Source organism: Chroicocephalus ridibundus, chromosome 6 (genome assembly GCF_963924245.1).
Source record: "Chroicocephalus ridibundus chromosome 6, bChrRid1.1, whole genome shotgun sequence".
In the NCBI taxonomy this organism is placed as follows: Eukaryota; Metazoa; Chordata; class Aves; order Charadriiformes; family Laridae; genus Chroicocephalus; species Chroicocephalus ridibundus.
The window spans coordinates 30,775,242-31,263,365 of NC_086289.1; the positions used below are offsets into that span (position 1 = coordinate 30,775,242).

Sequence of the window (488,124 nt, forward strand, 5' to 3'; positions counted from 1 at the left end):
CCAAATATCTTGGGGAATGCCCCTCTCCTTACATAGACACACCAACACACACAAGTTTATCTTCTAGCTGAGAACATTGTCACTGCTTGTATTCACTCGTGCCACTAGGCATTCACCAAGAAGCTTGCTAGGATGTTTGGCAGGAAGACAGTCACAATACCCGAAGTTAGATTTAAGCACAGGGGCTACCACCTAGAAAAAAAAAAAAAAAAAAAACAAACCACACATCCTTGCCATAGCAGGCATTTGTAATCTCTCAGGCAGCATTAAGAGTAGCTGGTTATGTATTATGTAGCTGGTTTGTGGTGAATAGTGGCTCAATAAGTACTCTGAAGCTGCGAGTAAATTTCATATGGGTTACAACTACAACATTTAGAGTTACATGCCTCCTGCAAACTACTAAATGCAAAAATATCTCTATTGTACAGAAGAGCAAGTAGAACAATCATTTTTCATACCAAGCAAAGAACTCAGACCTACGTCTGTTTTCATTGATGGCAACTGTCACCATCAGGAAGAAGCATCAGAGCAATGTTAATTCTTGCTGTGATTTCAAGATGCCAAGTAAGTGACCTTTAAATTACCATTAGTAATTGCTGAGCATGTAATATCAGGTCCCTTACTCATTACAGTAGCAAGTAATTTCTTCCCTTTTTATGTGCATGCAGGATTTTTTGTTTTGGTTTTGTTTTTTCACAGCCCAGGCATCATCAGTTCTTGTTTTTTCAGCTCCTGCTTGATTACTGTCTATCAGCAATGGTAATGACACCAGTGCCATGCTGTGTGCTGTGTTACACAGCGATGGTGTGCAGAGCTGTTGAACTTCCACCGACGATGCAGCTCGGGCAGTGTTAAACAGTCCAGTGGTGAGCTACCTGCTCTGCTGGCAGTAACGCCTGGCTCTGCCATTAGCATTAGTTTGAGTATCACAGTGCTCTTTTACAGTGGTTTTGCCTACCTTAAACCCTCTCAAGTCTTTATCAGCACAGTATCTAATTGCAATTTTACAGATAAGACCAGAAGTACAAGCGCAGTCACAAAAGCACGCAGCTACTTACCTTGCCTTGTAAGGGCTGTTTGGCTGCTCAGCTTGTGCGACACGCACACACGATGGGGACTGACTCAGTGACAAAATGGGGAGAGACACCAAATCTCAAGTCCTTGGCTTTACAGCGTGCCTACTCCACGCCATCCCTTAGCTCATAAAAAAACCAAACAGCATTTGTCTGCATTAATAGCATAGCACAGCTTTAGCTGTCTGGTCGGTGACGTAATCCAGTCTTTCTAGACAAGGGATTGTAAATGCGTTTGGTTTGCTGGTTTTTGGTTTGGGTTGTTTTTTTGGGGGTTTTTTGGGTTTTTGTTTTTTTTTTAATATCTGTAAGCAAAGGATTCCAAAGGAATACATGCAAGCTAAGTAGATTATAAGTATTTTCTTTATTTAACAGTACATGTAGTAGAAACTTGTTTACAAAAATTTCAGTGGTATTACATTTTTGTCTTCATTGTCCGAAGCTTTTGCCCCAGGAAGTCGCTTGATTCGCTACATTTTTTACAGCTTTTTCACCAGTTTCAGCAGCTTTGTAGACTTCATCAAGAGCTTTTAAAACAGAAAAATAAAGGTAACTGTAGCATCACTGCATGGGAAAGGGACAAGGCAGGGTTGTGGGTCTATCTGGAATTTCACTGATGTGACATTACTGAAACAAACAGAAACGTTACCGTACCTTTCTTACCAACATCCTTAGCCTGTTCCGTCGCCTGCTGCACGGTCTGGCCCACTGTGTTAACTGGAATTAGGGGAAAAAACAAGTGTAAATCAAGCAGTCTTTACCCTTCCCCTAAACTCAGTAATCATGTTTTAGAAGGCTTTGCTAAATGTTCCAGGGCTAGAAGATGAACAATTATTCTGTGAGGATGGGCGCCCTGGCCTAGTGGGAGAGAGATGCTGTTAGGAAGCTGGCTGTAGTTCCCCACCTTATCATGTGTCTTGGTACAGATGAAGGTTATGGAAGTTACAATCTGTGTCACCTACAGCGTCAGGAAACAAAACCTTCCTTTTACCAAGCCTGGCTAGGATCTGCAGAGAAAGCAGGCTTGGGCAGTTTGGCTGGTAAAGATTTTCCAACTGCATAAGGCTTGCTGCTTGCTGCCTGGAAGAAGCGTGCTGCGAGGGCAGCACATCAGAGTTTAGTGGGCAGCCTCATACTTCTCTTGTAGCTAGAGAAAATTGTATTCTGTAAGAGATCGGTCTAATTTTAAAGGCATGAAAATGTCCACTGGAGGAGACTTACTGAGATGTGAAGAACAAGAGAGGGTGTTGCCTTAAAGTGGAGGAACTGCAGCCTACAAAATAGTGATAAACATTTGTGTGATCAGCTATGATCAGGGAAGTCTTGCTCACAAGAGTCAAATAAAAGTTTGGGGCGAGGGGCGTTCAGTTGAAGCTGGATTTATTTTATTTCCCCAGCTCCAAATTCTACCTTTTAAGAAAAACGATGTCTTCTGCACAACAGAGACTGACAGAGCAAGCCGGATTCCTCACAGACATCGCATGAGGGAGAAGTGCTGAGGTGAGGAAGGGCATTTAAGTGAACTGGGAGTGTCCAAAACTTCAAAGGTCTCCAAGCTCGGATTCACTGGCTCCCGAACAGTAGTTGTTTTGTCAAGTGTCTTGTAAAAACCAGTGGCCTATTTCCCCTTGGGTTTGTAGGGCACTTTCTAATGCTTAAAAGATGTGCTAATTATCATCATGCATCATCTGTTGCTGCAGTTTCCTAACTGGTGAATGGTGTACGCCGCTCATAAGGTGCAGCTAAGAAAAATGCTTCCCATAGCAATCTTGGGTCACGGCTGAGTCTGTGGCTCCTCTCAGGAACCACGGGGTAGGTCATAATTTTAGATACTTCCAAAGCCCAGTTGTGTCACCCTGCACTTAGCGATGGCTCATGGGACTGTGCCTTTGGGGCACACACGGGCACAAGAGAAGCAGTCCAGAGATGAAGTAAAGAATAGTTGTACAGCCACCAGTTGGACAGTCTTGTTCTAGTTAGACTAGCATAAAATCCCCCTTCGTTTTCATTTAAATGGGGGTTTGGAAGGTACCTCTGCCTATAGTACTCTCAGGAGCAGGTGCAGTGCTGACACTGATGCGACACAAGTTCAGCATCAAGCGCTGTGTATTTACTGCCTGTCATCGACGTACGAGCCAATGGCACAGAAGTAAGTGGCCAAAGTCAGGCCAGTGCCTGGGAGCTCCTGGTGTTCTTCCAGGATCCAACTCCAGCGGAAAGAGCTGTGCTGTGGCAGAGGACTTGCTGGGAAGATGCGTGTGGGGTTCAGGCCCTTTGCCTTTTTTTCTTCAGACGCTGGTGGTGTCTGAAGAACTGGTTTTCAGCTTCAAATGCTTGGCATAGAAGGGGAAGGACTGCTGCTACTATTTAAAAGCTTTGCTCTTAGAGTTTGTTGACTCCTAAACACTTAGTTCAATCAGCTGAACATTAAGATTGCTACACAGCTCCTTCAAGATGACACATCCTAAACATGCATTGTCTAAAAGCTCCTTCAAGATGACACGTTTAAAACATCCACATCAGTCTTCTAGCATAGGAAGCCATAGATAATGTTTCCACAAAGTTAAAAAAACATAAGGAACATCAAAAAGCCTCCAGAAATATGCATTTCCAGGGCTTCTGTGCAGCAAAAGCACAATGAAGAAATCCTAATTCGAAAACAAAAATTGATGGTTACTCTCCACTTGCTCACGACCTGGTGTTTCTCTTCCATGCTTCAGCATAGAAATAGTTGATTTAAGAATCAGCTTTGTAAAAGAGGGCAGTGGGTCTGGAATTAGGCACCTTTCATCTTCCTAGCAAACTGAACCAAGGATAGAGGATAAATAAGCATCAGGCTTTCCACTTGCTTCATTGGGCACATAAACCTGCCAGTAATATTTCTACTGCACTTGAAGTCACAGGCAAAATATCCATTTACCTAAACGTCATGTAAAGAAATATGAAACACTCTTCACTGCTCGTGTCTTATATGCTAAGCCCAAACATTTCAGGAATTGCACCAGTGCAGATCTCTCTTTGTGTTAAAGCTTCACTAACAGTGGCTCATAGAAGGAGCACACTATTTAAATTCAGGGCCGATTTGGCAAGCCTCTCCATAGGAGTAACCTTGACTCGGGTGCCCTGAGCCCCCACGACTGCGCTTGTGCTTTGTGCAGGGCGAGCGGCTGCGACACAGCCCAGCTGACTTAACTGCATGTATCTGTGCAGCACCCAGCCGCTCAAAGACCTCACAGCTTCAGGAAACTAATCCACTGCACTGCTGCAAAACTCTTATTTATCATGGCTGTTCATGTTAGGAAACAAAGCCCTCAATAAGCAGCCTTGCCTCCCCTCTCGCCTTTCCACTATCCTCTCTTCGGTGCATCATCTAGACACCCACACAGTCAAAGCCAGCGTGGGAGTTGTGGGAAATCAGTAGTTAATATCGGTCCTTCATTTACGATTGCGTTAGAGGGGTTGGAGATGGCAGGACATACTGACTGCACCCTTGAGCACAGCATCTATAGAGCTGATGCCTCAGAGGCAGATTTGCTCCCAGCTGCAGGGGTGGGAGCAGGGCACACACTTTAACACCTAAGGCACAGGAGGAGGGAAAGCAGCGATTCGTATTTACCTGCCACCTGTGCGGCGCTTTCCACTTGTTGCGTGGCTTCCTCGGCAAGCTTCTTCCCAATCCCAAACATGGCTGCGCTGGGTTCTCTCTCCCGGCAGAGGATGGGTGAGCGAATCCCTAAATTGGGTTCTGTTACAATGTTTGGCAAAGTGCAGCTTTTTATAGACAAAGCAGGACTCCTCCCAGTAGTTACAGGGCAAACGCAAACTGGAGCTGGGAAAGCCATGAGCCCTTGTCGGGTGATTAATATACGAGGCATAAAAGGGTGAAGAAACATTAGTGTTTATTATGTTTTCCTCCCCAGAGAGAGGGCGTGGATTAATCGGCAGAAGTTTTCCACGGCCCAGGAATGAGAGCTTTGTTTTTCCATGTTGAGGAGTTGGTAAACAGCGTGTGTGTGCCGCAGCTGTCCCCACCAAAGGCTCCCCGGCCGGTGCCACGGGGGGAGATAGAGGCAGGCACAGCCCGCGTTCCACCGGGCAGAAAAACATTGCATCGCAAAACACGCCACTGGAGAATTGCTTAAATCAACTTCGGCATTTCAAAACCTTACATAGAAAAGCATCCAGTTTCAGATGATTCTTGCCCACGTTTTTTTTTTTCCTCCCCAGCGGGACTTAAAATTCATGGTTATAAAAAGAAATGGGAGGAGCTAACCCCGCTTTTTAAAGTATCTGGTGAAATCTTTGTTGTGTTAGACGAAGCTAATAATTTTGTGGTGTGTCATGCTTAATACTTTAACCCCTTGTTCCCAATGCCTGGCTCAGGAGAGTGGACGGGGGGCTTTGGGCCCTTCCCTGTCCCCACAGCGAACACCAGCAGGATCCAGAGCAGCCATGGGGCTGGTGGGGTGCAGCCCCCCTGCCCCCCCGTACCCGGGGCCAGGCAGTGCTGAGCCCCAACACCAGCATCGCTCCACCTGGGCAGGCAGGTGAAGAGCTGCTTCTGCCAAGAGCTTGTCCAGCTATTTCACCAAAACACCAAAGTTATAGGTAGGGTTGTTTTCTAATAGTTAAGCACTCTACAAAAAAAAGTCTTGCTGCCACCTTGTTCCCCAGGCCAGGAACACCTCTCCTGATCCCAGACACGTCGCTTCATGCGCAACAGTTCCTCTACAACGTCCCTTTCAGCATTACAGCAAAAGTTCTGTTTTCTTCCAACCATTGCAGTTTCTTAATGACACAGAGTCCCACTTTAAATAAGATGTGTAAGGGTTTCTGGGGGTGGGGAGGGGCTTCTCTGCATCATTTTGTCTTGTGACAGCAGGGAAAGGATCATTCACCATATCTGAAAGCAAATTCTACCAAAATATGCTCACGAAAAACAAAAGGAAAGTAATAATTTTGGTTTTAAATTAATGTCTTCCTTGACGTCAAGTCAAGGGGCATTGACAAAGTTCAGAACTGACCTACAACGCAGAAAAAAAAGCCTGAAATATTTCAGATAACTCAGAGCAACGTTAGACCCATGGAAATTCATCACACAGCCGCCAAGTGGTAAAATGCCCCCATTGTTCCCTGTAACATCCTCAATTACCCACGGTTGGCCTCGCTTGCAGGAAACAGCAGTTTCCTAGCCCTGCCCGGCTGTTGCTCCAGCTACTGACAGGGAGAGATGTGCGGAGACAGCGAGGCTCAGTCAGGCCTGTGTGTTTGGCGAGGCCACTGTTTATCTTGCAAAGTGACATTAGAAATGCCCCTCTGCATCCTATCCTAACTGCGAGGCAAAGGACGGTTCCTTCTCTCCCACGGTAGAGTACTGCAAACACAACCCCTTTTTTTCAAAAGCCACATCACCACTAGCTCCCGAGCAACTTCCATGAGAGGAGATCGGTACAGCACCAGCACTGCTGCTTTGGCTTCCCAATGAACCTGAGCATGGAAATAAAATTACAGCTACAACCCTAATTATATTACACCGACGCACTGCAGGTACATATTGAATTATAATGCTAGAGAGAGTACGTGCCATTACAACGCTCCCTACAAACAGGCGAGGGTGGTATTTGCCTCACAGGAGTAAAAATATACAGCACTAAAACATGCCACAGTTTTTGAATATAAAAAGGACCTATTTTCTGTTACTGCGCATAGACTAAAGCCATAGAAGACCAGTGAAGAAGTGCTGTTGTCTGCAGGCACCAGGATTTTCACCACATACACATTTAAACCGACATTTGGCTGCATTCAGCGCGGTAGCTCGTGCCATCCACCAGCACAGCCTCAGCAATGGCGTCTCCCGGCCTCACCCCATGCAGGCGGTGCAGGCACCCAGCACCAGGGCTCCCACACCACCACCCGCCGCTGCCCCTCCTCCCCCCGACACAGGGACATATCCCAGTGAGCTTCACTCGTTAGTGCACCAGAGCTAATGAGAGCAGGGCCTTGAGAGGTCCCCACACCTCGCTCCCCTCCCCGTGCCCAGGGCTGCCGCTCAGAGCCAGGGATGGCAGCATGGCATGCTCAAAACACAGACTGAAGCTGCCAAGGCACAAGCAGATACACGTCCTGAGCTCAGCCACCAGCCCACATGAGCAAACACAGCACAGGAGCAAAGACAAAACCCAGCCTCCTCCGCCACAAGCTGCGGGACACTCAAACCCCAGCATGGCTGAATAGCAGCACCCACCACCCAGGCTGTCCCAGCCTCTGCCACCCAGGGAGGGGGACAGGAATCACAGCACTGGGGGCAAACCCACAGCAACCACATCACCCACACGACATGCCACCAACATCCCTCCTCCTCGCAAAGCGCCCAGCCACCTCACACAGCCCCGCTCCTACCTGCCCACCACATCTGCAGCCAGGAGCCACCCAGGCCCCCCCTCCCACAGCCATTTTAAAGCCTCCCCAGCACAGCTGGGCAGCCCCGGCACAGGTGCCGGCAGGATTCGGGCTCCTCCAGCCCCCAGGTGCCAAACCTTGTGAGGTTTCAGGTGAAGGGGCAATCTATGCAATTGGTAGGAGAGGAATTTAAAACATGAAAGGAAGGAAGGTTCCTTTTGTACTGTGGGCAACAAACCCCAGTGACCCCGCTGCCACCACAGGCTCTGGGAGCAGACAGTGCTGGCAGCTCCAAAAACTAGCTGGACAACATGACAGACAGTAGATCCGTTCATGACCGGAGACTCCAGGTCGGGATGTGCCCTCCAACATCGCTAGCCCAGCAGCCGTGGCTGCTTGGGAGTGTGAGGGGAACAGTGTAGAAAGTGGACATAACCCGGTCAAGCATGTCCTGCAGAGGGTCCCCGCATCACCTGCCTCATTGCTCCGTGTGCTGCTGCCACCTGTAAGGAGGGACAGGGGCTGGGGATGGCGTTGGGCATTTTTTCGGATCATGGTGTAATGGCATATCGCAGTCAGAGCGTGCGGCCAGCACGGTAGCTTCGCCCCCAGCACGTACCAGTGGCACATGGAGAGCAGCATCCAACACAGCGCACGCTTATCCAACTTTATGTTTAGTCAGGAAGGCGAGTTTCTTTCTGCGGACGTGCTGCCCCATCTCATGGTGAGCAGTCTCTCCATGGTGTCCTCATGAAGCAGCGAGCTGTTCCTGCACATGTGCTCTGTGAGCCCTGGCACAGCCTCGGCTGCGGCTCCTGCCTGGTAGCCGCTGGCCTCCTGCAGCATCGACTGTGTCCTGCCTTTGTCCTGCCTGTGTCCCATCACTTGGCCCCAGGGCCAGGGAAGCCCACCACGGCAGCCCCCAGCCCGCCAAGGGACAAGAGGAGCCTATGGGGTCTGGGGACACGGGGTGTGCCATGGAGGGGAAATGAGAACCCGATTAACTGCAAAAAATGTGACTTGGGAAAAGAGGTAAAAAGAAGGAAGGTTAGTCCTAAAGGTGAAAGGAGGCTGTATTTCATAAAAGCTGCCTAAGCTAGGTATGGGAAATGAAACGGCAGCTAAAGCCGCAAGGTGTGAGAGCGGGACCTGGGGGAAACTGAGGCAGGGTGAGGTGACATGGGCAGGCCCTGGGGGGCTGCTCCTATCAAGGCCAACAGAAGAGCAGTGAGAAAGTGCTCAGCAGTTGTGTGCTCTGCTCCCCAGCTTCTAAAATTAACCAGGAGGGCTGGAAATGCTGAAAGGGTGCCCCCAGTTGCCTGGGCTATGTCTGGGAATTGCAAATAAATAAATAAATAAATAAAAATATATATGTGAACTGTTACTAAATGGGAAGAAGTAGCTACTTATAAACCAGGTTTGGATGAAATTCCTGGTAATTTCCTATCTGAAGGCAAAAGGGAAACTAAACAAGCATCACTTGTGTGTGGGGGGGTGCACGCGTACTGCTGCGGTACTGGCTGAGGGGCTGACATAAAGTAGGAGAAGCATCTATTAAGGCAGGGCTTATGAGCAAAGTGAAAATGGCTCATCTAAATCTTTCCGGAGGCTGTTGGCCCCAGTGGTATGGAGCCTGGCGGTGCTGGCAGGGAGGGGAGCTGGGTCCCAGGGCTGGGAACTGCATGGAAACCTGGGAAAGGGCACTGTGCTGAGAGAGAGGCAATGGGGATTTACCAAAAAAAAAAAAAATCATCTTTGCATTTTGCCACATGACAGGAAACTACAGCCACAAAGACAGGTTTCAGAAAGGCTGGATTCTCGATAACCCATAGACCATTAATCAAAGCATTCACCTGAGATGAGGATTCATGTTTTCTTGGGCAAAGGAAGGAGACGAAGGTGGATTTTGAGCAGTCTGGTAAAACCTGTGCCCCCTGAGCCCTGCCCTGCTGAGCTGTGAAGGGGAGATGTTCCCCCCGGGAAGGTCTCCGGGGTGCTGGAGTGGGGCACGGGGCAGGTGGTGCTTGCGCTGGGCAGCCTGGCCAGGCCAGAACATGAATCTCCTTCACTCAGCATTTCACGTCTCAGGCAGCTGTGGGCACACCCAGAAGCAAATTTTAACAAATTTGAGAACTCAGGTGTTGGGTAACTTCATGTGTCTCTAGGCCTGATGGCACAAGAACTGGTAGGAGCTTTAAAGACGTTCCATTTGCTTTTACACAACCTCTGGAGCCTTCAGGTGGGGTGGGAAGGCACAGTCTTGGTTGGGACACAGCTCCCTGTGTGATGCACGAAGGAAGGTCAGCCCCAAATACTCTAAGGCCAAAGAGCACTGTGAATAAGGCAGTGACCTTATTTGTAGAGCAAAGCTCTAAAGCTTAGACCCAGAACCACTTGCCAGCAAGTGACTCAGACTCACGGGTGCCTGTGGCACAGCATCCACCCTCGGGACAAAAGAGATGAGAAATCCTCTCATCAGGCTCCTGGGATTGGTGCTGAAGTAGCAAAAGCATCCCCGCGCTGGGGACCAGGAGTCAGGAGCTGCCTCCTGGTGCTCCTTGGCCAGATGGAGAAAGGTGCTTCTCCTCTCTTGACCCAGCGGATGGCCTCCAGCAGTCCCTTCAGCTGGGCAGTCCAGCCCCTACCAGTGCTGCTGCCAACACTGGGCCAGCGCAGCGACAACCCCTGTAGCTACAGTGAAGAGGTCACCTGTGAGTCCTCAGCACGAGAAGGACATTGACCTGTTGGAGAGGGTCCAGAGGAGGCCACAAAGATGATCAGAGGGCTGGAGCACCTCTCCTGTGAGGACAGGCTGAGAGAGTTGGGTCTGTTCAGCCTGGAGAAGAGAAGGCTCCGGGGAGACCTTATAGCAGTCTTTAATACCTGAAGGAGGCCTACAGGAAACCTGGAAAGGGACTTTTTACAAAGGCATGTAGGGTAATGGCTTCAAACTGGAAGAGGGTAGATTTAGATTAGATATCAGGAAGAAATTTTTCACTATGAGGGTGGTGAGACACTGGCCCAGGTTGCCCAGAGAAGTTGTGGAGGCCCCCATCCCTAGAAATGTTCAAGGCCAGGCTGGATGGGGCTTTGAGCAACCTCAAAGTGGGAGCAGGGCTGGAACTAGATGATCTTTAAGGTCCCTTCCAACCTAAACCATTCTATGATTCTATGATAAAAGCCGCACACCAGGAGTCAGGGCTGTGTTCCCCACGCACAAAGCAGCAGGAGTAGAACCAGTCATGTAAGGGCATAACAGGTATTACAGGCAAAAACCCCACAACTGTTCTTTTTTTTTTTTTCTGTAATATGAACGAAGAAATGGCTTGCAGAAAAAAAAAAGGTGTGATGGAGGCTGGTGTATGGACCACAGTCACCCACAAACGCAGCACTGGTGTCTGAAATGCCAAGCCTCAAGGGCTCATTCTCTGAAGATTTCACCATCAGGGAGGTAACCATGGAAAGTACTAAATAATTAAGTACTATTGAGGGTTGCCCAGTAACTGAGAGTGCAATGGTCTAATGCTTTTTCTGTGAGCTTGTTCTTGGGTAAATATTTAGGCTTTTAAACCTTTAAATGACAGTGGACATTGCATTGGGACACTCTGTGCAAAGCCCTGGACTATGTTTACCCGCAGATGGTCTATTACTTATAGGTTCCTCTAAAGGCTCTTCAGTCCGTGCAGTCCTTGTGCAGATTGCAGTGGTCTTTGGGTTCAGCGGTGAGTCAGTCTCTCCTAGGACTGCATTCCCCAGGATCAGCTTCCAAAAACCCCTGGTCAACCACAGCTCTCGGTCAACAGGTGAGAGACAGCAGTATCTGAAGCTGGCCTGGATTGCCCTATTTCCTTAAATCCAGATGCTTTTGGTTATTCTTTGGTTTTCTTCAGTGAGGCCCAGATTAGCTTTTTACTGAAATCAGGCTGGTAAGGCTTCAAACCAGTAGGGAAAAAAAAAAGAAAAGAAAAAAAAACAGAAAGAAAGAAAATAAAGAAAATATTGCCTAGCAATGAGAAAGACCCAGAGGCCAAGGCAAGAGCACTTGCTGTGAATAAGCGGGTATGAGTGCCTTGTGTTGACAGAGGCAGCACTAAGTGGGCACCCTGTCTGGCTGCAGCAGCCTCTGATTGCCCAGTGAGCAGCAATCTAAAATAAATATTTCCATCTTCTAGGCGAGATTACCCACTTGCCTCTCTCATGCCAGCTCCAGTCGTTGTTAGCGTTAGTGCTGCAAGCGTGCATTGGGATAAAATCTCTTATTTCTATCTTTGTGAGATTTAACAGGAGATGTGTTGTGGATAACAAGAAATCTAGATGGGAAACAGACACAGGAGGGAAAGGACAAGGGGATGGATGTCTTGCAGAGACCACGGGGCTCCTCTGCGGTGCGGGGCTGTTGGTTTCCATATGTCTGTCTGCCAACCTGCCAACCGATTCAGTACTCACCTTCCTGACAGGATGGTCACCGACCTCACTGGGCTTTGAATCAGAAAGGAAGAGAGATTTGCAAGACATCGTGCAATCCTTCACTGAAAGCCCAATTAAATAACAAGAGTACATAAAAAGGTGATGCACCTCTGGGTGGTGGAAATCTTACAATGCATTTTATTTATCTTAACCTGAAAATACAGCAAATGGGAACAAACAAAGAGCTGACATGAAATACAAGCCCAGCTTAGCTTTAGATTACTGGAAGAAAACTCGGTTTCATCACACAAGTGTTCTGGTGTCCTGGAGCATGAATGTTTTCACTGGTTTTGGAAATACACTCAGCGAATGTGGCAATAATCATAGCGCTGTTGTAAGAGCAGGGCAATAGCATTGCTGAAGCCTTGTGAACCGTGTTGGAGATTGTGAACAGATGTTACAAGATGTGCTAAAAGATGTATTTTTCCTATACGAAGGAGGGGCAGGGAGTGTCTTCTGCCTTAAAATTTTGTATCTGGAGACAGAGAAATGATCCAGATCTTAAACAGCTTTTTTTTTTTTTTTTTTTTTTTTTCCACACAAAGCAGTAGGGAATCGCAGACCAAAGAGAGAATTTTTTTATATGCAATACTGTTTACTTAAATTAGCATCATTTCTTAAACCCGCATTTTTTCCCAAGGCCAGACAATGCTTCTGCAGCTTGTCCGGTTGCTTTTTCTACCCCATCTTGTGCCGTCTTGGAAGCCTTGTCAATAGCTGCAAGAGAGGGAAAAAGATAAGCAAAAAGCTGGAAAAATGCCACATGGTTTAATGTTTACGATGGAAGGGGGAGGTGTGAAAATAACTATAAAAATATAGGGATATATCTTTAAAAAAGAAAGGTTCTCCACATCCAGTTGTAGTTGGGTTTGTCAGGATGTATTTAGGATGGGCTGTAAGGCGTTGCTAAATTGGAGTGGTCACTCAGAAGTTTCGGGTTCTGAGCTGGAGCAGCATGAGATGAACGATGGGACAAAGCTGGAATAGATCGATCTTGGTGTACGTGCGGCCTGGCTGATGGAGGAGGGATCTTTGGGGTAAGAAGTACTGTGAACACTGGGGTGTTTGGGAAAGACAAATTGTATGAAGTGCTGGGGAAGGCGAAGGATGCTTTTCCCTCCATTTCCTTCTCGTCAGTATTTGAGGCACCGCCGGTGAGAGCTGTGCTCAGCTGTGGGCCGTGGGCGCAGGCTCACTCCTGTGTGGGACCCGACATCAGCCGGGATGGGAAACGCCAGCAGGGTCTCACCAGGAGAGAGGACACCCTCACAGACGGGGCACAGCTTCTCTCTTTTCTCTGGGATCTTGGCTATATTTTGGCAATTTTGCTGCCTCCTCAGTCTAACGTCAACGAGTGCCCAAGCCCTTCCTTCTCATCACTTTCCTGATGGCACATTTCCAGCTGCGGGACCGCTAATGTTGGACCCCAGTTGCTGCCTCAGCAGGTGCTGAGGGCTGGTGGAGGGGCTGGACCTGGATGGACCCCTGATCTCCAGGCTGGGGAAGCAAGAGGCATCGCAGGATTGCTCAATCCTCAAGAAAGAAGAGCAAAGTTTTTTCTGTGCTGTTTCCGCAAGTTTTCTATAAAGGAAGCCGAAATCTGGATGCTGTGCACGAGACTGGGTGGCTAGGGGGGTGTCACCTGCCATGGTTCACCTGCCAGTAAGCGTAGGGAGCTACTAAGCAACAGATCCTAAAATATTTTCCCACGAGATTTGTGAAAGGCCAAAAATTTGTCACTGAAATCAAGAACTTTCAGGCTGAGAAGGCCCACGGGACAGAGGGGGAATGTGCACAGCTGGCTTGTGTTGAGCTGCCCCATCGCTTCTTGATTTGCACCTCATCGCTCCTACCTTTCTGGCTTGCATCTGTAATTTGGTTGACTGCATCCTGAGTAGCCTGTCCCAACGTGTTTGCTGTAATTAAGGACAAAAAAAAAAAAAAAAAAAATTCATTTCCAGCTGTTCACACTGATGCTTATAGGAATTCCCTGTGTTAATCGGGTTTTCTGCATGTCTGCAGAAGGTTATGCCCCTGGCAAGAGATAAGGCTGGTACGGAGCTCTGTGTGTCACCCTGAGCACCCTGGGGACCACGTGTGTTGTCGGAGGAGTTTGCTGTGCGATTAGCGTTCACCTAGTCCCTACGGTCAGCTGAGCGAATCGATGACAGATAAGAAGATAAAATAAGGAGGAGATAAAGAAGCAAAGATTAGCAGCGAGTTGGAATGATGACATTTAGCTGCAAGTTGCTTATTTTACACTACACTTGCTTTTATTGATTTTTCTAGCGTATTCTACTTGGAGAAGCTTGGCCATTTAGCACGCATTTTCTTTGCGGGCTGCCTGGGAGTAATGCCTTTTCCAAAACGGAAGCAAACACATTAAACGGAGCAGGATAGGAGAAGGGAGAATTTGCAAATAAGATATAACTAGAGTAAGAAGAGGAGCAGAAGCTAGAAACATAACAGATCAACTCCAGACTATATAGCATTAAAAAAGTGAGGTGCCATGTAATTGTAAGATGTCTGATGGTTTATGAAAGAGCGATAGCCATCCTATTGCTTTTGCTAGGAGAAGAAGTGGCCCCTCAATGGCATGAATACATTCAGGATGTAGCAAGGACTATTTTGTTTTTCAGAAAGGTGTTCTGTCATGTTTCTGGCTCTACTTTGCATTTGATCCCAGGCGTGTGGAAACTTACTGCAACTCCAAAGAAGTCGGTGAGGTTACTCACGTATTTCAGCCATACAACATACAAGTGTTTGCAGGATCAGAATCCAGGACTGGTACAAATTATACCCTGCTAGGAATGAGCTGCACGCAAACACTATAAGGAATATGCTATAAAATGCTAGCATAAGCTATTCACATACTGAAATTTAAAGAAAAAGCTGTTATATTTTGCATTGAAAAGCTGGTTACCAACGCAGAGCACTAATAATAATGCAGAACTTGGCCCTACAACATGGGCACAGCTATGACGGAAATGCGTGCACAGATTATTTTTTTTAAACCCTGCAAAGTCTGGTGATCACTGCTGGAGAAGAATACAACAACAAGAATAAAACTTGTACTACTTATTACAAACAGTCCGTTGCAATCAATATAGCTATTACCAGAAGACACTGGTAGTCAGGCCAAGTAGCAAACGCTTATCAAAGGTTAACTCCAACTTCTTAAAAGGAGAGCAGTTTAAAAACTTCCGCAGAGGATGTGAAAGGACTGCCCTGAGCAACGTAAATGCTAGATACACAGGGTTATTTCTACCAAGATAGGCTTCAGTGCTCTAAAAACACTAAGTTTGGGGAGCGATAAGGGTTGGATGATGCCCAGGAGCCGCTGAGGGAGCTGTGGGTGGGTGGAGGTGGTTGCTTGTGCTGAGCCAAGAGCCATGGCCAGCCTGGGGCCTTCTCCAGGTGACAGCTAAAACAGGAATTGAAAGAAAAGGAGAAGCTATGTCCTGCTAGCACTGATGGAGCTAGTAGCTTAACTTCAGGTTGTGGTTTCTGTAAGCAAAAGCAGCAGCTAAGCCCCCCACAACTATACAACAATATTTAATCTTTCTTACCAGCATCTTTTGCTGCACCTTCAGCCTGTTCCTTCAGTCCCTGGAAGTTTTTAGCTGACATCGTGGCTTCTGACACCTGTTAACACTCCTCTCCTGCAATGAAACTAAGCGCCGGGCGACGTAGAGCACACTGTGTGAGGGGGGTCCTGACCTGTCCTGGTTTTATACGTGTGCCAGGAGACCTGCTGATGCTTTTGGGGGTGATTGGTACAATGGGTGGAGTTTGAACGTGAGGAATGAGAGCTGAAAATACACACAGAAAAGCCACTTATTTACCATCCCCAGTGAGAGGGTGTGCCCGGGTGGAGATTTCTGCTTCATCACACGGTCTTTGTTTATAAGTTTTGGTGTTTTTTTTAAAAATCAAAACCACAAGAAAACCTGTTCCACCATCACAGACAGAGAAAAAAAACCACTGAACTGGGTTTTGTAAAGGGTGCTGGAAAACTACTGAGGTGGCGGTGCCTGGGCATGGCCCACTTTCGTCCCCGCCGGGCTGGCGTCTTCCTCCTTCCTTCATCCCCTAAGCTGAACCCTCCTGAGAACAGAAACCAGTCCAAAATTCTTTCATTTTTTAGCAGTTTTAGTCACAATCCCCTTTTCTTGTTGGGTGGGATACTCTTAGATGGGGAGAGTTGTCATTTATGTGTAATTTTAGAAGAAATTGCAAACCTGATCATCGTTTCCAGGTGCCTGCTCAAGTCGGATTGCAAAAGCCCAGCATCGCTGAAGGCCGTGCCCGGGTCAGGCAGGTAACCAGTGCCAGCGCTGGCAATTCTCAGGGAAAAGGAAAAAAAGAAGCCAAGTTAGCAAAACCACCTTTTCCTAGTGCGGCTCTGCACTATGGGTTTTGTTAGTACAGAAATAATGTTTAAAATCATTTCCTTACCTAGCATCATAATGTTACATAAAAGTTAATAAAAGTTTTGGGCTTTAACATCTGGCATTTCACAGGTTTCCACTAGCCTTTAGAATTTACGTTTTCTGCCGCCAATCCTCAGCACAAAGAAACTTTGTACAAATGAATTATGGGCAGAGTCGGGGGCCAAAGGGCTCACCGGCTTTGTGGGGCTCGGGTTCCTCATTGCCGCTTTCCAGGGTACAAAGCACCTTGGTTCAGATGTTCACACTCATACCCATATTTGTCTTCCTTTTTTGTTGAGAAAAAGGAAAAAAGGAAAAAGGAAAGCTTTTTTGTTGAGAAACGGGCACAAGAACAAGATGCCGCGAATAAAGTAGGGTGGGAAGTGACAGTGCTCGTAAGTTTAGTGCTTCATTAGTACCCAAGTGAGGACGGGCAGCAGAAAACAAGGTTAAATGCATTCCTCTGCGGCTCCTGTTCAGCCCGTCATTTCAGAGAGCTCTTTTCAACTTTTGCACCCCTGGCACTGCTTATTTATTATTTCAAACAGCAATTCGCTTCCCCCCCCCGACGGGTCAATTAGCATTTTAATTATATATTCACATCAGGTATCTTTTTCAATTCCTTGCTGATTTCTTTTTCGGAATGATTCTCTTATTTGGATTTGCAAAAAAACTCGGATAAAGGACACCCAATATTGTGAGGCTCTGGCATTTTTTGGACAAAACCACTATCACAGACCTACTTATCTTCCTTGCCCAAACCCGAGAACTCAGCAACAGCCAAGCCATAACAAACAGGTGGATTCCAGCCGCCCTCAGCCCCCATAGCCAGATGGCTGCAGCCTCCATTAACTTTGTGCCGAGTGTTTGTGAGAGCAAGGAGGAGGCTCTCGGGCACCCGCCAGGCAGCTCATCACGGCCCGAGAGAGGACGTGCCCAGGCTCCAGCGGCAAATACCTTCCAGCTGCCCTCCCCGCTCTTCTCGGCTGGTGGCTTTTCAGCTCAAGGGCCCCGCTGATGCCGGCTGGGACACTCAGCCTGAAAGGGAGGACAGGAGTTTTGGGAGAACATTTAAAACTGATGCACGCTTACACCAAGCATTAAACACACACCATGTTATAGCAGTATTTTAGAGACTCCTGGGCAGTTCAGGTAAATATTGCTCTGTAATTCTGCTCTGATGCCTACCTGGGTTACCCCAGCTCCAACTATTATTCTTCCAAGTGGAAAACTTTGGCACTTTGGACCCAATACGGGTGTCTGATCTGTGCCACTGCTTGCTTTTACCTCCTGCTCAAAACATTAAGCACCACGAATTTGTGAGTAAAACCTACACTACTGTCAGCATAGCAGCATGACTTCTCATCTGTTGTAACCTTATCCTTAGCATTAATACCATTATCCTGGTTCCAAGCAAAAAAAAAAAAAGGCAAAGTGACAGCAAACTGACGTGATCATTATGATGCAGCCCAGAGCAGAGGGAAAAGGGACCCTGATATAGTATGTATTTATCCCATGAGATGGGACAAATGGTCTGTGCATCAGGTGGCTCACAGAGTTACAAAACCACATCAGAAAATTAAGGGAATGTATTGCATCGTCTTTATTCACTTTGTGGGTTAACATTACTTTTTTAAAGCTAACATGAAGTATTTTGAACCGATGTCAGATACAGATTAGAGCACTCAGATATAAAAACGATGGTTGACCTGAGCAAAAACGGGGATTTGCATTTCATCTGCTCAGAAATTTACAGCAGTTTATCCCTGAGTTTTCATTTTGTTCTGTTACGAGTATTGAAATTACTAATGTAGATTGCATCTATTCCTGGATTTTGTAAGAAACTATTTCTTAAAAGAATTTAACCTTTTCTTGGCCTCTAAAGAGAATAACGTCACAGGAGAAACTGTTGAAAGCTTTTCCTGAGACAGACTGTTTAAGGAATAGTAAAAGTAAAATAGTAGCTTATTTCTAATTATAGATCAGTGAACTAAGTGAAATGACCATATGGCTTTAAATTCATTCCTGTCCTGGTCCAAGCTATAGGTCATCTGACTTACATTTCACTGCGTCTGCCTCCTGACATTAGGTATTCACGATGGGCTTCCACGGGCCTCTTACAAGTGTCATGGGAAGTGTTTGAGCTCATGATGAGCTGGATGCCCCACCTGGGCATCAGCCTTTCCTGTGACTTCAGCTGGAGTTCAACGCACGTGTGGCATCCCTGGGAAATGAGTTGCTATGTTTTCAAGAAAGCCAGTTTTCAAATCCGTGGTCTTCTGAAATGCTGTGTCTCCGCTGTCCTGAACATCCGGGTGAAGAAATGAGCTTTTTTAAGAACTGTTCCTCATGAATCCCAGTCTTTGCTCTGACTCTTTTGTGTGCTTTCCAATAGTCTGTCACCACTGTCAGAGAGGATCTACCCATCACTTGATGGACCTGGCCGGCAAGTATTGTGAGGTTGTTCATTTCACCATTGTCAGTTCCCACCTGTGTTGTCTTGTGACAAGAGAAGATAGGGGTGGGGCAGGAGATTATAAAGTATTTTGAAAGCTAAATGACCAAACACTACAGCCTGTGTGCTCCTTGTCTTCTGACGTCTTATTATTTGGGTAATACTTTGGAGTATTACCCAAAGATCCAGCCTCTAAGTACATCTACAGTTCCTACCTCTGTTCCTTCCCATGCATTACCTCTTTGCGAATGGGTTTCCTGGTCTTTGATTGCATCATTCGGTGTGTCCTAAGGTCAAATCAGACTGCCTACAGGTGGAAAATTAGTTTGGACTTTTGCTCCATTTGGGTCTTGGTATCTGCTGAGCCCGCAGACAGAAATCCTGGTTAACACCAGCTGGGGTAGGTACCACACTGTGCAGGCAGAGCCACAAGCCGAGGTGCCCCTGAAATTTCAGGCTATTCCAAAAGTTACTCCACCTGGTAACACCAGAGCACATCACTGACATTGCTTGGCCAGAACCAAGACCTGAATAAGCGTCACCACCCCCAGAAGCTCTGTCTGCTCACCTCCAGCAGGTAACTTGTCTCACTGACACCCTTCGCCCGTGCCTAGTTCCATGGGCCTTTTCTCCATATTCTGCGCTTTCTCAGTCTGTTGTGTGTGACAAGCAGTTATTTGTGTTTGGAGGGAAAAACCCCAAAACTACTTCCTTAAGTGCTAGGAGGGCTCCACGACCCACAGCTCTGGAGCTAGTTGGCAACTCCAAGCATGCAGCCCAATCAGCTCTGAGTTAAATCTAAGGCACTGCAGGGAAATTAGAAATTGTTCTGGTTTCCTTTCCTTTCCCTCCTCTTCTATGGCATCTTAGAGCACCCTTTCACATATCAGTAACGTGAACACCTGACACAGGTGAGAAGAAATTGATCAGAGCTAGAGCTCATGTTTTACACATGAAAATGGGCAAACGAGGTTAATTAAATGGGAAGTGTTGAAATTTATTTGGGTTTTGTTCAATTACAATGTCGCCAGTGTTGAGTTTCACAGATGGGTATGGTTTCCATCAGCAAGGTAAATGCAATGATGTGTCAGGGCTGAAAAGTGTCACACAGACCAATCCTGAAGTTAATGAAGTGAGCAGTGCTCAACATCCGCAGCTGCTAAAAGAGCCTGCTATCAGCGTGGAAGGGATGTGACGTTTACATTAAGAAACAGAATTGTTTTAAGAAATAGAATTGTTTGCTGATAAAAAGATATAATTATCGTAAGTCATAGGTTAGTCATTTAAAGGATCGAACTAAAGCTGTTCTAATTAAGCTAAATTAGCCCTTCAGTTCAAATACAGAAATATTTTTATGGGAGAAAAGTAGGTCTAACTGATTCTTTGTTTACATGGTGTTGCGTGAAACGGGGCCAAGTGGTTTTGGCAGAAGATAAACCCCCTTGCGTTCTAACACTCCTCACTGAGGTGGGAGGCCAGGTGTGGCTAGGTTTAAATTCTGAGTGATGCCCAATTCAGCACTATCAGTCCAATCGTGTTTAATATGTATCAAACTACTACGATTTGGATACACTAATAGTGGACTGCACCTTCAGTCTAGTCATGCTCCTGAACTAGCACGGCCTCTCTGTAGTTTTGGTTGCGTTCAGTGAGAAAGCGAAACGACCAGCTACTGAAACAGTGCAGTTTATTTAAACAACAGATATACAGCTTCTTTAGGATTGCCGGTGATAAATACACTGCCTGCAAAGCACGTGCAAATAAAGATATTGCTAAGTATACAAACGCGCGACAAAATTATAAACGATACAGCCTGGCTATAAATGTAGGGTAGAGATTCTCTAGAGAAATTTCTAAGTCCCCGAGAAAGCACTCGGTGTAATCGAAGTCTTACCCAAAGGCGTCCCTATGGGGGGGAGAAAGGCTCAGCCCGTCGACTGATCTCGGAAATCAGCGGTGGAATTCTTCGTGATGGTGTCTTCCCTGACATCCCCTCTCTCTTGGGCTATTTTTATATTATTTTTTTATCTTCAAAGTGGAGTTTGAATGACTTTAGTCATACGTACTTTTATTATGATTAATGTATTCAAGGAGGAGTGTTCTCACCTCGGGGGCGGATAGCCTCCGGGATGGAGGTGTGTTTTGGTACATTGTGGTGAGCAAAGTTCGCACAAAGGACAGCATTTCATCAACATTTGACGAAATGTTGGCTCGGGTAGCGTGTAGGCCGCTTATCAGTTCCATAGTACCATCTCGTCCCCATATCTGCTATTCGTCACAAGGGAAGGCCACGGAACAAGTGTGTTCCGTTCCATCCCTCGTGTAGTTTCGCAAACAACCTTGTACAGGGAATCACAGATGTGGCATTCTTCGTGTGCCAGCTGTGGCTGTATTCTACCTCAGAAGCCTCTTGATTTTATGACTTTCCTTAATGTGTGAACAATGCTGTATCTTTGTATTCTTGGCCAATTTAGTAATTATTCCACACATGGGTGGTAACTTTCTCCAGAAATCATCAGCCAGCTCTGCTTGAAAGCATGAGATCAAAATAAGGCCAGTATATACGCACGTCTTTACCCTCTGGTTTCTGAGTCTTCAGGCAACGTCTAAGTGAGGTGTCCAGTTTCTGCCACCTTCTGGAGCACTGAAGACTAAAACATGCGTAAATACTGGGATTTTTGTGGAGTCTCATGATATCCTGCAGCTTGAGTATTAGGAAAGGAAAAAAAAAAAGTCTGGTCTTTAACTTATAAGGGGTAAAAAGATGAGAAAGGCTCGGCCACCACCTTAAGATCTGGCACAGGGCTACAGAAAGAGATAACTGGTCGTATCCCAGGGGTGGCTGGGAAAGCTGAGGATGTGAGCTGGGATGTAACCCGAGGCTAAGGTCTCCAGGAGAGCTTTGTATATTTTTCTAGGCACGCTGAGAGGAAGAAGCGCCTTGGCTCTACCCTCCTGGCCCATGGCCACGTTGCCCACCCCACCTGGGGCTCAGGGGCAGAGGAAAGGCAGAGGAGCGGAGCTGCCGAGCTCACTTCCCTCCCTTGCTGGAATCCACCCAAAAAAGCGGCGCCAGAGCTCAACAGAGAAACTTTGCGCTGCTAACAGACCTGTGCAAAGTTGTGCGGGCCGGGGTTTATCCAACATTTAGAAAGCTGAGTTTTAATCATCTGAGTTGTTTTTCTAATACCCTATTAAAAGTATGGAGGAGCTTCTTGTCATTCAGTAGGGTTGCAATGCATTTATGAAACAGTTAAAATAAGCTGTTTCAATATAGAGAAAAAAGTCTCAAAGTGGTGAGAATATGTGATTGTATCTATTTTATGGAGAACAGTATTAAAAAAACCCAGCCCTTCAGCTTTTAATCAGGTGCTCTTTGAGTTCAGTTTTAGGACATGCATTATGCAGATGTGAAAATGGGACTTTCAGATGAAGTGGGATATTAAGAAGTGTATTATTACCTGATTTGCATTTAAATTAGTGGGATGCACAATGAGATATTCTGGAGAGAGCCACTGCTTTCCCTCCTGCATCCCAGACAAACATCTTCGAACAATCAGGCCCTGCATGCCCTTTAGCCCTTGGCCAAAACGTATTTAGGGGGGGAGCTCTCAAAGGCTATGAACTGTATCAGAACAAACCACTTAATAAAGCTTAACTGCAGTTTTACACGGTACGTAATTTTTGCTGTAACAAGGGGAAAAAAAAACAACCCACGTTTTTCAGTGCTTTGTTGGTCATTTGTATGGTCAAGTTGAGGCAATGTTTGGCAGCGGCTGTTCCTGGCTCGTTGGGTGGTGGAGGTCTGAGTGTGAGTGCCCGTGGTCACGCCATCGGGGATGGACTATGGCCCCGGCACACCTGGCACCGAGCGCTGAACTCATCACAGGAGGATTAAATTAACAGCTTCTATGAGAGAGCTTTTACACAGACAACGTCCGCTTAAATAAATCACAGGGTGAGATGCGTAAAGCAAACTCTTGATCGCCCAGACCATGACCTGTCAGCAAAAAATTATTTTGCTAGTGTTTGCCTTCATCGGCTTTTACCTGGGGCAGGGGATTCCCAGCATCTCCCCTGTGAAAGCGCCTTCTGCTGAGGGATGTTTTCTGGTGCATCTCCTCCATCCTCCCACTTTTCAGTTTCCTTCCACCACCTCTCGTTACGCTTGTCTGAATACTCGTTAAAAGTACAGGCTTCTTTTCCATGCAGTGAACCAGACATACAACGAAGTTTAATTGAGTAATTAATCTTTTGGCTCTTGTATGACAGACCCCTTCGACTTCAGGAGAGACGAGTGTTGACCTTCCTTACCTCTGCTCAGCCTGGCACCCCAGGTCTCCCTGGCTGGCTACTGGCCAGTCAGGAGAAGCGAGGGGAGGAATCATAGAATCATTTAGGTTGGAAGGGACCTTTAAGGTCATTGAGTCCAACCATTAACCAAACACTGCCAAACCCACCACTAAACCATGTCTCTACGGAACAGGGAGGAACCTGAGGCTGACCGAGCCGGTCCCTGACGCATGATGCTCACGTGGGAGGAAACCACGTGGCCCCATCGCTGGCTTCACGGCTCGTGATTGCCCCGTGCAAGGTGCATAAACGATCCTCTGGGCTCTGACGGCAGCAGGACTAGACCAGACCTGGGCAGGGGCAGTGGCAGGGAGGTGCCGAGCCCCCATCCCAACCGGGCACAACAGGGTGCTCAGTGAGCCGAGAAGCAGGCAAACGCAGAGCCCGATCTTTAGGGAACATTCAGACACTTTCGGTGCCCACGTCTTAGGCAATAGTCGGGCAGTGGTTTTAGGCTCACGGTTCTAGATATAGGTGTGTAAATACCAGTTAAATCCCTCCCTCCCCACAGGGAAGAAGATGTGGTAGCCCAGCAGATCGATGTGGAGTGCTGCAGCCTCCCTCCTAAGCAGGTACGTAGCTCCGCCGCAGCGCAGCGTGCCTGCACTCTTAGCTCAGCAATTGTAATTCTCTCCTGCTTTAGGTCCTTTTGAACCAGGGGTGAAGCCCACTTGAGAGATGGGCATGCGGGGAGCCTCTCACTCCTGCTTTGAGCCACAGCCTGGCCCAGCTGATGCCTGCCCCTGCCTCCCCCATCTGCCGCCGCTAGCGACAGCGCCCGCCTCCTCTTTCCCTCTGGCTGGCAGAACATCTTGTTTGTATCCCCGTAGAGCGAAACTCTGGAGCAGAGGGATTGTTCCCTGTCTCTCTCTAGTGAGCACTAGGAATCGGCTCCAGCCTCCTGCTGCTGGGCATGAGCATCACAGCCCTTTATGCCCTTTTACCTTGGCCTCGATTTTAGTCATTCTGTTTAATTGGCAAGTTCTGCAGATGTTTTGCAGGACATCAGAAAAGAGTATGCACATGTTGGATATAACTTCCTTTGAGGGGCCTTGTTATCTCTGCTAGGACTCTTTTGTTCCCATTCCTTGTCGAGATCAAACATCCACTGGGATGGAAATCCTGTGGTCTCGGCAAGGCAAAGCTTTACATGCAGTGTCAGTGTGTGCGAGAGGCTGACATCAAAGCTCGCTGGATCCTTCCATGCTACAGCAGGTCTCTCCTGTAATACCTTCCGTAGTCCTCATCATTATGCAACTTAATGAAGAGTAATGGTCTGATTTTGAAGTAGCTTAAATCAGTTTATACCGGCTTCTCATGGATCCATGGGTGCTCTGCCTGTAGGTGAATAGAAGACCCCATTTTTATATCCATACTTACTGAGGTGCTTTAAACTCTTTCTTCATTATTTACAGCAATGGGCTCATAGCAACCTTTTCTGTCCTCTATGTTTGCGAAGGCAGAAGGTCTCTCCTGCTCTCGCTCAGCACCTTCCCTGCAGACTGACCGGCTGCTGCAGCCGGTACCAGTAATTCTCCGTGTTCGCCTGGCACCAGTAATTCTCCCTTGGCACCTGTTATCAGACTCACGCGTTTCGCAGGAATCCTGCCCGCACTAATGCCATTCTGATCCAAGAGGCCAGTGCCCATCATGTTTCTTTAATTACCTGCTAGCCAGAAGACGTCAGGATAGAGTTTCCAAGCTCTGCTGTAAGCAGGATAAACAGCAAAGAATAAACGCTAACCGAGCTCAGCATGACTTTCATGTTCCTTTACAAAGCCTTCTATTTTCCTGTTTCCCCCATGCGCTGTCTCCCCCATGCTTCCTGTTTCCCCCATGCGTGGGGGAATACTTAAAAAGTGAAATCTCTGTTTTTCAGCCCTGAGAGACAGAAATCTGACCTACCTACGCTATTGACTTCAGAAATACAATTTTTCATTATTCCCCATCTTTTACATCACACTCTAAGGGCCTTAAAGTCATGAGATCCTTGTATTTTAATACCATGCTTTTACAGGAAGAGTTCATCGGTTTGCAAGGATCAATGTCTAAAATGTGCAAATAAAACTGACAAAACCAAAAAACTTGTTCAAACACCTTTTTATTTGTTAAAAAAAAAAAAAAGAAGAGTATTTCCACAATACCTAGAGATCCCAAGTGCCAGTGCAGATGGAGGCGAGACACGGATCAGTGTGTCCGACCAAAAGTGGTGAAGCGCGTGGGTCAGGAAGCCAGGAGGGATGTGGGGAGGGAGACACACACCCTGGTACACGGCTGCATTTTGCTTACAAACCAGAGGAGTCTGGCTTACGTATATTGTACGGGTGGTTTATGGGGAAGGTGAAAGGCTACAGAGCTGAGCGGAGTTAGTCTATGGAGAGCGGGGTGTTCCTGTTGTAGTGCCAGCTAATATTTCCATGTATGCTCTTGGAATGTTCTCTTTTGAGCTTGAAGCCCTTAAGTTGATTAATTGCCTTCATTTTCACCCTGTGAGAGAAGACAGACAGGAAAACGATTAATATTTCCAGTGGAAAACATATAGAAATAAAATTAGGAGGAAAACCCATGCTGGTAGTCACCACATAAAAACCCAATGTGGTGCAGAAAATAAATGAATTATCTGTTCCTTCTGGGTACCAGACGCGCTCCTGCTGTAACTCAGGCCCTCCCCTGCCCCCTGGGAAAGCCAGGGTGTGATTTCTCACGTGGTGGAGGAAGTTGAGCTCACACAGGGCCGGGCTGCCACCGGCTGGAATGTCCTGATTTCTGCTGCCACCTTGGCCTCCCGCCCCGGAGGGAGGCCAATTTTTGGGATGCGCGAGTGGCAGCCCTGGCACCGGGTGGGGGGGGGGGGGCAATGACTGGTGGAGGGCAGTAGGTGCAAGCTGTGGAGCTTCAAGCACGAGGAAAAGAAGTCTGAGCTTCGGAGAGGCTGAAAACTGGGGACTGAGCGTGCCTGCGGGGCTGGTAGCCAAAGGGCTGAGCACCCAACCTGTAAAGGCAATTCCGTGCTGGGCAGTAAGAGGTCGTCCTCCCAGAGACAGATGTTTGGTCCAGGGCTTCAAAAGGACATCACAAGCAGAATAGATCAAAAACTAAAAGAACTAATTTAAGTATAGGAAAATATATAGAAAAATCGAGCTTGTTATCTAGAAAGCTACAGGAAAATCTGACTTGTTAGCTAAAGCTCTTCTAAAGCATGGCTGCAACCAGGGAAAAGCTATTCCATGTGATGATAAAAACCACAGGATAACATTAACTATTGTATGTGTGTTTTCACGCCCAAATCAAGCAGCAGTTTGGTCTGCCCGATCTATCACTCATGGCAAATTCTTGGTCCCAAAAAAGGAAGTGGCAAAAGCAAGAACCCATGGGCTCAGGTTGTGTCAAATAACTCCTGAAAATGGGAATACCGATGGGGTTCCACGTGCAGTGGATCTACAACCACAGAAAGCAAAGTGGAGGTTGTCCTGGAGAAAACCAGTAACCCAGAGAAAGCCCAGGTGCGGTGTCACCAGCCGGGGGACCGCGGGGATGTCAGGGCTGTGGCATCACCTCACCTCGCTGCCTCTGTCGGTGCTGGCCGCTGGGTCCCCCTCTCCCGCTGCCCCTGGCTGCTCGGGCGGCTGCGGCGCTGCCAGGTCCTCCTGCCAAGTCACAAGCGAGACATTTGTCCTTGCCAGCACATGCAGAGTCACCCCCCCGCAATCCCAGACAGGCTATTCGAGCAGGCTGCGCAAAACGGGTCTGAGCATTGCACACGTGAACAAAATACCAGGTTTAATAGTTGGCAAATATTGCTCAAAATCCATTTTTTTTGTGCAGCTTGTTAGAGCAGATGTCTATGAAAAAGCAATTCAAATTCATACAGCCTCATTTAGGGTCTTTTTCATACAGAAAAACAGTTCTTTTTCTGAAGTTTTCTTTCCTGTCACTGAAACCAAACGCAGTTTTGACTCCTTCAGCGTGAAGAAATTTGGGAGCAACAAATAAGACAGTAAGTAAGACAGATTACGCCTAGCCTTTGCCCACATTACCTTGCTTACGCTAAGCACTCATCGCATAGACTAATACCAATTTCAGATATTGTGGCGGCAGGCATTAATGTCATGCCTCAGATAAAATGTCATTATCAAAGGATAAGCTTTCCTTTGTGTTTGAAGTCCAAGCATTTTCATAAGCACTTCGGGCCCTTTCAGCTACTTTCTCACATCTTTCAGCTACCTTCCTATTCAAAGAAGAAGGGAAAAGGTTTTATTACTAGGTAATTACTTTAAACGTGATTTCATCACACGGGAAGAGAAGACAAAAGTCCTGACCATACTGGGTGTGCCCAGGGGATGGACGGGTTGCAGAGATGAACCTTTGTGGGGTCAGTCAGCAAGAGCAGGGGGAAGCAGGAATAGCAGGACCCCTAGAGTCCAGCCCCAAATCAGCAGGGAACTCCGCTAAAATTACAAAGCAGTATCCCTGAATTTTTACTCCCTTTTCCCACATAAAGTCAGGGCCACCATAGAAGGAACCTGGGACAGGTATATTACATAAAGGGAAAGTCAACTTTGCACACAAGGAAGATATATCATTTGAATTTCAACATTTTGGAAACAAAAGGCCACCACTTTCCCTGGTGGTGCTGTTGACGCAGCGCAAATCAAATGTCCCTGTCAAACCTACTGGAAACAGAACTTGATACTCCATGTGTTTTGGGGGACTCCACTCTTCCTTTTCCTGCCCAGTCACAACTGTTCTCGTCAGCAGGAGAACACCCCTGCTGCTCTTGGGACTGAATTAGGGAAGAAGAGGTGATGTGAGATAAAAAGTCAAAAATAGACGTATTTCACAGAGTTGCATCCCATGAAAATTTAAGCTGGAAATTGGACTTCAGATCCATTTTTAGCAGGAATGGGAGCCGGGGAGATGGAAGCATTGAAACCTGATTTTCCTGCCATAGGCTTCCTGCTCTCCGTGCAAGCTACCGTGAGAGATTAATCCACCAAAGAACGAAAATGGCCAAAATATGAGTCGCAGCCCAATACTGATGTCTGTCGCAGCCCCAGGCATTCCCTTCACCTCCCTGCCGAGAGTCAATTAGTTTGTTTACAGCGAGAGCCATGCATGGGGGTGTCTCCATATGAAAAGCACAGTGTGAATAAATTTTTTTTCCCCTAAGAAAAGTGCCCTTAATTTGCATCACACTGTTGGCCGAAATGATTCTTGCTGGTATCAGCCTGGCCTGTGTTAAGTAAGTGCCGGGTGACCTCATGAAACCCGTTTGTGCACATCATGGAGAGCAGTCTGTGGTCTCCAGCTGCCGGCGGGACAGGGACACCAGGCTGCTGGGGACAGGGCACCGCTCCGGTGGAGCCACAGCCCTTCCCACATGAGTGAGCTCTCCTCTGGTCAGCAAGCTGAGCTCACTATTCTGAATTTATGGAGGCTCACCCAGCCTCAGGGTCCAGTCTGTGGCTTTAAAATGCCTTACATGAGTGTAGAGCTGCAAAAAAGGACTACACCTTATAACTCAAGAGTGCACATTAGGTCAAAGCAGGTAAAGAGCCTCAGATTGTATTTTGAAGGTTTACAAGCAGTTTTTTTGACTATTAGATGGAAAGAAAAGAAACCTGCAGTGCAAGCCAATGACAACAGCTGCAACAGCAGTCGCTTCGTAGGGTTTTTTGCAGGTGGGGTTACCAGCTGCCTGCGAAATCGTGATGGTGAATCAATGGCAACTGCTGAAGGCGTTGAGCTGCGTTGGGAAAACTGGGGAACATAGGAACACAAGGACAAGCGCAGTGCACCCCATCTTTCTACAGGGCATGACCACCTACTCTTCCTGTGGGCATGGAGCTCAGCTCTGGTAGATGTGGAAACAGTCATGGAAAAGTAAATCCCTTCCTCAGGACCATCCTGAGGACACTGCATCCAAGGGCACTGGGTGGGCTGAAGAATCCCCGTTCAGCTATTGTGCTGCTTATTATATCCCTTAAATCATGCTGCCTGCCAAGACTCTGCTCCAGAAGGATAAAAGTGACTCATCCATCTATTTTTAGAAAGGGAAGCAACCATGTTTCTGGAGAGCGTTTCTAAACTGGTGGAGGAACCAGCACAATCGCAGGATGAAGAGGTGTCAGGCCGTGTTAGGGATGTCGCCTCACAGCCTTTTTCTCACGCGCTTCCCACCCTGCCCAGAATAGTGAGCATGAGATGAGGAAGGGCTGCATTCTTCAGCTGGGTGTTAGCTGGCTGGGGAGATCAGGAAAATAATATAGAGAGGAGGATCATGTAATGTAAGGGTCTTCGCTTAGGATGGAGAGACAGAAATTCCTGGTGCCAAACCCCAGCTGTAACAGTGACTCACAGGGTGGTGCTGGGCAAGAAAGAAAGGGTGACAATCCAGCTTCTCTGGAGGACAGTGAGGACTTCGCCATTCCCTTCAGTGCTCGTCTCCTCATTAAAAGGGATAAAATGTTCTAAGGGAAAGGCATGTTGCAACTATGAAGTAATTAGTAACGCTCCTCCTGCTCTTAAAGGGCAAGCAGATTTCTTTTTCCCCTCAGAAATTATGTATTGCCTTAGAAAAAGCATTTAAAATGAAAAAAAACTGATTTAGTTTGTTATGGGCTGGTTTCTTCTTTTTTGGGGAGGAGGGGGGGGCAGGGTTGAATCTTTTTGGCTAGAGAATAGAGAAAAGCGAGTAGTTTAACATAATAATTAAGTGAAACACAAGACCTTAGAATTCATTACAGGAACACTATACAAGTTTTTAAATATTTTATATATATAAACATATATTTGTATATAGAATATGCACACTATAGAAGATTTATATATATATAAAATGCAATATTTCAGTAAGGTTATGAAACATAGTTACATGTTCAGATATCACTAATGAAAAACTCAACAAATTAGGGCCTGCTATTTATAAAAATATTCCTGCACAATGTTAAGAGGTCTTAAATAGAGCATACTACAGGCTTCTGGGATCAGATATTTTAATATGTTTTTTTTTAAAAACCTATTTTAAAAGTCCACAGATTTTTCAAAAGAAAAAATTAATTACAAGTTGATTCTTCAGATTTCTCTGTTTCATGGGTTCCATGAAATTCCCTTTTCAGCTCAGCGACTGTGTTGTTTGTTCTACTGGCTGAGTCCATACATTAAATGGAATTTATATTTTTATCCATATTATGCTATAGGCCAGTGAGGGTTTTTTGCCATCCCCAAAAATTCTGAGATAAACAAACTTATTGGGGTTATCTTCCTTATCTAACAGAGAAAGCATGCAGAGCCTAAATGTTTTGTGCTGGAACATTACTCATCAGAAACTCAACAAATTCAGTGGCAAGTAAGATTTCTGTTATTATTATTATTATTTTATTTCTATTTTATTTTAAGGCTGTAAAACCATAGAGGTTCACTGACAACCTAATCTGCTACAAATTTAACAGCCTGCAATGGGATATCAATTGCATAAGGCGGAGAAAGGTTCAGCCTCCCATAGCGCTCTTGACCTTGGGCGTTGGAGCAAAAGCAACGCTACTTGGCAGCGTCCCCAAACCGCTCCCCTGCAAACCCTCAGGCAACCTGGCAGGTCCTACGGACGGGCTGTCCTGGGTTGGGTTTCGGGCTGAACGTGATCAGAGTGATGCTGACAGCTCTGACTAAGAGTCAACCCGTGATTAAAGTGAGTGGACCCACTGACAGGACAGACAGATGGGCGCACAGGATTCCTGTCTTACCCTGCAAACCCAGGTGGACTGTTGGGGTAGCTTTGTTTTCATCCAGCTCACAGCCAGACTCTCCTAGGGTTTCCTGGGGCTGCTTATACAAATAATACATATTTAATAATGTTTGCGTTATTGTCCTACAGGATTACTGGGGCACAGCCTTTAGCCATGAAGCACACACACAGTCTTATAGACTTTAAGGCTTCCCCAGTGCCGCTAACTCAGCTATTCTGCATGTGAAAAATGTAGGCCTGGATGCACTGATGAGACTGGGAGGGAAGCAGAGAAGAAGCGCCTGTGGGCAGAGTACCCCACGCTGCTTCTGCAGTCTCCCCTGCTCCATGGGACGCTGAAGGATACCATCGGGATGCATCACGGCATCAGTGAAGAATAATGAAGCTTGAATATGAAGGACGAAGCTTGAATACAAAGGGGAAGAGTTTAGACTATTTATTCTACTTAATTGCAAGGTAGTTTGGCTGTTGATTTCCCTGCTCCTCCTGCTTAGCAGCTTTGCCCTCCGTGGCCTCTCAGATGCCCTTGGTTGTCCTCAAACCAGGACGCTCTCTCCTAGTGGCACTCGCCCTACCCAAACTAACTTCAACAGGGAGGTCACTCATCAGTTTCTGCTTCTAATTCCTTCAGTGCGACTGTCTCAGTGTCGGTGGCATCACAGGGTTTAACTGAGCAGAATTAAGGCCATGAACGTCAACCATTCTTACTCAAAATGTGCAGTGGTTATGAAAGCAGTAAGCCGCGGTGCGGGTACGGTACACGTGTGCTAGGTCAAGCGCAGAGAGAAACGATGTGATCCAACGAACGCGCCCAGCAGTTGTACGTAACTGACAACTGCTCAAATTAATTAATGGAGTGAAATAACAAAAAGATCAAACCCAATTCAAAATGACAGAGTCACGAACTGACAACTAAACCATACGCAAACTGCCAGGGCAAACAGATCTAAGGGGAAGATCTCGGTGGAGGGCGTAGGGAAGCATCAGCTACAAGGGAAATTCCTCCAGCCCCCGAGGGACATTTTGTGAGTGTGTCTATGTACACGCGCCTGTTCCCAGCCACGTGGTGTCTGCAATGCAGCAAACTTCGTGCTGTGTCATGCAGACAAAGAATAAATCCTCTTCAAGATAGGGCTATTAAATGGGTGGTTACCTCAGCGAAATCCCTTAGTGCCCACCCCAGGGGCTGGGAGGGGAGCAGAGAGACAGCCAAAACGCATCACTCATGGGTCTCATTCCTTTGCATATCAGAAAAAAATTGTGGAGGGTTTATAGTCTTTTAACTTACATATTTTTTTACTTAATACTTAACCACTCCTCCGAAACAGTCAATACTTTCTTGTACTCAGTACGCAGTGACCAGGCCAGTGCCAAAGCCCTATTAGTGATGCCAACGCCACTCGAGGTTGCTCTCGTCTGGCACTTGACACCCCTTGGCTCGCGGTTCCCTCAGCCCCACTTCCTTCTGCCTGGCTCCGAGTGCTCCCACCGAGGACAGCAAGGAGCAGCGGGCTGCCAACTGCCCCACGTGTGCCCACATTTCAGTGCCTGCCATGTTACACGAAGGGCTGGATTCTTCCCCATGGCCAATGTCGCCATCTGATACACCCGCAGAGCTCAACCACTCCACGGCTGCTGCCCCAAGCAAAACTTAATCCTTAGAGTTTCCCACTCCTTGCTAGTATGTGTCTGTCACTGATCCCAGCTGTCAAATGCACAGATTAAATGTCAACAAGCTCTCCATAATTGATATTAATACTGGGAATGCTGAGCTGGGGACATGCCTCCTAGGCCACTGGGCTCCCCAGATGCAAGTCATCCTGTAGCACTGCTCAGTGCTCACCATGCATTCCCGCAGATCCCCTGGTGCTTTGAACAACCCCTCTATAAAGTCAGCAGCGAACAATACTGGAGATAGTTGAAAATAGAAATAAGACATTAGCAACTGCTCTTTGTTATTAAAAAGGAGGAGGACAGGATGGAGCATGAGCAAGTCTCAGGGCTGGATACAACAGCTTTCTCGGACGTCAGGGGCTGGAACACTTGTGTGTAATTTCTGGCTTGCAGGATTTTCACAGTAGATATTTATTTTTGAAATGTCTAACTGCTATACCTTATCACAGTGCATCTCCAGCAGGTCTCTCAAATGCATTACAGTGCCCGGCACTGCTCTTGGCAGCCTCTGGCTCTATTTCCATTAGCAAATTGTGCAGCACAATAGGAGCAGGTCTGGAGAGAAAACAGCTGGTGCCCAGAACCCAGCACAACCCCTCCGCTCCTTTCAGGGCCCTCCCTCTGGAGCAGCTCTGGCCCCACGGCCGTTAACCATTAGCAGTTGGGACGCACTCAGAGCTCCCTCTTCTGTGTCATTGCTACCCAAAAGGTGTCTAGCGGGTGCAACTGAAGTATTGCGAGTGAGCACGACTAGAAGATTTGCACTCCTAATTTAAGCTGCAGTAAAATGCTAGAGTAGATAATCCCTCTCTTTCACAGAAACAAACATTTTTCCTGAATTTATTTCTCCTGTGACTTCTTTAGCCTTGCTCTTCTCCTTCCTTTTTCATTCTGCTGCCCACCTCTGCTCTTTGGCATGATACCACGATACTGTATCCAAAGCAGTTTCCTGGCTCCCTCATTCAGTCTGCCCTTCGGCATGGGACACATCCCACTATTTTTTCCTTCTTGATCAATCCCCACTTTACCTCTAAGCAGGTGGACATTGCCAGAAGATGCCAGAATGACAGTTCAGATGCTTAATGCTTTAACTCTGTGGAAAACTCTCGGCTTTTGCGTATCGCCGGCAGTCTGCATAAACTTGAACCATTAGTAGGGCGAAGGAATCACTGATTTTCTAAGGGACTACCTGCTCAAAGATGGAAACAGATAACATTGACCAGTTTGAGCTGTGAAATTACCACCTGTAGGCTGTAAGCTCATCAGTCTTTGAGGAGGGAGCTCTCATTTAGGACTAAAGGGGAAGAGGATTGCTGCTGCTCAGTCCTTGCCGTAAGGGGAGATGGTTCACTATCTACAGGATGGATTCCTACCATCAGCAAACTCCTGGCTCTCCTGGGTCAAACACCCCATGCCCTGTCAGTCAAAAGGTACAAGGGGGTAGTCTGGCCCCACGGAATTAGGAATCATGGGTTGCACTCCTGTAGCCTAACTGCTGTTCCCTATGGGAATAGGGATTACTCTTATCCCAAGGGTTTAGCAGAACTTCTGTATCTGCCCTTTTCACATGCTTTCAGGAGGACATTTTGCGTCACTCATAGCTGCTGTTCTCTTTTGTTAGGCTATTCTCTCAGGATTTATATGGTGTGTAGAAGTTTTGTTTCACATCACAATGTGTTTACGTGCAGGTCAGGAAATTCATCAGCCAACTGTCTGAACAATTAAAACAATTTTGGCGAGCCTGGCTTCGCTTTGATTCTGGGTTTGGGTTTGTCGTGACTCATCTAGCTCATGTCGCTATCAACACTATTGACCACAGCTCCCTCAAGAGGGGCAATGCATCCGGGCTCACCAGAGAGCTGCCAAGTATTACCCTCATGTTCTGTACAAATGGTTGCTGTTCGTTACCACCCGCTGAAAGCATCTTCTCTAATGATCAACTTACTTTGCCTTCATCTAGGGAGCTGTTCTGCTCCTTCACATGCCCCCTTATCCCCTCACTTGAAGCAACCCAGTCTGTCAAATTAGGCTGGAGGACAGAAGATGCCTTGTCTGAATCTGGCTTAATCCGCACACAGTTTGGGTCACGCGGCCTTTATCAACAAGCACTTGGTTGTTGACAAAATCAGCACGAAGCAGAGCAGGAGGGTCAGGCTCTCTGCTGGGACCGGGCTTTGCTGGAATTGCTGCTGCCCTCAGCTGCCTGCGGAGCTTCCGGGGCCAGGGCCAAGGCTGTGTGTTGCACAGGCTCTGGCCAGGTCTGAGGGCAAGCACTGAGCTCCTGCTCCTCCACACCTGGCACGTCCCAGGGCTCTGACCCTGGCCAGGTGCTTGCTGCACCTTTCTGCTCAAGTCCCTGGACATAATGGTTTTCTACATTTATAAGAGAACGGGGAGCCGGACTCTTGCCAGCAGTGCCCACTGATAGGATAAGAGGCAATGGGCATAAATCGATTAACGTGTCCATCTGAACACAAGAAAACACTAATTTTTTTTTCCTGTGAGGGTGGTCAAATGCTGGCACAGGTTTCCCGGAGAGGTTATGGAGTCTACATCAGTGGAGGTGTTCAAAACCCAACTGGACATGGTCAACCTGCTCTCATTGACCTTAAGGGGGTTGGACTAGATGATCTCAAGAGGTTCCTTCCAAATTAAACAATTCTATAATTACATATTAAGCATTATACAATAATACTAAGCATTATATAAAAGTAGATATTGCTGAAAGCCTCTCATTAAATAGGTAAAACCATCAACTCTAAATGTTTGCAGTATTTTACGTATAATCTGAAGACGACTCTTCTGTCCTGCACATCACCGAAGAAACAAACATACCTTTTTTACAACTCCTGTAGTGGCCACGATGGTCTCTGCTCCTTCTACGGTCTTGTTTGCCACTGTGTTCACACTGGCTACTACCGCTTCTCCCACCACATTGGCCTGCTCTTTGGTCTTCTCAGCAACTGGGATTTCAACAAAAGCAGAAAGTCAATGAGTCAGGCACCGCCAAAAGGCTGCCAAATTCACTGGAACCGATTGCAAATGATTACACCAAGGTAAGAGAAGAAGTTGGCCCTGGTACAGTCCTTATTTGGATTTTTTTCTATGAGATCACGGCTGATTTTAGATCATGTACGTGAGGGTTTTGTCTGACTCACAATGCTGCTCAGAGAGCAGCGCTGCAGCCTGTCAGTCTTTGTGGGCAATTGGAGAATGAAAAATTCACTGTAAGATGTTAAGAGACAGTTGTGCAAATAAGGTGTTTCACATTGTAGACTGCGTATGACCTCTCTCCAGGTACCTTCTGTTTGATTTAATACCCTTGGGTAGAAAAAAAAAAAAAGTAATTCAGTCATGAAATTCTCCAGGGAAAGGATCCATTAAACTCTCTTCAAGGCAGTCCAGACAGCTGCCCTGCCTTGGAGGTTGGGATACCTAGGAAGGGTCCCTTTACAGGCCCTGAGTCTGTGACCGCCAGACAGGAGTCTCCCAAAGGCCACAGTTTTGGCCCATTGGGACCCGATGCAAGTAAATCCTCTCTGCACACTGGGCAGCACTCTAGGCATTGTGAAATGTCTAAATTGCTGTGAATTATCTGAGTCTGCCAAGTAACATTTGTTAGATTGTTTTTGACCTGCTCTACCGATTAAATATTTCTCCCATCCACGCGGACTGCAAATGCCAGACCCTGACCCATCGCTCTTGGCAAGCATTCTCCATTCATCAAATGGAAGGTCATGCAGATCAGCGGTATCCCCTAGAGACCTCCCATTTGGCAGGAACGATGGCCTTATCAAAAGGCCCGGCAACACGTCACAGATTTCCACATCCCTCTCGGGGCTGTGCTCTTACCTGAGGTCACGCTTTGCACTACGCCTTCCTTGGTTTTGGTACCTGTGAAAGGAAACACACGGTCCATCAGTGCTACCTGGCAAAGAACCCCCTCGTTTCTGGACACGGACAGCTTTCTGTTCTTACTAGGTGCAGTAGGGACCCATGGGGCCAGCACCTCCTGCTAAGACATAAGCCATTTGTAGAGCCAGCAGAAGAAACCAGCTTCCTTTCCAATAAAGTCAATGAGTCCCTTTTTGTCAGGAACTGGAGAACTTCAACAACAATGTCTGGAGATGCCTAGACCTGAAAAATCATGCTGAAGTATGAGAAATTGCCCTAGAATATTTCCAGAAATGAAAAGAACAGTTGAGTGGAGCTAAATCAATGTTCAGCTAATTGTCAAAATGAATGTCAACTGGTAAAATCTCACCTACATCTGTGATCCTCTCCCGCCTTTGGTTGCAGTGGTCATTTAAAGCTTCATTCTATACCTCTAGTAAAGACTCTCGAGGCTGAATTTACAGAAAAACCACCCACCTACTACATACCTACTTACTAGATTTCCATTTTGGTGCCTACAGCCTAGGCTGTAAGTGCCTGCTCGCAGCGATACACAGATTACAGATGCTTTTATCTCAAATTATGAAAGTACGCCATATGTATGCTTACATTGTAATTTATCTCGCTGTTCTGAAGGCAGAAAAGCTAACAGGATGTGAGGACATTCAGTTCACAACACAAGTAGCCCTTAAGGAATAATTAACCTCTGCAGTTTTCCTCCAAGCTTGAAGTGACCGGCTTCACATCCCTTCAACTTGTATACTGCAGCACGTATGTTAAATCGTATGCTAGATGGGCAGCCCCCACAGAAACTAGATACTTTTTCACATTCCAAAAATAAAAGATCAAATTTGTCTCTGTTGGAAGTTAAACATGTGCCAAAAGGTTCCACTGGTCCCACTTGGCTGTATTTTGTAAATCATCTGCATCTATAAGTTTCCCATACTGATAGAACAAAGGGATTTTTACGGCAAACTGTCCAGATGATAGAAGTAGAGACGCAGGCAGATCTTTAACTCCAGAGGTACTAGAGCGTCCATGGGTGTGGTGGGAGAAATCAGCTACAAACATCAGCTACATCACGTTCTCATTAGCAGCCTGAAAAGCAAAACAGGTGCAGCGGCCTGATAACCACAGATCCAGCCCAGCTCTGTGCTGCCTGATACACATTATGTATTATTGAATGTAAGTCGCAATTGTTGATTTATTTTAGTGGTTGTAACGGTTGCCCGGGGCAGAACAAAGCTGTGCTACTACAATATGCCTTCAACATTTCACTCCACCCTCCCAAACTGTGTTAAAACTGAAGAGATGAAATCTTTGTACTTATACTTGGTTTTGCTGTAAACTGAAATTCCTAATGATGCATATGATACTTGTGCACTGCTGTAAACTGGATTTAATAGTGATGCCGATGATACATGCATGTGTACAGAAGCACAGCAGTAAGCAGAGCAGATGCCAGCCTGGAGCCATCAAGGTGAGCTCCTGAACGGGCCAAACGCCCACAGCCCAGCTCAGCCCCCGTCCTGCTTCAGTTTCCCTCCCGGTGCCATTCCAATAAACGACTGCCACTGTATTGATGTGACATACAAGATCTTCTCACATCAGATGCAGATGTTCAAGCTTAGCCCTCCTGTGCTGTTTTTTTGGTCAAAGAGCAGATTTTAGCTAAGCAAAGTATATAATTTGCTATACTAGCCTTGCATATGTTTCAGTTGTGCAGTAAACATGCATAGTGAGACAAGAGCTGTACCTCTGGGTATTTTTTTACCAGACTTTTGATTTAAGATGACTATCTGGGCTCAATTCTTTTGCAGGGAGAGGGGAATGGGTGAGTGTTGAATTTTCTGCTGGAAAATAATTTCAGAAAGGAGGGATGCAACTAGAAGAAAATTACCCGAATCCGTTTGAGGACAGAGGCGATGGCAGTGGGAAGCGCCACCGCTGGGGAGAGATGGCCTCATCTTCCTAACCAGGGCTCCTAACCACACCCCATGACTCAGGCTCAGCATCCATCATGCACCACACGGGATCTGACCTTCCGCCGCGTACCCTTGCCGGCAACCCGCATCTGTTGAATCAGAAAGCGATCACCTGATGCTCAATCTCATTTCGCTCATTAGTCCTTGCCTGCAGCTTGTGTACACAGAATTAAAAGTTCATGCATCCTGCCTTTTCTGAGAGCTGTGAGTCATCTGTAATAGCTGAAGTATCGCAAGGGTGCAACCAAGGCGGCAGAGCGCTGTGCAGTGGGAGAAGAGCTGTGGTAGAAAACAACATTATGCCGTGCTATAAATCCTGCGGGAGTTCCTGCTGGAGTCACTTCGTTAAAGCAGAGCTTGGTGCGTCGGGGCTTTCTGCGGCATGCGTGATTGAAAGCTGTTCTGGAAAACTAGAAGGGCATTTTTTGTTGAGGCTTCCTGAACTGTAGTATTAAACAGTATTAATGACCTTATACTCAATACTCCGCTGCAGCTTTGCATTAACTTCATTAATTAACTTCAGCATCACTTATCCCCCTATTTAAACCCAATAAAAAAGGCAGCCCGTTGAATCAAATTCTGGATACACATTAACCGTGCATGAACCCACAGCCCCTTCGGCATACCCAGAGACTCTTACAACTTGGAGAGCAGACTGTGATGTCACTGTGCGCAGAGGTGGCCCGTGCTAGAGGATTTCTCTCTCTTTTCGTGCACCCTCTTCTCTGCCCTACACATTCAGCAAGCGGGGCAGGAGCACCCCACGCTCGTGACTCCCCCGGCCATGGCAGCATCTGTAACCAGCCAGGCTGTGGCCCACATTGCAGCGCTAGCACGGGAGGGAGGTACCTCGGGTGTGGTTGTGGGACCTGAACCTGCGTGACTCAGGGAGGAAGGATGAGGTGGCCGCAGAGCCCCAGTGACACCGTCTGCTCCAGGCAGATGCCTCTGCATCAGCATGTTTTTTTCTCCTGGGGTGGCAAGTGACTCACCAGATGTGGTGGTTGTGCCCAGACATCTGGAATCCTCCTTGGAGAGTCAGTGATGAGTTAGCACAAACCTGAATAAAAGCCAGGGATCCACTTAACCCATCCTAGGCTTCAGGATCCCCCATCACCCTCCACCCCTCACTTTCCTGACTCTCTGAAAAGACCCTCAAGCTTTTGTACAAGCATTATTTTCTCCTAGCATCCAAAAATTCAGGTTGCGTCACATAAGGCTCCAGCCCAAGCTACTGGGATAGGGCTCTGTAAAGGAAGGAGCAAGGAAGGAACAGTTCAGGTCTCTGATTAACCCTTCATGTGTCACAGAGCGAGAAAAGGTGGCACAGACAACACACTAATCACTCCAGTTTTAATTGATATACCAGGCCTCCACCTTCTCCACTTAAAAATCAATTCTCTGAGGTAATCAGCATCTGGCCTTTACTCTTCCTGCCTGTGAAAAACTGAATATTCCCCAAAAGGCTGCGCATCCCCCAGCGCGCAAGCAGGAACCGACCCCCCCCCCCCCCAAGGCAAAGCACTATCCAGTGCATGACAGGGCAGGAATTGGAGCTATACCAAAAAACCCAATGAACCGAAACAAAAAATGAAAAGGAGAAAGCGCTTCATCTTCACCTTGATTCTTTATTTAACCCTCATTCAGAGATTTAGGTTTTAAGAAGGTTTTTAGAAAACTTTATTGAAAAGGTTGGAGTCTCATGAGCAGACTCTGTACCTCATGGCTGTGCAGAAATGAACACAGGTCACAGTATGGAGACGTACAACACGACTGAACAGAGATGTGAGGAATTATGTATAAAAGTTGGAATTAATCCTTTCTAACATCGCTCAAATCAGGAAGCAGCCGGAGCAGTAGGGATGCCACAACTTGGCACCTAGATGTGACGTTTCACAGGCTGGTGTTTCAGTTACTGCAGTTAGTTTAATTATTTACAGGGATGCTGTTTACCTTTTTTCTTGCGAATCAGCTTCAAATTGAAATGTGAACTGTTACATACGTTCACTCACAGCATGCCAATACTTGTGCGTTTAAAATTTCAGCATGAAGACATTACCAGATCTGGTGCACATAAAATTTGTATTTCCTTCGTAATTTACAAATATACATCAGTAGCTATACAACTGTTTTAAATATAGTAGCTCCATCCAGCTGCAGATGTTGCAGCATGGCAGCAGGAAGAGCCTGCATGTAAACTTTCCTACTAAAAAAACCAACCCCTCACTCCCACATCTAGCAAACATAAAAAGCTGTGTGAGCTGCAGTAATCAGCACCGAGGCAATCAGTCTTGGGAACCTAAGACTCCACAGATTTTAGAGTATCTGGAATATCTGACATGCGCTAGGTAGTGGAGATCCTGGATTTCGAGGGTGACCTTGAAGGGGGGGTTTCTGAAACAGCCACGTTAGCTGTGAGAGGTCTCTAGCAGAACAGCAGGTGGGCTGTTTTCTAGATCCTATCCTGTCGGCACAACGAATTTGGGTGTCTCTTGTAAAGCAAGATTAACCTGTGCATGGGGAACGAAACAGGTTGGTGAACAGGAGAAGGATTTCAGGTTAAAACAGTATGTTTGTGGGGAAACAGATGCATCCTGCAACCCCCACTTAATAACACTGCTGGCTCCTCTCAGGGACCTCCTCAGCGTGTCTCTCGCAGGGTAGAGGTGAGATGGAGATGAGCAGTGCTTGGAAGCTTGGAGAGTGACTGACTCACCCTGCAATCAGTGAATAGTCATAACAAAAACCTTCCACCTGGTCATATGCTCCTTAACATTGCTTTAGTTCTGCCTCCCCTGAAGCAGTGGCTGTTTCTATGTCAAATTTACAGTTGGGGAAACTGAGGCACGGGGAGGATAAGGCACCCCAGGCTTACACAGCCACTCTGTGACACAGCTGAGGAGGATATCCAGACCTCCCCGCCGTTCACTCCAAATCTTTAGCCACGATATAATTCCCCCAGACTTTCTTAGAGACAGTCTATGCCGCGGTTCATGCTCAAATGTAGGTTGAAAATAGTTCTCTCTTACCTACATACATCACCCCTTCTTTAGTCTTCTCTGCAGCCTCCGTCACTCCCTGCTTGGTCTTTTCTGCAGCAGCCACCACACCTTCTTTAGCAATGGAGAAACCTTTCTTAAAGACATCCATTCCTGTTGCTTGCTAGGGTATTACCTGGGGGCTCCGAGTGAGGGACAGCAGCAGAAAGCACCTGCAGACTGGGACTGCAATGTGCAGCCTCACCTCGGCCGGCTCTTGGTTTCCCTGCCAGTGCCTGCCTTTGCTCTTACTCCTCCGCTGGATGAAGGCAGTGTGGCAAACCTCACAGCCTTTGCCGGCTCTTATTGATGAAGCGCGCTGCAGTGTAGCCAATGCCTGTGAACAGCTGATACTGAAATATTAATGATATGGATCCGCTTGGGAAGATTTAAGAAGGGAGGGGGAGAGGAGGAGGAGGACATTGGTAGGTAAGGGACTGTCTGGAAAATTTCCAGACAGATAAAGCTTTTAAAATATGCTGCAATGCTTGCACTCAAGGATGCTCTCATGTGAAGAGGGAGACTTTTTATCTGAAGAGCTGAGTTCCTGAAAGGGCATCTCCCCGAGGCTGCAGCAGGAGGCAAACACAAGCCCTCCTGGGTTCCTGGGGCCGGAGAGCACGTAAAAGCTGATAACGTTTGTAGCAAACAAACAGGGTCAGGTTTCTTGGTCTGGCAGTTACCAGAACCCATCCTGCACAAAACCCTAAGAGGAACATTATTTCTAGTAAATACTGCAAGAAACCTAGAGGCTGGTGCTCCAGCAAAGGGAGCTGGAAGCCCCGCTTGCCATGTTTGTCAGGTCTGAAGTTGGCCCCTCGAGGCATTAAGTATAAATTACAGTTTTTGGTCAGCTACACATCCCATTACAATAGTTCATTTCTGAAAAATCAGGTGCCTGTTGGGGGAAATCCTGTTTCCTATTTGTTTCTCTGAGCTGCTGTGGATAGAGCTCCGCCGCCGCAGAGCGAGACGCTGTTTTACACTGACGCCACGGCTCACGTCAGAGGTCTGTGCTGCAGAAAATCATCCAGCTGAGAACCGACTGGGGAAATCTTACAGTTTGCAGAGAGGATCCATCCAGCCTCAAGGCCTCACTAGCAAAAAAATACCAAAATGTATCATCGTTAATCACAGTGGGATATCCTAATGCGCTTAAAGTTGAACTTGAGATAATTGTTTTCTGAAGTAGATTCTGAGTGGCCCAAATCAGCTGTCATCCCACTAGCACGAAATTCAACGCAGGCACCCATGAAACAATTGCTGGTGCAACAAGGTGATTATTTATTTTTATTATTGTTTAATGGTGCCATATCTGAAACTACAGAAGCTACGGAGCACTGGTCTGAGCACAAACCCTGGCCAGCTTTGGCTGCTTTTCCCTACCAGGCAAACAAAGAGAACACGAACTGCAGAGGTTTAACTGCGCTATGGGAGGGCAGCACACCGTAACATTGTGAAGCATGGTGGTCCGTAAGCCACTGCTGCCACAAGTTATCCACCTGGAAGGGTCAGATGGGGAATGACTACAGAGAAAAGACAAAAGTCCAAAGAAAAAATGACATGTCTGCACATACACGCAGACATGTACACAAACATAGTTCTTCCTATGGTAGTAAGCTTATTTCTTTAGTTTTTGGGAGCGTTTTTTTAGTCCATACTGAAACAATTGAAAGACTGTTGGACTGGGAAATAACATACATATTTCTTAATCTTCTTCTCACAAATGGGTCCCCTTACTTATAAGTTAAGAACAAATTTCCATTTGAATGTAGAGTAGCCAGACCTCTGACAGACTAATAAATGTATCCACTGTTAATTAAAAAAAGTGCAAGATTCAGAGGAAGGCCACCACGATATACCAATTATTATAAGAGCTCTCATTGTTCTAGACAGTTGCAGCAAGGGGTGTAAAAAGGTTTTTCTTATCATTCTTCAAAATTTCTTGTAAGTGGCTGATTGACCACTATCCAAGGTGCACAGCTGGGGTTCATTTCTGCTCCCAGTATATTCTTAAATTGAAGATAATAGGTGTTGTATTGTATCATATGACCAGTGGTTTAAGCTCGCTGCTCTCGGAGTCAGTTGCAAGACTCCCATTGATTTCATTAGGCAGAGGGCAGGAGTCTTGTTTTTACTGTATTTGGTAAAAAGGGCATTTGCCATCTTCAGGATTGCTACCGGCCCATTTCCTTTTGCACTAGACTTTCAAAGAGCATTAAAGCAGAGCACAGCACTTCCCAGGGCTGTGGGTTTTCAGGAGAACGCCTAGCCTGATAAGGCTGAGTGAGAAGCATATTTTGATTTTGTTTAGTTCTTGCTCTGCATTGTGATTTGTACAATTGAATCCTACATATTTTGCATTGCTACAAAAGGTAATAAATACTTGAAATATCAAGCCATCCTGGGATGTGAAACATGAATCATCACCAGATTGAATTAGCCAGTACTCGAGAGGGATACTCCTTTCCTGCTTCTTCCTCTCCTGATGACCTTCAGAAAGAGCTCACAAGAGGCATTTAAATGCCGTTGGATCACTCCCAAGGTAGCAGGCAGTTTGCACAGGCTTTGTTTTACCTTGAAACCCTTTTAGGAATGCTCTGGACTCAGGACAACACCGTAGGTGATCTATATAGAGCAAGCATCAATAACGGCTCCTGAACGTTTGCCACCCCATGGCAACTGTGGTACCCTATTTCTATTCTAGGCAGAGGATTCAGTTCTGATTTGTTGCCAATCCTGCCTCGGACAAACCTAACAACAGGAATTAATGTAAGCAACCTTGGCTTTCAGATTTTTGTGAGGATCTTAACTTTGTGCCCAAACCCCCAATATTTCCCTTATATTAGATAACATGATCAGCAGCTAAAGAGAAGCTCCTCCAGTGGGCCATTCAGGGAACCCAAGTTCCCATGTCTCCTGACAGCAATCTCTTTTTCTCTGTTACCTACCTTGGGACACTGGGGAGAAGTCAGTTAAACTAGACATTAAGTTCCCATTTTTTTTTCCTATCGCGTTGCATCCATATCACTTTGTAAACAAATTTGTATCTCACAAACATTTAGCTGATCTGCGTAACACCAAAAGAAAGCCTCGTCTTGATTTGTGCAATGACAAACCATCCAACTGTTGTTCATTTAAAGTCTGAATTCTGGCTGCTCAGGCTTCTTCATTGAGTCTCTTGCTGCATAACGGTAGTTTCTGGAGAGTCTAGAAAGTTGTGGTCCCCCACATGCCTATACCTCTCTTGGGTGTTGGTGGTTTATACCTGGAAGGATACCTGTGCAACGGTTGCCCTTAATTCTGGAATATGGGCAACACGAGTCTAACTCAAGTCTACCTATTCCCAAAGCATAGACGCAAGGGAAAAAAAAACAAACATGCAAAGCAGAAATCAAGATTCCCTGTTCTCTATGGCCTGACTTGTCTCTGTGTCCGCAACAGATTAAAACAGGATCATACTTAATTTGCATCTCATCCCTCTTTATTTTTTCTAATTTCAACAAAACCTTAACCTCATCCTTTACTGGTGAACTTACGCCGGAGACTATCAATCAGCCAACAAAGGCATCTCGCTGGATGAAAGGAGTGGGATTCGGTCATATTCTATTGAAGTATTTAAATGGTGCTTGATGTTTGAAAGACAGGTAAGGAAAGGAAAGACAGACTGCTTTTGTGGCTGATAAATATCCTCTGCTCAGGAAGTTTTTGTATCGAGAATAATATTAACATTAATGGGATCAAACCTTGCACTATATAAACAGAAATCCTCCCTCTCTCTCCATTTATGAAAACTTCAAAATGCCGAAAGGAGAACTGTCTCAGATTGTTCATTTCCATGCCCTAACAAAAACAAGCAGTTCTGTCTGACATCCTCTTGGCAAACAGTTTAGGACTTGCACCCCTGCATGTACGTTTGCATAGTTAATGAGTAATTTCCTCTGCCAGGGAACGAATAGCGTGAAGGCTGACGGACGAGCCATTTTTAAGGCACACGTAAAGTGAGCAGAGTGCTGCCGGTACAGCATCCAGCAGTCTTTCGTGACTGATCCCTGCCATTGAATACCATTGATAGCTTTTGAACAAACTAATAAAAATATAGTCAACAAGAATTCATCTTCCACCTTTGAAGGAGAGACCACTGAAAGGAACCCTTCTGAGCCCAGCAGCCCCTCTCCCAACACCCCTCTCCCTGTGCTCCCCTTCTTCTCCGGAGCTGCCGCACAGGCACGTGCACGCATCAGCAGCCGGCAGGGAATGAGACAGCGTTTTCTGAAAACCAATGCCTAATGAGAAGTTATCCCTTGCTGTGCAGCTAGCAACAAAACTGTCCTATTCATCTGCCCAGACATAAAAGCCTTTCAGCTATTCAGTCTGCTTCAGAGATTTGGACCTGGGATACATGAATCTAAAGCAATGCGTGCTTATTAAAATAATGCCCACATGCTTACTAAAACAATTCCAGCTTTTTTTTTGCTTCTAAAACATTTTTCCAAGGCTTTTTTTTTTTTCTTTTAAATACACAGATTCTGAATTTAAGTCTATAATTAAGAGCATTATGGAGAAGGCAGTGAATCTGGGAAGATACAAAACAAAAAAAAAATCTGAATCTATTAATTGAAAATTTAATTTCTAAGGGCTCTTTCTCCAGTGAAACACCGACTGGAATAGCCAGCGCATTTGCTTTCCAAGTCCGTACAAGCCATTTATCAAGCGTATTGTTTGGCACTGTTTACCCTGTGCTCACCCACCTCCTACCCATCTGCGGCTGCAGGGCTCTGGCTCCAAACAAACTGAAAGGGGCCAAGATGAAATTTTACATCTTACACAGATTATCCAAAGGACTTGATTATGGAATTGCAAATGGGACATTGAACCCTCCAGGTAGGCAACATTGGAGGGGGTTAAGAGCTGTGTTTAATGGAAATGGTTATAATTACAAGGCAAAACTAGTTTGAAGTCTGGACACTAGTTTGAAGAGATCGAATAAGTATTTCTCAAATACTTGGGGGAAAACTTTATTCATGAATAAGGGCACAGGAAAAAAAAAGCCACCAATGATTGGGGACCAAGAGTGGAGGAACAATATCTGTCCCCTGTCAAATTTGTTGCCAAAACAAAGAGCGAGTGGGGTGGGTTTTTTTGGCTAGCTGTTCTGAGAACTGCTAGAAACTTCTGAGAGGTATCTGGGCAGCTCCAAACATCTCCACGCTGCTATTATCACATCACTTACTAATAGGGTTTCAAGTATACTTTTGGAGTAACACCTATTTCCAAATAATTTTCCAAATTATGTTTTAAATTTATCTCACACATTTTTTCCATTCCAGCAATGGTACCCAGCTCCGTGAGGTACACCAAGCCTAAAGTAGGCAACTGAAAAGTGAATAGATCTCTATTGATGTTAGTTGGTCTTTCTCATCTAGAAGGTACCTCCTAGAAGAGATTGACCTCAGAGAGCAATGAGCAAATCATTACAGCAAATGACCTTGTATATCTGTTTTCCCTGGTTCCATGCTGAGCCACCAGCTCAAAAAAAAGAGGCAAAAGTTGTGGTGTATCTCATTCCTAAAAAGGTACGTTCCTCATACCTGTTCCTCTACAGATGTTAAAGCAAGAAAACTTACACATCAGCTGCCACTAAATCTAATGTTATGAAGCAACAGTATGACCTGAATACGTTACCAAATCACAACAGCTATCAGACAGAAACTTTAACTAGTGCTTAGTAAGGAGGATCCTTTGAATAATTCATGCCTTCCATGTGTTCACAGCAGCACCCTGTGCTATGCCCATCACAAGGAAAGAGACGTCAGTCACAGCCACGCTCAATATTTTAACATCTTTCATAACCGCTACCAAAAAGTCATGCTAAATTATTAACTTGCAAATGGCTGAGCAATCTGTGCCTCCTGATTGCTGCACTGGTTGGCAGCATCACTGCAAGGGCACAGAGAACGGGTTCTTGCACCTGAAGGAGCAGCAGATGTTCTGAGCCAGGAGGACGGCAGAGAAACATCGCCCCACCTCTTGGGAGGTATCACATCCACGAAGAATAAAGGTTTAATGGATGAGTTAAGACTAAGTGGAAAGGTATGTATTGAAAGACAAGTCTGAAGGGTTTGGAAGTAGAGTGGGACAACTTCAATACCTGTAGCACAAAAATCACTTTTCTGCAAGCCACAATCACACAGCAGTTCAGATTACAAACCTGTTTGTTTTGTCTCATGTTTGTTTCAGTTCCTTCCCAATAACAGGTCCTATTAAGTAAACAAACATAATGCTTAGGTCACATCCAGTTACTTGGAAGAAAAGCACATTTGTATGTGAAACACGGCACATAAAATATTCACACATTAACACATATTATAGCAGGATGCACACAATTCTGAAATAAAAGCAGCAGGAAGGAACAGAGGGAGGTTGCTTATTTCTTTCAGTCTTCAGTCCAGAACTTGTGATTTCATCTCCCTGGAGAAGTGATGACAACAGCAAGAGCAGGTTTTGCCCTTAAAATAATCAAAATCTCTCTCTGCTTTGCCCCACGTGCCACTGTCGCTGCCCTAGGGCTTAATTGCTCTCACACAGCGGAGTCTGTCACAGGTCAGTACGGGCAATTCTGCAGTTTTCTAGGGTCTTCCATTAAGCGTAAAAGAGGGGCAACCAGAAGGAAAGGGGGCCAGATCCAACCAGTGATAAGGGGATGCAAATCCACTGCCTTTAATAACACGGCTTTCCAAAATCCTAGAGAGATTTTCTCCTCTATTTTTCAGCTGGCATTGGAATGTGTCCAAAAAAGCTTTACATTTAATGCACTGCAGGGTGTGTTCAACTTTGGGCTGCGCATCTCATCATTCAAACTGAGACATGATCTAGCAGCCCTGCACCAGAATTCCCACCTGTTTTGTCAGTGGAGCATCATCCTCCCTCATTTTATTCTTAAAAATGCCAGGGCACATCACCCTGCAAGACAGCGAGAAAAGAAATACAGTTTATGACAGCAACAAAACTAAAAGCAGCACCACCAAGTAAAGCAAAACCAGTAAGAAAACTACATCCAACCTCCTCAGCCTTTTTTTTTTATTCATTATTAGCATAAGGTGACAGAGGTAGCTAATTCACAGCAGCTCTTGGCAAGTGTTTTTTGGTAATGCTAATTAAAAACGCACAAAAAAATTAGGCATGAGATACAAAGTTGACAACCCAAACAGATATTCTTAAAAATGGTTAATAATCCTGACCTCTCTGAAGGGCGAAATCATGAAAGTCTTCCACTTTGATGGGAACAGAATATGATTCACAGAGCTGGTTTGCAAAGGCCACACAAAAACCGATGTTTGTAAACTCCTTTTTGCTGTGCGTTTACTCTGAATCCCTTAATGCCCATAATTTGTCATTGTCACAGATGGAAATATTTGGCACAGTTATGATTTAGCAGCAATTCAAAATTCACTAACAATTTCAGGTAAATTAAGAGGTTGAATTTTAGCAGCACTTAATCATTAACTGATTTAAGCATTTACAAGATGATTTAACAAAATAATTGAGCGACTTGACTAGAGATTCGAAAATGGCAAAATTCACACTAACTTACCATAAGGTATCCCAAATCAATACATACCCACATGATCACAAGCACAGGCCACTTGAGGGGTTGCACACACCACCCCCCCCGAGGTTTTATCTGCTGGGACCAAAGGTCCTTTCGCAATGGGCAACTCCAATGAGGCCATGGGTGCCCCTTTTAACATGAGCCCAGACAAATACTTGGATCCAGTAAAATATGAGAATATCCGCACTCATAAGAGCTAATGCGTATATAGAGAGGTGGGTGAAAGAGAGGCTACATAGCCTATAGTTTAAATTTCCCTCTTTGAGTTTGGAGTAAATACTCACGCTGCATTGTCATTCCTAAACTGAGACTCGAGGGGGGATCGACTCACCTTGGCCTTTTGATCCTGGAGGTGTCTGTCCGAGCCGTGTCCCGACTCACGGGAGATGCTGGTCACAGCCTGCTGTGATCCAGAATAGAATCATAGAATGTGTTGGGTTGGAAGGGACCTTTAAAGGTCATCTAGTCCAACCCCCCTGCAGTAAGCAGGGACATCTCCAACTAGATCAGGTTGCTCAGAGCCTTATCAAGCCTGGCCTTGAATGCCTCCAGGGATGGGGCCTCCACCACCTCAATAGCTCCAAGGCTCTCGCTAGAATTGCTGCTTATAGGGTCCGAGAAAATTGGCTTTTGTCAGGTACTTTTCCACTCCGGCCCAACTCAGACAATGGAATACTCTGGCACTTTTTATCAGCTGCGCAAGCCCAGAACTTGCCAGGTCTTGGAGTTCTGGTATCACCCCCCTCTTTGGGCACTGTCCATACATTGTCAGGAACAATCGATTATTGTTATTGTTCCCAAGCTCCCATCGCACTCATGGGAGCCAGGTATGCTAAGGGGTTGCCATAGTATTCTGGTCTGTTACTCTCCAGCCTTTTCTCTTGTTTATGTTAGACCATTATGTATCTCAGGTAATATTCTTGTCCATTGTATTGTTATGTGGCCCGGGTCGGGGGGAAATTGCTCCAACCACCTGAGGGGGGAGATGTGTGTTGCCCACCACAGCTGTACATACCATGAATATTCTGCTGCTAAAGCCAAGGTATTTCAGCCTTTAAATTGTAGGAAAAAAAAAACCATGTGCAGACACTGGAGCAAGCAGGTCTGTGACATTTTCTGGCATGGTAATGAGAGTCTGTTACACCGCTCAATATTTTCTTTCCTTTCTTTTCTCTTCCTTTCCTTTAAGCTAACATCCTTTTCCTGTGCCTGAGGGAGAAGGCAGTTGATAAAAGCCAAGTTCCTGTTCACAGATAAGTTTAGAAGGCAGCCAAGCTCAGAAGTTCCTTGAATAAGCTATATTCCTACCACCTTTTTTTTTCCCCTCTGTCAGAGACATTTGAGCCCCAACAGGAACCAGGCTCACATTGTTCAATAGCCACGGACGTTTCCACAGTAGCTGGGAGGGTCGAAAGCTTTTTCCGCTCTTTGTTACAAATATTTTATTTTTTTTTTTTCTTCCTTCCTTCTTCCAACTTTCCAGTTAAAGAATATTGCCGGGGCATTCCTGAATTAATCCAGGCTGAGGTTCAGAGAAGAGAACAAGAGACAGGTGTAACTGTGTGGGAAAAAGCCCACAATGCTAGTGAAGCTTTTGCTCATCTGTAATGCAATAGGGTTGGCAAAGCTGGTCAAACACTCAGACTATCACGGGTACCACGATGGTTCCGTGCACAAGCCACGAATTCATGAGACCTCTGCATATCCCCAGAGAACTCCTGTGTCACGCGAGGAAGATGCTTACTGGGAGGCAGAAGGGCTCAGGGGGGATACTCAAGATTACCCTTCAAGTATGATCTCCCCACATCAGGACGAGAGAGAGGATTTGGAAACTGTGAGCCCACAGTTCCGAAATGGGTAAGTACCCCAATCTCTGTCTTACATGTAACGGTAGTGCAGTCCTGTCTGATTCTGATGCCTTTTTATCCTCTAGATAAAGGACCATTTTCAATAGAAGTTTCTCATTAAAATATATTAGATTCTAGGGACCAATCTATATCCAAACAGGAGGGCTTTAAATGTTTTAACTACAGAAACAGAAAGCTGAATTGCTTGTGGAGGATGAAGCCACAGGTGGGACTGTCTCTTTGTCCTAGTCCGAGGAGGCAGAATGGGGTTAGGTGCCTGCACACAACTGGCAGATGTGCAGCTTTCCAGTCCTGCTATAGCACCATAAAACAAAACGCTATTTCTGGCAAAACAGAACTATATGAAATTAATATACTGACTTTTTTCTCATCACAAACCAATGCTGATTATTTTTGCTGATCATGACAAGTTTTGCCCATCATTGGAATGTGCCTAGCTGCAGACTTGGGCCTCAGAAATAGAAAGGGAAAGAGAATGGCAGGATGTTAGAAAAATAAAAATAGCAAGGAGTAAATATAACAAGGTAAGGAATAATAAATAAGCATGAAAATGACTACAGATTCAACCCCTCCAAAATGTTTTCATGACAGTGAAACGCTTCTCATGGTAACCTATAGGAGAAGAGTAGCCATCCTGAGCGGAAAAGTCATGTACTTCACTAGAAACATTTCCAAACACTATGATTTTTGTAAGTTTTACAGGGCACGCAAGTAGGTCTCTAAATGTTTAAAATAGATGAAAACAAAGCAGGGCGGTGAGTGCATCTTTTATAGCCCTGATGAATGGGTACTGCACAGCCCTGTTTAGGAGAGCTGAAACAGCAGCACAGAGAGTGCTGTTCACAGCTCAGTGCTTTAGGATACCCTGCTATTTTTCCCTTTAAATGCTCCTGAGGAAAGGTAAAAAGGGAGATGGAAAGAGACTACAAAACCTTGCTCATATCATGCTTGCCTTTCATGCAAACTCAAGTATGTGATCTTGTTTCTGATCTCATCTACATGTAAAATTAAGGCCTGCCTCCTGCATGGCGAGTGTATTCAAACCCTGTTGCCCTTCATACTACATATTCCCACAAATCTGATCTCCCACCATTACCCTTAAGTCATTTTCTAAAGCCTGTAAGTGTTGACTTCCAGTTTCCTGATGGGTAGTGTTCAATAACGACATGCTCTGTTAATTCACCAACTCCTGGTTAATGCATTTCAGACACTGTCAGAGGAAGGAAAACAAAGCCTAAGTGGTACTCTGGACTTGATTGCTGGTTGAAATGCTGAGAGCAATTTGAAAATTCAGTGGTGTAAAAAGGTGCACATAGAGGTCAGCAAGATGCTGTAATATACTGTCCTAATACAGATTTCTTCCTTTGCGATGCAACTTGTTCAGCACCAGCTTGTGTAATTCAGTTCAGGACCAGCTATTACTCATCCTAATTTCCTCCCAAGAAGAGAAATGCTTCCTCCTTTTATGGAGATAGTTGCATAATGAGTCAAATCATAATGTTCTTCCCAATTATAAAACTATGTTGATGACTACAGGCAACAAAAACCTAGCCTGGCAGTAGTTTTAAGGTATTTGTTCTTTTATAGCGCACACAAGCCCAGGAAGCTGGTACATCCCATGAAAGAAATCTGAGACTTTGAGAAGAATTATGTCTAAAACTGAGGGGAGAGAGTGCAGATAAGAAGGGACAGCACAGCTCCCCTTGTAACCACCCTCCAGATTCCCAAAGTCATTGCAAATGGTTGAAGCAATGTACCTTCAGAGCCTGAAGTCCTCAAGTACTCATGGCCAGAGTACCCTGCTATGCACAGGCAAGAAGTTGTCATGAATCTGGTATCTCACATGTGTGACAGGTGCCCTGGAAAAAACCCTGCGGAACTGAGCTTATATCTCTTAAAGGGGAGAGCAAGAAGAAAAGCATCAGAAGTTCGTCAGGAACGGAGAGATACAGGAAGATAAAGACATGCCACAAAAATGCCTGGGGTGGTGGAAAGTAATTTCCTACCAAAGCCATGTCCAGCCTCTAGTTCACTTTTGAAATAAGCGAACACTTTCTTTTCAGAACTAGGAAATAAACACATGAAAAAAACTATGGTAATTGTCTCTGAGGTAAAGTTTTGTCTCATCATTTTCTAACAAAAATGATGGGTTTTTCTGACCTTTTGCTATTTTGCCTAGGTATTAGAAATAGTGGTTGTTGCAAAATAGTCTTACATTTAAAAAAAAAATTAGAGCATTATTTTTCTCATTGCAGTTATTTGAATAATTGAGACCACCGTGACTAACATGTCCAAGGTAATTAGTCAGACAGAATTCTCTGGTTTCTATTTCAGCATGTAAGGTGAAATGACTCCTTAGATCCCAGTCAAATGCTTGGATATGTTACTTTACTAATTAATTCCTCTTAGAGTAACACAATTATTCTAATAAGACTTTTAAAATAAGACAATCAGTAAGACATCACTGGCCTTTAGGTGACTTTTTTTAAAAAGAAATGTGTGGATAATAATCCTTGTTTCAACTATTCTTTATAGGAAGAACTAGGTAACAGTTTAGCATCTCAGCTGTTGCTTTTATCTGAGTGCACCAGAGAAGCTCTGCATGTTCAGTGTTTGCACGTGTTAACTACAAAAATCAAAATTATCAGAAAAGGCCAATTTTCCAAAGGAAATCACCTGTTTCTTCCCCCCCCCCCAGCAGCCGTGCCTCGTACGAGCTGATCAGTTTGAGGTTAAACATTTTATTCTATGGCTGAGGTGAATGGATCCATGTGTACTGAAACTTCCAGCAGAATTAAAAAGGGAAATGAAAGCACCAGTATATGATGAGATCTGTACTGTGAAATTGCTGGACTGTACTAGCGTTTGCTTTAGCAATGGAAGCTGAAGAGTAAAGAACAGTAAGAACAGATTCTGGATTTCATAAATCCTCAATGCATAATAACCAAAAAAGGTAATAAATACATTTGCATTCTTCATTTCCCATATAAACAAGATGCCTAACGCAGAACCTTATAGGAACGCTGTGTTGTTACTGGTGGCTTTCCTGCGTGCGGACACAGGCAGCCAAAATGAGGCTTGAAAATGTGCCTGGGTCATGACCAGATATGTGGAAGTTCTAAAAGTGACCCAATATCAAATAAGAGCCTTCAAGTTTGCATTAGCTCATCACCTACTCCGATACTTACCACTAGGTGTAACCAATTCAACTGCTGTCTAATAAGTCATATTGAAAGGGACAATAAACATGTCAATGAGATAATACATCACTATTGTTATTCTGATAATTGCTACGTGGATGACACACCTGATAGTTTGTGAAAATTGTCCTAAACTGACAAGCCATTTCGGAGATTTTTCTTTCTTTAGAGCCACTTCCATCAAATACTTGGTAATGACACGTGCCTGAGCAAGGCATGGTGCTGAGCCGACCTCAGGGGAGCTGAAGGAGAGGGCCACGTAAGTATACAGCTGTGCGCCCTTCCTCAGGCTGTAGAATTCAGACCTGGGCAGATAAAACTGGAATACATGTCCTCCTCCATACGGCTGTATGAGGGCCAGGAACATGGTGACCCAACCTTTGAAAAGAAAGGTTCCCTGGCCCTGGGAAGAACATGCCATCTTCTCTATACCCTTGCCACGGATTTATATCTGTTGCTCTGAGATCCATGGAAAGACCTCTACTGCAATTATACTTGGAAGGGCTTGTTTTCTCTCCCTACAAAGGGATTATTTCTTAAATTAAGCAACGCACTGAAGCACCACTAGTGGAGCACTGTAGCCCAAAGGTCCTATCTTTTCACAGCATTGAGCAGAACTGCAGCCAGCTGGCTTTAATCCAGGTGCCCACAACAAGAAGAACAGTCAGGCTGACACCTCAGATTTCATGCACTTAGTGTTCATATTTAAAAAAAAAAAAAAAAAAAAAAAGATAAACGAAGCATCTAAAAGGTACAATTCCACCACATGCTACCACAGCAAAGCCCAAAGCTGCCCGTACTCTCAGTTGACCTGACTTGTGTGGCAAGTAACACTGTAAACCAGATCACTTAAGTGTTCCAGGTTAAAAATAAACTTAGGAAAAAAGCAGAGGTTATTTTTAACTTTCTCCCTCAGTAACCACACTGACAGAGTTGGTCCCCAAATGGACGGCTGACCCAGTAAGGGAGACATGGACTGTGGTGATGAGATGGGAAGGAGCACAGCACCCAAAGCTGGTTTCCCCAGCTATGACAAAGTCTCAGAGACCTTCTCCTCTGTCTTTCCAAAAGTGTAATCATTGCCAAGCAGCTCCTGGTTTGGATTTGCCCTCTGGTTGGGCAGGTGGTTTAGTTCTCTGTCTTTCTCTTTAATCTGCAAACACATGCTCCATCTTGCACCTACTGGGATTTTTCTTACAGTTGCAATGTGTTTGCAAAAAATGAAAACAACAATCAAACAAACCAAAACCAAACTCCGCCACCTGAATTATAAATAGCAGAGGCAAGAATCTTCAGCATAAGTAAATCCTTAATTGCATTAACATATTTGGAGGTTTGGACACATGATTCTATGAAGTCACCCTTGGTTACAGGAAGGCTTCCTGATGTCAGCCAGGTGTGTTGTTATCTCAGTGAAACACACATCTCTTCCTTAATTCAGCACTGAGACAGCCACAAAGAAGTAGGCCTCTTTTTCTGATTATATGGGGCGTCAAAATACAGAACAACTATCCTCTGAACTATAGACAAGCAGAGAAAACCCAAATCAGTTTAACTAGGGATAAACTTATTCTAGGGAAAGTCAGAACAATGCTCAACCTTAATAGCTTATTTTCTTTGTCTACTTTTACAGGAAAATATCCATTGATTTAATTAAGAGCAGTTTCACACCAACTCATCTATCTCTTCCAAATTAGACAGGGACTTCTCTTAGGAAGCTTACGCGATACTGAAATTTCCCAACAAAGGGGCATAGAACATATACTTAAAATAAGACACGTTTGGATGAAATGCAGCCAAATGTGATCTTCAGCCCTGACATCCTGTGAACTAGTGGAATGGCCACTGAGTGCTCAACAATAGCTTCCACAGTGCCAAGTTCATTAACAGAAGCAATGGTTTCCCATCAAAGTCAGGCACTTGGCTCCTTTCAGGACTTCAGGAAATTCTCCAGTTAAGCTTTTGCCTCAGACAGTGACTGCTGACAAAAGCCATCCTTCGATATTTGGCTCTCTTGTTGAGCTGCACAGCTGCAGGTGGAATTGCTCCCCATTAGGGTATTTGATGCAAGTGAATCAGCTTCATGGCATGTGACACAGGTGTTATCGAACCCTCTGTGCCTACAGGATTGTTTTATTTCCTTTGTCACAGAGCTCGTTAGTGCAAGCTGCAGCCGTTCATTCTTTCAGCAGATAGCAAGGGATCTCTGGTTTCACCACAGCCACAGAACCACTGTCAGCGCTTCCTACTCCTGCGGGTCAATACCCCTTGAATGAATGATCGGTGGCCGACCCTGAACAAAATCACACCCATGACCAAAACACAATCATGGCAAGCCTTGGCACACCTTGTCTGCACCCTGGATTCATGCCCTCTGGGAAGCCTGTCTTCTCCCGCACCTTTGCCTCGCTGGCATCAGCACAGCTGTGACAGTAGGTGGCCACTGGCTGCCATTCCTGCTTCAAGACAAGGTGGGACAAAGGAGTGAGTGTGCTATACACAGGGTGAACTTAAGTCTGCAGGAATCAAAAGATGAAATCCAAGTGTAAGCTGCACTCTGGGCGGGCTGTAGAGCTTGTATTGTGGGGAGGATAATATAGATGAGGTAACGGCTGTGACACTTTGTGAAGAGGAAAAACCTCTTGCATTTATTTCTCTGAAGTAGCTTGTACAGCAGTTGGATTTGGCTCAAAACCAGCTCCCAGCCAAGCCTGCTTTCTCTAGGGCGTCTGCTCCCAGTGAGGCTCCAGGTTCAAGGCTGTATTTGCTCAGAAAGCCCTCACTGCACGAAGTCTTCAGGATATTCTGCAGGACAAGTCCCAGCTGATAACAGATTAACTGGCACTACTGTTGGAATAAAAGTGGCATTCCACCAGCACTACTCAGGGCTCTGGAAGGCTTCCAGCACTACGGAAATCCACATGTTTCAAACTGCCACTGCCACTCTTTTCAGCCCAGCTTGTTAAGGTAAACCAGAAATCCACCAGCCTGCTTAAACCCCAGGGAAAAACCGGGTGTTTCATGGGATGAGTCACAGGAAGGTGCCAGGCCCTGCCTGAGAGGGAGGTCTACCCATCCTAAGGGAAAGGCAGAGAAATAGGAGAATTTCTGCTGTTTAGTTGTAACACAGGGCTGCTCAGGAAGAGATGGAGAATTCACTGACAGACCACCAGCAATCACTCGCTGTCTGCTAATTAAAAGCCCAGTGGCACACTGTGTTCCCTCAGAGAGCCAGCACCTTTTTCAACAGCTGAATGCCTTCTGCATTCCATAACGAATAAAAAGATACATCTGACTTAAATTTGACTTGCATAGGCCTAGTTTAGATGAATTTAAATGTGATATTTTACCTCTGTTCCTCTGTTTTATTGAGACTGCTTTTTCTTGTCAGTGAGAATTTCGCACTGAGGGAAAAACAGAACATAGATTATTCCATAGCTAATGCCTCATTCTTTTTCTTTTTTTTCCTTTCCACTTCAGCTGGTATAAGCCAGGAGTCACTCTGCACACATTAGCAGAAAATCACTTGATTAAATAGAACATAGTCTTCTATTGTCATCTTGTAGCACATTTAAGCAGCAATCATTGCTTATCTGGTGCCTTTTGCATTGTATAGAAAAGGAAAGTGTCATGGACCTGAAAAGTTTTGTGCTCTGTCGGTGGTAGGCACAGGAATGGCTGGACAGGAGTTTTCCAAGTAATTATAGAAACTGGCCTTAGAAACATGAGGAAACTGATGTGAAAGACAATTTGGTTGTACAGCCAAAGGAATAACAAAACTTCTGGAAAAACAACGTCCTGAAGTCCTGTAGCTTTTGTTCAGGCAAAAATTCCACTGGCCTAGGAAGTGTCTAAAATTATGCATTGCAGTGCCAATCATGAGAATATGTAACTAAGAAAAATAAAGCATGTAAAGTACCTAGCTGAGCTGGGGGACAATATTCACACCATCATGCTGTGATTGTCAGTGTAGCAGTGTATGAAAAAAGCGATTCAATTGAGCAGTGATAATTACTGCAGAGCAGCCATCTCACTTTATCTCCTGGTTCTGTGGGTTTTATTTTATTGGCGCAGCCAAATCCTAGAATCAGAGATAGAACTACTTGCATTTTGCAATGTTTCAGTAAAAGCAAAAGTAGTATCCAACATAAGAAAAAAAACATCATTGCTCAGTTTATAGCTTAAAGACCTTAAAGGTTCAAATAAAAGGAGCTTGAGCTAACCTAAAGTTGCTGAATCTTATTTAAATACAGAACACCTTGTCATCAGATGTATTTAACGTCAGACAAAAGAACACACTTACTTCAAAATAAGGCAAAACTGGATGACTCTATTCATATGAAGACTCTATTCAATAAGGAGATTAGAAGAAAGCCTAGAAAAAAAACCCCTAGTCTAGTAAAGAAAATTATTCAGATCCTTTTTTCCTGCTTAAAGAAAAAGGATTAATTTACTTGGAATGTAAAACAGGAAACGCAACTGAACAAATGAAACATCTGTAGCCCTGGATTTGCTAGGGTTCCCTCAAGTGTTGCTCTAACTTGTAGTATTGTTATAAACTTTACCATTCCCCAGACTGCAGAGAAAGCTGCTCTGCTCTCCTCACATGAGCAACTTCTTTCTACTCCTCTCTCCTTGGCAGCAGAGCCTTGAATCAAAAGGAAAGTGCATTAAAGAGAATGGAAGCAGAGGGTGTTAAGCTGGTTATATATTCAGTGAATGAAGCAACAGAATTACAAAGAGGGAGAAAAAACACAGAAGCAGAACACAAAGCTGCTGTGTTCCAGCTGAATAAAGGAAGGGCTACTTGTGAAAGAGCAGCTCTTTGAAACTTCAGAGCCTGATTCAGAGCCCACTGGTGCCAGCAGAAGTAGTCCCGCTCACCTCACTGAACTTTAGTTCAAGTCTTTGTAAGTCTTTAAATTGTTCCACTTAACATTAAAGAATGACATATTTTCCCTCAAGGTTAATACAGCTAAGGAGTATTTTTAGTAAGAAATATCAAAGCTTCCTTGAAGGAAGCATTTGACTAGATGTGCAAAAAATACTGCAATAAAAGTTTCACCTTTGTGCATACATATCTATATTGCAGCTCATTACAGATGGGAAAAACAGGTCTTATTTACTTGTTTGACAAAAGAATAAATTTTGGTAAGCTTCACGCAACTCAAAACCACTGAAGGTTTTTAGTATTAAAACCAAAACATGGTATCATGTAGCACTTCAGCTTTTAAGATCAAGTGAAGGAGAACTAGTGACCAGATACTAAAGAAAAATGGACACAAAGAAATGTGACCACCATTAAAGGAAATTTTTGAGACTATCAAATTCCCTTTTTCTCCATGTTATTCATTCTGCATACTGCTAATAACTGTCCTAAGTAAGCCTCAAGTTGGGATCAAACACTGATTCAATTTCTGATACAATATAAGCCCTTTCTACAAGTGGGAAGCACTACAGGTACGTCCAACTCATTAACAGGTTTGGAAAGGTAATCCTCATGTTTTCTATTAAATTTGTGTGCACATTTACATGTGCAATATAGCAAAAGTAGTCACAGTCATACCATGCCACATTCTTGCTCACACACGTGTTGATGCACGTCAACACTTGGTTTAGATTTGTATGGCCTACACGACTCACAGGACGTGTCTGGGAGCAGCGTATGGTGGGAAAAACAAATCAGCCCAGCTGATGATTCATAGGGTGGGGATTGTTTTCATTAGGAAAGAACAAAACACTAAAGTGAAAGAATCCTATTTTAAAAGGAGGTTTCCCCACTGAATGCAGACTCCTGCCTGGAGCTGGCGGGCATCCTGCGGGCAGACCCAAGATACTGCACCTCGCAAGGATGCCAGCGCACTCCAGCAGAAGCATCGGGTCACTTCATTTCCCCAGAAAAAAAAGGGCAGAGAGGATCTGAGGGAGTAAAAGCCACTCCCAGCTATGGCTTGCCAGGCACATGTGAGAGGACAGCCTAACGGCAAACACAATGAGGGGCTCTGTTTCAGAACTTTTCATCTTACACCGACCGCTGAAAAGCAATGCAGGCTTATAAAGCCTGGGGGGCACATGCACGGCTCAGAGGCAGACATCAGCCAGAGCACGTGTGTGGGTCTGCCGGCTTTAACTGAACCGCCCAGTGACACAAGCAGAGCGTTTGACTCTGGAAGAGTAATGATTTAATGAAAACTTGACGATTTGTCTTCTGGTTCTGTCCCATAGGAAAAAAGACTCCCATTGATAATAGCCAACAAAAATTTCCTCAGTCACTTGTAAAGGCCTTAAAACTCCAGCTCACGAAAACAGCTGTTTTGGCTTGAAATCACAACAAAGGCTGCAGCGGCCTGCTTTCCTGTTCTGCTTTCCCAGCACTGCAGACTTTGCCACGTTCCTGACCCTGCTTCTAGGAGATGAGGAGTTCTGCTTGCATGGGTGTTTGCTGAAATCACAATCACGTTTTCCTTAAGAAACGGGGGAGCAAGAAAGGCTGTCCATGTCCCAGCAGGCCTGGTGAACCATCCCCAGCTAGCCCAGGCTGCCTGCCCTTTCCCTCCTGAGGTTTCCAGCTTCCTTCCCTTCTCCTGGCCGCCTGGCTGCTGTGGCCGCAGCTTCTGCTTTTGCGTGGGACTCAGTTCCCCATTGTTTCTGCAACTCTCTCAGAGGGGCAAACTTTTTCCATATATGCTGATTATCAGAGATTTGGTTCCTGTGTTCCCATTTAAAAATATACTGCCTGAAGTTCAGCTATTCTTTACAGCTCTCCCACACACAATGCTCTGCTCCATTATAACACAAGCTGCAATAAATTCAGAGTACAAGAACCCTCGATACCTCCAAATACCCCATCTGACACTATCAGTACTGTAAAAGGTCTGATATTACTTTTGTTCTGAGAAACTAGTGGTGATTTCTTAAGGGAAAGGAATTCAATAGTATGCACAAAGGCATATACTGCGATTTCTAATTTTTCTCCAGGCTTCATTTAAGCAGATACATTGTGTATATTAACACCAGCAAGCTCTAAGGCTCATAGTAATGGCTATGAGTAACCATACTAGAGGTGGAACAGCAGACCCCTAGAGATGCCAGACAGAGGAGGGAAAAATTCCAAATCATGTGAAAATAGCACCTACTCACTCATCAGATTTACTCCTGGGCATTCAAACTTTCCAAATACTGAATTGCCAGTGGCCGTATCAGGAAGAACAATGTTAAAAAAAAATACCATAACGACCAGTTCTTGTCATCACTAATACACCTGTCACACGGACATCCAGCTCATTTTTTGAGATCCAAGTGGTCTTCAACCAGAACAGCTAATTTCATGACAGTCAGCGAGCTGTTTCCTCTGTGGGTGCTTTACCCCAAGGGAGCGGTGAAGGCCTCAGACCCCTTTTGCAACTCATTTCATGCCAGTCTTCCCTTCTGAAAAACAAGACTGTGATTTAAACTGTGGAGTTTAGCGTTTTGGTTGAGAATAGTGAACAGCCCCAACCCAGTGAGCATCAAGGGATGTTTAGAGGTGCCACAGGTTCTGCTGCAAGGGGAAGAGCTGGATTTCATGGGTCACTGGGAAGATGGAGTCCTCTGCAGCCTGCCTGGTGCCCAGGCAGCATGGGCTGTGGACGGTCACCACTTCAGAGCCCAAACCACAGAGGCTGAGCTGCCACAGTCACCGTAGCACTCTGAGCCCCTTATCCCTCAAAAACTGCATCTTCATTCAAAAAGAAGAACTAAATCCAATCCCTGCTTCCATTTCCCAGACAGGAACCAGAAGGTTAACTGTGTTAACCTGGTAGCCTGTTTGGACCTGTCTATACAGAGACGCCCTGAAAAGTTATGGTGAATTAGCTATAGCCGTGAGGGTTTAATTTCTCTCTCCCCACTACTCAACGCCACCTTTTCCCTAAAGAAGAGGTTTAGCACATTTTGACACCAGTATGTTTTTAAGTGATATGTTGCAACTTCCTAAAGTGCCCTGTGTGCACAGTTTTAGAAATAACCATTGTAGGTGCTCTCCTACAACAGGCAGGACACGTAGCCAAACTCCTGTGAAACACAAGGCCCCAGACTGTCTTTAAGAGAGGTTGTCTGTAAAATGCAATTGCTGGTTCAGTGACCCTTCCTCTGAAGGTTTTGTAGCCAGAGTTACAGAGTGAGAGAGCAGGGACCCCTTATCTCCCTAGAGCTCCTCTGGCCAAACAAAGCCATCACATCTCTTTTCTACTCATCGCTATCCATACAGAATGGCAGGATCCCTTGGTGCTTAACCAGTGAAGTTCTGTAAACACACTATCTGAAATAATGTGTTGAATACATGCATAGTTTATGAACAAAAGTTGCAATTACTAATTAATCAGATGCTAATCATAACTATTTTTTTTTCCATTTCCCATTATAGTTACTGCTCCTCACTTACTGTCACTTCTCATCTTAGATTTTAACCATCAAACTTCAACCAACAGTACAGTTCCATGTCTTGACTTTAAACTCCTGAAAAGGAAGAGGCTTACCTACACTCTGGAATTAACAGTTGCCTATATAATTCTGACTTAGAAAATCTACCAGACCAGTAAAACTCATTTGTCCTTGCTAGAAGCATAAAACTAAAACCCAAGAAAACAACTCTCATTTTTCCAATATTGTTTTCCTGCAGGTGATGGGAGAAATTACTTCAAAGCTAGTCTAACTAATAAAATCCAATCAGTTACTATATTATCTTGAAGAAGTAATACTTAGGGAGACACTGATTATTAATGGAGTTTATGTCGGATTAAGTTTTCAGAAGCAGTCTGCTTCAACCTGATGAGTCAGTCATTAGGCATCTGAAATGGCAACATGCCGAGAAAGGCAATTTGACACTTAAAGTGACATTAACCTGCAGGTTATCATGGGTTGGAAATTTCTTCTGCTAAATGAAAGGACTGGAAATGGAACTAATGCATCAAAGTTCAGACAATCAACCCTTTTGTAACAAACTTAGATAAACATCCCAAATGAAAACAAATGAACTAGGAGTGGAGGGAGAAGCTAGCAAGCATTTTCCACTTTCCTCATCACCCAGCTGACAAAAACGGGAAAAAAAAAAAAAGAAGAAAAAAAACCCAGAAGGCCCTTCTGCATTTCACTCTTCCTTGGCAGTGTTACAAGCACAGGCTTAAAAAGACATTTCAAATTCCTTTCCCATGTCTTTCTTCCACTAGGAACTGGTGTTCCTTCCTGCAGTCTCGGCTGGTAACATACATAGAAGCCTGCATGAAGGAGAAGTACATTGTCAATTCCCAACAGCCCTGTCTAACTGGAGCACCAGACTGCCAGAAGATCATGTAAGTACCCTAAATAAAACCACCGAAGAGAACAGAATTTTCTCTCAAGTACCTAAATAATATTTTCAGAAGTATTTAATGACACATTTTAAAAACAATTAAAAGCATCAACTCAGTTTAATACCAAAGTGATGTAAGGTTCTGATTTATGTACCTCAGGTGATCAGGCATTTAAGTAACCTGGGAGAACAACTGCCTTTCCAAGCCATCAAGTACAGGACTGCAAGGTGATTAAGTGATTTTTCAAATCCTCCCACACGCTTATTCAGAGAAAATAAACAGAGACCATACTTTTTCCATGATTTTCAGGTCATAATACCCATGCAAAACTCAAAAAAAAATCTCTGCCTGTGGCCATCAGTGAGACTATTTACATGGCAGGAGTCAGAGATGTGCAATTGCCCAAGTGCTTACTCTCCTTTCAGAAGGACTGGCTGCCCAAAGGGTACTGCGGAAGCCCAATAGTGTACCTTAAGGCACCAGCACTGACTCATTTTTTAAGTTTGGATACCTTGAATCACAACACACCTTTGAAGTGAAATAATATTTAATACTCATATGTTTTCACATCTACGTAGTTACTTAATTGCAAAAATGCTTTTGCTATTTGTTAATACAATTTCTTTCTCTTTCTCTGAATAACAACCAAAAAAAAAAGTTTCACGATTATTTCTAGTGAAGTTTTTAACCAAAGTTGTATCTTCCTTGGTAACAGTGAAATTTAGGAATATTTGTTTAAAAAAAAGCATGAGGCAGAGCACTGGAGCCCTGCTCACTGAATAGTAGCTACCTTTATGTCAGCGTGTAAGAATTTGCACACATCTCCTGTTGCAGGAAATAGTCCTGAAAGGCAATTTTATGTAGGGGAAAAAAATTGCTGTGGACTGCCCAAGTGTTTTACTAAGCAGCAGTCATACAGTTTATGACAAATTTCTTTACTGTGTTCTGCATTAGTCATCTAGGACACACTTGGCACCAGACTGCTGTGAGAGTCAGTGAATTTACCCCAAGTGACACCAACTGACAATAACTTGGAGTCTAATGCCCAGACCCTTACTCCCCAGGTACAGGACAGCTCTGAAGCCAATCTATCAAGTGAAACAGAAGGTTTTGAAGTCTTTGCAGTGGAAATGCTGCCCTGGATTTATCGGCAAGGACTGTGAACAGCATGGTAAGGAAAGCTAGACAAAAAGCGTGAGAATTAATGACTAAATGCCAGTCATGGTGGCAAGAAATAAGTTTGCCTATTCATTTTCCCTCTTTTTTTTTTTTGAGAATTAATGCCTTATTTTCTTTGGATTGCTATGTCCCAAATCACCGGTACCTTGAAACAAGGAGTAGTTATAATTAGCTGCAATTAGTAGCTAATAGCATTAGCTACTTATTCTTCTGTTAGAAGCACCTTTGTAATCTTTACCCATGGAGAAAGGTGCCCAGGCTGTTACTGCCACGGAAGCTCTAGCAATAGCCTTTACAAACAATAAACGACTACAACCCTTTGTGCTGCTGAATAATGATGCATGCACCTGCTAAGTAGAAGAGAGGGGAGACAGTGTGGTTTAAAAACCAGAGCGCTTCACGGCATTGGCAGGATTTAGCAAGTAATACACTAAAAGGAAAAAGAGAATGTAAACGGATAAAAGGTAATTCCCTCTAGAAATTAAGGCAACCATAACAAAAAAGGCAAACACCTGTGTGAAAATTTTCACACAATCTATGTCTAACTCACCTACAGACTCCACACATAAAATGGGAGTGCCTTTTTTTTTTATCTCTGTAGGTTTAGCTTCACAGATAGCTTTTATTCATAGACTTATCTCTAGGTGGTGCCCCAGCCTGACCTTCATTTATAATGTTGTAAAGATATTACCAAATACAGTGCTTCTAGTTTAGTCTCTCCTTCATTACACTCATTGACTGAAACCAGTTGCTCCATCTTTATCTCCTCATTTGTACAGCATCACTCACTGTAGTTGGTGCCATCAGAAAGCTCAGGTAACTGTGGAACAAGGAAGAGGAATTTGCAGATCTTTTGATAGGAACTCCCAGAAAAAAAAAAAGCGCAGATATTTGCAATAGACTCATTTCTTAAGAGCAATAACGCAGCATCACCCCACCCCTACTGCATAGCATCACCGTTTATGCAATATGCTAGTGCAGTACCATAAGCAAGTAAAATCATCAGACAAGATGTTCTTTCCATAAGAAACCTGCAACACAGAAGCCTGTCTCCACATCAGTCACACTACACGTGAAATTGCCCTGCGATGCCTTGCTAAACTGTAGTAGCTTCTGTGTCTAAAACATTTTCACAGATGTGTTACATCTCAATTGCAGATCCCAATTTTATTCCAGTGCCAGGAAATCAAACTGAAGGACGGGAAGAGGAGGAGTTCTCAAACCACAGTACGTGTTTGAAGTCATTTTGCTTGCCGTTCTTTTACATCTCAGTCACAGATCAGAAAAAAGAGATCCATTTTTAGCTGCAATTTTAACAAGATAAGCTATGGACAATATCTCTAGTGAAAGTATTATTTGGGAAAGCTTTTACACAACTACATTTATTGGCATAAATGAGGGCTTTTGGTATAAGACTACATCAATGCTCTAGACAAAGCATCCAAAAAAGTTTCAAAAGTTGTAAGCTGGCTGGCCATCAGCGATACCTCGTGAGAATGCCAGCTGGTACAGAGCGCTAAACCTTTCAATGGCAGGGATGTTCAACGTCTTGCTCTGCTAAGGTCTTTCACAGGAAAGCACATGTCTTACCAGAAAAACGATCTATTCAAAATGCTGTTTTAGAGCATCTACCCAGTAGCTTTGAGATTGTTATCACGAGGTATCGTAGACTCCTATCTCATGCACTCTATCCTACCGATCTAAGCATCCAAGAAGGACCTTTCCTTACCCTCTGGGGAAGTGGTGTGGCTTGTGGTGCTATTAAGTATCTTGTAGCAATTGGCTTTAGGGTAGTGTTGCAGCCCTGAAAGGGAGTCCTCTTTACATTATGCTCTCAGCACTAAATGAATAAGCAGTTGCTTTACAGGACTTATTTAAGTTTATAAAACCATTAGATTGAAATGTCAAAGGTAACCCTGGAGGGTAAGAGGCTCCCAGGATGGTACAGTTGGGATATATCAGTTTCTGCAACTCTCAGTGTACACTTTGAAATCTATAGCTAAAATTAGCAGGTATTTATTTAGAATAACATCAGTTAAAGGCCCCCTCAGCAAGAGTCAGCTCTGACACTTACACCCTATGCTTCTGATTCCTTAGTGAAACACCTCAGTTGCTCTTTCATCCTCTCCTTTTATTACGGGTGGTTAAACCTTGCTATGCTTTCAGTCAATTGGCTTGTAAGGAATTATTATTCAAGAGCGTGGGGAGATTTTAAATGAAAAACATTTTACTGCCATCATGGCTAGCATGGCTGCAGTTCTTCTGTTAATATTTAAATATATTAGGTTTTCATCACTGTTGAAAAAAAATCTTTGCAAAGACACCGCGAGTTTAGGTGCTATAAATCAACAAACCTCCTTAAAAGTCAGTGCAAAAAGTACACAGGTGTCCTCAGAGGTCTTGTAGGAATACCTGTCACCTGGTCGCTGCACTCCGTTGCATGACTTTGTTTTTTTAATCTTGTGATTAGTGTCAACACCTGTGGATTCAAGAGAAATGTTGGAAGTCATTCAAAATCATGAGGCTTTACTGGATGATCTTCAAAGTGATATTCATCAAGCAGTCAGCAACTTAGGTGACTTACAGAGACTATTTGAAAACAACGGTACAAGCATGGTGTTAGAAGTGAACCAGAGCAATTCAGGTGAGAGGTCTGACACAGAACTATCAGCCTGCCAATAGGCCATGTAAAACCATGCAGATCAGAAAGAAAAATTGAGAACAAAAATACCATGATATCCCTTGGTCTGCTGGTTGTTTCTAAAGAGAGCAAAAATGGATGCAATTCCAATACAAATGAATGAAGCAAAGTCAAGTGTAATTTGAAATGGGAAATGAGATGAAGGGTAGATTCCTTCATACTTTTCTGGAATTTCAGAATATGCCTTAACAACAGAATAGAGGTTGCTTATACTTTGAATTTGTTAGCTTACTTTTCTGCTTCTGTGGCTTCTTCTTGTCTATGGGGATACAGAGTTTAGGGTTGGCTTTTGTCCTTTTTTCATACTCATGCTATATAGTCCAAAGTGTGGAATACCAAACTGGAGCACGTAAAACAAAAACCAGTAACATTCGACCCTTTTCTGGAACATTATTCCTGCCATATATAGGAGTGGGGAAAAAAAGAGCTACCAAATTTGACCTACTAATGGGAGCCATTGGCTTGCAGAAACATATTCTAATGATACAGACTATTGTTGCCAGTGAACTTCAAGGCACTCAAGTTTGAACATTAAAGTCAGAAATCAAACCTTAGTATAATTCACAGCTAGTGCAGATACTTCACAGATCTTTCAAGTTATTTACTCCTGCCTGTAATAGTCAGCTGTTAAGATGCTGTATAACTTTGTGAAGTAGAAGGTGCATTGTAGAAAGCATCAGAAAAAGAACAATGTTATGAGACAGTCAAATAAGCAAGAGCCCACCAGATAAGAACTGTTGTGAAAACAGGCAGTTACAGCCACTTACAAAACTGCTTGTCCAGGTGTTTCAAAATGCAATATTTTTATTAATTAAATAGAGCAGTCAATAGATATCTAAGTTATCGTCTGCAGACTCAAAGACACAATGTGCTTCACAGTAACTTTGATTTAAAATTAGGCTATTTTGCAATTGTCAAAATTTATCATGTGGTCAGATTTTGGGGAGTAAGATGGCAGTTACTATAGAAAAATACAGAGTTGAGTTACCCTGGCCAGATTAAGATGTGTTCCAAAAGCAGAATTTAAATTTAATTGAATTATTTTTTTAAAACTGTGCTAACAGATCTACAGGAAAGGCTTCTGCAGCAAGTTCTGTTTCCCCATGTGGAGAATTTTTTACGGAAACATTTTACCCCTATGTGGGCAAGCTTCAACAGAAGCTTACAAAACCTCTCGAACATGGTAAGAAATCTGTCCCATGACGTGGAAGCCAACAAGAAAAGCATAGAAAGATTCCAAGAGAGCACTGTGCCCAAGAAGGAATTCCAGGAGCTGGGAACTAAGTTTGAATCAAAAGTTCAAGAAAACGTAGTGAAAGTTGATCAGGTAAAGAGAGATATTGAGAACCAACTGCAACTGCAGCAGGCTAATATTCACTACAATCTCACCATGATCAAGGCAGATACTGACACAAAGCTCAAGAAGTTTCATAAGATACAGCAGTCCCATTTCTTAGCTTTCAACAACAGCATAGCAAACATGAAACAAGAGCAAAACAATCTCGAAAATAAATTTGAGACTTTGAAAAAAAATTTAACAGAACTCTCCTCACATTATGGTCCCAAAGATGAAAATACCCAGTTAACCATCAGACAAATAAATGACATGCTAGCAGGGCACGCAAAGCAGCTTAAAGAACTTTATATGGAGTCAGATGTGGCCTTTCAGAATATTGCCGTTTTAGAGAGGTGGTTCAAGGAGTTAAAAAAAAATATCTCAAAGTATAGGCCAGAAGATCTTACAATAACTTTAATGGAGAAATCACTTATTATGGAAGAAAACAAAGCAGCAATGGAAAGGCAGATCTCAGAGCTCAACTATACCCTCTCAAATCTTCGGGAAAACTATTCAGATCTGTTGAGGTACATGGAGGAATGTAATTGCCAGAGAATATCTTCTGACACTGATGTACTGGAGGAAGATTTAAAGAATATCACTTATTCCCTTGAAGGCACACAATCAAACTTAAGGGACACGAAACACTTAGAGCCAGTTTTCAGAGATCTCTTGAGGAATGAAATTGAAGAGCTCTCCTCAGCTTTTCCATCTATCTATCAGTCCCTTAATCTCCGTCAAGAAGAAAACAGACAGCTTCAATCGCAAGTTATGGCTTTTTCGGAAGACATAGGCTCCTTGAAGAAGAAAGATGAAGAAATTCATCGATACATTAAGTATCTCAACAGTTCTTTCAGCTCTCTTTTGCAAGATGCCATGCGGCATGAAGGAGCACTGGAGGCTTTACTGGGAGAAGAATTTATGGAAATCTTGTTTGAAGAAGATCCTAGTATCCTAATATCATCAGTATTTCAGCTGCAAGAATCTCTCAGGCACATCTCAGATAAACTCCAAGAACAAAATGTGACTTTAGAATCTCTTATGAAGAGATTTCATCTCTTGGAGACAGGTCAACAGAATAATCATCATGCTCGTATATCTCCTAAGCATCCCACAGAAGAAACGCAGACATCCTCTACTCTAGATGAAGTTAGCAGTCAACGCAGCATCGTAGAACATATGGAACCTAACTACGAGGCTGCCAAAGATGACTCCTTGGATAGCTCAGCTTATAACGATATCATGACTCTGAAGAATGATATCAAACACCTGAGCCTGGCAATCAAGAGGCACGAATCCAGCTGCAATCGTACAATAGCAAATGTAATTGAGCCACTCAACATTTCTGTGGAAATTCTCTCAGCAGACTTAGCAACCATCAAGTGGAAGCTGGAGGAACATCTGCTGATTTTTAAAAAGCTATTTGGAAGCAATGAAGAATTAGTTGCCTCAAATATAAGTCTGGATGTTACAAAGATTCAGTCAATGCTGACCAGAAAAGGGAGAAGGCAACAGAAAGGTCAAGACAAGCAGAGAGACAAGAAAAAGCCTGAGAAGCACAGAGAAAATACACAAATGATAAGTGGAAGAAATACAGTGCAGACAGAACTTCTGGAGAAAGGTAGGTTCTTTCCTTTTACTTGCTCATGTGCAGGTCTAGCTTCTTTCTGGGCCCTGCTGTAAGTTCCACACACAGAGCACGTTAGTTGTGAGACCTGTCAGCATCTTGTGGGATGCTGGAGGGAGAAATTCTGGCATCATTTACATCTTTTCCCCTCCATCAAAATAAACAGTTTGAGTGAGAACCAAGTTGAGACACTGCTGCACTTACGCTTGAGGCCAATAAAATTATCCCCATTCTAGCTGCTGGGAAATTGGCCTTGAACTAATTCACCTTCAGATGTTTAGAACACAAGTTTTGTTTGTGGACGCTCATGTTAATGTAGTAGCAGCTTTCTCTTTTGAAGCTGATGGGGAGCGTTAGGCTTCCTGGTCTTGCTTCTTTTTCCTCTGTTGTATGAGTCCGGAAGAGGCGTACTCAAAGCACCAAATCCTTCCAAGCGTGGACAGATATATTAAGTGACCTGCTATAATTTGCACAAGTGGAACAGGGAGGACTGACCAGAGACCACACGCTCTTTCTTATGGCTAAGCTTCAGAGGCAAGTTTTCACCTTACATCACTTTGGCTGGCCAGTTCCCTTTCCCTGTAAACATGTGGCCATAAGCACCTCGCAATTAAAACCACCACAGCTTTAGCACTGGCTTTTATGATGTAGCCCCTGTTATAGACATATAACATAGAGCAAAAATCAGCCCTTTTAGGTATCCATGCTGCAAAACTGTAGCTAAGACTAAATAAGCAGAGACTGTATTTCAAACTAATTTATTTTTAGGACAGAAAAAAAATGCCTCTTTTTTTTTTTTCTGGGTGGTCTCAGCCTTATACTTTTCCAAAAGTAGTGGTTCAGATACTTCCAGGGAACCATTTGATCTCATCACAGGCACATGCCCATTTCAAACATTTAGCTCTACAAAGGAGCATGTAGAAATCAGGAGTGGTAGGGCTTCACCCTATCACCCACCCTGACAATCCCAGAGGAAGAAGAGTGCTCACTGCTAAAATCCTGTTCCTCTTTCTCTTTCAGACTCATTGGTGGCATTCCACGTAGGATTCCCAGGAGGACCAGATAAAGAAAAAACTCTGAGGTTTAATGAAACTTACCTCAATTATGGAAACGGCTATTTCCCTGAACACGGCTACTTTAAAGCACCGCATAAAGGTGTCTACCTGTTTGTCATCTCTGTGGAGTTTAGTTCAGGACCAGCACTAGGACAACTCTCCTTCAGCCGGGGGTACAAAAGAACTCTCTCAAGTAGTCAGAGGAAAACACCAAATGGAAACACCATGACTACTTTTGCTATGGCCGAAATGGAGAAGGGGGAGAAAGTATGCTTTGAATTGCTGCAGGGCTCTGTAGTGAAACGGAGTCCACCTGGGACAACAATGGGTGGATTCCTAATATTTAAAACTTGAATAGTGACATTTTGTTTTATTGATATCTTTCCATAGATGCAATGGATCAATTCCCTGTTGCTTCATCTGTGATGTATTCAATCCTACTGCATGTGTTTAAACATAGCAATACCCTAGATTTGTCTTCATGCTTCTTTTCTGGAAGTGTTTGGCTTTTGATTAGTTGCTTATGAGCAGCAATGGGATTTCCTTTCAAGTGATAAGCTAATGGTTTGGACTCCAAATGTATCAGCACACACGTTCCCAAATCCTTCCACTGTGAGAATTGTACCTCATTAGAAAATATGTTTTATGGGACTTTCTTCACTTACAGCACAAATAATTTCTCCTTTCCCATGGCAAAAGAGTATTCTCCTATGGCAAAGACCCCCACCATTGGCAAGGAAAAAATTTTAGGAAGGACTGTATGTATCAACTCTCATATTTTGTAAATAGTAGCTTAAAAACAACAAGCCAGGACAAACAATTTTACCTTTTAGTTCTCTGTGGACCACAGGCAGTCACAGACTGTCTTGGAAACTTCGCAACTCACTCCAACTCAATGTTTCAGTCTGTGCACAACATGAACACTAGAAGAGATCGATCAAACCCAATAAGATGCGCCCTATGCTAGTATTTGTAAGCAAGTATCTTAGAAATGGCCTGTTCTTTTTGGTTATGGACCTGTGTTGTACTTCAACCACACTGCAAAAACTTAATAGTAATATAACATTGCTAAGATGAATTACACCTACATTTAGACATTAGGAAAATGTCAACAATATTCAAACATTTTTGGTGAAAATGCAGTTTATTTCTAAAGATAATCCTGAAGAATATCGTGAATTCAGCCCACAGTTCAGCACTTAGTAAATCGTTTAAACCCAAGCAAGCAAGCAAAAAGAGACAAGCTCATTGGTCTGCTGTCATTGTTGAATATAAGATAAATTTATAATTACAGTAAACCAAAGTGTAGGATTTCTGAACTGTGGAGTTTTTTTGAATTTCAAAAATCTCAAGATGACCATATCTGGTCATGTCCTAAACTTTTCTGTCAAATAAAATATCCCAAAGGCTTTCATTTTAAAGAAGTTCAATTTTTGTGGTATTTTCTTTGTCTATCCTATTGCCTTGCACAATAACATTAAAACAATGAAATTTGCCAAAATGAAATGCATTTAGAAATTCCCAGTATTTCTGATGAAAGAGGTAAATTCTTATTATGTACTTTATGCCTTTTTAAGATAGCATTTTCTGACAGAAATCTATCCTGCTAAGGGGTTTTCTCCCCACCTAAGTGTATGCTAAGCAACACTAAATACAAAATTATTAAAACACGCATCAGTACCGATATCACTGCACTCCAGATCAGTTTGACAAGCAGACAACATGTACCTTTTGAAAGAAAGCTACCAAGCAGTTTCAGCTGGTGACTTGCTGAGAAGATTGTTGTTCTCCATCCTGAAAAATCCAACAAAGCAAACGACTGAAAATGATCTCCCATCTACTCCTAGCCAATGGTGATTTTCACACGAGACTAACGGGACAAGTCTCCCCATTTATCTAGCAGGGAGCCACATCTGGCACTGCTCCACAGCAGGCAGCACAAAGTGCCCGCACGCTCCGTGTCATCTTCAGTCCCACAGATCACTCAAATATTTCAGGGAAGAAGAAAAATTTCAAGAGGTGAAGTGTCAAAAAGGAAGAAAAGCAACAAATTGTAAGATTGGATTCTTTCAGTACAAAGCTACTACGCTGGGGTGACCCAGATGATTTTACCAGTGATGCTCCGACTATGGGCTTTTGTGGTGGCAGTGTCCTGCAGGGCCAAGCCAAGTGTGCTGTCTAGGTCTGGGTAGCTCAAGGAACACCCCAGTTGTGCAGCTACCAGATAAGTTCCACAATTAAATACAGGCAGGGGATATGTATACATTTAAAAACACTTTTCTTGGTTTTAAAACTTTAACAAAAAGCATCAACTGGAATGAAAGCCACACAGCTACCTGGAAAAGTAGGCAGTAGACAGGATTGCAGTTCATCCAGACAGGACTTTTAAGGGTTTGGCATCCTTGTGCTTACCAGAGTTTACTTTTGTTGAAGAATAAGCCAGGCACGTTCAGAGATCATCCGCTCCAGAGTGAACACAATGTTAATATAAAGATGTTTTCATATTTGTATTCTTCAACTATGCGCTTAAGTTAGCCACCTGCATATACACAGAAGATACACTTGACTGGATCACTCTTATTTTTAGACTATGAAGCAAAAAATTAACAAAAGAGAATGGGTTAAAACATTCTATTGGCTGCATAAGCCAGGAAGCCTGGCTTGCTTCTCAAGCAACAAGAGAAAAGATGATTAAGCTACTGGTTTGTGGTGTGTTTCTTTTTTAAATGAATACCTCAGCTTTTTAATAAACTTCCATCTAAATCACCTCTCAAACACAAGCAAACTATTTGACTACTGGTACAAATTTCTTTACGGCCACATCACCGTGACCTGCATTTTTAGGTAACAAAGTAGAGGAAACCATTTTAATGAACAGACACCAGACTCCAGATTAGGACCTAAAGGAAATAAAAACTTGCCACAAAAATGGAAAAAGGACGATTAATTGATAATTTTAAAAAATTGGTTAGCTCAATAGATTAAGAATAGGGGATTTTCAAACATGAAGAACAAACTGAAGCTGACCATAAGCATTAGGAAAAGAGCAGTCTGTAAGTAGACAAGTTGCTTCAGTTTATCTCATAGCAGACCAACTAGACTAGCATGCCTGATGGCAGTTTCAGCCAAGCACCAACAGAAACATGTATGCTCATTCCAAAATATATATAGATATATATCTATATCTATATATAAAATCAAACTGAGCATCACATTTAAAAAAAGGCTTCCAACTTCTCTTTGAACTTCCCAAACATCCTGCAACTGCCAGAAAACACTGCCGATAGCTCAGGTCTCTGGATTTCCAGATCAAACCACTAAGCTTTATAAAAGATAAACAAAGCTGGCTGTGCATCTTAATGACTTTGTGTAATTATTTTCTTACTGAAACTTCTACTGCTTTATGAATGTCAGTATCTTATAATGCTTTACATTTCAGAATTAAAGTCTCCTAACGTTTTTTTCTTTTCCGCTACTAAGATGATCTCCTTCCATTACTCAAAATGCAAGTATCCATTGTACACCAACAATTTTACTCTCTATACATCCATCAGTGCCTGAATTCTGCAATCAGTTTTTCATCGGAACTCATTTCAGATATCCACATCAAGGCAGCTTCTGAAGTCCATGGTGGTCACCACTCATGAACCAGGTTCATGAGGTGGTCAGCCCACAGTAGTGGTCCTCTTGTGACTCAGAGTCACAGCTGCTATTGACTTACTACATTAACATCAGTGAGAAAGACTGAAGTGGTAATTTGCGGGGAGGCGAAGATAAAGCTGCGTAAGGGATTAATGAAATTAAATCTGATCCTTTATGAAATTAGTGATACTTCTTCAATTTATTTAAAAGCTTGCAATTCAATTCACCAACTACTCAGTATGTTTTTTGGCTTGCACACAAAATAAACGTGGATTTTTTTAGACATGTCACTGGATATGTCTCTTTCAGTTCTTAAAGATTGATGCAAGCTCATCGATAACATGTTTTTATATAGAGGTCAAAAATAATCATACACAAACATTTTGATGTTTATTATTAGCAGGCAGTAGAATTTATTTTCATTTATCAAAACCCCCAAGTTTTTTGAAAAGGATCTTCATGTCTTTAGGCTATAGCACCATCCTGTGGTCACTTTAAGAAGCAACACTGGTGGGGGAAAAAATTAAGCGCTCAACAAAAAGACTGGTGCAAAAAGTTTCAGTTACCCACAGTATTTTCATTATGTCCTGCTGTAATGCTAATGTAAAAATCCCAGTTTTCAATCTAACCATTATCAGTGTAATTAGTGAAGATATTCCACAAACTACACAATAGTTTAATTTCCTGGTATTGCGTATTGAGGGAAAAAAGGTTTAAAACTACATACAGTCTTCAACTATACCTTCCAGAACTCTAATGCAAAATTTAATACTGGAATTTACATAAAAAAGTGTTATAATTATCTTTATAATGTACTGAGAACAGTTTACATGATGTTCACATACCAACACTTTCTAGCTACTGTAAATAAGCCTATCTTTAAAGCCAAGATTATTTCTGAACAGCAGCAAAAAGAGAATAGAAATTGATCTTAACTTCTTCCTGCTTGCAAACTAAAAGTGAACTCTAACAAGAGTAGCAGCCGATACATTTCTGCAATGAGAAAACAAATTCTGAGATTTTATATAGTTGTGTACTCACAGATGAGATATCCCCTTGATTGGTCTTCATTTGCTTGAATCATAAAAACCAGAGTGAATTTAGCAGGCTATACATAAGCACCTGTATAATTTTATAACCAAGAGTACCTAAGTATATTAGCTCAAACCTCTTAACTTGGATATCACTACACAAAAAGAATGTTGCATACAGAAGGAACAAATACCAATTACAGAATCCTCCCACCCCTTTATTTTTTCTTTTTTTACTTGAAGAGCTTGAAGCAAATTTATATGGATAAAACCAACGTGTAGTGAACCAGGATATGCTCAAGTAAAAGTACTACTCAATTTTGACTTGCTTCTGGCTTTGCTATAAACCAGCGATGAAAATCAGAAGAAGGAAACATTGGTTTTACTGTTGTGCCCAAATTTTGTCCAAGGAATACAGAGCCTGAACTCATAGAGCACCAAATAATTCTGAACACCACTGAACAATAAAAGTGATCATTAACAACTTATTCAAAGACTGTGGGGAAAAAAAACATAAACGAGGTATTAAAAAGTAGGGAATTATTTAGTTACAGTATTATGATTTCCAAGTCATTACATTTTTAAGGCAGAATCTTATAGTAACAAAACACATAACTAATGTGTACTAAAATAAGGTTATTTACTTAAAAATGATACATTGGACATAATTTGTGTACAGAACAAGCAATTCATGGTAAACTCAATAAGGCACCTTCTAAAGCAGATGCTGTACAAAATACATTAGTGTGTTACATTTTTAAAGGAGTATTCTACACTTCTGGCATATAACACACACAAGAGTGTGACCATTTGTCTCGTTCCACTCTTCTTTCATATTTTATTTACATCTTCTCTAGGTTAACTACAATGTTATTTATTCTTCTTGTATACAATATAGTACATTTCATTTTGGGCACGGCATGTCAGAGCACAAATGTCACTACATGATGTGGGCTTCTGTAATTGCATTCAAAGGCAAAATATTACAAAGCAACAAGTACATGAGATTCGTTCAAAAATTAGAAGTAATGTGCACTCCACTTCTGCAATACCAACCAAGGCTAATACACCATGGCTCCATAAAGCACTGTATTGTGCAACATTGCCAGCCATTTTTAGACATCACCCCTATTTGCAATAAAGATCATGGGCACAGGAGAAAGACTTGACTCCACAGGCACTGACAGAAGAATGAGGAAGTGCTAAATCATTCTTAACAGTTGAAGACGATAAGCAGGTAACTTCCCTTTAAAACCATCTGCAGTAGCCAAAGAATGCTTTTTAACTCAGTATCTTTGCTTTTCGAACATTTTAGACCGTTAAAATACAGTCTATGAAGGCAGAGTAGATGAAATGTATCCAAATGATTTGTTTTATAAACACATTCAAACGGTCAATTAGATCAAGATCTAAAATTTGATTCTAGACTACTATGGAGGTAACTTAAAATATTGATTTTATATTTTATTCAATACCTCAAAATAGACTAAGAAAATAATTGGGAAAAAGTGACAGAGATAGGGGAAAAATGTCAGTTTCTTGAGTAAAACTCAGGAAAAATTACATATTGAGTAAAACTCGGCATAAACTCAAAATGTAAGCCTACATTTTTCTGTAGGACTACCATGTTTCTTGTGGAATTCACAAGTTAACCAGGAACACAGAAACTTTCCTTTCAGTTGCTGTAACAGTAAGAATTATATAAGCGACTCCAATTATTTTCCACTTAACTGAAATCACATGGAACGGGTTAAATAAACAAATAAATAAATAAAACCCCTCCATATGTGAATGTTTAAGAACTTCCAAGGCACAATCTTGAGACTCCCGAAGATATTTTCCACACTTCTGATTTTTATATTAAAAAAAAATAGAATGAAAACACATTTGCCAGTTTTGGGTGATAATTTTTTTGGATGACAAATGCTTAAAATTTTGACGCAAATGAGACTAATCACACTCCAACAGAAGAATCCTATTACCCCTCCCTGACCTTAAAGGCTTCCGAACTCCACAGTTCTGCATAAAGCAACAACTTAGCTTTAGAATTTGCACTAAGGATGCTTAATTACGTAAAAATTAATGGGCTAACTTTAAGCAAAGATTTTTTTCCAAATGATTGCTAAAATATCAGTATAGACACACTTAGGCTCCAAAGAGTGAATGACTTTGCATGGAATGTACATTTGTGCTCAAGTGCTTTATGTAACCAGGTCCTTTAGCGGTAACATTTTTGGGAATATCGGGGAATCACGGAATGCTAAAGATCTAGCAGCTCCTGTTCAGGACCATGACAACTGCACACGCATGATACGTCCGAGTATGAATCTAGTAACTGAAATGCTGAAAAATTAAGGGTTTTTTCCCTCAAAGACCATCTTCGTAGCAGTCAGCTCACATCTTCTGCATTAAAGTGAATGTGTAAATCAATTCAAGTCTTAAGATGTCTACCAAAGATCACCATCCTATTGCCTTGAAAATGCCTAAACAATGGAGGAGAAATTATGTGGATAATTAAAAACTATCGGAATTCACACTTCCAGCAATGGCTTCCTGAAGACTTGGGAAAAAATGAATTAAAAAATTCATAAAACAAGTTTACAGTTAATAATTTTGTGGCAACTTCTAGAAGAAATAAAAAAAATATTCTAAATAGGAATGGGTTAATTTAAATAGACCTCCATGCTCTGAAAGTTCAAGCTAGCAGGGTATTTACACAAACATTTTTCCTTCTTATCGATAAAAATCCTAGAGAAGGGGGTAAAAAAAGAAAAGCTTAACTCTTACTTTTTTTGGCTCATACCAAATATTTTCCAACTACCTGTGCAAAAATTATGTGCGAAGACATGAGTAACAATTTCAAACTCATCACACATTTCTTGGCAATGGACGGAGAAATTTTCTTTTAAAAAGTCCTTTATCATGAGAATTGTGGCAAAATATCATATATCTCTTGCTGTTTTCAAATAAGTTAAAATCATGGCTGACACGCCTATGAACTTTTCTGTGAGAATACGTATTAATACTTAAAGACATTACTGAACAAAAGTAATGACTTTATTTTTTTTAAAAAAAGACATGTCCCTCGAAATAGCTAGTTTTCTATAAAATATGTAGAACTGTTAAATAAAGTCTGTACATCACAATAGAAAATAAAAATACTGCAATCTTTTGCCTGACCATTTACATTATGTGAACTACAGAATAAGAACAAAAAAATAACATGTTAGAAAGTTGTAATTGTTCACAAATCACTTTAGTTCTGTATTACATTGTTTTCTATCAGTTGTATTTTCAAGGGAAATTTAAACACATATCAAAACAATCTCCATGTACATATTTTACGACAACAAAAATCTGGCATAAATCAATCTGAAGTTTTAACATTTTTTCATCATTTTTAATATTATTCCTAACTTTTTTCTTCAAATCTCAACTATGGCGTGTGTGTGTGTGCATGTATATAATTGTACACATGTACCTAGGACTAAGTGGTTTTTTGTTCACTAAAGCACAAAACACACCATATAAATAACTTCCCTTTTTAAAGTTATCTAGAACAAGATTTACAGTACAAAGTTATAGGCACTTAAATTATCAAATAAGTTCAATGGTTCCAATACTGTGTGTTCATTCTTCCAATGATTCACGCATTTGAAGCTTCAACTGGAGTTATAGTACTATTTTCTAACTTCAAAGTAGAAGTGCCAAAAGAGTTATAAATCAGTAATTCTGCCTTTACAGTAACCTCATGGAGGGGTTCTGGTTTTTAATCAACTTGTCTGGATCTGTGAAGAAAAGGAGGGAACTACAATTTCCTGTGCATGCCAAATAGTTGGCACAATAGGACTAAATTTTGCAATTATGTTGACTTACTTTATCTGCATGGATTATCTTTCAATGCCATTCCTCTCAAACGTGCCTAAGTAAAACTTAAAACACCCACTGATTTACCTTGTCTCAAATCTTGCGTTTTGCAGCTGTCCACTAAGTGGCCCACAGATGTAGCCTCCCACATGTACATCGGGACAAGCCAGCTCAAAATCTCCTGCACGTTGTGGATATTATCTTCAACAGTTCACATACTCAGTTCTCCTGGCCTTGACTTTGACTGTATTCTCTAACCTTCCAAGTGCCTGGCCTGCGTCTCCTGCCTTCCCTCTGTTGTGTCTGTAAACCAGACTTGTTCTCAAGCCTTTCAAAACTCATCTTCTGCCTGGTTTTGTCAGATGATGAACAAGCACGCTCCTACAGCTGACTGATTCCTTCCTGTATGGAAAAAAGTTCAGAGCATTGCAGACACCTGCCAGTGAGTCCCAATAAAGTAGAAAGGCAAAACACGTCATCGATGGTCTTTCTGTTGAGATGTTAAGTATTCTACAGCGAAAACACTGGTTGTATGTGGCACTGTGAAAAATATGCCAAATTTGCCAATTATGGAGCTGACTAGACTGTAAGTGAGATGACCAAGGCAGTCTATACGTCTAAAAAAGATTGTTTCAAGCTCTCTACAGACTCAGGCAGGCATTCCTTAATATGTTAATGGTTCACATTTTTACAGTTCTCCTTGTGACCAAACCAATAGAAATAAAATTAAAACTGAGATTCTGGAAGATAACTTAATGGCAAGGAGTAAATTCTGTAGCAAATCTCCGATTGTGAAGCCACAAAATGCAGAGCCCTGACCATAAAACTTTGTTCATTTAAATGGTTTCTTATCTATTCCAAATGACAGCAAAATAATCCTGGCACACACATAAAGGCATAAGGAACTGTTAAACTGAGTAGTATCACAAACAGATTCATAACGTACAGGCTGTTTCACAAAAACTTGCATGGATTGACTAGGTTTTATCAGGTAGAAGGCAAAAAAAAGCTTATATTCTCCATCTCTGTTGAATCCATATAGCTTGTTAGGCTTTCACAGAAAGCACTGTAATCTGAACATTCAATTCAGTACCCAGAGTTTTACTGGAGACTCACTAAGTATGACTGAAGTCTCAATGCAGCTCAAACAAAAACAAAACGTGTATTTTATCAAGGCTGTCCATATACGTAGCATGTAGCGTACAGATGCTCTCAGTATCACAGTCTATGAAGTACTGAAAGATTTGATTAGCAGCCTGTAGAAATGTGCTGAGAAAATACACTGAATCTCAGTTATTTCCTCTTTCCACATAGGTCTCACCCATTTTTGGGTGAAAAGATCTAGGAGTCCACCTTTGCTCTCCCATGTCTGTTTACTATGTCAAATCTTTACATCTTGTGACTCCACCATCTTGGCAAGCGTCTTCTTGATCCTCAAGGCAGTGAGCCGTGAGGCAGGATTATGAGCCCAGCATTCAGACATTAATTTCAATATTGCTCTTAAACACTGTAAAATAAGAAACAAAGGAACAGTATTGTAACAAGTGACAGACCTGAGAGGTGTATACTTTTGGTTTGCTGCCAAGCCCAAATTATAGAACTCTGAAGTCCAAATGTGCAACTTCTACATTTTCTCCAAAATTGCTGACAGAGAACTATTATAAATACATCAACTGAAAAAAACCCAAAACACCCCACCAGCAACCATGTCCCACTCCTTCTGTTTCCTCCCCTTCACTGCCTGGTATTACAGTAGCTGGCACTAACTGAAGCGTTTCTTTAGTTTCACAAAGAAGCGTTACCAGAACTTATCATTACAACTCAAGAACAGCAGTACAAAACCGGTAGCAATAAGTAGGAAAATGTCCATATGTATGTCAGAAAAACTGTGGAGAACTTTTCCCGCTGAAAACGAAGATATGACAAAAGTTCTTTCAGCAGTCAAAAAATAATATGGAAAAAATTGGGAAATCCGAAAAGAAATCAAGAATTTGGGGAAAAAAGGATATGGCATATCTAGCTTGCTATGTGAAATAGTTACATCTTAGTTACTGTATTCAAGCATGCTTAATTTTAATATTTTAGTTACAGCATAGTTGCCCTGGAATGTACAGTAAAAAAGAAAAAAAGAGGAAATCTACAAACACAAAGAAATTGTTTCGTATTCCATGAAACACCTTAAGTGACAAGCCAATATGCTATATACATTAAGACTAATAAAACCCATTAAAAACTCATTTAAGTTTTAGCTCCAATCAAAACTCTGAAAAATATTCTGCTGACTAAAAAGAAGATCCCAGAGCAGTATTCATACACTTCAATGCTGCATAAAGATATAATCCCCTTAGATTACTGAAAAGATACATTAAAAAAAGACAGTATTTTGAGTTGACTTCAAACATATCTTTCTCCTGTTGTTGCTGTGAGGTTTTCAAAATATCAGAATGGCTGAACGTAGTCCCTATTTAACAATGTTTTAGTATTTATTAAACTAAAATACCCTTCCATACTAGTGAACAAACTGAACTAATTTTTCCTTTGAGCATACTCACTTCATCACTATTCCATCTATTCGATACTACTGGGCGGAGGCGTTTGACACACACCACTTCTCTCATGTCCTCATAGGATGGATCATTTGGCACCATGTCATAATATGGCAACTGATACTCTTCAACAATACCTGGAGATAATTGTGAAAGATCACGAACCATTACAAAAAAATAATAAAAAAAAAAATAAATCTATATATCTACTCTGAGATTTCCTTAGCCAGGAGCAAAAGTTAACTCAGTTTTGCGTCAAGGCAAACCCAGCACAGTGTTGTATGTGATGAAAATCTGAAAATTTCACTATAACAATCAGACATTTCCCAGAAAAACTCCAATATTATGAATATTAAGTTTAATAGCTACAAGAATTCCTTGCAGCCGCTTTGACTTTGATACTCAATGTAGAGTTTGACATCTTCTAATCTACCACATGCTACAAAGAAACAGAGGGAAAGTGTAAGATGGAAGAAGAAGAGAATACAAGTAAAGATCTATAAGGTCACAAAAGAAGAGTGAAAGAAAAGGAAGGAGAAATCACAAAAACACGTGTAAGGAGAAAACCGAATTACATCAGAAAGGCAAGAAAGTATAACAGAAGAATAATACCTTATCAATTACATTTTAAAAGTTTTATTAATAATAGAGAGTGAAATATATCTGCATCCCACTATTTCTCCTAGACCAGTCACTCTGCTGTTTCAACGAGGAAAAAAAGCTTGAAATGCTTAAGTGTAACAATCAAAAAGTTCAGTGATTTTTCAAGCTGTGGTCTGGACAGACTGTTACTACTGCATTTAAAGAATGCAAGCCTGTTGATATAGCAGGCTTGTTATATTATTTCCTGGAGAAGTATTGTTAAAGTGAGACAAGGGCCTGGAAGATTTTATACAGAATATTTAAAAGTTTACCTCCTGTGACGCAGCGCCGAGCCATTTCCCAAATGATCAGCCCAAAACTGTAGATGTCAGCCATGATGTATGGCTGGAAATGGTTTTTATTCAGGCTTTCATCTAGGACCTCTGGAGCCATGTAACGTTTTGTTCCCACTCTAGTATTCAAGGGAACATCAACTTCGTTTGTGTCACTATATGAAAATATTAAGAAGTTAGTGAATTTCGGACTATTACAAGACACGCTATGAAATCCTGTATGATGCAACCATTACACTGCAAAGGTCCCTTTTACAAATCAAATTCTTTATTTTCTTTCCCTCTCAATACTACACTTAGGCTTATGCTTTCTTTCAGGCTCTATTGCAGCAAAAGACAATTCTCTGGCTCCACTGAACCTAAAAAAGTATTCTATAATACTATTGTAGCATTACTTTTTCAATTAAGTTTCAACTCCCTTTACACTGTTCAGATTTTCTATGAGTTAATCTATAATGAAACTACATTATAGTAATTATTATGAAAGGCCAGTTTTGAGTGACAAATGATTAGCCTCCTCTTCCTTTCCTTTACAAAGCTACTTTTATTTTCCACAAGAGTCATTTCATTGTTCTCTTAACTTATTTTCATCTTGATGCTTACCAGCATTCAAAGGAACAGCAGCATTTTACTCTCAAAACTGAAAAAAACTGAAAGCATGCAATCAAATTACTCCGTCTTCCTTACAAATTTGACATCTGGCGCATTAAAAAAACCCAAACAAAACACAAAAGTTTTCCCATTACAGAGGGTTTGTTCATCTACCTGTTAAACTTGACTGCAAGACCCAAGTCAGCAATGCAGCAGGTTCCATTTTTCTTTATCAAGATGTTTTTACTCTTCAGGTCCCTGTGTGCAATAGCAGGCTTGCCTTGTGTCCCATAAATTTCTGTGTGTAGATGGCACAGGCCACATGCAGCAGAATACGCCAGTTTGAGGAGAGCCCTGTTGTCTAGCGTGGTGCATTTCAGAAAATCATACAATGATCCATTTTCATGGTAATCTGTAATCAAGTAAAGCTGTGTCCAGGAGCCAGTGCCTTTAATATCTGCAGCTATGAAACCTATGAAATATAAAAACAAAGTTACAATTTATTTGTACACAATTTTTTTATACAACAGATTAGTAAGAGCTCCTAAAGCTATATTGTCTTGGAGTGTATCATAAGATACCTGTTACCTTTATGAAAACTAATAATGTAAAGCTCAGATTTCAACTACGCATGAAGTTACCATTCCAGTCTTCCAGCAAAAAGATTGCAGGCATGTTCGCAACCAAGAGCAGCAAGATTCTACCCTTTTAATAATATTTTATTAGCATACATTACGGGACACCCATCTGATCATTCCACAGAAGCCACCACATACCCCTCAAGCCACCCACTAAGAACTCCTCCTCCTTCATCTTCACACAAGCCCTCCAGTAGCCAAACAACGTGCTGCTTCCTTACCAAGGATGTTTTCGTGACGCATTAAAACAGTTTGGTAAATCTCTGTTTCTCGGAACCAACTGGCTTCTTCCGTGGTGAAAAACACTTTCACTGCAACTTTTTCACCCCTCCATTTACCCATCCACACTTCACCATATCGTCCTTTTCCAACTTGCCTCACCATCTGAATTTGTTTGGCAATAGTGCGCTGAACCTAGGGAAGGAAAAAAAAAAAAAAAAAGAAAGAAAAAAAAATGAGGGGAAGGTGGAAGAGGGAAACCCAACGATTAACCAAAAGCACCTGGACAAGCTAGCTCTCAAGCTTGGATTGCTTTGAATTTTGATCCCATTGTAAAATTTGTCTATATTATTTTTCCGTTATTCCCATTTCAAACTCATTATAGCTGCCTCCAAGGAAGAGTTGTATAACAAACCCCTAAAGATTAAATCAGCTCAACTTCTTATTTAATTCAGATGCATTCTCCTGCATTCTAGATGTTTCTATTTTATAAAGAATTACAGTCATCTGTCTCACTGGCTAATTTTTATGCAAGTATTATATAGGAAGGTGAATCAAAAATTATGATTCGGCAAATAAAAAACAAATCTATTTTATCAGACAGCAAATACTAAGAAAAGAAATACCTTGGAGTTTGCTGAATTTGATACTCAATTCATTGCATTTTTATCTTTATGTCCGTAAGCTCTGATTTTTCTTTAAATTTTGCTGATGCCAACAGATTTTCCAAAATATAATCTAATTTTGCACTTCATTTTATTTACATGTAAGAACGGCTTTTGTACATGTTTAGCTTGTACTGTGTCTTTCACAGTAATTTTATATAAAATAATGAACATACTGTATGGATAAACTGCTTTGTTCTACGCTATAGGTACAAACCAAACTTTGTATTTGATGGAGAGAAGTTCAGTGAAGAAAAAAACATTAGTTTCTGATTTACCAACAACGGTAGTCCTGATCCACTCCCAGAACTCTGTGACTGGTCAATAAGGTCTTTTAATGACTCCCCAGCTGGAATAAATGCTTCATCTTGTTCCAGGTCACGATTATAACAGTGTCTCTTTGCCATTGACTTACAGTAATGCCTGCAAAAAATAACAGGAGAAGTGAAGCTCAACTCCAAAACACTCTTCAATATATGTTGTAAATTGAGCTAGGCAATTTTTTTTTTTTTACTGTACCTTTTTTTTCAGAAATGTAACTTACATAGTTTTTTAGTATTAAGAAGTTGTTGTAACACATGTAGAGGCACATCAGTTTATTATGAGTCAGGCAGAAACCCAGCATTTTTAATACACAGCTCACCACCAGCGTTACTAGCATAACATCGCTGGTTTTGGTTTAAACTAACAAACTGAACCTTGGACCACGGCAGATGAGGCTGGCACATGCACATTTCTACCGAAATTGCTAGAACAACAATCATCTCTCCAGCACAGGACTGGAGCTGACAGCAGCAGGCATCACCTCTTAAACTGCACCTGCATGAATTGCCATAGCTCAGCTGTTTTGAAACACAGCAGAAAAAGGAAAAGTTATACGTCACTTTAGGTTTGCAAAAGCACTTCACAAAGGTAAATCTCAGAAATAGAGGGAATTTAACAATCAAAAGTGACTGAAGATCCAAAAACATAAAAAGCATTAAGATAATCCCATTTACTGGATGCTATAGCATCAAAGTTATATGTAACTTAGAAAACTGTAAACACTTTGTAGCCAGAGGAAAGGATCAAATTCACTTAAAGTCTATGCTGCAGAGATTTCATGTTACCTAGCAATGCAAACTGCTATCCACAGAAATGTGAAATTAAGTTACAACAGTTTCACTTCCGGTATATTTTTGTCAGAAATACATATGATTAACTGAGTACATTTACAAAATAACTGTTCACACTCTTTGGGGAAATTAAAAACGTTGCCAATTAAAAAAGCGCTTTCCTTACTTGTAACAAAAGCAGCTAAATAAGATGATCATGACAATTATGCAGACTGCCATAGAAATCAGCACTGCCATCCAACGAATGCTGCCATCGAAAAGTCCATCTATTTAAAAAGAAAAAAAAGTTAATTTTCCAAAGTCTATTAATTAAACAACTGAAACACGGGAGGTTTTGTCTAAACATCAGGAAATACTTCTTTACTGCGAGGGTGATCAAGCACCAAAACATGCTGCCTAAGGAGGCCATGGCATCTCCCTCCTTGAAGATATTTAAAAGCTCTCCAGAGATGGTCCTGTGTAACTGACTCTAGGTTGTCCTGCTTGAGCAGGGGGGCTGGACCAGATGATCTCCAGAGGTTCTGTCCAACCCTCAACCAGTCTGTGATTCTGCGACAGGATGTCTTGCAAAACGTCAGAAAGGAGCATGACAGCTGGTGCATGTAACATATCAGTTCATATGAAGTTACACAAAATTTATGGTATTTTAGTATCAAAGTAAGTATTTACATCAGGAAAGTAGAGATAATGTCATTTGTGCCATGACAAAAAAAAAAAAAAGGATTTAACTTGAGATTTTGGAGTTGTTTGGTTTGGTTGACCCTTGTTAGTTCTTAGAAATAGTAATGAAGGATTTACAGCAGTAAGATTCTGAGAAGGTATTAACCAACACTTAAACCAGTACAACTTGACTAGTAATGAATGAGTAAGCGCATGAAAATATAAACTCTTTTCACTGGAAGCAACAGAAAGAAGAGAATGAACTTAGAGTAGATAACAGTTAATAATGTCAGAATACTTTTTTAAGATACATTCATCATGGCAAAGGCACAGCAGAGCTCAAGAAAATAATTTTAATACGAGAGCAGGTTGTGGAAACAGAATAAGAACAGATCAAAAGATCACATGCAAATCAAGATATGAGCAAACTGAGTATGAAAATAAAAATACCATGAGAGACTGATGGAGGAAAAGATTAACTTGGAAGTGGCAGCAAAGGAACACTGGAAACAGAGTATGACGTGTAGTACAGAGCTTCATATCAAAATTACTTAGTAAGGAAAAACCAGATCTCTGCAATACTACAGTTACGTTTTCTCCTTATTTTTATCTGTTCATCAGGACGAACACAATCCAAGTAGCATTTATTAGTAGCAGTGTGAACATCTAGGAGCTGTTTACCTGTACTATCAAGTGGTGGTAATGTTGGTTGTAAATCCTGATTGCAGAAATCAGTCCGACAGCACTCAATCGTTCGTCGCAATTGTGCTTTAGGCGAGTCCTGTTGAAGGAGAATTGAGTAAACATTCAGATTTTGAAATGATCAGCTAGGATGGGGACAGATGATGCTACCGATACAAAACAGCACAGACAAAAGTTTAAGCTATTTTATTAAAAAAAAGCCAAAACAATTCAACCTTACTATTTAATGTAAGAGACAACTTCACAGTGGCAGACAAGCATCACCTAATGCATATGTTCTATGTTCACATTTTTTTATTTTTCATGGAACTTTTTTTTACGTGGTGCGCAGAAAGAGATGGTTCCTACTTAAGTTGCTATTTCATGCACTGCAACATTTTTAAGCTTGGTCAAAAGCAGCCAGTCATATGTTAAATAAATACTGCTCGTAAGACAAAAAAAACCCAAATCCCTTTAGAAGCTTTTCCCTTGCACTCATCATAGCAGCACTGTTTGCTTCAAAAACATCTTCAATACAACATATAAAAGATGGAAGGGCATGAAAATTAATCTGAAGGTAAGACACTAATATAAATACAAGAACAATTTCAGGAGGTCACCATGACAGCTCAAGTCTGATTTGCAGTAACCCTAAACATTCACAGTTATAACTGAAGTCAACAGTGCTTCCCCAAACCAGTGCTACTGACATGTACATTATATAGAAACTGAAGTCCCAGAGATTTTAAAATTGAGTATACAAACCAGTGACAGCATATTGGAAAGGGGAGGGGGGGAAGCAGCAACCTGGCTGGTGATTATCTCTGAAAGCTTTGTTTAATGTAAGCAATGTGACAAAAGAAAAAGCAAAATCCAGTTTCCAAGGCAATATTCATTTGCCCAGCTAGCGCTATATTCCTGTCTTCTAAACAAATCACTGCTTTCTTAAGTGTGTTTTCAGTTCCAACTTTGGTAATAGATAAAGAAGTTCTAAAGACAGCAGTCTACTTAATTATACCTCTTTAAATTAAAAGCAAGTTATACTCATGCAATTAACAATACGTTTCTCTTCTAGAAAGGAAAAAAGTTATATGTCGGACAGGAAAACATGCAGATGTGATAAACCATGTACATGTTCATGAAACTTTAATGAAGCTCTTGTGTAATCTGTGAAGACACCTCCGTATGATTATGCTCATCTGTCAAATGAACCGAAGAAAACAGGAAATTCCAAATTAAAACAATCAAGAAATTCTGCATTGAAACATAAACTACGCAGATCAATTAGATTGACTATAAAGTTGTCTCTTCAACTCAGGAATCAGCTGACAGAAGTGTAAGGTTGATGTCTTCCGCTCATTTTGTCAGTGGCTTACAGATACTTGCAGAGAACTCCAACAACCTAAGATTCTATACCAATCTTTGTTCAAACACCATTAAGTGTCCCTTCTGTCACTAATCGCCCATGATTGTTCAAGTCCCATTCTCCTCAGTGGTAAGTGGCAACATGCAAAATTCTATGATTGCAGTTGTAAACTACAGAGATTTAAACTGCTTATATGGTTTCCCTACATAATCTCCACAGAGATCTAAATTTGTAATGATATCTCATTTTTTTTACCTTGCACTGGAAGTCTGAACCTTCATACTTCATGCAGCCAGAAGCAAGCGTGGGTTCTCCATGTTCGTCTTCCTCAATGATAGCAAAGCAATGCCCATTAGTTCTGGAATAAACATATCAATTGTGCTTTACCAGGATGTTTGTTTAATATGCTGCATTAGTTGACCACAAACCCATTAAGAATTCCAGAATGACAATATCTAGTTAAATTCCTCTTTAACATAGTGGTTACCATACAGTTTGAGAACAAAAGACCCACACAGTATTTTCAAACAGAACACTGTAGGAATGTTTTCTCCCTAATATTCTGTCGTCTGCTTCCTCATCCCCCTTCAGGACTGCTCGTATCCAACCACACATACACTGTTATTCAGAAACAACTGAGGGGGTGGAAGATCCAAGATCTGACTAAAAAAAAGACTACAAGATCTGACTAAACTGACTACAATTTTATAGCTTAAAAAAATATTAAAAGTCACTTGTGTCTGTTCTTGAAACTGCAATGATAAACTCTCAAAGAGAAGTCCCAGTATGTGGAAGGTGGCTATTTCAAGGTCAAAAACTCAGCTACGCTTTTCCCACATAAACTCTCTCAAATATTCAGCCTTTAGGGCAAAACAATCAAACAAACCGGCAAACCCACTTTCTGAAGCTGACAACAACAAATAGATTACATTATTTTAAAAAAAAAAAAAAAAAAAAAAGGCACTTCAATTGCCCACTATCTCTTTATACAAATGCTTTGGTTTCTATCCTACATGAAATTGTCAACAGTATTTGTAAGGAATCCCAAATTAATTCACAATGGTAGGTCTGTGCTTTCACTACCTGAAAAAGTAAGATTTTATTAAGTAAATCAAAGTTCATTCATTCCCTCCATACAGATATTAAAAAAAAACAAATCCAGAATATTTTTCTTTGCCTTTTTTATTTAAATGAAGCTAATGAAATGCAGATTTGGGAAGCATAATGCCCTAAAATACCCTGCCCATCAACACTGCATAAGTGTTATTAACTTTCTACCAGCTTTATTATCAGAATGTCATCTACACAGCCGCTAGTTCAGAGGCAAAAAATTAGTAAGGCTAATACTGACTACAGACACTAGAGGGCGATAAAAAGCAAAAAATAACTACCAAAGGAACTGAAAGGCAAAATACTGGATCCCAACTGAACATTTTCTAGGTGCAAAGCTATGTTTGCAAAATACTACTTGTGTTTACATTTTAAAACTATACTAGTGTTTATTCCACCTTCTTAGGTTCCACAAAAACTGCTTTATCTGTCAAGTGACAGCTTTAGAGAGGCTTAATACTACGTGTTGAAGTGAAGACTAAAATTACAGTAGCAAATAATATGTTTCTTATTATGTATCTTTATATTAATTCTTAAGGAAGAAAATAGAACGGCCTTAAAAATGGAACTGCAAATGAAGCAAAAAGAAGAAAAACAGGGACATTTCACAACACGAAAAAGTCATCTTAAGCAAACACATTATCAGTGCGCAAGTCTGTTAGAATTCTTGAGCCTATCAAAGTTACAACAACCCTCCTGCCCTTACATGTTCAGAGGCTTGTCTTTTTTTTCCCTGCCTTTCTCTCATACTCTACAACTAATGAACACGTAACAAGAATTCTCAGTAAATGGCCATGTTGGTAACATTACCTTTTGACTACTAGGTGAAAAAACATTAGACTAAGCAAGCAGGTAGTCATATCAGAAGGTTTAGATTTGGGTCATTTAATACTCACCCAGTTATAAAATGCTACAGTTTACTTAAAACCTCATTCCTTCAAAGCAGTTGCTGGGCAAAACGACAGCAAACGGTTCTAAGGTATGGTGAAAACAGTATTGTTTACATACAGATGACCCTGGGGTTTAGTGCTCAGCTCTCCACAGAACCAGTGACTTTCTAATAAATTATGGTCAAATCACCTGACAGAACCTCAGCTAGCACTCTACAGATAGTTTGCTCTCTCAGGAACAAAAATGAGCCCCTTCAAAGAGCCTCTTCTATCCTGTACGCAATACTTACATGCATGTGTTATTAATAGCATCATCTGGACAATGTCCTGAGCAGTAGCACTTAAGAAAAGGTAAGGTGTCCTCTGGAGCAAGTGTTACTCCATTTGCTTGTTTCTTTTGGTCAGGATTTGCCTTCATTCCTGTGCCATGAAGCATGCTGGGTAGATTTTGACCTGGACATTTAAAAAAAAAAAAAATAAAATTGCATCTCTGATAACTGTGTTCAAGAGCTTCACAGGCAAAACACAACAATAGAATAATTGTATTAACAAATAATTGAATCATACAAGATGTAAGAACGCCCTCTCCCAAGATTATGGCAGAAATTTGAGCTAATAATTTTATTCTAGAAATACCTGCCTCAAATATTTTGTATCTCAAGAGCAGATCTTCCAACCATAATCAATGTAAACAGAAAGAGGATATTTTCCCTTTCTGAGGTGGGGCAGAAAATAGTGATGTAACTGGTAAGAATTTTCTGAAGAAAGGCTTTCTCATTCATGTGTTTAGGAAACCAAAATGCTGACCACTTGATAACCACAACAGTATAATTTTATGCATGACTGAACATACTTAATATGCAATTTTCTCATTTTCTGAACTGAAGTAATTTTTTATGGATTCACAGTCTCATAGAAGAGCAGTAATAACTCCAACATCTCTTGGGTTTTTTGATCTCTGTATGCATTAGCAGTTCAAAACAGAACTAAAGTAAATCTTGTTTGCAAATTAAATTTCAGTAAATGACATGAACATCCACACAAACGAGCTTTCAGGGAATAAAAATAGGGCTAAATTACATTCCAAGTAGCCCTCAATTTCTTAACAGGAGGAGAGCTGAGCATCATTTGTTCTAGTTCTATTAAAGTGCTTTTGTGAATGTAGGCATTCAGAAGAAAAATTCCATTTGTTTTCTTCTTAGCAAAGAGCATCCAGAAAAAAAAATTAGGAACATTATCTGCCTCATTTGAAATATGCTTTGTGACCACTGTATGAGGTGAGAACATCTTCATCCATCTCCTCCAGCTTTATCATGCATAGTTTTCCCAACAGAAAATACCTTTCCATCATCTAACAGTATTCTTGATTCTACGTCCTCAAAGTGTGAATCAAAGAAAGCTATAAGAATTGTGAACAGAGTGTCACCTGCACCGTCACAATTTAGAGCAGGTCTCTGCGGGAGGCTCAGTGTGCAAGACAACTGAACAGCCAGTTAGGACTGATAGCAACTTTTACAAATTCAGTTACAGTTAAAGAAATGGAGGTATCTCACTAGCACTCAAAAAGATTTTAGTCACTACAAAAACATTGATTTATCTAAGAATTGGAAAAAAAAAAAAATTGACCAGGAAACTCAAGTCTCTCTTAACAGATCTTTGCGGCTTCCTATCAAACCCACTGAACACTAGCTGTGAAGTAACGAGAACATTGCTTGAACGTGCTTGAAAGATGTGCAGAAAAAATTAATCAAGACCCTGTGCAGATACCACCCTCTGTATCACTCCATTGTAACATCCACTATATCATTCAGCCAAATGTGTGACTAAGTATTTGTGAAATTTGATCTTATCATTCTGAAAAAAGCTTTCCCTATCCAATTAATACAGTACACCCAGTGCATTGTCCCGATTCAGCCATTTCCCTGAAAGTAAGGACACTGTGCCTTTTTCAGACACAATTAAGAGTATATCCTAAGAAATACAGCACCATTTACCTAAACCCTCAAATCACTTAGCCATGTCGTATTTGAAATGTAGTTTTCAACAGCAGTACTTCAGTAACACCCGAGTTAACAGTGTACGTACTGGGAACATTTAACAAGAAGGTCCAGTGCTAGTAACACAGAGTTTACGTGTGCAATAGGTATTTCCAATTTAACCAAAAGGAGTTTTGCACATATGAAATAGCAGCACCTCCCATCTGTCCCCTCTCTCTTTCTACCATTTTCTTCCCAGCAAAAACTGAAAGCTCATTTTAATACTGTGCTACAGATGCTACGCAACAGTCTGTATTCACATTTAAGAGACCCTTACCTGCTCAGAGAACAGGTAATTCTACTTAATATTGAAATGCCACTGCATATGTACAAATACTGTCTTTCCTTCTAATATTGTTGAACTACTAAGGTATCTTTCCTAATTAATGTTATAAAATACCCTTTATCTTCAGGGATATTCCACATGTTAAAAGTTTGAATACTTTATGATGTATCTCTCAGTCACTCATCCATCTTCCTACCCTAAGCACCGAATGCAGCATTTTTTCAATTTGTTAGAAGAGAAATCAAGGAGCACTTAAAGCAAGGCTTCTCCTAACTCAGAAGAAAAGGAAGAAAATTTCTATGCAGGTCTGTGATCTTTTAAAACAGTATTATTCTTTGTAAACTAACACTGATGCATGACTATGGGTATACCAACCTTTTATACTGAGATGAAATACATTTTTTTCTCTTAATTTATTATGATGGATTGTATAACAAGATTTATGAAGAATACATACCAAATAAAACCCGAAACAGCTAACTGTATTTTCAAAGAACCAGCATCTTTGCCTTTTGTAGAGTTTATATAGGGAAAGATTTTTACTTAATGCAAAAACAGACTACAATTTCATTATCTTTGTAACGTGAAAGAGAAACAATACTCCATGGTAGCCCACTTTCATCTTACAGGTAACTGCACAAAGAATGGGGGGTCATAAAGAAAAGAAAAAAAAAAAACCAACAACAAAAAAATCACTTCCCTCTTGCATTTTTACTTTCTATGACCATAAAGAGAACTCTTATTAAACGAGAGTTTAATTAGGTATCCAGGGAAGGAAGAAAAAAGTAAAATACTGAGTCTGAGATCACTTCAGAAGAAAGTTTTTAATAGCCCCCCATCTAGACATTTTACTGCAGTACTACAATGCATCCTCACCGTTTCAAGAGAGATTAGTGTTTATCTTAAAGATGCTAGGTATGGGGAAGGGAGTTGAATGTGGAAAATGAATTGGCTTCCATTCACCTGAGCTATTAAGAGGGCAGATCAAGATCTGAATGGGGTCACAGGATGTTTCATTGCTGTTTTTCCTGGTTAATAGATACTGGGTAAACCAACAAGAATGGATGAAGGATATGCCTAAATGACATCTTGCTTCAGGAACCACCCGACCTTCTTGCACCAGTGCTCTCATTATCCCCCAGCCTCTGAGCTCCACCTCTCAAACATTCACAATGCTTTATCTTCCTTCTGGGAGCCGGACAGAGAAAGGGAGGATCACGTTTGAGGGATCTTGTGACACTACACTACTTGATGATGTAATTAACGGCTTCTTTTCCATGACACATGCAGTTGTCAGCTCTGCGGTGCAGCCAAGAAACACACATACACCAATCCTACATAACCTTCAAAGGTGTAAATGCTGTGCATTAATACAGCTTCAAAAGAAAAATGTTTGCACTGAAATATAGTACCCAGGGATTTCAGGCACAGCAAAGCTCCTTTCGCCATTATTTCCTACCCTCTATCTCTAAACTGCACCAGGCTGGTGGGGCAAAATAATATACACTAGCAGCAGATAAACTGACATGCTGGAGGTCTTGTTCAAGATCCTGGACCAGTTTCAGCCTGTTTGTCTAACCTTTACCATACAAACTGCTCTATAATGTGTATTTTACAACATTTCCAAAAAAACACCAACTTACAACATTTAATGAAATATCAAGAGTGAGTGTGAGCTGCAACATTCCCCTCACGTAACCACCGAATAAGACAATAAAGAGAAATAAGCTGATGGAACTTCAAGTTCCCCGTTTGTCATTTACTCTGCCCTATCGCAACATAGTCTCATACATACTGCATTAATTTCAGATTTCTAGAAGTGTGAACAATTGCTACAGATAAGAAGGCATTAAAATGGCTTTCTGTTTAAAAAATAAACCATTTTTTTTAAATAAAAAAGATCAAATCCTGCCAACGTATCACATCCAGACCATGATCACAAATATAAATTATTCAAAGAACTACTTCTTCCAATCATAGAAAATAAGTTAAGACTATAAAATGTATTTTAAAGCAGTACAGTACCCACTATGTTACAAAAGTAAGTCTACTTGACTGCATGGCTTCAAATACTAATATGAATAATTTTTAAATGGTACTGCGCGTGACAGTGAAGTGCTATTAACCACTAAAAACTGAGCTAACTTGGTTGCAACTCAATGCCAGGATACATATGTAATTTCATTAAGTCTTCTGATCTAAGAAAATGTTTGTACAACCCATACAAAAACCCAGCTCTATTAAGAAATGCAGAGACAAAGAACAGTTAAGTGAAAGAAGACAAATACAGAAGTCAAATTATGCCTATGGTTTCTTACTTAACTGTGTCCCCTCTACCTCCACAAATAACGCTGTAATGCTAGAACTAGTAGCCTACAGCATTCAAGTTGTTCAATACCTTTCTGAATTCATAATGGTATAATTAATATAGATGTTCCACATAAAAACGTTTTTATTCCAGCCTAAATTATCCTTAAAAGGGATTTATCCTAGCAGAATTACAGTACTCTCCGCATTTCTTTGTAGCTATTCTGATCCAAGCCTGTAAAACCCAATAAACCAAATATTTTTAATAAAGAGAATGTTTGTCAGGAGACCACCTTCATCTGCCTTCCTGCTGATGCTAAAGCTGTTTGCTGGGGCCAGCTTACACTGAGAGCTTGACCATGCTGGGCTCTTTTCGTAAAAGATAAAAATTGTACCAAAGATCTTTATGTTAGACAGGCCATCCTTATGAAAAACACATAACCTTGAAATTTTTATGTGGTAGTTTTAAAGTACTTTTGCTTGATAGCAGATACTGCAGAATCATCCACTCCTACAAGGACATTTCACCTTTCTACCTATCACAATCTTTCCTAATGATTTAATGTGTACTGCTAAGTGAATTAAATCTCGGTATAACTGATAACAGCTTGAGTAAAGTATTAGTACTTTTTCTTAAAACACAAAACAATTTTAAAGAAGTCAGAAAAAGCAGTTTCATGAGTGCAAAGAAAATATCTTAAGTGCTTCTGTGAGCTTCGTGTCTGGCATTTTAACCATAATTCTCCCCAGAGTGCATTTTTATATATCAAGCCTGTGATCTCTGAGGACTAGGCATGTTAGACGTAGCTCCATCTAGCAGAACTGGTTCCTAAAAATCACAGCATGTTCCCAGACTACTTGTTTAAAATCTCTCTCTACCACCCTCCAGCTCTCCCAGGAGCTACACCAGTGCTCAACACAGAAGGTCCCTGCCTTCCCAACCAGCCTCTGCTCCCACTTCCCTTTCCCAAAAAAGTCACTTCTGAAGACGACTACTCTCTGTTCATATGTATTCAATACAAAAGCCAGAGACAAGAAAATTTTGCGTGTATTTTACTTTAAAAAGTACACTGCATTCTAATTTAAATTAAATGGATTTTTAAAGAATAAAGTTACTTAAAACTAAATTTGACATTATAATAAAGAAATACATAACCTTTTAATAATCCATTAAAATAACTTTAATCAAATATTTAACAACACATTTGCTGCCAATATTTTAAAGACATTTAAAGACAGATGCAGCCATTGGGGAAATCACTGGTAAGCAGAACTACATCGTCCTCAAGCAATAGATCAGCTTCCAACAACTCTAAGTTCCTTTTGCAGATTTTAGAATATTTTCTTTATTTCAGATTTCTTTATATGTTTAAATTCAGTAATTATTTCACCTGAAATTCAGAAAGTATATAAAGGTAAAAAAAAAAAGTAATATCCTTTTCTGTAAGAAATCCTTGAATAAAAGCAAGTATGACAGTGAAATGTCTACAGATTTTTGTCAGTTCACTAACAGACAAAGACAACTTTAATGTCTGTTTTAATATCGAATATTAACACTAATTATTTTAAAATTTAACTTTTAATGAACCTTTCTTCATACATATTGAATACTATTAACACATTTTTAGTCATCTAATTTACAAGGATTAGAATACTGGTCTTCTGTGGTGTCTCTGAAGAACACATAAAGGTGGGATGAACCACGTATCTAACATTACATCATATGGGAAACTGACAGTAATGAAGCACAAAATTTAAGAAAACATGTTTAAGTATACATTTAGTTCTTTAACTACATCATTACGTACATTGATTAGTTACGCTCATCGATGCATTATAAAAACAAAGAAAGAACTCTACTCGGAAGTAAGACTGGTCATCTGAACTAAACCCCTGCACTAGTGGGAAGACAAAAGCATGTTTACCACAGTCCTTGATTGCGACTGAAGCTGATAAACCCTTGCCTTAGATGAGCAAAAGTAGGTGGATGAAGATGCAGAGCAATTCACCGGTCTAAAGATACTTCAAAGGCCTTCCACAGCCAAAAAGGAAATACAAAAATGGTTTTCTTGAAAAGGGTGCTATCAAATCTAGCCATCTGCTACCCAGGTTTATTTTCAAACATTTCCCAACATAAGTGAAAAAGTCCCATAACCTAGAAAGAAGACACAATCCAAAGGGTAACCACTGTGTCCCCCTGCTCTGTAATAGCAACCTAAGAAAAAGCAGCTGTTCACCAATAATTTCATGGAATGACCTCTGTGTTCTGCTGTTCTTTAAGAATATTTTCACATTAATCAACACATGCAGCCACTTGCGTTCAAGTTGCCTATTACGGAATCTAGTGCGTATATATACATGCATGTATACAGACACACTTGCTATTATCATTCTTTCAGGTCTTGGTAAGCCTGGAGATTCCTACTCTTTTGAAGAAGCCCCCAAAACAAGCAAGGGAGCAAACAATTACACTGGATGCCAGTCACTGAAAGCACACACGCTGGGTGCCCTCTACTTTCTCTGCTTTTCCCTCCTCTTTCTGTAAATCACACAAATTCTCTTCAACTCCTCTCATGTCTTCTCCACCTCTACTGGTTCCTTTATGATGCATTTTTGTCACATCCTGCATATATTTTCCTTGTTGAAACTATTCTTTTCACTTTCAATTTCCACTTTTCAGACTTTTCACTTTGATTTCCTCTTTCCTATAAAAATTTGAAATACTTGTTGACTATTAACTTTATTCTTTCCTCCTCCCCCCAAACACAACTCCTCCATGAATCTGGGGACAAGCAGAGAGACTTGACTGTTTTTCTACTCACCACCTCTAGAAACCAAGCATATTTCATATGTTTGAAGACAAGCCCTCAGGCAACTTGCATCAAAGAACCAACAACATTTCCGCAAGCTCAACTTTCCCATGGCTTTCAGAACTCAGTCAGTATTGATTTGAAAGTTAGAAACATGCCTAAAACAAGGCAATTTCTTCTTTAGAAGCTGAAAAAAAGATTTTACAGGGTCTTTAAACCTTATTTAGCGATATTATTTGTTAGAAGGTATTTACTGAACCATTATTAATAAATGTGATCATGGCAGGAGTTAATGCAATTTAAATTTTACCCACTATAAGACCTGTATATTTGTATTATTATTTTTGTATCTAGAGAGAAAAAAATTGGTCCTTCAGTTGCTATCACCTTTGAATAAAATGATGAATATTGACTAATGCAAAGGGTAACCATGATTTCCATAAAAACAAAGCATGTAATTCCCAATCTCTTCAAGGAAAGAACCTGGTATCTTCTACAAGAGGCAGCAAAACCGCTTGAATACTAGTAGAACAAGCTCCACTGCAAATTGCTATGCCTGAAAGTATTTTAGAGTGGAAGAGACCTCTAGAAGTCACCTGATATCACCACCTTGTCAAAGCAGGACCAACTTCTAAGTTAGACCAGGTTGGTCAAAGTCATTCTGGTCAAGTTTTGACTCTCCCTAAGAATGGATATTGCACAATCTCTCAAGGCACCCTGTTCTAATGCTTAACCACATTCATAGCAAAAATTTCTTTCCTGATTTCTCACCAAAATTTCCTTTATTACGATATGTGCCCATTACCAACCTAATCACCATAGAGTTACCTGTAAATATTTGTAAATCTGTACTATAAACTTCAACTATATCCAAACTAGGCTATTTCTGCCTAAATAGATTGAGCTATTTCTCAACAATTAAAAACTGTATGTCCACAACAGGAAGAGGGACTGCTCTTGAGAATTTCCCTCTTCCAACTTGACTAATGTAATGAAGATGGAAGAATACTGGATTTATGTTCATTTGTTGCTTTCAACCTTGAAATCTTTGCTGCAATGGCAAAGGTTCAAACCAAGACCCATGCTCTTCTGCACTCCTGAAATACATGTGTGAACGCCTACGCACACACACCGAGTGAAATCAGCCAAACATCAGTGCTTAAAGCACATTCCTAGAAGTTAGGCGACACTATTCTGAGCCCCCGCAGGCTAAAAAAGATGAAAGCACTCAAGTAACTTGGCAATTATACAGGAACACTTGTCCAGTTTTGGAAGAAAAGTGTTTACAAATCTGTAGGCTGTACTCAATGACACAGAAGTCTTCAGTGTGCTCGTGGTAGCCTCCTGGACTGAATACCACAGAAAAGTTGAAAGGAAGAATGGCAGTTTTAAATACCTTTAACAAACTGCAATTCTGCAGAGATCCAGAGAGAGGACCCCTGTTCCATAAAAGCTTAGCTCTGAATGTGTGTGTGGGATGGTACTTGAAAGGCTTTAAAGACGATCCTCCTTGCACTGAGGCACTATTCATTTCACTCAGGTCTTAGTGTAGTTGGCAGCTCATCCCTGGTCAATTCCAGGTAAATATTTTCAGTGTCATTTATATTTACCACTTAATAAAGGTTTGGGTTATGTTTAAGGGTATGTCCTTTTTCTCTAAGTGCTTCTCCTTACCCAGGTTAGAAGCTCCAGCAATTCCCAAATACACATTGGCACTTCGTTACAAGAGGATAAATACCAGCACAGGGGAAGAGGCAAAATCAAGTGGCTTGATAGGGGCAGGCCATTACACACTTGATGCAAGTCTGCTCTTAAAATCAGTGTCAAGCTATGTATCAACCATAGTCTCAATAAGAGACAGTCCCGTTAAATCCTTTAATCTAGTAGTGCAGGTACTCATCACAAACAGAACAAAGATTGTCATTTAGGTACTTACAAGGCGTTCTTCTCTCCCCATTTTAATGGGTTCATTGAATTGTTATTCTTGAAAGTAAATAGCTCAAAGAATATCTTAAAATAAAATCAAGCACTAAGCAGTAATTGATATAAGCATGAAAAAAGAATATGAAACTTTTTACATTCAAGTATTAAAATGGCAGTACCAAATTAGTCTTGTCTATTTCCCACAGACCGAAAGCTCTGTATACTCAAACATGTGATAGAAGCACAGCTGGGAGAACAAAAAATCTTACACAGAGACCAACCACGGAGGTACACACTTGATGGACATGAAGAGCACTACTGTTCACATCACAAATGTGAGAATATGATATCACTAACAGCTCAGATACCATTCTGCTATGCTGACACTTCTCCGAACTACAAGCAATTACAGAACCAGATCTGCCAGGGTCAGGTGCCAATAAGGAGTAAGGAATGGATTTTCCCACAAACTAGTTACAATCTTTATACTTAAGCTTCAATTTCTGACAGAGCTTGAGAAAGGCACATTGGTCAGTTCCCAGTACTTTTCTTTTTAATTCAACCCGATTTGACAGAGGAGTTGAAGTCCTAGTGATTAGTGATAACCGGATTTCCAGAAGTTTTTGATAACTGGTGGCTAGAAAGACAACAGATGTACAAAACAAGTATTTTTGCTAACTGGAAACGAGGCTATTGTGAACACCACAAACAAGTATCTTCACTAACTGAAAACCAGCCTATTGTGAACATCACATAGCCTCACCTCGGCCCATCGAGTAGGCATAACAAGTTTATTTAGATTCCTTATGCCCCACTATCTCTTGGCTGCTGGGAGCATTTGAAGGCATGGGGAACTGCATAGCGCAATTTCTTCAGTGGGTCAAGTTTAAAGGGATCAAAGATGCACACATAGGAAACTGAAATTTAGAAAGTCAAACCTTCAATTCTGCTGCTCATATAACTTGCTCGAAAGCGTACTATGCTTTTCTGGTATCATCTCTATTTAAGCATTTGCTAAAATATACCTAATCTATAATCTATACTACAACAACACATGATGCTTGTAATGTCCTTCTTTTTAGGGAAGTGTCAATATGGCATGTCAGGCAAATAAGCCACCTGCCTGCAAAAGAACCAAAATAAAAAAAAAATAAAAAAAAATAAAAAAAAACCAAACCCCAAATGAAACCCCAAACAAAAAAAAACCTACCCCAGCCACTGGAATACATACATCTCCATTACAGATGAAAACCAAAAACTTTTTCCAACTAGCATATATTTACCTTGAACATGGAGAATGATAAGCAGGTAGGCTCCAAGGAATCGCTCATAAACTCTCAGTCGAGTCATTGTTCACTGTTAATCCTTCCTGTGCAAGGCAACTGGCCTCTCTGCTTGACAAATGTTAAGCTTAGTCTGTTCGGTGAAGCCTAATACAAGATTTGGTGCTTGACTGCGAAGATGATTTTGTAACTTTTCCAACTTCGTTTCCTGAAAAATAAAGCAAAACAAAGTGTTAAGAAACTCTTTGCATTTCTGAAGCAAGAAAAAACCCCTCAAGATTTCTCATCGCACTGATCACAACCATGCGGCTGCAAAAAAATAATTAAAAAAGCATATGTTTATTAAGAATGTGAATTATTATCCATATTTACTATCCAACTGAACAGTAGGCTTCTTCTGAAATATGCATTTTTGGTAACAACCCACAGGAATGTTTTTACATTCCTATCAAAAATATTAGATATGTTAACTCACTAGTCACAGACATATATTTTAGACTCACAGAAAGCTATCATAGGTAATAAACAACGTATTAACATGTAAGGGCAAATCTGTTTGAAAACTATTTTCTTAATGGAACTTAAAATACTATTTTTCTTAAAATGAAACTCAGCAGTGACTTCCAATAATACTACGGGGGAAAAAAGCAACACCATGTTGAGCCACCAGTTGAAAAATGCTTGCAGAGAAGCCTTTATTGCAATAAAATTCCAGCCTCTCTGCTAGATGAAAGCTAAATTTGTATTAAAATTGTTGGTTACCTGATTTACTTACAGCGTTACTTTTGTCTTATAGACTAGTACGTCTTTATAAAAAAAACAAACCACCACCAAAAAACAACCACAATCCCATTTAACATTTGAATGAAGAAATTAATTTCTCATTTATCATCAACTATATTCCAGTCCTTCTTCCTGTTGACTACCACGTTATATAGTGTTTTCTGGAGAATAGAAATTTAGCTCAGTTCACAACACCAACGAACATTTATTATTAATCTCTGTTAACTCCAATTCAAAATCCCGGTGTCTTTCTGGATTTCCAAGTTTTGTGCAAATTAATCCCTCCTGAAAAATTATGCTACTATACACACACGCCATTTGCTCCAAAAATAAAATATAATCCTACTCATGCAGTGGATGAGCACATAGCTAAGACAGCCAAACTGAATAAGAAGTTACTTTTTCAGACTGCAGTAGTTGCGGTCACGTTCTGCTTAACGAACTTTCTACAGCGATTCACAAGGGAAGCATAATTGGGCCTCAAAGGACTAAAAAGCAGCTCGAACACCTAAATAGTTAATCGCAACAAAAGCGACGTTGCACAAAGGGGAACAGAGGAGTGATTTTGCCTTTCCTCGGCCTCTTGTTTCGGTGAGCTTGACCCCCCTGACCCCTGTCAGCCCGGCGCTGCTCATGAATGCCAGAACTGGCGTTCGCTCGGGGATGGGCTGCAATTACTGTTGGTGGCCGCTTCCACCATCAATAACTCAATCTGTCCGTCGGTGAGACCCAAGAACTTTTCATTTTAATTAGTGCTCCGGAGGCATTTAACATGGAGGCAAATTAGCGGCCGAGCCGGGAGGTGTCCGTCACTTCCAATTTCGGCGGGGCCGGGGCAGGCCGCCCCCGACCCCTGGCCTACTTTTCACACGTCTCTGACTTCTCCCTAATGAAGCCACAAAGCGGCTCCGCGCCGGGGGAGGCCGGGGGTGAGCTGCCATCCAGGCTGCGCCGCGCTCACCCATCCCCGCAGCCAGCCTCGCCACCACGCGCTTCACCCACCTCCTCACGCTCCGAACTCCAACACACACCTCCATCCTCAATAAAACACGTGGAAGACGAACACTGCCAACTGCTTGCACGTAGTGAAACAACAAAGGCTTTCTTTACAGTATTATTTTTGCAGTCCATCAAGGAAAAAAACCACCCCACTATTAGTCTGTTTAAATTATACTTGAAAATCATTTCTGTCTGTCTTCTCCATGCAAGTTTCAGTATGGACTACACAGTCTCACTCTTCCACATTTCAAGAGCAGGAAAGTTTTAAACTTTCAGAAAACTGGTGGATCTCGCTCCCCAGTTCAGTAAGGTAAGAGGGCATACACTGGCATGGGAACTTAACACACAACGTGTATTTACCACTCTACTACACAGTACATCAGAAAATGAAGAAGAAATGGGGAAAAAGGAGAACCTTTTAATGCAACCCACTGCCAATTTCATGGCGATTTTTGTTCAGTGAGACAATCTAAGGCAGTTTTCAAAAATGTTGTCCAAGCTTGTTCAAGAAAACAACGCTCTCCACTTAGAAACAGTATTTTGTACCTGAATCTTCCTTTCACTAAAACTTCACTTTTCACAGATATGCATGTATTAAAGTGTAAATATATATAAAAACATGTAATAAAATGACACGGAGAAGAAATTCTGTCATGATTCCCCATTTTACAATCATTCTGAGAACACTTATCAGCATTTAAAAGAATACCTCAAAAATGGAAAGCAAAACCCAGCAGGGCTGTAATTCCCTTCTCTTCCCCCGAAATGCATGTATGACACCATAATACTATTACTTAAGTTTTCTTTCTGTTGGTGCTTCTGCCTGTGTCAAGTTTACCAGAAGAGCCCCGCAGCTGGTGGCAAGGCTTCGGCAGACAAGCCTTGATGAGCCTTGCTGCACCCACAGCACTAACGGGAACATTTCACCCATGGGCAGGTGGGACTAAGTCACCGATGTAAAAACAGTGATTTACCATAAAATGCCCCAATACGAACTACGTGAACTGCAGCATGGACACGTGTCCTATTCTACCACCCACACTACAGAAACAAGAAAGCTACGTCAAAAACACCACATGGACGGACTGAAGCAGTTTTTTCAGTCACCACAGTACAATTCAGCAGAGCTTTCCTGTCACAGGTATCAGAAGAGACTTCAGGCATTTTTTACCCATCCTTTCAACTGCTCTTCCTTCTTCTCATGTAAGTTTCTAAGCTAAACAAACTAAGGCAATTAGTTCTCTAACAGCCTATGTTGCTCTTTCGCAGAAACAGACACTGTTTGAAAACACTTCGTTCTTAAAATCACCTGGCACTCCAATATAGCTATGTAGTTTAACAGCTTAAAAAAAAAAGTTTTAAAAATCTGACTAGTTGTTCTAGTGCTTCTAACAAATGCCACACCCCAAAATGACACAGTTATGAGTATAACTAAAACTAAAAACAAAACAAACCACAACAACAAAAAACACATTTGACAAAATTGAAGAGGCCACAGCGACACCTTTTCTGAGCCCCTTCTGGATTCCCACTGAAGATGAAGACTGGTATCCCTGCTAAGGCACACTACCTAAAATGAGCAACAGCTGGAATGTCTCCAAAACCTGCCTCATATCAACAGTGTAGAACGACACAACTAAATGACTACTTCAAATGTGTTAAAGCAGCAATTAACACCTGGAATGCTACCCTGCCAGAGCAATGCTGAAGAAATTCAAACCCATAAGCCAATCAGTTGATTTCAAAGCCCTCAATCTCTCTCTTTTTTCTACTGTAGCCATGAAGAAGCGTTCAACTATAATCCGTTAAAAAGTAATTTATTCATCAATTGTAATACCCAACTTGTCTACAGTGTAATTTATTATCCTTCCTAAAAATAGTTTATTGGAGAAAATACTTTTGTTATTAAAAATGGGGGAGGGGGAGTTTCTGAACTGGAACTCAGCTGTGAATTCATGGCACTATCACGGCAGCCTTAGCCCTACACTCTGTATGACTCCAAATATATGAAGCTAAAGTATGCAAGATTTGTCATATGGTCCAAAAAGATTCTGGAAGCAGGGAGTTCAGTAGTAACTGTTCTTTAGATGTGGCTCTGTAATATTTTTAACAGCATGATCCCCAAACCAAATGAGTTGCACTGTCCCAAATTTCAATAAAGAATGATAATACTGAACGTAACCACAAAGACAGTATTGTAAACGGGGAACACATGAAAAAAGAAACGTCAATCTCAGACTTCACAAGCATTAGAACATTAAATCCATTTCAACACACAAGATGTTTCAAAACATTTGCAGCAGTACATACAATACCAAGTATTTGCCAGAGCAAAACCGAAAAGTACTAAATGTCTCTCTTATGTGTAATGGGGGCAAGAAGTGACTTAGGTAACTGTAAGCATATTATTACCTCAATCACATGTACAGTTTTGAACACAACTTTGAGGTGGAACAGAATGCCAGAGACGAACTGGACTGCCAATCTAAGCCAGTATGCAACAACAACTTTTCTATCAGAGCTTAGAAAAACCTGATATGGTGCCACAAAGAAAATTATTAATTTGGATGAAGAAAAGAGTGGTTATAAGAACAGTAAAGAATTCACTACAGGGCAGATGACAACTAGTTTAATAAACAGAGATTAGTAGTGTAGTTCAAATGACATTCAAGGACCTTGATTCAAGAACACTTACCTCTCTTCATTAATGAACTAAACACAAAAAGTAAAACTTTGATAAATCTTGCTGACAAACATGAATTGTCAATTCAGCTGAGTGTTGTTTTTATGCAGGAAGCTTTAGACCACATGAAGAACTGAAGTAACAGAAATGGAATTAAATACAACAGCATGAAATTGCTTAAGTTATGCATATCAGGAACTCTGAAGAGTTTCTGCATCACATGGACTAGGAGTTCACACACAGGGGATAGCCACCTCCAAGGACTCAAGTACACTAACTGATTACACAACATCAGACACATCCATGGGATGCTGGTGGGAGAAAGAGACAGACACAACTCTAGGATTTCCTAGGGAAATTTCCCAGGGGAAATGGTAAAACATGAACAGCAGAGACAGTACGATTGATAAATTCAACATATGCCTAGGAGGATTGATAATACTATCTGGAGAACAGGAAAGTCCTGTGAATGGAGACAAAAAGAAAGGAAAAAGATTAATACAGTGAAAGCTGGCAGGGAAATGATTACTCTTTGAAAATGTAACATGGGAATAAATGCAAGGAAAGACAGAAAGCTATTCAACCTGAAGAAAATTACTGGTTCAACAACAACTAGGTATGGATTGGCCATTAAAATTCACTTAGATCAGAAATTAGAAGACAATTCCTAACCACTGGTTAGAAGGTTCTAGGGCAGATTTTCAAACTAAAAGGAGTCCAAAAACTTAATTAGTCCTTAGTTTACAAGGGCCACTATCCCACGTAGCTGCAGGTGACAGGATGGGAGCAGACTGATCCAGGAGAGCCCTTGCGTCTCCATCCTGTTATTCTTAATACAAAAAGAGCTATAGTTAACTTCATCTTATTCAAAGTGAAACAGTCAAATTTAACCAATCCATAACAAGAAGAAAGTTAAAATAAAAGTTTCAGATTCTGTACGGCGTAATTCTGTCAAATACTTTTTTTAAAGGTGTTTCTAATACTTTATTGCAAGGCATGCCTACACAAATTGTTTAAGTGTCATACTGGAACAGCTGAACTAGCTATGCTTAGGTGCTGTCAAATATATTAAGTTAAAAATGCAGGTAAATCCACCATCAAAATCTATAAAAAAAACCACAGAGTCGATGGAGAAGACTGCTGGCTATTGCACGGTAGTTGGCTGCATGGCCATCAACAAAAACTACTTCAAACAAGGCCCTATTTGTTTAGACACTAATCTGTGCAAGCTCACAAAAATAATTACATTAAACCATGGATTGTATTAGAATTATTTAAAACTGTTAGTGACTGCATAAATTTAAAAGCCAAAAGACTGTGTAAGTTATTTCAATGTTTTCTCCCTCTACAAACTGCTACAAAATGTTAAATTAAGCACGTGTGTGTGTATTACATACCTCTCAAAACACTGAAATGAAAAAATATCTGAGTTCTATTTGTAGGACATTTATAACCATGTATTTATAATGCAGGTACTGCAACAGTGGGCTTGTTCATTCAAAAACCACGAGGCCCTAACAACTGCTTTCTGCAGCAAGAGTTCACAGTCTTAGAAAAGGACTTATAATTTTTGAACAGCTGGAAGAAAAGTCACCAAAATCCACCTAGGATACTGTAACAGAAATCTAACAGGAAAAAAAAAAAAGGAAGATTTCACACTGCTTGCAAATATCAAATGTGTGTACAATACGGCAGAATTTAGAAGCCAAACTACTAAATTATGATAGATCTGTCTGTTTCATAAACAAAGTTGTTAACCATGAAGAAATTAAAGCCTAGCTGCTTTTTACCATGCCCAGCACAATTAGGTAATTGGGGACGCCACTCATTGGACTCCTGAATGCCCATCTCACTGTTACTCTGGAATTCCAATTAACTAACTGCTAAAAAGTTTCTGCCATTAAATTAACTGTAATGAAATTCAGTAACATTGTTTTCCCAGTGCCATCAGGTATTCAGACATATCCTAGTGTGTTACAAACGTGACACATTCTCTTATTTGAGTGTATTCAAATAGGATTTCGCTACACAATTTTTATTCATCTTGACCCATTTCCCCTCTTTCAACTCCATCACTTTGGTGATGAGCTGGGTGAGAGCTTCTGCCCTTAAGACAACTGGCAAACGGATACCCGTGCTCCTTCTACTACAAATGACATCAACTTCTGCTATTCTACCCAGAAGCTATCATTTTTAAATGTGTTTATTATCTATTTATCATTTTTGCTAGTTCCTTACTGTCATACCAGTCAATGTGAATGAGGAGAAAAGTCTCCACATGTAATACATTCCACCTCTAAATCTAACAAATCCAAACTGAGAATGTAACTGAAACCTTTTAAATTTCATTCACCAAGAAAATTATTTAAAGAATGCCTTTTATTCACTAAACATAAGCAGCAAGAGAAAAAGTCATTTAAATTCTTACAAATTTCACACGTTGCTATTGAAAATATTATGGCCATACTATACCGCCTACAAGACCTGTCGCATACTTTGGCTCTGAATTACAATTATTTTATACAAACAACATACCTAGGCTGAGGAAAGGAAAAAGCTGGGCCTCAATCCTGAATAAGTACTTACTCACTTTTTAAAAAGTGAGCAATGGACCTTAAAGTCAGGGCCAGTGCCTTTAAAAGTACAAATGCTTCCATAGGAAGGGCTTCTAATAAAGTGCAACATCCCTTTCAGCACTATGAAGACGACTAATGAATGTTTTCACAACCTTACAGTAATTTTTTCATAATTTAAGGACAATTGTTCATTAATCTATGCCAAAAAAGTCCCCAGACCAAAAAACTGACAGGGTAAGCTTTTATTATACTTAGATACCATGCTCTTGGCTTGTTTCTGTTACACCTATAACCTTTGCCCAATCTAGAAAAAGAAATCCCCAACTACTTTTTGTCTCCAAAACGAAGGCGATTATGCAAATTCTGGGACTCGTGAAGAGTTCTCCAGAAACTGGGATTTTGTTTGGTGGTTACACAGCATATTTTTCATTTCACGGTGCCTAAGCAGAACAGCCTTTTTTTGGATACTGAATTTAATCAATAACAAAGCATGCTATATACAAACCCATGCTTTTCCCCCGATGTCACCGACATTGCTTTCTCCTCCAAGAGAAGAGCAAGGAGTAGAAAACCAAAAGCCCCCCCACTGCCCTTAAGCCAGCCTGCAGCTCCAGCTTCCAGCACACTTTCCCATCCCAACATTTTGCCCACATGAGGGTAGTGTAAGCTAATTTCTGAGTAGGGGCACGTTGCTAAAATCTACATCTCTCCCGCAGAACGCCGTTTAGAAAAAGTGGTTACTATTTCAAAAAAAACACACGCATCACTTGAATCTCAATTTTGGTACAAAGAAGAAAATAGCAGCAACAAAACTGAGGCAGCTGAATGGGGTTTGGGGAGGGGTTGGTTTTTTTAACATGAAAAATAGACTGCAACAGCTTCTCTCCCCTCTTCCCCTCGCTTCCACCCTTAATTCTTGTTTTCTAGGTAGTAAGATTTTTCCAAGTCTTATGGCCAGCTGCCAGCTCCATAAAGGCAGCCGGAGCGGAGCTCTCCCCTCTGCCCGGGCCCCTCCCTGAGCAGCCCTAGGCGCCCAGCCTGACATGCTTTTCCAGGCGTGCTAGACTGCAGAGCAGACTTTCTGGCTCCACTTCCATTGTTTGCACGGCTGCTTTGCTCCTTATCCAGAGCGCGGATTAGCATAAGAATACTGTCTTCCCCCTCTGCAAGCCAGCTCCCCTCTAGAAGACCTCTACCCCTTAAGAATAAACATGGGGTTGGGTTTCTTTTTCTCAGATTTTCCTCTTTAAAGCCCCTTTTCCTATTCAAGACTTGTAAAAACCAATAAAATAAATAAAATGCTAAATAAGCAAGGCTGACAAGGCTCAGAAATAACCGATTGCATAGATTAGTAATTACCAAGGTCAAAAGAGTCAATTTGATAATGCTATTCATGGAGCCCTCACCCCTCACACTCACGTTGTGGTTATGATTTTAGTTATTAAAGGATACACTTTCCAAATAGAGCAGAGAATAAATAAGTTCTAGGAAAGAGTAACAGAAAGAAGACCTTAAACCCGCCCCCCCCCCCCCCTTTTTTTTTAAATTTACCCCTGGGAAGAGGGAATTTCAAATCAGTGAGAACAGAGAGAAAGCATTACTTATCAACATAACCCTCAGCCAAAAATACAAACAACCCCCCTCCAAACTGCTAGTAGCGATACCTTAAACACAGGAATCACTGCTGCCTACTTATACAACTGCAAACCCTTTCCTCTGGTATCTGACCAAGACACTACAGTGTCCCTTGTAAAGCAAGTGACATGTGAAAAAAAAGGCATTAAAAAAAGGCCAACAAGAAAAGCATTTCACAAGAAGCAAACTGCTTGCCCTCAAAAAGCTTAAAACTGTCAACATGGACATCATTTTTTGTTCTGCTACCCATAAGATAACTGCTGCCCAAATTAATTCATACATTGTTTTGTGAACAAGATAAAAGCACACTTGCAAATGTTACTTTATAAGCAAGATGCATAATTTTTAAATCATCAAATTCAGCACTCCTCATTGCAATGGGCAAGAGAAAAGCCGCCTTTAACAGTGTTTGCTCAATACATACAAGCAGCAGAGACAAGACTGGCAAGTTCAATGTCATCACGATTTGCTAATACAAAACACTGCTTGGCAAACCTTAATCCTCATTTTCCTCACCTGCTTGCCATGCCCATAGAAGCACCATATTCTGCTGATAGGATGAAGTCTCTGTCTACCTGTTCTCACACATCACTGTAAATAACACATGGATATTCTCAAAGGAGTGATCTCCACCAGTCTTCCAAAGAGGCCTTTTCGTAGCTGGGGAGGCCAAATAAATGAAGTAGCAGATGCTGCTCCTTTACACTCCCCTAAACACAGATGTGGCGAGGGGAAATTATTCTTTAAAGTGTACTTACTACAGAAATAAAATTTTAGATATGTACTTTGCAAACTACATTTAACTGTTAAGTTTGTTCTTCATGTTAGTTACATTGCCCTTCTAACTTTAAATTGCTGAAACGCGCCCTTTCAACCTCTCCTACAAGTCTTTTGAATTATATGAATAGTCAGCTAATAGCTCTTCTGTCCTCAGTGAGCCTCAACACTCACCCTAAAAACTCATGTTGGGATATTTTTACGAGGTTACAAGCTCCAGACACAAAACACACGGAGGTTACCACCTCCACAGCAAGGGCAAGAGAAGTGAGCGAGTATTGTCGGTGGCAAGTCTAGCATAGCCCAAACCAGAATCAGTGGCAGTTTAAATTAATATGCCGGGCTCTGAACAGCTGTGGCTGATGAGCTGCCGCTTGCTTGATACTGCCACAGAGGTGCTGACCTCCAGCAAAAGAGCAAGGTGGACAGCTGGGGGTAGTCACCTCACAAGCCGCCTCACTAGGAACTCCCAGAGCTTGCAAGGAGAACCCTAATGCATACAAGTAGGTTAACAAACCTTCAATAGGCCCAAGCAGAAAAGAGGGAAAAAAAAGAAAGAAAAACAAAAACCAAGAAAGGAAAAAAGAATAAAACCCCCAAATCCATCTAAGAGTGCGTACCTTGTAATTACAATATTCATTATCTTACATAGAGCCTGCAAAGTATTTGGTTATTTCCAGTTTTGTAGAGCAACAAATGCTTCTGTATAAAGCATGACATGCTCACGCACAGAGTTATTTCACAAATACTGGAGATATTAAATTAGATGGCTATATTAAGAAAGTGCTTCCACAGTACAAATAATCTAAAATGAATTCTACGCTGCATTCGGTTTCTACTTTCATCTGCAATATTTAATTTTTAATTGTGAAGTCTGTAAGAAAATATTATTGCTCTGGGAAAAATTTCCAGGACTCTAGATGTATGTGTCTGAGCCTATCTTACTGTGTTAGTATTCTGCAAGTGTTGCTGAGATGAAAATACATTTTAATGCAAACCAAAGTTAAACTCCAAGTGCATTGTAGATCCGCTTGGTTAACTAACTACAGAAACAACATGGCTCACACCTGCACACAAAATACTACTCCTAAGTTTAAACAATGTACTTTCATCAAATATAGCTTCAAAGACATTTCTAAATCCAAACACGGTAATCTTTCAATAAGTAGACAAAGACAGAGTTCAAAGGTAATGTTTATACTTCAACAGTTATAGTCCCCTATTTCCCTGCACTGAAGTGCTAAAGCAATACTGGTAATTATTTATTTATTTATTTTCCCCCACACAACATTATTTCACACACAAAAAGCACAACTAGAAAGCTCAATAAGACTAAAACATTTAAATTTAGAATTTTGAGGTTTTATTAGTAGTATCTCTCCCATTAGTATTCAAGCAACTACACTACTTCTTTTCTTAGTGCAAAAAGGTTATTTTAATACACTGAGAAAGAGAAGTTTTTCAACAACTTTTGCACATTAGAGCTAAGAAGAGCAAAACATCAACACATAAGGTAGCAGTTTGGTTGGTTTTGTTTGTTTTGGTTTTAGATTAAATGAAACTTCACATTCAGCTAATAAAATCCTTACTTTTTTCATTCAAATCTTTGCTTTTCTCTCCATTCTGTAAGAAAGCAACTGGACTAGGACCTAAGGAAACTAAGAAGGTACAGAGATTATACTATATATTCCTTCTATCAATTTCACTTGCTTTCCAACTTCTTGTCTTTGACCCTTGTGGTATATAACTTAAACTGCCCATACTCAGTACTACAGGAATGATTTGGACACTTTTTTTTTTTTAATTGCATATATTTCCCCCATTCCCCCATCATCCTTAAACTTGAAAGTATCTCCTCTGACGTCTCAAGAGCTCCTTAAGCTAAAAATCTTAAAAGTAAATCCATCTGCCTCCCAAGTCACTTCTTCATTAACTTTGGCAATTCAATTATTCCCCAATCATTCAAGATCACATTCTTATAACCATCTCATTCTGCCTTTTCTTGTGTTACTTCTGTGAAGTTATTATACCTAAAAGTCACTTATTCCTTCCACATCTCCACTATCAAAACCTTCTTTCTTTCATGATTCTTCAGCCTACACTAATCACCTCCAATAGGACAGAATTAAGGCTGATTCAAATTAAATCTGTGAAGGAAAAATTGAGGGTTACAGGAAAACCACAGATTCCACAATGGGAAGAATTTTTTGTTGCAAGTTGAAGAGAATAAGGAATTACTTTAGTGAGAAAGAAAGGGGACAAAAAAGTCGTTGTTATTGAACCTTCTATATCAAATGCCATACAGTATCTTGTAATGAGCAATTCTCTATCACTTCCCAAGTATTTTTTCCATTCCCTTTTTTCTTTGAGATTTTTCACACATATGACTTAAGAATTGTACTGAAACAAAAGCAGCAGATGAAATACTGTAGTATAAACACAGCTCTGCCAGAGAGGCAGATCGGCCCACCGTTCCTATGCCCTGACTTTAAGAACAGTCAGAAGGAAGTGTTTAGGGCAAGAGTATAAAACCCAGAGAACAATTAGGATGTTCTTTGTCCGGATATCCCACTACAATCATTGCCTCTGCTGCAAAATTTATTTGTATCACCAATACCCACAGAGGGATCTACTCACTATGAATGTGCCCCATATACACCCTTTAAGTCCATTTTAAATGTTGGTCTCTACAACAGTTTGCAATAACTGAATGTCACCGTGTAGATCTGCCCTATATTTAAAAAAAAAAAAACAAACAGAACACCTCACAGACCTGGAAACCGATACATGAACACTGCTAACGCTTTCAAAAACTTCGGTGATAAGCTATCAATTGGCTGTTACAAGGTACACGAACATACTTTACCAAAATTCCAGTTTTACAAGAAAAATATAGAACTTCTTTCATAATCCTTAGAAGCATTTTGCTTCTCCCAGGACAGCATAAAACATACAAGAAGGTATTTTTTATTATCTATCTGAAGCACAGTTTTGATATTGTGGCACAGAAGTAGTACAGCAGACTGTAGACAATATACTTCTCCCAGATCACAAATCTATAAATGCTTTACATGTTCTGTTGTAACTGCTCCCTTTTTAGTAACAGCAGCTTAAATCTCTAATTTAAGCATTTCTATGTAAGTACGTATGATTATTAAGAAAAAAACCCCCAACTTTTATTTTCAATTGTGAATTTTTTCCTCTTTCTTCAGTTACAACATGAGTTACATAATTCGCTTTTTTCTTTTTTGGGGGTGAACAGTCAAACTAAATACCTACTTGCCACTGAGATGAACGTTTTAGTTTTCCAAGGAATTCATTTCAGCTTATCAATTTACCAACTGTAAAATCCTCAGATGCATTAGCGCATTTCAAAGTAATGTTTACAAGAGCAAGGAATTAGGAGACTTAATTGCTTTCAAGTACGCAGTACATTTCATATTGGATTTTGAATTCTATTAAATGTGATCGACAAAACCCAGCAAGTGCAGCCATTCTCACTGGTTCAAGTCTTCCAGAAGATCTTTTCAGATGCTTTTTAGGATTTTCTTCCCACTCACAGGAACGGTGACAATATGCTTTCTTTTCATGAGACTGTACATCCACATAAGGGTTCAGCTACTGATCAGGCTCTGGCAGAGTAATAGGCAGGGGAGGGGGAAAGGTACCATCTACTAATGTATGGAGACAGTAAAAACCAACAGAACTGTTGATGCTAACTTTGTAAAACTGATAAAGAACACCACCCGCCCCCCCAGTTAAAAAAGTCTTGTTAATTAAAAGACTGGGGACATCACCAAACAACAAATCTACTAAGGGCAAAAACTGAGTAGATTACAAGTGTACATTTACAAATTCTATGATAAATTAAAGTGCACAGAACTTCAAGACACCTGTAAAAACATCCTTCTTCTCATCCACTGCCATCTCAAAGACTACAGGGAGTCTCCTATGTACAGGCGGACCCTTAATCACTATCATTCCATTGAAAACCTAGGACCAAACTGTTTCCATAAAAAAATTTCATATTTCACAATTGAAACAAATCACTGTTTTTGAACAACCGGCAACTTGAAGGAACACGTTTGAATGAGACCGAGCATTTTAGATCTTGGGAGATGAACAACAAAATGCATTTGAAGCATGGTCAAGTGTAGCCATCTGGGTCTCCTGCACATCATCACTGTGGAAATTTTCGTAACAGATGGGACTATGGACCCCTCTAGCATTACTCTAACAGATTCCAATTTTCTGTCACTAACTGTGATTAACTGCAAACATTTAAAGTCAGACTGCAAGATGACCTGTTTATATCAAAACATGGAATAATCAGTGCACAGAAATTTCCTCATTACTGTAAGCAAGCCACAGCTTCTAGGAAATTCACGTTAAAAATCAGGAACATGAAGCTGCTGTTTTCTTCAAAAGCCTGTATACAGCACAGACCAATGCAGGCATATGCATAAGTTTTTTCCCATGCAACTTATGCATTTGATCATCCACATGATTATTCTTTTTTAATACATATTAAACAGTGTTGCAGACAAGTTTTCACTGAGAGGCAAGAACTCAGAGGACTATGTAAACCAAGCACTTAGTTCTACATATGTTGTCTTTCGGATTTGTTCATTCACAGAATTGCAGAAGACAGGGGCATCCATTTCATTGTCTTTATGCATGTAGTGCAGGTGCTAACAGCTAGGTTCATGAGAACGGATGGGTAACACTCAGGTTCTAGCAGGTCTCTGTTTACTGAGATGACAGTCTCTCACAGCTTTTCAGATACATGTTTCTAAAACTTCACAATAACATCTACTTCTCAATTTCTTATCTATTGTAATGTTCTAATTTTTTACAACTGTGCCTTACTACTTTAACTAAATAAAGAACTGTCTACTGTGGCAACACCAAAACCCTTGTTCTCGTGGAGACAGCAGCAAGGCTCCCCTTTCCTCCCCTAAAGCAAATATTTGACCACAGCTCATCCTACCTAAATACTTACATTTTCCTTACCCTAAATTCATACTACAGTACTACTAAAGAAATTTTTGCTTTCATCATCCTTGCTTCTTCAGTCATTCTAGAGCTGTGTACTTCCTCTATTTTTCCCCAAGCTGTATTACCTTGCCTTTTTTCCTGTTAGCTTGCCCTTCAGATTATTAGTAAATACAACTGAAGTATTACTACTTCTTGGCATATAGCTGCCTCACCTGTCTTTTTTTTTTAAATTATTTTTCAAGTCATTCCATTGTGAAACCAGAATATTGTTATAATATTTTTCTCACTAATTTTCTAAGCAACTTCTGCCTATTTCTAATTGTAACTAGCAAACTTACTAGCCTAAGACTTTAAAAGGTACATACACTTTAAGACTTTGTGCACTTGCACATCATAGCTGAACCCGTGTTTTACATCTGTTCTTCCCTATATAAAGCACACCATCCTAATATTCGGATTATGTTACTAAAAACTAACTACTGGCATTATCGCATCATGTCCATTCATGACAAAGCACATGAAAGAAAAAAAATACTGCTTTTTTTTCCTCTTAAAAAAATAATTAACCTGTACATTCAAGAAGTTATCTTCCATTCTATAGTATTAAGATATTTCCCTATTTTCCAAAAATGGCAAAATATTTAAATTAACTAGCATATGACTAAGCAATTCATGAGTATTTACTTCCCAATTATTCAGATTATTTTTCACCATAGGTATTTTAACAAAGAAAAGTTTCAGAACAGAATATTTAAGTTTTAGAAGATTCAAATTATTACTCAAGATCCTGAAATTCCTGTACCATGTTATAAATGCAAAACGTACATATTTTAAGGACATGATAAAAGTACGTCTTCTTTACCTAGACTTGGCTATGATACACATTTAAGTTTTTTAAATAATATTACGTATCTGGATTAGAAATAAGAAAAGCGGCAAGTTTTTCTCACACTGTTTTTTATGACGATTAAGGATACTGTACAAGGACCCTTATCTAAATCAATCTTAAGATTTTGGTAAGTTAACAAGTAGCTTTTTATTATTTAAAATACATTTTAACTGGACACCTAGATTTATTTCCATGCAATTCTGTGTCAACTACAACACTTCAGAAATATTTCACCTAACATTTCATGAAACTTATCATAACATCATAACCTTGGAACCTCTGGAGAAGGATATTCTTGACTTTTAAATCTAGCTCAGAGGAACCTACTCCATAACTGACTTCTCAGGACTGTTTCAAAATACTGCCATCAGAAGGAAAGGTTTATCTGCTTGGTTTTGATTCAAGAAAAAAATAAAAAGGAAAATAAAAGCAATTCTTGAAAATTAAAACAATGCTTGTATTAATGTTTAGTAGATAACCACATTTTACCATTCTTAATCTAGACATTAAGTCAACAAATAAGCAAAAAAGAAAATCTGGTATGTTTCTAATTACATATCCACATGACAATAATCTGACTGTAAGATATGCTCCTATCAATACAAACACCTTCAAACTGTACTGTGAATGCATTGCCTGTATACTTTTCTCCCTGTAAGTTCTTGAATTAGTTCTCTATCCTACCCCATAAAATACCCATCTACAGATATGGAAATAAGATATAAAATTTAGCCTCCTCTTATTACATAGGAACTTGTCTGGATTTTTTTTTGAGATCTGTTACCCACTACACTTTTAACAGGAGCTTCTGAGCCAAACACAGCCAACATAAAGACTATAAAATGAAGGAATGCTTGGACAGCTTAACTTGACCTTCCTGAACCTGACAGTCTTGGCCTAGCAACAGGCTCTTGTTTCAGGCTGAGATCAAGATGGTCACACTACTGGAACCAACTGGGCAAAGCCAGGCCAAATGGAAGTAAGTAAAGCACTGCTAGGAGGATACTGGTCAAAGGCCCAGCAACACGTGTGACAGCATGCCGCAGAACAGAGCGGCTCTGGAGTGGAATCACTGGCACTTCCTGTTTTGATCAACTGATTCAGAAGACAACACGGACTTCTGGTTACTCCACTCCTGGAAAATGCTTTGAGCACACTGACCTGCATTTCCCATTTGTGGTTTGAGCCTGAAGTGGCTCAGCCTGTTTGTTATGGAATTAAATCCTAGCAAATAGTTTGCCACCAAGGAAATTCAGTGGCAGAATAATTGCTTCCTAACTGAACAGAGCAGATCTTATGCAGTCTTCATGGTTAATAAGAAAACCATTGCAGGAACACCATCTCATCACTGGCAGATTTCCTTCTGAAACACTTGGCATGTGTTCCTGGCTACTGAACGAAAAAGCTCCATCACATGAGAAAAGATGGTTCTACCACAGCCGGTGTGGGAGGAGACAGAAAGATGACAACTCTACAGACACTAGAAGCTGAAGTAAGAAGTTATTGCTAAACTGTCAACTAAAGTTATTGGTTCAACAGTTGTACATTAGAGGTCTTTAATCTCATTCTAGTTGATGCCTTGCTGCAGGCACGTCGAACTAAGGGAGTATTTTACATTTTAATGGAGGGTGGGGGGAGAGTCATCCAAACTCAGTTTTTGATACCCCAAGGAAAACAAAGTAATCTTTCAACTCAAATTTTTATATTAAATAAAGAGAAAACATGATACAGGAGACGAGTTGCAGAAGGTAATTAAGCACATATAATAGCCGTACCGATTAGGTGTAATATACTAAACAGTATTTCTCCAGTTACATCACACTAGAAATGCTGAAGACTTGCACTAATTCACACTAAAGAAAGATTAAAATAACCATCTTGAGAACTGTCAAAGAGATGTATGATACTCTTCATTGAGCCTAACATGGAGGAGATAACCAGAGAGATTTAATCAAAATTTCTCTCTGTACACCTACTAGAAACTAACAAATAACATTATCAGACAGTAAGTTTAGACGCAAACAAAATGCACATTTAAAACTAAAGCATTCAATTTCACAAAGTTTTGCGGGTGTAAATGGGCTCAAAACATACATCTGAAAGCAGGTCAGGCTATGAAATACATTACCACTGATCTCTCACACTCAGGAAGTATGTAAAATGTCTGATCAACATGTGGGATGATGTACTCTGTCCACATCTCGTTATTTATAGCTTTTACCTCTTTTAGCCTTAGTAACCTTATTTTTTGTCGTTTTTCTTTGTCACCTTGCTACTGAAATTGAAGTATAAAGTTATGAAAACAGGAGTTAGAACATACATAGGAACAGAAATGATTAGCAAAAGGACTTGTTTTTATTTGGTTCTGATAAGCTCCCTTCTTCTTCTTGACTTACAAGCCCATAAACCTCAGTAAAAACAGGACAAGCTGTGTCAAGATGGGGAAATTTTGTGGTGGAGTGGTGTTGCCATTTTATTTTTTGCCAGCTACTTACATACAGGGAAAGCATTAAACAACCTCCCTCCCTCAATTGTTGCTAATACTATTACTATTTAAAAAGACAGTGGACAAGAAGGGAAAAAAAGGAAACTTGTGAAGGTAGTCTGGTGGTGGTGGTGGGTTTGTTTTGTTTTTCCCTTTTTAAAATAATATTGCATCGAGAGTTTTCAACCCAAGTGCATATGCTTATGCCCTGCCACCCTCTGTAACAGAAGGGCATCCACCCATTTGTCAGCTAATTTCAATTCAGGATAGCATCTGAAAGACATTTAAGAGGGAAATACAGATAGTATCCTGAGGACATATTAATTAGCATTTACTGGTATTCTTTATTCATTATACGTGGTGTCTCCAACCATTACCCTTCCCTCAAATCTCTTATATGAAAGGAGTGAGATTTTTCATTAATAAAGTTTATAGCATCACTTCTATAAATACTGCATCAGCTCTAAATGCTTTGAGAGGGGGACCATTGAGAACCGAGAGCACAATATCAAAGAACTGTTTTATGATGACCCATTCTCTACCCTCTACCATTCTCTAATCCTACAAAACCCTGAGTTTTACCTAAAGGCAGATTATCTTTTCACTTTAGCACACTGATTGCACTTCTAAATGGCTTATGTGGTTCTGGTGTCCATGGCAGACCATCTAGGTTAATGAAGCTATTTAATGCTACAACTAGCTATTAAAGCACAGGGTCTTCTATTAGTATGCACATGTTCCCCAAACACTTAATCTCCATTTTGAAATTTGCTTGTAATTACAAGCCTGAGAATAGAAACTGTTCTTTCTGGTAGACAAAAGAGCAATCTTTCAAGACACTGCCTCATCTGCAAAGTCCTCTACTGATAAGCAATTTGAGAACTGTTATTTATTGTTCAACTGTCTGTCTCATTGGAGGAAAAATGATCTGCTCCCTTCCTCAGGGAGAAAAAGGGAGGAAATTAGTTCTTGGTTTTGTGTCAGTGCAAAGTCCATAATTTTCAGCACTGACTTCAAGTCCTCCACTTTTGAGTAGTACACAAGTACGTTAAGTCTATGCTAGCTGTTGCTTTGTTTGTGAGATACACAGTATAACTGGCCTTCGAATTATCCAGCGTCTTTTTAGGAGTATGTGATTGAAAGAGAAGAAATAGTACTTGCCTGTCTTCTTGGTCTTGTCAGTCATAAAATAACCCAAGTAAAGCAGGAAGGTGAAAGAAGCTAACATACACTATCAAGACAGGCATTCAGCATGTAGACCAGATTATGATCTTCCTCACCTGAAATGCTGTAGATTGACTACAAATTTTGCACTTGTCAACATGAGCTCCAACTTTATAGCTTTGTGAATTTGCTTACGGTGTGCAGAAAGTTAAAAGTTTTGAGCAATAAATCAGCTAAAGGTAAAATAAGTTAGCTGAATTCAATGCAGATCTTTCCCTAGGAGCTGTTTCTCTAAAATTTGATCTCTAAAAGAGGATACGTGCTCCTCGCTGTCAAATGTATGAATGTCAAATGTATGTTAAGATTCCTTGGCTGATCTCCATAAGTGAAAGAGGCACGGTCCTGTGGTAAGTAAAATTTCTGTTTTCCTGAAAAGGAGTCTAACGTCAGTTTGTAACAGGGGCCCAAATCTGCAAGACAGCATAATCGGAGATGCAAACTTCCCTTGAGAACGAGCAGATGATGACTGGCGAAACCTGCTAGCCTAAGTCTTTGAAGCTGTCCCACCTGTTACAAAGACCCCACTTCTACCCAAATGGGAAAAAGTGAGAAGGGCCAACAGCATCACAGCTTAAAAACCACTGTATGTCGCCATTCCCTCAGCTCCAGTTAAGCAAAACTGGAACAGTGAGACGCTAGATAGATGAGGGCCAGTGCTCACTATCTGTTTGTTGGCTTTTTTTTTTTATTTTAAAAAACCAGATTCAATGTTGCAGAAGAGAATTCTGAAATCTGTCAGAAATCTGACATTTCAGGATTATTCTACTCAGCCTCTTAGTTACATAAAGGAAAAAAAGCTTCAGACACCACAAAGCAGCAAACTATGAAGCAAACACCCCCCACTACTCATAATCAATCACAGGAATGCCTTTAAGATATCAAGGCAGTGGAATTTTGTATGAAAAAAAAACCCAGAATGTTTTATTAATAGCAGTAATAATAAAAAATCCAGTGTAATAACATTTTATACAAATCAAACACTGTGCCAGAAGACAAGATGCCCAGCAGGCATGCCACTTAGTTGTGTTACCAAGTCCTTTATTTCAACTAAAGCATTAGTAATAACCATGGCCAGACAGACTGTACCAAACAAAATTTGTCTGATACGGTAACTTGTCTCCAATGTATCTCTGCAACAGATGTCTGTTTAGTTGATGCTGTTTTGTCTTTTTTCATAACCGAAACACGGACAGAGAGTTGATCAAACAGCTGTTTCAGTATGGTATTAAAGGCTGTCACTAGCATAAAAATGAAGGCTCAGAAATTTTTGTAAGAAAGATATGGTGGCTGCATATCATATGCTTTTTATCCCTGAAATACTTGACATAAAATTTTGCATGCATTAACCTTACCTCAGAATTAGGAAACTGAATTAAACTGTATTGTACTTCAAGCTTCCTCCAGACTGTTTTCATCTGTACTTCCACTTCATTAGTTCAAAGGTGATATTATGGAAATGCATATTTCTATTAATCTGTAAAACAGGAAGGGAATTTGACTTAAGAGATATCCAAAGAAATTGTATTGACAGTTTATAGTACATAATGTGAACTGCACATTGCAGATACTGGTATGTGGAATTATGAAAGCTCTCTGCTGTTATGAGCTATAAAGAATTTCCTAGACTCCTGCATTACTAACAGTTGCATGGTTGCAGTATATTTGTAAAATAATGACACTAAAAAGACGTTAAAATTCATTTTATATATATTAGATCATCAAATCATTCACTCATACACTTAAAAAAAAAAAGATTTCTATCCTTCAGTTTAAATATAGGTTTGCCTTAGATTAAGTGTTGTCAGAAAGGAAGGGTGTTAAAAATCTCTGTAGTTTTCCTATGAAAATAAGCCATTCTGATCTCTCCCAATAAGTCTTGGATTCACCTGGTCGACACCAGCCCAACTTGCGAACCTCCAGATACCAGGTTTCTCCCATTTCTTATTTATTTTTTTCAAACAGTTAGCAGACTAGAGGAAGGACACATTGTTGGTGACACCAATGGGAAAACCAAACAAACAATGCACAAGTCAACCTTTATAAACACTAGACAATCTGGAAGACTGCAGTTTCACAACAAAAATTCACTGCTTTCACCCCATTAGTTCCAGTACACAAGGAACTGCAATATACTGAGAAATAATCAATAGGTTTATTGTAGCTGCACACAGGCATGATTACTCCTGGGAAGAAAAAGCAAGCCTAGAATTTGGAAAAAATACTGGCAATAGGGTGGGTTTGACTTTTTTGTTTGTGTTTTGAACTGGCGTACATCCAAGCACTAGAGGAAAGTATGGCACAGGCTCTTACCCGGCACTCTAACAATTGTGAGCAAGCCTGACTTGTGTCAAGTCCCAAAGTTTTCAAATGCATTGTGGATAACTAAGTTGGGCTATCAGCTTTACTATTTAGATTCCATCTTGAGCGTACGCCACCTATTGCCCACTCTTCACATTTTATAACATCACCATTTTTGAATGTTTTCATCACCTGAGGCTTTCAAAAAGATCATACAAGAATTTTATCATTTAGAAGTCCCAGTCTTGTGACTGCAAACAGAACCTTGAAAGTAACACAAAGGCTTAAATGCAGGTAATCCAGCTACACTGTTAAAAAAAAATAAATACAACCTATCTTATAGTACAGAGATGTAATGAGTTATTTTTGAATGCCAAGGCCAATGGTACTGGGAACAGGGATGGGTAGACCATGTGCCTGCGTGATTTCCAGCAGAGGAAGTTTCAGCATTCACTTTCCTTCTCAGCACCATAAAGACCTCTACCATTACAAGAAGGTCAGAATACTTCTGTCTCCATGCCCATTTATAAGCACTGTTCCTCACACACTGAGGTTTAATAGTCTTGGTAATAAATAATAAATTTGTGTAAAATGGTAACCCGACACCATCCTGAATATCAGATAGCACCAGTTCTTAAAGACAACTGTCTCCACTGAGCAGACAGGCTGACACTTGACTGTTATTTCTTCCATGGTAAAACTGAAAAAAAAACATTCTTGCCATGCAAAAGTGTTTGTGGAAATTGTGTTTTTTTGGTTTTGTTTTGTTTTTTTTTTAAGTAAAGAATTTGCAAAATATATCCATCTCTCTATATACAACCAAGGAACCCAAGTTCATCTTCTGTTGGACTCCAAAAGGAACAGCTACTATAAACAGAAAAAGTTGGTGTGCCTTCTGTTTTTACACCGCCTCCAATCCCCCTGTATCTAGTATCTGATTTATACAAAGGCCACTTTGTATTATTTAAAGAGGCCGCTTTACAAGGGTAAAGACATTTCTGAACAACGCTTGCCTTCTGTTTTTTTTTTTTAAATTATATCCTCCTGATATTTTTTCCAAACTCTCAAATTGATGAAATTCTTAGTAACTGTTAATTTCTGTAAGCATTCATTGTATTTCCCGATCCCACTCCCACGTATTAGTTATCCAAGCTGTCTTACCAAACAAAATTATTTTAGTGAACTTCCTGATCTGCACAACTGTAGGTACGTCTACATTAGCATTTTAATTCAAATCAAGATTGCACTTTTGAAATCCATCTCCCAAACAACTCTTATTTTCCTTGCTTTGCTTTACATTGCAAAGCAGTCTCCAAGTACGTGAACCAGATTTCTTTTGAATAAAACTAGATCAGAGAATGAGCTTCAGGTGTGCATTGTACATGCTCCAACCACTAACAGAAATCCAGCCACAGAATCAGACGAGGACCAGTTTGAAATAAAACCCTCACAACCTGTTCAGCGTGGATGCCAGGTTCTCAGCACCTGACAGATCTGATCCTATTACACCACACTGCTCAGTAATGTGGACACAGCCTCTTTTATGACTTACCAAATTTTTGTGTCAGTTCCAAATTCATCTCTCCGTTTTTTAAAAGGGGAACTACAAAACCACTGTCAGAGATGGGACTGAAGTTAAGGATAATTACTAATTTATGTGAGTGACCTCACTGTGTTACCATTTCTTCCATTCTTCATCAGCATGAGACGCTGCTTAAGAACATACTTAATTTTATAAAAATCAATTGACTTAAATATTTATTTTATACAGTTATTCGAAACGCTTAATTATTAATAGATTAGTTTCTCAAAATGTTTAGTGCCATTCTTGATGGCATCTTCCAGAGAAGTGCTATCAGGATCAAAATAAAACTATGAATAAATTATTTGCACAACTCCACCTCCACTGTATTAGAACTTGGTCTACTACAATGACTACAAGACACACAAACAAATTCAAAAGTACAGAGCCTCACAGTGCTTGTCACTAGTTACATATTAAATCCAGATTTATCTGGGAATTTTTTCTAAGTATTAGGATTAAATTCAGGATCTTCACGTACTATTAACTCAGAAATATCAGCACCCAATCTGGGAAAAGAAAGATCTGAATTACATGAATACACTAATTACCTAGCTAACCCAGAGAAATGTAAATTTTGTGCCACTGGCAGGTCCCAGGGAACAGCCAGAATATCTAAGCCGAGTGGATTTAAGCTTCATCCTGTGTGTACCCTGCTAGCACAGGGCAGAAACCAACAGCCATGAGCAGGACAGACAGACAGGAAGGACTCGCAATAGCAAAGCTCGAGTCAGACTGACTCACCTTGAGGAGGAAACCGTACTCAGGCTGTGGATTCCTTTTTCTTGTCTTCCTACTTATCTCTAGATCCTGCTTCCCTTCTCAGTAGCTCCGGTTCCTCCAGCTCCAGGGCCACGTGCAACTCATTCCCTCACCTGTCTTTTCTTTTCATGCTAAAAACTTTCCTGGCACTTGACTCTCCCTGCACGCTGTTTGTCCGATTCATTTCCCCCTTTGCCCCAACTGCCTCACGAGTTTTCAGCTGAATTACTTTATTCATCTTAAATTATATCTTCCTCCTCAAAGGACCTTGCTACTTGTTACGGTTGGGGAAATACGCCAAGATTTGAGAACTGCCCTTTATTTGGGGGATGGGGTGGGTGGGATATGTAACTCATTCCTTCAGTATGAATTAGAAATTTCACAGCAGAACACGACACCAGAAGTAGACGAAGGGCATTCCTGATGTGGCTATACCCACCCAGCACCGTGACAAACCTATAGCTGAATAAGCACCGCAGCTTTTAGCCCAGAAACAGACAGGAAAGGCTGGCACATGGGAAATCTGCAATTGCAGGAAGACGGGATGCTCAGAAGGGCTTCATCTTTATGAAAATTGACTTACCACAATTTTTAGAAACAGAAGGGTGCAAATGGCAAATCTTTGTGCTATTAGACATCTCTAACTCAGGTGTGCATTTTAAATGCAAAATTATGTGTATTTAAGGAACGTAAATTTGGGAATTAACTTTAATTGAAGTAACGTAACAGTTAAAATAATTCAATTGCAATTGAGTACACGACCATGCAAGGACTCATTGCTATGGACTATGGGTTAAATACTTCTTCATTCACTCCAGCTTCCAGTTACATCTTTCCTGCTCTTTTACTTTCTCCAGCCACCGGTGCTTCACTTCTGCAGGGTTAACTGTTCAGCTAATCAGACCTTTACCCCACTTTATGAAACAGAACTTGTTTTAAAGTTCCTGTAAATTCAGATCATGTCACTGACACGGGCTCGGGTGGTAAGAGACAAACAGTTAAATCAGAAAAAAAAAAAAACAACCCAGCAGCGATAGCCTTCAGCATCTGATTTGGGGTGGGAGCAAAGGGGAGGAGAAAAGCAGGTTGTGCTAGCAACATGTGTCTGTATGCAGTGTCAGAGAGTCCATGGCCAGCTGATGGCTCTGTTAACCATAAATGGGAGAGGTTTCAGAAGCAGAATTATTCATTTTTGGGTAAGCTACAGTCCTAAACAAAAGGCTTTTTATGCACCAAAAAAATACACTGCAGGCCCAGACAGCAACCTAGAAGATGCTTCAGTTAACAGTCTCATGACTGCCTGTCCTGGTTTAGCCAGAGTTGCTGGAAGCTAAAAAGTTTGAAAAATGCTTTTAGAAGTCTACTATAGCTGTGAAATTTGAGTGGAATTTTAAAGGGAAAGCAGCCATACCAAATTTCCAAATCCTACTTCAAAGTTCATGTCCAAGGACATGAATTTCTCAAGGAAAACTTCAACAAATTTACATGCGAGAAAAAAAAACCAGCATGCTGGAAAGAGCAAATGTAATACTGCCTGTAGCACATTTAGGGCTTGGTAGTTTTGTCTGTAGAACAGTGAAGGTACATGAGCAAGAACATCCCATTGAACAAATGGCCCTTCCAAATTCAATGGGACTGTTACATGAAATAAAATGAACAGGCTGAGCAAGCGTACGTATCACTTTCCAGCCTCTGGTCACCAAGTTTTCCAAGTAGCAAGATGGGAAATAAGAGCCTGAAATATGGTTCAAGCACATTCATCCAGTCCTCGAGGTAAGCTAGTTCAAAATTATTAAAAATCACCCAAGTAAAAATATATCTACATGAAAGCTAATTTTAAAAATTAATTTTATGACTGCATTCCCTAAACTAATACAGAAAAGCATCAACTAGTCAATTTAAGTACTAATCTAACCCGGCTGGTTGTTTTTGCAGGTAGGTAGAATAATGAGTGATGTTGCCACTAGTCCAAAATCTCTTGATTGACCTTTCATTTCCAGTCTGACAGAAAATATAGGACAAATCTGTAAATTTAAAAAAAAAAAAAAATACAACTGCTTTTCTTTAAGTGACGTCTCCCTCTTTTTAGGAAAATTTTCTTCTCTATCAGAGGCATGCAACTTTCTTCTTATTGAGACAGAATTTTTATTTATTTCATGAACATTATTAGTCGGAAGTTAAATCAATGGACTAGACCTAGCACACTGATGTAATTTTTTTGCAAAACAGAGACAGCTGCTCTTCCAGGTCCTTAAAGAACTTTTCTACTTGGGAGGTATCAGAGGACTCTTCACATGTCACATCATACGATCCCTTTACATAGAAGGAGAGAACCTGTGCCATAGAACAACCTGAACTTTTTCTTCTGAGGCCTTACAACCATGCAAGCGGGCACAGACAGACAATACCCTGAACAGGCAATATCTGAAAAACAGACACACTGCTTCACAGCTAGGCACTCTCCCTGTCCGCATTACACATTTCTGTTTTCATCATCTGAGTTTCCTGCCAATATATAAAACAAAGTGTTCTACACAATCAAGCTCCTGCAAATCATTGCCCCTGGATATATCTAGAAGTATTAGAACACAAATTCCTGAGCAAGGCGGGACTATGCAGTACCAGACAGATAGGATGCATTTTCCAGAATGACATGAATCTGCATGAATCACAATGCACCATACTCTCCACAGCATCTACTGACACAAGGAATTCATTACTGGGGCCATGAGAATCCAGACAAAAACCATCTTAGACCCATAATGTAAGCCTGCCTTGGCTTTTACCTTATCCTGGCAGATGTAACTCCCTATAGTAGAAAGAGTTTAAGCCTCCTGATTTCTTAGAGGATATCTTGAATATGTTATTTTGGCACACCTAGCTACATCATCTGGAGTCATGTGAAGGACTTCATAGCCTGCTGTGCTGTCAGAGCAGGCTCTGCGCTCCCAGTGAAGCTGCAGTATTCCTCTCAGTTGTCGTAAATGTTCTTCATTCAATGAGCCAGCAGAAGCTGAAAAATCAGCTGACTCTCCATACTTTGGGGATAAAAGGAATCTGACAACAGCTCGCTATTAAAACAAAGGTGGTTATATAGTAGGCCACCCTCAAAGGCAATCCCATCAGCCTGCAGCACTGGTGATGCATCAAAGCCAGACAGTTCATGCAGCGTGGAGAGATCAAGTCAGAATCTGACTTGCCAAGCTTTGTCAAAAAACAACTGGGCTAAAACCTTTGCTGTGCAACTCCTTTCACCATATCCCACAGCTCTCTAAGTATTCAAAACAGTTCTCTAACAAGTACTTTTGATTTTCAAAAGAGATCTAAAACTCAACTGTTTTACCTGAACTTTGGAGGTACCCAACCCAAAGCTCCTCCATTCACAATCTGAACTTTCTGTCAGGATACTGAAGACAGAGTGGCCCACAATTAAAAGTCTTCTGCTACACTCGACACCCCTGAAAACGTAAGGCTAGTTGTGATACCATAGACTGCACAAGCCTTCCCAAATTTCAAAAAAATTTGTCAAAAAATACCTAGGCTCCATGCTGTTTAGGTATCAAGCAAATTTCATAGTCAACTTTCCCAGCGTGCTTCAGACCCTCACTGGGTCCTGCTGGCCACCTGGCTAATAGGTTGCCCTGTGTGGATGGAAGAAAGAACAGAATTGGATCACTTGGCACACAGACCCAGAGGCATGCATTCTTATCATAATACTGATCCTGGGAATGCTGCCCAGACTTCAATTTCTCTCTGACGAAAGAGCCAATGAAATCTAGCTTCTGCCTGTGCCGCAGGACATATTAGACCACATTTTGATAGGTGATCCTCTTCTGCCTCCCTTTAAGATTCCTGCAAAAGGTCAAGTATTTCTTCAATTTGTATTTTTATAGAGTAATTAAAATAGTGAGAAACATTTTCCCTTTGATTTAAAAAAAAAAAAAAAAAAAAAAAAAGTTCTGCCACAACAACCAGTCCTCCCCCCAGCGGCACACAGGGATGGGGAATGGGGGTTGTGGTCAGTTCATCACACATTGTCTCTCCCGCTCCTTCCTCCTCAGGGGGAGGACTCCGCACACTCCTCCCCTGCTCCAGCATGGGGTCCCTCCCACAGGAGACAGTCCTCCACGAACTTCTCCAACCTGAGTCCTTCCCACATGCTGCAGTTCTTCACGAACTGCTCCAGCGTGGATCCCTTCCCTGGGGTGCAGTCTTTCAGGAACAGACTGCTCCAGTGTGGGTCCCCCACAGGGTCACAAGTCCTGCCAGGGGCCTGCTCCAGTGTGGGTTTCCAATAGGGTCACAGCCTCCTTGGGACATCCACCTGCTCTGGCATGGGGTCCTCCATGGGCTGCAGGTGGATAATTGCTCCACCGTCAACCGACATGGGCTGCAGGGGGACAGCCTGCCTCACCGTGGTCTTTACTATGGGCTGCAAGGAAAAAAATCTCTGCTCCATCACCTGGAGCACTTCCTCCCCTCCTTCTTCACTGACCTTGGTGATTACAGCATTGTTGCTCTCTCATATTCTCTCATATTTGGCATCTTAAATACGTTACCACAGAGGCACTACCACTGCCACTGCTGGGCTTGGTCTTGGCCAGCGGTGGATCTGTCTTGGAAACAGTTGTCATTGGCTCTATCAGACACAGGAGAAGCTTCTAGCAACTTCTCACAGAAGCCACCCCTGTAGGCCGTTCCCCCACCCCTCCGCTACCAAAACCTTGCCACACAAACCCAATACACATAGCCACACAGAATTGTATTAAACACAGCTTGTGGGGTTGCTAACTTCTGACAAGGAACACGGGTGACAGGAACACATAATTGGGAATGAGAAAACCTTTCAAAGGAGATCACTGCCTTCAGCAAACCACTAAGTCAGAGCCATCATCTCAACAGCTCTGAACACATGGAAGCCTGACAGCATCTTTAAGGAAATCAGGAGACACCTCAGACACCCACTTCCTCCCCCAAACGGTTAAAGGCCTTCACCATGAGCAGACTTACCATGTACGTAAGTTTTCCTGCAGAAGATGACGTGGACTATACTCTAACATTCAGGAGAGTAAAATGACACTCCTGGGGGAACATGTGCTGGAGCTCAAAAAATTACTTTTTCATTCAGATATGAGAATACAAACATATCTAGACATTTTTGGCACTTTAAACAGACTTTAAGTACTAAGAGTCCTTACAATTAACATTCTTCTAAAAATCATAAAAAACACTTCTTTATTAGCTCAAAAGTGTTCTTTCCCAAAAGCAAAATAAACACCTATGTCTCTGTCATAACTCAGTCTTTCACAACAGAACACTCAAAGTATGAATGGTTTCCCCTATTGGATCTGACACACAGAAAACAGTTGGAGGTCAGTCATGATGCATGTTAGTTGTCTGCAATGAGAACTGTTTAAAAAGAATATGAAAAACTTAAGGTCCAGAAGTTAGTAGCTGGCACAGAGACAGAGTTGAACATTTTTTTTTTCCCCCGGCGCTATAAAAATGTACATATTCTATTAAATGGCCTGTACTGAAAACAAAGTCGTATTGGCATTAGAGGCACAAAAGCACAGAATTCTTGCCTCGCTCAATAAAATCTGTTTAAGTTCTGCTAAAACATATAAACCTTAAAATTTGCATTTGTTTCCACCATTATAAAGTAAAATGAAAGAATCGGTCGACTATCATTAAATCTTAAAATTGGCAGTGACTACAAAACCTACTAAAGTACACTTAGATGAAATTCATACAGTGTGCATCATATCAAGAACATAGAGAAGAGCATTCACATTTATACACCAAACCCTAAATTTAGGCTCCTATTGATGCAATCCCTAGTGATAAAAAAACCACAATGCATACTTTATTTTCTATAACTGATTAGTCATACTTTAATCAACACTAGAGTTTTACTAAAACGTATTGCAAAGTGTTTTCCTTCAGACTAGTTATGACTTATCAATGCTGCTTTGGGAAAAACTGACTACAGTAAGGATGCTGAAATAGAAAGCAGATGGGGTGGCTCAGAATGTTGCAAAGGATCTGTGCATCCTTTGGAGATTCCAGCTGTTGACAATCATCTATAAAAAGATATATAAATATATAAAGCTTTGTTCCCAGTAGGCCTATGCAGATTCCCCAAAATACAACCTCATTTCTGTAAAATAGTGATATGACATTTGGAAAATAACTGAACTCCCCCAAAAAGTCTTTAAAGGAGACAACCAAGCACAAAAGTTGTCCTTTTGCGGACAACAGCTTTTAGATAAGGATAAAAGACATTACATCCAGCCTTCTGCTCTCTTTGAAGTTACTAACTATACAATATTGTATAACAAAAAAAGAAAGGCATATAAAAATATTTCAAATTTTTCTAGACAACTTCAGAATTCATTTGGTCCAAGTGTAGTATCTAAAATTCAGGTATTTCCGTGGTATATACTTTAGAACCTTTTGGATAAAACATCAGAAAATCAGAATGCGATGTTCTTCTAATGCAGTGTCCCACATGGTTATTTAACGGGATGTTCTAGCTTTCCACAATTTACTGATGTTACAGAAATAACTAAGTCTTTGGCAGAGAAGATACAGAACTAAAAGTTTTACCATTTTTTGTAATTCAGTGGTACAAAAAAAACCCTTCTATATATAAGAATAAGTGAAAGAGTGCTTTATAATCCAGAAACCTGTATGAAATTACCTTGGTAGCATTTGATTGTATCTGATCTCAAGCAGATTGAGCCTTCCTTCATCTGTTTAAAAAAAAACCAAAACAACAGAGTACTACTCTTCCTCATACAATAAGACAGATTTTTTTATTCAGACAACTGTTAGTCCCATCGCCAGAAAACACAAGTTGTCCTTTTTTGCAAAAGAGGTTACACATTAAAAAAAAAAAGGCAACTCAAAAGAAAGATATAATCATGAAATCAGAAGTCTTCTATTAAGAAGTTTGCACTGGGGACTTATCCCTGCATACTCTGTCTCTGGAATTTCTGCAGACATTGTTATTTCTGAAAAAAATTAATTAGGGGTATTAGAAGAAAAATCCCAAGTAGTAAAACAAACTGGATACTGCTAAAGTATCATTTTATTCATTAGGATCTCAGAAGATATGACCATAAAAAGAATTGCCCTCCTTACCACTTGCGTGATGATACAAAACTCGATTTGCAAGTCTAAACTCAGGCCACCATGGCTCCAGCTGAGATGAAGGGGTTGGAGTAAGGCATTGCTGCATCACGTAGGCAGTAATACACATGGGTAATTGTCCTGGTTCCGGTGGGGAGTCCTGAGACTTCTAATGACGGATTTGTGAAAAAAATACTCCATACAGAATTGATCTGAGGCCCACAGCAAAACAGGGCAGGAAAACTCAACACTGCGATCTCGGACATGCCGCATAGTTACCTAAATATCTAAACTAATGCCTCTCGCATTTCCTCCCAATTTATATATCCAGAAGTAACAGTAAAGAATTCCCGTTCATCTCATCTCAAATTCTCTTCTCCAAATTCACAGGACTGCTGGTGCCTTCATTTTTTTTTTTTTTTTTTAATTTTTAAATTTTTTTTTAAGAAAACACACAATGAAAAAAAATTCTGGTAAACACTGGTGACAGGCCACTTACAGAGAAAAACAAAGCTCTCTTCTGGTTAACTGCCTGGGAACAGGATCATTTACATAGCAAAACCACCTTCTATGAACAAATACTGTAAAAGATGGGATGTATCCAGAAAAAAAGGACTTTAAAAAGAATGGCTAAATTAAATCCATAGCTTCATCAGCTGGGGAGAGGCTTTTGTCAACAAAGCTCTACAGGCACCAGAGGTGTAGCTACCACCCAAGCTAAAAAGCACCCATCTGCTTAAGCCTGCTGAGAACTCCGACATGCTTGGTATTCTGCACATACCTTTAACCACTCTGACAACACTGATGTATGCTCACAAACTTAACTGACAGACGCTTTCATTCAGACACATTTTAATATATTAATACAGAAGTTAAAGCACCATCCTGCAAGCTGTGGATGAACAGGGTGTTCCAAGATAGACCTGATGAGTACAAGTGATTGTTCTCTGCTGCACTTGCTGAAGACATGTCAGTTTACAGAGAAGAGCACAAGGCTCATGGAAGAAAGGGTAAAAGGGAGAAAACAGGTATTAATTGGTTTTTAGCCAATCAAGCATACTTGGGTTAGGAGAAGACTCTTGAAATACGACCACGTTTTAACGTATGCTTTATAGCAAAATACACTCCAAACAAGAAGTTAATTTATTATTGGGAGGTAGAGAAAGTAAGTTAGACTTCACTGTCTGTGTTCCAGAGCAGCATAAAGAATAATATAAAAGCTTTTCCACCACATTGAGACCATCAGGGAAATATGTACATTTGTGACAGTTACATTGCTCAAGAACGTTTTTGGAAATTTCATGTTTATTTTCATTCTGGAAAACTTGCCCTGCTACAAGAAACTTAAGATATTTGACATTGTTGCTTTAATGTGACTTCTAACACAAAAAGGAAAAAAATCCCACACCAACCCACTGACACTAGCAGCTTTTTCTACTTAGTAAAGGCACTAGAGCCAGCAGATGACATTTGAATCTCATCTAAATTCAAACAGGAAATACACTTTAAAGACTTATCAATTATAGACTGATTCACCCATGACTGCAGTGGATTCTCCACTGTGAGCAGTCTGCTAAAGGCATACTGGATATATTACAGTTAAGTGCATTTATGGCACACTGGGGTAGGCATTTATGTGGGTTTCCTCTTTTGCCCTGAAGTCCATGAACAGAGAACAATCTCAAGTAAAATTCCTCAAACTTGAAAACACCACACATTGCTCTGTTCAGACTAGCCAAGCAGAGCTCCTCATGTACAGAACCACTTTGAGTTCAGTGGAAGCAAAGTTCCATTGCACGGAGCATGGACCATTACAGGAAGATCTTTAATCTTTAATTTTTCCAGCACTGCCCGCTTGTTGCTAATTAATAATATTTAAACGTTAAAAAAAAAATCTTTGAAAAAAGATGGAAGTAGAGCTATTGCAGATGTATATATTATTATACCAGGTAATGTATATCTTTTAACAAAAAGCTAAAATAAATTTTACAGATACACTTTAAATTATTAATTACCCTAAGTAATTGCTGCTCCATTATTATTTTCTGGGATATTCGAGAGAAAGGAAAACAGAGCATCTTTACACGTTCCCTTAACTTAGGTATTTCATTTCCTACCCAAATAAGTGAATAAAATTCTTATTTTAACCAAGAAAAAAAATGCAAAAAGGAGTTCAAATATAGAGGTAACCTCTGTCCCTCTCTACACTGAGAATCATCTGGATTCTATTAAACTGTCAAGCAAGTACCAAGGTTTACAGAAAGAAAACATTTTGCTGTTTCCTTTATTTTAACATTGGTAGCTTCTTTATAGGCTACACGAAAGCTCTGTATGAATCTCAGTTGATTTAACACTTCAAATGCACATCTATTTTATAAAATTATAGAGGGAAAACTGCAGCTAAATATTTTGACCTACTATCCTAGCTGCCTACTCCTCCTAAGCAACTTAGAGAACTATTTATAAAATAGCAATCAATACTGTGAAATTTAGGGGAAGGCAACAAAGGCCAAAGGCTTCCACATAAAGTTGTCAGATTATCTTATCTTTTATGTTTCTGTGTTTTAATGTTCTATGTCACAGAATACAGACTATACATAGCACTACTCAAAGATGCAGCAAGGAAAGGGCTCAACTGCAGAAGAATTATCTCCTGGGCTCTAAAGAAATTCAGCCTCATCTAGGTGTGTGACAAACTTGCATATGACTTACAAACCTCACCAACAGGAGCACTCCTTGGAATACTTTCATACTTTAAATAGATAATAACAATGCAACTGAAGCATCAGTCTTCAGGTAGGCCTTTTCACCATAACATCATTCCCACCAAACCAGGAAGCCACTGAATTTCCTAACTCCTTGCAGAAACACATTTCAGCCCACGAATGACTGACTGGAACTTCAGCATTCTCTTTTGACTAGAATGCAAGACACTTGCAAGTGCTGATACATTTCAACATTGGATAGTTTCCAAGAGTATTCATTGAAAATAGCAAAGAATCCCAGTTCAGGACAGCAGCTTCCTTATTTAGGTGAAGAAAGGTGAAAGGCTGTCCAAGAGCAAACTGAAAGTAAACAACAGAAAAGTCAGGTTCTCCTAAAGTGTTTTAAAAAGGATTGGTTATTTACATTTTGCCTCTGTTTTCTTTTTAGAGCAAGGTACATCAATTAAAACTCTGATATGAATACCACATAATTAAACAAGATTACAAAAGGAAGAGATATACAGACACTACCATGACTGCTTTTGCTTATTCAAATCTGAAATAAAATTGTTGGAACAAACAATTGTTGGGAAAAATGTACAGGTTACGGATTTAAAATTTGTAAGATGATATGTCTTACAACGGCAAGCAGGAACAAGTTTTATATTCCAATGTTTTTAAAATGTAAAAGAACATGTTATTTCTGTAGCCCCTTCCTTATAAACTACAGAATGTTAGGAAGGATGAAACAACTTTCCACCTTTTTATAAGGATCTTCTAAAACAACTTAAACTGACACAGAATTACATAGCCATGCAGGAGCAGGCTCTGTTTATAGTAGTATCTTTCATCTTGCCCCGTAGAAGTATGCAGCTTTCCTAACTATCAGCCCTACCAACTCAACCCAAGGTCAAAACCAGGTTACTTTCCTTTGTGGAATCTTCCACCATTAACACAATGCTAAGAAAGCATGTACCCCAGATATGCCCCTGCATTTACTTCAAGTGATTTATTGAAGTATACAGGACTGCAACTCAGGAAACAGCTTTCAAGCACATGAGGAAGGTTAGAAAGCCTGACTTGGTTCTGCTGGCTCTAGAAGAGTCACAAGATAATAAAAGTTACTAAAGTGAGCAGAAATAAATGAATATGTTTAAACAGAAGTTCTGCTGAATAGATGCAGTACTCGTGCACATTCCTTCTCACATTAGTATATTCTCAAAACTAAAACAGAACAGATTTGAGTATATTTAAACAGAACCACACAACAACTCAATAACCAGTTTACAGCTCTTTATATTTAAAAAGAAAACAGAACTTGAAAGATCTAAGCAATGCAACTACATTTCGATCAAAGAAGTATGCAATCATATGCTGGCGGTCACTAGAGCAGATGCCTGCCATTAGTGTAACATAAGCATCTCCATAGCCTAACTCATCCTTATTTAGGAGAGGAAAAGAATACCTGGGGTAAGAACTAAAAAAAAAAAAAAAAAAAAAAAGGTTTGAAGTTACAGGAAACCCAGGAAAGGGTGAGCCCAAGATGCTGTAATGTATTTTATTTGTGCATTTATGCCTGGAAGTCAGGTGAGATCCAGAAATTCTGAAGTTCTTTAAAATAGAGGACGTCTGTCTCTAATAAACCAGAATGTTACAGGATAATCCAGTGATGTGATTAAATAAGTTTTAGACTGTCAAACCACCCAAACCCCACGTAGATCAGACTACATGGGTCTTGGCCTTTCCTTAAATTGGAGAAGGGAGCGGGGAACATAAGGAGGAAACAATGATGACACGGGACAGAGACATGCATGACCCAAACCAAAAACTCCCAATAGTGTCCTTGAACTGGACTGCTAACTCTTGCCAAGGCTTGCAAAGGCATTAAACAGCCTCCGGTTATTTTGTGTTTCCCGAGCCAACTTGGGAGGCAGAGAGGACAACCCTCTTAATACATATTCTTCAAGATACAGCTCAAAAAAGCTTAAAGATTGAAGCATTCAAGAATTCTTTTGATGAATGAGGAGCTTGTGGGCTTTCCTTGTCCATGCTCTCACTCAGGGGTAAGGTTTATCTCTTTGTCAACAGAACCTAACACGCTGCAATTTGTACAATGACAGTATCAGTTCTTCTGTGCGCAGTCCAGCAAACTGGTTTGGCGGAGGTGAGGGTCTTCTTGGCTGCTTGGTGTGGGGCTGTTTTGTTCTGTTAAATAAACTGAGACCTGCCCATAGTTCCTCCTTATTAAAGGTAGCAAAATATTTATAATTTATCTCAAGAGGAACATTCTTAGATACTGAAAAATAGCAGCAGTTCAGATCTGTAATTCTTACCACACTATTTGTAACTTGATCCTAGAATTGACAAACTGAATTACCTGCCTGGGGAGTGTGTGTCAAAAAAAAGACACCTGATCATTTGAAAACTACATGCTCAAGATGCTCTTAAAGATACAGGATATGTTAAGCCAAATACAGGAAAAACACTAGCAGGATGAAGCAATACCCTTCTATTTGAGTTGATAGATGAGACTTTCAAGGGTGTATCAATAGGAGGAGGAAAAACAAGATTTCACCCACCATCAGGTTCAAAGGTCATAACAAAGAAAAGTTTATCAGCAATGTATATAGGAAGGCGTCTTAAATAATTGAATAACTGAAAATATTTATACTTTGAATGGGATGTAGAGCAGGGAGACTGCTTAGGATAATGGAAGAGGTAAGGAAAAGATGTGCAGAGAGAACAGCTTTGTTATAGCTACTGCTCCTCTCCAGACAGAAGTTAAAATACTCCATAATTCAACCTACTTGTACAGCGAGGGAAGTACCCACCCCAAAGCTCCTCAGCCCTGCCATGCTGCTTCAGCTGCACTGATGCCATAGAGCGGCATCCGAAAAAGCAAATTGTCTACTGCACATGAAGTGATGACAAACAACTTTTCCATTATTGCACAGTAATAGTACATTATTTTTCTACAGATCTTTCAGCACCTGGATTATTTTTAAAAACATTTTCCACATTTAAAAAAAATTATATTTTTAGACTTTTACAATTCTTACACTCTTTAGTCAACTGCTCTTTCTTTCCTGTGGTCATGAATGTTAGAATTTTTCACAGCTTAAGCTCTATCTGTAAAGTTGGATGTATTTTGATGTGCTACAAGGGCTTCTCTTTGCTAAAACGCATGACAGGATACAACACTGAACAAACAGAAAAGCACATTTAATACTTTAGACTGTTCTGATGTTATGTTTTTAGGACAAACAATTGTGTGAAACACCAATTAAACAGCACCACCAGGATATGCAGCTACCACTGAAAAGCAGATAAAGAGCTCTCCAAGCCACTGTCAGCAACAGTGAAACTAAAGTAATTTATGGAGAATCTAGAACTACTGAAATCGTGATTTCTGCTACTGCAGTACTAAGAAACACTGCACAAGAATTATGATGGGATGTTGCCTATAATATGGTCTTATCTTTATTACATTTATCTTATTATCTTTATTTTATCCTCCTTAAGAAGGCTTCCTCTGATGCTATTCAGTTTATGTGCTCCTAAAAAAAAGTTAAAAAAAAAAAATCAAAAAAGCCACTTCTTACCTAAGAAAATTTTCAAATACAGTTGTTATAAAGAATATATCAGGGGAACAACAATTTTCACTTCTTTCATTAGCTAATCCTCTGCAAGAACACCTCGACTTTTCTGACAGTAATGATATTTAAACCAATCATTCAAATTTAAATGATACACACACAAAAAAAAAAACAACCCAAAAGACAAGGAAGAAAGACCTGAATTCCAAGGAAACATGTTTTTTTTAAAGTCTGAGTTAATGCAAGATAAAAAAAAAAAAAAACCAAAAAAACCCCACTTAATGAAAAAACATAGTTGTATTTGCCTGACATTTTCTTGAGTTTTCTCTTTGATAAAACTACAGTCATATTTGAGAAAGCTTTCCAGCTCACAGATCCATTCTATTTCTTGTTGATGTTGCAGTACATTTTAATTAAAAACTCTAACAAAAAGGAAAACATCAAATGCACAGTTTTAAATAAAAGCCAAGAAAGATACTAAATGTTTATATTTCTACCTTCTAATGATGTCTGGGGGGAAAACAACAAGCTACAGAAAAGAAGTAACAGTTGCACAATGGCTATCAACACACCATGTAAACAAATAAAGGAGTATTTTGGTTTTGGGCCTAACTCATATGCACCATCTTACAAGTAAACATGACTTGCAAGCTAACACTTGTCCTTCAAAGTTATCTTCATACATTTATATGTATGTGCAGTATAGAAATTGTAATTTTCAAACAGTCTAAATTGAAAGAAGTAGTAACAAGAGGATAGACTAAGAGATGTTACTTAATGCCAGTCCACAGCTGATATTTGGAAAACATACAAAGAACGAGTGAAAAAGATTCTTGCTTTTAGTATTTGTGGAATTTTCTCTAGTTTAGCAATCCGCCTTAAGGTTTCTAGTCCTCCATCAAGTTCCAACATGGTTTCTTTAACAATCTGATTTAAACATTTAAAATAGAAAGAATTCTATGGAGTTGAGTGATAACACTCACATTTGGTAACGTAGCCAAGAAAAACCCAACTGAAAATAGAACGTAATGATTTACTTGTTCAAGACCTGCAGATAGCCAGAACACCAATTCAAAACCTGCCAGAGTTTATTAAATATTATTACACAAATGATACCTTTGTCCTTTCTTGAGTTTGAAAACCCGATGTGCATGAACTTAAGCTGAAAAAATTTGCCGTCAGTTTTCGATTGCATCTATTTAAAAATAATTGCTTACAGGCCAACGATTCCACCTATAGTCATTTCATATCCTACCTCACAAAAGGAAGGAACAAAACTAATTTTACTTCACTTGGAAGTAAACTCCCCCCTTCTAAGTCCTACAATAGGATTTTAACATTTGCAGAAAAATCATGGGACTCACAAGAAGTACATTAAGAGTTACTCCTTTCCTGGCAAATTGTTTCTTGTGTTTGTGAACCACTGCCAAATCTAACACTGACAGAAGAAACACTTCAGAACTTCAACATTTTTAAAAGTCTTTCCATTGTTTCAAATATGCACTTAGAAACAAACAACATTTTAACAACCATCGTATTACGTTCTCTTTCCCAGGTCACAAACACCCACAATTTAAAAAACCCTAAGTAGTAACTGCTGTAAGCACAAGACTACGTACAGTTACTTTTGCTAATACAGATACTAAGATTTAAAATAAAATAGGAGCCCAAATAGATTTAGACAACTAAGTGGTCAGACCAACCAAAAAAAAAAATAAAATGCTAGGCATCTACCCAATAGCTCCCACTGACAAAATATTTTCAGATTGAGATTTTCAGATAGCCTGTAGCAGTAAACCATTTGGCAGCTCTCCTACCTCAGTTCTCTGTATAAAGACAGACTTAAATCAGGGAATAGAAGACTACCACAAATGGGGGATAAACAGGAAAAATTGCCTACATAGTTTTTCACGCCCCAACCTAGATCTTTAGAAAGCGAGAACTCAGGCCATCCGAAATAAGCATACCTCAGTTACAAGTAACTAATTTTAGAAGTGAATTGAAAAAAAAAATAAAGTCCTGTGAAGTCTCCTTCTAAAGAAAGATCTACTAGAAAAGCCCACCAACCTGACCCTAAAAAAAAAGGCCATCACTCAGTGCCACATCTATTAGCTGAGTTCTTCCCTCAACTGTGAAACAAAAGGAAGACAGTGGTACACTTGCAAACTATACACTAAAGTTTCAGTTTTCATTTTAACTCACTGACACACAATACAAATCAAATTTATCCACTGCATATAGATAAACTAACACGGCTGCTGTTGAACAAGGTCAAGCATTTTTTGCTCCTGTCCTCCATTCACCCACACATTCGAGTAAAATGATGCCAATCAAAAAGGACCAACCAAGCAATCTATTAGACTGGGTCAGAAATCAGATCAGACACAAACAGTCAGAGCTCCAGAGGAAGACAAGGTGACCACACGAACTGGAAACCTCATGCATTCTAGCTGCTGTCAGACAGAACCATCAACTCACAGAGGATGGAAGAGACTTATGGAAGTCACTCAGTCCAACCTCCTGCCCAACACAAAGCCAAATGCAAAGTTAGGTTAAGTTGCTCAAGACTTTGTCCAGTAATACATTAAATATGTCCAAGAATGGCAGTTCTGCAGCCTCTCTCAGCAACATGCCCCAGTACCTCGTTATTCTATTTTTTTTTAATCCAGTAAGAAATTACCTTGCTGTAACTCGTAACCAGTAGTTTATCATCCTTTCAACTTGCACTCCTGGGAAGACTAACTCCACCTTCTCTAAAACAGCCATTGGGTAGCTGAGGACAACAAACAGATCATTCCTCAGCCTTCTGCGGGCAGAACAAACACACCTGGTGGTTGGCAGCCCCCCTGCTGCAGGCCAAGCCGTTCCATCAGTCGCTCTTGTACTGGGGGACCCAGACTTGGGAGACCAAGCCTGCAGCCTGCTGGCTACAATTTCTGTTCTAATTCAGCAGAACAGTGAGTCAAAACCAAAAGGTTTAGTCCTGATCCCGCTACCTTCCCCCGACTCGCAGACCAGAGCTGGTACCCCACGTAACCAAAGGATGAGGCTCCTCAAGTAACTGATGTGATGGGTTTGGTGTTGGGTTTTTTGTTTGTTTTGGTTTTGTTTTTTGATAGGTTGGATTTCTGACTGATCAGGACAATGAAATGACTTAACCTGGTCACCACAATTGCTAGATGGACTATAACAAAAGAAGTGAAAGGCGCAGAACCACCCATTACCTCACTGCCCTACCAGATAGACAAACAAACACCTGAGAGAGTTTTACTGAGAAAGCAACACTGGAAACATACAGCATATCCTCCATTTGCAAGCCTGTTAGCTCAAATACCGGGTTATTTTAGTGCCAAAATAATTTTGTTGCTTGCCACAGCAGATTAAGGGAAGTATTTTTAATGAAGACCTATGCAAACATTTTGCAAGGTAAGCATGCGTGGGCAGAAGCAACATAATTCAGATATGTTCGTTGCTAACTTACAGCGTGACTGCAGCAGCTACACTCTGTTTCAACTAAGGCAGGAGTGTTGGCGATACCATTTTACCCATTTAGCTCTCCATCTATTAATTCACCCTGGATCCCAGCGCAGGGGCTTAACCATCGCAGTTAGACTGCTTGAAGTTTCTGAACTGGCACAAGTACCTAAGTAAAATACATTACGTATGCATTTATAGTCCTTTTCCCACTTCTAGGCATTATACACACTGAGATCTCAGCTTAAAAATCATGAAACTGTCTGAACTGCACTGAAATCCATTATAGATATACACACTGGAACAGAAACAAAAAGGTGAAGGTTTTTTATATCAGTTACCTTTTTATATCAGCTGCCTCTGCTGCATACTGCTTTTTTGGAATAAACATATTTTTTAACCAATACTAAACAGATTTTGAAATATAGCGTGGCACACGCTGAGTTGAGAAAATGCTGAAAAGAATCTGGCTAAAGAGTAGATGAGATGATCAAGTCATTTATTTTTACTATATATAGTCTTACTAAAAAAACTGAGATAGTGTCCATTTTCCTTTTTACTCTTAAGGTCAAATTTTCTTGACCTTAGGGGTAAACTCCATCTTCCCAAAAATTTATGTTCAGATTTTAAACTTGTGGAGAAGACAGTAACCAGTCAAGACTAGATTTCTCCTGTTCAGACTGAGAAGAAAAATTCTCCAACCTGTCCCAGAGACACTTCTGCTGGGAGAGGTAAAAGACTCCCTGCAGTGAAACAGAAATAACCAGTCTGACCCCATTGGTTTAGGGGAGCTCAGGGATAAAGCAGCAGCAACTCTTAGAAAGAATTTTCATCAGAACAAGATACTCTCTGCTAGTGCTTTGTGCTAACTAAAACAACTGTAGAATTTTGACATAGGACTCCCCATTTCAGTGGGTGATTGCTTTTTTTTGTGGGAGGAGGGAGGGGAATAAAAGGAATTCCTTTGACAAGAAAGCTGCACTGCTAACCACAACCAGGATCATTTTACCTCTTTTGCTACAAAGAGGTTACATGCCATGAAGAAAAATCCCATGATCTAACAGCTCCATATTATTTTACAAATAATACAACTCCAACCAGTTGCTATATAAGATATTTTTGCAGTTGATTTGCTTTGTACATTTCACAGCACTTGATATACGGTAGTCATCGTTTAGCCTCCAATAAATGTGGTATCTCATGCTCTTGCTGTCTTCTCATGAATAAAGCTGTACTTGGCTCTTGAAGGAAATCTAGAGTCATTATTTACCCGATTTCTGTGATACAGAAAATAGGGGGAAAAAAAAAAAAAATCAAGTTACAGACACCTCACTGGCAGAATGATTTAGAACCTGAATTAAAAAGGGGGAGGGGGGAAAGGGAAGGAACACACCAAAACCCACAACACAACATGGTCAGAGTTTCAAATTAAGATTTCCTCCTTAGTTTCTTTTACCTGAAAATATTTTTGCAGCCTCAGGAAAGTACACCAGACACATGGTAATGACCCTACAGGAAGAGTAGATATAAGCTGACGTTGCTGTATCTTTGCACTGTAACTACTACAATAAATATTCCACAGAGCATTCTGTTCCAAAGTCGACTTGAAACTTTAAATACAAACACAGTTCTATTATAAAAAGCCTTAATGATATTCTCCTGCTTTTTTTTTTTTTTAACGGTGAAGGCTTTAAAAAGTGTGCACTAAGTACACAACCATTGTTCTGCCAAGGAACAACTAAGTACTGCTGCAGTGCAAACATTAAATGGAAATTATATGATCTTTAAAACACATTACTTCAAATTGCTATTTTGTATCCATGGGAAGAGATGGGAAAACAAGCAAAATACACAAACCTATATCTCCATGAAAAAAGTAAATATTTGCCTAGAATTTACATAATACTGTAAATATAGGTAGCAACTTGAAAAATGAGAAGGAAATAAATGCATCAGATAACTAACTTTCCAGCTCTCGAAAGAAATATTTTAAGCACAATAACCTGTTTCCAGAAAGTCCTTATAAACACTGCTACAGCTAAGCAGAATTAAACGCGGATTTCTGGTATCTAAAAATACTTCAAAACCGAGTTGTTTCCTAGTAAGTTCTTAGGCTTACTCGGAGCCAACCCAAAACCCCCGAAATCCTCGAGAAACGAAAGACGCTAGACGAGCCGGTGTCCTTCTCGCATCCCGGGTGCCTGGGAGGGGCGGTGGAGGCAGGGAGCCCGGCTCCCCTTCCCCGGCCCCCGCCCGGAGAACCTCCCCGGGCCCGGCCCGGCCCTGCCGAGCGGGGCAGGGCCAGCGGGGAGCGCGACGGGGCCGGGCCCGGGCCCGGCGGCGGCGCTGGAATGCGCGGCCGGTAACCCGATCTCCTCCCGCCCCTCCTCCCGCCCCGCAGCCCTCAGAAAGTCATTTAACCTCTTAAAATGGCATCTCGGCGCTGCCGAGCAGGGCACGCAGCTGAAATAGGAAAGAAAACGATTTATTTGTTGCCGAGCGGCGGAGGAGCCGCGCCGCCGGCGGTGACAGCCCGAAGCCCGCCGCCGGCCGGGGGACAGCTGCTGCGCACTCGGGACACCGAGGTACCGCTTCAGTTCACCATACCCGCACTCAAAGTTCACTCTCACTACCCTAACAAACGAACAGATCTTACTCGGGAGCAAGGAGTTAGCAAGAATAGCTCTTCTTCACCCAGAGAGCTTTGCGTCTCAGAACCAAAACATTCTTGGGCATCAAATGAGACAGAAATTCATTCAGAATGCCACTACATAAACCCAAATGAAAGGGACAATTTTGCTATGAATTCACTTAATTTTTCAAACTATACACATATAGTTTATTTAGGATACAACTAGACTACAAGGTCTAAGTTTTCAGATCAGTTACATACATGCACAGAAATAACAAGCAGCACAATAAAGTTATCCCTCGAGAACATAGGAGCTGATCTTACAGATATACAAACTGTCTCCATCTATTTTCTCTAAAAGATACTATTTCTGTAGCATTCCGAATTGCCACAGCCTTTTTTCATAAGTATTTTGCGGTAAACAAAATTGCCAAGATTTTTACCATTCTGAACATACTGAAATTACTAAGATACCATTAACCTACTAGATAAGAGACAAAGACTTGAAAAAAATAAGTTATCAATCATTCTAGTGATAGCATAGTATAAAAGAGAAAAAATAACTCGAAAAACATTTTTCAAGCAGTAGTAATTTTACTCATTAAACAAAATACCAAATGTTATTCTATCAGGAACAGAAAAAAACCCTCAAGGTATCTCGAGAGGGTGCAAGCCTTTAGAGAATCAGCGTGGCAGTGAGGAGCTCACACTGATTTTTCTCTTGTGTGATTTCCATAGGAGGTGGTTTATACTTTTGTTGGCTTAACTAAATATGACCCTGCAAAACACCAGTAAGGGTGGCAATTCTTCTGCAACTCTAACAAGAGGAGACCTTTGGCCATCTGTAGAACCACTCTGTTCCTGTAAAAAACATCTCGCCAACAACAAAGGCTGCCAGAAACTCTTAACTATCATCAAGCTTTGGGCCTAGATTTTTAAATATGTTTAAGAAGTCAAAACCAGAAATTCAGAGATGAGGGATCTTTAGGTAGAGGATCCTTCACTCACACAGCTTCTCCTGTATTGATTCCCAACTACAAAATAGGAACAAATTATGAATGTTAAGAGGTGTTGATCTGAAACAGTGTTTTCACACTAAAACCCCAGAATCTAGCGAGGAATGTCAAATACCACTAATGATAGGGGCTTCCAGAAGATTTTAAATCTGGCAAAAAAACTAGAGTAGGCATGATGATTAAAATAATCACCCCTATCAATATACTAATACATTTACAAAAAACCCCACTATGAACGTTTCTTAACCTTGGTTATTGCAGGTCAAGATCAGAAGCACTAACAGCTGGCTACTTTACCCTTACATTCTAGGCAAAGTAAATGCAGGGCCGGGGCTTTTTTTTTTATGTATCAGAGCAAAAATCCTACTCAGATGCCTTTGTTACTTACAGAATATGAGCACTTTAAACATGAATATTTTTATTTAGTGCAAATATTGACTTATATTTGCAAGACCTCTTGTTATTTTACAGAAGGCAACATACAGTCATTTTGCTTGTATGCGTTATATAAAATACATTTAATCTTTCAGATTACGCAAAACTCTAAATCTTTTAAGTCTTTCCCCAATGGAACCTCTCTTATATGTTATTAATCTAAAAATTTTTTTTCTGGATCATTTATTTCCAATGTGTAATTTGTATCAGACAACCAAAATTCAAAGTAGGATCACAATTTCTAACTGACAGTATTTTCTGTTTTACTCAGCATTTCTATATTAACCTCAAGGTAACAGAAAATGCTCCAAATATTCTAACACATCATCAGTTATTTTTCTTTTAAAATTTATTTAATAACACTTACTCAGTTGGAATAAAATTTATTCAAACGGTTGAAGTGGAAGAGCAAGTATGTTTACACATTAAAACTGAAGCTCAAAACACCATAACATGATTACCTGACAGCTATTAAATGGCTTGCAAGAAGTTATTAGTGTTGATTCTCTTTCAGAAGGCCTATATAACAGTTCCACCCTTCGCACCCTCCCTGTAGTTGTTAACTTTGTTGTGTGTTTTTTTTAGCATAAACTTCCCCCTCACTCCCACAGGTCGTGTTTTGGTCTCCAGACCTATTATTGGGATATTTCACACAAGCACTATATATAAAGAAAATTAAGACAGCCCTAAAAATACAGAGTAATCCTGAAGGCTTCAACCTACTGCGCTAAAAATAAAAGAACGTATACATGTTTTATTGAGGATTCTCTGCTAATGCACTGTTTTCCAAAAGGTCAAAAGGAAAACATGACTGTGAAGTTTTATGAGGACATTCACAAATGCCTTTAGTACTTCAGTTCAGCACAAGTTTCATGCCAGCAAAGATTACAACCAGTCACTGGAGGGGGGGGGGGGGAGGGGGGAAAACCCAACACCAAAGAACAACAACAAAAAAAAAACCAAATCAAAACCAACCAAAAAAATCCAGTAACCCTAAACTCACATTGTCAGTGGAAACTAATTATAACAAATGAAAAATAGCGTCAGGAAATATATTTGCTTATAAAAACTTTTTGGTTTTTTTACAATCACAGCCTTCTCTGAAAGCTGCAGACTACATACATGGTGAAACAAGTTACCCGCAGAAGAGACACAAAACAGATTACATGAAGTACTGTTAAAAAGGAGTATTGAAATGGAAAATCTCCTCTAACTTCTTTTAACTGTACTACTCCTGGGTGCACAAGCAATACAGACCCTGACAGGTGTCATTCTAAAGGAACTGTCCTTTTGAACAGACTTTATCCGTATGAGAAACGTGACTGTGAACGTTACTAACTGTTTTAGCAAGTGCCACTTTAGACACTGATCTCTAAGATAACTGTGCCCAAGCCGCCCCACTGAGCTATAACTGAACTCTAAGTCTAGCCAAACAAAGCTATGCCCATGTGTTACTGCTTTCAAGAGCAGAGAAATTATCTTCTGAAAGATGTATCAAAATTACTGTTTTAAATAAAGTTATTTTTAAAGTCTATTTTTAGAAACTTGCATTCTAAACTAAAATTAAAAACTGAACAACATGGGGAAATTTGTTTGCATGATGATAAAATATTTCCTAATATAACTTCCAAAAGCACAAGTTCTGGATGATAATGCTTCCCACTGAAAACAAAATTTGGTGCAAAAGGGTGGCATTAGGAAAATCCAGCATTTGAAAAAACAAGTGAATTTGCAACAAGCAGTGTACACAGAATCTGTTTTCTATTACAGTATAATCGGTTCAGCAGGTGGAGGAGTGTGGACTGCATACATAATAATATATAAACATGTGGCTGCATCAGTACTCCTATGACCTTGTCAGACATTTCAACACTGTATTTTTAGATTATTCTCTCATACCAACTGCACTGTTAAGATGCATTTAATTCCACTATGACCATTGTCAAAAAGCTAGTCTTCTGCTTCAACTGCAGCAGTCCTTTGAAAAATATATTTTAAACAACTGCATTTAATTCTCAAATATATTTCCCCCACTCATAGCCGTGAGCCAGCTTCATGTAATACACAGGAAGGAGCACCCACGTTTTACTTGATAGATGCTATGTCACTTTAAGCTCGTTTTTGACCACCTCTGTAAAACTCCCTGGATTTAAGAGTAGCATACACGTTGTTCTATCTGTCCCTGCTATATAAAGATTTTATTGTGCCTCGTCTCTGTTCTACTAAAGCTAGGTTAGATGAGTAAGACAGAAGAAAAAAAACACTTAGTTGAATCGATCCCTTCTGCCCTGGCAGTGATGCCAAACACACACCTATGGTATTTCTGGTTTTCATACCTCAAGTGATTCTTTCATCTCAAATTTTCCTCTTCATTCGGAGGGGGAGGGGTGGGGAGGAAGGGAGGGGGGGAGGAGAAGTCATCACACATCAAACAAATTGCACACTATGAGCAACAGACCTAGGAAGGCCTGGTTTCCTACAGATTTATGTTCTATTTTGGTCTGTATCTTTTCCCAACGTAATTACCACAGCCCTCTCCCTATACCCTGTATGATTTCACTCTCCCTGTCCTTTGCAATATATCCATTCCCCCACTCACATGCATATTCCCCTAACCACAGTTCCCTCTCCCTTTCCCTCCCACATCCTCTGGTGCCAAACAACATGTCTCACTGGCTGGACAGTATGTGCGTATTGACTTCCCCCTTATCAGGCATAACAAGTTTACTGAACACTTCTGATCATAACATCCTTCACCTCTGGGGACATTAACACAGCTCAAGACCTTTGAAACCGAAGCAGTGTGCCATCCACTCCCTAATCTTACCAGGCATCTAATCTTCAAGCTTGCTGATACATGCAGCTTGTCTTTGAAGTTTTATGTATTAGGAATTTGCCAAAATCCAAAACTTTACATACTAGATCAGAAACAGAAACATTTAACAAAACTACAAAACAAAGGACACGACTGCAAAAGGAGAAGAGCAAAGAGGAATGTGGGAAGGGGAAAGTAAGCTTTTGCTTTGGGGAGGTGGGATATACTCAATACACACGAAGAAGCTACATGGGATCACTATTATTCAAGCTAATGAAAAAAAGTGTTCCAAAATGGGTAACGCTCCCAAATGACAGCCTTACCCACAAGCACACTATGCTACAACTAAACTGCATCTGGAAGGGGCACTCTTGTTCTGAACACCAACACTGGTGCTTGGCCTGCCCCCACAACCGCAGCTAGGCTGGCAAGAAGCAAAGCCTATGGGGAAAAAAAAAAGGCGCAAAAAAGAAAAAGGAAAAAAAAAAGGTAATTGGCTTTCAAGCCAGTTTAAATTCTTACAGCATCGGGAGTGCCAGACAGTGCTGCTGTAAAGGAAAATGCAAGGACGCACAAGGGTGGCGTTAACAGGGAGTAGAACTGGCCCTTCGAGTGTACCCGGCTGCTAGGCTTGCTTATCTGTAGCACAGAACTGCACTCTTCATCTCCTACTTATTTATTCATCTAGCAGATTTTCATTGCAGACATCAATGAAAGTCTACCTGGCTGCACTGCTCCAGTCCTTAGGAAACTATACTATCAGTCTTTCCACACTAACCAAAATAAAGTAGCTGAACAGAAAATATTCCGGATAAGGTAGACACTAAGAACATGTTACTTCATGTTTGATGGCAATATCATTAAACCAAAGCCAACGAATATGTCAATGAAGGCAGCTAGATGCCAGTGCAATATAAAAAAAAAAAGCTGTAGGCGGTACAGACACTACTGAATGTAACAGCAGAGAAGCTGACGTGCCTGGGTGCGTGTGGGTGTGATAAAAGGCACACGAATTAGCCTACTGCACGGCAGCAGATGTCTAGCCGAGCACTCTGTTTGTGACGCTGCCTGCTATCAGACCAGTTGGGAAAGACGAAAGAACAGAGCCCTCCCTTGCTCCATCCAGAAGCCTGTGTAGTTCCTGATCTACAACTGGACACAAATGACTGCTACTGCCATCAGTGGACACATCCTTCAACAAATCCGTATGACTGCAAACCTGCACAATACTTTCATCCCCAGCCACATATTCTGGCAGTGACTTTTCAACTAAAGTACTTGCTGCAAGGAGGGAAAGAAACACATTTTACTGTGCTTGTATCCTGCCCTTCCCTTATACCATGGAGAGAAAAAGTGGTGAAAAATTATTCCCTATCAGTTCTTAATTTCATTTAAGGTTTGATAGATCACCATCACCATTTCCCTCTCTGCTGTTTCTCTTTCCCTGACTCAAGAGGCCCAAGTCTATTTAGTTCTGCATCCCATTTGTACTGCTAGGGGAATTAAAAAAAAAACTAAAACAACAAAAAAATTACCTTCTAGTTTTAATGGGATTGCTAAAACTGTGTTACCAGAACTATAACACACACATATGTCCATATATAATAAATGTGTACATCTGCATAATCACATTTTTAAAAAACTTGTAATTACTATATAGAATGCTGCTTCAAACTGTTCTGACTGTAAGAAGGGAAGTGCTGCTGCATCTCTCTCCTTACTCCTCATATGGTCTCACCGTGAGCTGGAACTACTAAAAACCCCTGGGTTTTCATAGGGTTAGTTTTCAGCCAGATTAGCAAACAAATCCAACTTTCCACGTGGCCACAATTACACAAATACAAAAGTGACAGTGGAAACACACAAAGAGAAGAAAGGGGGGGGGAAGCTTTAAACACCATAAGCAGATAGGTGCAATCTAAAGTTGGAGCTTCACAGCAAAGAGCTGTTGGAAAACTACTGAAGATTTCCCCAAATCTTAATACCTCATTTAGAGCCTATTACTGTTTTTCCTCTGTCTGAATTAAATTACATTGCACTTACTGTACCTCATCTGATATTTTATCATCCAGGCGTTCAGTACTGCTACAGCCAGTTTACAACACCTCTATCAGCTACAAGTTTCACCACCTCACCATCCACTCCCCTTTCCACGCTATGTCCAAGCACACAGAACAGAACAGGCCCTGACATTTGCTTCCAGCAAGGCTGCTCGCACCTCTCTGCCACACGGGTACCCCCTGATTCCTTACTGTGAACCTAGAACTGGCTAGGGCCTTCCAGATGTGTCTCAGCAGTGCTGAGCTGAAGGGCATCATCACGTCCCTCAGCCCAGGAGGCCCTTTGCCGCAAGGGTGCGTTCCCTGGATCATGTTCAACTTGCTGTCCCGCATGACCCCCAGGTCCTTTTTTGCAAAGCTGCTTTGCAGGCCAGTCAGTCCCCAGTCTGTACCAATATGTGGGGTTATTTCTCCCCAGGTGCAGAGCTTTGCATTTCCCTTCATTGAGCTTCATGAGGTCCCTCTCTGCTCGCTTCTCCAGTCCATTCAGGTCCTTCTGAGTGACTGCACAACCACCTGGCCTACCAAACACTCCTCCCAGTTCTGTATCACCTACAAGCTTGCTGAGGGTGCGCCCTGTCCCATCATCCAGGTCATATGAAGATGTCGCATTGTACTGGAACCCAGCATCAACCCCTGGGACACACTGCTAGTGACTGGTCTCCATCTGCACTTCCTGCTGCTGAGCACAACTCTTTGAAGTAGTCCCCTGGTAGTTCATCCAGTTTTCAATCTATCTCACTGTCCATTTGTCAAATCTGTATTTCCATCAGTTTGGTGATGAGGATGTTACAAGAGACACTGTCAAAAGCCTTATGGAAGTCAAGGTAAACTGCTCTCCAATCGTTCACTGAGCTAGTAATTTCATCACAGAAGGCAATCAGACAGACACCCATCAACATCACCAGTGCTGACGTGCTGCTAATCCCGACCCATAAACTCTCAACTGACTCCTCATCCACCCAAAAAGCAGAGCTCCGCACATTCCCATGGCGCCCTCACAAAAAAAACCCACAACACCCTGCATCCCTTGCCATCCTAGCCCATCCTTCCTGGAGAGCCCATAACCAGACCCCACAGCACTCCAGCCATGTCAGCTGTCCCACCACATCTCTGTGATCTCAACAAGACTGCAGACATGCAACTGCATGTAGATTTCTCCTGTTTGTGCCCAGTCTTTTCTACAACATATGGCAAACAGAGTCAAAACCAAATAAATAACGTATTAAACTTTGTGCAGAGGGAAACTTCGTATTGGCTATACTTTAATAGCCTGACACCTCATTTCACACTATAACAAAGTACTGACGCTAGAGGGAAAAATCAAAAGTGACAATGGAATAACTACTTGCGGAAAGGAAACCTTTGCATAGATATGGAACGAGGTGCTATGCACAGAAGGGAGATACACAGTTCTGTCACTCCGACACCCAGGTAAGAAAGCCTGTTAGAGGGCGGCTCTGGTGAAGGACAACTCCCACCTCTGCCCACATCGCCCTCCCCACTGTGCTGCAGGGCTCAAACCCAGCAAGCCTTCCTCACCACCCTGCTGCTCCTCTGCCCCACACTCCCTGTTACCTGAGCCACCTATGACCCTGCCCCAAGCCCCATTTCTGCTCTTTCAAATCCTCATGAGACCCTACCATCTGTATTTCCAGCACACCCACAGCTTCTCTTCTCACTGAAAGTAACCTGAAGGAGAATTATTTTACCTTCAGTTGTTCCAAGTACATGTAGTCCTGTAAACAATTACTCGTTCCAAAAACAGATACACTTTGAAAATGATATTCAACATTTCTGAAAACCACGACATTTATAACTCAAACTTTAAAATTTTGGCTAAAATTCTTTGAAGCAAGAGTCACCTTGGTTGATATCTTTTTACAGAGCAAAAACCATCATAGGCTCTTACACTAACTAAATCACCGTTTACATCAGAACTCAAACCAACCCCTGCTCAAACACCTGCTCTAACATATATAAATCTCAGTACCAAGAGGTAACTCTGATGAACACCAACATCATCAAAACAGTACAAAGAAAAAGAAGAACACAAAGGGGAAAATATAAAATTACACATTTTTATAAACCTGCTTAATAGCTTATAGAAACCTTTTCTAACTAAAATGGTTTAACGTTTTAAGGTACTGTATAAAAACATGCTGTAGATATCTACTGAAACGTATTTTATGTGCATTACAGCGTCAACTAGCTACAGGTTACTGGGATATAGGAAGAAGCTTCCACAGAGCGGTGTAATTCCACAGTTGTCTGCTGCAGATTGTCTTGCGCTTTCCTCTGGAGCAATACTGCCGGCCATTGTTGGGAGCAAAACACTTGAGGCTAGTTTCTTCATTCGTAACACTCTTTTGTCGCTAGTGCACCCTCATTTCATATACTTTTATTTGGCTGTTTTCCCTATAACCAACCTCACCTCTGAAATTAAGTCAGCAGAAATTAAAAGATACTCATAAAGAACCACCAAGAGTGAAAATCACAGGATTTTATTGCAGTGAACAACCATGCATGCTGCAGATGCTTAAGGACAAAGAAAGACATTATTACACCAGCTCTTCCCTCCACCTCTATTCTTCCCCCCATCCCAGGTTCCTAAGACTATTACCCAAAGTATTACAAAGAGATGTAAATATTATACAACAGCACTTGAAACTTTGAGAAAAAGTTGACTAATGCCATTTCTGCAGCAGAACCTCTGTCTAAGGAATGCACAGCTGCCAAGCAGATGTATAATTTCAGCATTTTAGATTCCATTATTTCAAGGGTGATTTTTTTTTTTTACTAGATGTTTTCAGATTTTCTATTTCCATCTGTTTTTTGACCTCCCTCAGTTTAGTCCCCTCTTTTCTGTTTTACTTCATTATGCCAAAATAATTTTCTAAATTAGAAACATCTCTACATTTAAAAACTTGTGAATTTGAAGAGAGGTGGGGGAGTGAAGCAGGGCCAGGGGCGGAATAAAAACAGACAGTTCAACAGAGGCTCGGGCTTGAATAAAAACTGTCCTGTCTGGGTCGGGTTTTATTTCGCAGTTCCTGGTTTAACCCAAATTGGCGAGTTTCTAACTGCATTCCTTCCATGAAATTTTAAGAGCAGGAAACTGAAGAATATCAACTATATGGGAATGTTTCTACACTTCACCAGAGCCCTCTGCCCTAACTTCTGAGTAGGACAACGTTCCCCATTTTGATTCTTTAGAGTCAGAGAGTCATATTAAGTTAATTATAGTCGTAATCCTAAAAAAAAAAAAAAAAAATTAACTCACCACGTACCAAAAGAGCTTCACAAAACACGTAAACCAGTATCAGTGGTTGTCAACTTAATCCAGTAAAGAATCAATAAATACAAAAGTATTTTAAAAAAATATTTTAAATGGAATTAGCATTGTTCAAAAAAATTTCAATTCATCTACGCAAAGTAGAAGACTAGGACATACAATACTGTCCGTCTTAAATGTCAGTCCACACTATGAATTTTAAAGAATTATCACTACTAGGATCACTGGTTCAGCTCAGCAAATGTGACAGGCTGGCTGCAAAACCTATTGATTTTTATTTTAATTTCCAGCTCACAATAATAATTTGCCTGGGTGAGGAAGGACACAATCTTCAATCCTAATGAATGGCATACACTTCAGAACACTCCTACAGAAAAATTTCTACAGGATATTTTCACCAAAAAAAGATTAAATGGTTATGAACTAGTAAATATAGAAGACAAAATGAGAAAAATACATCAATACATAAAAACAAAAGAGTGCTTTTTCATTCTGTGAGATGTATTGTTTGCTTCATCTCTGAGAAAGATGACCTTCAAAACAAGTTTTAAAAAAATACTTCAAAGCCATAAAAATAAAATTCCTATTAACATCCTGTATTCACTATCATCCAGGATAATTCTATTTAACATTCAGTACCACTACTGAATTTTTCATTATTTCTAAAATCCCTTCAATAATCTGAACAAAGGTAGTCCATGCTTTGGGTGTTGAGTCTAAGAAGAATGGCTGCACCTCATTAGCTTTCAGGAGCAAAATATTAATTCTCTGCAGAAGTGAAATCTCTGACGACTTTTCTCCTCAAGAAGTCATTTGGGTTCTACCCACTGATTTCCAGTCAAGTTTGGGATCAGGCTTGCACAGAGGGAATCTGATGGCCTATGAACACTTTTAGGCTTTTTTCAAATCAAGAAAAAGTTGTTAATAATTAACGCTATAAAGACAAGAGACTTAAGGAAAACCAAATTTAGACCATTTCAACAGCTGCAGCAATGAAAAGGAAATCGCTTCCATGAACCAGGTCTGTATCCTGGTACACATCTTCTGAGACTTTCTTTGATATTTCTCCGACTTATCTCTGCTACATCTGCTTGTATTTTTATCAGCCAAAACACTTTGACACTGTTCTCTTGAAGATGGTGAACTGAGGGAATACAGACACAAAGAATTGCTAGTTGCTTCCATGTTTTATGTTAATGAAGTTAACTGTAACCACCACATAAAGCAACTATCTGAAGAAACACTGTAAAAAATGGAAGTGATTTCAAATTTTGTAAAAAACACTGCTGCTGTTATAACATAATGCAAACTAAGCTACAGTACTGCAGAGCTGAGGTAGTAATACTGATTTTTTAGTTTTTTTTTCAATGCACAGCCAACTTGCCACATACTAAAATTACATTTAAACCTACTACTGTTTTCCTCTCTATTTTGGGAAATTCTATTTTGGGGAAAAAATGAGTATCAGAGCATTCAGCCACATGCTGCAGGTACGCAACCTATGAACTACTACTGCACAGATTTTTGTCTTATCAGAACCTTTTAGAACACTTAAATAAAGTTCATACCCTTCATGCTACTCAGAATACCTTTCCCCCCAATGAACCCAATGACCAGTGAATTCAATACAGGTATCAGACTCAGCTGATGACTCACAGGAAGAGCTCCATTTGTAACAATAGATGTCACTACAGAAATTATGAGGTGGTAACACCTTAAATAAGGCTTCGCTGTTGCTTCTCCTTTCATCACGTATATACAATCTATGAATATTATCACAATCATGAACTAGAGTATATTTTCCTACCTTAATACTTATTTTCAATTTTATTAACCATATCATCATAAAATGGTAAACCTAACTGACACACACAGAATTCAAATTAAATAGGAAGGCAACTTTAAGACACCCATTTGAAAAGTGTCAAGGAATAAAACTATCTGGACTATAAATCTGAAACAGAATGACCATATTTTTCATACCATCTGTGTACAGCTGAAGCAATAGGGTCATAACCAGAAACTGATGCATCTTATCACTACCACAACATGAATGAAGTTCTCAGTCTTTTCAATACTTCAAATATACTACAACCAAAAATACTTCAGCGTCATAAACCTACTACAATGAATTTCAAAATCTGTATTGAAGATAAATTGAAGATTAGTAGAATAATTGCTTTGTTTTGCTTTTGGGGGAGAGGGAGCATAAACTACACCTAATACGGTCTGTAAACACACCCGGTGAGGTGCTGGGAAGCCAATTCACAACGAAGACCATTCTGGTAAGTTGGCAGCTTGTCCCCTAGTTGACTGCCTGGTCAGCAATGGGCCAACTATTTGTTTCTATCAAACTAAGCCTCTTGAGAATCACATAACCAGAGTACAAAGTACTGGGCAGGTGTTTCTTGACTGAATCCCTCACAAAATAGCTATTCCATGTATCTTCTCAATAAGAGCATTCAGAATGCTGAAATGCTTTCTGTACAATGAAGGCAAATGAGGCGACTAGTTCAACTTTTTGCCCAATTTCAAGCATCGCCTATTCCAGTCTCCATATTATTTTTAAAGGACACATAATATAGCAGATTAAAATTTATGTTTGAATTCAGTTTTACGTATTTTGAAAAATGTTTAAAACTACTTTATGTCTGAGAATAGCAAACCCTCAACAGACTTCACAGCAACTTCTAAGGGATTGCAAGAAAACCAGGCAGAAAGAAATTCCTTGCTTTCCCTTTAAAGCACTAACCATCATGGAAGGCACAGGAGCGACTACAGAGGATTCTGCAGATCTTGTCCAAGAAAGGAAAAAGTGGAGCCACTAAATCAGCAGCAGTGAAAGGAAGAGTTTGCTGTCCGGCCACCAAGCACATGCACTCTCTGCCCCAGGTCCTGCATTTTGGGAATACTAGCAAGTGAAACAAGGCTCTAAGTATGCCATCTGCACCCACATACAACTACTCTCATGTGACATATCGTTTGTATCTCAGATAACTACTGAGTTGCTTCTGTCATTTATTTACAGATGACCATAAGGTAAGTGAAGAAAGTCCCAGGCACTGAAGATATGTCCTCTTTTTACTGAGTAATCAAGAAATAGCAGACACTTTCTCAGATATCCACATCGAAGGGACAGATCTTCAACTGATGCTTGACATGAGCAAGGGAGAAACACACATTTGTAACACACTGCTATGTACTGTCTGGTCTCATTCAGCCATCTATGCTTTTCAGCAATTTACCAAAGAAATTACTGCAGCTCCCTGTGTCAGACCTTATCTACTCTTGGAAAGAGATACTGTCCTCATCAGAAAAGTTACCAGTCACAACAACAAACAAAAAAAAGAAAAGGAGGGGAGTTTGTTTTTCTCTGGTTTGTTTGCTTTTAAGGGCTTTGGAGAAGGTGCGTTTGTTTCTCTTGGAGAGCCTGGCTATACCAAAATAAGCGCAAGCACTAATACCTGGTCTTTGATCCCTTCTGTGAAGGGGATGTACTCAGATCCTCCTATCTACACATTTGCGCCCTGCTATGCCTTGGAAAGCTCTAGAGTTCTTAGTTACACTGACTGATCCACAATTTAAGAGAGATTCCATTAATTCAGAGTTATTTAATACCACTATTTTCAAAACACTTTTGTCTTTTAAAATATAAGTATAGCTTGCACCGATATCGCATTATAAAACCACAATTTAATGAATATTTGGCAAGTCCTTCCCTACATTTTTTTTTTCAATATTCCATAGCCACAGAATCTATATACTGCTTCTTGGAGAACAAATAAAACATTATCATAATTCCTAATTTTAAACTAAGAAAAAACTAAAGATAACAAATAACTTTTTCTTTTTTAAAAAAAAAAATTAATTTATCCATCAATTGCTTGCCTTTCAGGCACTTAGGTAGTGCCTTTCAGGACTCTAAGAAGTAGAAAAAGCTATCTATTCCTTCTTCAAAATCCTTTTCCCTTTGCAATGCAATACTCCATGACATTTCATAAAAGAGTAATGCTCATCTATGGAAAACACATGTCCATTCTGAAAGAAGTTAGCACGCTTACTGCACATCTGAACAAGCACCACATTCAATCCCAAATGTGATCAAAATTTTGTTAGCCCTGACTTGAAGTAGTTCAATACACCAACTAGTATAAAGTTAATTAGTTTGGTCACATCACTTACACTTTAGATCCTCAATTCCTGAATGCTGGTATCCAGAAAAAGTATATATATATATATACACACACACACATATATATACACATATGTATATGTGTACACATATATATATGTATCTATCTCATTTACACGCTCTACCACATTCAGTACTTTTAATTCTCATAACAAAGCACACAATTCTCACTGCGAGAACCTTGCCGAGCAGTATCAAAAACATTGGGATTTGGGTCCAGTACACTGACTTTAAGAAACTGTACGTACTAGCTACATATTGTTTCAGTAAACATATATTTGATTGGTGAATTCCAAGTAACATGCTGTTTCACACTTACAATACACTAACAGCTTTCTTCTCCAATTCGAACCAGGGATGGACCAGATAACATCCAGACGTCCCTTTCAAACCTAAGTTACTTCAAAACTAAAAAAAAATAATAATAATTAAAAAATCCGATCCAGCCACATATATTCATTGTCCCTGGAACAGAGCGGCCAATGGCACATACTTAGGACTGGCAGCTGAATTTTGCAGCTGTGCGAGGAGATTCTCCACAAAATTTCCGACTAGAACTCAAACCCTACCAGGTTGTATGTCTCTCTAAAATATATATACAATATAGACACACATAACAAACGAAACGTGGTGAATAACCTACAAAAAAGTTACAAGAGGAATAGAAGTATAAGAACAAAGGACAAATACATTGCCAGCATGAATTTTATCCAGCTACAAATGCCACAACATGGGGTATTTTTGGCTATGGACTTGATAAAGTATTTGAATATAAATTGCTCTCATGTAACTTTTTCATTCCATAACTAGGTTCTACTACAAATTAGGCAACTTTTTCAAACGCGTCTTCCTCGTCTACAAAAGGAGCTTCTCTATTCCTACATATAACAGGCCTGAACAATTCCTAGGACACTAACTGGATAAAAGAACTCAAAAATAATTACCTGTCCACAGAGAACAAAAAACCATAAATTAGAACCACAATCAATTTACACTGGGAAGAATCATCATCCAACCTTCGACACAAAGTGACAGACGACTGCTGAATGGAAATACCACAACTTATTCCCTGCTGCTGAATTCACTCTTAATTTTATACCCCCCAAAAAAATTAAAAAAAAAAAATAAAATCAGAGAGTGGTTGATTGAAGGTGGTAAACAGCCATTCACGTTTTTAAACACTCTTCAATAGGTTTTGTAATCAGTTACGAAAACATCGTACTTAATCGGTACTCAACAGTGCAATCTTCTGCTGCTGAGGTAGGTGCGATCATTTGGGTTTATTGTTCCTTCAGACAGAGTTTTTCCTCCACGAGCAAAGGCCGGGGAAACCGGCGCACAGACAGCTTTGTTTAAAGCTCGCACAAAAGGAAGGCGAAGCACCTTATCCCTCGCACCCTTCCCACCACGGGCGCTGCCGCTCGCTCCGGCTGGGGCTGCTGGGCACCGAGCCCGGCATTACAACACCAGGGGCGCAGACGCGGGGGGAGGATGGGAGTGAAGGAGGGAACGCACGGCGAGAAGGCGCCGCGGGCTGCCAGGCGGCCCGGCCCCGCCAGCGCCGTGCCGGCGGCCCCCCGGCCCACGCAGGAAACCGCCGGCCCCGCCGAGCCCCTGCGCCGGCGCGGCGGCCGCCCGGCCTCTCCTGGGCCGCGGCCCGACCCCCGCCGGCCGCCCCGGGCCGGGTCGGGGAGCGACGGGGCAGCGCCCCCAGCGCCGCGGAGGCCGGGCGGTGGGCGCTCCCCGGCCCCCGGAGGAGAAAGGCCGGGGCGGGAGAACCGCCGAGCAGACGGGGAAGCCGCAGCGGCTGTCCGCGCTCGACGACGCTGCCCGGGGGCCGAGCCGCGGAGAGCGAGCGCGGGGGCGGGCGGGTACGCAGACCCTGCCCGGGGAGGGACACCCCGACGACGGGGAGCGACAGCGCCGTGGAGCGCCCCGCGCCCCCCGGCCGGGCTAAGGAGGGGTGCGGCGGCACTGCCCGGGGCGCCCCGACGCTCCTCAGCCGCACGCACGCAGGCACGGACAGGGCCTCCGCGGCGCTGCGCGGCGCCGCACTCACCGGCGGTGGGGGCTCCTCATCCTCCGCGGCGGGAGGGAAGGCGAAGGGGGCCCGCTCCCCGCCGCGCTCCGCAGGCCGTTCCCGGGGCCCCCGACGGCTCCGGTGAGACGGGGGCGAAGGCGGGTGCGTGTCGGGCGGGCGGGGGCGGGGGGGGGGGGGAGGAGAAGGACGACAAGGGCGGGACGGCGCGGCCCGGCCTCGGCGCAGGCTCGGTCCCGGCAGGCGCTCCCGGCGCGGCGCGGCCCGTCCCTGCGGCGCGCGGGCGGGGCGGGGCGGGAACGAGCCGGATTCCAATCACTGCAGCCGAGGGCTGCGGGGGCGCGCGCGCGGCCGTTGCGGGGGGCGGGGGGGGGAGCGCGCGGACGGCCGTTGGGGGCGCTGAGGAGGGCCGTTGGCGCTGAGGAGGGCCGTTGGGGCAGGAGCGGGCGCCCCTCAGAGCGGCCGGGCGGGAGACGCGGCCCAGGCTCCCCCCTCTCTTCTCTCTCCCGGCGGCGCCCGCCCGCCTCCTCCGCCTTTCCATCAACACGTGCCGTGGGCGGGAGGGCTGGCGGGGCACCCCGGGAAAAAAAGTTGGCCGGGAGGAACTAGCCGGGCCTGCTTTTCCTCCCCCGTAGTCCCTCCTCGGGCGGGAGCGCAGGCCGCAGCCAGCCGTCGCCTGAGCGAGCTTGTCGCTAGGCTCCTTGCCCCGCTCGGGCACCCTCCCCCAGCCCCGGAACCGAGACGTTATCTTACCCTGCCGCCGAGAAGGGCTTTCCCAGTGAAGAGGGTGGGGGACCTCCTCTAGGAAAGGCCAGGAAGGCGTGAGGGCAAAAAGTGGCCAAGTCGGTATTATGGAGACGCTGCTGGCCAAGAAGAGGGAGCGAGATGTGAGAAGCTACGGCTGGATATGGCAGCAGATTTGGGAAGCTCCATCCAGATGCTGGTGCAGTTGGCGCCATGGAAAATGGACAAGCTGCCAGGATTCACAGAATAGGTGGGGTGGAGGATTACCATAGCAGCTTTGATGTGAATTAAAATGGGGCCTGTGCGTGAGCTGGGGTGGGCGACAAGCAAGCGGTGGTGGCAGCAGCACAGGGAAAAATGACGGCCTGAAACAGGCCTTTTAGCTGTGTGAAAAGTAGTTCCAGAAAGGTGGATGTTGCAGTGCCGTATGAGGGATAGAGTTCCATTGCAAATGACAGAATTGTTTGTTTGCCTTTTTGCATTTCCTGTATCTCTAAATAAATAAGCTCAGTTAGTTAGATTGGAATACATTATAATTTCTGCAGTGAGCTTCTTTGCACACTGATAAGGTTGCTGAAGGCCATGATTTGCATTGCATTTCCAGGCTCCTCATCATTAGGCAAAATTAGCAAAGTAATAATTTGTCTGTCTGTCTTCAAGTGAGGTCTCCCAGCAGTAGTGCAGATGGAGCTTTAATGACAGTATGTCATATGACGAGAAGACTGCACAGTTCCCACCTGGGCTGCTGGTTTTGGTCCTTCACTCAACAAAGTGGCAGCAGTTGCACTGCTGATGTGGTCTTGCCTTTCACTTGTCCTGTCACTTGGTTATTCTGTGTCAAGAACTTTGTACACAAAACCAACTACGGGCGGAAATGAAGATCATTTGGATCATACAAACTTACTCAGTTTCCCATTGCTGCAGACCAAAACGCCCTTTAGGCCTTCAGGACACATCAGCAATTGCTAGTGTCAAGATGCCTGCCCAGATAAACTGTTTCTAGAGAATAACCAACTGGGAAGCAATCTCGCTTATCAGTGCCAAATAGCCACATGTGCATATATTGTGGGAAACTCAGGCTTGCTTATTTTGTTGACCTCTCCGCAGTCTAGCTCCATTTTTGTGTGCTAGTATCAGATAGGACTTGTAAATGTTATGTACTGCACTCCAGAGTGATCACCTCTGAATATAAGGTGGGAGTGCTGGCTCTGCGATATTGTTCACATGCATGATACTCACGGATCATTAGGCAAGTGCTTAGCTTGCATACTATCCTATATGACAAAACAAAAGTGCAAGTATAATTTCAAACCTGTCAACTTTACAGAATCCTTTAAAATGTAGGCAGCTAAAGGCACACCTAGTAAGTGTAGCTGGCCAGATACTGCAGTCATAGTCATTTAAAAACACAGGTCTTGTCTTACTAGACTTTTAGAAAGATTTTTTCCGATGACCATCATCCAGAAAAATCTGTCAGCATCCAAAACAAAGACAGCCTGCAAGAAAGACAAAATCACAGCTTTCATGCCAAGCAATACAGAACTTGTATGCTTATGTTTATAATTTCAAAGGAAAATATGAGTCTGCTGTTCTTCCACTCTGTCTACTATCAGATTATAGCAACAGAATAGACACTCAATATGGAAGAAGAATGCAACATGCCTGTGTGTGCTCCCAACCAGAACCAAAGCTGTTAGAGCTAGTATCTCTCTAAGTAATAATCTGCGTGGTAATACAGTCCTGTGCTTTTCAGATGTTGGATATTGATTTAAATCCAGTATGCATGAATTTAGCAAAAGCCCCTAGCCTTGAAATTTATTTGATCCCTTGTGTGAAATGGACTAACTATTTTCATCCAATTCCTGGTGAGTAAATTTGCACACTGCAGAAATTGCCATCTCAGCTGGTACTTCAGGCACTGAAGATACCACAAGTGATAGTCCCTCTCGGGTCGGAAATAACGTTGCTGAGGATGAAGTCTGTATTGCCATGGCCATTATGCCCATTCTCCGCATAAATGAACACTGTATAAATCCTCGTCTTAATCACAGAATAAAGTCAGTAAAAGTAAACCACATTATAATAATAGGGCTGCAGGAGACAGAACTGAATCTTGCTCTAAAATGATGGATCGTAACAACCTTAAGAAGTATTTAGATGTGATGGATGAAACATCACATGGAAGGTACTGGTGTCTTTCAAAACAGTGCAGTACTTACAATATGTTTTCGATTTCATACAGGTATAAACTGTCATTTTTGAAACATACAGATTTACAACAAAAGTATGACAACAATGTGAGTAACTAAAATTCCTTATTTACAATCATACAGCGATCTGTGTTTGAGAAGGGAATTGTTGATCAATCCTGACATGTGAGGTGTTCAACCTGATGCTGTAAGAGTTTTCTTTATGCGCCACCTGAAGAACCCGATTGTATTTCCCCAGTTGAAAGTAACTGTGGAAATTTAACCTGAGATTTTTGTCAAGTAAACCACGAAGAATCAAACCTGATTTGTTTTGCTTTGTTTACCTTACGGGATAGGTATAGATAGATACCTACTTAAACCAGAAGATGAACACTTTGAGTGATAGGGATTCCGAGAGAAGGTTACAGTGAGCAAGTTTTCAGTAACAGACATCTCACCTGGTGAAGATTTTAGGAATCTGCAAAAACTTGGACACATCAGGTTTTGGTAACATGGAGTATTTATTTTGTTAATTGAGCGACATTCAAAGACACTGTAGTCTGAAAATCTGAAAATAAACATATGTTCATTCAACATTTGGCCAGGATGGGATGTAGAAGCCTAACATGAAATATGGAAGAAGCAGTTCAAGACTGACTGTCACGATGAAGAGAGCTTTATTTAAAAAAATAATTAAGTCATGAACTGGATAGTCTTCCAGCTGCTTTCTTTGTCATTTCCTCTCCAGGAATTTCTTATTAGTTCTTGGAATCACTTGGGAACTGCAAATCTTAAATATCAAAAGATCTTTAAGAACAAAGAGGTATATATAGGGAGAAGGTCATCCATGTGATAGGACTTTATCTTTGTAGATCCTTCTTTCCTCAGTCTCTGGAATTCATATGTCTTAAATCTGTGGTACAAATATATTTTTGAAAACTGTTTGCAATTAGATGAGTGCTTCTCTGTTACTGTTACCAAAATAAATATTCCATGTTACATATTAAAAGAATATTGCCCTTCAGCCAGGGACACGATTTTTTCACTTAAAATGACATGAATTTGGCTTTGTCTTTTTTCAGAATTATTTTACTTCAAAGCACATTCTTTTGATTATAAATTTATTCAGCTCTCTGTTACTTAGAAATGTCATGGGTTTTATTAAATGTTTTAAATGTAAGCATAATTAATTCAATAAGACAGAATCAAATCTGTGAAGAGAGGTGTTTTTTTAAAATTTCTGCTAGTGAAGCACTGATAGTAAAAAGGCAAAAGTATTCATCAGCACTGTAAGCCCTGGCCAACCTTCGCTCCAACATGCGTGATGTGGAACTGAGCACAGTGCAGCAGTGGAGAGCACTGTGGAGATACTCCAAAGAATAAACAGCTCAATGTGCAGAGTGCAGGCACAAGGAAACAGGAAACTCTTCCCGCAGCTTAAGTACTTGGTGTATTTCAGGGTTACTTCTGGGCTTCTGCAGACCTGATTCTTCTTTAGCCTTGTGCAGGTGGGCAGAGAGGAAGGAGAACACAATGGCTGTACCTGTCATGCGCCTTAGGCAGCTGCTGCAGGATGTGAACTGATTCCTTATTGAGCTGTGTAGTATGGAGCTCAATTGCATCTTGCAAAGGGCTGTAGCAATCAGAGCACTTTGCTTGATGTTACAAGTGCTCTAGGAGACATTTTGCCAGTCAAGAACCAAACTTTCTGTTGCTTTTCCTGTTTTTTCTTCCTAATTGAGGTGTATGTTTCTGTTTTTATGGATTCCCAGGTATAAAAACCATATTGCAGTCTTTTCAGCAGGCCATAATAAACCCTGAGACAACTCTCCGTATAAATACAAAGAAACATTTCAAATTATTTTGGGTTTTTTTAAAGCCAATGTTGGGTAGTAAGAACATTACAAGTCTTACACAGAAAAAGAAAACATTTGGAGGCTCAGCAGAGGCTTCAGCTGGGTGCTTCACTCACATTAGCTGTTTGGAGAATTAGTAATATGTTTTCCCCTAGATGCATGCAATTAAAATCTTGAAAGTCTTAGTTTCCTCTGAGAAGATTAAGTATTTAGACTCTAGTGCTGATTTTAAATTTATATTCGGAATTAGCTATCAGTCTGCAATGCTGAATGATCTACAAGGAAGTTTTAATTATTAGCTTCTCTCTGAGAATGGGTATATCTAAGATACGTTTGTGTGCCTCCACCTTTTATTATGAGGTATTTGTTAGTTTCTTTTACAAGTTCACATAATCCTTAGATCCAAAACCACATTGTATTAACATTTCTCCTCCTTATGCTGAGGCTTTATCCCCTCAAGCTTTTGTAACAAAAAATTCACTTCTTGATAATGATACTTTTCAGCAACAGAAACTGAACCAATGCTGAAAGACGAAATGTTTTTTAAACCTGCTGTTAAACAAGGAGAATTCTTTTCAATACAGAAAATTTCTGTCTTGGTGTGTATAACAGCTTTGTCTTCAAGAGGCGTGGATTCAAGTGGATGTGTTTCTGGCAGCTATAGCGGGTAGTGTAGAGATTTACAAAGATGGACATTTATGAGACTGAAAATGCTATGTTCTTCCAAGCCTCTTAGAATGAAACAGATCTGAATCCTGTACAAAACAAATTAACCAAATAATTTCAACTAATTGATCCTTATTTTTTTTCTCAGTCTCAACATATCTTTAACCATGAATGCATTGCTGTTAAATAAGAATAAAGGCAGCAAAATACTCTCATTCTCCTCTTTTTTCACGTTCTAGAAAAACCAAAATAATGTAGGTTACTAAGTTAATTATAAGAAAAGCATACGCTTGTATTTCAGTCACAGCAGTCAGCTAATACGTCTGAAAATATGTAATGAAGTTAAAGGCATAGCAATAAAACTTTTCTCCTGTAGTGTGTGAGATACTTGAATATGTACTAGAACTGAAACTTGAACAAATTAAAGAAACACACACAACTAAAAGCAAATCCTGACAAATAGTCTATAACTTCCTTTGCTTCCAATGAGAAACTGGCCTGTGTCTGCAAATCTCCGATTTTGGCAGCTTTACCTAATTCAGTTTAAACTCCCACTGGCATCAGCAAAAAATTACCTGATTAGGGATGCAGGATTGGATCTAAGATAATAGCATATTAAAATTCCACTGTAAATTCAAAAGCTACTAATGGAAATTAAATCCCTAAAATATAAAATGTTCAAAGTAGTTGAACAGTTTTCAGTGTACATACTCAAAATGCTAAACAATAGTAGCTATTGCATGTGTGACCATCAGGAAACACAGCTGTGCTTCTTTGTGTTACAATTAATTACTTCCGTTGTATATAAAATTGAAAGTATTGGTACTCTGGGGCGGAAAAAGGATATCCTGATACACTGCTCCTGTTTCCTTATGGAGGCCTATTACTGGATGTTTCGCCATTAATTCAGTTACAATGAATTATCCTGCAATGAATAAAGGAAGGGTAGATTGGGTGGTTAATTGCTATGCTAAAAGCGACTTTTTCTTTGCATTTTTACTCTCCTATGCATTTATCTCATTTTACTCCTTTCACATGTGCCCTCTTTGATAGCAATTGTTCACTTTTAAGCAGTTGCACTTAATAATGAAAGTCTAAAATAAACATTTACTTAACTATCCTTTGACTTAAAGGTTGTTGTAATAATTTTTTTGTGTGTTACGAGATCAGAGAAAGCAGAAAACTTTGTCACTGTCCTTTAAAGGAATGAGTAATATCTTCTCAGCATAAGTATTTGTGGACGGGCTCTCTGAAGCTGGCACACGGAGATGTAATTCATACCTTTCCGTGCCAGTGAATTTCCCTAAGCTGGAGGGGGATGAGGATTCTTACAAAGAGTTAGGGAGGAGTAGTAGCAACTGAGCATTTCTCTGTTACGCATTCTTAATTTTTTTTGGTGAGAATCGCATAGGAGCAAAAACTGTTTGGGGTTCTACTAAATAGTGCAAATCTGGACCTTAAGGATATACACTGCCCCCAGATTTTAATATCTACTTTTTAGTAACACTCCCTCTTTCTTTTCAGAGAATGTCTGAACAGAGAGCATCTTCTGTGACTGCTCAGGAAATCAATGAAGTCTCCAACAACCACTAGCCACGTAAGTCTATAAAAGTTGGATAATATGTTATGTATTTGCTACTAAGAATTTAATCTCTTGGGATGCTCCTAAAAGTCCGTGGTTCTGTGCATAGGTGTAATTAACACCACCAGGCTGTTTCCAGTCCATTATAGGATGGGTAACACAAAGGTGAGTGAGAGACATGGGGGAAATGTGGAATACTTCAATGTGAGCACAAATAAATTCTGCCAAATGAACTGAAATCTTTGCAAGTTTGAATTCAGTCTAGTTGGTGTCACAACAAAGTAACAGAAGAATGGCAACTCAGAAAAGCTGCCATTCCAGAAACTGGTTTACATAATACAGATGGCCAACAGTCCCCATCCACATAAAATACAGCTCTATTATTCTTTTGCTGCAGCAGCTGGCACTGGGAATACAGTCTTAAAGGATAAGCATGCTCTGTCATTATTTCGTAACAACACAGTTTAGATTCAGGTATGTTAAATTTGATGAGATAGCTAGAACCTGAATCTCTCTGGCTAGCACTATCACATTGCTTGCAAGGATTTTTTGGCCAGAAGTATGTGCAGTGTAGCATAGATGCTGTGTGGCATATATGCGGTAAAGCAGAAACTTCCAATTAGTGTCATATATATTGTGTATCCACAATAAATCTCAGTAAATCTGGTATTTCCAGGATGCAGTAGGCTGACTGAATACACTCAGACTAGCAGCACAGCACATTATATTACTTTCTGCCCCACATTGTTGCACAGCTTACAGGCATGTGTAACAGTAACTCTGGTCAGGCTTCCACATGTGCAGAAATCATAGGGAAATTTATGATGTCCTCAGAATCAATACAGGGAAAAATTTCCAGGAAAAAAGAGAAAATGGGTCAGGGAGCATACAGGCCTAGCAGCGACATGGGGTACTGCAAAAGAGCATTTGGTTGTGAAAGAATATATTTGGTCTTTGTTTATAATGCATAAATAAAATTTTTATTCCTGAATTCATATTATTTATATGAAGCCAGATTTTGAAATGTGTGCCCTTCCTTCTGCTTCCACATCTCCTATGCTATCAGAAGTCTAGAGATGTTACCTCATAAAGCACAAATACCAAACCGATAACAAAAACTTGGTCTCTACATGCAGTCAGTTTAATGCATTATTATTATGCTATGTATAGTAAAGGGACTATATTACAACAATTTAGGCTCAAATACTGCAGGTATGATACACATCCACTTAAAGGAAATCAGAGCCTTAGTACTGAGTGTTTTAATCCATATACATGTTCCATACATGCATATAGGAATGCCTGCATTCATCAAGATTTCTTTAAATCAAACTAAACCTTGATCCCAACATTATTTTCCAGTCTACGTATGATTAGATCTTAAAATAATTAAAATCCTATAAATTATTCTTTTGTTCTGAAATGAGATCCTTAATTATGGCTATAGATAGTTATTAAGCTTCCCGAAAATCCAAAACATCCTCTTTAATGCACAAGAAGAATAAAACATTCTAGAAGAACGGCAAGTTTCCTAGCTTTTTTGGAGCAAGCAGCATTCATTCCACAAGCACTGGAAGGGCCATCACCTTTATTCAATTCAAAGTTGTATTTTTATCTATATCTTCTAATTAAAAGAAAAATAAATCATTAATTCAGTATCAGAAAGGCCTCAACTTTTTCTCAGTAACACTACACATAGTAAAACTAAGTGGAAGCAGAAGAATTTCCATAACATCTTCATCATAAATGAAAATAATCTGAATTCTGAAGTTGTAAAATTAGAAAATACTTTTGTAGTGGAAGCAGATTTATTAATGATACTTTATGCATACTAATTTATTATTCTCTAGCAGTTAAAATGTGGTAACTTTTAAAGAAAAAAACATGTTTTGTTCAAAAGTTTAGCTTTGTTAAAAAAAAAAATCATTCTGCTTGTCCTTATTGCACAGAAGTCTTGTGACTCAGTCTGACAGTCCTTATTAGTACAACACACATTTGTTACTGTTTTCTTTTGATGTAATCTTCCTACGAGGAGGAGGAACTGTATTTTTAACAGCTATCTAAGGGCATGTTTTATAGGCATACAGCACAGAATTTGTGCCTGAATATAATCTGAATCTCACCCGTAACTCTCTGATTTGGCTGTGAGAACAAAGCATTTCATTGTGTATTCAATAATGGTTTCAGCAATCTTATTCACACATTCCTTCCTTTCTTAATCAACAGAAACTGGCTGAATTTAAGATTCAGGATTGGGGAGGGGGGGAACAATGCCAAAGCTTATAGTTTTGAAATCACTGTTTTCTTCAGAGCAAATCATAATCTCTCTTCTAGTAAGAATCCCTTAATGCAGCACTTGTCAAGCTATTTTGCACCATGTCCTTTTCTAATGAACTTTGCTCTGTTCATTTTTTGCACCCTATTAGCTGGCACAGTGCTATGCTTGTGCCTCTGCTGTTTCCACTCCCAACAGCTGAACTCTCCAGGGATCACAGTGCACAGTTTAGGAACCACTGTCTTGTGCAAAGGTTAAAGGTTAGAACGGACAGTCTGAAAAATGGCAATTTTGAACTGACAGATAATTTCTTATATTCTATTCATTCTTTTGAATTGTGTTTTCCCTTATTGCACATCGTAAACAGAAATTAGGGCTGTAAAATAAAATCAAAGTGCACAAAGTTGTGATTCCTGATGCTGTACTTTGTAATGCCATCTAAAGCCAAGTCTGTCCATTTATCTTAACTTCTTAATTAGGTTTAATATAATTAGTTGTATCTTTAAAAATCCTGCATTCCTGAGGGGTGTGGATTAGGAATGCACAATATGGCTGTTTTCATAAGCCACATTGTTATATGAAGATATCCTTTCATTTGGAAATATTTCTTGGCACTAGAGCTCAATGAGGACGTATAAAATGTTTTTAATATTATTTAAAGTCACTTCTGCTAAGAAATGGAAGAACACCCACCTGAACTTACGCAATCAAACTTTGTTCTCAGATGCATTGATGTAACCGAAGACAGAATTTAACCATTCCTTAGAAAGTTACTATAAACAGTATTTGTTGACACAATAAGGTCTGTGACTATACAAGTCTTGCTAAGTTACAACATGTACTGTTAGTACACTATGTCTTTTAAGCATACTAACATTTGTTTGTTTAAAACAGCGTTATTTGGTTAATAAAACATTCAAGATTGATATACAATAAAGTTGAAACCAATGCCTTTAATTTTTATTTTCAGGTCTGAAGTAGAGAGTACAAGCTTGTGTATGCTTTCTTATCAGTATTACATGGCTGAAAGCTGTCAGCTGTTCACATGCCGTATTAATAAATATGCCCAAATCGTAAAGCATTAACTGTATTTGCATAGTGCTTTTATTACTGAACTGTTTTACTCATGTTGGCACAGATAATCCATGCAAGGTAGTTACTCACACCGCATAAACCACACTACATTCTGTTTCTGAAATAACTAGGAACTTAGGAAAAAATATATATCTAAAAGCAAGAGCACTTGTGGCATCAAGTCAACATGTCAATATATTATAAAACCTAGACTTCTAATATGACCACTGCAGGCAAGAAATCACTCAGTTTCAAATTCTGATGTTTATAAATACTAAACAAATTAATATTTGCTGCCAGGAGACGAATATTGCAAACAAACATTAGCGTGCCCAGCATTAGACACTAATGAGTGTGTTCAGTGCTGTGGACATTCACATTATTAAACATAAATACAAATAATCTTTAACAAAACATTTCACCCAGAGTACTGACCACTGAAGGACCAAAGCAAAATATTTTTCATTGTTTTGAATTGATTTTAGAAATGTGTAATGCGCAAATCCAATATAGTAAAAACTAACTTCTAAATAAAGAAGTCATAAGAGTGATTTTTTTCCAGATAATAAAAGCAGTTTTCTTTGGAAACATTTACCCTGTTCTGCCAAAAGAACGGAAAAAGAGAAAAAACAATAAGATCATTTTTGAAACCTTTGAAAAGTTATTGAATAATTAGATATTGAAGTTATTAATTAGATAAAAGACTAGTCTTTTTATTTGATCATTCAGAGGTACAGTATCTTTGTTTTATTATGTAAAACCCTGTGTTAATTAGAATGAAAAGAAATATTTAGAGGAATTTAGGACTTGTCCCGGGCATCTATTACAAGACATAAAACATAAACAAGTACACATTATTCATCTTGCATATTTTCGTACAGCATTTATGCTCAGTGATAGTTGAAAGGCCCTATTCTGAATTATACATATATATCTATGCATCTTTCCCCCTTCCATATCACAAAAGTGACATGTGGCAGAAGAGTATCAGCAGTTATGTGGTATTCTACCCCTGTGAAAAGTAAAATACTACATTATTATTATTCACAAATTTCTGGTTCAGATATGTGCAAAAATTATATCTTAATATAGATATCAAGGGCGGGTAAGTGGATTCCCTATTTTTGGACCACATTACGAAGCAGCACAAGTCAAAACAGGAAATTTATTACATTAAAATCCTTAGGGTATCTCTGTTCTTCATTCAGAGATATCACTGTACCTCATATAGTGATATGTAAACTAGCTTTAATCTCACTTGCTCAGACACCATCTGGAGTCAGGGCATGTGTTACAGTGCATGTTATCTGTCCAAGGAAATTTTCAAGACTCTCTCAAGTTAGCACGGCTCCCACTGAAGTCTGTGCTGCTGCATTTTCACTGTTGCCACTCCACAAGCTAGCTCAGCTACGCTTAACATACATTCCATTCACCTTTCTGCAGTACTGACTTCAAATTTACTAGATTGGATCCTATATACCCCTTGCTCACGCCTTCTATTCATACTCAGATTATCTCTCTGGACTATTGTGAACTACTTGTACCCTCATTTCTTGCTTCAAGCCCTTTCCCTGACTGTAGTGAATCATCCTGGCTATTCCTGCCTCTGCCCCACCCCAACTATCTAACAACTTAGTGAAACTGGCCTTACCTAGCTATTACCTCTCCTCCAACACCAGCTTCAGTGAGGGCTTCCCATCTCCTCAATGCCTCATCTTTTCACACTCAACCGGAGGCCCTCAGAGCCCCTACGTTTGGCTGCCACAGTTGCTCTCCTCTGACTCAGGCCTCCCTTCCCCTGCCCACACAATCCCTGTCCACCCCAGGAACTCGCTGGCTGACCTGGGCCACTTCAGCTGGCAGTCTGGGCTCCCCTGTGAACGTGAAGAGATAGCCCCAGCTGTGCTGTCCGCCACCATCTCCTCACAGACTGTACCCCTGCCTAAGCTGCAGCCTTCCATCTCTGGCCATCTAAAACGCTTTATCTTACATGCTGCCAGGGAGCTTTTAGGGACATTGAGGGGAAAGGTGGAGAGTGAGACACACACATACACACATGCAGAGTAGAGGTGAAAGACCTCATGAAATTCTTCTCAAGCATCACAAGCCCTAGCAATTTGTGTCCTCCCAAGGAGTGACTCCCTGTTTTGATGTTGATGGTAACAGACCAGTCCCAGTCGGTGGGTAGCACAGAAATCTGCCTAAAGAATATCTTCAATGCAGTCAGTGTATAATACATTGATATGAATTCTCTTAAATAAAAGAGAATAATAAACATCATTTTGTTGATGACATTCAAAAATTAAAAGGAAATCTAGAATTGTCTGTTATAAAAAGGTATTTAATTAAGTCAAATATTAGTGAAAAAATATTTAGCTTCCATGATTACAATTTATTCCTCTTGAGAATATGATGAGCCAGATCTTTGGATTTTGTAATCAATGGAACCGTATTCACACCAGCCCAGCACCGACTGAAAGCAGAAAATTTGGTTGCTATAGGGAAAAAAAAGGCTTTGCATATAATGTACTAGTGTTTTAAAATAATTCATGCATACAAAAGGCTGACCCTGTAGCACCCAGATCAGATGACTGCTAAGATCAGTGAGAACTAAGATACCCACTGAATAAATACAGGTCATACATGTCAAAACTGCCACAGGCAGTTCAGGTTGTTATTTTTGTCCAAGATGGGGACTGCCTGCAGCTAATTTTTACTCCTCCCCCAAATTTTGGATGGTTTGTAATCCCTGAAAAGACACACCAATTTTCTTACAATGGGCATAACCCATAGGATGGAAATGGCTGACAATGCTATGTAATTTCTTGTTACCTAAAACGTAAGGTAAAATAGGGTGCAGATGGCACCAGAATGTGGCCCACAGAATGCATCCTCAGCCTCAGAAACACTAATTCAAAACTGTCAGTACTGCAAGCTGTCAACACGCGCATCATAATTCTCACTTAAACAAATTAATAAAACTTGAATAGTGATCAGACTTTCCATTTTAGCTCTATTTTCTATCAGACAGAACTGCTGTCACCAATACAAAAGTCACTGATATTTAAAATTAAAAATCCAAAAGTATTATCAGTAATACAAGTATTGCTTTTTTTGAAAGAAAAACCAAAAAAACCCAACAAAACCAAAAACCAAACCCAACGTTTTATAAATAACTGTTTGAACAACTTGAAAGTTGTTCTTAAAATATTAAAAAAGATGACTGTACGGTTATCCTAATTGTCGGAGCCTAACAACTGTTTTACAATGGCAAATACTACTGCAATGCAGATGTGTTGCATTTAAACTAACAAAAGTAATAATGAATATGTGCCTGTGGTGTGCCTGCCTTATGAATATTTAAATCAATGTTAATTTACTATAGATTCAAAAAAAATATGCTCTTTTCCTAACTATGTGGGATAAAGCAGGGAGCTTTTGCAAGCTATGTCCCACTTCCTAGCTGTGCTAGATGGATGTGTGTCTTCTGAGTTCATCAATGTGAAGATCCAGATGTAGATTCCTACCTCCCACTGATATCAATGGGAATTAGAAACCAAAGTGCTTTGAGTATTTTTTTTCCACACGAGGAAAGGAAAACCAGTTTCGAATTAAAAGCTGGCCTTTCCAGCCAGCAATATTCCATTCAATGTAAGAGCAATTTGGAGAAAGCCAGTTGTCCTTTTCCATTATGATTTGAAAGTGAACTAATCTACTGTGCACATATAAACCAAGTGTACTAGCAAGGTTGACCCAATGTACTTTTCTCAATCTTAGTGGGCTATGGAAGGCATTACTCCATTTCCACTTTATTTTCAAACTAAGTACAGATTATCTCCTAGGCTTCCCAGCTACATATGGATTCAAGGCAGACTTCTTATTTGGAAAGAATCTAAAATATTTGATGCTATGAAGTAGCACCACAACATAATGGAATAGCACTCACTTTTCATAGAGGAAATCCTAATCTATTTATTTCCCTTTGAAAGCTATGGCCTTTGGTTCTACAGATTATTGTACATGTGGCACTTACTCATTCTTGTTATGAAAGAAAATGACTTATTACAAAAAGGACTTTTCCAGTTGTTCTTAAACACTAGTGTGTGGTCTAAGCAGTAAAACTGCTGTGGATAGTTCATTTAAAACTGTATTTGCACATTACTTTTTATATTACAGTTTTTAGTTAATGTCAATATTTTCCCCAACTGTTGCTCTAAAAATGGACTAGTTCATTTTGTTTTGACTGTTCATTCAGTAGGTTTTTGTATGAACTTTGCAAAAGCACGTTCTGCATTTACGAAAGAGGTTAAAGTTAAACTTCAGAAATATCAATTTTCTAGCGTTTACCAAGAGAAATGCTAGCCATGTTTATCAACTTTATAATTGCCCAGTTAGTCATCTGCTTTTCTCCAGCATTACAGACTGTCAGCTCTTCTTTTAAATATTGATGGCATGGGCATGCTTCTTGCACAGTGGCTTATCCTTCTTGGAGTAGAATGGCTGACCTTCCAAATTCACATGGCATACCTAGGATTAATAATAAATACAATCAGGAATCATAAAAAAAAAAAGAGAGAGAGAAAGACGTGATTATCAATTTCAACTGTACTTATCTTCTGCCCACACGTTTCTTTGGCAGAAGTGCATCTGATTTCCTGGATCAAAGTGCATTTCCTACTCCATGTTGAGGTTAGGCTCTGGTTTACATCAGGTCTCCTCTAATTCACTAGTTCTAGTTTCTATTAAAATGAAGTCTGGGTACATGATCCCCATGGCAGCTTCCGCATGTCCCAGCAGTGCTTGTGTAGACCATCAAAGGATAGTGGCACACTCAAGTACATGCAGCTAGCTCAGACTTTTAAGACCTAGCTTCTGATCCTGTAACGTATGATTTTTATAGAAGTTCTGCTTTAGGTGCTCTGGTCCCAGGGTACCATTAGATACTCATTCCTCTTATTACTTTGTCTTGGTACAGGTGCTTATGTGATCAAGGAATGAGTCATTCAGACAGCCAATATCATTGAAAACTAATTACTTATTCTTACCAGGTTATTCTTCAACCCTTAAGAGTTCTCTCTCTGGCTGCATAAGTGCTGGTGTTGACACAACAAAGCAGGTGAGAATGCAGGGCTGAGGCAGGGCAGCCCAGGTTTAGATCAGCTTAAACTGCCCTGGAATTGTACAGATACCTAACACAAGGTAGCGTAACACCAATTTGCAAGGTCAGAGTTGACTAGAACCACTTAAGGAAGTCAACACATCAGAATCTAGGAATAAGGATAAATGTTGTCCCTAACGCTTATGGCAGGCTTAAGACCAATGAGTGATAACATCAGTGATGTGCTACTGCAAGTGGAAGGAAAATCATGTGAAAGGATATGCGGATAGCATATTAGAAGTTGAGTCATGTGTTTATTTGCATTTGAGTTAACCCACTGAAAGAAATAAAGTTAGCTCCTAACAAAAAATGCTGTGAGAACTGCATTAACAAAACTACCACCTCCACAGAAAATTGCGTTGCTAATTTAAATAAATACATAAGAATGCAGTTAAATGAACAAGCAAAAAAAGTACATGAAATATTCAGAGAAAGCGTCTTTTATAAGTGACTAATAGCTGTTAGTTTGTGAAGGAAACTCGCTGTCTTAGTATTCCTTTCTGTTAGAATTTCAAAAAGACTTCAATTTTCACGGGCTACTTTTGTGTCATGCAGTTCCATGTACCCTTGAAAGACTAGTAGCTAGTTTAGCTTTAGATATTTATAAACATTTCTATACTTTCTACTCTTCAACCTAAATTTTAGAGTTCAACCAACATTAGAAATTGTCACTGTCATTTTTGGTGTGGCCAACATACTATTTTTAGCTAATTAGAGGTTTTAGATATTATTACCTTAGGAATAATATGTTGTAGAGCAGCACAGCTGTATTAGAAACATATGAAAAGTACTGTTTGTCATATGGATTTTACTACTTTGTGTGCGGAGTGTGGGAATATGGCTACACTATATAGCTGTACACACACCACAGATTGATGAGTTTGACCAACTTCTATGCTAATTACTATTCATTCCCTCTAAACAGACTCCTTTTTGCAAGTTTCAACAAGCATTCCGCATGGAAATACAAGCTGCACTGCTTTGTAAGTAAGATTATGGCTATACTGTTCGGTATGGTGTTAATTTATTTTAAATCCTGCTTTATCTTTATTTGGTAAACATTGTAAAGAATAACAGCAATAGTGGTATGTATTGCTGTATGCACTGTCTAAAACTGGATGCTTTATTAGAAAGCACCCACTTGTGATGGTTCAAATTTAATAATTCTAGTAAAAATTTATGGAGGAGAAATGACTCCCATCCTTCTCTATCTGCAAGTAAAAAATGAAATTCAATCCCTCTGCATCCTTAGGCATGTGTTAGTCATTCCTGCTTTCAGGTCTTCTGATGCTACCTCACAATTTATGGGTATAAAGAAACAAGAGAGTATTTGGTATAGAACCTACAGCACAAATGAAGCAGGTATCGTGCCAAGTGTGTCCAAGAGCTTCAATGAATTTATCTCCAGCTTCAACAGGATAATCACAGCCATGGCATTTTGTGCTGAACAAAGCAATATAATCTAAAATAAAAGAAAAACGCAAAAAGCAAACTTAGAACAAACTCTTAACATAATTGTATTAACTCCAAGACAAATACTCAGTTTCCAGAGGATGAATTTTTGCATTGTTTTTTCTCAGTTTCCCACTACATTCACTGAAACACTCACACTGAAATTTGCTTCTTTTCTTTCATTATTTAAATACAAACTTGGTGCAAAACTCCATGCCAGCACAACAGTTGTCATTACAAACATAGAAAACAAACAAAAAATCAATGAAATTTGAAGTTTTATTTCTCACATTAGTTTTAAATTAGCTTTAATGTATCTAGAATCTATTCATAAGGACAAATATGGCCATACAAAACACAATCTAATGGCAAGTGAGTGTTACTGTAAGGGTGGTATAAAAGCATAGTTTAAGTTTCCATGACTGTATTTATCTTCTGTCTGCATTAAGAGAGAGTATTATGGAAACTCCATACTGGCTGATTACTACATGTTTACTTTGATTATCAAGTGCAATTTGGAAAGACTTGACATTGAAAAAGCTTAGCAGAAATTATAAGGATATGGAATTCATGAGTCATTACAGGTTATGACAAAACCTCCAGTTTTAAAAGGTAGGTGCCAAGTCAGTCATGCTGTATGGTTTTCATTCTTCACTAGGATTCCTAGTGATTTTTCATCTGATTTTTAAAATTTGATTTGTGCAACCATAAGGAAGGAATCTCCAGAGAGAAGTAGGCCAGAAGCTCATTAAATGGACAAGGCAAGGCTAACAGAGGGAATACCACTTAAACCTTAACCTGCTTCCTAAGCATGTCAGCCAACTCATTTGCATGGCAAGCACCATTTATTAAACCATATTACCCTTCCCCTAGTTTAGGAAAAGCTGGCCTTTTCCTTTCTTAGCTGGCAAGAAACAGCTCGTTTGTTGCAGCACTCAGAAAACAAATCGGCACTACCATGCGTTGCACATCTGACCAGAGCTATCTTTTCATATATGTTGGTCGATCAGTTTTAGGGTGAAGTAGCAGTATCAGAGGTCATAATTCAAGCAACTGAGTAAAGAGAATGTGGGCAGCCACCCACACATACTGTATAAAAGCCCTACCAGAACCCTAGAAGAGGAATTTTTCACCCCGTAACATGTAGATTTCTAGCGAGCAGAATCTACCAGGGAAGGGAGGGGGACAGGCAAAAAAAAAAGTGTAGGGAGAGAAATGGAAGGTCAGTATTGTAATATGTAAGGGAGAGAAATGAAGTAAGGCATTCTGGGACATAGAGGCAAAAGACCAGCGCTCTGCCAGTCAATCATATAAAGTGGAGAAAAATACAGAGAGGGAAACACCTGTATATGCAGAAAGTGGAAACAAAATCCGTGCTGGATGGGTAACATTTCATTTTGTTCATCATCTGGTTTATTCTTATTTTGCTTCCATACAACATGATTACTGAGCAGAAATGTCCAGATTGCCATACCTTTCTCACAGTAAGGTTCCCCATCCTCCATGTGAAAGAGGCTATTCCCAAACGGCATCTTACAAGCAGCACAGACAAAGCAACTTGTGTGCCAAGTCTGTCTTAGGGCATGCATCACTTCCTGTAAAACAAACAAACAAACAAACAAAAATATCCAGCAGAATAGCATGCCCTGCAACTACCTACTGGAGAAAAATACAAGGCAGAGATGCTCTATATTTTTCCCTTCTGTATCAGCCAATTCCCCTCCTCAGAAGAAAGAAATATGACAGAAATTGAGGTCCTTTGGAGAGAAAGAGGGAATAGGACTGCAAACTTTCTAGAACAATGTATTTTGCCAAAATGAAACAACATAGTTCAGACAGCTGTTGTATCAACATGCCCAGTCGCTGTTGCAGGAGAGATTCTGCACAAAGATTCTGATTATTTTTTCCTTTGTTGTGACGTGACTGGTATGAACTCTTCAATGCAAGAGTATGATTTGTTAAATAAATTTCAAAGAGTAATTTTCTTTCTAAGACCAAGAAACGCATGCAGGGGATAAGTGATTTAAGTCTGATGTTTCAAAACAACTTAGATTATGTACTAATTTCTTCAAGCTTCTCACAAGAACACTTCATAAACTATATGTGAAAATCAAAAAAAAACAAAAAAAAAAACGGTTCTTAGATTTTAACTTATGTGAGTCTGTGTGCCTGTTCCTAAGCCGTGTATTTATCACAAAAAAACCCCGATTCTGTGCAACTGATGTTCTCTTGAACCGAGTATCCAGATTTTATCAGCTTCTTTCTTCTATCCAGTATGGAGCAATCTCTATTACTGCTTCATTGTTATCTTGTCATACAGAAGTCCTCCAAGTCCAAAAGCTGCTGTACTGAGCTCTGATACACGGTTACCTGCTAATTTGTCAATCTTGTGCCCAAGATGATGTATGACAATGTATCTCTGTCAAACAGTTCAGATTTCAAAGGGCCAGCTGCATAACTTGTAAATTAATTTAACTTTGTTAACTTCAGCGAAACAGCAGTGATTTACACCAGCTGAGAATCTAGATCCTATTTTATGTTGCTTCCAATTATATATGTAGACTCTGATTGTCTTTTAAAGATTATTTTTAATCTCCATGACTATGACAAAAGAGATTGAAGTCCTCATCCATCCTTTCAATCCAATGAATAGACAAAATAGTCTAATTTATGTTTGCCATATATCTCATTAGAGAATCACCATTTGAGATTCATTAACTTCTGTTACTGTTTGCAAAACAGCTATCACTGATAAATAGGCTTGGATCCATTTATGAACCTCACTGAGCTAAGAGGCAAAAAACAGATTGAGAAATCTTATTAATATAAATAGAGGCAGCTGGCATCTTTGCTATTTTCCTGATGAAAATCCATAATGGGGAACTGATTTGTGCCAGCATTAATTAGGTAAGTTAAGTCAGTACTCTGTTGTAAAATTACTGCTACTGCTGCAGTAGCAAACAAGACTTGGTTGGAGCCAGAGCTTCACCAGATTTCTGATGCTGCCATCCCTAATTGGCAATTGCAGAGAAAACCATCTAGTCTGTCAATGCCATCATTTAGACAGAGGTCTAAAGGTGACAGCTAAGCAGTGAAAAACCAGTGTGGTACTCCTTGCTTCCTCATTTAAGAGAATCATGTCATATATTCACTGTAACTACATGCATAAATACACTGCTAAAATTATCTTACAGTATTCCAACCTCATCACCATCTAAGGTATATGTAGAACAAATTTACTTGTACCTAAGCATGAGTATATTAAGACAAAAGTGGCATCTATTTTTGCCTTTCTGTAATTCAGATCTTTGTATTTATTCTGTATTTTCTTAACTATAAGAAGCCAGCAGAATTCCTCTTGACAGCTGTGTTGCTAGCTACCAGTGAGGTGCAGCAAGAGCAATGGGCTCTTACCAAGATCACTGACTTCTCCATTGAAATTTAGACTAAGTCCTGTATAAGAAAAAAACAACCCAGTTCAACCCATTCTCGGGTTGAAACAAAACCCAACCCATTCTTACTATGAATATAAGGACAAGATAGATAAAAAGTAACATAGTGTGTATCAGATAGTGAAGAACTATCCAGAAAGTGTTACTTATTTCACAATCAGTGAGATGGTAATTGTATTACATATTCTGTCTATGAGCTGAATAAGGTACAGAAATATCCAAGATTTAGGCTAGACAAAAATTATTATACAATAAAATGTTTCTCATTCAGAAATAATCAATAGGCTGGGAAATTATTATTTAAATGGGGGAAATAATTAAATATCTACATTCATTGCTTACAGTCTAAACTATTTCACTGTTTCAGTGAACCACGCAGTTGGAGAAAGGGTTAAGCTTGTTGTCTTACCCCCATGATCTTAGTGTGGCATCTGGCACAGGTTGGTGCAAAGAACTGTTCATAACAGCGTTCACAGTACACACTATTCTGCTCTTCCACAAAGCACATATCCGCCAAGGATGTCTTGCAGTAAGCACAATTGAATTCTTCTGGGTGCCAAGAGCGACCCATGGCTACCAGGAAAGGACCCCTGTAAACAATCATAATTATTTTATTTGTATTGCAAAAAGACTGAACGACCCTGATTACAAACCCACTTTGTTAGACGCCACATACGTGTATAACAAGCATTCTACTTGAATCATGAAGGTGCATATTAAAATAAGATCCAGAAGCCTGAAAAGAAATGGTCTTTTTCAAGATCATTATTCAAACACTTTGCCAATTGGTTAAAATATTTCATTACTGTTTAGTCATCTACATTGGATTTACAGACAACTGTTGGAAAAATCATCAGTTGTTTTCATATCAGCATAGCTATAAGTGATCTTCGTAAATGGCTGCAAAGACAACAGGAAAAGGCTACAGCTTGTAACACAGAATATAATGCTACTATTTGAAAGCATGAAAAAGCAGACAAATTTTCAAACCTACACATCCACACCTCACAATAGCTCCTAAAGTCTCCTGCCTTCTTTTCATTTGAGAGAGCACTGCATGCGACATGTTGTAGAAATGTCAGACTATCAGGTGACAACTTGCTGTTTGATTATATGCAAGACACATTAAATTAGTTTTGGTGATTTACTCTTGATTGTAATTAGATATAGTGATTATTACTGGAGTCCCTCAGTTTCAGAGTATACAAAGGGCAATAATCAGCAGTTTCATATCACCAAACTAGCTCCTTTTAGTGGGGGAGACTGTCATTAAACATGGATTACTTAAAGTTGGTTAACAATGGGCACCGGTCCAGCAGAATGAATTGGGAGAGGCATGCTATGAATCACTGGTAATAGAGTGTAGGCATTATCTTTCTCCAGACACAAAGGCAACAATTACATTTGGCTGCTGTTCCAAAATGATCTCGTTCCTTTTCTCTCCATAATCCTCCCCCCACTCCCCCAACTCTTCCAATGACGTTGTACATACCTCCTTCAAGGGGTACCTTAGGACCTGTGACTTGTTTAAAAAACAAACAGTGATTTGCCACAGCATCCAAGAAACAAACAATTAGCATGTATAACTTTGCAGTGATAAAAAGTGAACCACACAATAGCAAGATGAGCTCTGGAAATGTTAAATTAATGAAGCAGACAACAGAAATCCCTCCTGGGTAATTTAACTGAGTCTTAGGCTCTGGTACTGTATATTAATGTACAATAACCAGTCTCTCTGATATCTTTTTTCTCCATCATCCCTCTTCAAAACCTCATGACCTTACCGAATTATGCTGTTACAGTGCCCACAGAGAGGAGTTCGGCTGCTAGCTGGAAAACGCTCAGCCCTCTGAACTGTTCCCCGGGCTATTGCAGGAGCCTGTGAAGAAGTTGAAACTGGAGATGGGTAAGCAGATGTTGAGGCAGGAGATGGTACTGAAGCACCTCTTGGTAGGATGTTCTTTGTGACAGTGGTGGTGGTTTTTCCAGGTGCAAATTTCTGGGAAAAGGAGTCATCTGTTACCCAGGGAGGGCGACTTGCAGGCTCAGCGTTGGCAGGCGTGTAGGAATGAACTGGTGCTGGTGCTGTTTTAAGTATCCCAAAAGAAACCAAGAAGTATTTTAAAGTCTTTTCTTCTGATGGCAATACAGCAACACTTACCAAAGGGTACTCCACGACACACAAAAAATAAAAGCTTCAGATGACACTTAATTATGGTCTGTCCCATTATTGCTCATTAATTCTGGACTGAAGCCAAGGATATCAGCACAATCACTGACTTCTAATCCACGTGCATTACAGAAGTCATTGCCTACTGGCTTTTACAGATTTTATGGAGACCATTTTCAAGGGCATCTCTTCAGTTTCTAGTAGGAATGGATATGACAATTCTGTGATAATTTCAGACTGCCACATAATCTACTTAAGGTCAAAAATAGAAAGGCCAGATTCATGTAATAAAGCTTTAGATGGAATTCCCCATAATTTCAATAAGGTATGCTTAAATTTTTATCTCATTACAATCATTAAAATGCAGCATTTTCCACAAATGTCACTGTTATCTATCATTTGTAGGTTTTACTCCTAGGTTTCTGAAGAAAAACAGGCTCACACAGGGAACGCAGAGATAGAGAGCACTGAAAGCAATATTGAGGGAGCCAGTTCAGCTCACATGACCAGCAAGACAAAGCCAACAGCACTTAGAAGAAGGCCAGGCTTGCGGTTATGAGTGATCTCAGTTCAGTTCTTGGCTCTGCCACAGACTTCCTGTATAACTCCCAGCAAAGCGTAGTATCTCTGTGCCTCAGTTCCCGTGTATAAAGTAGAAATATTATACTTCCTTTCTTCCGCCCTTTGACTATCATATAAAATCTTCAGTGCGGACTGCCTCTGTGTTTGTATGCACCAGACTCTAATCTTGGGTGGAGCTTTATCACATAAAAATAAGCAGAAGCTAGAGCCTGCACATACCAACAAGTTTTCCCATTGCCCTGCTCTTTTCAAAACGTGAGATCTTGCATTGTATAGGACTGAAGTCACTGCCCAAGAAACTGCCTCGCTTTGCCAAGTACAGGAGCACTAATAGCAGTTTTTCCTTTGCAAGGAAAACAAAGTGAATGATTGTTGGTTTGTGTGAGGCGGAACAGAAGCTTGGAGAGTTGAAGTGCTTGGCCCAAATGAGAGCACAGATTTGGGAAGAGAATTCCGTTCTTCTGCAGTCTAGGCAAACACTCTGCATAGTAGGTTCCAGTGACCAAATACAACATTTACAGTTTTAAGGGGCTTGCAGGCAGAAAGGTATTTCAACCAAGAAGAGGGTTCTGTATCTTTCTGGGTAATTAAGTGGTGAGAAGATTATGTTCTACTCAGCACTCCTCCCTTAGCCCACATGCTGCCACATAGAATAGCATACACTGATTATTGGCAATTGCAGGTGCTTAAATTGCATATATATCAATCCACCGTGATCACTCTAGTGATCTCTGATTTGCTTCTTTTTATTGAGTTCAGAGTTGAATCTAATGCATCTTCTTGATAAAACTTTCTTATGCTACAGCATCAACAAAGTTTCTGTTTCATAAAACTGTATCCCACCTTAGCTTGAGGCTTCTTTTTCTTTCTTTTTTTTTTTTTTTTTTTAAACTTGGGAATGGTAAACAGTGTTTAAAGATTTCAGAACAGAGAGTTTATATGCAATCTCTTTAAACCCTGAGGCTGTTGCTATTTATGTATTACGGTATTAAGCTAGGCAAAATTAGAAGGCAATATTTCATCTCTAATTGGCAAGTTCAAAAGGCTCCCACCTATGAGGCTCTCTAATTAAATAAGGTGACTTCTAGCTCACTTAGTTTTGTGAAAGGATTCTCCCTCCCCCAAGAGCCAATTCTTGTTCATGTGAAGTACAGCAGTGTATCCCACAGAGGGCCTAACAAAATGGTCAGATATTCAAACCCAGAGTTCCAGAAGTGAAGAACAAATGCAGTGCAGGTACTATTTTTAGGATGTCTTTTTCTATGATTGTCTTTAGTAAATTCAGCTTACGATCTCTTAGTTTTTCACTTTTACAGCTCTTAGTTTTTCACTTTTTCTTCCTTAATCTCACAATGTCAGTGTTTTATTTTTCCAGTTTGTTTATTCCAATGAATGTAGGCAGCATATGATTTATCTGGGTTCAGATTAATCTAGACTCTTCTGAAGGATAGACACTAGGGAAGGGTCTCTGTCTTTCATTGTCTACCTTTTCTACTTGCCATGGTAAAATAAAGCAGCAAAATATATTTTTTTCCAGTTGCTGAAAGAAGATACCAGGGGAAGTAATGCAAAATGAAAAATGTTGGGTGTTTGCAACTGCTCTGAGTTCTCTTTTCAGCCATTATCATTTAATTTTACAGGCTGGATTTATTACAACATATTTTCCCCCTGTAAACAGGCAGGAATTACTATTGATTTAAAGTAGTGTCATTGCAACGTATTAGAAAGGTTTCACTGAGATTTTATCTATTAAGAGGGAATTATTATCTTGTTATCTCATAGCTATATCCCTAAGCTTATATGAACAACTCTCTTGTCTTAGTAGCTACTGTCATACAAATTCACCGTGCATGTTTATGTATTTCAAAGTCCTCCAACATACATGCAGCAGATAAAAGGTGCTGTTCGCTGGTAAAAAGTACTAAGATTCAGTATATCAGAGAATAGATTCTCGAAATACCAGTATGGTAAGAACTGACCCTTAACTGTTCAAAAATGAATGAATAACTTGGTAACCAACCCCCTATCACCTTGTTTCTCTCAGCCCTCAGACTCCCTTAATGTAGAAGAGAAAGAATGGGACTGTTATCCTGAGAGAGTGGCAGGAGAAGAGGTCTCTCAACAGCCATAGGAACAAACCAATTCCTTGCTTCTGGGAAATTCGGAATTCTCTCCATCAGCTCTTCATTTATGGTCAATGGATATTTTCCCTCCAGAAAAAATAGGCGTGTTACCAATATTCATTTAGTAAAGTCAAGATTCGTGTAGTCTCAAATGCTTTAGTCTTACATACTAGCTCACACTGTGAAAACAATTTCCCTTTTTTCTTTTCCTTTGTTAGGGGAACACATAATTGTTATTCTTTGTAATATTTTTCCAGTAACAAATGTCATTGATAATCACAACTGATTTGGCTTGTTCTACACTTAGTGGCCACATCCTTGAAGCCCAAAATTTCCTATATACTGTTCCAGTATATAGTAGATGATAGACAGATTATCCTCCCCCTCTACTCTGCCTTGGTGAGGCTGCATCTGGAGTACTCTGTCCAGTTCTGGGCTCCCCAGTTCAAGAAGGACAGGGAACTACTGGAGAGAGTCCAGCAAAGGGCTACAAAGATGACTAGAACACCTCTCTTATGAAGAAGGGCTGAGGGACTGGGGTCTTTTTAGTCTGGAAAAAAGACGGCTGCCCAGCGACAGGACAAGAGGTAACAGGCACAAACTTGAACATAGGAAGTTCCACCTAAACATGAGGGGGAATTTCTTTACTTTGAGGGTGGCAGAGCACCAGAACAGGCTGCCCAGAGAGGTCATGGAGTCTCCATCTCTGGAGACATTCAAAACCCGCCTGGATGCATTCCTGTGCAACCTGCTCTAGGGGAACTCGTTCTGGCAGGGAGGTTGGACTAGATGATCTCCAGAGGTCCCTTCCAACCCCTATCATTCGGTGATTCTCTGACAAAGCAGATAATGCAATGAGTCCTTTATAAGAAGACACTATTCTTATTCAGAAGAATTTAAAGTGAAAGGTGGTACGTAACCTGCTGTTCTAGTATTGAAGGTGCTTAGGATTCAGGAAGAAGTTCACTGAAGTCTCTGGGAATCTTTACCAATTTCTAAAAGAGTGGATCAGGCCTTTACACTTGAGCACTTTTACATACACAAGTAGTCCTGATTGGACTTACAGATATGAAAGGAAAGATCTGCTTTTTTACTTTTAGGTATCGTGTTACTTCATAGTATAAAACTGGTGTTTGAGTTGCTTGGAATATATGAAAGCACTATTGTAGTCTGGGAAAACCTACAAGAAAGGAATACACAAGTATTTTCTGCCATCTAGTGGACCTTGTTCAGAAAAGAAGTCTATGTTCCTTTCAAAAACGGATTATGAAATTAATGGGACAAAGAAGGGAAAAGATTTCAGAGTTCACAGCTTTCCCTATAGAAAGAAAACAAAGATTTTGAGCAGCAGAAAATTCCCACGAGAGTTAAGTTAGTCAAAGTAGTATTCTTTCTTTGCTTTAAAGTGTAGACTTACTGATTACTCCCATCTGAGCCAGATACTCAACACTGCAGTTTCATTTTGAGATTGGTTTCAGTGTAAAAAAGGTTTGGCCCCATTATTTTTTTTAATCTAAGACAGATTAAAATAGTCTTGAAAACCATTTTAGTGATTGATTTGGCTGTATGGATATTGCATGTATGAGGCTGTTGTGGGCCAGCTACTTCCAGATTAAAACACCCGCCATTTTTAGGGGAAGCAAGTCATCTCATTCCCATTAACACTGAGGGCTAGCATAAAGACATTCCTCTTCTAAATTCTACATTGCAAATCCTTACAGTGATCTGCACTACTTTGGCCTTTTCACATAGTGGATTTACAAAAATAGAAGTGTAAGAAATTATTTACTAAAGTGAGAGTAGAGTTGTTGCAAAAGCCTGAGGTTGCATTTAGATCGGAAGAAAAATTTGGATTTTGTGATTTCTTATGTCAACATCTGAGAATAGCTGGTTCTCTCAGACTGAGGTTGCATTTTACACTGCAGGACGGAATTTATATGCATTGACGAAGTTGGGTGAGGAGGTTTTCTAACTGTCTTTATGGTTTGTTTCAAAGTACTATTGATCTTTCCAATCTGTCACAGGAAATGCCATTTCCTCTATTTCTTCCCAAAAGACAATTTCCCATTTGCTCAGGACTACAACTGTAACTATCTCCAGGGCCACCTCATGTTCACAAACCAGTATGAAGTGCTACTACGTCAAATACATAAAATACATAAAAAGTTCCAAAACAAACCCCAAATATCTTCAATAAAATCTGTCTGTAATCTTTTTTGTCCCTGAGTCATTCTGGGGTTCAATTATGAAGGTATTTTAGAATCCTTCATGGGATATTTCAAAATCCTAAACAATTCAAACAATTTCTGTTTCTTTCTCTGCCGACTTCAATGCTGATTTAATTTTGTCTGTGTCGTTTATCTGATTAGATATTATTCTGAATTTTCTCCTGTTCTCTAGAGTACATTATATCCTTTCAGTGCCTGCAAAATAAGAATTTTCCACACACAGGCAGACAATATATGCAGCTGAAGTAAGTTTGTTTTATACATAGTGACACAGAACATAGTTTCCATACTGTGTATTTTAAGCCTTTATTGGGAGGCAATAGGGCTCAAACACAGCAATATAAGGAATTACAAAGAAGATGCCCATCACAGGAGTAAACAAAAGCATTGCCTCTTATTCCGAGTCCAATTGAACAGCTAGCTTTTTCTTTAACAGATACAGCTACTAATTGGATATAGCTACAAATTTATTTCTGTGGCAGGTTTGTATATTCAGAACTGGAGTTTATAATTCCTCCAAATGAGCATGGAGCTTAGTATCAATCAGTGTATTTAGGAGTTATTTTGACTTGCCACAGTTTGCTCTGTTTTGCATTATGGAAATAAATCCTCTGTCTTCATCTTTCCTTCTTTTGCAAGACAAAAATAACAACATTTGCCTTCAGTGAGAACATGGTATGTACTGACACACTTAACCAAAAGCAAATAAGGAGAAGCTGAAACCTTTATTTACTTTGAGACCCTTAGATAGCTCATAAGAGCTCTGAACTGGCTTTTTCCACCTTTATAGCTCAAATATAAAGGTCAATTGATTGATCTGTATGTCTGCTTTATGTCTAAGTAAAATTTCTGCATTGGTTTTATTTCAGTAGATCCAGAGATAGAGCATTACAAAAGACAGAGTTTAAGATTGTTAGAATTCTTGGCCTTTTCATATTTACTTGACTGTCAAGATATAAATCAACTTTTTAATTCTCTTGCTAAGATCAGAACAAGCTTAATTTGAAACAGAACTGCATTTAGACTTATATTGCTGCTTCATTTAATTTGTTCATTTTGAAGGTTCACATTTTGGTCATCAATGGTTTTAGAAGTTCACTCCATTTGTAACACATTAATACAAAGGGAATTTAAATAACATCAAGGAGCATATTTTCCACATGAATGAATAATCAAATATATTCCTTCACTAACTGGATCTGTGGGAAATGGAAGCATAGCATTATGAAGTACTTTAATACGTCATTCTTTATTTCAAATATAAGCCAAACTTTGAGGAGTTCAATATATGGCCTTACCTATTCTGCAAATATATCCTAATCAAGCACCTTCACTTAGTTTATCTCCTTCCTGAGTTGTGCATTCTTACGCTATTTTATCAATTCTGAAGTGCCATTGGGCTCCTAATTGGGCGTGCTGGTTTATTTTACAAATGTGTTTCTTCTGAAAAATCAGGCTACTTATTTTTTATTACAGACTTCTCCCTTGATTTTATTATTTTTCCTCCATTTGTTCTACATTTTCACTCCGAAGCAGAATACAAACACAACATAATCTTCGATCTTCAGATAATCTGAAGCAAAACTAGCAACTAGCAGCATTTGGTTCCCTGTATATAAATCTTTCCTACTGTGTGTGTGTCCTATTGCAAAGTGTGCATTCTTTGCATTTTCTTTTTCTAAAAGAAGTGCATGTGCCTTCGTGTTCTGAATACTTTCAGTACTTTAAAGTCATCTTACCTGGCTGGTAGACAGAGGGCTTTATGCTGGCAGTAGTAACAACTCTTGGTTTTGAAGTAGCAGAAGCAGCAGGACTTTCACCATAGCTTCCAGAAACTGGCATTGGTGTATATGGCTGGTTTGCATTTCTAAAAGCAAAATGAAGGTATGAGAAACTTTATAAACAGCAAAAGTTACTGATTATGAAATAACAGATCTGGCAGCTTCCAAAGCACTCCAAGAGGAACTGTCCTTGAGAGCTACAGAGAGAACATTGTGAGATTCATTAGTCTTTATCATTGCTAAGAAAGGCTCGGACAATTCTTCAGAAAGAAAAATTAGCTGAATAAGGATTTTTAAATAATGCCAACTTGCTCTTGTCACAGAAAATAGCTTACTGAAGGAATATGACCAATTTATTAAAGGAACTCTCAGTTTAAGAAGGGCTCAGACTTAAGGAACATGAACAGAAAGTTTGAGTTTGCTGTCCCTCTACAAACAAATAGGCCTGTTCTTGTCTAAGATAAATTAATGAGGGATATCTCGTTGACTCAAAAAGATACTGGCTCAGCATAATTACTACTACTACAAATACTAACTACTGTTTATAAGCATTGTACTCTTTTCAAAGATTGTAGTGACCTTTAAAAAGCATTTCTGAAACTAACTCTTTTTCCCTATTTAGACTGAAACCACAATTTACATTAATTTTTCTAATGTTCAGATGCAGCTAACCCAAAAGCATCTGATATGCAATATTACGATGCGATTTCTGCATTCCTAGATTAAAAACATTTGTTCAGGGTTCCAAACATCAATAAGAAATAGTTTTTCTCTATTTCATGGCTTGGATGGTGATTCTCAGTTTGATTATAGTAACATTTTGAAATATATGCCTCTTCTATTTGCCTGTTACTTAGGATGATTCTATTTGTAGTGACTTTGCTTCAGAGACCACTAAAAGAGCATTACAAACAAAGCAACAGAGAATAAAGTACAAGGAAGGGAAGCAACAGGTACAGAGATGCGTGCAGTAATAAAAACCATTTACTATTGAACATCATTCTTACCCTGAAAACAGTTTTCCTTTCTTTTTCAGTTTCACTATCTGTATGAACCAGGTCCCTATCCATTTGTGCTGACAATTTAGGAGTTATTTACATAGTGGCTTTTGTCTATAGGAAAACATTTGTCAGCATAAGAAAAAAAAGCATCCAGCTTTGACAGACTATCAGTCCATCTTGAGTTGTACTTTCTTTAACAGTGGAAATAGATGCATCAGGACAGAACATGTTATAATTTTTACATATGGCAAACCCAGCACATTCCTTCCAGTACAGGTAAATAACACTCTGACAAATTTAAACTTTTGATTTTTAATTTTGAACAAAATAAACCTATCCTTACAACAGCATTTTGCTACTCTGACGGTGCTTATGTTATAGATGTAGTTTGCATAGCATTGCTGCCTCAGGCTAATTTATTTTGTCTATTTAGTTTGACCTAGAAACATAGCTGTTGCTACAATGACTATAGCTCATTATTTCTGTACCTAGTCTAGGGCGTAGGGCTCCACTGTACCATGACTGAACAGGACCCAAGATAACCTATTTTAGTGAGTTTGTATTCACTGTAAATGCTGTTGTGAACTGTGCTGTCATTTTGTAACTGCCAAGGCTGTTCTAAGCACAGTAAGACTTTTACTTTCTTGTCATCTATTTCCTATTGATACCTCCTCATCTGTAGTGCATAAGAACGTGCTGTACTCAGGGTCACTGAATAGAGGACCATTGCTCCTACTGTAACAGAAACAGGAAGATGTACGCTTCAGGTACACTGGCTTCACATACAGCTTTCAAAATGCCTTTAACTAAATACGCACTGTCAAAAAACTTTTCCTTGTTTCAAAAATCTACTATTTGAGGTAAACTAGACAGAAAACCAGTAAAACATACTTACCTTTACAGGACCAGTGATCAATGTTTACAATGTGGATTAAAAGTTTTTAAATCATGTGCCTTAATCTGAAACTGGCATACACTCACGAAAGTCTAGTCCCAGATGTGCAGGTCCATTGGTAGAAAGATTCATTTGAAGCTCTCTTAATGCACAAAATACATAAAGAAGTTCTGAGGCAGATTAGTGATACTTAGACTGTCATGAAAAAAAATGGTTATTCAAAATTCAAGTGTTTCCCAAGGTTACCAGCATGATAAAACCATGTCACTAGATTTCTTTGTATGTTCAGGAAATGAAGTTGAAAACCCCAAAACCAACACATACACAAAAAATGTATTCATAGTAGTACCAAAATCATGGCAAAATTAAAAGAAGTCAACTACTGAACTCTTTTATAAGTGTGTGATGCATATTAAATAAAAGGAAGATAAAAAGACTTGTCAAAGAGAAATAAAGTGTTACGCTGCATCATTAAGTGTTTTAGTGAAGTTAAAAGATTTATCAGAATTTCTGCTGAAGAAAAGGAAGTAGCATGTGATTAAAAGAAAGAAAAAAAAACCAAAAAATGAAAGGAAGAAAGGAAGAAAGGAGAAAGAAAAGAAAAGAGAAAAGGGAAAGAAAAGAAAAGAGAAAAGAAAAGAGAAAAGAAAAGAAAAGAAAAGAAAAGAAAAGAGAAAAGAAAAGAAAAGAGAAAAGAAAAGAAAAGAAAAGAAAAGAAAAGAAAAGAAAAGAAAAGAAAAGAAGAGAAAAGAAAAGAAGAGAAAAGAAAAGAAGAGAAAAGAAAAGAAGAGAAAAGAAAAGAAGAGAAAAGAAGAGAAGAGAAAAGAAGAGAAGAGAAAAGAAGAGAAGAGAAAAGAAGAGAAGAGAAAAGAAGAGAAGAGAAAAGAAGAGAAGAGAAAAGAAGAGAAGAGAAAAGAAGAGAAGAGAAAAGAAGAGAAGAGAAAAGAAGAGAAGAGAAAAGAAGAGAAGAGAAAAGAAGAGAAGAGAAAAGAAGAGAAGAGAAAAGAAGAGAAAAGAGAAAAGAGAAAAGAAAAGAGAAAAGAAAAGAGAAAAGAAAAGAGAAAAGAAAAGAGACAAGAAAAGAGACAAGAAAAGAGACAAGAAAAGAGACAAGAAAAGAGACAAGAAAAGAGACAAGAAAAGAGACAAGAAAAGAGACAAGAAAAGACAAGAAAAAGATGTACTAAGGATCAAAGATGCTTTAATGGAACAGGAAGCAATGGCATCTTGAAAAGCAGTGAAAGCACCCTAACTGAATTTATCTGTAACAGCCAATGGCACGTGACAGGCAGCGAATTAAATACCGGCTCTGATAACTATTAGTTGTCAGAAAAAGAAAGAGTAAATATTTCTAAGCAGATCATTTTTATGTTAATACTTCACTAGATGCCTACTAGCAGCAATAAACGGATTTGTTACGTGCTTTTAAGGTAGAGTAGCTGCACAAAACATTTTTATACCTCTTCTTTGACTGGTAGCTGATGGAGGTGGAAGAATGCCGGTTGAAACTAAAATGAGACAAATGTTGTATTTGAAAAAAAATTACCAAGAAAATTGGCATATCTTTTCCTACAGTGAATTTCCTTATGAATAAAAGGTGCTCTTAAGTGCTAAAGTACACAACATGTACATATTTATAATCACATAAGATCAGTATTACATTACATTTTGCTTATCGTATTTAAGCTAGGAATCATAGTGAAACCTGAATAATGATAACATAAATACATGAGCTGAGTATATTGCTCCATAAATCATTTTAATCCAGTTTTGCTCATTCTTTAGTTGTGGAATTCCAATTCAACCACTGAACTGCTGGCTTTGACATTCACCATTTATTTGTATTAGCACAGAAAAATGAGTTTCTTTTTGTCAGTATCATAAGCTTACATTGCATCAGATCTTAAAAGCAAACCTCAAAATGAACCAAAGTCCAAAGATCACCTGAGTTCCCTAGCTTGTGAGGCAACTAGGACAACCTCACAGAAAGGACAGGCTTGAAGTAGTTGAAGCAACAACATCAAGACACGAAGTTCACCTTTTCCCTTGCAATACCATTCTATTGTTCATTTACTAAACAGAGTCTTAGGTAGATTTTTTTCTTGGGGAAACAGCATAATTTCAGAACAAAAATGATTTATTTATGTAAGAACAGAAAGTACTTAAAAGCCTGGACAGTGTATGAGAAACAAGAGGATTCAGAACAAACACAGCTCCCATCTAAATGCAGAGCAGTGCAGGGCTACGTGGCATCCCACAGGAGCACAGCCCACATTTGCCAGAATTACCAGAAGCCTATCGTACGCCAGTTATTTTCCTAGCTTCTGGAAAAGAGTTTTCCTTCCCTTTACCACAGACACAGCACTTGGATTAAAATCCTAGGATCACAGAAGCCGTACCTTCCTTTCAGAACATAATCACAACTCTTTGTGTCGTTTCTCCTCTTGTTGTATTCCCAGAGTCTCACTGGTCGCCCTGCTTTTACCCTCTAGATGGAATAGCCAATTGCATAAAGAGCTTCATAGCTTATTTAAAACACTCCTGCTATGCTTTCTTCTTTGCAAGTAAGATTGTAAGTGAAAAAGTAAGATAACATTGCAGATTTAAACGTAAGAGTAACACAATCACTTAAGGATTAGTGATTTCAAACATTCCTCTTTAGCAACATTATAAAGATTTTACTTGTGTTACATGTTATGCGCATGGCCTCGCTCACAAAGGCAAAATCACTATAGAACTGGATCTACCAAAGTTGAAAATCAGATTGAAATAGTTAAGGACATTGATCAAGAAATCCTCCTGCATTTTCTTGGTGGACCTTTTTAAGGTATCTAGAAGGAAAAAAACCCACCCCAACAAACACTGGAACAATGGTGGTAAAATCTCAGCCTCATTCTACCTGAGCATGTTTTACAGGATGGGGATACTGTTGTAAGTAAGGTCATCCATATTTTATTTTGAACTAAAATTATATGAAATGCTGCAATGCTCCAATAGTATATGTCAAATTGAAACTGGATTTTTAAGTCTGTATTTTGGCATGCTAATGCATTGCTCACTTTCTAAATGAAAACTATGATGCTCAAAAATTTGAATTATAAATTATTGTAGAAGCCAGTTTTAGTCCCTTATGTTTGAATACACTAGCTATAATACATGACAGTTTTTAAACCAAACATGGAAGTAGTGCACAAAGATAAAGAACCTATTTCAGTGGCATCACAGCCCTCCAAAACAAACAAACAGAGTTTGCTTCTTGTACCTAGTTATCAGAGAATCAATTTTTTGCAGGTCCTACAAGTTTCTGATTTATGTCCCAAGGCTCGCTGAATTACTGAACTTCCGAGAGAGATATTAGCTAAGAGAATAACATTTGCCTGCTGATAGCTTGAAGCATATGTCAGCATGATACCTGTGTCATCCATTGGCAAGTAAGATTTTAGGGCAGTACTGTATAAAGCTGATACACTGTAGATCTTATATATTTGTCTTAATAATTGCCAGGTGCGAGCAATAGGTTTTAGTAGTCTGATTAAAGCAGTGCTTTCTGAAATGGACAGTTGTTTTTCATAGATTTTTAGGTTGGAAGAGACCTCGGGAGGTCTCTCATCTAACCTCCGCTCAAAGCAAGGCCAGCTCTGAGGTCAGACCAGGTTGCTCAGTGTTTTATCCAGTGGTGTCTTGAAAACCTTCAACAATGGAGACACATAGCCTCCCCAGAGAACCTGCTTCCTTTCAAAGGGGCAGGAAAGGGTAAAATGGTCCACGTCAAGCTAATGCAGGAGATAAAAGACATTTGAATTGGAAGTACATTTTAATATCTCAAGGTGATCTTTTTATCCTCATTACTCATTAAAATTGTGATTCACAGCAGTTAGTCCATATTGATGCATAATTACAAATGAATTTATAGTTTCGAGGCCTCACACTGCTTCCCTTCTCCCTGTTAAAGGAATGTGAAATTAAAGTGTAACAGATAAATGCTCCATCAAGAAATATTAGCTCCAAGATAGCCATGCAAGTAGTGTCAGCAAATAATGGCTATCTTTATACTAATTTATTAGCTGTTTGTATATAAATTATACATAATTGTTGCTTAACTGTCATTTCCAAGACAGCAATGAAAACAAAGCTCTTTTATGGAGAGTAGATTTATCCAAAAAGATAACAAAAGATACCTGCATCTAATTCTTATACCAAAAGCTATGCCAGCAGTTGTCAGTCTGTCCCAAGTTATACTCTATTCCTGAACAATGTAGCTGTGATAATTGAATATGAAGAATGCCTATTTTGGGATTCAGAAGGTCTATCCATAGTTCTGTGATTAATACAAATGAATTATAAGCTTCTTAAATGAATAGCCTTCAGTTAAAAAAAAGTATGCATGCATTAACCATTTTGTGAAAACATGCCTTCTGCCTACTCGGGCAGCCTTATTATGTTAAACTGTCTGTCTCCAAAAGGTTTCCAAAGACCTACCACTTTTAGAACTCTGATTTAAAAGCTCACAATGCTACAATTCACGTGTTCCTAAGGGTTTCTGAAGTTTTTAGATGGCTCCGAGTACAGTCTTATAACTCAACATGGCCCCCCTGAGTAGCAGTATTCTCAGTATTCAAATCTGTCTGTCTTCATCTAGTCAGACAGCTTCACAGAATAATCAAAACAATCTAAAGGAAATTTTATTTCTGAAATACAGCCATTTCTTAAAACTGGAAAATTTGTAGTTTTTACATTTTAAAAGTGTGATGTGTTCTTTAGCCCTGCCCTTATATCCTCCTATTCAAGATACTAAGAAATTGTCAATGAGTAGCATTTTTTTCACTCAAGTGCAAAAACGCCTTTCTAATCTTGGATGGGCAATAAAAATATATCTGATAAAGATTTTACCAATGGAGTCCTAAAAGTGATATATGCAATGCATCTGTGATTTTATCTTTCTGTATTCCTCCAAAATTGTTAATGAAATTAAATTCTTTTATTATCTGATTGTTTTTCTTGAAGGGGAAAAACTAAGGCCTTTTGTGACATCAATGCTAATCTCAATAAAATATGCACATAATGCAGAAATAAAAAGTATTACACAGAGTACTGCTACTACAGGCAGGCTTCAGAGACCTATTATTACCTATTAGGAAATCTCTTATGCAGATATGTAAAAATATACCTCTCATAGCAAGATTGATATGGGTCCTAAGATATAGACTGATGAAACATGAATAGATATCCCCTGTCTGGCCAGAGCAGTCACCAAGGCTTCAATTTAATTTCATGTTCTGACTGATAGATACATTTCAGTCCTCAACTGAGAGAAACACTAAAACTGAGTCTTTTCTGTAGCTCAGAAGAAATAAAAAGGTTTTACATGCCAGCATTTAATCAAGCTCAAATATGCAGAGTTATTGATGCTTAGGAAGCAAGGCACTTTCCCTGGTTATAAGAGGCTTTTAGCTGTCTCCTACAACAACTATGTAGGACGCTCTTCTCACAGAGGTATGTGATCATTCCAACTGACTAAAAGAGATTTGTTAATAAAACAGACAGTGGGTGAAATAGTACTGGTGACATTTAAGAGCCTACTCATACCACAGGATCGAATGAAAAAGCAGTGTAAGAATTACTTCTGAAATGCACCGAGTACTCCTCCAAGAACAAGCGATAGGACAAGAGGAAATGGCGTTAAGTTGTGCCAGAGAAAGTTTAGATTACATATTAGGAAAAGATTCTTCACCAAAAGGGTTGTCAAACATTGGAACAGGCTGCCCAGGGAAGTGGCTGAGTTTGCCATCCCTGAAGGTGTTTAAAAGATGTGTAGATGTGGTGCTGAGGGACACGGTTTGGTGGTGGACTTGGCAATGCTAGGTTAATGGTTGGACTCAATGATCTTAAACGTCTTTTCCAACCGAAACGATTCTGTGATTCTCACAATGTGAAAATTATGTCCTCTTAAGGTATTTTATGATGGATACCCACAAATAATGAATGCCCTAAATAACTTATCACTTTGGAGTTTTGAAAGTTCATACATAAAGTGTCAGTAAATACCCTTGCATCTGTTCTTCCTTCTGTTCTTGGTAACATTCTGGTGACATTCGCCAACTTCATAATTTAATTGAAACCAGTGTACTTCCACTCAAATAAATAGAATTACATCAGTAGTTAATTTTATTTCTTATGTTTTATCAGCTCCATATGGGAATTGCATCCCCTGTGTAATTCCCATGGCTGTAAACAGCCATGTTTACATCTTAAAATTCAGAACTCTTCTGATCTTCTGTTCTGTAGCTGTTTCATTTTTGCATTGGTTTCAGTGATGTGAAGCCAACCAAAATGCTTTCAAGTATGTACCTGTGCATAGCACTTAACTGCTGTTCTCTATGATGCTCTTGAGAAAGATCATTATACTTCTTGATGTGTAGCCTTCAAGCTCATGTGTTTTGTTCATTTCGAACATCACCTTTGGGTGATTCCTAACTACCTTTTTATATCAAGATAAGAGAGACATGGATAATTGTAATCTCAAATGTATTGCTGATTCAGTTTTTCATTATTTCTGAAGATTGTGTTCAGATGATGAATCTTAAAATCTACTGCTTTCTCCTCTGTTAGTTTTGACAAAGTGTTAATGAAAGCAATGAAAATGCTTAGCAGTGAGGCAGTACAGCAACATTCTCTCTTTCTAGTGATAGATGCTACCTTTCCTTATCAGTGGTCATTCATTAGTCATGATTAAGAGCACAATAAAAGAAGGTCTGTGATTCCTGTGATCCTGTGTTTTCACCAAGGAAAAAAAAGTCTGTCATTCTCACCCAGTGTCACTAGATAAATATTTTCATTTTAAGATGGCAAAACCAGGACAAACCAACCACCTGAAATACCTTTGTTCCAAAAGGATCTTTTGGTCACATATCCTCAATCTAAAACTTAGGTGTTTCCTAGCTTGGTTTTAATGTGAAAGATAAGCAAGAAGGCTATTCCTTTAAACACATCATGCTCTTCAATAGTCTCTGCCAAGCCAATCTCTTAAGATGCTGAAAACCTTAAATCAGAGAGTAATACAGAATAAAACCAAATTAAGTTAAAAGATAAAGAAGAGAGCTTTACAGATATACCTAGACTGAGATGAGATAGCAGATGAAATGGTGGAAGCTGCTAAGGACATGTTCTTGGACCCATGGGAAGGCTTAGGCTGTGAAAGAGAGCTGGGGGCTGCAAGCACTCTGCAGAAGACACATGAAAGCATGGACAAAATAATTTAACAGGGACAAAAATAGTGACATCAGAATCGAGCTTTGTCGGAGTTCATGTACAGGAGGACTCCTGGATAGTTACCAGGAACAGGTTTTCTGTAGCGTACACCTGCAGACTGACAGAATTGCAACAACATTCCTACAGAACACAAGACAAAATGCACACATTATGTAAAAATCTTAAAACCAGAGTCTACCAATAACTAAGAAAGACAATATGTCAGGACAGGACTTTTATCGACAATATGTGTTTTTATCTGCAAGATCTGAAGATGTTTGAGTCTGAATTCAAGCTAAGCTTTTTAATATGCAAGCAGTACCAGACAAAAGATTCTCCTATTTGAAACACAAGTCATTGTCACGATTAGTTTAGTAGAGGCATTTATTTTTGAAGCATATATTAGATAATCCATTTTCTTCATGTTACAGTTTGAACTGAGAGATAAAAATTACTTAAACCATGTCATTATTTTATGTGGAAGTGCCTTACAGCACAGTTCTGAATTACAGAATAATACCTTATTCAAGCCTCCTTTGCTAGCTGGATGATTGATTTTCTTGCACTGAAATAAAAACGCTGGAGTCTGGTAGGTCGTGGTTAGGTAAAAACTGACTAAAGTGAGAAACTAAGCAGTTGGTACATGTAAATAACTTAAGTCAGCTAGCAAAAATTAAACATGAAATAGAGCCAAGAGAACATTTCCAATTCCATTTACACAAATCTAAGATATGACAGACTACATCTTAGGTCTCAATTATTTGAAGTAGTTTGCATTACTGGAAGCGTGGTTTTCCCTGGATTTTTAAAGCATGCTAAACCATACATCTTTTAGGAATATTCATCAAAAATCAAAGAGAAAAGAATAGTATGCACCAAAGGAAATCACTCTATCTCCAAAATTACTATAATGTAACTGACAGCAGTATAAATCCCACTCGTTTCTTCACAGACTGAGAACTTTTAATATACACGCTAACTCCTACTGTACTACAAGTCTTATGAATGCATACCTCCCTGAAACACAATTTAGGTCTATAGCTAAATCTCATTAGAGAAAAAGTAGTAGATACATCTAATAGAAATTAATTGACTTAATACCTTACTGAGCAAGTCAATCATCAGACGTGTGGTTTTATTGACATATTGCTCATTGTCCACCATGTTTCACTGACATCTGCTATGATATGGTAAGCTCAATCACGTGAGTAAATGACATTTTTTAATTTTCCATTTCATGACATACTGCAGAAACGCTATTAAAAGAGCCTTCATTCAACCACCGTTAACTATTGTGAGGACTTGTTTTGGTTTTATTACAAATGGTGAAAAAACATTTCTAGTTTTAAACCTAGACTTGCTTTCTGAAAATGTAAGCTGTACTGCAGACTTAAAACTACATTTTTTAGGGCAGTTTTATTTTGCAAATTCGTTGCAAACATGAACAACATACTTCAAAATAAGAAACCACACCAAAATATATAAAAGCATCTAAAATAGGTTACAGCTTTTACATACTACATTCTTAAGTTAAGAATGTGTATGCAGCATTTCCAGAGCCATACCGGGGTGTATGTGCGAAAGGACAAAGCAATGAAGCATTACCTTTGGAAGGAGGATGAGAAAGACTCTTGCGCTACTGAGGTGGTTGCTGGTGGTGTCATCAGACTGGCTGTATTTTGAGCAGCAGTAGCAGGCTGATGTGCTGAAGCATGTGGTGCAGGAGCAGAGGCAGAACTGGTAGACACCGGAGCATGCTCAACAGGGGTACTAATTAAAGTTAAATTAAATAAAACAAGAAGCATCTTAAGAAGGCGTGTATTTAAACATAGAGCATAAAACCTACTATGTTTGAACCTGAAGCTGCAAACATAGTAGCAGGCTGTATTACTGAGGGAAAAGCACAATTATGCAAAGAAAAAAAAAAAAGACATTTGTTAGGCCTTTTTGGATGTGCAGTTAAGACTTTCACGCAGTTCCAGTCCTGCTTGACTGAAATTTATCCCTCTCACTTAAGTCCTGCTCCCACTGAAGCCACTGGTAGGAAATGTGGCATGCAGTACTTAAATGGCTGCAAAGAGTCTGTCACAAACTCTTTGAGTTGGGATAAATTTCATCCAATATTTACTCCTGGAGCTGAAGCTTATGTTAGGAGCAAACTTTTTAATTAGATGAAGAAAAGCAATTTAAAGGATATTATCATAGTCTTGTGTCAGTAGGTTTCCTGCAAGTTCTGATAGTCTAGAAATCCAATCAGCACAGTTTTGTGTTGGGTTTAATCATTTTTTTGCAATACAGGTAGTGGAGAAATGTTTAAAAGGAGTCCATTCATCTCTGACCTAAATTCACCTTACATTACACTGGCCAACCCATCAAAAAATAAGACACCTTTTTACACATAGAACAGTATGCAAAATACAAGGGGAAGATGTAGCATAAAATTTTACTACACTAGTTTTAAAACCACTTGGGTGATGAGCACAAGTTGTTACCCTTGTGGCCCTCTTGTGCTATTGTGGCACAGATAACATGGAGCAGAGCAATATTAAAATTCAATTCATTTTCTCTTTATTTGATTGCAAAATAGATTAATTGAAACAAATAAAAATAATAAAAATTTTGTCTTTCATCCTGTGGCCATTTTAGTAACTCAGTGAACTACTAGTATTTTTCATCACCTGCTATCAGGGCACTCAGTGCTCATTAACGTATTTCAGCCTTGCAGCCTCCCTCAAATTTGGCAAGTATTATTAATCATCTCTTACAGATAGACAAATGGGGCACGGTTATCTATTAGGCAGCTTTGCAAGACACTTTAGTCAAAGCCATCCACTGCTAAGAAATGACCCGGTGGTTTGGGAGGTGCAGTGTATTGTCTTCCACTAGCTCTTATATCGCATGGAAAAAAAACAACCCAAGCCCCACAAAAAAACCCCAATAAATGGACTTAAAGATTCAAGTTCTTTGCTGACTGTTTCAATGAACAAAATAATAATATCTACATTCATTATTCACTTGTCAATAAACTTAACAAAAATCACTAGGTCAGTTAAAATTAAAGGGCGGGGAGGGAGAAGAGGAGAAACAAGGAAAGACAAAAGCTTAAATTTGTGTTTAGGCAGATTTTACTGTGGATTTTATTAGTTATTATCCACAGAACAAATAAGCCACTGAAAAACAACTAATTGCAATTTGATTTTTCAGATTATTGTACTATTTTGGGGCACAAACTTCAGTGACAATAAAAGCATATGTCCCCCAGACATAAGGGACATTTTTCTTGATGCCATATTATTGTGCTGTAGGTTCATTTTCTTTAGTAGTTACCCTAATAAATGTATTTTATTTTCTTTTTTAAATCAGGGCATTACTGTACATGACATAGTTGTCTTGTCCACGAGCGGTGGTATAAGAACATAATGGATATATTTTGACTGCTTTTCACCTAAGTACATTGCCACATCTCTGGGTTCTTACAAATGACTCCTGGCAGGGTGATGGAATTCATCGATTCTCATGTGCAATGTACAAAAAATCCCCCAAATTTTCTTTCCTGAGCACAGTAAGTATCCAATAACAAAAGAAAGCTTACAGTTCCATGACTGTTTTTCAGACAAACCTTAACTCTCAAACATTCTTTGTCTTAGCTTTTTTTTCCTATGCGAATTTGCCATTGTGCAGGTATTTTCTCTGTGTTTCAGCCATTCTCTCTAATATTTTCTTTTGCTTCTCTCAGAACCACTGACTCAACAAGTTATACTCCTCAGGACCCAGAAGGAGTACTCGGAACTTCAGAATTCGTGATACTCATTACTCTTCAAGGGACTCTCCCATTTCCCCTGTTTTCCTCCTCTTCTCTGCCCTCTTGTATGGTTTAGTAGTCTAAATCACGGTGTCTTATTTCAGCTGAATATTTTACTGTTTGATTAGCTGAAATGGAAGTGTGGTTGTTATGCCCACCAATTGCAAAGTGGATTGCAACCCACGACAATGGCAGAAAATCAGTATTTCCTCCCTTACAAGTGTTTGCAATTATATACATAACAAGCGAGCTCCTGAAAATACTCATCCTGTTTGCGATTCTGGTTTTCAAATCATTACACCAGAAGTTTTGCAACATATATAACATTTGCAAAAAATGCATAATATGCATTTGAAATTCAGATCACTTCTTCCATCTTGATGCATTTGCATTATGATGTAAATTCTTCCACTTAGCTAATACAGTATCAATTGCATAGACTATGCAGCAGAGTAGCTGTCTATTATACATCACAGCTATGGATCATGGGCTCGTCTGTTACTCAGTTTTAATATACAGGATTTTTTTCACCCTGTTCAACAGCGGCTACTGGAACTGTCACATTAAAAGGTGTTGAGTCAAAATTTAGTATTACACATCTTTGATTTGGCAAACAGGAAAGCACTGAACATATACCGCACATAAAAATGGCACTTAATATACGTCCTAAAAGCAAATACAAACTAGGATTTCACCTATTTTCTCTTTCTATTTTCACTGATGTAAAAGGGAATTTGCTACAGATCCTAAAAGAATCAAGACTTCATACCTTGAATAGAAGAAAACAGTGAAGTTACTTAATTGTTGTAACGATCTCCAAAACGTTAACCAAAACACACACTCAGTGATACATTTAAAAGAAAGAAAGAAAAAAAGATATGTGTGGACATGGACCTGTGTGGAGACAGATTTGAACTGGACAAACACATATAAAGAAAGTAAATGCAAATATACTGGAATACCTTAAAAATTTCAAAAGAAATACAAACAAGTTTTATCTTGCATGCTGTTTGTAATAGTTCTTCTTATGTGATTAAAGTGTTAGAGGCTTGATCACCTTCCTGCAGAGTAGAATATATTAATTAACAGAACAAGGAATTGGAATAAACATAAATGAAGTAGATATAATCTTAAAATCAGGGTGATCTGGTTACATAAATTATATGCAGTTGAGAACTAATTCTCTAGCCAGTTTAATAGAACGAACTCAGACTAAAATTATAAACTAAAATTTAGTTTATAAATTTTAAATAATGTTAGTTAGATATTCAAATAAAATGACGTAATTTTTTCCCCCTCAAGATTGCCTTCTTTCTAGATTTTTCAATCTTTTTTTTTTTAAGTTCTTCAGATGCAGAAGAATTTTAAGAACTGATAAATATGAATGATGATTTATAGAATAGACAATCTATTATAACAGCTTCATTATTACATATGTTAAAGAGTTTTGTTGTTGTTTGGTTTGGTTTGGTTTTTTTTAATACAGTTATCCTGCACAATTTTCATCTTTACAGTATTTTGCATTTTTAGGAAAATCAAAGGAAATGGATGTTCTCAAACATCTCCATATTTGTGGTAACAAATAAACATAAAATGTATGAAGTGAGTAAGTTACACGGATGATAACAAACACACATATCTCTTCTCAGCTGATTTTCACTCATGAATATGGATCAGTAGAGGTTAAGAGGATAATAATGGTTAACCACCATAATGAGAAAACACGGCAACAAACACACTCTAACATTAAAAAATGAGTGCAGATTACACTTCTTTCTCTCAGTAAGGTCCTAAGTTCTGAGACTTTCTGTCCAAATAACAATCATCAAGTGGACTATTAAAGCAGTACTTAGTTTCCTTTATGTAACGGTGAAGATCTTTTTGTTTCAAATCCTTCAACAGATCTCTTGTAAAGAATTGAAAACGTAGGGAACAAAAATAAAAATGAACAGGCAAAAATTATATCTTTTTGTAGCATTTGTAGAAAAAATTCCTGGAAAAGGTGTTTAGAGAAAGGTATAGCATGGAAGAGTTTTGCATTTGAATATGGGAATGTTTGTAGAAATACAGTGTATAATATCGGCTGCTGCTTCACTGCAGAAGGTGCTTAATGACCGTTGTCTCCATATTGCAGGTGAGATCCTTAAGAGGTGCCACTTAAAATGTAAAACCCACATGAACTAGAAGTTGCTGGAATTTGTAGAACTTGGACATCTGCCTTTTAGGCAATGGGCTTTTCTGTCTGAAGGAGTTAGAGGTTGTTATCGCCAAACCATTCCAAAGCTCCAAACCAGGTCAGTGATGCAGTTACACGTCACAGTGTACCTTTGATTACTGGATGAAGTGAGAGGGACTTTCTGGCCAGTAGTGACGAAACTGGCCTCCCTCTGACTTGTACCCGCTCCAAGCCTCAGAGAGCCCTTGGAAGCCACTGGCTTAGCATTGTCAGTGTTGGCATCCGTGGTGAATGATTTAGGAGAATGCCAAATACTTGAGGTCACATACTGTGGCGCGTGTGTAGTAGCTGTAGGCCTGGGTAACAAAGATTACAAGGGGATTTGTAAATGAAGTATTTATTATGTCTCCAATTTCCTACATAATAGCAGGTATTTGAGGGACAGACAGAATTCCAGCCGCAGAAGCGGCTGGTGGCTTAATAGAAAAAGGGTTGTTCGATGTTTTAGTTTTCAGAGATACATGTGCTTACTGCCTGCCATACCAAATAAAGCACCATTTTAGAATGCTAATATCTGGCCCTTTAAGATAGTAGTTATTATTTATATGCAATAAAGCCTTCAGAAAAAATAACCAAAAAACCAAAACCAAAAGTAATGAACCTCATAACTGAAAAATCAAGTTAAGTCTAGGTTTAATAATGAAGGCTTTATCTTTCTGTCTTTTCTTTTTCCTGGAAGAAGATTTATATCTGTAAATACCCAGTGTCCTCTTTCTGTATCCCCAATTTCCTTATGCCATAGGAGATCATGATGATATTGCAGCTGAAATCATGACAAGTCTTGACAGTTTATTTTTTTATTACTGCTTAAAGACCAGGAAAGGCTTTAAGAATTAAAAAAGGTACCTTGTGTTAAAACTGTAAACCATATTGCTAGGAATATCAAAATAAGACACGTAGCAGAGCTGTGATGATAATGGAGATGGAGAAAAGCAATGGTATGACAAACCATGCAAGATTAAGGCAATGTAGTATGACAGTAACATCAGTCATACTTCAGAAATTGCTCCTGGTAAAGTAAAATAAAATAAAATAAAATAAGAAATTAAAAAAGAGATTTCAGTGTAGCAGCTGCATAATCCTGTAGATGATTTTACACAAATGAAACTGCTAGTGAAATGCTAACACATGTTACTTATATTTTCAATTTAATTTACATACAGTAGTTATATAGGAATCAGTGCTTTTATTTCATTCTTTTGACATAATTAATTTAAAAATAAAAATCAGTTTTCCTTACTGTTCCAAGTGCCAGTTGCGATTGCTTGTGTCAATAAAAACGATAATGCTTGCACTTGGATTGTAACTCTATGCAATCTTTGTTCGAATGTGAGCAGCCTTATAAAAATCAAAAATAAAAAGTGACTCCACATTGTTTAGGCAGGAATCAACAGGACAGAGAAAAGCAGAGAGAGAATTCTTTGCATGACAAACTAAGAGGCATTTCTTTGCTCCCTTAAACAACTGGTCAGATTCACTCAAGAAATACCTGTGTTGCAGTACTTAGGTATTTTAGTACATGAACTAATGGAAAACAATACATTTCTATACGTAACTGCAAAACATGCTGAGATTCTTTGGGACAAAACAACTTTTGAAATGAAAGAACTTACTTACAGAGTTACTATGTCTTCAACCTCATAACCCATCGAGGATCAATCAAGATATGCAAGAATATGATACATATATGTTTTTAAAATACCAAAAAGATAATCTTATTTAGGTTTTAAAAACATCTTGAACAATCTAGACAAAGTTTAAAATGGAAATTGTTCTTAAAACTCCATCACAAAATTACAATATTCCATTTCAAGAACATTTGATAAAAGCTGCTTATTTTCAGGTTAATAAGTTCTGAGAAACATGATCCCTGCCCGCCTCATCTCACAGAGCTTTTTGAAGTCTACATCAGAAAGAAAAGTCTAACAAACCCACTTTGTTGAAACCTCTACATTCATCATCTGCTCAAACAGCATAGAAATGTCTTGGTTTTGAGGTAAGAACAATATGAGGAAAGCGTAGGTAAACTCTGAATAGAGGGAAGCCAAACACACAGAGCAAACATTACCTGTTTTCTGATGCTGCTGCAACATTTTCCTTGTCTCTGTGAAAGGAGGGGATACAGTATGAATAAAGTGAATGCAATAGCCAGTGGTGGCAAAAAAACACCCCAGGGAGAAAGAAGATGGGTTGAGGTGAAATGTTTGGTTGCAAAAAGCATCCTAGAGTGGTTGCTCATAAATACAGTTGTGAGAAACCTTTTCAGCTCCCCAAGTGAAACCCACCAAATATGCAAGTTTATTGTATGCTGCTTCTCAGTTGCAAACAACTTTGTTTCAATATTAAAGTAAAATGAAGGAAAATTGACAGTTATATACATACATACAATGTCTAATTTGTAATTTCAGGCATAGTTTTGACTTTAATGAGCTCCCTCTTAAAAGAAAATTTCTAGAATATTCCAGCAGACCGTATTCTGATGCCAACTCCGAATGGTAAGAATAATCAGACTTGGGCAGACCTCAAGGATCCAATATTTTGAAGTGATTGATAAGCAGTTAAATGGTTAACAACTCATAAATATGGATTATTTATGTCTGGCATCACTTAAAAATTCTCTGTCCTACCCAGGTAAATACTAGTTTTCTCAGTCTAAATTGGATTAGAAACAAGTGAAATCATTCCTTCACTGAGGTGAGGAGTAAGTCAGCCTCAATTTCAGTGATAGAGAATTAGGCTGTTACTCTGTAAACACACGTACAAGCTTACAAAAATAACTGACCAGTTTGAGCGCAAGCAACTGTGTATCTGTGTAAGAAGTTGCAACATAGGTATTTTCATAAAGAATAGAATCCTTTAGCCTTAGACTTCTAAGTTTGAAATTCGGTTAAGTAATTGAGATAATCTCAATATTTAGCAATTTGGTGGGTGGTTGTATCCTTTCCTATTTAAGGAATTGTGCTGGAATTTCAATACATTTAAAGTTGAAATATGCCAAATTAGAACATTTTACTTAACTGGGATCTAAAATTACAAAACACAAAGCAAACATCCTCATTTACCCAACTGAAACTGCCTTCTGAAAAATCCTTCAAAAAAAGGAATGCATGTATTTATTTATGTGGAATTGTTGGGCTCCAGTTATTATCTTACATTATGTTTGGAAGGCTATTCTTAATATTTTTCCACATTATTAGTAGTATTTCATATATTTATCTCTGTGTTTATGTATGTATACATACATACATGCGTACAGTCACATACCCTTTCCTTATTTTAACTCCAATAAAGTTATAAAAAACAACCCAGTTTACCTCAGCAAAGGTTTGAGCATAGGTGTTCTCTACCAATTTTTAAAACCTCTAATTAAAATGTAACCCCTAAAATATATGAATTGAAGCCAGATTTTCAAACCCAGAAGTAGACCTGAAATGACCTTCAGATGTGGCTGTCTGACTAAGAATGTTATTATGGTCAGAATGGAAGAACTTCTCATGAAAGTCAACACCCCAAGAAGATCAATTGGTTCACCACTCTAAAGCAATGAGAAACCAAACACTATCTTGATGGTAACCAAGCCATGACTTCACTGGAACGTCAAGTATAGGACAGCCAGGATGAAACAAGGTAGAGGAGGATGGGCTAGAAATTGTGCGTGTGTTAGTATACCAAGAGCCATAATCATGCGAGAGTATTAAAACCCACAGTCACAGCCTGAAAAGAATAAAGCATTGTTTATTTCCAGTGTTACCAAATATTCTATGAGAAATGGCTGTCAAAACCAAAAGGCAGGCAGCTGGGGTCAGGCAGAAGCAGCGTCAGGCCTCTGTTGTTACTGTTAATCTGATCCAAACTTTTCTGCTCCACTATCTGGGGCTATACTGAAGAATGCAGAAAAATGTCACTTGACTTTGTGGTCGGGTTTTCACGGAAGGTTTTTTCCATGCGCGTACAAATACAGGATAACGTTGAGGGAAAATGGCAGGGGAGTTGTGAAGGTTAAAAAGAGAGAGAGAAGTATAGTAAACATACTTCCACAGAATAAAGCAAAGGAGAAGGCAGAGAGTAAAGCGAAAGATGAGCTCAAAGGCACACAATACTTCTTCATGATTTCGCTTCGAAGAGCTATTTCTCTTCCCAGTCAACAGGAGTAATTCCCATCTGGCTAATAGTGAGAAAGGCTCAAGATCAGATGTGTCTCTTATTGGCATTACTTGCCTTTTGAGGAACAGACTATTGGATTTCTAGCCTTTATAATCAAACACCTTTTGCTAACTAAATGCAGAATTAATTTTACTTTTGAGTCAAATACATCCCTGTGGCAGGCTTAGCAAAGTCAATAGCTTCACAACGTAAAAGAATTTGGCTCAGAATTATATGAACAGTTTGTATCGCTGTGTCTACCTACACAGGCGGCTCAAATAACGGACAGTCATGGATAGTAGTTTTGAACTATCTGGGAGAGATTTAATATTAATGGGGTTTTGTCTGCAGTCCTTTTAGTCTCCAGCTGAAATGGCTTTTGATAGAAGGGCCTTAGTCAGTGACTGTTCAGAGACAACAGTGCTACTCCCACGGATTTTATTAAATATCGGACATGTATCTCAGACAAGGTTTATTTATGCAATATACTGTCCTCCCAAATATACAGTATATTATACAATGGAAATGATGACATTTTTCCTTCTTATAAAAATATGCTGCATGATATGGTCCTAAAGACAGGGTGACTGAAATGATAGAAATAGTCTTTCCCTCCGACACACTAGCAAGAATTATAATAGTTTGAGTAATGAAATGTAAAATTCTTTTGCAAGCCAAGATTGTGTGTGCTACTAGATCCTAAAAAGAGCCTGAAGAAACTAAAGAGAATTTCCAATAAATTATTCTGTTGAATCCAAACTGTATGCACTGGACATTGAGATACTGTCCAGTATTCCAATCTGTTATATTTTGGTTTTGGAAACCAAATGTAGAAGATTCCTAAACAAACATCTGCGTGTAACAGACGACCTGAGATGTGGCGCTTGTGCACCTTTTATCTACCTTCTCCTTAGAGAATAACAGATCTAGACTCTCTCTTGAATAGCTCCCCTCTGTTCCATTAAAATGTTGTAGAGACAGAATCATTTAATCTGTAATGAAGATCTGATGACGTAAGGAACATTAGGCATTCTGAGAGACCACGTGGTCCTTCAACTCTTCTCTGTCTTTCAGTAGGGACAATTTGTGAATACTATAATTCATTTTTTTTCCTCCATATTCTTATGGAACAAGACTATTTTCTCATTTTACAAATGAGGAACTACAACTTCATAGAATTGCTCATGGTCAAATAGAAGGTCTACAGCAGGGCAAAGAACTGAAATAAGATCTCCTGAATCCCAACTGAGTATTTAAAACATCAGCTCGCCATCTTTAATAAGAGATTATGGATTTTTAAATAAATATTACTATTCAGTTTTCCAGTATTGTCCTATATTGACCATCCAATAATCTTTTATAGAACCTGACAGATATATACTGACCGTTTTTCAAAGAGGAAATAATTATTAATGCTTACTGATTATTAGGGTCTATATCTATTGAAATTAAAAATTCAGTTTTTCTAGTAGTATGTTGTGGATTTGAAGGACTTGTCCTTATTAGACTTAAAATAACATGTACTTATATTTACATAAACATATTTGCCTACAAATAAAATTTCATTTAAGAAGTAGAAGTCAAAAAATAATTTAAAAAAAATCTAAGAGGGTTTCTGGGAGTAAAGTTGTATGAAAGCTATTTCATGGTGGCCTTCCAAACATTTTTGTCTCAAAGGCATGAGATATTGACACTATTGGAAGCTGGACACTGAGCCAGATTGACTGCTGTTCTGATCCAATAAGTTATTTCTACCTTTCTATGTTTGCAGCTGAGAATTATTCCATTGTCAGATGAATATAAGACTATTGAGATTGACTGTCTCTTTTTTTTCCACCAAGCTATATTTTTGTTATCTTAACAAAGACACCATAAGACACATAAAGAAATTATAGGCAGTTAGCTGGAGAGGACAGAAGACAACTGTCATGCTGGTTTAGTTAAAACTTTAGCTTGGGATCAGAAAAAAGGGGTAGAAGAGCTCATCTCTCTTTTTCAGCCACTGTAGTTAAGAATGTGAGCAGCCCACGCCAAAACAATTGCAATATATCCTACTAGTATGTCTGCTTTCCAAAACAGGGAAATACATTTCTCCCAGCAGGTATCCTGGTTTGTGCAGACAGTGCCGCAGAGTAGGAAAAGCATTATCATATATTCAGCAGAAGGAAAAACAACCAGCGACTCATTGTCAACAAGTAGTATGGAACTCAATCAAAGCAGCTCACTAAAGTCAAAGCAAATACCTCCTGTGGATGCATTTTAGTGGCGTCTACTGGTATGCTGTTATATTTAACAGTCAAATAATAAATGCAGCTGGAAATACAGCAGCATCAGTATTGGTGGAAATTAAGATAACTCTTTTCCAAGATTTACCAAGTGACATTTGGCATGCAAGTATACGTACTCCAATTTATCTTATTGGTAAACACATCACTTTAACAAACAACAAAGACCACAAAATTCTGAGTATGTGGAGCAACTTGAGCTGGGATATTTCAGATAATAATAATAATAATTCCCTTAATTATGCAATTGGATTTATCTGAATGGTTCCCTCTAGCTTTTTATAGCCCCACTGGTAAAGTGCAGGTATCTGCCACCAGGCACCTGAACACAGGATTTTCAGTTTGTATTTGCGACCATTTTAGACAAAACCACAGCACAACAAGTTTAGGTATTGTAGACCAGGAAATTATTCCCATTTCACTGAAGTGTTCTTTCTCATCATGACTTCACTTTTCTCCAGGGAAGCTGGAGAAAGCAAGACCCATAGATCTCAATTTCAGCTGGTAGATTTTTAGTGCTACTTTTTAATTTGTGCGCATGGATGATAAGAAAATTCATACTTTCTCTACATGGTATTATCCTAAGTTTGAAGCTGCATCTGAAATATACTAATGCGTCTTTTCTATTCAGTTCGTGAACCAAATCAGTAAGCGCTATGAATTAGAGCAGTTTTCATTCTTTCACAATGCGGATTACGTTTTATTTCATAAATTCTCTTAAGGGTTTTGTTACCTTCCCTCTCTCTTATTTGTAATCATATAACATTCTGGGTCAACTATGACAAATGCTTACGTGGAAATGAACTATTAGGAAGTTATTAGTAATTAGGGTAATTTTGCTGACATTAATGCAATTTAGAAGCAGAACAAAAGGAAGCAGTGCCAGTGCTACGCTATCAGCCAGTTGTCCAGCTCACCCTAAACGAAGCTCTGTGAGCCAGCCTGATGATGCACAGACCACAGCTGAGCACCTCTGGGTTACACATGCTCGTTGGAAAGCCTGCTACATGCAAGAACTGCTTTTTCCATGTTGGACTGAAGGCAATGCAGGGGAGGAGTCAGAGAGAAAGGTAGCATTGTGCACTGGTATCTATCTCGATTAGCCATCTACATCGGCGGAAAGATGCATACGAGAATCTTAAAGGTTGCACAGTGTGACAGGAATGAAAGCGATGTTAATTTCTGCTCATGCAAAAGTTAACTGCTGGACAGGAACATGCAGAAGGCTGAGATAGTAAAGACAAGATGTTAAATACAGGTCAGTGCACACACCCTCCCACACAAAATTGAATCTTGAGCTTTAACAAGCTCTGTTAGCTTATGCATTATTTTCTCTATGAACTATTTTGAGAAAAGCTTCGTGGTATTTGCTAATTTCATTTGGAGGCCTCATGCTTTGAATTTTAAGTGAATACATTGAAGTGGATACACCATACCTTACTGTCATCACCTTTGATCAATTGGTTCTACAGAGAACTGGCTTGAAAACAAGGAATTTATGATCTCTAAATTAATTTTTCCCACAGAACTTTCAGGAGTATTTTGGGGAACAAACACGTTATATTTGATTGAGTTTCCCTTCTGGTTTCACTCAGAATTCCATACAGACAAGTGAGTTATTTCACTATTCCTACATTTTTGTCACTGTTGAGGTACTAAAAGGTAACTGGGGATGAGAATATATTAAACTGATGTGCTTGTTATTCTTTATTGCAGTTATGTTCCTTAAATGAGAAAGCAACCTATAGAAGTCTGCTTTATTTCATGGGCTGTTGTGGAAAAATAAGATACAACTTTGAAAAGGACTTTGGTAATCTCATTAGCATATAGATATGAAGTTTTTGGCAATTGGGCAGGTCAGCAATGCTAAGCACTGGAAATTCTGGCAAACGAAGGAAGGGGATCAGCCTTAGCTTGTCTTGGTGGTGTCAGATAGCTTTGATAAGGAGCAGTGGAACAAAGAATATTGTTGTGCTCGAGAGCAAATTTTAGTCAATTCATTTTCGTGTATGTTGCAGAAAGCTGTTGATTAAAGGCTAACTGATTAAAGAAAGTAATTATCTAGTACTACCAAAATAGTACATACCAAAATTCTATCTTTTTAACTCTGCAACCTAAAATTCGTGCAAGCATCCTGGTATTTTCTGATAGGTGTAATGATAATCCCAGTCTCTGAAACTCATGGTAGACAGTGCTAAAAAGCTACAAAATCTATTTAGTCCCTGTGGGAACCTGGGTGCAGAAGTGAAAAATTGATGTCACCTTTTCTGCCCCTGAAGAAGGCTTCAGACAGCTCTGTGATATGCAAGAGTTGGACTTTTCAAAAGTTACAAAGTGGTCCCTAAAATACTTGTTCCTTGCTACTGAAAATATACTCCACACAGCTGTGCGTAATGAGACAAACTGCAACAAAGAGAAGGCAACCTCTATATTTTTTACATAGCAAAAGCTTACTCTCCTTCCCATGCAGCAGGCGTGGAAGGAGGGAGGCAAGAGAAGGAGCCACAGAACCTTTCTCCTTTTGTAATTTTTTCATGCAGGAAAGGAAGAGAGGTCAGGTTCTCATGCCTGCTTTCCTAAAGTCATACTGTAGCCACGTCCCATCAGCACACACCGCATACAGTCAGTATTCCTGCTGCAAACTAGGCATTGTAGGAGGTGAGGAGGAGACCACTTGAGTAGAAGGCAAGGCAGCAGCATTCAGGAAATAGGTTAGTTTAGATCAAACCGTCTTATACCACAGCAGAAAATGAGCATTTCCCTGTGTCATAACCAGACAAGCAAATTTACCTGGAAGGCCTTTTGGTTTTGATTTCCTACTGGCATCAGCTTTACCGTATCTTCATTAAATGCTTATAACACTATGCTTTACTGGCAATATTGGGAAGGGCGGGGGGTTAATATCACTATCCACATCCTGCGTTTTACTTTATTTTTGGCACGAAGGCTATTTAGAAGACAGTATTGTCACCGACCATTGTCCTCTGCTCAGCAGAGCAGGCATCATTCAAAATACAGCTACACTTGCCTATCATCAGTGCTATTTTAAAGAATTACATGACTCATCGAGTCTTCAGTCAGGAGTCTATTTTAAGCCTCACCATCATTAACTGAGACCAACCTAGGCAAAACAGCAGACTTTTGCAAATGGTCAAGAAACACCACAACGTGGGGTTGGTCAGTCAGAAGCAATATACAGCGAGATAACCCCGACACATTAAAACCAGGGCATAACCAGGCCAGACTTGACCTTTAGCTAGAGCAAAGCTAGTGGTTTCTTCAAGTTGTTAATGATTTCTCATCAGGCAAAGTCTGTTACAGTCTCTAGCAGTGAGATGTAGTAGAATGATAAATCCAGCCCAATTTCTCCACCTTACAGAAAAAGTCTGCCTCCTACTCAGGAGGGAAAAACAAGGCCTCTTAATAGTTATGTAAGGAGAGATCTGTAACATTCATTTTCTGGGCTTGAAGATCGCCATGACAACATAAAGGCAGATTTTTGAGGAGTAAAAGTTAAGGAATTACTAGTCTAAACATGAACAAAAAACTGGACAGAAAAATTTGACTGAAAGTATAATTAACAAAGCCCACCACTTATGAGATTTTTTGAGAGGGACTGGGCTAAGAAGTAGGAGTGTGCAGTGATAAACAATCTTGCCTTAGGGAAACAGCACCTTCACAAAAGGTCTTTATCATTGCAAAAGTTCCAAAAGTTACCAACTAGTGAAGATTTTTTTCTATTACCTTTTTTTTTTTTTCTGTAATTACATAAAGAATTGAAATTCTACAAGCTTGGAGAGTGAGTAGGTTCCATTTTGTAACCTCCAGGCAAAAGGATTACAACTGTTTCTCTATCTGATTACATGGTTTATATGGACTGAATTTTTATCATTAAATCCACTGAAGCAGAGCTGAGGGCAAGGGGCTTCTTAATTACATCTGCATTAATTACGTATCTGATCAAACTATGCTTTTCTGATTATTAAAAAATACCTTCAAAAATACCATTATGTGTAAACATTGAGATATAATCTAGACATTTTCTTTTCTATTATAGTACATGCACTAGGACTATTTGAAACAAAGAATATTAGATTCATAAAACATTAAGGATACAGTGTTTTCACTTATATAGGAATTGCATATTATTACTTATTCAGAAAAAACATTTAATTTGGTTGAAAATTAGAACTGGGAGATTTTTTTTTTACTTAGGTACGTTTGATATGTATGAAAAAGAGGTAATTGCCAATTGATATTTTAATTTCTATCAAAATTTCCCATATATAAATAAAATTCACCCACTCTGAAACAAAGTTTGATCTTAGCAACATTCAGGAAAAGTTAAAATGTTGCTCTTATTTCATGCAGTTATGCTGATTTTCCACAGGCACTAATAAGATGGTACAATCAGAATCTGTTTGTGTTCCCATAAGGAAAATATAAATGAATGTTGTATATTAAATGGCGTGCTTACTGAATTGCTATGGTACTTATTTAAGACAGTGAGATGCATTTTAAAAGGAACTAGTGATCATGTACTCTTAAATAATACTCAAAATTTAATTTTTTTAAGTATGATAGCTAGATTTTTTTTTCCCCTTTAAACACTCCAGTATTTGGTTGATTCATGCAAAATCCTTCATGAACAGTAGCTTTTCCTTCTTTCCATAATGCAGAAAAACAATGTGAGTTTGAATGAACTTTGTTCTTGTATGGACTGCTGATATAAATTCCAGATGTTTGGAGGCAGCAAGAAGTATAAGAGTTTCAATCTAATCTCATGCAGTAATATCTTTGATCAGAATTACTTCTACCAGATAAAAGGTACCTAATTTGCAACTTATAGAAGTTAATGAAAAAAAATAAATTTATTGAGGGCTGTAGGCAGAGCTACAAAGGAGCCAACCTTCCATTGCAGAGACCAGTGTTTTATCACCAGAAACTTTTGCTTCAATCAATGCTAAGGACTCCTAACGCAGACTGATGAGGGCTAATATCAACTGTTTCTATGGAAGCCACAAACAGTTTAATTTAGTTGCATTTTTTTGTTTCATTTAATCATCAGAGCATAAGCTAGAGAGGGATGTGACACCACTCTTGGTGTCCTTCAAAGAGAAAATAGAACTATTTGGGGGCCTTTGGTATAGGTTTGCTGTATCTTGACTGACAGCTTAAAAGCAAAGCATTGTTGAAATGTTGAAACCAAAAGATCCCACTCTAAGCACCAGCAATGTCTCAAGTGCCTTCCACATGGGCACAAATTAATACATTATTGCCAGAAAATGCATATCATTCAAATGGAAATGCTAAACCATATAATCAATAGGTTGTTATCTAACATCCATTAATTATTCTTTGTTTTCATTCACACCTAATACAATATTTTTTCGTTTCTGGTGTTCTTTCAACTGCTTTGTCAGGTTTATTTTAATTCAGATACCTATAATTCTTACTGACGTTTAAATTAACAGGGGAAAGCTTTTTGACCAAATTTTCTATTGTGGAAAGAAAAGCTCTCCTTCTTTCAATAATCAGTTGAAGCAGTTATTGTTTTAAAACAGAATGAAGTACTGTGTAAAACAGGCACATAATTATTTTAGTTTTAAAACCTTTTATTTCAGATAAAGCATGCTGCTATATACAGAAAAAAACGTGGGTCAAAGCAAGAGCGATACAGAATGGGCAACATATTCCTTAAAACTTACAAGATGCAAAACTTCAGTGCACCAGTAGTACTATATATTCTTCTCGCTCCTAAATCACCTCTAGCAAAATGTCATTTCCTCAGAAATCCTGTGCAACCACAGCTATCTCTAGCTTTCCTATAATGACAAATTCAGGTTTCCAACAAAAAACTTAGAGCAATCATTTCAGCAAATGACTTCTACCAGTATAACATATTGAAGAAATATAACTTCACATTGCTAATATCTTATTTCAAACAGCATCATTCAACTATGCAAACTAAGTGTGTTGTACATTTAGCAAAGTCTAGACCAGGCTCAGTCAATTTTCCTTTTCATCTCTTTCTCCTACTTAATTATCTTTACAGCAGTAAAACTCAGTAAAAGTCTCATTCCTCTTCCTCCTAAAGAAATACTGTCAATAACTTCCTTCTCTTTTTCTTCTAGAATTAAAGTCAAGAGAGTACAATAGTGATGTTTTCCTGTATACTGAAGTTACACTTGATATAGTAAAGGACAAAAGCTAATCTACTTTATAATGAAGAACATGAACCGGGTTGTATCATTATTTTTACTTTTGGTGTCAGTGAACGGATACCAGGCTAACGACAGACATCTACAGAAGACAGGCACTCAGAGAAAGGCCCTAGCAGTAAGTCTTTCCTGTGGCTGTGACACTCTTGGGCTCTACCTCAGGACAGAATTAATTTTTTACTGTAATTTTCTGTCTCATGTATTTGCCTGCTAAATGTGGGCCTTTAACTTTTAACATTAAGGATTTGCGCTGATAGGCCATGATGCCAGTTGCGCAATTTGGCAAAGCGTGGGCTGTTACGTTCCGTTTCAAACCTTTCCCTGTGGCGTGAAGAAAGAGAGAGAAAGACAGAGACAGAGAGAGAGACACACACACAGAGAAGAAAGAAAGGAGGGAGAAAGAAAGGGGTTAGGGACCATGGCTACCACTTGCCTGCCTTATAACTAGGGCAATGGCAATTTATTTGGACTTTTTCCTCAGCTTTCAAATCAGCGCAAAAGTGGCTGGGTGATCTTTTTTGGACCATGTATGAAAGGTTTTGCAGTTGTTCATTTCTGAGAAGTAACTTGATAGAACTTCATAATCTTTGACTTGTGCGTGGTATTACAGGGCTGCTTTTGCTAGAAATGCAGTGTAATCCCATTGTTTTCCTTCCAGCAGATTCTCTCGGCTTTTCCCTCCCTCCCCCCTCACTGAGTAGTCAGTGAAAGTTAAGTCCATACAAGAGCAAAATTAATGCAAACATTTTCCATTCTGTAATACCTAGGTCAGGCTATATATCTCCTGGCTGTCCTTCCTGTAAGGACTATCAGCCACAGGTTTCAGCAGGACTTTTCTGTAACTTTTCTCAGCGTAAGTGAGTATAAGCATTGACATCTGCATAAATATTTCTAGTCACTTGTGTCAAAAAGCAAAATAACATGGGATTTTCACAGCACAGTCCTCAGAAGTACTGGCCACCTCCTGTGAACACCCCTAGCAACCTTTGGCTACAGACGGAGGCGCTCGAGGAATTTGTAAGCAATGCTTAGCACCTCTCAGGATTTAATCTTTTCTAGACGTTCTATAATTTAAATTCAGATTTTTTAAATAAAAAGGGGAAGGAGGAGGATGTGGGATGAGAGCACAGTCAAAGAGAAGTGTATCAAACAGAATGGAAAATAAAATGTTCTTGTTATTTACAAAACGTTTTTTATTCATTGCAAACAAGGTAATTTTCCCCTCGTTATTTACACCCAAAATGCAAGACAATTGTGTTAATGCAGCGGAACTTGAGAGTGAAACCAGCCAAACAGAAATAAACAGGCTGGGCTGGTTTTGCTCCTCAGGCTGAAGAAAGCACAAAACAATAAACAGAGTAAATGCCAACAAATTCACTGATATTTCTAAATCTTCTGTTCCTAGTAACAGTGTCATGCAAGTAACACTCCTAAAGAAGTCTTGATGTACGACTTCTCAAACTATCTTTTATGCTTTTAAGTAATTAAAGGTTATAAAGTATTTCTAGCCGAAAAGTTGTGATGGCATTTTTTTCAATTTACATTGGAGCATACTAGCTACAGTGGGTCTTATATGAAATTTCAGAATTTCCTTACTGCTTTAAAGATATACCCCTCCATTCAAGGAAAAGGTATTCAGAAACATCTGTTTGGCTTGAAATGGATACCATCTTTCTGGAAAATATTCTGTAACAATCATCACAACAGCAATGGAAAGTTTTCATAGCAAGATATAATCTTCTCTGTGCCTTCAAAATAGCAGTAGCATGAGCAAAGGACAGTCATGCAATGCACTCATTAATATTAACTAAAAGGAATATTCTGCCACTTGAAAATTCCCAAGCTGTATGGGTTCTGTTCAGAGCATATGTCATGAAGTTAGAAGCAGCGATCTAGAAGTGACTATTTTTATGTAAAACAGTTCTGCCAAAAATAAGCCACATGTATTTTTCTTTCTTTTTTTTTTCCCCGCCAAGTGTTTGTAAGAAACCTGATCACCATTTCACACAGTTCTTGCTGACTACACTGAAGAGCTGGCACAAAGAGACAAGAGAAAGCACCAGTGAGAGATCACTCACAGCATGTCCTGGGACCAAGAGTCCCCACACTGTGAAGTCTCTGGCAGTTCAAGTTTTGGAACATGAAGGATTTTTCCAGAATGCCAGCACAGCATGGGATTAATGCAACACTGAATCTGTCAAGACTCAGGTTCCACAGTTCCATGGAAACCTTTTCCTTTCAGGAGCCTAAGGACGTCTTCCAGGTGATCCCAAACTGTGGGCATGGAGAAAGGTGTGGTTGTACAGGCTGTCTAGAGTAGCCACTGAAGAGGAGTTTCTACTCCATTATTGTGCTGGAAGAGTGGAGTTAAGGTACGGATTCTGTGCATCTGACATAGGTCATTCCATCCCTTACAAAATCACAAGTGTCAGGGCCTTGCCAAAAGATTAAACAGAAGGGGTCCAATAGGCCCAAAAGAGTAGTATGTGATGGATGCGTGCGTAACCAGGGCTGTTGCTACCAAATCCGCAGTGGAGTATGTAACGTTTGAGGTAGGTACCAAGCCACCAAGATAGGGCTAGGACAATCCGTTAGGTAGGAAGGAGACCGCGTTTCATTCCTTGCACCAGAGCTCAAGCCAATTGCACTGCACCCGTATAACTACCTAGCATATATTCCCTTCTGCCTCTCTGCAATGAATGCCCTTAAACCTCTTTAGGTAATACAGCTGTGCATAAATAGAACTGTCCTTGTGAAAAAATGGCTAACACAGTGATACATCAAAACCGCAGAAAATGCGCAAAGCACAGTGGATATAGTCATGTACTTTAAGTTACACTGAATAGGATGTGCAATTTACGCATGTTGATGTGTCACTAGATAATAATTTTCAACATATCTGATATCATGTTAAGTTTCCAATATCTAGTATTTTCCAAAGCCACAGACTATGGCTAGAAAGATGATTTCTTTAAAACAACATATTACTCTCAGATGCGTATGGGGGACTGTTAAGTTCAGCACAACGCTTTAAATCCCATCATAATAAGGATTTGGATGCGTGCTATTACATCAAAACAGATAATGCACAATACTTTTAATAAGAATTAGGCTTGTACATTTGAGGGAAGAAATAATCCCTGAGGGATGTAACAGCAAGCCTGATGTTCAGACACCTAGCCATGAACATCGGTGAACTGCAATGGAAGGTTTATAGCAAACATAAACTGAAAGTATACTTGCATTTTCACAGGGAAGATGACAGACATCTTTCCCACTGATTCAACATTTGTAACTTGCACTGTGATCAAAAGCTCAGAACCTTTATAGAAGCCACATGACAGTGGAAAAAAAAATTTAAAAAGAGGAGAAAGTGGCTTGAGTATCAAACACATCACAAACCCAGCCAGCGGCTTAGTGTAGCTAACGTGATACAGGGATTTGAAGCATGCGAACAGAAAATCCGGCTTGCGGGCAGGATGCTCTTATTCAGCTGCAGTTTTTAAGCTCAACGTAGGAATCTTTAATAAATCTATTTCCTGGTTATGCAGGACAACATAAGATGATGATAAATCTTAATTCCTTATTATATCTCTGAAGATGTTAACTTTTTCAGCGTTTTTGGTAGATCATATGAAACAAATACATATATTCACTAGCAAAAGCAGTCCTGTGCTTCCACATTCTACGGATCTGGGTTGTATTTATTCCAAACAAAACAATCAAATGGTTCGGGATATGGATGGAAACAACTCCTTTACTGTATTATTTCAGGAGACTCAAATGTCAACCACAGGGTCATCCAAATAAATTGCTCACAAATTTCAGTGCTATCACAACATTATATATTTTCATCCAGTTACACAATCAAGTAGTTACACAGGGCTTGGTCTTAGGAACTCATTGCATTCACACACCCGGTAAAGCACACGAAGGTTGCATGTGCAGAGAGCTTTCAGATTTGAACACACACTTCAGGAATTTTGCACTGTCTTTCCTAAAAACATGCTAATTTGTTATCCTTTTCATTCAAATGCCTCTCACTGATAGCATTTTAATTTTAGTGATTTTTAAGTAAATGTATTAGAATATTTTAAGACAAAAATAATAACATACATTCATATTAATGCTGTTTTAAAACATTATTTTGTTATCAGTAAGGAGAAAGCCATATTTTTCACAGGGAGTTGCCTACCTTGACCTCCTCAGGGCTTCTTCATCTGGATCTTGCACTGCAGGCAAAAAAAAAAAGTTTCAGTTAAAGAGAGAAAGAAAGGAATTGGCTTTATGATGAAATTATAAGTTCTTTAGAAACTTATCAAAAGCCTATCTAAAGGTGCATTCATGCTGACTTTGCAGCAATGGTTTCTGTAAGAACAGCACAAAGAGGAGCAGTTCCCTAGAGCCAGGAAGAAGGACATTAGTAGAAAAGCAGCTATTACAATTACTTTCTCATTCATTTATTAGCAATGTCCCACAGCTGCAGGCAATGATTCTACAAAGAGGGCCTGCTGGTTTGTAGAAAAGCATGAGAGGCCACAGCAGATTCCTACGAGGAGGAAATACTAAGTGGGGAAGCCCCCTGAACTTCCTTCTCTCTAGATCAGAAACAAGCTCTGAGGTTAGTACCAGGTGGTCAGAAAAATATTTCCATGGGCAACAAGCAACGAAGTTCAAGCTCCCATGATGTTCGTAGCAGATCTAGGTTTAGATAACAGGGCTGACAGAACCATAGGTTCAATACAACTGGTGATCCATGATTTTTTTTACCTCAATAAGTCAAAAGACTGTTATGAGAGACATACATAAGGTAATTATCTTTTTTTTTTCCTAATGAATGGACAGCTTTGTACGTCCAGGCTGCTGGAAGATGAAAGATTACACTGCAGAGATTTGTCTTGTAAGTAAGAATAACTATGGGGTCCCAAATGCTTTTTTTGCTATATAGTCTGTTATACCTTTATGATGAGACCCCTGGCAAACCAAAGAATTTTCTTCATAAAGCATAAAGTGAGATTGATCACTTTGATCTCCTAGTTTACATCCAGGGTTCTCTGATCTTAGCCCTCGCTGACAATGACTATGAGTTGGATGTGAGTCTTCCTTGAGTATCAGTTGCTAATACTGGGGTAAGGAAATAAAGACGTGAATCTAAAATCAGGATACAGGGGATGTTTTGTTATTCGACTTACTGTACTCCGTTCCAGTCATCTGGGCTAGGATGCGGAAAGACCTAGACTGCAAATTGGCAGAACGGCGACTCCAGTCTTCGGTTTCATCTTCAGGCTTGTTCTGAGTTTTAAGCACGGCCTGATACACCGGAGAGGCACTGTCTACGTGAGGATCTTTAAGAGGAAGGGTACTGCAATTCAGAAAGTGAAAGGTTGTGAAACGGTATGTGGTAGCTTTCATCCCAGCCCCTCTCTGGTCTTACACCTTCTCATCCAGAATAACAGCAATCCAAAACATGGCTTTGAAAACAGCACTTTTTTAAAAAAAAGACAATAGATCAATGTAGTGTGAATTAAGAATGTTATGGCTCATTCTGCCTTTGAAATGGCCTGTTATCATTCAAATCTGCATATTCAAAACAGGGGAAAAAAGCTTGGAAATGTCTGTTCATGATTCCTCAGCCAATGCAGCCACAAGCTTATGGTGGTTAGAATAATGGGTGGTGATGAGGGAGAATTATGCCAGGCAAAAACATTTATTTCTCTGAGCATTCTTGTCCCATATTATTTCTTATAAAAACAGCTTCATGTTGATACTCTTATGTTATATCTCATTACAGTTTTGGGCCAGTGTATTTTAAGATTGCAATTAGAAATAGAAAACTTATTTCATTACAAAAATAATGTGGTAGGCTTTTAGAGCTTTTTCTAGAGATTCTTTTTCAAACTCTGAATTAAACTTCCAGCTGCCGTAACTCTGGATTCATTGTCTACTAAACACGTGAAGCATAAGAAGTCTAGACTTGTACTCAAAACTTACATACATATTTCGTATCTGAAATCTTTACCAGCAGAATCACATCCAGGAAGAAACTTCCAATTTTGCACACCTAAAGTCAAAGCTACAAAGCTTTGTACCACAAGTGAGGAAACCTCTCTTTGATTTATGATGCAAGCTAGAAACAGACGTAGTAACTTAATAGCTTTTTTTCTTCTGCAAAAATAACTACTGCATAGCATATGGTTAAAATTAAATATTAACAGAGCTGCAGAAATATATACTGAGGGGATGACGTGTGCTTGGAGTAGCTTGACTCCATGACTTCTCTAAATACAAGGTCTATTTTTGAAGCAAGTGATTTATTGTAACAGCTTTAACATGCTATTCCATATAGAGCTTTGCAAGCAGCATGCTCAACTTCATGAAAATTGAGAAATGGCCCTGTTAAAACTTACGGGCCATTTGGTCCAGCAAAGCCACTGCTATAAAGTTCTGGGAGCAGTCACCTGCTACGTTTCTTCCGTGGTTCAGGCTCAAAGATAGTGTTCTCTAAGATACCATTGTGCAGAGAAAATCTACAGAGAAGTTGGGTTTGTGATTTGAAAGCCTAAGAGGAACCATGAAAAAGCTAAGAAGCATGTCTGATATCTAACGTACAGCAGTAACATATACTGTAATAAAAAATTATTACCAGGTAGTGCCTTAAATATCAATATTTTCCAGCTGACACACTCCTGTTCTTCAGCACTGCATAATATACACTGTTTTAATGGATTTGCATGTAACAATAGCATGGGATGAGTTCTACAAGTAAGACTGCAAGGGGCTCAGAAACATGATATATGCTTATATACGCTATGGACCCCAAAAGCACCTCATCTCTTTAGGACTTTCTTTTTTATTAGAGCAGTATTTATATTCCTCATAACCCCCAGAGTATGCAAACTTCTCACTTTCTTAAGGATCCAGCAGGGTAAAAAACCCAGTAATTTATCTTTTATACGTTTCAGCACAATCACCTACATGATGGAGCATAGCTTAGAAAAAAACCAGACTCTTCAGTTTAAGCTCTGACACAAAACATTAAAGTTACGTAAAGATGACTCTCAGTGTGGAAGATGCCCTGTAGGAAGAAGCAGCATTTTCCAGCTTCTTTTTCAGCTCATGTTTCCTAGGTGACTATCTTTACAATATCTAAACACTAGCAGGTATGGAAGGCGTAACGTGGACTTGTTTATTTTGGGAAGGGTGTGCCATCAGTGGCTTCCACTAGTGTTGCTCCTGTGTGCACCAAGGGACAAATTAGTGCCAGTCTTCAGATGGAAGACGGAAGAGAGAGCAGCAGTCTTCCTCTTCTGACCCTCCCTGGGCAGCAGAAGGGCTTGCTGAGGCAGGCAAGTACGGTCAGTAGGGAGTTCTGCCTTCTGCTGACTTCATGCAGAAATAGTCTTTATATGGAAAAGAGATGCTCTGTAATAGCAAAAGTGAAGTCAGCAACCCCCCTCAAGACCATTCTGCTGCCAATTCTCACTCTTGGCTACGCTGAAAAGTTGTGCCACTGTAAGGGGTCCAGTTAAAGTCCCCAAAAGGTGACCCAGTTTTCAAGTTCCCAGGGGCACTTCAGGCCTATGTCTTAGTAGTGACTAAGCACATGGTACCTTGCCCTGTGTTACTGCTATAGGTGACTGCCTGGGTTTGGCCAACAGTTAACTTTGTATCTCCAGACTTAGTTTTTAATCCCACCGAAGCTTAAAAAACTGCTGTATATGACAACAAATTTCACAGCTGCAGGCTTTTGTACAGTGGATAATAAACCTCTGGGCAGATAGTACTGCTGATTTCAACTGTGGACTACTATGGCAACAGTGGTTTGTAAGTCATGGACAGTTCAAATTCCTTTGTTTAAATCCTCTAGCTGAAACGCTTTATTCTTATATTATGACCAATATACAAAAAAAGCAGTTTAAAAGTGTATGCATAGATATGCCATTATCTCAAAGACAGTTAAAAAATGCTAGAGGCTGGACCACAAATTTCGCAGCAGCAATGTGTGGCATAAATATGACATTAATATCCTTATGGTAGATGATTAAGGCAGGAAATGGAGCTTGGTGAATTAACCTTCCCTAGCAGAGTGAAACACGCTCATATAAATTGAACTAAATTAATGCAATGCATTGGAATATTTCCAACTCTGTCTTTTATGCAACAGGCCTTTTTCTTTTTTTAAGATCGTAATTATATTACAGATTAATAACTAGGACATATAGGCCGCTCAGCATGGAAGTGTAAAATAGAGCACATAGCTGATTATGAGCATTTCATAAACATAAATGTGGCAGCTGATTCTTACAGACAGCCTAAAGATGCACATAACCAGGTTAATACCTCTGTTATACCTCTTCTTAATTTAATTTTTTTCCATCTGGGTGTGTATGTGCAGAAATATCATGTATCTTTAAGCATATTACTTTAAATTGATGTTACTGAAAAAAGTTTTTCCCCAATGGGTTAGAGCTTTTGAGGGTTTTTCCTATTACAGCCTAAGGTATTTTAGTAGGATTCAATAAAAAATTGTCCCCTTTTTTCAGATCATCATACAAGTCACACATTATTAACATTAAAACAACCTTTAAAGACATTCAAACCTCTTTGAATCAATATCAATATGATTTTTTTTCTTGGAGTTCATTATAAACTATGGTTTAGCACGTGAATCACTCCCTGGAGTCATTATTCAGGTTTAATTTAAGTAGATAATAAGTAAAAACTTAGCAACACTGCAGTGTTCTACCCCTGATGTAGACATACAATGAAATATTGTGATTTCGAATATTAGACTGATTCCAACTATTAAAAAAAAAAAGCTGCAAGAGGTAAAAAAAATACCAACCCAACAAACAAACGGTTCGTGCAGCCTGGTACATTATCCAGACAAGTTGACTTATTGTACAGGATACACGAGACTTTAGTTTGTACAATCACATTATTGATTCTGCTACTAGAACTGTTAGATCTTAATCCTGATAAAGTTGCTGGATTTATGTGTACTGACAGGACTTGTGAATTTGGCTAAAACTGTACAATGGAATTTAGAAGAGGTTTCAGAGAAACATACTTGAAATATACTGACTATGTGGTTTTACTGCAGCCAACTCTTGGTTCTTGGTATATCAAAATCAATTAAAACAAAGCAACATAGAGTGAGAAAAGATATAAAGTCAGGGCATTCAAATTTTTCTACCTTTAAGTTTCAGCATGAAGTCTGAATAACTGCAGTATAGATAATTTCTATAATTTCTATGCTTCCCTTTGTGTTTTCCATGGTGATCCAGTACGTGTGGGTTATTTTCTAAGTGACGTGAGCTGATTCTGATCTCACTGACTTAAATCACTGATTTCAAATGGTCAAACTAGAAAATGAATTCTTATCTTAAGCCTGTCTATCCTTCATCACTGATAAAAGAAGTAAGCAGTGTGTCCAGCTATTGCCTGCCAAAAAGAACAGAAGCCCTTTAGATCTGCAGTCAGAGTGTGCTCACCATCTTCCATATACCTGGTGGCATCAGGGCTTATCCCTAACATAAACTGAAAAGCCCAAAGAAGAGTAATTAAGTGCTGAGACCAAATTATAGGCAGAGAATTGAGACACAATGAATCAGTACACAATTTGGTCTGCTTTTATATGATGAACTTCTTGTACAAATATTTCTGCATTAAGCATAATCTTACCTCAGACTTGATAAACTAAGCAAACTAAAGAACATCCTCAGTTTCCACTGCAAATTAAACTTCAGAATATCACAGAGGTGAAAGCAACACCTTAAGGAAATGAGTTACAGGTTTAATTGAATGAATATCAGTCAATGGGTAGGCCATTGTTATATCAGCACAAACCTCGCTCTTATATCTAGATTAAAAATGCTGTGTTAATTGTAATAAAACAACTTACTGAGAAAATTGTTCACTCACTGTTACAAGTTAAACAAAAAGAAGTTACAAAACAGGCTGTAGCTCACAGCAGAGTAGGTTTAGAGCGTGCCCTGCCCCTGACTGCACACAGGAATAAAAACATCAGTTTCTTCTGGGCCCAGGTGAATGTTAGACTTAGGAGTCACATTCCAAAACGAAGGAAAAGCTTTAACAGTAGTTTATATAGTGGATCCCACAGAAAAACTTTTTTTGCAACATTATGGGGGAGAACATAGTCATGGAGTTGTCTGCAAAGAATAATGTTCCACTAGGACTGTCTGATACAATAGGATTAATGGAAATAATCATCCCATTTCAAAACCACCCATGCGATAGGTGGATTCCATGTTGAAAATGAGAAAAAAAAGTTAGAACAGAGCTTTTGCTCGTGGTATTTAACACAGCTTTTGCTGCTACTGGTGCAACAACTCAACAGTCCACGAAAATCTATTTTTTATTTTTTATCTACGTATCCATTCATTTGGCTCTTTTCAAGATATAAGTATATACAAATATAATTCATTACCACCATAAGGTAATTTATGATTCAAGCCTCTCTAATTCTTTACTTGATTCTTTACTTGACAAGTCTACATGTTAAGACAAATCCCTAACTCCCCTGGAAAGTGTGCTGATCTTCCAGTTCTACTTGCACTCTTTGGACTCCTCTCACCCTGTGTGGGATTTTGTAGAAAGGGCATTTTTCCTCTCTGCACAACACAGTGTGTTTTCATCTCTTCCACAGGTGGGAAAAGACGATGGTGTGTGTTCCAGTCCAGCGGAGCCACTACTGTGACTGGAACCGCATTTGAGAGATTCTTTTAATGTGCTGTTTATAAAATGAAAAAGATCCACGTGCTCAGCAGTGAAACTTTGTAATCATCTGATCATTTAAATAGGTAACATTTTTAAACATTAGTATTCTCCTTATGTAATGTCACAGCATTTAGTAGAAAATGCTGATACATCATAAAATGTCTCACATAATCCATACCTATGAAAGATGTGAACCATTATAAAGAACACAGATGGAATGAAGTTCTTTCATTGTACTTTGCTAATTGGAAATATGAGTCTACTTACACCTGTGGAGATTCACTGAGACACGGTCAAAACCAACTAAAGGTATTGTTTGGGATCCATCATTAGGGAGAGTTGTGATGAACAACAGAATAATATTGGTGCAAAAAAATTAGCGGGGGGAAAAAAAAGAATTAAATGAGAAAAAAAATGGCCAGTAAAAGGGAGCACAAGCAAATACATAAACCACCTACATTTTGAATGAGCCTGCAGCTAACATACTCAAAAGAAACTATGTTAAAGTGTGTTGCTACACCTATATTTTGGTGTCACATGAAAAGAAGGTAAGTTCTATTTTGGGTAGAAAGATACCGAAAAGGAGAGAAACCTGGTTACTTTCATCACACATGTAATTTCAGTTAAGTCATAACAACTGTGGATAAGTTTATCAAATTACCAGAAACATACATTGGAAAAGCAGAATTATTAAAGATCAATGGATTTTGCCATAATCCAAAGGATATGCGTAAGACCAATGTACAATGTGTAAACTAGGAATAGGGATAATACAGCACAACACTCCATTCTGAAGAATAAAATAGTAGCCAGTGCTAAATAAATATTTAGCATTCTTCATGTATCCATAAAAATTCCACCCCCCTTTCCTGTTCTTTCTGATTTATGCATATAATACAGTGGTTATTACAAAGCATGGTCATCATAAATGAAAAGCCATCCCGTGTCATATACAAAGCACTAGATATATTTCTGTAAGTTTACCAGTTCTAGGAAGAACACCAAAAGGGAAGCATTACATTTTTTAACTATCCATCCATCCTTTTACCTTCAAAACGATGAAGTGCTTTCAAACACTATATAGGATCGATTTGTATTTTTCACGCATAAGAAACTCCAGAAAAAAGAGTCCAGGAAGAGCTGCCGTGTCATGCACATAGGGACTGTTAGAGGTATCATGCAGAGAAAGAGCATTCCACACAAAGAAATAACCTTACCCAGCAAATTCTCCACCCTGGGCTTGTGCCTGGCCTGCAATTGCATCCATGATAGCATCTTGGGAATACATGCTGATCGGGGTGTTATACTGGGCGTGAATGATAGTAGCCTTGCCGCCTAGGCCTTTCACCTCAATGGGTTTGTGTGTAGACAGGGCAGAGTCCTTCAGGACATTGGGGTTGAAACGCTCCGTGAATTCCGTGCTGGGTTACGCAAGAGTGAGGTTCGACAGGGAAAGGAGGGGAAGAAAGGAGAAAGGTGTGACAGTTAAGTGAGAGAAAAAGCACCAACAGAGGAGTGCACAGGTCTGTTCATGGCATCTCACCACAAAAGCTTCTGTCAGAGGGTAAGAGACAACATAAGTAACATGTAACAGCTAAAAGCTGGCTGCGCTCATGGATGACACTTCTATGTTGGCTCACAGATGCATAAAGAGAAAAAAAGGTGAAACAATTGTCATTGTATAAAAATCATGACAAATCCCTAAGTGTTTATGTGATACTTACACATCTTAAAATTGTATTATCCATGCATATATACATATAAGTGCATACAAACATATATACACGCACATACGTATATATGCATGCCCATGGGCATACACACATATTGCAGAGAATTCCCAGTTTATTCACTGCATCCATTCGTTCTTTCAGAAGGGTCTTACAAAGCACTAGAAAGTGCAATGGGGTGAAGAGATGTCAGGTCCTCCGTTATTTAGAAAGTTCCAGTACTTTCTGTCTGGATTATTGATCATAGTGAAATGTAATACTTGAGTCTTTTAATCTTCAAAGCTTTTCTCACAAAGACTGAATTACTCTTCCCAAAATCCCTGTACAGCCAGCCATAAGTGTCACTACAGCATCACAAATGCTCAGTCTCAGATCAAAATATCCTACATTGCAATCAATGGGACAACTGCAGCTGGAAGAGTAGCCGCCATGTTTTCCAGTGGCTCCATTTATGAGGAAGAGATTTTTTTGTTTGAGAAATAGAGCCATGAGCAAGTTAACTGAAGCTCCCATTGCAGCAGAACAAGTGAGTTTAATGTCAGACTTCAGCTAAAGAGCACCTGGCTTCCTTGTAGCGCCTACTTGTGCGTTGTTCTAGTCCTAGAGTTAGGACTGAGCACACTGAACCTCACCTGCCAGGCACTGAAGTAGCTGCTCTTCTCTAACCTATGGCAGATCAGATGAATCTCCAGTCTGCTGTTCCTGCCCTGCCAGCAGGAGGAGGATGTCAGCAGTATAGATTCCATGTGCTCACCAAACTGGGCAAAACCGAGAATTCTCTCCTTTGGGAAATAATGGGTATTTCACAAAGGTTTCATTTTGAACAGAGCCCAAAAGCTGGAAATGGGTATATCTCCCCCAAAAAAGAAATTCTGAAAAATGTAATCCCATTTGATTGGAACAATTTTCCTTTTCAGGTTAAAACCATTACACCATAAGTTTATCAGCTAATATTAAGTCTTTCGCTGAATTTTTTCATGTGACTAACAACAGCCTCTCTGGTTGGCAAGGGAACAATAGTGTGCCTGTCTGCCCTGGGTGAGCCCCAGAGGCTGAGTGTTAAAACCAAACCCTTAATCCAGTGTGAAGGAAGAAGGAAAATCAAGTGAAGCTGGCAGCCATCTGATTTAATCTCCCAGAGACTACCAAAGGTGACGTGCTACCTCTGAACCCAGCCAGGGGACTCCACTGTGCTTTCAGCCTTTTGTTTGGTGGGATGCCCTGACTGAGGATGGACAGTAAGAGAGATACGGTCACACATCAGTCAAAATACTTGATAGAGCATTGACAGCCACATGCACAAGGAACGCAGACGTAAATAAACACATGCTGTATTACAGCCATGCCTTTAGTTACACACATCAACATTTTAAGGGAGCAAACCGGGAAGCTGCATTATGCGTTCAAAAAGTGAAAACAATCTTTTTACAAAGACATTTTCACATTTAAAATAGCTCTCCATTCATCAACTATGACAATATCATTATTATACTGACATCAGCTGTTGAAGGGTGATGTACAGAGGTGCAGGTTGTTAGGCTCTTGACTTTTCAGCATGCACATGCCTTACTTTAACAATGGTATCTCTTTTCTTTGTGATACCCTAAACGATCACACGATAATTATGAACACACAGGTCCTCCAGATCTTGAATTTAGTGTTCTCTTTTCCCCACACTGTTAGAGTTATTGAAGAGATTCTAAACCCAAGATCTGAGAAGACTGTGTGAATGAAAAGACAGAGGTTAAATACGCTCCTTTTAAAGAATAAAGTTCAAAGCAATTGGTTTCCAAATCAATTACAAAAATAAAAGCTAGTAATCCTAGAAGAGCGGAAACTTGCCTAACAGTAGCAGCAGCAGTGATTTAGGCTTTCACTTGTGGTATTTAAACAGTTCCAGTGATGTTTTTCAAGAGATTTTAGTCACATTACACACACCTAAGGCAAAACTTTCACTGAAGTTAACAGGATTCCCATAAAAATAAGAGAAAAGGGTACAGATTTTCAACTGCAGAGTTTTCTTCATAACTCTGGAAGAAAACTGAAGATATTAGTGCTTGTAAGGGGTGCTGTGCCCTAGGACAAAGTGGCAGAGGTAAGACCCTACAGACAGCTGAAGCACCTCTGCAAAACGAATGGGATTTTTCTACCAAGCTGTGAAAGGATCAGGAAAAATAAATCCCAAAGCAAGTAAGATTAAAAACACCCCTATAACATGACTTCTGGTTTCTAAGACAACTGTAACAGAATAATTATCAATGTAAATTGGCCAGAGTTTTGTCACTCCAAAGGAGTTACATCATTTGCATGATATCACACCCATACCTCATTAAAATCAACAGAGAATGCCAGATCAGTGTAAATGATATGCAGTAAATATTATTTCAACTTTACGTATCCTACTACTTCTAACCTTCTTTGTCAGTTTAAATTTGACATTTAACTAATATAATTATTTATTTTTTTGGTGAATTTAACGCAGTTTCCAGCAATCACAGGACAACACTCAGGTCAGAGACAGAAAGCGGGAATTTAAAGACAAATCCTCTGCCCTTAGGAAACTCAAGATCAGAGCTGAGGACTCTGTGAACTTTCCTAAATAAAGCAGACCAACCACATTTTCAAATCAATAGTTGCTTCTTGGTTGGGCAATATGTTTACTAAGAAAAATTACTTTTTAGATCTTTTCTATATCAGTATCTCATACCAACCTAAATTTGAATTTTAGTGGAGCAGGACTTTGGAAATTAATTTAATGTTGAGGCTAAAAATACATCACTAATACACCAAAAAAGGCTCAGATAAGGTTCTCCAAATCCTGAAGACATGAAGACTATGTAAAGAGTTAGGAGGAATTAAACCCGGACTGTAGAGACAAAAAAATCTGAAAGCATTTGCAGGAACTGAGCAAGCTCAGGTGCTAACTCCATCTGCAGCATTAGAACATCAGCAAGAAATGCCGAACACGTGGTGGGAGCAGCACCACTGGGCACCAGTGGCAGTGCACGATGCTTGCTGTACCAGTAAGATTTAAAAAAAAATTACTTCCACTTGCAAGCAGACACAGCAGAAGCACAAGGGATCATGCTACCCCAGAAAACAGATCTTCACACATACAGCGTAGCACAAATACTTGGCATTATATAGAAGTGATACTAACTTGGCAGCGGTGTTGGTTATGACCTAAAAGAAGAGAAAGAGAACAAACAACATCAAAACCAACCAAAAAGAAAAAGTCAAGAGTTTTTAGAGTGCAAAGGGCAAAAGGTATTTACAGAAGCTTACTAAAGCTTTGTTCAGACCATCTACAAATAAGAACAAAAAGTAAATGTATGCCTGAAAACCCCAACATGATTAAGAAAGGAAAAAACGTAGGGATTATAGTTGATCCACTAGGACCTAGTAGGGTACCATGGCATTTTGGCTGACCCTTGAACATGATTTTATTGCTGTGCATCCCTAAAAGTACTATTATCAAAGTGTATGGGGGGAGGGAGTGGAGGGAAGAAAGAAGCATTTGCAGAGCATATTCTCATCTGAAAATAGCAAATGAGTGGTAGAGATCATATTCTTCTCTCAGATAGTAAATATTCAGGGATGAAGTCTGTTCTCCTCAGGCTGCCCTCAGAGTTGGTATTGCAAGATTGATTTTTTTGGTCTTTTACATGCTGGAGAATATCCAAAGAATATATTGGTAGATGGTTTAGATTTAAAACTAAGGAAAATGCCTTTGTATTTAAGAAACCGTTGGCCTAAATCTGACTGTACCTACATTACGCCAACAGTGGTGTAAGCCAGTTGATTTCAGAATAGTCGTTCCTAATTTATTCCATGTGAAATGAAGCAGGTCTGTGCATTATGTGGTTTTTTGGACATCTGTACCAGGATATTTTATTCCATCTAGTATGTACACAATACGAAAAAACATATGTTCGTGCTACATCCTGCTTCGCTGCATAAATAAGAAGTGATGGCGGCTCACACAGTAATTCCAAAGAAACACAATATAAAACTCAACATAGGCCTCATGCGGGCCAAAGCTGGGAGCGATGAACAGATAGTGTGCTCAGACTGTAATATTATATTATTTGCTAATAACTCTTTCTGGTTGGTTGCATGAATAACATTAATGGGCTATGACATTTATTTTAACTTAGTTTTTTCAAAGCTTAGAATACCCATATTTTGATCTTATGTTCTTGGGACAAGAGGAATTCATCATATTTTGCGCAAAATAAAAAGGAAGAGAGGCCAGGATCAGTTAATAAACAGTTCTTATTTAGCTGCACAGAATGCTGTTGACAGAACTGGGCGCTGAACCGTCCAACTTGCTGTAATATTTCTACTTGCTGCTGTTACGTGTCTACAAAATACTGGGCAGCAACGTCATACTGTTAGAGTGACATTCAAAGTGGATTTGTCTCCTGCTTTTGCCTCGCGGAACCTTTGATATTACTGCATCTTTTTACATACGGTCCTTTTGCATTTGCTCATCCAGCTGCCTTTTTCATGATCAAAAACACTGATGAGCCAAAGCTGCAGTAAAGGCTTTGCCCATCTGCATTTCCATGGAAAAGCAATCACAGACCACCTTCTGCAGTTACCGTTCTTCAGGCTCTCGCATTTGAGAATATTATTCTAACTTCATAAACCCTACATTAAGCCAAATATATCAGTCTGTTACAGGAACCAGTAGAGATATATTAGGAACAAGCTGTAGCCTGTAAGCACATCAGTGATCCTATATCCATTTTAGGTATGTGCAGGACAGCTGGGCACTCATTTACAACGAAACATGGTGTAGTAGTATCATTTTCTGAAGTGGACTCTGATGCGTGCTTTAATCTTCTAATCCAGGCCTCTGCTTTACACATAATATTTTAAAGGCAGAACTACTGTCCCTAAAATCCCCTAATTAGAGGAACCACTTGTTTGCATATAAAAATATGTTCAAAGATGAAAATCATTATGTGCACACAGCAAGAACAGGTCAACAGCCACATGTTTCACTAAAGACTTTGTAGGTGTGAAGAGGCTACTACAGCTTCCTTCAAAAAGAGTAAGTCTTTACTTCTTCTGTTTAGTATGTGATGAGAAAATTCTCTCCAGTTCAGAGCCACACATTATTTTAGCTTAATTCTAAATACGGACACGGATGAAACACCCAACTTGCTGCTCACAGAGGTCACAGAGCAAGAAGCCAGTAACCCAAGCCACCTGGCACGTACTTGTGGGGCAGGTATTTACTGCCCTTGACCTACAATGTGAAAAATAACTTACGCTGGAATGAAAAAGAACCACATGTTACAAGCTATGACTCACTCTTCGTATTTATTAATACTTCCCTTTCCAGAGCTTTCAGCACATGAAGTTCCACACTCTGAAGACGCCACGTCTATTTTTCACCCTGGGCCAGGGTGATAAAGCTTTAACATAAAAGTCTATCAGCGAAACAGATGCTTTGTTATTCTTCCCAGATCAAGAAAATAATCTCAAAATAAATTTTAGCTTTCTGATAGGATTTTCCAAAGGGTTTAGCTAAACCTCTAACAGTAATTCACACAATTAAGTTTAAATCATTTGGTGAAAAGGACACCAAATTGAAATATGAAATATACCTTAAGATCAACCCCCCAAACCTGAATTTTCTTACAGCTTTTGCCAAACTGCTAAATGCATGTTCATGAAAGCATAATAAATTCACAGTTTTGGAGCACCATAGTTTCACAATCTTTACGCAGTATCTCATGTTGTACAGGATGTCCACAACAAAGTCCAGAGATGATTTGGCAGAGCACTTAGCTCTGGGATCTTTCACCTATTCAAGTTGTTCCTGGGCTGCACGATAAAAGCTGATTTTTTTTTAACAGAACATTTAGATGACCTCATAAGTTTTCTTGTTTGTTCCTCAGTGCTACAGATATTACAGGTGGATAGACAGCAATTCCCTAAAATTCTGTTCAAACTAAATAAAGTCATCTCAGGTGGTTGTTCTAAGGTAGAACCTTGCTTTGTAATTCAGTGCAGTGCCACAAGTGTGCACTAACATGCGTACACATAAAGGAGACAGGAAACATGGAAAAGCAGGAGAGAGAAGACAGTGAGGTGTTTTCTGCAGGTACACCTTTTTCACACCCCAACGATCACTGTCACATTACATCGTCTCAGCGCAATGCCCTCTGGAATCGATCGAACGGTTCACACTGCCTTCGGTGAGAGATGGATGCAGCTGTATTGTAATTTTGATACCAAAGAAAGAGTCGGAGTGCCGAGCCATCCAAAATACAGCCCCTTCACCCTTACCCGTGCAGATGTTAAGGAGGGTTGTGAAGCTACTGGGAGCAAGGTAGTGAGATATACTCCCAGGAAACTCTGTGTATTCAAATAAGACAAGGATTAGTTTTCCTCAAGAAGACTGTAAATTAAGAGAGAATCATTCTGACGTTTATTTTGCTGATCTTGCTTACTAAAGGAAATTATTTTCTTTTAAACGCTAATTGCCTTTCTTAATTACCCACTATGAGGAGAGAGGATAGGATTTTTGGAGATGAGTTAATTAGGATTGTTATTGCCGAGTGCTCAAGAGAGTTACAATGAATCACCTAAACTGCTTGAATCATCTAGAATATGTATCTATGCTCTTTTATAAGGATAAAATATCCTTACTTTGCTACAACTTAAAACCCCTTGGTTTAACTCTTGCAAAGAGCTTCTGCAATGGGATATAAAGGACTTAAAAATATCATTTGCTATCAGATCTCGAGTGGATTGTCTGAACTTTCTGTTTTTCCTCATATAGCCAAGTCCCTAGTGTCATAAGTACACTTTTTCCCATATTCATAATAAGAATTTTATCTCCATTTTAAATAAACACACAAAAAAAACCAAATTAGAGATTTGTTTGCAAATGAATACATGAAGGCAGAAAAATTAGGAAAACATGTTTGTCATTGCTTTTTCTCATGTATTGTAGCCTAAGCTCCTCACTTCACAAACCTACTAATAAAACAGTTGATCTGCAATCCAGTAACACTGAAAACTGTGACAGCATGGGATCAGACTACCTGGGTAGTATCTAGAGATCATTCCTTGTTACATACAAGTTAAGAGCAAAGCTGATGGATGTGAGAAACAATGTCGAAACCAGAGGATTCAAAATACTGCAATTTTGACTCACTTTGCATAGGAAACCCAATACGTTAAGGCAGGAATTATAGCAGGACACTCCAGTAGACTGGCACGTCAGATGTGCTGGGCAAAGCAATTTCTCTTTAGGAAAGTGCCAAAGATGAGATCTGCTTTATAGCAGCTTCTATCATGGCCGACAGCGATACTTGGTTCTATGAGACTACATGCGTTAGTTTAAACTGCTAAGTGCCGCAACCCTGAGATGATCACAGTTACTTCAGTTATCGTGCTCCTCCTCATGCTCTGATGACTATTGACAATCCATATTGCAATTCAGATACCAAAGACCAAGAGTTTTTCTGTACTGGTACTGTGTATGTGTGTTGGGGGGTACTGGAAAGTTTCATGGTTGTTCCAGACCTTAATCATGATTACCAGACAAATGCACAATAGGGTAGGTACTACTACATTCATTTTTCAGCAAATTCATTACTTATTGACATATTAAATATGTTACCTACCCTCTAGGAAGTCCGCCTTGTGAAGCCCTTCGGTTGAGACTTAATTTATGCATCTCAGCCATTTCCCTGAGAGTCTCTGCTGAGTAAAGGCCAATGGGGTTGTTATACTGCCTTGCAGGGCTCAGCTGCTGTAAAGGGCTATTGCCATCAGTCAATACGGGGCTTACTTTGGAACCTAGGTTACTCTTTGCAGGTGAAATGTCGGGAGTCACAGACTGAGAGGACATGGAAGTTCTAACTGTGGTAGTCTTTAAGTAGGAAGAGCTATTTGAAAAGCTGATCTCTTGCTTGTTGAGGTAGCCTGAAAACGTTCCATTGGTTTCTAAAATACTACTCATAGGCCCAGTCGCCGTGTTAGTTAGAGGACTGAAGGTTGTTCTGTTGCCATTGATTTCCCAAGCAGGTTCCTGTAGTAGCAAACATGCAGGCCAAGAAAAGAAAAAAAGAAAAGAGCAATCATAGAACACATGCAAAAATAACATATCTGCAATTTCTGCTTTCTAAACATATTGAAAAACTTGCAATAAGTAGATTGGGGCCAAAGCATCCAACCTTTCAGGGAAGATTTTCAACAAAGAAATGCATTATTTCAAAATAAGGGAAGCAAAACATACTCAAGCATTTTTTTACTGAGTTTTAGTTGAAATCAACAAATAAAGCTTAACATTAAAAGTGCATTTGCTACTAGTTAACCTCATAGCAATAATTTTACAAAGACAACACTGTCCATTAACTTCTAGGATAATTAAGAAATCTTTAAGAAGTGTCTTGAGGTCAGAATCATTTGAGAGCATATACGAACACAAAAGTCAATGCCATTATTATAAAAACATAATGATTCTAAACCACACCATTCTATTTCCCATGAGGACACTTGAGGTTATCGAAGCCCACACATGGCATTGCTTCCACAGGCTCTGGTTCATGCTAATTAGGCCATGCAGAATGGTTAGCAGATAGACCAAGAGGAGTCGAGAACAGCTACTGCTCAACAGAGAGGATGCTTCTATTCTCATCCTTTCCTGCATAATCTCCACTGGAAGAAATGTGCACATGAGTATGTAGATGATGAGTGTATGATCTTACAGTCATGTCACAGATGACGTTCGTAACTAGGACAGCAGGATGTATTGTCTTAGTCCAAATCACAGCAATCTCTCCTACAATAGCTATACCCAGAGAAGTCTGTGCTGGTGCTCAAATTACAAACATTCTACCAAAACCTCATCCTGGAAAAATACAGAACTATGCTTCAGTTTCAAAAATGATTTGCTATTAATGCGGCTCTGTGAAACCAAAATAAAAGGTAATATCAAAAAAGAAAATTACTGATTTTTCAGCACCACAATGCAGGAAATTAGTTGTCACACGAGTTCTGAGGAAGTTTCATGTAAAACTTGTGTGCTCATGTTGCCTAAAGCACCCTATCACTGTTTCACGCTCATTCTGGTGCAACACCAGCTAAATCCCTGGGACTGGAGTGCACTCAGCACTTTGTGGGAAGCACAGAGTGCCCTTGGGGTTAAATTGCCTCTTTCCCTTCCAGCTACTGGCAGCGTGGAGCGCCTACAGCTCTATACTTTTTGGAAGGCTGCCTACCTGCAGTCTGGACAATTTTATCAGAGAGGAATAGAAATTTCACTTTCAGGAGGGCATTTTATACCTTTACTCTCAGTTTTCTTATTCTTTAACTTCTAAAGGCTCAGTGATTGGAACATGAATAGCAAGATTCTAATACTGATTATTTTTAACATCTCTTTAATGTTTGCCTTTTGAACCTCAAATCCTGAGTGCTGGAATTCATCAGCACATGTTTTAAAATAACGAATTATATAGGTTCAAAAGCTGTTTTATTCATCACTTCTGTTTGTCTGTAATTATGTGCTTTGAATTAAAAAAAAAAAAAATACCTATAGCCAAGGTACCCAACAAACTATTTGAATGTTTGGCAATTTAGTGATTTCTCTAGAGCCATAATATCAATTTGTAGCTTATCTCAGAAGCTCCTGGCTCCAGCCTAACTTAGGGTACATGTCTTTTGCTACAGGAGAAGGATCACTTCAGCCTCTCCCTCTGGACCTAGATACACTGCAGCCATAACTGGTACCTGGATGCCGTGATGCTCACAGTTAAGAGGCCCACCAGTAATGCTGGCAGCATGCTGCGGTCCAGCTCTGGGGGACAGGGACAGGCAGGGGACATTATCCTGAAGAAGGGATGGATCCCACAGGCTGCCCTCAATGAAAGCCTGTACAAGAGAAGGTGGTGGCCCACAGTGACACTGTGCCTCATTTGGGCTGGCACTGCTTCAGTTGCCATCTTTAACATCTTACACGCATCTTTCCCGTAGCCTTGCATGAAACATAAGCCTGAGAATAATTTGACCTCTGATCTGCTACTTTTGCTAGTATTGGTTATCGTTGATGGCATTTACTGATCTGGATACTAAGGTTCACTAGAAAGATAAATATTTTATACTCTGCTCTTGGATTTTTCTACATTGTATATTTAAGTTTAGAGAGATTACATTTGAAAAATTGAGATATTATAGCTTGACTAATTAAAATTAATTGCAAAAAAAACCCCTAAAGATTTAAGGATATAATTAATCATAACATAAAATACATTTAATACATTTTGAATCAAAAATGTAAGGCAGATAAAATGAACTGAGGACATTTTTCTTAGTAGTAAACAGGAAGTGATTTTAACTGGCATTAATAGCTGCCTGGGGCTGTAGGAATAATCCTAAAAGCGTTTTTCAGGCTCTACCTTTTAAAATAAATACATTTGAATTATATACTTCAGTCATAATACCCTGTCTATGTCACATACCCTGACATAGAAAATAGCAAAGAACCAACCTTTAAGTGGCCGACAGCAAGCTTCCAAGTACCATTAAATAAACAGAAAACAGGGATTCTCTCTAAAAATGTAAGAGGGGCACAAACGCACAAGGCCACGTTCCTAAATTATCACCACTGGTGCAAATGCATTTTACGTGCTAGCAGAGAGGGACAAAACAAATATTAAAAAAAAAAATACGGAGGCAATAGAAAAGAAAAAAAATATGCCAGAGTTGTATTTGTTTGTTGTCCTGAAAACTCTGTGGCTTCATATCTAAGTTAACTGTGAGTTTCCTTTCTAAACCCCATAATAAAAGGACATGCAAGGAGATCTGATTATAAAGTGTCAGTTTCAACTGCTAATGAGAGAAATGCCAGATATTGCCTTAATCCTAATGCATTTTCATAGTTTTGGTGTTACTGGACGCTAAGAGTAGAAAAAGGGAAAATTACAGGACCACCATCAAAAACCATGGTTGATGATTTTGCTCACCTTTATGACACGAATGGAGCTTTGGTTTCAATCTGCAAACAATTTCTAGCTGGGATACCAGCATGCTGGTAACTCAGCACTAGGATTCCCAGGACCCCAGCAGTGCCAGGTTAGAATTCTCCATTTTAAGTTAATATTCGTGGTAGTTTTAAGGTAGGTGTTTTCCCTATGTTTGTGGGGAAAGGGATGAAACAGGAGGTGTCTAAGAAAGCAGCTGTGTAACTTCTAAAGAATTACTGCCCAATAATCAGTTTATTTAGCTCTTTCCTTTTGTGATTGACAAAGAAACCCTCATTCAGTTCATTCCCAGTAGAATATTTTAGATTTTTTTTTTTCCTCTGGTTCAGTGGGAATACCAGATCAATGCAGCATTTCTGAAACCATTTCTGAATGTGAAGGTCAGATTTCTGATACTGAGCAGCAGCACGGCCCTTAGCATTACATCACATGAAACGCAGCCAACAGTAACAAAAGCTCCCCTTTTTCCCATCTCTCTCATCCCATTCTGCCTCACAGTCTCCGTGGCTGGAAAAGCAAGAAAATGTTTCAAACTACGGAAGTCTGATGCTACTCTTCAGCCGACCAGAAGAGGAGGCTCTGACACCGAGCAATGGACTGCTTCCCGCCAGGAAGATGAGATCCTGCAACAATCCTGCAACTACGAGGGGAAAACTGCTTTTTAATTTCCCAGTGTACCGTCAGTGAATGAGCTTAAAGCCGATACATGCAGAGGAGTCTCAAACATGGGGGAATAAAAGGAAGCTACGAATCAGTTCAATTTCCATTCTGAAATATTATTATTCTTTTCTTCATAAATATTCAATTTCTATGAAAGGCAAATGCTACTCCTTACGTATCAGAGAAGTGAGAAGCAAATCGTCTTTATGCACCTTCTGCGCTTCTGGGAGAAAAATTTCAACACTATACTAATGAATTTGACCTCCCAACATGCCCAAGAAGCAGCTGTTGCTTTAAGCTTTTTATAGAAAGAAGGAAATGGAGGCACCATGGCATTAAATGACTCTGCTCAAAGATATCCAACAAACAGCTTTTTGCTCAGCCAGCTCTTCTATCCTATGCTTTACTTACAAAGTCAATCGTCCCTTTGTCTATTTTCTCTCAGCCACATATTTCCCAAATTTGACAGGAAAGAAATCATAAGCATTATGATTTCCTCAGTGGGACTCTGAAATAAGTGTTCAGTACTGTTTCATAAACAGGACAACGCATAGTCATATTACTAAAATTAAAGAGGCTGTCTTAATACCTTTATGCAAAGGGACAAATGTTAAAGGTATGCTTAGTCTTAAAGCTTCAGCTTGAACGTTTTGAACTGCACTGAGCTGAATCTTCACTTCTGTTGTGATTCCCTGAAAAGCTTCAGGAACCCACCGACTGCTGACGGCTTAGTTTCAATCCTTGGACTCAGGCTTGCTCTTCTTGTCATTTGAATACTTTCAGCATTAGTTATGCCCTTTCTACCAGCTAGGCGACACCTGTCCAAATGACTTGACTAAATCAAAAAGATTCGACTAAACTAAATGCAAATTGTTTCAAGTTTGAGATTAATGTCAGATAAGGAAACAGTGAAACTGTAAATCACTGAAACTTTTATTTCCAATAATAGCCCTACAGCTGAGTTGGTGCTATACTTATGGTTGCCGAACCTGTATCATCCATAGCATTGATCAGCTCAAGAAAGTAAGCAGAGAAGGTGTGGTACTTGTGGAATGTAGAAAAATTTCTATCATGGTGAAGAACTCTGGCATTTTTACACCTTCCTTAAATCTTTGTAAAAGAATGTATGCCTATTTTTCTAAAACACAAAAAAAACCCCATGACCATAGCAGTCAAAGAAGAAATACATGCTTGAAAATTAGTGGAAGCTGCAATCAGATCAGCAATAATGTACAAGAGAATTTATGGTTTAAACTAGACACTGAACTTGCACATGCAGATTTTTTAGCTAACATTGCCATGCCTTAACCTTGACTCAGAGGAAGGTGAGAAAAACTTCTCTTGATTTTTGAGGACAAGACTGTCGTGACTGTCTTGTAATGTAGTTTTTTTGCTGTTTATTGAAATGTAATTGAATTCATTTCATGTGAACCATCAGAGTCTAAACACTGTCAAGCAGTGATGTGGAGGTGACAGCTTCTGCCTATGTGTCATGGAATTCTTCATTTCTACAGTGATCCTGTTACTAGAAATAATAAAGGGACAAGCAAAGAAACCTCGATTTTTAAAGTATATTTACTGTTACATACCTTATTGCAACATCCCCATACCACTGTTTGTATCAGTAAAGACTTTTTGTTCTGGATTTTAAGGCTCCTCCAATGGTTCAATGCCTTCATTCCCTTCCAAACCACCCTCAGAGAAGAATTTTTCATAGAATCATAGAATGGTTAGAGTTGGAAGAGACATTAAAGATCTAGTTCCAAGACCCATGCCATGGGCAGGGACACCTTCCACCAGACCAGGTTGCTCAAAGCCCCATCCAGCCTGGTCTTCTTCAGTTAAAAATTACTGTTGTCTACCAATGTATACTAGTGACACAAATGTCAGTCCTCTTGACCTGCAAAGGGCCTCCCACTCCAGCACTCTACTGCTACCTCCTTCCCCCTGGGCCAAAGACCCTACACCTAAGAAGACCTTGCTGAATACCTTGCTAGATACCTTATTTCCTACCATACCTTCTCCTAGTTGCCACCCTTTTCCTCCAGAAAGGCTCCAGTAAATCTCTTTTCCAGCTGCCAGTATTGCCTGTAGCCCATTCAGAATAGGCTGCCTCCAACAGCTCCTATAAACCTTTCCTAAGCACCGACGCACAGAATGCTTAAGTGTGAGACAACATGCTCCTGAGAAAGGGTTGAGTCCTTTGATCCTCATCTCTCTCTGTAGGGTTAATATAGGAAATGTAAAGGGACCTTATAGTTTTCACACTAAAGGCACTTTTAGGACTTTTTAAAAAAACCTACAGTGAGTGGAGTTAGCTTTCTATAGGGTATATATTTAAGGGAGAAAAATGTTTTGTGTGGTAAACAGCTTGGAATACCTATGGCAGCAATTTTAAAATTGACGCTTGCAGGGAAGAAATGTACCTAATACAGTCATGAAAATAAAAGCTTTTATGTGGTGGAAGTAGGCAAATTTGTCATACCTGCACAGGTGCTACTGAGGGTCCCAAAAGACAGTTATAAGACTTGTGTTGGTGAATTAACCCTGAAGAGACATAACTCTGAAGTCTACTTGCTGCCTTGAAATCTAACAGCATTCTGTGTAGTTCTTGAGGGAAAATAAGTACTCTCTCCTCCTTCCTGTCCCTATTACTTTGCTGGTGTAGTTGAACACCAGCCTAACAAGAAGAGTGATCCATCGTTTTTGTTCTAGGAATTTTACAGTACTGTTTGGTGATTCTTCAAGAACTTTCTCCAAGATAACTTCTATAAAATCACGATATAAGCAGAGACAACTCTGAGCAAGAGAAATTCTTAATTTCATCTTCCCTTGCCAAAAAGCTTACAAGATGCGGAGCAAAATAACATTATTTCTGTTTCAATTAATAAACGGCCAGACAAGTTGATTTCAAATTTGACAAAATAAAATGGAATCAAATTATTCTCTCCAAATGCATTGTCTTCTGTTAGTTCGAACATATTTGCAGCAGTTACAGGGATGATGTTACCTTCTGAGCTCTGAATTTGGAAAGCATGTTTTTTATAAAAATTACTTAAAATTGATCTATGGAAGTCAGAACTGCCAAAAACAGTAGAATATGACCTAATTCCCCATGTATTTTGATCTTCAGTGTTTCTTATTTATACTCATGCTAGGGATGAAACTGGCACTCACAGAAGGGGTAAAGTTGCAGCAATGGAGATTTTACCTCCTCTCCATTTGTCTAATTAAATGCATCAGCATTAGAAGTGTCCTACCCAGTGCTGGAGCCTAAGGATATATACCATCTTCAAGGTATCCTTGCTCCTCAGTGTCTCCAAAGATACAGATGATGAGTTGCCAGGTACAGTCAATGAATGCTCTTTATTCTAATAGGAACATTTATTTTATGGAAGATGACGAGCTTTGACAACAGAAACCAAGCCATCCATTTCCTCTGCCACTTGCTGTTATCCTCTGCATTTTTTATTCTCATGTCTTTTGAATAATGTGACAAGAATGCAATATGATGCAAGATTTCAAATGCCCTGATGTCCTCTTTCCAAATCAGTGTCTTTTCAGTTGTAGTCAGGATTTGGATACGCTGAGGCACAGTCTAACGGTGCCTCCTGGGGAAACCCAAGAATCTACAAAAGCAAGTGTATATTTTGAGAAGCTTTGGTGGCCTCTTGCAGCCTCGATGAAAACAAGCTGCTCGGAATGGGTTAGAGCAGATCACATCAGAGGACAGCTGGATGCTTTGGTTCTGCTAATCAGAAATTAGCAACATACAGATCATTAATACACTGCACTGTGGCAGTTTCACTGCTTGTGCACTCATTCAGTCTTTACTTATCTGGGGTGGGCAAAAGTTATTTACTATAGTAGGTATTTACCTTCACTGTGGTAGATAAAAATGATATTAACTTTGGCTGAGGAGAAATGTGTCACATACCTTCTGGTGAGGAATTACAGCCCTGGGAGAGTCAATTCTAGGTGCTGTGGTTGAAACTGGCACTGGGCGTTTAGATCTGGGGACCCAAAAAAAAAGAGAAAAAAGATTAGCCATCTGGAGTCCTATTTTTCAGCTTTAATTTCATGTAAAAAAGCTGCTTCAACAGGAGCAAAAGCTAAGCATAGCCTAGACTTTTTCTCATGATCATCATGCTTTTTCTACATCCTCATTTACAAAGGTCTTAAATGTGAGAAAAAGTTTGATATAGTTTCTCTGAATGATGAAAAGCCACCAGTTACAGAAGCAGCCTCTGACTTGGGAGATCATCTGTTTTCCAGTAGCTCGCAACAAACTGCATTTTCACACATGACAATCAGCCACAACTGATAGATAAATTCGGGTTTGGGCAGCATGCTGGAAAAAGAGACTTAAAAGTGTCTTAAAATGCAGAGACTAAATCTCAGTACTGAAGCATCTCAAGGTCAGCTCCTGAAAAGATTATTATTTAATAGCTTAAGCTGTACAGCAACTGCCATAATTTAAACCTCTCTGCAGGAAGAAACACGGGCTTCTTTTCAGACAATTTAGTTTCAAAAGGAGCAGACCGCTATTGCATTAACCACACCCCACTCCAAATGTCTGCCTTTCACCTGTATTTGACAAATATACATACGTGATCATATAAAAAACAAAAATAAACCCTGCTAAAATGCACACACTTTGCCCTTTCCTTGGAACATAAGAAAGAAAGCACAGTAGTGACAAATGCTAACTGAAGCACTCCAGGATGCTCAGATAAGTGATGAGGTATTTGTGGGAGCTGTTGTGAGAACACCCCCTTTCCAGTACATGTGGGATCACCAGAGAAAATGAAATGAAAAACATAAAAATAGTCAAAAGAATCAGAATTATACAAATTATATCCTATTGCCAACCTACAGATCAGGATTATGCCGGGAATTCTCATCTTTAAAAAGTACATTTCAAAAATTAGGACAGGTACAAAAATGAAATAAAAATACTAAAAAGCACACCAGTCAAGGAGAAGTGACTGAGACATTCGGAATTGTTTGCTTTGGACAAGAGATGAATAAGGGAAGACATTACAGAGGCTTAGAAAATAATGAATGGTAGAAAAAGGGAAATAAAGCCATGTTCCTGCACATTAAGTGAAATTGAAAAGACAACACATATAAAATTGATAAAGGCAAACATTTTTTCCTAGAGTACTTGATTAACCTGAAGTGAAACTCATTGTTAGAAGACATCATGGAGCCTATGAGAATAGCAAGATATCAGGAAGGATTAGATATTTAGACTGACAACAAAAACCCCAACAGCTGCTTTAGCTTGGGTAAAAATAAGGAGCCATACAGAGTCTCATTTCTCATGGCACAACTGAAAAGACTGATAGCAGAAGATCTGTGTTAGGTTCGTTATTTCCTTACGGAGGGCTGTGGTGCACTTTCCTCTGAACCACTTACCAGTGGCATCTGTCAGAGACAGAAAGCTGAGATAGACAAAAAGCAGGCTCATCCATAGGGGCAATCCCTGCAGTAATACCTAGCTTCACATTGAGCTCTGTAAGTAGCTTTAATTGCCGCACATAAAATATTTCCATAAGCAGGAGCAAACAAACAAACAAACAAAAGTGAGGAAAAAGGAGTAATCCTTACAGGAACTGGAAGATTTCCATATAGAAGATATGGAAATTATACTACTTTGAGGGCTGAAAACAAAGATGATGTAATAGATGCCTACCTCACAACGAGATACTGTGAAAATGAGCACAGTTTGAGGAGACAATGAAAACTGGCATTTTGTTAAACAACAGGTAATTAACCCGTGAAATTCACTGACAAAGTATTCCTGAAACAAGAGGCTAGAAAATTGTAAAAGGCACTAACTTTGATACTCACAGTTGGAATATATCACAATATACTCCCTAAGACATAATTATCTGAGATATATACACCTTCAAGTTCTAAGCACAAGAGCTAATCGCTAACTGCCTAGAACAAACTTTCCTCAGGTGAGTTACTAAGTGATCTTCCCTCAGGAGTGAGTGCCGTACCCTTCCTCCAACTGCTTCAGCTTGAAAAGAAAAACAATAAATCATATTCATGAGACAGGCACATGTATCATGAAAGACAGCAAAGAAGAGGAAGAAAAAAATAAATCAGCTGCAGCCTAGAACACAGTCAGAGTTGCTGAAAATTGACTGTGACAATTCATGAACAGACAAAGATTTAGGGGGAGATTCTGATCCTCCCTCCATTGGTGTCATTTCTGGGTACACCCCGTTCTTTCTGTGAAGTTATGCGGGGGAACCTGGGCATCCTCCAGACTGCAGCCGCCCAGAGCACGCACTAACTGTCCCCTCCGCTCTGCTCACTGATCATGAATTTTAGTGCCAAAACTGCTCAGCGCTGTAAACGCTGTTTGTCACCTACAGGGGTATAGCAACCAACCACATACTTACTGCATGTTTGATGCATAACCGGAAAATATTTGGATTGCAGCAAAGGAATTTATTTACCAGACTACTCCATCACTTCTGTCGTTTATTGTATGTCTATTTTTCCTCGCTCATTACCTGACCACAGAAGATGATGTTAAAAAGCTGTATTTCTTCCATGTACCTGATAAGCTACATCTGTCATTTCACAGTGCTATCCAACCAACATCTTTATTTCACATCGACTTTGAGGTTTCAAGATGTTACCTTAAAACAATGAGGTTCCTACATAACTCTGCCCTGGATGTTTATAGCTCTGATATTTAAAAACAGAATGATGAGGCTTGCGAGATTTAGCAGAGGCTTGCACCAGAGAAAAGGGCAGAAGAGGTGAAGCCAATTTGTGGAATGGAAGTGTACGCACTTACAGAATAAAGTGATTATTTACATAAGAAGCATCACTCCTCCAGGAAAAAACATCTGCAAGTTCAGGACAATTTTTTTTCCTCCCTGTCTTGCTAGATGAGTCAAATCCTGCAGCAACACAAGTTTGCTTTTCAAGTGATGAAGTTGCTGTTGTAAATGTGTGTGTCCAGGTTTACATTTTAATCCATTGATTGCAAAATTATTTTAATCCAAACACTCAGGGAGTGTACTTGCTCAGTAGGGCTATGAAGTGGATGAAAGTCCAAATTTCACAAATGACTGTGATTGTTTTAGATTCAATGTTGAAATGTTCCATCAAGATTGTTTTTCCAAAGCAATTAATTTGATTTCAACTTTCAGACATTTTCTTCTATATTTTCAAAGTTAAAAATGGAAACGTTTCCCTCCCTCATTTCAAAACGAAAATTTGAAACAGTTTTCATGATGAACAAATCCATCATTCAGGTATTTTTTTAATTCTCCTCCCCTCTCCCTCAGTACTGGTTCTCCTTGTTTATGTTGAAACCCAAGATGGATGTGGTTTTGCAAAGCAGTTCAATTTTGATAGCACTGCTGATATGGCTGTCAAAGTTTCTGCTTGTTCCCACCTACCTAAATATATCTTTAATTGCAGAGCACTCGACTTCAATCCTGGCAGCTTTGCGCTCACAACAGAGGTTCATTAGGAGTCAGCTGCACTAAGAGGATCTGCCTGCCTAAGGAAGGGCTGCAGAGAGTTCTGTAATGCACTATCAGTTTAACCCACATCCTCAGGGGAGCACAAACCTGTACTTGCAGAGATGTGACATGATCTAAGAGATAATAGCTCTCTTTCATCTTCATGTGGCTTTTTTATATTTCATATCTTCACCAGTCGGTGTCTACCTTCTCTTTTCTAATTCTCAGGACAACTAAGATCAACATTTATTTTCTTACAGTAAGCTTCTGCTTTCATTTTATTATACATGAGCACTTATTTATACCTTGTTGAGCATCTTAATAATTGTACCTTAATATTTCAACCACTAGGAAATGAAAAGGGGTCAAGTGCATGGAAAGGTAATAAACCAGACTAGATTAGGGTTAGAAATGCTAAGAAAGTATTCTACATACTTACCACCTCATTGAAATGGAATCATTTTGTAGTGGAGCGGGTGAGCACATAGCAAGATGCAAAACAATCGAGCATGTAGAATTGGGTTTTTGATATATATCTGTTTTAACACAATAATATTCCTGACAATTTGGCGGGGATGGGAGGGGAAGAGACATAAAAGGGACAGACCAAACATTCCTCATGGTTATCAATTTGAGGTGTCCATTTAATAAGTGCTCGGATCAGTAATGTGTCAGTTAAATCTTCAGCTAAACAGTGAATTAAGTAGCCAAATAGAAGCTGCTTCTTGTTGGTAAGTCTTGCACAGAAAATTTTGAGTCTTGTGATACCACAGTTTAATTCTCTACGCCCTGCCTGGGACAGCAGCAAACAGTCTTGGTGACTCCAATGGGAATCACAAAGACAAACCCTGAACGTTTCACAGTACTTCAAATATAACCACGATCACTTTGGGGCTGGGATGAGACCTACTTTCCTTCTCTCAGGATATCATCTGTGCCTGCAATAAAATTGAAAAGTATTTCCATCAGCAGTTTTGCTCTCTCTATATCAGTCGCAACTGCAAATATTAGCATTTGGCTGGATGACTGATTTGTTAATTATTTCCCTGCGTTGTGCTGCACTCGAACTACAAGATAGGCAATTATGCTTTCCAGGCCTAATGTTCATAGCCACAGCAATATATGGACAGAAACTTTTTAAGCATAAATGGCACCAACCTAAAGGGAATATGCTATCCAAAAAAATCTATGAAAGAGAATTTGTTTGGAAGTATGTAAAACCCATTTTCCCTTAGAAGGGATCTGAGTCAGGGGCAGCTGCAAACATTATGGGTTAGAAAGGGAAAGGAAAAGGGAAGAAGCCTTGGAAATTTTTGTGAAAGGAAGGGAACTGGAGACAATATGCATAAAGCTGAGCTTTTTGAGACAAGGAGTATGTATTAAAAAATGTTGGAGAAGCAAATTCTACTCTCCTGGTTTCTCTTTGACCCTTTCTACTTCTGTGGCATCTGCACAGTGCCTGTTGCATCTTCTTAACTCTTTCCTTCCCTCCTGCTAGGCAAAATCCTTTCTTTTTTGAACTGCCCCACATTCTGCCGTCCAGCCTGTTCCCTCCTGAACGGAGCAACTGGCTACCGATGCCTCCATCTCCTCTTAGTTGACTCGGTACCAACTGTAAAATTCCCTCATCCCAGCAGCTCCTATGGGCAAATGGGGAGGCTCTCCCAGTGTCCCTGCAGCTCTGCTCTGCATGGGACAGTTCTCCAAAGACTACTAAGGATGCCTGCTGAGCACCTGCCTGCCACTCACCCAATGCACACAGAAAGCTCTAAACAACCTCCATGGAGCATGGACACCTTTTCAGGCAGGTTATTTTTCTTGCTGTTCTCTTCTTCCTGTCTTTGCACTAGTTTTAAACCATTTCCAAACCTTTTCTCTCCTTATCACTACTGAAAACTCAGGCAAGCCATATAGAAATGTGGGTTCATCCCCAGGAAATTCCATCCAGTTATAGAACTTGTTTATGCTGTCATGGATTGGAATTGTATTGCCATCAACATTGTTGAAAAAATACATTAATTTCTATCAAATCCATAACTTTGTTTCTAAGTAATAAGTAGATGATAAGAATTTCAAAATGAGCTTGCTTTAATGCTGAATTACCAATAGATCACTCACTCAGTTATACACTGATCTACTGTAGCTCATAAAACCTTGTTGACATCACTATATTATCAGTCAACTCTCTCACATAGCTAAGTTGCTTTGTTTTAAGCTCAAATATGATATTTTACTAGTTTTTCATCCATAGATCATAATCATGATGCTACTTCTCTGAATTTTTAATGTTAACCCAATCCAGATACACATTTGACTTCAGATTTCATTACAGGAGTTTTGCACATCTTTTCTACTTATCCATGCTAACTCAATTTGAATAGCACAGGATTCACAGGTAAAATACATTTTAACTAGGCTGAAACAGGGATTCTGTTGGAGGGAGGATATGTGTTCTTTTTGCTTTCTACTTCTCACTTACATGTTTTCTATGGCTATTACTGATCAGATGAAAGCGTCAGATGTTCCTCTCAATGCTTGCTTTAAAATAACAGCAGAAACATTAACATGAATAGAAGCGGTACATTCAGCACAGTGCAGGCAAAACCACAGTACTTCAAATACTCAGAAATATTTAAACAGGAATTGATTATAAATAGGAAGCCACTATTCTCACCTCAATAATAAATTGGCTAAATGCAGCAAAAGCCTAACTCAGGATACTTTGAGCATCCTGACTACAAATTACTTCCTTTAGTTTCCTGAAGCTGTTAATGAAACGTATTTACTTAACTGATTTTCCTGTAATTCCTCTTACTGGGGATGTGGACCTTACAGCGTGCCACATGGCTTTTAGAGCATTTCTAAGTGACATGTAAGAGAGAGAAAAATTAGTGAACATAATCATGGATAATTAGATCTTAACTACAGTCCGCCTCATTTAGGCCTTCACTTTTTCTGTTTCCAAACTAAAACACTTCAACGAGCTTTCCATTAATGCCTGTACCTGAGAGACTTTGACTGGAAACATAACTCCATGTCTTAAGACTGCTAAGTCAAGACAGTTAGCCAGGACTTGTCAAAAGAATTTGTTTCCTTTTGAGGTGCTCAAGGACTGTTTGAAGTCGTTACAGTAAGGCAGAAACAGCACAGGGCCAGTCTGTACCCAGTGCTCAGTACTGCCACGCTGCAACAGACACCGGCCAGGGACAGCACAGACACGAAGAGATAGCCAACCCCAGAAGGTGCCTGAAAAGCCAGGCAAAACGGACCTTGGTGTGTCTCAGCTCTCGCTGTAAGAAACAATGGGGCCAGCAATCATTTTTGTGAAAAAAGAATGAGGCTTGATAGTTTTTATAGTGGCTGGTGGGCAAGAAACACCGCAGTAAAAAGGATCCAAAGGAAACTACAAACATCACCTGCACAAATAACGCATTACAAGATCGATCTAGTAACACCTTAGTATTTTACCTGATAGAACAATTCGTCATTCCCTTTCTTAAAAATACTATATCATCCATTCCAATTAGCTTAAAGTGTGTAATTTACATTTTGACATGACCATGCTTAAGCTAATTAATGTTAATCAATAAGAAAAGGTCCCATTGTGACCTTCCCATCTACGGTAACATTTTGGGTAACGTATCCACTTCCTCATTGCAGAATGCAACCAGTAACTGTTTGTCTGAAAGATTACAACTGTCATGTGTATTTAGTGTGTTGTGTCAGCCCATTGACCCTGGTGAGATGTGCCCGTGATACCCATCCTGACCTTTCCACGGTGAGTGCAGTATAATATGTGAAAGGATGCACATGGAGATTATCTTTAGCTCATCCAGAGAATATTTCTCAGCCAAATAAAACGATGATTTTTAACCTCACCTCTAAGCTGGTATTTCGTGGGGAAAAAAAAAAAAAAAAAAAGTGATGTGCACTCTGAGAACAGTTCTAATCCCTAAGTAGAATCTTGTTGTAATGAAAACTTCATTGCCCTTTAAAGCCTTGGCATATATCCACAGTTTCCAGGCTCTTTTCTAAAACTAACAAGGACACTTTATGCAGTGAGTGTAAATAGCAGTCCACTCAATTAAACTGCTCATGTATGGAATATATTTATTGCAGTGACTGACAGTGATATTTTATTTCATTTTCCATGGAAAAAGCTGTTCATTAATTTTAACCAGCATTAAATGTTACTACCCAAAGACAGTAACTCACAGCCCTGCCCAAATGCTACCCTGACATCTATTAACAAATTCTACTCTCCTCTCATACCTGCATAGAGAGACAACTGGGCAAGTGATGGGATTCACCTCTATTTCACAAGGAGTGAGGGAGGACCACCACTCTCAGCTCACAGCAATACATGGTAGCTTCCTTAAATCCACTAGTAGGATACGTCTTTTTAAATGCTTTGAGCACACAGCATGATCGGAAGTTTGGGGAGGAAACCTTGGCTATTGGAGGCAGATGGCTCTCAAAAGCTCTAGGTCACATATCTAAGCAAAAAAAACTAATTAGTATCATATGCCACATCCACTATTAATGTTCCTCTACTTTTTCTACTAATATGCTTAAAAATTTGAATTTATACACATTGTGATTCAGTAAAGCATGTAAGCAGCCGTTTGACTGCTCTGCTTTTCTTACCTTTCCATAGATTTTGTGATACCTCTCCTGAATGCAGGTCCATGCAGTTACCTACAGACTAAGGTGCTCGCTGAGTGATGTGGGTGGGGAGGGCTCCAACACAGACTGTCCACATGGTCACACACCTCAGTACTTGGTCCAGTCTAGACCATAATTATTCCAGTGAACGCCACATGGAATATCTAACATTGCATCAGCTTTAAATTTATTCCTTTCTGGTATTTCGCCAGTATTTTCTTAATTTAACCTTTCGGTCCTGCTGTGAATGATATTGGCGTATTTATACATTCATATCCTTAATCCAGTCTGACATGGTCACAACCATCTCACTTCTGCATCCAGTAATTCAGAGGTCTTTACTGGGGTCTCAATGTAGACCCTGTTCCCTGAATTTTTCAGTGCTGCTATGCTAGCTATTGTGTCCCAGGTGGGACTCCTGAGTGTAAAAGCACTGCTGCAGCCTCACACAAGGAGCAGCCATTTGGTACTGGGCGTTCAGTTTCCACAGTTTTAAGATTGCAGTCAGAAAGGCAGGAGCAACCAGGAAAAACTTAGTCACTGCAAGAATGGATTTCAGGAGATATATTCACAATGCTGAACACGAACACTAGCAAATTATCGCTAGCATTAGTGTTCCTTTCCAAAAAAAAAAAAAAAAGTCACATTCATATGGGCTCAGATTCTACCTCTAGTATGTAAGCAGCCCCTGAATGAAAACATCATTAGTCTGATGAATGTAATGGAATCATTCAAATACGGGAAAAAAAAATTCAAGCCCATATTTTCATTTTCTGTTTGTTTTTACTAATCATCTCCTACAATGCTTTTAGGAAATGTTTCTGCAGAACAGTCTGAGTACCACTATGTCAGACTGTGCTTTCATCAATATTGTTTATATAGTTTTAATTTAGTCTTAAACTGGGATAGATACCCTCTTCTAATTCTTCTGAGCATAAACGCAGCCTAAATCTGGTTCTGATTTAAATCATGCCCATCAGCAGACCTAAAACATGCACAGAATTGGTTACTATTCACAGCTTCAGACAAAAGAAAGCAGTTTACAATAACCACTGCATTCCCCTTGCTTGCAGTTTGCTGTCACCACATGCTTTATTTATAGTAGGCCTGAAATAAATACTGCAGGATCAGCCATCTTTTGGTGCTGCACAAAAAAGGAAAGCTATTAAATATTTACCGTAAGTCTCTCATAGCTGTGCCTCCGACACTTTCCCTTTCACTAGAGAAAAGGATTATTTAGCTCAAGATTTTCCAGCAAAAGACAGTCAAATGTGACTGTCTGGAAGCAAATGGTAGCATCATTGTCATGCCCTGGGAGGGGGAGGTTGTGTCAACACGCACCAGGCGCAGAAAGTCTGCGCCTCCCCTGCTCCTCTCCAGCAGCAAAGGGTGACGCCAAGGCAGGAGTCTGAGAGTGTCACAGGAATGTTTGTGCCAGCAGAATGAGGCGTGCTCATGTTACAGCACTTTCCAAAACTAAGCCAGTACATTTGGTGAATCCTTTCCAAGGAGGCTGATCAGATTCCTTAAGTTAAGATCAAATGGATGTTGTGGATGCTCCAGTGAAACGTGTTGACAAATAATACTGCACTCTCGTGCATTGCATTTACTGTGAATTTAAAAAAGAAAGCCATTTGTATGAAATAAAAATAGATTTTGCATGCATTTAGTTTTTCACCTGTGAAACGAATACTGTAGGACAATAAGTTTACAGCCCAGTCTCTGTGGGACAGCCAGCCAGTTAAAGATGAACTTTGACTGGCCCAGAATTAAAATGCCTGGGTGCAGCTGTGTAGCTCAAGTAACTGATTAGAAAACTGATACTGAAAAATGACTGAGGACTAAACTCCAGGAGGCCACAAAAAGATTAAAAGCAAAGCAATGTCTTTTTCCACCACAACCCAGGTCATTATAGAGTATGATCTTAGCCTTCCATAGCATTGTCTAGCAGAACTAGACTTCCTCTCAGTACATCTAGAGTCATGTAAGTTTCTAAGGAATGAGCTGCATCTACCTAAGTATTTAATGTTTTAGAATATCAGCTTTGTTTGCCTGAATACTATCATGCCACATGGAGTTCTACTGGGTAATAGTGCACAGTGCCAAAGAAATTTCTTTCTCCCCTCACTGCTGTTCTCTTTTCTTCAGCAAAAGAGAATTCACTTCCCAGATGTGTTTTGTCTTCTAAACCGAAGGAAGCAGAGCTGGTCTGGAGTGTCCCATACCTTTCCACACCACTGGATCACAGGTCTCTTTCTCTAGGAATGGTACAAATACTTCAGCTCCCTGACACTTGCCTGTCTGTATCCTTTAGCTTCCCAAAAGGAGCACAGGGAGGGCAGGCTCTGGAGCAGGAGGCAGCCATTGAAAATGAGCAGTCAGAAAACGCGGTGCTGCACTCAAGCCAGTAACAAGACAAGTTTTGGCTGCCTGATCAAACCTCTGGCATACTTGGCAAGATCTTCATCCTAATTTTGTGGTTTCATGTGAAAATATAGCACGGGTGAGGTGATAAGAACAAATTTAACCGGGAGTTTAAGGAAGGAAGATATCAGAAAAACACTTGACATCCACAAATTCCTGAACCCATAATGGGATATCTACATGACAGACATGGCGAATTCCACTCAGGCCAGCACTGCGCACTAAGCACTCACTGACGAGCAATGTCAGTGCATCTTGAACAGCACAGATTGATGGTACTTGAAGAAAAACTAAGTTTGTATAGCCAGAGAAGTGCAGACTCTCATTGTTTAGGCAAGCAAGTACGAATGGGCATTCTTAATGCTTCCCTTCTGCTACATTTGATGTCTTGCAATTTGATGTCCTGCACAAGTGCTGACACCATGTACAGCTTTTCTTGACAGCCAAATAAAAAATAACCAGTTCCCCACCCTGAAAGAGAAACCCCACAGGGAACTTAGACGCGATAATAAAAGTGAGTAGCAGCAAACACTGTCTGAACTGTCAGGTTATAAACAATGCTCATGAAACCTTCCTGGCCAGGATCAATAAAAGGAAAGGCCATCGCTCTTGAGAGCCAAGAGCCATTAGAAAAATAAAAAGCTTTCTGTCTCAGAGCATTTATGTCTAGATTTCACATTCCACTGCTTCTTCCATGGCCTTACAGACTAAACAAGTGCGTTCACTTCTGCTTCCAGTGCTGCAACAGTGAAACCAAGCCACAGATAGGCTGGTAAGGCATTCCATGACCTTGAAACATGCTTTGTGGAGCCATGTGACTACTGCACATAAATGTCCAAGATCATCAAAATTTAGGGCTTAAGTTTTCCTGTCACAACAGTCCATTTCCCAACGCACATATATGCCTTTTCCATTTGAAAGGATTTCCAATGTTTCCAAACTTTTATGCAAATCAGGTAACTGAATGTATCCATCTCTATGATCTTTATGGAAACTAGCTTTGTTTTTCCATATTAGTAGAACACACCACTCCAGTTTCATTGCTGCAAGCCATGTCTAAAAAAGTAAAAATTATCTCTTAGCACAGTCATTTTCCTGGTAACCAAGTCCCACGAGAATTTGCCTTTCTCCTGTTTTGTTCTTATTTGGTTGTAGAGAGGTGGGTGTTGGTCTCTTCTCCCAGGTGAATAATGACAGGACCAGAGGAAATGGTCTGAAGTTGCAGCAGGGGAGGTTTAGATTAGACATTAGGAAGAATTACTTTACTGAAAGAGTGGTCAGGCACTGGAACAGCCTGCCCAGGGAGGTGGTTGAGTCACCGTCCCTAGAGGTATTTAAGAAACATCTAGATTTGGCACTTCAGGGCGTGCTCTAGTGGCAGAGATTGTAGGGGTTTTTTTGTGTGTGTATGGTTGGACTCGGTGATATCAAAGGTCCTTTCCAACCGTGAAGATTCTATGATTTATAAAATTACTATCAATAGAGACTGCTCCCATATTTTTCATGTTAACAGTTCTTCTCACCAATACAATCTTTGTAAAATTATTTTGGTTGAAAAAAAGTATGTTTCATTGTAAATTTGAAGCAGGTGACTAAACTGACACAATCTTTTCGTACTTAGTTAAATTAGCCCATTTGTGCCTAGGAAAAGTGATTTTTCAAGGTGAGATTAATCTAACTTTCCAAATATTGCGGAGATGCCTTTTGCTCAAGACTTTGGGATACTGGATCTTTAATAGGGTTCTATGCACATGTCAGTTGGCTGAGATCACGTGCTCATAGGGTTTAGCTTAGCTTGTATAAATACTGAATTGTGCAAAGTTAAAACCAGCTTAATGTCTCTGAGCACAACTTTTTGTATAGCCCCTAATCATTTAAGAAACAACACCCTAATTGAAAAAAAAAAATCACTTTTCAGTCTTTGTCATTTGTTTTTCCCATATAACTCTAGTAAAGCTGAATGGGTCACCAATCAAACTAATACCTCATATCAAAAAGCGACTGTCACACTGAAGATGAGATTCTACAAATTGTATAAGTTTAGAGCAAAAGCACCATCTGTAAATGTTCTCACTTGCTAAGAAAGAAGCTGTCTGACCTGTTTGTGCTTAATAGTATTTCATATCACTTAAAGCTGTTTTCCTTGTTTTCAAAATGTATCTTAACTCATCTACATCTATTATCTATGCAAGCGTATATCAGTCTGTGGAACACTCCATTCCTGCTTATTTTGACTGTTCATTATCCACATCAGTTGATTATCTGAATCACATACTATTGTTTTGGAACCAAGAGACAAGGCAAGCTTTAAAAAAGAAAAGAAGCAATAGAGCAAGAAAGCAATAAATAACGATACTTCCACTAGAATTATGTGGAAAAAGAATAATGCATACCACAATAAATAAAGCTTTAGCAGTCTGAAAATACTTTAAGAAAATTAAAAATTACTTCAGTCATTAAACAATAAGCAAGCTGTCCTGGATGCTGTAAAACACTTTTTTTTTTTTTTTAACGCTGTGGCCACTAGAGTTGCTGGTGGTGTAATTTAGAGGTCAGCAAGTACAAAAGCACAACAATTACTCACATGAACTATCCCTGCCTGATCCACGCGATCAAGATTACTGTTTTAAGTGACTTGCATCTGTGATATGTATTACGATAATCTGTTTTTGTCAGTCACAGATTTGGGAATCCTTCATCTGTGTGGAAGGAGAAGTGATGATTTAGAGTTTTAAATGCCAGGCCATAGAGGCAGCCACTGGACCACTTTTCAGGTCCAATATCGAGGAAAATTAACTCGAAATGTGCAACAAGCAAAAGCACAATAAGAAACATTTTCTCTCAATGTAAAAACACAAGGATCCAATAGAAAAGGAGGCAGAAGTTCTAAAATACATTATCAGAGATGATTCTCCTTAACTTTCAAATACAAAATAATCCAGAACAATGTAATTTTTTTAAAAACGATATCATACCTATATTCATAATATCACTAGCATTCATTATAATGGAGCAAAAAGAAGCTGGAATGGGTCATAGGATGAGAATTCAAGTACCTGCATCAAGATAGTGCCCCATCTTCCCTCAACAACTTTGGAAGACCGTTTTCTTCTGCTTTTGATATAAAGCCCATTTCAGTACATTTCGGATTATGCTCCTACACACATCATACAAGGCGACAGAAAGAAATTATTCCATGCATCTCCCTACCTCCCTTGCATTCATTGAAACAGTTAGACTACAACCTTTGAGAAAAATCTGGAACAGATGAAAATCTGAAAACTCTTTAATTTAAACTCTTTCCAGAAAATGTGTGTGACACATTTCCAGGAAATACATAAGTCTACCCAGTGTTCTCAAAGAAGCTAACAAATAGGTTGCAATTTTGTTAGCATCTTTCTACTTTGTGTACTTATTTTATACATTATCTGGAACGCCCACTTAAAGACAAACTTGAGAATGGTGAAGCCATGTGGGAAACTCAGCCATATATTTTGCTTTAGAGTACTCTGTCTCGGAAACTTCAGCTAAAGATCTTTTTTCCTTAGGTGTTTGTCTGTTCCTGATACTGCTTAGCTCTACTATATAATCATGTATGAGATTTTCTGGCATGTTCTCAGAAATTGTACTTCCACATTACAACCTGCTTTCCGTACCTGTCTCTGCCTGGCCTATGCAAAAATTATTTTCTCCACAATGCAATAAAAATAGCAGTTATTTTCCTTTATATAATTATGAAGCTTTACATATTAATACAACTATTACAGAAAACCTCTGTGCAAGGTTATCTGACTTGAGAACAAGTTTCCTTGGAAGCAACATTAACTAGGGAAAGTTAAGAGACCCGTTATGTGAAGAGATTCTGCTTTCTCAATTGCAAGACAACTTTTATCACATCTCTATGAGAAAGTCTGCTCTCTCCATGTTCTACTGGCTTCCTTTCCTGCACTCAGGCTACTCCTTTCTTATTCTGTCAGACGCAGGGAGGACACTTTCAAACTCATAGGTGCCAAACCATTAACACAAATTCTCAGGCTGCTGTGATTATTCACCATGTGAATGACAGGTTCTTCCCACATGCTCATAACACTTGTTACTATGGTCATTTCTAGAATAGTTGTTCATAAATTAACCAAACAAAACCGTGTGTTGTCCACATGGGAATAAGAAACATCACTGTTGGATTTATTTTTTAACTGAGGCTTGAATGGATATGGGATTATACCCGCATTCAACAGGCTAAATTCAACACAGATACACTCAACATATCAACCATACTGATTTCTACGTGAATCCATCTTATTTCTACAAGAATCAGAGCAGATTTTAGCTTTCCATCTCATATCTGTGCCATGAACACTTCTGAATCTAACAGACAGAGATAAAACATTTATATCCCTTAGTCACGAGTTTCAGAGGATGCCCTTAGGAATGTAAAGACTTTAACTGATATCATCATACTTCTGAAGAGTGAGGCTCAGGTTGTGGCTGGCTGACTTGATCTTGTTCTGGGCCTCTAAGTGGGTCATGCTGTCAGTGTTGACTCCATCAATGGCTACCACAAGGTCCCCTTGGTTCATCTGTGACTGTGCTGCCTTGCTGCCAGGAGTGATCTGTGTGGGGAAAAAAAAAAAAAAAAAAAAGGCATATCAGGGTAAGTCATTTTGTACACAAAGTACTTCTAGAGAACTCGCCAAGAATTATAATGAGGAATAGATACAGCAACAAATACAGTAATAGATACAACACTATCTGTTATTGTAGGGGTGGAACAACAAAATTTATGGAAATTAAACAAACTCAAAATTAGCTCACATTTCTGCAAAGGTCCAGTACAACATCTACTTGTCATTACTTCCATTTTGAGAGGTTAAGCCCAATGTAGTGGTTCCCTTACCACCTATTATTTCCTCCTCAAGGGGATAATTACCACTATTTATATTGGAGTAGTATACAGAGACTTTACTCAGAAGCGGGAAACTAATGAACCGCTATTTACTGCATGACTTTATTGTATTTTTCCTCCAAAAAGCCATTTTTCCCAAATTAATTCATTATATTGAGCGGACAGAAAATGAATGCGTGTGAGGGGCCTTGGACATGCTTTGCTTCTTTTATAGTGAGCTTTATAGGAAATCATTCTGCTTAACCTTACCCACGGACAAGTATAGCTCCATTACCAAGACAGATTACTACATTATCAACCTGTTGGCCCTGACCCTCCAAAGACAGACCAGCACTTTTAGAAATAAGAAGCCACAATGCTTCAACTACAATCCCAACTACAGAGACAACAGTTCAGAAATTCTGGTCGTTCAATATGGCATCACACTTTGTTAGCTCCAGATGCCTCGTGAACTGCATCTGCTCCGAATGGACAGATCCCAATTTTACACAGCCCTCTCAGCTTGCATCTGGATGACATTGATTCAGCACAGCTACTCATGAAACTTGCCTCCATTAGGGAACTCAAACTAAAATGAAAGAGCCTTCATGTAGCATCAGGCACACAAATTTTAGTGAGCACATCAGAGTTGTCCTCTGCTTTCAGCACTCAGTACTTAAAGGGTACAGACATAAGCTATAGTCTTTGCTCTTATTTTTAGGTACTCCCTTACATTCTTCACTCCTGAAAAACCCCAAGGATAATCTAAAATACTACAAGAAAGGCTGCTGTCAAAAACCCTGTTCTTTCAGCACAGTGAATATAAAAGAAAGATGTGTCTAATTATGAGCCAAAACTCCCATGTTAATTCAGCCAGGCTGAAACTGTGGAATTAAATTCCTAAGGAAACCAAAACCCAACACAAATCCAAACATTTTTCCTCATCAAGTGTGAAGTGAAATTTCTTAAGCTGCCTTCCCTGGTATGACCTCAAAACACTTCAAAATATGTACGTACTCAAAGCCCTTCCAAAACAATTCCCTAGGCTGCTTGTTTGTGCTCTTCCACTGGAAAAGACAAAGAAGAAAAAAGGAAAAAAACCAAACCCCTTTCTTAAGACTCCATTAAAGGTGCTTAGTATTGAGGCTGGTAGTCTAATTGGCAGCATATTCTGACAATTTATTTACTAGAACAGAAGCTCCAGTATCAGGGTGCTAGAATACAGCACCCTGAATACTCAAACACTAAAAACAGAGATTACTTTGGAATTAGGCACTGTAAATAACATCCCAGAACTGATCTGACTGGAAGGGATTGCTTTCTATACCTTTCCATTAGAAAGAATATCAATAAGTGCTCTATTTTCCGAGTGAAGGACGGGCACAGATATAATGTTCTCCTGCAAAGTAGAGCTGACTGATAATGGCAGTGCTATTCCCTGATGTATTTTTCTGTTGTTAAGGAACTGAGGGGTGGGGGAAATACTCCGTGGAAGTTTCAACGATGGAGTTTTATTCTCTAGTTTAACATACCCTCATAGAAAGAGATTAGTAGAAACAAGAGATTCATATTACAAGCATAGTTTCCCTAACCTATTATACAAACATTAGCTGCTATGCATTTCATTGACTTGCATTGTGCTAAGTACACAGAATCTAGAAGCCTAGAAAGAATATGGATTATTTGCATACCCACATGTACTTGTACAGTTACTCAAAGACCCTTCCCCGCTCAGTCCCCCAAATATGTCAAGAAACAAAACCTGCAATAAAATAAGAGGTCAGGAAAAGGCAAAATGTGAACAAAAGCAAAACGCAGATAATCAGTCAGTCAGACGTGAATTCACCAGGTAGGACACTTCAGTCTTTCTCAATTTACCTTTTTTCTCTAGTAATATAAACTGTTTGCCAGTCAGGTGGACACCAAGGCTTGAGCCTCCTTGATAAAGATTTTTTAATAAATAATCTTCACCCATCACTTGCCTAAGACACCACTTTTTACCTCCTCATGAAACATGCAAGTTTTTGCCTACAAAACGTTAACTGTGTGATGCCAATACTTCCAGTCTCCAGGCAGCTGGTTCCGAATGCTGGGAACATCAACCCAGTTACTGAAAGTCAAATTTCTGCCCTAATTTGGGAATTCCTATTTAACACATATGTCTCTCCTTCCATTCCGCAGTGATGCTTCAAACAAAATAAGCCCAGGGACGCAGAGCTTCCACAGAAAGGATAAAGAAACGTAGATCTGTGACTAGTTTAAGATGCTGTAACATAACTTCCCTCTCAGTTTCTCTGATTTCTGCTTTTTGCAGACCCAAATTTAAACGCTATATCTTAAAATAAAGATACATCAGGTAACTACAACTGTCCTAGAATTAGAGCCAAATTTAGAGGGAGGGGATGGTTATAACTAGTGACCTGATTTCACTTACTCTAGTATTTTCTGCCTAACACTTTCAGGAAATACTAAAGTCCTGGGTAACTTTGAATTTGTGATTTATATGAATTTCTAACTACTACCATTGCAACACCCTTTCTGAGGCAAAGAGCTACAGGAGAACCATACTGTAAAAGATAAGGAAAGGTCTCAATCATGGCTTACCAGCCACTGTTCCTTTATTTGAAAGGGAAATTAAACGGATTTATAGTCATCTCTTCAGCTAAGTATAATGGTAACGAATTCTGGGCTGGATTCCTCATACAGCTCTACCTTTGCAACTCCCATTTCAGGGGCCAGCACTCCATTGATGTCTCTTTACCTCTAAAATTCAGCTTATCCTAGCTTCATAGACAGTAAGACTCACAAGTATGAAAGATGGATCTAGTTTAATGTACCTGTAATTCAGAAGCATAGTAAGTATCAGGAAAGAATTACCTCTTCCCCCAGTCTTCCGACTGGCTAAGAACATGCTATGTAGATTATTTGGTTCTGTAGATCTTTATATAGGAGGCGTTATTGAAGTCTGGATGTATAATCTATATAAATCAAAGTACAAAATTATACCTATTTTAGTTAGAGGCTAACAGGCTTCTCTGTGAGACTTTCAAGTGAACACACAGCATGCATTTACAGTAGACATTGAGAACAGTCAGTAATTGTTGGGGACAAAATACCAGCGTACAGATGGAGATACAGGGCAGCCAGATCTGAAATGTCAAGGCACATTCAAGACTATCTTGTTCCCATTTTTAAAGATCCAGCAGAAAGGAATGGAATGCAAAGTGTTTATCTGTTGGTATTTTCCTTTGAAAATTCATCTCTGATCTACTAAAATTTTAATAAATATAATCACCAACAGAGAAGATCTCACTGTGCCTTTGTGAGATCTGTGGGGATTAGTTTCTATTTAAAAAGGTTTTAAAAAGATATTTTTAAATGAAGGGTGAATGCTAATTAACGCTTGGAATTAGACTGCAAATCCAGATCTGTCTACACAGTAAATTCTAGTTTGCTCTCAACTCAGCCTCTCTTCTATTAACAAAAGTAACAAAAGTAGAGAAATATAGTTCTGTCTAGGCCAAATATGCATTTTCCAATTTAACCACCAATGTTTTTATCTTAAAATATCTCTGGGTAAGATCTAGACAGAACTCTTTCAGAAAACCTTTGTAATAGTGTTAACTCACTTGCTCTGGATTACAACATACCTTTCAGATGCTAGGTGTTGCAAATGCCTTTATTTAAGGCTATAGTGAGATGTTCACCAGTGATGCAAGGAATAGCAATCTCTGTCAATTGATTTACAAAATCCAAGCCAGGGTACCACTGACAGATCTAATTTTAATAATATTTCTTTAGTGTCTCAAGCCCAAGCACAGACTTCAGCTTGAAAAGCCAAGCATCTTTCCCCTCTCTCAGAAAAGCAGAGGAACACTTGCTGCTTCAGAGATGTGGATTTTCAGCCCTCACAAATTTCCTACGAGGCAGACATCTGACTTCCAACATCCCCAGCTTAAAGCAAGTGGGCACGCTGGAAGTATCACATGTTGCTTTCAACGCACTACAGAGAATTCTTACTACGCTCTGTTGTGAGCGGATCTCTATACTGGGTGAAAATATAGTACAACAGTGACAGCTGTGCCCTAAAAATTAAGTCCGCACTGGGTTCAGAGTAAATACTACTTATCAGGAGCTCTGGGAGGCAGTGTACGAAGTGCAGCTGCTGCACCACCTTGAGAACAGCACATGTTCCCAACCAAGTCCCCTCAGCTCCATTCCAAATGGGGGAGAGGGAGGGATCAGGCAGCACTGGAGTGCCGGAGTGTTAAAATACTAATGAGAATGCTCGTATAAACAGATGAATGGACACAGCTTTCCTACCACAAGGAACTCCTGATTTACAGGAGAGACAAAAATACATGGGGAAGCCTATACAACTGAGAAGGTGTTCATATGGCAGCTTGCAGAATTAGCTAGGGCCTCTTCTTTTTGCAGGACTTGAGCTATGCCTGACACCCTCCTGACCCCAACCCCAAAATCAACAAGTTACATTTTCCTCTTCTCATTTAAGAACAACGTGTCAGAGAATCAAGTATTCACTAGCATTAGAAATAAGCTAAAGCACTGGAAATGAATACCCTCTCCTCTTCAGGATCTCTGGGGTAGAAGAAAATATTAAAAGAAAACGTTCCTTTCCGCAGTCAGAAAGGCTAGAAATCAGAGGCAGGACATAAGCTATCTGTTACAAGAATAGGAATGGATAGACACTAAGGATTACTAGAAAATAAAATGTGTTTCCTTTATGGAGAAAGCAGCATTTAAATCTCTCTTTGCTAAATTTTTGCAATATACATTTTGCAAATATATAGATGCTTCCAACAAACCTTCATAGCCTTTCTAAGCACCGAGGCTCACAATGCCCAGAAGCGGCAGAAAAACTTCGCCATTTTGCACACAGAACACAACCTACTGAAAGGAGAAGAGACGTGATTTGAAATCCCACCACAGAACAGTTGCACTGAGCTGGCGAATGCCCATATGAATCCAGGTATCTATCTCTGGACTGGAGACATCAGTTCCTCTCCCCTTGTGAGCAAGTTAATTGAGGAAATTTATATTATTGTTTCCTAAATGAGTTCCCACAATAAATATGTAACAGCTCAAAAGAGAAAATAATGGGGTTTCTCAGAAAATAGAAGACAATTCTGGACAAGCAAAAACAGCAAAGAAAAGGAATAAAATCCACTAGGATAAGTCATCAGGCAGAAATTCAGCATTTCATTCCACACATTGCCAGAAGGTATAAAACAGGAACACAAAAAGAAAAAGCCTAGATAACCTATACCATAGAGCAAACATCCCACTATCTTTGATGCTGGCTTTTATACCTTTCAGTGTCAGCTGGGAGAGCTGAGCAAGACCGATTAAATCTGAAGACAGAGGACTGTAGAAAACTAGAAATGAAAGCCCTTGCACGTATCACTAACCAAACCTAAAGAAAATTCCCTTTTCGCAGCTACCATTTTCCTGAAGAAAATGTCCCATTGTTTTCAATTTACTACTAGGCTTTACTTTTTTTTCCTTTCTGCTTTTTGTTTTTAATGAGACCTGCCTTACACGAACACTCAGGGCATCTGCAAAATGTGCCACTGACACCTTGTAGAGCTTCCATTTATATCAAAGAGAGCTGAGCTGGCAAGCTGCAGAGACTCTCTGAAGTGGCCTCTCAGGCTGTGCTTCATCTGTGGTTAGGAAGGGAGATTACAATACATGTGAGAACACCTAAAATAGCTTTAATCTACCTCTCTTGGGTACCCGGAGCCACAATGGCACAGCAGCATAGAGATTTTGTGGGTCGGCCAGAGAAGCACTTACAATTCAGGACACCCTGTGCTGAAATCTGTACTGCGAGAGCAGAAGAGGCATTGGCACTTAAGCTCTCTGGCTTACCTCAGGCTCGGGTATGTCAGGCCACGCTGGAATGATAGCACCTCAATTAACACCAGAAATTTTCCTTCTGCTTAATGCCTTTACAAGGCTGCTGTTCAGGCACAATATATAGGCTCTTCAAGGAAGAAGACAGACAGCGAGGCCTTCTTGCCAAGCTAAATAGACTCAGGTGATGAAAATAAGCCAAATGTAAAAGATTTTCAGCTGGGAAATGAAAGGAAGCCTATAGGCAATGCTTACAGGATTGCCCTAGGCAAGGCTTTGGGGGATTTTTTGAGAGTGAGCGTGAATGCTCCTGTCCCTGCTTGGAAGGAAGATCATTCTACTCCCTGCCTCAACTCCGTGTTATCTGATTGAGAAATTTTGAATCCTTTGTTAAAAAATAAAAAAAAGGAAATACTTTGGAGTTTGCAGCTGAGCCTGTTATAAGCATGACTTGTCTACACCAACTATACAGATGACAGTTAAAATGTGGATGTGGCTTTTTAATAGGATGTGTTGGCATAGCTAGAAGACTATGCAGCTCTCTAAATCTTGTATGATGTGACTAATAGTAACCTCTCTTCTCCCAATCTTCATCCAAAAATAGCTGTTAGATCTATTCAGTCTATTCTCAGTTAGCATCACATACTGTGCCAAGATAGCGTGTGCTATCTATCTTGCAGAAATGAAATGGAAGCAAAGAGGTGGGTCATATAATAATAGATGTTGATTTTCTTTTTACAACAACAGTTTTTAAGGAACGAGTAAGTTCTTCTTTAGTATCAACCAGTTTAATAACCTTAATGCAAATCAAAACTGAGAATATAACTGAGGTACTGATCCTTAGTATCCTGGCAGCCCCATGTGGGTGAGCCGTTCTGTCAACTTCCACAGGACAACTCCCTGCAGCAAAGTTACACTCGGCTTGTAAGTGCCTGCAGGATCAGAACTGCCAAGTTTTTTTAAAGGTTTCCCTCCCTTTTCCCTACTTCTGCTTTTCAAATCTTAATTCATTTTAAGGCAGTTTTATAAGGCAGGATGTTTCTTTGCGTCTCAAGTAGACAGATCTCAGTTATCAACATGGCCTTTCACATTTTCATAGCTATTGGCTTCTTGAATTCTACATTCTGTGCAGATATTTGACTTCCTCATGCAAACACAATTTGTCCTGTCTCCCCCTACAAGCATTAGCAATACACTGAGGGGTTTATGTCTTTTGCTATTGGCCACTATGGTAAGATATTTTTTTTTCAAGTTCATTCTGCTTAATGCATTTCATTGAATATAACTAAGACCACAATGCTTTATAACTTTGAAGGGCTTTTGATTGGTGGAACAACAACAAGCCTGATTGATTGAAAGGGCATTTGAGACAATACCGGGAGTTTTGGTTTGGCAGTTAGTGGCCTGCAGCCCTTTCTGATATTACTCAACTCAAAATAGTTTTGACTTAAGTCCTGAGGTTCCAGCACAGATTTGACTGATATACATGACACTTCTGCTCCTGTGTGTTTGTAAATTAGGGTGCTTATTACATCCATGCAGGCTTACGGTTAACTTTTCTTTAAATGTGAATTTGCTTATTGCATTCTTTTTGCTTCTGGCCACCAGAATACCAGGGGAGTATTTCTCACTAAAACATGAGCTGCCAGTTTGACACAGCAAACAGCAGTTCTGTCTCTAGACCAGAAACACGTAATATTCAACTCCATGCTTTGCCTACAGATGCTAGAATACTATAGTATAGTACACACAGAAAGGCATCCGTATGAGAGAGGATGAAATGTAGCACACGTCCATGGTGACAGAGGTGTTGAATCACAACTAAGTTTGCGGGAACTACACTCGGTATCATGCCATTACTTTAGTGTCTAAGTTTTTAAAAGGCTATATTGCCCAATGTGAATCTGTTTCGACTGGATGGCCCAGCATTAACCATCAACTATATAGCATCACGTACTCATTAAACACTCTCCTTATCCACAAGAATAACTGTTTTGTACCTGTAGCGTTCATTCATGCTCTGGGAGAGAATAAACAAAAGCACAGGCTTCAAACTTCAGAGAGTGAAGGACTCCTTTCAAGATGCAAGTGAATAAAAAAGAACAGAAGCAAAGTTCCCCCAAGAAAGTGCAATGCAAATTTCTTCTGTAATACGCTGTATCATGTTTAGTGTATAACATGACATCCTGCCAGGTATCCCACCAGGACCTTGGAAATTTAAAGATGTAGCAGGTAAAATACAGTCTTGACACATTGAACAGGTACGTAAACTGCTGGATGTTTCAGGAAGCAAGGGAAGTTGTAGAGACTGAGGATGTTTCTTTTACCTGTTAAAATGTAATAGCTTAAGATTTGTTCTCCTATCTTTTAAATCAGAGATGCCCCTTCCCCCATGAGGCCACAGGAACCACATTTGTTTAACAGGGAATAATTAGAATATGTTGATAAAATCTCAAATCTAAAAGGGAAAACTTGCTATGTTGAAGACTGTGAAGAGAAAACGGACAAAATAATAATCAGAAGCATCACAATCTGAATTTTTAAAAAGGAAGCAGCTTGTTTTACCTCTTCTTTATCTTGACTAAGGAGGGATGTGGCTATTGCTGAGGATAAGGATTCAACTTTATCTATAGAATGACAATACCAATGCTGGTTTTGGGTGTTTTAACCCATTGTAGTGGCGGGTACAGCAATCTTCAAAAATTTCCCACTTAAAGCTTGCAGAGTATAATAAACCCCCCAGATTTTATTTGACAAAGTACAAGCCAGTGACATATATGGTTTTCTCAAGGTAAAAGCATCCCTTTAAGTGAATTTTACATCCATCAGCTTTATAATCCTCTATTGCATAAATGTAGCCAAGTACCTTCCCATGCATCTCATAGTGGCTTCAGGGCACGTAGCAGTATTAAACTGAAAAGTTTTCAAAATGTGGTTTTTGTCTTTTTTCTATATACTGAAGTATTTTCCACATACCCTACAAGAACCAATTTTTATGTGATTTTAGAATGGCTTCCTGTTTACAGACAAAATGAAATAACAGAACAGAAATGAAACGTTTTAACATACTAGTACTGCCTGTAGCTAAAGGCTGTTTCAGACTCAAAAAAAAAAAATTAAAAAAAATGAATAAGACGGAAAAAGTATCATTTACTGAGAAAGAGACAGTGATTTTTGTTCAAATACTAATGCAACACGGGTAGGTTCAGTGACCGTAAGTTTATCTACTTGACTTCTCTCCCCTACCCACCATGAAGCTTGTGATGAAACAGGAGGCCAACTCAACAATGACAGAGTGGCCTCTGCATTAATCTAGGGCTCAAAAGCTTGTTTGATTTCTGGTCAGAAAAAAGTCATATCAGTCGTCATATCAATAGGTGTGCTACACACAAAGGTAACCTGGACTGACAGTCTTCTTTCCCCACAGAGTACTGCTTCATCAGCTTCCCTTCCCAACCTGCACCATTTCCTAGGGAGAATCTAAAGTAAAAATCTTTTACAAAACATTACACAAAAGACAAAGATCTTACACTCTGAAAATTTACAGAAAGTCTTCATTAAACATCAATATTGTTTATGAGCCAACACATCCTGAAAGGTACAACTGAAAATACTGTCAAGTTAAGAAAACGCAACATCAAGAAGGGTGCTCTGAAATAAGGTTTTAACAAGAATGTCTCATAAATTTAGGAAGCCATAAGCTGATTTAGAAGCAAGTTGTTTATAAAGAGCTTTAAGAAATGAATGACCTCAGATAGTTAATATTAATTTGAATATGGTGAATGGCTCTTCATTTAAACTGACCTGTGTTTGAAGATCCGAACAATGCCACTCACCTTCATTGCATGATGCCTTCTATTTTTTTGCCCAACTTTTGGGCTGAAACTTTCTCAAAAATTCCCAACCATGACAAGGAAAGCTGTTCCTGGGGAATTTCCATTCCAGATAAAGGCAAGAGCCTGTGATCTCATCATTCTTAATTCAGCAGAGTGCATAGTTCAAGCAGCCTCAATTACCTTTGGATAAGCTACTGGGTTTTTATTTTTTTGCAGAGGAAAAATTATTTACTCAAACTCCCAGCTCCTCTAGACTTCTCTAAAATGGTAAAGCATGTTTACTTACCCATCCCACTCAGCAGCATATTCCCAATATTCACTGTTACAAAAATAGAACTACTTCCACAATAGGAAAACCAGAAACTTTTTGACATTCACAGAAGAACTTATTTAGTTATTGTTGTGATAAGGATGACATTTGGACCCCTCGTCAGCAGTAATACCAGGTGTATTACCTTCTTTGTCAACATTCACCCACCAATCTCTTATGTGCCCAGAGCAGCACTCCCTTGTGGACTAGCTCATCTGTTTCTGATGACAGGTTTTGAATTCCCCGAGGAGTCACCCAGCACACGCGTTTGTGTGGAGTGGGATTTCAGTGTGCAAAGACTATGACCAGTAACTGGAACTTGAAAGAAGGTACTAAGGCAGGAAGACAAGCTTGATCGGTATTTCCTACCCCGCTGACATGCTACTGTGGACAACCTTTCACCTTCTGAGCTGCTTCCCTGGCCATCAACAGGTCAGGGTTAGAAAGCTTTCAGTTTGCACCAGGAATGCTAACTAAGATGTATCCCATCTTCGTGAATTCTTCAACTTTATTTTGTATTACATTCCAGAAGGTCCAATGAAAAATCTCCATTGTTTTAATTACAGGTAGTGAAGCGGGCAACCATCAATTGTGAACGAACACCTTCTGTCTAACCAAAAGGCCCCTGCAAAACACAGCATGCAGATTTACCTGTGATACTGATATTGCTGGTTAGTGATACTTTGACCTGTTAACCTGGGAAGCACTGTTTCTGCCAATTCCTTTTTGGGTACTCTGCTTCTCTCCTGCTTTATCTCATCTAGATTTGGTGTTCGCCATTTACTGGTGTGAGCAGCACCAAGCCAAGGCAGGATTATTCTTCCAGAGCACACAGGTTTTAAAAGAATGTTTCAGGTAGGGCCTTGAAGCATGCTGTCTACATATACTCCTCCAAATCTCATTCCTCTGTACAATCCTGTTTCTTTCAGGTAGTTATTTAAGCTTGAAAGGAAAGTAACAGTGAATCATAAAGATTTCTACCACTTTGTCAGCATGATCAGTGGTTTAGGAGCTTAGCATGGATTTTCAAGAATGGCTTACACATTCGTATCTAATAAACACTCTTAGGTAACAAAGGTTAGGTGCATAAATTTTGTATGAAAATCATCAATAGTTTGCTTGGTATATTCTGCTAGGCTTTATCTAGATGAATGTGGTTCTGATTCTTAGTTTCATTCATCCTTGATTCAGAGCACGGCCCCTTATGGATCATCAAGCTGTGTAACTTACGCATAACAGAATTATTCTGCAAGGTGCTTCACTTCCATTTCAAAGCTGTACTTTTATCTTTCATTCGTCCTTGGTAACTGCAGACATTTTTCTCATAAGCACTGGAAGCAGAGGTTGTAATGAGCTACGCACCTAGACATCAGTTTCAAAATTCTGCATGTCCAAATTAGGACTTTTCCTCTCCTGCTCCAGAGTAAATACACTAATTACAATAATCTGATTGCATATTTTGTTATGGAATAAATGTTCACAGGACATCTATTTAAGTCGATGGAAGGAATGCAATCAAGTTCAGAATTTGGCTTAACAGTGTTTTCCTTGGCTGCGTTAGACACTGTAACTTCTGCAGTGAAGCATGTCAAAATCATTAGTTTCAACGAGGCAGCAGGAAAGCTGTTGTTTGACCAAGAAAGAATTTCAGAAAGTCTAAGGTGGTCTGCCTTTCTATGCCCAGTTTGTCTTTTTTCCTTCATCTGGCACCAAATGAATTGCTAAACAATGAATTGTGTAGATGACAAAATATGACAGTTACTTTAATAGGGATTCCTGCTGCTAGTAAAACCATTATGTGCCTGATACAAATGAGGAATGAAAGGAACATGTAGAAAAAAGTTAACCCTCCACTTTGATTTCAAATGAGGAATTAACTAAACTGCAGGACAATGAGCTTCATCACTCTATTTTGTCATCAAGCAAAAATTTGAATGGGTAAATTAAAGTGACATTTTGGACATAAAACGGAGATGTCTTTAAAGAAGATTGATGTATTCCCTAATATCAACATAGAAATCTGAGATCTAGCTAATTATGACTGATGGAATTATGAAAGTTCTCTGTTCTAGGAAGAGTTATATTTACAGCAATATTTTTCAGACCTGTACACCCACGTGCAAACAAAATCTGTAAGCTTTTTGGAGTTTAATATGTTGTCAGAGTTTGATCTTGGACAAGTTTCCCTAAACCATCTTAAATCAGGATGTTACTTAGTGGATGACTGGCTCCCACCCTCCCTACTTATTATTTTTCATCTGTTCCCTTTTTTTTATGTGCTTCCTTCTCTCACAGCATCTTGTTCAATAACATTGCTTAGTCTCATGAATCATGTTTACAGAAAAAACATTTAAAAACTGTCAGTGATGGAACTTTGATGTTCTCCACATCAAGACTATGCCAACTGCAGTGGCAGCAGAAAACATTTCTCAAAGTGAATATGCACCTACTTAACAACAGGAGGCTTTTACTTCAGATACTAAGAAGCGGAAATTAAAATTAAGAATGCTTGGATGGTTATTGGGCAGCTGGGGAGATTCCTGGGGCAGACAGAAATGCCAAATGGAGCTGTATTAGTAATCTCTTTTTATCCTAGGATGGGTCTTCTATTTATAGAATTATACAGCTCTTTACAAGACTGTAAGATTACATATGTATATGATATGGGAGCAACATATGCATTTTACATGTAGCTGCCTAATAAAGTCCGAAGATGCTCCCAAACTTTTGCTAGACATATCTTAAATAGTCCCACAGATTATGTCCATCTGGTTCTCTCAGCTGGTGACAGGCATTTTCTTCTGAATGACCTTCCACTCTGCCTTTTTGTATCGTTTCCAGGACTGAAAGAAATCTGTCCTCCGACATCTGCTTGCATTTCCTGTGTATGTACTACATAAAATCCTCAGAAAAGAGCTCCTTCACAATTCCAGATCATACCAGGGAGTCCAGCACACACTCAAGTAAAAGTAATTTCTATTACACACGGGGACATTAACCTCCTATTCTATATCTAGAAAGCAACAATTTCATAATGATGCTATTCTTCAACAACTATCCAAAGTCAGAACCTGAAAGAGGCTCCTATTATTCGGTCTTAATATTGACTCACTATTGGAAATAGCATTTTACTAGCAAAATTTTATTATGAAATTGGAGAGACTTCCGAGGATGCAGAGGGAAATATTAAGCATAAACAGTAGCTGATTTTAAAGCTGTATGTGTCAACCACACAGAGAAAATGTAAATGTAAGCTTAGATTAATTTGGCTATCTGTCTTCTCCGATTAAGAGACCAGAAATTTGAGGAAATTCTCTGATTTTAAACAGTGAGGCATTGACATCTCTGTCCCACGTATGTACATTGCTTCGCATAACGGGGCCCAGACCTTCCCTGGCCCTGTACCTCAGGGTAATAGATGTATTGAAAATAAAGCATCAGCGTGTTTCACAGAGTGACAAACAAGACATCCAGCAGTATTTTGGGCAAATGATACAGAAGACTGGTATAAAGAATCATGCAGATATTAAAATGAGTTCCTAATAAAAATACAAATAGAAAAAAGGCGAAACTGTAATGTAAGAAAAACAGAAAACTTATTTCACAAAATTCTATCTCTGTCAGAGAAGAACAAGACACTGTCTTCACTCTCCACTTCAAAACACCTAACATCATCTCATGTAACTGCTGTCCTCTGTGAATACCGCAGACCAGCAGAATTGATACGAAAGCATGGATTTCAAGCTCTATGCTACTCTGCCCTGTAGTCTAGGCAATAATTCTAGCATCTGTTGCAGCCTCTGTAAAGAGATTTGCAGTGATAGTGCAGAAGTAAAAAGCTCCACAGACAATAAGGTATCGGTCACGTCTCTTTGGAGGCCCCTTATCCTTTTTTATCATGCATGACCCTGTAAGAATGTGCAATGCGATAGTCCAGAGGGAAAAAGCACTAGGCTGTCAAGCTGAGCTTTTGCTGGCTGCAACTCAGATATGACACAAAGTCATGCCCATCTTATGTAAAGACTGATAAGAAGGCCGTGCACGGTTTATGCTTTATCAGTGTGTAATTAGAAAGTCTTGTGCTTGTATTAGTAGGTACACTGATAAACAGCCCTCAGAAAAAAAAAAACCACCAGAATGGAGAACTGAAAGTCTGAATATCAAAAGTGGTTAAATCCTTCTAAAGACGGAAGGGCAAAGAACAGAACTGCTCTAAGATTTAACAGCTTTTGAAACAGCGTGATTATAAGTACATTCCCCAAGTAAGGTGTGAATCAAGCTGTTGTGAAAGTTAGTGAGTTAAGGAGGAAATGCAGGAAATTAATCTCATTGTGCATATTCCTCCTGTGACTCCATCCTGTTTGCTTGGAGGACCACAGAACTTCTGTCTCTTGGGATTTTATTTTTCTGTCCTGTCTGTCAACACGTTAGAAATAAAGCCTTAGCACAGCAAAAATATTATGGTCTCAATTCCCCATTACTTAGCATGAAGTTATTCTCTTCCGTGCAAATGCTGTTAACTGCTCCACAAATGACTGCATAGGTGCCTGGCAGTGGTAAATCAGAGTTTGCATTTCACCTCAGGAAAAACATCAATGATTTCTTCTGAAATAACATTTGGTAAAAGATACCTTTAATTTACAATATGGTTCTAAAAGCTCTTTTATTTCCCCTACAGTTTTATGTTAATGTTTGGTGGGTTTATGAGAATGGAAGCAAAACTAAGGATTGCAGGCAGCCTAGTGCTCACGCCCCCGTTTCCTTCTGTCCTGAAGAGTAACCTCCCTGCTCTTCTTATCAAAAGTAACAACTTTTAAGTCCATCTCACCTTTACATTTGAGAACCCCTCTCTAATGACTATGGCTAGGGCCACAGCAAACTCACTTCACAAAAGAGAGAGCTGGCAAGACTCACACGTAACTTGCCATCTTGCAAAGTCAATGTGTAGCATAACTTCCTCTGTACCAGACAGTTCTTTTCTGCTCCAGTATGTGAACACTCAGAGCACAAAATCTTTGCAATCTTTTGAATGGCATTAAAGCCTAAATCACAGAAATTAAAGATTTGTTAAAAAAATAAATAAATACATATAATGGATTTAGGAGAGTTTGGAATTCAGATTTCAGCCTTGTACATTTATGTCAGTGGGAAGAAAGGATGACTACAGGAACTTCTGAGGTAAACATGAGTTACTACTAAGAAAGTAACTTTTTTTTCCACACTTAAAAAATATTTTGTTTTCCTTTCTAGCTTTATGAAATAGATATCACAACCAACTGGGAAACACCATCCATACGTAGATAGTGCACACTCTCAAATCCAGGCCTAATATGTAACATGCCAAAGAGGTTGAGGGATGTGTATGTTTTTGCATAAGCCATAGACAAAGTATTTGCCAGTCCACAGCACAGGTATTTCCATAGTCGACAGTAATATTATAATATAGCTTTTTGTTAACCCATCATTTGAACTATGTTAATATTAGGAATGGAAAAAAGTTTAATCTATTTTTGTTATAAACTTGTAATCTAAGCTATGACACTATTTTCAGTATTTAGTAATACAGAATGATGTTTCCAAAGTCTGACTTAAGAGTATTCAGTGCAATGTCACTTGCTAATATATTGATTCTTAGGTGGTTTTTTTTTTTTAAATGGAGTTTATTTGTAACAGAAGTTGATTTGCCTTGTTAAAAATGAAAGTACTCCTATTCTATACGAGGCCCATACTTAGATACATGGCCCTGTTTCAAGAAGGGCACTAATCCAAATTATTACAAGTACTAAATGCCAATTAATTCTCCCTTGTGAGTTATGATAAATGATTACTTTAGGGTAAAGCTATACATTTTCCAAAGGGTCTTTATCACAGCTATGTTGACAGGACTTTAAGTATGGTGGTATGCTTAGTACTACCCTAAAGTAGCTGAAGTATGTGCCACAGCAGGTGCCGCAAGTAGAACATAGATTTGCTTTGACATTAGAACGTAGGGTATAGAGCGCGTGCAGGATCATTTGATGGATTTAAAAAGAGCATATGTTGTGAATGGTTTAGAAAAGCATAGCCTTTGGGGTATAGCATTAGAGTCAAAGCTAACTGAATTTGAAGAAATCCTGCCTTGTCATGGCAACAGTCGTTTGTACTTTATGATCCTCAGGGTATCTGTCATTAAGGAAGCATTTTGCCACCTTTAAGGGAAAAGCTGACTGAAGTGTAACCTCTTGGTGAAAGTAAGACCAAAGTATTAAAACATGTTGTTCTGCCACAGAACTGTAAAAATTATATTTGCATCTATTTTGCAATATTTATTTTGCACCAACTCCCAGTGTCCCAGGATGTCAGTAATCAATATACTCTTAGTCCTTCAGGCACAAAGTGGCATCGAAGATGACAGCTTCTACCAACAAAGGATCTCTCTGCATCTATGACTTTCTATGTCCCCAACCTAGCCTGACCAATTCACTCTAACAAAGTAGGAGATGAAAAGCCCATTCTTGTTAGCCATAGCTTTACCTCCCTGCTGACACACATACACTTCTTGCATCCGTAAGCACGCGTATATGCTCCTCCGCTTCTCACAATGATTTGGAAACAGTCGATGTAGTTGTGATCCGGGCAACAAAGCTTCTCCTACAGGAAATTTTTTGCAGCTTCTAGTAGTCTTGGCCTTTGCAATGTCTTTCTACAAAGATGTTGATTATTCCTTTCCTAATACCTGAGTGATGGGACAAGAGTATCTAGTTTTCGTTTTCACTAATTACTACTGACTTTTCTTGTTCTGTCTGCAAAATAAATGTATTGCTTTGTGTATGAATGAAAGTCACAGATAACTTGTAAAAATTAAGTGAAACATCTAACCAGTCTGCTTGATAGTTTATCAACTTTATATATGCCAAAACTGTAGCTAAAATTAAAGATCTGTGAAAAATAGTGGAATTATCCCAAATGCCACTGGGAAAGCAGCCTAAGCAGAATATATGTTTCCTAGATTAACCCTAAAACATATACACAGACAGAAAACCTCAACTTCATTTCTGATTAAAAAAACCTAGAGCTAGATTCACAGTGTTCAGCCTCCTTAATGCAGTTATGCTGGTTTACACCAGCTAAAAATATTACTCTTATCTTAGTGAGCACAGCATTTCTCTTACAGAAGGAATTTTAACTTTACGTTAAATTATATTTTTTCCAACCTCCTTTTATACACAAGTGATTTAGAATAGGAGTATTATCCTTCAACTCATAAGGCTCTCTTGACAAATATATTTTCCCTGTAACTTCATAGAACTAGTGGAATTATACCAGGAATAAATCTGTTCCAGTATCTTCAGTTACTCTATTTGGAAACCAGTCATTTGCCTGACCTTCAGTGCAATGCTAAAAACAGAGTTTGTCTGTCATCAAGAGCCAGTGAGATTTCAGATAAAACAGAAGTCATGGCTCCTGCAATGAAATTCCAGGAGTGTCCATCAAAGGCTTGCCAACAATAGCATCTCACTCTGTCAATACTTTCATACTTTGATAAAACTAAGAAAAAAAAAAAAAAAAAAAAAAGAGGAGAATTGACATTTGGAACTGGCCATGTCACAGAGACTTAGTATTCAGTCTGAAGTATACAAAACCAAAATAATTCTTTAATTACATTAAACCTAAACTTTTATGACTTGAATAGCTTTGTTACTTTAAAGGCCGAATCATTTCTCACACAATTGAGAATTTACTTTTTTTTTTTTGGCAGGTTGGGTTTTTTTTTTTTTTTACCCCTACCAGGGAGCATTCCTTCTTGCTATTCACATCAGGACGCATTTAAAATAACATATATATCAACACAAAATAAGTCATCTTTGTTCTAAACCCCAATGTAAATACTGTGAGCAAGCACTGAAGTGGAAGCAGGACTGTGTATTCTCCAAGCTTCCAACTTCCTTGTTTAAACTAAAATAGATTAACTTTGTGTCATTAGAATAGGAGGATTGTTATAGAAGGATAGCTGCCAAGCAATGCTTCTAACTTCTTCCTTATGGTCCTATGCCAGTACATAGGCTTACAGTACGGGTGAAGGCTTTCAGACTTCACCCTGGCATTTCTCTTGACATTACTCAATCCAAACTTAAACCTCAACATACTCTCCCAGTCCTAGTGGGATATTGCCAAATGCTTTGATAGTGAAAGATGGGGATAGCAAAAACCACCAGTCATTTCCACGTGCATCCCAAATATCCATTACTATATACATAGCTTGCTAACAACCTCACTATCTCGGAATATATGCCTACATTTCCAGTATTCATGCAGTTTGTCATACATTCATGACTTCTAACTTGAGTTTCTACTTACAGGATATCAACAGCTATGTTTATGGTAAGACTAAGGATAAGAGTGGATTGGAGTAAAGCTAGCAAAAAGGATACCATGTCATCTTTAACAATGGACAATGTATATTTTAATCAAAAAATAAAGACCTATCCTAGTCTCTCTTTCGCTAGTCTTTGCAATGAAAATTAGCCATAAAAAAACAGAAGCTAGAGGGGTCAGAGGTCAGAATAGAAGGGAAAAAGACAATAAATTTCAAGACTGTGTCAGGCATTACAGGAAGTGAAAGCCGTATTTCAAAGCTCAGAAGAGGCTAAGGTTCATACGATCAATTTTTAAGTGCAGTTTATAGGCAGCTCTCCTTAAACACGAGGCCATGGCACTCTCTGTTATGTTATCTAATTAAATTGAGAATTGTCACATTGCAACATATTCGCAATACAAAGTGATAGAAATCACCAGAGGAAAAGAGGAAATTGCCAAGAGTCGCAGTGAAACCAATGGCTATTTGTCCTTGGTGTCACAGCAGTGCCCATAAGTTCAGTTCAGAGATGCTGAGCCTGCTGGACAAGTTTTGCAAATTCATATAAGAAGAAAACGTCCACGGCCATCAAAACTGTTGTCTAACTAGGCAAGGCATGCAAAAAGATTAAGAAAAAGAAATAAAGCACTTCTAGTTTAGAGAAAAATCCAAGTCTCCATGTTCTTGAACACTAAAGGAATGAAACTGGACAAAAAGTAAAAAGATACTACCAAAACAGCCTAGATTTTTACTTATTCTGGCAGTAAAGCAAGATAAATTGAGCAAAATGTTAGTCATGGTGTGACAAATGACAGTGAAAGGATAGATATATTATTATACATACATCAAGAGTGCCTGTTCATCACAGGCATACAAAAAAGGAGAAGGAAAGATTTTGCTGTAGGCCGCTTGCATCCAATGATAAATACACAGGTCACAGGCAGTATACGTTCAGGACCAAAAATGGGGAGAACACGCCTTGCGTACCAATCAAAAATGTAAAACTAAGCTCAACTAAAAATGTAGCAAGGACATTGCAAGTCACCGCTGCCTTCATCTATTCTCAGGATTTGATATCTTACCAAACAAGTGTGCTTTTACTTCAATTCATATTTCCTTTCTTTCCTTTGGTTTTTTAAAACAGAAATAAATACAGGGATTTGGAGCTTTTACTATTATGGCTTATATATTAATACTATGGCTTTACTCAATAAATATATGAAAATATTCAAGTAAATATTAAGAAGCAATTAGATGTTTCAACTTCACCTCTTCAAGGTGGTCACCATCAGCTCTTGTAGGGTGTTAGAGTTTAGCCAGAAAAATGCTTTTCTCTCATGAAACACTGAAGAAACTAATTTTTACTGAGTATCACATTAATGTAATTGCAGCAACGGTGGGAGGATATGAAGAGCTTTGGAAGATGGTGTGCACCCTCTCCTTTTTCCAGAGAGACTTTGGCAATCTGGGGGCTTTTCTTGCTAGTGAATCCTGATCTGTATTTTGTTATTGTAAAATTGGGTTGTCTGCAGTGGAAAAAGATAATATTTTAGAGTATTTTCTACACACCTCTGTCTCCAGCATTAGAATACCCCAAGACAGTCTCATATTAGTGTGGATATATGGGCTAGATAGCCATTACTCTCAGACAGCAGCCCAGAGCAGATACTTTAGGGGAAGATGAAAACTAAGGACTTCTGGCATCCAGGCCAGAACATTCACTGTAGATGTTCTAAAATTAAACGCCAACAAGGAAAGTTTCTTCCTAAACCCTTTATCTACACATTGAACAAAGAAGCTTAGCAATCAACTAACTACATGGCAAGAGCTCTTCCTTAGCCTCCTAAGCTTGGAGATGTGTTTAATATTGGGACACAATCCAATTTCTGCAAAACCTGCAGAAGAGGATCAAGACCTAATGTAGACAAAAAGTAATACTCTTTTCAAGTCCTTTTAGAAATACTTTTCTCAGTTATAACTAATAAAATGTCCAGTTAATAAGGCAAATAATTGTAAGTGTTACATTATACTAAAACTGCTCCTTTGTACTGTTTCCTGGACTATAGTTTTATTAGAACAAAAAAAATTACAAATTAAGTAATTGAGCTAAACACTCAGAGTGGCAAAAGAAAAAGACATCTACCCATATCATCAAGTGGCACGAAACTTGGGTCCAGCTTTGAATTCCTTCCCCATGGGAAGGATCAGCATCTCACACTGTACTTATAAAGTACAATACTGTACAAGACTGTCCTGCCTCCTTTCCAGGTTGTCTTTAGGACACATGAACTCCAGGGAATCGTGGGTGGAATGTATAAAAGATCTTATTGCAGCTGTTTGTGCTGCACCTGTTCAAGGGATAAATAAAGCATCTAAGTTCTAGTTTTGGTTTCATTCGCTGCCAGTCCCTTGATGTTCAAAGAAATGATATACCACCTCCTCATCTTGTCAATCATATTGCAAATATGTCTTCAATATTGTGGAAGTGATGATCACTTTTTTTTTTTTTTTTTTTTTTTTTGCAAAGAATGTTCCCACAAGCTGGGATAACCTCTGTGACAAGTCACACACACACTGGGAAAAACCAATGGCTCTTCACTTCAGATTCTTCCAGACAGCAACCCTGTTCATGCAAGTTATCAATCCTTAGACCTCTTCCCATTTTTACTAGGAAACGAATTAGAATTGGGTCTAGATGAAACTGACCTGAAATTAAAAGTGAATTAATTCACAAATTCTCTAGAGCTTAAAGAATGTTTATTCTCCTTTGGTTTTTCCCCGACTTTATTCACCTCTGACTCCCAAAGCTAGAAAAATGTTATCATATTGTATAAAAGAAATACTAGATCTGTGTGAGTTGAAGATCCAGACCTTTTTGATGTAAGTCATTGAGGTCTTTCCATTGACATTTAGGACACACATGCACATCTCCACAGGGCACATTTTCCACAAAAATCTTGCAGGGCAGATTTTATTTTTTTTATTAAGTCTTTTACTCACTTGCCTATTTCTTTAGGCCAGCTAAAGAAAGTTTTCTAGAAATTCAATGAAGTAAATGATGCTAGCCTCAGAAGATAGAACCTGGGTTTATAAAAGATGCACATATTCCCGTGTTTTGCCATGAAGAATTTACAGAAATGCTCACAAACAATATCTGCTTGTTTGTTGATTGTTGAGTGTTTGTGTTGTGTTTTTGTGGTTTTTTTGTGGTTTTTTGTTTGTTTTTTTAAAGAAGATTAATGTGTCCTATCTATGCTCAGCATATTTTCTTCAGAGAAAACATTGGAGATTACAGTCTAAAATAGCATTTTGCAGGGTGAGGAAGTGAAGTTCTGCAGAAACTTCAGCACAGAAATGTAGAAAAAGGGAATTGCTCATGAGCAGGACCAAAACATCATTTTGCGAGCCATAGAATGTTTCGGTTGTAAAGGGAGGAAAGTCTTACAGGAATTCTCAGTGGAGATAGATATACTCTATTCTCAACACAGAAATTATATTGGTGTAAGTTGCAGCTTGGGTTCCCCAACTTAGGGTAAAAACAACTATTTAACACAGCAATGCATGTAATCAGAGAATTCTTGCTGTCTTTCCCTTCACTGCTCTATGAGAAATTGTAACACCTTGTGGAAGGGTCTGTAACTTTCATGTTCCAAATGCAGTGTTCATCTCTGGTCTTCTACTCACAGTACACTTAATCTAAACATCACTGAAAGCTGGGAGCAAAGAAAGGATGGTGGACTCCGATGAGGAAGAATGTGGGGTAATGCAAGGAAAGGCAGGCAGGGGAGGAAGCCCCCATCAGCATCCCAGGCATATGGAAAGAAGAGACAGCAGAGTACCATGCCACACAGAGCAAGGATGAATGCCAGGAGCCTCCATAGGGGTCTCCCACATGACCAGAGACCACAGTAATATCAGTACTTGCCTTTGCAGCCAACCACCACAACAACATATAGTTCTCAAGTGTGGGATAGTTCCTCCCTCAAAAGAGAGGATAGTTTTGCTACACCTCAGGGGCGAAACAGCCAAGCAATTCTGGCACCCTAATAATCTGTTCGCTCTTTCTGTCAGGGGCTTACCTCCAACAGCCTGCTACCCACAACTCCGCACACTCATCCTGAACTACTGACAACTATACGCCAACATAGCACATGTAGTTTAATTTTAGAAATGTACTGCTTCTTTTACACTGAAAAGAAGCAGTACGGAGCAGTAGGCAATTAAACTGAGAAGAGATTGCTGTTCAAATAGGTTTGGGTTGTTGTTGTTCAAACAAGCCATGACACTTACAGACTTTTGACCACTTCTTGTCATCAAGAAAGCAAAGCAGACACATAATAGAAAAATCCTCATCCGCCCCACCCCATACAGTTGGCAAAAGGGTTTAACCTTGAATAGTTTGATAGATAATTTAAGCAAACAAGTGAGACTAGAATCTTCTGGACAGGAAAGCAATTTTGACAGTAGGTCAGGAGGGTACTTGTATTTTGCAACTCCTGTAAAAAAATTAGCCAAAAGACTATCCATTTATTTCTTACACTAGTTAATCTTAGCCAGCTCTCATGAAAAAGAACATCTTGTTTTGGCTGCCTATTTCTTTTTTAAACACCTGCCATAGTACCAACTGCCCTTGACCATTTCTGAACCAGCTATGACTAGGTAAGGAGAGAATGCTGACATTCTCAAATAGAGCAGGATGGTCCCAGTGACCCCCAGGATCAAGAAAAGGCAGCCCAAATTCACCCTAATACCAGAGCATTCTGATTTGGCACTACGTACCAGAATCTGGGGTTACATGTAGTATTTTTGGAGTTTTGGATACCATGTCCCATTCCAGAAGCTTGAGGTAAATGTAGCATTCATTCCAATTCAAAATAGCTTCCTAGGTTACAGGATGCTCTAAATATAGCATGAGAATCCCATAGAGGCTTCTGAAGAGTGTGCATGGCCCCCCAACCAGGTATAATAAGGACTATAATGCCTTACAGTTATTTTTCTTCATGCCACAAAGACCAATTGTCACTAATGCTGGCTTTAAACTGAAGAGCCATAAATTGTTTAAAGTAAATGTGTGCCCTTAAACCTGTTACCTTTAACGAAAATAAGGGTTTATGTGTATTAATAAGTATGGCTAACCAAGTGAGGGAGCCAAAATAGCACAGCAGCTGGAATTTGGACTCTGAGGAAGGGAAAGGAGGGGATATGGTGCGAGCATATGAAAGGCTGAGTTCCTCCTAATCCTCAGCTGCCATTGCTACAAATCAAGTGTATTTGGAAAGATTTTGGGGAAAGGTTAACACCTATTTATGCACAGTGTTCAGGCACTGAACACCTGTGGCACAGATGATCACAACACCAGCTACGTGTGTGGGAGGTGCAGAAAGTAACTCTACCCTTGCAAGGGGATTTGCATGCCTTTAAGACATTTGACCCATTACGTCTTCCTAAAAGGAGAGCAAGATCTCATTGACTTTCTGGAAAAATGGCTGCTAGCCACTGCTAACAAAAGAGGAGTCACCTTGTATGAAGCATGTTCAAGATGTCATCTGGAGCCATTTGTAAGCTGGAAATGAATTTTTTTCAGGGTACCTAATTACAAAAAACACAGAGTACTTATGCTCGAAGTCAGGGGGTGGAAAAAAGTTCTTTCTTCCCCCTATAAATAAGAGCTGGGTGCTCTTATTCCTGAAATCTCTCAGAACAACGCAGCTTCACATTTTTGGGAAAAAAAAAAAATACACTCTTTGGAGACCTGCAAATGAAAGTTTTTAGGACTGTTCCCAAAGGATACCCAACAGTAGAGCTGGACTAAACTTCAGGGCCAGATTCACATTGATGGCTCATATGATCAAGCTTTTATTTCACTTAGGCCCTTAACTTATGATAACAGCTAAGTAAAATACATCTTTTTTTTTTCCTCATCTATGCAGCACATTTTGACAGGTGATACCTGTTTGTTTTTAAGTGTATGATATTATGTAAATTATGGGTCAACAGAATGTGACTGAACAGCAGATTTGTTAACATCTTTGTCCTCACTCTGCACCGGCAAGAATTAAATTTTTTATGAAGTGACATTTATTAAGTATCATAACATACTTTTGTCAAATTAGGATTTAAACATTTAGACAATTGTAAGAAAAAGCCTATTTGAGATTTTGCTCTCAGGTAACCTTTTTATTAAGGCTTAAATTACACTACTACAGAAGCAACAGCCCTTTAATGTGCTGTATAAGCCATCCTTTTTCAATTAGCATTATTCATTTCAAAGTATACCATAGCTGACATTGCCAAACATTGTTTTAAATTAATTTATTTCCTCAAGACATGCAAGTGTCAATTTTTACCATGTTCAGCAAAAAATTCCCTCCTTCCTCTCCTCTTCCTCATGATCTTTCACTGGGGATTAATAACTTACCTGCACATTGAGCATCAAGCTCTTCCTATAACAAAACACAGTAAAAAAAAGCAGTATCTTGTATAATATTAGACAGTATTTAACGCTATATTATGCATTAAAATGGTGGCATCTCAGGTACCTGTGTGCAGAAACTTCTAGTTACACACACAAAAAAAATCAACTATATCAAATTGTTTTCTCAGCTAGCTCCAGTCCACTATGAATGCTAGATTATAAAGATGACCATTGCATTTTGTATACCATTTTGATACTTTCAGAGTGCTACTGAAGGTTAGCTGTTTGGGTTTTTTTAAATACCCACATGTTCTAGAGTTATAAAATAACATACTCTTTATGCTACTAATTAGACAATAAGAGTGGCCAGATGGGAACTGCTGTTGCTAGTATAGAAAGTTAATGTTAACGTATTTGCAGAAAAATGTTAACGTATTTGCAGAGATAATTTCCCTCTTTGTGTTCCACTTGCTAAAGTAAGAGACTTTCCTCTCCACTTGGAGAACATTTTGCAATAATGTGTTCAGAACGGAGCTAATGACAGGGTTATCTACTGTGTTATGAAGACAGCCATTTACTGAGTTCAGATGTCAGAGACTAATAAAAAGTTCTACCTGAAAAAAACTTATTGTGCATTTTAATTATAAAGCACTAACGGTTCACCAGCTTTAAATTCATAATTTAATGGTTACCTCCTGCAGTGTTTACTAGTTCTAAAGGATCTGCAAAATTATTAACTTTACCATAATTAAGTAAATCTGAGGCCTTCCTGAAATACTACATCAACTATATTCTCAACTAAATAAACTCTAGGTCAAAGTCTGAGCAGTTTGTCAGACCAGAATATCCAGTTGCCAGGGAACATTGTTAAAAATTAAAACAAGAAAAAAATTAACATAACTCATTTGAGTTGTGGACCTGTTTCCTTAGGTTAAGAAACCTTCTCCTCCTCCTCCATGAAGACACAGTAACTATGGTTATCCCCACTTGTGAACTTCTCAGTTTCTCAGTCAACACTGCCTCCTGTTCAAGGGAAGGGTTATGTTACCCTCCCTTTTGCAGGAAAGCTGCAAAGTCACTATGGAGTGGGGGTTTTTGGCATAAGTAGTAAAGCTATCACCAAGAAATCCTGACAGTATTTATAACTGAGTTGGTAGTTGCACAGATGCCATTCAGCCCAATTATTTCATATACTGAGCCCTTTTCACGAATAATGCCACATGAGCATTGATGATTCAGATGCAATCACACCCCAAAGAGAAAAGCTGCATTTAGCAGATGAAATAAAAGGCTTCAAACCCACTGGTTATGTATTATGTGTTGGAATAGTCAGAGCAGCAGGTTTCATGATATATCATCATTTAAGCCAGTACCTCAGCTATTATAGTCCATTATTCGTATTAATCTGGCCCAGATTCTGACAGGGCTAAATATTTCTCCTGAAATTCAAAACACGGACAGAATTGAGAAACAGAATCTTCAATAGAGCTATGCATGATGTCTGCACAGATACTGTGCAGAGTACATAATACTCCTTTATTTACCTCTGGCCTTCAGCAGTGAGCTTAGTATTTAGTGATTACTTTAATCATACAAACAGATAAGAGAGGCTGCCTTTCAGTTCCAAGTGTGTACTTGATGAGAAGTAATTTGACCAAGGAGAAATAATTTGACCAAGAGCTGTAGTTAGCTCCATATCCTTCCTGAAAGTTATTTGGTCGAGTACAGTACATGCATTCAAATCACATTGCATTATGATGCTAAGATTTAAATAAAAATAATAATAAAAGGACTCTTCCCCTCAAAATCCTGAGTTTAAAGATACAACCACAAGCCGCATGGATTTTTCAGAATGTTTTCTGCAAGGAAAGAAAATAAATGCTTCGTATACCACGATTGTTTAACCAGAAAGGAAAAAGAGTACATATTGTGCTGGAACTGCTTTGTATTACAAAAAACAGGTATTTGTTGAACTCAAACCTTGTCCTGAAGTGTTAGCAGCTTAGGTGAAACATCCATTCATATTACTCCTCAGACCTGATACAGTGTTTTTGATCAAGACAAGGAATGTTGCTTCTCTCAGAATAGCTAATGTCTTACCTCTTAGACATTTTAGACCTGCACAGCCAAGTTTAAACCTGTTCTGCTGTATTCAGAGCAGAGACTTGAGTCATCCCCAGTATCCAGGAATGTTCTGATCCCCAGGCCCCAGAACCCATCTCTCTCTCTGGCACAATAACTATTATTTTAAAAGAATGCAACTAGAGAATTTGCTCCTTCCCTCCTTATCCAACATACACGTGCCACTTGTGTTTGATGAGAGATGCAACCATATCATACAAATGGCCTATATATTGAACTGTCACTTACAGTGTAGATGCTGACTACTGGGAACAGCTCAAATAAACAATACCAAAATCAAATACTCGCAGGGTTCAGGCTCACAGAAATGCAAATGTTTCTGATAACTGTGGCTGTAAGCATACCAGAATCAGCTTGCAAATTAGTTTGAAACCATGACAGATACCATCTAAAGTAACTAGCATTCTCTCATGATACTGACACATACAGTACATATAACAAATGGCGGCATGTAATAAAATTCAGGTTGCTATAACTTTGGATGGGGTGACTCTGTTGCTCAAGGAGCGATCTGCAAATTAAGCAGATTATGGCTTCTAGTATTGTGGGGGACTTAACACTTGGAGATGAAAAAAACCCTCTCAGTTGCAGTTGTAGCTGTAGGACAGCTACTCAGCAGTTTGCTTCACCAGAGATGGATGCTAACAGGTGACGTGGAGTCAGCATTTCAAGGGAACTTGTTAAGTTTCTTCAGTTCAGTCAATACAGGTACACTTCACTCTTCTGATTACAATTTATGTACAGCACCACATGGCCATCCAAATGACAGCTGCAAAATCATAATGCCTGACCCAGATAATCTGAGATTTCCCTGCCTTCAAGAATAGAAGAAAAGAAGCTAAGAGGGACTCCCTTTGCCCATCACTTGCCTGTTGTAAGGCACTGATATCCCATATGCAATAAGGCCAACAGGAAATTAATACTCTCACATAGCTCCTCTAAAGGAAATGCAGTCGCACGGAGAGATTGACATATGTATGGTAGGGATAGAGGAGAGACACAAAGTAATCAGGAAAAGATGATGGTAAAGGAAAGAGTCCAACATATGTGAGAAAAGCCTTCCTGCTCCTCCAGAGACATGGACTGAGAAATGCTAGAACGGGGGGGGGTTTGCCCCCCCAAAGAACTGTTTCAGGCTGCTTGTATCAGAGTAAGTATACAGATTCAGCGAATTTAATTTTTTTTATTAGTGTCTGCCATTTCCCCTCACTGCGCTTATGTCATCACCAGATTTCAACTTCTTCCTCACTTAATAGAATAAAGCCAAAGTAGTTCTCTAACAGTTTTGTTTAAGCACTGTCTCCTTCAGCTTCAGGATCTCGTTTTTGATTTGGAACACAGGAAACATTAAAAAACCCTCTATTAGGAAACACAAAACTGTATGGATAATCCCAGAGTAAATATACCAGTCAAGTGTTACTGTGCTGTTCTGGATAATACTTACGCCATCTCAGATGATGATAATTTTTGCATACCTTTCAGCTCATTGCATCACCTGCAAGCCAGTCTGTCTCACTAGAAAAAGCTTGCTGTTCAGCAATAATCATTCACAAATATATGAAGAGGCTCTGCTATTGCGTCCACCCATGTACAATCATACCATCTTAGGTAACATGGCAGCGCAGCACGGCACTTAGATAATTAACTATGCCTAAAAGCCTTCTTTACAGAGGATTAGGTCTATAAAATTAATGAATTCTGCTTGCTTCCAGACAGTTCATGCAAGCAGTAGGAGAAAATAACCTGCTTTGCTGCCCACGTCAGTTCAGAAAGACCAGATTTATGCATATGATCACACCACTGGTGACAGCTCTTAGCACTGCCAACAACTTGCAAGTCTCATTCATTTCAGTAGGACTGACAGATGCTCAGCTTTACTAAGAGTCTGTCAATACTGTTTTCCTACCTCTGCTACCCACCCATGACACCTCATGACAGAATTTGTTCTGGAGGGTAGGATGGTCTGCAGGGTGGGGACTCAAAAAATATTTTTAAAGTCTTCCCAGATTATTTTCTAATGCCATTGTTAGAGTGGGAAATCTATAGAGTGACCTTAACTCTTCTCCACTTGTCTTTGTCTCCTCTTTTCCTGTCCCTACCCTCCTATGTTAGTCAGGCACTTATTTTTAGATAAAGAACAGATAGGCAGAACAATCCATTTCGGGGGAACACCTATCACCCAGCTGACTGACTGTGACTCTTGTGTCATATGCTGCTGACTATTCAGCAGTGAGCTGATCACCTGGACATACCTGAAGGGAAGGAAATACGTCTCAGTCAGCATTTTAAGGAGTACTTTAAAACTGAACCATTGTGCCAAACGGCTCTGACTTAATTCCCTTTCTTGCTCACTGTTTTAAGAGCATTTTCCTGAATAGAAGCATTAGCAATGCCACAATCTTGCATTGTGCTTTTGTCAGTAGGCTTCAAAGTCCTTCAGGTTTTCTCCCCTGTTTCTCAGGTGGAGAAGTGCAAGCTGAGTGTCAATTGCATGGGGCTGGCTGACAGAGTGCAGGTCAACAGACAGCTAATCCACAGCTCTAGTTTCTAAGTCTAGGGTGCCCACTTTAGTTCTAGGTATGGGCTAGCTTCATACTGGCACAATACTAGCTTCTCCTTTTCAGGAAGGTCCTCGCAAACATGCAGGCATAAGACTATAGATGGGATGAACAATCCCGGCATGGTAGACTGTTGCCGTCATCTTTCTCAGGAGCTCAGAGGCAACTCTCTCATGGCATGACTTGCTACATGACAGAAGAGCACAGAGCCTCCATGAAAAAGGATGAATCTTTTGTTCTCTCACAAGCAGTCTTATTGCTTGGGGGCAGTTTGAGCATAATGAGCGTGTCTTCATGTAAACCCTATCTGCCTGCAGAGAGGGATACTATGCGTATCTAGGCAAAAGGGCCGCAGCGCATCTGGTATTAAAAGCAATTATAAGACCCTCTAATTTGAAGTGTTTGGGGTTTAGGACTCCTCTTGCACATAGGTCTAATCCCACCTCAGGGCAGCTATAGATCAAAACCAGCCCATAGATAAGTGCATGGCATCCACTGGCAACATTTAGAGCTGTGTGCCCTTCACAAGAAGGGGATTTTCCTCACAGTTATCTTCCCTCTCCCACTCCCCGCCAAGGATATGTTGAAAATGTAAGTACAGCTTTCCTTTTCCCCCATGGTAAGGTCGCAATTATGGCTAAGTTCACAGCTCAACTTACTTATGACTGCAAATTGCCGATTAAGGGAAATATCTGATCTGTTTGAAGATACACTTATGTGAAAGATGCTAAAGAAAAAATAGACTTTAAGAATATTATCATCAAGACACATATTACACTGTGTTCCAATTAAAAAAATATCACAACCAGTAGGCATTCCTACTCCAGCTCCCCCTGAAAGAGGCTACATTCATTTCTGCATACCTGCTTTTCCCCTCTAAGACAGGCTACAAAATCCAACCCTATCCCAAAGCAATGCTCCCAAGTGAAAGCTGGGCCTCACTGGAGAAGAGGTCAAAACACTTAACAGTGCTTACTGACACTTCTACTGCTGGAAATGCAGCCAGCTGTGTGAAGAGGTAATTCCTCCACACCTCTGGGAATGCAGCCATTGCAGATTCACTCCTGCTCATCATATGGTCTCCAAAGCCCCATGAGAATCATATAGCCTTTGGGCATATTGAGTATTCTTCAAGAGATTATAATCTGAGACAATGGATTCTTTGGGAAACAACTGGTTTTTCATTTCTGGTTGTGACATAAACAATGGAAGTGCCACAGCCCCAGCCCTTGACTGACAACCTCCAGGTATGACTGAATTACTTATAAAAAAAATAATCAACACCATACAGTGCGGGCTGCAAAGTGTCATGAAAATGCCTACAAAAATATGTTGGCACCTCTGTACTTACCTTGGGTGGAATAAGGAAAGAAATACCAAAACTATTTACCATAGTGAAATTAGTACAAATTTATTATGTGAATTTATTTTTGTGGGCAGGGGTGGTGTTTTTGTTATTTTTTTGCATTTTCATTTTTAATAACACTGACAGAACAGCCTTCTTTGCAATTACTATGCTGCTTCTGCAAAAGGGGTTATGAAAAGTTCCTCTCATCATCACAGGACTTAGTATTACAGTAAATAAGGCTTTATCTTCAGTGAAAGGAATATTGTGCATAAGAATAAGGGAGATCAAATAATACAGAGCTTTACAGTATGAATATGAAATAGCATAGTTAAGATTTCAGAAGCTCACTGGTGACTTTGAATCATGATTATTGCAGGGATATCAATTTGGTACCCACAAGTTAACAGACCATATGTTTTCATTACAAAAAAAACCAACCAGTTTTTAAAATAGTTTAGGTGGCTTTTTTTTTTTTTTTTGCAGTGGAGCAGACCTATTGTTTGCCTACTATTTGTTTGTCTGATTAAATCAGGCTGGTATTCCTTTTAAACACTGTTATATAAGTAACATCTCTTGTCATCGCACTGCAAAATAAGCCTTCTGCAGGTGACTGGTGGAACCAAGATGTCTCTGAAAAGATCTGAACATTCTGGAACAGATTTGAGACTGTCAGAAAGAAAAAAGGGGGGGGGGGAACCCAAAAAAAGGAGGGGGGAGCTTCAAGAGGTAGTAGAAAGCAGAGCTCCCAAACCAGAAGTTACACGGAACTATCTAGTTTGTTAAGGGTAGGAAAGGGAAACACAAATTTCCTGAAAACGGTACAATGTTAAAAACTTTTAAGAAACTAAGCTAATTTAGGTAATAAGAGCACTCTACTGCAACACCTTAAAATATTGCTTTTAGGAAAAAAAAAACCAAAAAGATGGCTAGGAAATAAATGGGCTAATCTGTAATTGACAGATATACCAGGTAATTAATTATTAAATAACATGCTGTTTGTCAGTTGCAAATGGAAACCTTCTGCATAATTTAAGACTGTATTTTAAGCATTATTGAGTCTTCTGCTCGACATGTTTAATTTTCATCCCATTATTGCTCCCCCCCAAAAGAGGGGATGTGTATCCCTATCTTTGTCCAGTTTTAACACCTAAACTTCATGAACTTACAAGCATTTACACGTTTATTTTCTAGAAACATAATTTTATATTCCCATTCATAGTTGTTCTACTCCCTTCCCCCAAACAGACAGTACCAGTGAGGTCCCTATCAGCAGAAAAAGAGACAACACTGTACAAAATAGAAGTGGAAGCTTATTTAAGAGAGACAGTATTGTCATTCTTAAAAAGATACTAACCAGGACTGTCTTCCTAAGGCATCATCAATGCCAGGCTGTACCTTGAACTGGTATATTTAAAGTCCACATTACATTCTCTTTTCAGACCTACCTGCAAAGATCCTCTATTTCACTAGGCCAAGTCAGAGTGTACATATGACTGGTTTACTGCTATTTTCCAACCTAAACAAGATCAACAAAGTTTTTTTGCTCACTTACTCTGGAGATAGTCAAGGGCATGTTGAAGTCCTTGCCCCCTTGCAGCCGGAAACCCCAGGGTCCAGGTCCATTCAGAGTCACGCTGTAAGCCATTTTGTATCTCTTTCACAAAGCAACAAGGTGGCACTACAGAACAGAAGGATGGGGTAGACAAAGAAAGTGTCAGAAAACAGAATGGGAAGAGTTTTATATAATGAAAGCAATTCTCTTTCTGCCTTGCCTGTTCAGTCCTGCTGGGATATCACCTAAGAATAGATGGGAGCTATAATGCAGATGCTGATATCCCAGCTGAGTGGGGACCATAAAAGGTTTGCAACCAGACACCTACTATGCAAATACTTCATGACTCAGAGGTCTAATATAGCCCCCAGGGAAGGGGACAGATCTTTCTAGGCTTCTCAAGCCCCTCTTCATGCTCAGTTATTTTATGGGCAAAACATATTTTTTAATAAAACAAGCAAACAAAATCCCATGCTAAAATCCCAAAGACCCAAATCTCTTTACTAATCTGTTAACAACTGCACAGCCATTTGTAACTTCTGCTTCAGAACATCCATTTATTGCACTGTGATATATAATGTACTACAAACAAGTTCTTTTTACATAGATTTTTCCATATGTAGCAGGAAAGGCTCCAAAAAAGAGCGTTTACCTTCTTTCGCATTGGTTTGTTAAACTGAAAAAAGTATACACTACATGCATTTAGCATCACAAAACCCCCCTACAACTTAATGTTTGGCTGTGGATTCCACAGCCCTTGCTTTCTCAGGGTAAAATTAGAATTTATTCTCTTTGAACGCAGATAGGTGTTATGGGTTATTTAATTTCCATGGCAAAAGCACAGTTACACTACATACCTGTCTCATTATTTCAATACAGGTCTTCTAAAGGCATGACACTTAAGTAGAAGGCTAAGAATACAAATACCTAGCTAACTGCTTCCTTAGTTCATTACTTGATTTTTCATAGCTTATATTCCAGCTGTTAGGCATTCCATAAAACTTTATAACATTTGTTCAGTAACACTGGAGAGCATTTCTGCCTTAGATCGGGAATAGGTAAAATACAGAGAACATGAGGGAAGGGGAGAAGCTGTTGGCAGAACTACAGACATAAACAAGAAGTTTCTGCTCTCAGGATAGAGCTATAAACATTAAATAATGCTCACCACTTTCGAGTCATTCATATGTGCAGGACCTCCAGAAGCACTCTACTGTATCTCCACAGCATCCCTACCTTTACCCACCAGTTACAAAGAAATTTCCATTATGTTAAGGTGAAAAAAACCAAACAAAGCATCAGTTTTACCCTGATAACCAAAAAGACAACCCAAACCACATAATGCACTAGAGTGATGTAGCTGAGTTTGAACACTGATAATAGGTTGCTCTGACCATACACGTACCATAAAACGTTGACAGAAAAACTGGTGGTGAAACAGCAGAGAGCAAACACTACCGGGGCCCCAGTCTTTTTCTGAGGAGACGGTCAATAATTTTTCAAAACCATGAGGCAATAGAAGTGTTTGTTTAGTATTCACAGTGGCAAAAAAACATTTGTACAAGGGAATAATTATGCTCCGCATAGACACTAGACAACCACATAACTGTATTTTTTAGTCAGAGGTCCAAATTAAACCACAGAAATTCACAGGGATTTGAGTGGAAGTTGCACTCAGCCAGTAGAACTGGCCCAAAGCAAAATCAGTGCAGATAGCAACATACAGCTTGAAAAGAAAACACGTTTCTGATGTCTCACAAATACCTTGAGGACACATTTACATTAACAGCATTTGGAACCTAGCCTGTATGAGGCCACAACCAGTGGTGCTTGGATGATTACTTTGAGGGAAGACAAAACTAACTTGTTGCACTTCAAACAGCAGAGTTTTCAGGCCTGCCAGTTTATCCAGTAGTTCTCTTTCCAAAGGCTGGTACTGGTTATTTTTATTTATTTATTTTTTAAAATGCAGACACAGATGATTGAAGGTAAATTCCCATTGCAGTATTCCTTTCCTTTTTCTAGGAATTCGCTGTTGTTTTTTAATGCCCTTTCTTGGCTCCATTTCAAGGGTTCAGGAGAATGGAATAAAACCAGGAGTAAGATAAACATGGCAAATCATTGCTTCACTAGTAGAGACAGTATGACAGAAAAAAGTATTAGAAGAGAGGTCATGTTTTTACAGACTGTGAATTCTTCCTATTATCTTCCTATACTTAAATCTTCAGTCATTTGTTAAAAAAAAGGGGTGGGGGGAGGGGGGGGTGGGGGGAGGGAAACAAAACCCAGAACAGAATAAAACTACACAGTCATCAAGCTGAACAGAGCTAAGCATTAAGAAACAGGGATACTCCTGGGCTGCTTAATCAAGAACTATATGCTTCTATCCTACTTTCACATGTGTAACATGCCATTTGCTTATCAGTTTAGGACATCTGAAAGTGTCTGTGAGATCTTTTGAGGCTGAGTGGTGCGCTAGGAAACTAAAGTGGTAATCTCATTAGGGGCACTGTCATTTGAATGAAATGTTAAACTGAGATCACTTGTTCCTACTCCTTTGGTTTCTGTCTGGGTCTGCATGAACATTCAGCATAGCTTAGCACTTTTAAAAAGAAAGTGTAGAGGATATGCCAGTGTCCTGGCCAACATTCCCCTTAAACACAACAGGACAACAGCTCTTCCATGTGCTTGCATTATCACTACCAGATTCATTTTGGAGTAAAAATATTCCACAGTTTTCTTCTTCTAGGCCTCCCTAAGTCCTTTCCCTCCTGTGCTTGTAGGAAGCTCTGTGCCTAATAATGAAGTGCGAAGAGTAAAGAAGCTCATTCTGTAGTCACAGCTTCATTTGCCAGGGATGGTAAGAGCACAGGTTTCGCTTGTCTTCTACAGACTTTTAATACAAGCAGCCTCTAAAGAAGAAAGCTGGTGATCCACCCAGATGACTATTTCAACCCTGTCCTATTTTCAAAGGTGAGAGACATGGGTGTTGTCACTATGTCAAAAATACAGAGCAAATCCAGGAACCGGACTGGTAAGCAGGTACAGTGCCATCATAGCTACCAGCACAAACCTCAGCAAAAACTTCTGGGAAACCTGAGGATGAAATAAACTGTGTACATAATAGACAATCCCCTTCTTTTCAGAAGCTTGTGATGTTCAGATTAGGTTCTAGTTGCTTTACATAACTGCCTGTTAGACTGTTCCAAAAATCATTTTTTTTTGTTTGCTCAAATAACAGTATTTTGTTTCTCTTGGAGTGCCTTCTTCCCTACAGTCTCCGGCTATGTCAAAATTTATGACTTGCCTATAGTTCCCTCCCTTCAGACAGAAGCTATGCTGAGTCAGATGAGGTCACTGATGTAAGGAGTGACATTTAAAGAAAAAAAAAAAAAAGAAAACATATTCCAGGAGCAGGGTGACATTTTCTCTACAGATATCATAACAGAGCTGTCCAGCGCTCACCAGGTCCCCCCCGGAGCTGTCCCCAGCTGACTGATGGGAACAGTTGTGAGGAAGCTGGATGGGTACCAGGCTCTACAGCAGAGGAGAGTGCTGCCACCTCCAGCAAATGCCTTGGAGCCTGAGCAGAGCTGTCCTTCCACAGCTGCGTCAGAGACGTTACACTAGCGGAAACAATTCACATATGCTAGGAGACCATGTTGTGAACCGTCTTTAGGAAAGCTACAACTGCATGCTTGGGAGTGCATAGCCATTAAGTGAATGAAAGAAAAACCACTAGTGTAAATGCTAAATTAAGGTGGAAGGAAACAAGTAATGGAAATTCCAATTATTCAAGTTGCTACTACTTCATTAAGCGGGCCACATTACTCACTGGTTATATTTTAGTTGCATTGGTAGATGTGTTCATAGAAGAGCCTTGCATTATTGTTTACTGCAGCAACAAGGTTGTATCATTTGTATCACCAAGCATTTCAGAAATAGATTGCTTGAGAGTTTGACTTCTGATCTGCAATAGGCTACGCATCTTTGGCATATAAAAAGACACATGCAAGGTCATGGTTTCAACAATCTTTTATGTTTTTCTTTAGGCGAGTGAAGGACTTGCCCTGCAGAGGAATAAACTATCATTTCTTCTTTAATAAAAAGATCTTCAATAAACTGGATGGACATTCCTTTAAAAAGCAATCAGATAAAAATACTGGCTGCCTTTGTTTAAGTTTCCTTCACCTGAGGGAGTGGCAGTACAGGAAGGCAGTATTCAGCTTTATGACAAACATGTCCTTTTTGTCTCATGGATTCCTGTACTGTCCCCAGTAAGATTATCTACACCTTTCAGAAGAGCGGAACAGTGAGGAGAATGGGTCAGGAGCTTGTGAAGAAACTACTCACCTAAACAATTGCATGAAAAGCCTCAAGCTTTGTACCATATGTCTGATATGCAATCCTGGAGTTTTCCAAAATTTTGAATTAACCCTATGTTGATTATATTCCACATGGAATGATGAGGAAAAAACAGCTATATTTGGGGACTGGCCTTCATTGCAATTCACAGGGCAAAATAGCATATATTTACTATATATTGGCTAATCAGTGCAACTGACACATTAGAGACGTAAAAGCTTTTTAGCTCTTAATTCCTACCTTGCCAATGTCAAACTGAATATGAGTAATTACCAAGACCAAGGATTTTCCCCACAAGTGCAAGATTCCTTCCAAAGCAAGACTATTCTACAATGCAAAAGAGCTCATTGATATCTCCTTTCCTTCACTGCTGAGCTCTGAACTAAGTTGAGCTAATCCTACTTGTACTTCCATGTACAGCTTTGTTTCACCCGTTTAATCAAAATCCTTCAGTTCTGACAGAACATTGTATTTCAGAGTTCCTCTTAGTACTTTTATCAAGTTGTCCTAAGTCCAGTATTTTGATCTTTCTTAAGAACCTATATTTTCTACCACACTTGGCTTCATCAAACTCTGCTTTGTCAGCAACTTACTAGTAACATGGTTTGTTGATCCCAACAGAATATAGTATTCCTGGGGAGATATGCTAGAGCAATATAATGGTGGAATATTATCTCCCTTCTCTGTAATGCAGTGCCTTCAGAAATGCAACTCAAACTGTTCCGTGTTTGGCTGTTTGCTGCTGCCAGTGTCACCTTACCGATTAATCAAATTTGCTGTTTACCCTCACCTATAGACCCTTTGCCATGACTACTTTCACCATTACAGAAAAATGACATTTCACGCTTTTTTCTCTGCTAGATGGCCTTTTTTTTCCTGATGTGACCTCTTTTCACAAACACAAAAGACTGGAAATACACCATAGTGTAGTCAGACTTGATCTTTAAAAGATTTGAAGACTTTTGGTAATTATGTTAAACTGGAAACCATACATGTGGAGAGACAGGCTACCGAGGGAAGGGCTGGAAACCACACCTGTGGAGAGACAGGCTACTGAGGGAAGGGAAGAGGAAAAGGTACCTGTCCAGGCTGTTTACAAAGACTTTTTTTCCCCCCCGTATTACAAAAAGACTTAAGTGCATGTTACTAAGTTCTCACCTTACCAGCATTTCAGTCATTGTTTTTAAAGACACCCACTGCAGCATGTAATATCAATACTCCTATGGCACCTACCTTGCCAAGATATCATTTTTTTTTTAAGGTAAAGAACATCTAAACACCTGTTGTTGTTACCATCTCCTTTTTACATATGTAGCCATAGCACTTAAGTTACCAGCTTTAGGTCACAAAATGAGTAAACAGCAGCAACTGGATCAAAATGCGGGGCTCAATTTCTAATACAGGTACTCAAACCAGAAAGAGAAGGCTACAAAACGTGTTGCCATTCTGTTTTTATCATTCTTTCCCAACCCTGGGCTGAAACTAGGAAAGTTTATAGCAAGCCTGTCACTACTGTAATTTGTGCCTTGCTTCAGGTGATCCTAATTGACTGTTTTGGCTTACAGGGGAAAACAGCAAGAGAAAAAAACCCAAACACACATGAGAAAATGGCTAAAGAGGCTATGTGCAGATCATCGTCAGGTCCATATAGACCAGGGAACGAGCTGTGGCATCACTGTCACAGGACCTCGAGGGTGTTGGCTTGCCTCCAGAGAGCCTGAGGCTTGGCACAGCACAACGAACGTACAGCGAGGCTTAGAAGAGGGACCCCACGCCGTCAGTGTAGTTTCTCGGTTGCACAGATCCCTCAAGGATCCCGACACCACGCTGAGGTAGCACTGTGCCCCAATCCATATGCACACAAGGCTGCAAGGTTTAATCTTAAATTGAGCAAACTCCCAGAAATTAGAGTTCAGCCAAACGACTCACCCACTTGTTTCTGCTTTCCCAGTAAAGGCTTTACTGGGCAACGCTGTCCACTAGAGAAACTTTTCGGAGCTGCAGGGAGACTTTTAAAGACAGCAAGCGGCTCTCGCCCTACAGCCGCCTTTGGCTAGCACGGCGCCTGCCCGTTAGCCTCCCTGCTGACGCCCTAACCCCCCCCCCGCCTGCTGCTCCCTCTACGCGGCCGCTGGAGGCTGAGAGACCCGGGCGGCCCCCGCCGCCCCCGGCCCGGCTCTCTCCGCCTGACAGGCCTCATCCCCTCGCTGGGTACGGGCGCCGCTCCTCCCCTCAGCGCCACCCACCTTGCCCACTCGCCACCGCTACCTCCGGCCACGCTTCACCGTGTCGCGCCGCGGCGGGTGGGTGTCGCTAGGCGTGGGGCGGCCGCTCCGCCGCGGCCAAGCCCCCGAGCGGACCGAGGTCCCGGTCCCCGCCCCCGCCGGAGCCGCAGCTGCCCTCAGCGGGCGGCGCTTGCGGTCACACGCACCCACGGACATCACCGCCGCCCCGGGGGAGGGAAGCTGAGGGAAGCGGGAGAGGCGGCAGCTCCGAGGTGGAGCTTTTAAAGCGTCCGCGGCCCTTCCCGCCGCCTCCGCTGGGCCCGGGGCGCCGGTGCCCACTGGGCGCCGCGCTGAGGGGAGGCCGCCGGGCAGCGGGGCCGCCGCCAGGGGGCGCTGTGCGGGCGAGGAGGAGCGCGAGGGGCTTCGCCGCCGCGGGCGGTTGCGGCGCGAGCGCTGAGAAACCGTTAACTGCCGTGCCTCGACACTTCTTAAAAAAAAAAATCCGTTTTTTTTTTTTTGAGCGTAGGTCGCCTCTCGGCCTTGGTGGCAGAGCAGGAAGGGGACACAAAGCTGTGGGGAGCGGTTCGGCTGAGCGCCGGGGGAGCAGGTACCCGGGGTGAGGGGGGGGGCGGCGGCAGGGCCACACGCGTGTGGGAGCCCTCAGGGCCGCGGCGAGGGGAGACATGGCGGCGGCGGCGGCGGGGGCGGCGGGGGACACAGAAGGTTCTGGAAAGCGGCACTGCCCGCAAGGGGCACTGGGCTCCTCCTCTGGCAACGGCCCCGAGGGGCAGGCGGGAAACCAGTGTCCGGCCTGAGCTCGGCCAAAGCTCTTAAGCAGTGAGCTTTAATGCTTTGACAGCCTGTAGCCTGCACCCCGCCGCCGTTTACTCACCGCTGGAACAGGTGTGAAATTGGTGATTTCCCCTCAGGACAAGTAGAAGTGAAGGTTTTCCCCCTGCCCTCTGGTGGTTCACTGGCATTGATAGGTAATGGTCGCTTTAATTGAGTGGGAAAATGAAAACGAGAGCCTGAGCGGAGACAAAGGGCTTGGAAGACAATTTAAAAAAAATACGGAATGAAGATGTAATTGCCCACCGGAATTTAAGATACTTAGCCTTCTGGTAACTGCATATGACTGCTGAGTTTTGTCACAATCAAAGCTACCCGCTACCTACATTCAGCAGTGCTGTGTGAAGTTTTTGTAGCCTTCTCCCAAAAGTATCTTCTGGAAAGGCAGTTGTTTTCTCAGTGTAATGACTGAGACACTGCTTTATGACTTTGTTTAAAAAAAAAAATAAAATCCTGTTCCCAAGCATTGAAACCCTTAAGCCTGTGAGGTGCCACACCTGAGTCACCTAGGATTTGCACAGGAGTGAGGGATCTGGACAGGGTGGATTGATGGGCCGAGGTCAGTGGTATGAGGTTCAACAAAGCCAACTGCCAGGTCCTGCACTTGGGTCACAGCAATCCTATGCTGCACTACAGGCTTGGGGAAGAGTAGCTGGAGAGCTGCCTGGCGGAAAAGGACCTGGGGGTGTTGGTCGACAGCTGGCTGAATATGAGGCAGCAGTGTGCCCAGGTGGCCAAGAAGGCCAACAGGATCCTGGCCTGTATCAGGAACAGTGTGGGGAAGTGATCGTCCCCCTGTACTCAGCACTGGTGAGGCCCCACCTCGAATACTGTGTCCAGTTTTGGGCCCCTCACTACAAGAGAGACATTGAGGTGCTGGAGCGGGTCCAGAGAAGGTCAACGAAGCTGGTGAGGAGTCTGGAGCAGAAGTTGTATGAGGAGCAGCTGAGGGAGCTGGGGTTGCTTAGTCTGGAGAAAAGGAAGCTGAGGGGAGACCTTATCGCTCTCTGCATCTACCTGAAAGGAGGTTGTAGCCAGGTGGGAGTCAGTCTCTTCTCCTAAGTAACAGGCAACAGGACAAGAGGAAATGGCCTCAGGTTGTGCCAGGGGAGGTTTAGATTGCATATTAGGAAAAATTTCTTCCCTGAAAGCGTTGTCAATGTTGGAGCAGGCTGCCCAGGGAAGAGGTTGAGGTATTTAATAGTCGTGTAGATGTGGTGCTGAGGGTCATGGTTTAGTGGTAACTTGGCAGTGTTAGGTTAGTGGTTGGACTTGATGATCTTAAAGGTCTTTTCCAACCATGACGATTCCATGATTCTAAGCCCCCGGCCGCGGCGGGAGCTGGTCTGAGCTCGGCTCCTTCTCCGGGCGCAGGGGGGGCTGCGGCGGGGCCAGACGGTGTGCGGGGCCGTGCGTGGGGCTGCCCGGCGGGCCCGTCCCCGCGGCCGGCGCGGCGGCCCGGTCAGCACCAGGGACAGGCGCCGGGGCGGGGCGGGGGCGGCTCCCGAGACCTCTGCGGGGCGCGGAGGCGGGACCGACACCCCCGCACCCCGTCCGCGGGGTCTGGAATGGCAGGGGTTAACAAAACTCGAGAATGAAAGCGCCCGAAAGTGTCTCAGGGGTCGCGCGCGGGAATAAATCCAGCAATGGCACCGCTGAAGTACACAACAACCATTTTGAATACAGTCTCAGCGCAGCTCTAGCCGGCTTAAAAGGATTGCAGTTGGGGTTTCGTGTTTCTCGTCATATGTGCACCGTGCCTGAGTACTGACTGTGATGCATATTAAGTGGAGTCCTTTGGTCCAATACACAGGCCGCACAGACCAGTCCAGGAAATCGTTATCTAAGTTATTCCTGTATTTATATTTGGCCAAAGTTCATATTCATATGGATTGTGACTTAATGGTAGTTGCAAAAGTGTTCCACTGACGAGTCAGTTTATGTCTCCAAAGGAGACATTTTGCATCTTGTCAAATGCCTGAATGCATTACTTTTCACAGAGGATTAAAGTTATCAATAATTACCACAAGACAGTGCAGTTTATATGAAAGGTTTGTCAGATCTAAGGCAACATGCAAATAGAACAGATCAGTTTTACCATGGATTATAAACCCAAAATCTTTGCAATTTAAAAAAAAAAAAAAGAAGATAATACAGAAAGTAAAGGAACAGTTGCTGTGGAAAGAAGAAAAGGATACCATAGCATTGTGCAGAGTCAATTTTATAGATCACTTAATTTTCAGCAGCATATTAGGTATCACTTTTTCCAAAATTCATTCAGAGCTAAAATTATACATCTCATTAGGGAAAAAAGTGTTGATGCTGACAGCAGTATACTCAATTTGTCTTTTAATAAAGAAAGCAATTAGAAAATTGATTTTTAAATGGCTATGGCTACTGCTGCCTCGAGCCATGGAAATACCAAAGTATTTTTTTAGAATTGCTTCTTATTACACAGTTATCAGAACTATGAACCATTGGCTGTTAGTATTGAGGCAGCAGTGAAATTGTATGGTAAAATGTAAGAAATTTACTAAAACCAATTTATTTAAACTTAGCATGTCTTTATTTACAAATGGTGATGTTAACCAACTGGGATGATGATATGTACTTCTGTATCCACCAATTAATGAAAATAATGGATATTTGCAGGGGGTAACCGTGCAATGAGGTGCTTTTCAAGTAAGTGATTATTTGATCCTGAAGTTGGTATAACAAAAGACGTAAATATCTTTTCGTCTTCTGCTAGAAAGCTTCAGAACTTTAAGAGATATTTCATTTTTTAGCTTTAATGCATTGATCATGCTGTAAGCCTCCCTCTTGTGCAAGTTCATACCCTGTTTGCATCAAGGCTATTTGATTGTCTTTAGGAAGATTAGGTGGGAATAAATGAGGGCAGAATCTGATTTGACTTTCTGTGGCATGTGGCTAGGCACTTCTGTGTGCTCTGTACTAGTTTCATCTTATGGTATACGCAAGTGCATTTAAAACATTCCTCAGACACTCAGTAGTGTGTTTAAGGGGTAGGAATTTTGATTGTCAGAAGCTTTTTGCAGTGGGATCTGTGTTAGTGAATCTCAGGATGAAAATACATGCTTTATTTTCCTTGAAGTTAGCTGTAGCTCTTTGTCATCCTTTGAATTCCTCATCAACTCTGCTGTCTCTTAGAAGCCCTCTATAAATAACAAAAGGGGCAAAATGACCACAGGAAGTTCTCCTGCAGATGGTCAAGCCTCGTAAAGTAGTGTAATTGATGACTTGGTCTGGAAAACATGACCCAGATGGAGGGAAATTAGATCTATTTTAGTATTAATAGGGTGATGATCTGTTAGATTATTCCATTCTACATATGATAGAAAAAAATCATATTTAGATTTAAGGGCTTATTCCTGAACCTTTACAAGGCCTTTAGCAACCTGGTTTTCTGCTCCCTGGTAAACACATCAGCAAGGATGACTGCAAATTGGTCCATAATCCTGTTCTGATAAGTGGCAGATCAGTTTTGCTTCAGAATTTGTTTTTGTTTGAAACAGGGTGGTACCTGCTATCTTTTGTGTTGCTCATTAAGTCACCCAAGGCTAGGGAATATGAAAGTATGGGAGCTCTGCCAGCTCAGCAGTCTCTAAAAGAGCCTACAAACTTGTTCCCAGAAGCTTGTGCCTGTCTTTTGGAGGGACAAAATTCTCTATTCTCTTTTTCTAGCAAGCACCAGTGACAGTATTAAACTTGCATTTTAAATAATATTTCAAAAATACATTGCTGACCTTCCAATGGCCTTGGAACAGTTCTGTGAAATGCCTTCAGGATCACCACTTAGTATAGAAAGCTGAAGACTTAGGAAGCTGAGACTACTCTGGCCAGGCCATCCTGTGCAAACAATCCTATTTGCTTTCTGGAAAGTAGCTTACTAGTAGATTTAGCTGTCCCTTTTTCTCTGTGACTCGCTCCGTGTGATTTGCTTCTGACCCATGAGTTTCATTCCAGCCTGGGCAATTTCCTTTCTTGGGAAATTCGTTCTGTCAAGGGCTAATTCTGGGTTTTCCGCAAGTCCTTCTGCAAGTCTTTTGTCCTTTCTACTAATCACAATCTGATCTCCCCAACTGTTGCATTAGCTGTTCAGCCTCAGATCAGTCACAGAAAGATTGTTTTTGTCATAAATAACCCCCTCATTTTTCATAAATTTCTGCAATATTATTTCATTAGGGGTATGAGGCATTTTGGTAAGCCATCTGCACATTTTAGTTGCAGTAACTGTAAACTGAAGGTACAATCATCATGGATGGAATGGTTGCTGGTAAAACCATGGTAAAAGAATGGTCGCTGCCCAACAAGGCTGGCGTCCTCTGCTACTGAGGGGTTCCTCACCAATGATGACGTTAGGAAAATTGACATGTAAAGTAAATAAATATACTGCAGCACAAAATACAGGTGTGCTTTCTTCCGGGATAATGCTTTTGATACCTGATCTCATTCCCTGCCCAGATGAAGAGGTTACAGTTCCGAGTTCAGAAATAAACTAGTGCTAAGTGCGGCTTTCTGGGAGCCTCTACTCGATTATGACCAATGACAAGATACTCCTTTGGTTTTGATGGGCTGTGTAGGTGTTATTTCTCTGTGGTGACTTTGATGTGACTTGTTCAGACAGAAGTGCTAACTTTTAGAGGATCTGGGGTGCATTTGCACTGTCATTTACCCAAACTATAACAGCAGTAAATGAGGCCTTTCCATTTGTGATTGGTTATTGCTTAGCAGTTCTGACTTTCACTGTCCTTTGTATGTGCTATGTAAGGGGGCAGGAGCTTTGGTGATCTGTTCCTTCTGCCATTAGTGAATGAATGAGCAATTTGCAAAACAGCTCACGATTTTCACTTGCCTTCTGATAAAAGACTGGAAGGAATTTCTTTAAAATTAGGACTATAGATGTGTCCAATTAACAGTCTGATTCACGTGGGATTGTAACTTAATTTCTGGCATTGGCAAAAATACTGCCAAAAGAATCTAATATTTCGGATCTTCAAAATTATTTTATTTTGCAGAACCTTTACAGAAAATCCTAGGAAAATACAGCAGCACAGCTCAGATGAGAATCATATTTTCAGAGTGATACTGCTTTGGTAATTTTACCCTTGTAAGACAGGCATTCATCATTCCCATTTTCAGTCTTATCTTACCAGTTTTGCAAAGCTCCTAATGTTGCCCACATACAAGAGCAAACAAAACAATCAAAACCTCAAGCTGTTACATAGAGTTCAATAAAACATTGTAAATTGCAACTCTAGAGTTTTGCTCAAACATCAAAAAGGAGGCTGTCAAAGGTAACCTCCTTGGACTGTTCCTGTCATTTTCCTGTGCTGCATTATTAGCATAGCATTCCTCATACAGTGTAGAAATGGAGTTATGGCAGGAGGTAATTCAAGATGGACTGTCAGCAGAATGAACCCCAGCAACGCAGCTTGATTCACAACCCAGGCTGCTTTCATACTTGGAGCCAGTCCAGCCTAAAAATGTCAGTGTTGACTACACAGTATCCACAAGTCTTGTGCTGTGATTTTAGAGAGAAAGAAAAGCTGGAATTCTCTTTAAGTTTAAACTTGATCTATTTTCAGTTAGTTTGTCTAAATAAATGTTGGCCTTTTAATTCTAGCTCACTGTTCAACTGCAGGTATTCAGTTGTAAATGCATGCTATTTGTATGAAGGGAAAGGTATTGTGAATCTCTTCCCACCTGTTTCAGTCGATATCTCTGTGCATCTCTCAGTTGAAGGCTGATTAATCCATCATTGCATCTTTCTTAAAACTGTCACTGTTAATCCTCTGTTTGAGTATGTGTTAGAGTTTGCAGCCTTTATGCAAAACCTTCATAATTTTGCCTTGCAGCACTCCAAGAGTAAATGGTATGCCCATTTACAGATAAACTTGGGCACGGCAGTAAATTGAATTGTCAAGGTCACAGAGGGAGTTAATGCCATACTCTGGCTCAGAACTGATTATCTTTGATACTTACCACAAAGTAGTGTCAGCTAAGTATCTGTCTTGTTCAGTTTGATTACTTGGCGCCTTGATCTGATGATTTGTTCAGTCGAACCTATTGATTTATTGAAACAATTTTAATTGTGACATCTGAAGACTAGCTGAGAATACTGTGTGCCAGTTGGGTCTTCCAAATAAGGGAAGCACTCAAGCACTACTTTTCCTTGAGCACTAAAAAATTATTTGAACATTAAAATGAGATAAAAAGCATTCCCAGAGCCTTTTAAAAGAGGTATTTACAAAGGGATATATGACCTCTAGATTATCCAAAAGAAGAAAGACTGCCCAGCTCACCTGCTTTAACAAAACAGAATTAACAGATATTTTGCTCTGCTGCTGATATATTCACTGCATCAAAGCAGTAAAGGAGGAGCAAAATGACCTACACTTTTCTGAGAATCTTTCATTTAACTGTCAATAGAACATGTGATCTGGCTCAGCAGCTTTTCTCACAGTGGCCTACAACTAATGCTTTGGCCACTTTGTAGTTGCAGGTAAAGATAATGATTGCAGGTAATGGTAAAGATAATAAACGTGGCAGCCACTGGAGAATGCCTGCTGGTGTATGTTTTTTTCTAAGGGTAGCATCTCAGTTCCCAAACTTTCAACATCCCACAGAACTTTTCCTGGCTCTTCAAGCTAAAGTAAATTTGTTTAACACCATCACCTGAACAGATAATCTAGAGTAAGCTAATATTGTAGCAGTATGTCTGTTAAAAAGGAAATAGAACAAACTAGACTGAAACTTAAGCACAACAGTTTTCATTTAATACATTTATGCTAACAGTCTCCTGCCAGTTACATAAATCTACACAAGGGAATATGTGCAAAAGCAAACATTCGCTACTCAACATTAGTCAGGAGACTGTAGCCAAATGCTCCAACAAAATACAGTGACAGAACTGCTTCAGATGAGGACTTGGCTATTTAATAATGGTTTAACCGAAGTAATTTCGGTTTTCATTCACACATTCTTCCATTCCTTTCTTAGTGTTTTTGGTTCTGCTGGGAATAAGGGAGGAACTGTAACATGTAACGTTGAGTGTGCTAGCTGACTCAGCTTGATTCTCCCAAGTGGTAATTTTTTTCTTATTTGAAAGGTGTGTAGGAATATTGTTTCTCAGTTGAGAGGAAGGAAGATCAAGAATGTCTTGATGGTCAGATGTGAAATGTCCAACTCATAAGATGGGAACTGACAAAACAGCTATGTAATTTGCACTTGCACAAAGTTTTCATGCAGTAAGCAGAATGAAGGACTGGTAGAGAAAGGCACACAATGTCAAAAAATGTTCTTGTCTACCTCTGTTCAATCACAATAAATAAAATAAACAAATGAATTTAATATGTAGCTTTATTTGCAATTTCAGTAATAAAAAGTTTGTTTAGGGTCAGCCAAGCTTTCCAAGTGAGTTTCAGTGGCCTAGGGGAGGACAAGTGAGATACAAATTCAGGATCCTGTTATGTGAGTAACCTGATTCAATTCCCCCTTGTTTAGAGAAACGCACGAGTTAACAAGAACAGAGCTCCAAGACAAGACAACAGGAATGTCTTATTCCGTATTCCATTTATTTTATTTTGTTCCTCAGCCCTTTCCTTTACAAGTTAGATATTAGTTGTAGAGGGACTGGAATGAAAGTTCCAATGAAATGTGTGCTCTGTGATGAGCTTTTTTCTTTTGATGAGATCTTGCAAATTGAGATCAAGTAAAATAACAGTCAAATTATAACTGAAGTCAAATAAATCTGCTGGAACCAATGTTTCTTAAGTAGAACCAAGCCACTAGCTCTTGGAGGGAGGAATCAGAGAAAGACAGGTTTTTTCTTTTTCACATGTTGAAACAGAAACATTATGGTGTCCTCTTGACTTGTCAAATCAACTGATATTTTGAGTAATTTGCACTGAATATGTAATAGCTGGGACAGTTGCATTAGTACTTAGCCTGGCATTTCCAAAGAGTTTTAGTTGCTGAACTTCAATTGAATATCCTTTGCACAAGCAGGATCCTTTTTCAGATCTCTGTCCCCAGTCCTGAGACATCCAAAACTGGGCAAGAAATGCTAGTATTGTGAAAATCTCAAGCAAGTAGGAAACTAATCACTAAGACACAATGTGCTTAGTAAGGGATTTTGCTTTATTGCTATGGGACTTTTTGTTTTGTTTTAACATTTTTGACTGATAAATTTAGAACTGATTTGAGATCCCTGTGGAGTGGTTTAACTGCCATGATTTTCTGTTCAGAGAATCCTCCTTAAACAGCGGATGAGAAATACATCTCTCTGAAGAGTAGTTTGCATTAGGATCCACCTCATGTGGCTGAAGCACTATGCTCTAAGTCCTTACTGGTATCATGCCATTCCTGTCTGTATGGCTGTTCTGGTAAGGCATGTGGCCCTGGCCTTCTTTTGGCAAAAGAAATGCACTGATCTTATCTACACCCCAAATCCTAGGTTTCCCAGAAATGGCTTCCAAAGATGTTGGACACTCAGCTGTGTTATTTTGAAAACTCCTGTAAGTAATTCTATTTTTAAAAGCTGGAATTCAGGCAGCTCACACTATAGCCATGTTCATGACCTGCTCTAATAAGCAATTGCCTTTGTGCTGTGACTCAGTAAAAATGGAGCAGGTTCAGCTGTGATGAGGATTCTTTCTATTTCAGGAAACAGCACAATGAAGGGAGGCTGCAAGATGTAGCTCTCTAACGTATGCTGTGGCCTCCTCAGCGCTGTCTCTGAAATCACTATGGTCTAGCTCCTACATGTGAGAAAAAATCAAGGAGGTTTGAGTCAGTGAAAGAAGCAAGGAGAAATCTGACACAGTAAGTTCCTTTTCTGATAGCGGCCCACAACAGGAAAGAGAAGAGTCATGTTTCATATGAAGTTTCTGTGTTTTGCAACCCTTCAGGATTCCCTAGCTTATTTACAGTCACTTTCTTTTGATGCAGTGCTAATGGGTATCCTGAATTGTGTTTTCTTTTTTGCTTACTTTGCCTTTGTCCATCCTCTACTGTGACAATTTGGGCTAAAGCAAAAATTAAAGTGGGTGTGATTTATTGAAATGGAGTTTCACATGATGTTTCATGGAGTTTTCATGTTTTTAATTCCTTCAGTCGAAAAAAATGGTCTTTGCAGTGCTCAAAGAGAACAGCTTTTACTGCATGAAACTTATTTCTCAACTGACTGAACATAATGATCCAGGACCTGAAAGATTGGTGTGGTTTTGTCTTTTTCAGAGGAATGATTTTCAGAAGGAATCTATGCAGTGAATATGACCAACCACTGAGCTGCCTGATGCTACTACCTCAACTCTGTCCTTCAGCAGATTAAGTTCTCTTCTTACTTCACTGAGCAGCAGCAGAAAGTGAGTTTTAACCAGTGCATCTGGAAAGTAGCACTTCAAATAAGATGTATCAATACACGTTAAGAGTTCTGACATGTGCTTCTGTTACTCAGAGACTTCAGCTGAGGACAGCAGCATCAAAAGGATTCATATTTTTAAATAACAGTTGGAGGATTATTATAAACCCAGATTCCATCTGTTTACATGCTAAGGTGGAAGCATACATGGTTTCTTTAAAAGCCAGGAGGGGGCTGTGTTTAGTTAATGCTGGCTTTGGCACTCGAGGACAATGGGAACTGCTTGGAAAGGTGTACTAGAAGTGTGAACTAGTGAGAATTAGAAGAAGATGGTGATACTGCTGGGATGCAAGACCCTGGAGGGCTTGAAGGCTGGACTGCTCCAGGACTGTCTCTGGGGTGAGTGACAAGGAATACTTGACCGCAGGATCTGCCTGGTAGAAGGGAGCCGAGACCTGAGTTTACAGGTACTCCAGAGATCAGGGTTACAAAGAGAAATGAGGTTAGAAACAGCTATTTCCTGCCAGGTCCTTGTAAAGGGTAAGCGAAGGCCTGTTCTGTGGCCCTGTGGATTAGCTAGCAAAGAGCTGACTGGTCACCCTCTGCTGGGACTAGGGAAAATGAGAAGAATCTCTAGGAGATGTGGATTCAGCTGAGCAGGCTCTCTGCAGTCTGCACAACAGGATTGTGAGTGGTGGCACTGCGAAAGAATGTCTAAATTCAGATCTGAAACTTTTGATTAAAGAAGAGAGAACATTTTTTCTTGGTTTGTTTTTAAACCTGTCTTTCTTATTTTCTTTTTTTTAAGTGAATTTGCATAGCATGTCAAATGTAGAAAAGTAAGGGGAGAGGTGTTACCCAAAACATTGAGGTATATTCTATTCTCTGGTTATATGTTTACAACTGTGACCGGTCTAGTGTACAGTAATACTACTTGCAGTCTGATGGAGAACAGCTCAAAGTCACAGCTCAGTACTGGGCAGTTACCAGCACTATGTGATAGTAGCCACATGCTCTAGGCACTAGAAATGCCTCTATAAGGTTTTAAGAATACAGTCTTATTCTTTCCTTCACTCCTTCCTTTTATGGCTGAGCCTCACTGTATTCTTAAGACTTGTTGCAGTTCAAACTTTGATACAAATTGCCCTACTTTAAATCCTTTGACTTTAATGGAGCACTTTTGTGCATGAAAGTAGAAGTTGGCCTTAAAAAGGGTAGCTCATGTCTGGACGGGACAGAAACAACTATCTGATATTCAGAGCAGGCTGCACTACACAGTTTTCTGTGATTTTTGTTCTGGGCAATGTCCAGGGAAGGTTGTGGAAATCTTGTTGGTTTGTTTTTGTAGTGCTTCATCCTGCTAATGTTGCCCTTGTTTCCTGGATGACGCTGCTGGTCAACGACTCACATTGACAATTTTTGTCCCACTAATAGAGCAGAAGACCCTAAAAAGATTCTACTATCTGTTTGACTTTGTCCCCTGACTTCAAGGGACGAATTTCACCTATGGGGCCTCAGCCCTCTTTCAAGGATCTCTCTCTTAAATCATCTCCTGTTAATTAGTTGCTTCTGCCCATAGATCTGTTTCAGCACCTTCTCCACAGATAGTTTTCCTTTTTGCTTATGTATCATAGAGAAAAAATTGATCCAGTGATTTTTAATATTCAGCTTCCTCAAGGGAATACATTATTACATATCAGGCTCTTTGATCAAAGAATGTACACAACTACATGATACATATTTTCATGAGTTACATTTTACCATTAAAAAGCTTGATTCTACTTGACTTATGTTACAAAGTAAAATATACCTGTAAATGATAACTGAAGTCAGCTTGGTGGGTGTCTGTAAATTATTTCTGTTGAATAGTTCCTGTTGAGAAAATGAATTACTATGCATTCTTTATCCACTTCAGTAACAATCTCTGCCTTTCATATGTAATAGCATAATTTAGACTGTTTGATAACTGTACAGTAAAGGAAGAAACTGAACAGTGGAAAAAAGAAATTATATTTCCAGTTGTGAATCTTGGAACAAACTGCAAAAACTAGTTGAGAGTAGCCTCATGACGATGAAGAGCATATTATCTCTATTGTGGAGGTAGAAATACTGAGATATGAAAAGATTAAATAATTTTCCCAAGGTCACACAGAAAACATGGAAAAAAACCAAAAATAGAATCTTGAACTTCTGATTCCAATTTCTGTGCATTTCTCAGGTCTGTTCTTCCTCTTCTTTGTAAGGTTTGCTGTACCAAAGTACTGCTTTCTACATTAAATCACAGTAGGGCTAATAACAATACAGTTTGCAGCCCAGCTCATCTATCAGTATTAACCTTGGCTTTAAAAAGTGTGAAACAGGAGATTTATTAATGTACAGTTCTGTGGAGCTAGCAGCAAATACTAGACTGGAAAAATATTTTAAAAATTCAGTAACTTTTCGTACTGACCTAACATACTTTTAACTCCTTCATTTCAGTTGTGTGTCCTGAGGGATTGTGTAAATTTTTATGCACATGATTAACTTCAGACATCTGAAAAACTTTATAAAAATCAATTATACCAATCCAAAGGGTGCATCTGGGCATATGTAATACATTTTTAAAGTACTGGGGCTTTTGAAGGAAATGCTGTTACATTAGGGGTACAGTCACTTTCTGTGTGACCCTTTAGGCATGGCACTGTGTGGAAGGGTATGGATTTTCCATTCTGTTTTTCCAGTCAGTGGAAAACATATAGCAGTTGTAAGTATGCCCGTTAAGTGTGCCTACAGCCTATTCAGGAAATGTCCTTTATGAAACTTTACATAGGAGAGCTTGTGCTATCCAATGATGTAATCTCAGATTTTTGTGTCTGTTTCTGAACCATCTTCTGGTATACATGTGGAAGTTGCAGTGAAGTCTAGACGTTGAGGGAAATGAATAATGGCTTTGTTTTTACATTGTGGGTAAAACATGGGTTGCAAAAATTCCCCTTAGCAAGTTTTTTACATATGTGTTGTTCATTTTTTTAGTGTCTGAAGCTAATTATTTGTAACAAGGTAGAATGCTGAAGTTGGATGATAATACTGAGAGTAGATGCTTTGTGGGGAGAAAGAAACACAAATTCATATAAGGCAACATATACTGCAACTGTGCTATCATAAAATAATGTAGGTGATAACTATCTCCAGGATAAACTGTAATATTAGAAAATCACATATGAGTCCATAAATAAAAATACCAAACAATGATGGACTAAGAGGCACATGATGAGCTTTACTTTAGGGTTATGTCTGTGTTTGATTGTGTGCTGAGACAGTTTAACCTGAGCTGCAGCTCACTGTACAGCTTACCTAAGGCTTGACTCAAGCCTGATAAAGTTAAAAACAGTGTTTGAGCAAATTCTACTTATCTTTCAAATTACAGTCAGCATCAGAAGACCTACTTTGGCCATTTTTACTGTGGATTTCCGTGCTTCTCAGTCATAGATCTGATGGATTATGACTGAGTATGTATTGTAGTAGCCCAAATTAAAGTGGGTCTTAAAACGGTTCTCTGACATAAAGTCTTCTTGGCAAGAGTTGGTTAAAATTTTCCTGAAAGCGGTCAAAAAAATCTTTGGCACTAAATCTGCATCAACACTGCTGCTTGTGTAAGTTTAGAAATTAAAAAAACAAAACAAAACAAAATCAAAAACAACCAAAAAAACCCAGAAGGATAGGGAGGCAAAGTTCACTGTAAAGAGGAATGAATCCCTTCTCATTCTTCCCAGCCACTGGTCGTACTATTTAGCCCCAATTTCAGGTGAATCTTGAGAGCCAATTTCGTTGCCATTGTAGGTAATACGCCAACCAACCACCGTGAGGCCAGCTTTGTAGTCTATTATCACAAGATCCTGACATCTCTATACACAGTGAGGTGATATCAGTGTTTGGAAAATGTATTAGAATTTTCCTACACTGACGTGACTCTTGCAGCATTTGCTTTGTTCTGCAAGCCAGGTACGTAGAATTCCTGTGCTGTGTCTTCAGCAAAACCCTGCTGCTGACAGAACTGCTGTAACTGAAAGAAGTATTTTCCTACAAAAAAAAAAAAATCTTCTTACTGATGTTTGTGCTTTGTATTAGACTGCTAAGGCTAGATTTGCTCTAGAGAAACTTTCCTGGTTTTATTAAGCTTACACTGATGATTTACTCAATCTACTGTCTTTAGAAGGGATGTAAATAGGACAATTTATAAATCTTGACAACTGCAAACTTTGCATGAGTTTGAAAATGAGCATTTAGGCTGTAAATTTGATGGGGTAAGGAAGGTATAGTAATCTTTTTGTTCTACATGAAATGTTTAGTGTATAGAATTTGGCTCATGTCTAAGGTTGCTAGGAATGACAGTACTAATAATTTATTTATTTGTTTTAAGACTGCTTTTATATAAACCTATTTATAACATGGGACTTTTCACATTCCTGTGACATTAACAACTGCAAGACTACAGGCACAAGTGTTTAAACGGAGATACCTGTTGCTCAGCCATTGAAATATCACTGTCTGATACTAACATTGCTTTGCAGACAGGGCCCTCCCTCAATAGAGCCCTGTGGAAATAGTGGTTTCAGAGCAGACAGATGCCCTGTTAGTGTTACCGAGATGGTAATATCTTTCGCTGAGGGATCAGAGGACGAGGGCCACATTGCAGCACTTCTTGGAATGGCCTAAGTAAAAGATGGCATCAGTCACACCGAGGAGAACGGGGACACATGTGACTTACCTGTGTTATGCCCTAAAGAGTTGTAGAAACACCCAAAAAGCATTGGAGGTGCCTTTGTTTTTTCTGAATGTCAAGCTTGCTGTTGATTTTGCATATGACTTAAAGAAAAATATTCTCTGTTACTCTGCCTTTCCTGAGAACCCGTGAAAATTTACTCAATGTCACATGCTATGATGACACCTTTTAGTCCAGTGGTGGATGCAAAACAGTTTCCAGAAGTATGGAAAATGAGGCTGTAACCTGCAAAACATAGGGACTAAGATACCTGGCAGTATGTGAAAATTGGAGAGATTGGCAACTTGTGACTGCTGCCTTATACAGTAATTCAGTCTTGACTTGCAACAGCCTTTTATTACACTGGTTCATGGCACATTCTTTGCAGGACCACCAATAGCAACCAATTGCTCAGCAGTTTTGCAAAATTGCTTGGATGATCACATCAAACATTTTCACTTGTGACCCGAGCCTGAATTTGAGCTTGAGCCTGTGTAGGTGAAGAGCTTGCCTGTTAACTCACAGCCCTGCTTGCTATTGCCTTTGCCAGCGGACTGCTCTATCAACAGCTGCTGTAGCACAAAAGGCCAAAGTGAAGTGCCTCAGCTTTGCCCTAGTCCTTTCACACCTCCAAGTCACTGGAACATACCCAAATGCATGGTAAGCTACAGGCGGTCTCTCCAGTGCAGAACAGGCTGTACAGTTGACTTGAACTGAAACATGAATCATCTCAGTCCTAAATTATTTTAATCCAATCAGTCATCTGTGTTAAAGGGTGCAAAGAGGCAGCAAAGCGGAGAGAATGGCTGCCAAGTAGAGGATACAGGACACAAATAAAGCTGCTAAGATGAGGTGAAATATGAACTAATAATGATTTATTCCAAATGCCACTGGGGTTACAGTGTGAATCACTTAGAGAGATATTCAGGTGAAGTGAATTTTGTAGGCTTTCCCCTGAATGATTTTTATAGTCTCAGTAGAGGTGAAGGGAAGGCAAAGCTGTTGGTTACATAGGGAGTACACACAAGAGTTTTGAAGTGCTCCCAAACAAATTCTCCCTAATTAATATGTGGTTTTCAAGCCTCTTGTAAGTAGACGAGCACAAACAGCTGTAGTTCTTTTTATAGATACAAACTAATCTCTAGTTCATGTTGGAGTTGAAGGATATCGAGAACAACATGCTGTGGATTTGTAAGGCTTTTCTAGCCATGAAAGTATTCTTTTTATACTCTCTAAAAGTGGAAGGGAATGCAGAAGAGTGCAGAGTATAGTCTTCTAGGATACTACTTGGGAACAAAATCATGGCAGGAGCAAAGGGTCCAGCTCTTAAGGACACATACCATGCACTTCTTATTAACGTATGAAACAACACGTGTGAGTTTTGACCTATTTTCTTGACAGGTTCAGCCTTTTGTGACCCATATGAAATGGGCAGCATTCGTTAGCATTTGTTCCCTGTTTTCACTAGTGTGAATGGCCTTCATGTCAAAGGATGGGAAGAATTACATGCTTCGTGTTTTAAAATAATTTTAAAAGCCTAAGCAATAAGTCATAATAAAATTCCCTAGACTTGATTAATATCTTTGAAGATACTTCCTGTTTGAAGATTATATGTTTTCTCCCTTCTTTCTCCTTATTGCTAGCTGTATATGTTATCGGCTTAATATTGTCCTCTGTCTGGAGACAATATCTGGTTGTGGTAGGTGAAGGGAGGAACTGTAATAGCTCCTTTCCATCTCCTTTCTATTAAAATGCTTAAGTGGGGATGGTGTGGGTTTAACAACTATTGTTGGAGAACGAAACCTTCTACTCACAAGATTTACTTTAGAAAAGCACATCTAAAGGTAAACCACTTTGAAGTATTAGAAGGCAGATGTATTGACTTACCCATAACACATTTCAGCATAAACATTGCTTTGAATTCTGCATTCTTCTCATGAAATCTGCTAAAGGAAACTTGGAAGGAGTTTCCTAATACTTTCCTATAGCTCTGGAGAGTTTAGCTGAGTGGGTTAAACTGGTCTCTTAAGTGACAGCTGAAAAAAGAAACTAAGTATGGAAAGGACCTTAGCCTCGTCCTCAGTGTTATCCATTCTCTTGCCCCAGAATCTCAGAAATTAAAATAAAGATCTGAGACTTCAAATTTGTGCTCAAGTGCATTGCCTTTCAATTGGATTGTAGAAGAAAATGAGGGAAAATCTGTCATTAATGAGAGAAGGGAGCACTGACGGTGTGATTTAAGTTTTCATTTGGCTGAGGAAGTTCACAATGATGAAGAAACCATCTTCAGGAAGTAATGTACGTTTTTTCCCAAATCTCTCAGCTTTAGGTCTGTAATAGCTTTGAAGTTAAACTACACGAAGTGAACAAAGGCCAGTTTTGAATTTCATACTTCCCTTTCCTCTCATGTTAATCCTAGGAGGCTCATAGGTAAGATCCATGCAGTGGTGGAATATACCTGAGCAGAGTAAAATCCAAATGGAAGAAACTGTTTCATGAGCTGCATAAAGAAGAGATAATGAAATTACAATGTGACTAAGATCAAGAAGAGAACCACTGGAGAGAGTTCTCATGCTGAAAAGCTTACTCCTCTTGCTTTTATCCTTGCTTGTCTTGTGTTGTGTCTTTGTAGGAGCATTTCAGAACAATGTAGGAAGGTATTCTGAATTCAGCTGGTCCATAGTTGTTCCAGAGGTATTGGCTAAGGTGACATTCTGGCTTGCCCCACTCACTTAGCCATTGGACTTCTTGTTACACTTGTGACTGTTGATCTTAGGGTACAGGAAACCAGAGTTGTATCCAGAAGGCAGCTTTACTCCTTGGACATTGCTGTATGTTATTGTAATGCTGGGTATCTGGGCTGCAGATGGTCTGTGGTGAGACTCTCCTTTTCTTTGTCCAATACCATTCAGGCTCTCACCTCTCTAAAGGATGCAAGGATTTAAAAGAAATGGAAAACACAAACATCTACAAGGAGATCAGGTTGCATCATCTATGAAAAAGACGGATATATTTAGATAAGCACTTTGCTGATCCCCACAACTAACTCAAAACCAAACTTGATTGACCATCGAGGAAAAAGTAGATCTGAATATTTTTCAATGTTTCATGGGTAACTTCTGAGAAAAAAAACAACCTGTTAAACAAGCTAAAGTACTAAAGCACAGACTTTGCATTTGCCACTTAGGAGCTCGTCAACTTTGGTGAAAGTCCAGGCTAATGGCAGCACATTTGACTATAAATAAAAGTGCTGTGAATATGCTCAGTCTACAAATTCAATCAATTAAGGAGTCCCCCCATAAAGAGGGACTATTTAGGTTCTTTGGGGCTAGAGGTAATGTAAAATGTAGTGATAACAGCATGGGTAGTTTGAAGGGGGAAGCAAACTAGAGAATGAAGTGAAAACTGGAATTGAGGAAAAAATTAATTAGCATTTTTTGACAATAGCAATGTTAATGGTCAATTGCGCAGGACCAAAAAATGAGTGTTAGGATGAGGCTAGCAATAGCTCATAAAGATAGCTACTAACAATAAAGAGATAATTTAAGATGTTTATGTTATGTTGGGGTTAATACTGCAAAGATAAAACTGGCTTATTTTCACATGTCAACTTTTTTGTCTTATTTCTCTGTCTGTCAAGAATTAAGGCAAGTTGACTCACTTGCGGCAGATGTAAAAAAAAATTTTATCAGTATGTCATAGCTTTCTTACATGGAAGAAGAAATAGACACACAACATCTTACTGAATAGGTGATAAGGCACATTTCAAAAACTTACCTTGATTTCCTCCAAGTTGCATTTTTTAGATGTTGGGTGCTACCCAAAACAGAGAACATTAAAGAGTTAAAAGTGTCACTTTGCACAGCAGTACTTGCCACTAGACTATAGCTGTCTCAGCGGTACAGCCATCGGAATGGCTGTCTCAGCTTACTGTGTATATTATTCATATAAAGATGGCACAAAATTAATGCTTCCATGCTCCACTAACGAAATCACAGACCTCATTAGGGGACCTACTGAATTCAAGAAAAATATTCAAGTTTCTTGAAGAAGTTGGACTTAAGGAGAACCCTGTAGTACATGTGTTCTCTTTCTGCTTAGTTTCAGCAATGATCTACCCACTGTGGTCATGTTTTCTATATTCTGCTGGGAGTATTGTGTGTTTTTTGCAACTCAAAAAATGACTTAATTTGTGCTCAGAGACTGAGATTATCATTAGTTTTTATTCCCTTGGTTAGTTAGATTCACGCCAAATATTAAAATAATAATTCTTACAGTAGGTGTAGCAGTGTACTCTGTGACATTCAATTCCACCATAGATATATCATCAGCATCTACAGGTGTCTGAAAAATGAACACAGGTAAGAAAGACATAAATGATATATAGGTATGTCCCAATATTTTACATATGTGAAATGCAAAGTATAAGAAAAAGAAAAAAAGGGAGACAGCAGAGGACTGACTGAAAAGTAGTTACATGCTAAATGTAGCCGTGTTTTATACCTCTCACCACATGTGTTCATTTGGTAGCAAATGGCAAGACAACAGAAAGATTGACCAAGTAATTTGGACAGTGAAACACAAATATTACTGAATACATAGTTAAAACCAAACACAAGAGAACATACCATTCAGATGCTAAGTTCACTAAAACATCACCATTACTTGTCAGAAATGCAACAAAGACAGCTGAATAATGAACCAGGGTGGAAATAAAAAGCTGATGACCTTTTACAGCCTCTAAGTCATTACTCATTGTGTTAACTCATAGGTTAACCCCATCTTCTTGGCAGGAACCTTCATGATTAATTATAGTAAAATGTGCAGATTTGTTAACCTACCAGCTGTCAGAGAATTTAGATATTATGCAGTCTATTACCTTCCCAGAAATCCCAGAATCGTGGCTCTTCCGTTTAGGTTTGGCCCTTATGTCACTAGTTTGAGTTGTGTCTTTCCCCGTTTCATAGGAAATCTGTCTGCTAGCAAGTCTGGAGAACATAGTGGGGGTATCAGTTTCTGTGTCAGTACAGCCCTAAAATGAATGCAAAAAAACCCAATCACTTTAGCTTCCTTAGATTTCCATCCAGTTTGACCCATGAGAAGCAGTTTTACCTAGCCAGAAATTGTAAAAGAGAGAGACATTGTATAAAAGACATTTCAAAAAAGTTATGCCATGTATGACTTCATAAAATCTTTGTTTATAAGAGGTACAAACAAAACTATCAAGTCTGTTGAGCCTAAAATTCGGTTTACTTTTTTTTCTTCTCCAAAGGATGCACTGCAAAATTTCAAGCAAAATAGCGTTTGTTTATAGTCTATTGTTGACACTTCTCTAATGCACCTCATAGCTCTGAGGAGACAGTATTTCCATAGTAGCACCCAATTAGGAAGCACAGGTATTTGGAGGAATTAGGGCCAAATTTTCCAAAATTAGGGCCAATGTTTCCAAACTTTGGGCTTGGGTTGAAGGGGCAATAAAGAAGGAAATGTCTGGAGACTGCAGAATCAGTGCTTTAGAAATACTTTGTTCCATGAAGAAGCCCTGATTTTATAAACTTCATTCCAATTAATGGGAAAACAAAACAAAAAAAAAAAAGACAAAGCTCCATAACCCACCAGAATTTCCTAGAAGTCAAAAATTCTGTTCCTGTTCCTGACTGGCAGTCTTCTCACTACAATGATGAGGAATCACAGAATTCCATAGATCATAATAAAACAATGAAACAGCTAACGGGGTTGTGATGAGCAGCTCATGTCAAACCAGCCCATTCTCTGTTTGACAGTGTGCTTTGCCTTAAAATTGGGGAACATAACAGTACGATATACTTTCTTAATTTTTTTACATACAGCAAGGTGTTTTCATAAGCAATCTGTGTGCTTTGGATGTTTCGATAAACTTTCCCCAGGGAAGAAAATGAAAATAAGAGGTGTAGAAAAACATCAAGTTTGGTGGAACTGGAGAAATTGGCCTGATGAGTCTGTTACTGTTAAGTGAGAATCCCAATTGGTGATGCTATAGCAGAATTTTAATACAGAACAGATTGATTGCTCTAAGGAGGATCAGGATCATTTTTTCTGTGTAACTGTGGGAAAGGATAAGGGCAACACAGAAGGTGGTTAAGGAAAAATTAATTTAAGTTGGAACAGTGACAATCAAGACTGTATTTTCAGAAGCAGCTTTCTAACTGTTGGGGAAGCAATGATGAAGATGAGTCTACAGAGTGAAGTGTCTCCAGACTGAAATGTCTCCATAGAAGATTTTTTTAGAAGAGCTCAACAAAATATCCAGGAGGACAATCTAAGCATATATTTTCCTGCTGAAGCACAACAGGTTGGGCTAAGCTGTTTTCTGGATCCCAAAATTTAAAAAAAATGTGTACTGTGCTTCCCATTCCATGCATCGAATGTATTAGTACTTACAGTCCCATTTGATTGAATTTTAAGATGGAAGTGACTTTTATTTTCTGAGCATCTGTTATGGAGCTTGGCTCCTTTTCATTGCAAAGAACTGACTGGAAATTGTTTCTTTAGGATTTTCCAAGGTGCAGAATATCTTTGCATCCACAGGAGTACAAAAAAGTTGCATAAAGATTATTTATCAGCTTACAGTTTGATGACCAGCCTTGACATAAAATACATGGCAGCATATGTACTGCCTTTTTGCATTGTGAGTTTATGATGTCTAGAAATCTTACAGCCAAATTGAGACACATATGGTGCAACAAACCCCAAAATAAATTCTCAGCAAGCATTGAAGCAAGTTTGTTTGCTTTAAACTTGAGCCCTTCTTTCTGCTCTGTACTTCAGTTAAACTGATATTACTTACTAATAAATCAGACTTTCTATGGTCAAATCAAACAGTTAAGGGAAGCATATTCTTGTCAGAAAATTCTAAGTCTGTCATTGTTCTGAACAAGATTCAGACTTACTCAAGGCTTATAGAAAATTCCAAACTGAAGCATGCCAGTTGCTTGGAATTTTTTACTTTGGCTAATTTTCTTTCTCCATTCCACTATTTTACCTTGAGTATTAAGATTTGCTTTCCTAAGCAAAAAGCGTTGTTGAATTGTTTATATGGTTCCCCTTCACCGGCACTGATAGTAGTACAAGAATACACAGTGTTACTGAAAGAGTCTTGTTGTGTTTTTAAGAATTGGGATTCGCAGCCTATGAGATGCAATATAAAAATGTTTCTTTTTTTATTAGCCAGTTTTAAAACATTCCACCTGAATGGTGGCTACTAGCCAGAAAAATTTCATTTTGATTGGACCAAGAAAAAAGAATATAGAGTGCAAAGAAATTGAAATATCACTGTTAAAAACAACTGTCAGAATTCAGCACGTGACTGGATTAGATTATCTTGACTATGACTATCTGATTATCTTGACTATGAAAAAGAATCACTGAGAAAATTGTGGCTTTTCATGTATTTGGAAATTTCATTTAAAACAATTGCAAAGAACTAACTAATGTGCTTAGTTACTTAGTGATGTAACTTCGGGTTGCAAGAGAGTGCCTGGGATGCCAAATATTTGCCCTGTTTCCAGCTGCTGTGCAAAACATTTGGCTTCACTTAGACTGGCAGCAGCAAGCTGTTGAGGTCTTCTGTCAGAATGATTCTGTAATGGATTTACTGATTTGTCTAAATCTGATGATTAATGTTTCAAAATACAGCCCATTTCACTTTCAGAAAGCATTATCTGTTTCATTACAACCTTGCTTTCACTAGAGTGGATTTAGTGACCAGCATTTTCTGGGCGCTCTGGCCACTCTTCCTTCAGTGTCACAAACCATGAAGAATGCAAAGATCAACATTCTGCTTTTACACTTCAGCCAGACAGGATGTCTTTTATTTCACTATGTTTCTCTGCTTCCTTTGGAACTCTTGTAATGAGCACCATAAGGCCGTTCATCTAAAGGATCTACCACTTTGAAGTAATCTAAATGAAAATTAATTACTTTGCAATTAAAAATGGATGTATGGGAAGTGTCTCCCTTACTGATTCACTGTCAGAGAGAGAAGACAGTCGCCTTTTTCCTTTCTGTAGCCCACTTATCTCAGAAGACTGGCTGGTTATGGTCGCTCGTCTGGAGGAGGCATAACTGCTGAAAGACCGTGAGTCTTTAGGAGAAACTCTCAGCAGGGGTCCAAGGCAAGGAACATATGTTGCAATGGCTGTTCTAGTGGACGAGAGGTAGCACCAGTCAGATTTTTTCTGTTAGCACAAAAATTCAGTCATCATAAACAATGCATTTATTCAGAGAGATGAACTTATGCTGCATGGACTGGAAAGTTACAGGGTAAAAAAAGAGTTTTCCGGATATCCAATATCTCATACACAATCACCCTGCAAGATCACTTATTCACAGTGTTCTGCAGAACTCAAATTTATTGCTTGGCAGGGATAAAGGCATTAAAGTATAACTCTTTGAACTGAAGGGACCTATTAAAATGATGTTTTATCTGCTTTCAGCTTAATCAGGGCAAAAATAAAATTCTGTCCCTTTAAACTGAACCTTGCAGAAGTACCACATAATGAATTATTTTAATCTTCCCCTAAGCAGCTATTCTAGCTTCCTCTTACACATTTGTCTGCCGGCTATCTGTACAGTTGTGCAAAAAGTGTAGTTATTTTACAGTATTTCTTTTCTCACATGCAGCATAACAAAACACTTTTACCTAGCTCTCCTCTTCCTCCTGGCCTTCCACACTTAGATGTTCACGCCCACCTCTTCTCTATCCAATTCCCCAGTAGGTCTTTGTAAAGGATGAAACAACAGCATATATATGGCTCTGCTGCCATCCATTAGATCTCACAGTCTGCATCTGAACTTGATATGGTAATGACCCTAGATGTTACAACTCAGAAAAAATACTATCTGAAATATAAAAGCTTGAAGGGTGGAGAAGATGCACAAATGGGGAAGAGGTGGATTGACTTACTGAATTGCATCTCTCGCTGGCCTGGTTAATGTAACAAACTGCCATTTGCGACACTGACAAATGTCTGCATCTCTCATGAAGATAGTTAAATTTACGGTGCTTTCCTTTGAGGTGGGAAGGCCTCTATCCTTTATTATGTAATCTGTAAGTACAGATCAGTATCCATAAACATCTCTAACTCCCATCTGCACAGTAATTCGTTCCAAGTACAAATTCCTCTGACATTTATGTGGCATTGGGACGTTTTCTTGGGGAGGGCGAGGCTGTCTTGCAGACGTAAAATGAACAGATGAAGCAGAGTTCAGGTACTAGTCCTAAAAGTGACAGTTACTGTTTGATTTTCTTTGCTATATTAAACGTATTTTATAAAAGTGAACTTACCTGTATTTTGGGTGACTAATGGCATAAATGATGGGGTTATGGATGACAGAAGCTTTGGCAATCACAGCTGGTATGGAGTTCATGTAGGGTGTTAGGACGTGGGAATACCTGGAGTAATGCAAATGCGTTCCATATTTAGTATTGAGTTCTATGTAGTCTATGCAGTTATACACTGACAACACAATGCTTTATTAGTGCTTCAGAGAGAGTAAAAGGGGAAGTTCTGTACCCAGACAATGAGAGAACAAATTCTACATCCTTTGACTGGAAAGATCAACATCCACCTAATTTCATTTCTGAGAAACATGATTTTCATGGGGCTTCTCTTGCAGCACTTCACTGCTATGACTCAGGATGGTGGTAATTCCCATATTATTTACCCTAGGGACAAAGTCAGCCTTCAGTAAGTGAAACTGCATTCATCAGAGTATCTGTCTGTTCCAAACTCAGCAAATACACTTGCTGAGTAATACGTCATCAAATAGGTGTGCAGAATGAGGCATTTTCCAATTCAGACTTTATTTTTTGCCTGATCTGAACTAAAAAGTGAAGGGGAAGTATTTTCAAGTGTCATTTGCCATGCACATGTGTTACTGTGACCATGGATATATGCAGGTCATGTGACTCTAAAGGATGAAAGAATTATGATTGATGTCTATCTGCCATGCTGCTATCAGCCATTTAATTTTTGAAGATAGCTTGAAGTAGCCCATAAGGTCTTGGTCAGAAGAAATTCAATAGAACAGCTCAGACCAAAATAACAATAACATTTCATAGTCAGTTTCTACCAGGCAGATTCTACATAGACCTGCTTAGAGGCTATGAAGACCTCTTCCTGCATTGGTAGAAAGAGTTCTAAGTGAAATGGCCCAGAAAGTCAGTCTTCCCTCCCAAGGATAACATCCTTTCTTTATCAGTACTCTTCTTCATGAGAAGACAGTCTAAGCTCCATCTTTCAATTAGTCTTGTATTCCTGTAATATTATGGGAGAAAACAGATTTTCCTCTCAATCCTCTCTCAAAAGAAGGTCTCTCATATGAGCGCTGCAAACAATGAAGAGAATTGCATAAATAGGTGGCAGCTCATCTTCCTGGTGAAGAGACTTTTCATCACACTATGGGAATATTTATGCTCTGTGATGAGGTGGAAATGGTTTGCCAATGGTAATACAGGAATCATTTTGTCAGATGCCTGAATGTTGAGATGTCATTTCACCTCTAATTTAAAGCTTTTCTCTGATAAGAATTGTCCAAGTAGCATGTTCTCCATATACAATTTTTGACATGTTTTTTCCTAATCATACTTTTAAAGCATTGGTTAGAAGTGTAGTTCTTCACAGAGTCTGGAGAACACATAACAGTATGACCTTGCTGGAATGGAGTTTTTGTCCCTGAGTTGAGAGAGATAGTGCTTTGCTAAGGCTGATGGAGAGTTCAGCTAACAAAAACAAACAGTGACAAAGGCTTTTGTTTAAGCTAACCACTCCCAGAAAATACAATCTGTAGACCAGCAACATTAGTGAGCATAACTGTGTACTAGCTTAGTATTGCCCATCCAAAATATTTTCTAAAGGAATTAAGGTCCTTCCTTCACTTTGTGTATGTTGTTGTATTGTCAGATGAGTTGTCTTTAGTCCAAGACTATAGCCACACACTGGCATGTGGTGATTTTGTCTGAGTTCATTGTAAAAAAGTTCACAGAAGGCCTCCAGGCTTGGTCTATTAATCTCTGAAAAATCCCAGAAGGATTGCCTAAAAGGCATAGTTCAGAAATGGAAAAAAAAGCTAAATGAAGCTGTGTTGTTCACCACACGTCTTCATGAGCAAAATTTGCAAAAGCTCATTTGTTACATACGGTAGAGTTATAAAACTGTCTATTTGTTTTTTCAGTGCGAGACATGGGCTAGAAGCCAAGTTAAGTTCCTGAAGTAGATGCTGACTAATATGGGACAGCCCCACATAGCTAAAATGCTTAGCTGAAAGCATCTCCTCATTTTTTTTTTTTGAGGTATCTTAGAGCAAGTAGTTCTGCAAGGTAGCTGTGCTGCATTTCTTTGTCTTCTTGCTCTTCCTCTGCCTCTGGCTGGTCACATATCACCAGTGGTGGGTGCCCAGTACCTAAGTCCCCCTGTGACAGGAAATGGGACACTGGAACCATTCTAAGGTTCACATTTCTGAGTGAGGAACCTGTTTACCTTCATGGAGAAAATGTTTGCTGTTGCTTGAAATTGCCCCTCTGGATACAAGCGGAGAGAATCCTCTTTTAGCATTTTTTTTTCTTAAGCATAAGAAAATATGCCTTCCTAAGCTATGTTTGAGAAGAGGCCCTCCAGTGGCTTCTTCTTTAGGTGTGTAACAAAAATCACCCCTGCCTCCCAGAATACTCCATTGTAAGTAAATTTATCCTGTGTGTTAATTTTAGGAAGACCTACTTTATATTTCTGACTTGAAAAATACAAATAGAAGTGTTTTGTACTGTCATAGGAGTCTTCCACTTGAGGATTTGCAGCTGACTTTGTAAAGCAGATAGTCACACCCATTTTACAAAGGCTAAACTGAAGCACAGGAAGATTCACATGTTAACATGGCAGAAATATCCTCATGGAGCCAAGGCATTCAGACTCCCAGTCCATTACTTGTACCTGGTTTGTATTAACTGTTGTCTGGTGTCAAGCCATGTACAGATACTGTATTAATAGCATCATGCTTTTGCTGAAATTTCTGTATAAACGTCTGACAATTAATTAGATCAAGAACATGCTTAGATGATTTATATTTATGAACTTCTATATCCAGCATCGAAAAAATCTCCAATGCAATTAGGTACTGATTTTGAACTTGCTTATACATGTAAGGAATTTTAGCATTTTGATGTAGCACAAGAAAATGAATAGACTTTAACAAATAAAAGAAGTGGAGAAAGAAAAGAGAATTAACCCCTGGATGGATCTTTTTGGGCCCCTTATGTAGCATTTTGGTGCTAAATAAACTTCAGATAGTTCTAATATCCTAGTACTTGACAGGTAGCTTTGAGTTTCATCTGTCTTGTGCAATTTCACACGTTTTGGTTTCACTGAATATTCCTTTGCTGATACATTCATAATTACCCAGCAAAGGCTACCAGAGCAACAACAGAGTATGGTGACCAGGAAATGACATAAAGCAAGATGACAATCAGTGCAATTTTGGCCATCTTCCACTCATTTTTCATCCTCTGATACTGTTTCTGGAACTCTTTATTTCCATGTTTGCTTCCAAACATCTGAATAGACCTAGGGGAAATAAACACACAACAGCAAAAACGGAGGTAGGGAATTGAGCAAATAGTTTCATAAAATGGAGCAACAATTACTCTTATGCTAGTTCATGCTAAAAGTCATGCACTTTTAACGTGTGTTAATGTATGTATGTGACTGGACCTTCAGAATTCAATGCACTTTTGTTGCACAAATCAGTGGCAAAATTCACATGTGCTTCAGTGAAGAAAATAGTCCCGTACCAGAAGAATTTCCACATAAATCAGGTATTCAAGCCTATTGAACAATGCTACATTAAATACAGTTAAAGAAGTCTTTGCTTCCCTAGGTCTGATTTTGCCACCTTACTCTCACTCTGTACTTCTGAACTATGTGACTAGATATGCTGATATCTTTACCTCTTTTTCACCTTTTGTCAAACATGGAATTTGTGGTTCAATTCCATCTATTTTTCTGTAGAATAGTTGTTGATACACTGTTGTTAGGTGTCTCTGAAGTCCCTTTAGTATTTCTTTTGATTGGTTAATTTCTGTAGTCCTTTCTTGTCTTTCAGATTTCTACTGTTGCTATTCATACTCTTTTCCACGCTATTAGACGATGTACTGAATGGCTCTGGCTTAAATTCAGGAATGGGCCTTCTAAGGATCATACTTCTTACCATGTTGGCTGTTGACAGAATTCTTGTTTGATTTCCTGTCTCAGTCGTGCATACAAATTAAAAGTGAAAAATTTACCAATTTTCTTCTGTTAGTCTTTGTTTTAGGAAAATAAGCAGTCACTTAAACAGAAGCATAAAAACTTAAGACTGTTGGCTACTTACTTGTTGGCCTTCTTGATAGCTTCAAATATAAAGACATAGCTGTATATGATAGCAATCAAAGGAATGAAAAAGACAAAGCAGAAAAGCAACATCGTGTAGGCACGGACTGATGGTGTGAACGTCATGTAGTCCCAGGAACAGGAAGTCAGCAGACCCTCGGGAACATATGCACCTAAAAAGAAAGACAGGAGAAGGCATAAGCCCTGAAGTGATTCTTATTCTAAGTGCAGGAGTTAGAAAAAGATACTCAGAATAACATGAGATTTAGTCCTATTCTATTAGAGGGGAAAAGATTTTTAAAGGATGCATGATCATTTGTTGAAAGCACCTCTTTTTTCTTTCTTTTTTTTTCTTTTGCTGTGTTACCCTATTGTATTTATGTTTAGTGGTCTAAGGCTTCATATTGGAAAACTGAATAATTTTGTTTCAGTTCTTGAATATTGTTTAAAGCTCAACGTAGTCAAAGGGTGTCTCTCCAAATACTTCAGTGGGTCTTGGATCAGACTCATATTGTTTTTAAGTATCTCCATTTCCTGTCAAATTGCAGTCTTCCCAAGGAGTGAAATGAAACTGATTACTGTAGCTACTGCTTTTTTAAGTTTGTGCAGATAAGATAAATTTGCTGTGCAAAGGAGAGAGATTTATTGTGCAGATCAAATTAATTTTGTTGTGGAGTACAAGTAAAAAAAAAAATCATACATACATAATATTTTGCCTGACATAAAATATAATCTCCTTAAAGGAACTGTGTCGAACTGTTAAGTAAAGAAATTGCCAACAGCAATGTCTTTTTATGTTTATATTTTAATTTTGACTGTTTACAGTGATATTTTCTGTTGAACTCTTAAAAATATTGCACCAGATGTGCTCAGATGCATCTAATTACCATATGAGAGTTAGTAATGTGGATACTATTAGAATCTAATTACAAGATAACAACACCCTTCAAGCAATTATTCTGCCTTCTCCAATTAAGAATCTAGAATGTAAGACTATATTGTCGTTTTATTTTTCTAACAGCTCCTCATTCAACCAAAGGCTGCTTCTCCCAGTATTGCAGTTTGCCTGCTTAAACATGCTTCATGTTTGTGGAGGACCAGGATGACAATAACAAGACAATAATAAAAATCTGCTTAAATTCTACTCAGTAGCTGAGTTGGTTGCAGCATCCTTTGGGAAAATGAAACATTGCTATATTCTCACCTCAGCTGAGCTGACACATTCTCTTCTGGAATTAGGGAGCACAATAATGGTCTGGGGTTTTGAGTGATGAGTTCATTCTAACTTACTGACTGAAACTGGTGACTCACAGGAATCAAATTAATGGTAGTGAGGCAGATTCTGTTGTTACAGAAACTCTTTGTTACAAGTCGCACGGATCAAGATGCTGTATACGTGTTCCAATTTGCAGGCATAAAATTCACATTTACAAAAGCAAATTAGTTAATTACTAAATGCCATCCTTATTGGAAGCCTTAGTGAAAATACAAATAGCTGACTGGAGAATGTGACCCACACCTAGTGCAATTTACCCATCTAGAACACAGTTAAGACTCATTGGAGATGCACTTGCTCAAAATAGTCAGACTGTATTCCTTTCTTACACGAATAAAGAAATTTAGATTGACATGACTAGCTTCCAAAGCCCCTTTGGGGAGGAAAAAAGTGATCAGAAAAGAGAAAAATACATTTATTTTACTTTTATATTGTTGAATTTGGCTCAACAGAAGTAGGTATGGGATAATAAGCAGGCACATCCTTCATAAATTTTGGCCTTGATTTTATCTACTGTTCTTTATTCAGTAAGTAATGAGCTTATGGAAAAGTGCCGTTGTGTAATATGCTGTAACACAGGCTGAATTTTTTCTCTTTTGAATAGAGATCTTCAGTTTCAGTACGTATTTTATCAGTTTTCTTCAAATAGATTTATTCGAGCCTAGTATGCAAGCCATTAATTCAACCCTCGTCTATACCTGTAACTGGTCTTTAATCCAATGCTATGAGGGAAAGAAAACTTTTATTCCATTTCACTTACTCCATCCAAAGAAGGGCGGGAGGCTCCAAGCCAAAGAGTACAGCCAGACTCCTACCAGGATTATTAGGGCCTTCTTCTTAGATGTCACTCCAACAGAAGCCAGCGGTTTTGTGATGACAAAATATCTGTCCAAGGCAATCACCATCAAAGTGATCATAGATGTAATGCCAAAAAGAGCTCCGCAGAAGGCATACAGCTCACAGCCTTTCAATGAAGATGACAGAAGTAGCAGTGAAATTAATCTACCCATGCTAATTAATTTCTGGGAGAGTTCAAGTCTGTGTGTCTTGTGAACTAATGTCTTCTGGAATTTGTAAAGCAATGGAACTTCAGTTTTCCTGCAGCTGAAATGCTATTTCAAAGCTGCTGTCTTGCTAATTACATTATCCATGGAGATAAACTTCAAAGATTTTGTTTGCTTGAATTGCTGGAGACAGTGATACTAAACATATTTTCACTCACTGATATCTCATGTTTCTAGTGGAATCATTTCAGCAGTCCATTAATATCTTGTTTAACTCCAGTTTTACTGCAGCTTCCGTAGAAACAGCTATTTTGCTTAACAAAAAGTAGTGGCTACTTAATAGCTACTTTGATATCATGGAAACATTTATATCTCAAGGTCAGCATAGCTGCAGTAAACATGCAGACTATGAATATATTAATGAGTGATTTTAATTATTCAAACAACCTAATGATTAAAAGCAGGGGTTTGGATTTTTTTTGGTTTTGGTTTGGGTTTGGTTTTATTTTATTCTAACATGTATGCCATTGAACGCTAAAAAAAAAGTGGGTTTAGTAGTCATCAGAAATCAAAATAGCAACATTACTGCTCTGACCTTCCTCTCTGTCAATACCTGAGACTAGTCTTACTCTTACTACAGTTATATAGCAAGAATGAAAGCACCTTTATTCCACATTTTCTTACTGCACAGGAAATGTTCAGTTAATACTTCTGTTGTGAAAACTGACTTTTTCCAGGCTTTCTTGCCTCACTGTGCCAGGTGCAAGTACCAGAGCAGGTTATTTAGAAGAGCTTTTAAGCTGGTGTGTTGAGGTGTGGTGCTTCTTTGTCGCAGGACTCTGCCAGTAACTAAGTTAAGATGATTTGGGAAGAATGCTGGCAAGGAGACTAGTCCTATGCCAATGTCACCTTTGTATCTATCTCACAGTATATAATTTTCCTCTCCATAGTGGGAATGTGTTTATTGCACACAGACAAAAATGTTCAGAGAAACATTTGTGTTAAAATTGAAACAATGTTGAGAAATGTTCTCAACACTGCAAGTGTACTGAGGATAAGGAAATAGTAGATTAATTGCCACTATGGTAAGAACATACTTAGTGATATCTTAGAAAGAACATATACAAACCTTTCTCACCAAAAATCCAGCGTTTGCGGAGGCTGTTGGTGAAAAAAACTGGAGACTGCGTAATGGACATCAGGAAGTCACTAATAGCTAGATTGATGATGAATATGTTGGCTGGAGTCTGAAGGCTCCTACTCCTACAAAGATTAGAAGGAATGTTGCTAAACACTGCTGCACTGTTAATTATGTTGTTACTTTTTCCCCTGAGCTGTGGCAGCTTCACAAATACCAAGGCACCCTACATAGCAAGCTAAAGCAGAGAGCTTCTCATTTCCCTCGTGAGAGAACATAAGCAAGGCTCAGTTTTACACTCATATCCTGTGCACTTTAGAGGATTGTTTGGATAACCAGCTCAGTGATGGGGATAAATCATATTGTTCTTTAAATATTCTGACCCAGTACACTGCATGTCCATGATTAACAGGAAATTAAAGTTGATGTACTCTATGGATTTGCTGGATCTGGGTCGTGTTAAGCAGGGGGAGGGCATTGCATTTTCCAATGCTGATAAGATCAACAGTGACTTCCAAATACAGGGATTAAGTGAACTCACTATGTACCACATCAAGCATTTTGTTTTACATTAATTCTTCTCTATGACACGCATTTCACTGGCCCAGACACTGACTCTAAAGAGAGCAATAGCCAGCCTTCAGTGTATTCTGCCTGTATATGTTATTCATAGTATTATAGTACACTGTTTTAAAGGGTACGCATAAAAGCTGAAGCGAGAGCTCCTCAGTTTGGGGTCACTGTAATTTTTTAGCTCCTTTCTCAAATTTTGAGTCTTAGACACAATTGAAAAATACCAGAATAAATGATGCATTCTTTGCACTGATCCAGAATCAATCACTAGGACTACTGTGCCCTATCTGTCAATTTAGGAGCAAGAATATATTATTGGTAGATGCTTATGGGCTGCTTGTATTTGTTCAGTAGTCTGCAAAGTTACTGAACATCCTTCTGTTTCAGGGAACTGCCTGCCTTACAGTTTGCCTTTACTTGAGACTACTTTTTAGGCATCTGGTGTGTTCTCTGAACTTCTTATATACTTGTTACTTTGCTATCAGTACCCCTTTCTGTCTTCATAACATCTTCAAGTGAAGAAAAGCTGTGTCCTCCAGTGGAATTGCAACTGCCATGACTGTATTTAGAATCATAGAATTCCCTAGGTTGGAAGGGACCTTTCAGATCATCTAGTCCAAGCATCAACCTAATACTGACAAAAACCAGCACTAAACCATATCACTAAGCACTACATCCACCTGTCTTTTAAATACCTCCAGGGATGATGCCTCAACCACTTCCCTGGGCAGCCTGTTCCAATGCTTTATAACCCTTTCAGTGTAAAAAATTTTCCTAATATCCAATCTAAACCTCCCCTGGTTTCCTGTATGGGACCAGGCAAAGAGCTGAGCTAGCTCATGTACTTCATCCTCATGCATCTGGTCTGCATGGCAACACCTTCTGTGTTCTTAAGGCCATGTCATTCACACTTAAGTGTTAGTATCTACTCTGAATGCACATGCTGAAACCTACTGTTTAATGTGCCACATAAATATAGGTGCAAGATCCAGACTACTTTCATCCACACTCCAAAGATTTAAGTTAACACAAAAAAATTTTCATATGATTGCTATTATTTTGGTTTATTACATTAGTGCCTAAAGATCAATCACGAAGTACAAGCTCACTGGCCTGCACATCATGCCAATGCTCTGCCCCAGTGTGACAAAACAGAAACAGGATGAATGAACAAGAATGGTGAAAATATCACATTGTTGTCAGAGATCCAGTTTCCTTCAGATATATAAGTTGGAATGGGGCTTTAGTTAAAAGGAAATAAGCCAAGTGTTAGAAAATGTGAAAACAAGAGACATGGCCAGTAAGGAACAGAGAAGGAAAAGAAACTGAGTAGTGCGCAGCAGGACAAAGGAAACATCTAAAATAGAGAAGATACGTGGCAGACACAGGTGCAAAACATCCCATCAGGCCAGTACAGACACAATTCAGCCAGTAGAAAAAAAAAAGTCACTGGAAGTTTTCTCCTTTGGGTGCTTCTCTATTGCTTGGCACATCTGGGTGATTCTTTGCTATTTTGCTAATAATTTTGCTATGGCTGTGGTTAATGGGAGAAAGTCAGAGGGAGATGGCGGGTTGCCACAATTTTTCCTACAGAAATGTTTCTTGGTGCATTTTACTATGTCTGCATAGTAATCTGATAGCATGCCTTTGCTGCATTTGCAGAGCACAGTCAAGGTACTGTTAAAGTTCATAAATTTGAGTATTTAAAAAAAACACCCAAAAGAAAGATACCTGCAGAAAGCATAGATGACCAGGAAATTACCCAGAGTTCCTGTGATCCCCACTATAAGAATGACTGCTCCAATTGTATAATGGGCATGGTCTGGGACATTCACGGTAGGAAAAGCACCAGGAGCATCTTGCACTGTCATCTTCTGTGGAGTGAACAAGAGGTCATAGGCATATTGTCAGACTTTACTGAATAAGCTGGCATGTGCTTCTCTAGAAGTGGAAATGGTCAAGAATGCAGAAAGATAGCAAGCAAAAGAAGTCAAAATAAGCTAATTGCTTTCAAATTACATTTACTGTTGATCATCTTCAGGGAATAAATATGCCATCAGCAGTGCAAAGGTCAAAGGTCAGTTTATATGTTTACTGTTGATTTAGAATTTGGGTGAAGAAAAGCAATCTATTCTCTCCCAGAAGAGACACCTGACATCAAATAATGCAGTACTTAACAAGTAAGTTTTCTCTAGTTTTCATTTCAGGAAAGTTTCTGTACCTGTGAGATAGGATTTCTGTTGTCATCTGACATCAGTAGCTAGACTTCTCTAAGTAGAAACGATCTTCTATGGATAAACATGTATTTATTCCTTTAGTAGTATGGCTATTTCATTTCTCCCACTAAATAACACTGAATTGCGAGCTGCCCTCAAGACTTGGTTACCAAAAGCCTAGTAGTGTTGAACAAGAGTCTTTTGGACACTAAATTATGAATCCGAAAAACTGGAACACAAATCCCTTACATCTAATGCCCGGTTTCCATAGCAGTTCTGTTTTCACTCTGCACTGAATTAAGGTATTTTGCTCTCTGTGAAGTATGTGATAAAGCACTTGATGATAGCATTTGTGTCTTAATCAACTAATAGCTCACAGTAGAACTCAGTAGACAAGTCTGGAGACTATAGCATTTTAAAAAATTTTTTAGTTAAGCATCAGGAGCCACAAATACATTTTAGACCAACTGACCCCAGATTAGTAATGAAGCAAACAATTAGGCTGCACCCAGGAAGCAGGATGACCTGATAGAAATTGAAGAGGAGAGAAGAACAGCTGTCCATCACTGTTCTGGTGCCTTTTGATAGAAGGTCAGGCAAGGAGACTTGAACACTCACCTCCGTGCAACTGCCACTATCCTAAACGTGTCTTGGCATCAGCTCGAACCAGCTAATGGAGTCACGAAAAATACCAAGCCCCATCCTTATTCATCTGCATGGACAGATCCTCTCTCTTCATAGCCAGGCTTTTCTCATCAAGGGTGGCACTCACTCTGGAACGGCATGCCATGACCACTGTCCATAGCTCAAGCCTGCGTGCTGCAGCTAATGGCATTCCTCAGCTACTGAGCTATGATAATCACACCAGGGTTGAGAAAAGCCCAGGAAATATTTTAAATCGTTTCTAGGCTGCCTATGGTGAATACCGTCAACTAAGATCCAATACAAGGAATTGCCTGTACCAAGGTCTGTGCCTGTACCAAACTTAAATAGTGCTATGAGGTTAGGTATGTTCTTTCCAATCACAAGTACTGTCGGGTGGTGCTACTGCTGTCATATGCAGTGATTTCTTCACAGGAAAAGGAAGGTTTCTGGTAGGGAAGGAGGAAAGTGCACAGAAGTAGATATCAAGTTCTTTTTATGCTACAGTTGAGTTAGTAGTTGGTATTCACCATTAGAGCGCAACTCAGAAATGCCTTTGACGACACCCCAGTTATCAAAAGAAATGGGCATTTTCAGCCAGTAGGGGCGGACATTACTTCTGAATACATCTCTGAGATTGGACTGAAGTTATTAGAGACAGCATGTATTTAAAACCAGTGTGCCAGTAGCAATAGGTGAACCCTGGGGGTGTCTGGAATTCTGATAGAGATTGTCTTTGCTTGTGTGCTGAAGATCTGCCCGCAGCAATCTACAACAACTACAGTGCACTCCCTGGGTTTCTACATTAACAGCAATGAAATGCTGGACAAATAATCTGATCTTAGAAAGAGAAAACGTAGCTCTGGCTGTTACTGTAATTGGAGCAAAATGTTACACTAACTGAATGACAGTATCATGGCATTTGTTGTTCAGGTTCCTGCAGCAAAGTGTAAGTTGACATCACATCATCATCATCAATAGGCATCTTGCCAGGTAGAAATTGCTGTGCTTAACACAGTGCCCATAAAATAACCAAAAAAATCCAATCCTAATAGCAAGTGGCGAGGGAGAGTCTGAGATAAAACTTACTTATTTAAGTAAGATCAGGTGTTCTTTGACTGGGTTTTTTTTTCCCCTTAGGCTTGTGGCTAGAACATTTTTTAGCTGCTGTTCTACAGAAAGTTAATAATGTTTGTTAATGGAATTAAGATTTCTGATGTTTTTCCCTGTAGCTATCCATTTAATCAGAACTAGATAAAGGTAACAGAAATGAAGCAACTGAAGGACCTTGTTTTGGCTACAAAGAACAGATTAAAATGGCTTTAATTTGAATTAAATTTGTGAAGGACTAAGGACAAGGAAAAATTTAAAAGATAAATATAAATACACAGGGAAATCACAAGAGAGGAAAGGTTATTTAAGGGACAATAGAAGACTTTTAAATTACTTATTCAGGAATGAAGCAAGTTCAGAGTCAATAAGAATGTCAAATGTGAAAAAAATAAAGGAGCAGTGATAGGACATAATACTAAGTATAGGGACAAAAAAAAAGGTCTGCGGCAAAGAGAAATAAATTCACATTTTAGTGTGGACTTCCTGTAGCTCTGGGATTTTTACCACAGGGTCCAACTCTGTCTGTTATCTAAGAGGAAAAAGTCATTTATTAAAAGAAGTAATTTCACTGTTTTTATTGGAAATACACATCTGATTGAAAGCTTTTTTAAGTCAAAGAAAGGTACTAGTTGACCGATCAGGCCTAAGTGCTTCAAATTCATCACTAAGTTGCATACATACAGATTCCTTACTAGAAGATGAAAACATGTGCCTATATCAAGTTCAGGTCTATATCTTCTATGGGAATTATACATCAAAAGAAAGGACAGAGAGAAAAAGACAGTGCTGAGGAAATCAGGTCATCAGGATAGCCAAGAAATCAGACAATTCCCAAAGCTTTTCTCTATTCAGTTTCTCCAGTCTTGTTTAGTATCTGTCTTCTGTTCTCACCTCACAGTATGAGTACTTGGTTGGCAAGGGAGAATAAAAATCCTGCCGTTGCAATCCCCACTGTAGCAATTGTCCTTTGAGGATACTCTGGACAACTGTTCCAACTGCATTGGCAATACAGAGCCTTGTTGCCTTGCATGTTTTTCTGTTTAGCCTTCTTTCTATAAACACCTTGTAATGAAGATAAGAAAAATGAACAGGCTAAACCAGCACTTCATTATTTCTCTTCCAAGTGATAGCTTGTGATATCACTTCCAAGTGATAAAAGACAACAGTTTATTTAATGTAACATGGTTCAAAACATCACCAAATGCACAAAGAAACTGAACTGGAAGATAAGGGGTTGGACATTTTCCAATGGATGGACAATAGACTACAGCTTTCCTGAATCAACAAGTAAAAGATGTGTGCACCTGAGGCTCTGGACCACTGGCTGCCAGTATACCCAGAGACCAACTGTGCTGTGGGTGGCTTAGATTGGTGTTAATTCTGGAGGAAACAACTCATTAGGAAGCACAAACTTCCTGATGGTCAGTATAAATATTGCACATTTCTCAAGCAAGCAAACAAAATGGTCATGGAAGCTGTGGAAGACATCAGGGTAGTAACCGTAATGTAACAAAATTTCTTCACAGTAAGTTCTGAGAGTCAGTTGGAGAACATACCACTAGCCAAGGATGGCATTTTGGTCAATCTTAAAAGCAGGGTTTATAATATTGTTTGGGTGTATGTGAAAACTGGCCTTTTGCTAGAACTGTAAAAGAGTTTGTGTTTTTAATCTCTGATAGGCATGTAATTATTTATTATTTATTTATGCTATAGTTTTGCAAAATCGGATAATTTTGGTGTGGTAAGGAACTTGGGAAGTGCCAGGCTGATTCAGACAAGCATTCCTGATAAAACACTAGCCTGCCTTTAGCCATGACTGGGTGTTTCACAAAGCTGCAAAACATGCATAATGAACAATGATGTGGGAATTTAATTTTCAGTATAGTCTTTGCAGCTGGTTTGTGCCCTAAAACAGGGTTATTATCCCTTTGAAAGGATAATCTTAGTGGAAGATATTTTTATTCTCCATATATAGGTGTAATCCTTTTCTAAATCCTACTCTCTCATTTGCCTCCATAGACTCAGTGTCAAGAAGTTAAGAAGTTGCTCTCTTTAGAGAGAGAGAACAGAAAACTGTTAGCGTATTTCCTTCCAACAGGTTTAAATGTGTCCTTGTAGAAACACTATAATAGAGGGAAGCAGCTAGGTTTAATGCAGTCTGCCTTCTTAAAATGCTCATTGTTCTCCCTAAAGGAATGCTTGTCTACTGCCTACAACAAAACAGCTAAAACAGAACTGACCATGTTTTCGGTTATCATTCAGTAAACTTGACTGAGACTTACAAACTGGTGATGCTTTTTGGGAGTCTGGAGAAAAGGAAATGTTTGGTAGATAAATATGTCTAAATCTTTGCTGTTCTGGCCTTATGGAGGCTGCAGCACCACATGGAGCCTTGTTATTTCACCATGTAGCTTGTCAAGACACTGGTCTGAAGAGACTTAAAAGGGTAAAGGAATTCCTTTGCAGTCCAGGACAAAACCACGATTCCTAAGTGATTTACCCAGGTTAGAAGGAAGTCTAGATCAGATATAAAATCCAGGAATATTTGATGTCTGCATCTATTTTGTCTTGGGAATCTATTTACTATACAAATTTTCCTGAAGAGAAGGTTTTCTAAATAGTTATTTCCTAATTGATTTAAAAAAGAAACAACCAAACCAACAAAACCAGCTCACCTCTGAATAACTTTTAGTAGAAGACATACCAATTTTGAAAGTCCAACCCTCTCCCCCCCCCAACCCATAGCACGAGAAAAATATTTGTGTATAAGTGAAAAAAGGGCAACATGCAAAGAGTAGAGTTCAACAATTATTGGGAAAAAGAATATCTTCTTTTTCAGAGTAAGAAAAAAAAAAATCATATCTCTTAATGTTCACTTGGAGACGTTGATTACTGAAGTCCTACTAAAGCTAACAGTGATGATGGTAAGAGCAAGGCCATGCATGTAAATACTTGTACTGAATATAACTCATGGTTGATATAGCCCACTCCACACATTCTCCCAATGGCAAGAGTATAAAGCAAGATTTAGTTTATACTTCGAAGGAAAGAAGAAATCCTCATAAGGTTATTTGGGGATTTGAACATATTTCAATGCTGGTTTTGATTGATTGATTGATTTGCATGACATTATTTCAAAAGCCAGGAACAGAAAAGACTATGACAAGGACATTTTTCAGCTACTTCTGCCTGGACATCAGATGGATTGTATCTAATTTGCTGTAAAACAAGACAAAACAAGGAAGGAAAATAGGGACTGCTATGTTGTTGCTTTTATGAATTCATCTGGCTTCAAACTGTAGGCATTGGCTTTGCAGAATGCATGTTTTAATGGAATAGAGCCCAGTTCCAAAACACTGCCAGTTTTGGCAGTCCCACATTGACTTTGGCAACATATCAGGTTTCCTTGTTCTTAATTTTCCTACAAATACAGGTAATGAAGCTACTTATTTACACAGTAGGACTTACACAGCCAATGGTAGTGTTAGGCCTTTTACATTACAACAAATCATATAGTTTAGAAAAATTACAGAACAGAAACACCGTAATTTCCTAGGGTTTCTAGGTGCAGTGTTTGTACTGCCTACTTACAAGAGGCCTCAAACAACTGATAGCACTTATTTTTCTTCACAGTTCCTTGCTCTGATTTCTGAGCTTGCCCCTGTAGGCACTTGCTCTGTGATGATAGACAGCACAGAGAGGAGTGTAATCCCACCTCAATTATGGTTACAGCAGGGTGATGCCAACTGCTAAGCCCTCCTTCCAGTAGACAGCAGGGCTTTCCATAGATGATGTTTGTCATGTTGAGCAATTTGGATAGCAGATTTTGTATCCTATCTTCCGGATTTAATCTCAACCACAAGCAGCACATATTGCTTTCAGTCCTGAAACTCTCTTAAACCAATCTTAGTGTCAAATTAAAATGCGAAAGTTTGAAAATATGGTCACTTGACCTAGGGAGAGGAAACGAACAGCTAATTACCTCTTTGAGCAGAGTAAGGAAAAAATCCATTTTTAATTTTCCGATGTAAATCACTCTGTCCCCAAATTCCTTTTCCCTTTTGCCATGCGCACTCCAATCCCTCTTCTCCCTCCCTGCTGTGTTCAGCTAGCCTTTTTCATATGTTATCCATCTAATTTAGTTTGTAAGCGCCTTGGCTGAGGACACTTCTCTGTTTATTTTTCTGGAACACACTGCACACATCCAGGTTTTATTAAAAAAATAAACAGATTGCATTATTACTGTACAAACAATAAAATACTTACTGATCCTTCATTATAAATTAGGATCAAACTGAAACATCCTATATGCATAAAAACTTTTGGAGTCTTTGAAACTTGGACACAATTTTTAAGTGCCCACTGTGTTACGTGGGCCGTGCCAAAATACCTGGTGTGACCACATCAAGATTTTAAGTTCAGATTTTTAAAAATTTAAAAATTAGCTTGGGTCATTTTCTTATTCTTTACTTTTAAACAGACTTTTATATGAACAGCAGGCAAACAAAACTTTCTAATCCTCATAGTATGCTGAGATACACAACCAGGAAGAGGACTTACGAACTCCTTTGGTTCGGGCTTGTGAGGTGGGATAGAGAATATTTTTAGCGAGCCTAAAGAAATTCCATCCTGAAGTGTCATCACAACAGATTCTCACCTTCGCACTTCTAAAGGAATTTTCTTTCTGTTTAGTATTTAACAACTGAGAAAGAGCTTTGATAGAACTTACCTGGGAAAACCTTCTGAACAGTGATCTTGGGTAACTGCAAATAACAGCTCTTTAACATTTGCATAAGCACTCTACCGCACTTACAGACTATGACAGGGATTTCCATCTTGAATAATAACAACAGAGCATTGTGTTTGAACTGCTAAACAGCTGTTTAATGCATAAGAAGATGTTGCTTTGATAGTTTGCAACATATTTGGTGTACTTTGCCATTAAGACGTTCCTCCCTGTCTTCTGCCCGTGTAACTCTGCTGAACAACACTGCTTCTACAGTCCTTTCTGCAGTAAATAAATAGTTAAAGGAATAAAAACATTGTAAAGTTTTCACTGTGTTGTTCATTATTGCATCACAGCACTAAATGTGTACATGCACCTTAAACGTCCATTTACAGTTCTATAAATGCCAGCTTTGCCAGCAGAACTATTTGCTACAGCTTTGTAGATGTAATGACAGAAATCACTTACTGTTGGGGCTCTAAGAGGCAGGTCCATCAGTGTGTAGGCATTGGCTTCCGAGTCATTCCATACATTGAAGGACTCCACAGTTTTGGTGCCGTTGGGGTCCTCAGAGGGACAAGAGATTCCCTTTTGAATGGGCTGATTATTCAGGTGAACAAAATCTAAGCAAAAACAAAGAAATAAAAGCTCTCCTCTGAATTTAAGTCAGCCAATTTACCTTTTTGTGTGTGTGCAAAGAAGATTGTTAGATTCTCTGGAATAATGTGAGATCCAGTGCAGAGTTTCTCACTAGAGCTTCAGATTGCTTCACTCCATCTTCAGCTTAGCAAAGGGCGGCAGCAGCGACTTCCATTTAAATAGAGGAGACAGCAGGGTCCGCACATGCCCAGTTTGAAGCTTGTTCCATCCAGATTCCAGCTTCACTTTAATGACAGTATAAAACTGATGCTCACTTAAAAGTGCTGTTATCTTTTTTGCCTTTGACAGATTTATGTCTGAATTTTAATGCTATATCCACATTATCCCTGTAGGAAGACAAAGAAGTTAAAAGGTTGACTTCGCTATCTGTCTTAAATATTAGACCTTACTGTTCATTTTCACTGTGTTGGTGAATTAGTTTTTTGTAGTCTGCTTTTAAAGAAGATGTATGTGTACAGTTCTGCTGAAATTGTCCGAACTCAAATAGATTCTGATATTTCACAGTGTGCTTGCATGCACTTCTGTCTTGTAGAATTTAGGTCATGGTTATTTGTTGGTCGACTTCTAAAAATAAACAAAAAATAGGGATAAAACCCACTGACATCATCCTTTTCTGCTCTTCACTTAAAAAAAAAAAAAAGCACACAAATATCTTAGGCAGAGAACAGCAAATAACCACTTGTTTAAAGTATTGTCTCCTTCCTTTCTCAGTTGTGTTTAGTTACGGTTTACATTGCACTGTGCAGAGATATGAATTGCTGTATTCCCAGTTGAAGGCATGGTTTTCACTGTGATAAAGTGAAGTTTAATTGTAATAGAGAATTAGGCACAGAGTGTGAAAAAGCTGTTCTAGCAGATACCACAGCCTGAATATCACAGAGTTTAGGCCTTCCACCCACCATCAAAATTACCCTAATGCAAGCTATTAGCTTCATTGCAGTTGGTAATAAAAATAGGTGGTGTGAACTGTTTCTGGAAAGTCTTTGTGAGAAGGCTGTGATAGTAATGATGGGAACTGTATTCCTTCAGCTCAGCGCAGATTACCCTTCTCACGTATCGTTTCTTAAATTAGCACTCACAGTACCTAACCTTAAATTGACGGAAAAGGGAGTGCATTTCTTTGCATGAACAGGAGCTGTGCCTCTATATCAAAAGCACTCACCTATAGTGCTGCAGATTCCGTTTCCTTGATAGTCATCAAAGGAAGGTAGCGTTTACCTTGTGTCACCAGGCCACTGAACTAAGCACTAGCACTAAGAGACACTTCTTAGACTCTACAGGCTCTCAAACTGTGAGACCTTACAAATAATTATTACTGGAACCGTTGTGAAACGCAGAGAGATTTCATAGGGAGATTCATCCTTGCCTTGCAGTGTTAGGTAGACACAAACAAGCCAGATTTGAACTAGCTGTGGCAGAACTGAGCTGAGAGATGGCTAATCACCTGACAATTTTTAACTTTGTCAGTGTCTTAGATTCTATGGTCATTTTCTAGGGCGTGCTTTTCCCTTCTTCTCTATGTGTGACATCAGACACATCAATATCAGGACAATGGTGGACGTGGCATTAATGGTACAAACTTCAAAAGACATTAATGTGAAGTCCAAATCCATCACTCTGCTCCTGCATACACAGTGCTTGCATGCAGCATGCTGCAGGTATGAGGCAACAAACCACGGTGTTGGACATTTTGATGGACAGAACCTTTTTGGAAGATGTTTTTACATTTTACTACTAAAAAGGCAGGAGGTGTCATGTCCAATGGAAATGTTCTCTTATGATTAAAGTTGTCTGATCTTGTATTATAGCCAATTGCTAGAGGCGATTCAGATGACCTATTTTGTATGTGATGGCTCAGCTTCCATGGAAGGAGAGGAGTCATGTCCTAGAATTGCAAAAGGTGTGAAGGATGAGGCATTGCATTCTGTTTACCTAGGGCTTGGGAAGTCAGATAAAGAGATATGATAGCAAATCATTCATGACACTTTTTTTCTCTCAGATTTGCTTCTGTTTTATATGCAGTATTAAACCAGAGAAAACAATTCAAAGTATTTTACAGAGCAATAGAATCATAGAATCATAGAATTGTTGAGGTTGGAAGGGACCTTTAAGATCATCGAGTCCAACCTTTAGCCTACCCTGACAAAAGCCACTTCTAAACCATGTCCCTGAGTGCCCCATCTACCCTTTTTTTAAACACCTCCAGGGATGGTGAATCCACCACCTCCCTGGGCAGCCTATTCCAATGTTTAATAACCCTTTCAGTGAAAAAATGTCTCCTAATATCTAATCTAAACCTCCCCTGACGTAACTTGAACCCGTTTCCCCTCGTCCTATCACTTGTCACCAGGGAGAAGAGGTCAGCCCCCATCTCTCTACAACCTCCTTTCAGGTAGTTGTAGAGGGTGATAAGGTCTCCCCTCAGCCTCCTCTTCTCCAGGCTAAACAACCCCAGCTCCCTCAGTCGTTCTTCATAAGGTTTGTCCTCCAGACCCCTCACCAGCTTTGTAGCCCTTCTCTGGACACGCTCCAACACCTCAATGTCCCTCTTGTAGCGAGGGGCCCAAAACTGAACGCAGTACTCGAGGTGGGGCCTCACCAGTGCCGAGTACAGGGGGATGATCACTTCCCTAGTCTGGCTCACCACACTATTCCTGATACGGGCCAGGATGCTGTTGGCCTTCTTGGCCACCTGGGCACACTGCTGGCTCATATTCAGCTGGCAGTCAACCAACACTCCCAAGTTCTTTTCTGTCGAGCTGCTTTCAAGCCACTCTGCCCCAATCCTGTAGCGCTGCATGGGGTTGTTGTGTCCCAAGTGCAGGACCCGGCATTTGGCCTTGTTGAATAGTTAGTTTTCTTCGTAGGTAAGGCAAGGCTTAAAGTCATCAGAAGGCTAGACTTACAGATCTGGAGGGAAATTTGCCCTCTGTCTCTCCCTTGTTTATTTTCCACCAAAAGCTCACCTCTGTTGTATCCCTGGGAAATTAATGGAGAAAATGTATCAGCTCATGACCCCAGGTACTTTCTAAAGCCATCCTGCTCACCCTAAAGTTTTCAAACATTTCTGCCACAGTTTTGTGTGTGAAACATTCCGGAAGCCCACCTGGCTTATGGCCCAGGTCTGAATTGCCCTCTAGTCACTTCTGGAGAAAAAAAAGCCTGCCCAGAATTCATTTCTCTGAATTCTGTCACATTGAGGTATGGTGAGAACATCCTTCCCAGTTTGAGACTCCTGACTTTCACCTGCATATCTTACTCTTGGTAATTAACTTCTGTTCTTAGCTTTTTATAAACTACAGGCAAAAATAGCAGAAAGACCATGGACTCTCTGGGGCCCATCCCTGAAACTGAGCAAATTGTCTAACAGGACAAGGGAAAGATAATGCATGGTTAAAATTTAAAGTCCACATGAGCGTAGGAATTCTTTCAACATGCATAAAAGGGGACAGTGTCCTCTTCTTTGACTGGGAGCTCTGTGTGGAATTAGGCTTTAGCTCGTCTGTAGGAATACAGTCACCTGCAAGAACAGGTAATCTGCTGCTTAGAAGATAAAGACTGCTGTTGGGAAACGCCAGGGGAGTTAGAAGACCAGGGGTATGGTCAGCCAGGCATTAAGGTCCCTAAGACATATTTATGAAAGCTCACCTGGGGTTCCTTAAACTTTACAAAAGACCACCTAGGTTTTCAAAGCCAATATGAGGAGAGAGGAATAAACTGCTTAGTAATGGAAAACGTGAACTCGCACTCTTCTTTGAGTGCAGATACAGTTCTGGTATTTGAGTTACCACAAATGAGGAATGCACAAAGCAAGGAAGTTGGGTGATTTTTTTCTACCCTGTTATGATGGGGAAAATGATAGTGATAACCCCTGTAAAACACCTTGAAGATAACAATGCTACCCTCAAAATACGCTCTGCTTGTCTTCTAAACATGCTAGTTCTTTGTGTAAGTGATGGGGTAGAGGGAGAAATTATTGATTTTTCACTTGAAGCCTATCCATTTTCAGTATCCGCCTTTCAAAAGGCAATACCACACTATAAAATCTTAGTCTACAGCAGCCTTCCTTACGCAGTCCCTCCTGTATAGGAGTTGTGAGCCCTGGGTGTTAGGTATTGCTGTGGCTGTAACGTCTGAGAACACATTTCTCTCAAAAGCATTTTCAGAGGCCTGCTTTTGTACTGGTACCTGCAACAAACTTATCTGCTTAGATATGCAGGTGAAATCTGGTTGCTCATTTTATGCAAAAATCTGGTTTCACCCATCTGTGCTCTTTTTGCCTTTTAACAGCTAAGATGTGTCAGGTGGGAACTCTCCCACTTCCTAACTGTTCCCAGACAACATACTGCAATTTTGGCACCCCAAATAACAAAGCAGGGAGAGAGTTGTGTAGCATATCTCTTCTTTGTGCTCTGTTAATCATAGAAATTAAATTTCGTTCTTCATGCCTGGAGTAACTTGGCAAGGTGATGTGGAGGCAAGAACACCCTTTGTAAATAAAATTGTTAAACTGAGTATAAAGTTCTGTATGGCCTTTTATGGGAGCAAACTGCTAGGACTACCCAAAAATCAATAGACAAAATGGAAAACAGTAAGTCAAATCAACGTGGTTTCTCATTAGGTGTAGAAGTGAGTAGTTCACCTCATAGGTAGTTCTAATTGTATAGGGTAGCCAAGTTCTATGGTGAACAGCAAAAGCACAAACCACTGGGTGCAGCCAGCAAGCCTGTAACATTGCGGAGCTGTTTAGCCCCGCAGCAGGGCGGTGAGAATCCCAGGGCTGGGCTGAGTACAGAAGGGCCAGACCAGAAAGAATGATTTAGAAAAGCCCATTCAAACACAAGGTAATTTCCATTGAGATGAAAAGATTATATGAGTGATCTCTTCAACAGTATAAATTTAGCTCTGTAATATGGCATTAGACTGCCACTCTATGGCAAGACACAGTCCAGCAGGTGGTCTGCCTTAGTTTCCCCAGTAGTATTTCCAGCTTACTCTAGTGGCTTATGGCTTGCTTCAAGGCTGCATAGCTTGAAAAGGTCAACCCACCTCTCTCCCTCTTGCCCTTCCTCACAGAGTCTGAAGACAAAGCAGTGACACAAAGGGCTCTCCGGACCAGCCAAGTTGGATTTGCAGTGCCTCCAAAAAAAGCACGTTGCCTTGTTTTGTGCACTGAGCTCTCAGATTCATCCTCCCCTGTCTCCTACAGCTTAATCTCTGTGCAAAACCTACCCTTCTCAGGGAACTCTAGTTAACCAAACTCTTCTCAAATAATTTCAGCTGGAAGCTTCCCTGCTTCCAGTTCCCAAATAAGAGCTCTCACCTTCCCAGTCCTTCTCACATGCGTGAAATAAAGCTGATTGTGCTGGTGCAGTTTAGTGCCTACTGTAGGGACAAATCATGTTTTAAAAACAATAGAAAAGTTGCTGTATCATTGCAGAAAGAACAACCTCCCCACGTTTCAGGCAATCATTAGGTCACAACTTAAAGGAAACTTCCCTTGCCATTCTCTTGCCCATAATAAATCAGGTCTGTGCCCCAGGCAACCCAATCTGCAGTGGGCTGAAAGGTGGGGGCAGCACACGGTGGTCTCCAAGATGCCTTGTAATCTTTTCTGGAAGCAGATATTATGAAAGATTTACTTATGCAGACATACAGCAGAATAGCATGTTTTCCAGATAGGGTAGGACTCAGATAAAAAAAGAATTATTGGTAGAGAAGGGGTGAGGAATAAAATTGCAGGGAAATTCTACTTATCAAGTATTTTCCCCCAGTCAAGTACTGACTGCCATTAGAGGTGTACACAGTGGCCAGGTTTGGGTCAGCTTGATTAGAGAGTTTGTACGGCTGACAGGAAGAACAACTGGTACCATTTGTTTTTTGATTGTTTTTTAATCTAATCCACTTATGTGGTAGTTACTTCTGGAATAAAAAGAACTTGGTGACTAGAGCCTTTCAGTGGGTGGGGCTGCATTAATATCTTGATAGCTAAGATAGAGGACAGTAATGGAGACAGCCAGGTCTCTGATGAGAAGGCTAAGGGAAGAGGAACAATAAGAAGCAATTGGTACCCACACACGGCAATCAAAATGAAAACCCTGGGGTTTGAGAAATAATAGTTCATGATAACCAGAGGTAAACAAAGTGTGGTCTCATTTGATATTAAAGAATTACCATCTTTCTCCTTAGATAATAGCACTATTGTCTTCAAACGACCCGCAGAGAATACATATTCTGCCCTGATGGTTATACAGCTATTTTTCCTGGCACATACTGTCTTGTCTTACACCACCCCTGTGAAATACATCCTATGCTTTCTAGAAATAACATCAGTGATTCTGAAAAAAATAAAATAAAATACGTGATTGTCAGCCTACTGGTGGGAGAAAACTGTGTTACTGCACTAATAAGCAGACAGCTTTATCACTGCCTGCAGCTTAAGTCTCGGCAGCTCACAGCTATTGCAAGTGCCCTGTGCTTTGCTCTTCTAGCCTACGCTGTGCCCAGTACTTCCAGGAATTAGGGCAGGACAGGGAGGGAGAAACTCACTAACATCACTGAATTTTCAAAATCTCATATTTGAATTGTTTCTGCGAACAGCCTGAAGAGTGATTGCAAATTAAATATACCAGAGGATATTTTAGATGGGTCTGTAAGAGATTTCAGTGACAAGTGTCTTGCTCCAGACAAATCAGCCAGCAGCAGCTGAAGCAGGATTTGGCTCAGATTACAACAGTGTTCAAGATTTGGGCAGGATTCTGTCATGACCATGAGAACAGAGACATTATGAGTAGTTTCTCCCTACTGCAACTTGAAACCTTTCACACAAAGTCCAAAATCAAACAGACCTAATGCTTAAGCTAAAGAAAATCCACCACAGTTCTATAATCAGTTTCTCAAGGTACAGAAGCGTAAAGCCATATGCCCGTTTCTTTATAGACTCTTCCGCTAGTGCTATCATCCTGCCTGTCATCACCTTGGACTCTGATTTCCTATGTGTTCACATAAGGCCTCTAAATGAACATAGATTCTTCCTTGGTTAACTCTACAGCGTGGCCTTTATTAATACCTACTCTTGCTAAATGCCTCTTCTAGATCCTCACTGGCTTCGGTTTCAGTTGCCATGACATCCTTTTTCTCCAACCTTAATTAATGGAATGTACAGGGCAATTATCGCAAGGCTGCAGACAGGATGCAAGTGTGCCAGTGCGGCTATGTCCAGCTGAGTCTGAGCCCTTTTCATCTTGATCCTGTCCTCTTCCAGCCCATTGCTTTGGCTGTTACTGCCATGCATCCCTTTCTTTGACTCTCCCTTTTCTATTAAATCAGATATATAATGCTGGTCTTCACTTCCAAGGGCCTTGATGGATTATCTATCTCCAGCTTACCTATCATCTTTCAGACAGCATTGGCTTGCCAGCTCTCACATTCTGTCAGCCAGTGATGCTCATTTTCATCATTCACTGAACAGAGTTTCCAACATGCATGATTTGCTTGTCTTCACGCAGTTCCTCATGCTGGTGGCAGTGGCAACAAGAGACACTGGCAATAGCTATGCTGCAGGCACACAGAGCCTACTGGCCATATGGTCAGCACTGACCTATATTGTCTTATTGTTACCTGCTACTTTCCTGCCAGTATGCCTCCATTTCTTGTCTCCCTATACTTTGATAACAAGCTCTTTGGAGCAGAGACTTCTTATTCTGTACTGGTATAATGCTTTAACTTGCCTAACATTTCTAGGCATGAGAGTAATGAAAACATGGTGGACTTCTGTTCTCTGATAGTGTCGTGAATTTCCTTAACAAATATACTCTGCTTAATTTTTTGGTGATGAATTGGTACATAGTTCAGTGTGGTTACAATAAAAAGTCAATTGAAGCTCAGGCTTTTGTTTTAATAAAAATGTATACTTTGTTTGAAGATTGTTTTCAGAGATTAAAAAGCAAAACAGAAAGCCTTCTGAATAAACAAACATCTCAAAAGCAAACCTATATGAACTAAAGTGATAAAAAACACTGGCACTGATCCAGGCAAATGCTGGCAAGGATCCAGGAAATTATAGGCCCATCAGTCTTACTTCTGTCCCTGGGAAAGTTAGGGAACAAATCCTCCTGGGGGCTATCACAAGTCAAATGAAGCACATGATTGGGAAAAGCCAGCACAGATTCACCAAGGGCAAATAGTGCTTGACAAACCTGATTGCCTTCTACAACAATGTAATCTGCTCAGTTGATGTGGGGCAAGCAGTGGACATTGTCTACCTGGATTTCTCCAAGGCTTTTGATACAGTTCCCCACAGCCTCCCCTTAGAGAAACTGATGCGTTACAGTGGAGACCAGTGGTCTGTGCAGGAGGTGGGGAGCTGACTGGCAGGCTGCACCCAGAGGGTGTTGGTGGTAAATAGCACCTTTTCAAACTGACAACCTGTCACAAGTGGGATCCCCCAGGGATCCATATTGGGCCCAGTGCTGTTTAGTATCTTTGTAAGTGATGTGGATGATGGGATCAAATGTACTCTGGCAAAGGTTGCTGGGTGACACCAAACTGAGTGGGGGAGTGGATGCTCATAAGGGAGAGCCACCCTGCAGGAAGAGATGGATAGGCTGGAAGAGTTGGCTAACAAGAACCTTATGAAGTTCAACAAGGACAAGTGTAAGGTCTTGCACCCAGAAAAACATAATCCAGGAGTGCAGCACAGACTGGAGTCTACCCAGCTGAGGAGCAGCTCTGTGGAAAGGGACCCGGGCATCCTGGTGGACAAGTTCAATATGGGTGAACAGTGGGCTGCTGCAGCAAAGAAGGCCAACAAGATGCTGGGTTGCATCTACAAGGGCATCACCAACAGACATAAAGAAGTCATTATCCCACTCTACTCAGCACTGGTCAGGACACACCTAGAATACTATGTTCAGTTTTGGTCCCCACTATGCAAAAAAGATGTGGAGAGGCTGGAGAGGGTCCAGAGAAGGGCCACAAAGATGATCAAAGGCCTGGGAAGCCTGACGTATGAAGAAAGGCTGAGAGAATTGGGTTTGTTCAGCTGTGAGAAAAAAAGGCTTAGGGAGGACCTTATCACCACATTCCAGGGTGGCTACAAAGAAGATGGAGACTCCCTTTTTACAAGGAGACACATGGAAAAAGCAAGGGGTAATGGGTACAAGTTACTCCTGGGGAAATTCTGACTGGACACAAGAGGAAAAATTTTCACAATGAGAACAATCAGCCACTGGAATAATATCCCCAACATTGGACACTTAAGATCCAGCTGGACAGGGTGCTGGGCCATCTTGTCTAGACTGTGCTTTTGCAAAGAAAGATTGGACTAGATAATCCCTAAAATCCCTTCCAAACTGGTATTCTGTATTCCTCAGAAAGCCAAACTATTATTTCTCCCTTTACTCTTTTTTTTATAATTCTGCCTGCTCCCTACAAAACTGGCATTCCTGGTCATGACTTGCAGATGATGGTGCAAATCATGAAAACATAGTTGGGTAGTAATTTTGCAGCACAGCAGACAAACATAGACAAGCATGGCATATGTGTGATTGGGAAAGCTATACCTGTATTCTTTACACTCTTCCTAGACATCTACAAATATGCTTGAAACACCAAAACATATTAAAAACATGCATCCTTGAATATGGACTTAATTTCTGGGCCTGATTCCCCAAAGCAGTTGAGCTATTTTGCACACCACCATACAGTTTCCTTCTTGTACAAACTGAAACTTAAGAATGTCACCAGTAGGAAGCAACCAGCCTCTCCCTGTATAATAAACAAGTGGACCCCATGATGAGGGACATCAGATTTAGATAAGCCTTATCTCACTTCTGACTGAATGATTCAGCTACTTCTTTTCCTAGTAAGAAAAATCAATGTGCTCTTTTCTAAGTAGAGCTTCAGTAATGGGACTTAAGACCGCAGAATACCTTGATAAAGAATGGACATTTAGAGGCATTTTTCCCCGATTACAAAAACATTTTCTTCATATGTTTTTACCGCTTTTTGCAGAATTTAGTAACAAAATGTAATTTACTAGTAGTAAAATTCTTGTCCTCTCCTTGGTCCCCCAAGAAAGAACTCTACCCAGCCAAAAAGTTAAGCCTTTGCCTTTATTACATAAAGAATATTTTACTCAACAAATGCATTGCTGCTGCCTTTGACACGAGAAGTGAAAACACTACATTTTTTCAGTGTTTATAGTAACTCATTGACAGGGAGAAGAGGCAATGAGAAATGCAGTCACTTCCATCTTCACAAATTTAAGCGAAGATAAGTTCAAAAAATCCTAGCCATGCAATCAGTACGAACTGTTGGTATTATATTGCTGACTATGGACATACTTAGCGGTCTACTCAGTCTTTTTGTTTTCTAATTCATTGACTTGTGGTAGAGTTACTTTCTTGGACTTCTTTTAAACTGAGAGAACAGGGCTGTTTATTTTGCAGTTCACAGAGAAGTGTCCTTGTGCAGCAATCAGAACTAGTTACCATCATCAAACAACTGCAGCGATCTCAGTGTGCTCTAGTGTCTTGCAGACAGCAAGTCAACAACAATCATGTTGGTTACTCAATAAAAACAATAGAAAAATAATCTTGTGGCAGCATTCTGAAGTTAGATACCAAAAGAAACTCAAACCTGTTTTCTGAGCATAAACATTTCACAATTAAGGAATAGCATACCTGTTAGGAGTCAACTTTATAGTGCACCAAAACAGATATTCCACAGAACATACAATAAGCTTCCAGATCTAATTACCTTTACTGAATTAAGTAGTTTTGTACTTTTATCATGGATCTACTCCTCAGATCACGAGTCAACACAGCTCTACTAACTCACCTCTTATCACTTGAGGATCTGAGCTTCCCATTACAAAGCAACTGCAAAGCTAGTATAAATTGCCCAAGGAAGATTCTGCCACAGAAAGAGTTTCCAAAGCATGTTCCCTTCCTTGCAATGCTTGTTACCTGACAGAATCCAGTTTCTGGACAAGCCCTCCAGAGCTGCTTTACAGTGGGAAAACAAGGGACGGTTTTTTTTCCATTCACTGTGCTGATTTGAATACTACAGGACCTCATTCTCCACAGGAACTTCTTGATGGTTTAACAAGCGACTTGGTTCTATTGCAACTTCAGTTCAACACCTGTTGAGCAAAAAGAGTAGCATTTCTTTTTCCTGGGGATGTTTTAAGATGATCAAACAGTCCAGTGTTCAAACGCTAAAGCAAACAAACAAAAGTTTAACTAATAATAAAGAAGAGCAAGAATTTAAAATTGGGACATACGTGTTTTACTATGTAGGAGAACAGCAAAGGCCAGCTGCTCTACAGGGGCCAAGGAGCAGAGGACAATAATAAACCAGGAGCCTCACCAGCCAGAGCACCATCTCAGAGCATATGAGTCAGGTGAGCCAGGCAGACCCAGGGAATGGTAATCAGGATTAGCTGGGAGCCTAGGCCATCAGGCAAGTCCATGCCAGCGAGGTAGGTCCGAGGCAAAGCTGGGAGCAAAAGGCAGCAAGTCATGGTCAGTGACAGTACCCAGGGCCAGATCAGTGAGTTCCATGGCTAGGTACAGGCATAGCTGTGACAGGCTAAGGAAGGAAGTGCAGGGCCAAGCCTAAGCTTAAATGCAGCCCCTAGCCCCATGGGTAAAGGGGGTGGATGAAGGTGTCAGGTGAGGCTGGTCAGGGCAATTAAGACCTATTAGTGCACTCAGGCCCTTGACAGACCCTGAGTCTCAAATTCTTACTAAATTCTCACCACTAAATTCTTTATGCTAAATTAAATTCTTAATAAATGAGCACATTTTCACAAATACAGTCTTACTGCCTTGCACTGAGGTCACCCTAAATACCTATTTACCATCTGGCCATTTATTTAGGATCTTAAGTTTGGATTTGGAATCTTCTGACATTTGTGGAGTTAAGAGCAAGCAATCTCATGAGGCATTATTTATTTATTTATTATTTTAAATCATCTGTTGCATTAGAGAAAGATGTTGGTATTTAATAAATATCTCTAAGAACAGAAGACAATGAGAATAACCATTCTGGGTCAGTCCAGTCTTATCTAACATCCAGTAGCTAAAAGCAGCATGCCAGGAAAGAGTGCAAGAACATGGTGAGATTTCCCTAGAATACACTTTTCAGCCTCCAACTATATGCAGCTCAGCAAATCTATGCCTCTCAAATCATATTTCAGTGATCTAAATCAAACATTGATGGGGCTTTTGTGGGTTTGTAAGAGGATTCGGTATGTAAGTTAGAATGTAGTTTCAAGTTACCGACATAAAAGTCAGGGAAAAGAAAGGCTGCGGTCTGAACCATGGAGTTATTTTGGTCCATGTCAAATTGCTCTTTAGCTTGAGCACAGGCCCAGAAATCTAAAAGCTAACACAGCCTCTCTTGGAAAGCTTTGTGTTATTTAAAACACAGTCATACTACAAAACCAGTTTTCATCTCAGCTCAGCAACTCTCTTCGTGGTATGCAAGTACCTTTCAAAAAAGTTGCCAGAACAAATGAGCTGAGATACAAGCTCCCTTTCCCTCCTTTGTCATAATGATTGGAACAGAAATCATTCCTCTTAAAATGAATTTTTGGTTCACAGATTTTAATGCAACATCTTTAAAAAAAAAAAAACAAAGATCCTAAATAGCCTTATTAAAAGCTCTGATTTTCAAGGTTTGATGATCAGAATTCTGAGATTTGCATTCCAGAGAAGTGCCTGCAACTAACTGAAGCACCCAGAATGACTAGCTGAAGATTTAGTAACATGTGTTTTGTATAGGAATAAGGCTTTAAGAACTGAGAGGCTCAATAAAACCAGAAATCTAGCAGAGTAATGCAACATTTAAATAGTTTTTAATCATTGCTGTTTCTCAGGCTTTTCCTGCAGTACTTTGATGGTGCTTCTACTGAATTTCTTACCTCCACTCATTAGACATTACTGCAGTAAAAGGCTCTTCACGATTCATTGAGTGCAGAAAAATAACGGCGGGAAGACTTTAAAAAGAACAACTGTTGTGCATTCTCTAACCATTCCACTGGGGCTGAGTTTTTAATGTTTGGTAACCAGTACAGTTATGAATATATATGCTCCCAAACTGGAAGTAATGATCAGTATTGAGAGGTCACGCTAGAGATCATACTATGAGAAATATTCACCCACAGGGAGCTGGGTATTTTAGTCCTTTAATGATGATCTGTGTGAGTGCATTTTGGAGCACTGGTTCTGGACTTTCACCTGTGTACTTCTTCTGAGATCACTTGATGTACTTTTCTGAAAGCGCATGCATAGAACTCAAAGATGCTGATGGCCTTTTGTACAGTGTACTTATCTAACTAAACTCTGAGGAATTCTTTGCTGTTTGTGTTTAGCTTTGAAAGCTACTGCTTTTACCTGCCCTGCCAACTTGGTATCACACATTAAGTTGTGTGTCTGAAAACTATCTAATATTTCCAATTAATGTGAGCTTGCACGGCCTGTCTTTGCACCAAAACGGTTACAGCAAAAAACAGAAATAATGGCATGTTTTCCTGACTTGACACCATCCCTCCCCAAAATTCATGAAACTACACCAGAAACATGAAACACAGGAGTACCATCGTTAAAAACAAAGTGTGTGTCATATAGAGAAACAAAGGAGAGGGGCAGCTGTAATCTAGCCCACGGATATCATTTGCAGATGATTTTCCAGTGTCATAATTGTTTCTACATTGAACTTAGGTCCGCTTCTCTGGAGGGACATTAAATACAATAATAGGGGACATATGCAACAAACAGGGTAAAGTATAAGCCATTTGGCCCTCTATGAGAGTAACGGTTTGTGTTTCAACAAAAGAATTAGGAACTGGAAGGCAGTGCTTTAGGAGACTTGAGCAAAAATTTTGAAAAAGGAAAATTCCAGCTTTACTATGGAGTGGCAGATAACTCCATATCCTACTGGTGGTGCGGTTTGCTGTCTGACATAATTTTTAGAAGTACTTCATCTCAGTTGAGTCTTACAAATTATACCTGAAATTCAGCACCGGAGCTGTATTAGTTAAGGTTTAATTAATTATTATTTACATTTAATTATTTAAGGGAAGAGAGAAGTTGTTTCTACAATTTCACCATGAATAACAGTGTTCAGTCATGTGTAGCTAGCAACTTTTATGATGATGTATGAGCCAAGATGAAACTCAGCAGTTTTCCTTGATAATGCTGGCTCTGTACTGTTAAAAGGACTTCAAATATCAGTACTCCAGAAATGTAACAATAACTGTGGCATAAAAATGCTCTTTTAAGAGTTTGTGGGTTTTTTTTTTTAATTTTTCCTAGCTATAAATATGTTTGAAAAGTAAGTGTTGTAAAAGATCTTCCATATGACATACTAGTGACTAGGCAGGACTGAATACCAAAAAAGCCTGTAGCTCCTTTCTAGCTACTACTGGAAGTCAAAGGAACAGACACTTTTTAACATATGTCTGAATAAGCATGCTATTTTCCACACAAGATTTCACCTGAATATTTTTGTTGATAGCTACATTATTATAACTATACTAGGCTAATGCTTCTGAAGAACTAGATTTAAATTAGTTGAAGGCATTTGATTTAGTGCAGCTGTTATTGAGATAAAGTCTGTATCAAAACAAACTGTACAATGAAAATCTTGTTTCAGATTTTTGCTTTAATAAGAAGAATGACATAGACAAGGAAAAGAGGCAAAGGACACAAATTTAAAATCAGTCATTTCCATCTTAATGCAAGAAAACAGTTTTTTTACTGTGGAGGTGGTCAAACTTTGAGACAGGTTGCCTAGAGAGGTTATGGAATCTCCATCTTTAGATCTATTCAAGAGCCAGCTGGACACAGTCCTGAGCAACCTGCAGTAGCTGACCTTGCTTGACCAGGGTGGGTGGACTAGATGATCTGAAGAAGCGCTGTCAAACCTCAGCTATTCTGTGACTGTCTGACTGTAGGGAGGAAAGTGAATTCTTCCTTGTTGACTGGGGTCTATTAGGCAGAGCGGTAAGAACATATCAGGGCTCAAAAATTCTAACATGCATATAATATGAAAACAACAGCTCCACACTGATGAGCTCAGAATGCAGCTTCAGGGAAAAAAAACCAACACCATATCTTAGTGAGATGAAAATCTGAAAAACATCTCTCTCCTATCACAAAGAACCTAACCCAAAAGTGAATGCTGACATGAGGAATTAACCATGTGGATACTCATGCAATACTTCTGGAATAATATAGTTTAGAATTTGATAAGGTTTGGTTATAACTTGTTGACTTTGTAGACACGAGCAAATGTTAAAAGCATATTTTTCCCAGAATATTCACATATACAAATACTTCCCTTGTTGAAGTAAAAATAAACTAAAAATTAAATAGTTTATCTTTGTCCAGCCATTTGCAAGTTGTTTTCCTGTTCTGGTACTTGAGAAATCACAATGGAAGCACTTCTCCCCGCCCAGCCCTTACTAAAATCCAATTTTAATTCAATTTTGTCTTGTCTGACAGAAGATTTCACTAGTTGGAAATAAATGCTCATTGATAAAATTAGTATTCTGAGTTATAGGTAGTGTCTTTATTGATATTCTATGGTCAATAGCAATTCCTCTCCTCTATAGAAAAAAATATATATGCAAGTATTTTTATAGGTTTTATTACCAAGCAGTTCTACTAGAAATTCATTTAGTTGATGTTAGCAAAAATGTATGTGATTATTTTGGCTGTTCCCTGATCTGAGTTCCCTTTTTGTCTTCCTTTCTTCAGGAAACAGTCACAGGTCTTCAATTACACAATAGTCCAACTGTTTAGAAACTTCTCTGCATTGGAGGTAGAAACCTTTCTCCAGGCTAGACTGCAGCATCTAGCATTCTACCAAAGATTTTTTTGGTTTACAACAGATGCTTGCCATGTTTTGCCAGAGGCTTGAGCATTTTACAGCTTTTCCTAAACATCAATTGCTAGTACAAAAGCCACACATTTCCTCCATCCTTTTTCAAGAAATTGGAGTAAAGAAAATTATTTGTCAGCTATAATGTGAACTTCTCATTTCCCCTGTACTGAATTTCAGAAACCAAGTGCTGTGTTGAAACTGAAGTGGTCTCCAGGTAAAGTATCTTTTGATAAAATGGTGGCACTCTAAATACAAATGAGCTTTCAGGCCAAAAGAATCTGTATCCACATTAAGGAAAAAATTACAAATGTTTAGACATCTCCTAAGGTTCCTGCAACAGCTTCCTGGCATTGTAAAAAGAATTACAATCCAAAGGATTAAGTTCTTTTGATTGACCAGAAAATTTTTATGCAGATACAGACCTTAGAAAAGTGGGTGTTCATCTTAAGTTTTCAATGGCCGAGGCTACTTAGCTGTCTCTTCTGAACTAGCTGTGTGCCCTCTTTAAATGCCTCCCTCCCAAGTCATTCCATTCTGCGATAAGTGTCTAAGACAGCCAGAATAAGCCACCCTCTAGGGTTGCCTGTCTCTCTCCACGCTGCTACAGAGAGGGCATTGATGACTAGCAGAAGCAAGTTGTAAAACTCTTGCTAAGGTTAGCCGAGTTGAATCTACCCTCGGGGCATAGCTATGGGAGAAATGCAGCACATGGGGGGAAAAAAAAATTTCATTATGCTGAGGTCTGCCTTTTTTTTTTTTTTAAACTTCTTTACTTTTTCTGTCCCACTAGTACTAGCAGACCCAAGAAACGTGACTTTGAATTAGTCTTGAGCTTTCCGTTATTATTGGGACTACTTCACATACCACTTCAGAAGTCGCCTCTATTACTTAAATGTTGTATTGAAACCATACAGGAGACTGCTCTGTGTATTGAAGGAGATTCCTTTTTAGGAAATAGTGTATTAGAATGGTATGTTAAAAACCAAATCTCTCCTTAAATACCAGAAAATCTCAAAGTCTTCACGATGGGACAGTGCCAGCAAAAATAAATGGTAAGGGACTTACCACTGCAGTGATAGATAATGCAGGGAAATTACTGCATCTGTTACTAAGGCAATCTTAAAGAATCTTCATGTCTGCAAGAAAAACTAGTAAAAATCAGCAGTGCTGGAGCTAGTGAAATAATTTCCGAACAGTTCCAGTAAATAACAGTATTAATGCAAATACAGAGGCATTGCACTGTCATTTGAAGTTCCTTGCTTTCGCTGCTCTGTTTTCATGTTCTGTGATGATTTATTTCAATTTATCTATAGGAATGTGGTGTTACTGAGTCTAAAACCAAGAGCTTCTACTGCTGCACAGTGAGGGGTTAAGCAGGCTAGATATGAGGGAGAGACAAAACAACCTGTGCCATAACTGCAGTGCAGTTCTGACATGGTGCATGTTTTTAGAAAACAAACATGCAACAAACTGATCATTTGCCACAGAAGCCCTTAAATTGCCATAGGTACTCCTAGTTTTTAACTGTATCTCTATCTCCTACTCATGATCCAAATCAGTCCAGATCATTAGCAGGAGACAGGGACAACAATTTCATACTTGAGCTTCCCAGAGGTCAGCAGAGACACTGGGGTGCAGCTTTCCTGCTGTGGAAAAGGACAGTTCAACATGTGCTCTTCAAGACAGCACCACAACCCAACAATTGAAATTTGAATTTGCCTGAGGGTCTGACTTTCATTTATAGTGACACTGTCCTGTCATACAAGGGGACAAACCAGGTTTGAATGCAAACAGATCCTTTTATTCTGACCATACTACAGAACCCTTCTGCTTGACCAGGAGTACAGTGTGACTGTGAGAAAAATCAGAAACTATTTCAAGTGGCATTTTCTTTGTGGTTGCTAGGAGAGTGACAGAAGGAAATAGGATTTTTGACTATTCTCTTTAGCTTGCTAGTAAGTTAGCAGCTGGAAATCCTAAAGCTTAGGGCATACATTTTCCCTGTATCTATTTGCACCAAGGTAAATAATTCCAAGTTAATATTGCTTATGTATTCATATTAATATAAGTTAATAACATGTGTTTATCTCTTGAAATCTTGTTCTTATAGGTCTGGGGGATGGAGTTCAAAAGACTTTGCACTGATTATCCACAACTTTGTGGTTTAGGCTAGGCAAAGGAAAGCAAGTAAGAAGGAAAAAATATTCCTGAAGGAAAATACTTGTAGTATTTTAAGATTGTTGGAGTCCTGAGGTCCAAAATATCTTGGGCAAATGACAGTTGTATTTCTAACCATACACCAAGAAATATATTTCTTTGCAACCATATAGCTCTGATAGTACATGCTAAGTAACTTGTGTACTTGAGGAGACAAAGTAGTTTTAGATTAGTCTCTCATGGGTTGCCACTTATATGGGAATAGGGTGCCTAAATGTCCTCCTATGTATTCTGAAGTCTCTTGGAAGGTCCAGAAGCTTTGAAGATAACCAACAAGGGGAAAAAGTTAATGCTAACAGAAGTGAGTTAATAACCACATTCCCTCTTCTGTTATGTAATGTGATTAGCAAAGGAAAGAATTAATTAGCATGATATGAGGCAGGAGATTGACACTGTTTAAATTTAGGATACAACTTTACACTGACTGATTTATTTACCAAAAGTAGATACTAGTCAGTTGATTTAATTTCAATCTTCTTCCTTCACAGACATTGCCAGAAAACCTTTTTAACAACCTGCCCCCACCTGAGGACCTTTCTGCTCCACTTCATACAGAATGCTTGGCTCTGGATCTCCTTGCAGAAAAGTCATGGCTATTAGGTGACAAGGTCTAACAGGAAAACATCACACAGACATGTGGAATCAGGTACATTTAAAACTCCCATTCTGTAACTCTTCTTTTACAACCACCTGCACTATCTGTTATATTGAGGTCCCAAGCCTTGATTCACATAGGCATGTAGTTTCTATTGCTCTGTCCCACAGCTGATGTGAGAATTAATTTAGGTGACCAAATCTTACAGACATTTGATAACCTGGCATTAAGTAATATTTTCCTCAAAATTTCACTGAAGTATTTAAAAAAAACTGGCTTTGAAATATGGTGTAGATTATCAGTGCTGACAGCCTAATATGAAGTCTAATTATTACAGCAGTGCAACAAAAATAATGAGGGACTTAAAAGTGCAGGTGATGAGTTAAATACTATATTAAGCAAGATGTCTGCAGTCTACCAAAGACATCAGCTATCAGACACCTGTAGAATAGCATGCAGAAAATAGCCAAAATATATAATCTGTACTGAACAGTGGTGCTAGTGACTACAGTGTATGTATCCAACATACAAAGTAATTCCAAAGCACAAAGCAGGAGGTGATAGCCAAAGATAAAAGGAGCTGGAGTTCGTAGCCTCTGAATTCAAGAGATTGAAGAGCCAGATCTGGTTGTATAGGGCTTGATAACAAACTCAGAGTGCACCATACTGCCCTTAATGAAACATGAGAAATCCAGTATAAGTAAACTCACATACCTGGGTACTGCAAAGAATCTAGAACCTGGAGGTGGTAGGATGAGGAGCTGTTGCAGTGACTGAGGAGCCTCCATAGTGCCAGCAGCCCCCCACCAGGGCCAGACTGTGGGCCCTGGAGAGCAGTAGCAACCAGAGACAGAGCAGCTCACAGCCAGCAGCAGAGTCATGCTCTGCAAGGAGCAATAAATGTGAAACACCACCCTGTTAACTTTGAAAACACTGCTGCATATGCATGAGTTTTCCATTTTTGCACTACCTTGTATGTTCCAAAGTTTAGTGGAAATTCCCCTTACATAGAAGGTGGATGAAAAACAGAAAAACATAGTAAAGGGGAGAACAGTACAGTGGCGCAGGACAGAGAAGAGGAACGGAAGGAGACATAGCAAGGAACTGACTAAAGGAAGCAGTAACATACCATTCATCTAACAACAGTAACAAGAGGTGCCAGTCCCTTACTCTCTAGGAGCAGAAATAAATCTACTTACAGCATTAATCAGTAATGCCTGAAATCAATAATACATAACAGACTAATGGATCTGAAAAGTCATTAGTGGTGTGTAGGAAGCTTACTTCCTAAAAGTAATCTGCATGAACATTAACATTAGAGCTAGTCAGAGAATGGATAATCTTGCCTGTGGAAAATCTGATATTATATCTTCAAGTGATATGAAAAGCATAAATTCAGGGGGTTTGCTTGAAAAGAAATGTCAAAATAAGTCTCTTGATAGGTCCCTTTCAATATTTTTGCATTAAGCTTCTAAACTAAAAATGTTTATTTCAAAAATGTGAAAGAATGCAGATATTCAAGGGGCTTTTTCTCCAGTTTTTTCATCAGTAAAACTACTGGAAAAATATCTATTTGAACTGTCTTTTGCTAAGGGACAACTATTTAGAATTTTTTTAGTAAAGCTGTAACTAGCACCAGAAGTGAATGATGTGGGAAACAATGAAATACAGTGACTATGCCATCTTGCTACCTTTCCCTTTAGCTAGATAAAAAGCCAAGTAATTTTATCTATTGTATCTAGACAATAAAAGGCTGTTCCGTTACAGGGATGTTTTGTTGCAGGTTTTTTCTTATTCTTTAGACAGATGGAAAAAAGCTGCAATGGCTGTGATAAAACTAGTAAGTCAAATCAAATGTATTTTTTTTAAGGAATATCTACTGACACCAAATGTGTTCATCTTGCTAATGGTTCTGGCATAACATTTATGTGAGAGGATTACAAATTTGTAAAGCAAGTCTGTCACAATCATCTGTTCAAAGAAGGGACTCCTCTGGAAGAGCTGCTGTACTTAGACAAGAATGGCCTTTGAATGTCCAAAGCAGATGAAAAAGGTCCCTTCCAGGCTCTGCTCCCCAAAAGACAAATATCTCTATTAAAAAGTAGCATAGGAACAGCATGGGAGGAGGTATCTTTCATTTCCACCACCCATGACAGGGGAAAAACTTTTAAGATAGTTTTCAGAAAAAAAATTCTGAAATTCTGTATAAAATATTTTTAAAGGCAACCAGCAGACATTTGAGACCTCCAAAAGTTAACAGAAATGCTGATAATATTACTTCCTTCTCACTCTGAAGGAGATTTAGTAACTTCAGGCCCCACTACTAGTTTGCTTTCCTTTGGTTTTTCCCTTTGGTCCCTTTCTTTTTTTGACTAGAAGTTCCTATTTCCTTGAAAGGCAGGTTAAAAACAGAGTGTAGCTGGAAATAGCAAATGAGGTTAAATTCACTTCTACAGCAAGTCCTATTAGTCAAACTGGTTTCTGAAAACTGGGCAAGTTTCCAGAAGTGTTTATAGATAAAAAGGTATAAAATAAGATTGCAGAAGGTCTGTAAGAACCAGTGTGATAACTTAACATATTTGGTATCACTTAACCTCTATCAAACCTAATAAGGACATGAAGCTTATGGTAACTAAAGCATTTGCTAAGTCATATTGATTTTAATGTTGTTTGTGTGTGGTATATTAAAGCATAGTTAGCTTTAACAGCCCCTTTGCCAGTTCGGAAAGTAGGTATATGACCATTTCACTGACTAACATAGATCCTTGCTAAACAAGTGAATAATTTACTGCGCTCAAACCATAGAGGTCCAGCTGTCATCCACTGAACTGGACTAAAGCAAACTCTGGTAAAAGCAAAAACTCTCAGGTGAGTTCTCAGTAGTAAGAGCAATAGCCACCCTGAACACACACGTGTTAAATCCTATAATGGTAGGCATTGGAAGGGCGTTGTGTACTTTCAGGAGTTACATGAAGAGAAGAATCACTTTATATAGTGTTACACATACCAACCTACCAGTTCAGAAGATGTCATCCTAAGGGTTGGAGTCCTGTTGAAAAGAAATTGTGACTATAACTGGAAGAAATTAACAGTAGGACGGCCTCAAAAAATTGCACTCAGATTATTTAAGTAGTGTTCTGTGAAAGCTTGAGAGTTCAAGCAACAATTCATTTACCCAACTTATGCCGTTCTTGTTGTACTGGAGATACTGCCTTAGTGAAGTAATTTCTTTTCTCACTTTTTTCACCTTACTCAGTTTCTCATCCCCCACCCAATTTACTGTTCTTTCATTTTCCTCCCACCCTTCATTTCTCCCTTCCTTTTTCCTCCAAGTTTTCTCTCATTCATTCCTCTGTTACTTATCCTTTCTTCATTTTAATATCTTCTTGTCTCTGTGGAAGACTAAATACTTAGTTTTGTAGGAAATTGGACAAACACATAAGCAAGCTATTTTTCTTAACAGGGAAGTGGTGGACCATATCAGCAGCAAACTAATCTCTGGGAGTCTAACAGTAATTGCGTGGAATAATTCAGAGTTTTGTATCTGCCAGTCCCACTCTAATGTTGTGTTCAAGAATTCTTTGCACACCCAGCAAGCTAGCAAGTACACAGACTTTGTAACAAGACCTTTAAAAAAGATTTCACTGCAGTATTTGGCACAAACTTAGGAACTTTTTGTTAGCTAATGAAGGAAACTTCCATTGTAGAGGATAACATTACTTGATGGTAAAACAAAACCAAGGAAACAGTTTTCCCCTACAGAGTAAAGGCATATTACTGCATCTTGCTGCATATAACACACTAGTTATATTACAAACATTTAGAAAAGCCTACACTTACTCTGAAAAATAACAGTTTAAAAAAGTCCACACCCAGTGCTACAAGAATATAACTATATAAAAGCTATTTCAAAGATACAGCTGTTTTGTTAACTAGATATTGACCTGGTTATTTGCAAGTTAGTCCTAAAATAGCATCATTCTGGTTTTAGGAGCTAGATAAGTAGAATGGAGGTATTTTCTTTTAACAAATAGCACTAAGTTAAGGGGAGCTTTGGTGGTAGTTCGTGAACTACTAGAGAATCCATTTTACAGTCTATTGGACGCTAAATAATGGAACTGGGTTTGTGCACATTGTTCCTTCATTTGATTACATTGTTCAAGCAAATGCAATTGCAGCAAGATTAGCTACCTTCTGAGATAAGACTCAGCTCAGCCAGAGGCAGCTGTTAAAGTTTCATACCTTTCACAAGCAATTAACTGCTTTCAAGTAAGCAGTATCTCATAAGGAAGGAATGGGGGATAACTTGTTCTGCATGAAATAAGGAGGCAAATTCTGACTTCTTCGAATACAGTTTCATTTGAATAGCTATTCATTTTTAATTTGAAAGCATTGACAAGGCACAATACCTGTACTTACAACCTATTTTATCACGTGACAAAACTGCAGTGCCTTGTCTCCATCTCTTCTGCAGCAGGATATCCAGTGCAAATTTGTTACATTATACATTACATATACTATAGAAGTATCTTTTTTTTAAGCAAAATGATAGCTCCAACTAAGAAAGACTTTCTGATACTGTACAGCAAGTATTTTAGCAAAGAGTCCAAGTCTTTAGAAAGACTTCTTGACCACTCCTTTTGTGCTAGATCTCACCTTCTGCAGTCACTTCTCTCCTTTCTTTGTTATCAGCTGTGATGAAAGACATACAAGAACCTTCTGTATCTATAGAAAAAGATTGTTCTTTTTGTTGGAGGTCCACATTTCTCAGACTTCTCTCCATTTTGGAAATAATGTTTGATACAATCTCAGGTGTATACACCTCTCTATTCCCCTACTATCACTTGGTCTGAGCAATTCTCAGCACTTGAAAACCAAGTTACACCATGACTTACCTACCATTCATTTATATGATTAGATTATATTATCTGTTAGATTATGATTAATCACTAAGTAGATCTCTAGAAAATTTAATTTTAAGAGAAATACATACTATTTCTGTTACTTCTCCAAGCCACTTGCTCTAGTGCAGCTGGAAATGGTTCAGCTTTTACAAAACAATATCATATGATCACTTATGTTTTCCCTAGCCAGCTGATCAGTTTGATTATAGCAAGAGGAGAAAATAGCAGCAAAATATTTTCTCAACTGTTAGAGAAAAGATTGAATATTCTGACACTACTGATCAGGAGAGCTGGGACATTAAAAATATCTGAAACATGAGCTACCAGTAATGACCACCATCTCATAATCACTTACCCTTTAAGGAAGTTCCTCGTCTGGGTGTTGCAGCAAGATTTGTAACACCTTTATGGACAGTCTGGTTCAGCAGAGAAAGGCTGAAAACCATTGCTATAATCCACAGTAGGCATCAACAATTGTTTCTAGTCCTTCTCATGATATACTACAGTATTGTCCAAATTAAATTGTAAATTTCAATTAGTAAAGAGAGCACCAGTTAGTCTGTTTATTAAGGATCCTGGGACACTGTCACAAGAGCTATAATAAGAGAGACCAATTCATGAAAGATTAAGTTTTAACATGAATAGACTTTCCTAAACAGGGCTTTATTGCCAGGGCTCTGACTTTAGCTCAAACAGTGGATGTAATTCTCAGTTACATTTGCCAGAAGCAATTTTCAGATGCAATAAATCAGCACAGGATAACATACATCAGTGGTTCCTGCTCCATATTTGTCACTTAAGATTACAAGATGAGAATAATTGTATATGCTTAGTGAGCCCCATTACCTTCACCTGAACCCTGAAATTCAGGGCCAGTGATTAACTGAAGGATATGGACTCTGTGATCTCAAAGGTCCTTTCCAAGCATGAAGATTCTATGACAGCTTGCTTCTTCCAGCCTTTGAAAGCCTAAGGATCCTAGGGGATACTGTGGTGCCTATAACAGGCTAGATGGAATTGCTTATTTACTCATTACTTAATAGTAGATACCATTGCTTTAAGTTACTGCAGAATTAGAGTTTTATATGCAGGAAAAGGATTTACACCAATTTGAGTTTCATATATGAATCAAGTGCAGCTTATACAACAGTGATTTATAATGTGAATATGAACTTCATAGATACAAAGAGAGGAATGCTTGGCTAATGTACGATTAATAGAATTGAATATAAGGCTTTAAATGAAAGTGGAGTTAATGTTTTTAACAAAACTGACTGCAATAGTCTGAATTAGCCTTCAAAGACCCTAGAAAAATAATGGAAATGATAAGGATCAAGCTCTTGCTTTTCACATAGAATGTTCTTAGGCATGGTTCACCAGCAGAAGTTTTACTGAACTAAGCCCATTCATAATAATCTTACCAAATTAATGCCATTAATTAACAAACATGAGAGAACAAGAGAAATACTTAAAGTATAATTTTCAGCAAGTGAAATTGGTGCAAAAAGCTTTGTACCAAGAAACAGCGAGGGGCAGCAGCTCCCCAAGGAGCTGGAAACCAGACACAGCAGCTCAGCCAGGAGAGCAGGGACCTCCATCAGCCAGGATCCAGCCCCACTGTACCTAAGAAAAAGTAAGTAGGACAGGCAAAGAAAGAGCAATTAAGAGTCTAGATCCTCATGCATGCCCCTGAAAATAATGAGGCAGATCTGAATCAAGAAACCATGTCAGAATCAGACCTACTAAGAATAATCAGGTCAAGGCACCTTAATGAATGAGAGCTAAGCCAAGAAACCAGAGCTAAGACCAAAAAGTCATAAACACAGCAGGGCTAGAACTTCAGACTAGCAATATACCTGCAATAAGCTCAAACAGGAAGCAAGTATCCAGGGCTGAGCTTAAATAGAGCTCCTGGGCAGAAGGAGTGGGTGGAGGCAACCGCTGACGCTGGTCAGGGCAATTAAGGCCTGTTAGTTCACTCAAGGCTCTAGCAGTTTGAAAACACTGTTGCTTCCCCTAAGAGCAGCTGATTTACTAATATCTACTAATTTACTAATATCTCATGTTGCATTTAAGCTCACCATGGTTTCTTTTCAAGTTCCTGAAGTGAATGATATTTAAGTGATTTTTCAGCTTCTCTTTTATTCTCCATAAGTTGGACTTTAACAAGTTGTCAGATCAAATACACACGAGGCTGTTCATGGTTCCACTCATTTTATCAACAGAGCAAGAGTACTCTGAGTCAGGAAGAGAACAGAGGGCATGTCAACACCATACAATAAGCACCAAGCAGAGATGCTAGTTTGGATTGTGGAAGCAGAACGGAGACATTGGTACAACACTTCTTCCCAGCCAATTACTGAGAATCAAGTTTCAGTAACGCTAACTATTCTAACCATCGTGCTGTAGTAACTTCTGTTCTGTAAATTCTTTTGCTACTACTAGCTTCTCTGCACAGCGCAGTAGCACATGGTATAGGCACACTAAAAATAAAAAGAATAAAATAAAATAGATGGGGATAACAGTCAAGAACCTGCACCACCTTGTGCTCTTGGATGTCCCTATGTTGGATACATAAAAATCCTTGATATGGAGAAGGTATATGTGTAGCATGTTCTGCAAGGCACTTTGGGATATTCTTTACAATAGCAGTTGGAAGGAAAGAGAGCTGGCCACATTGATTCAAGGCACATACTGTGGGGCTCCTGCCATTTTGCAAACAGTAAACCCATTCGCTGCAAGTGAGCACAGGCAGGGAAAAATGTTTTGAGCTGTCACAAGGCTGTGAGGAATGTGATCACCTGCTGTGCAGGCACAAGTCATGTCCAGAGCCAGCTGTGCCAATAATCACTTGAAAATTAAATTGTAAGAGCAATGGGGCCTGTGTAATCCTGTGATACCTGTTTGAGACAGTACAATTCTTCCAAAATATCCTTGGTTTGTTCAAATACAGTATTTGTGTAGCTGTGGATTCTCTGAAGAATTGTGTTGCTTTTTTTTTTTCCTTAAGATAAATGAATTAAATGTGTCAGGGCCCTCAGTGACTAGGCCTTAATGGCACTAATCAACCTCATCGGGGACTTCTACCCACACCCACTGCCCATGGGCCCAGGAGCTCTACTTAAACTCAGGTCTGAGCCTTCAGTATCTAAGCTGTGCTGTAGGACTGGTGGTTTTATCTGGCTGTTGAGTCTAACTGTAACCTACAAGCTGCCTTTCTAACTTCATTTCAGGTTTGTCTTGTTTTGGGGGGGGGGGTCTGCTGGGTAGTTACTGGCTGCTCTTACTAGACCAGACCTGTTCTGTAGATCAATTTTTCTGGTTTCACCTCAGGCCCATGCTATTGCTACAACTTGTTGGATAACTGGATACTTTGTCCTATCTCAAAAATGTGAGAAGGCTGTTTTTTGTGGAGTACCAGAGGCCAAACTGCAACTCAAATGTGACCACTCCTGTTGTATCGGCCAGGTCCTACCACACTTTACAAGGGAGGCCTGCCAGGCCAGATGCTGTTCTCATAAAGCAGGCTATGGAGGAAAGGGAAGTAATAACATTCCCTTCTCCCCAGTGCAACATTTCTCACCACAGAATGAACTCTTCTTAGTGAGAAGCTGTAAAAGACTGCAAGGGTCAGCAGGCTTGCATTCTAAGAGTGTCAAAAAAAGGAGTTCCTTGCACTGGAAACCATACAGAAGAAAGACAAAAAAAGGCAGGAAAGCGAAAGTAGTATCTTCTTCTTGCAGTTCAGAAATGGGATATGAAGTGAGTAAGAGAGTTGTGTAAGTCATAGGAGAAGTACAGGTTGCCTGAGTTCCAGCCTCATTTAGAAGACCTGTGTGTCCTTGCTTGCACAGAAGGCTATATTCTTCTAGAAAGAAAAAAAATAAATAATTTTTGCCTCAGGGCTACTAACAGAGAGGATGTAGGCTGTTCAGTAGTCTGTGTACAGTCTGTATTTGTGGGTGTGAACTTGCTGAGATATGAAAAAAATTAAGCTGCTGGTTATAACTGCCTGGGAGTGGTCTGATGTGGCAGCAGGTACAGCCCAGTCAGTGGAGACTATGGCAGCAGAAACTACCTCAGCAGCATAATTATGTGCAATAGACCAGATGCTGTTTACACATGTGGAAATTATTTACTAACATTCAGAGATACTAATGATAGTAATCTTAGGTGCTATTACAGGAAATACTTAGTGATTTAATCAACCCTGACTGACTTTACAAGATACCCTAGCAAGGGCAAGAAAGGAAAATTATATTGTATTCTTGCCTTATGGAGATACAAGAATCTGTTTTCAGTGTAGGACTTCTGTGTCAAGTAAGTTTCTTCTGCATCAGTGTAGAGGAGGATCCTGTCATTGGGCAGGAAAACTACTTTCCCCCTTCACTTCTGCAATTCTCGCAGCCTTAACATTCTTCCACTTTCCTCCTCTTTGAGGCTGTCTGCATTTGGTTGTTAAATCACTTTTGCCCCACAAAGAACTGCTTTTTTCACAATGTTATGTATACTGTTTACATGACAAATAATTTGTCATGGAACCGTGGCCATAAGCATTAATGTTCAATCTAAGTCACGGGTCTTTCTAGTGCATCAGGCTACTGTATCTCAAAGGATACTGCCCTGCACTTAGCCTTCATGCTGTTCTCTAGCTTCCTTAGAGCCTTTCTTCAATGCTTGCATCCTTTTAAAGGGAAGGGCCCTCAGGGCACCGGTGGCCCTTGGTGCTTGCCTTAGGGAGGTAGTGCCACAGTCTGTAAATGTTCTGTTCACCTGCTGTCAGAAAGCTTTAAAGTTGTCGCCTTGTGGGAAGCACTTTTCTGATCCCTTCTACTACAATGCCAACAGTCCTTGGCAGAGCAGGGCCCTGGCTTCTCTTCTCATGCTTTCAGGCCCCAATGGTCTCTGCATGGGGTTCAGAGGTAAACACAGGCTGTGAAAACCCTAAATGGTGCATGGATGTGACACAGCCTTGTGAAGCTTTATGTGGAAATAGGAGTTGAGGCAGGAGGCCCTGTAGTGAGACAGCTGTCAGGCCTTGCGATAGCATGCTCCAGTCCACCAAATTAATGTACATAGCTCTGTCATAACAGTATCAGAAGGAACAGTCCTGCACTGACAGAGAAAAATAGTGCACATAGAAGAGATGCAACTTTTTTATCTTGTAGAATGTTAGGTTACAGGTTGCCATATTGAGTTTTTTTCTGAGGAAGAGTGACAAGACTATAAAAGGAAACAATAAAATACCTGTTAAGGAATGACAAGTTGGGGGTTAACTTTGGCTAGTAGCTTTTATTTAAAGTGAGTAAGAAAACCTAGGCTAAAACCATGTTATTATGTCTTCACATCTATTTTAATCTGAATTAAGAACATTTCTCTTTTTTCTAGTGTAGCAGAAACTATAGATTCATGTGTATCTTAAATGCTCCTTAATTACTGGTATATTGTGAGCTATCAAATAACTATTAAATATACATATGGTTTTATATAAGGGCAGACATTTGCAAACAATGGAAGCAGTAATATTCTGGTATGTCAAGGCCTATTTACAGAGTGACTCTTGGGTACACCTGTTTAACTAACGGAGCCGTTCAAACCTAGTGAATAGAAGTAATTCCCACTGATGTTTTATGTCAGGACCTACAGGGACATTTTCTGAGCCACAAATTATATAACTGAAGAGATTTACATATTTAAAGTTATTATGGCACAATACACTGTTGATAAGGAGATGACTGTAAATGCAGTTCTGTATAAGAGGATTGACTGTGCTCCATTTTGTAACATAATGACTTTAGTTAACTCCTCTCCTGAAAGAGACATCAAATGTTTGTGGGAGTCTTTCGGAGGTGAAAAAGAAAGTTTTTGATTAACATAAAAACTATTGTTATAAAGGTATAAGTAATGTTGATTAAGTTGCAGTCATCTAGTGATGAATGCCTTCCCTCAGGGCTGTTGGTGGGAAGATGCAAGCTTGATTTGTTATTGGCTTATATGAAGCCAAGCAGTGCTGTGGTGGTGTGGTGTGTGGCAGTGTGCACTGGGATAGTCTTTTGCTGCTGGGGATTTGCCTTGTAAGGAGGAAGCAAAACTCTTAGGCTAGTTTAGTTATTCATTTGGTTGTGCATCCTTCCTTTTAAAATAACTGAACTTCAGTGCCTTAGAAAACCCTAAACTGTTTCTACTGATTTAGCCACAAAACCACAGTTGTATCTAGCTGGATGGAAGCTAAATACAGTGTTGGAGAAACAGGATAGTTGCATTATTATGCCATCCTCTCTAGGTCCATCCTTTCTTGTCTTAAACGTGTCAGAGAAGCCAAGGTAGAAAACCCAGAAGAAATAGGAAAGGAAGAGAAGGAATGTGGTAAGGAGAGATGGATATGGATGTGAAATGCCAGAGGAACAGCGAGCAGGTGAAACAGACTGAATGAGGAATGATGATGGGAAAGACTACATGCTTTCTTTTTGCCTAAGAGTAGCGAAGTGTCTGGTTTGCTAGTTTTCACTCCCTGTCTCCACAATGATTACAGCTATGACTGTGCAGAAGGACTGATGTTCGGCAAGATGCAGTATGACCTGTCTTCTGTAGCTGCTCCTCAGCAAAGATACATATGTTTGGCTGTTCTGGGAGCCTGTAGACCATGTCTGTAGTTGCTGTATTTGATAACTGCGTGATGCTCTTGAACCTGTGTAACTGCAGATGGATTTTTATGATGCAGTCTGAGGAATGTCTGCATCAGCTGTACTCTGAAGTGTCAACCTAGACCACCTAATATCTCGGAGTGGCTATCATACTCCAGCACAAGTTCCCGGAGTCCCTGCTTGCTAGGTTCAAATTACATCTTTTGTAGCAAGTGATGGGCTATTAGACAGCCAGGTCTGACACATGGAGAAGTAGATCCCTTTTTGTTAAAGAACACCATCTGCAGAATTTCCTCAAGTAGGCAAAATCAGGAGTATGTCATACACAGTTCTTTGCAGGACTACATCACCTTTGTGATCAAATCTTCAGAGTTTTGAAAAGACGAACTGTTGCACAGTAAAAGGTGAGCATAGGTGGCCAATCATCACCTGTTGCTCTGGACTTGCTGCTTTTACTGCTTTTCCTATCTCTGGTAGTCCTCTTGCTCTGTGTGAGCGCTACAACTTAACTGAATGTCATGTTGTATTGTATCGTGTGGTGTGTTGGCAAACTCTACAGTGGAGTGGGACCAATAGTGCCAATACAGCAGTTCCCAGTGAAGTTCTATTTGCATTCCTTGTGAAGTGCTACTGCTGCCTCTACAGGATTCAATTTCCTTTCTATTTTTATATCATTTTCCAAGTCTGTAGTTAATATTAACTGACAGGGCCAGCTGAGAATATTGGGATTTCCTATTACAGATAATTAAGGAAAATACTAATTCATGTACAGACAGATGCCTCGTGGTAAACTGCACTGCATGAATATCATTGCCTTCACTGCTAATTCTGTTTCCTACTGTTTACTGAATCTGTCTTCTAGTTCTTCTAGTATAAGGTGCTAGAGGCAAAGAACAGGTTTTGTGGCAAGTAGACATGTAAAAAAGCTGCAGAGAAGCTCTTATTCTTAATTATTTCTCAAGTGCTGCTTTTAAGGGCCAGTTGTCCTAAATTGCTCTGTACCTAGAATATATGAGAGTTTGCATTTTATGCTTTCTTAATGGAGCTTGGAGGAGGACCTGGGAGGAGAATTTGCATTCATCTGTTGTGGTTTGGGCTTTTCCAGTTCACCTTGGTTATTACTAAATTGGTGTATGGTTCCATATTAGATTAGAACTGAGCTTCCTCTTTTGTTCAAAAGAGATACTGCCAGCAGTGAGCAGCGAGAGTGGGCTGCTCTGCAAGGTAGGCAGGCCAGGAGATGAGGATGAGAGCAAGGCAGGCGGAGGAAGTGGCCTCACTAATCCCACAAGACTTGTGCAGTAAGAGCAGAGAAGGGCCAGTGGCAGTTACTAGGGGTAGTCACAGTCATTGCTAGACAAGGCACTAGCAATGAGTCACGTCTGAGGTCTAATGAGAAAGCTGAGTCAGGGTCTGGATCAGCAAGGCACTACAACGTAGCTCAGCATTAGAGGCTACACTTCAGACCTGCTCAGCCAGACCAATGTGAGGGTCTGAACTTAAACACAGCTTGAAGTGAAGTGGAGAAAGTCCTGATGAGGCTTTTCACAGCTCTTGCAGATGAGCCTGACCCAGTGTTGCAGCTGCATTGTATCTGAGCTGTCCTTGGGTAGAGGGCACTCAGAGGTAGAGGTGGCAGGTTGCAGAGCCTGTTGGTGCACTCATGCAGCAGTTGTAAACTACTACATGCTCACTCTTGTCTTGAGCTGTTTCCTAGACAGGATATTAGATTAGATGGATCTACAATCTGATGTTATGGTAATGTGTTAAACCTTTCTGGCCTTGAAATAATTTTAGCTTAGACATGGAAGAACAGGACTTAAAAATTCAACTGAATGAACTGCCTCAGGCTGAGCAGGTCTGAAGTGTAATACTTTTGTAAAATAGTGTTTCCTTATTAGTTGTCACCATAAACATGTAACCAAGTACTTGAATAGCTGTGATCAGAAGTACAAAGCTGGCCTCTAACATCTTGTGGAATAGATCTGTTTCCTGGGAGATTGGCTGTTTATCTTGGCAGTTAAAAGAGCTGATAATTTAATCCCTGTTCTCTAGGAAGGAATGTGCTGTAGTCTCCTGCCTCATAACTTATCAACAAGCAGATGGGTAAATGTTGATTGTAACATGTCTGAGTACAATGAAACATGAGCAGAGAGGAAGGAGATCTAGTGCTTGCCTTTCGCCTTCTCAAGTGTCTCCTGCAGAGGGACATGAGAGCAGCTTCACTGGAGGCACACCAGTTTGCTCTCATCTGCCCACACTGGGTGCCAGCAGCAGGGACACTATGGCAGGTCTGGCTTTTACAGTCCTCTACCTGATGAAGATCTAGTTGGAGTGTGCAGACTCAGACCATCAACTGCCTGCAGTACAGGTGTGGCCTTCAACTAAGTCAGTCGAGGTGCTACTTTGGGGGAAAGGAATCCTTTCCAATTGTAAACAGATCAAACTTAATCTGGAATCAAGGAAACACACAAGTATGGCCTGAAGCAGATCAGACATTACACTTTAAACCTGTTTAACCAGAGGATGTTCGTTCAATTGAATCTCGAAGTCCTGTTCCTTAATGTCCAAGTTACCAATTTGAAGGCACTTTGTATGAATCAAAGCTACTAGGGGGCATGCTTAACACTCACTTCCTTGTGCTGTGAAGTACAGACTAGTTTCCTGGAGTTTCGCATGAAAGATGGGAAATAATACAAATAAACAGGATGTAAGTTTTATATAGCATGACTGTACTTGTTTGAGGTTGCTGAGTGCCCTTTAAGACAAAGATATGTCAAAGCTCTGTAACTGGATTTTGGCAGACTCCATTGCAACAGCTTGCTTTTCTAGCCCTGTTGTGCCTCTGCTTTTATCTGATTTTGTAAGTTCATATCTCAGCATGGTTAACTGATTATGGTCATTCTGATATCTGTTAAATGAACTGCTTTTTTCCAAGCTTTATTTCCAAGACCCTTAAAAAAAAGACCAAATGCTAGGGTATGCTATAAAGTAGTTGCAGAACAAAGACAATCCATGCACCTCCAAATTGCTACTAATTCTCTCTCTCCTCTCCCTTGGAATACTGCAAAAACAATGTCTAACCATGCACACTTTTTCTATTGATCTGAATAACCCACTGAGTGCTGAGACTTGTATTTCCTATTCATGCACTGCAGCCATCCTAACCTACAGCATTGGTGTTAGAGAGAAAGAGACATTCTGTGGGCTGCAATTTAAGCTGCTAGTATTAGAGAGCTGAAGTTAATATATTTGAGTGTATATGTCTGATGCCATTTTCAAAAAGCATAAGGATCTCTTGGCACTAACTTGGATGTACAGTTTATCATAGAATCACAAAATAGTCCTGGTGAGAAGGGACCTCAGGAGGTGTCTCATCCAAGCTCCTGCTCAAAGCAGGGTCAGTTCTAAGGTCAGACCGGATTGCTCAGGACTTTATCCAGTTAGGCCTTGAAAACCTTCAAGAATGGGAACTGCACAGCCTCTCTGGGCAACTTGTTCCCCTGCCTGCCTGAAAAGGTTTTTCTGTACCCGCAGTTGGAATTTCTCTTGTTATTACAGCTAAATCCATATTGTAAAACAAATGCGTTGAATTATAGTTCAGCTGTTTAATTGGGAGCAATGTCAGATGCAGAACACAATGCTGAGAACCTCTTGGGCCATAGGCGAAGTGCTGCTGACAGGGACAGAGGCTGATGTCTGTAAAATCTATGCTCCAGTAGTGGAGCATACAGGAGCCCTGCCCATGTGGCTCTTAATTACACATGGAGCTTGATGTCTGTAACTCTGTTGGAGTGGAGGCCATTACAGAAGCAGTGCCATGACACCAAAAGTACCCCAAAGTAAAAGATGTGTGTGTAAAAGTTCTACTGAATCTTCCATACCTCATTTTCCTAACAAGTTTTACACATCTTCCTCCCCTGCAATTTAGGCATGATTTGTGTCTGTCTGCTGCTGCTCATATCTTTGTAGAGCAGCAAAACCAGCATGAAATTGATGTGACCTTCTTTCACTGCTGCCCAAAAGGTTCTGAATAGCAGCCCTGGAACTGAGCAGGCTTGTTGACTTCATTCTGCAGCTGCATGACAAATCTGCCTCTAAGCCTGCAGTTTCAAGAAGACAACACTGCATCTGTTCACATAAAAGATCGCTTTTGGCGTGTCTTTTTTGAAATAATGAGAAATTTAAACTACTGGGTTTAAATGGAAACTTAGAAACAGGTGACTTGGGCTTCCTTCATTTGCCAAGAAAAGCTTCCTGCTTATCTTTGACAGAGGACTGGATGGATTATCCTCAATTTCATTTAAATATTTTCACTCCACATGTGGAGAACTTGGCATCTAATTTACAAGAAGCTTTAATCCTGGTATAATAATTATATTCTATTATGTGAATCTCTGTTTAGTCAAGGTATGACTACAAAGCCTCTTTGATTATTTTTTTTTTTATGGGCTAGTCCTTTCTATATGCATCTCTTTCTATATGCCTTTGCTTGTCACCATGACAACTTCCTATCAGTTTGTCTGACACTGTACTTCAGAGAAGTTACAGTTAACCCAGGACCTGAATGCAGAGTACCAGGGAGTAACATCTGAGCATCTGATTTCCATGGGGTCATGCATAGTTCTGCTCTGCTGAAGTCTGATGCATCCATGTATGCAATTTTAAGAGAATTTTAAGAATGAAGAACAATATTCTTTTACCAGGTCTTCAAGCTGCAACACACGGCAACTTCTCCAGTATCTTTTAATTCTAATTAGGTGCACAGGTTTATAAAGCCAAACTTATGGACATGTTTGTAAAATCAATGTTTAACTACCACTTTACAGTTTTATAACCTGACTTATAAAAATGTCTCCACATTTCCTTTAGAAATTAATCACTTCATAGTCAAGCTTAGAAGTTTTTTATTATCGAGTACTGGAATCAGCACTTAATTGGCGAGTATTCTACCATAGAACTAAGCTGCCTTACACCTGTCTATATGCTTTTCAGTAACCTAGAAAACTATTCCTGCCCGTGCAAATCTGTCTGATCTGCTCTGTCAGGAGCTATTTTTCAACTTAAACTTTGGTGCTCAGAGAGATCTGTGCATTCTTTGTTCTGAGATGCCTGGGCTGATACTTTGTGAGGTGTGCTGATTTATGGTGCTGGTTGGTGCTCATTGCCATGCTTTCTTGCCACTCCATACAGCATTTTTGTTGTCTTGGGAGAGTTTGCACTGGAAACTGGCAAACTTTACCAAAACAGGCTTTTGGACAGGAAGCTTCAGTTCCTTGAAGGAAGGATTTGCAGGACAAAGAGTTCAAAAGCTTATTTGGAGCATCTAGCTTTGCTCAGCCATATCTGAAAGTGCCTCAATGTTAGAGGCGAAACAGAGACAACTCTAAGCCTGCCAGAGGTAGTAAGGGCAAAGTTTCCTCATGAAATGTGAATGGCTTGACCTATGTCAGTGATGTTTATTGCCAACTGTTTGGTGAGACTGTGGTTTAAAAACTTTGCATATGTTACTTCCTTGTCAACCTCAGAAGGAAACCCTTGATCACAAATTATCTTAAACAGAAATATTCATGTCCATCCAATGAACTAGCTTACATAGTGGAGCCTAATGGTAGATGGAGGTATTAGTCTGCTGCACAGAGCAGTAGTACCGCTTCTGTGTGTTGCATTGATTCTGCATGTTCCACCTGGCAGCTGCTGTGTCTGTGAATGCACATCATGCATATTACCTCTGTTTTCAGTGTGTAAAGCCTTGCATCGTGTTTGGGGTTTTTTTTTGAAGAGTTGTAGTTGGATAACTTGAAAGATGCACAGGAATACTCTCTTTTCCTAAACAAAATATCTCAAGTATCTGAAAAGGAAATTGGTTACCCTTGGATGCGTTATCTGATCAGAAAGGCATGTAGAAATGTGACAGCTACAACTATTTCCCCAAGAGCTGCTTGTTCCAGTTTTTGCTAAAAGGCCACTGGAAATACCTTATTTGAATCACGGTCCTGGAAATGGGCTATTCCCTCTGTTTTGCCATTGATAAAAGCCTTCCAGAAGGAGTTCTCTAGACCTCATCCTAATTTTAAAATCTCACGGCAGGAGGATAAGAAAGCTGAGTTTTGTATTGCCTAACAGAAAAAGAAAGCACAAAACACTTAATGTGAAGGGGGGGGGCGGGGAGCGAACATGACTCCCAACGATCTTTTAGGAGATTTATTGGTATGTATTCTTTTACAAGTGGCTGAAGTTTTGTTCAGAAATACCTGTATGACCTACAAGACTAATACAGCTGTGACAAACTAGTTCAGCACTACAAACAGCAGGGATTTGTCAGAAGGAAAACCATGATCTCAGCTGTTTGTGCTGCTGATGAGATTTTAACTTTGGGAATCCATGCTAAAATGCATGCATTTGAAAGCACATGAAGATGTATTAAATTATTTACTTTTTGACTATAGTTATATTAATGAAATGACTAAGGAAATTGTTGGAGACATGTCCCGGTGTACTCTAAGCCAAAAATCCACTAGACTATTTTAATGTACTGCTGCCAGTAGCAAAATGTATGACTTGACGATATCTTTAGAGTGATAAAAATACAGTTCCAAGTAGTTAATAAGCAGATGGAGTCAAAATTCTATTTTGAAAAATAAACACAAAATGTTTCATTAACTGTAAAACCAAATTGTAGCATAGTTCTTAGCCTGAGCTGCCAAAAAAAAAATGTATTAGTGATCCTAAGGGCAGGTGCATAAATTAATGGTTCTGCATTTTCAAGAAATGTTTGGTAACTTCTTTATTTACCAGTAGATGTCACTGGAGCCCAGCAGAGAGCTATTGTTACTTTGAAACATCTTTTCTGCTTAATTGAACCTTTATTTCATAGAGAAATGTTTGGTATTTGTACGTATTGATGTACATCCAGTAAAAATGAAAAACTGCAATCAATGCTGTTTCAAATATGCTTTTTTCCTGTCTCAGCTACTGATAACTGTTGGTGGATAACTCAATGGATTGAGAAAAAATTCAGACTTTTTCTTTCCTCTGCAGTATGCCTGAATCTGGTCCAAGCTGATAATGACCAAAGTGATTATTCAGTCCAAAGGTGAAGCCAGTTAGCAGTGCCTGTATGATTACTCAGCCTTTGCCCAATCTTCCATTTTGGGGGTGGGGGAAGAAGATGTAAAATCAGCCCAAAAGACAAAAATCTTCAAATTTTTTTTGGCACCTGTGCTGAAAATTACACAGTCTGGGAACTGAATGGGACAGGAAGGACCCATCAGCCACAGAGCAGCTCTCTAAGACTGAGAAAGCATTTGGGGGGGAAAACTAGTGGAAGCTCCACTTCTGGTGTCTGTAGGTACCTAAGTCTGGAAATAAGCAGTATGGTCATACTGATGTCAGATGTGTTTTTCTTCCAGTCTTAAGTGTAAATTACTTCCAAAGAATCTATATAATCACATGTCATTAGTTTTATGCACTTGTACTTTATTACATGGATGTGTTTCTGAAGATATGGATCTTGCTTCCTACACCTTGCATTAGAAGACACAGCACTGTGCTGAACGAGACTGCTTAGGATTGAACTGAAGTAGAACATGGAATGACTTTTTTCTATTTTAATGAACTGTAGTTCTTGTCTGCTATGTGTTTGCTAGACAGGTGATCAGCAAAGGTATTTTGATTGTAATGCGCTTTCAGGTATGCTCAGGTGTTTGGTATCTGAAAGGCATAAAAAAGTACAAAGTAGACATTTGTGGCTAACACATAATGTTGAAGCCACTTGATATCATACATCAAAAGATAAAAGGGGAGTTAGGTTTTATTTTTCCCCCAGGTATGGTAAAAGACTTTTTCTTTATGAAAACCACAAGGGAGACATTTTGAGTTAGTTGAAGCAGTCTTAGTTTGAGCCTAAGCTCTTGTATCAGTACATTCCTCCCGTCTCTTTCAAATGTTTACCAAGAAGTGACTGTGGTACACAGTAAACTTTTATCTCTGAAATTCAAGGTCGCACATCCAGTAGCATACCACTATCGCATAAGGAGGCTGCTGCAGGCCAATCTATTTTTAGGATAATAATGTTCTTTTGGACAGCAAATGCACTGCCTGTTCTGTTGCTAGATCCAGTAATGAGTCATTTCTTTGATATGTCTAAAGAACCAGTCAATACACAGGCTGGTTTTAGCCTTTTGTTATCTTCTTTAAATAAATTTCTGAAGTACTCTGCCACCACTCACTCGTTAACAGGCACTCTATTGCATGCTGTAGGATGATCTTTGACCACTCCACAGAACATGGGTACGTTGTACACAGTGAACCCTGTTAAGTGCGGACAGGATTGCAGAACTGGCATGATGTATAGCCCTCCATGTACCAGTCTTGTGCAACAGGTAGAAGACGTTGCAGCTTTTTTTGTGGTTCTGCATTGTAATTTGAATAAAGGTGAAAGTAATTTGTTCAGGGCTGTATTCCGGCAAGAAACTAATGAAGTCACTAACTGATAATTTGTTGCCTCCTACCTTCCCACCCTCATTTAATTATTTTTTTTTAACTTTCATTTTATCAGCTTAATTTGCTAGATAGTTCATTTAGTCTGCCATGACTTTCAGGGACATGTCCATTCAGTCCTCCTTAGTCCTGCAAGTTGTAATTCTCCGTGGATTCTCTTTTTCCAGTTGCAGTTTATGTTGCTGTTCTTTGTATCATAACACACAACCCTCAAAGACCACGCATACTGGTCTCAGTGTAGCAGCTTAGTAGTTTGACCTGATATTGCTATGGTTTAATGTTTTGTAACTGCTGAGTTAGAAGTACTTAATTACTGGCCAAGTTCTACTCTTTCTAAAAAGTACAAACAAGTACTTGGGAAATACAGAGGTGAGAACAAAAATCTTGTAAATAAAAACTCAAAAGGGAACTGAGTGATTATAGCATCTGCATATAAGAGCCACACACAAACCTAGTAATCAAAACTAAGAGGACAAAGGAACATAAAGCATAAGTGTTGGTCACACACAAGGCCTTTTTAAACTGGTGAGGGAAGCAAATTAGCAAAATAAGCAACAGAAATGGCTGCTACCCTGTTGCTGGAGGAGGAATAGAATAGGATAATGAGAGTCCCACCAATGAACTCTTTATAAGAACAATTTAAAATGCTAGTTGCTTGTTGTGTTCCCATGTTTGCCCTTCCCCAACAAGCACTATGCTCTTGCATTTTTGGTAGCTTTCCTTCAGGGCTGCTACCATGAAGACAGACATAAATTCAATAATAATGTGAGACAATAAGTACTTAAAAGAATTAAAAAAAAAAAAAAAAACAAAAACAAAACTTCAGGGAGATGATAAGGTTGGTATTGACTCTGGTCCTCCTATAAGGCTGCAACAAGTCTCTGGCATTTGAGAGAGTCAGCCCCCTTTTATTTCATAACAACACAATGGAAACTTTACCTGACCAAAGAACCTAGACTTCCCTTGCTGCATTTAAAGTTAGGCTGCATCCTTACTGCACACAAGGGTTGTGGGTTATTTTTTTTTCCTGAAACACCTTGGCATGTTGTAAAACCTTCATGGGAAACAGCACAGGTGGTTACTTTGTCAGCAGAGCTTGCTGAGATAAACTGCATGGCAGAATAAAGTTCTGACCCTGACAATTATAACAAGGTGAAAGCTACTTTGTGCTTTTCCCACTAGTATTTTGCTACAGGTTTTTCCAGTAGACTTGCAGGCTGATCACCTAGGGAAAAAAGCCTGCACAGAACAACCACTGAGAACTTAGCCGTAGGTGAATGACTGTTCTTGGTTCATCAAGTAAAACTAGTCTTTCCAGAGGCTGTTACGTTGCAGAGACGATGCTGCCTCTCTCATGATTGCAACAGATGGGTGTGCAGGCTGGAGAGAAGGTGGAGTAGTGCAACTTTTTCTTCTAGCTGCCTGGGTCTGATTTGTTAGTGCCACAATCTGGGGAAGTCCTTTTTTTTTCATCACAGAGAACTGGCCCTCTGCTGCTCTGTCCAGTGATGCTTGTTTTAACCTTTCAGTTACTCAACTTAATGCCTTGGTTTGACCACCTCAAATGAGAAGACAGCTACAATATGATGCAAATACTGAAAAATATGATCTGAAACTGTATAAAGATCCCCTATTTGAATGCCTTTCAGTCTTACTTTTCAGGGTGCAGTCAGAAATAAGCAGTATGCTACCCATTGGAAATACCTCACTAAGAAAAGCTATATTCTTGACAGAAAATCACACTTCCCTGTACACTGGGTTGCAGACCTCCCCTTCCCTCCCCACCCCACCCCTGTACATTCTGCTTTGTGGTCTGCTCTGATCGGGCCCCTGCAGCTCTCAGTGCAACCCAGCTGTTCTCGCCCACTCCCATGCTGCTGCTGGTGCTGAACTTCCTCCAGCACGCGTTAGTAGTGATACTAATGTATAAATGACTATTTTCAGAGCTGTTTCAGGGAGGCTGACTAAAGCATGGTAATTAGTTACTTAATGTGTCTCTTGACCCTCCCTTCATCTTTGCTATGCAAATAGCAAGGGGGAAATTTTAGCCCCAGTGAAGCAAAATGGCAAAGCCCTGAGTGTTCTCACCCTTGCTTGCCGTGTGTCACTTGAAGGACAGGAACAGGAGGAGACTGATGTTCTGCAAAGAAAAGGCAAAGCATACTGAAATGTTTAGCATTTTAAGTGGCACTAATTGGGACATGAAAGCACTGCAGCAGCTGTGAGTGCAGCAAGAACAGCAGGACGTCCTCTTCTCCCCCATCTCTTCCCACCTGGACAAGAGGCAAGGAAGAAAGTACTAAAGGAAGCTGGAGAGAACTTGGGAGGCAAATAGTGACTGGGCTGAGACCCATAAGAATGGGGAAGAGGTGAAGGAGAAGGTGCTGAGTGGACTGAGGGGAGTGGTCTGGGCATGAGGAGAATGGGGAGACCCTTCCTGTGAGTTACTATTTGCTGCCGGGGTGGTGATTCACAGGGAAGCAGGGCAATGGGCAAAAGAATATTGAGCTTATTCTCCTGTTTGAGGGGGAAGGAATTGAGCGAGGATGCATTATGCTGTTAATTCATGTACTTGATATGAAGTGCTATGGTCCTTTTAAAGTCTGTTTGAAGTCTCACTTTTAGTTGATGTTACTGTCAAATGCTTGTTTTTGTCCATGAGGCAGCACTAAGAAACCTTCCTGACAGCTTCTGGAAGGATATGACTGTCTCCATCTCCCCCCAGCGTATCCGCTGCATGGGAAACCTTCAATTTTCCTACTGCATTGCCTCACTTTTCTTTTGAAAGAAACTCAAATTTTCAAATGTTTCAATGGCTGCCTCAAGACTGAATTACGTGAAAGGCTCCTTACCAGGCTACAGCTCATTTTGAAAAGTCTGTGTTGTTCCCCCTGTGGAGATCTCAGCACAGAACCTCAAAAAGAGAACTGGGAGGGTTCTAGAGTCTATTAATATGTGATGTATCCAAATAACTGTTCTGTCCTTATATGTTCCTTCTACTGTTACACTTTTATCTCTCTTATCTCCAGCTTTGATGTATTTGAGCTGTGTTTGTCAGTGCTTTCTGGCTTTATAATAAATAGTAAAGATGCTAGTTTCTTTTGGTGGGGGGAGTAACGGAACGTGATAGGGAGCTGTAGGCTTTCCCCGAGAAGTTTTTAAGATGGAAAAGCTAAAATTGTAAGATGGCTGCTTCCCTCCCACTGCTGTTCTTATGGAGGCAAATGCCAAACTGGAGTGTTTTGTGTGCTGCTTTTTTGTGAAGGGTTTTGTATGGTTGGGTTTTGGTTTGTTTGTGAAGGGAGATGGCGACTATCAATAATAGAATTCCACAAAAAGCCTAAGATGCCTGTTGAATTCCCTCCTCTTTGAGAATTAAATTTACCTACTGCCAAACGTAAATGGGATTTGGCTTTTATTTGCCCTATCTTGGTACTTGCATATTTGAGGTAAGCCAGATGAAAACAGAAATAGCAAAGCTTAGCATGTTAATTGCCGAGCTTATTAAGTCACAAGGTGTGAAATTTTCAAAAGTATCTAAAGTAAGTCAGGTGCAGAAAAATTGGCCAGTCTCTGCTGTTTTTGAACATAACAATGTTTGTTTTCCATTGTCATCTATGTAAAAGGTCTTATTAGACTTACAGGCTTCTGCTGATACCCAAGATAGGATAGGCAGTACGTATATGAGTTTAATTTATCCTCTGTTAGTCATGTGAAATTCCGTCATGACCATGAATCTGCACTGTTCTAGATTACTCTGTATGGAGATTCTACAAAGACTGAAAATACGGTTGGGAATAGGAAGCCCAGGAGGCATAGGGTGTGTGAGAGCTTTCAAGTGACATCCAGTTACTATCACTATACTGCAAAATTCTCTAAATTACTGTTTAAGTGACCTGTGTAGTCCAGGCTTTAAGTTAGAAACGTTTTTAATTTAATTTCAACTCTTAACTTTATATCCAAATGCAAACGATTTCCAAATAGTTTCTTGGTGCCACTTCTTTACTCTGGCCATATTCTTCAATTTTTCTGGTCCTCAGGACAAACTTTTTTAATGTTGAGGAACTCCACAGAGCCTGAAAGTATTCTGAGCTCTCACAGGTTTTTGGGTTTTTCCCTCTTTGTCTGACATATCAGTCACCAAATTAGACTTTTAGACTCACGCCATAGTATGCAAATCTCAAACTGGTTTAGCTATCTATTATACTCTTGAAGTTTAAACAAACCTAATTAGTAGCTGTGATACAAGAATACTCTCAGGAAAAAAATTATCTTCTCACTTTTTGTATTCAACTTATGTATTTTAAAATTTGTAACCTGTTTTCAGTAGCTCTTCAGTAACTGAGTGGTTGGATATAGATAGACTTGTAAGCTGCCTTTGAAACACCACACAAACCTCAACTGTATCTCAAATCAAGCTTGTACATCTCATCACAAGGCCCACTCTATTTTATCCTCACTTTCTCTAGCACCAGTTGTATACTGGCTTTAGAAAGCACATTCAGAGTGTGTTTGTTCTTCAGAAGTGATTCCTAAAAGCTACCCCACACATCAATAGGTACCAGGTTAAGGCCAAAATTCAATTTACTTGAGTCGCTAAACAAAACTATAGTTTTGCATCTCCTTAGTGAAAGCCAGTAATTTTGCATTCGGTAAAATTAAGAGGGAAAAAAAAAAAGTAATGTTTCTTAAATAGAAGTATCGAAACAACTCCAACCTCTTCTATGCAGTGAAATTGGGCTCTTTAAAGTTTTTGGGGTTTTTTTTGGCATTTGGGACCTGTATTTTAAAACCTCTCCTCAAATGATAGATGGCAAGTATGATCACATGTGTTGTGAAACCATTTTAGGTTCTAAGGTTGTAGAAGGCTGGGGTTTTTTTGCCTTCCCCCCCCCCCCCCCAAGCTTCTTGTTCCTCTTAAAAATTCCCAAACTACATCTGTGAGAGTGATGTTCTTTTTTAATGCATTGCTTTTGTAGTAGCGCATCCCTAGTTTTCTACTCCACAAGCATTTTACAAAGTACTGCTTACAGAATGTAAAATAGTGGATTTGATGATTGTTTGATGCCTATACGTATGTGCTGTATGACACAATCTCCGTGGAGTTTTTTTTGACTCTACATAGAAGTGTACTGTTAATTACAGTCTCAAAGGTGTGCATAAATATAATCTACGTGGGTGGATGTAACTGGTTTGTATAAGCCGGTGCTTGTGGAAGTAGGAGCATGTGAAAGCCTCTACTTTGCAGCCTGCGCTCTCTCTCTTCCTTCCATGGGAGTTCTCTGCAGAGCACGTTTGCTCCCCGGAGTGGGTGTAAAGGCTGGGGACAGCGCAACCACTGTGAGTACGGATAAGTGCTGCCCGGAGCGGCCGGGGCTCCTTTCCCGGGGGGCGGCTGCCGCTGCTTGGCCTAACAAACTTTTCATGGACTCGCCATCGGGCTGGTTGGGTGCCCGCCGCCTCCCTGGACTCCCAGGGAGGGTTTCGACCTAAGCTCTGCCCGCTCCGGCTCCCTCCTGCCGCCGGGCCGGGGCTGCGCTGCACCGAGACCCCCGACGCGACCCGCGGCCTGGTGGGGCTGCCGCCGGCGGGTCCGGCTGCCCCCGCCTTCAGCGGAGGCCGCGGCGCGTCCCGCCAGGCCGCGTCGTCGCGGCCGCCTCAGGCCACCGGGCCCAAGGCGGCACGGGCCCGGCCGGCGGCTCCCTGGGGCTTGGCGGGCCCCGCTGCCGGGAGGGGCGGCCCCCGCTCGCCCCAGGCCCGCGCCGGGTTACGAACTACAGCTCCCGGCAGGCGCCGCGCGGGGAGGGCCGGCGGCAGTGGGGCGCATGCGCAGCGGCGGCGGCGCCGTCGGTTGAGTAAGGCGGGGTGCGATTGGCTGGGCGGCGGCGGCCGGGCGTGGGACGCGCAGTGACGGAAGGAGCGGGGCAAATGGCGGAGAGATGGTCCCGGGCCCCGTCCCGAGAGCGGCGATAATCCCGGCGCGGAGGAAGCGGCGCCGGAGGAGGCGGCGGCGGGGGCCCTAACGTCCGCGCCACTCCGGGAGAAGGGTGCTGCTGCTGCCGCCGCCGGCGGCGGTGTCCCGTCGGCGAGCGCTTTTCGCAGGCGGCAGATCGGCGGCCAGAAACCGCGGCGAGAGCCACATCCGCGGCGCCGCCCGGAACGCGCCGGGCCCGCGCCCGGCACCGTCCGCCCGCCTGCCCGCCCCTGCTGCCACAACCGACGCCGAGGTAGGTGCTGGGCGAACGTGCAGCCGGGAGCGGCCGCCCGGCCCCCGAGGCCTGTGCGGGCCGCGGAGCAGGCCCCGGGGGGCCGGAGCCCGGCCGCTGTCCCCTTCGCTGTCCCCCGCTTCCGGGGCGGTGGTGGCGGCGGCGGCGGCCTGGCGGGGCGTGGGGGGAGCAGCCGCGGCCACCCCCGGCCCGCCGGGAAGTTTTCGGGGCGGGAGCGGCAGGACTTTGCTCGGGGGTGAAGTGCGGGCCGGGGCGGAGCGGGGGGTGCGGCCTGCCAGGCCGGCGGCGGGCTCCGCCGCTCGCCGCGGGGCTGCTCGGCGGTCCGCGGACTTGTGTAATGGGGTTGGTTTTCCTGCGGGGCGGGGGGGGAGGGGGCCGGGGAGGAAGGGAAATGACATCAGAAATCGCCGGGCGTGCACGGTGGGGTGACCCGGTTCCGCTAGCTGCCCCTTCCCCCCCCCCCCTTCCCCCCCTCCGCCCTCCCCGCCGCTGGGGGAGGGAGGAAAAAAAGAAACTGTCACCGTGGGATTTCATCAGCTTCTTCTGCCTCCGTGCATTTAACCTATTTTTCTTTCCTTTGATTATGTAAGAGGAACGGTGTAGAGAGGAGGGATGAGTCGGGATGGGCTGATGGGCTTTCTGGGGAATTAATCGGGTTTTTGATGTCTGGCTGGTCCGCCGAGTTCGCTCTGGGAAATGCGGGAGAATTACGTTTCGGGTTTTTATTTGTGTTTACGTTTCTTGCACTGCTTCAAATATCGCAGCATAATGCAGGAGAGAGAGGCAGGGAGTGGAAAGAGAGTGAAATTGGCCAAGTTTTTTTATTTCACGCTCAGCGAAAAGCAAGGGAGTATTCTAAGTAAAGATTAAAATCCTGTTCTGTGATGTTCTTGTGTAAGGAGGTACATGTGTATTTTGTTGTCTTTAATCTCACTCAGATATGAGTTTATAGCATAGTGTATATTTTCCTAATACTCATCCTTTAACCTGTTTGTGTCATTTTTTTGAGTTTTGACATTTTGATTCAAAACTTCTTATGAGACTATCTTAATTTTTAAACTTATAAATAGGAAAATGTAGATTGAGGAGCTCTACTTTCTGAAAACGAAGTCCTCTTGTCTATGAGAATCTTCTTAAAACTGCAAGCCACAAGTCACAATTTAACTCTGCCATTACTTTTGCAGATGCTGGAAATGCAGTGTTGGAAATACTTATTTGAGTCAGGGTTTCGGGGAGTAAAATGTGCTAATGAAGTGAATTCATTTTTTTTCTGTAAGAATTATAGAGGAACTGAGATTTTAATAAATATTTCACTTTAGTTTCTATAGCTGTAAAAACTGTCCTTTCTGGTATAAAACATGTTGGTTACTGTTATAAGTATTTTCAAGCATCAGCAAAATAAAACTACTAAGATGGATTTGTTTTGCTGTTCATTTTCTAAAGGATGCAGGGAAGTTTCAGTTTTGCTCTGGAAAGTAGAGCACAGTGGAGCAACAAAGAAAAAGTAGTTTGGCAACGATCTGTTTGGAGCAGCACAGAGTAGGCCGATGACACTGTGGGGGGAAAAAAGAGGATGGAGATGGGGTTAAAGAGTAATATCTACTAGGAGCAACCAGAAGCAGTTTGCAGAATGGTGTTTCACAGCAGAATTCTGGGTGGTAGATAAGCCCATGCCTTTACCATCCATCTGCTAAACTGCTGGGGAGAAGAGTGTTTCCCAAAGTGGTTGTTCCTGTATCTCTTCTGCATTGCAACACCATCTGACTGGTAAACTTCTCAAGTTCAAATTTGATACTTTTAATTCGATTAAAATTTGCACAAACATAGACCCGATGAATTGCTCAGTTCATGTGATAAGTGAAGGTTGGCCTGGTCTGATAAAGGGAGACTATTATTAGTGAGACAATCCTGCTAGAGTGAAGTGGTAGAATGACATTTCTGGAAACCAGTTGGCGATTTTGACAGAAGCTAGTCTAGCACCTCAGGTTGAGAAACTGTGAGTGTTGAGATGAAAACTAAAATACGGAAGAAAGGTAGTGTACCACATATTCAGGGGGATAATAATAAAAACAGTTGTCTTGAACAAGGGGATCATGTGATAAGTTTATTAATGATGATTTTAAGTGCTATTTTTCATATACTTTATATGAAGGCAGTCAACAGTTTAAAAGTTGGATTTCTTTGATTCTGTAGCTTAAATAAATGCCCCCCCTGTTTTTAACAGACTTTTCTCCAGTATGGGGAGTAATTTCACAGAGAAAGATGGATTTGATTAGATTCAGACTGACTATAAAGAATTCCAATTTCCTATTCATGTTTGGACCAAAAAAAGAGAGAAATGCTGGTTTACAAAACAGATATGGTTGCTTTGTTTTTATGTTGTCATTTATCCAGTAGTTGAACTATTTGTTTTGGGAAAAAGAAACAAAGTGGTCTGTCTTCCTTCTTGAATTTAACAAAAGTAGGAATAGAACACATGCAGGGAACTGTTTAAATGTGTTCCTGTTTAATCTGTTCATATTTAAACTTTATTCTTCTGAAAGACCAAACTGAATTGGGCTAGAGTTGCAACAGCTAGTAAGCAGTCATGGTTTATGCTGGTCTGCATAAGGTGTCCTCCATGTTCTTAGAAATGGGTTGAGAAGTGTCTCTCTTTTCCTGTCCCTTGATCAGTCGGATTTACTCATGGGGGATTGCCGTGTACCAGTCTCGACCATGACTGTGCAGATGGCATAAACTGCATCGCATTACCAAATAATATGCTTGCTCAGTAAGTCTGAGTGTGCGAGAAGAACATGGGGTGAAGTTGTCATCGGTATTTGTGATTAATTAGTATTTAAAATATCTACAGCAACTTAAAATATTCTGACAGGGTTTTTTTATTGAACTACAAAGAGTCTTTTTAAATCCATTCTGTGTTATTGGACTCTAGCAGAGAGCTGCATATTCAGATGTGGTGAAAATATTGTTTGGTTTGCTGCTGATGTTTCATGAAAGCGGCGCCATCTATACTTGAAAATATAAAATTAGAGCAAAGCAATACCAAAAATAATGCATTCATAGCAGATTTTTCTTAAGGATCCATTGTGCCATTGTTGTATAAATCCACAAGTAGCTGAATTTTGAGTTAAGCTGGTAGATATATCACTTATTGTAGAAACTTTTGACATAATGACATTCACATGCAAATGAGTTAGTCTATAGAAAGAAGCAGATGATGTGATGTATCTGTTGCTCATGTGAAATGTACATGCTTGTAGGCCCAATAAAGGATGAAAGTTCAATTGTTTGTACAAAAAAGTTGGTGAATTTATGTTTCTTCTTTCTTTTCCAACAGAGAATATGAAACAGGAGCCAAAATGACATCCAGATTTGGAAAGACCTACAGCCGGAAAGGGGGAAACGGCAGTTCCAAGTTCGACGAAGTATTTTCCAACAAACGGACCACCCTTAGTACAAAATGGGGAGAAACCACCTTCATGGCCAAATTAGGACAGAAGAGGCCCAGTGTCAAACCAGATATTTCTGAAGTTCCTAAAAAACCCAAAGTTGAAGATGAGGTAACAGAGGATCCATTTGGATTTGACAGTGATGAAGAATCTCTTCCTGTGTCTTCAAAGAATGTGTCACAGGCTAAAAGCTCCTCTCAGCTGGAACCCGGTGAAGCTGCTCAGCCTGAGGACTTCACTCCTCTACTTGAAGCTAACAGCAGAATTAATCAGCCAGACAGTGGAGAAAACGTTGCATCCAGCAAGTGCATATCTCTTGACAATACTGTTCCTCTCTTAAAAGAAAAGAGCACAAGCAAAAACGTGGAAGATGGAGAATGCAAAGGCAGCAGTGCTAAACTTGTAACTGCAGGTGCGTTTACTCATCTCTCCTCATAGTTCTGTTATCCTCTAATTTTTACTAATCTACATTTAGACTTTGTGTTTTCAGGGGTTGGTTAAGTGTTCTAATAAAACCGGGGGGCAATTGATTGTAAGAAATTGTAAAGGACATGCTATTTAACTGAAAACAGTGCGAAGCATTCTATGTTTTACGCGTCGGCCTGAGATCATTGGCACTCTAAGTCTGCAACTTGAGATACAATGCTTTAGATTCAACGTAGTATGTAAGCCTGCCTGGAAAAGAATGGAATAATAACCTGCCTTTTCTAAAATTTGTTCTGAGCTCTGCATTTGTGGGTTTTTTAACATGCAGTATTTTAAAGAGTGATGAGTTGGTAATAATAGAATGCTTTATTCTTAAGTTGATGGCTTTAATTTAGTGTGGGTACGCAGTAACTACCATGCAGGTGCAGATACAGTTTATAACCTGCCATATTTAATTATTTGGATGGAAAAAGTAGTTTTCTGAACTTCAGTTGCCCAAAGGTGTATGTATATCTTTTTTTAATTAGTACATCTTTATCAATGTGTAGATAAAAAGCTTCAGACCTATGAAACAGAATTCTGTCAAACGTCTTTTAGGGGCTGTTTTCTTAATGGTTTTGAGAGGGAATTCACAAACTCCATGGAGCTGAACATCACTGTAATTTTGTTCAAGTCATTCCTAGACAAGATAGATGTTATTATATCTCATTAGAAGTTTTCATATAATGGGCTGATTAAACTGCAGCTTCTAAAATTGGGCAGAAGATCACAGTAGATGAACCTTGATGAAGGTGACACCTACTGACTTTTCTCTGGATTATTGTATTCCACTTTAATGAGAAGAATTTATTTAGCTTTGAATTCTCGGCTATGGTTAACTTAACCCTAGGATCAGAAATTTGAGTGGACTTGTTCAGTTGTTAAGACAGTGGACAAGAAGATACTGAATAGTGGAAGATATGCATAGCTCAGTTATTTGCAAGATGATTTTATTAGTGATATAATACAAGAAAAAACCAAGAAATGTTGATTTGAACTGAGTTTGACAGACATGTTGGTGAGACGTAGTTGTCTTTTAATCTTAATCTTATTTTTGCTGCTGAAATATTTCTCGTTTTCATATGGTTTTCTGCAGTTTATTTATCTGTAAGTATGATCCACCTTCAGTCTGGAAATACAATTTATGTTTTGCTAAGTCTTCATAAGAGATTGAATAGATTTATCCCCTAATGTTTACAAGGATGAGAAATGGTAATGAGTTTCCTTGGTTGTTAACGAGAGATTGTAGCAGAGCAGGTTTTACAGTGAAATAGTTTCCATGTAGAAAAGCTTTGTTAGAACAGTATTTTTCAGGTTGAAAAAGAAAATGTGAGAGCTGCGCAGAGAGCTCTGAAATTCATAGTGCGTGAAAGGCCAGGAGGAACAGAGTTCAGCACTTCTGTTGGTGCTTCCTGGTTCCAGTATTATGGAAAATAATAAAATGCAATATTTAGGGAATAAAAACTTTTTAATTGGATGCTTATTTAAATTCTAGAACTCCTTGCTAGACAATAGTATATATACCATAAATATATACAGCTCTAAAATGAAGGAAGCTTATGAATCTTGGTGGATAAGTCCATCAGTGGCTGTGGAAGGTAGTGGTAGTTTGGATGCAGAGGGGGAGGTTACTTAAGCAACAGTTTACTGAAGGAATTCTGTTCTCGCATGCTTTCCTTAAGTATTTGTTACTGACTGCAATTCAGCCAGTAGGGAGGGACAAGGTGGATCTTGATCTGATGATACTGTTCTTTCAGAATCTATTACATTCTGTTTACAGAATCACAGAATGGTTTGGGTTGGAAGGGAACTTAAAGATCATCTAGTTCCGACCCCCCTGCTGTGGGCAGGGACACCTCCCACTAGACCAGGTTGCTCAAAGCCTTATCCAGCCTGGCCTTGAACACTTCTAGGGATGGGGCATCAACAACTTCCCTGGGCAACCTGTTCCACTGCCTCACCACCCTTACCGTAAAGAATTTCTTCCTGATATCCAATCTAGATCTACCCTCTTTCAGTTTGAAGCCGTTAACCCATGTCCTATCATTACATTCCCTGATGAAGAGTCCCTCCCCATCCTTCCTGTAGGCCCCCTTTAGGTATTGGAAGGCAGCTATAAGGTCTCCCCGGAGCCTTCTCTTCTCCAGGCTGAACAACTCCAGCTCTCTCAGCCTGTCCTCATAGGAGGGGTGCTCCAGCCCTCTGATCACCCTCGTGGCCCTCTGCTGGACCCATTCCAACAGGTTGACGTCCTTCTTGCGTTGAGGACTCCAGAGCTGGACGCAGTACTCCAGGTTGGGTGTCACCAGAGCAGAGAGGCAGAATCACGTCCCTCGCCTTGCTGGACACACTTCTTTTGATGCAGCCCAGGATGCGATTGGCTTTCTGGGCTGTAAATGCGCATTGCCTGCTCGTGTTGAGCTTCTCGTCCACTAGTACCACCAAGTCTTTCTCCTCAGGGCTGCTCTCAACCCATTTACACCCAGTCAAATGAAGGTAAAAACCCATTTTGTAGCTTTCTTCAGAAATTAAATTCAACTGAGAATGAGTCTTTGCAAAACATTCTAAGAAGGTGTTTAAATAAGGGTAAGGAAACCAAGACTGTAGTTTTGGTGATAGTGTTTATTTTGGACAGTTATTGTAAATGAAACTCAGATGGTTTAGGCAGCTATTATGCTTGTGTGTAGACTGATCCAGAATAAACAAAAATTGTCTCTGAGTACGTCACTCGAACATTGAGCAATTGGAGATAGCCGTATAGTTAGCCAGTGTAAATGTAGGTACTTCAAAGGCTTCTTTGTTATATTGACTATGAAGTAAAGTTTGATGGTATAAGGCTATCTTTCAGAACTGGAGAGTTAATTTTATAGATTTGGGGGTGAGGGTTATGGGGGGAGAGGGAACTTGGGGGGCAAAAAATGAGTTACAATAAAAAGGATGTTTCTTGTTGTGTGGTCTCCTAAGGTATAGTCTGTGTATATCTATTGCTTCTGTGTCCTCACCCTCCCCATAATCATTTTCCCCTTCCTGGTGACTCTTGAATTCCACCAGGTTCAACCAATTGTTCAAAAGGCTTATAGATCCTTGAGACAGCAACCTCTACTATTCCTGAAGAGGAAGCAAGGAAAGAAAGAAAGAAAAGCAACCAGATAGAACAATATTAATATTCCCAGTGTGAGAGAGACTGCAATGTGAGCTCAACCTTAACCCACATACAACAGTGGAGGAAACTAGGCTATATTGGTACTGATGGTCATGAAAGTGCTTGTTAACTTATTTGAAGTGCAATTTGCTAGTAATTTGTACTAGACAGTACATGAATTAAGGTCTCAAGACTTCCTGATAGAAAATGTGCCATCATTGTATCTTAATTCTTAACCTAGGTGAAGTAAGTTTAAGAATTAGAATGAGGTGAAAACTGTGACTTAATGTGGCTATGGGGCAGCTGAGAGCTACAGTTTAGCCTGCTAAGTCTGCTCCAAAGGTATTATCCTGCCTCAATGTCCATTTCTTTGGATGTTAAAATGAAGGTGATGCAATGTCAGTTAATTTTAACTAATGTTTGGTATTAAAAAGCTGGCCATTTTTTGGATTGTTTTAATAGTTGTGCAACTGTTTAACACAGTTGAGGATCTGTACCTTTTCTGTAAGATGGTATGACTTACTGGTCTCTCTCTTTTTTTTTTTAATAGCCTTCAGCTAGTGCTTGTAACAATCTCATTTTAAAGGCTTTGAGAAGCTCTTAATGTGGAAAGCTTCTCATAATCTTACCCTACGTTGCTTGATCAAGACTTAATACTGTTGGAAGAATGTTCATGAGTAATCCTGTACGTAACAGGTAATTTACAGATAAGAGTTCAGGTAAATTAGAAATACTGAAAGAGTATTCAGTATTAATAGCTACTATTAGGTCACTTTTGTTGAGGTAGGAGGACTCGGTAGCTAGAAAGTAAGTCATGTCATTGGAAAAATATTACACTGGTAATTCATATCAAGCAAAAATGCAACAACTTTATAGTTAGAAGGTGAGCTTTTTTTTTGAGAGTGTCTTACAGTAGGATAAGGGGAAAACGCACAGAGCGATACTTATTTTGATTTCTGAAATGCCTTGCTGGGGTTTTGTTTATTTGTTTTTTAAACTGTTAACCTTATTCTGTGAGGCATAAACCCAAATAGTATTTCACACTAACTTCACCTGCACACAAGCTTTAACATAAAACCATTTACAGCCTTGGAGAGCAAATTGTCAGGTGCTTGTTCTAACAAAATTTCTAATAATTTTGTTCTTAGGATATTTATGTTAGCTTGTGTGTTGAAATTAACGTAGTTCAGTTTTTCAGATGAAAAGTAAAGCTTGATGAATTTTAAAAGATGGTAGGACATTTCATAATTATATTACTGTATGAATATGTTTCAAATTGAATAACTACTTTCCCTACTCCGGCTAGTTCAGTTTAGGGAAATGCTACTTCTGGCATTCTTGTGTGTGAGTTTGGTTTTGACTTCAGACTATGAAATAATACTACTTATTTACATTAATTCTAAATTAAAATATTAAGTATTTCATTATGCTTTTAACCCAGAAGTGTTTTCATTTGCCGTGGATTAAGTCTGATTTGTTTTAAAGCCTATGAGTTTATTTTTTGAAAACCTATTTTGCTTGCTGTGGAGAAATAGAAAATAGAATGGCTTAATATGTGTTTTCGGAATACAGAGCAGCGTAGGAATAGTATCCCTCTCTGCTGTGTTCTGATGCTAAGTACAGATTTTGTGGTTATTGTCTTGGCAGTGCCCTTTGAGGCTTTTTGAGATTAAAAAGACAAATTATTGCATTTAAAGTACTTGTGATACTTGGATTATTTATTTTTTTTCCTTAACACTTAGAGTAATTATGAAAATAGCTATTCTGCATCTTGTCATTTGTTACTGTGTACTGGTAATCAAACGAGTCTTTGGTCTGGAAGTAGTTTTGCTCATGGTGCTGTAAGGAAACATTTGCCTGTTGTCTGCCATTCAGTTCTTTTGTGTTTGTAGGTAGTTCTTAATGCCCTTATTTTTCACTTAGGGCTCATGCACGTATTGGTAGCAAATCAAAATGGCAAATGTAATCATTTTTAGTAACTTGTGCTTCTGCAATATGGGAGTGAAGGGATACAACTGTGCTTTACCCCTTCACGACCCAATATGCAGAATCTAGTTGCGTTTAATTGCTTGAAAAGCACACTGAGTGACTAGAGTAATTTGCAGAAAATGGTTGCCCTGAAAAGAAGACAGTTCAAGTCATGGGGTCTGTTCTTGACGGACTATCCTGATAGTACCTTGGTGAATGCGTCTGCAAAGCCTCTGCATCCTGATTATGTGGGTGGGGGAGCCCTATCTTTAGAGTTAAGGTTCAACTTCTCAAATGCAAGTTTGTTACCTAATTACATTGGACAAGATTTGCCAGGGTATTCCTTTCAAATTGTTTTAGAGCTTCTATTTTGTATTTAACGGTGACATGGACATTTAAGATAGTAGTTACGTCTGAGTAATCTTATCTTTCTTTCTCTGCAGAGTTGTTGAGTGCACTTTATTTACCTCTTGAGGAAGAATTTGAGTTAAGCCATTTTTCTGTCCAAAAATGGAGCAAAAAGTTGGGGTAAAGTGAATGAGGTCTGAGCATTTGGCGGTCTTAGGAGACAGCTGGCGGCACCCATGATTAAAAAGAACTGCAGCTGTGCTCTGGCTGGCTCAAAGCATTAAGAAACTGATAGCAGGGAAGGGGAAAGGTCTATCAGAAACTATGAATGCCCGTAGAATTTCAGTGTTATGAGGTTTTTTTAGATGGCAGTAGTTATGCTGGGTATATAGATAGCTGCAAGTCCTCTCTTCTTCAGTTGTTTTTGTTATGTGTCCTCCTTTTTAAGATAGCCTGTACATGCAGAATTTTCTTGCTGTATTGGTAGCCCAAGTTTGAACTAGCGTGATAATTGTTATCAATTTTTTTTGCTTTGGTATTACTCTGATACTTCTTTGAAGGTTGGGTTGTGTGTTTTGTTTTTTTCTTGATATTTTTAAAAAGTCTGGAAGGACTGCTATTCTGTTTGAATTTTAGTATTTATACTGGTTTGCTAAAATAGCAATACAGGGAAAAACCCCTCGTATTTAGGAAGGAATCTTCTGATTTCTCCAACATATTTTTCCTAATGACAGGGAAATGCACACTATGTATGTCCATGGACAGAGCACATGAAACTTTTTTCGACCAATCTATAACTCCCCTTTCCCAAACAATGGTGAGATTCTCAATTCCTTTTTTGGATACCATACTTTTAAAATCATTATTTCTTTATGGACTTGCATAATGAACAGTTAGTTTTTAAAAGGTCAAACCTTTGACTGCTTCTTAAGTTCTTTTGTGTTTAGAAACTTGAAATAACTTTGAGTTGAAAACAGTTGGTTGGTGCTTGTAGAAGAAAAAAAAAGAAGCTGTTAATGCGCATACCTCTTAAGCGGGCCAAAGCATGCAGGAAAGCAGAAAACAGTTGGTAAGGAAGCCATTTTGGGTTCAAACTGATGAGATCTTACTAACTGTATGGAAAATGTTTTTCAAGTTCAAACTTAGCTCATATTTTCTTTTAGGAAACTGCCACTGTGTTTAGTAAAGGGTTTCCACATATTTATGAGTAGTGTCTGAATTCAGACTGACTTAGCCTAAGGATACATTTCCTTTGACAGTTATTAGAGCTGCTATGTTATAATATGCTTTAATACATTTTTCATAAGGGCTCACACTTCAAAAGTTGGTGAAAACAAGCTTTTTTGGCATGTGCCAGCCCCTTGTGTTGCCCATAACACTTTGTCTTGTTTTCCCTGCAAGGGAGAAGTAGTTAGCTTCCTGGATCAGCTTTCTCCTGTTGCTCTGGGCAGATGATGCCCTTCTGAGCTACGAGTAAGGAAGAATGTGTCTGTTCCACTGGACTTTCCATCAGAGGTGAACACATGATACAGCTAGTTCAGGCTCTGACAACTCTTGTAATACAGAGTGTAGCAGCTCTTCTGACCATTGGATCTGATGTTGCACAATTTCTTGTCTCTCCAGACCATTTTATTTTTAGATTTCTAGCCAAGTAGTCTTGCTTGCGGTATTGTAGAGTCCTTCAAAGCTTAATTCTTTGCTGGAAGACAAAAAATAGTTTTCTTTCTTTCTGTAGGAAGGGGTTTTAGCATTGGTTACCTAAAACTGCGATTTGTCCTTCATTTGAGAGAGTTGTGGTCTTTGCATGCAAGTTGGGTATGGGCATTGATAACACACTGTGTGGTATGTTGGGTTTTTACATAATATCAGGGTCTGTAGAGTCACGTTATAATTTATATTGTTATGAGTGTAGATAGATAAAGATGTGAGGCAATGTTAAAAAAAAAAAAAAGAAAAAATCATGTTTGTCCTGTAAGTATATACTCACAGAAGGAAAACAGACTTTAAATGAGGTTTTCAGAATGTTGTAGAAGAGTTTTAAGCAAGACTAGAAAAAAAACAATGAAGGAGGAATGATAGTTTTTCCAGCTGTGAAAGACAAGGTCCAAGACACATAGGTGCAACTTGGACAAAAATACTTACCTTGGAAAACAAAAAGGGTCAAAGTGTATAGGAAGTTATAGGGCTTTAATTTGATAGAAATTGAGAGGCTGGATATAGCTGATGACAATAACCTAGATTAATTTTTAGGTGTATTTGCATTGGAGGTGGCAATGGTTTTAATAATGAAAGAGTAAGTTAGTAATTTTGAGGTTTGGTGGGTTTACTCCTGAATGTTTGGAGGGAAGGCAGTACTGCTGAACACGGCACTGCCTGGTTTGGCCAGGTACGTATGTATAGATTGGAATGAAGATGGTACTGAGCTGGCAGTGACTTAAGATACAATGAAAGATCAGTGATCAGGCAGAATATCTAATGATTGTTAGCTGAAGAAGTAGAAGAAGAGGGGGAAAAGCAGATAGATTGTTACTTCAAAAAACAACGTCTTCCTATACCATTGAAAATTGTGCCTGAGATAAAGGCAAGTGATTAGCTCTGTGAATATTTTTCTGCACAAGAGGGAAGGTGGTCGTGTCAGCCTGCACTTCTGTGAAAGCCTTCTGTTTCCATTGAATTACAAGGATTTTAAAAAAAATAATTGTACACTGGCTAACAGGAGCTACCATTTTTGCACCAGCGTAAGACAACCTTTCAGAACGCCTGCTGGTACCATGTTTTCCCAGTGGAAAAAAGGTCTACAAGGAATTACTACTTATGGCTTAAACAGGGGTCTAAGGTGAGAAGTAGTAATGCGGTGGTTAGGGTTCAGCTTTTCACAGCTTGGAACCACAGCATGGTGGGTTGTTGTGCTAACAGCAGTAGCAGAACAGTTCACGTTCTGAAAATATGGAAATCTGTTAGGTTCATGGAATGAAAATAATGGTTTATGAGAGACGCTGAATACTGTGTTACCAAACTGAAAGGCTGCATCTATGTGATTTGAGAGAAGAAAAGGTGTATTCTGTCTCACAAGCTATACGCTTAGAAGAATAACTAATCTTAACTGAAATGATGTGATGTGATGGAGAACCTGTTTCGTAGATAGTCTTAATAAATAATAAATTTAAACTTTTCATATAAATTGCCTTAGAATTTTGATATTCAGGATGCTGGAAAGGAAACAAGAAGAGCAAACTGTTCTTAAGGAAAATAGTTCTGTGATGGCAGTAAATTAAAACTCATCACTTTAGGGTTTTCTGTGGAATTCTGCAAAAGAAGATGCCACTAAAAACATCTGCAAAGAGGCAAGCAGTGTCTATCCAACCTGCATGCAAACTGGTTGGGAACTCATTTTGCTTCAACAAAAGTAAAGAACCAGAATTACTTAAGAATTTGTAATCATAGCTATGGATGTGGTGGTTCTATAATTTTAGCTATTTTAGTGATTATTAACCATGAAACTGGTCTTTAGAGTCATCTTCTGAGGCTCTTAGCTTCTTATCTTCTGTGTATGCCTGCTAACAGGCACTGCTTTCCGAGATCTTGTGGGTAATGATGGATCTAAGTAAATTTTGCCCTTTTCTTAGAATTGTGTATTTTGTATCCAAAAGCTTTTTTGTGTTTCCCATCTGTTCAATCATAGGCAGAAAATGGATCAAAGGAGTTTCGACTGTAACCTTTTCTCCTTACCAACCAAACCATTTCATTTCCAATGTAGAGCAGAAGACAGAAACAGTAATGAAATTTGTTTTCTTATTTGGAGAAAAGCGTGGCTTTTCTGCAGTTGCTGGTTTTCTGTCTGAACCAGAGAAGACACTGAGTGTATGTCTCAGTTGGGCTCTCTTCCCAGAAATGAGGAAGCACCTGGTAAAGATTCGTCTTTTCCTTTAGCTTGGTCAGCTTCAAGTTGTAAAGTGATGTAGCTTTATGCTTGGGGACATCAGTGATGGTGTAATGGAGCCGTAATAAATGTTGTTGAGGTTCAGGAACATCAGGCAGAGCTGTAGCTCATAATGAGCTTAACAAACTGTTTCCTACATCCTGTGTCAGTGGTCTGTTCCTGAGCTGTAGCCTGTTAATATTTGTGCCCTCAGTAGCTGGAGGGATCTGAGGGCCCTGGATACACATTTTTTTTTTTTATTTTTTTTTAATTTTAAAGTCTTACTGTTGTCTTTTCCTTGAGGTTTCATGTTCTTGTTTTTACATCTGTCTTGGTAGTCAGGTGTCTATTTGAAGAGAAATAGAGAGGGATATAAAATTGGCATCATGCCACCTGCCTGCCTTTTTAAAGATTTCATTGCTTCTGACTAACTTTAATATTATCTATACATTTGCAATGAATTCTGTGAATATGTGTGGCTAATACTAAAAGAAACCTAGTTGAAGTTCATAGATTTGTTTCCTGTGTATAATAATTCAATCATGCTCCTTTCGATATTAAAATGAAGGCTTCTACAGCTAGTTACGCAGCAATAAAGGGGCATAAGGTTTCATAGTACAAAAGCTATAGAAACAATATGTCTTTTTTTGTAGCTTGGAAGATGCTTTGGTTAACATTCATAAAGAATTGCTGGAAATGAGAGAAAACTAACCTGGAGTTCAAGTTAGTATGGCTAAGATTTAATGCTGGCAACTCTTCGGTGAATAAATAGAAGTAGTAAACATTTATTTTGCACATGTGGCCATATTTTGACATCATAGCACATTTTTCTTAGCATACCAAGGTTAATATTGACCATCCTTTTGTTTTCTTAAATTTTCTAATAACATTTGTACTTAATAACCAGTTTTGATGAAGCTTTGAGAGGTAAGGGGAGATTTCAAAGTGTCATGAAAAATGGTGGAGTGAAAAACTGAGTTGAATTGATTCATCTGTTCCCTTCCCTCTCTCTTGTCTGCATGCTGGGAAGGAAAATGCGGTTATAAGTGGGTTCCTAATCCATTAGAAAGGCTGCAGCAAGCTGGCTAGCCAGCACATGTTGCTGTGCGTGATCTGCAGTGTGTGCTGTCTCCTGCCCAGTCTAACAGGTTGGTGTTGAGGAGGTTGTGGGGGGATGGTGGTTGAGTTACGGGGCAACGAGTTTTGTTTGTTCTGTGAGCCCTGAATCTGTTCGGGATAGAAATTTACATTAAGAGACACTGTTCTCACAGCCTAAGAGGCTTCTCTGTGCTCCAAGTAACTTAAAAATAGCAAATAAGGTTTTGTAGCTTCATCACTGAATTGTTAACAAAGCATCTAGTGTTTGACTTTAGGCGATTAGTGTTATACTGTTAATGATGATTTGATTTTTATGGAGCCGAAAATGATATTTTCAGACATAGAGCCAGGCAACTTAGTCTTCTAAGTTAAATGGAAATGAAATGAAATTGAAATGAGAACTAGGCTGGAGGATACATTTCTTGATGGCTGGTTTGGATTATGGGGGTTTGTTGTTTCCAAAAGGTTTTTTTCCCTTCACTGTGTTTTGGATTCCATCTTGGTATATGCTGTATCAGGGTGTGAAATTGTTAACTCATACAGCTTCGGTAGTTGATGGAGAGTTATCTTTTCTCCAAACTGCAGTGTTTCCTCTTCAAGTAAGAAGGCTCTGTTGAACTCCTAATCTCCTGTGAGAAATGATAAGAATTGCATTTATGGCTTCGCCTTTTCTGCATTAACCCGCTCACTGCTTTTAGGCCCTGCCTGGAGCAGGTTTTGACCAAGTTTGAGTTAATGCAATGGTAAATGCCATTATGGTGAACCTTGAGCAGGAATGAGAATGGTTCTTGCTACGTGTACCCAAATGCTAAAAGTGTAACGCTTGGTGATCAGTCAATCATATCAACGTAGTTTCATTACTGTAAATTTTCGAGTATGTCATCAATGACGATATGAGAAAATACCAGTTCGAGCTGTCTAAAAAATTCTCTGAGGAATCTGTGAAGCTGTCTGTTTGACAGAACAGAGCAACTCTGGCAAGATGTATAACAAATCCTGGAAAAACACTTCAGGCTCCTGGGAGCACTTGTACAACCTCTTAAGCTCCTGTCTTCCCCCAGACACTTACTTTCTTCTCCCTTCTCCCGAGGTACTTTCAGGCAGTTTCTGGTGTTCTCTACCTGTATCTCCTTTCAAAATCACCAGTAGGAAAACTGTTAATTACTCATTGAATTCTTTTTCATGCTAGGCATCTTTTCCTGGTCTCTCTGGGTGCTGCTGGCCTGTTGCAGCTATACGTAATACAGCTGGTGTTTGCCTGTTCCTCTTGGTCTCTTGATGTTTATTTCTAGGTCCTGGGATCATGCTCACTTGTTTCACAGGAAGCTGCCTTGTACTTACAGATGATGTTGGTCAGTGGCTCTCACATCTCTCTGTTGTTTGTACCAGTAACTTCCCCTTATGTGTATTTGTCATTATCAGAGAAAGATGTAATGAATGTGTTCCACGCCACTCCAAGCAGTGGGGGACAGTCAAAGGTCAGGTTTAGAATTAATCATATTTTTGCATTCTTAAAACCTTTATGCACTTGTCTCTATGTTTCTTTGCTGTTTTTTATACAATATAAAGTAACTGGAATCACTTAGCCAATTGTGAAGATAAATTGCCGTATGGTCTCTTTATTTGTTCTTCTAGCAACTTCTTTTTCTTATTTCATCATCAACCCAGAAGTTAAGTTTTTTGAGCCAGGTGAATAGAGGATTCCTTAGAGTCCCCTTTTTATGTTCACTGCCTGTGCTAGAAAGTGTCTTGAATAGTACCAGAGGTCCTGCTCAGCTGGTCTAGCATGGCTTTTGCTCTGGAAAAACTATTGGCTATCTCTTCTTTGTTCTTTAAGACAATTTATATAGCTAAACATTGAAGGTAAGAAGCATATTGGAAGCTGTCTTTCTATCTTCAACTAGTAACTTACCTTGTTTTGTTTGTAACTTTCAGTTTAAAACACTTATTTTATGGATGGAATACAATTTAAAAAAAAAAAAAAAAGGTGATTCTTTCCACTCTGGCGGTTTCTGAAAGACTCGCAATTTTTTTTAGACCTTTCACCATCTCAACAAGTCTGTAATTATATCGTGTGTTTTATTATTACTGTGATCGAACTAAAAGTTTTGTGGGTGGAGAGATAGATATTCCTTCCTTTTCTCATATAATACAATGAAGAAATAGTAATGCTTCTGAGGGCTGTTCGGAAGCATGTTTTCAGGGAGACATTAGTTTCTTAAGAAGAAAAATCTTTTAAAATAAGGGTGAAGTGTAGGTACTTGATGAAAATATCAATCTGAGACATCTTAATGTCAGAATTATCAGAGATGTCCAACTGAGGGATGTAGATGTCTTACCCCTAAAGGAAATGCATTTCTATTAAAAAAAAAAAAAGTCTTAAAAAAATTAAGTCTAGAATTTAATTCTTCATTTTGTATATGGTATTAAAAATGAAAAGGCAAGAGGTGATCCCACTATGGCTATTCATGGTAGCCACAAGGCATTTTCTTTTTTATTGGATATATAGAATAGCATTTGTTCCATCTAATAAATGAGTGCTTATATTAAATATGTATTTTTTAAAAAGATATGAACAGAATATTATCTTTATATTCACCTTGTCTAAGTGATATAAGAAGTCTAGATGGACGTTTCTGTCATGTTTAAAGGTCTATTACTGAAAAAGCAAAGGTATGTTATTGAAAAAGCAGTAGGGTTTTGAGAACTCGATTACATTCCCATTGTTTGAGCACTTTCATATTATATTTAGAGAGGTATAAACTATTACCTTATATAAATTGAATATCTTGCAGTGTATGAACTTGAATTTTTGTCTCTAATGGTCATCTTACAAAGGTTACTTGGCACAATAATCATCAAAATAACATAAATAGAGCTTTGTGAAGTTTGGTTGTGTGCATCTCTGTATGGAAACATCTCAGTGTGTTTGGTGGGAAAGAGTTGAAGTTTCACTTTTTTTTTTTTTTAAATCATCAGCAATAATTAAGACATCCCTATCTTGCTAGTGACATAAACTAGAGCATAAAATAAAGCAAGAGTTATGTAGTTATGTATAAATGTGTGGGTGTTTATCAGTTAACATTTAATTTAGACCTGCCAGTCATTTAGATTGGTCTCTCATACTCTGGTAAATAAATTCTAGAGATTTAAACAGAAAACAAATCATGATTACTACCAAGGACTGTTATGGTGCTTAGGAATATACATGCTACTACCGGGGGGGTGAAGACTCTCTGGTGGATTATATAGTTATATGCTATTGCTGATCTGAAATTACTTGGCAGATTTATTCTGGTATTTGAGCCCCCAAAAGAGCCTAATTGCAGTTAAAATTGGGAGGAGAAATTGCATGCCTCTTTTGAACTACAGAATGTCTAATAATTCAAAATTATTTAATTTTCTCATATTTTCTCTGTGCTTTCTGTATCTGTAAATAAAATTATATGTTATGTTTCCTAAAGTCATGCTAGCTTTTGCTGTAGTAGTTACTACAGATAAATGTAGTAATTTTTAAAATCAAGGTTATCAGAATTGCTGGTAGTGTACACCTTTGGGCAATTAGCAAGCGATTTGCAGTAATTTTTGGTATAGGAGCTTCAGTCTGACAGCTGTTGACCTACTGATGAGATGAATACAGTGACTTTACAGAGTGTCCTTTGAGGAAGTATTCCTCTCTCACTGCTTAGTTTTCCACTAAAGCATTATGATGATCCGGTTTTAAAGCCAAACTTTCTATTTGGTGTACAGTAAATGGTTTACTGGTCACATTTTCCATCACCCTTGCTTTTTATTGGAGATGGAAAAACCTCCCTGCTGCAGTAATTAAAAACTTCTGAAGTTCTGGGTGATTTTAAAATTTTGGTGTCTGATAAGCGTAAAATGAGGGGGGAGGTTAACTGCCACTTTTTTTGCTGTTTAAAAGTAACTTTGTATGCTGTATAAAATTACTAGCTGAGAGTGAAAAATTAGATGTAGCATTTTGTTGATACTTGTGGAGTCTCTTAAGAGACAGCTCAAAATTTTAACTTGGTTATGCACATACTTAAAATGATGCATATAGCTTAGTTAAAGGCAACAGAAGTCCTACTGTAGGTACAGAAAGAGCTGTTAATAATTAACACTTAGCTTTTGAGATCATTCCTTGGAAGTGTAGTAAACCAGGCATCAATAAAGCTGTTTGACTGGGATAGGATGGATTTGTTATTTATTAGTCAGCTGAGATGACTGCAGAAAGTGATTTTTACTCACATTTACAGATGAAGAGAAACAAGGAATTCAAGGCTGGAAGGACTAGATGTGTGGTGCTACTGCCTTAACCCAGTCTGATCAAATTTTATTAATATGCAGGTGTATTAGTGCCTTGAAGTACCTGTGCATTTTTGGTGGTGGAGACTGGCATTGAGGCCTTAATAGCTAGCTCAGTTTCCTCAGTTTTGTACTTGGGACTGTTGGGAAGGAGGACAAGGAGAAGAGCAGGCAGGCTGGCTAAGTGTGAAATTGGAGATGACAATAGGAGCCACTCTGGGAAGAAAAAATGTAACAATCTCAGTGCAGTGAGTACAGAAAAAAATGAAATGGAGAAAATAGATGGGAAGGAGGATTGTTCTTGTCATGATGCATCTCTCAACTGATGCTTCAGTTTGTCCAAATGAGGTTGCTGCAATAAGAGAATAGAAAGTTTTGTTCCCTTAATAGGTCACAGACAACTAGATGGGGCTGTGTTGCTTGCTCAGAGTTATTAGGCTAATTTTAGTGCGTTCTAAAATATTCTAGAACAATTTGTAGAATAGTTTTTCAGTGTATGTATTACATCATCAAAATTAATGTTTTCATTAAGAGGGAAATTAGTTATCTGTTTGGATTTACTATTGCTTGGTATCTAAGGCATGTTAGAGAAACTTTTAAAAATATAAACAGCACTGTAGTTGATATAAGTGTTAAAAGGATCACCTTTTCCTACAAAGACCTAGTAGATGGTGGCTTTAGCTCTGGGTTACTGACAGAATAACTTCCTGGCAAGGGACTGAAAAAGTAAAGTGGTTTCAACTGCTAAACACTGCTTCCGAACTGATGAATGAACAGAAGAGTTCAGGAAGTATGTTACGGATGAAGTGATCTTAAGTGAAAGACTTAAATATGGACTCCCTGAATATCTTTGTTTTTCATGTATTAAAAGTCTGGAGTTTTAAGAGAACATAATGTAAAAGTATATGTTATAGGGTAGTTGTTATTTTTCTGATGGCCTCCTAGCAAAGTGTTAAAAAAACCAAAACAAACAAAAAAAAAAACCCCAGCAACCAACCAACCAAACCAATAACAAAAAAAAACAAAACCCCAACCAGACACAAAAAAACCCAAACAAACAAAAAACCCCAGCTTTTTTCAGAATACTTCATTAACGTTTCTTTGGAGACAGCTTCCTTGGTAATTTTTTCCATTAATTTCCTGTCAATGCCACTGATGTGTATGAGCTGTATATATTTTTATATATCTTTGGTCTGTTTTCCAGGCTTGATGTGTTGATCGTCTTTTCTGCTTGGGAGTACAGACTGAATTCACTTTTGCATTTCATGTTTTCTGTGAAGAGCTTTTTTATTTCTGGCTGAGTATGTAAACTTCTCTGACAGATCTCAGTTGTACTCCCAGAAAACTTAGATGCAGTTCGTGAAATATTACTTGTCCTGTCTGCCTGAGGCATTTCAGCTAGGATTAAACCAACTTCCTGCAAAACTTGACTTGGTAGTAATTTCTTTTACTGGAATCTTCTGCTTGCACCTTAAAGTTCTTTTATAAACCATATGTGCAAGGATGGCATTTAGATGATGCTGGTTTAATTTGAAAACAGATGAACAAAAGTCCCTGGAACAGTTCCAGCGCTCGCTTTCCTCATCCGGAAGGTTGAAACCTTTTGGTCAGTGCTATGAAACGTCTGTGCCACTTGGGTAAATCGTAGCTGATGAAGTTTAATGCAGTCAGGACTAGTGCTAAAGGATGTTATAGCCTTTGTTTTACTGATGAGTTTATGAAGCATTTGCTAATGAACAAATTTGAAGCTTAGGGGGTTGCGTTCTGGCAGTTGACCGACCCTCTCTTATTACTGAAGCATTCTGTGCCTGTGTCTTGTAAGCATGTCGTTCTCTTCTAGGATCTTATTTTTCTACTTGTCTCTGTCCCGGTTGCTTCTGTTCCTCCAGTTTATCTCATCATGTGCTATTCTTCTGTGCGTCAGCGTCTTCTGCATTCTAGTCAGACTTCTTATCTTCCTTCTCCTGGCCCAGGCAGCCAGTACAGCAAGTGTTGATAGTAACAGTAGACACCTTGGTTGCTGTGCTTGGTTGTACTGTCTCAGAAATTTCAAAGAAATTTCTGCTCGTCTTGTTTCCAGGAAATAACACACTTATATTTCTGGGTATCTCTGTGTATGCGTGTGAGGTGCAACAACAGAGTACGCAGTCTAAATGAAAACTCTGGTACTAAATCCACTGAACTGTTGTTGGTATTCAGGGAAGCCAAAGTGAATGGTTTCCCTACCAGTGGAGGGGACAAGAGGTGGAAGGCTTGGTACTTTCTTTCCTGGTATTACTATTACATGGATGTTGGTCAGCTGCAAACAATTCTTACAAGAACCGATTTCTTACAGTGGGGTTTGTTCTCTTTGACAGCATAAGATGTGAGTGTGGCTATGGGAGGAGTGCAAGACTAACTTCTGGCAGCAGCTGGTCTTCAGAGCTGTAGAAGTTCGTTGTAAAAACCTGCATTTCAGAAGTGATTTAATTTAAAATTGTGATGAGAATTGCCTTTTCTGTATTTCTTTCTGGAAGTCCAACCATTTTAATTTGAAGCAGCAAAATAAAATAACAGTTGCTGAAGTTGTGTGCCCTTCTGCTCAGGGTGCATTGATCAAAACTTATGGTGCAGTTTGTAACAGGGACTGTAGCATTTTTAGTACAAATAATGTTGGTAGACTTCTTTCACTGGTTTTAGTAGCTCCACAGTTACTGGGTTAGGCGGTGAATTACAGGATTATTTTCAGCAAATTTACTTAACTTCATCGATAGATTCTGTGGTTCATGCTGATTTTCATTTCTACTGTGATGATGCCTTACTACTGTCTAGTCCTTAGACCAGTAATGTCTGCAGGAGCAGCTGTAACCTGCTCATGCATCCCCTTTCCTGACTACAGCACGTTGTTATAATGCATCTGGTAGTATTAAAAATGAATATGTGCAAACTTAGCTGATTCATTGATTTATATGTATGTGGCATTTCCAATGATATTACCTGTTCAAGTTCTATGCCAAAGCAAAAAGTACTTAAAAGTAGGGCATCTTAAGTAAATCAGACAGTAAAATCTAGATCACAAAACTTTCACTTGAAACACTGGTGTAGTTGCAATAGCTTGATGTAAAAAAGGGTTCGGGGGGTATGTTCACATAAGAATAAAATACAACACTCTTATAACCTATGTACCGGAAGGAAATATAATTAGAAAATGCTTTAGAATCGCTCTTTATCTCTGATTATTCACTGTAAATCGCTTGTGTGTGCATCATTGAATGGTGATTGACTTCACTGGAAATTTCATTGTGGACTTTATTCTTTTTTGTGTAGGTTGTATAGACAAATAAGTGGTTGTATTTAGGGTTTACTATTGTTTTTCCATGATGCACTTGGTTTCAAAGTGATGTTTATTTCAAGTTATTGTGTATTTTTGCTAGAAATGGTAAGAAGGTTTTACTATAGCAAAAATTTTAAACTGGAAGGCTTAAACAGTATAAACCAGGAGGATAAGGACCTCTTTAATGTTTTTTGTCATTGAACACTGAATAATTACTGTTATGTTATGACTTTTCAAAGTTGCCTGCAAGAGTGATTTTTTTCATAATGTTTTTCAGTAACAAACTTATCTTTTCTTGTAGATAAAATTCAGAATTTGAATGAAGATAATGAGAAGAACAGTCATTTCATCTATGAGAATGCTGAAGACAGTAACAAAACCAATGCTGAAACTACAGACACTTCGGGATACAACATTGAAGCCAAGGTCTTGCCTGATTCTTGGGACTCCCACATTGGAAAAACAGCAGGCTCTCCATCAGAAACATCTCAGACGAAGGGGCCATTAAGAACTCACTTGTATGAATGGGAGGATGAAACTGAAGACACCAGAACTGGAGAGTATATATTAGATTTTGACAATGAACATCTCTCTGAGGTGAAGAGCAAGGATGAGGAGTGTGATAAAGAAGATGCTGAAAATCCAAAGGAAGCCATTAGTGAAGAACTTGTGCAAACTATTCCTAGGCCAAGCAACTGTAGGACATATTGTCGATCCAACAAAGCAAAACCGCAGGGGGCAACAAATTTTGACAAGCTAATGGATGGCACTAGTCAGTCTTTATCCAAAGCAAACAATGAGTCAAATAATGACGGTCTGAACCCAGCAAGAAAAGTTTCTTTAAGTAGTGGGACCAGTTTTAGAGGGACGGTTGGACGGACTAGAGACTACACTGTTCTACATCCATCTTGCTTGTCAGTTTGTAATGTTACTATACAGGATACGATGGAACGAATCGATGAATTTACCACAGCAGCCCCTACTGACCTGGGAGAAGCTGGACGCTTAAGAAAAAAAGCAGACATTGCTACTACAAAAACTACAACCAGGTTTCGACCAAGCAATACCAAATCCAAAAAGGATGTCAAATTAGAGTTTTTTGGGTTTGATGATCAAGATGAGGGAGGGGGAGATGAAGGCGCCTCTAGAAGTTCTGGGAGTTCCAATTACAAAATCAAGTACTTTGGGTTTGATGACTTGAGTGAAAGCGAGGATGAAGATGAAGAATGGCAGGTAGCAGAAAGGAAAGCTAACAAAAAACGAAGTAGAACTGCACCATCTTCTTCGCTACAGTCGACCTCTGACAGCAATGAAAACTGTTCCCAGGATAGTCAGCTCAGTACTAATGCAGGTAAGCAGAACTCTTCTGGAATGCATACTTAACATTTAAATTTAGTTCACCTTTTATATTTTGTTCTTTTTGCAGCATAGCTAGGAGTTTGTTGAACAGTACTACTGATTTGGAAATGTAAAAGTTAAATTTGCTTATTTCTGCTGTGGTCCTGTCTGGTGTTTCGTAGCTGTCTTGAAGTATGCTTTATACCCCTTGATCTTTTGCCAGAGGTAGAGTTTTCTTTTTGAACAGAAGATTCTTACTTTTTTGCTGTGTTGAGCATACACTACCTCTGCCTGGAAGGCACACATCTTCCCACAGAAGCTCCACATCAACCCAGAATTACAGACCTGATTGCAGAAATTTAAGTGTTTCTTAGAGATATGAAGTATCTTTTTCCCTTTTGTGCGTTTGAATGCATTGGAACAGTTTGGAACTTTCTCAAATTCCATCTTACCTGAGGATGCACAGCTCAAGGAGAGGCGGTGGGGACCCATGGAATGCCATGGGTGGCAGATGACTGGCTTTGGGTGTGCCTCTGCATATTGAAGTATTTTTTTTTTTGCTTCCAATTTTCAGATATCTCCATCTTCTGCATAGGTGGGGCGTATGTGTATGTGTACACGCACACATATACAAGTAAAACTGTTCACACGGAATTTGCTGAGCAAGTTCTGGTGTTTGAGTGCCTTTGAAAAATTAGACTTGCTTGGTGGTCGGCTGGGGCCCATATAATGACTTTGATCAAGGTTGGGGTGTGTTGGTGAAGAAGAGAAGGAATAACTCTGGTGAAAGGTTTCTTTTTGAAAAGGTCTAATGCCAAGGAATCATGCATGTTGGAATAACTATTTCAAAACACTGACGCTGTTCTAGGGAACTTAGATGGTCCTTAGTTTCAGAGCATGAAACACGAGAAGTTTTTATCCATTCATGAAGTTGCTACGTTTTTAAGACTTGGGCAAGATAGATTTCATTGTGATGGGGAGAGAGGAGGACTCAAGTCTAGCCTTGCAAATGTTGGAAAAGCTGCTTTTTCCTACAAATAGCTTTTACTAATGTAATCCAGAAATAATATTTTTCATAAGAAAATAATATTCATTTCTCTGTTCTAATCATAGCGGTCTCTAAAACCAGAATTGTCTGTAAGCCTTTTAATCAAAGGTAAATGTAGCTGCTAAGTTCCTTTGTAAATTCTAAAAGGGCCAAATTAATACTGAAGTTATATGAGAAGATTGTGTTTTCAAACAAAAAAAACCTTGATTTGTTTTTATAAAATTTAATTATGATGAGACACTTGCATTCAAGCCTCTTTGGAAAATGGGTTTAACGTAAAGGGCCACTCATGAAATACTCCATCTGAGTCCCTTTCTCAGATGAGTCTTTGTTCAGCCATTTATTGCAGGGAAAAAAAATGGCTTATACAGTTACTGCAGCTGAGATGCTGACCCATCAAATAATCCTTTCAGCTGCTGTCCTCTGGGGTCTCAAAATATCTGCAGTTTGCATTCAGCACTTCATTTACCAAGGAGGCTATTATACTCCAAGGCATCACAGATTACTTCTCTGGAATATTTTCCTAAGAGATTCTCATGGCACAGGTAGATGTAAATTTGTGTTTTGTTTGTTTCTTAATACACTTCTCCACTTCTCAGGTAAGAGTTATCTCTCAGTGCCTCTGCTGAGAGAAGCTTCCCCCTTATTTTTAATCTCCTTTGCTCACTTGGTTCCTATTTTGTGCTGCTGTAGCCAGGTGAGATTTGACTTGCATTTTTCCTTCTGAAAATTGAAAGGGTGATGTGAAGTTATTTCCCTAAGTTGCAGCATTTTCCCCGGTTCAGTCCTGTAGTACAGATATAAAAATAGGGAGTCTGACATTGCCCTAAAATTTGTAAGACTCCTTGATGTGTTTCATGCTGACTTCTCTCAGACCTTTGAAACTTTTGAGCATCACAGTCACTCAGAACAACCATATTAAGGCCCTTGAATATAGAGATGATGAGCCTGAGAATTTATTAAGGACTTCTGGATCTAAGCCCGAAGTTGCGGTAAAATACGTGACATTGCTGTGAGATATCATCTTTACATGCTGAAAAAAGTGACTTCTGCATCCATGGAAAATGCCAGTTTTGAATCCAAGCCTCAGAAAAAGTTTTCAGAACATCTTGTACAATAAAACTTTTTCCTGAAGTTACAAACAGTACTGAGAGGTGCTAATGCTACCTGAGTTCTGTGTGTGCTGTACTATTTTGTACTAATGAATAAATCCACAGATAAAAATCCAATGTTCCTGTTCCAGGTTGACAGGTGAGATACCGGATAGCCTCTTTGACTTCCAGCCCTGGAAATTCCTAAGACTGATTTTGACATTCTGTGCATAAAGAATGTTATGTGGCATAGTCAGTTTTTCAAGAGATTTGATGCTTTCTATTACAGTTTTACAAAATTTTTGCCATAATACTGGTTTGGTTACTTACTGTAATTTAGGCCCATTTTTGTGAAACATATTTTAGAATCTTAGTATAAAATATCATGCAAAGATTTTCTAACTGACTGAACTGGAAATGGACTACTCCTTTCAGTCTGGTAGCTCACAGTTGAGGGAAAGTGATACATATTTAAATGCTTCTGCAAATAAAATGTAAGGAAACACTAAGGACTAGATGGGCAATATTGTTGGTGTAGGAAAAAAATACAGGGCAGATTCAATTCTAGTTAGACTGTCTTTCACTAAAGCGTCTTTTCTGTTGTTCGCTGGTATGATAGTCTTGCCTGCTGAAATGGTTAAAAAGAAAAAACACCACCAAAAAAACCCAAACAGCGAAACAAATCAAAACAAACAAAAAAAAAACAAAACCAACCAACCAAACAAAAAAAAACAACATGAGATGCTCCGGCTTTTACATTCCTAGAAGCTGTTCACAGACTTTTCTTTTTAATGAAAGTACTTCATAACTTTATGAGCCTGAGATTTTTGGTGAAGCTTTGAGTTCTAGTTAAAGTTGCCGGGTCTTTTGTCATTGCAATCTAAAATTCTCTCATATCAGCCAGTATAGCAGCCCAATGAAATAAAAGCCCCTTTCACTCGCGAGCCTCCCAGCTGTAGTCTGCCAGAATGTCAAGGGCTAAAAGTACTGATGAGACTTTACTAGATCTGAAACAGTACCTGTATCGTTTCACTAGCCAGAATACAGGATGGCTTTAGTAAAGAGAAGCTTTTAATACCGGAGGAAAATGACTTAATTACTTGATTATATTAATCAATAGGGAATTGTATCCAAGAGAAATCTGAACTAATGACAAAGAATCACGGAGTGGTAGGGGTTGGAAGGGACCCTTAGAGATCACCTCATCCAACCCCTCTGCCAGAGCAGGTTCACCTGGAGCAGGCTGGACAGGATTGTGTCTAGGCAAGTTTTGAATATCTGCAGAGAAGGAGACTCCACCACCTCTCCGGGCAGCCTGTTCCAGTGCTCTGTCACCCTCAAAGTAAAGAAGTGTTTCCTCATGTTTAGGTGGAATTTCCTGTGTTCCAGCTTGTGCTTGTTGCCCCTTGTCCTGTCGCTGGGCACCACTGAAAAGAGTCTGGCTCCATCCTCTCGACGCCCGCCCTTTAGATATTTATAAGCATTGATGAGATCCCCTCTCAGTCTTCTCTTCTCCAGGCTAAACAGACCCAGGTCTCTCACCTTTCCTCATGAGAGAGATGCTCCTGTCCCTTGATCATCTTTGTAGCTCTCCGCTGCACCCTCTCCAGTAGTTCCTTGTCCTTCTTGAAGCGGGGAGCCCAGAACTGGACACAGTATTCCAGATGCGGCCTCCTTGACCTGCTGGCCACACTCTTCTTGATGCACCCCAGGATGCCACTGGCCTTCTTGGCCACAAGGGCACATTGCTGGCTCATGGTCAACTTGTTGTCCACCAGGACTCCCAGGTCCTTCTCCACAGAGCTGCTTTCCAGCAGGTCAACCCCTAGCCTGTACTGGTGTGTGCGGTTATTCCTCCCCAGCTGCAGGACCCTACACTTGCCCTTGTTGAACATCATTAGGTTCTCTCCACCCAACTCTCCAGCCTGTCCACGTCTGGCTGAATGGCAGCACAGCCTTCTGGTGTGTCAGCCACTTCTCCCAGTTTTGTATCATCATCAACCTTGCTCAGGGTATACTCTGTCCCCTAATCCAGGTCATTGATGATTATGTTGAACAAGACTGGAGCCAGTACTGACCCCTGGGTTAGTTACAGGCCTCCCGCTGGACTCTGCACTGCTGATCACCACCCTCTAAGCTCTGCCATTCAGACAGTTCTCAATCCACCTCACTGTCCGCTCATCTAACCCACGCTTCCTAAGCTTACCTACGAGGATGTTATGGGAGATAATGTCAAAAGCCTTGCTGATGTTGAGGTAGACAATCTCCACTGCTCCCCTGTCATCAACCCAGCCAGTCATGCCACCACAGAAGGCTATCAGATCAGTCAAGCGTGATTTCCCCTTGATGAATCCATGCTGACCACTCCTGATAACCTTTTCCTCCATATGCTTGGAGATGACATCCAGGATGAGCTGTTCCATCACCATTGCAGGGATGGAGGTGAGGATGACTGGTCTGTAGTTTCCCAGGTCCTCCTTCTTGCCCTTTTTGAAAACTGGAGCGACGTTGACTTTCCTCCAGTCCTCAGGCATCTCTCCTGTTCTCCAGGACCTTTCAAAGATGATGGAGAGCGGCTTAATGGTAACACCTGCCAGCTCCCTCAGCACTTTTGGGTGCATCCCATCAGGGCCCATGGATTGGTGAGTGTTGAGTTTGCCTACACAATCTCTAACCCAATCTGCCTCAACCAAGGGAAAGTCTTCCTTTCTCCAGACTTTTTCTCTTACCTCCAGGGGCTTGTCTCAGCAGTAAAGACTGAAGCAAAGACAGCATTTAGTAGCTCCACCTTCTCTGTGTCCTCTGTCACCAGGGGACCCACCTCATTCAGCAGCGGGTCCACATTTTCCCTAGTCTTCCTTTTTCTACTGATGTACGTGAAGAAGCCCTTCTTGTTGTCCTTGACATCCCTTGCCAGATTTAATTCCAAGTGGGCCTTAGCCTTCCTTGTTGCATCCCTGCATACTATGACAGCGTTCCTATATTCCTCACAAGTGGCCATTCCCTTCTTCCACATTCTGTAAACTTCTTTCTTCCATTTGAGTTTTTCCAGAAGCTCCTTGCTCATCCATGCAGACATCCTGCCTCCTTTGCCTGATTTCTTATTCATAGGGATGCACTAAAGAAGAGTAATGCTTAACTAAAAATAACTTTAAGCTTCGGTTTTGAAGAGCAAACCTGTATCTCAGGGACGGTGTTATACTTCTGGAAATAACTGTGCTATCAGTTTGTTTCTTTTTTCTGAAGATCCTGCCATGGTTGTCAGTGGTTTGGGTGGTCACTAAGATTTTAATGTATTTAACTTCTGAACTTGTAGTCTCAGAATGCTTCACTTCCCACCTGGGAACACCTAGGACTATGTTAATGCTTGTTTTACTACATTTCATTTTGGCCAATGACAGTAGAATTATTACAGAAAATGACAGGCATAAAAAAAAAGAAAAAAGAAAAAAAGAAAAACTGTTGACTAAAATTAAACATTTCCATACTTCTATGTAGATTGACATAACCAGGATAGAGTAGTTGCCCTGAAACCTGCTGCTAAAGGAAGGTATGAAGATCTGTCCTCTCTAACATGCTTATTTTTATTTGGTTCACCGCCTCCTTCGCTATATATCTCATAAGCAGTATAGTAATGATGAGCTATGGTATTCTTGATTTAAATTATAGTAGCAGTTATCCTGATATTGTACTGTAAGTATTGCAGCTTAGCCTTTTGCTTTGTAAATCAGTTGTAATATACAACTTAACCTTTGTGTCATGCATTCATTTTCCTTTCAGTGACCAAGGTGAGATCCCTATAATCTTTTTGCATAATAAACTACCTTTTGTATATCAGCATCTAGCACTCAGTTCATTTCTGGTGAGGAAACTTGCCCTATTTTTTTTTTTTCTTCCGTTACATCTCATCAAAAACTGAATCACCTTAATTGGGTAAATATTTTTAGCCACTTAAGAGTACATCAAAGTCCTCAAAGGCAGAGTCCTGTTTGGACTTCAAAATCTTCTACAGAATTACCCTCGGGCATTAAAACAAAACTGGGTTGTTTTTCCCTAGGAAATTTACCGCGGTGTTGCCTTCTAGTTGGTCTTTGAACATCTTTCCAATTTTAGCCGAGACAGGCAAATTACTGTAAAGATTATAAATGCCTTGAAAATGGTAGGATAGAAGAGAAAAGGCCTTCCGTACTCCCATATTGAGGAAAAGGTCAATATGCTCATCTTTTCTGTGAGCGGGGGAAAAACATCCATAAGAGAGAGCGCCAGTGGAAAACAAGCTTCATTAGTGTCACTGCTTACCAAACTACTTGTGTCTTTGCGGGGCTCAGTTAATGTTAACAAAAGACATCTCCCATGCACCCTATTTAGTTTAGATTTGAGAATCTGGTAAGGTAAGCGTGCAGAGCGCTCGTAGGATACCTAGAAGGCCTTAAAGAGCATTGCTCAAATAAAAGCATTCCAAATCTTAAGGAAACTTACCAGGACAGTGTGTGATATGCTAGCAACATCAAAAAATGCAAAATTATCCTATTGTAAGTGGGAATTGAAACGTCTTTACCAAGAAGTTTCTTTGAATTTAAAATTACCTAATTTGAATGGGATAGTTGAGGATCGCATAGGTGTAGAACTCAAATTTACATGGTTTTAAAATTGTGACTTAGTTGATATAGAGCGCTATTAATTATTATTAACCTCTATATCAGCTACAAGTCTTAGTGCAAGGCACAAATTGTGCTGATTTGGTCGGTGAAAACACACCTTGCATTTCTAGGTGACTTCCACGTTTGTAATTACTGTATTCAAGTGAGTTACTACTTAGCTTTTAATCTGCGATAGGAGGTCCAGTTCTGTTGGTTTGACTTTCTTTGGGGAATTGCATTCAGGGCCTGGCTTCTCCAAAAGTATTTCAGGATTTGTGAGGATGTGTATCAAAATAATTTGATTTTAATCCTTTAATTGGTAAGTTCTCACGAAGAACTGAGTTGACATATATATATATATTTGGAAGTAGTTTTGCTTTATTTGGATTAATGAGAATTGGTCTGTAATATTTTTCCTCTGTTAGACTGATTTTATCAAAACGTCTTTTAAAGTCCCGTATTTTCAGAGGGATTGTTGACATTGTGTTCTTAAGCTTCTGTGCTGACATTGTACAACTAAACTGAACACCAGTGGGCTGGGATGCGAGAGACTGGTTCCAGTAGGTGCTTCACGGTGGGCATCCTGCCTGCCCTTGTGCTGCCAAGCCCATCGGAATTTACTACAATTTAAGAAAATTTTATACTTATATCCCCCAGACTTGTTTTGTGTCCTTGCAAGTGCTGTTAGAAATTTGCTTGCCTGATTTGCTTTTGATTTCCTCCTTACCTAGGCGCTTGGCTGGTCCTGTTTACTGGATGTGAGTGCTCTTGGGATTAGAGTAACCAATGCAACCTGCTTGCACTTTCGCAGCGCAGTTTTCAAATAGCAGCAGCTTCTCTGGAATAGATTGGTTTTTTAAACTGTTTATCAGATGAAACAGTGCTTATCTGTGCCTGTCTTTATTTCCGTCTCGAAATTTATGGTAACTTCTGGTTTGTACCAAGTAAAAGAACATAAGCTGGTCTCCAAGGGATAGTGCTTCAAATACAACACAAGTTTAAAGAAAAAAAATAGGACAAGAATTTAATTAGATCAGTGAATTACAGATTTACAATCCAAAACTGAGTACTGGAACTATTGATAAGGTACATTGAAAGGCCATTTGAGCTGTTCCTTCCAGCTGACTCCTTTCTGAGATGATCACCATATTTTTTTAATACTATTCATAACAGAATAAGCAAATACAAACAGGCTGCCTTCATGAAAAGTGAAGTAGGATCAATTCTTTGGTCCTGTAACTGTAGTGGGAAATATTCTTCCTCTAGATCTTTCAATCTCACACTTCTGAAGAACCCCATCTAATGTTTAATTCATCTGCTGCTCAGAGTTGTAGCAGTAAGCCGTAAGTAAGCACGAATAGAAGGTGACGTGGGATTCACAGGGGTGTAAGATGGGAAATAACAACTTGAAGCTTACACAACGGGCAAGAGGTGCTATAATAACTGTGACTATGTACTTTGTAATGTATCTTCTATGTATTATGGCAGTCCAGTCAGTGAACCTGAGCTCTGTCCAGGTCTCTGTTTGGCTTTAAAGGTGGGTTTTTCTGATGAAGATGGTTTATTATACGATTTCAGAAGCTATACATGTGGAAACGTCAGATGCAAGAAATGCTCTAGCAGTTCAACAGCTCTCAGTACGGTTGTTTCATGTCTATATTTACCTTTTACAGATCTTCTGGAGTTTTCAGAGGATGCATCTGGTGTGCCTGAAGGCAATAAGAAGTCCACAAATAAGCAAGGTGATAAATCAAAGGAAAACACCAGGAAGATTTTTAGTGGGCCAAAGCGGGTGAGTAATAATACTGAGACCAAGACAAAGTTCTTACTTTAATTAACTCTTCAGTATTGATGTTTTTTTCTCGAAATGTAACAGGGCTTTTGTCCCAGTTTATCTCTGCACTTGAGATAATTTGTTGGCTTTTAAGGTTATATCTGAAAAAGTAAAACCTTCAAGTGCAAAATTTTTGTCGTGATTACTGGGAATTTCACTTCCAGATGTAGGTCTGGGGTTGCACAATGGTGATGTGCAACGTAGATGCATTCCCTTCTAGATGATTGTTAAAGCAAAACACCATTAAATGCTGTGTGGGTTGGTTGTTTTTTTTTTTTCTTTTATCTTTCTTCTTTCTTCACTCTCCCAAGAAATAGCTAGCATATTATAGGGTTGAACCTTTCTGAAAGCTTCGAATTTGGCATTGGTATCATTTTTATAAGCCCAAGTGCCTTTATACCACGTAGAAAAGTGAGATTTTCTTTTAGTTAAGAAGAGTGACCCCTGATCCCGCCCCTGTATACCGGAACTATGTAGTATTCAGTATGAATTTGCCCTTTCATACTGTGAATGGAGCTTACTTATTTTGTTGATGCTAGGTGTGGTTTATCTTACCTCTTGTTATAGGTTACTCAGTATTTTGAGGCTTTTAAAAACATGCATACAGCAAAAATTGTATTCAGCTATGAGGTGAAAGTTTGCAATAGTGGGATCCATGTAATCGCCATTAAATGAAGTTTTTGTGACTTGATTGTCCAGGATAACCATTTCTAATGCTTAAGGTCTTTTCATATGCTTTTTGCATAACGTGTTCCCGTTGTCGGGTGAAGAGAGTAGCTGTCTCACCGTTGTTGCAATCCAGAACTGGTGTAATAAGAGAAAGAGGGAACTGGAGAGGAAAATGCACTTGTATTTCGCCTCGCTCATTGAGTTCCATAAGTTTTACAAAACCCAGCTGTTGCATGTTATAATGGAAACTCCTTTGTGTGTGTTCAAAATGGGTTCAGCAGTCTGACAGTTCTAAGAATTTTTTAAAAAATTATTTTCCTTGGTTTTTTCCTAAAGAATTCTAATAATTAAATCACACTCTAAAATTTCTCATAAAGGTAGCTAATTACTTGTGTTGTATGATAGTTTCACTTGAAGTAATTTTTAAGAGTTTTTTTTTTGGTCTTCCAGAACCAGAAGATTTATTTTCTCCCCAGCTGTGTTGATATATAATTATTTTCCATTTAAAAATGTGGATTTGTGGGTGGAGGAAGGAGGACAAATTTGTTTTATTTCTCAAAATGTGCAGGGGAATATTTTCATTTGGGAGAACACGTGACAAATAAGTACTGCCAGTCGTAATGCCCTTTTGAAAAGAAGTATTGCTGCTTCTTGCTTGGTGGCTTTGGGAGGAATGGGGAGCTCTTAGCTGCTAACTCTTGCCTCCAGAGTTTGAAGTTGGGCTATTGATAAGTGAGAAGGGTCTTTGCAGAACTGAAATAGTATTTCTTGAAGACGAGAGTTCCTCAGCTTCTGATTAAATAACTACTCTTTTTAAAGTCAGCTTCCTGTCAGTGAACATGTTACAGTAGACTGAGAAACGGAAGTACAGGGTATGTAAATTTAACGGTACTTTTTTTGCTGTATTTTTAAGCAGCATAAAACAGCTGTGGGTGTTCTGGTAAATATGGAAATTTTTTTTTCATGATTAAATATTTATATGCTTTAAATACTATTCTGTAATAGCATTTTATGTGCTTCTTGTTTTTTATTCTTTCAGTACTTAAGGGTTCATATGAAAACTTTTAATTAACTTTGTATATATCGTGAAATTATGCAGGAAAAACCTTACAGCAATACCATACTGCATGAGACAATATGGTTTCAACTCTAGAAAATTCTCAGTTGGGAATAAACTTAATTCAAGTGGGAAAGGTGAGAATTAAGCAGCCTTTTTGACCCTGTAGTGATATAATGCATGTAGAGGTAGAAATTGCTGTAATTGCAAATCAGATTTTAAACTTTAATGTTCTCTAATCGTACGGCTGTTACATGGAGTTACTAAAAAAGCTTGTAAAGCTTGCTCTAATGGTAATTAGAGACACTATAATTATCTTCCTAAACTATAGATATAGACTCTTAATCCCAGTTGCATCTTAAGGGAATTTTCATTCTGGGAATGAAAAAATCTGAAAGGTATTAACCTGACCATAACTAAATGATCTAAAAAATTTATAATAAAACAAATCTCTGAAACTTCTTCAGTGTCTCATCACCATTTTTTTTTCTCTTGTAAAAACTAGCAGATGCAGTATTAATTATTTTCTGCAAGGTGATGATGATAGAGGTGTGGCACTTGGCATCACACTGACCTGAAAAGCAAACAGCTCCGTTACTCAGGAAGCAACAGGTGGTATTGTTAAACTTCAGTACATCCAAAAAGCTGAAATATTTTTTCCAGTTCATAGTCAGCAGGACTCTGGCCTGTGTTTGTGCTTTTGAAACCTGACCATTGTACTGAAGGTTAAAGTCCAGTTGTTGAAGCTTCGAGCACATGTGTAATACAAGACTACGGACGTTGACTTAGTGAATAACAGTGCTTCTAAAAACTGCTTTTAACATAATGAGTCTCACTGAAATCACTGGCTATTCACACACATAATAATGAGCATAAAAGTTGCAGTAGTATGTACATTATGATAGGTATGTAAAGTCTCAACCAGAATTCTGCTTTTAAGTGAATTAAGTCTCTTTATCCTGAGCCTGAGTTACAGGGGGAATATTATGTTCCATAGCAACATAATTATGTGCTTACAGTACATAAATATTGGCATTACTTGACTTGCAAATTATGGGTGTGAAGCATACATGAGTAACATCTGCAAAAGTTTGTTTGCAGCTGTTTACAATTTTAATTCAACTGGTTCAGTAACTCATGCTCTAGCACGTAAGTTTGGGAACTCTATGGGGCTGTGGTGTGCCCACCTGCTTAGTGTGAGCCTAGTTCCCCTTCTGCAGATGAAACTAATTCTCAATCATCAGGCAAAAAACATTAAGGTATACAAGAAACTTTTTGTTGCTATGATCCGAATCTACTCAGACTGAAGGCTTGAAAATAGGGACCACAAAAATTATTTCCTGAGATTTCTTGGTCCTGCCCGTCTCACCACAGACTTGGGCTAGAGTCAGTGAGTGAGGACAATCAGTTTTTGTAGGAATACTCTGGAACAGTTCCCAGTGGTCTTATGCAAACTATGCATGCCTCTAAAAAGGAACCTGCAAAACAAACCCCAACTTACAAATGTAAGATAAAGAGAACTAGTCTATCCCCAAACTTGTCTTTTGATTGATCAGTCCTAGAAGTCAATGGCTGTGCCTGGTGTTTTGTGCCAGATCTATACTGTCAGTTCAGCGTTTCTGTTATCCAGCGTGTCATTAAGGACCACTAGATCCTCTGAACTGCAAATTATCTGGGGCGACCCTCTGCTCTAAAGCTCAAAATGTATTGTAAAGAGTGACCTGCAACTCTGTGCTGATCGTAGTTCTGCCCATGGCCGCAGGAAGCCAGCCTAGACAAGGTGAATACTGATTACCTTTGAATACTCTGAGGGAAGAATGCAAATAGAGCTGCAAATTGTAATTAAAAGGTATGGGAGTCTTTCAGCTTTAAGGGGCCAGGGAGAGGGGGAGGACTATAATCCTTCTGTTAGTGCTCTTCAGTGCTGCTGAGACATATGGGAAGACTTAACTGTGTCACTTGAAGTGGGACAAAGGAGGTATAACAGAAAAAAACACTGACTCTTTCAAGTAGACATACCCTGAAGCAGTCTGTATGTTCTGTTTTCTCAATGTGTTATAACATTTCAAGGTATTAGATGAGTGCTGTATCAGGATTATTATTTTTTCTGTGCCTTAGAATAGGTGAACTTTAGAAATGAGTCTTTTGGAATTAATTTTTTAGATGTTGATATTTTTTGTGCTGAGTATATTTCGTAAAGACTTCCATGCTAGTTTGACAGAATGCAATTTAGCACCTATAAAAGACTGACATTTTCTTGAGAGGGTAAAACATATTTTTATGATTGGTAACGTGAGGAAGATAGTACTCCCTGCATGGACAGCCTACATTGGTGATTTCACGGACTATTGTTCAAACTAAACAGTAAACTGAATGCTAGTCCATTGCTTAATGACTTCTGACCAGTTAAAATTTGTGCATTTCCCTTAACTACTCGCTTTTGCAATGAAAATTAAATGTTTATGAACAAATTTAAACTACCTTAAATATTTTTTTTCTTCTTTTCTTGTCTTGCTATGCCTGGAGAAGTTTGTCTAAACTCACTTGTTGAGGTCTTAGCTCTACAAAACCTGTCTGTTTTGTGACTCTCTATACATTTCCCCACATGTACACAGTGAATGGGAAGAACCACCTCTTTGCCACACTCAACTACTGGAGCATGGAGTTTCCCGTGCAAAGCACTTCTTTGTTTTTAACAGTGGCATTGCTTGAAAGTTATTCCACTAGTGTGGAATGCATTTGTCAGGAAAAGATGAGATCTTCTTATATTATGCATTAAAAAAAAAACCCTAAAAAAAAAAACCACAAAAAAACCCCAAACCAACCAAACAAATAAACAAAAAAAAACCCCCAACCTGCTGTAAGGACTGGTTTTGTATGACAAAAACCCAAAAGAATCCTGACAGAAGTATTTGGTGAATCTGCCTTTGCTCTCCTTTTGCTCCACCTGCTCACTCCTGTTTCCTTGCTCCTTCAGTTTCCCAAGATTGTGTATTGAACTAAATTGAGTAGACCATCTGTCTTTAAAAAAATTAACCCACTAAAAGGAAACATTTAACATAAATCTCAGTCCGATTCACTGGGAGACTGTAAACAATTGTATCCACTCAGTTGAGGGAACCCAAGAAGAGAGATTAAGTCGTCTTAACCTGGTTAAGTCAACATTGCAACTGAGAAATGCTCGCTAAACACAGCCGGCGTTAGCAGGATTACATGCATTACTTTGATCAAGTGACATTAATAGAGTTAGTCATGACAGTAGTGTTGAATACATCAATGAAATCATTGCTGAATTCAGATGTGGCTTAGCCAACAGAATGCTTCCGAACTCTGTATCAAAGTTAAAAACTTGATCCAGTCATAACCTTCTAACTACTTACTGCTTTTCGTGGTTTTTTTTCAAGTTTTACGAATAACTGCTGTGTTTTGTGCCCAAGAAGGTACACAAATGTGTGCAAGATTTCAAACTGTGAGTTTTGGACAGATCAATTACTACTGTGTGAAGCACTAATTTTCAGTTATCAAGTGCTGAACCAGAAAAAAAACATTTTTTTTTTTCTTCTGTGTGACTTCAGTTTGATCTGCAACTAGTCCATAGTTCATTATTTAATTGCATCTTTCTTGTCCCGTAGGCAGGTGTTTTTTCCGCAAGTATGTTGTTTTCATTGAGTTGCCGTATTCCTGTTATAAATTTTAGGCACTGTGAGAAACTGTCAATCTTGAAAATAAAGCTTACTTGTCATCCTGTTGTTCCTAATAGGATTTGCTGTAACACGAGTTTAAGGGTATAACCTATGAGATCTTTTACAGGTTGACGTGAGCTTTTTCCACTGGTGCTTCGTGCTGACTGGAAGAAGCTATAAATATCAGCTTGAAACAAATGCTGCGTCTAAGTTTACTTGAAGTCCAAGATGAAATACTTGTACCTGATCTTTAGAAGTGTTTTGAAATTCAAGAAGTACGAAACCATGCATGGCTCTTGGTTTGACTGAGTAATCTTATGGCTAATATGACAATGACGTGTGCGTGGGAGGGGAAAGAAACTAGGCTGCGCTGTGATCTGTAGTTTTCCACTTAGCTTGCATTATACTTTACAGTAGATGTTTATCAAAGACATCCTGCAAATAACATTTCTTTTTGCTTGCCTGCAGATGAATCTGCATCTCCCCAAATTAAACTTTGAAATTTATTATTTTATTTTTCTAAGATTTAATGTAGGTGAAGATTAATCTATCGTCAGTGCACAACCTCTGGTGGTTTTGGTTAACTATTTTACCATAGCTTATTTTAAGTAAATAGTCCTGGAAAAGCAGCAGTCAAAGCGTAATTCTAAAGTTTTACTCTATCAGTTGTAGCCCTTTCCATATATTTAATGGTAGGATCAGAGTAGACTGGTCAGAACTAATTTTAAAAAGAACTGCTTGTCTTTTATCTTGCATAACCTTTAGGAAAAGAGTGTCCTACCAAAAGAGTGAACAGTTACAACAAAGCATTTTTTCAGTGGTAGGAAACTGCTGATACTGCACACATTGAGCTGCTATTTGCATCATAATTTAGGTTGTCAAAATTGCATATTTTTTTTTATTAGTTGACATTTGCCATTTTGACTCTGTTGAGGAGTTGAGCTGAATTTTGACAATCAAAATATTCTGTGAAATCTCTGGCTCGTATCGGTTTAGCACTAATCCAGCAGTCTGTTTCATCAGCACTTTGACAAACAGTGGTGGTTGGATCTGACAACCTGTGACAGCATGTTGCTGCTTCTGCAGTGCATTCCTTTTGTGCTTCTGGCAGATGGTCTGCCCAGTCCTGAACTGAAGTGGGTTTTGTGGGGTTTTTCTGTCCAAAAACTATTTGTTGGAATGATGTACAAGAGATGAGCTGTTCTAAGTGCTAACCAATTATAAACAGCATGTATATTTTAAGCAACTTTCATATTGCTGGAATAAAAATGAATTTTAGAAAAAGATAAAAGATGGTAAAGGGTGAGACTAAATCTGTTTCTTAAATAGTTGATTTGTTAAAAACCAGAGCTTCGTATTGATACGATTATTTCCCTTAACCTTTGCAAACTCAGATTCTTGGGTAAGCATTACTTATTTAATACTTCCTAGTATTAAATACTAGGATACTAAATAATATTACTAAATAATAGAATACTAGGCTTCCTGGTGCTTACCATTTAGGGATATTTTCTTCTTCTGTTATTACTGTAAATAGACCAAAACCAATTCTTAATTTTTAAGTTAGTAAACAGGATACCAATCAGGACTGGCAGGTTTTTAGATTAGTCACCTAATTTGAAGTAGCCATTGTAATTTTACTGAATTGAATTGGGGCATAACACTTTGAAGCCATCTCAGAGTGAAAGCAAATGCCAAGAGTTGGTCTGTTAACTTCAAGATAATCGTTTGCTGATCAAGATTATTTTCTTCCCACTCCTTCCTATGAAACCCTGGTGAAGAAGGGTGTGTTCTGGTACATGCTGAGCTGAGATGCTTCCGCCAGGCAAAACTGCTTCCTCGTCTGTGCTCCATATGCAACTGTTAGGTAGAACTGTGGTAGCAAAGTTATTGGAAGTGCATTTTTTCTCCTGTGCGGTGTCAAGAAAGATGTTACCAGTTGAGCCAGAGCTTTGCCCTGAGAAAGGTAGGGATGCCAAGAGCAACCTGAGGGGAACAGGCCAAGTCCTCATAGAGGCAAGAGGAACAAATGAAAAATAAGCGTGGAAATCCTTCTCTCCTTGTGTGTACTTATGCTTTTCAAGAAGTAGAGAAATCCAGTTGAATGGAAAATGTTTAATGTCACAGTGGAAAATGTGTTTTATACTTCCATCTCCTACTGGTATTAACTCCTAGGTTAAAAGCAAAGATGCACTGAAACATTTTTGAAAACAGATTTTCTCTTGCATCTTCGCATTCCCCCTCTCCCACCCATCAGTTGTGTAGTTCCCAGTAATTAACTCAGTGTTTTAGTAATTAGGCAATGCAGGATAACTGTGTAGGATAAATGTTACATTGCACAAGGCCTCAGTCCTGTAGAAAGTTCTAAAACAGGAAAAACACTCAAAGAGATTAAAATATACCAGATTCATTTGCCAGTAGGAGCTTAATTTAGATGTAGATTGGTATGCAAAATTGTCTTCACAGCTCCCATGTACTGTGTGAGTGGGGCTGGTTCCCCCCGCTCTGTCTGTGACTTTCTGTGCATTAGATCATGGTGCACGAGCACATCTTGAGAGTGGAGCGGTTGGTGTTGAGAGCCCAGTGTCCCCATTATACACATCCAGAGGTTTTTACTTTGAATTAGCCTTATTCTGATCTGCTTTAGGGGATGCCCAGTCACAGCTGGCGTGAGGTGGGTGCTCGCTGGAAGAGCATCTCCAAGTTTAGTTTCATCAGAATGAAATGAGGTGAGCGTACTCTGGGACTCAGTGATGCCAGCCACAGTGTCGTAACTGAGGACACTGGGGAGATTTCTTTGAAAAATGTTTCACTGATCCAGATGGAAACGCTTATGTGGGTGTGCACGCGCACGCACCCCAACCATATGACCTTTGGAATTTCATCGCTGTTGCAATTTCGTAAGGCTTTCTTGTTAGTAGATTGATACACTTTGAGTAGTTTAGGATTAATGGGGGGCGATGTGGGGGTGTGTGTCTGTCTCTCTCTCTCTCTGCCTTTATGTAGCAACAAAGAGGGCAGGAATTTTGTCTAACAATTTTTACTAGGATGTGTTTGTGCCAGTGCAGTTACTTGCAGGCAGATGCAGGTTTACCCCTTCTCTTGATTGAAGTGATATGTTTCCAGTATTGCGGTGATATAAACTATTGTACCCTGTCCCTTTTAATTAGACTTAAGATAGGTTGCAGGCCAAATTAGTAGCCATAACCATATGGCTTCTGCTTCTGGGCTGACCAGTTTTGAGCACATTCGGTGTAAGCAGCATACAGAACACCTTTGGTTAGTTCTGTTAAAGAATGAATCTCATGCTTATCAAACTGTCCTGTTTCTTCAAGGGAAATTTTCATCCTTCACTTGGATGTTTGACCATCGTCTTGTTCTGCCCTGTCGGCCTCCTTTTGAGCTTTGAGGAAGAAAAAACGTTTTGCAGTTCTTCAGAAGTCTGATGCAAGAAAAGCTTCAATGACATTTTTTTTGCCCCCTGCTCATCATGTTGTCCGCTGCTGATAGTCTTCAACCTTGTCTGACTAACCACTTGTTATCTAGCTACGTGTGTGCATAATGTTTTTTGAGTACTGCATTAAACGGTATAGCAGCCCACGATTAAGTGGTCTGTGGCACCCAGAGGTGATTTATTGGCACTAATCTGCTACTGTGATCCAAATAATGGAGAGTCAGTTCATATTTTGAACGCTGAATAAATGACTTCTGTTTGCTTCTGTTTTTTTAACTGCTTTTGAAAACTGGTCTCTTACCTGGAGTCCAAATTAACCTTTTTTTTTAATATACACATGGCTCAGCTTGTGCTGAATTGATATTCCATCTTCCTGTTTTGAAGCGTAATTTCTTTTTCTTTGCCATGAATGGATGTTCATTCCTTTCCCTTTTCAAGAGAAACAGTCCATTATGACTAGTTCTGCGCTGCATAGCACACTTGCTATCTTTTTCCCATTCAAACTGAGAGATGCAGGACAGAGTAGTATTCTTAATGATGATGAATACTGAGTGGTAAATAATCATACATTTTGGTTCATTGGGGTTTTTTTGGAACTTGTAGTTTTGACGAGCGTCTGGTGTACAGTCTTACTGAATGCCCTTCAGCTATAAATGATGCATTTATCAGGATAGCTGTTAAAAATGGCTTTGGGTTTTCTTTTGCTGTTGTCTGCTACCTTGGAAAGCATTCTTGCCTGCAAATAGCTGCTGGCTTTCTTGTTTTGCTAGTATTTTCAGCATGACTCGTGTCCCTGGCCCTTATTTTCTGCTATTCTTGTATCTATGAATGGCAAGCAGTGCCGCATCAGTATATGCGGAGTGCCAGCTCTTAAAAATTTCAGCTTTGAGGCTTTCAGGGATGGGAGGTTAAGCATGACCCATGGTTTGTGCCATTTGGAGATGATCTTATAAAACTGACAGCCCTGTGCATTTTGTAAAATTCCTGGCATTCGTTCTGGTTTTACATCTCGGCTCACCCCTCAGAGCCACATGCGGAGTCCCACAGTACAGTATGCTTTATACCCTCACTGGAATATTTGCACTCCTTCAGCCGTCTGTCTGTGTGTAAACAGCTGTCAGTTCTATACATGTGAAAAAAGGAGATTCTTCTGCTATTCAGCAGAAGCTCTTACAGCTGATTAATATTGCAGAACTTATTTGCCTTAAGAACACAAAATTCAAAGGAGTGATGTACTTCCACTTGCATCTATTCTAAGTTAATCTTGAGAGGAAGAATTCTTAAAGAAAAGTCTGCGTTATTTGAATAATTGCAAGGTTGTCTTGTCTTTAAGAGAAAGGAAGCCAGTTTCTTAAATTACTGCTGCTTAAATATCAGCATTGCTGCTTCAGGGAAGCTTGTTGTCACAAGCATTTGAGTTGCCTTAAGAAAAAACCCACCAAAACCACCCAAACAAACAAACCCGCTTGCTTTTGTGATCAAGCCCTTCTGAAAAGTCTTTGTTCACTGGCATTCATTTGATCTTTGAGACTTTTCCTGCCTTCAGTTCTGTCACACAGTAATCTAAAGTGAGTCTACACGCCGCTTACTCATTGATCAGCATTGGTGCAGTTTCTCTGCAATTGTTTTGAAAATTCATCTTTGTTTTTTGTGGCAAGGGAAAATGTGAAGGTTGTTTTAAAAGGTTGTAAAAGAGGGATGTATTTGCCGTGTCCGTGTGAGTTTTAAGAGAGGCTCCAAAGTCTCTGCATAATGTGGTAGAACTGATTAGATCGTATTTCATTGGAAAGCAGTGCTGGATTTTTGCAGGTGTGTTTGGTGGTTGAGCTGCGTGGCACCAGTGTGAGACAGGATACTGGACCAGACAGTAGGGCTGCTGGGGAGCAGTGTCTACTGCCTAATGAAATATTCCTGGGAAGGCATGGAATCCCAGGTGAAATGACTTTGATCGAAAAGTGGAAGATATGACAAGGGATAGTGGCTAAAACTAACCTTCCATAGGTATTTGAGGTTTTCGGTAATTACCATTTTCAGTTAACAGTTTAGGTTCTGTTTCAAGAGACCTATTAAATGAAGACGTTTTCATTTCTCAAAACAGACATTTATTGGTGGCATTACTTGATTTCTTACATAAAATGCGTCTTTCTTCTATATTGCATCGGTAGTGCCTAAGCAAGCTGTAAAGTGCCTTGTCACAAAACACTTTGGGATTCCATAGCTTTTGATTTAGTAAGGGATTAAGGAAAATCAGGGAAGAAAAGCCCGTTTTTTGACTTGTTAACTAAAAAGGATGCCATCTCTGACTCGGGAAGCCTCTGAGCACTGAGTATTTAATCTAACGCCCAGGTGGGGCACGGGCAGGGGCTTTGTGTAGCGGGGCCGCGAGTATGGCGTGCTCTTCCCGTGAACTTGATAAACACGGGGGTGCTGCAGCATCAGCAGAGCCTGCCTTGCTCTGTGCCCGCGTTGTTCCCAGCTCAGAGAAGGCATGAGTCTAGGCTCTTGCCGTGTGGGTTGCAGCTCCCCACAGCGTCTCCCCGTGGGGTGCGCTGAGCCCCACACCACTCTTAGGGAGACCTGAAAAGCTTCTGCACAGCGTGGAGCTCCCAGACAGGAAATTCGGGAATGTTTATAATATTTGTATCCTTTAAGCGGGGATAGAATACTATTGGAGACTATAACTGAGATTTGGGACTGTTAATAAAGAATATCCCCTGTTCCTAGCATGTGTGGCAGCGGTAATGCAGTGCGCTGCTGTCACAGTTGTAGTGCTTAAGCTTCCCTGCAAGGTTTAGAAGAATTATGCATCAGCTGAAACTGATACTAAATATATGCTGTACTTTCATGCTGGTTACTTCATAGGGCGTGTTATTTTCTTGAATTATCCTGTATACCCAGGATATGGCACCCAGAAACTTATAGCTTCTCTTCCCAGTCATAAGTATGCATGGAGGTAATCTGTGGAACAGTTGTGAGTAATTCAAGAAAAAAAATTGAGCATCGAGAAAATACTCAGTGGTTCTTTTCCATGGGAGACATTTGTGAAACATGTGTGTTTCATGATTAAAAAAGCATCTTTGTTCATCACAAACCCTGAGTCACATTCTGGTTAAGAATTTGCTACTCGTAAATGTATAGGAGAAAAGAGAGTTAACTTTTTAACAATTTTGTCAGCAATTAATTTTTTTCATATGACATGATCTTCCTATTTGTGGACAGAGATGTCTTCTCGTAACTGTAGCAGCATGAACTTAAAACTGGTTTCTCAGTTTAACTTTTTGACCTTGGTGAGATTGTCAGGAAAGTGGGCAAATTAGTGTTTCTGTTACTTGGGAAAGTTAAAAATTGAAATTATCAAAAACCTTATTTTGGTATTCCTGTGTGCGGCAATGGTGGCCACGTGTGGCTGCTGAAGGACTTTGTGTGTCTGTCATCTGAAAATGTATTGTTTCAAAGAGCTTCCTTGGAAAACAGATAAAACTGTTAAGACGATGGCCATTGCATACTTGTTGCTGAATGGTACATGAGCACTGCTTTAAAAAAATAATTAAAAAATCCAACTAAGTTAAGTTTCTTATGACCACATCAAAGCTCACTGTAGGAGAGAAAGAGGCTTTTCTCTTGTCTGGAAACTGAAATGATTTAGTGCTTGACGGGTCTTTTGGGCTCTGAAAACATAGCTGAGGCTTTCATTCTGCTAATATTCTTTGAAGTTTTGTTAGTCAGGGCTTTCCCTTCTTGTAGAGAATGTAAGGAGGCAGCACAGTAGAGTTTTAACAACAGTAATACAGAAACTCTTGAATTACAAAATCTACTTTCCAGCTTTTAAAGTGCCAAAACCTTCCTACGCTCCACAGAATGGTATTCAATCCATAGCTGGTACTGCTGGTTTGCTGCGCATCGCCCCTCTGTGGGCTGTACTTCAGCCACTACCTGTTTTAAGCAGTTGATGTGTTATATTTTGACAAAAAATTATTTTTAATGCCCAACTTCCTTTTTTTTTTTTAATATAGGTATTTTTTTTCCACATTTAAAATGCTGTAGAAGTGTGTGTGAGGAGATATGTAGTTACACAGTTTACACAATATATGGCATCTTGCAAAACTCTAATGGTACATTAGTCTGAGGTATTACTATGTAATTAGATTGGTAAACTTGGTCTTTGCTTCCTCTAAGAATTATATTGTATTTCCCAAAAATTCAAGGACAGTAAATCTTGATGAGTTTTGATTTGCCTTCACACATTTTTCAGCAGGAAGGAAAAAAAAGGCTTCTTAATTTATTAATACAGATTAAGGCATTTCATTTGAGTGTTTTCTGTTCCTCCAAGCATAAAAGCCTGTATCAGTTCTACGTTTTGATTCTAAACTAGCCGTATTTTCTACTGACGTGGTGTTTGCTAATGTATCAGGGTTTTTTCCATAGCTGTGTGGTTTTCTGTATAGGCGGATTGCAGACCTTTTGTCTTTGAATAAATTTAAAAAGTAGAAAACCTGAAAAATTCTTCAAATACATGTATATCATGTCTTTTGCCATTTGAATGGGTCCATATGTCTTTAAAACTATCAGATGCTTCAAAGTCTTTCGGGTTTTCTAATTTATACGATACTGAGAACTGGTGTTGCTGGGAAGACAGAAAGGGGGAAAATGAAGCTCATCTTCCTTGTTTGGCTACATTATTGCTGCAGTGTTTTTTGAACTACATAGTGACTACTGGTAGATTTGCTCAAAAAATAACTTTTATTTTTGTCTCTTAGTCTCCCACAAAAGCTGTATATAATGCTAGACACTGGAACCAGCCAGAATCAGAGGCCCTGCCAGCACCACCGGCTTTGAAAACTCCCAGTGTCCCAGTAAGTAGACAGTTTGTTTCTTCTCAAGTTTAGTAAATCTCCTTTTAAGATTCACTGATATTTTTTTAAAACACAAGTTCTTGATATCTGGTAATGTCACAGTAATTCAGAATCAAATCCACTTTGTGATGTGAGCCATTGGGTATTTGATAAGAAAGAAATTGTCAGTGGAAATACTCTAGAAGGGGATCTTCCATATCTTTTCAATATATAGATACAAAAAATACTTCAGTCAAGTTATGTTCCCTAATCTGCTGAAGTTAAGCTTTCTAACAATGGACTCCATTTCATCTTCTGTGAGAACCCCTAGGATTAACTTCCCATAGAAATCAGCAAGTTGCAGGTCAAAAAGGAAAAACTTAAGAAGAGATTTTTAATTTCTTTTTCCTTTCTAATGGAGTAAAGTGTTGTGAATTTCTGACTCGAGTCTTTAGACACTATGAAAGAAACAAAATTTTCTGTATACAGCCAGAAATGCTAATATGAACATATTGGATATAAACATGTCTGCAAAAAGTAGATAAGAGGTGAAAACAGTTCTTGAAGTAACTTGTTTTTTCAAAAACCAGTGATTGTTCCAAGGCCTAAGGTAATTGTTTAACTTTTTTGAGACTCTGAGAATCCAGTGTCTTGGGCTTATATATGTGTAAAAGTTGTTAGTGATTATGCTAAGAGAGCCTCATACATTGTCAGTAAACTTTATTTCGTTTGGTACCTTGCTTAGACTACATGCCTGAGAACAGAAAATCAGAAAGTAGATATTTTTGCAGTGATAAGTCTTCAGCTTTTGTTGTTGTCACCAGTTTTAGGGGGTTTTCTCCGTTGGTTTGTTGTTGTTTTCTTTTTTAATTCCACCTCTGTGTGTGTTGTGATACTAGCTCCTCTCTGATTTATGGTTGGTTTTGGTGGCATCCTCACAGTACTCTTAGCAGCCTGCCTTCACATTTAACTGCGTTGCCTGGAAAATGCAGGTGACAGAACAACCATTACCACTAGTGTTTGAGGAGAGAGCAGAAATTTCAGTCCTGGGTTTCTCCTAATCCCCTTTCTCAATTTAAATTACGTGCATTTGTACTGAAGCTTTTGTTGCTTACTGAATCTTTGTATTGATACTGATTTTTGTGAAGTACTCTGATAGCTGACTTAAAGGCAGATTTTGTCTGAGTCGTCTCAGACACACTTTGAATATATCCTCTTCAGGCTAGGAAAATGTCTGGATCATTCATATTCAGACAAACCATTTTGTCTTCTGTCAGACTTCCCACTTTGTAACTGGAACCATCAAAATATTAATTCAGGAATATGGCAGGGGTTTGGCTGAACAAACCGGTCAGGGGAATTTGTATCTGCTCCTCTTGTTAAGATGTACAGCTGAAGTTACTTCAGTCGCTTTTTTTAACCTTGATTTATGTGTGTATGATTAAGAGTTACAAGATAAATGAGCCTCGATCCAAATGTTCAGTGGTAATCCCTGCACAGGTGATCCTGTCTCTTTAATTTCACTAGGATTTTGTTACCTGAAGATCTGGATAAATTTGTCTTAGGTTTATGGTGAGAAACACGTAGCATGTGAACTGCTTATGCCAAGTACTCTTTCTTCTGGCCTCTCCAAGATCCCTTGGAATTTGCTTTGAAGGGGAAGCCATTAACCAAGACTTGGATGAGATACTTCAGTGGATCTCCTGTATTCACAGACTGATAAGATCAGACTCCTCTGCAGTATGTGCTCTAAACCAGCTCTTCAGGGTGGTTTATTGGCATTTTGCCACTGGAGCCTAAGTGAGCAAATACTGAAGTGCTGCACACTGACAGAGGCAGCGTGTAAAGAATAATCCATTAATATAGCAGGTTCTTTTGGCTTATATTTTGACCGTCAATGTACAATGCACAAGAAGGCGCTCTTAAAGTGTCCCCTGGAGTCAATTAATGCATCCTCTATAGCCTGCATATTAATTCTGTTTTTTTCAGTTATGCTTTAAAAAAATTCTCATTTTTCTATGTAAGGAAACTAAGTACATGATGTTACTTAGAGATTGAGGGTGAGTAAATGACCACTGACATTGGCCTTGTACGTTTAGAATTTGGCATTTGGAGGTCTCTTGCCTGTATGCCTTACTTTGTGTAGTTTGTCTTCACATCTGAATTTGTGCTAAAGAAGTAATCTGAAGATAAACTGACGCTTAAGCTTATTAGTAGCCTCAAACAAATACAGAGGAGTAGGTTGAGGAGAAACCTGTAATACTTGCCTGAGATGGCTGGAAACTTGTCAGTAGTTATTCTAGATCTAATATCAAATTCTCTGCTACCTGTTGTAAGTTCAGAATAGGTTTTGCTGTATTTCATGCTATAATATGTTCCTGAAATATTAAAAACACAAATACGAATAAGGCCAGCGTATGAAGAATACTGTGAATTGACAAGAGCATACTCTGCCTGTTTGAGACACGCACCATGGCTCTGTTACTTTTCTGAGTGTCAGTTTTTTACGGTGCTACATATATTGGTAGTCCTCTACCTACAGGCAAAAACCAGTTAGGAGTATCAGGTTGGAGAGGTGGGTTCTCTGAGAGCTACGCCCTGAGTACAGTAGCTGGGGAGCCTCCAGTAGAGGTGAGGGCAACAGGCCCAAAGTTTTTCAGTTTGGGCTGTGTTGAGACAGTGGCTGCTCAATGCTGTGCCCGTATCCAGAGCAGTACTTAATGATGGATCAGCGTAGCAACCAACTCAGTCAATCCTGGAAGCTCCAGTGTAAAGGGGTAAGATACTTTTAAGTATCAACAAATAATAATTGTTTTTAAACACTGAGCTGGGTTGGTTTACTTACCCTAAAGCTTAAGGAACCAGTGTAAAGGACTTTTTTTCCCCCTTTTTTTAGTTTTGGAATTCCACTGGAGCTTTCCTGACTACTTAGAACTGGGTTTTGTATTTAACAATGCATATAATTTCTGACATCTTTTTTTTTTTCAAGAGTAGGTACTTTATCACACAGCTTAGGTACCTCTTGGTAGAGTAAGGCAAGGACTAAATGGTCCCAAAATGTGAGTTTGACAATTGCACACCTGTACTGTTTCCTGATGTATTTAGTGTATGTTTACATGCTCAAAACATCTGCCCATTTTAGCACTTTCTTATTAATAGGTAAGGCTATCTTCAAAGGAGGCAATTCATAAAGATGATGGAGTTTTTAAGGCTCCTGCACCACCTCCCAAAGTGATAAAAACTGTGACAATACCTACTCAGCCCTATCAAGAGATAGTAACTGCATTGAAATGTAGGAAAGAAGACAAAGAAGTAAGTATTCTTAACAAATTTTTAAGATAAAGAATTATTGGTAATCCTAAATACTGAAGGAACAGTGTCAAAATGAGATCTGGCTTTCCTATTAAATATAATATTTTTATCTAAATAGTTGAATGGCCTTTGTTAACTTCTTAATGTTTCCTTGCACTCAAAACTGAGTAGTTTTTAAACTGTACTTGTTAAGGTTATAATCAATCCCAAGAGCAACTTACCTAGGTCAAAATATTTGTCTCTTCCAGTTATACACTGTTGTTCAGCATGTAAAGCACTTCAATGATGTAGTGGAATTTGGTGAAAATCAAGAGTTCACAGATGATATTGAGTACTTGCTAAGTGGATTGAAGAGCAATCAGCCCCTAAACACACGTTGCCTTAGGTAAGATACCGTAATATAAAACACTGAACTTACATTTAAAAGAGATACTGAATTAAATATTCATCCACGAAGCGCCCATGCTTTAAATCGTCGTTTGGGCAGTTACCTGGCACTTCTGCTATAAAGGATAACATTTGAAAATAATCACCAAGGTGATATATTGTGAATAATCAAAAGTAGTGTGCCTAGGAAGGTGAAATAAAAAAATTGTACAGTAAGAGGCATCTTCAACATGCTTGTTTTCCTTGCTATAAGTTAAAAAGAAAACATAAATAACTTTGTTTAGTGCAATCTTATGTGCAATGTCTGTTCTGTTTTTAATGCAAAATTCAATTCTAAAATAAAACCCCTAAGACTGGAAAGTTTGGTGGCTATAATCTAGAACTAATGTGATATTGAGATACTGTTTAACTCCAGCCACCTGTTGAAAAATAACCAAGCTAGTGTCCACTGGGAGTATTGTGGCCTCGATGTTAATTGGAAGGTTCCCTGAGTTGTCTTGAACTACTCGTTGCACTCTTAATAAGTTACACATTATTGCACAGTTAGTATTAAAAATGTTAGTCTTGTTTTGAAGGAGTTTATGACTTAATATTGGTGTCCATTCCCTGGACGTAAAAGTAATTAGAATGATGTTCTGTAGCCATGTAATAATTACTTTTTTTAATACTTCTAAATTTTCCTTTCTGTTTAGCAAAACTAAAATGGTAGAGAAGGAAAAATCTGAATCCACAGAGACAGGTGATGAGCACGCTTTACTTGAGATTTAACTGTGGATGAGAAAAAGCTTTATATGCTTTTAAGAGAGCTGTTTTAAAAATTTATTCTTCATGTTCCTCAAAAACTACCAATGCATATTGTTGCTGAAGTATAAACGCAAGAAATCTATTATCCGGTTTGTACATGCATTATAAGAAGAATAAATTAATACCATAATGGCAGTTTAGGAGTGTTTTTCATATTGCGTGCAGTTAATTTGCTCCTATGGCAAGCTTCCGAAGATCTTAAACTGACTTTTTTACTTTCCAAATTTATATCATGGAATGTAACTTGTATAAACACCATAAAAATTTTTTCTTTCAGTTAACAAATTAAAAGAAAAGTATTTTTCCAAAGGAAATCAATGTGTAAGGATAGGAATAGACGTAAAAGAATCAGAAACTGATAGGTAAGCTCTAACTGGTGCTGCTGTGATCGGAGACAGAAAGACCGCTTGTATTTTTAAATGCCATACCATATGAATCTTTTATAATAAGATTCCTCACTAGTCATGGAAGACTTGATTGCAGAATTGGTCATACATTACTCCATATTTAAAAGCAATATATTTTTAATAGTCGACACGTTGGGCTGTGCTGGAAATGGCAGACAGCTTGCTAATAAAACCTAGGAGAAGGATTCTGGTTTTAAAATAGAACTGTTATACTGATCACTGATTAGATTAATATATTTGTCAGATTTTTCCTGAAATCTATAGTGTTTCCATCAACCATAAATGCAGCAATAAATATTAAAAATGTTTGGTTTTTTGTAAAAGTATTGTCAGGCATAAGCGGGACTAATCAGTCAATTAGATAGATAACTATTAGATAGCAATGGAAGCTCACATTATAATTTCTGATAATGCCTTGATCCGTAACAAGCTCTCCCATGCCCCTAAATCAGAGCTTCATGCTTAATCCATCAACATTTTCATTTCAATTTAACTATTTGAAATTATTTCAACTTTTGTTGGAAAGAAGCAAGTTCAGGGTACCATTTCAAATGATGTCTTTAGCCAACCTTAAAATAAAGCAAGACATAGTTTGGTGCTGGTAAGCAGCTGTTGAGTAACATGCTGCTCTGTTCACCAATTACAAACTTGCCATGTACAAATTTTAGAAGAAACATCCCAACAGAGTTTGTCAGGGCCTGAGGTATGTGGTCAGTCATGTTTTGTAGACTTGATTATCTGCCTTTTTTGTAAACATGTTCATTTTAGTTCTAACCCAGGATTAATTTTCTCTAGTGTAATCAGCTTGGCGACAAAGTGCGCCATGCCCAGCTTCCGAATGCATCTGAGAGCACATGGGATGGTAGCTATGGTTTTCAAAACACTGGATGATTCCCAACACCATCAGGTATGGATACATTGTGGATTTCGTTAAAGTTTGATGGTACCTGTCTACTTTGTATGAATCTTGTGCGCTTGGAATTTAAGGCCAGCCATCCTGATCTGAGAGCAGTGGCTCCATTTTAGAACTCTAGGGTGAAAACAAGAATAAGAGCACCTGCCTTCCAATGACAAATTCCCCTTCCACTGTTCATGTGCTTCTGGGTTTGGAAACTCTTTTTAAAAATCATTCAAGCTTTTTAAAAAAACTGCCTGTGCCATGGATTGCTGTTTTATATCTACTCTTAAGCTTTTTTAATAGCTTTATTGTTGTATTTATAATTTTCTTCAAATAAAATACATTTGAAAGGAATCCTTTCTCCTTGTAATTAAAGATGGCTCTAAGTGCTCATCTCCAGACTTGCTTGTATGTGAATTATCACCTTTTCTGTAGCTGTTGTGGGGGGTTTTTCATGTCCTGCACTTGTCTCCTTGAGCAGTGCTGTAGTTGCAGCCAGGGGATGCCTTGAGTGTGTGCAGTGTGCTATGATAGATCTAGGAAAGGTGAATTTTAACTACGGATGGTAACGTGACCTGAGAGTTAAAAACTGGAACACTTTGGGTTTTCCGTATCAACGTTACAAGTCCAGTGCAGCCGTAACAGAAAACGCTTCTTGCAGGTGATACTATCTTCCCAGTGGCTGGAAACGGTGGCTCTGTGGGGTATCCCTTCAGGTGTTGTTACAAAAGCTGAACACAGGAAACGTTACCTGAAGTGGGTCATAGATACGTATATCCAGTCAGGTTTATTACTTTTATTTAATAGCTCTAGAAGAACAACATACAATGCAGAAGGAAACTTTGCACACACAGAAATAGACATTTAAGAGGTTGTATTTGACATCTTACCATGGGTGAGGGGAAAAAGCTGTAGAGCTTTAAGTAACTAATTTAGAATCATGGCTTATTTTCCATCTCACTCAAAAATTAGCAATGGCTAACTGTAAAATAAAACATAGGAATCGGGGACAACTACAGTTCCCTGGAAAGCCTACAAGCTTGCTGGGTGTATTTTTGGCTGTCTTTTAACAGTTACCAGTATTCCTTCATTTTCAAAAGAACTAGCACATACAGTTCAAAAGGAAATTGCATGCTATTATTAGCCTGCAGTAACAAAAAGCATTGATTATATTCACTATTTTCAGTATATTTGATGAAACGATCCCTTTTGTCAGAGAAGGGAAAAAAAAAAAGGTAGTTAATGTTTTAATATAGTTACAATGCATTCTTGGTACAGGTTATATAGTATTATAAAATTCCTGATTTATCAAACTACTATTAATAAATGCTAAAATATATGCTTTAACTACTGACAGTATATACTTCAACAGTGACCTTCTCTGTATAAGCTATTTTGTGTAAGTATATGTATAATTAATATGTATAAGTATTTTGGAGATGGGAAAATTGCCACAATGACGTTGCTAATAGAAACAAACATGAGCATAAACTGCATTCATTGTAGTGATACAGTGGAATAGCCTGAGAAAGTAGGGGATTTTTACATTTCCATAAGAATATAAAATAGCAGTTGCAGAGGTATTTTTTTTCGCCAGCAAGGAAAACAAAATAACCAGTTACCTTACTGAGCTCTGCCCCAAAATATTTACATGAAAATATCTTGTCCTACCCAATTTTTTTTGCAGATTTGTCTTTAAGTTTCAGTTTTTAGCTGATTTTTTTCTCCTCAGCTATGCTCTAAAGGTTTGGGAGTATTAATTTTTAAAACAAAAACTATATTTTCATTATAGCTGTCAGTAGTTAAGCACAGAAATGTGGTTTTGTAATGTCTTCAGCATGTGAATAATTAAAAAAAAAAGTGCATTAAATGTAGTGCTGAACCCTAGAAAACCACCATCTGTTCCCACAAGCTGGGGTATAAATAGAACAAGCAAGGGAAGACAAGGATGAGAGTGGGTGTAAATGGTCTCCGTTTTTGGAGTGTATGTTCAATTGGGATGTTTCCTTGAATTCTATAGAAGTATGGAGTGCAACTCCATAGTTAGATATGCCACACAATTTCTGTCTAGAGCAAGTTCTATTTATTTTACTTTCCTCTCCACGTTTGTTTGGAAGCAGAATGTGTTTGAAGCTTCTTGAGGGACAGAACAGGAGAAAAAAAGCCCACCCCAAAACCCAGTTTTGCCACTGCAATCCATAAGGGTGGGATTTTGTACGTTTGATTGGCTTCTTTGGTTGGTGGTTTGTTGGGGTTGGTTTGTGTTGGGTTTTTTTTTTTTTTTTTAGGATATTTATAAAAAATTAGTTGTACTGACAATTTTTCCCTCATTCTCAACTCAGGATTCTGTGTATGGTAGGGCACGAGAGAGCTTTCAGACAATGCGGTTAACTGGTTTTAATGCTTACAGAAGATCAGAGCAAAATGTAGAGTTGTTATATTCAAGATTAAAGCAATTTGCCTATAGAGATGAAGAAAAACGTGTTTTAGAAAACCCCTGTCACTGGCAGCATGTAGCTGAAGCAGGTTTGTTCTACATTGTAAGCACGATTCACATTTGGGATCCTTACTTCTGCAGCATCGGTATTTTTGTGTTGCACATTTGGAGGCTTATTGGCCTGATTGCCTTCTGCGTACATGCTGGTGCAGGAACCTAGTTCTCGTCACACATGCCTACTCCCCTCCTTTTTGCTTTTCCGGCACTCCACCTGCAGCCCAAAACCTTCTGTACAATGTTGTACTCCCCTGCTTGGGTCTCTTCTGATCACACTGAAGTATCATAAAACCTGGGTGGAAGGTCTGAAGAGAAGTGTTGGCAGAGCTGATGCGGAGGGAGAGCCATTGCTCTCTGCCTAATGGGAAGCTGGTTGGATCGCAAAGAAGGGAGCCTGGGACAGGCATGGGCTTGGTACAGGGGTTTACAAAGTGAGTGTGATTGCCCTTACAGACTTTGGAGTATCTGTAAAGTGTTTTTGAGCAGGGATTTAAGAACAGTCTCTGACTTTTTGAAATGCCTTCGTGTTGGCAGCAGAGATCATAAATTCAGCTGTTTCCCTCTGTTAACTGCAGCATTATTCCTAGTTGATAGAAACTCCTTTGGGCGTTAAGCATTTTATTTTTTTTTACCAGGAAGCTCACCTAGATAAAGCTGGTCACTAGAAAGTAGTTCTTCATAGATATTGCTTTATTTGGTCCCACATTGTCTGAACCAGTTAGTGGCGAACCTTTGGTTTCTGCAGAACGCAGGTGCTCCTGTGTCCTGTTTTAATAACTGCCATTCTGAAGGAACAGAGTCATCTTCCAAGAACCTGAAATTTCTTACAGTTTAAACCAGTTGCAAGTAAATCCAGAGTAAACAATTTCTATAATTACAAAGATAAAATTGCAAGGTTTATTGGAGAAAGTTAATTGAAATTAAGGGAAAACAATGTATATACCCTGTCTATATAGACAAGCCACGTAGATTGCTTTCTGCCTTACATCTGGCAAGGCTGGAGTAGTGATAGTCACAGCTAAGATTTTTAATTTTATTTTTTTTAACCAAGTCTGTGTCTCAAGGTTGCTTTCATGAAAAGAGATGTAGATTTGGAAACTCGTGCTTCCTTCCTTCAGTATTCCAAATGCATCTTTGGTAGTTAGTCAGATTAAAGCCTTTATTCACCTGAGGGTTTCCTTGGCTCAGACAGGAAGGAGTTTAACAGAGCTTTTGATAGGCTGTCAGCTGCCTAATCCTGTTTTGGAAATGCTGATGCTGCTTAGTATGACCAGGTACGATTATTACTTGGTTCTAAAATAAACAGAAGCAGCTAATGATTGCTTTGGTGGTTGGCTGAACTCTAAACAACATGTTAATCTGCTATGACACAGAAATTCTGCTTTTTCCTGTTGGGCTGTGCAACATTCACATCTTGGAATTAGTTTGTCTCCATTTTTAATTTACTCTATACCGAAAAAATTGGAATAGATGCATGCAGCGTGTTGACTCTTGAGAGTTGAACTCAGTAAGACAGACACATACCCCACATGCTCCCAGCTCTTCTTTCCTCCATGTATCATCAAAGGTTTCTGAAAGTATTGTGCCCGGCACAACTCTCTTCTCCGTGAACATTTCTCTTCTACCATAGCTTGGAGCTCACCTGGACAGATGGGTCTCTTGGTGCACGTGCTGTATTCACCAGCACAAGGGACAGATAGCTTTGCTCTGATCTTCTTCACTGTCATTTGTCCTTTCTGACAGTCACCTTCTGCCTTTGCTTTTCTGGATCTTCCTGAAGATTAAATTTAATTCCTTCTTGAAGAAGGATTAAGTATTCTTTTGCCAGTAAGAGGTCGCTATACACCAATTCTGTGTAAGATAGGGGTGTTCAAGATAGTAACATTTGCTTGGTAGGGACTGATGGGCACGAGGCAGGGGGGAAGCTGGTTTGGACTCTGGCTGTTTCCAAAAAGCAGAATTCCCCATGAAATTAAATGTGTTTATGCTGGAAAGGTTTGGGTAAACTATTGACTGAGAGACCTGCTTGGCAGAATCGGAATGTATCTCACCAGGCTTTTTTTTTTTTTTTTTGCCCTTCACATGCAAACACTGTCCCACGATCTCTGTATTTTCTGGTGCTGTCACCAGCTTATCCCATCAAACCAGAATGCTCACCTATCTTGCCATGTACCCTGTGCTTTTTCACTTTGTTTCCCTGCCATCTGTCTCTTCTATAATACAGTGTTACTGGAGGTACCGTTTCTTATTCTGTCTGCAGCACCGAGTCCCTTAAAAATAGAAAACCCTGCTTTTCTACTAGGGCTTTGTAAATGTATTAAGTGATTTATGTCTCAGTTGTATTGGTCAGGAGAATGCATTAGTAACTGGCCAGAAGTAATTGATGTACAACAGGAAGTACTCACGTGAGTAGATTGGGACCTGCCAGGCTTTTCCTTTCATAAATATTCAGCTTGTTTATTAAAAATTGTAAAAGGTCTGCCTAACAGGGTTACTAAAAATAACTCTTTTCTTTCTCTCTTCTCCCAACCCAAGAATTTGTCCCTTTGTACAGCAGCTCTAATGTACATCCTGAGTAGAGATCGTTTGAACATGGATTTAGACAGAGCTAGTCTAGATCTGATGATACGGCTTTTGGAATTGGAACAAGATGCTTCTTCTGCCAAGCTGCTGAATGAAAAAGACATGAATAAAATTAAGGAAAAAATTCGGAGACTGTGTGAAACTGTTCACAACAAACACCTTGATCTCGAAAACATCACGGTGGGTATCACGCTTTTATTTGAAAGCCTTGGCAGTAGTGGAACGCTTAGTAAAATGGAACTTGTAAGCATCATCCTTAATCTCATATCTCCCAGCTAAGGAGTGTGACATTTTGTCTACCTTCTATGTATATATTACTTCTCTGCAAGTATTTTCTTCTTTAAATTTTAAATTCGCTTTCTAAAAGGCTGTTAGTGCGATAAAGTTATGTTCTTCAGCTGTTTGATTTGCCATTTGCTCCTGCTAAGGGCAGCAATTAAAAACAAGTAATGCTTTAAATAACCATATGTTTAAAGACCACGTTTAGATTATTTGACTGTTTCTTTGCCTAAATTTTAACCAATATAGATTCCCAAACAATAAGGGTTCTTACATGGGAATAAGAGTATTGTGTGTTAAATTGACAATGTGGTGCTGGTTCTCCCATGAAAAAAAAATAAAAAACTGTCCTACAGAAACTGGTTTCTCTCTGCCCAAAGTGTGGTGGCAGATCTGTTGACTACCACAAATGTGGATGAATTGTTTTTCCTTCCTTTCTCAAACATACTTGTTTGTTATGAATGTATCTTCAGCTGCAACAGAGTGAACTGGTTTTGTTTAAAAATAAATTTGACCATGGTTTGATGGTCAATTGAAAAGCTTGAAAAATAAAGGGTAAGTTGCAAGTCTTCTTAAAAGAGTGTATTTAAAGAATTGATGACAGATTGACTAGATGAGTGGTCATAGATGGCAAAAATTAGTAATGTGTTTTTGCTTTCACCATATTTCAGTATAACAGATGTTAGTATGATCTTAATTTTTTTTAACATCTTGTAATACATTCTTTTAATGTTTTAAAAGTCCTTATTCGGTTTTTGCCATTTTTCATGTAATACTTGTGCCCAACAGGAGAAGCTTCTGATTTATTGTTTATGAAGTGAGCCTTTTAGAGCTTTATCTCTGCAAGGAATGTTTCAACTCCTGCCAGTAACCTGAAGATTGTATTCCATTTTAGGTTAGATTAAAAGATTATATGCCTTCTTGAGCTGGTATTTTCTTTTGCTGTTTTTGTGACTTTTTTGTTGGTTTAGGAAGGGTTTGGTCTGTTTTTTTTCCCCAAAATTCTAGCTATGGCACAGATAGCTGAATTGGTATGAAAAGTCAGTATCACGTAGCAGTAGAAAGAGTTGAATTTGGGGGGAGGAAGATAACATCGATGACATTCTTAACCTTGGTAATCAGTTTGTGGTGACAAAGGAGAATTGTTTCAGACTTTCAGTTTTAGGCTTGTTTCCTACAACCCTACGAAACGTGCAGGCAGGGGGCTCGTATTAATTTTCTGGCCTTTGAAATCTACAAAGGGAGAATGAATTTGAGATTATTCTCTGCACTTTTGGCTTACTCTCTGAATTCATGTGATACAATCTCAAGATACCAAGACAGGATGAAATTAGTTCCCTAGGTGGTGATCAGCTAGGAATCTGGGACTAGTTCCTAGCTAGGACTTGGTATAATCAGTGTTTTACTTCGGTGCTGTTTTGGCAGCGAAGGCAGCTGACGTAGCTCCCAGTCTGTCAGTGCCAGGCTATCTTTTGCACTATAAAATGTAAGACAGCTCCCTTTATTAAGCGTGGAACAGCCGGTACAGGTTCCTCATTGCTGAAGCATCCAACCACGCAGACCACTGTCTCCTATTTGAGCTTTTCTGGTATTCGTAAACGGATGGCCTGATGCTTTTTTATGAACGGTAATTCTGTTCTTGTGTTTTCCTAGGCACAGGTTTTAAAAGGAGAGGATACATTACAAGGGACTCTGTCTTACGAGGAAGTTGTCCATCATCAGTAAAGAGTAATATTATCTCAGGCCATCAGCTTCAGCTGGTTGTTTTTATTTTTTTGAGGTGTCTCTATTTTTTAAAATCATGTCGAGCTGTTGTTGTGAATGTGTGGAATACTGTAGTACCTCACAGATGGAAACTGGTTCCCTCCCAGCTGTACCATCCAGAAGCAGAGACTATATAGTGTTTAGAGAATATATGCAAGCCAAATGAAATGATTGGGTTCTCTTCCAATTTATGATAGTAGCAATGGTAAGTTGAGACAATAACAAACTTCATATGTGGGAGATAAAGTTGCTTTCACGTAGGTCTCTGTCATGAGATGTAATAAGTAATCCCTGGTTTGTACCAGATGACAGGCAGAAAATGCTAACAAAAGTGCAAATCTTCTGGGGGCAAAGAAAAGATCTGTGCTTTTTTCAGACTCAGACATACCCGCTGAGAAACAGAAGGATTGCAGCAGATGTTTTGATAACTTGAGTTTGTGCCTAACCAAGTTACACCTTTGGTTTTTTGAATCTTACACGGATCAAACGAAGATGATAATAGTGCCTGTCTTTCCACAGACAATGTTGTTTGTGTCACTGTCTAGAAGTTAGATCGGACTAATTTTTGAGTACTCAAACAGGTATCAAAGGGTTCTGTTTTCTAGACTGCGATAAAAATGAAAAATGTAAATGCAGAAACTGAAACGGAGTTCTCTGTGGGTTGAATTTGTGCCAGGTTTTTTTGCTGGCTTGGAAGAAGATAAAACCTTGAAGAACTTTAGCCTTCGTGTTAGCAAATAGCCCTGGCCTGTCAGGCGGCAGAGCCCTCTGTAGCTGGTGCTTGCATCTCGCTCCTCTCTGTTGCGCCATAATGAAAACCTTCAGAAGTGACTTCTCTCTTCAGTTGCTGAAAGGGGTTATTCTGGTTTTCACTCTCGGCATAAGGCTAAAAGCTTAAGGGAACCGTGTTTTGAACCTTTGATGTTAAAATTTCATAGTAATTGCCATAAAAATTGGATAGAATGGATTACTTTCCTCAAAAGCAAAGGGTTACAAGGTTTGATTTGTTTTATTAAAAAAAAAAAAATATTGAAAATTGTGTTCTTATGCCCAGGAGTATATATATCAGATTATATTCTCCTGGAGTTTTTTGAAGTTTCATTAACCTTTGGCATAAAACTAAGCACCATATTTTAAATATTGTGTGGCCTAGGAGCTTTCATGGTGAAGGTATTTCGGAAATTACCTAAATCTTTTGTAGCCCTTAAGATTTCTAAGGAGAGTTTTTAATCAGCTTCTATCGACTGGTTGAGGTGATGAGTGATTTCAGATATCCACGTTACAATATTTTCAAGCTCAACCTATAAAAGTGAAAGGAATCATCTGGAGAGGATGATTGGGGACTTCTGAGAGCTAGGGGACTGTCGAACTGCCGTCTTCAGGTTCTCCCTTCCTCCCTCAGAATACTTTCTCATTTGGTTGGCTTCAGAAGGGAAGTTCTCCATCCATTGCTTAAAATACCCGCATCTCCTTTAGCATTATGTTTTTAACTTGCAGTTTTTAAAAATGTGAGGTTTTGGATCTTGTATCTCCCAGTGCTGAGATGAGAACACTCCGTAACCAAGGGTGTTTAGTTTCCCTCCTGTGGGAAGACTGGATGAGCTGTTGGCAATTAAAGGTAGTTGGCAGTGTCCCGGGTGGTGAAACAGTTGCAGGAGTAATTGCAGCTTTGTCATTGTTTGCTCTGTGATGGGGAATTGAGATGGTGCTGATGCGGGGAGGAATGACCTATTGTAGATTTGCTGCTGCTCGCGTTCTCTTGTCCCCTGCAACACTGTCATGACCTGAGGACACTGCCATTTATATTGGGAAAAACGTTACTAACTCTGTGCTTGTGAGTGACGGCGTGCTGCAGAGTTTTCTCCTGAAAAAACAGAAATAACTAACCTTGGGTGGTGGCTCTTCTTTGTTCAAGACTAATCTTGAACTTTCTTTTCCTCCTTGGAAATGAGTATTTTGAAAACAAGGAAAGCAGCTGAAGATGGTGGGGGGAGGGGGACAGGGAGTGCATGCAATTTATAATTTGGTTTTCCAAGAGAGTGGGGTGTTTACTGAAGCCCGGTGAGTACTGGTATTCCCAGATCCTGAGGATGGAACTTGTATCCTGGAAGAGCTCAGGAAAAGCACAGTTCTCCCTGAAGTGTTACGAACCAACTGTGTCAGGGAGGGAAGAGTGGTTAAATTTAGTTGGCTTTAATGAGATCTTACGGCTTTTTCTCTGATGTTTCATTGTTGCATTTACGTACCAAATATGAAATCATTACGCTTATAGTAGTCCAGATTTGCCTGTGCATTTTCCAGCTGTCACAGAAGTATATACTGGTAACTTTTGTGTAGGTGTAAATTTATACGTATGTATATGTTTTATTATTAACATTTGCTTTTTATTTGAGGCCTTTGGAAAAAACAAGTTATAGCCTTGACTTTATAAATGGTGTTAGTTTTGTTTAAAAACATTGCAGGGGATTAACTAAAATAATCTCCTAAAATCCCTTCAACTCCCATTTGCAGGGAGTAAACTTAGCTTTGCTGTTGTAGAATATTGAGATGGATTCCTCTTTTTTTAAAAAAGCAGTAAATCAGTAAACATAGTAAGATTTTCTTCAGTGTTTTTAGTTTCATTGCTATCTTCTAGAAGTTTAAAATTAAGACCACAAAATGCCTACGTTAGAATGAAATGTATCCTGCAAGCGGCAGAGGCAGTGTACGTGGGAGACGCAGCAGTGGTGTTCGCTGGAGCTTTCCTTGGGTTTGTTCCTGCCTGGCTGATTTGTCCATTTCCTTCCTCCATTTCTTTCTTTTGATAACAAGAGAAACAGATGAAAGCGGGCTGCTTAGGTTTTCTAAGCTATTAATAAAATCGAGAAAAAGTTGAAAATGCACAGTACCTTTTGTCAGTACCAAGTAATTTTTTTAAAGATAGGCATATTTTTCAATCTGTTCTTGCTCCCTCTGGTGGTTCTTCTACTCAGAACCTATAACTTTGTTTTCATGGTTCTTATATGACGTAGATTTGTATGATTTGATGTATTTGCTGCAGCTGCGTGTGATGATTTCACTAATTCTGGAACCTGACTCTTTCAGACCGGGCATTTGGCAATGGAGACGTTACTGTCTCTCACCTCAAAACGAGCTGGGGACTGGTTTAAAGAAGAACTGCGACTTCTGGGTGGTCTCGATCATATTGTAGATAAAGGTATAATGGAGATGCTGCTTTGACAATGTGAAAAATTAGTCAATCTTACTAAGCTGTTTGCTTTTCTTAGTGTTCATTTTCTGTGGTTAAAACCAGAAACATTATGTATTTTTCTCAGCAATGTTAAAAATAAAGTACACAATTCGATATTGAGTAACTGGGAAATATCAGTGACTTTACTCTGTTGCATGTGGGCTTGAAAGAAGTTTTAAGGTTAAACAGAATGTGTATAACGTTGCATATAATGCGTGAGATTAAAAGTGGTTTAAGCTTAGACAGAATACAGATCACTGTGCTGTGATCTGTACAGCACACAAATACAGCACACTTACTGTGGAGTAAAATCTCCTTTACATTCTTCTAGAATTATTTTCAGGCCTGATATGTTTTAACTAAACATCTCAGAGGAAGTCAGCCCTTCAAGAAGAAACGGGTTGGGTTTTTTTGTATTTTTTTTTTAAAAGATATGTCTTGGTTAGGTTTTTTGGATCAGCATCTCACAGATGGGAAAAGGGACATTTCTAATTCTTGAGCTGAATAAAGATTGGTCTCAAGTAAGCAGAGAGATGGGCAAAGGCAGGATTGAAGAGATGAAAGTGTTCAACTTGCACACGGTTTCAGAATTGGAAGCGTGGGGAGAGTGTGCCTGCTGTAGCTTTTTTTTCCTCTTCTACAAAGCAACGCGTTGCAGGTAAAGAACATAGGCAGGTAAAGAACATAGAGACTGTACAGTCTCTTCATTGTCAGGAGAAAATAAAATATGCAGATAGATAATTTGTGGCAAGAATCACAAACTTCTAAAGCCAAAATTCTCAGGTTGGGGATTTTTTAATTTACTTGGCGAAATGAAAAATTTTGGATGCTGATCATGCCTTGCTGATTGTTTCCTAGTAGCAGAGTTTTGTAAAGTGTAAACCAAGGTTGGTAGCAACTCTCCAAGTAGCTAGTTAGTTTGTGCACTTGGCTTTTGAAGACCCTTACTGATAGTGGAAAACAACTTCTCTTTGTTGTTTAGTTAAAGAATGTGTGGATCACCTAAGCAGCGATGAAGATGAAGAGAAATTGGTTGCTTCGCTATGGGGCGCAGAAAGATGTTTACGGGTCTTAGAAAGTGTGAGTATGAGCAGATGCGTTGCATTTCTGAAAGCCCAACCTTTTCAGTGTTACATTCTTCCCAATGTATAGTTTCATAATAACACTATAATGTTGATTATTTTTTATAGAGGATACTAACTTTCTGATGTTTATCAATGTTCCTGGAATGTTTGTTTGAAAATTTCTTTTACCATTCTGTATGTATGTACAGCATTGCAAGTTTTTGGTAAGAGTAACTGAATGTAACGTGATGCTTTTTCTTAAGTTCCTACAAAAAGCTGATGTTTATGGACGCTGTTTTTGAAGCATGAGTTTGACTCTCTAGTGTGTGTCTAGTAATAACGCATCATTAGAGAAGCAGTGTTTTCTTAGAAGCAATAAATCGGTGTATATTTTTAGAATTGCTACTTTCAAACATCAGCTGCCTAAGCACTGAAAGAGAAAACTGCCCTGAAAGTCAAACTAGTTCTGTAATCGGTTGAGCGTGCACATTGAGCTGGTAAATATGTTTTGATGAGAACTTTGAACAGAATTAAAACACATGCTACTTTTTTAGAGCTTAATTGACAAGAATTGTGACCATATGCTTCTCTGCGATGCCTTGTTTTGCTGAGTTTCATATTTGTTATTAGCGTTACTCTCGCATTGTGAAACGGTGAGCAAGCAGAAGAGTCTTGGGATGCTTTAGCAGTACAGCTCCGCGCATCAGAAAGCGACATTCGGGTTCAGAGTACAGGTCAATGAATCTTAGTGAACACCTTAAACCCAAGTCAGAGGGCAAATAGCTACAGCGGTAACTTGTTTTCTTCGCTAAAATAGAAGGGCGGACTCAGATAGTTGTAAAAATCAGCTAAAACCTGAGAAAGATGAACAACTGCTGAAGTACTAATTCAAGGGTGCCTACTTACGAACTAATGGCACCTGCCTTCTGAACAGTGAGGGGCAAATTTCAGATCCAGTTTCTGCTTTTGTATTTGGTAGATGGAATTGCCAAGCAACAGCCTTGTTTAATGGTGAAATATTCAAATTTGAACTTAAGGGTGGTTTGGGATGTAGTGAGACCCTTAGGAACTTGGGAGAGATGGCAACAATCAACACAGCAAATCATGCAAATTTAAGAGAAGAACATTTACTGTTTCTGAAAATTGATCCTGAATTTCAATCAAGGGAATCAAGGAAAAACTTGATTTTTATGGCTGGATGCATAATAAGCTCTCAGAAGTAGAGTTAATGTCAAATTCTAAAAATAACATTACGTATGTAATTCTATTCTGTGTTATATTTTTATATGTATTTACATCCACGTATGTACGTACACACTTGGGACACTGTAGTCCTAGAATATAGATTAATGATTCTGCTGTGGCAAAACATTTTGCCACATGGTTTCTGCACTTACTGTTTCAGGGAAGATGGTTTTATCTTCAGTGCCACAATTTTGTGTGAATAATTAGAAGGTGAAAACTCCAAGGAAATACTGGACAATGATTAGTGAAAGTTTGCACTGGATAGTAACAAAGAAATACGGAACTGAATAAAGTGGGATGTGAAAATAAAGTGGGAAGGGAATGCTTGTCTTTCAAGGAAAAAAAGTCCCATTTTTAATATCACTTTCTCCTCCCCTTTTTAGGTAACTGTGCATAATCCAGAAAATCAGAGCTATCTGATCGCGTACAAAGACTCGCAACTCATAGTCTCCTCAGCTAAGTAAGTTATAACAAAAAGACACTTTTGCAGACCACTGCGTGTGATAGGAGAAAAAAATAAATTTGTTCTACCAGAAGATTCTAGGGGGGGAAATAACCCATGCTTTCCACCGTTGCTTTTCATGAAGTAATGCTAAAACTCATTTAGATGAGGCTGTGGGTAACTACCTGAGTACGAGGCGGCTGCAGCTCCTCCTGTACTGAGTTAATTTGAACACAGAAGAGGGCAGTTGGGAAGCTACATTTATTTATTGTGTTTTCATTATGCTTAAGTGTTTACTGAAATGGAGCATAACAGAATTGACAGTGTAACTGAGAATTAGAATAGCAAAATTCTGTTCTTAGCCGTTCTCCCCGGCAAAGATGCTTGTGGAACACCTCTAACCCATTTATCAATCTGGGTGAGGTCTCAGTTGACTGGCAGAGATTGCATCCCTCTTGTACTTGCTCTTCATAAGAGAGCAAATTAAGCTGAAAATTCGACTCTGCAGACCTCATTGGAAACATAATGTCATGGTTGTAGGTTAGTATGAATATTTCTTTAAATTAAAGAAAAAACAACAAACCCTCACAGTTTACTGTGCTGTTTAGGCAGATATATATTTTTGACCTTTTTCAGTTTTGTTTGTAATTGAAATCAGTGTTGTCAGTTTAACATCAAACTAACGTTGTGCAGCGGAACCATGCCTGTGGTCCAGTAGTGTTAGGAGATGAGCATTTTACTGCTAGGAAGTCACGCGTCATTTATTTATTTCTCACAGAATGGAAATGGCTCTGAGGACAGAACAAGCGAACGTGTAGATAATGCTGTCAGAATAACACTGTGCCTTCACGGTCAGAGGATCTGAGAGGTTGGGTTTGTAGGGAGAGAAGGTATCTTTTGTAAGAGCATGTGATGCAGTTGGAAAGAAGAACTAACTTTTGCTCTTGAAGCTGATAGAGCTCTAAGCCACAAAGTCTTCCTGGTTTTTGTTTTCACAATTTTAGTTGAGCTCATAAATTATTTTATAGGTGATAAGTTTATTATCTCTCCCTACAGACTGGGCATCTGGGCATTGGAAAAATTCTGCATAAACTCTGTATTTGAGGGGTTTTTTCCTGGTAAAATGAATATAAGGGTGGAATGTCCTGAATGTTGTCAGGGTAATTTTGTTCTGCATCTTCTCCCTGCAGAGCACTGCAGCATTGTGAAGAGTTAATCCAGCGATATAATCGTGCTGAAGACAGTATCTGTTTACCAGACAATAAGTCTCTGCCTCACCAGAATGTAACTAACCACGTGGGTAAAGCAGTGGAAGACTGTATGAGGGCCATCATTGGCGTCTTGCTCAACCTAACAAATGATAATGGTAAAACACAAAAAAAATTTGCATATTCTGTGTTAAAGCATCAAATGATATAATACATTAACAGAAACCCTTTTCTCTTAACTGATTATGTTTTTTCCATGTACAATGCGATAAAGCAGTTATGTATGGTAGATGCTGGCTTTACAATACTCAATAATTTGACTTTGCAGATTGGATGAGTAATTGCAAATATTAAGTGTTAAGGGGCGTGCTTTGGCTAAGAGAGTTCTGTTTATCTTTAGGGCCAAAAGGTTTTTATCAATGTGCTTATGGTTATGAAAATGAGTATTTTCAAAATTGAGCCTCTAAACTCTTTTTTTTTTTTTTTTTTTTTTAACACAGAATGGGGTAGTACAAAAACAGGTGAACAAGATGGTCTGATAGGCACCGCTATGAATTGTGTGCTTCAGGTTCCAAAGTTCCTACCTCAAGAACAGAGATTTGATATTCGGGTGCTGGTAAGCTCTTGTATTTGTTACGTTCACATCAAGGGATTTGCCCCCTCCTTGTGCTTTTAACTACTCTGGTTCCCAATTAATGAGCAGCCCCTACAGTTTTGACCATACACATACTTAGTGTGGTGTTTAAAGGATTTCCGTAATGGTTTGGTGTTTTTGAGCTCCAGGTTTCCCACCTGTGTTCAGTGGGGAAAAGTGCACTGCTAGATGGACAAAGAAATTTAGCTAAATAAGTCTGTGAATTATCTAATTTTCAAGTGTCTTTTTAACTTTAGAAATATGGTGGATGTTATTGTTTGGGATAAAGGCTTTGTCAGTTTTACCTCAGCTTATGTATAATGAGTCTGTGTGGGCTAAATAGCAACAGTGAAATTGTGCACGTGAAGGGTCTTTTAAAAATGTGAGCTGAAGGTTGGGCACCTGAATCCCTAATCTCTAAGTGAAATCTCATCTTTAAAAATGTTTTTGTGCTTAGAATCGGAAAAATGGAGATTCCCCCATCCAAGTTCTAGTATACAGGGATCTCAAGTTTGCCTCATATTTATTTAAATCCCGATCCCTCTGTTTATCAAACTGTTTCATAAAGTTGTATTAGTAAGTTATGTAGCCTCAGAAAGATGAGACATCTATCTGGATAGATATTTATATTTTTTTTTTGCTAAATTATCTTTTTTTAATGTGTGTAATCTCTTTGACTCTCCAATTCTTGCAGGGATTGGGTCTGTTGATCAATCTAGTAGAATACAGTGCTCGGAATAGGCACTGTCTTGTTAATATGGAAACATCCTGTTCTTTTGACTCATTCTGTACGGGAGAAGGAGATGACAGCCTAAAGATAACTGGACAGATTGATGCTGTTCAGGCTTTAGTGCAGGTAAGAAATGTGGTTTTCCTGTAATGGTTACCATTTCTCATTATCAGACTGTCAAGGGGGAAGGGAGAACTCAGCAATGAAGATTTGTCAATTTTATTTTTCTCTTTAGTATTTTGAGTAATTCAGCATAGTGAGGGAAGAGGGGTGCTGCTCACAACTTGTACTGTCCATTACAGAAACAGCTTTCCTGGTAAAAGACAGTGGTGTCATTAGTGCAGACATCCAAAGGCTGGTCTCCTGCTCCATAAAGCTTTCTTGTTCCTATATGGTTTATTTCTAAGCTACTCTCGCCTTACAGACTTTGCTTCCATAGATTTATTTTTTTTTAAAGTATTATTTTTATGGGAGCTTGCAACAAACATAAAAATAAAAATCGTGTGTTATAAGAGCAGTAAAATATAAATGTAATGAATACAGATGTGAAACAGCATTCTTAAATGTTGTATTGACTAACTTGTTAAAAAAAGAAATCCAGCAATAATTTTGGTGAATGACTTCCACCATGCAAACTAAAATAAAAGAATTGAAGGGATTTTTAAGTACAAGCTTTTTATTTCAATTGAGATAATTTTATGGACGTTTTAAGCAGTTCTTCTATTTAACTGTATGAAATAACTGTCCATCAGCGGACAAGAAAAATCAACAATAAAAATAATAATATTAAATATCTTAATATACAGCTCTGCAAAGCAGTATTTAAAACTGGTGGTTGTATGGTTTGGAAAAAAATTTGCAAGATATAAGTGCACGATCTGAGATTGCTGGTTCAGTCGCATCCTAGTTAAGTCATTTCAAATTACTTTTGCAAATTTTTGCTTTTTACATATGAAGGGAAAAGCGAAGAGAGTGAAGAGAGCGAAGAGGGGGCTAGCTAGCATGAAAAGGAAATGAGGATTGGGAGAGAACAAAAACGGACAGGAAAACATGGCAACTTTTAGTCTTCAAGCTGTGTCTCAAAGAAAACGATTAAACATTTACGATGCCCAAGAGGAGGCTGCCAACTGGTTCAGCACTGGGGAGGGAGGGAGGCCTTTTCTGTAGAGCACAGCGTTAGTGTTGGGATAAATTCTGTTTCCCTTTGAAGAAGAAAAGGCTATTGTTAAGGAAAGTATTGAAGACTGACTGTATTCAGGGGTGAGTTGCGACAGGGAAGTAAACTTTCAAGTATTAATTCAATGTGTTTAGGGTTTAATTTATAATAGAAACTCCCCTGAAATTTTCCCCATTAGCTATTTCTTGAGCGTGAGCGAGCGGCGCAGCTGGCCGAGAGCCAGACAGATGAATTGATTAAAGAAGCTCCTACTGCTCAGCATGATAAGAGTGGGGAATGGCAAGAGACAAGCGGGGAGATCCAGTGGGTCTCCACAGAGAAGTCAGATAGTACTGAAGAGAAAGATAAGAAGGAAGAAGATGATGAAGAACTTGATCTCAATAAAGGTACGTTGTCTGGTTGTGATGAGCTCAGAAAAGGCAAAGAGCTCTGTGATTGCATAAATTCCCACCTTGTCCTCTGCTTCCTTATCTACATGTGGTCTCTGGGGCTGAGATTTCCTCCACGTATCCCCCAGGTGAAACTGTTGCAGATCATAAGTAGGAGCAGTTCAGAGCTGAAGCATGAGAAGTAGAAGTAGTTATGCTACTTTTTACTTTCTTAATAATACCTTCTATAAGTTCCTTCTTAAAACAAAAAAAAAAAAAAAAAAACCAAAAAAAAAAAAACCAGAAAAAAAACAGAAAAACACAAACCTTTTTTAGGGATACTCTGTGTAAGAAATATAGAAATATTTGGGGAAAGGATGGCTTTTGAGGCCTTTATCTTGTTCTTCTGAAACAGGCCTTAAAAGTTATCTGCCTTAATTTGTTTTCCAGGGTATCGTGATCCCTTCTTGTTTCATGCTACTTTTAGATTATTGTTATTTGTTCCTTCCCTCCCTATTTGCACGTGTGCTGGTTCTGTCCCCGTCTTCTTCGTGTCTGAGGAGTTCTCACTCCATGGGTGGTATCTCACGTTCCTGAGTAATGCCTTGATGTGCTGCATCTTTGGTAGTTTGTTCCAAGAATTTGAGTATCTCTAAGCTGAGTTAGGTAAATGGAAAATGTATCAGGTCTGAAACATCAGTCCTTCTTGTTTAATCTTCTAATAGCAGGTGCAGTAGATTACTTTCTCCAACCTTGCTTTATATCCTTCGTCCCTTTTGTAGCTCCATCAACCAGTGTCTGCAGCTATTTGTGCTTTGCCAAAAAATGCGGAGTCATTAGCAAAAAGTGTATATCTGTTATCCTTAATTCAATAAACTTCTTTTGGTGGAAGTCTTACTGGCCTATAGTATCACATGAAACATTTATCTCTGTATTTTGGTGTGTTAAGCGTGCAGTTTGCAAGCGAAAATGACAATTAATAAAATACTGTACAATGTAATGAGTTGAAAGCGAGTGAACTGCGTTTTTCTGCTCAAGAATGTGCTGCTGAGTTAGTAAGTACAGAGTTTGTCTGACTCTTGCTTCTGAAGTCTCAGGCCAAAAGCTCGTTTTGTTGGAGAAAAAGGAATTCTGAAAAGTGATAATGGAAGATTGTATTTGAAGCAGTAAAAGATAGCAGCTGCTTAGAGAATACAATACACTGGGTTGTCTCTCTTCACAGCTCTCCAGCATGCCGGGAAGCACATGGAAGACTGCATTGTGGCCTCCTACACAGCACTGCTTCTAGGCTGTCTCTGTCAAGAGAGTCCAGTAAGGGAATAAGTCAATAACTTCCTCTTAAATCTAGTACAGTGTTTAGTAAAGTAATAATTTGCAGTACTGAAATGGGTTTATTAAATTAGGGTTCGATGTAAGCTATTACATTGATGAAACTACATTGAGATATATATATACACACGTATATTTCAATGGAAAGTTGCCAGAGGTATTCCATCCCAAACAAATTTTCTGAACATCAGTATGTTCATGAAAAACAGTTGGAATTGAATATTTAACCTCTTCTGCCTCTCTCCCCTTTGCTGTTAGTCTTAACCAACAAATGAACTTACTTCAGAAAGGCAAAGGAAAATTGGCTCGCTATAATTATAAATGCTTGCTTTATTTTTCCATAGTCTCAATAAGAAAGTTAACATCAGGCTTGTTCTATTCTTTTTTATCAGTCTGCTTTATTTTTTCCTCCTTTGAAACCACATGAAATTGTATATGTCTGTATTAGTTGAAGATGATTGCCTCGGATTGGAAATGCATAATAGAAAGCTGAAGTTAAAAATATGGAACTCTTAACAGCTGAGAACTTCATAAACTCTCCTGTCAAATATATGCTCAAATGAAAATGAGGTTCAGACCTGCCTTCAGGCCTGTCTTAATTTACTGTGATGGCAGAAATGGTCTTTAACATGCCGTTCTGTACCTGTTGTCTGATTAGCTTCCCTACAGTTGTAGTGTTTGGAGTGATGCTGACAACAAGCTCAACAATTCTCAACCCTTAACAAATCTAAAGGGAGATTCTCTCCCTGTCAGGAGAGTAATCTGGTGGGGTTTTCAGTTCTTGATAGTCTTGTAGCTCATGGAGGGGGTCAGATGCTGGTAATGATCTTTAAAGAAAACACAAACAACAACAACAACAAGAAGATTTTAGCAATTGTTGTTTCCTAGAAACATAAACACCATAAACATGAGTATTGCTTCAGAGACTTGAATCATAGAGGTGACGGCAAAAGCCGTCTTAATAATGCTGTGAACATGCTTGTCTTACTGCATTCACCTGCAGAGTAACATAGTTCCGTGTCAGAAAAAATATTTTCCAAATTAAAATAGCTTCTTTTATTTCTTAGATCAATGTGACTACTGTGAGGGAGTACTTACCTGAAGGAGACTTCTCGATAATGACTGAAATGCTCAAAAAATTTCTCAGTTTTATGAATCTTACTGTAAGTAATATATATTTTCATTTGATGTAGGTAGATATTTTTGTAATTGTGTTTTCTGTTAATAGCCCATACATTTTTAGAAGCTTTTACCATTTTTCAGTTGTGTCTTCATAAGACCACTGGATGATTTTGTTTTTAAATACTGAAGACCCATTTGTCTGTCATTATTTTGGTAGTAAATGGAGCGAAGCCACTTTCCTTCCATTTGGTTGTGACTGGTCAGGAAAATATTTTTGAATCCTCTGCCTGAACCTAATTGCTTTTACTGCTACCTAATTGTAAATACTGAAATTCCGAAATGAGCATAGCTCTCAAGTATTTTGAAGAGGTCTTACAACTGCTTGTTTGTTACGTGTGTTTTCTGTTCCCTTTTGCAGTGTGCTGTTGGAACAACAGGCCAGAAATCTATCTCTAGGGTGATTGAATACTTGGAACACTGCTAGATACTTAACTTCCGCTGCAGGCACTGTAATGCTGGAGCTACCCTTAGACAAAAGAAGTCGTCATGAAAGAACTCCTTGAAGGATATACCAAGAGCATTCATCTGTGTCATTCGTGTTCGGATTTTTAAGGCTACCTGGTCTCTTAACCATGCATTCAGCATTTTCTAAAAGACAGTTACTACATCAATCTGCAACTATCAAAAATGAGGGGAAAAAGGTTCTGAGGAAAATAAATAAAGAAACCATGCTGTTTATGATGCAGTGCAGTATTTAAATATTTTTGGCAGGGTTTACCCTCCCTATCTTTTTTTTCTTGCTTTGTTCGTGACAAGTTTCAAGGGGAAAAACTTGCTGCTGATAGTGCAACTGCTGTTTACTGTTGAGCCACTGTTTCATGCCAGCCAGGTGCAAAGGCAGCTTAGCTACTGAGGTATCAAACAAATGTTCTAATAAAGAAGTTCTGGACAGCAGCACCGCTCCTATTTGACTTTAATTTGCTCTTGCTTTTTTATTACTAGATTATTCCAAAATCATAAAAATATAAATTTTTAAATACTTTTGTGATTTTAACTACTGTCTATATTTAAAATTTGTTGGAATCCAAAGAGGCGAGGATTGGATAGTTTATTTTTTATACTGTTTTGATTGAAATTAGGTTGTTGAACTATTTCTCAGTTCTAAAGCTGTCGCGGCCCGTGTACTGTAAACCGATAGACCATAACACTTTGTAGTTCAAGAAGCATGCAAACCCATAAACGCATAAAGCCATTTGAGGGTATGTTATCCACAAAAGAAATAGGAACTGTAAAAAGTTGTGCCCTGTTTGAAAAAAGAAAGAAAGAAAAGAAAAAAAAAAAGATTCAATCCCAGGGTAGTTTACACTTCTAGTAAGCAAAAACTTTGAAATGCTGTTTTAATTTGTTTCAAGGAAGCACTCAAGATGTATTTTGTAATGCTCAATACAAAGAATTTGGATGTTTTTAGGGGGAAGAATTTTAAAGAAGCTAAAACACCAATGGGGATTAATGTTTCCAGCTGACATAATCTTTCTATTTCATTCTGCTGTAGTATGACAGAGTTTAAATGCATACAACACAAAGCCTTAAATTGCTGATATAGCTAAGATTTTGTTCAGTCTGAGGTCTAGTTCACAGCAAAGCATTGTGTTTGAAGACTTAAGTGGAACAAAGAATCCCAGAATATACATTACTTTTTTACACCATTTTTTTCTTGCACTCATTATTCAGACCAACGGAATTGGTAATTATTTTTATTAAGGTGGTCTTGAATATTTGCAGACTGTTCTGAGATCTGCCTCATCGACATTTTTAAATACCTGTATAGGTAGTTACATCATGTTATTCCATTGAATTTGTAAAACTTGAAGCCATAAAAATATTAGTTCTATGTATAATGAGGGGGAAATAACAGGAAATCTAACCTGCTTTTAGATCTTGTGTTATCTCCATGTATAAAGTTAAGAACTCGTGCTTTTGTATCAGTGCCAGCTGTAAATTTTTTACATACAGTGGCTGCCTTCTATGTCTTCCTATTTTTGATAATGCAGATTGTTGGGAATTCTGTAAGGAAGTAACTGATTAGTGGCAAAAATCCTATGTTGGTCATACTTTTTTGCGTTTTCTCTCATCACCTTCTAAAACTTAGCGTATCAGTGTAACTTAGAAAAGTTTTTGAGGTTGTATTCCCCTTTGGAAAAAAAAAAATAAAAAATCAGTATTGAGAGAGAAAGAAGCTTTATGTAAATGAACTACATCAGGAGGAAATTATTGAATACTTTGCCCATCTAGTTTTCTGATTTTAGAGACTTTTAATGGGATTTCAAATTGATTATGTAGTTTTCTGCGGAGAGATGGCAAGAGAAAATACAGATGCAACGATGGGGGAAAGCAGGGACAACTACCTTTCTTTGTTACACTGGTAATTGTTTGGGAATTGATTTACCTCAGTGTTTAACAGTTTTTTTTCAATGTAACTAATTGTCAAGCACTGACAAATGCAGATTTTTTTTTTTGAGGGTGGGGGGAGAAATCACCCTGTGAACTGCAGTGCATTTTTGTGTGTTAGACCCTCAAATAACTCTGCATTAAAGGGTACTTGAGGCCAACTTGCAAATTAAAGTTTTAAAGTAACTTTTTTTCCATTGTAAATATTTGTGTAAATACTCTCAATTGGAAATTAGAACAGTAGAGTACTTTTCTGAATCCAATCCTATTTTTATTTTATACAGTATTTCTCAGCTGTGATCTTTGGAGCAAAAGCCAACGGCAGGAAAAATAGTTTGTACCAGTTTCATGAAGTATGTCTTTGGGTTTTTGTAAATAATTTTAACTCAAATAAAATTGCTACTTTCAATACATATCTTGTCTTTTAACATGTAATAAAACACTCCTCTGAGTGACTGCAGAAAGAAAGCAGTGTCAGGTAAATTATTAGAAGGAAAAAAAGAAAAGAGAGGAGGAAAAAAAAGAATGGAGGAGCATCCTGAAGGTAGTGCGCTGTTTCTCGCTGATGTGTTGGGACAACAACATTCAGTGCCTGGAGCTGAGGTTGGGCTCAGTCAAACCAACTGAGGCTTGACGTTTTCTGGAGATGATGGACTCAATGTCTTGATGCATTTTTGGAGTTCTCCACACAAGTTGCTATTGATCCTGCAGCTGAAGGGGCCCGTAACAACTCTGAAGAGCTGTAGTTAGAATGACAAAAATAAGCTAAAGCATAGGGGAAATGGGGCCGTTCTTGTTATGCTGATACTTTTCAGGTGGCGGAGTAGGTATGTATGTGTGTGTGTTAATGGCTTCTTTCTTCAGTGAAAAATGAGACAATTACCGTGAGCATTGCTCTGTTTCTCTATTAATATGAATGATACTTTAATTTCAGGATAGATTTTTTTTCCCATGGATTTTTTTCTTATTTGATACAACTAGGTACAGGTACGATATGCAGTAATTCATGAGCTGTAAAGCGAATTGAATGTGATGTGTTATCTCTGTTGGCACTTCAGCAAGCATCAGCAAAATGTAGCTTTATTTCTGTACTGTAAAGGGATGTTACTGGAGTTTGAAATACTGAGCAGTATGTTATTAGTATGTGGCGCTGCAGGAGGCAAATACAGCTTTGTGTAAGGAAATGTCTTCCAAAAAAAAATAATCGTAAGATCCAGAAAAGTATTTCCTCTTGGTTAATTTTGTCGGTACGTAATGGAGGCATTATGTGTGGATGCTCTCAGATGACATCAGCATTTTCAGATTAACAGGACAATTGTGAAGCTTTTGTAGAAGACTTGGGAGTCATAGCCTTTCACATAGATTATTTCACTTCTGGAATGTTTTGAAATGCATGATTTGCGTAACAACAGACTGATCTGGCGTGATCTGTACAGCACTGATTTATCAGAAGCTTAATGGAAAAGCAGGTACCCGTGCTGGAGATGGCTTCTCGAGCTGCTCTAATGGAGTAGTTGTGCTGTCAGCAGATGGACTCTCTCTGGGCAGAGACTGGTCAGTAATCCCAAAGGTATAAAAGCTTCGTTTTCCTTCAGCCCGCGCCCCTGTGCCAAGCCTGCAGCTGGAATGGTGCGGTTCTGCTGGGGAACTGAATAATCACAGCATGGCCACTTCTGGGTGGAATTCTCTTACCATTTTTAGGGTGTTATATTTTTTTAAACTTCTTGTGTAACAGAATATTCTAACAGGAGTTCTTGCTTTCAACGATATTTTCAGACTCAAGTACCTCACCGAATTGATAAAGATGTTTGTGGTGTCAGATGCACTAGCGAGTATTCTGTCTTCCCTCATTTTTCCTTTCTGGACGTGATTAATTCCTCTGTTGAGTAAGCAGAAGTCAAAGCACACTTGGTTAGCTGGACTATCGCCAGGCAAGCCCACATGGCTTTTTCAGGAAAGCTTTTTTTCATTAATGTGGTACACCCTTTGTTTAAATGGCAAGGAAACCAAAAATGTGTATTTGATTTCAAAAGATAAAGAGGAGTTAAGTAGCTGCTATTCATCTGCATGAAGCCCTTCCTATAAGGATGGCTCGTTAATTGGGTTTTTGAAGAGGTTGGAATTTGCCCTGCTAGCGAGTGTTTTCAAAACCAGGCCAATGTAATCCTTGATGCTGCTGCTCCTCCTTCTCTGTGTGATATGTTAATTTGTCTTTGGGTAAAGGACACTACTGGATTATTTTAGCTACATGGAACAAAAGCCATTCATACATATTCTTTTTTTTTTTTTTACGTGCCCTAAAGGTCCCCTATCTAAGGGACTTTAATTTATTACGACATTTGCAGCATCCGTAAGTGCAGATAGTCTTACTGTAAATAACAGTGAAGCCATTCTAAATAATGCAGCTGCTTGAAGCCCTCGTATGAGGGTAGATTGATTTACTAATTCCACAAGGAGCTTCATTCCAGTTGTGAAAATGGAACTTAATTTGCAGCTATAGGTTAAGCCTCAGGTTGCCATGCTTGGTGTGGCGTGTCTGTGCGTGACAATGGGCACTCACCGGTGATGCAGAGGATGTTGTAAGGAGCCCTGGAAAAAGTCCTCATTGGGAGGAAAGTGAACTACGCTAGAAAATTTGGCAGGCATGTTCATGCCTTTCACCTCCTGGCTGCCAAACTGTCTCTTAAGTCTCCTAACCCCCAGCTTCTGCTACTATCTGTTGAACTTCCATTTCACCAGCTTAGAGGAGTAAAGGCCAAAGAATTTCTTGATGTGTGGAAAGCTTGATTACTAAATAATAAGAAGAGTTCTTCAGACAGTAATACCTATTCCCTTCTATGCCCATGGTGTAGACCCCAAATTCTCATCTGTGGTGAGGTGGTCCAAAGTTACATAGAGGAAAGTTCATTGTTGGATAAATGTTAATAGGATAAACATTTGCAGGGTAAAATTAGGTGATACAGAAAAGAGGACTCTATTTGAAGTAAAGGAAAGAATAACGGGAATTTTCTTTAGATTCACTGTTTAGTGTGGGAATGCTTTGTTTCCTGTATTACGACAGAAGATCTAGTTATGTCTCTGCATTTAATTTTTTAAGTGGGGAGGAAGGGTGTTAACCTGGAGTGTGAAGTGGATTAAATGGTTTTCATTCCACCTGTAAAGCTGAGCCTGTGATTGTGTCCTAGAAGAAGAGTGCAGTGTTGGTCAGGTGAGGGAGTAGTAATAGTTTGTGTCTCTGCTGCTCTCTTCCCTGAACTTTCTAGCTCTGTCACTTCACCCGCTTAAGAGGATTAAATGTATTCTCACCACTGAAAATAAGGAATAAAGACACTGAAAAGAGAATGTTCTACCAGGTGTGCCAAAGAGTTTATGTTTAATTGTGGAGATGAAGATTTACCACCTGGATTAATATACATCTGTTAAAGACCCAAACCAGACCTCTTCAAAAGGTTCTTAACTTTTGTTTTTTTCTTAACTTTTGTTTTCTCCTTCAAATTCACTGGTGTTTAATCAATAGAAACCAAAACTTGAGAAAAGTTACAAGGGCTACAATTTGGTGGAAATAAATAAATAAATTAAAAACAAACAAAAAAACCCCCAACAAACAGCTACTAGAAATATTTTTACTTTTTTCCATACCAAAGAAAATATATTTAACTAGCCTGTCTGATGGGAGAAGGACTCGTGAATGTGAGATATGTCCTAGTGCCAGCTGCTGCTGTTTGGTTTCCTTCTGTGTTACAATATTCTACTTGGTGGAAAGCAAACCTTGATGGAAAGTACATCGGAATGGATGTGCGCACGTGCACACAGCGTAGATACCCGTATATATAGTCATTTTGTTTCTCTGCTGTTCCTAGTACCTAATGTACGAAAATCAAGGTGAAGGGCGTTGCTGGAGAAGTCTGAATGAGAAAGGAAAAGGAGTTGCGTTTGCATCAAATGGGGCCATTCAGGAGCTCCGCACACACCTTACTGCCCCTCGGAATGATCCCAAAGTTGTGACACTTTGGGTTTTTTTCATGGATGTGTGTGTTTGTTGTTGGCCTCCTTCGCCAAACATGTGGCTCTTGAAAGCCTTCTGGGGCAAAAAGTTTTAAAATGTCTGGCCTGTGTTGTTTTCTGCTCTGATGTTTAATTTATAGTCTTTCTTTGAATGGATTTTAACTACAAACCATAAGGAAAACTTGCAGGAAGATCACTTTGTGTCACAGCTTTACTCTGAGGCGTGAATTTAAGTTTGACAGGTTGATATTCAGGTTACTGAGCCTCAAAAATTAGTTTAGAAATGTGTTATATAAACTGCTGTATAACATCTGGTGTCATTTTGCTGCCTTCAATTTTTGTCTTCATTCAACAAGGAATTTTAAGGCAAAGCTTATCCAAATTAAAAACGCCATTGTGTTTGTCTACGTTAAAGTGCTATAATGAAATTATACTTTAGCAGCAGAAATGGAGCACTGTAAATTAAATAGAAGTGATGCAATTATTGTTTGTAGTCTCCTTTGCCCTAACTATTTTTAAAACCTGGCAATAAATTTTTAATAAGAAAAATTTAATCTTCCTAATGGAAAAATACAATTGGAAATTGTGTGGCGAGTATATTCATGCATATCACACATCTAGTTCTAAAATGGAGCTTCATCTTGCAAAACCACATTTTTTATTTGTGATACCTTAGATTACAATGAGAATCTTATTGAGGATTTTGCAAGAACAAATTTTGTAGCTATTTTATCCCAGATAATCATAAAATTTCCTCCTTCCTTATTTGGTATAAGTTATAATGGTTCTTCAAGTATAATTTCAAGTGTGAGACAAAATTCAAATGTCATTTATATATTCCTGTAGAACATCAATTAAAGTCGCTGGTACAAACCAGTACTCTAGAACAATATGCTGGTCTATTATACATCCAGTCTAAGACTGTAAATAAAAAAAATAAAAATAATTCTGTTGACAGAACTAAATCAATTTATACGTTCCTCACAAAAAGAGAGAAATATATGGCTATCCTAGTGTTGCCGTACAGTGTTAAGAGGTTTATACAAAGATGAAATGCCCTGCAACTGTAATTTTATTTAACACTTGTGATTAGCATTCAGAAGTTTTCAGGAGAGCTGGTTTGTGCTGTTTGATTAACGTACGTAATGTAGCTTCAACTTTTTTAAATCTTCTGAAAATCACAAAGAGTCTGCTTTGGTTCTTGAACTTTGATAGCTGGGACCAAATGAAGTGGCTCTTGAACCACAGCTGTCTACACAATCCTACCCTTCTCTGTGAGGGTTTTTACCGGACGCAGTTTTCAAAACGCTGAATTCAAAGCCTGAAGTTGTTAACCTTAGGCTCTCCTGCATTATGCTGCTGTTCTTTAAAGCTGAGCTCAGCCTATATACCTTTTTCTGGGAGAAAGCCTCAGGCAGTGCTCAGTTCGTGCCTAGGTCTCAGCAGGAACAAAAGTCCTCCTAAGTCAGTGTGAACATAAGGTCAGACCTAGAGGAGGTTGGCTTATGGAGGCCCATGCACTATGCACTTGAAATCCACTGAGCAGGGACATGACACCAAATACATCTGAAGAAGTTGGCATGTTTATAGGGGCTTTGCTGAGGTCACCAGAAGTGGCTGTCTCAGGCTCTGGCGCAGGAGCTCAAGCTGTTCACAAAGGAAAACTATATGATGAAGTTGGGGAAGGGACCTGCTTGGGCTGTTTCTGCTGAACACCAGGTGTTGCTGATACTGGAACCCCCACTGTGTGTTTCCTCGGCCCAGATTCAAAATACCCCTGGTTGCTGATCCATTGCTGGCAACATTCCAGTGAGAGGAGCATGTGGCACCATTGGAATGTACTTTCTCTCCTGACTCTAGCAAAAAAAAAAAATTGCACTAAGATGCTGGAAACGACACAACCAAAAGATCAAAAGGAGTTCTATGAACCCGGATTTCACTAACTACATACATGAGATTCTACTTAGACTTTGTGAGTATGCAGTTTGACTTCCCAAACAGGAGACGTGCTCTTAGAGAGGTGGAGATCATCTCCCTTTCAAACAGGATTTTAGGCATATGTAAGACAAGGATATCCAGAAAAGCAGGATTGTTCTGCACAGCCTTAGTCATTGTCTTAATTGATGATGTTTCCTCAACCGCAGTAAATGTCAGATTATTTCAGGAGCATGTGGAATTATTGATATCTGTAAATAAGAAATCTAGAGATTCAGACTTGTGAAAGAAAATAATATTTGTTAGCATGCTAGTGCTGAAACTTGTCATCCGTGACCAATGGTGGGGACAGAGAATACCCTTAGTTAACAAGCTTTCCCTGGAGATGGAATCAGAGACATGGAGGTCTGACAGGGTGAAGAAGACCCAGCGTGCAAGTTATGACATATCAGAAACTGGATCAACATCTGGGCCTGGCATGTGGATGCACAGCACTTCCTGTTCTGAAGTGTCAAGTGTTTCTTGTGAGAATAAGATCCCACTGAGGTCTTTGAGGGGCTCCAAAGGGGTTGGCAATTAGCCCGGAAGTACCTTTCATTTCCCAAATGAGATTCCAGTAGTACCGTATGCCGTGTAGGATTAGGTTGCTATTTCCCAGCATATTGCAAAACGTATCACCTACAAACAGTTGCCACGAAGAGTGCATGCACTACTGCACCATAAGCAACTTGGTTGCAACATTGGGACCTTATCAAGATACAGCTAAGGTCAGTATTCTGCCTTAAGTTTGGTGGTACACAGCATAACATCTGCAAATATGATGGTGGGCTCCAGAACCACAGTGGCAATAGGCTGCCAAGAGCTGCTTTGCTCTCTTCCACTGAATGCAGTTGAAAATTGCAGTACACAGCTGAGAAATCTCTTTACATCACCCCCTCTACTTCTTCCCCCGTCTCTCTTCAATAACACCACTGAAAAAAATTTTAAAGAGAAAAGTCCTACTTAAGCAGAAGTACCCAAGAGTTGTTCTTCAGCACTAGGAAGAAACTTTTATTCTATTCTCTTCTTGTTCTAGGGAGAAAAAAATAAATTCATCCTGATCTACTGAAAAGACTCTTTCAAAATGTCTGCCGTTTCAGGATGCCGAGGTTTGCTTCCACCAGTATAAGATCCAGGCTGCTTCATGACACTGGGTTTATGGCCCAGCTTTCCAGTTCCACAGTAATACTAAGCTGACATGAAGTTATCAATCCTGAATTTTTCACATCACAGTAAGGGCCAGCACTGACTGGTCTGCAGAGCACCACCCAGTAGTGGTAGAAAATAGGAGGTGGTTAATCAGAAGTGAACTCACCAGCCACGATGTCCAATTGTAAGAATAGATATTTACTGGAGTATAACTAGTTATTCAAGATGCTGTGAAAAGTGTGAAACCCATAATCTCTTACTCTCAGTGTTTCAGAATAACCATTGTTGTAAGCATCAAACTGCAACGGAACAAAAGGAAGATTGCAGGTCTTTTGCTCTTTTTACTCTCATAAGGAGAGAACCAGGAGGCCCGCGAAGATTCACAACCCAGCTTTGAATACAGCTTGCCAAAACAAGCTCCTCAAGATCCTGAGCTCAAGAGCGACAAGTATTCCTCTAGCAGGTTTCATGCTGACTCCTTTATCTCTGTAGAAATACAATAACTGTTGGAGGCATGTTGTGACGCTGCCTCCTCTGATCTCCCTGGCAGCTGGCAATAACCCCAAGGAATTCTCTTGCTGAGTTTCTCTGGCTCTCCAGAGCACTTGAAGGGCTGTTGAAGTTATGTCCTAAGTCCTGGCTCTGTGATGCTGTGCCCCATGGTGGTGGGGGAGATCTGAGATCTGCCCTGCTATGCATATGAGCAAAGGAGGTAAGTGTGTGTGTCCGTACTTGGCTCTAGATGCCTCATTTCTGCAAGGAGCTCTGTAAAGACACTTGCAGGCTTATGTGGGGGACACAGCACAAGGAGAGCAGAGTAGTTCATTGCTACTCAGAAGCTGTCATACTGGTTTATGCTGTTCTTGTCACGCTGGCTGGGAACTGCTCATGTTACTGCATAACAGGTACTGTGCTCTGGTCAGACTGAAAAGTGTTCGAAGGAGATCTTCTGAACGTACAGATTGCTGGTAATAATGTGGAATTTGGGATAAGAATATGAGATTTTATGAAAGGCAAGTGAAAATAAGGTGTTAAATTGCATCCTGCATAGGGTTAAATGGATTATGAAACATGAGAAAAGCCACCACACCTGCTGGAGTCCACAGATGACTTTATGAAAGAGATTTTACATGAATGTAGGATGTCTCCAGTTAGGTTCCTTGCAGCACTTCTGCTTAAACACATGATTAACTAAAGAGACATCACTGCCAGCGTTCTGGCAGACACACAATGCTCTAGTCTCTTACTGTTTGTCACTATTTGCAAAAGATTTGAAGACCGAGAGCATATTGATTAAAAATAGACTTCTTGGAAACTTGGTGGAGGGAAAAGTGTCAAGTAGGTGCCAATGTCAAAGCATGAACTGTATAGGAATGACAAGAGCTGATTATCAATGACTACCAGGCCCAACTGGTGTGGATCAAGAGCCCTAAAGCAACTCAGCAAATGGCTGTGGTTTATAACATGTCACTTACAGTTGGAACTAAAGGAAAGACTGTGACCACAAGCTTTCAAAAGAGCTTCAGAAATGATCCTACTAACCGCAGGCTAGGCTAGCAAGTTTAACTTCATTCCAAAAGAAATTGCTAGAAGTTACACACTATAATAAAGCAGAGGCTGCTGATGAAGTACTTGGCTAAATATTGGGGGAACCAGCTGCTGTAATATTAAGAGAAACCGCAAGTAAGGATTGCTCATGAAACTCCTAAGGAGCTCCTAAGTAAGCAGATAGGCATGACACAGTTAATATAAAACCATGCAAATGTTGGCTGAAAGGAACGCGGGAGATCATGTAGCCCAGACTTGGGCTTGAAGTGAGATGGGTGACCAAGCTACTTCAGGTCAGCCCTGGCTTTGTCTAGTCCAGTTTTGAAAACCTCTAAGGATGGCAATTTCACAGCCTCTCTAAGTAAACCACACCAGTGCTGTACTCTACTCTCCTAGTGGAAAAAAATAAGGTGTGCTTGTCAAATTTAAAAAATGTTTAAAAAAATTTTAAAACGTATTCACTAAAGCCTCCTAGAGACCCTAAGCTACGCATAGAGAGAAAAGTCCTCTATTGGACTGATAACCTTCAATCCAAGAGCTTAAAAGAGAAGAGCTGAGAAGAAATAACAACCCCATCCCTGCAGGAATGGAGGACACTGCTGAGTTACCAAGGGATGTCAGCTGAGTGCTGCAGTGCTGCATGGGTTTGTGATTGACTTGACAAGGGGAGTGTGGTGGGTGGGAAGGGTGATGGACTGCAGGTGTTTGGCAGTCTGCGGGTATTTGGTTATTCATGATAGTCAAATACATTAAGTAAGAGTACAAATTAACTGTCACCACCAGAAAAAAAAAAAAAAGTCTAACTCGTCAGTTTCAGCAGAGGGCAGAAAGACAATTATAACACTAGGCTTTATTAGGAAACAAACAGAAAAATAAAACAGGAACCATCGTCATATCATAGGATGTATCCATTATGTTGCCTTGTTTTGAATACAGCATGGATTTTAGAAGATGGCAAGACAGAGGCAGATGCAAAACTCAGCCTCTTTATCTTCCTTTCTTCTGCTTTATACCTGAATAACCAGCAATATGGACTAGCCAGAAGAAGTTAATAGCCCAGAGTTCTTCAGCTTGACGAAGAAATAACAACTGGAGGTATACGACTGAGAACAAAAAACTCAAATACGATGTGGAAAACATAAATAGGAAATGACTGATTCTCCCAGAGCTCTCCTTCATTCCTACAAGACGGAGCCCAGTGCAATTACCAGGTAACAGAATTTAAAATAAGCAAAAGAAAGTACATTTTAACACAGCACAGAATTAAACTGTGGAACTTGCTGCCTCACAATACTGGGAACTATTCACTGTGAACATTTTACTGCTAAGCATTAACCTTTGCATACAAGGCAGCTAAAATTCACAGCAATGCATGAGGCAGTAGTGGCAGGTCTCTCTGGTGTTGGTCTCTCCTTTCAAATTTTGCATCAGTCCCCCCACTCCTTACTGTGCCGTTTGTGGCAGCACATACGTTCTGCAGTGTGTACATGCAGCAGGAGCAGCTTTACTTGGAGCCTAATTCCTCACTTAGACAGCAGTGTCCCAGACGCCACTATGCTTCAGGATTAGCTGGGCTTAAAGAGTCGTGTCCCTGACTGACAATCCTAGCGTGGCAGACTGGCCAGGCCCTGGCTCCCCCATGGGGCGAGGAGGTTCCACCCCCACTGCTAAAGCACTCTCCTTTCTACAGAAGGATGTCCTTGCATCTGCTTGGATGGTAGCATGGGTCTATTGCCATTTCTTCCATAATTTTTGTATATATTTTCCAGAGCTCACTGTACATCCATTTATCCCCTTCCTGCTTCTCTTCTAGCTCTAATTTCCCTTCACCTCCCTGCTTTCTCACAGACTCCATATGCCTTCCAACCCCCATATAAATAATTTGTATTATTTTCAAAAACAGTTTGAGTCCCCTCTGAATAACGTGCTACACTCAGATTGCATTTCCAAAAATACTAAATAAATACCACAGTCAGACAGACATGCCATGGCAGCAGATCTTGCTCACATTTTGACCCTGGGTAGAGTTCCAGTTTCTGATGGCTTGAGATGGCTTCAGTTCAGTTGTCATACATATCCCCTTGAGCTGTTCAGGTCACATGAAACCAGGCTGGTGAGAAACCTCCTTAGCCAGACTTTCTGCTGCTCACTGCTTGGCACATTGCACACGCCTTTCAAGGGAGCTCAGCTCTTTCATTAATGACGTTTTCCCTGTGGCTTCCTCAGGATGACAGGGAGGGAGCTGTGAGATGGATGTCCAGCCACGGAGATCAGTGAGGGGGCAGCCGGAGCCATGGGCACGCTCCCACGTACCCTATGGAATGCTGGTCTCAGGGCAGTCTGTATGCTGAGAACCGCAGTTCATATCCCCATGAAGTGGTAATGCTGAGCTCAACCCCTGCACCATCACACACTGATTGTTCTGAGTCCATCCAAGGACTCAGCATGGTTAGGAAAGTCAGCCTTCAAACAGGACTCTCTAAACTTAATTGCATATGGAAGTGACACAAATTCAAGGAGCAGCTCGCAGAAATGTACACTGCTCTGCTGTAAGTCCAGCTCTGTCTTAATTATTAAGGAGTGGTATTTTTAGTCGTCATTTGCAATAGATTCCACATGTCTGAAACCTTACTTCCATGAAAGTTCATCACAATGTCAAGTATTTAATTAATTATAACCTTTATTTTAAAGGTGTTACTGCTATTAGTAGAAATGTTTGTAGAAACCTATTTGATTCCTTTCCTGTCCCCTCCCCACTGCAAATGCTAAACAATCCTATGAGCTTTAGCCATGTTTTCTAACATCACAGAGTGCCAAGTTTGCCTAGGATATAAATATAAATCCAGAGAAGGGGGAGGCAGGAAGAGTTGGTTTACAAGAATATGGAGATTCTTTCAAAGAAATATATAAATGTCTTAAGCTAAATTCAACAAGTAATCTGCTATTCTGCCAATAAGAAATGTATACTTTTAAAACAAGTACAGTAAAAAAAAATTGCAACACTTGCGATCTTTCTTACAAAAAAAATATCCTTAAACAGTTGGCAGCTCTCAGTATCATTTGCCTAAAGTCATAGACTAATTTAAATTTAAGAGCACATTACCATGACAACTTTTAAATCTTGCTACATTCTCTTCTTACGACTTGATTATTTTTTTTTGCTGTACTTTCTTCAAGAAAAGTGATCTGTAGTCTGGAACCTTCACCATGTGCAAGGACCTTCATCCTGCACTTTTAACTCTGAGTGCTCTTTGAACTGCGACAACATAGAGCAGGCTTAAAGCATGTTACCTTCAAAATCTTTTTTATGAAGAAAGAAAGCATATCATATATAAAAAGTCAAGTATTTATGTTAGTATAATTGAAATCGTAAGTCTAATCAAAGAATCATTATTAGTCCAGATCTAATTATTACAGAAAAATAAAAAACACTTCACTACAGAAAAAGTTGCAATAATAATAAAATTAACAATACAGTCAAAATTGTTATACTCACACTTCCTAGCTTCTTCCCCCTTTCCTGGTGTTTCCTGCCACTGCTTCTTGGGATCTTCAGGTTGGTGGCTTCTAGTCTGGTGGTAGGGGTGCTAAGGTTGGTCACCAGCACATGGGGTCTTTTGCTGGGAGGAATGTGATGCTGATGGCTGCATCTTTCTCACTCTGCGATCCACTTGGAGTCTTTTTTATGTTTGACAACAGGCTTTCACACCTTGTTGTTTCATCACTGGTTTGCAACTCCACATGATATCCAAATTTACCGTATGTGATATATCTTGCATAGACTAGAAACTTGTTCTTTTTTCCATTATTCATAAAAACGTTGTTTTGTCTAACTCTAGGTCTGTATTTCTTTTTAATGGAAAATAATGGTTGATTAGTTTATAGCTGTGGGGTCTCCAGTGGCAAGGCTGTGCCTCATAGTTTGTCATCTTGCGCTTGTACTCCTCCCCACTGCATCCTGTATCTCCACCTCTCAAGGCCTCCGCTATCATCCCAGGCCTGTATTTCTCCATGCTACATCGTTATGTTGGTTGTATCTTGTTCTGCACAGAACAACTACTTGTTACTCCTGTCTGTACACAACTATGGTGTTACCATACAAGGATAATCAAAAGTAAAAACAAATCTATAACCACCTAGTCAGTAGAAAAAATGCTGTTACAGCTAAGCCAAGTTAAAAAAAACTTGCAGGCAGGTCAGCAAATATTCAGCTGAAGGAAGCCTAGCATGACTCAGTGTGAAGCCTTGCAAACTTAGTTCAAAGCACGTGGCCTGTTACTAACAGTGTCAATGTCTGATACAGGGCTACAAGCAGGCAACCGTCACATCAGCGGGACGCAGTAAGCGATGCAGTAAGTAATGCTGCTGTGTTACTTTCCAGCTGCAGTTACAGCAGTGCCTGCCCTGCTGACAAAAATAAGGCTATACAGGTGCAGAGCAGCAACATCTGGGATCTTAATTACTGCTCATACAATAAAAGAATCCAGCCTGCCTTTACGGTCTCGCTCCAAGTTGGCTGGGCAGATGCTTGAGTGGAAAAATAGCTTACTGGTGAGATCAGCCTGTTCAATCCAGGGAAGTGAGAAGAGCAGCTCGTTATTAAAATAGAAGGCAAAATGAGGCAATTCCTCAGCCTGTCAAATAACTGGGTAAATCTTTTCAGAGTCTTTGCTCCATGTGCTTTGTTAGATTTGAGTCCCTCTGTCCTATGAGAGTAAAAAAATCTTGGCAGGGGAAATGCTGCTTTCACAAGTACCAAGCTTTTAAAAATTAATACTTTGTTCTTATAAAAGAAGGTTGTTGAAAGAGCTCAAGGTTCAGACACATTTTAAATAATACTTTGCATATTTTCAGGAACACCATCTGGTTTTCACTGGAAGCACAATGAGGCTACAGATGAGTCTGTTCCCTGTAACCAGGGAAGGGAAGCAGTAGTCCCTGCTGTGCCAGGAGGCCTAGCAGTTGGGAGACAAGTGGCTTATGGTTGTCCAGAGGCCTCTGAAGTGACTTTGACCAAATGTCCTTTGAAGTTCCCCACCCTGGCGCACTCCAGAAAGTTCATCCAAGTTAACGAGGCAGGCCACACCAGCTAAAACTTCATTAAACCTTCAGAATGGATGCTAAGCCCATGCTTTAGTTTAATTCACAAATGGGATTGAGCAAAGCGTTTACCAGCTCTCCCTGACCCAAATCCCCAAAGGCTCGAAGTGAGCTTAAAACATCTCTGCCCTCCTGCTTCTAGGCCAGGCTGTAAAACGAGGATGTGCATGTTGCCTCCTCGCAGTGACCGGGCCCACACGCCAGGCGAAGTGCGTCCAGGTGGCAGCCCGCCTACGCGGGCAGGCACCGGCCTCGCACCCGCCTGCTCCCCTCAGCGCGGCGGCCATCTGCTGGGCCAGGCCCTGGGCTGTTATCCCGCCCTGCGCAGCGCTGCTCCGGCCCGCAACGCCGCCGGCAGCAGCGTCCGGCCAGGGCCGGGGCCGCCGCAGCCGTTGGCGGCCGCTAGCGACCGTTGGCGGCGCGAGGCGGGGGCGGGGCGGACGCGCGCGCGGGGCCCTCCCTCAGCGCTGACAGGAATGGCCCCTCCCGCCGCCCCTCAGCTCCTCAGGGAGCGCTGGGGGGAGGTGTGTCGAACACATCCGTTCAGTTCGGGTTAGTTACTCGCTGCTGCTCCCCCCGGGTGCGACGCCGGGAGGCGGTGGGATGCCACCCCGTAGCCGGAGGGGAGTTCTCACCAGCTGCAGCCTCCCCTCATCCCAAAATCCATCCCGGATGGCTGTCTTCAGAGTTCCTCTGTCAGTCTAGGCTGCCATGTAGGTGTGAAAACCAAGATGTGCCAAATGCCTCAGATGTCCAAGCACCTGCTCATCTGCAGGGATGGAGGCTGTGGCCCTGGCACAGTGGTAAGGGACGGGGTGGGGGCCATGCCACCCAGAGAATTTGACGGCCAGCCCTGCACCACGACAGCATAGTGCCAAGTCCTGCCGACAGCCTTCAGGGCCATGCCTGCAGTCCTGCACAGACCTGTGGCTCCCCAGCAGCAGCAGGAGTTGGAGGCTTCCAGAAAGTTTCTCAGGCAGGTCAGCAGGCAGGGCCCTCGCTAGCCCCAACTCAGCTGGTGCTGGCCAGTGGTTCCTTCCCCTGGGTTTTGGGGAGAGGTGACAGCTCTACGCCAGCAAGAAAGGAGGAAGCAACTTCATGCCACCATGCTTGTGCACCTTGCAAGGACACATGGCCACTCCCCATGTGGTTGCCACTAGGTGCCAGAACACCCCTTGGCCTCAAAGGCCTAAAAAAGCCCAGCTGTTTCACTGCTTCTATTTGCTTTTAGTAACCACCAGAGGATGACCTGTTAAGGCATTAAATTCTTCACAGGTCAGAACTCATAGTAAAATTCTGTAGGTAAAGAAGGTGTTTTCTCTTGTGAACTTTTGATGAGACAGCCACTCCTCTGCTGCTCTCCAGGGCTGTGTTTGAGGCAACAACTAGTTGTGAATTTCCTGTGGAAACCTTTTCCCTTATATAAAAGGTTATAGTGATTTGTTATAGTTGAAACTGTAGGAAAACAATAGTGAATTCTGTGTTTTCTGACGTGAAGAAAAAAATATGAATTAATTTGAATAGAGTTGATGTATCCAGTTTTAGTAATGTTTACAGGAATATATTTCATAGAATCATAGAATTGTTAGGGTTGGAAGGGACCTTAAAGATCTAGTTCCAACTCGCCTGCCATGGGCAGGGACACCTCCCACTAGATCAGGTTGCTCAGAGCCCCATCCAGCCTGGCCTTGAACACCTCCAGGGATGGGGCTTCCACCACCTCTCTGGGCAACCCGTTCCAGTGTCTCACCATCCTCATGGTGAAGAACTTCTTCCTAACGTCCAGTCTGAATCGTCCCATCTCTAGTTTTGATCTATTCCCTCTAGTCCTACCATTACCTGATATCCTAAAAAGTCCCTCACCAGCTTTCTTGTAGGCTCCCTTAAGACACTGATAGGCCACTGTAAGGTCTCCGCGGAGCCTTCTTTTCTCCAGACTGGACAACCCCAACTCTCTTAGTCTGTCCTCATAGGAGAGGTGCTCCAGCCCTCTGATCATCCTGGTGGCTCTTCTCTGGACATGTTCCAGCACGTCCATATCTCTCTTCTAGTAGGGGCTCCAGAATTGGATGCAGTACTCCCGGTGGGGTCTCACGAGAGTGGAGTAGAGGGTGAGAATCACCTCCCTCGACCTGCTAGCCACACTTCTGATGTGGCCCAGGATACGATTGGCTTTCTGGGCTGCTGGTGCACACTGATGGCTCATGTTGAGCCTCTTGTCTACCAGCACCCCCAAGTCCTTTTCTTCAGGGCTGCTTTCAAGCCAGTCACTGCCCAGCCTATATCGGTGCTTGGGATTGCCCCGACCTAGATGGAGGACCTTGCACTTGGTCTTGTTGAACTTCATGAGGTTGGCATGGGCCCACCTCTCCAGCCTGTCAAGGTCCCTCTGGATGGCATCCCTTCCCTCCAGCGTGTCAGCCGCCCCACACAGCTTGGTGTCATTGGCAAACTTGCTGAGGGTGCACTCTATGCCACTGTCCATGTTGTTGATGAAGATGTTATTTAACTTACTCTTATTTAACTTATTAAGTTTTACTTAACTTAATAAGTTACTTTACTTAATAAGTAGTTAATTTAACTACTCTTATTTATTTAACTTACTCTTCAGTTTGGAAATTTACATTCTCCTTTTTCATTAGGAGACCAGACAAAGTGAGTAAAACATGGTTCTAAATGTTAAGATCCACATTTTGAAGGTGTGTTGTGTCTCCTCTGCCCCAGAGGGAGACTGTGGTCTTCATGCTGCTGTGTCCCACATCTTCCTTCAACCCTGCCTACCGAGTCATTATCTCCCCCATGCCAGCAGTGTTTGATGCCGCGTGATTTACTTCTCCCCACCATGCGCTACACAGTCCTTTCATCCCCATTGCTGTCCTGTATGCCAGCTCGTGATCTGCTTTCCTTCTATGCAAAGGCTGAGGGTTATATGTATGCAGGAATAGTCCGTGGTAGGACCTGTATGACTGTGGAAAAGCTAGATGGGGAAAGTCGAGCGTGAACAGTACTGATGGTTTGCTGTATGGTGGAAATTGCTGTAATTTACAGATGTATGGATGGTGCTGATGTGAAACAGATCAGAATTTGAGTGACCGATGTTGAAGGCTCATATTTCTGTAGAAATTAGAAAAGGACTTCTGCAATCATTTTGGGCATAATTGGCTACCCATAGTAGACAGTTACGAAAGCTACTTGGTGCCACTCGTTACTTGGGAGCTTACCAGCAAGTGGATGCATGCTTAATGACACGATCCATTCAGTTGCAGTTACTTCAATATTGAACACTTGTTCCTGTAGATGTGAACTCTGTGTGAAAGCATCAAACTGCAAACAAAACATGAAATAGACCCTGGCCCCTAGGGATGCACCAATGCTGAGGCAGGCACACTCTTCACGTAGACAAAAAGAAAGCAATACAATGAAGGTTGAAATGTTACTGTTTGGGCCTTTAAGAAAAATTCTTTTTCACGTATGTGCAGGTGAAATGATGGAGTACTTACAAAACCCCCCAACCTATTAGTAAGTGGCTTTGACTAGTGATCAACGTGCTCATACCATTAAAGATCTTTGCATAAAACAGAAAATGGCCTAATTTAACACTGCAGAAACTAAGCAGATGATGGCTGGAGCTTAAGCAATTAATAATTAAGAAGCAGGAGATAGAAGATAGATACTACCTGAGAAGAAAACATGCTGTGTAATGTAGAAGAGACTGAAGTGCATAAACAGTGAAGATGTGACTTGGATACTTTATTTCTGGGCAGCGTTTTGTCAAAATACCACTGTGTTCCAGATTTAAGACTCTAGTGGAATATAGATTAATTAATAGAAAGGATTCACTCTTGCAACTGTATTACTGCTTACTCAGTTTTGGAAGCTCAGGAGGTTTTTGACTTCTTAAGGAGTTTCACTGCCAAAAGCACTTTCTAATTTCTATGGTTAGACAACAACTTAGATAGAATACATACCTTGTTTTGTGTTTTTTTTCCTGATCCTGACCATTACACAGGGAGTGAAAAGGGCTGTAAGTGGTTCCTTGCTAAAATCCAGGCATGCAGTTTCTATTTTAAAACTTGAGTGTATGTTTTTATGCCACAATACTGCTGACTTAGCTTTAGCTATACATAGTTCCTTGCCCTCTGTCCAAGCCATTTTTAACTTCACTGTTCTGTTTTAAAGAAAACTGAATTGGAAAGGAAACATGCTTCTAATTCAGTCTTTTTTTTTAACCTCAGTGGAGATGAAAATTGAAGTTGCTCTTGAGGGAAGAGTAATAGATGGACCAGAACTGTTTAATATCAGAGTCATAATTCATACTGCGCACATCCCATTACAGAAGTACAAATTGTACTGTTCTTGAAATTTCAATGTTTTTTTTTTTCTCATTTAAAACAGGGATTCGATCTCTTCATTTTCTATAGAGATTTTGGTGTCTTCATTGACTTCACAGTACAAAATCTTCAAGCAAAACCTGGCTTCTCTGAGGACTATGAGGTAAACATTGGCTTGATAATGATAATTAAAAGCAGAAGTTTTCTTTCTGCTGAATCACTTATTTTCTTATCCCATATGTTTCTAGGTAATACGCTGCTTGTTACTAAGTTTTTATATGTACTTACGAGTATAGGAAGGCTTGTGAGTAGGCTGCATTTGAGAAAGTCAGTTGCAGCTGAGCCAAATTCCTAATGATTATATTTAATTGTTATGATCATGGGCCCATCCCAGTTGCTGTGAATTTTAGATAGACCCTACCCGGTGGCAGAACCTCAGTAGCCTAGTGAATTCAATAGGAGTGTCTCTCCTAGCGAAAATAATGAAGGGAAAAAGAGGAGGAGGTCATTCTCTTGTGGATCCATGTGTGCCAATTGTATTGCTTCCAATCGTTCATCATTGCTCCCTGGCTATACTTTCTTGCCTTCACAGCTTGTTATCCATTGACAGACAACTGAGCAGTCCCTGTACAACTCTAGTTTTGCTTCAGAAAAAAGTATGTCAGATTCACTGTGACCTCAACAAGGTCAAAAGCTGATTTTGTCAACTGGTCATCATAGCTAAGATGCTGGAGTTGTGTTCTTCTCCCTGTTTTTAACTGACATAATTATGCTGTCAAAATGTGTTTGTGTAAACCAAGCTGCAGTGTGTTTGCAACATTAGCACTAGTGTGGCTGGTCTAACGCTTCCTTCTAATTACAATTTGCATATTGGAATTCTTTAAGCTGAAGAGAATTAGTAGGGTAAGTAGAGTTGCTCCTGTCCTTGGAGCTAAAGGCCATGGCTTCACCTTCCACCCAGCTCCAGAGCTGTCTCAGAGGCTTTCTTCAGGGTAGAAGAGCATACGAGAGCCTTGTTAGGGTAGTGACTGTCAGCCTGGATGGATGTGTATGTGGTTAGCAAGAGGGTGATGGTGGTGGAGACTGTAGTTGGCAGAAGAATTGATGCGATGTGGACCCCTGTGGTAGAGATAGTACAGTTTCTTAGCCGCTTTCTAATGCAGCTACAAAGATCGCCAAAAAGCCTAAAAAGGCCTCTAGACCAGATTATATTAATGACTGTGTTCTGAGATCTGTACTTCAGCGCTTCCTGAAAATTTGATGCAGTACAATACATGAAGCAAAAACTTTATCAGGCTTATAGCAATCATCAAAGAGATTCCTTGGGAGTGGTAGGGAAGGGAAGAGGTAAATACTTGCCCAGACAAGCTTTACAATTTTGTTTGTGACATGTAGTGCACAGCAGAAAGAGAAACCAGACGTTTTTCTGTGATAACCATACATTCTGAAATGAGAAACAGCAGGCAGGAAAATTCAGCCAATAAAAAATAAGAATATCGCCTCACAGTAGCAAGCTTTTAAGCCTTTCAGTGCTATGTCTTCATAACTGAAGAGTTACCATGTGTAGATGTTGTTTAGTAGAGATGTAACTCAAAGAATTTTTCACTTTGATGATCCAGACTGACGTTCTGCAACAGAGAATGCTGGAGTAGGGACCATTGACTTTGATTCCCTTCTGCTTAGCTCAAAAATCTGCAAAAGTTTTATGTTGTTAAGTGACTCTCAAAACTGTGAGCATCTATTACTATTAGGTTCCATAGCAGACTTGTTTCTCCTTTCCTAAACCCCTCTAAATTTGCATTGCATATTTTTTCTAAATCCTTGGTCTAGATCCTTATCAAAACTTACTTGGGGAACAATAGTGATTTTTACTTGCTTTGGTACATGACCATCAACTGCACCTCTAAATGCAGTTATTCTGTTGAAAACAAATGCCTCAGTCCTTCCACCCTGCCCCCATCCCCATCCCCAAAAGGTGATATCCAGCAGAGCAAAGTTGCTGAGAACTATTTGCAAACACACATTTCCTTAAGCATAAATATACTGTGGCCTACAATTCACAGAGCAGTGATAGCCGCCTGCGCGTGAGTCCTTGAAGGCTGGGCAGCTTCTCACTAGCTCACTTTGCTTCTTACCTTCCCCATGCAGATCTGCTACTGGGGAACTCAGGCAGATGTTCCCTAATGACATCTATCGGAACAAGAACGAAGAAAATGCAGGTGTATTTTTGTGTGTCTCTCCCTCTCCTACCTTTCGCCTCTTCTCTCTGAATTGCCAGCTCCAGAGCATAAAAACAAGTGACTGTTTTTATAGGAAAACAAGATACAGAAATTATGCTAAATGAGCAAGGTCATTGGTAACCTGTTTGTTTGGAGCAGACATTGCAAGACTAATTGGCAAAGAAGCATGAAGCAGAACTGGCTGGCAGGGAGCCCCATAATGCCCTGCACCATGGCCCTTTCTGCCTTGCTTGGAAGAAAACATGGTAACTCACATCCACAGCCTTCAAAGTAATCCTATTAGACACTCTTCTGAAAAAAAATCCAAGAGGCATGCAGCTTTCCACTTTGATTAATCCAGTGCGAATCTATTGTAAAGACACCACCTCCCGTTGTGCCTCACATTTCCACATGCTCTTGAATAGAAATGAGCTCAAGACTTGGGAGCTTCAACTGTTTCAGAAATCTAGAAAGATAGGCTGAGGCTGTGACAGCTTGGTCTGTTTTGCTTATTCAATTAACACACCATCCAAGGAATGGAAAAGTTATGAGAGATCAAAAAAGGAGCTGTCACTGTCCTCAGAGTCCTCTGGTGGCTTTCAGGTTTTTACAAGAACAAACCATTTGCTCCAGGGGTGAGGGAAAAAGACCATTTTCCATAACTGAAACAGCCCAACTACTGTTTATCCAAGCCTGCCATCCTCTTCCTCAGACCCTTCCTGAAGCAGGTGAATATTTATGGGGATCTTTTCTCTACGGAAGTGTCACTACCACCCTGCAAGATGGATACCAGTCTTGCAGTGATTTACATTTCTTCTCTGCATTAAAACAGAAAAGCAAAGTGTGAAGTGAAAAACTTTGGTGCCACTCAATGGACTGGGAAGGCGTGGAGCTTTTCTTAGTGAACTTCCTGGTATTAATGGTGTTAGCTTGAGGAAATGAGGTGTGTGCTATTGCACTGTCTGTCTGCTCAATTCTTCTCTAATACCATATGAACCCATTAATCACATTTAACTGAATTATCTCAAAGACAGAATTTTGGTAAATGCCATGGAAGCTGGTGGCTGAATAAAGGGGAGAAATACCCCAAGGGGTTCTCCCACGGAGGCCATACTGACAGATTTCAGGTTGTCTGTGTTCTCTTTGGCGTCAGCCAGCTGTGCAGGAAGCACAGGCTTAGTCCTACACTGGCTGTCCTTTCCTGTGGAGTTATCACAAAGAAAGATGGAGCTGCTGCTAAGAATAAGGATAGTGGTGGTGGCCTCAAGCCCATAGGAAACAACATTTTGTTGATTCCACTATTCTTCTTTATAAGGGGGCAATAACCTATTTTGAGCTACTTGATTTGAGAACTCCAAGTACCTTTACATAAGCCATGCTAACAACTTGAATGCTCTCACTGTCTAACTCTCCAACACTTAGAGCCTTTGGAAATTTTAGTTTGTTTGGGGTTTTTTCGAAATTAATTTGTTTTGTCTGGTGTGCATGGCTGTTGTATAAATAAGTCGTTAGTGTTTTCATTAAAAAAAAAAATCTGAGAATAACATGAGTGAAAAAAAGCACCTTTGAAACACACTCCTAAGGTAGAGAAATCCCTGCAACAGGAGAAAACACTGAAGAGTAAAAGGAAAATAATCAGATTAGGAGGGGAAATGTTGCTTCAGTATTACTGCACTGAATATTAGTAGTGAGACTTGCAGAATCTATGTTACATTGAAAAATAGCATTTTTTTTAAGGCAGAATTGCAGCAATCTCATAGACAAACTTCATGTTTGCAAAAAAGTGAGAAAAAATTATTTCAGGTTGAGGAAAAGAATCACAGACCCTGCTATATCTGGGAGGTTTTCTGGCAGCAGAAAAATGGAGATTCTTTTACTTCATTTGTTCAGCAGAAGTGATTAGAAGTGTGTATCTGCTGGATTTCAGCCCATCCTTATTAGCTCTGCTCCCATTGCAGTCCCAGAAATGTAGAGCTTGGGAAGAGGCAGTGTTTGTGTTTCCTATTGCCCTCTACAGGGTCCCAGAATTAAAACACCAGCTTAAAAATATGGAAATATGCTGTATTAAACTTTAAGTAACAGCAATTTGAACACTATAAGGAAGAAAGATGTTAATAGACATTATTTACCTCTGAAAAATACACTGCTGGAAAACTGCATATGTAAGTAACTTATTGATTAAAACAGCTTTTAAATAACCACAAGATTCCAGTGATCTTTGCTACCTTCTGTTATCACTGGATGTGATGCAAACCAAGTGATATTCTGTGTTTTGTGAGGCTGGAACAGTCTCAGATTGCTAACATTCCCCTCTCTCCCCTGGCCTAAAAAGAGTTCTTGTTTTCATAACATTGTCATTTGAATCTACACAATTTCATGCGCATATTCCTAACTGTCAAACAGTGCTTTTTTGGTGTGAATTTAACTCCACTTCTGAAGAGCCAATAACATTTGAATGCATTCCAGTTTCCATTTTAAGTCATGCTTAGAAGATTAGTCAGGCTGGAAATCTGCAGAATAGCTTGGGTTACATGAAAACAAACATTACAGCCCTGAACGGGAGTCCCTTAAAATCAACGGGGGACTTTTTCTATTCACTTCAGTAGATCTTGAGTCTGACGGTTACTTGCTCTCTCTTTGGACAAAAAGTTTCAGGCAACTACTTGCACGTTCACATTTGTGTAATGTTCAATATGTCCCTGATGGGCAGTTATAAAGACAGGGCATGACTCAGGTCTGCCTCAGCATTCTTGTAGACTGGATATTTTTCCCAATATATGTAGGTCTGGTATTACTTGGTATTACTTAAACTGATTTCTGTTACAAGAGATCTCTTTAGTGGTTTATAGCTCAAGTAAAACATTTGGTCTGAAATTTTTCATACTGGTGATACTTTTTTCCTGGAATAAAAACATATGTAGATTTTTTTTGTTTTTTTTTGGTAATAATCTCTTCTTTTGAAACAGAGACTTATACAGTAGGAATGATGTTTCATATCAGGGAAAACTTTCTTACTCTGTACACAACTTTGAATGAATTTTGAATTATCAAAACACTGGCGTTTATACATGTTTCAGCAAAGACTGGCTAAAGCTTAACAGCTAAAATTTCTACCCACATCAAGACTTAGTTTGCAAAGTAGCTAGTGAGCAATAAATTCACACCCACCTCAATTGGTACTAATGGCCTGTGCAATCAAGCCCTGAATCTGCTGTAAATCATGTTGCTTATGAAAAGAGAGGTCATAATATAAAAGCGTATTTGAAAAATAAACAAATGGGAAACTCTAAGCAGTATGATGAAATGTGTTGTATCTGTTAGTACAGAACATTTTATTGCTAGATATTGCTATAACATCAGAAGACTGTTGCAAATCAACACTGAAATCAGATCTGATTCCTACCTATATGTTCTTTTATTTTTTGGACTTGAATAATATCTGGCCATTGAAAGTTGGTTGGTTGGTGGTTTTCTTAAGGCAGAGTTTTCCTTTCTCACATAGATGAATAAATAAGTTTGTAAGTGCTTGTTTTTACAACTTTCTGAGCAAGTGTGTAATACTTTTTGTGTTTTGACAAAAGCTATTCTTGGCAAACGGGAAAAAAGGAATAGTACCCATCAAAATAACTGTATCTGTCATGTTGCATCATTAAGAGAAAACGCTGATCAAATGTGTCAGTCTTATACCAGACAGTTATATAGATAAATTGCTGTTGACATTCTATCACTTTCAGTGATCTGTCCTTCTTATAGGACAGTGGGTAGGTGCAATTTCTCTTTCAAGAAAGATTTTTTGTCACATAGATGAGGGGCAGGGAAAATGTGAACGAGTCTGTTGCTACTTATTCCTTGGCCAATTTCAATCCTTTGGCCACTATGTATTGGCTTTGTTTTACCTGTTTCTGCCAGATATTCATCATAGGATTTATTTTTCCATTGCAGTCTTCCTGAAACTGTGATAACGAGTTAATTTTGCTATCTTAATGTCTTCAGAACACACAAGTTTAGAACTTGCAAGTATGTAATTCAGGAGGTTTCAGAAGATAAATTAAACTTGCAAGTGTATTTTAGAAGAGAGGATCATTGTGTATCTTTTTCTTGTATTGTAGTAAGTAAATCTGTGACACAAATTTTCATTTCTATGTCATAACTGTACTGAGACTGACACTGGAGATAGCATTCAAGCAAAAGTAGTCTGCAATGTTGCAGTTCAAATTTTAGACGTCAGCTATGATGTCAGACTCCTAGCATTACTTTGGGTGATAAATTAACCTGTAGATTGAATTCCAAAATCTACACCAATTTTGTCTTTTAATGGTAGAATTGTCTATAGCTGCTAAACCATTATTTCTATGGAATAAGTGACTCTGCAAGTTCTGTTACTTTTTGTTCCTTTTATTGACAAACTAGTTACTGAAGCTAGCATATAGTGAGAGCCACACTCAGCTCCTGCCCTCATCTATAATCAGGAAGATAATAAGGTACCTTTAAATGCTTTTCTTTCTTTATCCCTCTTACAAGATGAAAGTGGATCAATAGAGAATTCTATAGCAAGCCGGGCTGGTTTTGTAATCATAATGGCTACCAGTTGAATCGGGTAAAATTAATTTACTCCAATTGCTTGTCTATTGTGGTTATTTTTAAGAATTCTGCTTCACAAAATGTCCCTTCACATGAATACATTTTAAAGGAAGTATCACAAAGCATTTTTAGCATAAAATGGGTTTCTTTGGCGTGCAGGTGACAGCTGAATGCCATAATGAAACATTCAATAATTCCACACAACTGGGGAAACCCTGGTGGTCCCACTGGGATCAATTACCAAGTTTGGGTCATTTGCAGATGAGTGGCTGAGTAAGTAGTTAATTGGGCATGTATGCTAATAATAGGAGACCTCTGTCTCCTATAGGAGAGTGAGGGCATATAGTGGGCCTTATCCCACTTGAATAGTTCTTCCATTAAAATGACCGTATTACCAATTAGATTTCTCTAAGCTTGATTTTTCTTACATCAATATCTATTGTGTTTCTCTTGTCTTTCAATGACCTTACAATTGATCTATTTTCTCTTTGGTCATGGTTAGCTGACCAGGAGGAAAGGGGAGGGGGACAATCAGTGTTCCATTGCAGTCACCTACTTGTTGTTTTTACTTGCTGATAACTTCCTTAGATTCATTGTTACTAATTTTCATGGATTTATTTTAAGTTAGGAGATCAGAAACAGAGTTCAATGTTAAATCTTTACCAGTAATTAGTAGGAGGATGGAAAAAGAAAATTCAGGTTGAGATCATACGAGCTGTAAAAGGCAAAATACAAACTGTGACCCTAAAGTAAGAAGGGATTTTATTTTTAAAAAGCTTACCAACACAAGTTGCCATTTCAGGCTTTGTATTAGTTTTGATGCTGCCAGATGAATTTGTTTCCCAGACTACTCAGAGATGCCAAACTACTTCTGTTTAGCCTAAAAAAAATTTAGACTTTAACAGAAAGTTACCAATCTGATCATCCGGTTAATCATTCCCATAGGTAGGTAATGATGTAGCTATTCATTGTGTATTCATGGTGATTCACTTTGTAATTACAGGCTCCATAGGCTGAGGTACTGGAATATTTTTTTTACCTGCAGCCTTTTGTCATCTTTGCTTCCTTCACCTATCCCGTGTACAATTTTGACTGACATAGGGCATAATAATTTTTGAACAAAAAACCTGTTAAAATCATTGCTCGAAAACTAACTTACTTTAAGTTTGCATGCTGTTCTATTGCATAAAATAGTATTGGAGAGGGTCAATGGGAGTTGTTCACAATAGTGGAATAGCTTGCTGAGTTGTGATTTTCTAGGCTCGAATGACTGTTGCTTCAGCAGGTATATTTCTGTAATACATTTTTTTATTATAACCTGGTGAGCTAAATTAACAATTTGGACAGTTCATTCAGTTTTTTTCTAATAAGCGACTTTCAGACATTCACAAATGTACAGACTGTGCTAGAGGATGTTGCTTTGTCAGAGAAAAACACAATTATGTCTCAAGGGGGAGAAAAATTTTATTCCTTATAGACATAGTCATGAGCCTGGATGTGCCAGTCTAACTGAGTTCAGTGAGCCTGGGCTGAACTCTGTCAATCAATTTGATTTTTAAACTTGCGACATAAAGGAATGAAAGGCTGCTTCATGTTCCACAGCGGGTGGACTGTGTGGATGATCCCACTTGAGATGTTTCAGGTTTTCAACCTCATCACACCTGGTCACCATTTAGCCTTGTGCACTGATGCCACAGCCTTACTTGGTGAGCACTGTAGTGTAGGAAAACTGAAAGGTAACTACAATGATTTGGCATTTTCCGATCTTTTATGATTCACCTCACCTGCCTCCTCTGTATTACTATTCTGAACAGGAGAGCGGACGAATTCTGCGTGTTCAGTAGGGTAAATTTGATCCAAAATACTGCCCGCTGTGTGTCAGGGAATAAATTGAATGTGGCTAATACTCTATTCAAAACAGTTCACAGTTTCCTCTGATTTATGAGTGGAGATTTAAAACTATCCAATGAAACATTTCTCCCACTCGCTCTTGGCTTCTGCTGATCCTTCAAAGTCAGTTTCCTGAATTCTGATGTACTCACGTGTGAGTTGGGGTAGCATAAGACGCATAAACATTCTGTTGTGAGTGC

General features: G+C 39.7%; 7 protein-coding genes and 3 long non-coding RNA genes across 22 annotated transcripts; 4 read left to right on the forward strand and 6 right to left on the reverse strand.

Annotated features, from left to right (window-relative positions):
* Nucleotides 1-12,549: 12,549 nt before the first annotated feature.
* Nucleotides 12,550-15,569, reverse strand: ADIRF (adipogenesis regulatory factor). The gene is made up of 3 exons (XM_063337392.1): nucleotides 15,509-15,569; nucleotides 13,793-13,855; nucleotides 12,550-12,656 (listed from the first exon to the last, which is right to left on the reverse strand). Exons 1-3 carry the CDS (start codon nucleotides 15,567-15,569, stop codon nucleotides 12,550-12,552), a joined length of 231 nt encoding a protein of 76 aa, XP_063193462.1.
* A 9,695-nt stretch (nucleotides 15,570-25,264) lies between these two features.
* Nucleotides 25,265-41,843, reverse strand: SNCG (synuclein gamma). The gene is made up of 5 exons (XM_063339917.1): nucleotides 41,507-41,843; nucleotides 36,451-36,492; nucleotides 35,434-35,561; nucleotides 26,741-26,827; nucleotides 25,265-25,667 (listed from the first exon to the last, which is right to left on the reverse strand). Exons 1-5 carry the CDS (start codon nucleotides 41,625-41,627, stop codon nucleotides 25,647-25,649), a joined length of 399 nt encoding a protein of 132 aa, XP_063195987.1. The 5' UTR covers nucleotides 41,628-41,843; the 3' UTR covers nucleotides 25,265-25,646.
* Nucleotides 41,844-47,727: 5,884 nt separating this feature from the next.
* On the reverse strand, nucleotides 47,728-49,519 carry LOC134517053 (uncharacterized). The gene is made up of 3 exons (XR_010071543.1): nucleotides 49,459-49,519; nucleotides 48,415-48,478; nucleotides 47,728-47,775 (listed from the first exon to the last, which is right to left on the reverse strand). It is a non-coding gene; the product is annotated as an uncharacterized LOC134517053 (long non-coding RNA).
* Nucleotides 49,520-50,402: 883 nt separating this feature from the next.
* On the forward strand, nucleotides 50,403-75,326 carry MMRN2 (multimerin 2). 2 transcript variants are annotated; one of them, XM_063339149.1, is made up of 7 exons: nucleotides 50,403-50,984; nucleotides 63,402-63,524; nucleotides 64,589-64,695; nucleotides 65,862-65,930; nucleotides 67,174-67,347; nucleotides 68,469-70,361; nucleotides 71,388-75,326. In XM_063339149.1, exons 1-7 carry the CDS (start codon nucleotides 50,707-50,709, stop codon nucleotides 71,774-71,776), a joined length of 3,033 nt encoding a protein of 1,010 aa, XP_063195219.1. In that variant the 5' UTR covers nucleotides 50,403-50,706; the 3' UTR covers nucleotides 71,777-75,326. The 2 variants fall into 2 exon arrangements, with proteins under 2 accessions (XP_063195219.1, XP_063195220.1); XM_063339150.1 differs by lacking the exon at nucleotides 67,174-67,347.
* Nucleotides 75,327-76,618: 1,292 nt separating this feature from the next.
* Nucleotides 76,619-161,267, reverse strand: BMPR1A (bone morphogenetic protein receptor type 1A). 2 transcript variants are annotated; one of them, XM_063339158.1, is made up of 13 exons: nucleotides 161,128-161,267; nucleotides 122,425-122,546; nucleotides 102,024-102,231; nucleotides 91,669-91,831; nucleotides 89,634-89,736; nucleotides 88,013-88,112; nucleotides 86,838-86,937; nucleotides 85,835-85,979; nucleotides 84,894-85,086; nucleotides 84,209-84,506; nucleotides 83,423-83,598; nucleotides 82,515-82,645; nucleotides 76,619-81,469 (listed from the first exon to the last, which is right to left on the reverse strand). In XM_063339158.1, the coding sequence occupies exons 3-13, from the start codon at nucleotides 102,088-102,090 to the stop codon at nucleotides 81,344-81,346; spliced, it is 1,602 nt and encodes a 533-aa protein (XP_063195228.1). In that variant the 5' UTR covers nucleotides 102,091-102,231; nucleotides 122,425-122,546; nucleotides 161,128-161,267; the 3' UTR covers nucleotides 76,619-81,343. The 2 variants fall into 2 exon arrangements, with proteins under 2 accessions (XP_063195228.1, XP_063195229.1); XM_063339159.1 differs by lacking the exon at nucleotides 122,425-122,546 and having other exon boundaries at nucleotides 161,128-161,229.
* On the forward strand, nucleotides 161,136-213,659 carry LOC134517553 (uncharacterized). Its single transcript, XR_010071664.1, has 9 exons — nucleotides 161,136-161,229; nucleotides 164,093-164,147; nucleotides 168,086-168,158; nucleotides 177,576-177,633; nucleotides 183,357-183,460; nucleotides 202,946-203,144; nucleotides 205,519-205,678; nucleotides 207,464-207,616; nucleotides 213,575-213,659. It is a non-coding gene; the product is annotated as an uncharacterized LOC134517553 (long non-coding RNA).
* On the reverse strand, nucleotides 171,357-294,579 carry LDB3 (LIM domain binding 3). Of its 6 annotated transcripts, XM_063339152.1 has the most exons (19): nucleotides 294,472-294,579; nucleotides 294,252-294,377; nucleotides 261,455-261,606; nucleotides 246,343-246,418; nucleotides 233,900-233,922; nucleotides 230,227-230,430; nucleotides 223,462-223,631; nucleotides 222,465-222,501; nucleotides 207,689-207,724; nucleotides 205,710-205,916; nucleotides 201,188-201,352; nucleotides 199,447-199,554; nucleotides 193,795-193,842; nucleotides 190,397-190,524; nucleotides 183,339-183,639; nucleotides 181,964-182,144; nucleotides 179,577-179,697; nucleotides 177,997-178,112; nucleotides 171,357-176,019 (listed from the first exon to the last, which is right to left on the reverse strand). In XM_063339152.1, the coding sequence occupies exons 2-19, from the start codon at nucleotides 294,342-294,344 to the stop codon at nucleotides 175,930-175,932; spliced, it is 2,256 nt and encodes a 751-aa protein (XP_063195222.1). In that variant the 5' UTR covers nucleotides 294,345-294,377; nucleotides 294,472-294,579; the 3' UTR covers nucleotides 171,357-175,929. The 6 variants fall into 6 exon arrangements, with proteins under 6 accessions (XP_063195222.1, XP_063195224.1, XP_063195225.1 ...); XM_063339154.1 differs by lacking the exon at nucleotides 230,227-230,430; XM_063339155.1 differs by lacking the exon at nucleotides 205,710-205,916.
* Nucleotides 220,252-245,269, forward strand: LOC134517554 (uncharacterized). Its single transcript, XR_010071665.1, has 4 exons — nucleotides 220,252-220,641; nucleotides 223,115-223,169; nucleotides 228,939-229,092; nucleotides 242,244-245,269. It is a non-coding gene; the product is annotated as an uncharacterized LOC134517554 (long non-coding RNA).
* A 6,730-nt stretch (nucleotides 294,580-301,309) lies between the features above and the next one.
* Nucleotides 301,310-461,540, forward strand: WAPL (WAPL cohesin release factor). Of its 6 annotated transcripts, XM_063339144.1 has the most exons (22): nucleotides 301,310-301,448; nucleotides 310,376-310,534; nucleotides 310,949-311,076; nucleotides 361,164-361,321; nucleotides 390,885-391,408; nucleotides 409,859-410,908; nucleotides 419,348-419,466; nucleotides 433,129-433,224; nucleotides 436,363-436,515; nucleotides 436,764-436,900; nucleotides 438,909-439,020; nucleotides 444,041-444,268; nucleotides 449,216-449,327; nucleotides 450,343-450,440; nucleotides 452,053-452,129; nucleotides 453,302-453,477; nucleotides 453,820-453,935; nucleotides 454,648-454,809; nucleotides 456,039-456,246; nucleotides 457,451-457,539; nucleotides 458,625-458,720; nucleotides 459,098-461,540. In XM_063339144.1, the coding sequence occupies exons 5-22, from the start codon at nucleotides 390,907-390,909 to the stop codon at nucleotides 459,161-459,163; spliced, it is 3,597 nt and encodes a 1,198-aa protein (XP_063195214.1). In that variant the 5' UTR covers nucleotides 301,310-301,448; nucleotides 310,376-310,534; nucleotides 310,949-311,076; nucleotides 361,164-361,321; nucleotides 390,885-390,906; the 3' UTR covers nucleotides 459,164-461,540. The 6 variants fall into 6 exon arrangements, with proteins under 6 accessions (XP_063195214.1, XP_063195215.1, XP_063195216.1 ...); XM_063339145.1 differs by lacking the exon at nucleotides 310,376-310,534 and having other exon boundaries at nucleotides 301,313-301,448; XM_063339146.1 differs by lacking the exons at nucleotides 301,310-301,448; nucleotides 310,376-310,534; nucleotides 310,949-311,076 and adding an exon at nucleotides 311,457-311,471.
* OPN4 (opsin 4) lies at nucleotides 318,546-342,396 on the reverse strand. The gene is made up of 11 exons (XM_063339160.1): nucleotides 342,370-342,396; nucleotides 334,936-335,078; nucleotides 332,623-332,756; nucleotides 331,250-331,453; nucleotides 329,215-329,386; nucleotides 328,245-328,409; nucleotides 325,139-325,246; nucleotides 323,814-323,994; nucleotides 320,693-320,845; nucleotides 320,089-320,157; nucleotides 318,546-318,737 (listed from the first exon to the last, which is right to left on the reverse strand). The coding sequence occupies exons 1-11, from the start codon at nucleotides 342,394-342,396 to the stop codon at nucleotides 318,546-318,548; spliced, it is 1,548 nt and encodes a 515-aa protein (XP_063195230.1).
* Nucleotides 461,541-488,124: the final 26,584 nt, after the last annotated feature.

What these genes read in the sequence shown, in the direction of transcription:
- BMPR1A (XM_063339158.1), bottom strand. Translation starts at nt 102,090, where the DNA reads ATGACTCGACTGAGAGTTTATGAGCGATTCCTTGGAGCCTACCTGCTT. An exon ending in TATCATTCTCCATGTTCAAG is followed by an intron (nt 91,832 to 102,023) that starts GTAAATATATGC and finishes TTAAATGTCCAG; the next exon opens with GTCAAAATCTACCCAGCATG. An exon ending in GATCAGGACTACCGTTGTTG is followed by an intron (nt 85,087 to 85,834) that starts GTAAATCAGAAA and finishes TTCCTTCCCTAG; the next exon opens with GTTCAGCGCACTATTGCCAA.
- LDB3 (XM_063339151.1), bottom strand. Translation starts at nt 294,344, where the DNA reads ATGGCTTACAGCGTGACTCTGAATGGACCTGGACCCTGGGGTTTCCGG. An exon ending in ACTTCATCCAGTAATCAAAG is followed by an intron (nt 201,353 to 205,709) that starts GTACACTGTGAC and finishes AACTTTAATTAG; the next exon opens with TACCCCTGTTGAGCATGCTC. An exon ending in TTCTCATCCTCCTTCCAAAG is followed by an intron (nt 190,525 to 201,187) that starts GTAATGCTTCAT and finishes TTTTGCTTTTAG; the next exon opens with AAATGCAAACCAGCCATATA.
- MMRN2 (XM_063339149.1), top strand. Translation starts at nt 50,707, where the DNA reads ATGCTAGTGAAGCTTTTGCTCATCTGTAATGCAATAGGGTTGGCAAAG. An exon ending in AGCCCACAGTTCCGAAATGG is followed by an intron (nt 50,985 to 63,401) that starts GTAAGTACCCCA and finishes TTCTTCCACTAG; the next exon opens with GAACTGGTGTTCCTTCCTGC. An exon ending in CCAGACTGCCAGAAGATCAT is followed by an intron (nt 63,525 to 64,588) that starts GTAAGTACCCTA and finishes CTTACTCCCCAG; the next exon opens with GTACAGGACAGCTCTGAAGC.
- OPN4 (XM_063339160.1), bottom strand. Translation starts at nt 342,396, where the DNA reads ATGGACCTGCCTCTTAGAGCCCCAACA. An exon ending in GTCATCTATGCTTTCTGCAG is followed by an intron (nt 332,757 to 334,935) that starts GTATCTTTCTTT and finishes TAATCTTTGTAG; the next exon opens with GAGTAGGAGCCTTCAGACTC. An exon ending in ATTAGTCACCCAAAATACAG is followed by an intron (nt 323,995 to 325,138) that starts GTAAGTTCACTT and finishes CTCGTCCACTAG; the next exon opens with AACAGCCATTGCAACATATG.
- ADIRF (XM_063337392.1), bottom strand. Translation starts at nt 15,569, where the DNA reads ATGTCAGCTAAAAACTTCCAGGGACTGAAGGAACAGGCTGAAGGTGCA. An exon ending in AGGTGCAGCAAAAGATGCTG is followed by an intron (nt 13,856 to 15,508) that starts GTAAGAAAGATT and finishes CCTTAATTACAG; the next exon opens with CAAACACGTTGGGACAGGCT. An exon ending in TACAGATGCAAGCCAGAAAG is followed by an intron (nt 12,657 to 13,792) that starts GTAGGAGCGATG and finishes CCTCTCTTGCAG; the next exon opens with CTATTGACAAGGCTTCCAAG.
- WAPL (XM_063339144.1), top strand. Translation starts at nt 390,907, where the DNA reads ATGACATCCAGATTTGGAAAGACCTACAGCCGGAAAGGGGGAAACGGC. An exon ending in CTAAACACACGTTGCCTTAG is followed by an intron (nt 436,901 to 438,908) that starts GTAAGATACCGT and finishes AATTTTCTCTAG; the next exon opens with TGTAATCAGCTTGGCGACAA. An exon ending in AGAACTTGATCTCAATAAAG is followed by an intron (nt 456,247 to 457,450) that starts GTACGTTGTCTG and finishes CTCTCTTCACAG; the next exon opens with CTCTCCAGCATGCCGGGAAG.
- SNCG (XM_063339917.1), bottom strand. Translation starts at nt 41,627, where the DNA reads ATGGATGTCTTTAAGAAAGGTTTCTCCATTGCTAAAGAAGGTGTGGTG. An exon ending in AGAAGGGGTGATGTATGTAG is followed by an intron (nt 36,493 to 41,506) that starts GTAAGAGAGAAC and finishes TTCCTTTCACAG; the next exon opens with GTACCAAAACCAAGGAAGGC. An exon ending in GCACCGACAGAGGCAGCGAG is followed by an intron (nt 25,668 to 26,740) that starts GTGAGGTGATGC and finishes CTTCTCTCACAG; the next exon opens with GGTGAAAATGAAGGCAATTA.